Source organism: Schistocerca cancellata, chromosome 1, assembly GCF_023864275.1.
Source record: "Schistocerca cancellata isolate TAMUIC-IGC-003103 chromosome 1, iqSchCanc2.1, whole genome shotgun sequence".
NCBI lineage: Eukaryota > Metazoa > Arthropoda > Insecta > Orthoptera > Acrididae > Schistocerca > Schistocerca cancellata.
Window position 1 is genome coordinate 753,196,035 of NC_064626.1, and position 565,446 is coordinate 753,761,480.

Consider the following 565,446-nt stretch of genomic DNA (forward strand, 5'->3'; position numbering starts at 1 on the left):
TATATATATATATATATATATATATATATATATATATACTGTTAAAAATTTAAGTCACATACAAAAACTACCATTTCCAACATTTTTGCAGCACGAATCACTCTTACAAAAAATTATACAAAACGCTTACTGCGTCAAAACTTAGACATACAAATTCTAACTCTGGACATTATCTAACAAAACCCATTTGGAAATCATTTTATAGCTTCCCCCATTAACGTGTTAAAGTTTGCTCAGTGTGCAACCTGAAAACTGTGTAGCGTGAATCTTACCTCAAAGCTGTCACCCCACGTCTGCTTCCTCCGGGCACCTAGCTGCGACCACCGAGTTTTTTTACTGCGCGCGCCCGGCTCTCTTAACCATCAAAGATCCTCCTACTCAAACATATTATACTCGTTCCATCTTGGGGTTGGCAACTATCGACTTTATTTTCTGGATCTACCCTGATCAGACCTTAGCACATACCTTTCAACATGACAGTCACATGATCATCGACGACCAACCCGTCAAGTTACTAGCCGATTCTGAGGAGTTATTTTCTGCAATATCCAATACCCGTCTCCAGCTGAAGAAGCATTTGTTCCGAGAACAAAGGCCGTTGTGCTGAAAGTTGCAAATTGAAAACGAGCCGGCTGGGCCCAGTGTTGTGAAAATGACGATTAGTGAGGGGACACAGCTCTTCGAATTGATTGTTTGTCGGAATGCAACCAGAACGTTATCCTTGGAGACGACCTTTTCCTTGCGTCACGAGCAGTCATAGACTGTGGAAAACTGGAACTCTGAGGAGAGGGAACTGCCGCAATCCGTAAGTCGCCTACCATAGTGTTGTGTATTTAGTCGCTGGCTATCAACTACGCTCGCTTCTCTACGTTCTCGACTTCTGTCCGTGTCTCCTCCAATCATTTATCATTTAAGATCTGTAATTTATGGAAGTTTATAGGGCATACTTACTTGTAGAATACTGTAATTTATATGTAGTTGTAACAGAATTAGAAACATTTTTCTTTTTTGACTACATCTATATATAGGCATAGGAAAGATCATTCCTTTCTATAATAAGGGGCGATCAAAAAATCTCCGTTTGAGGGCGCTGTTGCCGCAATGTTTACGCAACGTAGCGCAGCTACAATGCGGATATACACTACTGGCCATTAAAATTGCTACACCACGAAGATGACGTGCTACAGACGCGAAATTTAACCGACAGGAAGAAGATGCTGTGATTTGTAAATGTTTAGCTTTTCGTAGAATTCACACAAGGTTGGCGCCGGTGGCGACACCCATAACGTGCTGACATGAGCAAAGTTTCCAACCAATTTCTCATAAACAAACATAAGTTATCCGGCGTTGCCTGGTGAAACGTTGTTGTTATGCCTCGTGTAAGGAGGTGAAATGCGTACCATCACGTTTCCGACTTTGATAAAGGTCGGATTGTGGCCTATCGCGAATGCGGTTTATCGTATCGCGACATTGCTGCTCGCGTTGGTCGAGTTCCAATGACTCTTAGCAGAATATGGAATCGGTGGGTTCAGGAGGGTAGTACCGAACGCTGTGCTGGATCCCAACGGTCTCGTATCACTAGCAGTCGAGATGACAGGCATCTTATCCGCATGGCTGTAACGGATCGTGCAGCCACGTCTCGATCCCTGAGCCAACAGATGGGGACGTTTACAAAACAACAACCATCTGCACGAACAGTTCTACGACGTTTGCAGCAGCATGGACTATCAGCTCGGAGACCACGGCTGCGGTTACCCTTGACGCTGCATCACAGACAGGAGCGCCTCCGACGGTGTATTCAACAACGAACCTGGGAGCACGAATGGCAAAACGTCATTTTTTCGGATGAATCCAGGTTCTGTTTACCGCATCATGATGGTCGCATACGTGTGGCGACATCGCGGTGAACGCACATGGAAAGCGTGTATTCGTCATCGCCATACTGGCGTATCACCCGGCTTGATGGTATGGGGTGCCATTGGTTACACGTCTCGGTCACCTCTTGTTCGCATTGGCGATACTTTAAACAGTGGACGTTACATTTCAGATGTGTTACGACCCGTGGATCTACCTTTCATTCGATCCCTGCGAAACCCTACGTTTCAGCAGGATAATGCACGACCTCATGTGGCAGGTCCTGTACGGGCCTTTCTGGATACAGAAAATGTTCGACTGCTGCCCTGGCCAGCACATTCTCCAGATCTCTCACCAGTTGAAAACATTTTGTCAATGGTGGCCGAGCAACTGACTCGTCACAATACGCCAGTCACTACTCTTGATGAACTGTGGTATCGTGTTGAAGCTGCATGGGCAGCTGTACCTGTACACGCATCCAAGCTCTGTTTGACTCAATGCCCAGGCGTATCAAGGCCGTTATTACGGGCAGAGGTTGTTGTTCTGGGTACTGATTTCTCAGGATCTATTGCGTAAAAATATGATCACATGTCAGTTCTATTATAGTATATTTGTCCAATGAATACCCGTTTACCATCTGCATTTCTTCTTGATGGAGCAATTTTAATGGCCAGTAGTGTATAAGCACTGTCATGTAGGCAAGGGATCAGTGGGGCACTCACGTTTTTCCGACGTGCATGCAGTAAATACGGATACGTGAACTATGGTGACGCTATTACCAAATGCGTCCAACAGGATCGACGTGCTGTTATTCTTTTCTTGGCTGTCGAAGGACAAACATCGGTAGACATCCATCTGAGAATGATCTCGAGTATCCGCCTGATCTCTTCCCATACGGTTGTCACAACTTCACCTCTTTTTAAAAAAAAAAAAAAAATAAGAGAGAGAGAGAGAGAGAGAGAGAGATAGGTCGATTGTACCTGTCGAGCGAGGATGAGCAGCAGGCGGTTACGAGCTTCTTCAGGCAGCAGGACACAACTTATTACCAGACGGTTAGCTTCAACCTGCTGCGTGGGTGGGATGATTGCGTCAATGCTCACGGCAATTTTACCTGATTGGCATAACGATGTTGGACTGTACGGAGGCCCAAAGGAAACTTTTTGATCACCCCTTCTATTAGCAACATTTTTTCTATTCTATACGAAGAAGTAACGATTATTTATTTTCCCTGTGGCAAACTAAGATCTACAAGTTCAAAATTGCAAATACAAAAGAAAAAAAATCAAATTACAGAACAAAATTCAACAACAAAATTAACCCAAATAATAAATTCTATGAAAAATTAGCTTTAGCGTTAAACATTCACATTCTGCTTAAAAATTGTATGTCCAATTGAACTGTAGCTACTAGAGCATCAATCTATTTCTCATACAATCGTCTCTGAGAGCACTGTTCAACAACGTGCTCCATCATCTGCTCTGCAGTCACATTCAGCCAGAACAGTATCACCACCGACATACTATCGATATAAACCCGTCCCAGAGATGGCAGTGTCACCTGGTGAGGAATGGCTGCTTGTCAGACACTCATTGGGTATGCAGTATCAGTGAAAGTGCTGTCCGTGTATGGAATGGGGAAGGCGTGCGATCTCAGTTTGACCGGGGGCAAATTGTGATGGCCCGGAGGCTCGGCACGAGCATTTCGGAAACTGCACGACTTGTCGGGTGATCGAGGGTGCTGTGGTGAGCGTCTTCAACACGTGACGAAATCGAAGTGGAACCACGTCCAGACGTCGTGGTGTTGGGCGGCTACCCCTCATCACGGACGTCTTACGCCGGGTAGACTGGTAAAACAGGACAGGCGGCGAACTGTGGCGGAACTAGCATCCGACTTAAAAAGCTGGCCAGAATGCAAGAATGTCTGAACACACAGTGCACCGAACACTTCTCCGCAGCCGACGACCCATGCATGTGCCAATGTTAACGCCATAATATAGGCAGCTACGGCTGAAATGGGCACATGACCATCGGTACTGGACGTTGGCGCAGTGGCAGAGCGTTGCCGGGTCTGATGAATCCCGATACCTGAGAGGGCCGGGGGGGGGGGGGGGGGCGAATCCGTCGTCTTCCATGACTCCTGTACCGCAGGACGGAGACAAGCTGGCGGCTGCTCCATTATACTTTGCGGAACATTCGCGTGGTCATCCATGGATCCAGTGGAGCTCGTACAAGGCGCCATGATGGCCAAGGAGCATCGCACACTAGTTGCAGCCCACGGGCATTTCTTCATCTACATCTACATCTACATCTACATCCATACTCCGCAAGCCACCTGACGGTGTGTGGCGGAGGGTACCTTGAGTACCTCTATCGGTTCTCCCTTCTATTCCAGTCTCGTATTGTTCGTGGAAAGAAGGATTGTCGGTATGCCTCTGTGTGGGCTCTAATCTCTCTGATTTTATCCTCATGGTCTCTTCGCGAGATATACGTAGGAGGGAGCAATATACTGCTTGGCTCCTCGGTGAAGGTATGTTCTCGAAACTTTGACAAAAGCCCGTACCGAGCTACTGAGCATCTCTCCTGCAGAGTCTTCCACTGGAGTTTATCTATCATCTCCGTAACGCTTTCGCGATTACTAAATGATCCTGTAAGGAAGCGCGCTGCTCTCCGTTGGATCTTCTCTATATCTTCTATCAACCCTATCTGGTACGGATCCCACACTGCTGAGCAGTATTCAAGCAGTGGGCGAAAAAGCGTACTGACTTCCTTTGTTTTCGGATTGCATTTCCTTAGGATTCTTCCAATGAATCTCAGTCTGGCATCTGCTTTACCGACGATCAACATTATATGATCATTCCATTTTAAATCACTCCTAATGCGTACTCCCAGATAATTTATGGTATTAACTGCTTCCAGTTGCTGACCTGCTATTTTGTAGCTAAATGATAAAGGATCTATCTTTCTGTGTATTCGCAGCACATTACACTTGTCTACATTGAGATTCAATTGCCATTCCCTGCACCATGCGTCAATTCGCTGCAGATCCTCCTGCATTTCAGTACAATTTTCTATTGTTACAACCTCTCGATACTCCACAGCATCATCTGCAAAAAGCCTCAGTGAACTTCCGATGTCATCCACCAGGTCATTTATGTATATTGTGAATAGCAACGGTCCTATGACACTCCCCTGCGGCACACCTGAAATCACTCTTACTTCGGAAGACTTCTCTCCATTGAGAATGACATGCTGCGTCCTGATATCTAGGAACTCCTCAATCCAATCACACAATTGGTCTGATAGTCCATATGCTCTTACTTTGTTCATTAAACGACTGTGGGGAACTGTATCGAACGCCTTGCGCAAGTCAAGAAACACGGCATATACCTGTGAACCCGTGTCTATGGCCCTCTGAGTCTCGTGGACGAATAGCGCGAGCTGGGTTTCACATGACCGTCGTTTTCGAAACCCATGCTGATTCCTACAGAGTAGATTTCTAGTCTCCAGAAAACTCATTATACTCGAACACAATACGTGTTCCAAAATTCTACAACTGATCGACGTTAGAGATATAGGTCTATAGTTCTGCACATCTGTTCGACGTCCCTTCTTGAAAACGGGGATGACCTGCGCCCTGTAACATTATGTGATTGCCTTATCATTTTAAATCATTCACTAATCGAGCAGTCGCTCGGCAACAGCTACAGTTAGCAAATAATGTTGCGAGAATGTAAAAGGTGAACGACCTGTGACGTAACTTGTTTATTGTCGAAGCGCCGTCAGAGATGCAGTGAGTTATTGACTTTGAAAACCGCGGCGCGAAAAACGGACAGAAGAAGAACACTTTTACACATTTTTTTTTGAGGTACGAGATATTCTCGATGAACAGTTACTCATTCTTCTCTTGTCTCTTGTGTCGGACGCGCATGTCTTGCCGCCGTATTATTATCGTTAAAAATCATATTGTTTTTTGTGAAAAGTGAATGTGTAATACTAAAAGTGCCTAGCAGTAGATTTATTGTGCGACGTGTATGTGAAAACGTCGAAGGAATTGTTTTCATTAAGAGAAGTGCCAGTCAAAACGGCATCCATGTTAAATCCTTCATTGCAGTGTAAGTTCGTCTATTAATTGCCATAAATTCAGAGTTAAATGGAACTGGTGTATGGACTATTCATTTACTATAGAATCTATGTCTCACTTCTTCATGAAATTATTTAATTTTCTATATGTTTCTGCCAAATAGAGAGTTCACAGTCACGAATTCTTTCGTCGAGTTCGGACGGAAGTTGCATGCGGCGAAATATTTTCTCCGCGCCATATTCCACTGGTAAATGCATGATAAACTACGGTCCCTTAGGAAATTCATGTTGAGCTATCCAAAATAATTATATTTTGAATAGGCATTTATTCTCCTCTGCAATGCAACTTCCGACTGATCAGACGATCCAACAAGAAACAGCCGCACACGGTCGGCGTTCGCAACCATTGGTTCATTGGTCGGCGTTCGCAAATATGTTTCCACCGCTGATTATAGCTATATGTTACAGCACAAAAGTAACATATTGTTATAATTAGAGACTACGAATGGGGACATTTGTAACTGTATGTTTATGTATACACATTACGTAAACATATCGTTACAGCCCTTTCCAATCCTTTGGAACGCTACGCTCTTCTAGAGACCTACGGTACACCGCTGCAAGAAGGGGTTCCTTCGCGTACTCTGTGTAAAATTGAACTGGTATCCCATCAGGTCCAGAGACCTTTCCTCTTTTGAGCGATTTTAATTGTTTCTCTATCCCTCTGTCGTCTATTTCGATATCTACCATTTTGTCATCTGTGCGACAATCTAGAGAAGGAACTACAGTGCAATCTTCCTCTGTGAAACAACTTTGGAAAAAGACATTTAGTATTTCGGCCTTTAGTCTGTCTTCCTCTGTTTCAGTACCATTTTGGTCACAGAGTGTCTGGACATTTTGTTTTGATCCACCTAACGCTTTGACATAAGACCAAAAGTTTCTTAGGATTTTCTGCCAAGTCAGTACATAGATCTTTACTTTCGAATTCATTGAACGCCTCTCGCATAGCCCTCCTCACACTACATTTCGCTTCGCGTAATTTTTGTTTGTCTGCAAGGCTTTGGCTATGTTTATGTTTGCTGTGAAGTTCCCTTTGCTTCCGCAGCAGTTTTCTAACTCGGTTGTTGTACCACGGTGGCTCTTTTCCATCTCTTACGATCTTGCTTGGCACATACTCATCTAACGCATTATGTATGACGGTTTTGAACTTTGTCCACTGATCCTCAACACTATGTGTACTTGAGACAAAACTTTTGTGTTGAGCCAACAGATACTCTGAAATCTGCTTTTTGTCACTTTTTCTAAACAGAAAAATCTTCCTAGCCTTTTTTATATTCCTATTTACGGCTGAAATCATCGATGCCGTAAACGCTTTATGATCGCTGATTCCCTGTTCTGCGTTAACTTTTTCAAATAGTTCGGGTCTGTTTGTCACCAGAAGGTCTAATATGTTATCGCCACGAGTCGGTTCTCTGTTTAACTGCTCAAGGTAGTTTTCAGATAAAGCACTTAAAAAAATTTCACTGGATTCTTTGTCCCTGCCACCCGTTATGAACGTCTGAGTCTCCCAGTCTATATCCGGCAACTTAAAATCTCCACCCAGAACTATAACATGGTGGGGAAATCTACTCGAAATATTTTCCAAATTATCCTTCAGGTGCTCAGCCACAACAGCTGCTGAGCCAGGGGTCCGATAGAGACATCCAATTACCACGTCTGAGCCTGCTTTAACCGTGACCTTCACCCAAATCATTTCACATTTCGGATCTCCGTCAATTTCCTTCGATACTATTGCACTTCTTATCGCTATAAACACGCCTCCCCCTTCACTGTCCAGCCTATCTCTGCGGTATACATTCCAATCTGAGTTTAGGATTTCATTACTGTTTACGTCTGGTTTCAGCCAACTTTCTGTCCCTAGTACTATATGGGCGTTGTGACCGTTTATTAACGAGAGCAGTTCTGGAACCTTTCTGCAGACGCTCCTGCAGTTTACTATTAGCACATTAATATTGTTATTTCCTGTTGCATTTTGCCTACTCCTACCTTGCCGCGTCTCAGGAGGCGTCTTTTCGGGCCTAGGGAGGGGATTCTCTAACCTAAAAAACCCCCATGTGCACTCCACACGTACTCCGCTACCCTTGTAGCCGCTTCCGGCGTGTAGTGCACGCCTGACTTATTCAGGGGGACCCTACATTTCTCCACCCGATAGCGGAGGTCGAGAAATTTGCACCCCAGATCTCCGCAGAATCGTCTGAGCCTCTGGTTTAAGCCTTCCACTCGGCTCCAAACCAGAGGACCGCGATCGGTTCTGGGAACGATACTACAAATAGTTAGCTCTGATTTCACCCCGCGAGCGAGGCTTTCCGCCTTCACCAATTCCGCCAACCGCCTGTACGAACTGAGGATGACCTCTGAACCCAGACGGCAGGAGTCATTGGTGCCGACATGAGCAACAATTTGCAGTCGGGTGCACCCAGTGCTCTCTATCGCCGCCGGTAGGGCCTCCTCCACATCTCGGATGAGACCCCCCGGCAAGCAGACAGAGTGAACACTGGCCTTCTTCCCCGACCTTCCCGCTATTTTCCTAAGGGGCTCCATCACCCGCCTAACGTTGGAGCTCCCAATAACTAATAAACCCCTCCCCCCGTGTGCCTGCTCGGACCTTGCTGAAGGAGCAGCCACATGTCCACTCACAGGCAGAGCGGACGATGCCTCACGGCCAGCCTCCACATTGACCCTCCGCCTCGTGCGCCGCGAACGCCGCTGAACCCGCCACTCCCCTTGGGGAGAGGGTGTCCCAACCGCGCCCAGTACCCGCGAAGATGTCTCGACAGCAGGGACAGTGGGTGAAGCATGTAACACCTGGGGTGTACCTTGCGACGCACCAGACTCTCCACTGCCGCTACACTCCGAGGCAGCAGCCTGAAGACGGCTGACCGCGGCCATCAACACGCTCAGCTGATCGCGAACAGTGGCCAGCTCCTCCTGCGTCCGTACACAGCACGCACACACCCTATCCATCCTACCCATCCTAAGGAATCAATTTACTGAAGAGAGTTAATCAACCATCAACCTTCAACTAGACTGCTAATTCACTAAAGGCGGCTGTTTATTCACTAAACTGTGGTTGCTAGCCACTTCTTGTGGAAAACAATGAAAATAGCTCTACCTGTCTCTGGACTGTATTGAAAACAAACACTAGCACTACTGGCACTATGGTTGACTAAAGGGAATCTCTCTGACTGTATTCAAAACAAACACGAAATCTATGGAACACTATTAATAGCACCCGACAATTAAAGCTTCCTAAAAGCAAATACACACGGAAGAAGAAGTGACAAGTAAGAAAAATACAGTTAATACTTAAATTAAGGTAGCTCGCTGCACAGCAGACGTGAAGCAGACGGCATGACGATCGTGGTTCTAGACGGTAGCGGCATTTTTTTTTTTTTTTTTTTTTTTTTAAAAACTTTATTTCCAAATACATATTAATCATACAATATAGCCCACTACCTTATGTGATTAGTGGGCCGTAATACATATACATTGATTCATGTTATTGCAGCTATTCTACATATGACTTAGTAACTAGTTTGTTAGAGCGCTATGTAAAAACTACAATGGGCATAGTAATATGTTCTTAGAGCTAAGTGGTATCCTTCTAACTATGGACTAGTCATTTTTCAACAAGATAATGCGCCATGTCACAAGACTAGCAGTGTGATACAGTGGTTCGAAAACACAGTGGCAGCCGGCCGGTGTGGCCGAGCGGTTCTAGGCGCTTCAGTCTGGAAGCGCGCGACCGGTACAGTCACAGGTTCGAATCCTGCCTCGGGCATGAGTGTGTGTGATGTCCTTAGGTTAGTTAGGTTTAAGTAGTTCTAAGTTCTAGGGGACTGATGACCTCAGATGTTAAGTCCCATAGTTCTCAGAGCCATTTGAACCATGTTTGAACACAGTGGCAAGTTCCAATTGGTGCGTTGGCTCCCAATTGGACAGATTTGAACACGATCAAACACATCTGGTATGTGATTGGACGTGGCATCAGAGCTCACTGCCCCCCTCCTCGGAATTTACGAGAATTAGGTACCTTGTGTGTGCAGATGTGGTGCCAACTCCCTCCAGCGACTTACCAAGGCCTCATTGCTTCCATGGCACGACGCGTTGTCGTGGTTGTCCGTGCCGAAGGTGGACATACCGGTTATCAGGCAACTGGTCGTATGTTCTGGCTGTTCAGTGTAGGCGATGCACCATTAGTAGAGCGCAAGACAAATTCCTGTTTCTTGTATGGCCTGTTCGGTTCGTGATAGGGTAGTGTCGTCTTCGTAGCCCTTGCATTGGAAATCTTGGTTAGATTTTGCTTTCGATGCTTCGTCCTGGAGAAAGAGCTGAAGCTGCAACAGAGAATTGTTTCCCCTCACAGGTCTGCAGGGCTTACAGGTGGGATAGTGGAGTATTATCCTGTACGGCGAAGATTGGAAGTACCGTTATGAGCAACATTCACGTGCGATGAACACCGTAGTTTATACCTCGGTAAGCACGCTAATGTCTCGTACCTTATTCTCGTGATGGCTACGCGAGATATACTATTCGATAGAGCCACCGGAATGGTTGCATCGTCTTCCTCGAACGTGCACTTTCTAAAAAGGTTTCCGTAAGAACATCACCATTCTTCCAAAGATCCCAACTAGGTAGAATAGCCCCCTTTCCCCAGAAACCGGAGAACTGGCGCCGGGATTTACCTTAGCGACCAGCAGTAGCCGATGGGCGCTGCCTGGAAACGATATGCTACAAGATCCTGGCTGATATTTTCCATGACATGGGACACTACGTCATGCCGCGCTCGGCAGAAGGGAGTGCCATCTTTCAACATCGCATATGACTCAGCCGCCACTCTGTACTTGAAGTACGTGGTGTCTTTTTCTGTGTGCTGTGATGTTTCTAATAGTGCACGGTTTATCGTAGCTTGTGAAATCGCCCTCCTTGTATATGTCTCTCTACTTTGCTCACGCGAACGGAATGCACGCAGTTATCAGGTTTATTTCGCGTGTTTTACAAAACCTGCCTGTGTTGCGTCACAAGCTGAGCATTCTCTTGATACGTACGGAGATGAATCCAGTATGGAACAGACACGTTCGTCTGATTGTTAATTACTACGTAACGTATCATGGCTTCCTGTCAGTAACTTCGTAATTCTCGATTTCCATCTGAAATAGGCAATAGACAAACAGTAAAACACACATGTGTAGTTGGCATCGACTTGTTTCCGGTCAGTAGCAACGTTAGTTAAACGTTGTTGTTCGTGGTAGTAAAGTAGAAAGGTAACAGAGTGCTGAGGGAGATCACAGCCACTCAAAAACTCGTGGTTGTCTGCAGTCAAGCTCACCAATCTTCAACTGAGCAACGGTCATCCATTTCTGCCACATTTATCGTGGATAAAATGGCATAATAAGATTTCAGTTTCCATTAACTGAAACATTTAAGCAGTCTCTGTAAATATGTGCCACTTCTGCTTTCGTAGAAGAGCGAAACTCAGATATATTTTTATTTTATATAAAAAAGAAACCCAAGACTGACATTTCTACCTGTCCAGTGGCCGTCAGTACTTAATGCGGGTTTAGTCCTTGTATGGTGGAGTTTGAAGGTCTGTGATAGTCCTTGTTATTATGCGCTTTGTGATCGTTTAAATGACGACGAGAACTGCTTCACCTTCTCCTACACTGCTAGTTGCAAAACTGCGCACGTGAAACTACGTTTTGTTGGGACTGCGACTGATGACAAGAGAGACTAGCGTTGTTGTTGTTGTTGTTGTGGTCTTCAGTCGTGAGACTGGTTTGATGCAGCTCTCCATGCTACTCTATCCTGTGCAAGCTTCTTCATCTCCCAGTACCTACTGCAACCTACATCCTTCTGAATCTGCTTACTGTATACATCTCTTGGTCTCCCTCTACGATTTTTACCCTCCACGCTGCCCTCCAACACTAAATTGTCGATCCCTTGATGCCTCAGAATATGTCTTACAAACCAATCCCTTCTAGTCAAGTTGTGCCACAAACTCCCTTTCTCCCCAATTCTATTCAATACCTCCTCATTAATTATGTGATCTACCCATCTAATCTTCAGCATTCTTCTGTAGCACCACATTTCGAAAGCTTCTACTCTCTTCTCGTCCAAACTATTTATCGTCCATGTTTCACTTCCGTACATGGCTACACTCCATACAATTACTTTCAGAAAAGACTTCCTGACACTTAAATCTATACTCAGTGTTAACAGATTTCTCTTCTTCAGAAACGCTTTCCTTCCCATTGCCAGTCTACATTTTATATCCTCTCTACTTCGACCATCATCAGTTATTTTGCTCCCCAAATAGCAAAACTCATTTACTACTTTAACTGTCTCATTCCCTAATTTAATTCCCTCAGCATCACCCGATTTAATTCGACTACATTCCATTATCCTCGTTTTGCTTTTGTTGATGTCCTTCTTATATCCTCCTTTCAAGACACTGTCCATTCCGTTCAACTCCACTTCCAGGTCCTTTGCTGTCTCTGACAGACTTACAATGTCATCGGCGAACCTCAAAATTTTTATTTCTGACTAACGTACGAGCGAAAAGCGCGAACAGCATCCCAAAAGCGTTATTTGTGTTGTAGCACCACTCTGAGTCAGTAACTGAGCAGGGATCGGAGCGCCGATAATCCACGCTTCAGTTTTTATACTGGTATCTAAAGTGGTAAAATACTTGCCAGACCTACAATGCCGGACCAGAAGGACAAGAAAACAATCATAATAAAGTTCATTCCGAACAAATTTTGCAAAAAGTGGCAGTTACACTGCAAACAGCATGTAAATGAAAATGTTTCCTTTCAACAGTAATAACTGTAGTAAGCAAGACGATTTTACAGTGGTTTGCGGCAAAGACAAGTTTTGAAAAGATCCTGAGTATTTGTGTCCATTTGATTTGGTCTTTCGACGGAAGTCTGGTTAGGCACCACGTTGCTGGCTGTTGTTTTCCATGTAAGATAATGTTCAGCACCGATACCTTCTCTCTCAATCGTTAAATGATGCAATAAGCGACTGCAGTTAACAATATCGTCGGGCACCTCCATAAAAAGTTTTAACAAATTGGGTAAAAATGGATAACATTCATCGCCTAGAATAACAAAAGGTACAGGTATACCACACTTGGGTAAAGCAATGGCATCAGGAATTTTGGGTCTTCCGTCTGACATATGCAGGAAGATCTAATTGCTTATGATCTGCTAAGTGTTGCGCCATCGCTTTTCTTTGGTAACCACCAATATTAATGTTAATGAACTTATAATTAGCTTCAACCGGTCGTTGTGACAGAATAGAACCACCATGTTTGTAGCTATTCAGCGTAGAGCCAGATTGAGCAGGGCATATAATACCAATATATGTTCTGTCTACACTACTTACGCAGTTACAAAATTTCTGACAAATTCATTAGTCACCCACTATTTTTCTGAAAACATTGACATCCGGAATTTTCATTTTTGACAATCCCAGATATAGCTTTAGTTATACGTCCACATCACACTCTGTAAATCACTGTGATGTGCATGGCAAAGGGTACTTCCCACTCTACCAGTTATTAAGGCGTCTTCCCGTACCATTCACGTATAGTGCACGCGAATAGAAACTTTAAACCCTCTTTGTGCTTTGTAATTAATCTAATCTTGTCCTCTCGATCACTGTGGGAGCCATACGATACCTCCTTTGCAATTTTCGCAACTCCACTACGAAAGGAAAACGCTAGGTTTCTGAGAGACTAAATCAGAAAAGACAATCGGAATTCGGTAAAGTGCATGATTTCTTTTCAATTAACGCAGTGTCATTTACAAGAATAAAGTGTAGCTAACTGCATATCGTTTTGATTTCAACAACTTCAGTACGAAATAAATCGGAAAACTTACGTGATAAATTTAAGAATACTTTTTCGCTCACTCTTAGAGCAGCCTCTAGGCTGTAATAATGTTGCACAATACTTCGTATTGTGCAGTGTTATTGACCATCTATGGATGAGAATGAAAGTTGCCAAATCTATTAACGGATCTACTGAAACTAGATTTTTATTGCTAAAACAGGTTGTACTGTGCCGTCTCTGGCTAGTTTTGTATAACTTTGTCAGCTCAGTCCCGAATATGTGTAAGACAAACTGTTTATTTTGAGTGATTTGTTGTGTTGTGTAAGCCGAAGTGTAGAAATGCCTTCGAAAACTGTGGAACGCATGTTTATTTTAAAACTGCCAGAAGTCTATAGAGCTTTGCCAGCCTTATGGTGTGAACATCAAACAGTTAGAAGAAAATGGAGCACTATTATCAGCCGTTACCGAAATGTGGGGAGTTATATCTGGAAACAGATGTTACAGTTAGTAAGAAAGTTAAATAAATTGGAGACTAATTATGAGAAATACAACGAAGAGCAAAGGTGAAGCTGATGAGCTATTAGAACTAACACTTCGGTGTCATGAACTTTTTAGCAGAGGCTGTAAATCACTTCTTATTAAAATATAACCATTATTTCAGCATTTAATACGTGTACACAAGTTTTCTTGCCTTTGTGTATTGTTTCCAGCTTTCTGCAATAGCTTCAGTGTGGTTATGCTGCACTTACGAAGTTTAGGTCTTCAGAGCTCTATATTTTCCAAAGTATTACGTGTACAAATACGATCGATCCATGAATACAACCAGAAATTCACCAAGTTCGTATTTTGCACTCTGCAAATGTTCTATGAGTGCACCTCTGGTCACACGACACACGTGCAAGCAGTAGCCGAGTTTGTTACACGACTTATGTACCAACATCCTGTTCGTGGTCGTCACAACAGCACTGATACGTTCTCTGAGCTGTTTCAGTGTTCTTGACAGTTGGGGGTACGTAAACACGGTCCTTAATGTACCCCCCCCCCCCCCCCGAAAGGAAATAGTTAGAACGTGTTAGGTGAGGCGAACTGAGGAATCAAGGAATCAGAGCCACACGTCGCCACCAATACGCCTAATCCAGCGATGAGGAAGTTCGTCATTTAGGTAGGAAAGAAAATCGATGTTTCAGTGAAGGAGTGTTGTTGGAAGGTGAAATTCTCGGAATCAGCAGTCAGTTGTGGAAACGACCACAACTGCAACGTATCAAAGTAAGTGGAACCCTTCCCAGTCTTCTCATAGAGGGAAAACGGCCCATGCAACTTCGTGTGCAAAGCAAACTTTCGGCGAATCTCGTCCATGAGCCACAATTTCGGGAGGATTTACGGTGCTCCACACTCTCACATTGTGGCGATTAACCGTTCCTAATAAATGGAAGGTTTCTTCGTCGCTGAATATGAGCTTGGAAGCGAAATATTCATGGTCATGCTTTGTCGCCATTTTGTCGAGGCGCTGCATTCTTTAACGCCAACTAGTGGATACAATGCAGACTTGGTACGTTTACTGTTATATTCTACATCTACATTTATACTCCGCAACCACCCGACGGTGTGTGGCGGAGGGCACTTTACGTGCCACTATCATTACCTCACTTTCCTGTTCCAGTCGCGTATGGTTCGCGGGAAGAACGACTGCCGGAAAGCCTCCGTGCGTGCTCGAATCTCTCTAATTTTACATTCGTGATCTCCTCGGGAGATACAAGTAGGGGGAAGCAATATATTCGATATCTCATCCAGAAACGCACCCTCTCGAAACCTGGACAGCAAGCTACACCGCGATGCAGAGCGCCTCTCTTGCAGAGTCTGCCACTTGAGTTTGCTAAACATCTTCGTAACGCTATCATGCTTACCAAATAACCCTGTGACAAAACGCGCCGCTCTTCTTAGGATCTTCTCTATCTCCTCTGTCAACCCGACCTGGTACGGATCCCACACTGATGAGCAATACTCAAGTATAGGTCGAACGAGTGTTTTGTAGGCCACCGCCTTTGTTGTTGGACTACATTTTCTAAGGACTCTCCCAATGAATCTCAACCTGGCACCCGCCTTGCCTACAGTTACATACCATAAGGCTGGCAAAGCTCTATAGAGTTCTCGCAGTTCTAAGATTTTTTACATGTAATACTTCGGGAAACGTAGGTATAGAACTTTGAAAACGAATGAATCTCTTACAGTAGTTTCCTTTGCATCAAATGAGCGAGGCGTCCACCCTCAGAAAGTTCCCACAGTCATCTGGTCCGTTTATCCTCAAGTCCGTTAGTATATTTTCATGTGTCAGTCTTCTTCTCTTCTTATATGACTTCTTGATCCATCTATGCTTTCTCTGTTTCTTACTGCGAGCGCAAAGCCAGCCCAAGGGTAAAATAACAGCTGGGTTCCATATCCGCCATGTTTCCACCACCGAGATTTGATATGACGTCTGTGCAGTATCATTCCGCTGCTGAAGCCAGCAGACGATACAGGGTGGTTCATTGATCGTGACCGGGCCAAATATCTTACATAATATGCATCAAACGAAAAAACTACAAAGAACGAAACTCATCTAGCTTGAAGGGGGGAACCAGATGGCGCTATGGTTGGCCAGTTCGATGGCGCTGCTATAGGTCAAACGGATATCAACTGCGTTTTTTTTTTTTTAATAGGAACCCCCGTTTTTAATATATATTCGTGTAGTACGTAAAGAAATATAAATGTTTTAGTTGGACCACTTTTTTCGCTTAGCGATAGATGGCGCTGTAATAGTGACAAATTTATAAGTACGTGGTATCATGTAACATTCCGCCAGTGCAGACGGTATTTGCTTCGTGATACATTACCCGTGTTAAAATGGACTGTTTACCAATTGCGTAAATGGTCGATATCGTGTTGTATGGCTATTGTGATCAAAATGCCCAACGGGCGTGTGCTATGTGTGCTGCTCGGTATCCTGGACGACATCATCCAAGTGTCCGGACCGTTCGCCGGATAGTTACGTTATTTAAGGAAACAGGAAGTGTTCTGCCACATCTGAAACGTCAACGACCACCAGCAACAAATGATGATGCCCAAGTAGGTGTTTTAGCTGCAGTCGTGGCTAATCCGCAAATCAGTGGCAGACAAATTGCGCGAGAATCGGGAATCTCAAAAACGTCGGTGTTGAGAATGGTACATCAACATCGATTGCACCCGTACCGTATTTATATGCTCCAGGAAAAAAATTGCATGGCGACAACTTTGAACGTCGTGTACAATTCTGCCACTGGGCACAAGAGAAATTACGGGACGATGACAGATTTCTGGCACGCGTTCTATTTAGCGACGAAGCGTCATTCACCGAGAGCGGTAACGTAAATCGGCATAATATGCACTATTGGACAATGGAAAATCCACGATGGCTGCGACAAGTGGAACATCAGCGACCTTGGCGGGTTAACGTATGGTGCGGCATTATGGGAGGAAGGATAATTGGCCCCCATTTTATCGATGTTAATCTAAATGGTACAATGTATGATGATTTTCTACGTAATGTTCTACCGATGTTACCAGAAGATGCGTCACTGCATGACAGAATGGCGATGTACTTCCAACATGATGGATGTCCGGCACATAGCTCGCGTGCAGTTGAAGCAGTATTGAATAGCATATTTCATGACAGGTGGATTGGTCGTCGAAGCACCATACCATGTCCCGCACGTTCACCGGATCTGACGTCCCCAGATTTCTTTCTGTGGGGAAAGTTGAAGGATATTTGCTATCGTGATCAACCGACAACCCCTGAGAACATGCGTCAGCGCATTGTCAATGCATGTGCGAACATTACGGAAGGCGAACTACTCGCTGTTGAGAGGAATGTCATTACACGTATTGCCAAATGCACTGAGGTTGACGGACATAATTTTGAGCATTTATTGCATTAAATTGGTATTTACAGGTAATCACGCTGTAACAGCATGCGTTCTCAGAAATGATAAGTTCACTAAGGTACATGTATCAAATTGGAACAACCGAAATAAAATATTCAAACGTACCTATGTTCTGTATTTTAATTTAAAAAACCTACCTGTTACCAACTGTTCGTCTAAAATTGTGAACCATATGCTTGTGACTATTACAGCGCCATCTATCACAAAGCGAAAAGAGTGGTCCAACTGAAACATTCATATTTCTTTATGTACTACACGAATATGTAATAAAAAAGGGGGGTTCCTATTTAAAACCGAGCGAGGTGGCGCAGTGGACTCGCATTCGGGAGGACGACGGTTCAACCCCGCGTCCGGCCATCCTGATTTAGGTTTTCCGTGATTTCCGTAAATTGCTCCAGGCAAATACCGGGATGGTTCCTTTGAAAGGGGACAGCCGGCTTCCTTCCCCGTCCTTCCCTAACCCGATGACCTCGCTGTCTGGTCTCCTTCCCCAACCGATCCGATCCTATTTTAAAAAAAACGCAGTTGATATCTGTTTGACCTATGGCAGCGCCATCTAGCGGGCCAACCATAGCGCCATCTGGTTTCCCTCTTCAAGTTACACGAGTTTCGTCCATTGTAGTTTTTTCGTTTGACGCTTATTTCGTGAGATACTTGGCCCGGTCACGATCAATGGACCACCCTGTATATTGGACAACTGTATTGTCCAGTGTTATTGGCAGTCTAGGGCCCCGCGTAAGACGAACGGAATCAGCTACACGCTGTCGCCCAAAGCTCCGTCAGGAGCACCTAATGAAAGCTAAGAGTTACGCCTTGTGTTTATCACTGCTCTCGTCCACGCCGTTAGGAGACCTCTGTAGAGCAAGATGATACCCGTGCTGCAACGACGCGAACAGGACACGAGAAATCCACTTTTTCTGGTCCCGCATTACGCGCCGTGGAGTAGTGTCAGGAAGTAATGGCTCTCCGCAGAAGGATCGGATCCGCGCGAGTGGGATGCCATCGGAAAATCGCGAGAAAATGGATGCTGGGCGTCGCGTCGGCGTCGTGGCCCTATAAGGCATGCGCGGCGGGGCAGAGTGCGCGGGGCGCGCCGAGGCGAGGAACCGCCGGCCTCTGGCGGCGCGTCCTCCCCCCCACATAGACCCGTCCGATCCGGTCGCGCCGGCGCAGCGCGGCGGCCACGGCGCAGCCGCTCCGCGCATGCGCCGCCGGCTCGGCCCGAGCGGCCTTCCGCGCCACCAGTGCCGCTAGGAACCTGCGAGTGTGAGCAGTGCCTTCCTGCCAGCTCTGCTCTGAGTCGCGACCATGAGTGATCCCAACCCCAGCACGCAGAGTATAGCGGACTACCTGGCGCAGTTGCTCAAGGACAAGAAGCAGCTGGCTGCTTTTCCCAATGTCTTCATACACGTCGAGAGGCTCCTGGACGAAGGTAAGCTGCCGCCACAGGGGGAAAATCTAGGACGGAAACATTCGCGTCGGATGTCAGCGGCGCCTCCTCTGCGTGGGTGTGTTGAGTGTGCGCGAGTGCCGTGGTGCTCCTTCGTCAACTTCGCTCTCTTTTCCTGCGTGTGTATTGTTACGCAATCGCTTGTGCCAGGTCTTTATTTTCTATTTGGTGGTATTCCTGTTTTAGTGGAAGGTGGTGTGCGTGCATGTGCAAGGCGGTGACTCGGGCCGGATCATATGATGAGTATTTTCGCACCTCGGCTACGTCACCTGCTATTCTTAGGACAAGCGAAGGCGCGCAGCTGCAACGGTGCGACGACGCTTCCGCGAGCTTCAAGGGCTTTCCTGCTACTGTGTGCTGTGCTCCGGCGGAGAGAACCCAGATACGCAAATCTCAAGACTGTGGTCCCACAAATGTGTTCCTGTCGGCAGTCGGAGACGCGCTCGTATTTCCTGTTAATGCAGCAACGGGGTCACTACAAGTGCCTAGACTGACGTATTTTTAGAAGATACGCGCTTTTGCTCGTTCCGCCAGATGGTGAGAGCCTTTTTGAGGACGAAATTTGTCGTTCGTGCTGCTTCAGGATGTAGTTCATTGCAACTATATGCCAGACTTTTTTTTTTCACGTCGTTTCATACGTAATATTGCACAGAGGTAGCTTTCTTTTCCTTGCCGTTCCATTCTAGTAATCATCACCACACGCAAATAGCTTTTAAAAATTGCGTTGTCGCTAATCGTGTCCGTCATTAATAGGGCCTGCGGATAGTCCGTGTCACTTACTGCGTACTGACTGTGATATTCTTTTTCCTTTGTCTTGGGCGATTCGGAGAAGGCAGGGGTTGTGGGCGAGATAGGCGGACACAAGGACGGGACGGGCGCGCGCACCCCGCCGCATTCCTTAGCGCTACTGCCTGGGCGGCAGCCATCTTGAGAGGAGTGCCTGTCTGCTTCCCCCCTCCCCTCCCTCCCGCTGCCAAAGTCCTTCTGTTCTCTTCAGCGCAGACCACAAAGTGCCAGAACCGAGCGGCAGGTTCAGTGTAGAGTGGAAACTGTTGCTTCCTTCCCTGCGCATATACAGGATGGTTGGCAATTTGAAAACGTCAACAACCAATGTAAAGAGATGCAATAGATGTGTGTGAGTGCGCGCAACAGTTGTTTGCTCCCCGTTTTTCCCTGGTACTTTCCCGTTCTGTAAGAGAAGTGGTGTAAAGGCTCGAGTATCTCTGTTCTCCGCATAAGCCTATTTAAATTCTAGTGTTTTTACGCCTTCCACGTGTTTACAGTTCCGCCGCGAACATTTTTTTTTCCTGAGAAACGCCTAGCCGGTAATGCTGAAGGACAGATACGCATAAAGATTGTCACTAAAACGGCACTTTTGTTTTGTTGGCTTGCTTTCTGTGTGTTTTATCAAATCGTACTCCGTCCGATTTGCGATCAAGGTTTAGATCAGTTATGATATTCCAAACCTGTCTACTGATAAGTTGTATTCCGAAACGTCTCTGATACGGTATGCTAGTTTGCAGCCAAGTCACAAACAAGTCAAAATATCCAAAACAACGAGAACCCGTACGAATGGAATAAATAATAGATAATGTTACCCTAGAACGAGGTGGTGTTACGCCTGGCAACATATTCATTTCCCGTCCTCACTGAAGGACATGTAGACAGCACACATTTTGAGATAATTCCATCCTGATTAAAATTTACATTGCACGATCTGCGTAACACCGAAGAGACCACTGCAGGTTCTTTTAAGTGCGAAGCTCGAGTTCTCGCACGGTTTATTTTTACGCTGTGAAGAACATCAGAGATCAATTCCGTAACACTATCCGTACATTTTTCTCTGGTGTTTTTATTCGGTAATCTAGACGCAAAAGTGTACAGAAACTAAGGAAGTTCGTAAACAATGTTCAAATGTGTGTGAAACTATGGGACTTAACTGCTAAGGTCATCAGTCCTATGCTTACAAACTACTTAACCTAAATTATCTTAAGTACAAACACACACTCACACCCATCCCGAGGGAGGACTCGAACCTCCGCCGGGACCAGCCGCACAGGTTCGTAAACAAATCGCTTGTAGTTCTGCTGTTGTATATTTCTGTTACAGCTACGCGTCTTGAGCAGGTGATACAGTATTGCTCTTACATGTCGTCACTTTCGGGATTTTTGTTTACTTAGCAACTACTAATGCCCTCTACTTCCATGTCGGAATTTGGCACTGCGCCACAGGTTCTGAATGCGTCCGGGATCAAATGAATGGTACGAGCCGATGAAGCAGGTAGAGCACTGTCACGAGAGTTTAGTGGCGGTGCTGTGCGATGGCGTGTTTTGACGTGCAGCCTCAGTAAGTTCCAGAAGTGTCAGTGCTCAGCTGACATTGCGTGACGTTGATATCGCTGAACACTGGTGTCACAAGCGAGGGACCTGTGGCGTGTAAACACGTAGTGTTGTACTGACAACAGCTTGTGCTGCGCCCGGCCGTAGGCGAAAGCAACAATGCGCAGTAGAGTGATACTGAATGCCCCCAGGGGTCCTTTTCCAGTCGCTCTGCCTTCGCTGTTTAGTAACTTGCGTAGATAGCGCACAGCCGGTTGCAGTTCATGCATACTGCGCCTCCCATCCCCATTCTTGCTACAAAATCAGTTTTGTAGCAACGGGGGGAGGGTGCGCCATAAATCTATGTAGGGTTATTATGGTTGGTCTTACCTCAACATATTCATAGCGGATCAGATCTTATTAGATTACATAACAACGTAAAGAACTATGTCTACATGCACTTCTTGGATTTAAAGGAACCGTGATGGTTACAGCGGGTGGAGAACCAGTGTTCTGTGGCCTTCAACTGATACTGCGGGATAAAAGCAGGACACAGAACTTGGTTTACACCCTAGTAATTTTATGATGTGACTCCTGATGAGGAACCAAATTGTTTCTTCAACGATGTCTTTGCAGATTCATTATCACGTCGTAAGAGTCAAGACACTGATTGCTGAGTTTGCGTGATGTTACTCCAAACTAGAAAGGTGTCGCTTTAATAACTACTTTATGTAAAGAAGTTGGCTGTTTTCATCTTCAACGGACTCCGACATTAATTCCAAAACATGCGCCTTACAGTTTTCCACAGTTACAAGATTGTGGAATGTTGAAATAATCGTGGTGAAATAAGGAGAGAAACGGAGACTCATAGAAGCCAACCATCTTAACACACACACAATGTATTTCAATACTCTTGTCGTTCCCAATATTTTAGTTGCAACAGGGTCAACAAGCACGACAAATTTCTTGAAAGAAATTGGTTTCTTGCGCTGCCGGTCTTTTTATATCGATTTCATTTTTATTATTTCCATACAAAATAAAATTTGTGTAAAAAATGCCTTTTTATGATCTTTTGCCTTAGTGAAATATTCATTACCCAGAAACTTGTAATTAAGTATAAAGATATTCTTTGACAGAGAAACCAATTTTTTTAATAACTGCTAATTACGCGTTGCTTCGATATTTTAGTTGCTGCACATCCATTATGCAAGAATAGAAATAAATAATTCTTCAAAGAGTGCTAAAAGTCAGAGTTGATTGATATTTATTACATCACCTGTGCACATAAACGTGGCGTAAAAAGTGTGTGAAGGTTTGTAAACAATGTTGAACTTATGGGGGATTTAAGTATCATTACATACTTGCCCTACTGAGCGAAATGTGATGTTATGAAATTATTTTCAGAAGCAATTGTAGACATTAGCCCCATTCATTTCTGAAAATAATTTGTATAGATGAAAGTATAGGCTTTCTTGGCGAATTTCGGTGACGAAGTTTCATGGAATGTACAAAGTTGTTACTCCACTGATACACCAATGTTTCGTCCATGGTTTGTGTTATTAAAGCGCATCTAATCCGCCACAGATTTGATGCCCTTCATCCTCATTGCAAATGTCTCCTTTTACGTAGTTCATTGCAGCACACCTGAAAACAAAAACGTCCATGTTGAAGTTGCTAGTTTTGAATGTTTATGCTGAGAGACTCAACGAAAAAGATTATTGGTTTGCTATCGTTGCCTAGGAAACCAAACTGATAGATATTTACACTGAACCGAATTTCTCTTTACGCAGCTGTAATTGATTCTTTATTGTCCGTGAAAATGATGGAAAATGTATGTCGAACTTCGAGAAACGATTGGTATAATACGTTGAAGGTGAAGTTGTCTCGGCGCTAGAAAATTTCTATCAGCAGTGAGGTGTTTAGAAATACTCGAGAACCGCCATCGGTCTGGAGGGAATCTATTTAAGGTATCGTTGGCTCCGTGAAAACAGGTGTGTCCGTCCGCATTTGAAAATTCCGCAGAAGTTCCACGAGGTGACGGCAGTTTTCAGGATAGGATCCAACATCACCAAAGTCCAACAACGTAGAAAGTAATTTTCGAATTATTTAGTAAGTTCTCAGAGCATTTCTGTGTTCAGTTACTGATTTCTCCAATTTTTTGTTTTCATTATTTTGTTTGCAGTGGAGTTCTCTAGGAAGCAGCTGTCAAGGAAGTGAACAGTGTCACGCACATTCTACATGCCAGGGACAAATATGCATTCGTTTTTCAGTATTAGAGTAGGACTTCGATGGCTACAGAAATTCATCGTATTACTCGCCCGTTTCTTAGCGTGTAGCTGAAAACTGGACGTCACAGGATATAGTACTGAGCTTTAAATAAGAGTTCACATGATTCAATGCACGCTCTGTTTGTTAGCTTGGTTGGAAATGAGTTTGGAGATAAGATTCTCTGCTGTGACGTATGAGCCAGTAATTAATGGCTCGCTTCTGCGAATGCATCCCAAAGGTTAAGGATAATAATGTTTTGTGTAGGCGGTCAATGACAGCTTGCAGAACCTTCTTAATAAGTGACTGTTTTCGGTCAGTTTAGGACCGTTTACGGGTTGTGTGAGAATTCATTAGTTGAGCATCATGCGTCTACATTTCCACTTGAATAAATAACCTGGTAGTCTACATCTGTATGTCCGTAGCTTCCTAAACTGAATGTGTATACTGTGGTAATCGTTCCGCCTTTCTCTCTCCAATTAACCCATCCTGGTGGGGGTTTCGGAGATGTCAGAAATATCTAGGAATCTCTTGAACAAATGCTCTTCTGCGGACGGTCTGTAGTTACTGTTTCCAGAGATAGTGTAATCGCACAGTAGTGGATTTCTTCTCTTATTTACAGGTAATACCTTACATTTATTTACGCTTTGTTTCAGTTGCCAGTTCCTGCACAAAACCATCTATCCTCCGCATGTCTTAGGCATATGTTTTGTGTTCCGCAGATGTACTGTGATAGCCTTCGTTGTTCTGCATGCAGGAATGCGTAGTAGATCTGCAGCTCAGTCACAGTATGCGTAATTCTATCAGCGTTTTATGTACGAGCTGACAGCATTTCTCGGGTATTCGTGTTGCCAATTTTCTATCTGAAAAGGTAACAAAAAATTAACTGTTTTTTAGTGAAGTATTTCATTTCCATATATTCGTGAAAAAACATTTCATATTATGAAACCGCCACAAAAAAGAAATACATGTAATGTACAAATGTATAACTACAGTATGCAATGTACAAAATGTTATCCCGGACAGTTTCTGTACGCTGGGCACAGCTGGTTGGCGTGTCTGCAACACGATTTTGTAGATGTCTCTGTGCCAAAGCCTCTTCATAGCCCTACAGACGACTGCCCTTTTCGCCTGCAGAAGTTTGCGCTTCGCAGTTGAAAGCTGTCAAAAGCTCTGCCACATGCCAGGGATTTTGTTGACCAGACTGTAGGCGTGACTGAGTAGTAAAGAATAGATGTATTAAAACTTCAGGCATTACGCGGCATTCTTTTAAAATATATCAATATTTATGACGTCACATCCTGAACTGTGTGTAGTACCATGATATGTAGGTGCATTTAGCGGCATATGAGGAAACTGTCGGCGAAATTTATTGCGAATACAGTTAGCAGCACAGCAGTTATACATTTAAACGTCATGCATGATGGTGCGGTAGTTTTCCACGTATCTCATTGTTTATGACGTCATATCCTCTGAACTGTGATCGGTAGGGGATTCTTATTCTCCCAGAAATTGTTGCCTGACAGTAGGGGATATGTGGACCGAGTTCGGTTTAAGAGCAAAAATCTACGAAAGATACATAGATACGTTTTTATATTATTTACGGGTAACACTGTAGAATGGTTCACTTTTTGTAAAACTTGTTAATGTACGATGGTTGTATAATTGCTTCTCTTATAATGTGAAACTGGTCCTAACCGGACCGAGGTCGGTTGATTAGTGAAGTGCAGCTATTGTGATGAAGTTTAGTTGCTGGCGTGTATTCGGAGCACGCAGTGGAACCGTACTGCCGTAACGGTAGCGACAGACTCCAGCAATGCGCCTAACGGTGACACAGTGGCCTGAAGCCAGCGCGACACCTGAGCTTCATCGCAAACTTCAGCTCGCAGATCAACGTTTTTGCTGAAGCTGCTCGCTACTTCTTTTGAACAGCTGAGCGAAGTTCGTCAACACAAGTTTCACGAACCACGACGCCACATCCTGAGGAGACTTCGGCGAATGTCTTCGCACTAACGTGGCTGGTGACGTTGGTCGCGTTAGAAAGCAGCATGGACACTCCTTTCCACGGATTCCTGCAAGACGACATTCCTCTGTTACGTTTCAGCAAAGGATTTTCTTCCAGAAGCTTAAGGCACGTGAGCTTTCCATTGTGCGCTGTTACCAATATTTACAGAGCCGGAAAGGAAGAGAATCGAAGCGTTTGAAGCGTTGTTTTCTAAAAGGATGCTCAAAATTAAATTGACTGGTCCGTTGAGAAATGATCTGCGAGGAAAGGGCTATAAAAACAGTTGACTAGAGAAAGAGATAATGTGATAGGGTGTGTTAAACATCAGAGACTTACCTTCCGAGCCACTCCAGATAGCCGTAAGGGCACAAAACTGTAGGATAGGAGAAAAAATAAAAAAATTAAAGAACGCTATATGGAAGCGTGTCTTCATTGTATTTAATAGTCGCACGTACGGACCGCCTTACTCAGTAGACTAAACTTTGATCTACATATTCCCTGGAAACCACTGCACACTTAGTGACATTTATTGATATTTGTTCACGTCCCATTCGCTGTTTGAGTGTGAGATGAATGATTATTTCATTCCGAGCTGTCATTTGTCTTCCTGTACCTTCACGCTACAGGTTGAGGCAGTTATTCGGAGATGATGAGGCTAGTACATGAAGGAGTAGCATGGAGAGTTGCACCAAACCAGTCTTCGTGCTGAAAGCAACATCATCATCATCATCAAGAATATCCACAAGGTTTGTAAGTCGCCAACTAAAAAGTACTGGAATCTTCTAAGCAAGGCTTTACGATGTGCACAACATCTTTGACTGCCATTCGCGTTTTCTGGCGTATCTGTTCCTCTCTAACCAGTCAGAAGAAGTCATTGGTGTGACACCCTCTTTGTAGCGCTCTTGTGTCAACTGGTCTGATACTAATTTCACACACTTGAGTAATACTCTAGTATGACCCTGCAAATGTTTCTTGAACGATCTCACTCTTAATCGACGGTAGTTTTTCAATATCCTCTCGATAAATCGAAGCATTCCGTTTTCTCCACGTACAACTTGGCTTTGTGGTCACCACCCCATTTCATACGTTGTTTACTATTAGGTATTGTACCAGTCGACTCTACCTGCTACTCATCAAATTGCGTAATCAAACGGCACTTCTTGGAATTCACTGTTCAACAGTTTTCTACATTAAGAGGTAGTCGCCATTATTTGAAAAGTATATTTCGTCAAATTCTTCAACTATTTGGTACAATTTTTATTGATTACAACATTCTCGTAGGTACTACTACCCGCGGAGTCATTAATGTATGACACTAGAAATGGATCTGTTTCACTTCCTTGGGGTACATGACATATTTCTTCCCGTCGTCCTGGTACATGGATGATTAAAAATTCATCGTCGCATATAAACATTGAAACGTTCCATAAACATAAATTAACCAGGAATATCCCAGAACGAAATGACCATGAAACAATTTTCTGTTTTGGGTGGCGAAGAGAAGCGATCTAGATGCCATTCCAACCGAGGCAGTTACTCAGTGTCCCATCCCCTTGCAGTCAGTCATCGCTGCACTCCACAGGAAGTGCCTGGAGTTGTGGGAGGACGAATGGCTGGCGGTGACGGCCAATAAACTGCGGTTGGTAAAGTCAACCACTCGGCCGTGGCGTTCCTCCTGCCGGCTGCCCAGGCGGGAAGAGGTGGCGCTCACACGTCTTCGGATCGGACAGTGTCCTCTGACACATAGCTATTTATTACGGCGGGAGGATCCTCCGTTTTGTGATGCTTGTGGTGTGCACATCTCTGTCCGACACATTTTAACAGACTGCATTTTATACCGTGATGCAAGGGCAGAAGCACAAGTTGATGGGGATCTGCCCTATGTTTTAGCTAACGATGAGACGTGTGTGTCTAGGGCTTTTAAGTTTTGTGATGCGTCTGGACTCTGGCCTAAACTTTTAGGCTGGAGGTTTTAGTGTATTGCAGAGTGGCTGACTCCTCCCTTTTTTCCTTGCGGTCAGCCAGCCACTTCCATCTGCTACTTTGTTTTAGCACCTTCTACCCTTTTCTTCCCGTGTTGTCCATGTTTCACTGTTGACGCCCTGCTTCATCCCACGCTTCGGTGTGGGTGAGCACATGTTTTTCAATGATTGTTCCCCGTGTTTTCTGTTCCGTTATATGTAAATGTTCTGAGTTTTTTCTTGACACCTGTCTCACTATGATACTGAACGGGCGCTGAAGACCTTGCTGTCGTGCGCCCACACAACCCTTCTACTACTACTACTACTACTACTACTACTACTAAGTTACTCAACAGTGAGACCTGGCTGCTCGGTGGTGCCAGCTGTGACCAGCCAGTAGGCGGGCCCTCTCTGCAGCACTTAATGTGAAAGGGAAGTGCCTCACCCACTAATGAGCTTCGTAGCAGACGCGGAAATTCCACGTTTCCTTCGTGCTGCGGCAGCGGCGTATCGTTTGCCTCCCTGCAGTCGCTATCTGCTCATAGACCCGTATCTTGTCGAAGAGCAGCGTGTCTGGAAGCACTTGGCTGCCCCATTTTTAGACAAAATGTTGTCGTCCTACGCCAGGACTGCATGAGAGTAGAACGATTGGACAGATTTAAGCTCTCCCCCTCTCCCCCCCCCCCCCAAAAAAAAAGTCGCCCTTATCTCTACCACAGGCAATTCACGTTTGGGTAGTAAAAGCCGTGGTTGTCACAGGAATTCGGTTCTCTCTAGAAGTTGTTTAGGGATTCAAAGATATGAAAAGGATATTTTACAGTCGACTGCCACTGCTTGGCATTACACTATCTGCTCTCGAGAATGCGTTAAGTATTCCGTGCCGAAGACCTAATATTACATTAATGCATAGTAATGTACGGAGAACCGGAGCTTCTTGAGTGCACAGTGAAAACAATTCAATGTGTGGTAGATTTATTATTATAGCGGAAAGCTTCATTGCCAGAGCTAGATTTTTACTAAAACTTCCTGGCAGATTAAAACTGTGTGCCGGACCGAGACTCGAACTCGGGACCTTTGCCTTTCGTGGGCAAGTGCTCTACCAACTGAGCTACCCAAGCACAACTCACGCCCCGTCCTCACAGCTTTAGTTCTGCCAGTATCTCTTCTCCTACTTTCCAGACTTTACAGAAAGTAGAAGAAGAGGTACTGGCAGAACTAAAGCTGTGAGGACGGGGCGTGAGTTGTGCTTGGGTAGCTCAGTTGGTAGAGCACTTGCCCACGAAAGGCAAAGGTCCCGAGTTCGAGTCTCGGTCCGGCACACAGTTTTAATCTGTCAGGAAGTTTCATATCAGCGCACACTCCGCTGCAGAGTGAAAATCTCATTCTACATTTTTACTGTTGACTAACTTGAAATTTATCCAGATTTTGACACCTGTAACTGAAGTTGATTAGGACGTAAGTTTCTTTATGATGGTCTTATTTTAGTAGTCTTCTTTATTGGTATGAGTCTTATGGTGAGCGCTCTTCCGTAAGCCACTCTTCTAGTGACCGAGCAGCTCGAAGGCTTATTCTAGCAGCCACTGTAACAGTGTTCTCAAACCAGAGTTCCTGTGTAATATCTGGCGACGCAAGCTACGTCGCTCCCACTACTGTACTACGCTTCTTCGTATCGATAACGAACTACAGATCGCCTTGCGTCAAATGTTCATTAAGGTATTGAGCATCTGAAGAAGAGCTGTAACTGCATTTATGACTAGCACTGTGTGTTTGCCCAGATTCTTTTTCTCCATAGATTAAGTAACTGAAAGGCGGCTGAGGTGGCCGAGCGGTTCTAGGGGCTTCAGTCCGGAACCACGCGGCTGCTACGGTTGCTGGTTCGAATCCTGCCTCGGGCATGGATGTGGGTGATGTCCTTAGGTTAGTTAGGTTTACTTAGTTCTAAGTCTAGGGGACTGATGACCTCCGATGTTGAGTCCCATAGTGCTTAGAGCTATTTGAACCATTAAGTAACTGAAAGAAATGTGGAAAGCGCATCTTCTGCCATTGGTAAAATGGAGACAGAAGCGGCGTTTAAGTATAAACACATGTCGACAAAACGGCGTAATATCTTGTTTAATTATCAACAATAGGCGGAGAAATGCCAAAAATTTTGTGGTAGCTGATAGATTTTTTTTAATACTCATTGGGCAGTTGTGTGGTAGACCTTGCTGATGAATAAAGCATGAATTCACTATCAAGAGGTTTTCTTTAGGGCAGTATCTCGGAACAAGGAAGAGTACGTACCAAATAATTACTGAAAAAGTGACAAAAAGGGTTACGAGCGCAACGTTCCCGTATGTTAAGGACTTGTGAAGGGTGACGATATTTTCTAAGAATGGAGCAATAGTGACAGAGTACTTGGTGCATACACGTGAGAACGCTCCGAACACTCAATTCTAGACGAGGAAATGTCAAACTATGGTTTCAGTTACGTCTCGTTGGATGTAAACGGTAACACGCACCAAACGTGTTCTTTAGGCATAACAATGATTCACAAAACGAAACAAATGTGAAATAGCAGTAATATGTCCATCAGAAGTATTTTGCCTAAATATAGGACATTAAAGGTAGAGGACAGCATATTGGAAGCTAAGCGTTGTTATTTTCAACGTCATTTCAAAAGATTTGTTTCTAATTTTGTAATGCCTTCAGCAGCACTTTACATTCGTCCTACAGGTAAGATCCCAATACTTTCTTTAATTTAGTTTCCGGGCAAGTAAAGGCGTTGTTGAAAATTGTGTTATGCCAATTTTACAACTGTTTGTTGTTGGCAGGTCATTGTGTAAAAGTTCTCACCCGTTTCTGTTGTTGACCTGTAGTCGGGACCGTATGCTTGCACCGTCTGTGATTCGAGATTACGAGCGAGTGGTGCAGATGCTGTGACTCCCGTAATGAAGAGGCCAAAGTTGAGCACTTGCGCCAGGGGTCAAGTCTGTATAAGCCCTCGTTCTCCTAGTCTGTGCTCCAAGTGGCTGGCCGTGATTGCGACTCAGCTGCTACCGGACACCGACAGAGATTCCACTATTGTTCTCCAACTCTTTCTCTAACGGTGCCGGCTGTGGCAGCGATGTTTTCTGAGACGCAGAATGTGACACCCACATCTAGATTGTCCCTACAAGTGCGCCCTCGAACATCTATGGTTGAAAGAGATTTCAGCTAAGGGTCGAAAACCTTAGAGAATACGACAAGGGCGACGACATGCCTGAAAATTCGCCAGGAAGTAAGCCGGTTGTGGCTGCTCATTGCCTTGTACTTGCGGTTTTAATCCTCCTCCGTACTCATCCTACCCAATGCGCCTTTTTTCTCACAGAATAATTGATGTAGATGCAGGATCTGATCCCTGTAACTCCTCTTTCTTGTCGCACTATATAGGTTCGTTCAATAAATTGTCATCAGCACGTCTTTAACATGCTTAATTTTTTCAATTTTATGCGATAGCGATTCAATTTAATATTGGCCCAGTGTGAAAGTTTAGTTACGTCCATGAGTTGACATGGTAACGATACACGATGGAAGCTATCCTGGCAACGTAGGTACATAACTAAAACTTGTAAGGCGCTGGTGGTTACACTATTCTCTAATATTTTGTGTTGGACGTCTAAGGCTAGTGCAAGGTGTAATATTGGTCGACATAATAAGGAAGCAACTATAAAAGCTGGTAGATCCAATTGATATTCACATCAGGATGAAATTAAATTTCAAAATAATCAGCAATCTTGGTCAGTGCTTTCCTTTTTATTATTTTTTTTAGATGTTTTGTGCATTTTATGCAAGGCTGAAAATTCCTTCGTTTGGTCAGTTAGCTGAAACTTGCGTTTGCATTTTTGAGAACAGTACAATCCTGTTTGTGGGTGTGTTGGCCTCTGTACGTTTCCCGTGATAAAAATTGAATCCTTGTCGTAGTTATTTGCCCTTAAGAAAAGTTTTATTTTCGGAAAGAATATAAAGAGTATCATAAAGTGTTGTGTCGAGTTCATTGACTTTGTGTGAATCGCCTTCGAAAGTGGGAATCCTAACGTTGCAAGCCGTAGTGAGCAGGTAAAGGCGACAGAAATGTAGCGAACTTGTCGCGCGTTGTTACTGCAGCAGTGTGTTGATCAGAACGACGTTTCCTCCGTTATTGCTGCTGATACTGGCTGTAGGACCCGCCAGAATATGAGCACCTGCAATTTCTTCCGAGATTTGAACGCACCAAATATTACAGTCACTTTCATCGATAAATTGGAGTATTCCAAGTTAGTCAGTGTGTCACGAATTTAATTCATCTTCTCAGCTAAAAGTGCTATTTGCATATTGATCAAATGTAGAATTTTCAATACGACGAGACCGTTTAACAAACACTGCGTCTTGTTTCGTTCGAGTAGCGTGTGCATGGGACGTGGTAGAAGCGTCCCAAATAATATATTAATTTAATATTCCCAGTGTGATAAGTTCGCTTAGTGTCGAGTCTGAGTAGTACTTCTCGTTAAGTAAAAGTTACTGCATGACGAGCACTTGCATTTACATGGTGTTCATAAATTAGTTATACTAAAGTAGTAACCTTTAATTGTGAACAGGGTAAGTAACTTACAGAAATACACATATATGCTACTGTGCTTTCCGACATGTCCATAAAAACAAACACAATTTTTGATCTAGCAGCCATTACCTGTTAAGACACAACGAGTTATTACAGACCCTGGCTGCGAATAGGCATTGATTGAAATCAATGGGGAAAGTTGGAAATTTATGCCGTACCAGGATTCGAACCCAGGTCTTGGGTAGAACTCCTGTCTCTGGATGACCCAGTGGTCAGAACCTATGCCTAGTAAGCAGGCAACCCGGGTTCGAATTTTGCTCCAGCACAAATTTTTAGCTTTCCCCATTGATTTCACTCGCAGTCAAGGTCTCTAATTCCTGTGTGTCTTACAGAAATGTGTGATAAAGCGCTGAATGCAGTATTACTTCAAGTTTTTGCTTAACACTTCTAGTGCCTGACTTTCCCGCTATGTGGCGCTATGGGCTATTCCAACAGCATCATGGAGTCGTATGACTATACGGAGCGTGCACAGCGTGTTTATGGTTTCATCAAACAAAATACGCTGGTACAATTCAGAGACGGTTCAGCGCTAAACATCGTAAGCCACCACCTCAAAGAAAAACTGTTATTAATTGGTGCAGTCGTTTCACAGAAACTGGCTGTATATCAGAAAGGACGTCCGGTAAGGGTGGACCAGCATCACTGACGCAACAGTTGAGCAACTTCGGCAGTCTTAAACTGGCAGTCCCGGTAAATCAACGACACGTGCCGGCTTAGAATTGAACGTGCTTAGTGTTAATGTGGAAGGTATTAAGAAAATAAATGTCATTCAAACCCTACAAATTGGCATTGTTGCAAGCTTTAAGAGAAAACGGGCTGTGTTTTATGTATAAATGTTTAACGAATTGAGGACTGAAGAAGATTTTCTTATTAAAACTGTTTTCAGTGACGAAGGCACCACCCATAGCTGCGGCAAAGTGAATCGGCATAATGTTCGGATATGGGGTGAGCAGAAACCATGTACACGTAATCGAGCACGTACGGGACTCGACTAAGGTAAAATGTATTTTCCGCTGTAAGCTGTAACAAGATTTACTGTTCTTCCTCTTTTGCCGAGTCAGCTGTAACTGGACTGCTCCAACATTTTCTAATGCCTCAATCACAACAGGATATGGACACAAAAATTATTTTTCAGCAAGTGGTGGACGACCACATTATCATGGTGAATTTGTTGCTTGCCTCTCCCCATAGAAATGCGGCGACTCGGATTGGACGTCGTGGAGCAATACTCTGGCCACCACAATCACATGATTTAACCCCAATGGATTTCTGCGTGTGGGGTTACATTAAAAACAAAGGTTTGTTCCTCCGCTTTAGGGAAACGTCGACGAGCTGCGACAGGGGATAACACAGGCAGCTGCCGTCATACGTCAAGACTTGCTTCACAGGATTTGGCAGAAATTTGATTGCAGATGGGACATTTGTCGTGTTACAAAAAGTAGTCACATTGGACGTTACTAAATAAAACTGGAACGTATACTGCATTTAGTTTTGTATCAAACATTTCTGTTAGTTATTTACCTTTGTACAACTGCCGGCCGGTGTGACCGAGCGGTTCTAGGCGCTTCAGTCTGGAACCGCGCGCTGGTGCTACGGTCGCAGGTTCGAATCCTCCCTCGGGCATGGATGTGTGTGATGTCCTTAGGTTAGTTAGGTTTAAGTAGTTCTAAGTTCTAGGGGGCTGATGACCTTCCGATGTTAAGTCCCATAATGCTCAGAGCCATTTGATTTTGTTGCTTCGTATCGGTGAGCTGCTTCGGAAAGCTCGGAATATTGACCTGTCAAATCCAAAAAAAATTTCATTCTACTTCTCCGGTTGCTAATACTACTAATATTACTATTCTTCCTCTGCCAGAATCGTCACTGTACTGGAAATGCGTCTGGTCAAGCACGGCACTTTTTCTGCCATTAACATCTGCTTTTTGAAGTTTGCGCCACCCCGGTACAATCTTTCCACTTACGGGAAACTGTGACATTTATCCTTAGTCTTACGTTACGCGGTGATGGCCCGTTCCCAGAGACAAACCTCTTTATCCCAAGTACACCGACGTGTTACCCTATTCATCTCGACTTTATGTAATTTTCTTCAGCCTTTCTTCCTAAAGATCAATGTTGAAGCTGCGAAAGATCGTCGCGAGTTTTGCTGATAACTTTTGTCTCGTCAGGTGATTGGTCTGTAGCGTGGATTTGGCTCTGTCACGGCGTACACGAACTTCGCAGGTAAGAAAAGGTCGAGGAAGGGTACACTGATCGGTCCACCCGAATTCAGGTGCAAGAGAGCTTAAATGCATTTGGGAATGCGACTCCTCTGCGCTTTGGAAAGCGATGAATGCGTGCAGGTGCTTTCATTCTCGTATTAACTCTTTCTTCCAATTGGCTAAAACATTTCTATGACTACTTTAGAAGAGTACAAAGCTTGTAACATTCGTCGAAGTAGTGTCGGTCCAGTTTCTTACAAAACAAAAAAAGGAAAAATCAAAGGCGATGTATTCATCCAAAACAGACGGGCCAAATTACACTTTTTAAGAATGAGATTTTCACTCTGCAGCGGAGTGTGCGCTGATATTAAACTTCCTGGCAGATTAAAACACTGTGCCGGACCGAGATTCGAACTCGGGACCTTTGCCTTCCGCGGGCAAGTGCTCTACCAACTGAGCAACACAAGCACGACTCACGCCCCGTCCTTACAGCCGTACTTCTGCCAGTACCTCGTCTCCTACCTTCCAAACTTTACAGAATCTCTCTTGCGAACCTTGCAGAACTAGCACTCCCGAAAGAAAGGATATAGTGGAGACATGGCTTTGCCACAGCCTGGAGGATGTTTCAGGAATGAGATTTTGACTATGCAGCGGAGTGTGCGCTGATATGAAACTTCCTGGCAGATTAAAACTGTGTACAGGACCGAGAATTGAAGTCGGGACCCTTGCCATTCGCGGGCAAGTGCTCTACCAACCGAGCTACCCAAGTTCGAGTCTCGTTGCGGCACACAGTTTTAATCTGCCAGGAAGTTACACTTATTAAGTTTCACACAAAACTTAAAATATCTTACGAATAAAAGTACTTGCAATTGAAGTTAGTTTTTCTTTAAACATTTCATCATCATCCTTTTATCAGTTACGGTACTGAAGATATAAACTATTTCTTTGATTTTTATGTTAGAAATGTAATAGCAGTCTTCAGCTTAGTCCTGCAACACTGTTACAGTAAGGCCTACCGAAGAGTTACGGGGAGTGGCCAAGAGGAAATGAGTACTAGTTAGGGCGGGATTCTGATGAGCGGATTTGTCAGTCTTTCAACGCACTTTGATTGTGTTTCAGTGACATGTATAAGCGTAGGCGTATAGACAGCTGCTCTCGCACACGCACGGACAGACAACAGACAGAAGGGAATGTGTGTGGGCTGCGGGCCTGCGATAACCCCTGTGACGTAGCGGTCGCCTATCGCGCCTTCTTACCGCCCCTCGGCACAGCAGCTCACATCACTCCCCTTACTCAGGCTGATGTCACTGCTGCATTATCTTGCGTCTTTGTATCTGGTATTGGTGCAGCACGGTTACATGATCGTTCCTTTTTTCGTTTGGTAATATCGACAATGCATGAAATAATGAGTAGAATGTGTGGCCTAACTCCAGAACGGCTCATTTCCGACCTACGGTTATTATAGAAATCTCCTTCGATTCGACGTCCCTGAGACCCGGACTTCATCATCAGGTTACTTTGCTCCGCCCTGCATCTTGAATGAAGTCGAACTGCCTACATGTTGCGGCATAGCTATAGAGGCCCATGGTCATGATGACGGAGAGTTTCAGCCATCGGCAGTGTAGTGTTACTTTGTAGGAATCGGCATGGGTTTCGAAAAAAGACGGTCGTGTGAAACCCAGCTCGCGCTATTCGTCCACGAGACTCAGAGGGCCATAGACACGGGTTCACAGGTAGATGCCGTGTTTCTTGAATTCCGCAAGGCGTTCGATACAGTTCTCCACAGTCGTTTAATGAACAAAGTAAGAGCATATGGACCATCAGACCAATTGTGTGACTGGATTGAAGTGTTCCTAGATAACAGAACACAGCATGTCATTCTCAATGGAGAGAAGTCTTCCGAAGTAAGAGTGATTTCAGGTGTGCCGCAGGGGAGTGTCGTAGGACCGTTGCTACTCACAATATACATAAATGACCTTGTGGATGACATCGGAAGTTCACTGAGGTTTTTTGCAGATGATGCTGTGGTGTATCGAGAGGTTGTAAGAATGGAAAATTGTACTGAAGTGCAGGAGGATCTGCAGCGAATTGACGCGTGGTGCAGGGAATGGCAATTGAATCTCAATGTAGACAAGTGTAATGTGCTGCGAATACATAGAAAGATAGATGCCTTATCATTTAGCTACAAAATAGGTCAGCAACTGGAAGCAGTTAATTCCATAAATTATCTGGGAGTACGCATTAGGAGTGATTTAAAATGGAATGATCATATAAAGTTGATCGTCGGTAAAGCAGATGCCAGACTGAGATTCATTGGAAGAATCCTAAGGAAATGCAATCCGAAAACAAAGGAGGTAGGTTACAGTACGCTTGTCGCCCACTGCTTCAATACTGCTCAGCAGTGTGGGATCCGTACCAGTTAGGGTTGATAGAAGAGATAGAAAAGATCCAACGGAGAGCAACGCGCTTCGTTACAGGATCATTTAGTAATCGCGAAAGCATTATGGAGATGATAGATAAACTCCAGTGGTAGACTCTGCAGGAGAGACGCTCAGTAGTTCGGTACGGGCTTTTGTCAAAGTTTCGAGAACATACCTTCACCGAAGAGTCGAGCAGTATGTTGCTCCCTCCTACGTATATCTCGCGAAGAGACCTTGAGGATAAAATCAGAGAGATTAGAGCCCACACAGAAGCATACCGACAATCATTCTTTCCACTAACAACACGAGACGAATAGAAGGGAGAACCGATAGAGGTACTGAAGGTACCCTCCGCCACACACGGTCAGGTGGCTTGCGGAGTATAGATGTACATATAGTGACCGCTTTCAGCGCAGAGGCAAGCTGAACTGCTTCTCCCGCATTTCGGAATGGGGCGCCGCCCATTGAAACATGGATTTCGTCTCTGGTGAGACAACTGACTGGTATTTGCGACTTGTAGTGTACGAATACAGTATCTGATCGACTTACCAGTGGACATTAATATGGGTTGTGTCCACCCCTTGTCTTTGACTGCTTGCACTCTGAATGTATGTGGAAGAGTGGTAGCCGATTCTTCCTTTAGAGCCTAAACCGAAGGAGGTCTGGAGCGAAGTCGACGTCGTTAACTCATAGCAAATGTGTTCCATCAGGTTGAGGTCGGGACTCAGGTCAGCCCAGTTTATTTCACGAATTGCATATTGTCATTAAACTACCCTTTTGATGCACATAAACTGCTACATAGTCTCCCTATTTATGTACGCAAAATACGAAAGTACGTACGCGTAACTAACGACTTCCAGAAGACAGTTTTTTTTTACAAGTACCATATTTCAGGGGGCGTAATGCTGTTCGGAATACAGTCATTTGACTCATTTGGTTTAGCCAACTGCAGTAGGTCTTTAGTTTGATGCGCAACCCGAAGCTTTGCACGTACCTAACTCTTCTTACAAGCCACTTAGCTGTTTTCGCATGAACTCATCTTATGCGATATGCAAGTACGAACAACATACACCATTTCGTCAGTGTCGGTCATAGGATGAATTGATCCATATGTGACCTGTGACCATTTTTAAGGACTTTCCGAAATTATTTGAGGATTACGACAAACTTTTTAACGAATTTTTCCTCCGTATTTGTAACGCAATTCGGTGTGCCTCAATTCCTATCAGCTATGCAGCAACTATTTAATAACCAGTTCAGCAAAAAAAAAAAAAATCCAAAATATGCAACCTGTTTCAAAAATTACTGACACTTAATATTGATATTAAAAAGTGGTATGTAATATGTACAGTATGTTGCATACTTGATGCATATTTGATGCTAGAGTAATCATATCGTAGCCACGTTCATGCAATTGTATTTTGTATCGCAGGTGTGCTGGTCCTCACCGAAACGCATTATAAAATAGAAATGGAATAATTAAAAACATAGGTTCCATTCCGACGTAAGATTTCATAGAGTATATCATTTCACGTGCAGACGAGCTGCATTCTTTGTGAGTTTTCCTCACGGCATGTGTTCGTGTAGTCTCGTTTTGGTAAGCAGCAGCAGCAGCAATTGTTTCTTCGACGTTCGAAATCATGTGTCTGTTTTCTTCAGTTGTGTGCACGAAAGAAGTCATTCCAGTCATGTATTTCTTTTGTCCTCATTTACTTTTTGTATTCGTTGTATTTCGTGTATATTGGTCAGTTCATACGCCACGTTCACTGTCCACCAGTTTGGCCTAGATATTCTTTCACTGGTTCGGCGGTGTTATGACAAGAAATGCTCTATCCAATTGTGAATCGCATGTGCATAGTCTTCGTAAGCGTTGTAGCCGTACCAATCTAAAGTTTATTCTGAAAATTAGAAATGTTTAAATAAGGACACGAATTAATTGCAGAAGAATGTAAAGATTGGTTGGAGCTGACCTGAGGGAAGCACAGTTTGGGTTCAGACAACTGGGACACGCGAAGCAATACAGCCCCACGACTTACTTTAAAAGACAGGGAGAAATTCTGAAAGGGAACTGAAGTTCGGCAAGAAGAAATAAAAACTTCATGGTTTGCCAATGACCCTGTAATTCAGAGTCTGCAAAGGATTTGTAAGAGCAATTGAACGCAATGAATGGTGTGTTGAAAAGGAGTCTTAAAAAGAATATCAACAAAAGTAAAGCAAGAGTGGTGCAATTCAGTTGAATTAAATCAGGTGACGAAGGAATTAGATTAGGAAATAAGAAACCAAAAGTAGTAGATGAGTTTTGCTGTTTGGACAGTAAAATGACGGCCGAAGATGTATAACGCAGACTGGCAACGTTGTCGGGATATATTGACGGCAATGTGCAATTTTTATGGGCAGTGTAAACTTACTTTAAGCAAGTTTCAGTTTCGCGAGATTGTCGCTGGCGGCTCGGCGAGTGCCGGAGCGCCTTGACAGTGCGATACTGTCCTTTGTACCGGGGCCTAATTGCTGGCACGCATTCCGACCGGCCGGACCGGACCAGGTCGGGCTTGACACCATAAATCTCAGATCGGCGGCGTTCCATATAAAGGCGGCGGCGGCGGTGGTGATGGCGGCTCCACCACAGCCAGCAACTATACTCGGACTTCTCATTTATTTGCCGTGCATAAACGTCGTTCCCAACTGAGATTCTGCTTGTGATATACGCCCCAATAAGACATACTTTTGCCGTTAGTCCCCTAAGTCGTGGACAAGGGATGCGGTACGCTGAGATAACATAAGACATGGGATAGCGACATGCACTTTTGCAAACGGCGGTAGTATCGCGTACACAAGGTATAAAAAGGCAGTGCATTGGCGGAGCTGTCATTTGTAATCATGTGATGCGTGTGGGAAGGTTTCCGACACGATGGAGGACGAGAGGAGCTAGATGCATGGGACATTCCATTTCGGAAATCGATAGGTAATTCAATTTTTCGAGGTCCGCAGTGTCAAGAATGTGCTGCGAGTAACAAATTTCAATCATTATGTCTCACCATGGACAAGTGGCCAATGCCCTTCATTTAAATTTGTATAGAATTGTCAGTGCTAACAGACAAGAAACACTACATAAAACGACGATACGACGATGTATCCGTTAGGACAGTGCGGCGAAATTTGCGATTAATGGTCTACCTCAGCAGACGACCGATGCGAGTGCCTTGGGTAACAGAATGACATCGCCATAGCGTCTCTCCTAGGCTCGTGGCCATATCTGTTGGACCATAGACTACTGGAAAACTTTGGCCTGGTTTGATAAGTCCAGATGTCAGTTGGTAAGAGCTGATGGTAGGGTTCGAGCGTGGTGTTTACCTGGAATGGGCTGGTTCCTCGCTTATGTTCGGCTACCTGGAGACAATTGTCAGCCATTTATGGACTTCATGTTCCCAAACAGCGACGGGAGTTTTGTGGATGGCAGTACGGCATAAATCGACCGACATGAATCTTATCTAACATTTTCGAGTTGCTGCGCTACACGGGGCAAATGGTACGACATTATAATAGGAGGTATCCCTTGATTTTTGTCACCTCAGTGTAAGTCCGGCTTATTAGATAAGAGATGTTAATATGCGAGAATTATACTGTAATATAAGCCTTCATCTACAAGGTGTTACGAAACTCATAGTTCAGACAAATACAGAAGGTAGAGAACATGAAAACAAATATATTTCGCAAGCAACATATGGTCTCTGAAGTCAGCTAGTACTGTTAGGGAACATTTTGTTACTGATTCTGATGTAAGCTGTCGTGCCGATGTTACTGATTGGGAATGCGCCCTGTCACTGACATATCCACAGTTCGTATCTTTTGGCGCTTGCGAATTCGCGAGGTTCTCGACCTTGTGCTCAACAACAACGATTCTGCATTCATGTGTCGGCCGGCAGTCTTGGTGATAGGTTTATTGGACCGTACATTCTTCCATTCCGCCTCAACGGACGGAGATATCGCATCTTCGTGGAACCTGTGTTGCCAGAACTGCTGGGGGATGTAATGTTAGACAAAGGACGTACTTCCAGCACGATGGAGCGTCAGCCCATTTCGTGAGGAATCATCTGAGAGCCACCTTCAGGAATCGATGGATCGACCAAGGCGACCATGTGGCCTTGCCACTCAGCTCACCTGCCTGGATCTCTTCCGCTGTGGAAATAGAAGAACACATTGTCTAGAATTACAATCACCGCTGTTACTATTGCGGACATGCCAAAAATCTTGGAACGGACGTGACAGTCAGTGGTCCGACGATGTACTGTGTGCGTAGAGACCAATGGTCGCCCATTGGAGCAGTTTCTCTGCACACCAGTACTGTAATTAGCATGCTACACTACATTCTGTGTAAATCTTCCCTAGCGTCATAAACTGTCGTCAGGGGCTGTGTGTACGACAATTAAATATATTTGATTTGACGTTCTCTACCTCCTTCATTAATTTGAATGAAGAGTTGCTAGATATCACGTAATTATTTTTAATAAATACAATACATGGTTATTACCATTGAAACCTAATGAAAGAAAGAATAACCAAGTTACACTACTCGTGACCAAATTCTTGCAGCTTCAGTTGCGCTAGGAATGGCAAGCAAATCTTTTGTGGCAGATGCATGCACAGTTTAAAATCCAGTAGATTCTCCGCCCGCATCTCGTGGTCGTGCGGTAGCGTTCTCGCTTCCCACGCCCGGGTTCCCGGGTTCGATTCCCGGCGGGGTCAGGGATTTTCTCTGCCTCGTGATGGCTGGGTGTTGTGTGCTGTCCTTAGGTTAGTTAGGTTTAAGTAGTTCTAAGTTCTAGGGGACTTATGACCACAGCAGTTGAGTCCCATAGTGCTCAGAGCCAGTAGATTCTCCATGATCTGTGGCTCTCCTCATTCATTGATGATGATGTCTGCAGGATAGTGCTATTTCTGGACGTTACTGCAAGACCTTTCAACACGGGAACGAAGACAGTTGAGTGATTCCTATGCGATCCAGTTTCTCCTACGTGGGAGGGTATCAAGTCAAGAAACTTCAGATTGTCTCCTTTCTATAGCCACTGTTCGCAAGACTGAAGTGTTTTTGAGGAAACTACTTCAGAAGGTCCACTTGGAGATGCTGCAACGTGTCCTTATAGTGAATAGGTTTCCTGAAGATTCAGATTTGTTCTCTGTGCTTTGGCAGCTACTTCACAACGAATATCTGGTGGCGCTATGTCTGCGAGCTGGTAGAGTTTTTCAAATTTTATTTTTGTAGGAGTTCACAGTCTCAGCGTGTATTGAGAGAGAAACATTGGTCCAATACACTGTATTTTTATTATCTGTGCGATCGGCCAATTTCAACCTTGGGTCATTTTCAAGCTGGAAGCCTAAGATAAGTGCTTGAAAATTACCTGTTGCACAGATAAAAAAGAAAACACAGTATTTGGATCACGTTTTATGCTCACGTTTCATTTAGCATCTAGTCAACTATGTTCGCGTGGTACAATTTGTATCATGCTGGCCACGCACGATCTTCAGCCCTGTAACATGTAAATTTTCATGGAGCTTTGTTCTTGATCGTGATGCCGCAGCATACGTATGCGGTTTAGAGTTTCAGATACTGAACTGGACATCATCACTCGAGAATCAATTCAGTGATCAGCTGATTAACGAAAAGCTGCCCTTTCCAGAGCCAAAACCGTCATCTCAATCAGTGTTGAAGGTCTTTCATCCAACAAGGAACTGTGTCCGGGGAAATGTATCTCCCTGCGACATATCCTGTTGGGTAGAGAGCCTTGAAAGGATTTCATATTTGGATTGCGTATCACATACATAATAATAATAATTCAAGTGGACCCACAGAGCGAGGTGGCGCAGTGGTTAGACACTGGACTCGCATGTGAGAGGACGATGGTTCAATCCCGCGTCCAGCCATCCTAATTTAGGTTTTCCGTGATTTCCCTAAATCGCTCCAGGCAAATGCCGGGATGGTTCCTTTGAAAGGGCACGGCCGACTTCCTTCCCCATCTTTCCCTAATCCGATGAGACCGATGACCTCGCTGTCTGGTCTCCTTCCCCAAACAACCCAACCCTCAAGTGGGCTCTATTATCCGTATCACCTGCTAGTGGCCGACGATCTCTCTAAAGCATTATAACTGCTGCCTGCAGCACTTGCTGAAGAGACAAGGTTGCCGAGAACTATGCGTGTTTTTAGTCGTCATCATCAACGTGCAAAAACACACAAAGATTTTTCGCCATAACCAACAAATTTTTTCACCTATGGCCAAAACCATGTTGACCACGATTGTGAAACGCCGGAATGACAGCTGATACCTGCAACAGGTTCCACCCCTCGCTTGCTGTCGTACAGATAAAAAGGCGGAAGGACAGATAGCTGCCTCTACTGGACGCTTTAAGATGTAAATAGCTAATGAATAAGAGCCACGAACAGTAGGCGGCCCTGGGCAGAGTCGCATTGGGCGGCGTAGCTCACCTTTGGCAAACGGTTTTCAAGGAAAATGGGGAAACAGTCTAGTTGGCAAGTGCGCGGGCTATTTCGGATGGCCGGTGGGTTTGTCTGTGCAGCTGCCAGCGTCGGCCGAGTGCCCGCTCCGCCACTTGTAGCCGTATTGTCTCGTAGCGAAGAACGAGCCAGCGTCTTGCTTCGCTTCATTTTCCTGAATGTCCCTCCTAACGTGGTTACAGCATTCATCGGACATCGTTTGGCTCAATCCCTTCCGTGCTCCACATTTTCGAAACCTACAATGTCTGATGGGTGACGTCTGTAAGCTATTCTGCTATTCAATTCGGCTTACTGCGTAGCGAAATAGGGTAAATCTACCTGAATTCGTGATACTGTAAATGACAAGTCAAAGCAAATAATAGAAATAGCAACTGTATTTTATATGTAAGAAACCAAGACATTTATCTACTAATACACGATGAAGAACAGTCACGCTACTTAATTTCGTTATAGTATACCTGATTCTGTGATAAGAGTGATCGTAATTCAACTTTCGCTACTTGAGAAGCCCCCATGAAGAACAAGTGATGGCAGGACAATCAGACTTTATGGAAACGTGTGTAATGACTTGCGGAAGACAAACAACGAACAAACCATGGAAAGAAAATATTTTAATTTCCGTATGAGTGTTCAGATCAAGTGATATGGTGGTTTCGCAGCTCGGAATGATCGGTAAGTGTATGGATTTGCTCCTGGAAGAGGCCAACGGCCAATTGCGCCACGAATTTTGGAAGTCTCTGTTGCCTTGTCCGAGAATGCTGGGTGCAATTTCCGGACATGGAGCAGTGCACGAGTTGTGCCACGAAAGCTAAACATTCCACGGTCCACCGTTCAGAAACACTGCGATCAGCTGTGAAACGGTATCCACACAGACTTCACATTACTTACCAACTTTTACCACGAGGCAGACATTCGAGTAGACGTTGCGCTTCGTTCTCTTGCAAGTTATGCAAGTTGACGTCATGTTGACACTTGGAACATTTTTTGGGGTGTTGAAAAACACTTTCCGCTTAATGGGATAGTGAACACTCAACAGTTGTCATACCTGGGTATCGTCTCCGCCAACGAACTTCCATGAAGTTCCCCTGCATAGTGAACGCCTTACTTTGTGGTGTGACACTGGACTCGCATTCGGGAGGACGACGGTTCAATCCCGTCTCCGGCCATCCTGATTTAGGTTTTCCGTGATTTCCCTAAGTAGTTTCAGGCAAATGCCGGGATGGTTCCTTTGAAAGGGCACGGCCGATTTCCTTCCCAATCCTTCCCTAACCCGAGCTTGCGCTCCATCTCTAATGACCTCGTTGTCGACGGGACGTTAAACACTAACCACCACCACCTTTGTGGTGTGGCTTCGCGGCAAAGTTAACGATAGGTCCGTTTTTCTTTGAGGAACTCGGACCCCAAGGACTAAATACACGCAGCGTGAATGCCACACGTTGCTGTGATTGATCTGCTTCGCCAACATGTGATCCCACCCTCTCTACGGGAAAGAGCCGCTTTGGACTCGACTAATTTGTTGCACGATGGAGCTCCACCTCACACTGCCCGTGAGTTAACTCGGTTACTCCGTATCACATTTTGAGAAAACAGAATCATTGGCCGATCGTTTCAAACTGCGTAATCACAAAGATCACCAGATTCGAGCACCTTCATATGGAAATTTAAAATATATTTCTCTCTTTCCCATATGCCACCAGGTGAGGACCTTATCTTCTCAGGTAGATTCAGTGTGGCACATTAAAAGTATCTACAGCTGATGCCAGGACTGTTGCTGGGACGGACTGTTGCTGGGACGGACTGTTGCTGGGACGGACTGTTGCTGGGACGGACTGTTGCTGGGACGGACTGTTGCTGGGACGGACTGTTGCTGGGACGGACTGTTGCTGGGACGGACTGTTGCTGGGACGGACTGTTGCTGGGACGGACTGTTGCTGGGACGGACTGTTGCTGGGACGGACTGTTGCTGGGACGGACTGTTGCTGGGACGGACTGTTGCTGGGGCGGACTGTTGCTGGGGCGGACTGTTGCTGGGGCGGACTGTTGCTGGGGCGGACTGTTGCTGGGGCGGACTGTTGCTGGGGCGGACTGTTGCTGGGGCGGACTGTTGCTGGGGCGGACTGTTGCTGGGGCGGACTGTTGCTGGGGCGGACTGTTGCTGGGGCGGACTGTTGCTGGGGCGGACTGTTGCTGGGGCGGACTGTTGCTGGGGCGGACTGTTGCTGGGGCGGACTGTTGCTGGGGCGGACTGTTGCTGGGGCGGACTGTTGCTGGGGCGGACTGTTGCTGGGACGGACTGTTGCTGGGACGGACTGTCAGGATTGTTGCTGAAGTGGACGGCTCATTTCGATCGTACATACTTGTTCTACAGTGGAGTAGCGACTTTGTGGAGCTGTTGTGAGAGCTTCATCGGGGGACATATCCAGTATTCAGAGGAAAAATTCTCGTTTTATTGAATGCAAGCGTGATGCTCACCCTCAAAAACGCCAGTAGAAAAGTAAAATCGATTAGTGCACAAGAAGCTCAACGACCTGATTGGAGAAAAGGGTTACGTCTTGAAAGCACTTCACGTTTTGTAGTCACGCCTATTTCAGGGACTAAAACATTCAGTGTTTGCAGAATGGCTGCTTACTAACTTTTTCTTCTACCTGACTAGTTTGTTGCGGCCGGCCAAGATTTCCTTTCTTCCGCCGTCTTCTTCGTAAGAGTTCAGTTTCCTAACCACTACCCCCATGGCTCGCTGGTAAACTGCGAAGAAAGGAGCAAACGGGAGATGGTTCAAATGGCTCTGAGCACTATGGGACTTAATAGTTGAGGTCATCAGTCCCCTAGAACTACTTAAACCTAACTAACCAAAGGACATCACACACATCCATGCCCGAAGCAGGATTCGAACCTGCGACCGTAGCGGTCGCGCGGTTCCAGACTGAAGCGCCTAGAACCGCTCGCCCACGTCTACCGGCGAGCAAACGGGAAATATATATGTGATCTGTAAGAAATAAATGAAGTTGCTAGAGGAGGAAAATGCTATTTGAGGTTTTTGTTTTGTTCTGTGTGTATGCGTGGCAGAATGTAAGATGCAGCGGCTGGCCCCTGTGGCGGTGCAGTATTTTGCGTGGGCGGAAGTGCTCAAGGCTGGTCTGTCCGGCCGGTGCCGGTGTCTGGTCGTTTTTATTGGCGGTTGCCTCCCTCGCGGCGGTCTCCAGCTATCTGCTCTCCAATCTCCCTCCCTCCGTCCCAGGCGCTGCTCGTGTTTCCTTTTGCTCCGCTCCACTGTCTCACAACTCATTCATGGCGCGGCCTTGGCTGCCCCAATACTTGTAGCACTGCCAACAGCCCGTGTTAAGCACGTTTGTGGAATTTAAGATTTTCCCCCATAGTCTTCTCTGGTGTAAAGTGTGAGTGAATCCTTGAAATTATGAATACCCAAGGGCGCACCAGCAAGAAGCTGAGGAGGACAATTTTCTTTTAAGTGCTGGTTAATCTTAGGAGCCGCGACGCGTGAAACAAGGACGCACTTTGCTACTCATAATACTTGGCGCGCTCAAGAGTAAAGCCAGCGGCCTTGGAGCAAGTGATAAACGTTTCCAAAGCCCGATCATTGGTTTTCTGTATGTGTGTGTGTGTGTGTGTGTGTGTGTGTGTGTGTGTGTACGTGCGCCCAAGGTGCGTGTGTGTGCGCGCGCGCGCGCTAATGGAATTGCGTGACTTGAAACGGAAGCTGCAGTTAATCCCCTCCAAGAACTGGCGCCACCTACCGGCGCGCCGACTGCCGATCCATCACTGCCGCAATTAACGAAATACTTCTATTTAGGCATCAACAGCGACAGCTTACAGCGTTTTTACGAGGAGTAATGGTCGTGCCGTATAGACCCCAACATTTAGCTCCTCCACAAACATTTTATTTATCGGTGCCTAGCTGTCTATGCATGGACTGGAGAGTGCGGCTGAACTGCTAGTGTTTCATCCTGGGGCCGAGTCCCGTAGATCCACTGAGGAGCGTGATGCTAATATTGAAACCTCCCCTTAGAAAAATTTATGAATTACTGTGCTGATGAACCTCTTAGGTTATTTCTTAGGTTATTTTATTTTCAAACAGCTGAGCAGAACTGAACGTACTCGGACATTTCTCTCTTTACTTATTCTGATCAACACTAAACTGACACACAATAATTTTAGGGCAACGCAATCTGACTTTCAACAATCCCTACAAAAGAATGGCCCTGACTAACAATAACCTATAGCTTTCATGAATCACTTACCTCACAAAAATCTTCGTTACTCGAACTACTGCAATACAGCGAGCGCCAATACTGCCAGCTAAATAAAAGATTCTAACTACTGAAGGCACTACCTATTGACAGGCATAGTTAGCAAATAAAGATTTTGACAGAGAACAAACAATGTATTTACCTTAATAATGTTCAAAAGTCATAATATATATTATATCAGTTCATGACAACCAGTCTTACAAATTTACTGTCTCTGATGGACACACGTCGACATCATCCGCTCCCAAAACTCCGCCATCTCTCCCCCCACATCCACCACTGCTGGCGGCTCACCTCCAACTGCCCAACACTACAATAGCGAATATTCCAACGATGCCAACCAGCCACAGACTGCACACAGCACAGTCAGTGATTTTCATACAGAGCGCTACATGTCGTTACCAACATAAAAACCTAAACAGCCTACTTACAATACTCCATGTAAGGCCGCTCTCAAAACGGGATGCCATAATGTTGGGCACATTGAGATTTAACTATGGTGCGTCGACAGTAATTCTTACTTAAATGAGAGAAACTTTCGTATCAGATACCATCAATCGTGACTGACACGCATGCACACGCGCACACAGCTCTTTTCAACAAACATGTGTCAAATTCGTTCAGAATTGCGTACATTCGACACTATCCTGTATTGGTTAGTCAGAAACACATGTGACTGTCAGAGAGGTGATGGAAATCCCAAACATAAACAATGTACTGATGCCTGCTCAGCCAGGAACGACTGGTCATAATAAAAATGTCGTCTACAGCATCACGATGTCAAATAAAGTACCTAAACTCCTTTGGTCTCTCCATACCACGCGCTGCTGAATGCATACATGTCCCCCATTTAAAGTAGATAACTTTTAACGCAGAACGTATCTCTAAGTCATTTACATCTATGGATTCCCTCCGTCTCCTCTTTACAGCCAGTTTTTTCATAATTTGAGAAAATTATCTGATGGGAATAAGTCTGTTGTGAATTGTGATTTAGTGTTTAGCGAAAATGACGTTATACAAATCCAGTCATCATATTAGATGCGATACGTGGATCATTTCAAACCACGAACTCTGTTAGTAGTGATTAAGTCTTTGGATCCCCTGTATAGACACGGATTAGGCTGCCATGGACATTATGGTGCTACTGTGGATGTGATGTTATACAGCCTTCAGGTAACCTGATAAGTTATTCCGCCAACACTCTGTAATCTCTTATAACAATTTATGTACTAGGTAATTTGATTGTAGGTTACTTTTCCAGTGGTCTAGCGGTTGCGCAAGTACAGATGAACACTACACAGCACTTAAAAGGTATCCTTACTACTAATAATACGTGCAATGTGATATTCATAAGTGGAACAGCCATACCCATATACAGCCAGCGACATTTGTTCCATACAATTGACAACGTCATCAGTGATACGAGTGTCCTACCTTTTAGATGTCGTCGGACATACATTTAGGATTGCGCACCTGCCAACACGTGTGAAAATGGCTTTATGGCCAAAATTGGCGAATGGTGTAACATAAATAAGTTATGACCACTAATTCTACAGTTTTGTCGATCAAATAATTCAATCGAATCAACCCATAGTGTAAAGGAAAACTAGATATGGTGCTAAACTCGGTTGGAATAATGACCACATTATAGATTGGAAGATTTGCACGATTCATAGTCTGTGATATAGCAATGTTTTGAAGACATTTTGGAGGTAAAATGCTAATTCAATAGCCCTCTTTCCGTGTTAGTAACAGGCAACCGTTCCTGTTTACGTGGCCTCCCGTTTTTCTCACTTTGATTATTATACAGGGAATTTGTAATTATATTTTGTGCGCTACGTCCCACTGTTAGACGGATGTCTAGGTTTTCACTTACACGGAAAATAATTGACGACTTGTGCTATTGACTAGCGTATTAGCCTGTTTCTTTCCGGACTGCATTGACGCTGAGAGTGTCTGAACAGTTCAGAATAAGGTTTTCTGTTGCATGTTAAACTCTTCGCATTTTTACTCGCCCAAACGCTCTGGACAAGCCGTCTTCTCGGTACCCGATGACCGCGCCGGTCCTCCTTAATGTAGTGGCATCGCATGATCTCCGGCAGTGCGTGCATTCGATTAACGAGCCTGCCTCCCGCGCATCTTGTAGCTGGTATACGCGATTCTGCTGGTTCAGAACGGTGGGGATTTCGTGTTACTGGATGTGCTCACGCGAACCTATAAAGTAGCGAACGAGAAGCTTCCGTTCGTATTTGCATGCTTGCAGACAGCCGTGTTAACAAAGCAGGGTTTCGTTTCGATCCAACGACGGTGTGTTGTGTGCGTCCGCCTGTTAGCGAGTTTACGACCACAACATTTGTCTGGCCAATTCAGGCGCCGCGGGCACGCGCAGCAAAACTGCTTTACCACCTCGTTCGCATCCTGCGCTTGATTTATCGGCGCTAGTAAACTGGACCGTAACTCTTTCTGTCTTCGTGTATTTTTTTGTCTAATAGAAATTACGACACACAGCTCTCGCTCCCGATTAATCTCGACCGTTTTTCTGCGCCAAACGTCGGCGTACATACAGTAGCGTTCGCCTCTGCGGCTTTATTTCCAGGGTTTTTTAGGGTAGGGATTAGGGGGAGGGAGGGAGAGAGAGAGAGAGAGAGAGAGAGAGAGAGAGAGAGAGAGAGAGATATGTGGCTAGATATTTAATATGGCACATCGAAGCTGCTTTAGAGCATTGCCTGCCCGTTTCCATTTGGATATTAAACCATATTTTTTCGGAGAACAGGATATTCACCACATCATAATGCATATACAGGGTGAGTCAAAAGTCCTTGGACACCTTCGTAAGTTGGGAGATTAAAGGGAAAATTGAAATGTGATGATGGGAACATAGGTTTGACGTGGGGCCGCAACTTTTGGAGTGAATGTCATTCATGGCCGCCATCTTGAAATCCGCCATTTTGGATTCGTCATTTTTTTTAATGGGAAGGGGGGTTATGACACATCAGATAACATTCGCTTGTGCTCTGGAATTTAGTGGTGTAATTTGTTTTTGTCTATCTTGTACATTTTAGAAGTTATTAATGTTCAAAGTTACCTTGATGCCGACTCATGTCTCGGGATGGACAACACGTAGAACATGTGTTGTAGCAGTCGGTATGAAGGTAATTTCCCAACTTTGAACATTAATAACCTCTAAACTGTACAAGATAGACAAAAACAAATTACACCACTAAATTCCAGAGTTCCAGTGAGTGTTATTTGATGTGTCTTACACCCTCCCTTGCCATAATAATAATATAAAAAAAATACTTGAATCCAAAATGGCGGATTTAAAGATGGTGGCCATGGATGACATTCACTCCAAAAGTTGCGGCCCCACATCAAACCTATGTTCCAATCATCACATTTCAATTTTCCCTTTAATCTTCCAACTTATGAAGGTGTCCAAGGACTTTTGACTCGCCCTGTATTATGCAGGTACAGATGAACAGTAACAAATAGAAGATATCAGTAGAAGATAAAAATTGTATACAGTATGATTTTGCTAAATAGAGACAAACCGCAGGAAACGGTCCCTGAGGTCACAAGCATCAAAAAAGATCATATTACGTGGATAGCCCGAGAGCCACCGTACGGTGCGTGGCGGAAGGTACCATATGCACTACTATTTCCTTTCATGTTCCACTCGCAAATAGAGCGAGGGAAAAACCATCTATTCATATGCTGCCGTATGAGCCCTAATTTTTCTCGTTTCTTATCTTCGTGTATCTTGGCGGCAAGAGAATCGTTCGGCAATCAGCTTCAAATGCTGTTTGTCTAAATTTTCTCAGTGGAGTTTCCTCCAGGGGCCCCCATTCGAGTTCCTGAAGCATCTCCGTAACACTTACGTATTCTTCGGAGTTAACTGTAACAAATCTAGCAGGCCGCCTCTGAATCGCTTCGATGTCTTCCTTTAATCCGACGTGGTACGGATACCCTAACACTCTAGCAGTTTTCAAGAATAGGTGGCTACCCTAACACTCTAGCAGTTTTCAAGAATAGGTGGCACCAGCGTGCTATATGCTATCTCCTTTACAGATGACCCACACTTTCCTAAAATTCTACCTGTGGTGTCACTGCCAGACACCACACTTGCTAGGTGGTAGCCTTTAAATCGGCCGCGGTCCGCTAATATACGACGGACCCGCGTCTCGCCACTGTCAGTGATTGCAGACCGAGCGCCGCCACACGGCAGGTCTATAGAGACTTCCTAGCACTCGCCCCAGTTGTAAAGCCGACTTTGCTAGAGATGGTTCACTGACAAATTACGCTCTCATTTGCCGAGACGATAGTTAGCATAGCCTTCAGCTACGTCATTTGCTACGACCTAGCAAGGCGCCAGTATCACTTGCTATTTATCTTGCGATGCATGTACCGTCAGACCGATGTTCACCAATTATGGATTAAAGTTAAGTATACCAGAAGCTACGTACTTTTCTTCCTACTATAAACTCCTTAAATGTTCCAGACCTCACGCCAGCCTGCGTGAGCTTAACGCGTGCCTTTCGGCTACCAGTCATAGTGGCTTGGCTGTCTTGCCAAGTCACAACACTCCCAATAAACCGAAGTCGATCATTCGCCTTCCCTTGCACAGTCCTCACATGCTCGTTCCATTTCACATCGCTTTGCACGTTACGCCCAACTATTTAAATAACTTGACTGTGTAAAGCAGGACACTACTAATGCTGTATCCGGACATTATGGTTTTGTTCTTCCTACTCATCCGCATTAACTTACATTATTCTACATTTAGAGCCAGCTGCCATTCCTCCCACCAACTAGAAATGTTCTCTAAGTCATCTTGTATCTTGCTACGGTAATTAAACTTCAACATAGCGTCATCAGTAAACAACCGCAGATTGCTGCCCACCCTGTTCGCCAAATCATTTAAATATATAGAGAATAACTGCGGTCCTATCACACATTCCTGTGGCAGTCTTGACGATAGCCTTGTCTTCGATAAACTCTCGCCGTCGAGAAGTCAGAGGCAGTTGAGTAGTTTTTGAAGGTCACTTGCAGAGAACGACTGGATGAGCAGCAAAAGAAATTAACGGAACAGTAAAAGTTAAATGGATCGCTGTTGATGAAGCGAAAAACAGTTTTTAAATCGAAAAATTCAATGAATCTGAAAAGTCTTCTTTCAGCATGTTCACAATGTTGACTTAACGGCAGTGAGACATGGCTGTTAGGAAGCAATGGGGAGACATATGATGGGAATTACTAGAGGGAAGAGAGAGAAAGGGAGAGGGACGAATCTTGAAACAGAAGGAAGTAGATGATGTAATTATGACTAATGAAAATGATAGAGCTTTGGAGGACTTACGGTCAAATAAGGCAGAAGGGATAGATAACATTCCATCAGAATTTCTAAAAATCATTGGGGGAAGTGGGAACAAAACGACTATTCACGTTGGTGTGTAGAATATGAGTCTGGCGATATACCATCTGACTTTCGGAAAAGCATCATCCACACAATTCCGAAGACGGCAAGAGCTGACAAGTGCGAGAATTATCGCACAATCAGCTTAACAGCTCATGCATCGAAGGTGCTTACAAGAATAATATACAGAAGAATGGAAAAGAAAATTGAGAATGCGCTAGGTGACGTTCAGTTTGGCTTTAGGAAAAGTAAAGGGACGAGAGAGGCAATTCTGACGTTACGGCTAATAATGGAAGCAAGGCTAAAGAAAAATCAAGACACTTTCATAGGATTTGTCGACCTGGAAAAAGCGTTCGACAATATAAAATGGTGCAAACTGTTCGAGATTCTGAAAAAAGTAGGGGTAAGCTATGGGGAAAGACGGGTCATATACAATATGTACAACAACCAAGAGGGAATAATAAGAGTGGACGATCAAGAACGAAGTGCTCGTATTAAGAAGGGTGTAAGACAAGGCTGTAGTCTTTCGCTCTTACTCTTCAATCTGTACATCGTGGAAGCAATGATGGAAATAAAAGAAAGGTTCAGGAGTGGAATTAAAATACAAGATGAAAGGATATCAATGACACGATTCGCTGATGACAGTGCTATCCTGAGTGAAAGTGAAGAAGAATTAAATGATCTGCTGAACGGAATGAACAGTCTAATGAGTACACAGTATGGTTTGAGAGTAAATCGGAGAAAGACGAAGGTAATGAGAAGTAGCAGAAATGAGAACAGCGAGAAACTTAACATCAGGATTGATGGTCACGAAGTCAATGAAGTTAAGGAATTCTGCTACCTAGGCAGTAAAATAACCAATGACGGACGGAGCAAGGAGGACATCAAAAGCAGACTCGCTATGGCAAAAAAGGCATTTCTGGCCAAGAGAAGTCTACTAATATCAAATACCAGCCTTAATTTGAGGAAGATATTTCTGAGGATGTACGTCTGGAGTACAGCAGTGTATGGTAGTGAAACATGGACTGTGGGAAAACCGGAACAGAAGAGAATCGAAGCATTTGAGATGTGGTGCTATAGACGAATGTTGGAAATTAGGTGGACTGATAAGGTAAGGAATGAGGAGGTTCTACGCAGAATCGGAGAGGAAAGGAATATGTGGAAAACACTGATAAGGAGAAGGGACAGGATGATAGGACATCTGCTAAGACATGAGGGAATGACTTTCATGGTACTAGAGGGAGCTGTAGAGGGCAAAAACTGTAGAGGAAGACAGAGATTGGAATACGTCAAGCAAATAATTGAGGACGTAGGTTGCAAGTGCTACTCTGAGATGAAGAGGTTAGCACAGGAAAGGAATTCGTGGCGGACGCATCAAACCAGTCAGTATACTGAGACAAAAAAAAAAGTCAAGTCGCTTGGCGATGGACGGTAGAGGGACCAAAGAAGTTCTTTGCTGTATTCCAAGAAATACAGAGATACTGAGGCGATAACCCAATGAGACGGTAGATAACTTCTGAAAACATGCAGAAACAACGTAGATTCTTGTAACTGAAGCCTGTAATGCATCTAAGAGACTAGAAGATTCATTTTCCAGAAGTCGATGTCAGATGGCGGTGTTGATGATGATGATGATGATGATGATGTATCTGAATCGGTCGTGGTACGACAATGTCCAAATTGTTGCTTTGATTGTGAGAGCAAGTATTTTGAACAGATGACTTCATGACACTCGTAGAAACAACACCCTTGATCAGTGACAACCTTTTTTTAATCGTTGTCGCCATATCCCCCGTTTCCACACTCGGTAGCACAATAGCTTGTCATTCAAGAGGAACATATTACCTCACAGCGAAGGCTACCAGCAGGGCTCTAAATCATGCACGCAAAGGCGAAGAGAAGATTTCGTTCCACCAATCTACCTAATTTGTTAGTCGACAGCGTAAAACTAACCTTACGTCAGCACTACTAGCATGTGTGTTTAGGAATACCTGTACTCTTGTTTCATCATTGCAAATGAAGTTGCTTCTCGGATGTTACACGTTACTGATTATTCCACTTGTCTCCTTTTCTTACCTATAGATATGATGACGCCAGTAACTGCATTTTGAAACGCTCTTATGATTTTTGTCGCAAGGAAATAATTAACCTCATGTTTTTATTAACGATGTTATTTTTGACAAAGTGAAGGTATATCTGGAAGCGGAGGCGATACAAGAAAGTTCTAAAGCGCTACTTTTGAACGATGAAATTCTAAGGAGATCATTAACTTTGGCGGTCGCAAAAATACTTCGTTGACTGTTGAGAAACGTATTTTATTTTTATCATCGTCTTTGTATTCGCTAAGAGAATATATTTTCCGGTGGGTTATGGTTCCCCCTTTTCCACACTATAGCCCAAAGAATTTGGAAGTGGTACTACCAAGGTTCTATGGGTATGTATGTAAGTGATGTTGCCCTAATGCTAATCGATGGTAATGTTTCAGAGATGGTTATGCACTGAACTACCAAATAAACTGGTATAGCATGTATTCACATACATAGATATTAAAGCAGACAGAATACGGCGCTGCGGTCGGCAACGCCTATATAAGACAAGAAATGTCTGGCGGAGTTGTTAGATCGGTTATTGCTGATACAATTGCAGGTTGTCAAGATGTTTCAACGTGGTGTTAGAGTAGGCGCACGAGCGATGGAACACAGCATCTCCTAGATATCTATTAAGTCGGGATTTTCGCGTACGATCTTTCCACTAGTGTACCGTGAGTACCAGGAATCCGTTAAAACATCAAATCTCCGACATTGCTGCGGAAGAAGATCCTGCAGGAACGCGACCGACGACGACTGAAGAGACTCGTTCAGCGTGACTGAAGTGCAACCCTTCCGCAAATTGCTGTGAATTTCAGTGCTGGGCGATCAACAAGAGTCAGTGTGAGAAGTATTCAACGAAAGATGATCGATTTGGGATTTCGGAGCCTAGGCCCACTCGTGTACCCTTGATGACTTCACGACACAAAGCTTTACGCCTCGCCTGGTCCATTAATATCGACATTGGTGTTGATGACTGGAAACATGTTGCCTGGTCGGACGAGTCTCGTTTCAAATTGTATCGTGCGGGTGTGGAGACAATCTCATGAATCCATGGGGCCTGCATATCAGCAGGTGACTGTTGAAGCTAGTGGAGGCTCTGTAATGGTGTGGGGCGTGTGCAGTTGGTTTGATATGGGACCCCCTGATACGTCGAGATAAGACTCTGACAGGCGACATATGCGTAAGCATCCTGTCTGATCACCTGCATCCATTCATGTCAATTGTGCATTCCGACGGACTTGGGAAATTCCAGCAGGGCAATGCGACCCTTCACACGTCCAGAATTGCTACAGAGTGGCTCCAGGAACAGTTCCACTGGCCACCAAACTCCCCTGACATGAACATTATTGAGCATATCTGGGATACGTTGCAACGTGCTGTTCAGAAGAGATCTCCAGCCCCCTCGTTCTCTTACGGATTTATGGACACCCCTGGAGGATTCATGGTGTCGGTTCCTTCCAGCACTACTTCAGATATTAGTAGAGCCCATGCCACGTCGTGTCGCGGCACTTCTGCGTGCTCGCGGGGGCTCTACACGATATTTGGTAGGTGTAGCAGTTTGTTTGGCCCTTAAGCCTAGAAACGCATGAACACACCACCAAATAAATTTATTTATATCGTATGTAGGCTGTGGTAAGGTAAATGGTATGTAGTTTGTCAAACATGCCAGCACAAACGTCACGTTTCGTGTCGCTGAATCTTAAAAATAAAAGCAGCTGCGTTTTGAAGTAAAAATGAATGGGGTATACTTGCGGAAGGAACAACAGACGTTTCTATGTGGAGGGACCCGTCTAGGTTTGTGTCAGCAGTGTGTTACTGGCTGGTAAACTCTAGAGCTTCGCTGTTCGTGCAGTACGTCACAGTGAGTGAAACAAGTGCGGTACTGTCGTCAAACTGGTGCTTGCCGGTTGACCCAGATGCCGTCCGCCGTGAAACCCGCAGCCGATCTGCGGTTTTCTGCCCATCACCTGTCCTGTGGTCTGACCGCCTTTCCGTATTATTTTCACTTCTCTCCTGCTTCCGCCTGCAGCTTCCAGCTGTTCACGTTTATTTACAAGATGTCAGCTCAGCGGAAGCTATCGTTCGGAATTTAGTGGGTGGCCTGCAGTTACTGAGCTTCACAATTTTAAATGGTTTTGAACTGGTACTAGCTCTTGCCCGCGAGTCCGTGAATCTTTTAATGCGTAATGCAGAATTTATGTAAAATTGAAATAAAGCTACATCTACGTCGTCATGTTTTCTGGAGTGCGTTTCACAGCCGTATAATTTTTTTTCTAGGAGAGCAACGTAATCTTTGAGTGTTAAAATTTCTATGTATGCGTCAGAGCACAAGATTCTTAAAGTTCACAATGGCCCAAAGACTGAAATTGCAACAGCGGGGTTTGGTAATAAAGTAACTAACAACGAAAGGCTACGTTTACATCCTTTAACCAGCTTGTGTGGGTGAAAAATTAAGAAAATAATTTTCACAATATGTTTTTTTGAAGCCGTTGGACATGACTGAATATGGATACTACAGAATTTACGACACACTGCGGCATTTTGATCAGAACCAGGTGGCGAGTTGTAGACCATGTTAAGCGACAGACTACCTGTGGCTCACAATGCAAATGGGTACTTGAATTATATCCTGTTGGCGCTTTTCGGGGGAACTTCAGCAGTTTCTCTGACGTTTCGCCAGCATGAGTCGTAGATTAGTGGTGGCCTCCAGCAACGGACTGTGAATCATTGACAAACTTAGCCCCTTGTGCTGGCGATACACATCAGAAAACTACTGAACGACCGTCGGCCGAAGATACCCGAGACGGGCGCCAACCGACAACACCTAAAGAAGAGGGCGCAAAACTACCCAGCAGCTGGAATTAAACTCCTGCAGACTTCCGTGTGCGACCCATGTCGACCTAATGACGATGGCAGTGCGCCATGGAACGGAATCCACGAGACACAAACAGCGTTGGCGAGCCACTCTGATTCATGACTGATAAAGGAACGGCCAAAGCTCAGCGAAAATTGACAAGGTCGGTGTCCGAGGGTCATACGACTTGTTTCATAGCGTCATTTTCATACTCTGAAGGATTGATATCGTGTGTAGGTGGAAGGGAAGAGAGTGTGGAGAGCACACTAGCATCCTCACGCGCTTATACATTATTCAAGCCATTCCGACGTAAATCGACAGCGATGATAGACACACATCTCATCAAAGGTTGCTGTGCGACTGAGAAAGTCTACCGCTTCGACGGAGTGAGATCCGGAAAGTAGGATTGTCACCGTACTTCTATGGACCTCGCTCCTTCTGCCGTCTCAAGCAGTCATACTGGTGGTGAAAATCCTGAAGATGGTCTGAGGAAAGGGCCGAAACCGGTTACCAACAAATAAAAAAATCTGAAAACGCGTTCGAGACTGGTTTTGATTTTTTGCATTTTATACCGATCGCTGTTCAATGACAGAATGCTTTCTAAAATTTTAAATTGTTCTTCGTACTTGTCAGCTGACATGGTACCCAACGAACACAAATTTTGCCATTACTTAGAGATTCTTGGGCGATCGCAAAAGCTGGATGGAGGATAATGTTCAAATCGTGCGCAATGTCATTAATCCGGGAAGAGAACCTCGTGAATAATTCTCTAAGCTGTCTCGACGTTCCTGCCCGTTTTGAAATGGGTAGCCCGAACGCTCTTCGTCGCAGACATATCCAAGAACACTTTTAAAGCGATTTACCCACTCATGAAGTGTTATCATGAAAACAGCCGTCCTGCACTTGCGTTTTGCAAGTAATCTCCGCAGTCTAACTCCTTTACAGAAAATGAAATCTTTTCATTTCTTTCTTGCCGCATGTGGACAGCGAGGCATACAGAACCGAACAGCAAAACACTCAAGGACAACAGTCATGTCATTGCACGCCGCACTTTAGCCAGATCTGTCAAGTTATAGACACAAATAAATATTGCATTTAGTTGCTGACCTACCGTCGTATGTTGAGCAGGGCACAGTTGCTGGGTGGAACCACACTGCTCGGATTGCTAAGCCACTTCAGCCCGTCGTCTTCTTGTTCCACGGTCATTATCGCCAGCCAAGCAGTTCTTTGTCACGTGAAAATGGGTGCCCTACTTTGTCGTCAACTCGCCTGTTGCTCCATCTCGCGTTTCAACGATGACTGGGCGTCCCTTTGCAGCGACAAAAACAACGCTAAACGCTTCACAGCGGCGAGCGGGGACTGAGTCGCCCAGCCACCAGGCGGCGACTTTGGTCTCATACAATGGTACTACCTTCGTGATCACCATCCCATTTAACCCCTCTGATGATGACCAACCGGCAAGATACAATGCAAACGTATTTCATTCTATTTTTCTGTTATTGCAATTACAAAATTAGCAAAAAGTAGTTTTCCATAGATGACATTGAGGGTTCCATTGTATATATAAAAGCAGCTGCCAACCACTCACTTCACAATGGTTTTTGTTTATCCTGTTATATTGTTGCCTGCCGTAGCGGTTTCGTTTTGTTTTGTTAATCATCAGATTGCTGCATTGTATTTACTGGAAAAACTGTTAATCAGCTGTTGAATACTTCGAATGTCATTGTGCCCTACAGTGAAAACGTTTCAGACTGATAGATGTCCGAAAAGAAAATGAAAGTTGAGGATAATTTAAATCTGAAAATTCCCTGATAAACGTGAAGCACAAGTGAACGCGTCCGTATTGTTCTGAAATCGCTTGAAGTACGAAAGATACTGCCGACAAACGTATCATTATGTTGCATGTTTATTCTCATCATAATTGAGCGTCCTCAGAGATAAGAGCGTCACCGTTTGATTTTATACTTTGAGCAGTTTGATTTTACAATAACGTTATGTTCTGCACGCATTGATAGCAAACAAAGACGCTACAAACCAAAGGCATGCTTTGTTAACGTTAGGTATCAGAGTTCAAACACACGACAATAATATGGATACCATATATTTTCAACAGTAACAGATATACGGGGTGTTTCATAATTTGTATTGAAAGCTTCTAGTGCTTGTAGAAGGAGGGGAATTTAAAAGTGATACAGTCGTCAAACTTATTTACATCCAAACGGTGAATTTCCTAACACGGGTTACTTACCAGAACTACCAAATCCTCTCTACAACCCCTTTATAGGAATATGAAAACCCCTGTACAATGCAATGAACAGCAGAATCTAATTAAACGCATCTGAGAGGTGTTACCATGATACTGACGGTGTTTCCTGATGTAAGCTGGAAGCATTTCTGGTTCACTATTACCATTTCGCGTGATCATGTGACGTGAACACAAATGACATTGTTGTATTCGTACTTTTTAAATTGTCCATAAGCAGAGCATTTGCAACGCTTACGGTTAAACATTTCTTTCTTGAATACGTTCATTGTTTTATGACAGTGTTGTCTTTAAAGGTGAATCTCCCGGAAAATGCATTACCATACATAATAAACTCTAATTTATAGCCAAATTAGATCCTCGTTAGCCGGCCGGCGTGGCGGAGCGGTTCTAGCCACTTCAGTCTGGAACTGCGCGACTGCTACGGACGTAGGTTCGAATCCTGCCTCGGGCATGGATGTGTGTGATGTCCTTAGGTTAGTTAGGTTTAAGTAGTTCTAAGTTCTAGGGGACTGATGACCTCAGATGTTAAGTCCCATAGTGCTCAGAGCCATTCGAACCATTTTTTTATTCTAGTTGGAATATGAGAGACGAGCAACAATGCGTCTGTATTATTCCTCCTCCTCCTCCGTTATGTTCAGTAATATAAAAACACTCAAGCAGCTAGAAAGTGAAACTATCGAAAACTTACAAAGTAATATGAAGTGGCTTTAAGAAGTTGTTGCGTTGTACAAGTGTTTCATATTGGTATTGAGCATTTTAAAAGATTTTTATTTTTGTCGGTAAAACATTTGCTGATGGAGCGGCTACTAAATTCTCTCAGAGAATATAACGCAAATCTGACTTACGAAACACACTGATAATGCCTCGGTAAAAAGTTGGTAAGGATAGTGCCGAAGTGATTCATGCATTTTTCTTCACTTCTCTAGCTATCCTCTCAGTTGCTTTCTGTGTGTACATCCTCTGTTCCTTCCTGCTCATATAAATTCTCCTCTCGGGCTCACCGTGTTGTTTTAACCCCGGTGTCTTTGCGAACATGGCAGCAGAGATGGGAATGGCCGTTGATTAGCATTGCAAATTGCGTGCAAAACTCCTTAATTACTTTATGCGTGCTTTGTATTCATTTTTCATAGCAGTGAGGCTTACCTTTGGTGACTACACAGAATGACAGCGTTATACTCCGAAAAAGTGGATGCGACGAGCACATAAATCGCTGAAAAACCTGTTTATACCAGCCCGTCCCTCCTCCCTCCTTCCCTCCGCGTGTGTGTGTGTGTGTGTGTGTGTGTGTGTGTGTGTGTGTGTGTGTTTTGGCTAGTGTTCACCGCTAGTGCTTGTGCGCCCCAAGATGGTCTGCGACCATACATATTCATCGGACAAACAATTTTTCTGCTTTTCATTTTTTGCAAGTGAATTTTGTCACTGTGAATTTTGTAGATGCCTTGACTATGCATGAACCGACGCTGAATTTTCATCCGTGTCAACCATATGGGTACAACGGATACGTCCACTCTACTCAGACAGGGCATTTTCTCTTTCGGGCTGGATGCTCTATATAAGAGTTGGCGTCTTCGCTGGAGGTCGTTGTGTTCATCAAGCGTACCTCCAGTCATGCAAGGCCTTCTCTGCTGTGACAATTGCATGGCGCGGGTATTCCTTCGGCCATTACACAACTCCCTAACAGCGACCAAGGAGCACGCACTGTTTGTGTAACGGTGCTCTGGGTTGTACTCTCACGCATTACGTAAACTGGCCCGGTTTCCAAGTACGCCAGACCTCGGGAGAACCATGTGCATGGTCAGGTAACAACAAGAGGTGCTCCCTGATAAAGGTCGATGTACCGTCTCGGTACTGTGTAAACACGAGCAGGTGGATCTTGTTATTTGTCATGCAATGCTGTACATCGGTGATACCCTATAACTAGGTAGTGAATCGGCGAAAGAGTACAGTCTGCTAGAAGGATGCTAAACCCCCTGGTGAAAATTTCCCGTTGAATGAGGCAGTTTCTTTCACTTTCTGGAAAATAAACTACAGCCAAAAAATGTATTTAGCTAGTGAAAGGTTCATGAGGCATGTATTGTCACAGAGTACCAACAACACACGGAATACGGAATAAATACTTACGAAACTGAACGATACTATGGCGATTTTATTTTACCAGAACGCGTACCTCAACAAGTGTGGCAGATAGGACACGGCTACATACTGCTAACTGTTTTGTAAGACGTTGTGAAGTACCGCATAACACCAATTTTCCACGATGTTGTTGTAATGAAAAAGTATTTTCGGGAACTGCGTATTGTTTCCCACTCATGTGAATCCAGACAAAGTGAAAGAAACCGAACAGTATGTTCTCAGTAGCGACCTTCGTGTCACATACCAGCTGGTGTGTTTTGTAGATAAGAGCGTGGTAATCGTCTACAACTCTACATATCACATTTAGATTGTCTGTGTGTGATGAGAATGACAAGTAGTATTGCGGTATAAACGGCTTGTTGAGGATAGTAATTGTCGAAAAAATAAGTAAATCAAAGTCTTCAAGTATTTTTGTCTTGAAGAATTAGGAATATTAATCTTGAAGAAGGCAGCTGAAATTAAAGTTCTTCAGGTTGGATGGGTGTAACTCAGATTGTTAAAAAAAGAAGTTGCCATTAACTTCTTTCCGTTGCCCCGCTGCAGTTGAGTCTTCTTGTAAATTTCTTAAGTGATAACGAGCCACAGAACACCACGGTTCTGCAGTAACGTGAAAGGTCTAAAAGTGCCTCTGGTGTACTTACATTTAGAACTTTGAATGTTGTTTGGTTCTTGACTTTGTTACGTCACACAGTGCAGCTCAAAATCTGACATCGTACTGCCCCCCCCCCCCCCCCGGCCTTATATACATTCTTGACAACAGGAACATTGTAGTTTCGTTAGTTACAATCACCGAAGTTGTTCAAAACTACAGAAAATATTATCATTCGGTGGTTGTAATTGAAATACATGAAATAGGATACAAGCTCCAACACGTATCTGCCGTTTTCATGGAAAAGTAAGTGAAATGATTCAAATAAACAGTGCTGATTACATTTTTGTTAACTGCAATGAATCATCATCCCAGGTATTGCTAGCATATTTCCTTCTTCAAACATTAATACATTGTTTTCTAGTGTAGATTGAATTTAAAAAATACAATCTAGTAGCCTAAATAAACACTTCCTTACGTTTTCGTGTTGTGAGTAACTGTAATTACGAATTAATTAGGTGCTGTTATGTTAAACAATGTCAACGGCCTTGCCGCAGTGGTAACACCGGTTCCCGTCAGATCACCGACGGTATGCGTCTGGGGCTTGGCTAGCACTGTGATGATTGACCGTCTGGGGCTGCTGGCGCTGTTGGTAAGCGGGCTGCACTCAGCCCTTGTGAGGCCAATTGAGGAGCTACTTGATTGAGAATTGGCGGCCCCGGTCACGACGGGTAAGGATGACACGGCGATCGGTCGTACCGTTGGGCCTTCAGAGGCCTGTTTGGTCGGACCGGATGTTAAACGGCGGCATAGCAAGGTGGATGTTGAGAAACAGAGTTGTTATAGATTTGTAACATTATAAAATACAGTATATTTGATGCTTTCTTTGTTATCCAATTGTTCGTAAACGAATACTGCTAACTGCAATCAAGCGAATCGAGGATGTAAGTTCCTGCCAATGGATGTACATACGAGGGTTGGAACTTTAATAGTGGCAACTATTTATTTACAGCTCGTACAAAACAGATACGTGTTTCAAAGTTTTACTGACCTTCAAAGTAGTCACCAGCATTGTGTATAACCCGTTGCCCGTGACGGGAAAGTCGTAGGATACTCTTAGCAGTGCCAGTTATGTTGAAGTTCGAGCGGCGCGGTCTGTTGCCCGACAAATTTTTAGCAGTTCTGAAGCGAATGCCATGATTTGTTTCCTTCAGTTTAGAAATCGAGTTGAACTCACGAGGGCTTAAATCAGGGGAGTGCAGTAGGTGGTATAGCACTTAGCAGCCCCATTAGTCACACCAATCAGTAACAGCTTCCACTGAACGTGCTTGAGCATTGTCCTGCAAAATGGTGGACAGGTCCTGCAGAAAGTGTCATCACTTCTGCCTCTATGCTGTTCATTTTTGGAACACAACCTACGACCAGCTTAGAGACAGAACCTGACCATCATTTTGCGGGACAATGCTCAAGCACGTACAGTGCAAGCTGTTACTGATTTGTTTGACTGATGGGGCTGCTAAGTGCTATACCACCTACTGCACTGCCCTGATTTAAGCCCTCGTAAGCTCAACTCGATTTCTAAACTGAAGGAAATACTTCATGGCATTCGCTTCTGAACTGCTACAAATTCGTCTGGCAGTAGACCGCGCCGCTCGAACTGTCAACAAAAGTGGCACTGCTAAGAGTAGCCTAAGATTTCCACATCGCTGGCAACGGGCTATACACAATGCTCGTGACTACTTTGAAAGTCAGTAGAACTTTGAAACATGTATCGATTTTGTACGAGCCGTAAATAAATAGTTACCAGTATTAAAGTTCGAACCCTCGTAGTATTAGCGAATACTTTGACCTTAAGCTTGCGGAGCTTATAAGGCGAAATTACATGCATGGGTCCTACTTAATGACGTAAGTTAAGCATGCGATCCAAATTAGCTTCAAAATCGTATGAAAAATTGGCTATGATATTCCACTATCCAGTGTGAATGTCCAAGTATTTTCGCCGCATTCTAATTAGGTAGCTGCCCGCTGTAAATATATAAGAACTCCATATTGTATCTTACAATGTGCAAAGGATAATCACTGTCGCAGAAATCTCTCTCCTCTTTTTTCTGATTTTACAATCCGTCGCTGTCAGTTCCAGGTACTCATGTACACTTCCGCTGCTCTCGATGTTAGTGTCCATAGCCATAGCATATACAGTACAGGCAGGGCTGAAAATCATGAGTGAGTGGTTACGGTTTTGCTCAGCAAGGCAGAGACGAAGGGTGTGAAGAAAGTGGATGAGAGAGGCTCACGAAACAGCTTTGTAGATGGTAAGGACGATATAGGAGAGGGGTGAGTGCTTTATCTCGGTTTTCCCCTATCTGTCCTTATTGGTCGCCAGGTAGAAACGGTTTTTATCGGCTTCGTTCGATAGTCAGTAGCGAATCAGGAACGAACGCTGCCACACTCTCCTAGTGGAGGGCGTGTTCATTCAGCGATAAGATAGAAACCGGTCCTTGTAGAAAGTTATGAAGGCTTGTGATGAGACGTATCAAAAATGTAGTCGCAGCACAGTGACAGTCACGTGTTACGTCAGCATCCTCGCCGAATAAAGCGTTGGAGAAAGATCCAAAAAGGATAGAGGGCGATATTTATTTATTTATTTAACCTGGCAAGATTAGGGCTATCAGGCCCTCTCTTACATCTAACCAGGCATTCTACTTATTTTACATTCATATGTTTTAGTAGGCATGTTAAACTACATCTAGTACAAAAAGTGAAATAAACAATTAGAAAGGTACACCTGGAAAAATACATACATATAGACTTTATATTCGTAGATCATAAGCACTGTTATAATTAGACATTAATGAAGAGACAGATTTTAGATAGGAGTGCTGGCAGCAGGGAGTATGAGGGAGACGCATGGTGAAGGAGGAGAAGAGTAGAGAGACATGATGAAACATAATTAAGGAAATATAAAGGAAAAGAAGATTGCGTAGCTCATAGAGATAGATGAAGAGGAAGGCATCTCAGGAGCAAGATAGGAGACGCTAGCTTTGCTATTTGACAGATGAGAGGATTGGCCTTGTACATTAATTTTGTGGAGAACTTTATGAGGATGATAGTAGGAAATGCTTCAACTTCTTCTTAAAAGCAGCAGGAGATTGAATTTTGCGCAAGGTAAGGGGCAGTTTGTTCCAGAGGCGGACAGCGGCAACTGAGAAGATATTAGAACGCCTTGCAGTTTTTCACATGTTACTGTTCCCTGTCATAAAGACTCGGCAACTGGTAATATTTTCGCGTGACTAGCTTGTATGATGACATCGCTTTTTGGGCTGCTGATGTGGTTGGGAGGGGGGGGGGGCAGTATTGCGGTAAGAGTTTGTCACGCTGAATCATAATATGATGTTAGATAGTGGCGGTCACTGATGCTTACTGGCGTGAATTCTTCTCTGCCGATTAGAGAGACTGTTCGAACACTCCAAGCACCCTTAACAACTGTAATGTGCTTCGTGAAGGATACCAGTACATTACTCATTAGTATCGTGCTTATTAACAAGCAGTTCTCCGCATATGCGTTAAAGGTAGCCACAGCAGCACTTCCCTATCGTTTGCTCTGATACACGTATTGAAATACTGAGCTTTAAATGTACATTGTTTTCTTTTGTATCCTTTCATTCTGCACAAGTGTTAATTCTCTGTACAGCTGTTTTTGTTTTCCTTGCAGCGGATAAAATTGTGTAGAAGCCTCACAGTGTTTCTGTAATAATAATAATAATACATCAACAGCTTGCCTTACAACATAAACTTATAAAACAACACGTTCCCACATACAAGTATGCACCACAAAATGTACTGGAGAATGATGAATACAAATTATACTGGAACAGAACCATTATAACAGATAAAACAACACCACATAACAAACCTGACATCATACTCACCAATAAAAAGAAGAAATTAACACGTCTAATCGAAATATCCATACCCAATACAACAAATATACAAAAGAAAACAGGAGAAAAAATTGAAAAATACATCCAACTGGCTGAGGAAGTCAAGGACATGTGGCATCAGGATAAAGTTGACATTATACCAATTATACTATCAACAACAGGAGTCATACCACACAATATCCACCAGTACATCAATGCAATACAGCTACATCCAAACTTATATATACAACTACAGAAATCCGTAATTATTGATACATGTTCAATCACCCGAAAGTTCCTAAATGCAATATAACATATACCATACAGTTAAAAGAAAGTCACGCTTGATCAAGGTCCGCGTCACTTTCCATTTTTGACCAGACATAACGTCTGAGAAAAGAAAGAAATAATAATAATAGAATAGCTGATGCCATTATGTATAGTATCACGCAAATCCATAATGCAATATCCAAGCAGAAGCCGTACAGAAGGCTCTATTTGTAGAATAGATTGCTAGCTTTGGAAGGAAACAAAGCTTTTTTTGTTTTCAGCGAAGTGGAAAATTCATTAGTAGATAAATCTAATACGAGGCGTTACTACCAGTTATTATGTGTACGTGAAAATGAAATATTGGTTGAATTCTTGTCATATAATCAGCGTGATGTATCAGCTGTTTCCATGTCGTGAGGAAGACCTAGATGACTCTTCGTATACTGTGGTGATACGTTTTCAGTTGTTACGGAAATAAATGTGGATATGAAAGGAAGGGAAAGGGCCTGTCGTCGACACACGGCTTGCGAGCTTTAGTACTCTGGAACACCGTCCGACTGATAAATATCAAACTTGCGAAATAAATATGCTGAAGATACTGGTGAAGCATCATCACGCTAGTAAACTTCGGCTGCGGAGGTGGGAGTTACATGTTTACAGCGGAACGAATAAATGCGTTTCTAAATGTTCGGTATAATGCGGATGAGTGAGTGCGTCATGGAGTGTAACCGGGTCCACTACCAACGCAACCACGCGATTTTCGCCTACTAATGGCGTTTAACCTCTTCCATACTCTTATCCACATTACAGTCTCAGGTCTTTACTCACAGATATGCCCTACCTGTTCGGTGACCTAATGTCTTGGAGAACGCTAGTATTGCGATACATCGCTTTGTTGTAATAACCGTTGGTACCTTATTGTCACTGACAAGGGAACCTCCTCATCGCACCCCCCTCAGATTTAGTTATAAGTTGGCACAGTGGATAGGCCTTGAAAAACTGAACACAGATCTATCGAGAAAACAGGAAGAACTTGTGTGGAACTACGAAAAAAAAAAAAATACAAACTGAGTAGTCCATGTGCAAGATAGGCAACATCGAGGAAAGTGCGAGCTCAGGTACGCCGTGGTCCCGTGGTTAGCGTGAGCAGCTGTGGAACGAGAGGTCCTGGGTTCAAGTCTTCCCTTGGTTGAAGAGTTTAATTTTTTGTTTTCAGACAATTATTATCTGTCACCAGTGTCGTATAGAGTATATCAGACGTGTTTTCCTGTGGAGGAATCGGTTGACCTATGACCTTGCGATCAAATGTTTTCGGTTCCCATTGGAGAGGCACGTCCTTTCGTCTACTAATCGCACCGTTTTGCGGTGCGGTCGCAAAACACAGACACTAAACTTATTATAGTGAACAGAGACGTCAATGAACGAACGGACAGATCATAACTTTGGAAAATAAAGAAAATAAATTTTTCACTCGAGGCAAGATTTGAACCAAAGACCTCTCGTTCCGCAGCTGCCCACGCTGACCACGGGACCACCGAGCTCCTGAACTCACACTTTCCTTGATGTTGCATATGTCGCACATGGACTACTCACTTTGTATATTTTGCTTATTTTTTTCATAGCTCCACGCAACTTCTTCCTGTTTTCTCGATTGATCTGTGTTCAGTTTTTCAAGGCCTATTCACTGTGCCAACTTATAAGTAAATCTGAGGGGGGTGCGATGGGGAAGTTTCCTTGTGATTAGGCTCCATTTACAGTAAGTCAACTCGGCGAATTGTCCCCCATGTGGTGGGAGTGTAAGAGTGTGTGTATAGCTTAACGCACTAGCTTGCGAGACTGGAATTGTAGCCAGACCTGTAACGAATCCGTGCCCCGGTGTGTTGTGGCGATCAAGGTGGGTGTGGTATTTAGGCGGTTTTCCATACTCATTTAGGCAATAGTTCGGCCAGACCCAATCTCTGCTTGAGAAAAAATAACCAAATATATGTTAACATACGTAACCAAGTTAACACTGTTCGCAGCTACAGGAAGGGATACGTTAGCAGAGAATGAAATCCAATGTAAGCCTTTTGGAGAAACAAGGAAAATTGAAGTTCTAGGAGCTGCTCTGTCGGAAAGTGTCATTCGGCATTTTAGGGAATACTATAAAATTCTGGCTGCTAGCGAACCTGCTGTATATCGTGAGTGAGCGTACCTGTTGAGACGTCGTCGGCGCAGATCCGGCTACGTGGGCAGGTGGCGGCTTCCCACGTGTGCGCCCACGTGCGCCGCCCATGCGGCAATCTGTGCGACCACGCGCGGCCCGTTGCCACATCGGCCACCTCAGCGCGGCTGCCCGCTGTTACAGTGTCTACGTAATTGGTCATCGGGGCCAGCCTCCTCATTCATATGGAACTCTGCAGGTAGGCAGGTGACCTTATCGCCCACACGCAGCCGCGCCAGTATCGGACAGTCGTGCTAGAGATAGATTTCACCCCTCCATCTTTGTGCAGTACGTGGCCTGCCAATTATAAGAACAGTCCAAGTAATCTCACAGAGAAGTGTGTGTGTGTGGGGGGGGGGGGGGTAGACATCTACAAGGTGTTGGCGTTCATTTACATGTCCCAGCGTCCCGTCCCCCCCCCCCCCCCCCCCCGCACCCCGACACTATCACTTTGACATACAACAAGTGGCATAATCGCCCCTTTCTCACAGGCAGTAGCGCCGAGGGCAGTTACTATCTGGGTCTTTGTGCTTCGATGCCATACCTCGCGCAAGCTGTGTGGATTTCCAATTCAGTTCCTTCACAGCGCATCCTAAAATCATTAATTTGTGCATTACTTTGAAAACGTATCCTGCAGACTGTTCATGAAGAGACAGAGCTTTTCTAATACAGTGCTCGTTGCTAAATAGTCCTCCCATGACCAACAACATGGAGACTATCTTTTAATTCTGTAGTGGAGACTACACTTTCGCGCAAATTTCCGACACTGTCTTCGTATCTGCCACGCAGTGCTGTACCTACTGAGTCAATGAGCACAATTCACTGACAGACTACCGTAGATCCTAGGAGATGACTACTGGAACAGAATTGTCAAATTACATACAACGAGGTTTAGAATTTAAATAGTGGCAACTATTTATTCACAACCAATACAAAAGTTACATGTACGCACCTGTTACCGTCCTTCAAAGTAGTCACCAGCGTTGTGTAGAACCCGTTGCCAGCGATGTGGAAGGCGTAGTATACCGTTAGCAGAGCCTGTTTTGTTGATGGTGCGAATGGAGCGGTCTAAAGTTACGGTGACCACTGTGATGGTGTTATCCTAACGCATTACTGTTAGTTTTTGAAGCATCGCCTGCGACCAGCTTTGCGAAAGGAGCGGCGTCACCTTCTGTGCACCCCACCCATCATTTTGTACGACAGTCCGCGGGCGCATACATCGCAAGCTGTGGCTGCTCTGTTCGGTCGATGGGACTGGGAAGCACTGTACCATCCACCATACTCTCAGGACTTAAGTCCTCGTGACTTTGATTTGATTCCGAAGATGAAGGAACCACTGCGTGGCATTCGCTCCAGAATTGTTCCAGAGATTCGACAGGCAGTAGACCGCTCCATTCGCACCATCAACAGAACAGGCTCTGATAATGGTATACTACGCCTTCCACATCGCTGGCAAAGGGTTCTACACAACGCTGGTGACTACTTTGAAGACACGGAAAACGGGTGCACGCATGTAACTCTTTCGATCGGTTGTGAATAAATAGTTGCCCATATTTAAGCTCCAACCCTCGTATAAAGGAGCTTTTACGAAAATATCTGATTCCCTTGTCAGAACATTGAATTTAACGTTAGGTACTGTTAGAGAAGCCTGTATCCCCTGCCGGCCGGTGTGGCTGAGCGGTTCTAGGCGCTTCAGTCTGGAACCGCGCGACTACTACGGTCGCAGGTTCGAATCCTGCCTCGGTGCATGGGTGTGTGATGTCTTTAGGTTAGTTACGTTTAAGTAGTTCTAAGTTCTAGGGGACTGATGACCTCAGATGTTAAATCCCATAGTGCTCAGAGCCATTTGAACCTGTATCCCCTCGCGTGTTTTATAAATGATACCGTTTTCTACCTTGAACGTTTTCTACCTCGACGACGCACGATTTCGGCGTGTTGTGCCATGCTCAAGTGACAGCTCAATATGAAGTGCGTCATTTGAAGCGTGACGTGACATTTCTATGAAATGATTTGGCCCATTCCTAGGTTTTCGTGACGACGAAAGATATTCGTGTCGTTCCATAGTTTGTGTCAGGACTTCCCATTGTTGGAAATACTGTTACGATATTTGCATGTGGAAGAATGTCTGGAACCCATCACATCTGCAAAGCGGGGCGGCCCACCTGCTGTGTGCAACTGTTTGTTTCTTGGCGTCATGGTTTGAAGTTCTTCAGAAGGCAAGGACAGAAACAGGAAGCCGTGAGTACATTGAACGCCGTGAAAAATGAACGTCGAACGGGCATGCGTAGAGAGCACTTCTTGTCTCGATCGTATCCTAGCTACGTCAGTTTTAAAAAGATCCATCAGCCCACATTGGAAACGAGATTGTACGTTTAGACGCGATGTCCTGTAAAAGAAAGCTTTAATACAGAAGGTTTAAAGTTCAGTCGTTTACGTCATTCAAGAGGCTTTCTTTCAGCACCCATCCACACACAAGGAGACAAAGTCTCGTGAAGACTGCTGCAACACGATTAGGTTCAACTGATTAGCAGGATCACCTCAGCAAACATCAAGAACAGCGACTTACAGAAATTTTACTATGTAGATCTACTGACATCGAACATAGGTGGGTAACAGCAGACAGGAAATACAACATTGATACCCTACTGCTTCACAGCTCATAATCACTCCTTTTACGAAGGCACTGCCCTCGTATCAATCATATGTACGTATTCCATGTGCAAATAGGAAGGAGTCTTCGTCATTTATATAAATTTATGTAGGAGATACGTAAACATGGTTGACACGGAGACAGTGTCTTCTTAAAAGGAAAGATTAGGCATTGACGCTCTTCCTAGTCAGCTAGGCCGAAATCGCGATTGTGAATAAATCCATTTTATAACAGGACGAATATTTCCAAAATACTGCGGGACCGTGGACGCAAATAAACAGGTAATAATTTTTCTTGTTTGTTACCACTGTCTAGAACTTCCAAGTGTTTTTTTTTTTTTTTTAACATTCGCGGAATATTCCGTTGGCACTGGAAGGAACGTAGACATGCCAAAAAAACTCAAATGCAAAATATTAACCATCCACAGCATTTATTTTATATTTGACTGTGAACCGGCTTTCGGCTTTCTAGGCCGACATCAGACAACTTGAGACTGAATGTACAGTCCACACAACAACAGAGACAGCTTTTATTTGTATAAAGATTATTTCGAAAAATACTTGACCAATTACCACCAATTAAATTGCGATGCTTCAGTTTCATATGAGTGCGAAAAAGAAATAATCCTTGTTGAGACAGAAGCACTCTCAGGTATTGTGTGGTCTGCCTTTTCAGTCTTCAGTTGTCTAACAGCGCCTAGATATTCGAAAGCCGCTTCCCATTCAAATAAAAGATGTACAGATATATTGTGTAACATCAATATGTGTATTTAAGGTTTTAATGTTTCCCTTCGAAATCGCCCGTATCTCTTCATTTATAATATTCCTGTCTCAACGATTAGTTGTGTGCAGATTGAGAGAACCACGTCTACATGCCGCAGGATTGTTTCACCTCCAGTTACAGAAAAAAAAGGCCACGTATGAGTAGGACTCGCGCACTAAGGATCCCGTACAAACTTAATTGTACAGAGCTATTACAAATGATTGAAGCGATTTCATAAATTCACTGTAGCTCCATTCATTGACATGGTCACGACACACTACAGATACGTAGAAAAACTCAGTTTTGTTCGGCTGAAGCCGCACTTCAGGTTTCTGCCGCCAGAGCGCTCGAGAGCGCAGTGCGACAAAATGGCGACAGGAACCGAGAAAGCGTATGTCGTGCTTGAAATGCACTCACATCAGTCAGTCATAACAGTGCAACGACACTTCAGGGCGAAGTTCAACAAAGATCCACCAACTGCTAACTCCATTCGGCGATGGTATGCGCAGTTTAAAGCTTCTGGATGCCTCTGTAAGGGGAAATCAACGGGTCGGCCTGCAGTGAGCGAAGAAACGGTTGAACACGTGTATCTGGACATGCTGGAAAATTGGCTCATGCCACAACTGGAGACCGACAGCGCCGACTTCATCTTTCAACACGGTGGTGCTCCACCGCACTTCCATCATGATGTTCCTAATTTCTTAAACAGGAGATTGGGAAACCGATGGATCGATCGTGGTGGAGATCATGATCAGCAATTCATGTCATGGTCTCCATGCTCTCCCGACTTAACCCCATGCGATTTCTTTCTGTGGGGTTATGTGAAAGATTCAGTGTTTAAACCTCCTCTACCAAGAAACGTGCCAGAACTGCGAGCTCGCATCAACGATGCTTTCGAACTCATTGATGGGGACATGCTGCGCAGAGTGTGGGAGGAACTTGATTATCGGCTTGATGTCTGCCGAATCACTAAAGGGGCACATATCGAACATTTGTGAATGCCTAAAAAAACTTTTTGAGTTTTTGTATGTGTGTGCAAAGCATTGTGAAAATATCTCAAATAATAAAGTTATTGTAGAGCTGTGAAATCGCTTCAATCATTTGTAATAACCCTGTATATATGGACAGTTCATACATTCCGCAAATCGAGGATCTCGACAATTTTTTTGCCTGTCATCGACATTGATACTTACAAGAAATCGGTCACAGGGATTTCAAGACTTTCAAGAATGTTTTAATTCCACGTTTTAAGTCTGATAACAAATCAATTTTTTTTTCATAGGGTATTTCTGATTGTTTTCCTTTACTTGTACTGTGAAACCTTTCTTCTTGCTCGTGGTTCTAGGCGCGCAGTCCGGAACCGCGCGACTGCTACGGTCGCAGATTCGAATCCTGCCTCGGGCATGGATGTGTGTGATGTCCTTAGGTTAGATAGGTTTAAGTAGTTCTAAGTTATAGGTGACTGATGACCACAGCTGTTAAGTCCCATAGTGCTCAGAGCCATTTGAACCATTTTTGAACCTTTCTTCTTGTGAAGTTTTCAGGATTCTTTGTCAAGGGGTAGTAGCGTCTACGTTTTAATGAGTGAGTTTGTGAGTTCCAAATATGTGACATAAATGGTCGTATCTTTTGATTGGACAGACTTTGGAGGAAATGTTATTATACCCTACCATGTGACGTAAATTTCAACTTGATACGTGTACCCGTTCCTGAGAAAAAGGGTTTCGAACAGTCGGACGGACGGGACCGACAGACCGAAAGACAGATTGATGGCATAGTGATCATACATCTTTTCTGAATGGTTAGTTTTACCCTTATGGTGATCTTCCTTGCTGTCAGCGTAGGTCGTATTTGTGTATGATGGGTTGGGAAAAGGGAGGGGGGGGGGTGCGTCCCGACGAAAGTTAGTGCACAGGACAGCCTCCTCCTCGTACTGACGTCACTGTTATGTCCCTTCTACCGTATTTCAAGAAATCAAGAGACTAATAGCGTCTTTGTTAAGTCCCGATAAATTATACTCATTCATTCATTCACTGGCAGATTCAAAGTCTCTGGATTTTCTTGAATCTACTCAAGTTCCGTTCGAGAGAAACCGCTGAAACTACAAATTATCAACGAGAGCAGACGTTGTCTGGAGGGGGAAGAGCGACTGTTGAATTTAAGTCGCATTTTATATATTTTATTCGTCGCCTTCGCTGAGTTTATCAAGACCATATTGAGTTCGACTTGCGGTTGTCTACCTTTTTTAGTCATGTTTGCGTGGCCCAGTTGGTGGAAAACTGCCCGTGGAAAGCAGGTTTTGGCACGCAGTTTTGTCACACATAAGCAGAACTAGAAAACTTCGCATGTAAAATGTAAATTTGTTTCCATGTGAAATTTAAATTTGTTTCGTTGTCAGTTCCACCTCTGTGATTTGTGGAAGCGTGTGACAAGACATGTCACGCCAACAGATGGTTCGGTTACAGGTGGTATTTCTAGCGAAAGAAATATAAATGAATGTTCGAGAAATTGGGAACCGATTACTTTTCTTTGTTTGTTTTTGCGCATAATTAGAAACATACTTAATTAATAGTTAGACCATTGGTATTTTGTAACCTTTCAGAATATAAATTGCGTTTTATAAGTAATAAAATTTGTTTGATCACATAACTTCTACGCTTTTGTGTAACCAAAGCAATTATTTTTAATGCGAGTACAGTTTACATGCACAAACGTAAATATACACAATTACTGTTATTCTGTACTCGATTGAACGATCATCATGATGATGAAAGACAAGAGTTTCCTGTTACTGATAAATGCGAAAGGTGTTGATGAATAAACATATATATGTTTTATATAATTTCGACGAAATATTGATGCGATCTTTCATAAATTTTTTGTCCCGCACGTCTTTTTTATTTTACCTTTTTGTCCAGGAAATTGGCTTTTCTACCGCTGTATGATAAATCTGTATCTTTTAATTTTACAGCATCCCTCTGTTTCACATTACAAATCATCGATTTTCGAATAAAACCTGAATTACACATTGACAGTTTCAATTTTGCTGTAACTGCCGTTTACTTCTAAGTCACGGACAGGAGGATAACGTAGATTACCCGGACCTTTATATATATCCTCAGTCAATTTCTAGACGGTTCACTGTTTCCCGTTGTTGGGGGGGGGGGGGGGCGAATCTAGTAAGATACTGATCGCATACTTAAAGAAAGTGATCATGACGACGTAACGCCCGATAGGTATGAAACACAGACAACGTGCGGGTACGACCTTAAGTGACCAAAGCTGACGGGAAAACTACCATAGTCTACTACGCGTGCTTGTGACAGTCTACGGTAGCCGACGGTGGCTGCAAGACTCAAGGCAGCAGGCGTGCCCTGCCAGAGGCAGAGCGCGCCACGCGTGAGACGGGATGGGCCGTGCCCGCGGCTCGGCCGGCAGCGGCGTTATCCGGTGAGTAAGCTTCCATGTCTGCCGCTTCCTACACGATTGTTCTGCGCCAGACTTCCTGTCGCGGCGAGCACGCCCTTCTTCCTGCGTCACTCCGGGCAGACGCCCCAGTCCGCTAATAGCTGCTCCCCGCTCCCCCGCGCGAGTCTTCGCAACCGCCCGTAGTGCCAGCCCAGGAAGCTCCCTCTCCACCGTCGTGACTCTCATCACATACAACAGACTGACACATTCATTATCACGGCATCGTTAAACTGACGTGTAACTGGCGGACTGAGGATCTTACCGACGTAGGCGATTGAAAATATCCGTACCCGAGACGTAATGATGGTGTGATATGTAGCCTTATAAATGCGCAAACAGAGAGAACGGAACACTGACAGTATTTATTTTACTTCGGTATTACTTCTACTGACAGCCTTGGGAGAGCCAGCCGTAACAAAGCTCTACCATCTAGTCAGCAAGATGTATGAGACAGGCGAAATGCCCTCGGATTTTGTCCGCCGCTCGTGGTCTCGCGGTAGCGTTCTCGCTTCCCGAGCACGGGGTCCCGGGTCCGATTCCCGGCGGGGTCAGGGATTTTCACCTGCCTCGAGATGACTGGGTGTTTGTGTTGTCCTCATCATTTCATCATCATCCAGGAAAGTGGCGAACTTGGACTGAGCAAAGATTGGGTAATTGTACGGGCGCTGATAACCACGCAGTTGAGCGCCCCACAAACCAAACATCATCATCACCCTCAGATTTCAAGAAGAATATAATAATTCGAATCCCAAAGAAAGCAGGTGTTGACAGATGTGAAAATTACCGATCAGCTTAATAAGCCACAGCTGCAAAATACTAACACGAATTCTTTACAGACGAATGGAAAAACTGGTAGAAGCCGGTCTCTGGGAAGATCAGTTTGGATTCCGTAGAAATGATGGAACACGTGAGGCAATACTGACCCTACGACTTATCTTAGAAAACAGATTAAGGAAAGGTGTACCTACGTTTCTAGCATTTGTAGACTTAGCGAAAGCTTTTGACAGTGTTGACTGGAATACACTTTCAAATTCTGAAGGTGGCTGGGTAAAATACAGGGAGCGAAAGGCTATTTACAATTTGTACAGAAACCAGATGGCAGTTATAAGAGTCGAGGGGCATTAAAGGGAAACAGTGGTTGCGAAGGGAGTGAGACAGGGTTATAGCCTCTCCCCAATGTTATTCAATCTGTATATTGAGCAAGCAGTAAAGGAAACAAACGAAATTTCGGACTGGGAATTAAAATCCATCGAGAAGAAATAAAAACTTTGAGGTTCGCCGATGACATTGTAATTCTGTCAGAGACAGCAAAGGACCTGGAATAGCAGTTGAACGGAATGGACAGTGTCTTGAAAGGAGGATATAAGATGAACATCAACAAAAGCAAAACGAGGATAATGGAATGTAGTCGAATTGTATCGGGTGATGCTAAGGGTATTAGATTAGGAGATGATAGGCTTAAAGTAGTAAAGGAGTTTTGCTATTTGGGGAGCAAAATAACTGATGATGGTCGAAGTAGAGAGGATATAAAATGCAGACTGGCAATGGCGAGGAAAGCGTTTCTGAAGAAGAGAAATTCGTTAACATCGAGTATAGATTTAAGTGTCAGGAAGTCGTTTCTGAAAGTATTTGTATGGAGTGTAGTCGTGTATGGAAGTGAAACGTGGACGATAAATAGTTTAGACAAAAAAGAGAATAGAAGCTTTTGAAATGTGGTGCTACAGAAGAATGCTGAAGATTAGATGGGTAGATCACATAACTAATGAGGAGGTATTGAATAGAATTGAGGAGAAGAGAAATTTTTGCCAAAACTTTACTAGAAGAGCGGATCGGTTGGTAGGACATATACTGAGGCATCAAGGGATCACCAATTTAGTATTGGAGGGCAGCGTGGAGGGTAAAAATCGAAGAGGGAGACCAAGAGATGGATAAACAGATTCAGAAGGATGTAGGTTGCAGTAGGTACTGAGAGATGAAGCTTGCACAGGGTAGAGTAGCATGGAGAGCTGCATCAAACCAGTCTCTGGACTGAAGATCACAATAACAACACATTATACTTTGAATTGTATGTGGTGACAGCTTCATCTGTAGCGTAACTGGAGGACTAGGTTAGGTAGAAAGATGATAGTTCGTGATTTGGCGAAGCCAATCAATGTGATGTGTTGAGAATAACTATAATTCTTGATACGGTGCGTGTTTTACAGATATTGGATTTCGATGAACGGTTTATGTCTGCCATTTTGGTGTCATCGGTCAAAGCAACCGTGTGATGCCGACAGGTTTTAACATTTCTGAACCAAGTGTGGCAGTCACCGCACTTGGTTCTCCAACTACTGTCGGGGTACAGGTTTGAAACATACGCCCGTGGAGTGTGTTTCACTCTCACCGCCGTAATCTTCTCACGATAACAAGGGACAGTATAAATGCACTCGTCAGGTGCTATACTGAACAGTTACGATTTTAACATGTTTGTCGTGAAAGAGACGTCCGATAGTCCACATGTCAAGGAAACCTTTCGAATGATGCGGCTGATATGCCGCTACAGGATGTTGGGAAATTCCCGTTACAAACTTCCGGGACTTGGAGTGGAGAGTGAGTAGATAATACTTTGAATTGGAACCCTTGTCCTAAAACCTACCTTTTCTATGCTTCACCCATTGAAAAAAGCATTGGTAATGCGCCCACTTTTACAAGTAATTGATTAGGTGTGACCAAGTAAATCACTTGTTTTACAGTTCCACTCATGAACAGCCAAAGAAATTGCTCCTGTACTTGTTGACGAGTCCTTTTCAGTGTGATGCAGTACGGCTTCTTCTAATTTGGTGTGCGACGTCTCCTTGGAGCATCACAGTCACGCCTGCTGACGGCGAAGGTACCCTTTCTGGAAGCCTTTACTAATTATGGCGAAAAGGGTCTGCTGTGGAGCGCGATCTTGGTAAAGCCACTCTTCCATTACCGAGAGCTTCGCCATTCAGAATGGTCATGTCAGCATATTCTGCGAACGTGCACATTGCTCTAACACCCATACACGCGAGTGAGGCTGGAACCATGTCAGAGAGACAGGACAGACGTCAAATGAGATCAGCCCACTCGACGTAACCAACCCGCACCGTGCCTACCCATGAGTACCCTGTTCCATACCTACCTATCAAACATACAATCTCACAGCCAACAGTGGTGTAAGACGTAATTTCAAGAAATATAACAGACCTCGGTGTTCAATTGCGTTAGTGAGAATGTCTGAAGCTAAATGGTTCAAATGGCTCTTAGCACTATGGGTCTTAACATCTTAGGTCATCAGTCCCCTAGAACTTAGAACTACTTAAACCTAACTAAGGACATCACACACATCCATGCCTAGGCAGGATTCGAACCTGCGACCGTAGTAGTCTCGCGGTTCCGCACTGAAGCGCCTAGAACCGCTCGGCCACCGTGGCCGGCGATGTCCGAAACAGTGCTTGTGATACCGGATTGTTGTTGTTGTTGTTGTTATGGTCTTCAGTCCTGAGACTGGTTTGATGCAGCTCTCCATGCTACTCTATCCTGCGCAAGCTTCTTCATTTCCCAGTACCTACTGCAGCCTACATCCTTCTGAATCTGCTTAGTGTATTCATCTCTTGGTCTCCCTCTACGATTTTTACCCTCCGCGCTGTCCTCCAATACTAAATTGGTGATCCCTTGATGTCTCATAACATGTCCTACCATCCGATCCCTTCTTCTAGTCAAGTTGTGCCACAGATTTCTCTTCTCCCCAATTCTATTCAATACCGCCTCATTAGTTATGTGCTCTACCCATCTAATCGTCAGCATTCTTCTGTAGCACCACATTTCGAAAGCTTCTATTCTCTTCTTGTCTAAACTATTTATTGTCCACGTTTCACTTCCATACATGGCTACACTCCATACAAATACTTTCAGAAACGACTTCCTGACATTCAAATCTATACTCGATTTTAACAAATTTTTCTTCTTCAGAAACGCTTTCCTTCCCATTGCCAGTCTACATTTTATATCCTCTCTACTTCGACCATCATTTATTTTGCTCCCCAAATAGCAAAACTCCTTTACTACTTTAAGTGTCTCATTTCCTAATCTAATTCCCGCAGCATCTCCCGACTTCATTCGACTACATTCCATTATCCTCGTTTTGCGTTTGTTGATGTTCATCTTATACCCTCCTTTCAAGACACTGTCTATTCCATTCAACTGCTCTTGCAAGTCCTTTGCTGTCTCTGACAGAATTACAATGTCATCTGCGAACCTCAAAGTTTTTTATTTCTTCTCCATGCATTTTAATACCTTTGTTTCCTTTACTGCTTGCTCAATATACAGATTGAACAACATCGGGGATAGGATACAACCCTGTCTCACTCCCTTCCCAACCACTGCTTCCCTTTCATACCCATCGACTCTTATAACTGCCATCTGGTTTCTGTACAAATTGTAAATAGCATTTCGCTCCCTGTATTTTACCCCTGCCTCCTTCAGAATTTGAAAGAGAGTATTCCAATCGACATTGTCAAAAGCTTTGTCCAAGTCTACAAATGCCAGAAACGTAGGTTTGCCTTTCCTTGATCTTTCTTCTAAGATAAGTCGTAGGGTCAGTATTGCTTCACGTGTTCCAGTATTTCTACGGAATCGAAACTGATCTTCCCCGAGGTCGGTTTCTATCAGTTTCTCCATTCGTCTGCAAAGAATTCGCGTTAGTATTTTGCAGCTGTGGCTTATTAAACTGATAGTTCGGTAACTTTCACATCTGTCAACACCTGCTTTCTTTGGGATTGGAATTATTATATTCTTCTTGAAATCTGATGCGCCTGTCTCATACATCATACCAGATAGGACGACTTAACAAAATTTTGTCGTAACTGCTAATATTTTTGACATTAGCTGTATTAGGCATGGAAATGACATCTATTGTGTCGGACAGGCACTCGGATCGGATTTCCCGCTCATCGCGAGCGGTCGGAGTAGACATCTCAGCTCTCAGTGCACGCTTCCAGGACCGATCCAAACCTCCATGTGGGGGGCGTAAACACTGTGACACACAGAGGGTTCGGCCTTTGCTGGAAGCATGCACGGGTAGGCGATGGTTTAAGGCGACCGCTCGCGATAAGCGGAAAATCCGGTTCGAGTCCGGGTCTAGCAAATATTTTCATGTGTCGCCAGTAGGTATGATTTCCATGCCTAATAAAGGTGATGTCAAAAATATTACTACAGTTTCAGATCGTCACCAATGTCACACTTCATTATAAAATGGTCGGACTTTCTTCGCAAATACAAGGCTCGCAAGAATTCTGCTAAGTATTTCTCAATCGCCAAGGGAGATGACTGACGTGTAAGACACTTAGCTTGCGTTCAAGAGGTGTTCAAATACCGGTGCGGCCGTTCTGTGGTATCCCAAACTCACTTCTAGCGAATATCTGGATGGTTACTTGGAAAAGAACAAGGCGAATTGACTTTGTGAGACTCTTCTGCGGAGATGGAATGCGTTGACATTTGTGCGGAGCGCAAGACACTTTAAGACGCTGGACCTCGGAACAGGCTGTTCCAGAAGTAGGACACTGCGCCCTGTCCCTCGCTACATGTCGTCCAACTGTTCACCTTCAGTGCAGGGCGAAACCGCACTAACAACGTCTCTGATCGGTTAAACCGAAGGATAAATATCATCTAAATCTTCAAGATAACGCACAGCATCGCGGCCACCAGTTTGACGGATTAATTATGAATTTGTAAAGGAAAAGAAGAAAAAGTCAGCAATGCACAGACGAGACTGTTTCGAAGGTTTTTAAAAAAGCCTCCTAATTTCACAGCAGCTTTAAATTTTTTATAGCTTGTATAGCCTACGCACAAAAATTACAGCGAAGAAGAAAACGTTGCAATAGTTCAAAGCACGTCATAGGCATTTCCAGTCTTGTTAACAAATTTAGTCTAGGACGGAAAGATAGTACTTCCTCGTAGAGTTTCCTGGAAATGACGCAGTCTGCTAAATGTCTCTTGCAATTTACAAAATATTTGGTTATGAAGACTGACAAGATTTTGTCAGATGTCACGCTTTTTCTAGGGCATCATCCCGGCATTTTTCTTGAAAGATTCTTAGAATCAAAATCTGTATGGGTGGTTACCGAATACAAAATCGTTGCAGCGGTAACGCAACCAAATTAAATCCAACTACACCTATTCATTCAACTTTCATAAATACTTCTCGTTTTAACAAGTAAAACACTATATATTAAACATTATTTTATCCATGTTGGATGCTTGAACTTAGAGACTGCGACCAGTCACTTTTTTATAATAATTTGTTTTGCCGGTACCCACAAGCACATCGTCGATACATCCAGGAAGCAACAAATTACGCAAAACTTTTGCCCATTTAAATGTACATATGTAACGGCCGCCTGAAAATGGGCGAACGAGTCTGAAACTGGTAAAAGTAAAATAAAAAGTCATAAAATTAATGGCCGCAGATTTTTTAACCTTTCAGCGTATATTAAAAGTAACTCCTAGTAACACCTGTCGTAGACTATAGCACACTGTGCTTCACTGGTAGTCAGGAACAAATTCTTCAGCATACATTTCCAGGAAGTACAAATTTTAAAAAAAGTTCGTGATATCGTGCTGTCTATAATGATGTTGCTTTGTAAACGACAGGAAAATTATCACAAATATCTCGCATATTATAATGCTTTAATATTAGCTACCACAGGTAAGCATAATTGCCAAGATAGTAGAAAATCAAAAATTGTGACAAAGATTAATATGTAATGGCACATTCAATGTGAGTTCAGCAGACGGTTTATCTGCTGGGGAGAAATGGAACCCTCGTAGTCTGCCCAGAATCCACGTATGCGAAGTAGAAGCGGTGTATGCGCGCCATGCACAGAACGCAGGCGTGATCAGCAGATGAGAAAACGTGAGCTCGTGAGGACTATTTCCGCTGTTGCGCGAGATATTCTACACATTTTTCAGTGATCATTTTTTTATGAATACAGTAATAAAAGAAATGAATATTCTCGTTTTTGTATTTATGTGGAGAAAGGCTGTATATCGAAGGTTTTATTCTGAGTTCATTTGGTTGATTTGTGGGAGGGGACCAAACAGAGAGGTCATCGGATCAGGGAAGGATGGGGAAGCAAATCGGCGTGCTTTTTCAATGGAACCATCCCGGCGTTTGCGTGAAGTGATTTAGTAGGGAAATCAGGATGGCCGGACGCGGGTTTGAACCGTCGTCTTCGCGAATGCGAGTCCAGTGTGCTGACCACTACGCCATCTCGCTCGGTAAGTTTATATGTTTCACGTAAATGTGCGTATGATTTTACTTTCGATCTGTGCACTTATCACCTCAACTGGTAGAAGTACAGCATTTGTTTGACTTGATTGCATGTTTCATATTATTTCAGTATGCCAGGAAGGATAGGGGTAAGAGAATAGCCACAAGGGTCAGAGCAGTTGTACCGGCTGCAAACGGCGAGGACATTAAAAGCTGTTTTGCATCTTTGCAGTTGCACTATTGAGAAATAGCTTCCTCATTACTGTGTCACTTGCACGAGTCCCGTCATGTACGATCGACAAGGCACATCCGTTCTGACAAAGTTCCAAAATTTCTATGGATCTTGGGGCATCAGCTTCTTCATTAGCAGGGAGTACATGTACCTGCCTTCACCCCTTCTTCCCAGTAAGGGTCGCACCCATTTCCTACTTCTAGCATTACGTCGTCGTTGTGCCCTTGTCGTAATGACCAAGGCGGACAATGTTACGGCAAATGCTGCATACATAATTGCGACCTCCATGTCTAAGGTATACAAAGATAATCATTTGCCTGTACGAACACGTCAGTTCATAATTCTGTGTAATCGTAACGTAATTTCATTGTGGTTATACAAGATATCAGTAATAAGTGCTTAATAAGCTAGTACTCTCAGAAGTTTCTGTATGAGTAAATAGCAGCTTTACAGAAGTACTGTGTCAGTTTTCACACTCGACGACGTAAGAATGTCTGTGGTTCGGATATTACGATGGAGAGCGCTGTTGAAGGCTTAGGGGTATCGTGTATTGGCAATTCCAGACTTGTACGTCTGAGGTGCTAGGACAGACTTGTACTCGATATTTGTGCCTTCTCCGAAAAAGTATCATTCCGCACAAGTGTTTCAACGCGGGGCTGGTTTGTCGTTCCAACCTTCTCCAATCAGAGCGTCGACTGCATACATAATTGCCTGAATTGAATGTTAAACTTAGCTTCTCTCTCTCTCTCTCTCTCTCTCTCTCTCTCTCTCTCTCTCTCTCTCTCTCTCATATAATTTCTTTCACCAGGTCGTAGCTTGTGGCTTTGCAACGAATGGTAATACGGGAGGCGGCACAGATTTATTATGTGGCGTTTTGTAACATCGGCCTGTTTTCAGCGCGGTACTGCAGAAGACGTTAGATACACAGCAAACATTACGTGGTCAGCACCACGTGTATCGTCCGCGAAGGAGAAAGCTAACGAAGACAAATCGCACACAAGTTAAAAGCCAAATATTTACCTGGCATTTACTGTTCTTACTGTGCACAAGCAACTCTTACTTCAAAAGGGTTAAGCCTCGTACGTTTTTGCACCAGTGTCACTTTGCAGCAGTATTTCATCGCAGCCGTCCGCGACGACTTGCAAGTAGTTGTGCGCTGTTCAGAGTGGTCGCGTGATTTGTATAATTGCTGGGCACTTCTCGGTTGTTTTGCCATTTGGCTTTCCGCTTGGCTGTGGGGACGTTGTGCAGTTGCTTAAGACTGGTTACTGTGCAGACAGGAGGCCTAAATGTTGCCATATCCTGAATTAACTCACCATTTATGCTAAGTTATCTCTCGTGCATACATATCGTCCCGTAATTGGTTTAATGGAAAATTATATTCATCTAATATGCCCACGTGATAACTTATCAAAATTGTAGCCACTTGGCACTTGGAAACTCGTATAGTGGGAATTGCAGCTGATACTACCGATGTATGGCTTTTGAGCTGCCGAGCAAACCCTTAAAATTATCGGGACAGCTGCCAAGATGCGGGCTTGGTTAATAATCAGCCTCCTACAATATTGCCGAAAGTACACGGTATACAATAAGAACGATTTGTAAAACTCCAGCCTTCACCTTGTCATAAGGTAGTGCATATAAATTAGTAAATAAATAAGTTCGTCTTCTCGATTAAATCCTACGTTAATGTACCAGCTTGTTGATGAAGCAAAACAGAAAAAGAGGTAGAAAAATAAAAATGTAAGGCAGTACCGAATTCATATTTTTTTCCTCAGAGTTTCTGTCAACTTATTTAAAATTATAGTGTGTCCGTATGAAACGCAATAAATCGTAGAAATAACTTGGTTCCGATTTTTTATATACCGGCACTATTGATCATTTCCACATTTAAAAAAGTCATTACAGATAGGTTAGTTCGTACTAAATTTCTCTGTGTAAGGTAATTGTAGTAATCTTCCAGAATTGTGTAATGCAATTTCAGTTGTTGTTTTGCTAGACTTATTTAGGACACAATGTGCAAACAGAATATACGAAATGTGTGTCCTAAAAAGCATAGTATGGATAGTATGAGCAAGTTTTCAGTTAGACGAGTGGAAGGAGGTCTCGTTAACCCACCCAATATAGGCCATTGAAACAAACAGCTATTACATGGGAAAGGAAGGAAGGAAATGGAAGAGAAATCACACATTTTGTATGGGAAAGATATCTGAAGATGATCTAAAACCACGTATTAAGGATTCCTTTAAGTTGTTCGTACCTTAGTATTCGTCATATTTATCTTGCCTGGCAACGTCCGCGGCTCAGTCGATGGTTTTCCGCCGGTTACATACTTGCAGAGGTACTCGTCATAGGGAGTATGCGATGCAATCCGCCACGCTATAGAAGCACTTGTATATGTGCGCAGTGTTCGCCGCTGATAATGTTTTCGTTAACTACATAGTCTGCTACACGAGGGAGGCTTCGTAAGTCTGACTTTGGGGAGAGATGCTGCTCGAATCGGAGGTTTCTTTCTGGCACTGAAGTCGTGGCAACTATTCAGTGTATAATCGAAGAAATTCGTTATCTGCCTCTTAGGTCTTTGTTGAGAGCGTGTAAATACTTCGTGAGAAACGGAGAAAAGTGAATTTCTTGTTTCGTTAACTGCATTTTTGCGATATAAGACGATGAAGGAAACGTAAGAAAAGTGACTTGGCTCCTGCACAAGACATGCTCCACAAGTGGTTCGCAGAACTCCCATGTGGCCATCCGAGCACTAGAGGTACAGAGCGCGCTTGAGGTCACGACCGAAGAAAAGGCGAACGTCGTTTGCGAGATTCAGTGGAAGACGACCGAGTGAAAGTCCTCAAGATAGACTAAGACCGTAATCAACTCGAGCGAAGGAGTAAATAATAATCCGCATTCGGGCGTGGGAAAAGTCTCAGCAAGATGGCGATCTTCGCGTCGCGCCTACGTTGTGGCGTTTCGCTGGAAACTAGCCTGTGGCCGCCCTATGGGAACCGTGCTGCTCCGGAGACGTAAAATGCGTGAGAGGAGAAACGCAGCCTGCCCACATCTCTTGCACAAACCAGCGACCGAGGCGACGAATACGTTGTAGCATTGTCGAATCTGGGCAGAGGTGCTCACCAGCGTAGAATGGAAATGTTGCAATTCGGTCCTCTAACTCGTTCAAAGAAATATAAAATTGGAACAGTTGCCGCCTCTGTACAACGTCAGGTAATTTATTATCAAAGGAGCCTGCAGCGTTGAAGGTATCTGTTAGAGACACTACGTAATAAAATCAAAATTGCTGCTGTAATAGTTTGTTTGTATTTTGATGGATCCATTTCGGCCGCCTTCAGACCATCTGCAGAAGTTATATAATGTTTTATTGTATTACAGAGCTGGTTATCGTATTTTCAGATAATGGACGGAAGTGCAAAATTTGTACTTCAAACCATCCGCGAGAGTTACATATTTTATTTTATTATATGTTGGTTATCGTATTGCCAGATATATAGACGTAAGTACAAAATTTGTTTATCTGAAAATACAGAACCAACCGTATCATGAAATAAAATATGTATATAACGGAGATTGTCTAAAGATGGCAATCCAGTCGAAAATGGATCCATCACAATAAAAAAACTAAACTACTTCAGCAGCAGTCTGGATTTCTTTACATAATTTCGGATATTCTCGGTAAGCGTGGAATAGCCACCATCATATTGGACTCGTTAGTCTGTGCGTATTCTCTTTATTTATAACTTCACTGTCTACAAATGTTTCATGAAACTGTTTCCCACACTCGTCGGTGGATTGTTTTTCCAGCATCGGATGATCTATGTAGTTCAGTTCGCTAATGCGTAGTTACGTCAACATTCTCGATGCGAAGGTATCATATCAAATCCTCATGCATAGTTCCGTCAACATTCTCGATGCGAAGGTAGCTTTATCAAATCCTCGTGGCGAAAGAATGAAGTGACGACGTCGGACAATGTCGATTCGTCCTTGAGATGAAAACTCATCGCATGGCGTCTCCCTTGGTGCTGTTCTAGCGAGACAGCACCTTATCCAACTTCTCCCTTCTTTGTTATAATCATCTGGAGAACATACACCTTACAGTGCAATTGTTTTTGGGTAGGTTTAGCCTTGAGCAGGCACAGTCCTTCGCTTCTAGACATGTTTAGTTAAGTTACAGAGTTTTTATGTTTGTTTTAAAAAAATAACAGCGACCCTGCAAAGTACAGGAAGGACAGCAAGTATTGACAAAGTATAAACATTTTTATATTTACAATTTTTGGAAATTTCCCTTAAAACTGAAATTATATACATGTGTGCAGACAGTAAAAAGTTGTTTTTCCTGTTATATGATGGCAAATGCCGCGTGGGATCAGCCGAGCGGTCTTAGGCGTTGCAGTCATGGACTGTGCGGCTGGTCCCGGCGGAGGTTCGAGTCCTCCCTCGGGCATGAGTGTGTGTGTTTGTCCTCAGGATAATTTAGCTTAAGTAGTGTGTAAGCTTAGGGACTGATGACCTTAGCAGTTAAGTCCCATAAGATTTCTCACACATATGATAATTTTTTTATGGCAAATAAATAACCCCATTGAAAATGCTGTAACTTCAGTGAAACACGTTTGGGGAAAAAAAGAAGAAAAATTGTTTGGTCAAAGCGCAGCCTATCTAAAAATAAATTTATTTGTAAGCAAATATGGACACAAGATGACTATTACAATAAACTTGTAACCATCAGTCACTTACGTTAGAAATACTACATACGATTCAGGACTTCATTAGAATTTACGAAGTATTTTCTGAAAGGATTTGTTTGGAATGTAGCTTTATGGAAGCGAAACGGGGATCATAAGCAGTTTAGACAAGAATACACGAAAGAAACTATTGAAATATGTTGCTACAGAAGAACGGTGAAGATGAAGATGAGATAGATAGCTCGAATAATTAAAGGCGAGGTGCACAGTCACCTTCAGAAGAAAATTTATGACTCAGCTTGAGCAAGAAAACATAAATTGACAGGAACGTCAAGAAATGTCGAGAAATAGTTAATTTGTTAATTGGGGGAGGGGCAGTGTAAGTTAAAAATTGTGGCTGAAGTGCACCGGCTCGATACGAAAAATAGCGTCAAGTGCATGTCGAGTGGACTGATAAAGATGTAAGAAAAAACTTGCACGGACATGATATACGAGTGGGGAGAGATGCTTTGAACTAGTCCTCGGCCTGATAACAGGATTCTTTCACATAATCGTATCTGGCACCGGCCACCTAGTCGTTCCGGTCGTGTACTGTTAAGTACTAGACAGTTCTGCCGGATTCCAGTTATCGATTGCCGATCGTGTTGTCAAGCGATGTCGTGTCTTTTACACTGTTAACGGGCATTGCGTTATGTTTGTTTACGCGAATTACGTATTGATAAGTGTTTGTTGTTATTGTTGTCGTCTTCAGTCCTGAGACTGGTTTGATGCAGCTCTCCATGTTACTCTATCCTGTGCAAGCTTCTTTATCTCCCAGTACCTACTGCAACCTACATCCTTCTGAATCTGCTTGGTGTATTCATCTCTTGGTCTCCCTCTACGATTTTTACCCTCCGCGCTGCCCTCCAATACTAAATTGGTGATCCCTTGATGCCTCAGAACATGTGCTACCAGCCGATCCCTTCTTCTAGTCAAGCTGTACCACAAACTCCTCTTCTCCCCAATCCTATTCAATACCTCCTCATTAGTTATGTGATCTACCCATCTAATCTTCAGCATTCTTCTGTAGCTCCACATTTCGAAAGCTTCTGTTCTCTTTCTGTCTAAACTATTTATCGTCCATGTTTCACTTCCATACATGGCTACAGTCCACACAAATACTTTCGGAAACGACTTCCTGACACTTAAATCTATACTCGATGTTAACGAATTTCTCTTCTTCAGAAAGGCTTTCCTTGCCATTGCCCGTCTACATTTTATATCCTCTCTACTTCGACCATTATCTGTTATTTTGCTCCCCAAATAGCAAAACTCCTTTACTACTTTAAGCGTCTCATTTCCTAATCTAATTCCCGCAGCATCACCCGATTTAATTCGACTATATCCCATTATCCTCGTTTTGCTTTTGTTGATGTTTATCTTAGATCCTCCTTTCAAGACACTATCCATTCCGTTCAACTGCTCTTCCAAGTCCTTTACTGTCTCTGACGGAATTACAGTGCCATCGGTGAACCTCAAAGTTTTTATTTCTTCTCCATAGATTTTAATTCCTATTCCGAATTTTTCTTTTGCTTCCTTCACTGCTTGCTCAATATACATATTGAATAACATCGGGGAGAGGCTACAACCCTGTCTCACTCACTTCCCAACCACTCCTTCCCTTTCGTGCCCCTCGACTCTTTATAACTGCCATCTGGTTTCTGTACAAATTGTAAATAGCCTTGTTTGGCGGAGTGAAATGTAGGCAGACGGACGGTCGTTGGCGATATGCTGTACGTGAAGTAAGTCCGCTGCTGCAGCAGCACCAGGTAGTGTTGGGCAGCGAACGCGGTCAGCAGCAGCAGCGGGCGGTGGGCGCGTGCTCGGAGGTGCGGCCCGGCGTCTCGCCTCGTCTGGCCAGTTGCACCGGGAGGCGCCCACTGGGGGACAAGTCCGCACCCGCCTCTCTCGCGCCGGCTTGTTCGCTACAGACGCAGGGGATGAAACGCGTAGAGCAGTCTGCACACGTCAGTTTCTGGTTACAGCAGTAGGCTTTAATTTGCCCTCAGACATCTCCAGCGCTCTTACGGTTCAGTTAGGGCCGGTTTTCACGTACGGCACCGTATTCCCGGACTGTGTCATGAAGCATGGGATCGCGACTGAACTCGTTCTGTTCACTACGCATAGGGTCAAGTACCTCATTATAGCCTGCTGTGTCGCTTTTGTGATCATGCCGTGCGCCTGTCGTGTTGTAGGCCATCCTTCGCGAGAGTGATTCCACGACGGATCCTCAGCGAGTACACAGGACTGAGGTCATTCGGTGTTCGGATCTTTGCGGCTTTGCCCGAACTGTTACGAATCTCTCTCGAACGCGCGTCTCATGTCTGACCTCACTCTAGGCTCTGCGTGTTTTCCGCAAACGTGGACGAGGAGCTTGTAATACTTTTTCAGCAGCATCCAGAAATGTAAGATTTGTCGCTTAAAGATTACGAAATTACTCCTGTCAGAGACAGTTTATGGAGGGACATCAGTGAGTAGTTGAGCAAGTTCAATAAGTCTAGGTTTTGAAACTTCCTGGCAGATTAAAACTGTGTGCCGAGACTCGAACTCGCGAACTTTGCCTTTCGCGGGCATGTGCTCTACCAACTGAGCTACCCAAGCACGATTCACGCCCCGTCCTCACAGCTTTACTTCTGCCAGTACCTCGTCTCCTACCTTCCAAACTTGCCCACGAAAGGCAAAGATCCCGAGTTCGAATCTCGCTCCGGCACACAGTTTTAATCTACCAGGAAGTTTCATATCAGCGAACAACTCCGCTGCAGAGTGAAAATCTCATTCTAGTCTAGGTTTTGTTTTCCTGTTAGTGTTACATTTCGTTGCACTTGCTAAACAGTGTTAATTCCTGAATCAAATTTTCACTCTGCAGTGGAGTGTGCGCTGATACGAAAGTTCCTGGTAGATTAAAACTGCGTTCTGGGTCTCGATTCGAATTTGGGACCTTTGCCTTTCACGGGAAAATGCTTTACCAACTTAGCTACCCAAGCACGACTCGTGACCTATCCTCACAGATTGACCGATCCTAGCAGTTTTACTTCCGACAGTACTTCTCCTCCTACCTTCCAAACTTTACAAAAGCTCTCCTGTGAACCTTGTAAGATTAACACTCCTGGTTTGAGTCTCGGTCCGGCACACAGTTTTAATCTGCGAGGAAGTTTCATATCAGCGCACACTCCACTGCGGAATAAAAATTTCGCTCTGGAAACATCCCCTGTCTGTGACTAAGCCGCGTAATGGAAAGTTTCCGAGTTCGCATCTCGGTCCTACAGTTTTAGTCTCCCAGGAAGTTTCACAGCAGTGATAATACTTTCCACATTCAGTTATAATTTTGCTTACGTGTAGGTGATGAATGCAAAAGCAGATGGGCGCTACTGAGGTCGCATTTTATTCGGCTCGTGCTAGACGCAAAGTCACATCTGACCAATCGGCAAAGAAGGTAGAGAAAGGTAGACTGGAAGATAAAACGCAGTTTTTATTTACCACCTTCAAAAGCACGAGGCTTTTACCAAGTTCAAAGACTCCTAGATGACGATGTAAATGGTCAAACATTGTTCCTATCGAAGAGTTGTTTTCAAACAGTCCACCATCAATGCCTTTCCCAAATCCTCCAACAGCAAAGCAAATAAATTCACAGTTCGCGTCCATCATTGCCAAGAGTACCATAGAGATTGATACTGTATAGTGGAGACTTCCACTGTTTCGCGGAGCTTGTTTGAACACACGTCTTCCGTCGATAGCACCTGTATACTTAGGTAACTGTCACGTCTCGGAGCAAAGTCCTCAGCAGTCTTCTTGCATCCTGCCTCAGTTGTCTGCGGCATTTCAACACGCGACAGTAGCTTACAGGTGAAAATGATCATCTGATGAACTAATGCATAGGTTATTCTGTAACTAAAGCTCATAGAAACGTGAGAATCCCCACTAGGAAGATATCTACAGAACAGTAAATTGAAACGAATGAATAGTGAGCAAAACAATAATCAATCAGTGATAAATGTGTAAATAAATAAGTAATTATGTAGAAAATTAATGGTAAGAGCAATTTGAAGTCCTTACCTTAGTGTTACAGCCAGTCTTTCCTCAGCTGAAATGCACTTCGTCCATTTCGTGCTTTTTGTAAGCTCAGAAAGAAGAGATTGCAATAAATTCATGAAGTTAGCAAAAGTCATTCTAAAAAAGCTTTACGAATTTCACAGGATCATCAGCGAGCCTGAGAAATATCGTATGGAAATCTCCCTCTTCTCTAGATCTAAACAGAGGGTGACCCAGTAACAACATTTCTTTCCCGTTGTTGTTTTCTCAACAAAACTAAGTCAGTCCCGAGAGCCACATCATCCTCATCTCTTTGCTCTATTGGTGACTGAACACAGCTCGCACACGACTTGTTTTGTGGGAATGCACATAACACGACACGAGAGGAGCAGTCGGAACACGATGCCCCGTGTGGAAAGTAGCCCGTTCTAGATACGTGTTACGCGCTCATCCTCCAACCAAGTCACGATCGGGACAGTGGCGTCAGTAATCAGTTGACACAGTGGCGAGTGTGGAGTAGAGATCCGAAATGAGCTCCGTATACTCGATTTAAACTCTCCAGTGGGTCATATGACGTCATCTCCGATCTCGCCTTGCCGGTTCCGCCGCTGCCCAGTTGACGGAAAACTCGTCACGTCACCTATCGAGTACAACTGTGCGATACCAGTGTGAGAAGGAGAGTGGGTACCAGAGTTTACAAGTATAATCGAGGGCTCGCAGCATTGCCGCTACATACGCAACCGTTGGGCTTGATGATTATTATATACCAGTACAATGACTGATCAGCAGTGAATGATCTGTTTATACATGCATTTATGCAGGGTGTCTCAAATCTTTTGGGTGCAATTGAAACAGGAGATAATGGGTCCACAATCGATTATATTGAGAACGGAAACCAGTGGTCGAAAATGAATATTTGTGATAAGACATACAGAGCGTACACCGCATTACAACAACGCAGCTCATAGTAACTATCCTAGGTAACAGTACAGGAAGTTCTGCCTCACTCTCGTAAATATCCGTGGTGTCTCTTTTATCAGGAGACAGGCAGCAAGCAAGCAGGTCTTAATCCGTTTCTACGGAGGTTTCACACCAACATCTTGGCATAACCGTAGAGGAAAAAGTTCAGAACTGTGAGATGCGACGATCGCGCTTGCCATTGGACAGCACCTCCTCTTCCAGTCCAACGATGATGGTACGTGTTGTACAGGAGCTCCGGGACATTAATCGAAGTGGGGACGGTGCACCGTCGTGTTGAAACCACACCCTTTCGCCCAACAAGGGGTATAGTATCAAAGAACTGTGCAATATATGCATTGAGACTGGCGGTCAATTCTCTGAAGAATTACTGTGAGATGCGTTGTACTTATGCAGTGTACGCTGTGCATGTCCGTAATACACTACTAGTGCATTTCCGGCCAGTGGTTCCCCGTCTCAATGCAATCTGTTGTTGACCCACTGTACCTGTTTGTTTGTTCCAAAAGGTTTGAGACACCGTGCGTACAAGAATGTATATGTATGGAACAGTATGGAGGAGTGTTGCAAATTTCATCTAGTATCTAATCTCTATTCACAGAATGTCTAACTACTACGTTGACATACACACGCTTTCAACACGTTACAGGGTGTGACGACATAACAAGAAAACAGGACACGAGAATGAAGTGTTACTACAAAGTGGTTAATTATTAATATATATTTATAACAGTCTTCGAAAAATTACAGAAATGATTGATAAGCTACACCAACTTGCTGTTGCCATGGCATAAAGAATACACAAATGCGCTTTATGTTCGCGGGGACAGCAGTGACTTAACTCTGTGACCTGTTTTCGCTTGACGGGGGGAGCACACGTTTAATCTCCATGGAGGTGGAATAGACAAGAATACAACTACCATGTTTGTATTTGACAAACTGTGCGTGTTTTTCATCTGAAGCGTGGACTGTAACATCGAACTTTCTCCAGACATGGAGTACATTGATATTTCTGTACGCTGCATCACTTAATTTTCGTCTTGCACCCTCCAGAGCTTCTCAAAACACAGCTTCGTTAGAGGTCATCTGATCCCAACAATCTCTAGTCCTTGTGAGTCATACTTTAGAATAGCAATTTGTACGCTGAACTTCCATACAGAGTCACGACTAGTGTCACTGTTGCACGCTTCAGTAAGAAGGAGCGAGTCGACGAATATGAAGCAACTGTAGCGCCACCGTTATCAGAATCGCAAACTGTAGCGAGAAGGAAGCCAGGATAGCACTGACTTAGCAGCGGCGCCGTGATTTGTAATCTGTGCAGCCCTCAAAATTAGACTCATACTCGCTTCTTTTCTGATACCTAGTGTGTTATTTTTAAAATCGTGAGTATGCTGCACATTGCGGACGGGCAGAATCTGGAAACTGTGGCATCGTCGGCTAAATAGGAAGAGCTAACGTGTTCTCGCCAAGCTGACACCTGTTACAGTAATGAATTTGTGCTTTTATGTCTTCCTAATCTTTTTCGTTGTTTGCTTTGTTTTCGTGACACACGGCAAAGGTTGCGCGAGACCTGATATATTTCCTACTAGTGTTTTCGCACAAGAGACGAAATGGCTGAAACCAGAAACGTATCCCCGATTTACGACACCTGGACGGAGAAAAAGCCTGAGCTATGCATAAGTAACGTAAATACATAAACATGTTAATGAAAATTGTTCACAAAGCGAGAAGTCGGATCTGCTTAAGAAGAAAAATATTTTTCAGTGTAATTTGTCACCTAAAAAGAAGAAAGATGCAGAGGATAAATAGACGCAGTTTGCTGCCTTCTAAATATTGTTCGTTGTGTGTGTGTGTGTGTATGTATGAATGTATGTATGTATGTATGTACTTAATTTCTCAGACCTAAAAGCTAAGTTTCGAAATGTTTCCACGGCACTACTTCTCTTCTTTCAGTTTTCAGCATTGCGTATGATTTAGCGCACATCTTTCGCAAGAACAGTCATTATGAATCTGGCTTTCGCTGCAAATAAGCTCTACAGACGTCGGTAGCTCCATATGCCAACTTTTTGCACGGAGGTCGGTCCCTCGTAACCTCATTCTCACGATGTTTGTATAAGGTAAGGTTCAACAACCGTAAAGAATTTCACAAAAAGCATTTTAACCATCAGCTGTTTGTTTGTCCCATTAGTCATCTCCCGGTTTCGGTTATGAACCATCATCCATGATGTAGGATACAACAGATTAGTTAAAAGCATCCCATATTCCTGTGAAGCTGAGTAATATCGAAATTGTCCAATAAAATTGTACAAACACCTGACATAATTTGTCTTACAATACTGACAGTTATCCTAAGACAAATTATCGCAGGCGTCCACAGAATTTCACTGGATAATTGCGATACTGTTCAGCTTCAAAGGAATATGGGATGCTTTTAACAAACACGCTGTACGCTACAAGCTGGATGATGGTTCATAACCGAAACCGGTAGATGACTAATCGGACAAACAAACAGCTGATGCTTAAAATGCATTTTATATTAAAAAGAAAAAAACACATGACTTTCATTTTTCGGGTGCCAAGCTACACAGTAGACAGCAGTCATAACAGACGCAGTTTAGGCACTGACTTGTAAACGAAACGACCACTCGTGATAGTCGAGACTCGGTACAGGAATAAAACTCCGGTGCGCTACAGTACACAAACTTGCAACGAGTATTCGACACGAAATAACTCGTGTGTAACGGGATTAATAATTATTATATGTTGTACGTGTAAGCAGATACCCTCGTCACACTTCCTGGCAGATTAAAACTGTTCGCCAAATCGGCCCTCGAACCTTGGACATTTGCCTTTCGCAGGCAAGTGCTCTACTGTGTGAACAGTCTAGGCAAGAGTCACGACTCACAATGGCGTCTTCATTTTTGCCGAAACAATCCTACCAGAGACGCTAATCCCGCAAGGTATGGAGGAGAACTTCTATGAAGTTTGGAATGTAGAAGTACTAATGGAAGTGAAGCTGTGACGGCAGTTCGTGGGTCGTGCTCGGATAGGCCTTGTCTTCTATTGGACCGAAGTCAGGAAGATAGCTGCGAAATGTATCAGTATTGTTGCTGAAAACGCGCTTTCATTCGTGGTTAAAGACGTCCACGCCGGTCATGATAATTTGTATCACTTAAAGTGACTGTACCACGCGGCTGAATTGTGCTACAGCACTGAGCATCGTGAGTCTATTCCGCGTCGGGCCCTGTCGTTAACGTGCGTTTCCTAACAGACTAGTCTCCGTGAATGGCAAACCAGGACGGAGCGGGTTTCGTTTCTGGGCAACGCTGGCCTGAAATCCACTGCCCACTTTGGCCGAGCCGACCTGAAACGAAATGAAATGACGGAATACTCGGAAAATGCCAACCGACCGGAGCGCGTCTCGATCGCGGGAGTGTGGAATCTCTCTCATTCCTGTTTGTTGAAGTCAACTGTGCTACCCGTTTCTTGTACGAGTGAGGATTAGTTTGTTTCCACGGCTTTTGAAACCAATCTAAGTACATTTTGGTCAATATGTTTTCTTTGTAAACGCCTGGATCCATACAGTTTGCTACCCTTTTAGCACCAATCCTAATAAAGGTGCAGCCGCAAGACCTCAAACTGCCTTATTCAGTTGAATTTTCGGCCTTTAAATTTGATTGATTTATAGTGTAACCTAATTTTAACGGATTCTTTCTGGCACTCATGTGAATGACCTCACATTTTTCATTACGTAGGGTCAATTGCCGATTTTCGCACCATAGACATACCTGAACAGTTCTGTAATTGGTTTTGATCTTCTGATGACTTTGTTAGAAGATAAACGGCGGTATAATCTGCAAACAAACGAAGAGGACTGCTCAGATTGTCTCTTAAATCGCTTGTGTGTACAAGGAACAGCAGAGGGCCTATCGCACTACCTTGGGGAACGCCAGAAATCGCTTGTGTTTTACGTCATTTTGTGCGTGTGTGGCTTTGAAGCATGTGTAACTTCCTGATATAGTAGTATGCCAGTTGGCCTTCCTCGTTTTTCCTGCCATCGTCTGTGGCCACTGGTGTTACAAACGTAACTCACGACGATTTACTTCCTGTTAATGGCTTGTAATTTGTTGGATAAGAGATGAGGTTGTGCCATGCAGAATCAGCAAGGAAATGAATACGTGTAAAACTAGAAGAATCGACGGCATTATAAAACCTGTATTAAGACCGGAAGGAACGTCTTCCATGGCACTAGAGGGCCATAGAGGGAAAAAATTATAGGGGAAGACAATCTTGGCGGACTCAAATTTTTAAACAATAATGAGTGTGCTACGAACATTACCATCAAGCGTTTCAAGCAGTATGTTTGTGGCCGGTTGTCATTACAGCATTGTCCGTATGTCAGCGCTCTCTGACGTATTGTATAACGCTCTCTCCCTCTCTCTGCATTCCTATCTTGGCTTTAACTAAAGAAATTATTTTCATGATAGTATTAATGTTATTTATTATTTCTGCAAGATTAATTCATAGAAAATCAATTAACAACATATTACTGCATTCCCGTTACCTTCTGCCAAGCCTTTCCGATCAGGGCATCCACCTAGGATGTGGACCGAGATCGTCGTGGTCTGCTGCGTTTACATCTGCCAGATGGTTCCATTCAAACATTTTATTTGGCCGCCGATGATCTGGCATTCTCAACAAATGCCCATTCCATTATCATGATTTTCTTTCATTTTTATCACCATTTCATTTGTCTTTTTCCTGCTCTTACTTCATGATTAGTTTTCGTCTCGATTCTTGATGTTCTGGCACTCGCTCGTAAATAATACATTTACATTGCTATTAGTCTTCTTTTGATGTCATCATTTAAAATCCATGGTTCTGAGTCATAGCATTAGATAAAGTAAAACATTTGCCTACCCCTCCTTTGGTTGTTGTTGATGTTGTTTTGTTAGAAATGTTATTGTCCCATCAAAAAGAACTCATACACGTTATGACTTTCCTGCGTTGTTGTTTTTTTTTCGACTTTTGACAATGTGTGTGCTTAGATACTTAAATTTTTTCTGCCTGTCTGATTACTCTACCGTCGTTGACGCGTACTTCAAATCTAGTGCCAATATCTAGTGCCAAATCTAGTGCTGTTTTTATAAGACTCATCTACAGTCCTCATTTGTCATATTCCCGAGATAAATGTTTCATGAACGAAGATCGTATTCACTTCGTGCTAGAATAGCTTGTTCATCGGCAGAACTTAACGAAAACACCTCTACGTCATTAACAATTATTCCCATGACTCCTCAGTTGCCCTTCCATCTCCAGAACGTCGCTTCTTCGTATAAAATGAACAAGATGTCTGACAGTGCTACCTTGTCTCAGCTCTTTTGCGACGTTAATAGGTTCGTCAGTAAACAATGGTCACCTATATCTACGTATGTCTTTTATAAATTCCTACAGTTTTGCTCTAGGAACCGTGTCATGAGCTTTTGCTAAATCTACAGAGACAATTCGTAACTCCTTCCCTACTGCTATAAATTTCTTTATTAGCTGTTGTACGAGGGCGTGCTGAAAATCTTACGTGAAAACTCTTAAAGCTATAGAAATAAGACGGTTACTAACATTCTACGTCTTCGTTGTTCGTGTTTACCGATAAGTAATTTGCTCACAGAGTATCTGGAAAGAGCGTCGTTTCCTTTGTGTGTGTGTGTGGGGGGGGGGGGGTGTATTTTACGCCGACGGCTGCCAGCTGTTTCTCATTGTGTTTATGACGCGTGCTTTTCGGCCGTTCCTGAAATAGCGTGTTCTTTGTTGCAGGTAAGCTGGACCGGCGCGCTTGGCGACCGCTCAACAAGTGCGTTGCACCGGGATGCTGCACTCGCCGCTTCATAAGCAGCCACCAGTAAGTCGCTTCGTCACCCGGCTTGGCGTTTTACCAGCGGCGAGGCCAGCGATGAAAGGAATTGCTGTCGCTGCTCGTCCGACATAGTGAGTGCCCCGCGTTATCTTGCTAGTAAACTAGTTAGGAAGCGAGCGGTGCCCGACCGTAAAAGGCAGTACTAGCGTGGCTCGGAGGCTGTCGTGGCTCGTATCATCAAATGAATGCTGTGTAGTGATGACCTTGAAACTTGCAGATAAGCAAAAGTGCGATTTCATTGTGCTTTCTTACTACTAAATAAGCTTTCAGAGTACCTCTCCTGCTTCACACCATACTACGTAGAATGTTTAGAATCCCAACGTAAAATGCGTTGTACGAAAACGGGTATGTTAAAGTAGATAGTTAATGCGCCGTTAGTTAGGACATCTGTTTCAAAGACCAACATGCAGGCACGGACCTAAGGTTCGGTTATGGAGGGGTCACAGTTTGTTACTTCCTGTACAGTTTGCTGTCATCACCACTCTTAGCGTGTCGCAGATGGTTAACATTTTAATAATAGTAAAAATAAAATACATAAACTGATTTTTTTATTATTATTATTAACTTGCGACGATAGTCGTGTGCTTTGTAGCGTCGCCTGGATGTAGCTTTTAAGCGGTTTCCCACATCCCACTAGGTGAATATTGGACTGCTACCAAAGTCCCGCCTCAAGTTACGCGATTCGCAAACATTTATAGAGAACTTTCTCTCTATTACACTAGACTCAGACAGTTGGGGTACGTATACTCAGTCCCGGAGGGTAACGAGGTGGCAACAGAAAGGTCTTTCAGCCACCTCTTAAACTTATCACACCAAATCCGTTCATAACCATGCCGACCCTAAGCCGATGCGGGGCAAAGGCACTACAGAAAGATTATTATTATTATTATTATTATTATTATCTTGGGTACAAAGTATGAAAATGGGATTTGTAAATTAAGAAGATGGGATTTGGAAAGCAAGAAGCAACGAATAAGTGTATGAAAAAACTGAAAATATACGAGTAATACAGACAATGAGGTAGCATAAGGTTACATTTTATAACCACTTACAAAGAATGGACAGCAAGAACATGACCAAAAATAATAAAGTTCTTTGGCAAAGGTACCAAAAAGATACAAATTTTATTTACGAATTTCCAGCATGCTGGAATAATTGCAAGTCAGCAACTTCTGTTAATCAGTACAACAAAAAAAGCAGCCAAAGTTTCAAATTTCATTTTTTTGTTTTCTCGATGACTAGTTTCGAGCCGGGACCCATTTTCAAATCATCGTTGCAGGTAGTCAAAATGTTATTCCCAGAAATACAAAAACCGTGCCGAAAATGTACACGTATTATGAAGAGTTACAGTGCATACTGTTGTCTGTAACTGTTCATTTCCACTTCATAACACTTACATATTTTGACATGCTTTTTGTATTTCTGGAAATACCTTTCTGACTACCTGGCACGATGATTTGAATATGGGTCTCGGGACGAAACTAGTCGTCAATTAAGTAAAGAAAAGTGAAATTTGCAGCTTTGGCTGGTTTTTCGTTGTACCAAATTTTGTTTGTAGAATTCTAGCCTTAGTTTAGAGTCGGGAAAAACAGAGAACAGCATAGAAAACAGACATGAACACCGGAAAAAGGTACAAAAAGTCCAAGGATTCCAGAGGAAAGCACAAAAGAAAAGAGGAGGGTCACGGACAGAAGAAAGGAGAGCACAACAGACAGCAAGAATGAAGTATTCGGAAGCCAAAAAAGGAAAAGAATATGTTACAGATCTCCTATTTCAAATAGTCCTGAGTTGCCTAAATTTTAATAATAATAATAATAATAATAATAATAATAATAATAATAATAATAATAATACATTCAGCAACAGAAAGATTCACATTAAGCAGAAAGGAAGGAGGAAGGGGATTTATCGACATAAAAAACCTACATTATGGACAGGTAGACAATTTAAGAAAATTCTTTCTAGAACGAGCAGAAACTAGCAATATACACAAAGCAATCACGCATATAAATACATCGGCTACATCACTACAATTTCATAACCACTTCTACAACCCTCTAGATCACATAACATCAACAGATACGAAGAAAGTAAATTGGAAAAAGAAAACACTACATGGCAAGCACCCGTATCATCTAACACAGCCACACATCGATCAAGACGCATCCAACACATGGCTAAGAAAAGGCAATATATACAGTGAGACGGAAGGATTCATGATTGCAATACAGGATCAAACAATAAACACCAGATATTACAGCAAGCATATTATTAAAGATCCCAATACCACAACAGAAAAATGCAGACTTTGCAAACAACAAATAGAAACCGTAGATCACATCACAAGCGGATGTACAATACTAGCAAATACAGAATACCCCAGAAGACATGACAATGTAGCAAAAATAATACACCAACAGCTTGCCTTACAACATAAACTTATAAAACAACACGTTCCCACATACAAGTATGCACCACAAAATGTGCTGGAGAATGATGAATACAAACTATACTGGAACAGAACCATTATAACAGATAAAACAACACCACATAACAAACCTGACATCATACTCACCAATAAAAAGAAGAAATTAACACAACTAATCGAAATATCCATACCCAATACAACAAATATACAGAAGAAAACAGGAGAAAAAATTGAAAAATACATCCAACTGGCTGAGGAAGTCAAGGACATGTGGCATCAGGATAAAGTTGACATTATACCAATTATACTATCAACAACAGGAGTCATACCACACAATATCCACCAGTACATCAATGCAATTCAGCTACATCCAAACTTATATATTCAACTACAGAAATCCGTAATTATTGATACGTGTTCAATCACCCGAAAGTTCCTAAATGCAATATAACATATACCATACAGTTAAAAGAAAGTTACGCTTGATCAAGGTCCGCGTCACTTTCCATTTTTAACCAAACCTATGGTCTGAGAAAGGAAAGAAGAAAATAATAATAACAATGTTTTTATGTCAGTGTTTGCTACGTAGCTTAAAGATAACTTCTGAGAAATTTTAGTTTAGAGAAATACATCATTTGAAGAGAGTCCGTCTGTACATTTGAGAAGTGTATGAGTGATGCAACTGATGTAAGGATTATGATTGAAACAAACTTTCACAACTCAGCTAAAGTTATAAAAAAATTAATAAAAAAGACTTGGCCCTACGGTTGTGAACATAGGTATACCGCCTCCGTTTCGGAAAATCGTTGTTTGTCTTATTTATTTTCTTAATGGTGTCTTTTTACCCTTCCTGTCTTGCCATACTCGACTACCTGCGGTTCGCCATTTCTGTGTACCTGGAGACCCACGACCTATTTCGGGTTTGTTGTTGACAATTAGTTGGGAATGGCAGCTGACCTTAAGCTGTCAAGGAAACGTAACACAGCTGTTGCAAAAGAAATCATTAAAGATAGTTCTGTATTTTGTTGCCATTACCAAGGTTATTTCGTGTGTCGTACTTCGCTGTATTGTCAAATGATATCCTGCACAAGTTTTGAAAGTCGCTTACTTTTGTGTTCCTCTGTAAGAGAAAAAAATAACCAAGAAAAATAAAAAACGGAGCTCGTAACCCAGGTATGGAAATATGAACGACAACGACCTTAAGAGACGTCATATGTACGCGTTATTATGTCCGGAGTAATCAGCTGCGATTGGTAGAGTTTTGTTCAAATACATTGTATTGGCTAAAGAAGTTTAGTAGTACTTGTATTGTTCGATATGCAAATGAAAGTATGTAGTTCTTGTAATGTCCGGAACAGTTTCAGCTTTCGGTATTTTGAAAAGTATTACATTCGAATGGAGACGGTTTTTACATTAAAAGTTCTGCTTTTTACTAGGAATAATCGTGTTATGCCAACAAGCAATAGTCTCGTAAGCAGCCAAATGCAAGTAAATGATTTTTTTGTAATGAGGTCACTCACAGCTGATAAGTGTGATGGTAAATGCAGCATCTGAAGGTGACTACTACTAACCGAAACGCTTGACTTTCACATAAAAAAATTAGAGATTTTCATCAATTCTTCTATTTTTCGTCGTCTTGCTTTCAGCTAGGTCAAAAACCTGTCTGTAAATTTCAATTTCCTTCATAATTTCAAACACATACGCATGTCGCACAAATCAGTAAAGGATTTCAGAAATAACTGCTACCAGCTTCCTTTTGCGATGGTTCAATTTTTGTTTTACCATGACCGGTTTCGAATCTTTATGCAGTGTATAATCAGGCTGTGTAGAACAATGTTCTGTCAATGTATTAAGAGTTTTTATGTCGACGTGTGTATGACACTTCTCAGTAATGCTATTTTAAACCGTTGGCGAGTAAGAAACGTTATTCTTGTGCTGTCTCTTGCTACACGTGTTAAATATTAATCTGACAACGCACATTTTTACACATCCAGAGAAAGTGACTCTGTAAAATTGCGATTATATGAGTAGCACTTGAAAATGGAAAAAGCGCCGAATGCAGCTGATCGTGTGATACAAAAAACTGGTTGAATAACATCGGAGATGGAAAATGGAATGCTCTTTTAAGTAGTAAAATCCGGCCGCGGTGGTCTCGCGGTTCTAGGCGCTCAGTCCGGAGCCGCGCGACTGCTGCGGTCGCAGGTTCGAATCCTGCCTCGGACATGGATGTGTGTGATGTCCTTAGGTTAGTTAGGTTTAAGTAGTTCTAAGTTCTAGGGGACTGATGACCACAGATGTTAAGTCCCATAGTGCTCAGAGCCATTTGAACCATTTTAAGTAGTAAAATAAAGGAAACGTTTCTTGCAGATTGTTCCCTTATCACAAAGTATCGAGTGAAATAGAAGGTGACACGCGACGCTGGCCTCTGCTAATGGAGTATGTGGACGCCAGGAAAGCTCTGTGATTATGAAGAGCCCAGTAATATTTAATATATCCGCTGTCTACATTTTAGTAAATACCTAAGTGCCTAATTGGCACACGTTTAGAAATGCTACGAAATTCTCTGTATGTGGCTTCATTCACTGCAGTATACCTAAAAATAGTTTTCCACTGAATGATTTCACATTATTTACGTCACATTATCTATATTACAAAACTGACATGAGTGACTCACATTGCAGCTATTGATAACGACCATGATCTAAACTGCACATAAATGTTCTGTGTAATCAAAATTCAGAATTTTCGTAGTCTTTTGAGCAATAGAATTACCAATACAGTGAATCATCTTTATTATTGTTATATCCATACAAGGTTGGTGACTACTAAATACTATTTGTGTTTTTCATTTGCATTCATAATGTACTCCGAACTAACAGAAACATTGCGATTCAGCTGTCTTGTTAACGATGATGTACTGCACAGACGTGGGTCGTAAAGAAGTTCGTACAATGCAGCATATATATCGCAGTAATTTAATCGAAATTTGCATAATATTCCATCACGCCTCGAGGTCGCATTTTCATTAGGTAACATTCATCGTCCGTTATGAGATACGACCTATAGTTTCTTGGGTAGCGTTAATAGCATGACCCAGGAGTTAGCAACTGAATATATATGCTGCCTTAAAGCCAAGAAGAATAACCCTGGGCGGAGCGAGAGGAACGAACTGCAGTTCGTGGGCGCGTGGAGCGTCTACCCAGGTCCATGAGGAGGAATTGAAACCATTTAGTGCAAGTAACGTTTTCACCACGAACGAGCGGTTGCGATACCAGGTACAATTATCATATTTCTCGATATGGTGGAAATCACAGGACGAAATCTTTCAATAAAGATGTAATTGCTGGCGTACTGTACTGGCTCTAATAAAAAACAATAATGTTGAGCTAAGAATTATTGGCAGTCAAGCGTGACAAATATTAGTTAATGTAATTACTCCAAATACTTCAACTAATATAGGTGTTTCTGAAACTTCTACAAGTCCACAATAAATACCAACGGAGCGTCATAAACGTCTAGTTGGAATACTGGCGGGGTAAACTAGCGAACAGAAGGTGTTTGTAACAGGACGAGGAAATTCTTATTATTCCCTCGGTAGAAGCGGAAGTGCGTTAGTTTACACCAGCCTTATTATGCAAGTATGGCAGTACACTGCCTTTATTCCTCGTTACTAACTGAATTACTGGCACACTTTATATAAAGACTGAGTATTTGAAAAAAAGAATCTTTAATTGATTTGGCGAGGTTTGATCGTTATGCATCACACCTAGCGGCATGAATTATGTATTTCCTTTACACCGGCCTAGCGCACACATTCGTAATACACGAAGACAGTAATGAGGAAGTGAGGCTCCGAAGAAATCGAAATTAAGTAGTCACTGCATACGTTTAACTCCAATTTTAAGAAAAATCGGCGTTCCGTAACAAGTTGACAAAAAGATCTCTTCTTGCGCACTTACTTCACTGACTTGTTGGTGCTGAGTAAAATAACGATGTCCTAAAAAAGAAAGTTGTCGAGCAACCGGTTACTCTGCAAGTTGTCCAGCGTTCTGATACGTAATATCTTTGGCAATTATACTGATATACTGCCATAAAGTTATTCTAAAGTACAGGCTGGTTATAATTAAACTTTCGCTACTGGAGCCATTATAGACGGAAATCCATTTACCGTACAGGTGCCCAACTTTATTAGGAATAATGTTCAGACTATGTGGTGCAGGATTTGCATTGTTAGTAGTGTTTGTGCCATGTCTTGCCGTTAGGTGGCGTTGTTGGTGTGGTTACGTAGGGTTAAAACACAAGCATCCGTGTGCATCACAGTTGCAGAAAGTCAACATTCATCGGGCGATGTGATCTATCCGTTATATCAAAACAAGAGCAATAGTGGCAGAATGTCGGACTCGATGTGCGATTTTTAAGCCGTGCCACGACAGCCGAACGCCTCATGGCCCACCGTTGTGTTCGACAGCCCGCATCTCGTGGTCGTGCGGTAGCGTTCTCGCTTCCCACGCCCGGGTTCCCGGGTTCGATTCCCGGCGGGGTCAGGGATTTTCTCTGCCTCGTGATGGCTGGGTGTTGTGTGCTGTCCTTAGGTTAGTTAGGTTTAAGTAGTTCTAAGTTCTAGGGGACTTATGACCACAGCAGCTGAGTCCCATAGTGCTCAGAGCCATTTGAACCATTTTTTTGTGTTCGACAACAGTAGAGCCGTCTCCAGCGCGGTTCCAGGCTGTCATGGATGCAGATAGTCGTCTCATTGAGCAGTTTTTGCAACCTGGAACGTAAACATGGTACGCCGTCAACAAATGTTACCATCTGGTGTCGAAATTAAAATGTGTTTCTGGCAATGGTTCATTCGTTATTTCTCATCTGCATGTCCTTACAAATGGTTCCACGAGGTTTCGCTGTCCTCCGAGAAGTCATTTTTCATGGGGGCCATCTCAAGTAGCGAAAGTTTAATTTTAATCATCGTGTACTTTTCACATTTGATATCTGTTGGTATGTTCTTAAATTTAGCATCTTAGGTTTTTCGCAGCGGCATGTTTGGCTAAGGTGTTCTGGGTTTACAGATGGCGTCACATCTGAGTTGAAACTCGAGGATTCAAGGCTAATCACATTCTTTCTGGTCAGGAGATGTACGCCTGCCGGGAACAAAATCTACCCAACCAGTGACAAGTTTAAACACCACCATATAGAAGGCCGAGTTTCTTATCGGCAAGCAGTTACCTCCTGAAGAGGAAGTTGGTAATTAACTCTGAAAGCTCGAGTTTTAACTAAGTTTATTTATGGAGCTTCAATTTATTCGGCCTCTTACTTTGAAGAAGAAATTTTCGACAATGTATGTCTGGAGCACAGCAATTTATTATAGCGTATCATGGATTGGGAGAATACCAGAAAAGAAGAGAATCGAATCGTTTGCAATGTGGTGCTAGACAAAAATGTGGAAAATTTGAGGACTGATATGAAATGAGGGGGATTTTCCGTAGAATCGGCGAGGAATGAAATAGGTGGAAAACACTGACAACAAGAAGGGACAGGAATATACCACACATGTTAAGGCATCAGATAATTGTTTCCGCGGTACTACAGGGAGTTACAGAGGGCAAAAACTGTAGGATAGTATAGGAACTTGAACATAGCCAACAAAGGGGCGAGGAGATTGTAAATACTACTCAAGAGATGAAGTCGTACTGGGTCACATCAAACCAGTTAGAAGATTGAGAGACAAAAGAAGAGGTCCTCAACTCAGGGCCTTGCACTTAGAGCAGAAAGGTAGCAAGTATAACACAAAGCGGAGACTGTGAAGGAAGAGATGTAATCTGAGTTAATATTTGTGCTTGGTGAAACTAGATGAGAACTTTATTCAGACGAAACACCGTTATTATTATTATTATTATTATTATTATTATATTATGGAAACAACTTTCAGTGAAGGTTTGCATAGTCAGTGGAATTTTATTTTAGCAGTTAGCATAATACTGTTGGCTACAGCTCCTGTGTGCTCGTGTTCTCATTAGACGATACCTGCGGCGTTCGTTAGCAGTTGTTTCACGCAAAGTTGCTAACGCTAAACTTTGACGGAGGGGTAAGAGCGGCTATATGAAGTGAAGTGTCTCAGCTCAAGCACGTTCCAGACCGTGCGGCAGTTGCTGCTGCCGTAACTTCTTCCAAAATTGTGGGTGGTGGTGACACTAACCTCTCGCTGAGGCCGGCCTCTGAGTAATACGGCCCCCATCTGACCTATAGTCGGTCAGGCAGAAATGACGCGCATATCAATGAATTATTGTGCACGTCAATGAAATTAGTTAATTAAAATGTTCAACAGTGCTATACATTTCAAGGGTAGTAGTCCCGGTTTCGATTCGCGGCGAGGTTAGGGATTTTCACCTGCCTCGAGATGACTGGGTGCTTGTGTTGCCTTCATCATCATTCGTGAACGTGGCGAGTTTGGACTGAGAAACGGTTGGGAATTTATACGGGCGCTGATAACTGCGCAGTTGAGTGCCCCACAAACCAAAAATCATCATCATCAGGAGAAGGATAAATTGGTGAATATTTTGCTAAGAGGCTGAACGAGGAAACGTGTGACCTGTGAGCAAACTAAATTTTAACATGTGAACGAATAATCAAAAGCGTGCAGAAAAGTTATGATAAAAGCGACGAAGCGGAGGATGTAGGAGAAGAGCATGAAGATTTTTCACACTGCTAGTGCTGAAGCTGTAGACATCTTCCTGGAGTACATTATGCGAGAACCTGATACATGCGGTAGTGATGTAATGTTTCTGAAGCGGTTGCATGCCGGCGTCACATAAGGTAATTGCGACAGTTAAAAATTGGGCACATATTTCATAGTGAGTGCTATTACTGTATATGTACACACTGAAGAACTAAGTTTTCTATGAGAATGAAGGTTTCTTTGGATTTAATGAAGCATGGTCCGTATGGCCAGACTAACGAGAGTCTACTGTATTCAGTTTAAGATCAGTAAAATGATCGCAATCGCTTTTTAAAAGGAGTAATTCCTTGCTTCAGGAATGAGCTGTTGGTGCTATCGCAAGAGGGCCTGTCTCTTGTTTGGCACTACTCCTTTGCGCGTCTGAGCTCGTCTAGCCAGTACCATTGTCGTTCGTGAATTAGAAAGTCGTTAAGGCATATGCATTGAAACACAAGTATACGGTGAATGGTGATGTTACACAGTTCTTGAAGGAAATGACAAAGTAATACCGACTCGTGATAAGGAAGCTTACAGAGAGCACTCACCGTTACTTACAAACGAATACTCGGACGCAGAAGATAATCTTTAGCAGGGTAATAGTGCCGAAACATCGCAGTGTGTACATAAAATAATTGGCAATAAGATAGTTTAGCCAGAAAATTAAAAGCGTACATAGATATAATTAATGTATCCAGAATGTGACCACGGTCAAATAAACTCGATGCAAAGTAAAAGGAATACATACGACATCGTCTGGTAATGTTAGCGGGACAATAAGGGGAATGCCAACAACAGATACTTTCCAAAAAATTATTGATGTTCAAAATCCGCATATTTGCTCGACGGAGATAAGTAACATGAAGAGTCCCTCCAAAATCATAAGATGCAAGTCCAGAGTGGTCTGACTCGGAGGCGTGTAGCTGATTTCATCGTCTTTGATGCACGCATCACAATATTGCATGTACAAAAACGGTAAGTTTTCACAGTAAGAGCTCTGTACAATACGGTGACACATCATCCCACGTATGACCCATTGATGGAGCCCCAATACTGTCATACTTCACAGCTCTGGACGTTTCGAAGCAAATTTGGTTGCCATGGCGCCCAAGACATGGGCCGTCAAGCGAAATATTCCGTAGAGAAAGAAGTCGACGAAAGCGACCACTAACGAACACACCACTGGAGACATGAACGGAACAATTACGTCAGTGCTGCGCGATCTGTTTAAGGCTGGGTTTATTCAGTCCTAGCCGCGCGGTGTAGCCGAGCGGCCTAGGCGTCTTGTCACGGTCCGCGCGGCTTTCCCCGTCGGAGGTTCGAGTCCTCCCTCGGGTTTGTGTGTGTGTGTGTGTGTGTGTGTGTGTGTGTGTGTGTGTGTGTGTGTGTCGTCCTTAGCGTAGGTTAGTTTGAGTTAAATTAAGTAGTGTGTAAGCTTAGGGACCGATGAGCTCAACAGTTTGGTCCCGTAAGACCTTACCACAACTTTCCATTTATTCAGTCTCATGTAATTTCGACAGTCATCCGTGTAGCTAGTTTTTTTGTGGTAATAGAGGGTGTGAAAGCACAGGTTGAATACAGAGGATGTATATCCTGTCACATAATGTGCCTCGGGGGCCTCCAGCTGCATTCTACGTGGGACATCTCTCCCACCTTCACCCGTTCACTCCTTTCACCCCTTTCTCACTCCTACTTGGTTCTCTCTCTTGACTTTCTTGATTCTCTTACTCAATCTAGTCCATTGGGGTGTGACTTTAGTGGACTTCCTCCGTGGGGCTTTTCTGGGCTTGACAGATAAAGGATTAAGGGACCCAGAACCTCATACTTTGGTCCCTTTAACCCCACCAATACATGGGAGCGTCTAAGTGTTAACGCATTTGGGGGCGACCACCATCCTTGTTCAGTTGCAATTTGTTGCTAACTTTTTCCTTGGTGTATTGCCGTGTCGTAGTCATACGCACGGTGAGAAAGAGTGATACACGAACACTGGTTTGAAAACCGTGTTGTTTTACTATTCAGGGTCCAATTGAACTATACGCTTGCAATTCTTCGACCTTAGAACTGATTAGCTCATCCAGTCATATGGGCACTACTGTAGAGGAAAGGCGCCTGTTATGCGATAGTTTCCTAATATGAGACACCCCAACTGTGCTCATGTTAGGGGTAGCACTGGTGGAGAGTTTCTTAAACACGTCTATTGTGTGCCAGACGACGACACAGCGAGTAGGACGCCACAGTTGAGCCGGACACAATACGTACAGGTTGAATTTCTTGTGCTTGGAGTTTTTGCGACATCGGTGTTGAGACAATATTTCAGCTTAAAGGTCAGTGGATATTACTGTACTCTTTTATTGTTGTTATTTGTAATGGTATTACCCATAATTATTGACAATTAGGTTCATTTTCCAACGAACGTTGTTAGCAAGTGCGTGATTCTTTGTGTAAGATGGCGAAATTCCTAATATGCGATAGTATGGGGATCCAAATATGCGGCAGTGTCGCATATTACGATACCTATCGCGTATTGGGGGAACTCGTTCTCTCACGATTTTTTATATGTAATTTACGCAATACTATCATGAGATAACAATATTTCATCATTTATTGTAGTAAAATTTTGGCAACTGCGTTTATTTTAATTCGATTGAATTATCACAAACAGGGATTACTTTGACTAGTCTTATGATCAGAAATTGGAATGTTTTCTGGAACTTGATGGACGGTGCACCTGCAGGATCAATATCAGCTTGTCATCCAAGTGGCTGGATACAAATTCACATTTTTACTCAGTGGTTTAATCATTTTGTGATTCATGTAAAGCCATCTTCAAATGCCCCTGTCATTTTGATTCTTGATAGGCATTATTCCCACACAAAGAATCTCGATGTATTAGATGAAGCACGTGAAAACAATGTTCATATTGTATGTTTGCCATCTCACTCAACGCATAAAATGGAGCCACTTGACGTCGGATTTATGGGGCCTTTGAAAACCACCTATGCTCAAGAGATAAAAACATGGTTGGCTAGTAACCCAGGTCGTGTTATCACCCCATTATTAATAACCAAGTTATTTGAGGCAGCTTACAACCGAGCAGCAACAGTGGAAGCATCTGTGAATGCCTTCAGAAAAACAGGTCTCATCCCATGCAAAAGAAACATCTTTAGGGAACATGAATTTTCAATTCATCGCCATGCTAACGCTCTTCAAGAAAGAGATACCCAAAACGAAAATGAAACTACTGATGGTGATGGTCAACCTGTCAGCCCGGCAGACATCAGACCTCTCCCACACATCTCAAAACCACCTGGAGTTAGTCAAATACGTCAAACATCGCGTTCGTGCTCTGCTGCGTTACTAACTTCAACTCCTTATGTGAGGCAATTGCAAGAATCTAAACAGAAGAAATCAGAGGCTGAAGCTAAGAAAGCAGCGAGAAAGTTATTTGGGGAGAAGAGTGGAAAATCTTCCAATCGTAGATCTAAAGCAGAAGAATCGTGTAGTGATTCGGTATCCGATGTCCATCTTGATGACAGTGGGGATTCAGACAGCAGTGATGACGATGACGCAGAGTGTCTGCTCTGTACTGGGCGCTTTTCTGAAGGAAATCACGGGGAGAAATGGGCACAGTGCACGAAATGTTATCGCTGGGCTCATGAAGATTGCGGTGTCAGAGAAGACAATTTTGTTTGCCCCGGATGTCGTAAATATAAACCTAAGTAGTGTGAAATGAGTGAAGGATAGCATAAATGAACATGTAAAAATTGTATATTCATATGTCATTATTATGTAATAAAATAATTAAAGCAAAATATTATTACTGTCTCATATTTAGGAAAAGTTGATCTCTTTTCTATGAAATGCCTTGTTTGTGAAGATTTAATAACTACTCTGAAAGATTGTTTATTATTGCAAATACGATAATTGTATGATAAAATTAAATAATGCAAGATCTTATTACCACCATAAAAAATAAAGTTGCACTTACTTTTAGGTCTTTCAAATGGGTTTACAAAAGTGCAACTCATATTAGGCACCTTTCCTCTTTTTGACTGGTTTGATGCGGCCCGCCACGAATTCCTTTCCTGTGCTAACCTCTTCATCTCAGAGTAGCACTTGCAACCTACGTCCTCAATTATTTGCTTGACGTATTCCAATCTCTGTCTTCCTCTACAGTTTTTGCCCTCTACAGCTCCCTCTAGTACCATGGAAGTCATTCCCTCATGTCTTAGCAGATGTCCTATCATCCTGTCCCTTCTCCTTATCAGTGTTTTCCACATATTCCTTTCCTCTCCGCTTCTGCGTAGAACCTCCTCATTCCCTACCTTATCAGTCCACCTAATTTTCAACATTCGTCTATAGCACCACATCTCAAATGCTTCGATTCTCTTCTGTTCCGGTTTTCCCACAGTCCATGTTTCACTACCATACAATGCTGTACTCCAGACGTACATCGTCAGAAATTTCTTCCTCAAATTAAGGCCGGTATTTGATATTAGTAGACTTCTCTTGGCCAGAAATGCCTTTTTTACCATAGCGAGTCTGCTTTTGATGTCCTTACTCCGTCCGTCATTGGTTATTTTACTGCCTAGGTAGCAGAATTCCTTAATTTCATTGACTTCGTGACCATCAATCCTGATAAGTTTCTCGCTGTTCTCATTTCTACTACTTCTCATTACCTTCGTCTTTCTCCGATTTACTCTCAAACCATACCTCTATAACGTCCATATTAATTAACCGCTGCCCGAAGTGAAAGAATCGATAATTGGTAGAGCACTTGCCCGCGAAAGGCAAAGGTCCCGAGTTCGAGTCTCGGTCGGGCACACAGTTTTCATCTGCCAGGAAGTTTCATATCAGCGCACACTCCGCTGCAGAGTGAAAATCTCATTCTGGAATCGATAAGTACTTCAAAAATATCCAAGATCAACTGAGAATCGAAGCCCGGAAATTTGGATTTGTTTACGAAAAGATACATATAATCACCATTTGACTTATGATATGCTTAAAGCATATCAAATAGCCAAATGGTTGTTATATCTTTCCGTATGTTTTATATGACAGCTGCTCCACACGAAGGAAAAATCATCAGTTCGGATTTAGTCTAGCACACATACCCATTGAACCACTGTACAGCACCAGAAAGAGCTGACCATTGTTTTAAGCTGAAACAATATGAGATGCTGTTTAAATCGATGCTTTAAAGTTGTTACAATAAGTTATTATCGTAGCTGCTAAATTCTACATTAATTTTCGCGCCGTTTTCTTGGAAGGGCGAAAATTAGGTTCAACTAGGGCTGTTGGTGTGGCGACCTGGCTGGCTATACGCAGCTGAGGCTATGCGGTCTTGTCAGTGAGGGCGTCGCTGCAGCGGGCGCTTCCTGGAGAGGTTTATTTTCCAGACCGGCTATTTCAGACGCCGGCAAAGACACTCCAGATAGGGCGCAGTAATGGCCGACCGTCTCTGGCCGGCAGGGACGCTGATAGAGAAGCGGCAGGCCGTCCCCAGAAAGGGAAACGGCGCCTCCCTCCGCCGCCCATCTCAGATAATCGCGCCTTGCAGACGCGGCGTGGGGCCAGCTGCTCCGCATACAGACACGCGCATTATCACTGCCTGCGCCTGTCTTTAGGCGGTGTGGGGTCTTCTGCTGTAGAGCAATCACACCTAAAGCCACATGTGGACAAGGGCGCACTGGTTGGAGCTGCTCCTCTTTCCGCAGATATCAGAGTTACAGGAGCCGCGCGGGATTAGCCGTGCGGTCGTAGGCGCTGCAGTCATGGACTGTGCGGCTGGTCCCGGCGGAGGTTAGAGTCCTCCCTCGGGCATGGATGGGTGTGTTTGTCCTTAGGATAATTTAGCTTAAGTAGTGTGTAAGCTTAGGGACTGATGACCTTAGCAGTTAAGGCCCATAAGATTTCACACACATTTGAACATTTGAAGAAACTGTTGTATGAACAGAGAGTTCTTCGTTTGTCTGTTCCTCTGACGGCGACAAAACATTTGTAATGGACCCAGCGCCGTACCAAATTGTCATTTCAAGAAATCTCGAGTGCATCGTAGTTGACACTAATCCCCCCCTATTTTTTCCTTATTTTACGGTAACAGTCTATATTTAAGTATACCCTCGACACTGGTTAAAACTACCTATTTCTCATTGCGATATTGGGCCATGAGCCTATTTGAATTACATTCCTTTTTTTTTTTTTTTCATCTGATTTAGGGACACAGCTGCATGTCACTATCAAAGCATAGTTACAAAAAATTTTCATTAAATTCATGACTTTGCAGTACACTATTCCCAGTTCTTCTCCGTACTACTTGGAGGTAGAGTCCATTTGCTGATGCCATCGATTTCTGCGGAGCGTTATAGTTATCAACTCCCCTTTATCTATTTCCTTCAACAAACGTGAGAAAGATTCACCTATCGCTGGGGACGAATTCCCTGTGGCAATGCAAGGATATTCTGGCTAAACTCTATCTGATCCTTCGTGGACTGCGCATGATTTACATCTAGATGTTGATTGAATAACTCGCCATACTTTGTGAATGTAGACTTTCCCTGACGAAATTTTCTAGGGTTTCATCCGGGTTGTTGCGTTGAAATTCCGTGACGATTCTAAGAGTGTCACTCTAACCATCATCTGGAGGAGCCACACTTTGCATGAAGATGATGAGTGACACTCATAAAAAACGTATGCTTCCTGGAACTTCAACGCACCCATCATGGTGGATTCCCGAGAAAGTTTCGTCCTCCCCATATCTTGCTTCCATTCTTTTGAGTGACGTATGTAGTTGGTGTCGTATTAGAATTCAGTGAATATCAAGAACGGCTCTTTGCAGACAACGCATTCTGTTTTTACTTGATGTCAACTAAGGAAGTGATTAGCTATAAGTTGATTTGTGCGCGTGATATCAAAGGCAATGATAAATGGCGGAATAGATTCTATGCACAGAAAAATTACAGGTTAGTGTGAGAATTCAAAATGTCTCTGGAGGTTCTGATCTCTGATGAGAAGAATTTAATAAAAGAAAAACCAAGAAAACCAATCTTATTTTACAAATAAACACTTCCAATCTTTCTGCATTTCAGCAGGTAGGTGAGTATACTTCACCCAGCGGTGAATATCTTAGTGAAGTTATTAGTGGAGAACTGACACGTTATGCAACCACGATCTGATGGTTGTTAAAAGCGTCATTAGTGTCTCCGCAGTATCTTATTAAAGTGAATTTTTCGTTAGGCGACATGTAGGAACTAGAGGGCGTCCAGTCTAGCGCGTATCGTGCATCCAAAACCTTACTGAACATAAATTTTCCTATTTTGAACTTCGTGGCGTATAAAATTTTCAGATTACAGCGTATTCGGCCTGTCATATTGACGCTTCCATACACACCCTTTGGGTTGTGTCTGCATAACGAACTCATTTTTTTGTGCCTCTCAGAGATACTGAATACATATAACACTCCGTCCGCTTGTTCCACAGACCGGCGATTCGTTTCGTGCCCATAATAGTGTATCCATGTCCTGTTTGCAATGTCAGTGTCATAGATTTCATTTGCAGTGTCTGTGTCTTGGGGAAGAGCCCCCCTTTGTTTCTGGTAACAACAGAATCAGCCGACGTCTATGAATGGTGCAGCTTAACCTACAATGAAGTGAAATTCATGGCTGGGAACAACAGCCTCATTGGGTTTTTTCTTCTTGTCAGTAACACACGTTAGATTACTCACAATATTAAAAGAAATGGTAAATACACCTTTCACAGCTCAACATATAACAAAATCGTATTTTTCAGACTATCATGTTACAATTTAATAAACTCTGTGTGGTACACCACAGTTTATATATGATCACATGTAAAAATTACAGCATAAAGGATCACAATTCAGGTAATAAAAGAATTAGGGACTTCATGTAGGACGACATGTAAATCAAATAAATAATGAAGTCGTTGCGTGATCCACCGATTTTTGTGCTTCTTGTTTCTTTTTAACTCGTTTCTGTGAAGGCCGGTTGTTTTCATAGGTCTTCACAAAGTCTTTTGCAGTCTTGCCACTTTCAGACCTCTTCTACCACTGCTACACGTCCTTTGGCGTTTCATTGGCCTGTAAATCTTCACAAAAGCAACACCTTATGCTAAAAAAAAACCGGGGACGCCCAGTCCACTGAGGTGGCAAGAGTCATGGGATACGTCCTAATATCGTGTCGGACCACCATTTCCCCAGCGTATGCAGCAACTCGACGTAGCATGGACTCAGAAAGTGTGTGGAGATCCCCTGCACAAATATTGAGCCATGCTGCCTCCATTGCCAGCAATAACTGCAAAAGTGTTGCCGGCTCAGGATTTTCTCCACGAAGTAATGCCTCTATTATGTCGGGCGGTTTGGGTGGCCAAGTCATTCGCTCGAATTATCCAGAATGACCTTCAAACCAATCGCGAACAAGTGTAGGCGGGTGACATGGCGCAGTCATCCATCAAAATTACATCGTTTTTTAGGACCATCAAGTCCATGAATGGCTGCAAATGGTCTTCAACTAACCGAACATAACCATTTCCAGTTAATGACCCAAGCGTGAATTTCATGTAAACACAGCCCACACCATTGTGAACCACCACCATATTACATAGTGCCTTCAATCTCGGTCCACGGCTTCGTGGGAGCTGCGCTTCAGTCGAAACCTACGATCAGCACTTACCAACCGAAATCGGGATTCCTCTGATCCTGTCACAATTTTCCAGTCGTGTAGGGTCCAACCTATATGGTTACCAGCGGGGAGAGGCGCTGCAGGCGATGTAGTGGTGGTAGCAAAGGCACTCGAGTTAGTCGTTGTCTTCTGAACGGATACGTTCATCGTACCTCCCACGTTGATTTCTGGGTTACGTCACCCAGTGTTGCTTGTCTGTTAGCACTGCCCTGGGTCGTTAAGTGGTCGTCGGCCACTGCTTTATCCATAGTGAGAGCTAATGCCTGAAATTTGGTACTCTAGGCAAAATCTCGAGAGTGTGTATCTGGGAATACTGAATTCCCCAACGATTTCCTAATGGAATGTCCCACGTGTGTAGTTCCGCGTTCAAAGTGCTTTAATTCTCGTCGTGTGGCCATAACCACGTCGGGAATCTTTTCACATGAATCGCCTAAATCGAATGACCGCTCCGCTAATAGACTGCCGCTTTGTACGAGGGTCACTCCAAAAGAAATGCACACTATTTTTTTTAAATCCATCTTTTGTTCTACATTTTTAAAGTTTTACAGTGTGTAGATACATCCTTTAGGAACAATATTTTCATTTCTCCACATAATTTCCATCCCTCTCAACTGCCTTAAGCCGTATTGGAACCAGCGCGTGTATACCCGTGCGGTAAATTTCTGGACCAACCTGTTGGAGCCACTGTTTGGCAGCGTGCACAAGAGAGTCATCTTCAAACCTTGTTCTACGAAGAGTGTCTTTCAGTTTTCCAAAGGGCTGTAAGACGGGTGTTTCAGTGTTGTCCATTCGAGTTTTGTGATCGCTTCCGTGGTTTTTTGACTGACATTTGGCCGTGCATTGTCGTGCAACAGCAAAACATCCTGCTTTTACCGATGTGGTCGAACACGACTCAGTCGAGCGTGTAGTTTCTTCAGTGACGTCACATATGCATCAGAATTTATGGTGGTTCCACTTGGCATGACGTGAACAAGTAAGAGTCCTTCGGAATCGAAAAACACCGTAGCCATAATTTTTCCAGCAGAAGGTGAGTTTTGAATTTTTTTTTTTTTCTTGGGTGAATTTGAATGATGCCACTCCATTGATTGCCTCTTCGTCTCTGGTGAAAAATGGAGCCATGTTTCTTCACCTGTCACAATTCTTGCAAGAAATTCATCTCCACCATTCTCGTATTGTTCCAAAAGTTTGCTGCATATTGTTTTTCTTGTTTCTTTGTGAGCCATTGTCAACGTCCTGGGAACCCACCTGGAAAAACCTTTTTTAACGCCAACACTTTCAGTATTCTGCAAACACTTCCTTCGCCTATCTCAACGTAGCGTGGCAATTGATTCACTGTGATGCGTCTGTCATTTAACTCTCAGAACATTGTCTGGAGTGTGTGCAGTATGAGGCCTGCCGCTGCAGGGACAATCCTCAATATGGCCGTGCCCCCTTTCATTACGTAACCTGCTTGCCCACCGACTAACTGTACTGCGATCGACAGCAGCGTCTCCATACACCTTTTTCAACCTCTTGTGGATGTTTCCTACTGTCGCGTTTTTACAGCACAGGGATTCTATGACAACACATTGCTTCTGACGAACGTCAAGTGTAGCAGCCATCTTGAAGACACGCTGTGACGGCGCCACTCACGGGAACAGGTTGAACTAAGTTTGAAAACAAGCGGGAAGGATGTATCTACATACTGTAAAACTTTCACACATGCAGAATGAAGACTGTATTTTTTTCAAAAATACTGTGCATTTCTTTTGGAGTGACCCTCGTACATTGTGTACGCGATACTACCGTTATCTGTATGGTGCCTGTCGTTGTCCCACGACTTTTGGTCACCTCGGCGTATAAGCACGTTGCAGTAACAAAACAAGAGACCGCTACTAAAGCTTGATATGCTCCGATAGCGTGTAGGAGATGCAATGCAACGGACTGCCGCAGAGATAGTGGACCCGTACATAACGCAGTGCCCTGCGTTGGTTCTGAGCGTTTTCTGGAGACGGCAGGCTATGCCCCCCCCCCCCCCACCTGCTCAAGCGGTCTCCGCCGTGGCGAGGCGACCTGGCAGCGTGCGCTCGCTTGGAGTCGATCAAAGCTGCGGGGGTGGAGGCGGTGGTTGAGCAAACTGCGGGTATTTTGGGCTCGCGCAGCGGCGCTGCCAACTCCGACGCCGGCAGTGCTGGTCACTAGGTTTCACTGGCCGCGCGCCTCTCTTTGTCCGTGCCGGCTCCTGCCGAGAAGGAAATTAACATGTGCAGTGCGAGAGTGGTCAGATGGGAGTGAGTAATAGCTAAGGTGAAGAGTGGGAGGGGCGTGTCGGCTGCGCTTCATAAGAGGCCAGAGGACAACGATAAACATCTTTGTGGGAGTGATTAACTTTATTAAGTCCCAGCAAGAAAGGTAATAAACCCTTGCGCAGTCGTTATCCTAACAGGCAATTCAGAGAACTCTTCGCAGATCGTTAGCATCCGATGGAGCAGTTGTACAACATATTGTACGCTGCTACGACAAGTTACAGAATAACTTTCGTGAGAAAGATATAAACATGTTGTTGTTGTTGTTGTTGTTGTTGTTGTTGTTGTCTTCAGTCCCGAGACTGGTTTGATGCAGCTCTCCATGCCACTCTATCCTGTGCAAGCTTCTTCATCTCCCAGTACCTACTGCAGTCTACATCCTTCTGAATCTGTTTTGTGTATTCATCTCTTGGTCTCCCTCTACGATTTTTACCCTCCACGCCGCCCTCCAATACTAAATTGGTGATCGCTCGATGTCTCAGAACATGTCCTACCAACCGATCCCTTCTTCTAGTCAAGTTGTGCCACAAGCTCCTCTTCTCCCCAATTCTGTTCAATACCTCCTCATTAGTTATGTGATCTACCCATCTAATCTTCAGCATTCTTCTGTAGCACCACATTTCGAAAGCTTCTATTGTCTTCTTGTCTAAACTATTTATCATCCACGTTTCACTTCCATACATGGCTACACTCCATACAAATACTTTCAGAAACGACTTCCTGACATTTAAATCTATACCCGATGTTAACAAATTTTTCTTCTTCAGATACGCTTACTTTGCCATTGCCAGCCTACATTTTATATCCTCTCTACTTCGATCATCATCAGTTATTTTGCTCCCCAAAGAGCAAAACTCCTTTACTACTTTCAGTGTCTCATTTCCTAATATAATTCCTTCAGCATCACCCGACTTAATTCGACTACATTTTATTATCCTCGTATTGCTTTTGTTGATGTTCATCTTATATCCTCCTTTCAACACACTCTCCATTCCGTTCAACTGTTCTTCCAAGTCCTTTGCTGTCTCTGACAAAATTACAATGTCATCGGCGAACCTCAAAGTTTTTATTTCTTCTCCATGGATTTTAATACCTACTCCGAATTTTTCTTTTGTTTCCTTTATTGCTTGCTTAATATACAGATTGAATAACGTCGGGGAGAGGCTACAACCCTGTTTCACTCCCTTCCCAACCACTGCTTCCCTTTCATGTCCCTCGACTCTTATAACTGCCATCTGGTTTCTGTACAAATTGTAAATAGCCTTTCGCTCCCTGTATTTTAACCTTGCTACCTTCAGAATTTGAAAGACAGTATTCCAGTCAACATTGTCAAAAGCTTTCTCTAGTCTACAAATGCTAGAAACTTAGGTTTGCCTTTCCTTAATCTATTTTCTAAGATAAGTCTTAGGGTCAGTATTGCCTCACGTGTTCCAATATTTCTACGGAATCCAAACTGATCTTCTCCGAGGTCGGCTTCTACTAGTTTTTCCATTCGTCTGTAAAGAATTCGCGTTAGTATTTTGCAGCTGTGACTTATTAAACTGATGGTTCGGTAATTTTCACATCTGTCAACACTTGCTTTCTTTGGGACTGGGGTTACTATATTCTTCTTGAAGTCTGAGGGTATTTCGCCTGTCTCATACATCTTGCTCACCAGATGGTAGAGTTTTGTCAGGACTGGCTCTCCCAAGGCTGTCAGTAGTTCTAATGAAATGTTGTCTACTCCGGGGGCCTTGTTTCGACTCAATATAAACATATTGTGTTGATATTAATGAAATTTTGTTTATATTATGTTGGTACATGTAGGTACAAAACAGTCAGTTTCATGTCAGGAATAGATTTTGGATTTTGCGCTTGTCCTTCTCGAGTAATAATGTGTGTGTGTGTGGGGGGGGGGGGGGGGGGGGGAGCGTCTTCTTTTCATTCAAATGGTGGATAAACTGAAATGTCGTGCTGTTATGAAATCGTTTGTTTTCAATGACTTACTCACTCGGGAACCAGTGAAAGTAGGTGAAGGTGCGGCATATTTTAGATGGATAATTAACTATGTGACAGCCTTGTGCTACAAAAGTGGCACATTTGTGGAATGGAGGCAACAAGTAAACACTAACAAGACTTTCTCAGCTAAGCTTTAGGCCTAGGACGTTATGGAACAGCCAGTCAGGAAATGGATGCAACCATTACACCTACTGTTCAGCGTACTCCAGTGGCGATGGATGAATAGTATTTGTTCCTCCTTCAATGATCTCTCTCTCTCTCTCTCTCTCTCTCTCTCTCTCTCTCTCTCTCTCTCTCTCGTTATAGTGTTGTATATAAAACACACTTGCATCATTGTGTTTCATGTAAACATAGATGTGTCTTAGTTATTTGTAATACCGCAATTTTTTCGTCTAGTAAATACCATTGTGAAATATGTCTTGGAGAAATAATCCATGAATCAACTCATAACATGCACAGATAACTGCTGAAAACCCCCAGATAATTGCCAGAGTAAGTCAGATAAACTATACGTAAATGTTGCTTCCTATTCGAGCATCACTTAACTACAACACGGCCTCAACACACATCCAGGCGCCACCACGCGTGGTTTCTCCAGTAAAGCAGTATGCAGGTGTGTTTCCTTGAGGCTAACTAGAGCGTCCAGTGAGCTGCTGGGCTTTCAGTGGTTTCCCTACCAAACCCGCGCCTTTGTTCTTCAGTGATCTCGCAGCCGTGACACGTATCGCGCACTGTGGTGTACAGTGTGAAACCTGCTGGAACCTAGCATAGTAATGGCATGGTAGACATGTGTATAAAAAAAATCTACAAAGTATTAAAACCGTCTTACCAGTTCAGATTTTCGTCTGAGCCCTTAACAATAAATGGGTGTCAGTGATAAGAGAATAGTTTTGACTGAATCTGTGTTTGTGACGCTACCGTTGCATTTCTACATATCCGTGGAATTAGTCGGGGGGGGGGGGGGACGACTCTGTCATGATACACGTGTATGAGCATAGCGAAATCCATGAAGCCTTATTGTTCGGTACACGTTCTCCACCATGGGTGGCGTTCAATTTACTATGGCTGCGACGTCAGTGAGACGTACAACTGTTTGCCACCCGTTCTCCTCCAGCATCTTGATCATTATGCTCATCTTTAACACCTTGACTGGACGAGATGGCGTAGTTACTAAACTTCCGGAAACGTAATCGTAATGCAGGAGGTGACTCTTTAATAACGCCAAGGGCAAGTTGTTTCCTCCTCCTTCGCCTAGTTTGAGCTTCTCTAGAAGCACCTCTCGTCCTCTTTGGTTTCGTGGTAATGGTAAGACTGAATGTGGTGTGGATATACCGCGGCGTCCTAGCGTCTGCAGCGGTAGTGGCGTATTTATAGCAGCGGGCGCGCGTATTTTGGGAGGTGATGGCGGAGTTTCGCCACGGACTGCGCTGCACACTACACTCGCCACATGGGCCCCAACTGCGGCCAGGGGGTTGCCGCTGCAGGCCGGCCTGAGCAACTAACGACGTTCCGGTAGCACTGGCGTCATTAGGGATCGATACCCTTGTTTGGATACCTATGCCATCGGTATCGACATCAATGTTCGACAGGTCTAATAAACATGCTGTTGAGTCCATCTGAATCCCCCCCATTCGTAATCATCCACCAATATTCGATAATTTCGTGCTGTCGTAAGAAATTCAAAAGAATCGGCATCATCAGAAGTATCGAATGGTGATTTCAACAGTTAAGACTGTCATTTTCTGATCTTCAAAATAATTGTTGTTATTCGTCCTGCTCCGTTATGACTGTAACACACACAATATCATTCTAATGGATTTATGTAGTACATTCCCTTTAGGTTTGTTAAATATAAATTCGCTTTGTTTCAAATAAAACAATACAGTTAAAAAGCACCTTGTGTAACAAGGGATGTTTCCTTCTTCCAACTGTTGTCTTCATTATACAATGCCACGGTCAAAGTAATTAATAAGCAAAGTCTTTTATGAAGATTTGAGAAGAGCGAAGATTACAGTAAACTTTCAAGTTTACGTAGCTTGTCATGTTAAGATGATTCCAGTTCTTCTTGTCCAGGGGTCTGATCCTTGAAGGTGAAAATCTAACATCAGGTCCTCAATGTTGGTTTGAACTAAATAACTTGGAAGATTGTTGTTGCAGAATTTTTTACGTAAACATGTTTTCCACTAATTTTCTCACATTTTAGTATATCATACAGTATTTTGATTTTCCACATAACAAAGCCTAAATTAGATTGTTCTCACCTGTTATACAAAAATGCGTCCGATCACATCAGAGGCAAGCTTGCGACTCTCTCACTCAATGGAAATAACAATATTCCAAAGGGTCTACAATTTTTCTTAACAAATGATTTACTATTTTTCGTTACATTATTAATTTTTTATTATTATTTTATAAATGAAGCCCGAAATAAACATAGTAAACAGTATAGAATTGCGTGATTAATAATATAAATTTTAAGTTTGCAAATAATTCGTAATTTCAAATGTTTCCAAAAAAATTTTAACTCTGCATTCAGAACTATTACTTATCGATTATAACGTCTAAACTAAAATATTTTATAAATTTATTCTTTCCATAAATTTTAGCTTCACATATAATGTATTGTGCATAAAATTATATAAAAGGTTTCAGAAAAGCAACTGAGGTAAAATTGACCTGTCCAAAATTCGGAAAATACTATTGATATCGACAAGTACTGTTCAGGAAAAGTAATGCTAGAGGATGATGTCCCGTTACAAGGTCCATCCACAAAACATTCCACTGATGTGTGTTAGATACTGAATACGTAAAAATGCAGATTTCTGCAGTAATTTACGCGTACATGACGGAGTTAAATACATCATGGATCGACATTTTTTAAAGTACACAGTTCAAAGAATGTGGATCCATGATACATTTAATTCGTCTTGTAACTACTCCAGAAATGTGCACTGTTACGCATTTGAACATCTAACAAGCATCAGTGGAATGTTGTATGAGTGGACATCCCTTGTTACACAAGGTACTTTTTAGTTGTATTGTTTTTATTTGAGACAAACCGGTTTTATATTTAACAAACCTGTATGGAATGTACTACAAAATATCCACTAGAATGATAACATGGGATGTGTGATGGTCATAATCGAGCTTGACTTATAAAAACAAATATTTTAAAGGTCAGGTGACAGTCTTAACTTGTGAAATCTTTAATCAAAAATAAATAATAGTGAATGCGATCTTGGATATTAAATTTTCTCCAAAGCAATTGCGGATCGCTCCATCTTATGGGAAATTTCTGTCGAGTGATACAAAGCATTTATTTACTGCCTTGGAAAGTTGATAGAGCATTGCTTTTCTTCTGTAGTTGCAAAGACAGGGTTATCCCATATTTTGCCTAGTCTTGTAAATGCGTGCGTTTGCCTTACATCAAAGGTTATAATGCTGTACCCTAATCGTATGTTTGGATAGTATAAAATTTATATCTAGGTTTTTGTTTTGTTTTGTGATGGCATAGTTGTTCTTTACTAACTACATTTGTGTTTTATTTCATGGTCAAAATAGTTAGGAGAAACGTAGTATTATTAGCACATTTTGCTCTGTGTTGAAAATAAATTTGTGTTAAAAGTATATCATAGGATAATGTTTACATCGATCACATAATGTCAGGTATTATTATCTTCATCAAATGTATCGAATCTTATATGGGAACGTCCTTAAGTGCAGCGATTGAACCATGTGAAGCCTCTTCATGAGAAAAGCCAAGAGATCTTCACAGGATTAATTTTTCCCAGAGTGTGGTGCAGGGTAAACCTATCGGTTGTTCCTCTTTTCTGTTGTCATTTGATTCACTTTGCGCATTGCAGTCATTTTTTCCCCCTTTATCACTGCCATGCCGTCTCGCTAGTCCGAATACGCTAATTGTTGTACTTGTATCTTCCATACCACCAAATGCTGCAAATACTACTATTAAAGTTATCACAGCAGAATTGTGAAACATTCATTGGGATTATGCTTTGTAAATGTCAATTTATTTTTCACATTGATGTCGTATTACGTCAGTTTAATTATAGGAAGTCGTTATAATAAGCGTACTACTTTCTTTCTCTGACTACATGGAAGCAAAGAGTACGCGAAATAACTCGAATGCTCATACCTCAGAAGATCGCGATAGGTTCGCGGCATGTTGAATATGACTCTGTTCGCCTTTATTTTTCTTTCCCCAGAGTACCTTCTCTTGTTAACTAATGGCGAAAATGAGAGAAACTCGGGACAAAACTCGTTGTTTTCACACGGATTATTTTCTCGAAGTGCAGACCAGGACTGATATCCCAGTACACGGTCAAGAATACCCTACTCACGCTCCACAAGCCACTGTATAGGGATGGAATGTCGGGTATTTTTCTGGAGATCGCCTACTATTGAATGATGGGCGACCGTCTGGTACCACTTTTCTTGGATCATTTTGATGATGGAATTTCCTTACATCACTAGATGCTGCAGTTACATCAAACCTGATAGTGTCACAAAGATTTCTGATTTGTGTCAAGTAGCTGCTTGTATGTTTTAACAATGTTTTTAGATTTCATATTTAGTTACTATCGATAGGTCGTAAAACTACTTGGCTTTGATGTGGTGAAAGCAAAACATTGCCTCTGCCACGATTTTTATGAATTCTCATTCAGAATGCAAAATGTAGCCGTTTTTAAAAGTGTTCTAATATGAGAATGTTTGTATGGAATGTTACTGCTGTCTCACCAGTTATTTCAACGAACAGAAATCATAGATTCTCGTGTTGGAATTAAGTAACTCTCTCAACGTAACTGGATTTGCGTCCTCTGTTGATTTTCAAGTAAACACGAAGTGCGGTAATTCTTATCAATTGTTTGGTAACATCTGTTGCGTGTCATAGAAAATTTAGAATTTGTAAGTAAATTCTATGCGACCTCTGTGGATTATTAAGTAATCGTAGTAGGATCACAATTTTGGTTGGAGTGGACGGTACTGAATGAGCCAACTTCGTCACGTGCCATGGAGACCCGAAGAAGATGCCAAATACGGATAAAATGTGACGACATTTTAACTCGAAGTGCAGGCAGAATTTCAATTTGATGAGAGCCTTATAGGGCGTCATGAAGACGACAGCAGCGGCTGTCTGTTCCTTACAAAACTACAAACACCCCTCTGTCCGTCCAAAGAAGGAGCGGCTGTGTTCAGGTTGCGTAAGTCTTTGCAGGTATATACGTTTGTGTCAGCCTACTTGACAGACGGCGACGACGACGACGACATTATTAACGATGGACGTCTCTCGTCTGTGTACTAGTTTTAGGCACGCCATAGTAGCTCTTGCAGAGTCTTTTAAGGTTTTCAGTCAGGACTTGCTAATCAAGCCGCCCACCCTTAAAACAGTCGTGTGCGTCGTTAAAGACACGTAAAATCTGTCGCTGGTGTTTTAAACTTCATTAACATCAAGACAGAGCTGTTATACGCCCATCGTAACTCACGAATGAGTCGCATACAGAGGGGTCCAAAAAAATGTATCCACTGTTTAAAAGTCCATAACTTGCAAACTAATTGACGGAGTTGTCTCATTTTTGGTGAAAGTGTAGCTTAAAGTCCAATTAAAGATACCACTGTAGGTGTTCGAAACTGTTACCATTAACATCCACACACAAACGATGCCGCCGAACTAAATCACGAACTACGGACTGCAACGTGTTTAGTTGGATATTTGCACATGAATGTACGATGGATTCTCGAAGTTCATCCAATGTCCGTGCCTTTTGTCGATAAACGACGTCCTTTAGTGTTCCCCACAGGTAAAACTCCGGAGGAGTTAAGTCTGGGGAACGTGGTGGATACTCCACAGCACCCCTGCGACCTATCTATCATCCTGGTAGATTTTCGTCGAGATACGCCCTAACACGATTTTGGTAGTAGGATAGGGCACCATCTTGTTGAAAGTAAACTCTTCCGTCTCCTTACAAGTCTCGGATGGCAGGTAAAAAGGATGTCTGAAGCTTCTGAAGGTACACCTCACCGGTAACTGTGCCGTCAGAGAAGAATGGCCCAATCAAGCCCCGGTAAGACAACCCACACCACACATTTACTCCTGGGAAATTCACGGCTTTGTCTACATGGACGTTCGGATTTTCGGCGGCCCAGTGGCGATTTGCTGTACCATTGAGTTTGAACTGTGCCTCATCAGATCACACAATCATCTCTGCAAACTCTTCATCGTTGCGCACCATGTTAGTAAACCACTCGCAGTACTCCATTCTACGATCTGGGTCGTCCTCGTTCATTGCGTGTAGCAATCGTGGGATGTAGCACTTCCACTTTGCTGTCTTCAAAATTCGCCGAACACTTGAGCGATTCACTCCAGTTTCACGGGCACACTGTCTCTCAGACTTCTGTGGTGAGCGAGTGAATTGTTGTAACACACAACGGGAGTTAGCTGGACTTATTACTGTTCCAGGTCGTCCAGATCGTTGTTCATGTACATCTTTAACACAGCCTTCGGCCTCAAATTTGTCTCTAATGCGACGAGTCGTTAAACGTGTCGGTGGCTCTGTTTGATACTCATTTCTCCATTGCCGTCGAACCTCATTAATGTTTTCGTACTTAAAATACCACTTCAAAACTGACTTCCTTTCATCCAATGTAAGCGTTGCGCCAGCCATGTTTACTCGAGTAACTAGGTGCAACTATGAACAAAACACTATCTGGCAACTGTCATCTGACAAAACAAAACAACGCAATACAAAGCTTGTGTGGCGATTGCCGGAACAACATACTATTACACTACCAAAGATAAGACAACTCCGGCAATTAGTTTGCCAGTTACGGACTTTTAGACAGTGGATACATTTTTTTTTACCCCTCTGTATAATAAGCACTGTTACACTTCACTTCAGTCTTTGAAATCCGTCGCTTAAGAATTAATATTAAAATACGCCGTCTATACATACAACAATTATTACTGTCATTCATAAAAGTGCTGAATAACTGAAGTACCGGCAGGAAAAACATACATAAAATTTGTGTTGCTGCCAAAAGTAGGAACATATCTTTCACTTCATGGTTTTCAAATTGTTCCCATGACTCGGACGTGTTTGAGATGACGATGGATATCCAAACGAAGTAAGGCTCACTATCTTACATAACAGGCAGGCTAACATAAGTGGCTGTAAAAATGCTGTTGGCAGATGTGCGTAACGTACATAGCACGGTTGCTGTAGCTGTTGCACTGAGCATTCTGTAACGGAAACGGCCTCATTTGCACGTCGGCATCAAAAGTTAAACATTGATCGCCAATGGGTCTCCTTTTCCGACTCATCGAAAGGAAGGTCATAGTCGCACCAGGGGAGAAACGCCGAAGGACCAAAAACCATCCTCTGTTCTAAAATAGCACGAAAGATCAGCGACGTCGAGTCCGAAGAATGTTTTCACAGATTGTCTTGGGTCACTAATCCGTTTGGAAAGCGCTCTTCAATGGTATTGTTACGAATGATAGTCTATACAGTATACACTTATCCACCGAGAAAGGAATGTTTCCACCATGCAAACAGATATGTCCAATGGCTGAAATGTCAGCGTTAGAAATCATAAACACATGACTGCCAAGTACTTTTCGGGCTGCCAAATTCCGCTGTTTGGGATTCACTTTGGAGAACCTCGATTACGGTGACAGATAACAACTCTGAATCTGTGTCTGGTGAACAAGTCATATTTACGAAATATTCTTACAGGTATACGATTTATAAGAAGCCAGTACGCCCTACGTCAGGCACCGTGAGGAGCCTGAAGTCCGGTGTACAACAAGGAAGTGTTGCAGGACCGTGTGTGTTTACGATGTATGTAAATGACTTGGCAGGCAACGTTTGTAGCGCCCTGATGCTGTTCGCAGACGACGCAGCTGTAAACAGGAAAGTCAAGCCAACGAATGCATGGAGACCTTCAGATGAAATACACTTTGTTCGAACTTTGTCAGCAGATTCAAAACCCGAACGTGATGCGTAACTCGGGAAAATCCCCGACAGTTTTTGGCCGAAACCAAAAATAGTTCTATGTGTGTTTTTGTTGATGCTCAGTTTCGGTTACACTCATTGGCATTTACCTGTGAAGTACGAAATGGCTACGAAGTCTTTGACAACGGAGTTGTTGGATATAAAGTAAATTCTCAGCGAGTTTGCCGCGTCAAATTCGGATAAAGCCGCCTCCATCACTGAGAAGTTTCTGTCCCTTTGTGTGGTAGTCTTTCACTCTCGTCTCGAGCGGTATTCACTTGTTTTGAAGCCCTTAATGTATATTAATTGCGAACATACGCTCTGTGATTTACCAATAAATACACTAATGGCCATTAAAATTGCTACACCACGAAGTAGTAGTGCTACAGACACGAAATTTAACCGACAGGAATAAGATGCTGTGATATGCAAGTGATTAGCTTTTCAGAGCATTCACAAAAGGTTGGCGCCGGTGGCGACACATACAACGTGCTGACATGAGGAAAGTTTTCAACCGATTTCTCATACACAAACACCAGTTGACCGGCGTTGCCTGGTGAAACGTTGTAGTGATGCCTCGTGCAAGGAGCAGAAATGCGTACCATCACTTTTCCGACTTCGATAAAGGTTGGATTGTAGCCTATCGCGATTGCGGTTTATCGTATCGCGACATTGCTGCTCGCCTTGGTCGAGATCCAATGACTGCTAGCAGAATATGGAATCGGTGGGTTCAGGAGGGTAATACGGAACGCCGTGCTGAATGCCAACGGCCTCGTATCACTAGCAGTCGAGATGACAGGCATCTTATCCGCATGGCTGTAACGGATCGTGCAGCCACGTCTCGATCCCTGAGTCAGCAGACGGGGACGTTGCAAGACAACAACCATCTGCACGAACAGTTCGACGACGTTTGCAGCAGCATGGACTGTCAGCTCGGAGACCACGGCTGCGGTTACCCTTGACGCTGCGTTACAGACAGGAGCGCCTGTGATGGTGTACTCAAGGACGAACCTGGTTGCACGAATGGCAAAATGTCATTTTTTCGGATGAATCCAGGTTCTGTTTACAGCATCGTGATTGTCGCATCCGTGTTTGGCGACATCGCGGTGAACGCACATTGGAAGCGTGTATTCGTCATCGCCATATCGCCTGGCGTGATTGTATGGGGTGTCATTGATTACACGTCTCGGTCAGCTATTGTTCGCATTGCGGCACTTTGAACAGTGGATGTTACATTTCAGATGTGTTACGACCCGTGGTTCTATCCTTCATTTGATCCCTGCGAAACCCTACATTTCAGCAGGATAATGCACGACCGCATGTTGCAGGTCCTGTATGGGCCTTTCTGGATACAGAAAATGTTCGACTGGTGCCCTGGCCAGCACATTCTCCAGATCTCTGACCAATTGAAAACGTCTGGTCAATGGTGGCCGAGCAACTGGCTCGTCACAATACCCCTCCAATCACTACTCTCGATGAACCGTGGTATCGTGTTGAAGCTGCATGGGCAGCTGTACCTGTACACGCCATCCAAGCTCTGTTTGACTCAATGGCCAGGTGTATCAAGACCGTTATTACGCCCAGAGGTGGTCGTTCTGGGTACTGATTTTTCAGTATGTATGCACCCAAATTGCGTGAAAATGTAATCACATGTCAGTTCCAGTATAATATATTTGTCTAATGAATAACCGTTTATGACCTGCATTTCTTCTTGGTGTAGCAATTTTAATGGCCAGTAGTGTATATTAGCCTCTAATTTTAGAGGTTTTTGGGAATGTTTCTTGCCAAGAATTTATTTGCGAACATTACTTAAATCTTCAGTCTACCTATATCGATAATCTGAGTACCCATAAGCGTGCTGTCTCTGGTAGAGATATAATTACGAAACCGGGAGGAGAAGCGTTCGCAGTAGCCTGGGGTGATGGCGGCTACTGCTGCTGTCTGCCGTCACGTTTTTGTCGTCCCGGTGAACGTTTGATTGTCGCGGGCGGTCGTTTTCCAGAGAAGAGACCACCAGCGGACATCGCTCATTAGCACTCTTGACTCGAAGGTTGTGTCGCCTCGCGAAACACACACCGCAACCGCTAATAATGCTCCCGTCCTCTCTCTCTCTCTCTCTCTCTCTCTCTCTCTCTCTCTCTCTCTCTTTTGCACCAATGAATAAATAGTTACGATGTATACCAACAGTATATTTCAAGGGAAATAGCCAGTTTCTATTTGCCTCTTGGGGACACCTTCTTATTAGCGCATCGTTAAGATGGCATAAGAGTTTCTCGTTCTGGAGCACCGAAGCAGCAACGCCTTATTTTGGGAGTACAGGGTTCCCTGTCCTCCCTCCTCCCCATTTCACCACATATTCACAATTTCCTCCCATTCTTACAGTTTTTCTAGTCATGAATATATGGGCTAATCTACTTAAGTTGTAAGCTTTACCGCGACGCGCTTACGTGGCTGCTGAAAACAGGAAAGTGACGGGTTTTTGGAAGAAAGATTTGTTTCAAAGCAACCTCTACTTTATCGTACGAGTAATTTCTACGGAACGGATACATGATTCTACCGTCTTCGAAGACCTGTCGTTTCGCAGTATTCGGAGCCAATCATACATGACGAAAAGGATGCAGGTTCCGACATAAAGGATGGCAAAACTTCCTGGCAGATTAAAACTGTGTGCCAGACCTTGACTCGAACTCGGGACCTTTGCCTTTCGCGGGCAAGTGCTCTACTGGCAGAAGTAGGGCTGTGAGGACGGGGCGTGAGTCGTGCTTGGGTAGCTGAGTTGGTAGAGCACTTGCCCGCGAAAGACGAAGGTCCCGAGTTCGAGTCTCGGTCTGGCACACAGTTTTAATCTGCCAGGAAGTTTCGTATCAGCGCACACTCCGCTGCAGAGTGAAAACCTCATTCTATAAAGGATGGCATTTTCTTATTCAAAACATGATCACTGCATTAGGCTTTCGAAATAATGTTTCCTACAAATGATAGTAATCAAAAGGACTGTTATTTGGCTGTAAGTTTAATGGCAAAAAAATATCTCTGAAGAGAGAACGCTGCATTTTTATTTTTTTCCCGTGTGCGTCCCGCAGCGGCATTTAGTTGCTCTTCAAAGAGTTGACGAATAGAATGTTTGTTAATGTTTCCAACTCGACAAGTTGCAGTGGTACATGTCACTAGAGACAAGACACGATGTTCAACGCGGAGAGCCTTATACAAAAAATGCAGAGCCCTCTATGCAAACTGTCAAGAAACAGACATCAACATACAACTTGTGCAATGACAACAATGGTAAAACTGAAGAAATTCGGGCCTAATCGGAGCGGTACGACACCCATTATGTGTACCAACCGACAGTGAAATAGGAGTTGAGAGGGCAAAGGAGTTTTTTGTAGCACTTGCGCACTTTTCTGCGGAAACTGTCACTTCAGTTGGCTTCGTCAGCTGACAGCTAGACTGTCACTTTCCAACTTACCCTAGACCCCTGCTTAAGCTACAGGTCAGTCGGGTCACCACAGCCATGTTTCTGTGCTTTCACATTCGTTGGTTTCGCCAGGTCGTAACCAAATGGTCACACGCCAACCTAACCTAGACCTCGTCTGAAAGCGGGCACATCAACCTGAAATTGGTAAAGGCAAGCTACCTCCAAAAACCGCGTATCACAGCAAGTGCCCTGTGTGTTCCATCCACAAATGTGGAGCGGGGATCGGGAGAAGATGAGATAAAGTACTACGAACCGTGCGCTACATACCTGGCGACCTACGGATTACATCTGTAAATGCAGAACGATAAACATGCAGACGTACAGCGATGTTGCACCTGCACTGCCAACCAAACGTAGCCCAACGGCTAAGGGTTCTTTTATCCTGTTATACTAGCTACAAAAAAAACACCCCAGCTCATGACGACTTCGTCGATTCGTCCTCTGTCGAAACCCAACAAGATCGCGATATGGAGGGAGTTGTTCCTTAGCGACTTCGGAAAGTAAGTTACCCATCAGATCCCACGCTAAGACCATTGCGCAAAAAGGGTGGCGGATTATCAGAAGACAGTTTCGGGTTTCCTGCAGACGGAGTACTGCTCCGGTACGGACAACAGGTGCACCACCGTGTGCGATTGAAAATCCGTGGGAACTGCAAACATACTTCAGAACTAGTGAGCAAAACGTCAATCATAGATTCATCGTGAAATAATGGTGGTATATGCACTAAATGCAACGACGCATCGCCGCGCGGTGTAGCCGTATGGTCTAAGGCGTCTTGCGACGGTCCGCGCGGCTCCCCCCGTCGGAGGTTCGAGTCCTCCCTCGGGCATGGGTGTGTGTGCGTGTCGTCCTTGACGTAAGTTAGTTAGATTAAATAGTGTGTAAGCTTAGGGACCGATGACCCGAGCAGTTTGGTCCCATAAGACCTTACGACAAATTTCCAACGTCACATCAAGCCGTAGTGAAGTGGTGCCAAACAATTAGACCAAAGCCGCACAGACATGGCAAGACCAGATCTCGCACCGTGCGATTTCCATAATTTCGGCAAACAGAAAGAGTATGTTTGCTGAAAGAAATGCGTCATCGACCTGGACTTACACAGCTGGTCTCCGTGACGAACGAACGAGTTTCTGTAGTCGAGGAACTGAACGATTGGTAAAACGTTCTGATTGTTGTTTACAGACACTTGGTGACTGTTGAAAAATAGTGTCGGTCAGTAACACGTGTCGTTGAGGGACTGTAGGAGGTTACTAGATGACTTGTACAGAATTTCTATTTGATTTGCAAGTTAATGCAGATGAGTAGGAAAATACTTATGTAATTCTGGAATACAATATTACTGGTTTTTTGCTCGACAAGATCCTGTCGATTAAATATCCAGGCGGGACGTTGCAAAGCGATATGAAATGGAACAGACCCGTAAGATCGCCAATAGGGAAAACGTGTAGTAAGAGTGCAGTTTATTGGGAGAATACTGGCAAAGTGTTGCTCATCTTTGAAGGAGACTACATACAGAACATTAACGTGACTGATTCCTGAATACTGCACGGGTGTTTGGGATCTCCCATCAGGTCGCATTAAAGAAAAGTTTCGAAGCAATTCAGAGGCGTGCTGCTGGATTAATTACCGATAAGGTAGATCAACACGCGAGTGTTTCGGAGATGCTACGTAAACTTAAATGGGAATTCCTATAAGGAAGACGGCGGGCGACCTTGACTGTCAAGAAAATTTAGAGAAACGACTTGGTTGAGACTGCCGAACGGTTTTACTGCCGCCAACGCACATGTCGCGCAAGGATCGCGAAGGCAAGATAATAGAAATTACGGAGGCATATAAACAGTCGTTTATCCTTCGCTCTTTTTGCGAGTCGAGCAGGAGCGTGAGCGACCAGTAGCGGTACAAGATATCCTTCGCCGTGCACCGTATAGCGGATTGCAGAGTATGTATGTAGATTGGAATCTGCCATTGCATGAAGTGTAGTGCAATATTCAATAAAAGCTTACTTGTCCTGCCTAACAAGGTAGTACTTAATTTTTGAAATCCTCTTTTGTAATCTGCCCTTGAATATCGCAGCGGTTCGGTGCTCGCTAGCTGTCTGGGTGGAGCTGGTGTGTGACCTGTTCCGTCAGCTGTTGAGTGCCGGGGTCCGCTCGGCGGGCAACAGGTGGTGCTTTGTGCGACACCCGATATATAGGGCGCGCAGGGCTTTAAAAACCGGTCCCGGCGCGATATGCGGGTACCCCAACACAGAAGGCTCTCCAGCGGCGAGAGGTAAGAGCAGAACAAGTGTCGTTCATAGCCCACCGCTAATAACGGTGTCGTTTTCGTAAACACTTGCGGAATTGCGCATCGGAAAAGCCTGGTCTCCTCCCTTTTCACTGAGCACTGTCTATGCGAAGCCGCCACTTTGTCAGCTGAATTATCCTTCCGGAGCTTCTTAGTAAACTATACCAAAAATTTCTGTCACACAACTCGTCTGACGACCTTTCGCGGAGAAAAATTGACAGCACCCACCTCGTTCGCTATTTGTGGATTGTCACGAAATGCGGCGTTTCTCGTCCGCGATATCAGGACTTTCTGAAACGAATGTCGCTCCATCACCCATAATGATTCATAAACAAACCGTCACTCTCTTCGGCAATAAGAGTAAAATTCTTATGAAAGATGTGCCTGTTTTTGAGATCATTTGGCTGCGGTTTTCAAACTGCAGCCACTTCGTACGGTGTCTGCTACAGTTTTCATATAGCTCCCATCTTCGTTCAAAAATGGCTCTGAGCAGTATGGGACTTAACCTCTGTGGTCATCAGTCCCCTAGAACTTAGAATTACTTAAACCTAACTAACCTAAGGAAGGCGGGATTCGAACCTGCGACCGTAGTAGTCGCGCCAATAGTGGCATAACTTCGTTTATTTATATAGAACTCTCATTTTAAATCTTCCCCACAATTTCAAGAGACAAACTGATTGATAACATTGGAAAGAAAAATTCGGAGTAGGTATTAAAATCCGTGGAGAAGAAAAAAAAACTTTGAGGTTCGCCGATGACATTGTAATTCTGTCAGAGACAGCAGAGGACTTGGAAGAGCAGTTGAACGGAATGGATTGTGTCTTGAAAGGAGGATATAAGATGAACATCAACAAAAGCAAAACGAGGATAATGGAATGTAGTCGAATTAATCGGGTGATGTTGAGGGTATTAGATTAGGAAATGAGACACTTAAAGTAGTAAAGGAGTTTTGCTATTTGGGGAGCAAAATAACTGATGATGGTCGAAGTAGAGAGAATATAAAATGTAGACTGGCAATGGCAAGGAAAGCCTTTCTGAAGAAGAGAAATTTGTTAACATCGAGTATGGATTTAAGTGTCAGGAAGTCGTTTCTGAAAGTATTTGTATGGAGTGTAGCCATGTATGGAAGTGAAACATGGACGATAAATAGTTTAGACAAGAAGAGAATAGAAGCTTTTGAAATGTGGTGCTACAGAAGAATGCTGAAGATTAGATGGGTAGATCACATAACTAATGAGGAGGTGTTGAATAGGATTGGGGAGAAGTTTGTGGCACAACTTGACTAGGAGAAGGGATCGGTTGGTAAGACATTTTCTGAGGGATCAATGGATCACCAATTTAGTATTGGAGAGCAGCATGGAGGGTAAAAATCGTAGAGGGAGACCAAGAGATGAATACACCAAGCAGATTCAGAAGGATGTAGGTTGCAGTAGGTACTGGGAGATGAAGAAGCTTGCACAGGATGGAGTAGCATGGAGAGCTGCATCAAACCAGTCTCAGGACTGAAGACCACAACAACAACAACATTGGAACACTAGTCACAAGTACGAAGCAAAAATACGTTGAATATAAGGATTATTGCGCAGTTGTTGCCTTGCCACCCTTTGAGGTAAGAAGGACGACATATGAAAAATATCCAGACGTGCTGTGTAATGTGGAAATGACCACTAGAGGTCACGAGAGACTAACCCGCAGGTATAAAAGCAGGCTGAGAGTATTGCGTTGTCAGAAGTGAAAAAAGAATCGGGTACAGTGGTCTAGCATCTCCTCGAAGGCCACACTATTTTGTAATCGATGCTTAGCGGCGTGTGGTTCAATTAACGATTCCGTTGGACAGTCGATGAGTGGAACGAGTTTCGAGTGATGAGTCTAGCGACCTGACGGAAGGATTTGTTTCGCGAATGTCCCGAGAACGATCCTTTTTACCACGTGTAGTGCCCACAGTGAAGTACGGTGGTGGTGCTGTTTTACGTAGTTAGGGTGTTGTAGCCTTTTTGCTCTTCTGAAAACTCTAAATGCGGAAGGATATGAACACACTGTACAGCATTGTGTATTTCGTGCAATAGAGGAACAGTTCGAAGTCGACGATTGTTTTTTCCTATAAACGTGACGTGGAAAGCACAATCTGCGAGGCAAAGGTTTATGGAAAAGGACATTCCTGAGATGGACTGCCCTGCTCAGAGTACCTTTTTCAGCCCCATGGAACACCTTTCGGGTGAATTACAACGTCTACTTACCTCTGGACCACAGCGTCCTCAAGTACGTTCTCTGGTTTCGGTGCATGAGGAAGAATGAGCTGGCATTTCTCCAGAGACATGTGACACCTCATGGAAATGTCCGCAACAGACTTCAAGCCGTCATAAAGGCAAAGTGTGGACACTCCTCGTTTCAGTGTTCATTAATATGTATCCGGATACTTTTGATTAGTTGCCGGCCGGGGTGGCCGAGCGGTTCTGGGCGCCACAGTCTGGAACGGCGCGACCGCTACGGTCGCAGGTTCGAATCCTTCCTCGGGCGTGGATGTGTGTGATGTTCTTAGGTTAGTTAGGTTTAAGTAGTTCTAAGTTCTAGGGGACTGATGATCACAGCAGTTAAGTCCCATAGTGTTCAGAACCATTTTTTGATTAGTTAGTGTACGCGACATTTAGGTTTCCGTGGAGCGTGGCGTAAATTTCAGGGCGGTGTGTCATTAAAACGCCCGCAAAAACTGCACACAAACCGCCATAATTAGTGTATTTTACCCGGTGATTTCATGTGTGAGCTAAAAAGGAGCTATATCGCTGAATTTGTCCCGTTCATACGTCGTATTCTGGCACAAAAATACCATAGTTCTGTAATAATAATAATAATAAGAGCCATCTGAAAGCGTTTAGTTATCTGTAATGCACGTGTAGTTTGGTGCCTTGTAACATGCTAACCCGGAACGTGAACACGTTGGTCCAGCGATGGCCTGGCCATTGAGGAACAGTCGCAGGTAGTGAAGTGCTGGCAGAGCATGCCGTGGGAGCGACGTTGTGTGTCGCCGCGAGGAAGCCTGCTCCTAACAGTACAGTTGGACACGTCACGCGCCGCAGCCGAGTGCGCCTCGTGGGAAGTTCTGGCAGCCTGTGATAAATGGGAGGAGCTAGGAGTGGCGGCTAACGGCGTGCAGAAGGGCCGACTCCCGGTGCTCGAGCTGGCCTGTTCTGGCCGTTCGATGTGGACCTGCGGCGCACGAAATAATGGGTGATCAAACACGAAGGGGTCATTATTAGGAGGACACGGCTGTGTCGTGCTGATTGTCAGAAAGGTTCCTTACCCTCTTTGCGTGGTGTTATTTGGCTAAAAACTGTAAATTTACGTATAATCACTTGTAAATGGATGATGTTGCCGTCTGTCTGCTTCGAGCTATACTCTTTAGTGTCGTTATATTGGCAGAAACAGTTCAAAATTGGTATTTTTTGCTGAAGGTCTAGCGCACGTAAACATACGTGAAACCGGCTGAAAGAGACGATTATTTCTGCCATTTACATCACATCACGTTAGATTTTTAAGGTGCTTAATGATCGCACAGATGTTTCCATGTGTCTGTAACTGAACATTAACAATTAATCAGTATTTTCGATTTTTTACCATACTTAGATTGCCAATTTTTTATTAGAAACGAAAACAAAAGATCAACTGTGTTTATAATAAAATATCGAAAAAATTTCGTTTCTATCTAATCGTGAAAACGCGTATGAAATTATGAAAAAGTCGTTCAAGGAAATAATATACAAATGTGTAAGTACAGTATTGAAATATTATCCCGGGCAGTTAGTGTATGCTGGGCGAAGTTGCTTCTCGTGTCAATAACGCGATTTTGTTTAACGTCATTGTGGCAACGCCTCTTCAGACCTCTGTAGACGGCTGCTGTTTTTGCTTGCAGTCATTTGCGCTTCGCACTTGAAAGCCATCAAAAGCGCTACCAGACGCCAGGAATTTTCTTAATTTGACTAGATTGTTCGAGTTTCTCAGTAAAGAATAAATGTACTAAAACTTCATGCATGATGGGGCAATTTTTCACGCATATCAGTGTTTATGACGCAGTATTTCATGTACTGTATATGTGCGGTACCATGACATACTTTTGTTGGTGCTTTTAGCGGCATATGTGGATAGAACGTCATGCACGATGCGGCAGTTGCTCACGCATCTCATTGTCTTTGACGTCATATCTCCTGACCTATTTTAGGTAGGTGGTTGTTAGTCCCAAAAGCGATTGTTAACTGACAGTGTGTTTCAGGAGATAATGCATCTCTCTCTCTCTCTCTCTCTCTCTCTCTCTCTCTCTCTCTCTCTCTCTCTCTCTCACACACACACACACACACACACACACACACACACACACACACACACACACACACATTTTTATAATGTGTATGGCTTAATTAGGGATCCTGGGATTATGTGAGCCAAAGCAGCTCTTAGTCGTGCAACGGATCAGTGAATTGTTCACAGAATGCTGAGTAGAAAATTTGAAATGGAAGAAATAAAGAACAATAAAAGGATTTATTAATTCCAACGAACGAGATGGCGCAGTTGTTAGCACCCTTGACCCACAATTACGGGAGAAGACTGTTCAAATCCACGTCCGACCATCCAAATTTAGACGTTTCTCGAGATTTCCCTAGACGGCTCCAGGAAAATGACTGGATGGTTAATTCGAAAGGGCACGACCGATTTCCTTCCCCACCCCTGAAACAATCCGAACTTATGCTCCGTCTCAAATCACTTAGTCGACTGGACACTAAATCCTAACCTTCCCTCCTTCCTTCCTTCGTCACTCACTTTCTTCAGTTCTGCCGGAATTCTGTTGAATATTGCACCCCTTTTTGTATAGTGCTTAAGGAAGTAGGATTATTCAGTATTGTCAACAACGAATCCCATGATGGGATATATGTACAGGGATGGCAGATACATGAACAAAGGCCTACATGAAGTTCACGAGCTGACACTGTACGTTAGTGTCGCTTCCATGTACTGAGCTAAGAATATTTTTGGTGAACGCGCGGAAATTGTAGAGTCAAAGTAAGCAAAATAAACAAACCTTCGCGTTTCAGAGACAGTGATGTTCCTATAGTGAAGTAGGAACAGTCAGTTTCTGCCCAAGATCTTAAACGCGATACTTCCACAAAACCTTTCCATCTATTCTCAGTCCCAAGAATAAAAAAATGGTCGAATTCACCAAATGTTTGACCACCTTGGAATTGTAGTTTTCTTTAAACAAGAGTTCCGTGTCAGAAACTACATGCACTGGAGATAACCGCGCAAGCCTACTGTATCAGATGGCTCCAAAATGTATAGAAAGGGACGTCTGTTCTAAACGAAACATGCTTTGCCAAGACGTGGCGCAGAGGTACGACACTGGACTCTCATTCGTGAGAACGGCGGGTCAAATCCCCGTCCGTCCATCCCGATTTACGTTTTGCGTGATTTTCTTATAACCGCTTAAGGCAAGTTGATGCATAACCTCCTTCAAAAAGTAGGCAGCTGACTTGCTGCTCAATCTTTCACGAATTCCGAACTTCCGATTCCCGCTAACAATCTCTTCGTCTGCGGAAGGCCAAACCGCAATCTTCTTCACTTTTTAAAGTAGAAACTGTTGGAAGGTCCACCCTATTCAGCACATTTGGTACCCCTCCGACTTCCACTTATTCGCGCGCTTAAAAGGAGGACTCTGCTAAGATCTTCTATGGAATCAATTTGTCTGTCGGATAGCTTGTTTGTGGTACAAACAACGAAACTTCTTTTGGCTTATTACTGTTTGATTGTACAATATTTACACGTTTTGGCTGAATGTGACTGATGACCAAAGACAAATAATTATCTGGTTTAAAATATTGTGGCCAGTAATTGGAATAAAAATATAATGTGGTGAAAACAAGTCTTGATTGCAGAATTGAACTTATTACTTTATTTTTACCCATTTCGCCTATTATAAGTCATCTTCAGCTTGACAAATATAGTGTTGATAATGGGCATTGGGATAGGGCTCTGCAAAAGTGGACGCGCTTATCATATACAATATAATAAATCGAAGCCAGTATGTGCTTACGCCGTACGTTAAAGCGTGAGCACATATTTGCTTCGATTTATTATACTATATATGGCAAGGGCAGAATATTTTGTGGCCGTGGCACCCGGAACCCCCTTACCAATACTATACTGCTCAATCTGAAAATGCCTTAGCAACACTATACTGGTCATTCGTCAAGACCCCTCGCATAAGATGAAACGCGTGTAGTGAATAAATAGAGTAATAAAATCAATTTATTGATTGGCGACTCCATGGCGTGTTGTGTGCACCACGACCAAATAGTGGATAGAATTGGAAGGAAAATCAGCATTGGCCGTATTTTGTTGTTTTATTGTCAGCAAAATCGATTTAGGTCACTTAGTGACCATCCTCAGTGCTGTAATATACTATTAAAGTTAGTAGGCACTGGTATCAAGCTATAACCACAAACTTAGTTTATGTGATCGCTCTAAGCTTTTGGTTATAGTTTGATACCAGTGCCTACTAATTTTAATTGTATATTACAGCACTGAGGATGGTCACTAAGTGACCTAAAATCGATTTCGCTGACAATAAAACAACAAAATACGGCCAATACTGATTTTCCTTCCAAAATCAATTCAGCAACCAAGACAGTCGTTTTCACCACGTTCTACACACTAGGTGCTGTACCAACACTCCATAAATTGAATATTCTTTCTGTAAATACAGTAAAAGCCTTTCTTGGATCATTGTAAATTTTACTGCGCCTATGTCGCGACTCACTAAGCGAATTGGTAGCTTGAAATCATTTTGTATCCATAGAGGACGTTGTGCCTGCGGTACGCCGGTCTTCCGCAGATCTTCAGAATCGGTATTCGTCGGTCAACATACATGGACGGAAGTAGGGATTGCAAGTTAACATGTGTCTTTTACCGAGAGGAAGGATAAGACTTTTGCTGCTTGCCGTCGCAGAGGCGTGGTGTGCGGGCGTCCCCGGCAGCGAGCCCCCGACTTGGCGCGACTGCAGCGGCCTCGGGTGTCGGGTGGCTGGATCGGTAACCGGCCGCCCGGATCTGAAACCCGACCCGCGCTGCGCCTGCCGCCCGCTGCCCAACCACCGGACACTGCTGACTCTGTCCTCTGACAGTGTGCTGCGCCACACAAGGCCGTGGAAGAAGGCGGCGGTGGCGGCGGAATCCACAACTCTGTTCTCTACAACCAAAAAGAATAGAGTACACATCGGATGACACCTTAGCGGCATAGTACTCTTTAGCTATGCAGCCAGCTGGAATCGTACAAGTTCTCGGATGTACAGGGTGTTTCAAAAATGACCGGTATATTTGAAACGGCAATAAAAACTAAACGAGCAGCGATAGAAATACACCGTTTGTTGCAATATCCTCGGGACAAGAGTACATTTTCAGGCGGACAAACTTTCGAAATTACAGTAGTTACAATTTTCAACAACAGATGGCGCTGCAAGTCATGTGAAAGATATAGAAGACAACGCAGTCTGTGGGTGCGCCATTCTGTACGTCGTCTTTCTGCTGTAAGCGTGTGCTGTTCACAACGTGCAAGTATGCTGTGGACAACATGGTTTATTCCTTAGAACAGAGGATTTTTCTGGTGTTGGAATTCCACCGCCTAGAACACAGTTTTGTTGCAACAAGACGAAGTTTTCAACGGAGGTTTAATGTAACCAAAGGACCGAAAAGCGATACAATAAAGGATCTGTTTGAAAAATTTCAACGGACTGGGAACGTGACGGATGAACGTGCTGGAAAGGTAGGGCGACCGCGTACGGCAACCACAGAGGGCAACTCGCAGCTAGTGCAGCAGGTGATCCAACAGCGGCCTCGGGTTTCCGTTCGCCGTGTTGCAGCTGCGGTCCAAATGACGCCAACGTCCACGTATCGTCTCATGCGCCAGAGTTTACACCTCTATCCATACAAAATTCAAACGCGGCAACCCCTCAGCGCCGCTACCATTGCTGCACGAGAGACATTCGCTAACGATATAGTGCACAGGATTGATGACGGCGATATGCATGTGGGCAGCATTTGGTTTACTGACGAAGCTTATTTTTACCTGGACGGCTTCGTCAATATACAGGACTGGCGCATGTGGGGAACCGAAAAGCCCCATGTTGCAGTCCCATCGTCCCTGCATCCTCAAAAAGTACTGGTCTGGGCCGCCATTTCTTCCAAAGGAATCATTGGCCCATTTTTCAGATCCGAAACGATTACTGCATCACGCTATCTGGACATTCTTCGTGAATTTGTGGCGGTACAAACTGCCTTAGACAACACTGCGAACACCTCGTGGTTTATGCAAGACGGTGCCCGGCCACATCGCACGGCCGACGTCTTTAATTTCCTGAATGAATATTTCGATGATCGTGTGATTGCTTTGGGCTATCCGAAACATACAGGAGGCGGCGTGGATTGGCCTCCCTATTCGCCAGACATGAACCCCTGTGACTTCTTTCTGTGGGGACAAGTGAAAGTCCAGGTGTACCGCCAGAACCCAGAAACAATTGAACGGCTGAAGCAGTACATCTCATCTGCATGTGAAGCCATTCCGCCAGACACGTTGTCAAAGGTTTCGGGTAATTTCATTCAGAGACTACGCCATATTATTGCTACGCATGGTGGATATGTGTAAAATATCGTACTATAGAGTTTCCCAGACCGCAGCGCCATCTGTTGTTGACAATTGTAACTACTGTAATTTCTAAAGTTTGTCTGCCTGAAAATGTACTGTTGTCCCAAGCATATTGCAACAAACGGTGTATTTCTATCGCTGCTCGTTTAGTTTGTATTGCCGTTTCAAATATACCGGTCATTTTTGAAACACCCTGTATACAGCGTGCCTTCGTGTATTAACACACTGAAGCGCGAAAGAAACTTACATAGGCATGCGTATTCAAATACAGAGATATGTAGACAATACGACGCTGCGGTCGGCAACGCCTAAGGAAGACAAGTGTCTGGCGCCGTTGTTAGATCGTTTACTGCTGCTGCATTGGCGGATTATCAGTATTTAAGTGAGTTTGAACATGGAGTTATAGTCGGCCCACGACCAATGGGACACGGCGTCTCCGAGGTAGCGATAAAGTGGAGATTTTCCCGTACGACCATTCCACGAGTGTACCGTCAATATCAGGCAACCGGTGAAACATCAAATCTCCCACATCTCTGCGGCCGGAAAAGGATCCTGCAAGGACGGGACCAACGACGACTGAAGAGAATCGTTCAACGTGACAGAAATGCAAGCCTTCCGCAAATAGCTGCAGATTTCAGTGTTGGGCCATCAACAAGTGTCAGCGTGTGAAACTTTCAACGAAACATCATCGACGACACACAGCTTTACACCTCACCCGGGGCCGTCAACACTGACATTGGACATTGGACTGTTGATGACTGGAAACACGTTGCCTGGCCGGCCGGGTCTCGTTCCAAATCGTATCGAGCAGATGGACTTGTACGGGTATGGAGACAGCCTCATGAATCCGTGGACCCTGAATGTCAGTAGGGGACTGTTCAAGCTGGTGTAGGCTATTTAATGGGGTTGGGGCGTGTGCAGTTCAAGTAATATGGCACCCCCTGGTACGTCTAGATACGAGTCTGACAGGTGAAACGTACTTGTAAGCATTCTGTCTGATCAGCTGCATCCATTCATGGCCATTGTGCATTCCGACGGACTTGAGCAACTCCAGCAAGAGAATGACACAACCAGAATTGCTACAGAGTGGCTCCAGGAATACTCTTCTGAGTTAAAACGCTTTCGCTGGCCACCAAACTCCCCAGACATAAACATTATTGAGCAAAGTTGGGATGCATTGCAACATGCTGTCCGGAAGAGATCTCCGCCCCCTCGCACTCTTATGTATTTACGGAAAGCCCTGCAGGATTCGTCTCGGTTCCCTCCAGCACTGCTTCAGACGTTAATCGAGAACATGCGAAGTCGCGCTGCGACAATTCTGCATGCTCGCAGGAGCCCTACACGATATTAGGCAGTTTCCTTTGTCTCTTCAGTGTACATACATACTCCACAAGTTACCATATGATGCATGGCGGGGGTACCTTGTACCGCTGCTAGTCATTCCCTGTCTCATTCGGAAATGAAGCGAGGGAAAAAATACTGTACGACCTTCTTATGAGCCCTGGTTTCTATCGTATTCGCGGTCCTAATGCGAGATACTTGTTGGTGGCAAAAGGATCGTTCTACAGTCTGTCGCAAACCCCATTCTCTAAACTTCCTGAATAGTGTTTCGCGAGAAGAATGTCCTCTTCCCTCCAGCGATTCCCTTTTGATTTCACTGAGCATGTCCGTAATACTCACGTGTTGATCGAAGTAATAAATGCAGCATCGCGATTCTGAATTATTTCTGTCTTCTTTTAATCTGATTTGGTGGGGAACCAAAACGCTCGAGCAGTGCTCAGGAATGGCCCTGCCTCTAAGGAAGAGAGTTTCGTGTTAATGAAGCATTACTTTCAGGTGCTTATTTTCCGTATAATATTGTTTTTTTTTTTTTTTCAAAAAATCGCTGATTGATGTGTTTTCGCTACTAAGCAGTCTTCTTCGTGCAGTTTAGTGTGAGTGGTGAGTGAGTGAGTGAGTGAGTGAGAGAATTTGTAAGGGACCAAACTGCTGAGGTCATCGGTCCTTAGGCTTACACACTACTTAAACTAACTTATTCTAAGAACAAGGCACACAGCCATGCCCGAGGGAGGACTCGAACCTCCGGCGGGAGGGGCCGCGCAATAAATCCGTATGGATAGAGTGAATTGTCGGTGGGTACTTTGCATTCAGTTCACACCAGGTCAGACAAGGGGTATCTAAATTCCATGCAGATATTCCGATGGAAATATCAAGTACCCACAAAACGATGTCTTTTATTATTCACTCGAGTTTCATCGGCTGGGATGACTGAGGTAGAAAATGATGTTAGTTCGTGTATACGGCTAGTCGTGTACGTTAAGTGACAAAGCATGATGGGGCGTTCTTATCATTCGTAGGTCTCAGACGTAGCAATTAATGAGGGATCAATAAAAAAAAACACAAAGAGACACACACACACACACACACACACACACACACACACACACACACACACACATTAGAAGATTTGTATGCGTTTCATTTCAACATGAGTCATGACGTTCAGCACTAGGCTGTAATTGTATTTTAATAAAGAGAACACTCATTTCATAAAGATCATGTAGTTCTCAGCCGGCTAACAGCGAACTGTTAAAAGGTAAAACCACTATATCGTGTCGTGCAAAGTAAGATGTTAGTTTGCCACCAGTTAACGAACTTCGTGAATGTTAACTAGTGTAGCTTACTGAAATGGGTCAGAGGTTACAAAGTTGATCATCTGCTTCCACTATACGTGTCCACCCGCTTCTGGAGTAATGTTGTACAGTCTGGGATCCGCATCAGATCGGAGTGACGAAGGACTTAAAAAAAGCCCAAAGTAGGGCAGCTCGTTTTGTATTATCACATAACAGTGGACAGTGCCACGGATATGATAAGCAAAGTAAGATAGCAATCACTACAGCCAAGGTAATTTTCTTTGCAGCAGGATATTCTCACGAAATTTCAGTCAGCATCTTTCTCCTGAGAGTGCGAAAGTATTTTGTTGGCACCCACCTACATAGGGAGTATTGGTCGTCATCATAAAATAAGGGGAATCAGAGCTCGCACGGAAAGATTTCAGTGCTCGTTTTTCGCAAGCGCTCTTCAAGAGTGGGACGGTAGAGATATAACTCGAAAGTGGTTTGATAAACCCTCTGCCAGGCAGAGTAATCATGTAGATGCAGATTAAAAAGGGAATTATGTGTCGACAGATATGAAAAGATCTAAAATCAGTTACTGTCGTGTTCTGCACTTCATTTAGCAAATGTTTGCAGCGCGGGGTAGCCGCGCGGTCCGTGGCGCCTAGTCACGATCTGTGCGCCTCCCCCCCCCCACCCCCTCCCCCCCCCCCCGCCTCCCCCGTCGGAGGTTCGAGTCCTCCTTCGGGCATGGGTGTTTGTGTTGTCCTTAGCGTAGGTTAGTTTAAGTTAGATGTAGGCTTAGGGACCGATGACCTCAGCAGTTTGGTCCGGTAAGACCTTACCACAAATTTACAATTTTTTCCAAATTTTTATCACTCTCATTCGTATCAGGACGACGACCGGAGAAGACTGGTTGAAAGACATCCAAGGCGCAGGAAGTTTTGCAATAGTGGCTCTACGGAAAGAACTTTAGAATTTTTTGACTGAATAGTGGTAGTGAACTGTTTATACGCCATGTTTAAAGTATTTAAAAATCGTGCCAGCAGACAGGACATCAGTGATTCACAGTACAAGACACAGAAATGCTTCAGTGATTTGTGAAGCATTTATGAGTAAAGAGCTAGAAGAGCGACGGGGAAGGGGAGGGGGGGGGGTCAAATGAAATTATCAGGACGGGCAGCATATTTGTTACTTCACGCACAGCCTTAAAGAGGGAGTTTTTGTTATTGTGGTAACTAGGGTTTCCACCGTTTGTCGGCCTCACCCCATATATTGCATCAACTGCTGTCTCATTTCTTGGACACTCGTCCAGGCAATCGTCCCTTGCGGTGTTAAGTAGTCTTGCGGGGTTCGCCCTTTCCACAGGACCCTTCCAAATTCTTCCGAATATGGAGATAATCTTCGACGGTTGATTGTTTAATATGTCTGTCCCAACAGTGTGGTGTCGTTAAAGGCCGCACGGACAAAATGAGAAGCGAGTGTGCGGTGACAGACGCGAGCGAATTAGGAGCGAATGTAAAGCGTGTCACGGAGTGCTGGTGTGGCGCAGGGCCCGGCCGTGCTATCGCTGACTTTGCGGCTGCCTTGGCAGCGCCGGCGCGCTGATGTCACCGCGGCTTATCGCAACACCGCTACTGCTACTGCTGCTGCTGCTGCCGCTGCCACTACTGAACCAGCAGTTGCCAACACCGGGCCCTGGCGTCACCATTGCACGCTGCATGCTCGACAACTAGCTCACCAGCTCAATAGCACGGACTGCACTGGTGTTGACTCCATGCCATTGAAACTATAAATATTTGCCTATCGGTTGAATGAAAGGGATCGTGGTAGAATATCCCAGTATGGATTCACTCGAGTGGGAGGGAAACGCCCATAATCTTGCTATAGGAAACATACAACTCTGCATACGTATACCGCGCGCTGCTGCGCTGTACTTGGCGGAGGATAATTCTTATCGATATTAGCTACTTGCTGTGTATTTCGTCCATGTATGGAGCGAGAGAATAGCGACCATATCCTTCCATAGGCATTTAATCACTACATACTAGTGAAACAGTAGTAAAGCCAAGGGTTCCCCAGCGAAGTGTTGTGGGCGCTCTGCTGTTATTATACCATATTTAAACGATTTAGGACACAATCGGAGCAGCCCTCTTAGATTGTTTGCAGATGAGGTTGTTCAGAATGAGATTTCACTGTGCAGCGGAGTGTGCGCTGATCTGAAACTTCCTGGTAAATTAAAACTATGTACCGGACCGAGACTCGAACTCGGGACCTTTGCCTTTCGCGGGCAAGTGCTCTACCAACTGAGCTACCCAAGCACGACTCACGCCCTCCCCCCCCCCCTCCTCACAGCTTTACTTCCGCCAGTACCTCGTCTCCTACTTTCCAAACTTCACAGAAGCTCTCCTGCGAAACTTGCAGAGCTAGCACTCCTGGAAGAAAGGATATTGCGGAGATATGGCTTAGCCACAGCGTGGGGGATGTTTCCAGAATGAGATTTCACTCTGCAGCGGAGTGTGCGCTGGTATGAAACTTCCTGGCAGATTAAAACTGTGTGCCGGACCGAGACTCGAACTCGCGACTTCTGCCTTTCGCGGGCAAGTGCTCTACCACCAGGAGAGCTTCTGTAAAGTTTGGGAGGTAGGAAACGAGGTACTGGCAGAAGTAAAGCTGTGAGGACGGGGCGTGAGTTGTGCTTGGGTAGCTCAGATGGTAGAGCACTTGCCCGCGAAAGGCAAAGGTCCCGAGTTCGAGTCTCGGTCCGGCACACAGTTTTAATCTCCCAGGAAGTTTCAGATGAGGTTGTTGTTTACCATCTTATCAGAAGCTCAAAGCGAATTGAAAAATGATTCAGACAAGGTACCTGTACCATTATGCGAAAATTGGCAGCTAGTTTAAACAATAAAATGTGTGGGGTCCTCCAAATGAGAGGAAAAAAAAGCACTGAATTTCGGTGACCCGATAAGAGGTAAATTTAAAGGCTGTCAATTCAAGTAAATACCATTTACGAACAACGTAAGCTGGAACCATCACATACATAATATTGCGGCGACGGCAAATCAGACTGCGTCTTAGTGGCAGAACACTTAGAAGATGCCATTCGTTTACTACAAAGAGCTGCTTACACTACGCCTGTCCGCCGTATTCTGGAGTACTGCTGCACGGTTCGGGTTCTTTACCACATAAGATTAGCGGCGACATTTTCCCACAGAATTACTACCATCAACTTTCTCCACCAAATGCAAAAAAAAGTATTTTGAAGCCTCCCATCTACATAGGGAGAAATTACCGTCACGATAAAATAAGAGAAATTAGAGCTCGCACAGAACCATCCAAGAGTTCGTTTTTCCCGTGTGCTGTTCAAGAGTAGAACGCTCGAGAAATTGCCGAAATTGTTTGTACGAAACCTCTGCCGCACAGTTAGGTGTGAATTACGGAGTAGTCATGTAGATGAACGTATTACCCACGGTTCCTACGCGAAGTGTACCATTGACACAACTGAATTCTTTGTACCTCGAATCTAACACTCTAAATTCGCCCAACAACGTTTAACAATAACACAGTCACCTAACAACACCCACCCTCCTCCCCTGAACTCCTACGCAAGAGCTCTGTGCACTTCAGTCTAGACCATACCCTGCCGTTATGATCGTACGTACGCGACTGTGAATTATTTGGAGGTCTTTTGTTATGTCCTAATGAGAAGCACCTCAAAAACCTGAGCAGCCCTCCGCAAGGCTCGTAACCATTGGCTGTATTCAGTTTAGCTTCCCTCCCCCTGATTTCACGACCTGATTTCATTTCATGTGGCATCACTATTAAAAAGACGCGACAGACTCACAAGTGGAGGTCACGAAGTTGGGATCACGGATTTACTTCAACCTTTGTACACCTTTGGTAGGCCAGTAACGTGCAAGTAGTAAGGTGCACTATTCTGGCAATTCAGAGAAAATCGCAGGAAAAGTAGATGCTGGGCGCCAGAAGTTATTGTGATAAAGTGGTTAACGTTCGCGCCTTGCAAGCGGGTCGTGTATGAGGCGACGGTTCGAGTCCCGCTACCACTTACTTTTTAATCTAGATTTCTTTCCTCACTGGTCACATTATTTAATTTATATGACATTTGAGAGGTAATATAATGAAACAAAACACGTGCATTTTCATGAAGTTGTGGTGAATTTCGTATGTTATTTGACTGCTTACTATTTATGATTAAGTTTTCAAAGACGAGGGACAGGTTTGGAAAGCCCAAGTCAACCCTCTATAAACAGTGATGCAAGTGAGATTATTCACAATCAGTGATATAGTAAGTTACAATTTGCAGAGCACAAGAGTAATGTAAGATTACTCGTCGGATGTGCTCTCGGCATCACACGTTGCAGGTGGTATTTGCCACACAGACATGGAAAAACATAAATTGCAACTTCATGCAAATATACGCGTTTTTTTCATTGTTATATCTCTGTCATAAAAATTAAATAATATTAGTGATAAAAAAAACTGCTTAATACTTTCAGTTTGTGTGGTAGTCAAACCGTTGCCACATTCACGTTCGGGTTACGAAGCTCGAATGCTTATCACTTAACCACCATGAACATTAATGTCCGCCTCCTATCCACAGACACATAAGGCACACAATAGGCGCGTAAAACTTGTCTTGCGATTTTCTCGGAATTGCACCTTACTACTTACACGTTATGTTGTTTTCAATGGCCTAATAACGGCTTACAAATTTTGAAGTAAATCTGTGATCCCAACGTTGTGACCTCCACTTGTCAATAATTAGCCCACTACTGCCGTACCCTAATACTTGCGGTTTATTCTCTTGTTCATGGTTGCAATCCTACTTTTACACACGTGTGAGTGGCTGGCGTAAATGATATTATCGAAGTGTTTTACTTTTTCCCTATCTTCATCAGCGACGGTACTTCCTTGTAGACAATAGCACAGTCAGCTGCCAACTGGTAATGCTCCTGGCCCTATCTGGGAAATCATTGCCGTGTAACCTCCCCTGCATTAGCTTGTAATTATTAGAGGAAACTGCATGAAACGCTAATTTAGATGGCTCTACTGGGTTTTAGGAACTCCTTCCTGTGATCTACGCATGCATAAGTGCTCATCATTCCAGTATCTCTTTTTATGTCGTTTAACCATATCTTCTTTCCTAGTTTAGCACCTACCACATTTTAGAGGGAATTTTTCTCAGTACTTGTCTAATGTAGGAGAGTACCACCATCAAGAAAATGTTTGACCGTATCTGCTATAAAATAAAATATTCAGTCTGTGTTGTATTTTCTTGAAGTATTTACCAAAGGTGTTGATTTAGATTTTGTTCTTCACTCGTGTGCAAAGTTGCAACGTATAAAAACTATCAGCTGGTGACATTTTTTTCACCGCTTTCTTCTTCTGCAAGTCATTTCTTCATATATTATCGCATATCGGAAATGAAAGTTATTAGTCTCTTCGAAGGAAGAACAGTTCCGCGGAATCTCCCACTAACAGAGCATCTACATTACTAAGCAGCTAACTCGAGGCGCAGCCCCATCTGCAGCTTCCAGCGGCAACAAAAAATAGATTTTCAGGATTTCATACAATTACTGACCGAAGTTAAAAATATAAAATGCGCTCAGCTGCACAATAGGAATTAAATGCTTAACGCAGTAAGACAAGTACTATGGACAGAAACTGCGTAAGCCTCGGGGCAGTGTAGCTCAGGACGCGCAAATTGCCCGGACTACAGTCATCCAGCATTTCAGAATGAGAGCGCTGCGAGACTTTCAGCAAACTTTAAATGTAATTTGAACCATTTTAGAAATTCTTTCTCCCACTACCACAAAATAATGAAAGGAAAAAAGTTCATACCATACTGCATTTTCCCCGTTAATGCAGTAAAACTTCAGCATCCGGCGTCACCTTTTAATTTATTAGTTCTTTGCTACTAACTATTCGCAGCACGTTGTGCGGACAGTATCTACACTACTGGCCATTAAAATTGCTACACCAAGAAGAAATGCAGAGAATAAACGGGTATTCATTGAACAAATATATTATACTAGAACTGACATGTGATTACATATTCACGCAATTTGGGTGTACAGATCCCGAGAAGTCAGTACCCAGAACAACCACCTCTGGCCGTAATAATGGCCTTGATACGCCTGGGCGTTGAGTTAAACAGAGCTTGGATGGCGGGTACAGGTACAGCTGCCCATGCAGCTTCAACACGATACCACAGTTCATCAAGAGTAGTGATTGGCGGGCGTATTGTGACAAGCCAGTTGCTCGGCAACCATTGACCAGACGTTTTCAATTGCTGAGAGATCTGGAGAATGTGCTGGCCAGGGCAGCAGTCGAACATTTTCTGTATCCAGAAAGGCCCGTACAGGACCTGCAACATGCGGTCGTGCATTATCCTTCTGAAACGTAGGGTTTCGCAGAGATCGAATTAAGGGTAGAGCCACGGGTCGTAACAGATATGAAATGTAACGTCCACTGTTCAAAGTGCCGTCAATGCGAACAAGAGGTGACAGAGACGTGTAACCAATGGCACCCATACCATCACGCCAAGTGATACGCCAGTATGGCGATGACGAATACACGCTTCCAATGTACGTTCACCGCGATGTCGCCAAACACGGATGCGACCATCATGATGCTGTAAACAGAACCTGGATTCATCCGAAAAATTTACTTTTTGCCATTCGTGCACCCAGGTTCGTGTTGAGTACACCATCGCAGACGCTCCTGTCTATGATGCAGTGTCAAGGGTAACCGCAGCCATGGTCTGCGAGCTGATAGTCCATGCTGCTGCAAACGTCGTCGAACTGTTCGTGCAGATGGTTGTTGTCTTGCAAACGTCCCCATTTGTTGACTCAGGGATCGAGACGTGGCTGCACGATCCGTTACAGCCATGCGGATAAGATGCCTGTCATCTCGACTGCAATTGATACGAGGCCGTTGGGATCCAGCTCGAAGTTCCGTATTACCCTCCTGAACCCACTAATCCCATATTCTGCTAACAGTCATTGGATCTCGACCAACGCGAGCAGCAATGTCGCGATACGATAAACTGCAATCGCGATAGGCTACAATCCGACCTTTATCAAAGTCGGAAACATAATGGTACTCATTTCTCCTCCTTACAGAAGGCATCACAACGACGTTTCACCAGGCAACGTCGGTCAACTGCTGTTTGTGTATGAGAAATCGGTTGGAAACTTTCCTCATGTCAGCACGTTGTAGATGTCGCCACTGGCGGCAATCTTGTATGAATGCTCTGAAAAGCTAAACATTTGCATATCACAGCATCTTCTTCCTCTCGGTTAAATTTCGCGTCTGTAGCACGTCACCTTCGTGGTGTAGCAATTTTAACGGCTAGTAGTGTATATACCACTGAACTGAACTGTTCCCGCAAAGTTATAACATTGTACAACCTATAGTTCAGGAGAGAAGTCATAAACAGCGAGATGCTTGGAACGGATTTTTGCTCATGGGAGTTCGATTCTTTAAGGACTCCGTGGCTATGACTATTTATAACTTTATTTATTCATTTAAAAAAGTGTATCTCTTTCAAAGTTTGGATTACGTGACGCAGGTATGCAGAGATACCGTATTTGTCACAGGGTGAGAAGAAGTGGATGTTTGCGTAACACTATGCAGAGCGTTAGTTAAACTGGAGCAGGCGTGGATGGGATTGACAAAGCTATGTTTGAAACATGTAATGTTTGTGACTTCGTGGAGGCATAATTCGACACCCTTCCACTGGAAAGTCGACAGGTTAAAATGTGATTTGCACTGGTACTGTAGAGTTGTTACAATAAACTTGTATCCCAACACACAAGCAGTTACCACGGTTGGTCTCGGAACTGGGAAACGGAGGTATCACGTTTGTATTTCTTTTACTGTACCGGGTGATCAAAACGTCAATATAAATTTGAAACCTGAATAAATCACGGAATAATGTAGATAGAGAGGTAGAAATTGACACACATGCTTGGGATGACATGGGGTTTTATTAGAAACAAAAAATATACAAAAGTTCAAAAAATGTCCGACAGATGGCGCTTCATCTGATCAGAATAGCAATAGTTAGCATAACAAAGTAAGACAAAGCAAAGATGATGATCTTTACAGGAAATGCTCAATACGTCCACCATCATTCCTCAACAATAGCTGTAGTCGAGAAATAATGTTGTGAACAGCACTGTAGAGCATGTCCGGAGTTATGGTGAGGCATTGGCGTCGGATGTTGTCTTTCAGCATCCCTAGAGATGTCGGTCGATCACGATACACTTGCGACTTCAGGTAACCCCAAAGCCAATAATCGCACGGACTGAGGTCTGGGGACCTGGGAGGCCAAGCATGACGAAAGTGGCGGCTGAGCACACGATCATCACCAAACGACGCGCGCAAGAGATCTTTCACGCGTCTAGCAATACTTTTTTTTCTAATGAAACCCCATGTCATTCCAAGCATGTGTGTTAATTTTTACCTCTATCTACATTATTCCATGGTTTATTAAGTTTTCAAATTTATACTGACTTTTTGATCACCCGGTATATTGAGAAGTCGTGGTACACCTTTAGTTGCTTCGTAGTCATTGAATAACACATTGATATTAACGCATCCTCACGGTGTTAAGAGTCTGAATTCTTCAGCTGAATCAGTTTAAATCTTGCCAAGTTCGGATTGCGAGCCACACTTGCGACAGTTTTTGGTCGTATTCGTAGGACGTGAAAGCTTGAGGCAGGAACGCCACGTGTGAGCGCCGTTACGTGCCTGGCGTGTAATATGATACGGATGAATGAGCCGGCGCTCACGTGGGGAATTCCACGCCGTCCTCGGAACACTGATCTGCGATTAGAGGCGGTATGTGACCTCCCTCACCCTCCACAACCGGCTACGAGCGACTGCCGTAACCGCGAATTTTCAGACGTCCCCAAAGGCCGAAGATGTAGTGCCGTTGCCCTGTTGCACAACCGTGTTAGTGCTCCAGATGTCACCGCATGTTGACAGTAGTTAATTGATGATGATGATGATGATGATGATGAAAATCCCTCAGGTACGCACTCCAGACCGTGAAGATTTTGCAACCTTTTTATCTTTTTTACGGTTAGAGTAACAGTTCATGCCGACAGAGAAATTCGGTGTCTTCCCAATTTCCTTCGGAAGAGAAGTCGTTGGGTAACAAAGAACTAATCAGTTAAAAGGTGACGCCGGATGCTGAAGTTTTACTGCATGAACGGGGAAAATGCAGTATGCAGTATTTTGTGGTAGTGGGAGAAAGAGTTTCTAAAATGGTTCAAATTACATTTAAAGTTTGCTGAAAGTCTCGCAGCGCTCTCATTCTGAAATGCTGGATGACTGTAGTCCGGGCAATTTGCGCGTCCTGAGCTACACTGCCCCGAGGCTTACGCAGTTTCTGTCCATAGTACTTGTCTTACTGCGTTAAGCATTTAATTCCTACTGTGCAGCTGAGCGCATTTTATATTTTTAACTTCGGTCAGTAATTGTATGAAATCCTGAAAATCTATTTTTTGTTGCCGCTGGAAGCTGCAGATAGGGCTGCGCCCCGAGTTAGCTGCTTACTAATGTAGATGCTCTGTTAGTGGGAGATTCCGCGGAACTGTTCTTTCTTCGACAAGACTAATAACTTTCATTTCCGATATGCGATAATATATGAAGAAATGACTTGCAGAAGAAGAAAGCGGTGAAAAAAATGTCACCAGCTGATAGTTATTATACGTTGATACTTTGCACACGAGTGAAGAACAAAATCAAAATCAACGCCTTTGGTAAATACTTCAAGAAAATTCAACACAGACTGAATATTTTATTTTATAGCAGATACGGTCAAACAATTTCTTGATGGTGGTACTCTTCTACATTAGATAAGCACTGAGAAAATTTCCCTCTAAAATGTGGTAGGTGCTAAGCTAGGAAAGAAGATATGGTTAAACGACATAAAAAGAGATACTGGAATGATGAGCACTTATGCATGCATAGATCACACGAAGGAGTTCCTAAAACCCAGTAGAGCCATCTAAATTAGCAGGAAACTGCAGGAAACGCTAATTTGCAAAGAACTTGGCAGCAGATCACTTACCAGTTGTACTCCCTCTCGCCTCGATGCATGCACTGATTCGCTCGGGGAGGTGTCACAAAGCCACTGTATCCTAAATACTGTCCTGGGGCGAAGCTGACGTCGGAGCTCGCTCTGTGCTTGCTTTATCGGGAGGATTGGGTTGTTTGGGGGAGGAGACCAGATAGCGAGGTCATCGATCTCGTCGGATTAGGGAAGGACGGGGAGGAAGTCGGCCGTGCCCTTTCAAAGGAATCATCCCGGCATTTGCCTGGAGCGTATTAGGGAAATCACAGAAAATCTTAATCAGGATGGTCGGACGGGGGATTGAACCGTCGTCCTCCCGAATGCGAGTCCAGTGTGCTAGCCACTGCTCAACCTCCTCGTCTTTATCGGGAACAGATCGTGGGGAAATTGCTGGCCTCGGGAGCACCTCTACGTCACGAAGTGGGTACACACGTGCAGAGCATTTTCCTGTTGGAAAAATGGCAGCACGATACTGTCGTACGAGGTCGTAGGATGTTCGTGATGTACCGCACTGACGTCGGAGCTACAACAAAGACTGCCAGCCGTGACACTTTGACTCAACTCCAACACACTGGACTCGCATTCGGGAGGACGACGGTTTAATCCCGTCTCCAGCCATCCTGATTTAGGTATTCCGGGATGGTTCCTTTGAAAGGGTACGGCCGATTTCCTTCCCAATCCTACCCTAACCCGAGCTTGCGCTCCGTCTCTAATGACCTCGTTGTCGACGGGACGTTAAACACTAACCTAACCTAACTCAACTCCAAAACATTGGCAGAATGAGACCTCAAGTCGGCGCCATCTTCGCCGGCGATGGTCATCCGGGATACTGTAGAACCTCGATTCATCGTTGATGGCAATGCGACGCCATTCATGAGCAGTCCATACTTTCCGGTCACGGCACTATTGCAAACGCAGCTGTCTCTGTTGTTATTCTAGTCTTCGTCTCTCTCTCTCTCTCTCTCTCTCTCTCTCTGTGTGTGTGTGTGTGTGTGTGTGTGTGTGTGTGTGTGTGTGTGTGTGTGTGTGTGTGTTCCTTTCGTTACCAAATTGACGATTCCTCAAAATGTATCCTATCAAGTAATCGATTCTTTTCCTAAAAGTTGTGCCACAGATTTCGTTTCCCGCTGATTCGATTCAGTACCTCTTCGTAAATTACTCCATGCAGCCAGGTAATGGCTCTGAGCACTATGGGACTTAACATATGAGGTCATCAGTCCCCTAGAACTTAGAACTACTTAAACCTAACTAACCTAAGGACATCACGCGCATCCATGCCCGAGGCAGGATTCGAACATGCGACCGTAGCGGTCGTGCGGTTCCAGACTGAAGCGCCTAGAACCGCTCGGCCACACTGGCCTGCGCACTCACCTTATCTTCAGTATTCTTTTGTAGCGCAAAATTTCAGAAAAGTTCAATTCTCTTCTTGTTTCAACTGTCGTAGCTGCACGTTTCACCTTCGTACAACTTCGCACTCCAGATATAAATTTTGAGACAAGACTGGCTAGCACTTACGTTTACATTAGATGTTTAGAAATTTCTCTCTATCAGAAACGGCTTTCTCGCTATTGCCAACCTGCTTTTATATCTTACTAAAGCCACTGTCTGTTCTTTTGCTGCCCAAACTCGTCCAACACTTTTGAACTTACTTCCTAATGTAATTGCTAAAGTAAGGAGAGGTTCCATGTTATGGCCCTAGACGAACCAATCCGCCTGACGGACCGGTGTGTCATCCTCTGCCAGTGGTGTCATTGTTGGGTTTCTTGACCTGTTACTGATCGGTCGAGTAGTTTCTCAGTTGGCCTTACGAGGCTAACTGCACCCCGTACCTGTCCGTCCAGCAAGGAAAATTCCCTGGCAGTACCGGGAATCGAGCCCGGGTTCCCGCATGGCAACCCGCGGTGACCCCTCAGCTACGGAATTCATAGTGTAAACCTCTCGATTTAATTTCTCTGCATTGTTGCCCTTGCTGTCGTCCGGAACAAGCCCCAAAGGAATCAGGTGGTCGGATTAAGCCTGTCAGACCTAACCACGGAATCAGATGGCATGTGGCAGTCTTAACCGGACACTCTTATTTCCTTATGGCTCCCTCGTGTTCTGGATAAACGCTCGTGCTACTTACTGGATTAGATTTCTTAAGCACGTCTTACATAAAGCGATGAGAATAAGTGTATATGTCTAAATTGTATATGGATTGCAAATGTTAGGGCTGTACTACTGCTGTACTGGAGCCCCATTTGGGTTTTCTATAAACCTCTAAGCTACTGTAGGCGCCTACAGTCAACTTCGTCACATCTTCTTCAAAACCGACCGTCACTAATGACCGCGCTGCGACAGCACGTTAAGCTCCAATCTTCCTTCCCTTTTTCGCAGACGCGAGTGGCTTGTTTGTGTGCCATCGCTTCGATGACGACGAAGCAAACTCTGAGCGACCAAGGAACCGTCGCAGCGTCGAGGAACCCCCGTATACTGTGCACGCGCCAGAGTGTGTGTACATGACGGCGCTGTGGCCGCTGCCTAGGAAGGCCGGACGGCCGCGGCCAGCCTTGAGCGCCGCCGCCCAAATACGGCGCCGGCCGTCGACCCCTCGCCGCGACCAGAAACTGCTCCGGGGATCGCCAGCTCACTCACCCAGCACGCACCAGCCACTCCCAAGGCCAGCTAGCGGCCAACGTCCGTACCCGTCTACTACATCTACATCTGTATTCTACACTGCAAGCCATCCTTATGGTGGCCGGCGAAGGGTGTTCTGTGTATCACTATTACACCCCCACCCGTTGCTGTTCCAGTCGCGAATGGTGCGCGGGGAGACGATTGTCCGTACGATCTCGAATCTCTCTGTCTTTCACCTTCATGATCCTTCCGCTAGGTATGAGGAGGACGAAGAAATATACTCATACTCTTCTAGAATCGTACGCTCTTCGTGAACCACATCATGTTGCACAACGCTTCTGTTGCAGCCACCGCTGTTGGCTGACTACGTCCAGGACGCTATCGTGCTTACTAAACGAATACGTAATCGAATCGTGTTGCTCTTCTTTCGCTCTTCTCTGCTTCCTCTACCAAGGATCGCAGACCAGAGAGCAAAGATAGCTCGAACAAGGATTTATTTTTTATTACTTTAAGAAATACAGCAACCAGCCAATTTTTCATTTTGTTTTATTCATACTAATTCGCATTTTGGCGTCGCCCGTCAGTTGGTGTACTTAAATATTCAGCTAGCAGACTACGGAAATCATAAGACTGCAGTTAGGACAGTGCAGCTGCCCCATGCAAGAGAACAATCTTGTTTAACTAGTGCATTTCACGAGTTGTGTATGTACAGTATATTATTATTCTTTAGCTGCATTTAGTTTCAATTTTTCAAATTTGTCAACGTGACACAAACCTAGTTTGTATTATGCGTTTAGTCAGCGGAGTATCAGTCATTTTGTCGACTGATGTATTTGTTTACGTTGGAAAATTATTTCTATCGTAGAAGCAACATTATGCTTACAAGTTCTGAAAATACTGCTAAAGTCATCTCGGGGTATACATTAACTATTTTTAATTTAAATTTTTGAATGACTGAAAACTGAAAATTGCTTAGCATGCAAGGTACTGGGAGCAATGCAAAGAAAGAGTATTTGTTCAAATGGCTCTGAGTACTATGGGACTTAACATCTGAGGTCATCAGTCCCCTGGATTCGAACCTGCGACCGTAGCGGTCGCGTGGTTCCAGACTGAAGCGCCACACCGGCCGCCAGAGTACTTGTGTCTCACTTTATACCACCTTCCACAGCCTCGGATCTCAATAACCAGTAAAAGGGATAAATTAAGGTTTTATTTTCCTTCTCCTTAGTTGAACTGTACTTTGAAGCGTCTTCCAAAGAATCTGTGTGGCAACAGCCTTTTCTGTGATTAGTTTTAGGTGCTAGTTTCTCATTAAAGTACTTCATATGCAAATACCGGATATTTATCGGATGTGACTCTTCCCATTGATTGTTCCGTAGTCTTACAGTCGTACTGCAGTAGGTCGTACTGTCTGTTTATGCACAATACGATACGTTTACTCGAGTTAAAGAGTCAATTCCTTGTCACTGCACAGATCGTCGACCCTTCGCAGGTCTTTCTGTACTTCGCTGCAGTTTTCTAGCGTTCCCATGCCTCTGTACAGAACAGCGTCATCCTCGAACTGTCTCTCAGTGCTTCCAGCATTATTTATGCACGAAAGTACCAAAGAAACTGGTATAAGCACGCGTATTCAAATACAGAGGTACGTGAACAGGCAGAGTGCGGAGCTGCGGTCGGCAACGCCTATATAAGGCAGCAAGTGTCTGGCGCAGTTCTTAGATCGGTTATTGCTGCTATAATGGCAGTTTATCAAGATTTAAGTGTGCTTGAACGTGGTGTTACAGTCGCCGCACGACTGATGGGACACAGCATCTCTGAGGTAGCGATAAAGTCGGGATTTTTCCGCACGACTATTTCAGGAGTGTACCATATCAGGAATCCGGTAAAACATCAAGTCTCCGACATCGCTGCTGCGGGAAAAACATCCTGCAAGAACGGGACCAACGACGACTCGAGAGAATCGTTCAACGTGACAGAAGAGGAACCCTTTCGCAACTTGCTGCAGATTTCAGTGCTGGACCATCAACAAGTGCCAGTGTGCGAACCAGTGAACGAAACGTCATCGATAGAGCTTTCGGAGCCGAAGGCCCACTCGTGTACCCTTGATGACTGCACGACACGAAGCTTTAAGCCTCTCGTGGGCCTGTAACACTGGAGTATTGATGACTGGAAACACGTTGCCTGGCCGGATTGGTCTCGTTTCATATTGTATCGAGCGGATGGACGTGTACGTGAACGGGTATGGACCAACATCATGAATCCACGGACCCTGCATGTCAGCAGGGTATTGTTCAAGCTGGTGGAGGCTCTGACATTAGTCGAGTCCATGCCACATCGTGTTGCGGCACTTCTGTGCGCTCACGTCGGCCCTACACGGTATTAGGCTGGTGTACCAGTTTCTTTGGCTCTCAGAGTATTTACGTTGAACAGTAATGTTCCTATAACATCCCTCTGAAATATGCCAGAACTTGAGTTTACGTCTGAAAATCTTTCTCCGTTTAGAATGATAATATGAGTTACGTTTGCAACGCTAGTCTGATACTGTGCGCTTGCTTTTCCTTCGTTAGTGCTGAGGTGTACCAAACGACTTCCGGGAGCCAAGAAGCACGTTATTCCCTAAATCACTTACGGCAAACGCCGGTATGTTCTCTTCGAAAGGAGACATAGCCGCTTTCCTTCTCCACCCTTCCCTAAACCGAGCTTGTGCTCTAATGACTTCGTTGTCGACGGGACGTTAGATACTAATCTCCTCCAACTCCTCGTGGTGTATCGTGCTGGGCTTAATAAGTCTTGTTTCTCGCACAGTTCCTACTGCATTCCCTCCTTGTGTCGCTAGAAAGCGATAGTAAAAAAGAAAAATGAAGTCTATAGTCGCAGTTAGTTTCGCTGCTACTTCGGGTGCCATCTAAGTTAACGGTTGCCAATGCTTCTAACCACATAAATTACAAATGCGACAGAAGGAGCGCTGCTGTTCGCCTGTACTTTTCCTCAGTAAGCGGCTGCTACCAACAAACACGACAGATCAGCAGGACAAATACCAAATTTCTCTCAATTTGTTTCAGTTGGCAAATTAGCAGCACTTAATTCCGATTCAACAGCATTTTTGCGTGGCCTGTTATCAGTAAATTTAGTGGTCAGTAATTATTATATTCTTCATTGAAGTTTAGCTCATTCTTTGTGAGGTGCTGGTTGAGTTGATTACTCAGTTTACCACCAGGAGTCTCGATCTGCGCTTTCATTGCTACTGGCCCCCTGGCTGATTGACACTTCTGCTTTTGCTTTGGACGGCTCACCGTTAACAAACATATAACATAATGAAACACAAATAATTGGAAATATGCAAAAACGATTGAATAGACTGTCAGTCTTTCTAACTTGACTTCTCGATGCTTGCTGTAAGCCGATGCGAACAAAAAAAAGTGGATGTTTCTTCTGTGAACAGAATGAGAAACGGGACGTCGTCACAAGGGCGAGTTACCGCTGTTGTGGACTTGGGCGAGGTGTAAAGGGCGTGCCGTTAGCACTGTGAGACGCGCCATTGCGAGGACTGTGCGAAGCTGCGGCGCTTGAAAGTCGCATCGGTGCGTGCCTAAGGCGTTCCCGCCAGCTGTGTGAGTTCTCTGGCCGGACCTGTTTGGCGGGCACACACGCGCTCGGTACACAAATTATCTGCCGGCGAGTTTAGCCGTTAACTAGACTCGAGGAGTCAGTTAAGGCGGACGTACTGTGTGCCGCGTTAATTTACTTCTCTTTGGAGAACGCTGGTTACAAACGGGCTGCTGCCGTGCAGTCGCAGAGACTACCGGTCGCGGACTTCCCATTGTATTAAATAGCGACCGTTCTCTTGCCGCGGATTCAGCTAAACGCTTTCTTCGTGATGGTTTCGTGAGAGACTAGTTTCGCGCAGGAGCGCCTCATCCAGTCTCAGTCCAATGGTACAGGTGCGGAAGCGCCGATGACGTCAACAGCAAATCGTTTCTACATTCTCGAGACTGTCGGAAATATTCTGTGTACGCCCTAACTACCGACTGCGATTCCTGAGCCCGCTTCCGCACCTCTCCTGTACTCGTCTTCTAGCCAACATTTACGTCTACACTTCTCAAGCCATCTTGCAGTGTCTGGTGGAGAGTAATAAATCTGCTAGCACTGTCACATTCCCACTTTCCCGTTCCATTCACGAATGGCTCGGGGGAAGAATGATCCTCGGTAAAGCTCCATGTGATAATTTCTCGTTGTCATCATTTCGCGAGACTTGCATGGGAGGGAGTCGTGCGTTATTCGACTGTTCTTGACACGTACTTTGAGAGTTTCAGAAGTAAGCTACTTCATGATACACAACTCCACTGCACCACTGTACTAGCGTCTGCCACCGGAGTTTCGAGCGTTTTCGCAATGATTATACGATCCACAGACGAAACTTACCGCTCTTCGATGCCTCTCTCTCTCTCTCTCTCTCTCTCTCTCTCTCTCTCTCTCTCTATTTCTCCCTCCCTCTCTCCCTCTTTCTCTCTTCCCATTGTTAATCCTATTTGGTAAGGGACAAAGACATGAACAAAAATCAAGAGTGTGTCCAACAAGAGTTATGTAACCCACTTACTTCTCATCAGTGACTTACATTTCCTCAAGATTTCCCCAGTGAATCTCAATCTGGCGTCTGGATTTCCTCCCATTTGTTTTATGTGGTCATTGTATCTTCAACTTTTGTAGTCCTGTCTTCCTCAGTTGCGTGAAATATTACGGTATGTTGATAATTTTTACTTATGGTCCGTCTGATAGCAACTGAATAAAACACAATTTTAGTGCCATACGCGTTTCGCCTTTATTTTGTGCAAGGCATCATCAGTGGCAGGTTGCGTGGACAATTTCTTGCGTATTACGCTTCTGTTGCATTTTTGGTGTTGTCCTTCTTATGAATTCCACTTTGCGGTTTTTTTGCACATTCCACAGCACTATGAACTGCACGTGGAAAAAACCGCAAATTGGCATCCATGAGGAGGAGGACAACACCAAAAATGCAACAGGAGCGTAATATGTAAGAAATTGTCCACGCAACCTGCCACTGATGATGCCTTGCAGAAAATAAAGGCGAAACGCGTCTGGCACTAAAATTGTGTTTTATTCAGTTGCTGTCAGACGGTCCATAAGTAAAAATTATCAACACACCGTGGTCATTGTATTGAATTGTATGTTAACCGGGGACCTAGAAACGACGGAGAGGCTCCGTCCCCGCCGCAGCCGCAGTGGTCCGCAACCCCACGACGACTACCGCAGTCCACTTCACCCCTGCGCCGCCCCCGGTGGAACCCCCAGGGAACGTCTCACACCACACAACTGTAGCCCCTATGTCTGCGTGGTAGAGTAATGGTGGTGTACGCGTACGTGGAGAACTTGTTCGGGCAGCAATCGCCGACATAGTGTAGCTGAGGCGGATTAAGGGGAACCAGCCCGCATTCGGCGAGGCAGATGGAAAACCGCCTAAAAACCATCCACAGACCGGTCGGTTCACCGGACCTCGACACAAATCCGACGGGTGGATTCGTGCCGGGGACCAGGCGCTCCTTCCCGCCCGGAAATCCGTGCGCTAGACCGCACGGCCAACCGGGCGGGCTACTCCTAGGTACTTTACGGTAGTTAAGTTTCCACAGAGTGCCCTTCCGTTAAATTCTGTAAGTTCCATTACTTAAGAAGGGCGTTCTAAATGCGAACGTTTTGTTTCTTCACATTACGATTTACACGAATGTTTGCAGCCTCGCTCAAAACTAGCCCGTGTCGAAAAGCCTCTGACCCCAGACGTTTTGGCTCTGCGGTGGTAAACTTTAAACGCAGGCTTTCATTACTCGCGCCACAGTGTGGTTTGAGAGGAGACACATTCGCTTCGCTGCCGCCAGCTTTCGCCATCACTGGGTCGGCAAAGCGGAAGGCAGGCGAGGCTGTGGTACGGGAAGGAGCTGGTGGGGGCGCGGCCCGCCGTGCCGTGGGAACGGGAGGCGCCGGCCGCCGCGTGCCGCCTGCGGGCCCGGCACGGCCGCGCCGCCCACGCCGCCGCCCCCGCCGCCCACGGTGGGCGTGTCCCCGCGCGTCTCCGTGGAAACGCGGCGCCCGTGGCCGGCGGGCCGCGGGGATGCCCGCCGGCGGCGCGTCCAGCCACAGGTGTGCGCCGTTCCCACACTGGCCGCGCTCCTCACGAGTGACGTATCCCACCCTGACGGCTCGGTTCGCTGACCACACCGCCTTTTGCTGCGTCCACCTCTCGACGCTTTCCTGTCCTACATTTACAAACGTTACGACCGGACAGCTCCTTTGCAGATGCAATAGTTCCGCATTCCAGCACGAGACTCCGGAGACTGTCTTTCTGCAGAACAGCCCTCTGAGTGCCTCGTAGTGTTACAGAGTATATAGTGCAGCTACTCTTGGCGAATTATACGCTGCGTTGCTGACCGAAGAAGCTGATATTTTTTCATTGCTCGTAGTCATTTTGATCGGCCGTCTGTATACATAAGACGAGTCTTTAGTCCTTTTGAACTGGTCTCTTAGCTACCACACAGAGGAGTCCTGCTCTGTGTGCGGTTCGTAGTGTCCCGCCACGTGGAGGTGGACCAGTATACTCTCTCGTATATGGACTGTTTGCAGCTTGTTTTACATACATGAAACAAATAAAGTATTTTAGAAATAAAAATTAAACATGTTGTTGTTGTTGTCGTCGTCAGTCCAGAGACTGGTTTGATGCAGCTCTCCATGCTACTCTATCCTGTGCAAGCTTCATCATCTCCCAGTACGTACCGCAGCCTACATCCTTCTGGATCCGTTTACTGTGTTCATCTCTTGGTCTCCCTCTACGATTTTTACCCTCCGCGCTGCCCTCAAATACTAAATTGGTGATTCCTTGATGCCTCAGAACTTGTCTTACCAACCGATCCCTCCTTCTAGTCAAGCTGTGCCACAAACGTCTCTTCTCCCCAATTGTATTCAATACCTCCTCATTAGTTATGTGATCTACCCATGTAATCTTCAGCATTCTTCTGTAGGAACACATTTCAAAAGTTTCTATTCTCTACTTGCCCAAGCTATTTATCGTCCACGTTTCACTTCCATACATGGCTACACTCCATAAAAATACTTTCAGAATCGACTTCCTGACATTAAATCAATATTCGATGTTAACAAATTTCTCTTCTTCAGAAACGCTTTCCTTGCCATTGCCAGTGTACATTTTATATCCTCTCTACTTCGACCATCATCAGTTATTTTGCTCCCCAAATAGCAAAACTCCTTTACTACTTTAATAAGTGTCTCCTTTCCTAATCTAATACCCTCAGCATCACCCGATTTAATTCGACTACATTCCATTATCCTCGTTTTCCTTTTGTTGACATTCATCTTATATCCTCCTTTCAAGACACTGTCCATTCCGTTCAACTGCTCTTCCCAGTCCTTTGCTGTCTCTGGCAGAATTACAGTGTCATCGGCGAAAATCAACGTTTTTTATTTTTTCTCCATGGATTTTAATTCCTACTCCGAATTTTTCTTTTGTTTCGTTTACTGCTTGCTCAATATACAGATTGAATAACATCGGGGATAGGCTACAACCCTGTCTCACTCCCTTCCCAACCACTGCTTCCCTTTCATGCCCCTCGACTCTTATAACTGCCATTTGGTTTCTGTACAAATTGTAAATGGCCTTTCGCTCTCTGTATTTTACCTCTGCCACGTTAAACATACAGAAGGATATGTACAGAAAAACACAATAAAGTCATAAATATTTAAATAACTAGCGTTCCTATTAGTTCGGAAATTATCCTAAGAGTAACAGTAATCTTGTGCATAAGCCTGTTTCTTTCCATTGACATTTTGGTGCTAGATCCTCTTAGTCATAATCATACTAGCATTGTTTGTTTGGACAGTCTCAGCTATCTTGTATGAATGTCGCAATAATCATCCCAATAGAACTTCGTTTTGTAGGAACTACTAGAGTTATTTTCTTGGCACATTTAAGAACTTTGGAGTTTGCTTCCTTGTGCATTAAAATATTTAGCGTTCAGTAAACTGCAAATGCATTACAATTGTTTGCCAGTCTGATAATATACGCTAAAATTCAGTAAAATGAAATCAAATGGTTTACGTTTCAGTAATATTAGTATGCTTAAATAACAGTAAAATTCAAAATTGTCCGTTAGTTAACACCAAACATGGTGTTGTATTGTCAGTATCACTTGAACGATGTAGCTGAAGCGTTCAATTCGATACAGTCCACGAATCGCCGAGATCACTTGACTGAATGCGATTCTGTCAAAATTTAGCTGTCACGTCCCACAGTACAGACCGCCTCGGGCTAAAACCAAGTACGATCAGAAACAGGTCACACCTAAGTGACAGCAATTTCCTACCCACCGCTCTAGTTTTTAAGAAACGGGTAAAACACTTGGCAAGTTCTGTATTACTATGTTTCGTTTTTCTTCGCATGATTTTATTCTTCTAATTTCTAGGCTTGTATGCTGTATTTTTTCTACAAATTTATCACGGTCCGGTTTTTTCTTTGGCGAAGTAGTCTTCGTTTCGCATTTCTAAAGCGCAGAAATCTTCTCTGTAGGAATCAGCATGGGTTCCGCTAGTAACGATCGTGTGCAACGCAGCTCGCTCTGTTAGAGAGAGAGAGAGAGAGAGAGAGAGACTACATTTAAGTTACATAGATTGTTGCTATATTTAAAGCATTTTAGAAAACGAGAAGACGAATTAAAAAGAATGGTTATTTGCCGAAATACCACAGGCCTTATTTCGTGTTTCACGCATGCCAGCATCTGATCAACGTGGAGCAACAGGAAGTGACATCACAAAACTCTACGGCTCAACAGAAACATCAGCTAAGTCGTTCCGCTTGAGGACGGCTTAAGGGCACTCAGACAAATGATCAGTTTTAGTTTTCGGAGAGAATACATTTGCTGAGCAGAAGCAGTTACGTATACGACGCATCTGCTACTTGCAACAGCGACCCACATTGCGTACTCCCACGGCAGCCGAGGAATTCCAGCGTTGCTTTCTAACGACGCTTCTCAGCTGAGCGGAGAACTTGACTGGCGCTACACGCCCTGTGTCAACATCACAGATTAGGCCAGGACCGCTGACGGCCATATGGGCATTACTCGTCCGTCGCTTTCGCCCAAAGTGCGGCTTCCACCAAGGTTTTGTCTTCAGCGCAAAGTGACTGGAGTTTTGGTATCGTCTGACGAAGCTCACCTTTGTTCAGATGTGCACTGTCCCACTGACACAATTTCTGGAGGCTTTCTATGAGAGTCTAAATATATTTAACGAAGCAATTCCGTTGTACCGCGTAATGCCACTGCGTAGTTCAGTGAATAAATAAAGCCCTGGACTGCAAGCGGGTTTGTTTTTTCCGATTCAAGGGACATAATAATCTACTGTGAGGGTTTATGGCTTCATTCTCAGTGTGTATTTCATTACTTTGTTTTTATTTATTTTAGTTTTTTATAATGGAAACTCGTGTGTGTGTCAAGTCACAAGGCAAGGAACAATTTTTGGAACAGCCTGGGTGTTACAACGCCGTTCTTCTGGAAGGAGTTATAGATAATTAAGCAAGAGACGAGGGGATTCGATAAAGTAAAAATAACAATAATGAAGAAATATGCAACTTAGGAACTCGAGGCATTATTTAATTAGAAACATCACAAGGTAAAATTTTATTATTGACTCATTTGTAATAGCACGTCGCATGTATGTTTCAGCTTCCCTGTAGTTCAGTTGATCAGAGTATCAGTATCCACAAAAGAGGTGGTATTTGCTTGCGTGAGCATATCGGAGGATGTTTTCTACAGGACGTACCACGTTGCTGGTCCCGGAGGGCACTTGGGAGACCCCACACACTTGTTGTTGATGATGATGTTTTGGTTTTGTGGGGCGCTCAACTGCGTGGTTATCAGCGTCCGTACAATTACCCAATCTTTCCTCAGTCCAATTTCGCCACTTTCCTGGATGATGATGAAATGATGAAGACAACACAAACACCCAGTCATCTCGAGGCAGTGAAAATCCCTGACCCCGCCGGGAATCGAACCCGGGACCCCGTGCTCGGGAAGCGAGAACGCTACCGCGAGACCACGAGCGGCGGACCCCACACACTTGCTGACCTGGTTACTTCTCTCAACTAGTTGTATTATTGACGATTCAACGGATTTCTATTACGTTCTTAGCCTTTCACTTTCACCATTACGAACATCCCGGGTAGAAGGCATTCTTTACTCAGTAACAGTTTCCGCCTTTACTCAAGTTAATGAGAGTCGGATGAGCCCTCACCTGCTCTGACCTACATGTGGACCCGACCCATACCCTGTATGCCTCTCCTTAAATTATTTCCTTACTTTGGTAGCCATATTGGTTTCATTGCATCGATTTTACCACATCTACATCCATAATCCGGTCAAATTTCTGGCAAATGTGTAACTCCTGTGGAACTTGAGTGACTTATGACATCGCTCTTTAGTCTCTTAATCACCAACGTACCAACCAACCCTCGATTATGGTTATTGTAGATAGGGAAAGCCACTGGTTCGATATGAAGTGTAAGTCGAATACCAATAAGATCGTTGCAATCGAGTTAATGTCATTTACAAGTTTCGGGTAGTACTTATTGCTTGTTTTGTAACGAAGTAAAGTCGTTATCCGTCAAACAGAATTTCTGCAAAGGAGTGGTTTACTGGAAACAGCAAAAGTATGTCGTCAATTTTTAATGTAATTAAGTGCGTGGTACTGTGCAACAAGATACTCGTCTGCCTACGGAGACCACAGCTAAACTCTTACGGCGTCACTAGTCGGTCAATGTGTAGACACTGCACTGCTGTCTCAGCCTTCATGCTGCTATTCAGAGCTGCGGCCTTACTTGTCATTCAGGTAGGTCCTCAGTCGCCCTCCGGACACAGTGGATCCTGCTGTTAAGATTTCTTGATAGTACCGACAATTGTGTCCTGATTGTCCGCGTGTCAAACGCACGCCATCTGTGCATAACGACGAAGCAGGACATAATAGTTTTTAGTACCGATAGACTTTTAGTGTAAAGTCGTTACCACACCGTTCGCCAGATACCGTGACTTGCATACATTCAGTCGGGATAAAATTATACCATTTTTTGAAAACACTGGACACAAATCACACGACATAGTAATATTGTACATGAGTAGTCAGTCATTGCTTCGCAAAGTGAAATGTATGCTAACTATGCCCTATTAGGGGAAAATTCCAATTTTAATGCCGGTACAAAATTACACTGTCATTCTGGGTAAACTTAGATCGTGCCAGAAGAAAATTAGGTGTTAGTGAGAAGTAAAACACAGTGTTAATTCAGTACTGCACAGTTAGTTTGAAATATCAAGATATTTGTGTCGACCTAGCATTGTTCAATTTAAATCACTGTCGCTAGAAGCTCTCTTCACAACCAACGCAATTAAAGGATATCACAATTCTACAAGTTAGTGGGAAGTTGGAAAGAGAACTGAAATACTAACTAGAAATCATAGAGGTAATAAAACTGTTACTGTTAGTACAAAATAATGCAAGTAGGTGGAACAACAGACGTTTGAAACAGAAGTGGTAAGTGGTACAAAGACACCCTGACAAGTAAAAAGTTAACCATGTACGACTGTGTGGCAGCTACCGGATGTTCTGCACCATAGCTGTTATCATCCCACTTCACATCTGATTGGAGCTGACGGCGTTCCTTCTCGTTCAGCTAATGGCTGCTGCTGGTTTCACCTTCGTGTGGTACAGGTAGCTAAGTAAATTAGTGCCTGGGGAGAACAGACTTTCTAGACGAAAACAGCAGATTGGAATCTGGCACGCTTGCGAGATATGAGCCGTGGGGCGTAATGCGATCCGCGGGCCGGGCCGGGCGCGTGAAAGGCTGCCGTTGTTGGCGGAACATCCCGGCTCTCTGATTCGAGGCGCCCTCCCGAGATGGAGCGCAGATGGAAGACACTCTCGCTGCCGTGCAACTCGTCACGCGCGTGCAGCACCTTCATTAACTGTCTTCGCGTAGAAAGTTATTCGGAAAAACGCGATTTATATGCCGACGTGACTTACAACATTTCGCTAACAGCCGAGTCTGCGCATTTTTCAGTTTTACTGGTCGCAGTAGGTTACAAAAATTTTCAGAAGGTCCAAAGAACGTCATGATCACTGCCAAGAGCTGCTGATAAAATGTCTTCATTTCAGAACTAGTTTCGGTTCGCAGACCATTATCAGATTCCTATCTACAGCTGGAAGAATATCACAAGATTAAACTATCACTATCGTGTTAGTCGATTTAAAAGTTGACGAAAACCCCCGCGTGATAAAAGCACGCACTCACTTAAAAGCATTTATATCATCATATAAGGTGATATGAAATTATTGCCTTCAGATAATAAAAATCTATGAATTCGTCATTGGGTATAGGATTAAGACACACACAATAATTTAAACAACTATGAACAAAGCGTATCATAAAACCATGCATACAACGTATGCACGCGTTCATGGTACATTATGTAAGCTAAGATCGTAGGATCTGCGCAGTTGATAACTCTTTACCAGTTGAACGAAGTATGATCTACAGCTCTGCATACATCGCTTGTTCCAGTAAGATTTTTGGCGACGAAATCGCTCGTCATGGGACTTCGTTACGGAACTATCTCCATTCCGACTGAAAGTAACCGATCGTCACCTGTCGGTGCAAAGTCGACATCCATATTTTATCTAATTTGTATTTACAAATCTCTTGAGCTCCTCTATACATGCGTGCATGATAATGTGCACTTTTCGATGTGACGCTTGCCTCATCGAATTTTATTTCGTGATTACCCTCTTGGTACTTACGTTTTGCTACGGCGCCGGCCGGTGTGTCCGAGCTGTTTAAGTAGTTCTAAGTTCTAGGGGACTGATGACCTTAGATGTTAACCCTCTTAGTGCTCAGAGCCATTTGAACCATTTTTTTCTGCTACGGCCGATTTATCCGTATGTCCCAGACAATTCCTCTTATGTTGAACGAAATGAGTCTTAAAACTTCTTTTCGTGGTAGCAACATGTACTAGTCCACAGCTACGAGGATTTCTATATACACTCGGTGTAGCCAAAGGATCTCATATACCTTTTGCCGGTGTTAAATATTCTTTTATGTCCGTGGTGGGTGTGAAAATAGTGTCAACTCCATATCTGCACAACACTTTGCCTATATGATCTGTAGCTTTATTAATAAACGGAGGAAAATTTTCCCATTGGGCGGCCATTGTTCCTGATTGATCCTGATTCTCTCCTTAAAGGCGAAGAGCTCGATTGTCACCTTTTTAGAATAACTGTTCTTCTTGAAAGTTGGTCTTAGGTGGTTCATCTCGTCGGTTTTCAAATTTTTTTAGCCCCGTCCATCAAGGTTTGTGTAACACCTTTTTTGTCTTTTCGAGTATTTATGAAGGAAATGACTGTGCGTTGCTATCTTATACATGGCTTATCAGCCCGGAAGTCAGTGAAGTTAATACCGACCGTCGTATAATACATTCGTAATTACAATATGCTGACGAAACCATTTCAACTTCCTGTAATAAAACTACGTATATAGTTAGTTAGAAGCTGTTGTATTCTGTATTGCAGCCACCTTGTTCCTGCTACGTTCGCGAGCCTGCGAGTGTTTCCCGAGTCAAGCTAGGCAGCCTCCGCGCAGACCCAACACAAAGCGTACGGCCGCCCGCCGTCTATTTCGGTCGCCGGCTCGTGTTTCGTGATCGCCCCAGCCTTACTCCGCCGCCTCCTGATCCCTGTCGCTGTGGCAAGCGTCTCGCATCCGACTCAACACCGCTCTGCAAGTGATCCAGAGTGGCAGCGTCCTGGTTACATATGCAACTTCCACTACCACCATCCTGAATCAGTTGATAACAAACATTCAGACAACGCTGTAGCTCATTGAGTACGTAATTAACACATGCACAACCCCTTACGAAATTCTGTAACGTAACTATAATATACTTTAATATAACTACGTCACGCGGCAATAATAATTATACGAGGGTCACACCTAAAGAAATGCACATTATTTTTTTAAGTCAATCTTTTATTCTACATGTTTGAAAGTTTTACAGTGTATAGATATATCCCTTAGGAACAATATTTTCATTTCTCCACATAATTGCCATCCCTCTCAACTGACTTACGCCATCTTGGAACCAGCGCCCGTATACCCGCACAGTAAAATTCTGGACCAACCTGTTGGAGCCACTGTTTGGCAGCGTGCACAAGGGAGTCATCATCTTCAAACCTTGTTCCACGAAGAGAGTCTTTCAGTTTCCCAAAGAGATGATAGTCACATGGAGCCAGGTCACGACTGTAAAGTGGCTGTTTCAGTGTTGTCCATCCGACTTGTGTGATCGCTTCCATGGTTTTTTCACTGACATGTGGCCGTGCGTTATCGTGCAACAGCAAAACATCCTGCTTTTGCCGATGTGGTCGGACACGACTCAGTCGAGCTTGAAGTTTCTTCAGTGTCGTCACATATGCATCAGAATTTATGGTGGTTCCACTTGGCGTGATGTTCACGGGCAAGAGTCCTTCGGAATCGAAAAACACCTTAGCCATAGCTTTTCCAGCAGAAGGTGTGGTTTTGAATTTTTTTTCTTGGGTGAATTTGCATGATGCCACTCCATTGATTGCCTCTTCGTCTCTGGTGAAAAATGATGGGGCCATGTTTCATCACCCGTCACAATTCTTCCAAGAAATTCATCTCCACCTTTCCAACACTTTCAGTATTCTACAAACACTTCATTCCTCTATCCCAACGCAGTGTGACAATTCGTTCACTGTGATGCGTCTGTCAGCAGTCACCAATTCGTTAACACTCTGCACATTGTCTGGAGTGTGTGCAGTACGAGGCCTGCCGCTGCGAGGACAATCCTCAATATTGCCGTGCCCGCTTTCATGACGTAACCTGCTTGAGCACCGACTAACTGTACTGCGATCGACAGCAGCATCTCCACACATCTTTTTCAACCTCTTGTGGATTTTTCCCACTGTGTCGTTTTCACAGCACAGGAATTCTATGGCAGCACGTTGCTTCTGACGAACGTCAAGTGTATCAGCCATCTTGAAGACACGCTGTGACGGCGCCACTCACGGGAACAGGTTGAACTGAGTTTGAAAATAAGCGGGAAGGATGTATCTACACACTGTTAAACTTTCACACATGCGGAATGAAAACTATTTTTACAAAAATAGTGTGCATTTCTCTTTCCCTTTGGAGTGACCATCGTATATGTGTATATTACAGGACGTGTTTCCAAATAATCGCCAGGCTCATCGAGTTGCTTCCCATTACAAAAGAAATGATCTCTGGAGCGGAATTTTGCCTGCTCTCGAGAGAGAGCTGTCTCAGATTATTCTCATGTGATATTCGTTTTATCGGTATGTATTGACCCGTACTCCAGCAGCTACTTGCATGCCGCCCTGCGCCGAGTTGTCTGCTACCGCGATGCAGCGCTGCTACTCAGTCGCTGGTATAGTACTGGTTATTCTTCGTGTTTTACTGTCGCACTAATCTGGGACGCCTCTGTAGAAAAGGCGCCCAAAATACAGCTTTAAGAATTATTTTGTTTGTAGCGGGAGACAAACTGACGCTTTCACTGGGCATCGAGTAAAAGACGTGATTTGCAGTATTTGTCTGGGTTGAATGAGCTAACATTGCAAAAACGAAATGACAGATATATGGCGAGAAAGCAGAGGAAATGCGTGTGACGGCTCTCTCTGGAGAGATACCCGGTATGTAAGTGTATAAAGAGGCGAGCAAAAAGATGCCGTTTGAGGGCGTTGCTGCAGTGTATATCCAACATAGCCGGACTCAGATTCGGATATAAAGCACCGAAATGTAGGCAAGGAATTAGTGTGGCATTCGCGTCTTTCCGACGTGCAGAAACCTAAAGTACGATGACATTATTACGAAATACACCCAGACAGGACCAACGTGCTGCTACTCTTTCCTTGGCTGCCGAAGGACAATCATCGATAGACATCCATCGAAGAATGAGGAATGTGTGCATGTGGCAAGGAAGTCTATAGAAGACTACCGTTGTGGAATGGCGCACGAAATTCCGACAAAAGACGCCGGTTGATCTGGGAGGCAAACTTACCCATTACGGAGACGCTGAAGCGCTTGCCCTTGCCTCCCCATGCGGTTGTCACGCCTTCGGTCCCTTAATAACGGCCTTGAAGGGTCGACGAGGATGTGCAGCGTGTAGTTCTGGACTTCTGCACGCAACAGGACTCGGTGTATTACCAAAAGAGTATCTTAACGTAGTGCGTCCGTGGTATGATTGCCCCAATGTTCACGGCGAATTAGACTGTTTGGCATACCAGTTCCAGACTGCACGGCATTCGAACGGAAACTTTTTGATCGCCCCTTATTTATATACATACAAGCTGTTGACATCAGATATTTCTGGAACGTTTAAAATATCGTAATTTTGTTTTCACCCCGATGAATAACCAGCGAAAATATCTATATATTCGGCGCTTCCTCGACTTCTGATCGTTGTTCGCCGCTTCACTTCTGGGGATGCCTCCCACAGACACAGATAAAACGTTAAGGGAGTTTTCGCTTTTCGGCCACGGCCTGTCAACCCTGAAATTTCAAGTTAATGAAAATTATATGTTTTTACGTAATTGGAGAATTCTGTAGTCGCAGGGAAAAACTCAAAAGTTCGAATTAAAACATGGCGTTGTGTTCCCCCATACCGATTCTGCAAATGTCAAGTCTGAAATGAAGCTTTACACAACAATCGGTTGGAAAGAATTGTCTCTGCGAGCTGGTAGAAAATGTAGTGTATGTCTTTTGGTAAATATGGGACAGGCATTAAAACTGCCCGTAACAGATTTTGATCGAGATGGTACTAGAGTGAAACACCGTTCTGTTGGTAGCTGAAGTCTCGGGCTGCCACATTTCCCACTGTGTTGGTGGGTATCGATCCTGCAAATCTAATCCAAGCAAATAGAAAGGGGCCGTAATACTTAAAAATATCATATAAAAATCTTACGTGAGTTGAAAGCTTGCTGTATTATAGTTAAGAATTTTCTGCATAATGTTCTCACATTGTGCCTGTTAATTAAGTCCTAACATTTGAGTTAAAGCGTTGAGAGCTAAAGAACAAAAAGGACGTACTTTCAAAAAGTAGAAAATTCAGTTGTAACTGTTAGTTGTATTTGCATTCAAGGTGGCTCTTACTTTTTACTGGAATAACTGACACCGAGCTGCCTCATGCAGTCTGTTCTAAAAAGCGAAATCTGGAGCGCAACGTGTTCTTTTCTTATTGTTATTTGTAGGAACCTTCTTTACAAGCGTATCCTTTAATGCAGCTTATCAAAGTACAGTGGAATGAAGTTTGATGTAAGTTTTTCATTTTCTCGTCACTTACGTAAATGTAATGTTTCATAATTACGATACGACGTATGTTGGTCGTACGCTTGCTTTACTGGAAGAGGACATCTTCGTTGGCGAGTATTGCTAGCTGCTTCCACTCCTAAAAGCTATGAAACGACGTTCAACTGACGTGCAGCAGTTTCATAGTATGTCGACTGCCTAGGTACAACGTGTTACTTCCATTATCTCCACCAAAGCGTTGCACATGATTGTCCTAGAGCCGCATAATTTCAGTCTTCTTTGGACATAGAGCATAAAGTGACATTCGTGATAGTTGGTTTGTATATTGTGGACTTCTTTAAAATTTTTGATTATGTCGGCAATAAGTCGTCAGTATGAGGGCGTCACTGCGAAAAAGAACCTGCTACACAGCCGCAATGTTAGTGAGGTATCTAAACATTTATCGCTGTTGATAATCGTGACGTGAATGGCGAGGTACACAAACATTTCTTCCTATCGTCCCGTTTCTTTAACTTTCAAAATTATTTCTGGTACCTTCCGTTTCCTTTTGAAATGTCCAGCCATTTACAGATTATTTTTGGCACGGAATGTCACACTCCAGTGAACACCATCGACATTTTGAAAAAAAAAAAAAAAACGTTTTCGATCTTACGCTGTCACATTATGAAACATCTTCACAACAGTCTTCTTCGGTTCTAAACTCAGTTTACATGCCCTGCACAGCACTGCTCCAAAGACAGTCGAAACGTGACAGCACAGTTGTCTGAATGTTTTACCACGAGGCAGCTTAACACCCAAAACGATTTTATTTAAATTGACATTGACCGTGGAAGCTTACGAAGTCAAATTATGACAGGCATCGTCATGTAACGTAGCGCCGTGGTCTTCAAAATTAGCTCACATTTTCTTTCTCTTTATCAGACTAGATTAAGTCCATAGCCCATAAATGAGACATTGTACTTAGCCGCGTTACCTTTTTCCCTCCATTGCTTAGATTTTAAGCAATTAAATTGTTATATCTACTAACTACCGTGACAGACCACGCGGCTTTATTTATTTCTGGTTAGTTCATCACACGCTTGCTGATTTTTGGGGCAAGAACGAAGGAATGCCACGCCCGGCGCCTGGCTGGTTCGTGGCGCTACTTTTAGGGGGAAAAAAATTATGGCTCTTGGCCAGCGTCTTAGTCTCCCCTGGCAGCGGCGACATTCATTCACGTGCCGCCTGCCCTGGTGGGCCCCTTATCCTCTGTGGCCGTCTTTTTCCCCAAATAGCATAGCACAGATCTCTCGGTAGGTCGTACGGTACTTAACCTTCTTCTTTAGCTCAAAAGGCTCTGAGCACTATGGGACTTAACATCTGTGGTCATCAGTCCCCTAGAACTTAGAACTACTTAAACCTAACTAACCTAAAGACATCACACACATCCATGCCCGAGGCAGGATTCGAACCTGCGACCGTAGCAGTCGCGCGGTTCCGGACTGGGCGCCTAGAACCGCTAGACCACCGCGGCCGGCCTTCTTCTTTCAGACAGCTTCTAATATTCGCTCGGCCGTAATCATTGTAACTAAAGTTACCTCTATAGCTCTACTGCCCTTAGAGCAAAGGCCAACCAACCGACGTCTTCGTCATCCTGTGTTACGCCTCATTGGACACCGACATTACGGAAGCCGTGTTGACCAATAACTTCCCGTACCGTGTACAGTGGACCGGGAGATGGTGTAGTCGCTGCCGTGTCTCACAGTCTCTCTTTTGCACTAGGGACGCGTAGCGGACTAAGTTTCAATTTTGCATGCATGGAAACTACGCGGCTGTCTCGACGTAGAATTCTGTGTGGCTATCAAACTCACTGACGCTCATCCACAGAGGCACCTAATTACTCCTAACGTCGACGTTTGGAATGAACTACGCTGCAATCTTTCTAAGGATTACTTTATTAAACTTTAATGATTTCAGAAATTTGTTTGCATTATGCGGAGGTATAAGGGTGTATAGCGGCTTGACACTTGTTTACGGAGAATCTAGACTTATCAACTCGTGCTTGTGTGAAAGGTAAGGGAAGAGTAGTCTCGAACACAGTGGAACTGAATTACAATGTGGGCAAACTGGCTGTATTCCTACATTATTTTACTCAAGTGGTTTGAGAACGCCGCTGCTGTTTCCGTAAATACCGCTGAAAGAGAAAAGCTACAACCAGCCACACTTTTGATGACTGCTTTATTTCGCGCGTAACTAGTTTCGCGCCTGATCGCATAGTTAGGCTGCAGAAAGTGTGATTAGTTGCAGTGATTGGGTACAGTCAAGCCAAAGTGCTTTTGAGTGTGGTATCGTTGTTCAAGATAGTTGTACCAGTAGAAAAGCTCGCTTTACATGATTCGCGGAAGACGAATTCTCGCGATTTTAAAGTTCCTCGGCTCAAGTGTAAACAAGGGGAGTCACCATAAGCGTTTTGCCTGATGTCGTGAATTCTAGAACTATCATAATGGGCACACATTCATAACGCGACGAAATGTTTTGTTGTCTTCGCTGCCAGCCACTGTGGAATGGCTGCCTTTCGTCACATCCAAACATCAGATGACTGCCTACCTATCGACCTCGCGTGAACCGTAGGTCTGAGACCATAACTCATCTTTTACATCATAGACATAAAAACCCGAAGAACGTAGTAGTTGGGCGTGGTATAATGAGCCGTTTTTCAATTTAGTCGGTCATTTATGTGGACGATTACCAGCTTAATACTCAACAAGGAATACAATTTATATTTGACGTTTGTTACGTGTCACATATACCGCTATTTCTTCAAACATTGTTATTACCTTCAAATCAAAAACTTAAATTCCTAACAGCGGTCATATTCTAGTTTCCTCATGTAAAGTGCATTTTCTTCCGTCGTAATGTTAATAGGTGGTTTACAGTGCAATAAGTTGACAGCTGTTACTCAGAAAACTGAGTGATGATTTTCCCAAACATACAGCGCCAAAAAGCTCACATTAGCTTAACAAGACTAAATGGTGTTGTACCTTTAAGCAGTCAGCTTTTCTTACCATCGAAACTAGGATATTTAGGATCAGCTGTAATTTACAAACTGCACATGTTATCAGAACACAGTAACGTTACTCCAGTGAGTATATTGCGAGAAGGATTGGTACGAAACGTGAATCCGCATTCTTCGAAACTACTCGTGCTTGATGGTGCTGCTTAGGGGAGTCAACAGGCAGCGAAGCACAAAGCCACACGCATCCTCTCGCTGTGGATGTTGCGTGCTGCGGTTTTCCTGTCGAGTTACGGTTACCTAGTGCAACCAAGCCATTGCCTCGCTATTCTGGACCGCCTTTTAAACACAGTGGCACACTGAAGAGAGATCATTATGCCGGCTTACCGGTAACGTAGCGTTACTTCTTGCCTGAATCTCTTACGTATCGGCTTCATCAATTTTCGTTCCAGACACCATTCTTCATCTTCGTATTACTTTTTCCCGTCTTTTTAGCACCTGTCATGGCTGTTACATGTTCCAGTTTCTTTCTTCTGATCCATATATTGTGCAATTGTTCTTCGTGTTGCTTCTTTATTTCCTCCTAGACATTTAATTGCTTATTTTCTTTGCATCGTAGTCAGTCAGTCACTCCAAAAAAGATTTTGGAAAACTTTGGATTTTGTTGCAGAAAGAATTACGCAGTTTTTAATTTTTTGTGTTTGTTTATTCGTGCATTTAGTTTACGTTGTAGGATTAAGGCCGTAATTCCCACCTTCAGTCATTCTTCGCATACATGAAAAATGATCTTAGCTACCGTTCAATAGATAAAAGCTACACTTGTACCGCGAAAAGTAAATGTAGCAATGATGCCAGCATGAGACAAAATGTTTGATGGTTACGTTCGCTTTTATCATAAAGTTCACACTTGTAGCTCTGCACGTCTTGGTGATAAAACGCTATAGTAATGCCTTCCCATTCTTCCTGCAGCGCGTTCACTGATGAATCTGTGGTCGTCAGCCGATAAGATTCTAAACTCGACTACAGCTCCTGGACATAATGTGCACCTACTGTTTATCTGTAATCGTGCACAGGGCAGACCATTTAAGCTTGTACACACAGTATTCTTCAAATACAGCCTATCTGACTTTGATTTGATTTACAAGAGCATTATCGCGCCAGTACAGAAATAAGGCGCGCTGTCTGTGTGATAACTGAAGTTGTTGTCCAATACAGCGCTTGGTAGTCCAGTGTTCCCTAGATTCAAGCTACTTGCATTAATCCAACACAGTTCGATTAAACATAGCCATGAAAATTAATTGTCCAATATTTCTCCACAATAACAATCTATAGACCTAAAGTGTTCTGTAGCATTGTCGTTTCCACGTTACTGATATCTGTAGCTCACACAATTTGCGAATTGAGGAACTCTGACGAGAATTACACTTGCTGTTGTTAGTAATAGTTGAGGCTGGTTAAAGGATCCTGATACACAAGTAGAAACTTTGGGGATATGATACTTCCGCAAGGTGGCAGTCTAGCACCAAAATTATACAGAATGCAGGAAATGCTAAGTTCATTGCTTTGATATATGACAAATGGCTAGTCCTGTACGGGACTTTCTGGATGCAGAAAATGTTCGACTGCTGCCCTGGCCAGCACATTCTCCAGATCTCTCACCAATTGAAAACGTCTGGTCAATAGTGGCCGCGCAACTGGCTCGTCACAATACGCCAGTCATTACTCTTGATGAACTGTGGTATCCCGTTGAAGCTGCATGGGCAGCTGTACCTGTACACGCCATCCAAGCTCTGTTTGTCTCAACCCAGGCGTATCAAGGCTGTTATTACGGCCAGAGGTGATTGTTCTGGGTACCGATTTCTTTCGATCTATGCACCCAAATTGCGTGAAAATGTAATCACATGTCTGTTCTAGTATAACACATTTGTCCAATGAATACCGTTTTATGATCTGCATTTCTTGTGGGTGTTCCAATTTTAATGGCCAGTAGTGTATTTGATATTAGCTCGTAACATAGCGGAGCAGTGGGAGTGGTTGTGAGGCGGCGGGTTTCGCCTCACAGCCACGGCGTCAGGCCAGGGGGGCGCACGTGTGCGGCGCTATTAATACGCGGCGCGACCTTTGGTTAGCCGGCGGGCGTGGCGGGTATTTTTACGGGTAGTCCGCGGTGCGGCGTGCACGCTACGCCCACGACCACCCGCCGCAGCGCTCTGCAGGGCTGCCAGCCCCGAGCGCTGCGTCCGGCACTGATTCATGGCCGCCGCGGCAGCGGTGCGGGCATGCAGCTTGGCGACGCCCACCGACTCAGTCTTTGTCGCCTGGCCACCAAGAGCTGTTGCAGGACGATTGATTCACAGATCCAGTTATATGGCTCCTTCCGTGTACAGCGATTTTACGACTATGACGAGTGGGGCCTGAAGATGGCATCAATGTAATGCCGAAACTCGTAGCACACCGAAGTTCATAAAATAAAATAAATTTCTACAATACATACGGCTGTTTGTAAATTCTTGCATCAAGAAGTTCATGGCAGCCGTCGTCCCACGATCCATAATAGATCAACGAAGACTTGTAGGCCGCCCGGAAATTGCTGTACCTGGTGTCTGACGAATCCATGAACCTTGCTTGTCAGCAGGGGACTGTTAAAGCTGGTGGAGGCTCTGTAATGGTGTGGGGCTTGTACAGTTGGAGTGATACGGGACCCGTGACACGTCTAGATATGACTCTGACAGGTGACAGGTACGTAAACATACTGTCTGGTCAGTTGCATCCATTCGTGTTCATTGTGCATTCCGACGAAGTTCAACCATTCCAGCAGGACAATGCGACACCCTACACGTCCAGAATTACTACAGAGTGGCTCCAGGAACACTCTTCTGAGTTTAAGCCGGCCGGTGTGGCCGGGCGGTTCTAGGCGCGCTTCAATCCGGAACCGCGCTGCTGCTATGGTCGCAGGTTCGAATCCTGCCTAGGGCATGGATATGTGTGATGTCCTTATGTTACTTAGGTTTAAGTAGTTCTAAGTTCTAGGGGACTGATGACCTCATCAGTTAAGTCCCATAGTGCTCAGAGCCATTTGAGCCATTTTGAACAAAACAAACTAAAAGTTGATTTGAACACAAGTGTCTCACGTGCCACAGTTCTGTTTTCCTTATTAGGGAACAAAAATTCGTTCATTCGTTTGAGGTAATGCAGGGAACCTGTGGAAAATGTCTAACGGAACTGTCCACAGGGATGGAATGTCACATACGGAGTGAGAGCGCAGCGCATTTAATGACCGCGCCCTCTTGCTCAGCAGTGAACACAGCGATGAAGCCGTACCGGGTGTTGGTGGGACGTGTCTACGCCTTGGGAGCGAGGCGCGTGCCGAGGACCAAAGCTGCGGCAGTCCTAGCGTGTCCAATGGATTGCGGCCTGAAAGACTGGCAGCGCAGTAGAACGCCGTTTCGCAGTTACGGCGGCGTAGACAATTGCGTGCAGCGGCGGTTCGCGGGTGTGAATACTTGTGCTCGGTAACGCGAGTTGCTCAACTGCCGGCTGCGGTCTGCTCTCGCTGGAATGTTGCTCTATTCGCTTCTTTTCCCGATTCGCACGTACCTGTTACGTTCGGAATGCGTTGTCAAGCCACGCCCATACAGCCGGTACTGGCGTATTTTAACACCTGGACACATTCACACTGATCTACTTCCCGTCCAATACCGAAATAACGTTTAGTTCTTATCAGTTAAGCAGTTATGACTTAGGAAGTGAAATATGGACTTTTCGTGTCAAAACCGTTCAAAGACGAGGAAAATGCATGTGGAAATTACCAGGGGAGACAGTAAAAAGAGGCGAATGGGTCAGAGAACACACTGGAGATAGAGGCTGTCAGAACGTGGAAGCTAGACGAATGGATGATAAATGGACCGGGGCAGCCCTTCGCTGGATTCCAACACGTAAATAAAAACAGAGTGACGACCTACTGACAGGAGTATAGACGGCATTACAAAATGTGGCGGACCATCGTGGATGCACAGAGCGGAAGGCATGAATGAAGACTTTATGCAGTGGTTGAGGGACCCCAGTTTGAGGTTCGATCCGGCACACAGTTTTAATCTGCCAGGAAGCTTCATATCAGCGCACACTCCGCTGCTGAGTCAAAATTTCATTCTGGAAGCAAGGTGCGATCAGACGCCGTAATAGTTAAGGCAACCGCTTGGCATAAGCAGGAAATACGGGTTCGAGTCCTGCTTGTCACAAATTCTCTTTTGCCATGCTGTATTCATTAAAATTAACGTTATCCTCAAGAACACAGAGTGACTTCGCACTGCTTTGTTTGTGAAGAAACGGTATTAAGGTGTAACAAATTCTACCGTTACTTACTACAGTCATAATAAATCTGATTTTGATTAAACTGGCCTAAAATGACACCAGTGAAATTCGCCAGTACAACTCTCTGCGACGAAGGTGCCTGCGGTTCCACACTCCAGGTTTACTATCGAGTTGCAAGACTGAAGCAAATTAATGACGCACAGTCCTGTTCGATACCATTACATGCAGTCCACGATTGAGTCACGCTCAGAATTATTGGATCGCGATGTACGGATCCTCTGCACGGAAGTATCGAGTAGGCTGCTCCCGTGGTTACTTTTCGTGAAGTACGAACTACAGGCGGAGCGAGGCAGATGACCGTTGTTTGGACGTGCTTCGCAAGTAGTGTGAACATTGTACTGTAGTCCGATTAAAATTACTTGAAAGTTGACGCCACTTGCCGCTGCGGTGTTGCCACATGCGCTGCCGGCTATCGCTCGGTTATAGGCAACACACAAACACGGCAGGTCACTTAACAAATGCTGTTACGGTGTAACGCGGAGCAATGTTGGAAGCGGCCGTTACGAGGTGTGACTGAAACCGAAGATGCTCTGTCGACAGCTGATGTGAAGTGACCAATGACTACTGCAGCAGGCTGTGGGTTTTGTAGCCCTGAATTTAAACTCATGTTCTTATCTGACCACAACCTCGTGATGAGCAAAGTATCCGAGGAAACTGCGATCAGCAATCTGCAACAGAACTAAAATCACATCACTTTGTTCACGGCGCTTAAGACTAATCTCTACGAGCAAACTCGAGTCATAAAATTTCGTAATGTGTTTGATTGCTCAGCCATCTTCCGTAGCAAAATTTCAAACCGTAATTTCTCGCCGTCACTGGTTACGCGAAACTATCTTCACACTGGCTACACCAAAGCGTTACCATCAGGTGAGCAGTCCTGGTTGGTACTTGGTTGCAAATTATAGACGACACGAACAGATTCCAAACGGGAAAGGAATAATAGGAAGAAAAACAAGAGCAAATAAAAAACATGACGACGAAAATGACACGGCGAAGTATTAGAAATAAAAAAATTACATTTCAACCAATTAATCGAATAAAAATGACAGTCTTTTAATCACATTTAGAAAAATATATTTCGATGCATTTTACGAGATTCCAATCTTCGCCATTCTACCCGTCGGTTTTGCACTAATCACGACGCTATGCCACCAACTACAGAAAGCTGTTCCATTTATGACCCTCGTGTTCCAGCCACAACAATTGACAGCCTTCAAAATTAGACTTCACGCAACGTTGTGCGAAGCCTGTCCAACGTAAGCCAATCTCTGCGATTACACACTATTGGCCATTAAAATTGCTACACCACGAAGATGACGTGCTACAGACACTAAATTTAACCGACAGGAAGAAGATGGTCTGATATGCAAAACATTAGCTTTTCAGAGCATTCACAAAAGGTTGGCGCCGGTGGCGACACCTACAACGTGCTGACATTAGGAAAGTTTCCAACCGATTTCTCATACACAAACAGCAGTTGACCGGCGTTGCTTCGTGTAAGGAGGAGAAATGTGTACCATCATGCTTCCGACTTTGATAAAGGTTGGATTGTAGCCTATCGTGATTGCAGTTTATCGTATCGCGACATTGCTGCTCACATTGGTCGAGATCCAATGACTGTTAGCAGAATATGGAATCATTGGTTCAGGAGGGTAATACGGAACGCCGTGCTTGGATCCCAATGGCCTCGTATCACTAGCAGTCGAGATGATAGGCATCTTATCCGCATGGCTGTAACGGATCGTGCAGCCACGTCTCGATCCCTGAGTCAACAGATGGGGACGTTTGCAAGACAACAACCATCTGCACGAACACTTTGACGACGTTTGCAGAAGCATGGACTATCAGCTCGGAGACCATGGCTGCGGGTACCCTTGACGCTGCATCAAAGACAGGAGCGCCTTCGACGGTGTACTCAACGACGAACCTGGGTGCACAAATGGCAAAACGTCATTTTTTTCGGATGAATCCACGTTCTGTTTACAGCATCATGACGGTCGCATCCGTGTTTGGCGACGTCGCGGTGAACTTACATTGGAAGCGTGTATTCGTCATCGCCATACTGGCGTATCACCCGGCGTGATGGTATGGGGTGCCATTGGTTACACGTCTCGGTCACCTCTTGTTTGCATTGACGGCACTTTGAACAGTGGATGTTACATTTCAGATGTGTTACGACCCGTGGCTCTACCCTTCATTCGATCCCTGCGAAACCCTACATTTCAGCAGCATAAAGCACGACTGCATGTTGCAGGTCCTGTACGGGCCTTTCTGGATACAGGAAATGTTCGACTGCTGCCCTGGCCAGCACATTCTCCCGATCTCTCACCAATTGAAAACGTCTGGTCAATGGTGGCCGAGCAACTGACTCGTCACAACACGCCAGTCACTACTCTCGATGAACTGTGGTATCGTGTTGAAGCTGCATGGGCAGCTGTACCTGTACACGCCATCCAAGCTCTGTTTGACTTAATGCCCAGGCGTATCAAGGCCGTTATTACGGCCAGAGGTGGTTGTTCAGGGTACTGATTTCTCTCGATCTATGCACCCAAATTGCGTGAAAATGTAATCATATGTCAGTTCTAGTATAGTATATTTGTCCAATGAATACCCGTTTATCATCTGCATTTCTTCTTGGTGTAGCAATTTTAATGGCCAGTAGTGTAATAACTATAAATGACGCTGAATCGCGTCTTGTGTGGAAAAGCACAGTAGTGTTTGGTCAGCGCTGTGTATGGTTCAAATGGCTCTGAGCACTATGGGACTCAACAGCTGAGGTCATAAGTCCCCTAGAACTTAGAACTACTTAAACCTAACTAACCTAAGGACATCACACACACCCATGCCCGAGGCAGGATTCGAACCTGCGACCGTAGCAGTCCCGCGGTTCCGGACTGCAGCTCCAGAACCGCTAGACCACCGCGGCCGGCCGCTGTGTATGAAACGTGTGCATTTCGTTAGCATCGTTTCGTGTGTGTGTGTGTGTGTGTGTGTGTGTGTGTGTGTGTGTGTGTGTTGTTTTTATCACGTGTGACAAAATACGAAGTAAAAGGGCCAGACCCAGTGTGGCAACAGCGAACAGTTCGGGCGTCTCTGACAGCGCTCTGATTAGAGGAAACAGCCAAAAACGGGTGAAGTGTGAACTATAAAGTAATTTTAGTGGGACTGTAGTTTCGTTTCCCCCCTCCCTCGTGACGCCGGTACAGTAGCCGTGAGCGAGCTGGCGGTGAGAGAGGCGAGCGCGTCCCCTGGGAGGCCAGCCGGCCGCTGCCCCGTCTGGTCTGGTCTGGTCTGGTCTGGGATGGCCTGGCTGACACACTTGGGCCGGGACAGACATTCCAGGCGGCGGGTCGCGGCCCCGCAGACACCTGTGGCTTCCGGGAGTTCCAGCCGGCCAGGAGCAACGCACAGCCGCGTCCCAGCCGTCACTGCTCTTTCCCCTCTTGTTGTAGTTTGCGGCGGTGGTAGTACTCAGTCTGAAGAATCGTGTCTTGCAACTATCTATGCTAGCCTCTCCAGAGCATTTCTCTTCATGCCTGCATAACTGCTGCAGCCTGCAACCATATTAACCTTTTCGCTGCTGCGGACGTGTATACATCTCCTGCTACGCCGCTCCCCAGGTTCTGCTGTGGACATATATACGCCAGCCGCTTCCCCCCCCCCCCCCCCCCCCCCCATGCTGCGGGCGTGTGCTTCCTTCCTGAGCAGCCGACCTCTGACTGCTGCGGTCGAGTTACTTATCTATCTCAGTGGATAAGAAAATTTCGTGTACTTATCATATAACACACGTGCATGATGATGAGATCCCATACTCAGAGGAGCGTAGTTGACGATGCCGGAGACCCTCATAGCCGTACTAGGCAAGGTCCTAGCGGAGGTGGTTTTCCGTTGCCTTCCTTCGACCGTGATGATGATGATGATGATGATGATGATGATGATGATGAAGACGACACAACTAACACCCAGTCATCTCGAAGCAGGGAAAATCCCTGACCCCGCCGGGAATAGAACTCGGGACGCCGTGCGCGGGAAGCGAGAACGCTACCGCAAGCTGTGGACCATTGCGTGCTATCATTTGCAGAAAAACTCGTTTCGATATCTTGAATCGCTTATGAGATATGAAGACTTTTATGACCACGTTCTTTGCGATACGCGAGGACATGAAAGGGCGCACATCCCGCTAACGTCCTTCGGATACGAAACACTCTAACTCTAGCCAAATGAGATATTCTCGTGTTCTCAGTTTTAAATAAAATTCCGATAACTTATCTACATTTCATTCTCTGCAATGTATGAGCTAAAGTCAACCACACGCGAAGTTTAAGCAATGCATTTTTACCGCTGTGACCTCTTTAAAATTTCATGCAACTTCTTGTTTAATTTGATGCAGCAAAGTATGACTGATAAAGAAAAGAAATTCAGTTCTTTATCGAGTGAAGATCTCAGACTGTAAACTGCGTAAAAACAAAATTTCCTACAGTACAGCCATAAGGAAAGAGCCTCAGCACGGGATGCAAACAGCTCGTCTCTAACAGCGAAAGGATTATCTTGCAGCCGGCCGGAGTGGCCAAGCGGTTCTACGCGCTTCAGTCTGGAAAAGCGCGACCGCTACGGTCGCAGGTTCGAATCTTGCCTCTGCATGGATGTGTGTCATTTCCTTAGGTTAGTTAGGTTTAAGTAGTTCTAAGTTCTAGGGGACTGATGACATCAGATATTAAGTCGCATAGTGCTCAGAGCCATTTGAACCATTATTGATTATCTTGCTTACTGAATCAAGCCTCGACCTTTCTTCCGTCCCTAACCAAATTAAACAGTTCCTCAGTGCCTCATGATGTGTGCTGCCAATCTATACCTTCCTTTATTCCAATTGTGCCTTATCAAACTATCCAGAGTTCTGTAAATAACGCGGATTTGTTTAGTAGTTCTCACGATAGGCGGACCTGCCGATATGAAACGACACGGGGAGTATTTTGTCAGCAGAGTAGTGGCAACAGTGGAATGGGTCAGTCAGGAGAACCGAGAGACATCGAGAAATGGTTCAAATGGCTCCGAGCACTATGAGACTTAACATCTGAGATCATCAGTTCCCTAAACCTTAGAGCTAGTTAAACCTAACTAACCTAAGGATATCACACACGTCCATGCCCGAGGCAGGATTCGAACCTGCGACCGTAGCAGCCGCGTGGTTCCGGGCTGAGTCGCCGGGAACCGCTCGGCCACCGCGACCGGCTCGAAAAATGTGCTCGTTATTGTATGTCACCTGAGTGTTAGTCATCTGGGATATTTCAACCATTCTAAAGCTACCCAGGCCGACTTGTGGCGGAGTGAACGTGAAGTGGATACGCGAAGGATCAACTACAGTGTTGTGTCCAGGCGAAACTACAGTCGTCCGGCCGTAAGTGCGAGCTGTTACATTGCTTTAGGTGGTGATTCATCTGAACTATAACATATAATTTATAACTGTCATTGAGCATGAAAGCATTACTTAATGCACTAATTAATAAACTCTCGACTAGTAGTAAAGTTTTCGGCATTTAGAAAAGCCTACGTCTCTCTTTGACTTGAATAGCTCTCTGGTCATACTCGATAATGATGACTACTTCAGCTGGCCTCTAAAATTGGGCTCTATATTGACCTCTGTGCGAAGGAGGTGCTGTGCAAAAGGGGGGGGGGGGGCGTATGGTCTTCAGCGTCTAAAAGTCTGTAGTATCGATTTGCGTTGCCGACTTGCGTGTGGCACCGCCAACTCTGGATCATACAACGCACAGCTAAAGCTCGTTTACTCAAAGCCAGGGACTGTTGAGCTTTACTGACGTTGGTAGTAAAAAAGTTGCATGAAATCAGCTGAAGGAATTATTTGTGAGTTCCAAAGTGCTAACAGCAGTCCAGGTAGCTAAATGACAGTGCGCATTTCAGCAGTCAGTGCTAAGCGACGCTTGAGATACAGAGCGACACCAGTGGACAGGGGATGACTGGAAAAGTGGGTTTGTAGCGACGAATCGGGCCATACCCTGTGTCATTCCGATGGAAGAGTTTGCGTTTGGCGAATTCCAGGACATCGTTAGCTACTGACGTGCCTAGTGTTATGGTATGGCGGTGCATTTCGTGGTTAGGTTGTGTCCCCTTATTGCGCTTAAGGGAACGCTTATTGCAGAAGGATACGAACACGTTTTACTGCATACAGCGGAGGAAAAGTTGTGCAACTATGATAGATTCTATTGCTGGCCGCTACGGAGCATACGTCACGCTACGTTTTGTGGACAATAACATTACTGCCCAGAGCCCGACTGAACCCAATGGAAGAGCTTTGAGGTGATTTAGAAAGTAGACTTCGCTCCAGCCCTTACCGTCCAACTTGACTATCTTGTCTAGTTTCGACTCTTGAGGGACAAACGGTTGCCAATCTCCACAGATATTCGGACACCTCATTGAAAGTGTCGCCAGCAGATTTCAAGCCGTCACAAAGGCGAAGGTTAGACATGCCCCACATTAATCTCCACTAATAGATGTCGGGATGTATGTGATCAGAGGGTGTATCTAGTGAAGTTCATTCACGTCGTGGAAAACTCGCCGTGCTAGTTTGTGAATGGAATGCTGGAGATGGTTGAATGATCGTAAAAATTGTGATTTAACGAGAAATCTATGCATCGAGTAACTCAGATCCATACCAGCAAAAAAGTGGTGTGGCGCAAGGTACAGGAAGCTGGTTGTGGTTATAGTCACTGTTTTTTTTCGACAGCACTGAGCCCGATATCACGCATTTCTATTGCAACCGTAAGGCCCTTTAGCCGGCCTGGTGGAGTCCAGATCTCCCGTTGGCGGACACGCGCTTAAGGCGTTGATGGGCGCGTCCTTGGCCGCCGGTGTATCGTTTCAGCCCCGAACCCTCCTGGCTCAGCCGCCTGCTCTTGGACAAAAAAGCGTCGGGGGTGGGCCCTGCTCACCTACCCACCACGGGGTGCGCCGCTATGACAGCGCAGCGCTCCGTGTGTTCACACGCTAACTGTTGGTGGATACAACACTTTAACTGACTTGGCACCAATGTACCCAAAGAACAGAATTAAAATACAGTGGGTGCGTTATGGACCCCACCAAGCGTGAATGTTTTCCATTCCCCAAAACTTGAAGAAAAAAAGTATGCTATGAGTACAGTATCACTGACTCACAATTGAAATCTATCATCTCGTAAAAGTACGTGTAACAGTTTGTCGGGATGTGAAACTGAATGATCACTTAGGGCTTAGTCACCAGTAAAGCAGGTGGTAGACATTGATACGTTGGTACAGAAAAAATGCTATTTCTACAAAGTAGATTGCTTACAAAACATTTAGCAGCCCGTCCTGGAATATTGCTCAAGTGTGTGGGACCCTTATCTAACAATAATAACGAGGAATATTGAACGTAGGCAAAGAACGGCAGCGCAAGTGGTGACAGGGTTTGTGTGACCTACAGACGGGTGTTGCTGAAAAGCTGACAAACCTGCAGTGGCAAACCATAGAAGATATATTCATAAATTTAGGCGATATTGTCCACAGAACATTGATCAATTGCTATGATTTGATTAAAACGAGTCTAGGTTGCAATATTTCTGTATTATGACCGGTTCCGATTTACTATCTTCAGTTGTGAGCCCTCTATCGCTGGTGCTGGCGGCTCCTGAGCTATTCCCGTGGTAGCACGGGCCGGTCACAATAAATGTCATTGTGATCTGGACCGCTGTTTTAACGAAATTAGACCACTAAAGACCCGTAAAGGCTTACAAACAAAGTTTCAAGAACCAGTATCTAGTGAGGAATGTATGGATGTACTTCGTACTAAACTTACATCTGTAAGTAGTGTACTTTGTACAGCTGATCGAAGTGTATGAATATAAATTCCACCAGGAGGTTCTTTGTTGTAAATTCTCCACAGCTTGCTCGATTCTCGCGACTGCAGGGAAGGAATTATGCTTAAAGTGATAATTAGCTTTTACAATACAGAAAGTCATAGAAGACTGAAACTCGTTACTCCCTCTCCTTACCCCTTTAGGATAAGATACCTGTATGGTGCAAAAAGTGGCAATTGACCCTGAAAAAGGAAAAGTGTGACGTTATTCACATGAGTACTAAAAGAAATCAGCTAAATTTCGATTACGCGATAAGTCACACAAATCTGAAGGCTGTAAATTCAACTAAATACTTAGGGATTACAATTACAAATAACCTAAATTGGAACGATCATATAAATAATATTGTGGGTAGAGCAAACCAAAGACTGCGATTCATTGACAGAACACTTAGAAGGTGCAACAGGTCTACTAGAGAGACTGCTTACACCACGCTTGTCCGCCCTGTTCTGGAGTAATGCTGTGCGGTGTGGGATCCGCATCAGGTGGGACTGACGGATGACATCGAAAATATACAAAGAAGAGCAGCTCGTTTTGTATTATCGCGAAGTAGGGGAGATTGTGTTGCAGACATGTTACGAGAATTGGAGTGACAGTCATTAAAACAACGCTGTTTTTCGTTGCGACGGGATCTTCTCATGAAATTTCAATCACAAGTTTTCTCCTCCGATTGCGAAAACATTCTGTTGGCACCCACCTACATAGGGAGAGATAATCATCACGATAAAATAAGATAAATCCGAGGCTCGCACAGAAAAATTTAAGTGCTCTTTTTTCCCGCGTGTCGGTAGAGAACGGTAGGGAGACAGCTTGAAGGTGGTTCGTTTAACCCTCTGCCAGACACTTTATTGTCAATAGCAGAGTAATCACGTTGATGTAGATGTAGGACCGCAGTTATCGCGTTAACCATTTACTACCAGAGAACTGCTGTATGTTACTGTTATCCATCAGTGTCACCTAGTAAAAGGAAGCCTACTAATGGGTAGCAGAATTATTATTGATTGCAACTGTAGGTTGTGTTGTCCTCAAAATTCATTGTTGACCCTCGTCTCCGTATTGTCACGTCCAAATATTTCGCACCTGCTGATCGGCAACCCAACCACCAGATTCGCAAAACAGGCTGGCTTCACCCCTGCCCGGACAAATCGCATCAACGACTTGCACCCAGGAATTCGCGCTTGCCACATCACAAATGAAGCCCATATTGAGCACCTGTCATGTGAGTTACAAGCTTCGAGAGATGCTCTCTCCACTGATGTGTATCTGTTTTGAGAATGTCTTTCAGTTCTTGCCCAGTCGTCTTCTAAAAGCCTGTAGGTACTTCGGATACTTACCCCCCCTTACCTCCCCCCCTACCCCCCCCCCCCCCCCGCCAACTGCCTTGGAAAACGAGACGCGGCGAAATATGGTTTATTATTGTTACTTCTGACTGAGAAATAAAATTGGTGGTCAAACGGTTAACGGAATTGCAGCAACACACATGACACTAGCATCTTGAACAGAAAAAGAGGCGATGTGTTGATCTGTGCAGCCACCATACAAGATTAGCGTAGATCGAGATCACAGAAGATCGGAGGCTACCGCCGTCTCCAGGACAATTAACAATCAGCTGAGCTGCGAGGTCGTTTATTATCCCGTGCTACCGGCCGAGGGCCAAAGCCGCCGCAAACTGCTCTTGTTTCGCAAGCGAGCCAAGTAGAGTGCTAGTTCTGGTCTCGATAGCGACCCTAGTGGGAGGCGAGCGAGGAATGTGGTCGGCACGCGGCCGCTATCTGACTTGCTGAGTGCGCGTGGATGCTGCGCCGAGGCCACGCGCCGCCCGCCGTGTTTGTCCTGCGCTACTTACCGGCGTGCTCGCACGTTACGTCACACTACATAGTAAACGTTTGCGATCTGATCACTGCCACAGGTCATCCCGTGTATGGCGGATTAAATTTCAGTCTCTTAATGCTAATCCCGCTAGTTGTAATTCAAGATCAGCTGACAGGCTTTCATCGAAAAGGGATGTTTCGGCCAAAATTTTCATCATCAGAAGTTAAGCGACATACGTAGCTTCGAGAGAGTGTGACGGTGCTGCTTTCTCAACGGCAGTTGGTATAGCTGTCACCTTACTGGAATGTCGCAGACCTTGTGCTGGCTGGCGGCGCGGCAATCGGGCACAGTGTGGTTAAGAAAGATACATTTTCCACCTTGGCTGTTACACAGTCAGTTATTTATAATAATGATCGCCCGATTTCAGGTGACTGCGATTTTCAGTTGTGTACTGCTATCCTGGTAATTTTTTACCGTCACCCTCTGTGGGTTTCAAGAACGCTCCACTTGCCCTAAACCTCCAGAAATGTCTCAGTTCAGCCAGTGAGTCCGAAGAGGATCGTATAAGATGTGTATAGTATGATTGGCCGTATTTCTGCGTTTTGCAAAGATTAAGTCAGTCCGTCCTTGGACTATCTTATTCCATCATCGTGTAGAATTCTTTCTTCGTGTTTTGCCGAGAACTTCTCTAAGTTTGTCCCCCGCAGAAGCAGTATCAGTGCCGTCGGGCTCTCGCTGTAAACAGCAATTGTACGTCCTGTGATTCAAAGAGATGAAGTAGGAGGCTATATTATTCGGGAAAACGTTCATAAAGGATGTATCTATTTTCTAAAAACCATAAACTGATAATACCGACCAATTAATAATTCACTGAAAACTAACCATTTCCTGAGATCATGATCCTACGACAGTAGAAGATCGGAAGGCATCCTATCGTTGACTCGCGACTATAACGCGCAGCCTTTGCTTCGAGATACTTCGTAGCCGTTCGACATATCCGTTAACTTATTCATGTTTTCTTTGTTTTTTTGGCCTCTCTTTTTCCCGCAGTTGTACCTATACAAGTTGTGTCTCAAGCCGTTTTCAGCAACTGTAACGAAAACCTCCTGAACACCACACGTGTTTCGCTTTATTTTAAAGGCTCTTCAGAGGTCACTGTAACAGCATGGTTTTTTTTCTCTTACAATATTATTTATTTTGATCATAACAATTCACGCAGGCTTTACTTATTAATATAGACAGTTAATATTCCTTTCGTCGCTCAGGTTTTTTTTCTCGACTTCCACTTGTATATCTTGAGTATTTGCATTTGCACACAGCACTTTGACTGCACTTAACACATTTATACTGCTGTGTTGGGAAGTGTGGCTGTCCCCTCACCATTTTGCGTGTGTTTTTTTCTATTGCGGGATGGGTTCGTGCTTTGTTTGCTTTGATAGTGTTGGAGACATCTGCTGTCGCTCTGTGAGTGTATATACTTTCCGACTAGGAGAAGAGTGTGTGTGTGTGTGTGTGTGTGTGTGTGTGTGTGTGTGTGTGTGTGTGTGTGTGTGTGATAGAGAGAGCGAGCGCCGGTCGTTGTGGCCGAGCGGTTCTAGGCGCTTCAGCCCGGAACCGCGCTGCTGCTACGGTGGCAGGTTCGAATCCTGCCTCGGGCATGGATGTATGTGATGTCCTTAGGTTAGTTAGGTTTAAGTAGTTTTAAGTCTAGGGGACTGATGACCTCAGATGTTAAGTCCCATAGTGCTTAGAACCATTTGGAGAGAGAGAGAGAGAGAGAGAGAGAGAGAGAGAGAGAGAGAGAGACACCAGCCCAGCCCAGCCATGCTCGCATGCAGTCGCGATCTTTCGGTTGATCATGAACGTATTTACTGCGGTTACGGTGATGGCACGCGTTCACGCGATAAATCATAGTTTCCATGAATTGCGGAATGACCCTCGTAGATATTGAGTTAAAATCACTCGAAAATTTATTGATTGACGAAAACGACCCGTGGAGCATTCACATGACCAAGATAGCGCTAGATGGCTGTTCGAGGTGTTATTATTGTAACAGGACATTGATTCTGATGATTCATAAACGTCGAAATCCCGGAAGTGTTATCAGTCCATCTAGAGCGATCGAGACTCCTGAGTTGCGCTGGAGGAACAAGGGACTGAAATAAGTTTACTTGCCCCCTTGGCACATGAATTCCTCCGTTTTCTTGTCGAACGCTTGTAGACTCTTTGGCTTGAACGGCCCAAAGCTGTCGCCTCCAGAAACGACCCGTATGCATATGGCACGTGTTGTGCCAGCAGCGTGTGTTTCCCCACACTGCTGGATGATGCTGGAGCCTGCGCGGCACGTGCTGGAGACGGCGGAGATTCCTGGAGGAAGCGGCCGGCATGCGAATGGTGCGTCGCGGCGCCTTTGTAGACGCCGCGTGGAGAGAGTGGTGGCAGCCGGCAGCTGCCAGCCCGGCGCCTAACATGGGGAGAAACGCCGGTGCCCGGCTGGCCACGGGCGTCGGCGCGGGCGGGCGGCTTTCTCCGGCGACGGCGCGCCTATCGCCGATTCCTGGGTAAACGCCGTGGCCCGCTGCCTCCGCGCTTTTGGCAACACGCCGCCGCGCCGTCCTGTTTTCGACTGGCCCCACCTACCCTCCTCTCTCTCTCTCTCTCTCTCTCTCTCTCTCTCTCTCTCTCTCTCTCTCTCTCATTGAGTAAATGTGGACGCACATGGTCAGGAGGGCCCTTCAGTGCGCCTGGTCGGCACTGCCCAGTACTGTAGAACAGCTATCGTCAGTAACATTACCTTGTAAAAGCATGGCAAGGCGAAAAAGGTGACATAGCAGACTCCCCGATTATTTTACCTGCAGATTATTTCGTGAATAGACGGGAGAATTCGGAACGCAAATCCGGCCGGATAACCGAATGCGTTAATCTACCGCTTCCGGGATTCGGAGAGGCGAGGCTGCCTCGGACGGAATTCGCCTCGCAGATTAACGAGGGCTGGTGAGCCAGCTATTCTGCGTGTTGTTTCAAGCGATCCCCTTATCAAACTAGGTGAGTGTGGGCTGGTTCCTGAGTCCGGCCCCGTACACTCTATGCAGACAAGTCCGCAGCTCGCGGTCGCTTTCTCGCTTCCCGAGATAGCCGGCACGGTAACTCAGCGTGTTCGGTCAGAGGGTTAGCTGCCGTCTATAATAAAAAAAACTGAGTTAATGGATCAACAAGGAACTGAAACGGATGTCTTGTGACATCCGCCCCGAGCAGATTCAACGAACAAAATGAGATTACAAAAGGAAAAAAAAAGAAAAAAGAGCACGGGGTCCCGGGTTCGATTCCCGGCGGGTCAGGTATTGTCACCTGTCTCGAGATGACTGGGTGTTTGTGTTGTCCCCATCATTTCATTATCATTCATGAATGTGGAGAGTTTGGACTGAGCAAAGGTTGGGAATTTGTATGGGCGCTGATAACCGCGCAGTTCAGCGCCCTCACGACCCAAACGTTATCATCATCATCTGTGCAGACAAATAATAGTCAGTACAACGGAAAAATAGCCAAAGTTGCAAATTTCACTTTTAATTACATGGTGACTAGTTTCGGGCCGGGACTCATTTTCCCTCAATCATCGAAATAGTGAAAATGGAATCGTATCAAAGTAACGAACATACCCGTATAACAAAGTAGCTGTTCATTTGAAGCTTGTTATACGTAAATGTTTATCATGTTAATACAGCTCTTGTATTTTGAGAAATACCATTTTGACTATCTGGATTATCTGAAAATATGTCCCGACCCGAAACTAGTCACAAAGTTAATAAAAGTGGAATTTGCATCTTTGACTGTTTTTACATTACACTGATTAACACAAGTTGCTGCCCTGCAATTACTCCAGCATACTGGACGTACTTTATTTTAAAACGCGTTCTCACTATTGAACGCGAGATTTATTCTAGGCGCAGTTGGAGTACAGAAATTTCGTCCTGCGGAAGAGTGGTGGCGTCAGGGAGAAGCAGCATGAATGAACTGATCTGTTGCAGTTAGAGCGAATATTGTCGTTTAACATACCAATTTTGTGGTTATGAAGTTGGAGAGAACGAAAACATCCGCAAGTGGTGAAGCAGCGGTAGCTGTGAACCGCTATTTGGGCAGCTAAGCAACGCGGTTACAGCGAACAGAGTATTTTCGATAAGAGAACAAAGACGAGACCTAGGAAGCCGTTATCTCACACACAGAGTATCTGCAATTCATTGACTTGTTGCTCAAATTTGCGCGATAGAATTCGTTATACTGTACGCTGTTGTGTTTCTCGGAAAGCGAGAACCGTCGTCACGTTAAAGAAAAAACTGGAAGAGAAACAGAAATTAAAAAATTGTGTGTAATTTTGTAAATAAGTTGTCGATTTCCGACGACTGTAAGTAAGGCAGTATGTTTCAAATATGACACGTATCATGTTTTTTATATACACTAAATTGTTATTTCGGTTAAGAGTATGTATCTTGGATTATACGCATTTTTCGGTTATCTATGGTGTCTCGGGTCAGCTTCTGCCCTGATAAGCGGGAGCTTGTTGTACTTAAAAATGCTTTCCGGCGGTCCCTCAAAACTATTTTAATTGAATACCGGGATGATTCCTTAAAGCCACAGCATGGATATAGAATGGAGACTGCTAACAGCAAGAAAAACATTTCTGAAAAGTTGATTTTTTAAATATGGAATATAAATTTGTGTTACGAGGTCTTCACTGAAGCTATTAGTGTAGCGTAGTACGGAAATGAAACGTTGACGATGAAGAGTTCATACAAGAAGAGAAGTCTCCAGAATGAGATTTTCACTCTGCAGCGGAGTGTGCGCTGATATGAAACTTCCTGGCAGATTAAAACTGTGTGCCCGACCGAGACTCGAACTCGGGACCTTTGCCTTTCGCGGGCAAGTGCTCTACCATCTGAGCTACCGAAGCACGACTCACGCCCGGCACTCGGTCGGGCACACAGTTTTAATCTGCCAGGAAGTTTCAAGCAGAGAAGTTTTTGAATTGTTGTGGTGGTGATGGAGAACGGTGAAGGTTAGATGAGTACATCGAATTCCTAATGAGGACTGCTTAATCTAATTGAGGAAAAAAGAAGTTTATGGCAAGACTTGACTAAAAGGAGGATTCGGTTAATGGACACACATTCTGAGGCTTCAAGGTTTCGTCACTTCGGTAATGGAGGAGAGTATGGGGCTAAACATTGTAGAGGGAGACCAAGGCTTCACCACCGTAAGCAAACGGATGTAAGACTGAAGACGACGTCAACAACAGAGAAGAGAACAGGTGCCAATGAGCGTTCTGAATTGGGAAACTGTGTATAGCAAGTGAAATTTAATGAGAGACTGCCCCAGTCTCTCCTGCAGCTATTGTTCATTGTTTCCAATGTCATTGTTTTCCTGTGCTATTTACGAAAGTAAGTCAACTGCCTACCGTTCTACACTTTGCAGGTACATGAATGCTAAACGCAGTACAAAAGGAATGTGTGTCACACAGACAGGGACGTGTGGTTCCGCCGGTCGTTGCCAGCTTTTGAGAGACGCGTGGAGACTCGCAGCACTCAAGTGAAATATAAATCATTCCAGTGCGGCGCTACTAATTGCACCTCATTGTTATGCCGTTTTTGTATAGACAAGTTATATGTTTTTAAGTTCAGATACCAAAGAAAAACACCGAGCGAGGTGGCGCAGTGGTTAGCACACTGGACTCGCATTCGGGAGGACGACGGTTCAATCCCGTCTCCGGCCATCCTGATTTAGGTTTTCCGTGATTTCCCTAAATCGTTTCAGGCAAATGCCGGGATGGTTCCTTTGAAAGGGCACGGCCGATTTCCTTCCCAATCCTTCCCTAACCCGAGCTTGCGCTCCGTCTCTAATGACCTCGTTGTCGACGGGACGTTAAACACTAACCACCACCACCACCACCAAAGAAAAACAAAGTCCTTGTTATGAGAAAAATACACTTTTTAGGATTGAGCTCTCTTCGAAGTGTCCTTTCTAATGTACCTGCTTGGTGACGGGTAGTGGGGAAGGGAGCAAGCAAAACCTGTTGCATCTAGCCTCAGGCGGCATGCAGTCGAAATACCAGTGCAATTTAAATCCACCTTCTTTCATTATATTCTGGCAATTCCATAAGAGATTGACAAAGTGCCAGGGTCGTTAAGATTTTGTTGGACGTCAGACCTATATGAGTGACCTTTTTATAGGGACAAAAGGATTTCACATCACCATTCGTTCGTCTTGAATTAGGATATCCTGGATCAGCGTCTTGGTATTCGGATGTAATCGTAAATTAATTTGAGGAGATCCGCTTCAGTTGTCGGTGCAAGGTCTCCCAATCACTGGATCATGAAAACTCTCCCCCGTCAGGCAGCTGCACAGTATGAACGCCATAACTCTGGAGACCTAGCAGTAAATGGCCCGACCGCATGTTATGCGTTACCAGATACAACAATTTTGTACACGTGAAGATTTGATTTTAAAATCCCGAAAGCTATCGCGGTCTGAATAAACAAAGGAAATAAATAGTACAACTGAATCGGATCTCATTAAATTAATTAATCAATCATGCCTCTCGGTTCTGTCGCACATATCTACATCTACATCTATACTCCGCAAGCCACCTGACGGTGTGTGGCGGAGGGTACCTTGAGTACCTCTATCGGTTCTCCCTTCTATTCCAGTCTCGTATTGTTCGTGGAAAGGAGGATTGTCGGTATGCCTCTGTGTGGGCTCTAATCTCTCCGATTTTATCCTCGTGGTCTCTTCGCGAGATGTACGTAGGAGGGAGCAATATACTGCTTGACTCCTCGGTAAAGGTATGTTCTCGAAACTTCAACAGAAGCCCGTACCGAGCTACTGAGCGTCTCTCTTGCAGAGTCTTCCACTGGAGTTTATCTATCATCTCCGTAACGCTTTCGCGATTACTAAATGATGCTGTAACGAAGCGCGCTGCTCTCCGTTGGATCTTCTCTATCTCTTCTATCAACCCTATCTGCTACGGATCCCACACCGGTGAGCAGTATTCAAGCAGTGGGCGAACAAATGTACTGTAAGCTACTTCCTTTGTTTTCGGACTGCATTTGCGTAGGATTCTTCCAATGAATCCCCAGGGTCACACAACACAGTGCAGAGGGCTAAGTCTACCATTCTACGGCTTATCCATACAGCGGCTATCTGTTACACTGCTTAGAAACCACACTTGTCAGAACATGGCAGTCAGAAAAAAGAACAACGTCGACAAAAGGAAGTGCGAAGGGGAAGATGCCTGGACGAGGCAGAAAAATTGAGCTCAGTTAAGCCGGTGCATAGCGACGCGGTCTGTGTCGGCGCCTGACAGGCAACAGACAGGCGATTTACCGGCGTGCAGCGAGCTCATGTTTCTCCGCTGTCACGGCGAAAGTGAGCCGGCGTCTCGGCTAGACGGAAGGGGTGCGCCGTACACTTCCCAGACGCAGGTCGGCCTTGCTGCCGCCACAGCCCGTGGCCCGCCTAAAATGTCACACAGGTTCGTTACCTCGGCAGAGACGCATAAGGGATCTGCAGCCGCGCCTAAGTGGTTTCTTCCTGTCCTGCACTGGGAATCGTAATGCTAATACCCCTAACCGCTCCCGGCTGACAGAGGAAACTACTTGGTATTCGTAGCCTTCAGATTCCAGCTAGTTACCTGTCAGTAGATACACACTGCCGGGGTCCTTACGTTTCCAGGTGTTCTTGCCCCCAAGTAACGTTCTCTTCCTCCATATTTGCTGGACCATCGTATCTCCACGAGGCCGAATTTGGACCTGAGTCGAAACAAGGCCCCCGGAGTAGACAACATTCCATTGGAACTACTGACGGCCTTGGGAGAGCCAGTCCTGACAAAACTCTACCATCTGGTGAGCAAGATGTATGAAACAGGCGAAATACCCTCAGACTTCAAGAAGAATATAATAATTCCAATCCCAAAGAAAGCAGGTGTTGACAGATGTGAAAATTACCGAACAATCAGTTTAATAAGCCACAGCTGCAAAATACTAACGCGAATTCTTTACAGACGAATGGAAAAACTAGTAGAAGCCGACCTCGGGGAAGATCAGTTTGGATTCCGTAGAAATACTGGAACACGTGAGGCAATACTGACCGTACGACTTATCTTAGAAGAAAGATTAAGGAAAGGCAAACCTAGGTTTCTAGCATTTGTAGACTTAGAGAAAGCTTTTGACAATGTTGACTGGAATACTCTCTTTCAAATTCTAAAGGTGGCACGGGTAAAATACAGGGAGCGAAAGGCTATTTACAATTTGTACAGAAACCAGATGGCAGTTATAAGAATCGAGGGACATGAAAAAGCAGTGGTTAAGAAGGGAGTAAGACAGGGTTGTAGCCTCTCCCCGATGTTATTCAATCTGTATATTGAGCAAGCAGTAAAGGAAACAAAAGAAAAATTTGGAGTAGGTATTAAAATCCATGGAGAAGAAATAAAAACTTTGAGGTTCGCCGATGACATTGTAATTCTGTCAGAGACAGCAAAGGACTCGGAAGAGAAGTTGGACGGAATGGATGGTGTCTTGAAGGGAGGATATAAGATGAACATCAACAAAAACAAAACGAGGATAATGGAATGTAGTCGAATTAAGTCGGGTGATGCTGAGGGAATTAGATTAGGAAATGAGACACTTAAAGTAGTAAAGGAGTTTTGCTATTTGGGGAGCAAAATAACTGATGATGGTCGAAGTAGAGAGGATATAATATGTAGACTGGCAATGGCAAGGAAAGCGTTTCTGAAGAAGAGAAATTTGTTAACATCGAGTATAGATTTAAGTGTCAGGAAGTCATTTTTGAAAGTATTTGTATGGAGTGTAGCCATGTATGGAAGTGAAACATGGACGGTAAATAGTTTGGATAAGAAGAGAATAGAAGCTTTCGAAATGTGGTGCTACAGAAGAATGCTGAAGATTAGATGGGTAGATCACATAACTAATGAGGAAGTATTGAATAGGATTGGTGAGAAGAGAAGTTTGTGGCACAACTTGACCAGAAGAAGGGATCGGTTGGTAGGACATGTTCTGAGGCATCAAGGGATCACCAATTTAGTATTGGAGGGCAGCGTGGAGGGTAAAAATCGTAGGGGGAGACCAAGAGATGAATACACTAAGCAGATTCAGAAGGATGTAGGTTGCAGTAGGTACTGGGAGATGAAGAAGCTTGCACAGGATAGAGTAGCATGGAGAGCTGCATCAAACCAGTCTCAGGACTGAAGACCATAACAACAACAAAAACACAATTTAGAAACGATGCCTAACGTTTATGACTCAGCTTTTTGTTCAGCCCGTTTCGGTAGCGCAGAATTTCGTAGGTGGGATCCAGAATTCGCACGTAGTGGGCCGCAACATTTATTTTCAGATGTAGATTACGTTTTCATCCTAACATAATTACATTAACCAGAAGAAAAAATGACATTCATTACTCCAAATTAAGGTCGTCTCTAGCACAAAAAAGGGTGCACAATGCTGCAACAAAAATTTTTGACAACTTACCCAGTGATATAAAGTATCTTCGAAACAGCAAAGTAAAATTTGAAAACAAACTGAGGAAGATTCTCCTTCTTTTTTTTGTACAAAAATAAATGCTTAGAAATGTTCATAATGTAACAGTATGTGCAAATTTGTTTGTGATGTGAATGCAGAATGATTCGTTCCACATCACAACGATCTATCGTGCAAAATGATCGGTGGAATATGTAACTAAGTAACCACGCTCCCTCCCTGCCCATCTCTGCGTACTACGGTTTCCCCGACGCCACTCCATTATAATGTCCCGAAGTGTCAGATACTCACTGCGGTACTAATCTCCAATGCATTTGAAGCCAGGTTTTCTATATTATTACATAGTTCTCTCACCGACACCTCCGTACCTTCTCGTCCCAGAGACTGCGGTTGGGTAAAGAAAAAAAATTATAAACAAAGCACGAATAGTTCATCAAGAGGTCTTAACGCCACTGATCCATTCTACTATATCGCTCAGTTCAAAATAACGATTTAAAATGGATAATACGAAAACCTTATGGTTGAACATATGAGAGCAGGTTTGTAGTATCTCCGTCTCTCGAAGAAACTTTTTTTTTCACAATGCCGTATTGCTTCGGCCAAGCGGTTCTAGGCGCTACGGTCTGGAACCGCGCGACCGCTACGGTCAAAGGTTCGAATCCTGCCTCGGGCTTGGATGTGTGTGATGTCATTAGGTTAGTTAGGTTTAACTAGTTCTACCGACATTTGTGAGCAGGTGCATTATCTTGATGCTTTTTTTGTTTTGCAAACCAGAGTTTTGTGAAATCGAGTTAGCTTTCTTTGGTGCTGGGCCCCACCGGTTTCAATTCATGGCTGTGGCTGCGTCCTCGTTTCTGATAGGAAATGTAGTACCCACATCTCAGCCAAAATAACAAATCTCCACACAAAATCAGTTGGATCCTTTTTAAGGCGACCTTTACTTTGGTGAGTAATCAGTTTAACAAACACAAGTGTTTTGCACGGTGCTTTCTGATACTTCTCCATCTATACCATATTCTCTCCAGCTCTCGATCTTTGACGATGAACCGTCCAACACAAGAAAAAAAACTTCATAACGGTGCTATTTCCCCATTCCTTCGTTTGAAAGAAACGCCTGTAACAGGGCTACTTCAAAAAGCCGCAAAATTTGAACTATTCTTCAGATGAAATTGGCACTTGCTTGACATTATTGAGTTTAATGTGCCAACGGACTGAAACAAAAAATTTCGTTGACATAATCGCTATTTCTGTATCAGGCTAAGATCATTTCACATACGCTCGAAGTCCTCAACGCCCTGGTTTTTTTTCTCCTAATTCTCTAGCTGAAAAGCTAGTCATCAGCCAAAAGATTCGTCAGTCTGAGGGACTGTTTTCAGCACCAAGTTGCCTTACGCATCACGGCGCTGCCGGAGGTGTGTAGTGTTTCCGCCGTCCGAGCTGTGACCCAGGCTTCCAGTCGGCTGTGGACGGAGCTCGAATTTCGGTGCTTTCCATTTCGGCACAGGCGATTGTGGTAGCTAAAAGATAGCGTAAGCGGGAGAAGAAAGGGTCCAGAAGAGAAGGAGAATCAAAACTTTTCAATGTGCGAACCTACATTTTCTCTTCGAGTCACCGCTGAGGCGTGTGGTGCCAGTGTGGTCTGCGATCGAACTGTCAAAGTGGGCCGTGTCCCTGCCTCTGCCCCGTGTTCGGTCAGGCGGCTGGCTGCCCAATATGCAAAGCGAGCGCCAGCGCCACAGCCTCCGAAGCGGCCGTGACGTGCGATCTCAGGAATGCCCGTGTCGTCTACCTTCTACCTGGCTGGGCGGACGCCACCCGCTGGGACAACTTGGCTGCCGTGTTGCAGCGGACCTAACGCGACTGCGTAGATTGGGGAAAACTGTGCAAACTCAGCAGGATATGCTCTACTCACAATGAACGTGTAGACTGGTGTGTAACGAGTACAAACATTCTCTAATTCCTGAATTGTCACGAGTACTTACAAGTAACGTGAGTAATGGAAACAACAAACAAGAATGAGATTTTCACTCTGCAGCGGAGTGTGCGCTGATATGAAACTTCCTGGCAGATTAAAACTGTGTGCCGGACCGAGACTCGAACTCGGGACCTTTGCCTTTCGCGGGCAAGTGCTCTACCAACTGAGCTACCCAAGCACGACTCACGCCCAGTCCTTACAGCTTTACTTCTGCCAGTATCTCGTCTCCTATCCTCCAAACTTTACAGAACCTCTCCTGCGAATTCGAGTCTCGGTCCGGCACACAGTTTTAATCTGCCAGGAAGTTTCGACAAAAAAGAATTCTGTGTTCTTCACGCTACTGATTTGTAAGTTCAGACAAATCAATTCTGTTAAGCAGGTGCTCACAATAATAATTTCGTATGGCGCAAAATCATAATTGTGATGAGTTGCTTACAAGAAACAGACGTCACAATGAATACAGAGGTTATGTGGCGCGTTGTAACAGTTCATGAAGTGGCGTTTCATGGACAATTTTTGCTGCCACGTATCCATGGTTCCGTGAGTTGCAGGACCGTAAACAGATCTCACATAGTCCAACAAGATACATGTCCATCAGTCCCCACCGTACACACGCTCACGTTTAACAAAACACCGAGCGATGATATTACATTCCGGGAGACACATCTGCCATCTGTAGTAACGTAACGGAAAGCAGGAGTTTGTTCCATAATACTGAGTTATCAGTCCAGACTGGCGTGATGATTTGCCGAAAGAGTTCATTTTAAGCTATAGAATAGAAATACCTATAGAGTGAGCATTGCGTTACGCACAGGTTTTCTACCGTAAGCTGGAATTGTCGAACGACGCAGTTTGGTTAAAGACGGTTGACTTTGGGCGCCTCGTCACGTCAAAAACATCCCACAATGCATTTCAAATGGCAGCATTCACACTGGTCGTCGACGGCCCATCATGTCACGGCATATCAAGGTTTTTCAGGAATAAAGTTTTCACGGTATCGTCATATGCTAACATCGTAAGGCAATATTTTCTCAGCGCTCACCCATATTATAGTAGTAGATTTTGTGCTGTTGTGTCTTTGTAATCTTTATTTTATTAATATGCTTAGTTTTCGAGCACATTCGAAATGTTCCATTGCGACTCGAATTGTTTTTCCATTGATTGTTCTTGCACAAGCGAGGTCAGATATCGAAAAGCGAAAATTTTTTAAGTTTTACAATGATAGGACAGAGCTGACGCCCACAATGTATGTAAATAAGAACATAAGTTGGCGAAGCAGTTTCCATTACATAACCTTTTTAAGTGAAATGAGCAGCTTTAATGAAGGAGAAAAATATAGCTCTGTATGGCGTTATTACTTAGGTTAAAAAAATGAGGTAAAGAGGCTCCATTTATTCCTTTATACCTATTGCTTTATGTTTCGGTATGTATATATTTCCCCTAGAAAATAAATGTAGATATTTTGAGATGTTGTTCGATTTGTTTCTCAACACTTTACCAAACAAAACAGATCAAGCGAACACAGTATAAAGTTTGCTTTGGCTATTAATAAACTTGTTCGTTGTAAGTACCTCAATTCCGATACTATACTCTGACATTTTGTATGACGAGCAGAGAGTCATAATCCGACTTCCACTGGTCTGTGCTTGGCTAATCGAATTGAGGCGACGTGACGGACAGTGTAAATACGCACTGACGTGATGCCCGTTCATTTTCCTCTTCTAAGCATCAGATACAGATTGTCATGGTGTCTATAAAACGCCAATGTCGAATCCACAACACCTGCGTGGGGAATCTGTTTGTACTAGCGAAATTATGACATTCAAAATTTATAGGACGCATTACGGACAAACTTAAGTCGTCCCAGGGTCACGTGAGGTAGCGATGTTTGTCGACAACACAAAATAAATTGTGTGCACTAGAATGCTCATTCCAGGGATATGTCTATTCTAAAACTTCGCAGGCCGCGGTGGCCGAGTGCTTCTAAGCTATTCAGTCCGGAACCGCGCCACTGCTACGGTCGCAGGTTCGAATCCTGCCTCGTCATTGATGATGTGTATGCTGTCCTTAGTTAGGTTTAAGTAGTTCTAAGTTCTAGGGAACTGATGACCTCAGATGTCAAGTCCCATAGTGCTCAGAGCCATTTTGATAAGGCAGGCGAAGCAGTGTGTAACTACATAAGACCGCGAGTTTACTTTCATATTGGCATGCCGCATGTCTGAGGAAATGATGGAGGAAGAAATAACCGAAAACATAAGCAGTTTCGTCAGCACACCTAAATATTTCTGATTGGCCCGGGTGTGACTTTATACATAGCAAGTGTTCTAGCAGTAGCGTCAGAGAGAGAGAGAGAGAGAGAGAGAGAGAGAGAGAGAGAGAGAGAGAGAGAGAGAGAGAGAGAGGGGGGGGGGGGGGAGTCCCGGAAGCGCAGCGGGTCAGTTGGGCACGGCCACTGCTGCTGTAACGGTACGCGACAGAAGACTCGGCGCGCATTCCGCGATACGCACTCACCACACCACAGCAGCGGCATCGCTCCTCCGGGTACGGGCCCTGCGGTGACAGCACTCTATACAACAGCGTCTCTGGTTGCTACAGCTAACAAGGTCATTAAATTCGCTTCGGTCTCTCTGCCCGTGCATAACACTTCGGCAGGTGAAGAGGGAAATTTTTAGGAAGACGTTGACTACTTGTAATATCGTGTTATAGTTTCGGTGTCCGCCCCGATAGCTGAATGGATGCCGGCACGGTAGCTCAGCGTGTTCGGTCAGAGGGTTTAGCTACCTTCTGTAATTGAACGGATCAACGAACAATATGGAACGAAATAAGATTTTTTAAAAATGGTCAGCGTGACGGACTGCCGTCCTAAGGGTCCCGGGTTCGATTCCCGGCTGGGTCGGGGAATTTCTCCGCTCAGTGAGTAGGTGTAGTGTTGTCTTCGCCATTCCCTATCCGGCGCGCAGGTAGCCCAATGTGGCTTCGAATGTAGTAAGACCTGCACCAAGGCGGCCGCGGACCTGCCCCGTAAGGAGCCTCCCGGCCAATGACGCCAAACGCTCATTTCCATAGTTTCGGTGCAGGTTGAACGGCTTGAATCGTTGTTTAGTAATCGGCTATCTCTCATATTTTGATACAACCTCATTCATGAAAACCTGCACAGTAACTCCCGTTGATCTAGAATCATGAAATTGGAAAAAGGAATGTTTCACAGTACAAGTGAATTGGAAAAATCAGAATTGTTACATTTCTAATGATTACAACACTCGAAAAAAAAATTCTTTTGCCAATTGTTATAGGACATGAAACTTTGAATTAAAGTATTTTGGAAAGTCTCCGAATTTCCGGTATCAGTGTCGATAACTAGCAAAAATAATCTATATTCTCAATTCCCGGGATGGATGAAGGTGCACGCTACATTATCTCCTGACAGGGGCGGGTATTGCGCAGAATAGGTAGCCCGACGTCATACGCATCTATTCGCAAACCTAAGCGGAAATAAAAATTATATTTCCCTTGCAGTCTCGGGTGAAATGGCAAGCTCAGTGTACGTGTACAGCTCCTAGGCCAACTTTTACGAATTATTGGCTATCGTCAGAACGATTTATGGAGATACACATACGTAAGTTTGTACGGAACACTCAGACACTCAGAGCGCAAGTCCTACGCGCATCTGGCTTTTTTTTTACAGTACATTTGAACGCTACATGCAACATGAATAAGTCAGTATCGTGAACGGTAATACAGAGCGCCTCTGCAATGCTCTGGAGACAAATCCCACGCTGGCAGATAGCGAGTATGGTCATAACATATGTCACCGTAGGTAAGCTCTTCGTGTGAGGAACCGAATGGCGCGTCAGAGCGCATCTGCCGTAGCAGCTGCAGACGCCTGGGACCATCCGACATTTCCCCGGTAAACAACTTCGACCTCTATCAGATATCTGTTCTTATGATTCTCTTTTAACGTAATAAATGCTAGGAGCAATTTACGTCATTAAAGCTGCTTCTCTGCTATAACACTGTGCAGTAAACTAATCAGTAGCGGCTGCTGTGTAAGAGCACGTGAACACCCAAACTTTTGACATCATTGTGGATTTATTGGCTATTTTTCTTTGAATGCTGTTAAACATAGTGTAGACGCGGTAATCTGAAATACACGGCACTAAATCCACCGCGTTGGGCTGTGAAACGTGGCGTCAGGGTCGCGAGCACACCTACACTTGTGCACGTTTTTAAGGAGCTTCTGCGCATGCGCAACTGGCGTGACGTAATTATACAGATTTGATAAACAATGCGCACGGTTCATGGGGTGCACTGCAAGCTGCTACCACTCAATTACTAGTTTACGTCAATGCCACCAGGTTATAGCACACCGCAGCAGATGTTTATTTACATACGGTCATCATAAATCCGGCTAGGTGGTAGCACACCCCACACAGATACGCGAATTCACACATTAGGTACTAAAATTAGCTCGGACATCGATATGTGTTATAGTTATACTGAGAGGGAAACCTGTTTTGTGGGCTTCTGAATGAGATATGGTGCTTAAAGTTTCGGATTTTATCACAAAGTAAACCATTTAAGGCGCTGAGAACCATAAAGCACATCGTCGTCGGTTGTGGTCGAAGCCCTTCTCGATCTCAGCGCCTCATTTGTATTCTAGTCAAGCAAGTGGCCTTGTTGGTAGACAGTAGATTCTAGTCAAGTGACCTTGTTCGTTGATAGTACTACTTGAATTTGATCATTTCCGCAAACGGCAGTTTGTGTTTGGAGTTGGTCTACTGTGCAGGAATCGGCTTTACTGTGGAGTGTCAACATGAAGTCTGTCGAACCTGTAACAGAAAAGAAAATTATCAGGAAAAATTAGCCGCAAAGAAATTAGGACATTCCACACCAGATTCGTTGTCTGAGAAAGTGACGAAATCAAAAATAGTTATGACTAAAAGCGAACATTTAACAAAGAAGTGTGTAGTGAGCGTAAGTCGTTATGTGGGTGCAACGTAAGAATGCCTGATGTTCAGCTCAGAAGTTAATTCGTTAACTACTACATGAATTAGGGATCTCGTACATTTGTTCAAAAAAATAGAAAAGCATGAAAACTCCCACTTGCACAAAAATGCGAAACGGAGAGAACGAAAGCTTAAACATTATTTCGTTCTTGCCATAAACTGTTTTTAATTATCTACAAAACAACAAAATTCCTCAAAAACAATTCAACAATTCTGAAGTTGTGTAAATATGTTGACGAGTCTTACACACACTCACGTTTATCTGAATTAAAAAAGAAAAAATTGTGAACACCCAGAATGTCACTGAAACCAATGGTAAGAAGCAACAAATGAACAAATTGTGGCGAATACACTATCGACGGAATAAGAACGCCTCCGGCGTCGTGCAAAGTTTGCTAGTGATTCGTGTTGTGCTCCAGGTAAGTCGGCGTGTGGATGTACTCCTGGTATGAACCCCGTCACAGCCACTCTCTCGTTTTTTCAGTGTTATTTTTGTATCAATAAACGCATCTTAATGACATCCCGAACTATTATTTAAAATAGGTTTGCTACCAGCACATCCAGTCAGTCTCCCAATTAGAACTTTAGCAGCTCAGAGCGCTTCCAGTACTCCTTTCATGGGCGGGTACTGCGCAGAACAGGTAGCACGTCGTCATACGCATCGATTCGCAAACCTAAGCGAAAAAAAGATTTATATTTCCTTGCAGTCTCGGGTGAAATGGCGAGCCCAATGTATCTGTACAGCTCCTAAGCCAACTTTTACTAACTAGTGGCTATTGTGAGAATGATGTATGGAGATTTTGTTCGCGAGGGGATATTGCGCAGCGATCCCACGCGTCGAGTCATTTGTCTTTGTGGTGTCACCGCCAGACACCATACTTGCTAGGTGGTAGTCTTTAAATCGGCCGCGGTCCGCTAGTATACGACGGACCTGCGTGTCGCCACTGTCAGTGATTGCAGACCGAGCACCGCCACACGGCAGGTCTAGAGAGACGTCCTAGCACTCGCCCCAGTTGTACAGCCGACTTTGCTAGAGGTGGTTCACTGACAAATTACTCTCTCATTTGCCGAGACGATAGTTGGCATAGCCTTCAGCTACGTCATTTGCTACGACCTAGCAAGGCGCCATTATCATTTGCTATTTATCTTGTGATGCATGTACCGTCAGACCGATGTTCACCAATTATGGATTAAAGTTAAGTATTCCATCAGCTACGTACTTTATTTGCCGGTCTCAATCCCTTTAACTGTTCCAGACCTCACGCCGGCCTGCGTGAGCTTAACGCGTGCCTTTCGACTACCAATCATAGCGGCTTGGCTGTCTTGCCAAGTCACAAAAGTCTTACGGTTTTATTAACTTTTTACATATATTGGCAGTGTTTATTTTCGGTACATGGCTCAGAGTTTTTTTTTTTTTTTTTTTTTTTAAAGGCAGAGGCATCTGATAATGATAACAATGATCTAAACCTGTCGTAATATAAAGAAAATGTTGCGATGAAAAACTTTTGTATTCTACACATCTTCGCGTTTGTCTCTCTACCCCTCGAGAAGACTTCAGCAGATGAAGCGACAGAAATGTTAAGTGAGTAAGTGACTATACGTTATTTTGTGTCACTGGGAAACGCGTACACCAAATTTCTTTATATGACATGATTGTATGTGAGTCATGTTGAAAATGCAATCACCGACTTTAGCATGCTTATTGGCTGACTTTCTAGTTACTTACTGTTCTAGTTCACTATTTTAAGTTATTGTTTCTTTCTCTGTTGCAGGTAAGGATCACGGCGCCATTGTGTCGCAGACTGAACAGGACCTTTGCTACTCCATTATCTGCATGGGTGACAAATGTGAGAAAACTGTCCACTTCATACTTGCTTGTATTAGAAAAGTATCTGGCTTATTGCTTGTGGGGACTTACAGAATTAGAACACTATGTTTGATTAGTGTGCTATTTCGAGTGAGAGGCCTTGCTAGCGTTATATATGTGGAATCGATGTGTGTTCGGGCTTCCCTCTTGTAATGTTGGCTCCCTCGTGCCGTAGGATTGGCGGAAGAATTGTGTTAAGACTTTCCTATTACATTTCTAAAGTAGCACGCTAAATCCTTAGCTTATCTGGGCGTAACATTGCTAAGCGATATGACATGGAACGAGCATGTAGAACTATGGTAGGGAAGGCGAATTGTCGACTTCGGTTTATTGCCAGAATTTTAGGAAAGAGTGGTCCACCTGAAAAGGAGACAGGATATAGGTTGCTGGTGCGACATATACTTGAGTACTGCTCAAGTGCTGGGATCCGCACCAGGTCGGATTGGAGGAAGACGCTGAAGCAATTTAGAGGCGGGCTAATGGATTTGTTACCGGTAAGTTCGAACAGTACGTTAGTGTTATGGAGATGCTTCGGGAACTCAAATGGGAATCCCTGGAGGGAAGGCGACGTTCTTTTCGAGAAACACTATTGAGAAAATTCAGCGAACCGGCATTTGATGCCGACAGCCGAACGATTCTACTAAGCCAATTTACATTGCGCGTAAGGTCCGCGAGGATAAGATACGCGAGATTAGGGCTCATTCGCAGGCATATAGATAGTCGGTTTATCCCCCACTCCATTTGCGAGTGGAGTAGGAAAGGAAGTGAGTAGTGGTACAGGGTACCCTCCGCCACGCACCGTACGGTGGCTTGCGGAATATCTATGTAGACTTAAATCTTCATGAATGGAAATGTTTTGGTAGTTCACAGATTACAGTGGTATATTGTAACCTGGACAGTTAAAGCAGTTTCGGGAGTGTGCACGTTTATTCGTTGCAAGCGCAACTGCCCCAGGTCGAGAGAATAATGTGAAAGAAATTTTGTTTCTTCGGTGGCATGTTGCGGAACTCAGCCATTTTGTGCCATCTAGCTTTGCCATTACATAACCACGTGCATACTAGCACGCGTACTCTTAACATTTCCGTAGAAGTTGAAAATATATTACGAAAGCAGATAGTCATATAGGTGCGTTTCCTTCCCAGTAAACTTTACAATCAGACTGTACGTGTGACGAAACTGAATTCTGTTCGAAATCGGCAGTTCCTCCAGGTGAACAGATTGAGTGAGTGTAGAATCATACGACCACACAGCACCGGTGAAGAATCAAAACTATGACGAGGACTAAGCCTACCGGAGCGCCATGCGATGAGCACCTATCGTCATGGGACGTTGCCTGTGTCGGTGGAAATGCACACGTAACAACGCAAGTTTCAAGAATTCCTCGGTTTTCTTTGGTGTGAAGGAAGGAGACATAGTGCCATGTATGAAATTCAAACAACACACTACTATTGTTGGCATAATCCACAAAACGCGTTTGGAGAGGTAATATAAAGCTAGGTTGTGCTAAAAGGACAAAAAATAATAATTGTAGGAAGTGTTTGCACCTCCACCGTTACAGCATGCCAGGATTGCATCTGAGCGTAACATCAACATCGTCATAGGCAATTGTGTGTCCTGACTATAGTTGCACCCTACCAAATCTTCTGGTATGGTACACTACAAAAATGACGTAGTAAACGGTAGTATTGGTAGCATTCGTAGGTAAAGAAACGAAAATGAATGTGTGAGAGAGAAAATGGGAACCGACGACTTCTCTTTGGTTGACTGGTTGTTTTGCATATAATTAGAACCGCACAGCTTCATTGTTAGGCCGTATTTTATATCTTTGCGTTTTATGGTTAATAAAAATTATCTATCGCACAGCTTCTGCGCTTTTATATAACCAAAGCAATTACATTTGATGCAGGGCCAGTTTACATTGACAGCCATAAAAAAATCTGTATAATTCCATATCTCGATTAATAAACAAGTTTAGAGTACTTACCACAAAACATATGTGCCCCCATTGCATGCTGTCGTTTACAGAAAATGTCGTTTCAATATATTGAATCTTTTGAGATATGATGATTGTTAGGACCAAGTGATTCGCGATGCGCAAGGAGGTGAATGAGCACGTCTCGCGCGACCGCCTCCGAATGTAAAACCCAGTAACATGACAAGTAACTGAGATATCCTTCTGCTCTCAGTTTTAAATAGAATTTCGATATCTTATCCACCTTTCATACTCTGGCAGTGTAGGAGCTAAAATCAATCATAGTCGAAGTGTACGCAATGTGTTTTTACCTCTGCAAAGTCTTCAAAATTTCGTGCAGTGTTTTACTTACATTGATGCAGCGCAGTAACTATGACGGATAACGCAAAAGAAATTAAGTTATTTATTAAGTGGAGGTATCAGACTGTAAGATTTGCATAAGTTTCATTTTTTCGTAAAATAGTTTTCGAGAAATCGGATGATAAGTATTTCATATCGGTCGGTGTACCGTCCCTCAGCACAGGCACCAGCATATGGCGTGCAGTACAGCCGTAACAAAAGCGACCTCAGCATGGCATGCAAAGACCATGTCTGCAGCAGCGAAGGGGTTAGTGTTCTGACCGAGGAACTCGAACGCCATTGATTCTTCTGATATACCATGGACGTCGCATTGTGATCATGATACGTGAATAGCTGCAAGCAATCTACAGTGTGTTACTATTTAAGAGCTCTTTGACACATCGAAATAAGTTCCGTTATCAGAGGGGGTTACATGGTAATTAATACACTACTGGCCATTAAAATTGGTACACCAAGAAGAAATGCAGATGATAAACGGGTATTCATTGGACAGATATATTATACTAGAACTGACATGTGATTATATTTTCACGCAATTTGGGTGCATATATCCTGAGAAACCGGTACCAGAACAACCACCTGTGGCTGTACGCCTGAGCGTTGAGTTAAACAGAGCTTGGATGGCGTGTACAGGTACAGTTTCCCATGCAGCTTCAACACGATACCACAGTACGTCAAGAGTAGTGACTGGCGTATTGTGACGAGCCAGTTGCTCGGCCACCATTGACCAGACGTTTTCTATTGGTGAGAGATCTGGAGAATGTGCTGGCCAGAGCGGCAGTCGAACTGTTTCTGTATCCAGAAAGGCCCGTACAGGGCCTGCAACAAGCGGTCGTGCATTATCCTGCTGAAATGTATGGTTTCGCAGGGATCGAATGAAGGGTAGAGCCACGGGTCGTAACACATCTGAAATGTAACGTCCACTGTTCAAAGTGCCGTCAATGCGAACAAGAGGTGACGGAGACGTGTAACCAGTGGTACCCCATACCCTCACGCCGGATGATACGCCAGTATGTCGATAACGAATACACCGCGATGTCGTCAAACACGGATGCGACCATCATGATGCTGTAAACAGAACCTGGATTCATCCGAACAAATGACGTTTTGCCATTCGTGCACCCAGGTTCGTCGTTGAGTACACCATCGCAGGAGCACCTGTCTGTGATGCAGCGTCAAGGGTAACCGCAGCCATGGTCTCCGAACTGATTGTCCATGCTGCCGCAAACGTCGTCGAACTCTTCGTGCAGATGGTTGTTGTCTTGCAAACGTCCCCATGTGTTGACTCAGGGATCGAGACGTGGCTGCACGATCTGCTAGAGCCATGCGGATAAGATGGCTGTCATCTCGACTGCTAGTGATACGAGGCTGTTGGGATCCAGCACGGCGTTCCGTATTACCCTCCTGAACCCACCGATTCCATATTCTGCTAACAGTCATTAGATCTCGACCGACGCGAGCAGCAATGTCGCGATACGATAAGCCGCAATCGCCGTAGGCTACAATCCGACCTTTATCAAAGTCGGTAACGTGATGGTACTCATTTCTCCTCCTTACACGAGGCATCACAACAACGTTTCACCAGGCAACGCAGGTCGACTGCTGTTTGTGTATGAGAAATCGGTTGGAAACTTTCCTCATATCAGCACGTTGTAGGTGTCGCCACCGGCGCCAACCTTGTATGAATGCTCTGAAAAGCTAATCATTTGCATATCACAGCATCTTCTTCCTGTCAGTTAAATTTCGCGTCAGTAGAACGTCATCTTCGTGCTGTAGCAATTTTAATGGCCAGTAGTGTATTTTTATGTCTTTTAGCTTGATGGAGATACAGTCCTGTAGGTAGGCATATGTAAGAATGGCTATGTTGTTGGCGCTGACTGGTGAGAACGTCTGATCCAGTACTGGCTGACAACGGACGCGAAACGACTCGTTTTTAGTGGTGGTTGCTCCGTGGTTCGGATTCAGAAGGGAAGTGGCAGCTGAGCGAGCTCGCTTTGTCTTGTCCACACCTCGCCCGACGTCGTGCCGGCCCCGTTCTGCAGCGCACGAAGCGGCTGGCATGCGCCGCGATACAGCACGTCTCGTCGACCTACACTTTCGCTTTCTGCCGCACTCCCTACCCTCCCGTACCTTACCGGCCTACTGGCTTACGCCGACTCGCACTCGCTTGCAAATGTCACCAGAGGCAAGGGTGACGCAGCCGAGACTCCCTTCTGCAAATAAAGATAGTTCCGGTGGCTCGCCATGTATTCACTTCGCAGAACGAGCGTTGTTTCTCCCTAGGCCAGACTTACCTCCTTACGTCACGGTTATCCAGAGTATGCGTCGCCTCAGCATCTATGAGGCTGATGTGGCTACTTCCGAGTACTTAATTTGCCTTTTGAGTCACTGTCGTGTTGAAGTACTCGTTACACTGATTACTGCACTGCTTTATGGTCCTGTAGGATTAACGTGATTTCAGATTGGGTTGGACTGAAATGTATAAATAAAGCCTTGGGCGACATCCTTTTATAACCTTGCACAAGCGAAATGGCGCTCCATCTCTTAGCGATATCAAGTACTTAATACGTTCAAGACGATCAGGTTTTCAAATGCCCAACCGAACATCGGGGTGGAGATTTCCCGGGGTTTCATTAGGTCAATCAATGTGATTGGCTGAAAAGGACAGGACCGATTTCATTTCCATCATTCTCAATTTTGCCTGGCGCTCCTTGTCTGGTGACATGGTCGTCAGTGGTATGTTACTCCTGGTATTTCTTCACGGTATCTAAACATCATGGCAGGACTTGTCCGTTACATTTAGTGTAACGACTAAATGTAAATCATAGTTGAATGTATAGTCTCATATACAGGGTGCTTAAAAAGTGTCACATATTACTACAGAGAGATATTTATCCAAACGAGAAGGTGTAACCTCCCCGTGAAAATAAAATGAAATATTTAAATGTGAATAGACATCGTGCTAAGTGTAACCTTCCCACAAAAATATGAAAATGAAAAGAATGGAATTAAATTGCAAATAGTGCCAAATGTTAGCTTCCCACAGTAATAAAACTCAATGATAATAAAAATGTGCAAAAATGTTAAGTCCACACAAAATTAACGCTAAAATGAACCTGATAAATTTTATAAGGGGCAGCTGCGCTGACCCTCGGCCCTGTGCAATTATTAAACCTGAACAAAAAAACCAAAATTCTTACATCAGTATACTCCATTAATATCTGCTCTTACGTTTCGGCACAGCTCCGTGCAATGCTGGCCCATGTTTAATTTTGATTCTTGCAGGGAATGCATAGGAAAAATTCTTTAAATTGAAATGATTACTTTTTTAAAAAAGAATTACTGTATAAAAAAAATTACTATTGGGGCAATTCTTGAACAAATTAATTACAATTAACAGATGTTATTGGCTGAGCGCAATGCTGCTTCATTACCTTCGATAACAATATACCTCGTCCTGAATCGTGACCAGAGATGGAGGGAGAGCACGCCGCCGACCCATATCGACGCCCGCTCAGTACAGCCGACCACTCGCTACAACTACTGCCGACAGAGTGCCGCTCGCAACATGCTACTACCGCCGTCTCGCGCGCGCTACTACTCTCTAACTGAACTCTATGCTCTCGCGACTCAAACTGCACTCTCGCGCGGTCAAGCGCAGACTAGCAACGATAAATAACTCTCTGGTCAGAGATTCTGTCATGCCTCACCATCGCTGTTACAGAATACATACGTGTTTCAAAGGAAACTTCATATAATTATATATCCGGAAACCAATACCTGTTGAGATATGCGCCGGTTTAATTGTGACAAGTAATACGTAACGAAATAAATCTGCCGGCCGTTGTGGCCGAGCGGTTCTAGGCGCTTCAGTCTGGAACCGGGCGACCGCTACGGTCTCAGGTTCGAATCCTGCCTTGGGCATGGATATGTGTGATGTCCTTAGGTTAGTTAGGTTTAAGTAATTCTAAGTTCTAGGGGACTGATGACCTCAGATGTTAAGTCCCATAGTGCTCAGGGTCATCGAAATAAATCTCGGGTGTACAGCCTGGTATGAGTGTGCATAGGACACAAGTAATACGTAGTCTTTCACGCACGTGTGGGCAGACTCAGATCCTTGTGCAATCATGGAGGTGATAAATCAGAATCGCTTCAGTATCAGTGTATGGGGAGGAAGTGTCGTTGACAGACTCGTGGGGCCACACACTTTAGCAAACAGGTTAACAGGATTGTACATGGCCGACTTCTGTACGATGAATTGGATTTGTCGAGATGGCCGGCCTGGTAGCATGGACTCTGCGCCCAGCGCACCAGCATCCGTTCCTTTTCTGGCTTCAGGACATTTAAAGGCCTTAGTATTTCCAGAATGAGATTTTCACTCTGCAGCGGAGTGGGCGCTGATATGAAACTTCCTGGCAGATTAAAACTGTGTGCCCGACCGAGACTCGAACTCGGGACCTTTGCCTTTCGCGGGCAAGTGCTCTACCATCTGAGCTACCGAAGCCCAACCCATCGACAATGTGCAGACGTTACGGGAACAATTGACCAATGCATGTGACGCAACCCTAATGTAGCCATCTGTATTCAAGCGGGCGCTTGATTCACTGTGAAGAGGGACTGTAGGATGTACAAAATTGTTGAGTCTTTCGATACCACTTGTTGACAAACTTCTATTGGCTTCTGTCTCGAGTTCTTCGGGTGACGTTTGTCTGATTATTTTTCTGACATTTCGCCCGCACGAGTGGCTCGCATTGTCAAAAGCTTCACCCACCATTGCGGTGGTGGACTGGAGCCGAGCTCGCGGTCGCGGACGTGGACTGTATGTACCGGCGCGCGCCAACTTGCGAGGGCTTCTCCGTAGTCATTTCCGGCGCGGTTCTCCGGCAGTGGTCGTTCGCTGCAGCACAGGAATCCAGGATCCGTTGACCATGACGCTTCGCTCTTTCTTGTTGAAGCTATTCTCGTGTTTGTGTATTTCTAGATCTTCTCTGAACAAGCCGGTGTGACAGCTCTTTTCTACAGCCAGAACTTCCGTGTCTGGTCAGCTTTGATGTCGTTTCTCTGTTTACGAAAGTGCCACTCAGTGACGCTCTGGAGCACATCGGTTCCATTTTCCTGCAAGACATCACCAAGCTCTTTCATGCATGTCTCATAACGAGCCATTTCACGTGGAATGGCGGCTTCTACCAACAGCTGGAAGGTGCACCATAGGTAATCCAGTGGTAGCCATACTTCTTCATGAAGCACAGGCACTTTACTTGGCGCCTGTGGTACAGATACGTCGACGGTACCTTCGTTGTGTGCAGCCATGGTGAGGAACAGGTTGGTGATTTCATAAGACACTTGAACATCCCCATGCCAACACTCCATTTCCCACGGAAATAGAAAAGGACAAACAACTACCATTGCTAGATGTGCTGGTTACAAGGGGTGGTGATAACCTGGGACAAAGCGTGTATCGACAGCCGACACACACGGAGCGATACCTGCACAAACTGTGAAATCATCACCCGACCCAGAAAAGAGGCATGACTAATGCGCCCGTAACGCGAACAAGACGAATATGTAAGGCGCCGCACCTCAGACGAGAAATGCAACACCTGGGAAGTGTTCTGAGGTGTAATGGGACTCCACAAGTCGAATCAGAACTATAACACAGCCAAACACCAGGCGAAGTGACGCATCGGAAAAAGAAATATCGGGGAAGGCCTTTCTGCCATACATTCCCTGAGTGATGGACAGAATTGCGCAAACACGCTGTAAAGACTATTTACAAACCGAGAAAGATCAAAGGTGTCTCAGATCGGCCAAGGCAAAAAGGGATCCACTCGCATTGTCGGGAATATACCGCATATCATGCACATACGGCCGGCCGGTGTGGCCACGCGGTTAAAGGCGCTACAGTCTGGAACCGCGCGACCGCTACGGTCGCAGGTTCGAATCCTGCCTCGGGCATGGATGTGTGTGATGTCCTTAGGTTAGTTAGGTTTAAGTAGTTCTAAGTTCTAGGGGACTGATGACCCTCGAAGTTAAGTCCCATAGTGATCAGCCATTTGAACCATTTTTTGCACATACGGAAAAGTTTGTTGGAATGACTGGACGATCAGTCAACACCAGGTTCACAGAACATCAGCGACTGTGCAGGTTGAGGCAGACGGAGAAATCGGCCGTGGCAGAGCACGCGCTGTGTGAGGCCGACCACACAGTAAAATTTGCGCACACGTTCTGGCTGTAGGGAACGGCTGTCACACCCGTTTGTTCAGAGAAGCCATAAAATACATAAACACAAGAATAGCTTCAACAAGAAAGTAGAAAGCCTCAAGGCAAACGCATCCTAGATTTCCGTGCTGCAGCGAACGACCTTTGCAGGTAGCAAGCGGAGAACCCTACCAGAAATGACCTCGTAGAAGCCCTCGGACGTTGGCGCGCCAGGTTGGTTGGATTGGTTGGTTGGTTGGCTGATTGGAGGAGGGGGGGGGGGTGAAGGAGACGAAACAGCCAAGTCCAAGTCACCGGTCCCATCGGATTTGTGACGGATGGGGAAGGAAGTCGGCCGTGCCCTTTGAAACGAACCACCGGCGCGCCAGGTACATATAGTCTGGGAGCTCGACTTCAGTCCACCACTAGCTATGGAGGGTGAAGCAATGACAATGCCAGCCACTCGTGCTGGCGACACGTCAGAAAAATCATGAGACAAAAAGGTCGGCCGAAGAACCTTAGATAGAAGCCAACAGGCTGTGGGATGTGTCAGGATGCGTGGTAATCACATGCAGCACAGCCTATAGTGTCTACTTACGTGTTACAGACGGATGGGAATGAGTGGACACATTGGCCACTACCTCAACAGGTATTGGTTTCCGGGACGTATCTGTACAGGAACTTTTCTTCTACTTTTAATCAAACTACCTCTCGTAGGAATATGAAGTACACTTTCTAAACCGAGCGAGGTGGCGCAATGGTTAGACACTGGACTCGCATTCGGGAGGACGACGGTTCAATCCCGCGTCCAGCCATCCTGATTTAGGTTTTCCGTGATTTCCCTAAATCGCTCCAGGCAAATGCCGGGATGGTTCCTTTCAAAGGGCACGGCCGACTTCCTTCCCTAATCCGATGAGACCGATGACCTCGCTGTCTGGTCTCCTTCCCCGAAACAACCAACCAACCTACACTTTCTAAAGTGCTTCTGACCGTGTACTGTTTCGTCGTCGTCGTTGTTGGTAGAGAAAGTGGTATTTTCAATTTCTAACAAAAACAGCCGTTTCCGAAACGTAAAACGGCCGAACGTCGCACCTGCAACCACGCAACGCAGTGATACGCCTGCGGGCTGCTGACGCACGCCTGTGTATCTGCTTCCGCACTTGTTTGTTTTCTCAAAAGCAGGGCCTCTGACTTGCGACAAAGGAATTAACTTTGTGCGGAGTGGACCGCGGCGCAGCCGTGCCACATTGTTCTGTGCGTCTCGTACATCGGAGGCGAGATGGCGGCCTGAGTTATGTGTACGGCGAACAATAACAGTTTATCAGATTGAACTCGGCCTGCGCGCGCCCGCACAAAAGACCGCTCGCGGAAAGTAAAAAAGCCCGCTCGCCGACGGTAAATAACTTTGCTTTACTGATCCGCTAATTAGCCACTAACTCAAGTTCGACCGCTGCGCAGCAAGGCAAAAGCAGCCGCAACGGCTGTTGCCGCTACTGTACGGTTGGCAGCACTGCGTGTGCTCGCAGGTGAGTGGCAGCTGTGGTGATGCGGTATTACTTGGGTCGCTTTACAGATGCTATTGGGTGTGACGCGATGTTAACAGTTTCAGAACAATAAAAGTATAGTTCATATACAGGTCTACTTCGACAAGGGTAGTCATTCGCCGGAAACAATTATGGAAAGTAACGGCCCAGCTGAAATTGAGCAAACACCGTAGTTTGCTTTCTGTACGTCAGTATCTCTCAATCCTCATCTCAGAATTTTTTCATGTGACGCACTGCAGTTAAAACACTCAGGTCTGACGACGCTTAAAAAAGTTTCAGCTGGCCGACGCTGGAACTGCTTGTCCGACCGAGTCACGTCGAAACTGCGCACACCAGAATGACGTGAACTGAATTAAAGTTGGAATGTGGGCATACCCTCTCCCGTCCACATGCAGCATGGCTTAAGAAGTTTCTGAACGATGTTCAGTGTGGATTTTTCTATCCCTTCTTTGACTCGATGTCCTAACACCCTTTGTAAGTATTTCTAATTAAATTAAAACTTTGTGACTACACAATACGCATTTAGAATATCCATCATCTGGTTTTGCAGCTGTGGATTTTTCTATCTCTTCTTTGACTCGATGTCCTAACACCCTTTGTAAGTATTTCTAATTAAATTAAAACGTTGTAACTACACAATACGCATTTAGAATATCCATCATCTGGTTTTGCAGCTTTTGCGGTAGCCGTATTAGCAGACAAAATTACTGGATGTTAGGTCGGCTTCTATGCTAAGAACGGCTATATCCTAATAAGCCCAGACATTTTCAAAAGGGACTGGCCGCGCAACAGCAACGTCAAAACAATGTTTTGTAAAGTGGAAAAGTGTTATTTTTGAGTGAAGTTGCACAATACACGCGTACTGCTTGTGTGTGCACTTCAGCAACTGATCAGAATGCAGATTGGAAAGTTAACTTTTGACAAGTTAGTATCCGATAACGAACAGAGATGTTTAGGTTTATGTGAAAAAAAGTTGTTTGCATAACAGGCGGGTCAGTGACATCCTTGCATTCGGTGTCTGTGACAGATAATGTCTCACTCATTTCACACACGACCCTCCCCCCTCCCCTCCTTTACAGTGGTTTCAGTCGGATTACTTAAAATTTTTTTTTTCAGAATTACTTTCATCTTTTTGACCCCAAGGTTAGTGTGAAAAGTCAGCGAGCTTACGTCTCCGTACTCGTTCCAGTTTACACCATACTGAGTAATTGAAACTGTCTGCTGTTTTGTCTTGTAGTGTTACATTTACAAACTGTACAGCAATTTATGCACCGCAGTTAACTGCTAACAGCTTCATTCTGAAGGTAATACATGGCTTGAGGTGTGATTGTCCATGTGTCCGGCCGTCTGTCAGAGGTTCAGGTGTCATTTTACACTCCACATTATGCGTACTGAACCGCTACGCATGTCCCCCGCACCTCTGTTTCTGTCTTGGTGCACTGTTTCGCATGCCGGATGGAGTGAGTTCCACTTCCACTAGCGCCAGGTTTGGTAAAACGCTGATGTTCTAACCAGTTTTACTGTTAGTGATTGATCTAATCGTTTATAACGACGCATTATATCGTGTTTAAAGGAACAGAATGTATCAGACATTTTTGCTACTGGACGATTGCTTGTTCAGATGAAATTGTATCAGATGTTTAGGGAGGGTGACCGTAGCTACACTGCTCAAAAACTTTATAAATACGTAATGATATTTAATATGTATGTAGAAGAGGCAGTGAAGAAGAAAAGGGCTACGTCGATGTGGGAGTTCCTTGTCATAGAAAGAAAATCGGATGACGACATTGCAGCAGTCGCCAAAACCAATCGGTAATTGAGTCAGCTGCTTAATGAAATGGAACGTGTGCTAGTTGACGGCTGCAGTATGAACATAAAGGACAAAAAGGTAAGGTGATGGTTTGTTTAGAAGATCAACATGTTGAATTTTCTGTTTCTGAAGTAAAGTAGATGTGGAAGTAAGATGCGAGAAATACATAGTAGCAAGGACTGCTCTCTAGCCAAAAAGGTCTCTCTACAAAAAGAAACAGCAATTAGCCCGACACCAGAAACATTTACGAAACGCTATATTTGGAACGGAACTCTTGTACAATACAGCGACGGAGACGACAAACATTAAATGAGTAGAAACTTCCTAAATGTGGTTTTACACCATACTTATGAAGTAGTAGCGTCTTTCCTCACCAGGGGACGGACGGCTACACACCTGTCGTTTTACCCAGTTACAGTTCTGTGGATACCTACAACGTGATTAAAATTGCAAGCAGGTTTATGGTTGGTGAAATTAATAAATGTCCTTAACTCGAGTTGGTTACCGTTTAGCAGTTCCTCAATACTGTGTGTGCCACGATAGATTCACTAGCTCTATTAATAATGCAGTAAGAGCGGCATAACACGTTATGTTGTTCATAGTTAAAGTACTGAAATCTGTCGTGGAAAACTTCTCTGAGTCCACGAACTTGTGCTGAAATTTCAGAAATACCTAAATACGATGCTGCGGATCGGATTTGGAAAACTCCACGATCACAACTATAAAAACTTTTATAAGTTTCCGGTCTCCAGCAGAAACTCTAAACGCCCGTCGCTTTATCGCCCGAAAACCACGTCCATACTAGTCCACCTGGCAATGCTAATTGACCCCAGATCAACATGGCCGCTGGCCCTGTATATATGTAGACCCGATCTGTAGTTTCAGGACCCAAAAAATTACACACATCACACATATTATAAAACCTACACACACAAATACTCTATATGACTCGCGTTTGCGCGCTGATTCATTTGAACAGTTTAAAAAAATACCAATTTCACTGTCTTTGTAGGAGAAGATTAGCGTAATTTCTTTTCAGTTGTTGCGCAGGAGCCTTATCACGAATAAAAATTACATTCAACTTACCGCTACTACACGTGTAGGTATTGTACACAAGTCACGGCTAAAATTTCACCAGCTTTCCCGTGATTATGTATTTAGCTTTTTGCTGAGGTGACTGGTCTTTGAGTTATTTACATGTTACTAATTGAAAATAGTCAAAATTTGCATTATTTAATATTATATAGTAAACATTATGAGAATGAAGCGTCTATAGGTAGTTACTGTAGTCTATTATGTAATATTGCAGCTACATTTATATCTTTGCAATTTATTTTCCAGTAAAATGCGGTTCTTAAACCTCGGAATGAGCGTTCCGGTTCGTAACTCAAATTGTGTTGCTTTAACAGAAATTGTTTTCTGATGGTGCTGTTCAAGCAGTGTGGACTCTGATCTTTCAGATAGCGAAAGTCTTTGAGGTAATAAATACATTCTTACCTTCCACGGTGATTGTATAGACGTGCTTCCTTGCCTGGTTTCTCTCTTTCGTGTGCCATTGCCTATTCTGTATGTCTCTTAATATGGATTTTACTTTTTTATGCGACAGCCGTGAAATAATTTGGTACCTCAGAGATTGCGCGCCATGGCGGCATCCTCACACCATGCGCATGATGGCTGCTGCTACCACGTACCCCGGCGATAACCCCTGGCAGTAACCCTTTAGATTTCCTCCTGCCCATATGACAGCCGGCGTCCTTTGTGGCCCTCATATTCCGCCTGCAACAGAGGCTCAAGTGCCGCCTGCTGATCAGACAAGACAGTTCGATGCGCCATCACCTCTGGAGTTAAGTTCCCTGTGTCAAGACTCGCGCCGCAGCGCACCACCTGTCAAAACCATCACGCGTGTACGCTCCCGTCTGTCATCCCTGACTGTTCAAATGGGCTGATCGAGCAGGGAAGAGGTAGCCCGCAACGAAGAAACTAAGGCAGTCCCCCACTTCGTTCCATGCTGAGGTGTTATTCCAATACACTTGGAGAGTCTTTGCAGAGCTGTTTGAGTTTAGGGGAATAGCAAATGGGCTGAGGTGTGAATGGGAATTTGGATTGTGGAAGGAGGCGTTCGAGAGTAGTCGGTGCAGTAGCTGAAAGCCACTGTGCTAGAGTGGCGTCGTGGTTAGCGCTTCTGAAGGCCGAGCAGAAGGCCGGACTTCGAATCCCGGCCGTGGTACAAATTTCAAGGGCCGCTTCAGTCTGCATAGATATGTGAGATTTCAATAGATCTCTGGAACCATGTCGTTTCATTTGACCTAATAAAGAAATAGTCATTCTAAAAGATAGAAAATTTGGGCACACATTGCAAGAGTCGTTGTTGAAAACTGTAGTTGAAGGAAGGCGGATAGAAGGAATGCAGAGCTGCCCTAGGTATGAGTATATAAAGCAGTTTGTTTATGATGTGCGGTGCGGCAGTTAAGGTGAACTGAAGAGCATGTCTGGCAGGTGATAGGAATGGAGAGCTGCATCAAATAAATCTTCAGGTTGATGACCAGAAAACAACAGAAGGTCGGTCGTACCGGTAAATTACTCACGAATACTGTCTCAAAGCACTGAATAGTGTTAAATGTCGAAATAGATAGCAGTTCTATTGTAAATAGAACGAAAAGAGAACGCCAGACTGGGATTCATTGCCATATGCTCAAAGAAATGTAATTCATCTGCGAAGGTAGTGGGTTACCTCCATAATGTGATTCTAACGGTATCACAGAGCTTCCAACATGTACAGTCCAGAACTGCTGCAAGAGTAGCAAAAAATACTGTTTAATCATAGTATTGTTAATTTGCTGCCCCACGCACTATTCGAGAGTGGACCGACCATGATACCGTATCTAGATCAGAGTAATCCACATGGATAATACGCATAAGCTTTGTGGTAGCTATTCATTTGTAAGCAAACCCAGTAGTTGCACGCTTATCTGATCATGACGTTTCGACAGCCATTTAACCAACAAATACAATCCAGACGAAATCAATATCTACATCTACATCCATACTCCGCAAGCCACCTGACGGTGTGTGGCGGAGGGTACCTTGAGTACCTCTACCGGTTCTCCTTTCTATTCCAGTCTCGTATTGTTCGTGGAAAGAAGGATTGTCGGTATGCCTCTGTGTGGGCTCTAATCTCTCTCATTTTATCCCCATGGTCTCTTCGCGAGATATACGTAAGAGGGAGCAATATACTGCTTGACTCCTCGGTGAAGGTATGTTCTCGAAACTTTAACAAAAGCCCGTACCGAGCTACTGAGCGTCTCTCCTGCAGAGTCTTCCACTGGAGTTTATCTATCATCTCCGTAACGCTTTCGCGATTACTAAATGATCCTGTAACGAAGCGCGCTGCTCTCCGTTGGATCTTCTCTATATCTTCTATCAACCCTATCTGGTACGGATCCCACACTGCTGAGCAGTATTCAAGCAGTGGGCGAACAAGCGTACTGTAACCTACTTCCTTTGTTTTCGGATTGCATTTCCTTAGGATTCTTCCAATGAATCTCAGTCTGGCATCTGCTTTACCGACGATCAACATTATATGATCATTCCATTTTAAATCACTCCTAAAGCGTACTCCCAGATAATTTATGGTATTAACTGCTTCCAGTTGCTGACCTGCTATTTTGTAGCTAAATGATAAAGGATCTATCTTTCTATGTATTCGCAGCACATTACACTTGTCTACATTGAGATTCAATTGCCGTTCCCTGCACCATGCGTCAATTCGCTGCAGATCCTCCTGCATTTGAGTACAATTTTCCATTGTTACAACCTCTCGATACACCACAGCATCATCTGCAAAAAGCCTCAGTGAACTTCCGATGTCATCCACAAGGTCATATCGATGTTTCCTCCAGCAACAGCAGTTATCATGGTGCCTCATGCACGTCGATCTGAACTGTAGTGCCACGGCGTCTAGGTGGCATTCCGACAGGATTTGCGGCCACTCGTCTCCTACACTGCCACTGCTTAGTCGCAGATCCTCACAAAATTGGAAGGTGGGGAGAGAATCCAGCAAGATGGTTCAGTCTGCTCCAGAACGTTACGGAGGTGTTCAGCAAACTCCATCTGTAGACACTGCAAGAGAGGCGTGTGTGACGGGGAGGTTTGTTGTTGAATTCATTCGGAGAGCACTCGTCCCAAGGAGACGCGAGCAACACGAGGAAATCAAAGAAATAGATGTCGTACTTACATTCATCGAAAGTCCTTCTTCTCGCCTACTATTTACGTCCGCCCCGATAGCTGAGTGGTGCCGGCGCGGTAGCTCAGCGTGTTCGGTCAGAGGACTAGCTGCCTTCTGTAATAAAAAACAGTTGAGTTAATCGATCAACAACGAACTTAAACGGATGTCTTAAGATGTCCGCCCCGAGCAGATGCAACGAACAAAAGCGAACAAAATGTAGATTAAATAAAAATAGTGCTCAGCGCGAGGGACTGTCATGCCAAGGAGTCCGGGTTCGCTTCCCAGCTGGGTCGGAGATTTTTTCCGCTGAGGGACTGGGTGTTGTATTGTCCTCCTCCTCCTCCTCCTCCTCATCATCATCATCATCATCATCATATCCCCATGGACACGCAAGTCGCCGAAGTGGCGTCAACTCAAAAGACTTGCACCCAGTGACCGGCCTACCCGACGGGACGCCCAAGCCACACGACATTTCATTTAATTTTACGAATGGAACAGCGAAAGGGAGGAAAAGATAGTGCTACCAGAACACCCTCGGCCACACACGATAAGGTGTTTTGTGGAGGATAGTTTATGGATGTCTGTTACTGCTGAAACAAGCAGTTTTCTGTTATATAGTGTTTTTCAACGCAAGTTTAACCGGACTGTTAAAAACGTTCAACATAACCGGTTTCCGAAATAACGGATTTTAGGTTTTTTCCCCGTTATTTCCAATAATAAAATGTAGAAATAGAACAAAAATAGAAATATTTTGTCTCCCTCAGCTTCAAGATGTATATATTAAATTAAATAGGCCAATAAAAGAAAACTTCATCCATCCACCGTTTACTGTTTTTCTCGAAAAGTGATAAGTGACTGACTACTACAAAAAGTCACAAATAATCTCCTATTGATTGTAATTTTTTGGAAACTCTGCTCAAAAATCGTGTTCTAATCGGGGATCATACTGGTATTTGGACATTATGAATATTCACTGCTGAAGTGTGAAAACTGAGGTCGAACGACTGTATTTTTTGTGTTAATTTGTCAGTTTTCAAAGGCTACAAGCAGATACAGGCTTGTTATGTAGACACGGCAGCGGATCAGCCGATTTTTATTTTAACTATGTAAAGTACTTGCAGGTTAGGGATGGTGCCATCGTGTAATACAACTGATGTCAGACGACGGCAATGAGAAACAGATGGGGCAAGTCTTGAACACTGCATGCACCATGTGGTAAGTCACGCCTTATGGTTATGCCATGTGTTTATTGCTCTTTTCTGACGACATTGTTATTAAAATAGCACTGATCGCTTTTGCCATTTTCTGTAATAACGCAATGTTTTAAAGCAATACAAATGTTACGACCAAAAATCACTCTTTCTTTAAATAAAGGTGTAATTAAAATCGAAAAATTTTAGCACTGCTGCTATGGCTGATTAATATTTCAGTTTGAACGTGGTTATTAGTGAAAAAATAAAAGCACTTGTTATAACTGAGAGCAAACAGATACCGAAAAATACCGGTTATTGAAAACTGACTTAGCCGTGTGTGTTTCAACCGGTCAGTTTTTCCTATCGCTATTGTAGATAAGATTTCTATTAAGGAAAGGCAAACCCACGTTTCTAGCATTTGTAGACTTAGAGAAAGCTTTAGACAATGTTGACTGGAATACTTTCTTTCAAATTCTGAAGGTGGCAGGGGTAAAATACAGGGAGCGAAAGGCTATTTACAATTTGTACAGAAACCAGATGGCAGTTATAAGAGTCGAGGGGCATGAAAGGAAAGCAGTGGTTGGGAAGAGAGTGAGACAGGGCTGTAGCCTCTCCCCGATGTTATTCAATCTTTATATTGAGCAAGCAATAAAGGAAACAAAAGAAAAGTTCGGAGTAGGTATTATAACCCATGGAGAAGAAATAAAAACTTTGAGGTTTGCCGATGACATTGTTATTCTGTCAGAGACAGCAAAGGACTTGGCAGAGCAGTTGAACGGAATGGACAGTATCTTGAAAGGAGGATATAAGATGAACATCAACAAAAGCTAAACGAGGATAATGGAATGTAGTCGAATTAAATCGGGTGATGCTAAGGCAATTAGTTCAGGAAATGAGACACTTAAAGTAGTAAAGGAGTTTTGCTATTTGGGGAGCAAAATAACTGATGATGGTCCAAGTAGAGAGGATATAAAATGTAGACTGGCAATGGCAAGGAAAGCGTTTCTGAAGAAGAGAAATTTGTTAACATCGAATATAGATTTGTCAGGAAATCATTTCTGAAAGTATTTGTATGGAGTGTAGCCATGTATGGAAGGGAAGTGAAACGTGGACGATAAATAGTTTAGACAAAAAGAGAATAGAAGCTTTCGAAATGTGGTGCTACAGAAGAATGCTGAAGGTTAGATGGGTAGATCACATAACTAATGAGGAGGTATTGAATAGAAATGGGGAGGAGTTTGTGGCACAACTTGACTAGAAGAAGGGACCGGTTAGCAGGACATGTTCTGAGGCATCAAGAGATCACCAGTTTAGTACTGGCGGCAGCGTGGAGGGTAAAAATCGTAGAGGGAGACCAAGAGATGAATACACTAAGCAGATTCAGAAGAATGTAGGTTGCAGTAGGTACTGGGAGATGCAGAAGCCTGCAGAGGATAGAGTAGCATGGAGAGCTGCATCAAACCAGTCTCAGGACTGAAGACGACAACGACAACAACAACAACAACAACAACAATTGTAGATACGCATTAAGAGCATAGTACACTTCGGCTCATGACGCCCACCCTTTCCACCCACCACATTGCCATTACCGCCAGCGACATTGATGCTTTCACACCTGTCACACTTGGCTGTCAGCCAGAAGTTCTGAGCAACAGAGTTTCTCGGATGGGCAGATGGTTAGCGGCTGGACTGCCTCGAACAGGTGCGGAGGCTCGCGGCCGGCTGCAGTCTGGCATGGAAAACAGCGGCTCTGCCGGCCGTGTTTGCGCAGACCGGCGTGCCCTGATTGTTTGCGCAGCTCTCGCCGCCACTCCAGCGCTGCCCGGCAGCTGTGTTCCGCCCACGGTCCGCCCAGATAGCGACTATTGGCGCTCCTCGCTGCCGAACCGATAGCGACTGCTACCTGCCGCCTTATCTCGTACGTCAGGTGCTCTCGACAGCACGGCCCAGTGGATGAGTTCTTGAACGAGGCTTTGATAACGCAACTGACGTTCCTGTCAGCTAGTGACGACTGCAACCTGTCACTGATAGCGTTCCGGATCCAGCTGTTCCGTACAGTGTCGGTATGCCAAGAAGTTTCAGTCAGTCGGCGTCCGTCGTCAGTGACGGAACACTAGTGGTCCTAGAGCGTAATGCTGATTACGTATTACGAAAAAATAAACCATCTCCGATGACCTTTTCGACGTGGTCCCACGGACAACAAAAGAAAGAAACTTCTGTTAACTCATCAAGCGCAACATGTAGTTAGTGCCCAGCGTTACCAACTTCTCCGAAATTAGGTTTCACGAAAGTATGTGCATCTTGTTCATTTCCCCAGTCTAGACAAATCTTGAACTGACCTCTGGGGAGCTATATCGAGGCATGCGCGCTAGTAGCCCGCAATGCATATCACTGGATGAGCAGGTGATCAATATAGTCGTTTCATTATTCTATTTAATAGTATCACTACCTAAGCGTCACGCGTTTTTCAATGGTCAGAAAATGTAAAAGAAATAATATAACCCATTTGTACATTTCAGTCATGCTTGAAACTAGTATGACTGAGTGAGACGATCACCGATACGCTTATTCCATTCGCAAAACTGTACCTGCCAATTATGGATGGAATGTGGTACATTTATGCTGTGGAAAGTGACAGTACTTCTCATAGCTGTTGACAATTATTTTGAAAGATAATGTCCCAGGGCGTGCTGGAAAGTAATGCCTCCGAATTTTTTTTATATGAAATCTCCTTTTTGTGGTTCATGGTGTGGATTCCAGTAGTCGTGTCCTAGTTCATGAACCACGGGCAACGTACGAGTGGCCAAGTAAGTGGTCCCGACAGTCGCGATACCAGTTACTTTGGAATAAGGCTGGGCACCTCGGACATATTCTGAGTCGTGGTCACCTTTGTACTCAGACGGTAAAAACTAACAAATCAACCGGTTAGTCCCTCAACCGCTAGGGGTAAAACTCAATGGGACACGGGGCAAGTAAGGCTAGCGACCTATTACCCTTGTACTTTAAATGCATCGGACCTTTGGAGGTGACGGATTCCCACCTCTAATTGACAAACCAGGGACTCCTAAGATACGACTCGGCAAACGAATGGTAACGAGATGGGAGCTATTAATAGGAGAAGGTACCTGGATTCGGTTAAGAATGATTTTGAAGTAATAGGCTTAACATCAGAAGAGGCACCAATGTTAGCACTGAATAAGGGGATCATGGAGGAATTTTATATGGGGGGCTATGCTCTAGACTGAACTCTGAAAGGCATAATCAGTCTTAAATGATGATGATGAAAACTCCGTAAGATTTTTAAATTAGAACAAAAGTTGAAACTTCCTGGCAGATTAAAACTGTGTGGCGGACCGAGACTCGAATTCGAACTCGGGATATATGCCTTTCGCGGGCAATTACTCTACCATCTGAGCTACCCATGCACGACTCACGAGGCGTCCTTACACCTTCAATTCTGCCAGTACCTCGTCTCCACCTTCCGAACTTCACAGAAGCTCTTCTGCGAACCTTGCAGAGCTAGCATTCCTGGAAGAAAGGATACTGCGCATACATGGCTTAGCCACAGCCTAGGGGATGTTTCCAGAATGAGATTTTCACTCTGCAGCGGAGTGTGCACTGATATGAAACTTCCAGGAGTGCTAGTTCTGCAAGGTTCGCAGAACAGCTTCTGTGAAGTCTGGAAGGGAGGAGACGAGGTACTGGCAGAATTGAAGCTGTAAGGACGGGTCGTGAGTCATGCTTGGATAGCTCAGATGGTAGAGCACTTGCACGCGAAAGGCGAAGGTCTCGAGTTCGAGTCTCGGTCCGGCACACAGTTTTAATCTGCCAGAAGTTTCATATCAGCGCACACCCCGCTGCAGAGTGAAAATCTCATTCTGAGAACAAAAGTTATTAACATTCTTCACCATTATTATTCATGTCTATATATTTATTTCTTAACATAGGCACCCTGGCGACGAATACATTTCTCGAAACGAGAGACCACTTTGTTGGTACCGTCGCTGTAGAATGTTTGACTTTGTTGACGGAGCTATAACCTCACCTTTATTTGCACCGCTTCGTTGCTATCAAAGTGAAGTCCTCGAAGGCTTTCTTTAAGTTTTGGAAAGAGATGAAAATCGGATGGGTCCAAGTAGGGACTGTGTGAAGAATAATCGATGTCAGTGAACCCAAAGCTTCAAAATTGTTGGAGGTGTTGCAGGACGCTGCTCCGTGTGTAAACGAACTCTTCGAATTCGTACCTTCAGTTCCTCACACGTCTACATAGTAATGTTAAAACACCGCCAAGTTAGGCGCAACAATTCGGAGCGCTCTAGCGGCAGAGGATTGCAACTTGCGTCAGCGAAGTGGGAAAGTCGACTAAGTAATATGCATGACATGTAATAACTCAGACGGCATTGAGACGGAGTAAATATTCGGAGGTATTACTTTTGAGCACGCTTGCGTTATGTTAAAAATGTTCGTTCATTAGTATGAATTTATTTAGTTAATTCATTAGGAAACTACACATCTCTGGTTCCCAGTAACGGCAGTGCGCACCATTAAATTATAAAATAAATAAAAAAAATTGTTGGCGAAGTTGCTATGAAGTCGCGGGACAAAGATTATTATTTGTATTGTCAGACCTCACGCCTCTTTTCCTTCTGCTCAGTCGGTGTTGGTCCCTATTGTCTAGTATACTGTCGTCGTGAGGGTGTCGCGATAAGTACATAGGTGAGCTTAACCCCCCTCTACTACGGTGGGTCGTACCTGGCACAGTTCAAAGTTATATTTCGCGCCACGGCTAATCTAGAGGGCGCTCCATGCTGTCGTCTAAGCCCACCTTCTCGTCACTTGTAGGCAAGCCGTTGACCCGAACACATCGAGAAGGTACGTATACTTCTTCACTTATCCCCCCCTTTATCCCCATCTGACCCAAAAGTAGTGTATATGTGAGATCTGAAACCACCGTGGTAGCGGAGTGTTAAGGACGGAAAGGAGTTACACGTCATCTTACTGTATGAAAACAGTTTCACCGAATGTTAAACTGTCCTTAACGAGAGCAGCAGTGCTGTATAGTTATGTCTCTTATTGGAGTTACGTACATAGGAAGGACAGAAAAAGAAAACTTTCCAGAAGATGTAGTGAAGATCCCAGGGGGACGAATGTTGTTCACTGAAGCTTTAGACAGATGGACCAACCCACTGCTTAAATCTATCAGATTTTTCGCCGTGAATTGGGCCCAAGCTATTACAGCTGTGCGCCAAGCAATTTCAGTGTGTTTATGAACATTGCTGACTTCAATATTGTCCCTTATGCTAGGTAGAAAAATTTTTGTCGGGCGGCAGGCGTGGTTATCAGTCCAAGGGCCGGATGGGCGAATGTCGTCGTGATATACTGCCCAGTCTAAGAGTGGTTTTCAGACACTCTCACGTCCGTGTTGAGAACCCCTGAGACTACTCCCCAACTCCGACTCTGGACACAGCAGACAATCGTGTAAAACATCCGGAAGCTCAAAAGCCAATTTGCCAACCTCGAAGACTGCACTGACAAACTGTCAATTTTACACTTGGCACACACAACTTCCTCTCCCTTTTTAACATACAACACCTCGTGGTGACGTGAATTGCATTTGGAAACGGAAATTAGAAATAATTCTACGATCACTACATCCGAGATCAAATTTTACAAGCACTTGGACTAGAAACTGGCAGTGAAAGTTTTCGACAGTCGAACGTACCCATACTTCCTGAATTGGGTATCATCATGGGCCTCTGATCCACTAAACCGCATAACCGGTCGAAGTGAATTTCGTGGAAGACGTGTGAGTGATCCGGCCATAACAATTAACATCCCTGCTTGCTTTGTGTTAAATGTTTCTACACACAAGTAAAGCAACCCGCTACCGGCAAAGTCCCTTAAAAAACTGCTAGCTTGCAGAGGAGAAATTGGAAATGGAAGATAGCAAAGATCGAAACGATAGAAAGAGACTAAGCTCTCTGGGGCTTTGTTGCAGTGCAGGTCTCCGAAGACCTGAACTGTAGCAACTGAAAGGTCGAAGCAATCCATGAACGTCCATAGCGGTGACGAGTGCGCCAGATAGGATCGGCATTTGCCTCTGCCCGCTTCAGTAATGTTCATTACAGGAGGAAACGCACAGCTCTGCTGTGGCGATTGCATTATGCGCAGGCCGCTCGTGGGTGAGTCAGCGAGGGGCTTGGCACTCGCCTCTCATTCCATTCCACGTACTGCGTTGCTGCTTACAGACTGCCAGCGTAGCTGTGTACAATCTGAGCTGACCACCCCAGATACTTTAGAAACGGTTCAAGGTAGCGATGTGTCATCTATGGACATATTGAAGCAAATGAACTGCTGAAAAATGTACTGCTCTCATTTCTTGCGTATGTTTTTTGTATGTAAAATTTTTTGAAACATTTTACCTTGTTTCTGTTGGAAAGTCAGCGGTTATAACAAACGTTAATTTTTTTATAATAAAACAGTCCCAATGTTTCGTTTTGTGCTTCCTCTAAGCACATTGTTGTTGTGGTCTTCAGTCCAGAGACTGGTTTGATGCAGCTCTCCACGCTACTGTATCCTGTGCAAGCTTCATCATCTCCCAGTACCTACTGCAACCTACATCCTTCTGATTCTGTTTAGTGTATTCATCTCTGTGTCTCCCTGTATGATTTTTACCCTCCACGCTGCCCTCCAGTACTAAATTGGTGATCCCCTCATGCCTCCCTTCTTCTGGTCAAGTTGTGCCACAAACTCCTCTTCTCCCCTATTCTGTTCAATACCTTCTCATTAGTTATGTGATCTACCCATCTAATCTTCAGCATTCTTCTGTAGCACCACATTTCGAAAGCTTCTATGCTCTTCTTGTCCAAACTATTTGTCGTCCACGTTTCACTTCCATATATGGCTATACTTCATACAAATACTTTCAGAAACGACATCCTGACACTTGAATCTATATTCTATGTTAACAAATTTCACTTCTTCAGAAACGCCTTTCGTACCATTGCCAGTCTACATTTTATATCCTCTCTACTTTGACCATCATCAGTTATTTTGCTTCCCAAATAGCAAAACTCCTTTACTACTAAAAGTGTCTCATTTCCTAATCTAATTCCCTCAGCATCACCCGACTTGTTCGACTACATTCCATTATCCTCGTTTTGCTTTTGTTGATGTTCACCTTACATCCTCGCTTCAAGAAACCGTCCATTCAGTTCAACTGCTCTTCCAAGTCCTTTGCTGTCTCTGACAGAATTACAATGTCATCGGCGAACCTCAAAGTTTGTATTTCTTCTCCACGGATTTTAATTCCTACTCCGAACTTTTCTTTTGTTTCCTTCACTGCTTGCTCAGTACACAGATTGAATAACATCGGAGAGAGGCTACAACCCTGACTCACTCCCTTCCCAACCACTGCTTCCCTTTGATGTCCCTCGACTCTTATAACTGCCATCTGGTTTCTGTACAAATTGTAAATAGCCTTTCGCTCCCTGTATTTTACCCCTACCACCTTCAGAATTTGAAAGAGAGTATTCCAGTCAACATTGTCAAAAGCTTTCTCTAGTCCACGAATGCTAGAAACGTAGGTTTGCCTTTTCTTAATCTTTCTTCTGAGATAAGTCGTAGTGTCAGTATTGCCTCACGTGTTCCAACATTTCTACGGAATCCAAACTGATCTTCCCCGAGGTCGGCTTCTATCAGTTTTTTCCATTCGTCTGCAACGAATTCCTGTTAGTATTTGCAGCCGTGGCTTATTAAACAGATAGTTCGATAATTTTCACGTCTGTCAACCTAAGCACAATCATCTTATTCTCTTCACAGAGTAAGCGGTCTCATGATGACCAGAACAGTGGTCGAAATCAGTCACCAGTAAATAAATAAAAATCTTTATGCGGTTGGGACTCTTCGTTGCAAAAAAAACAAAAAAAAAAAATCTTGTGTGTCACTGTTTTCTCACTTCACTTTCGATCACAGAAAATAGCTGCTTACTGCCGTCTGTATAAAAGACGTGGAAGTAAATTTACACTCTGATATTCAGAAGAGCGCATTGCGTCTGCAGTTGTAAACAGCGCTACGCGCTTCGAATACACTGTCCAGTCAACATGCGCCGAAGCGTCATACGGAGCGTGCTTTCGAACGTCAACATTGATCGTGCTGGGTTCAACTTTCTACCGAACGTACAGAAACGGTGCGGCTTGTGCACGGTACGTTACGTGTCCTCAGAGCATTTACCTACAAGAATCATCAGTGATGAGTGTAAACCAGCGGAAAGAGACAGCCAGAGCTTTAATAAATTAAAATAAAAACTGATTTTCAATTTACTTGAACATAAATTTATAATGTAGCACCGTTTATCAACCTTTTAAAACGAGCAAAAGTCCGCATTTAATTTCAGAGGTACGAAAAATTCGTATTTGACTTCTTCATTGTTCTTTTGCACACCACTTGGCAGGTTACTAGATTATGTTTTCCGTTCGAAGAGCAAAGACGTGACCGCCAACCACTCAACCGTACCTGAATGTAGAAGTGTGTCGGTGTGGAGTCTCGAGACAGTCGACCTAGGTAGGAAGGATGAAATTTTAGGCACCTGCATGTTAAATTGGTGATGTTTCGCGGTCAGCTAACAATGTCGGAATTCCAGAGATCCATTGGACCGCTCTTTCTATTGCTCCTTACTTGTTACGACTGCACACATTGTCTGGATGTTCCATGTGGTTTTCGATGACTACTAAAATTGTATAAATGTGTCACAATAAGTCGGGTGAGTTAGGCCACTACGTAAATAAACTTAAGAGGTCTGAGGAGATGCAGAGTGGAACACCGCCCCACCCCCCCCCCCCCACCACCGAACTCTCTCTCTCTCTCTCTCTCTCTCTCTCTCTCTCGATGGCTCCGTTAGATAAAAGACCTACACATCTCGATACACTCTCCGATTGCTTCTCCTGTGGCGTGCTATGTGCTGCGGGGAGCAGCCGTGCTCCTGTTTGCACCTGCACTTCTCGCCACGCCGTGCTAATGCGAGCCCAGGGCTTGGAGCGCAGCGTATCTCATACAGACCTCCTACAAGGCAAGCGGCCCATGTTCAGCTGTGAGCCAGACATCTTTGTAAATATGTGCTATCTCTTGTCTTCCGGAGAAGCTTTTCTCATCTCAGGGTCTTGAAATTTCAGAGGCTACATGTTTCCTGCGTCTACATCTACATCGATACTCTGCAAATCACACTCAAGTGCCTGGCAGAGGGTTCATCGAACCACCTTCACAATTCTCTATTATTCCAATCTCGTATAGCGCGCGGGAAGAATGAACACCTATATCTCTCCGCACAAGCTTTGATTTCCCTTATTTTATCGTGGTGATCGTTCCTCCCTATGTAGGTCGGTGTCAACAAAATATTTTCGCATTCGGAGGAGAAAGTTGGTGATTGGAATTTCATCAGAAGATTCCGTCGCAACGAAAAACGCCTTGCTTTTAATTATTTCCAGCCCAAATCCTTTATCATTTCTGTGACACTCTCTCCCATATTTCGCGATAATACAAAACGTGCTGCATTTCTTTGAGCTTTTTCGATGTAGTCCGTCAGTCCTACCTGGTAAGGATCCCAGAGTGTCCTGCCAATAAAACGCAGCCTTTGGTTAGCCTTCCCCACAACATTTTCTGTGTGTTCTTTCCAATTTGAGTTGTTCGTAACTGTAATACCTAGGTATTTAGTTGAATTTACGGCTTTTAGATTTGACTAATTTATCGTGTAATCGAAGTTTATCGAGTTCCTTTTAGCACTTACGTGGATGACCTCACACTTTTCGTTATTTAGGGTCAACTGCCACTTTTCGCACCATTCAGATATTTTTTTTTTCTAAACCGTTTTGCGGTTTGTTTTGATCTTCTGATGACTTTATTAGTCGATAAACGAGCGTCATCCGCAAACAACCGAAGACGGCTGCTCAGATTATCTCCCAAATCGTTTATATAAATAAGGAACAGCAAAGGGCCTATAACACTACCTTGGGGAACGCATGAGATCACTTCTGTTTCACTCGAAGACTTTCCGTCAATTATTACGAACTGTGACCCCTCTGACAGGAAATCGCAAATCCAGTCACATAACTACGAGCCGCTTGTGTGGTACAGTGTCAAAAGCCTTCCGGAAATCCAGGAATACGGATTCGATCAGAAAACCCTTGTCAATAGCATTCAGCACTTCATGTGAATAAAGAGCTAGTTGTGTTTCACAGGAACGATTTTTTCTAAACCCATGTTGACTGTGTGTCAATAGACCGTTTCCTTCGAGGTAATTCATAATGTTCGAGCATAATATATGTTCTAAAATCCTGCTGCATATCGACGTTAACGATGTGGGACTGTAATTTAGTGGATTACTCCTACTGCTTCTGTTCTTAGAAAGAGTGGAATACTGATGTGGCCTGACTGCCCTGTAATCGTCGGCAGACTGCGGCTTACTTGTGAGGATGATCGGTAATAATAATAATAATAATAATAATAATAATAATAATGTCCAATGCCAGTACTGAATGTCACGTATTTTTCATTGCATTTGATGCAATGTGGGGGCGCAGTTTACTGCCACGATCTATCAAATGTGGGACTCTGCATCGACCGTCGTTCATAAAACGAAATGGACAAAGTTTTGTTATTCGTGACACATGTACAGCGCATTACTATGACTCGCAATCGATCTTTGCACTGTAGCGTACACAAAAAATAAAATTAAACGTACTAACCCACTGAAGGACAATGGATTGCTTCATGTCATCCCCCGCGGGTGGTATATGTGAGGTATTGTATGTCTCACAGCCGATTCCTGAGACTGGTCATTAAGAACATGAGTGTAATTCGGAACATAGCGACAGAATGCTTGCTAGAAAGAGAATTTTCTCTAAAGCCCCTCCTACAGGCGCAGCAACACGCGAATGTTGAATTCCGATGCTTAAATTGCTAATTAGTTACTTCGAAGTCCTTTGAAGCCTTCCTCATTCATCTGCAGTATTAGACAATCATTTCAGTCAGGATGCTTCGTGTAAAAGGAAATTAAGCCTTGCAGAATGGGTGGTCTAGGCGTACAATCTATTGGTAAGAACATTTTACGAAAGTTTATGTAAAAAAATATAGAGAAAATACCTGACCGTATTCCAGAGATGTACAGGAGTAGTCAAGTAGCGTATCTAGAAATGAGAAGAAATCTTTCATGTGGTGTAGGCTCTTAAGGAATTGAAAATGTCAGAAAATCACTGTATGTAATCCTTAACTAGGAAGCACTGTACAGTAGTCATTATACAGAATACGAACCATGGTAAACTGTTAAAGAAAAGGAAACGCTTGATGCGATGTACGTCTAATTTGATTCTTCCAGTTGGATGACTGATACTACGTCAACAGTATAGACGCAAGAGCTGCTCAAACAGGCAAGTCAGTGAAGAACTATGGACCGTACCCTTCTTGAACTGAACATTCTCTTCCATTTTGCTCAACCCTGGCAAATCTATATCGGGAGTGTCTGAAGAGATTTGAATTCTAGTCCTCCTCAACATACATTCAGATAGGGAGCTCAAAATGCCGTCCGCAACTGTTTTGGATTCTCATATGTCACTTCAGATGAAAAAATAGCCCGCATCTCGTGGTCGTGCGGTAGCGTTCTCGCTTCCCACGCCCGGGTTCCCGGGTTCGATTCCCGGCGGGGTCAGGGATTTTCTCTGCCTCGTGATGGCTGGGTGTTGTGTGCTGTCCTTAGGTTAGTTAGGTTTAAGTAGTTCTAAGTTCTAGGGGACTGATGACCACAGATGTTAAGTCCCATAGTGCTCAGAGCCATTTGTATACTAACAAAAATTTGGCTGCAAATTATTTAATGCCATGTTACCAGGGAATGATATTTTCGACTCTTTTTGCGTAGGAGAGCGGAGACACTTAGAGAATCCGCGTGTCTGTTGACCTGTTTTCACGCCATATGTAGCACTTCATTATTCTGCACATTCGCGCATGATTCCCTATTTTTCATCATTTCAAGGCTCTCCACCTATATTCTGCATTAAAATGTGAAAAATATCAGTAATTGTCAGCAGTGTCTCGAGTGATGGGGTGTAACACTGTTTAGTGATGGTACGGTATCTTTGATAGTCTTCTGTGTGTTCGTTCCTTGATATTCTTACAACTGGAGTGTCCGTGCCTGTAAATTGTGTGCCGTAGTATTTTCAGCGAAAGGCAGTGTGTGGAAATATTTCATCACAGCATCTCTCGCAGAAACAAAAGGTGTGCGCGTTCTGGCGATGAGGCGCAGTGCGTAGCCGGCTGGCGTCGGAATGCAGCGTGAGTTAGCGCTGGCGCCAGACGTGGCAACAGCGCGGCCGCGGTCCGCGCATGCGCGCCGCCCGCCTGATGTCACCGCCGCGCCCGCTCCGCGTGCCTGTGACGTCACCGCGCCGCGACGCCCGCGGCCCAGCGCCGCCTCTCCGTTCGCGATTTTTTGTGCGGCCACGCGGCGTAAACAGCGGCACGCCGCGGGCGTCAGCCTCGCGACACGCGTGCTGCTGCTACACGCGCCGCCGTACCGGCGCGTCACGCAATCTCATTGATAAAACGCCCCGTAAGGGAACCGCTCTGTGCACATCGGATGCTGTAAAGGCGAATCCACACTTAAGGCCAACGAACGACGGCCACTGGATTCGGCCGAACCTTGCTCGCTAACGCACTGGCTTCCGGCATCTCATCCACACCAAACCGAGGGGTTACGACCGAGGGATTCGGCCAGTTGGAACCGAGTTGGCTCTGATAATTTGTCGAGGTTACCCTCATTTTGCTATAGATACAGGACTATTACAAACGATTGAAGCGATTTCATAAATTCACTGTAGCTCCATTCATTGACATATGGTCACGACACACTACAGATACGTAGAAAAACTCATAAAGTTTTGCTCGGCTGAAGCCGCACTTCAGGTTTCCGCCGTCAGAGCGCTCGAGAGCGCAGTGAGACAAAATGGCGACAGGAGCCGAGAAAGCGTATGTCGTGCTTGAAATGCACTCACATCAGTCAGTCATAACAGTGCAACGACACTTCAGGACGAAGTTCAACAAAGATCCACCAACTGCTAACTCCACTCGGCGATGGTATGCGCAGTTTAAAGCTTCTGGATGCATCTGTAAGGGGAAATCAACGGGTCGGCCTGCAGTGAGCGAAGAAACGGTTGAACGCGTGCGGGCAAGTTCCACGCGTAGCCCGCGGAAAATTGGCTCATGCCACAACTGGAGACCGACAGCGCCGACTTCATCTTTCAACAGGATGGTGCTCCACCGCACTTCCATCATGATGTTCGGCATTTCTTAAACAGGAGATTGGAAAACCGATGGATCGGTCGTGGTGGAGATCATGATCAGCATTTCATGTCATGGCCTCACGCTCTCCCGACTTAACCCCATGCGATTTCTTTCTGTGGGGTTATGTGAAAGATTCAGTGTTTAAACCTCCTCTACCAAGAAACGTGCCAGAACTGCGAGCTCGCATCAACGATGCTTTCGAACTCATTGATGGGGACATGCTGCGCCGAGTGTGGGAGGAGCTTGATTATCGGCTTGATGTCTGCCGAATCACTAAAGGGGCACATATCGAACATTAGTGAATGCCTAAAAAAACTTTTTGAGTTTTTGTATGTGTGTGCAAAGCATTGTGAAAATATCTCAAATAATAAAGTTATTGTAGAGCTGTGAAATCGCTTCAATCATTTGTAATAGCCCTGTATATACTGAGGTGACAAAAGTCATGGGATACTTCCAAACATCGTGTCGGACCTCCTTTTCCCTGGTGTAGTCCAGCAAACTCGACTTGGCATGGGCTCAACAAGTCGTTGGAAGCCCCCTGCACAGATATTGAGCCTCGACTCCTCAATAGTAGTCCATCATTGCGAAAGTGCAGGATTTTGTGCACGAACTGACCTCTCGATTATGTCCCATGAATGTTTGATGGGATTCACGTCAGGTGATCTGGGTGGCCAAATCATTCGCCCGAATTGTCCAGAATGTTCTTCAAACTAATCGCAAACAAATGTGGCCCAGTGACAGTGCGCATTGTCTTCCATAAAAATTACACTTTCTTTGGGAACGTGAAGTCCACGAAATGATCAAGTAGCAGAACATAACCATTTGTAGTCTGTGATCGTTCCAGTGGGAGCAGACAACCCAGTCCACTCACTGGGACCATACTACCCAATCCTTTCCATGCAGACACAGCGCACACCTTTATGGAGCCACCACCAGCTTGCACAGTAGAGATGGGCAAAACTGTTCTTTTCAGAGATCGGATCAGAACTGTTCACTCCCTGAAATGAATTAGCTCTTTTTCATGACTCACCACTCATTTACAATAGAAAATAAATGGAAGGCACATTGCCCTTTAAACTTGGTTTATTCCAGTACTATACCTGTATTTTGATCTTATTTGATCCTATTTTGAAGTAACACAGATAATGAGTAAGAATTTTGTATTGTTTATTGAAATTTCCATGATATGACAAAGTTTTTGATTATTGATTTATTTTGTACTATCGCGGTTTTTTGGGTGATCGGAAAATGTTGTAACTTGAGATTTACATTAACAATATATTTGGCTATAATGTATTAAAATTTCATTAACCTCATACAAATACATCGCAAGCCATATATTTTTAAAGTGAACGTTTCCTTCCGAAGACGCCTAAAATCGTAAAATCCGTACAGAATAAGAAAAAAAAATATAAATTTGACTGTAAAACGAAAGTGCTGCATATAGCCTTACGCAGAATAAAACAAGGAAAATATTGGTGTATCACATTTTGCGATACGTTTATCGGTTCGCTCGTAATTAAAGTGTAAATTCGAGTGTCCATAATAAAAATCCTATAGTAAGAGGAGTCGTCAGGAACCTAATCTGATCAGTTTAAACAATAAAAATAAAATAAAAACAAATGATGTATACATAACATAATAATGTAATATACATAGCGGTATTACTACGAAGAACAATATCCAGTGGGGACAAACTCCGATGCAGAGGCGCTGAGTCGAGCAGATTGAGCCGCGAGCTGTATTACTGCATGAGCTGAGACCGCAGAGACCAGAGTGACACCTGAGTCGCTTTACTCAACGCTCTGGCTAGAGTCGAGACGGTGGGGTGAGCGTTGAGCGGGCGAGTTCCGAGGGTGGGGGGAGCGGTGAACTCACCCGCTCTGAGACAAATCGTCCGTTCCCTTGCGAGCAGGCTGTTGCAAGTAGTTCCTATGTTATTCGCTAGGTGGCTCTCTGTCCTGTTGCTCGCATCAACTGCCCAGAGGGCAGGACGTGCGACTGAAACGATCCTGACAGAGTGCGATGCGAAGTTAAGCTGCGCCAGACACTGCACGCGGCAGACGACGCACAGAGCACAGAGACGGCACGGCATATGTGAAACACAAAATCCAATGGGGCACTGCACAATGCAGGCAGCCAAGGTAGAAGCAGGGCAGAGGCTGGCGCTGGCTGTGTTGTGTGGCGTGCACTGTGCTGTGACCAGCAGACGCGCTGCTGATATGCTCTCTCTCTCTCTCTCTCTCTCTCTCTCTCTCTCTCTCTCTCTCACTGCCGTGGGAAACGTTTGGAGCTACCGTTCTTTTTTTCTGTATCACTGATTGTTCACTCCTTTGAAAGATTCAACTCTATGAATCAGTTCAAGAGCGGATCCCCCATCTCTATTGCACAGTGCCTTGTTGACAACCCAGGCCGATGCTTCGTAGGGTGTGCGCCACACTCGAAGCCTGCCATCTGCGTTACTAATTGAAATCGGGAGCCATCTGAGCAGGTCACGTTTTTTCCAATCGTCTAGGGTCCAACCGATGTGGTGGCGAGCCCAGGAGCGGCGCTGCAGGCCATGTCGTGCTTTTAGCCGCGTTGGTCGTCTGCTTCCACAGCACATTAACGCCATATTTCCCCGCACTCTCCTAACGGATACGTTCTATTTAACAAAAAAAAAAAATATGGCTCTGAGCACTATTGGACTTGACTTCTAAGGTCATCAGTCCCCTACAACTTAGAACTACTAAAACCTAACTAACCTAAGGACATCACACACATCCATGCCCGAGACAAGAGTCGAACCTGCGACCGTAGCGGTCGTGCGGTTCCAGACTGTAGCGCCTAGAACCGCTCGGCCACGTTCGTCTTACGTCCCAAATTAATTTCTGCGGTTATGTCACACCTTGTTGTTTGTCTGTCAGCACTGACAACTCGACACCGCTGTCGGTAGTTAAGCGAACACCGTCGGCCACCGCGTTGTCCGAGGTGATAGATAATGCCTGAAATTTGGTATTCTCGGCACATTCTTCAAACTGTGCATCGGCGAATGCTGAATTCACTAATGATTTGCGATACTGTTCCGCGTTGAAGTCTGTTAATTCTCGTCAAGCAGTAATCACGTCGGAAACCTTTACACACGAATCACTTGAATACAAATCACGGCTCCGCCAGTGCACTGCCCTTATATACCTTGTGTACGCGATACTGTCGCCATCTGTATGTGTGCATATCGCTATTCCTTGGCTTTTGTAACCTCAGTGTAAAGCAACGTTTTAATTACAACTTTAGGGGCCGATATTGTGAGGGAAGAGGAGGGCATAGCAGGCGTCGCATTTGAAACATGTATATCACTGCAATGCACTGATCACCAGAAAAAGATGGTACACCGTTGGTGGACGACCTCTCTTTTTAAAAGTAGGGAGCAGTGTGGTGGGACAAAATTAATGTACGACTTTAAAGCCGATTCGGAATATGGGCTATTTCATAATTTTCTTCGACTAGAACCTACAAATTTCAAATTGTTATTGAACTCCAGAATGAGATTTTGATTCAGCAGCGGAGTGTGCGCTGATATGAAACCTCCTGGCAGATTAAAACTGTGTGCAGGATCGAGACTCGAACTCGGGACCTTTACCTTTCGCAGGCAAGTGTTGTGAGGACAGGTCGCGAATCGTGCTTGGGTAGCTCAGATGCTAGAGCACTTGCCTGCGAAAGGCAAAGGTCCCGAGTTCGAGTCTCGATCCTGCACACAGTTTTAATCTGTTATTGAACTGTTCAGGCCCTAAAATTTCCAGAGATGCCACCTCTGTTAGGAGAGCTACACCTGTAACTGTAATATTACCGATCATTCTGAGTCATTTAGCTACAGGGGTGTCATGTGCCAGCTTAATGTACACATTGTTGTCGCTGACTGCGAAAATATGTCAATAAAGACTGCATTTTCTTTTCCACACCGTGCACATTACTATCTAACAGCTCAATTATTTCTGGCCAAGCGTCTAATCGTTACAATTCGTTTTTATAATCAGAGTTCTTAAGACCCCCCCCCCCCCATAAACATTCTCGTTCACGATAAATCTTTATCAGCTTCAATGCTGTCTCCGTGTACCACCAGTCAGTACGACAATATTCTTAAGCACAATAAATACACATCTGTTCAACAGACGCAGCAAATCGCTACTGAACCGACGGACATTCGACCCTACGTCCACACCAGGAGACAGGTCCCATGGTCAACCCACCGCCAAAGCTTTGATGTTTCCGCCGGCATTCCGAACCTCAGCCAAGGCTAACCGCGTCGTTGGCTCCGATTTGCCGTCCGTGCTCAGTAAGCGAATCTTGGCCAACGAAGCAGTTGGTGTTTTCGTTCGAAGCAGCGTGTACACGCCTCCCAAGCGATATAACTCTGTGAATCGCCCACGAAACGAACGTTTAGTGTCAGTTTCTCCTGTGCCTGTGTTGAGTAGTAAGAAACGTCATCTGTCGTCGACCATCTGGTCAAGTCGACGTAAGTCGTCCACGAGGTTATCCTTTGTAAACCAGACGTTAATTGGTGCACCCGGATGTTTCTGCAAACGTATTCAGGCTGGAAAAAAGTACAGGGACATCATTCAGGAGACGTTTCCCGGCAGGGAAAGGAACGAAGAGTTCGTGTCAAAATGCGTCCAGAAATGGAGTGCGAGTCTGCAATACAGCAGTTAGAAATGGTACATTAAATTACACATTATATTGTATTAATTTCTTCTCTGTTACACAACACGTTGAAAGTTGTCGCCGTGGGACGTAATGCAAGCGTTTACTCGTAGCACTATGGATTGCTTCACTCTGTCACAGGCCCCATGTTGTAGCCGAATAGCGTCACAGAGAATGGGAAGCTATGTTGTTGAGTCGGCAGGTCAGCAACTGCTTGAGAATATACAGCATTTTTAAGGTGCCCACGCAAGTAAAACTCGACGGTTTATGGAATTTCCTGGGGAAGATGATATTGAAGTGTTAACGAGAGCCGGCCGGAGTGGCCGAGCGGTTCTAGGCGCTTCAGTCTGGAACCGAGCGACCGCTACGGTCGCAGGTTCGAATCCTGCCTCGGGCATGGCTGTATGTGATGTCCTTAGGTTAGTTATGTTTCAGTAGTTCTACGTTCTAAGGGACTGATGACCTCAGATGTTAAGTCCCATAGTGCTCTGAGCCATTTGAACAGTTTTTTGTTAACGAGAAACGATACGGAAATGGACTGGTGTTCCACCACGCAGCAGAAATATTACCTGTCATATTGCTAAACGCCTATTGTGCGAGGTTGCATGTCAAACCACCTCATTTTTCCTCTGCAGAGAAAGTCCAAAAACTAGTTGGAAATAGAAACAATTGTTTTGCTTTCGCTACATTAACCTTGGATCCCAAATGATTGTGCCCTTTCCCCCTTGTCAACAAGGCTGCAAACCTGTGTTTAGTTCTACTTTATTCCAAGACGTCTGTTTTCAACAAGACGTCATTGAAAGGTCGCTAACATCATGGTGAATCTACTTTCACTTTGGGCAGCCTGCAAATTTCAGCAACAGCATTGCGAAGATTTTCTAAAATCAACGACGCCCGGTTACCGAGTAGTAAAGTCTCCACATAGCTATACAAATTTGAGCGAGGAAAGCTCTAGGTACTTCCAGCGCGGATGCACCATATCTTTGGAACCTCTGTGGGACTTTGCGAGAGCTACGGGCAGTGGGGCTAATGGATGGAGGCGCTGCTTGCGCGTGGCAGGTTGGGGATTTGGGTTGGACGGGAAGTGTGTCCGGATGGCCGAAGCTGTGCGGTTAAGGTGGGATCAGACCCCAAATTAAAAAAAAAAAAAAAAATTCTGCTATATAAATATTTTGATTTTCCTGGAGATGTTGGTGCATAGTTTTGAAAAAAATTCCGTTTAAATGTGTTTTTAATGTTTTTTTTAACTTTCACGTGACACATCGCGATGTCTACATTGATTTTTGTCGTCCTCTCAGATTTGTATTCAGATCTCAGAAATACATGGTGTAGAAGGCTGTGGTTTTCTTCTTTCTCTTTGGCATTGTTTGCCATGGGTTGGCTGCACTGATTATTTAATATTCCTTGCCCATACACTTGCATATCTTTGAAAACAAGGGAAATGTTTACATGTTTGGTAGTTTGCTGTGTTTATATTGAAAATGTTGTGTGGTGTTGCTCTTATTAAAATGACAAAACCAAAAGATATCTTCAAGAGACGCCAAAACAAAGGAAATTGGTACTATAGAACTTCAACAATTTTGGATAATATGAATTGAATCAAAATAATAGCTGTAAAGCCTAGAAGACTGTTGGCACTTTTCCCAGTGCATCGTGAAGAAAATTCCAAGCTCAGTGCAAAGGAGATGCATTATCTGTCCATGACTGCAGTGGTATGAATATAATTATAGATTTGAATATTTTAATAGCAGTGTTGAAAGAAACTTTAGCATGCAAGTTACGTGGTGGAGATACAGTGCTTTCAGAAGATGTGATTGCTAGGAATGGAATAGTGTGTAAACTTAAAATTATATGCAAAAATTATGGTGTTGAAAAATCATTTCTAACTTCTGCCAAATTTCAGGAATACCATGGCAAAGCCAGAAGAGAAAACCCAAATGATTTGGAAAGCACGAAAAGAGCAGTGTGGGCAACATACTTTCACAGGCTATCCAGACACTAACCCTGTACATAGCTTGTGCCCCCTGCACCAGATACGTGATGCAAGTATAGAAAAGCAGAGGCAGCAGGAAAATTAAATGCATTTAAACATAAACATTCAGTACCTGAAGCAGTAATGGAGGCCATGAAGCCTATATTCAGAGACTTAGCACATTCAGACTTGCTAAAGAAATGCCTCCATGGAAAGACGCAGGATGCTAATGAGGCGTTTAACAGTGTTGTGTGGACACGGATTCCAAAAAAAGTGTTTGTAGGCATAAAAACTGTAAGACTAGGTGTGTCAGATGCAGTTATTTATGTAAGTAATGGGAATTATGGGAGATTAAAAGTCCTGGATCAGCAGGGAATAAATATAGGGCAGAATGCGGCAACTACATTGGAAGCTGTGCACTGATTAAGAATGCGTAAAGTTGAAATTTCTACTCAGCAAATGACTAAGGAGGCAAGAAAGAAGAGAAGAATGAAGAATTTAGGTGAAGGAGGGGGGTCATATTATGGAGCAGGCTGCTTTTTGTCAGTTTTTTAAGAAGAAAGGTGTGTTCCTATAGACTTCTTATTTAAACTTGAATTTTCTCCAAACTGTAAATTTTCATGCAAAAGACCCATTTACTCATGAACCAATAAAAAATAAAAACATAAAATTTATGGGGATTGTTTACATACAGCAGGTGATTTTATGGGTCTACAATCAGTGTTTGGAGAGTTATGTAATTGATGCCGTATTGTATAAAACACAATAATTTATTGAAATAAACAGGCATATTTATAAAAAATTGTATCTCTATTTCCACTACGTGTACTTTTTCCATTCTAGATCAGTCAACTAAATACATTCAGATAATCAATTGGTAAAAGTTTGGTGGTGATATCTTCAGTAGTTTTAGAAATAATGGGTTAAAAGTTGAAAGAATTTAGCATTGACGGCATAGGGGGTCTGATCTCACCCGGTTAAGGCAACCGTTCTAAGAGAAGCGAAGCCCCAGTCCGGCACAGATTTTCAGCCTTCATCATTGATTTGTTTCATTGCCTGTGGGCGGCTGACGTCTTGATTTCTCGCAATACAGTCTCCATAGAATGACGGCCGAGCTGGAGGGACCGCCCAAGCCTGAGCGTCAGCTTGACCGCAGACTCCATCGCCTCATCAGGTCTGTCACATCCCACACGCGACATTCTCTCGCTCTGCTTGTGATGTACAGGAAACCACTGCGCGAATCATACTCTAGGACGGGTAATTAAAACCGCGAAACCTCGTTCCTGCAGGCTCAGAAAATATAGTGTGTTGCCAACTCTGTACTTGCCACTGTGCGTACAGCTGGGAACTATTTTTTTCTGTGTTTTCAATCGGTGTAGTCAGACGTAAAACTAATTCGCAACAGGTCGTCCATTTTCAAGTGATTTTGAAGTGCCTTTGTACGCGTGCGATACGTGATCTCACATATAGAAGTGGAATATTACGGGTCGCATATTATATCAGGATCAAGTGCGAGGCACGTCAAAATCTCGTAGAAAGTTGCTCGTATGCTATGGAATAAAACTGGATGGTACACACTGACGTTCGCCTGGTGAACAGTTATTTCATAAATTCAGATCGACTGGCGCCAAACAAATGGAAAATGAGATTAAGAAGTCGTTAGTATAAACTTTTTCGTTCATGGAAGCAAGCGTGATGATGTTGTATCAACAGGTTGTCAAAGAACTGTGTCCTAATATTCGACTGTAGGAACCATAATGATCATGGGTACACTTTGCATACCACCATCACATCTGGCACGTTGTTTCTCGTCGGTTGTTAAAAGCTTTCAGACTTTTGTAGTAGCATTGTGCATAAGGTTCTCACAATGGTGATTCCTTTCAAAAGTAGTCACGCTACAGTCGAGTCATTTTTGTACATCACATTATTCTAGTGTAAAAGAAGACGCCCCGTATCGATCATATCCGATCATCATAGCGACAACAGATGTTTCCTGGAGACGTGTTGTTGTAGGCCATCTGATGCGGTAATGCCGAAAATTGAATTCAGTCGTTCTCGTAACCGTTGGAGGTACTCAAAAAATATTTGTTCGTTCTGTTAAGCTAGTACAAACCCTATCCAAGTGCTATATAAATGTGTGAGAATACAAGAATATTGCATACTTTTCCTGAGCATTCACCTCGGGCTTAGAAACATCGCGCGGACCAAAGCTACTGCGGAAATGGATGCCACGGAGCTATTGTTGGGTAAAGTTCCAACTGTAATACATCATGGTTGAATATCTTGACTTCGCCTGGGGGACACGTCTTGGCTTGCTCGCAGCCGTCTGAATGAACCGGAACTGGCGCTCCGTGGTTGGCAGAGCTGAGCGAGTGCAGGACGCCAACCTCGGGCGCCAAATAAATAATGCCGACGGGCGGACAGCGCAGGCCGTTGCGATCGGCTCGGAGATTTACGGGCGGCAGCACTGCGCACCTGGCAGCTCCCTGTTAATTCCTAAGCAAGTTGATGGTGCTGTTTGCACGCAGTACAAATGGACGCTGCAATTTTAGCAATTTCTTATCGACACAAGAAACATTTATGCGTGTTTGAGCCCCATAATAATCAGCATATCTGCTGCTTCTACGTGGTGCGTTCAATAAGTAACGAAACAATTTTTTCTGAAAGGTGGTTGGTTTTATTCGGGATTCCAAAACATCGTATTACTCTCCTCTCTTTTAGTTAGAAAACACAACTTTTCAACATAATCTCCGTTCAGTGCGACGGCCTTACACCACCTTAATGGATCGACGTGTATGCCCGCATGTTACTACTCTACTACAGATCCACTAGCATTGAATCCTTCATGGGGCCTAACAGACGGTAGATGGAAGGTGCCGAGATCCGGGCTGTAGAGTGGATGAGGAAGATCAGTCCATGAGGCCTTGCATTGTTGCCGAGCGAGGTGGCGCAGTGGTTAGCACACTGGACTCGCATTCGGGAGGACGACGGTTCAATCCCGCATCCGGCCATCCTGATTTAGGTTTTCCGTGATTTCCCTAAATCGCTTCAGGCAAATGCCGGGATGGTTCCTTTGAAAGGGCACGGCCGATATCCTTCCCCATCCATCCCTCACCCGAGCTTGCGCTCCGTCTGTAATGACCTCGTTGTCGACGGGACGTTAAACACTAATCTCCTCCTCCTCCTCCTTGCATTGTTATGGAGAAGTACGAAGGGCGTTTGAAAAGTGCGTGCAAAGTCCTAGAGATGGCACCACCGGCGCGTATCGAGGTCATGTTTAGTTAGTAGCATCTTTGTAAAGAATGCAAACCAAGTTTCAGCCGTATTGGTGTATTTCTTTGTGTTTGGCATTCGTGTGAATCAAGGAAGTCGAGTGATTGTCAAAAAAGGACGAAAAATAATTTCGAGTTGTGATTAAACATTAGTTTATGAAAGGCAAAATGCCTCAGGAGACTAAAGAGAAGCTTGATAAACATTACAGTGACTCTGCACCTTAGATTAGAACAGTTTGTAAGTAGTTTCAAAATTTATCACGGTGGCCATATGGGCACAAGTGGTGCTGAACGTTCTGGACGCCCTGTGGGGGTTACGACTCTCCTGTCTTAGCATACGTATAGCTGAGTTAAATTGCAAACCACTCCACAGTGTCTCACGAACAGAGGAAATTGGGCACTGTTTATGATTCGTTCGTTTCTCTGTCGTCCTGATGCCGAGACATCATACAATACAAAGCATTACATATACAGATACTCGTTACTGTCGCTTACACTAAAGACAACAGTGCAACCACAACCCTAACATTTCGTAAAGAAAATTGCTACTTTGCGCAAAGGAAGAAAAACGTTTTCAATTACGCAGCTGAATGTTTATCTCCACGACATCTACTTATCCTTGCGACACGACTTTGTTTTGTGCAGATGCTAACCATGTGATAAAAGTCGTACGTCAGTACCACCAAGGCCTGCTGCTTGATAAACCTTTATTATCTACCAATTCCAGTCAACCTGCCGTCATCAGGTACCATAGAATTATTTACATCACCCTTTGTGGCGTAAAACATAATATATAAATCACTATTCAGAGTGAACTCCTTGCAGGAAGATGGAAGCCTAGTATGACAGTGATTGCAGGTTACTGAACTGTACTAATGTATTTTACTGTTTGCTGTATTAATGGAAGATTACTGTTGTCGATGCCGACGGCAGTTTAAGTGAAATAGGACGTATTTTTATTTTGTTGTTAAAGGCAAAATAAGGATATTGTAATGTACCATTTCCTGGCCATCCATGTGAGCTAGTCGTATTCGCTTTTTTAGTCGCATCGGATAGTGTCAAGTTGCAGGAGAAATTTTTTTCCGAACTGAAGTTGGGTTTCCGTAATCTTTCTAAATGGCTTGTGGGTGGGGCCTACATTGCTCAGTTACAGGGAGAGTAATTTTCCCTTGACGGCCGGTGTTTCCAATGTCTATTGCAGAAGTCCTGCCAAAAAGTAGTACTTTACCGAAGCGCTGTAAGAAGGAGCAGGATATTTTCCCTGAGAATGCCTACATTCTGGTCGTGGCCCTGAGTGGCTGAGCGATTTCGGAGCTCGCGGATCGGAGCTCGCGGAAATGAAGGATCGGCTGACATGTCGTGGGGCTACGAAGCCGTGTGTCCTCAGGCACAGAGGTGTTTTCGTTGTGTATTTCTGACGTCGCAAGTATGCGACAGCCGATAAACATATTACAGAACGGAAGACAGGTTGACTCCGAAGTGTCTTCCTAGGTACGGTTCTGCTTAGGCACTTACCAGTTCTTCTCAGGGAGTTTGACAGATTAGGGAGTGTGACTTATTCCACAGAACACAAAACTGAGAGCAGAGAGTGGAGCCATTGGGTGGTGTTGGAGAAAAGTGGCGGACGTGGCCAGCATTTATACGTGCCAATAAATTGGTTTTCGTGAAAATTTGAGAGTGCTTTTTTTGTATGACTATTTCCGTAGTAACTTTGAATTGTATTCCTATTTCGTTGTGGTTATCGGCTGAGGTTGCTAGTAGGCATTTGGAGGCGGTATATGAACCGTTAGCGATGTACATAATCTAGTGCAGAAGTCCGATCTCTGCATCTTTTGTCAGTCAGGCAGATACTTAGGAGTGGTGAGAAAAAAATGTAATCCTGTCTCGCGAGTCAAATCTAGCCCGGCGACACTCGATTAGACTATTGTGATAATACGGGTCCGCGATAAACGTTTCCAGTTAAGTCCACAGAGCAGTTCGTCCAGTAATTTGTCTCGCTCCCTGCACATCGCTAAGGATGCGTGGATGCACGCCGCAACCGCGAGTTTGAATCCGCGGAACGACGCAAAAGTTCCGAGAGACATCAGCAACTCTGGGTGGTTCTGAGATATTACTTTCTCTCATTTATATTATTTTCAAGGATGCTTTAGGACTGTTTTGGCAGTGGCTTTTTACGTGAGTGTAGACATAAGAGTGCAACTGCGTTTCGAGAGAAAGTCTGCTCCTCTTGAATACCATCGACTGGCTAGTTGAGCTTGCGTGTTCATCAGACGCATGGATGACGTTCAAAAGAGTTGCATGACATCTGTCTACGAGACAATGTGGATAAGTCTAAGATATAAGACAGTGTATTGTTGCACAGTCGAACCCCCTATCCAGCTCACCACCTAGATAATAAAACTTAACTCCACCCGAACAGGTGAAGGCCCAACGGTACCGACCGGCCGCCGTATCACTCTCAGCACACAGGCAACACTGGATGCGGATATGGAGGGGCGTATGGTCAGCACGCCGCTCTGCCGCTCGTATGTCAGCTTACGAGACCGTAGCCGCTACTACCCAATCAAATAGGCCCTCAGTTCGCCTCACAAGGGCTGAATGCTCCCCACTTACCAACAGCGCTCGGCGGACCGATGGTCACCCATCCAAGTGCCAGTCCAGCCCGACAGCGCTTAACTGATATGAACCTGCGTTACGACTGTGACAAGGCCGTTGGCCCACCTAGATAATGGCGATTGACATTTCCGTAGTCCGTTGACTGACTACCTTCTGGTGGAACGCCACTACAGCGGCTTGCGTTGCTGACCTCTGGAGCTGGATCCTAAGGACAATTTTGCTAGGAGATAGTAGATCCCACTGGAGATGACGGTTTGAGCCTCCCCATTTGGTGAATGATAAATAATAAATTTAAAATGCTGATGTTACCAAAATGTTACAAAGTCTTCAAATTGAATACTAAGTCTTACGAAATAAGGGAAATATTCTGAAAACTCAGTGTTAAACAAGTAAACACTACGGAAACTACGCCACTACAGTCTGAGAGTACAGATCGTTGCTAATGTAGTCACAGTGCTGCACAGGAAAAAATACATCGCTTTACTGTTGTGGTGAAATAATCATTTCTTCGATAGTTTAACGTATATTGTCGTATCACACCATGTTGTAATCACATCGTAGTCCAAAATTACTCAAAACAATCAGAAATTACCTGTATTTATGGAGGACATGCTGGCAACTGCGATAAACAGCTTTCTTCATTCAGTTGCTGCCACCTACTGCTTGTTGTTGGTTGTTGTTGTTGTTGTTGTTGTGGTCTTCAGTCCAGAGACTGGTTTGATGCAGCTCTCCATGCTATTCTATCCTGTGCAAGCTTCTTCATCTCCCAGTACCTACTGCAACCTACATCCTTTTGAATCTGTTTACTGTATTCATCTCTTGGTCTCCCTCTACGAATTTTACCTTCCACGCTGCCCTCCAAAACCAAGCTGGTGATTGCTTGATGCCTCAGAATATGCCCTACCAACGGATCCCTTTTTCTAGTCAAGCTGTGCCCGAAATTTCACTTCTCTCCAATTACATTCAATACCTCGTCATTGGTTATGTGATCTACCCATCTAATCTTCAGCATTCTTCTATAGCACCACATTTCGAAAGCTTCTATTCTGTTCTTGTCTAAACTATTTATCGTCCACGTTTCGCTTCCATACATGGCTACACTCCACACAAATACTTTCATAAACGACTTCCTTAAATCTATATTCGATGTTAACAAGTTTCTCTTCTTCAGAAACGCTTTCCTTGCCATTGACAGTCTACATTCCACCATCATTAGTTATTTTGCTCTCCAAATAGCAAAAATCCGTTACTACTTTAAGCGTCTCATTTCCTAATCTAATTCCCGCAGCATCACCCGATTTAATTCGACTACATTCCATTACCCTCGTTTTGCTTTTGTTGATATTCATCTTATATCCTCCTTTCAAGACACTGTCCACTCCGTTCAGCTGCTCTTCCAGGTCCTTTGCTGTCTCTGACAGAATTACAATGTCATCGGCGAACATCAAAGATTTTATTCCTTCTTCGTGGATTTTAATTCCTATTCCGAATTTTTCTTTCGTTTCCTTTACCTACTGGTAACTTGCGGAAAGAAAATAGTGATGCTCTGAAAGCGCAATGTCTAAGACACATGTTTCAATCAGCCACAGCGACTTTAGTTTATTCCCTGAGCTAGAAAACACGAAATTTGGATGTAGGGTATGCGCTACACAAGGAGCGAGGAGGACGGGAGAACAGAAGCAGGCGTCCGTGCCGCAGCTTTCGCGCTTTTCCCGCCGGCGCAGCGGCGTGTGGCAGTGTGTATGTGTGCGCACTGGTTGCTCTGCTTTCGCCGGACGCCATCCCCCGGAAACGGCGCCGGACTCGGACTGCTCCGGCCGCGTCTGCGGTCCCCCTGCAGCAGGAAACCTGGCCGCACCACGCGTTGCTCAACCTCCCGTCCCCGGCCCCGCTTGCGACACTCCGGTATTGGTCCAGTAGGCGATTTCTGGACTCACGCTGGCGAGTACAGGCGGTGCAAAACGACAACAGTATTGCAACCACTGGCGGCTGATGGGGTAATTCATAAACTCTTGTCAAGTTAAAACATGCAGTCGACTTTATGATAAAGAAATACGTATTCTAATAACCTTTGTGGCAGGGGTAAAATACAGGGAGCGAAAGGCTATTTACAATTTGTACAGAAACCAGATGGCAGTTATAAGATTCGAGGGAGATGAAAGGCAAGCAGTGGTTGGGAAGGCAGTGAGACAGGGTTGTAGCCTCTCCCCAATGTTATTCAATCTGTATATTGAGCAAGCAGTAAAGGAAACAAAAGAAAAATTTGGAGTAGGTATTAAAATCCATGCAGAAGAAATAAAAACGTTGAGGTTCGCCGATGACATTGCAATTCTGTCAGAGACAGCAAAGGACTTGGAAGAGCAGTTGAACGGAATGGATGGTGTCTTGAAGGGAGGATATAAGATGAACATCAACAAAAGCAAAACGAGGATAATGGAATGTAGTCGAATTAAGTCGGGTGATGCTGAGGGTATTAGATTAGGAAATGAGACACTTAAAGTAGTAAAGGAGTTTTGTTATTTGGGGAGCAAAATAACTGATGATGGTCGAAGTAGAGAGGATATAAAATGTAGACTGGCAATGGCAAGGAAAGCGTTTCTGAAGAAGAGAAATTTGTTAACATCGAGTATAGATTTAAGTGTCAGGAAGTCATTTCTGAAAGTATTTATATGGAATGTAGCCATGTATGGAAGTGAAACATGGACGGTAAATTGTTTGGACAAGAAGAGAATAGAAGCTTTTGAAATGTGGGGCTACAGAAGAATGCTGAAGATTAGATGGGTAGATCACATGACTAATGAGGAAGTATTGAATAGGATTGGGGAAAAGAGAAGTTTGTGGCACAACTTGACCAGAAGAAGGGATCGGTTGGTAGGACATGTTCTGAGGCATCAAGGGATCACCAATTTAGTATTGGAAGGCAGCGTGGAGGGTAAAAATCGTAGGGGGAGACCAAGAGATGAATACACTAAGCAGATTCAGAAGGATGTAGGTTGCAGTAGGTACTGGGAGACGAAGAAGCTTGCACAGGATAGAGTAGCATGGAGAGCTGCATCAAACCAGTCTCAGGACTGAAGACAACAACAACAACAACAACAACAACGATAACCTTTGTTAGTATTGGACTTAGAAGAGCAGTTGAACGGAATGGACAGTGTCTTGAAAGGAGGGTATAAGATGAACATCAACAAAAGCAAAACAAGGATAATGGAATGTAGTCGAATTATATCGGGTGACGCTGAGGGAATTAGAATTAGGAATTAGATTAGGAAATGAGACACTTAAAGTAGTAAAGGAGTTTTGCTATTTGGGGAGCAAAATAACTGATGATGGTCGAAGTAGAGAGGATATAAAATGTAGACTGGCAATGGCAAGGAAAGCGTTTCTGAAGAAGAAAAATTTGTTAACATCGAGTATAGATTTAAATGTCAAGAAGTCGTTTCTGGAAGTATTTGTATGGATGGTTCAAATGGCTCTAAGCACTGTGGGACTTCACATCTGAGGTCACAGTCCCCTAGACTTAAAACTACTTAAACCTAACTAACCTAAGGACATCACACACATCCATGCCCGAGGCAGGATTCGAACCTGCGAACGTAGTAGCTGCGCGGTTCCGGACTGAAGCGCCTAGAACCGCTTGGCCACAGCGGCTGGCGGAAATTTGTATGGAGTGTAGCCATGTATGGAAGTGAAACGTGGACGATAAATAGTTTGGACAAGAAGAGAATAGAAGCTTTCGAAATGTGGTGCTACAGAAGAATGCTGAAGATTATATGGGTAGATCACGTACCTAATGAGGAGGTACTGAACAGAATTGGGGAGGAGAGGAGTTTGTGGCACAACTTGACTAGAAGAAGGGACCGGTTGGTAGAACATGTTCTGAGGCGTCGAGAGATCACCAATTTAGTATTGGAGGGCAGCGTGGAGGGTAAAAATCGTAGAGGGAGACCAAGAGATGAATACACTAAGCAGATTCAGAAGGATGTACACTGCAGTAGGTACTGGGAGATGAAGCAGCTTGCACAGGATAGAGTAGTATGGAGAGCTGCATCAACCCAGTCTCAGGACTGAAGAGAACAACAACAACAATAACCTTTGCTCTGTGACAACCAGTATCACATGCAATTTAGTAAAACATTCAATCCCTGAAACGGGAAGAATGCCGAATGAGCCCTCTCAAAATAAAATACTGTTCCACAACAAGCAGGACGGCGTTATTAAAATCGACCAGTTGAAATATGGCATGTTGAAATCTCAATTACCTAAAATGAAAGATCAAATAAGATAACGAAAGGTAAAAAGACCCAGCTAGCAACACTGAAAGCCCACAGTTAAGAAAACTCACTTCATACCAGGAAGCGGTGGACTGCAACCCTCCAACCGCCTGCCTGTGCAGGGCCACACCGTTAGTCAAAGTGCTCATAGTGTGTCACGGAAGACACTACCGCGCTCAGTGTTCGGTCTATACTGCGGAGCTTTACGCTCTTCTCCAGGCTGTCCACTACATCCGCCGCCATCAGCGGATACAGTACGTTATCTGCTCCTATTCTCTCAGCTCTCTCCTCAGTCTCCAAGCTCTTTACCCTGTGCACCCTCTGGTCCACCGGATTCAGGACTGTCTGCGCTTGCTCCACCTGGGGGGCGTCTCGGTGGCGTTCCTCTGGCTCCCGGGACACGTTGGTATCTGCGCAAATGAGGCGGCCGATATTGCAGCCAAGGCTGCAGTCTCTCTTCTTCGGCCAGAAATTCAATCGATTCCCGTCGCCGATCTCCGGAGCGATTTACGTCGTCGTGTTGTTCATTTATGGCGCGCGCACTGGTCGACACTTCCCCAAAATAAATTGCGGGACGTAAAAACTCTCCCTTGTGCTTGGACCTCTTCCTCCCGAACGCGTCGTCGGGAGGAGGTAATTTTAACTAGACTCCGGATAGGGCACTGTCTTTTTAGCCATCGACATCTTTTAAGCGGCGATCCTCCCCCACTCTGTCCCCACTGCTCTCAGTTGTGGACGGTAAGACACCTTTTAATTGAGTGCCCCTATTTTACTCCGTTACACGCCCGTCTACAGCTGTCGCCTGATATATCGTCAATTTTAGCAGATGACACGCGATCGGCCGATCGCGTTCTAGAGTTCATTCGTGCCAGTGAAATGACGTCAGTCATTTTAAGTTTTTTTTTTTTTTTTGGGGGGGACAACCAACCCCCTTCTGTAGTGAATTTTTAAGCCTTCCTTCTGCTTTTAGTTTCTCCAATTTTATGACTTTCGTTCCCATTGCTGCTAGTTTCCGTTTTCGTTTTTTTACTGTTTCCTAAGTCACAGACCGGGCGCTAATGACCTTAGCAGTTTTGCGCCCTAAAAACCATAACAAAAAAAACTACCGCGCTCAGCAAAGGTGCGGAACTGGGAGGTCTTAGAAAGACTTTTGCCGTTTTATTCACGCACGTGTCGGTGTTGCATGCCTCCGTGAGCACGCCACACTCGGCCGTGAAACAGAGCTGAGAAGGGATAAACAGCTTTTGCTGCTTCGAATCACTTTCGAATTTCGTCGAATGGTTTTGAACGGTGTCTAGTAGTCCACGGCAAAAATAGCGGTCGCACTAAGCTCCAAATGGGTCAGATCTCGTTCAGTGTGGCTGCAGCCCCACGATGTCCTCAGAGAAGAGTTGAATCGTCCGGAAGGTGTCAGCAGTGTCGAACGTCGTGAAGAACGTGCTCATGCAGTCCACCGTCCTGCAAACTGTTGTCTTCAACTGCGAAACGTGTCTCATTCAACACCCCAGTGAAAGGGCTGATTTCATTCACGCCCTATATGCCACCCACTGAGGCTTTCTCCTGCCTATTCTGAGCAGAGCTGTGTCTGAAATATTTTCCTTGACCACCCGCAACAAAACGGCATGATTTTCAAGCTGGGTGTCGCAGTTCTGACGTATATCGCAAAGACTTGAAGCTGAAATTCTCGCATTTTAATTTATCTTGTTTCAATTGATCTAAATAATTTTGAAGAATGTGTTTGCAGAATTTTTGTTTTCACGATAATTTACTGTCTCACATTTTACTAGTATATATATATATATCACACCGTCTTTTGAATTTTCGAATTAATAAAGCCGAAATTACTTTGTTCTTCCAAAATACAAAAATGCGTCCGATCAATCAGAGGCATGCTTACTATTACTTCACTCTGCTGCAATAACAATATTCCAAAGGTTTTATAATTTTTCTCGACAAGTGAGTTTCTATTAGTTTAGATTATTATTTTATAAATGAATCCAGAAGTAAACATAATAAGCAGTACTAGATTGTGTAATTAATAATAGAAATTTTAAGTGTGCCAAATATTTTGTACCTTCAGATGTTTCTAAAAACAATTTTAACTGTATATTCAGAGCTAGTACATATCGATTGTAACAACAAAAACAAAGTAATTACTTTCCATAAATTTCAGCTTGAAGTATAACATATTGTGTATAAAATTACATTAAATATTTCAGAGAAACAGCTGAGATAATATTGACTTGTGCAAAATTCAAAAAATGTCTGGTATCGACTATAGTTGTTGAGGAAAAGTAATGTTAGAGGAGGATGTCCTTTTACAACCTCCTGTGTGGCGTTGGGCAGAATTGTGGTAAAATTTGGTGCCAATGTGACTTCATTAACAGACCTTACACCCCACATGAACGTCTGATCACTGACCTTTTCTTCGCATGTGTCGACACGTCTTTGTTTGAAGCGCCACAGAGCCCGAGGATGACGCCGCAGGTCATCACATTTTTGCACAATTGCAGAGGAATGTTGTAGGCAGCCAAATTTCCACTTGGAAGACATATGTAGGGTTTCAAAAAATCAAGTCTTTAAGGGGCTACGGAAAGGCTCAAAATAATGAAAAGTTCAATTTTTACTTTTTTGCGTTTTCTGAATCTGCAGACTATTACCTTTTAATAGATATATAATTTATTCAATTCCGAAGACTACAACTATTTTTAAATTTTTTTTGAAATGTGTTCTACCCACTGTGGCGCTGTTAAACTGCTGTCAAATGGTGTCCAGGAAGACCTGCAGAGGATTAATGCATGGTGCGACAGCTGGCAGCTTTCCCTAAACGTAGATAAATGTAATATAATGCGCATACATAGGGGCAGAAATCCATTCCAGTACGATTATGCCATAGGTGGTAAATCATTGGAAGCGGTAACGACCGTAAAATACTTAGGAGTTACTATCCGGAGCGATCTGAAGTGGAATGATCACATAAAACAAATAGTGGGAAAAGCAGGCGCCAGGTTGAGATTCATAGGAAGAATTCTAAGAAAATGTGACTCATCGACGAAAGAAGTAGCTTACAAAACGCTTGTTCGTCCGATTCTTGAGTATTGCTCATCAGTATGGGACCCTTACCAGGTTGGATTAATAGAAGAGATAGACATGATCCAGCGAAAAGCAGCGCGATTCGTCATGGGGACATTTAGTCAGCGCGAGAGCGTTACGGAGATGCTGAACAAGCTCCAGTGGCGGACACTTCAAGAAAGGCGTTACGCAATACGGAGAGGTTTATTATCGAAATTACGAGAGAGCACATTCCGGGAAGAGATGGGCAACATATTACTACCGCCCACATATATCTCGCGTAATGATCACAACGAAAAGATCCGAGAAATTAGAGCAAATACGGAGACTTACAAGCAGTCGTTCTTCCCACGCACAATTCGTGAATGGAACAGGGAAGGGGGGATCAGATAGTGGTACAATAAGTACCCTCCGCCACACACCGTAAGGTGGCTCGCGGAGTATAGATGTAGATGTAGATGTTATTATTAACGTCCGTGTTCATCAGGTACATTTTAGTGATGTGAGATAAAGTATGTGTTGTGGCTAACCTGTGATGGTTCAATATATATCGCTGGTGTGATTGTCGATTGTTTCATGTTTATTTACTCTGTCGTTATCTCGAAAATATTCGTAATTAATTCTGTTTCTTGAGTCTCTGTTTTGTTGAAGTATAATAATGAGTAAAAGTAAAGTTGCTGTTGTGACTTTCAATGATGGCAACATTGTAAGATGCAAGGTATTTAGAAATATCTGAATGAAGATAGGTTCTAACATGGTACGAGCGATGCTTGCTTTGGACAAGGAACGCCTTCGGGCTGCAGACAGGGCTGTAAAGAGTCTAGAAATACAAGCAAGAGTAAACAGGAGGAGGAACAAGAGGAAGCTGGCGGAGGAGTTTGCAGAGGATGAAGATAATCCATCCTATGGACCTGGAATGCACTAAAAAGTTAATCCAATCTTTGTCGCTCGATTCCCAAAACTTTTATTTTCTCATACTAATTACATGTTTTCTAAGGATCTTCCAAATATATTTGTTTCAAACTTTCAGTAAATGTTACACAGTACCTTCTGCATAATTTAACACAGCCTTTTTCCAAAAAAAAAACTGTAAATTTTTGAATATATAAATAAAAATTGCAAAAAATGTTGTGAATTTTCATTACAATTGAAAAAAAAATCATCTTTAATAACTGAACTAAAATTTTGTAAAATCCCTGTGTTAAGTTGTAGCCCATATTCCAATAAATAATCTGTAAAAAGTTCAACTTCCTACCTCAAATACTTTGTGAGGAAAGATGTAATTTATAAGCGTTATTTTAACATTGCAAGTATAGGGCGTTCCGGAGCCCCTTAATTATGTTGCGCACCGTGTAAACTTTTTTTTTTCTTCAGGAATGCCCTCTTTGCCTGTGTCATTCTGCTTCTTATGTCGTACTTGCCGCGTTCTTCAGGTGTTATTTTGCTTCCTACTTCTACATCGCACTACACTACTTCTACCTGCTTCTACGTCATGGTCCCCAGTTTCGATTTTAACTTTATCGCTAATCTCATTTCATTTCTTCGGTTTACTCTGCGCATAATGTGTTGATTCCATTAAAAAGCTTCTGCAATTCACCACCACCATTTTCTATCCTTACAAACATTGCCGACATTGTCACAAAACAACTGTCTCTTCACGCAACTGTAGTTGTGGTAGTGTATAACATTTCAGCAATACAGTAGCACTAAAAGCGTCCGTATTTCGGACAGTGTGTCAGTCCTCGGCCCTGTAGTGCGTCCATTACGTTTCCAGCAGTGTGTTTCGGACGCGGCGCCCTTGCGGCAACTACTGTAGTAGCCGCGGAGAAAGGCAGTAGGCGCCCGCTTGGCGCAGTGTTGCTGGCTAATTGCCCTAATTGGACTAACTCGTATTGATAGGGGCCCTGCCGGCAGCTCCGGCGAATCGCCACGTGCGACTCGCGGCCGGCTGGCTCTTTTCGGCGCCGGAGGAAGGGAATCACCGCTCGCTGTTTTCGACGACACCCATTATCTTTCGAAACGGCACAACTTTCCAAGAAGACGGGGTTTCAGACCTGCTCGCAGTCCGATAAGTACCGCGAACAGAGTGGTCCGTTTAGGGCAAACAAGAGAGTTCCTTTATACCCTCTGTCATTCAAGCAACTCTAACAGTTTCTGCACGTTGGCAGTGGCGGACAGTCCTGAGACAAAATCTTCACTTCTGATGGGAGACGTGGTATAATAAGAAATTTTAGAACTTTCAGCATTGCAGCGCGTCAGCAATCGTAAGTATCGAATTAATTATGAAAAATCCGCCTCGATTGCACAAACTACCTGGTGTTTACCTAGGTTTCAGCGTGGATAACCTCGCCTTCTTCAGAACAAATATAAAACAGCTTGCCTAAATAGGCATAGTCAAAGGCCAAAATCGACACCTATAGCGGCAAGACCCCATAAAAATTTTTACAAATATGCGGTACATATGTACCGTACTTAAGTTACTTATCTCAACCCTGTGTGTGCTGCCTCGCCCCAGACAACTGCAACGTACAGGCAACGTACATGCAAATTTAAAACTTGAGTTCTCGGACTGATGCAGGAAAGATAACACACACACACACACACACACACACACACACACACACACTGAACACTAAACACTAATTCAAGAACAGTCTTAATTGCATTTATTATTGTTATAATACCGCCAGCCGGTTTCAACCCGACGTAGGGGTCATCTTCTGGGCGTTTACACCATTGGTCGACTGCTGGTGCTGTCACTCCTGCCTACATAACGGCAGGAAACTATCTCATACTGTCTACATAACGGCAGGAAACTCTCTCATAGTTTCCTGCCGTTATGTAGAAAGGATTGACACCACTAGCAGTCGACCAATGGTGTAAACGCCCAGAAGATGACCCCTACGTCGGGTTGAAACCGGATGGCGGTATTATAACAATAATAAATCCGATTAACACTGTTCTTGAATTATTGATTAATCATACTAACCGCTGCTTCTCTTCACAACCATGTTGTCCAAAAAAACTAAACACTAAAACCACCAAAGATGACCAAAGTCACAGCTATCGATAGTGAGACTACGAATTCGCAGGTGAGGTAGCATTGACTCTGTCCCTCTGTTGTTTGACAAGGGAGAGACCCGGATTCCAAACAGAGTTTAAACAGAAACCTCCATCCTGTTAATGAGGTTACTTGCTAATTTAATCTCAACTGCCTCCTTGATAACACTGTCCCAATACCTGGACGTGGATGCCAATATCTCGGTTTTATATGATAACACGGGGTGACCAGTATCCAAGCAATGTTCGGCAATAGCAGATCTACTTGGCTGCTGTAATCGTGTGTGCCGTTTATGCTGAATACATCGGTCCTCATAGTTTGAACAATATATGCCATGTCGCAGCTACAAGGAATGCAATATACACCCGCCTTACAAGATCGTTCTTAACAGAACTCAAAAGCATGTTATTATATAACAACAACGAGATATTGGGATGCACGTCCAGCTATTGGGACAGTGTTATTAAGGAGGAAGTTGACATTAAATTAGCAAGCATCCTCGTTAACAGGGATGGAGGTTTCTGTTTAGACTCTGTTTGGAATCCGGCTCTCTCTCCCTTGTCAAAAAACAGAGGGACAGAGTCAGTGCTACTTCACCTGCGAATTCGTAGTCTCACTATCGATAGCTCTGACTTTGGTCAACTTTAGTGGCACTAGTGTTCAGTGTGTGTGTTATCTTTCCTGCATCAGTCCGAGAACCGAGGTTTTAAATTTGCATGTACGCCGCCTGTCCGTTGCAGTTTGCCTTGAAAATGGCGGGGTGTTCTCCCGCAGAAATATCGTCGGTCGCTGAAAGTGTTACCTGGCTGAAATCCCGGAAGTTATTTGAAAGTGTCAGGATGGTTCTACATAATATGTACTGAACGAAGCCTTTCCGCTTTCCATAATTAAAATGTCTAAAAAGAATTTATCTTTTGTTGTATTATTAGGTTGGTGCGTAAGTTCGTAGAGTTTTTGTTTTCCGTGTTGATGATCCAGTTGCTGTGTGTTTGTTTATCGAATATCATTTTTTATTTGTAGTTTACTGTTTCTATTTGAGTTTAAATATTGTCATCTTGAGATAGTGAGTGGAGCTGCGGGCGCTACAAAGTGGAGTTTCAAGTGGAGCAATCGGAACCTTTTCGACCCACACTTCTGTTTGGGATCAACAGAGGGATGACAGCTGCGGAGGCTGCCAGACACATTAGCGCCGTATATGGAGATACTGCCATTGGGAAAATTACGGCAAGAAAATGGTTTTCTCGTTTTAAGGAGGATCATTTTGACATATGGTTACCGCACGCTCCACGCCAAAACACAACAATCAGCGGGAGCCCTTATGTGCAAATGGTTCAAATGGCTCTGAGCACTATGCGACTTAACTTCTGAGGTCATCAGTCGCCTAGAACTTAGCACTACTTAAACCTAACTAATCTAAGGACATCATACACATCCATGCCCGATGTAGGATTCGAACCTGCGACCGTAGCGGTCGCTCGGTTCCAGACTGCAGCGCCTAGAACTGCACGGCCACTCCGACCGGCTCCTTATGTGCACCTTCGCTTGCTCGTCACCTATTGGCTCGTGAACAACACCGACCATTTCTATCCTGTGACGTTACTGGTGACGATAAATTCTGTCTTTACGCTAACACAAGGAAAATAAAGGAATGGTTGAGCCCAAACAAAGCACCAACTCACCGTACAAAGACCAGTGCGCTCCCACAAAATACGTTACGCATCTGATGGAACATTGACGGTGTGGTGTACTGCGAATCGCTTCCTCGAGGTGTAACCATTACTGCCGACATTTACTGTCAACAACTGAGACGTCTGGCAGACGCAATCAAAGAACAACCACCAAATGGTTCAAATGGCTCTGAGCACTATGGGACTCAACATCTTAGGTCATCAGTCCCCTAGACTTAAAACTACTTAAACCTAAGGACATCACACACATCCATGCCCGAGGGAACAACCACCACGAAGGCTGCGTGAAGTTATGCCACTCCACTGTAAGGCCCCGCATTCTGCGACACTGACAAAATACACTATCCAAGAGTTGGGTTGAGAAGACTCTAAGCACTCACTTTATTCACCTGATCTTGTGCACTCATTTTCAGCTTTTTCGCTCTCTATCGAACGACTTTCAAGAACTTCCTTTCCGAACGAATGTGCGCTTCGTCTCAAAACCACGTGACTTCTACAGTCGCGAAATCGAGCGGTTAAACCAGCATTGGCACACTGTTGATAATATCGAAGGAGAATACATTACTGATGACTAAAATATCTGTTACATGTGTCTTTCGTGTTTATTAAACTTACGGAAAAGTGCTACGAACGTACGTACCAAACTAATATTACTATAATTTCATAGTAGTTCTTTTCACCGACACAGTGAAGACGAATTGGAAGATATCTTCTCCTGAACTACCGTTCTCGAATCCCTTAGCAACATGTTGTTAAGACGTGGCTCAGGAAAACGAGACAGTGCTTTGTTCCCCACATTAACCTAAATACACAATATCCAAAAGGACGCTTCCCTGGCTCTTTACTTCGGCCGCCTCTGTTCTCACGCGCCGCTACACAGAGTGCTTATACGAGCTGATAACTCACCGGCCGCACTCTGGACAGGACAGAGGAGTACTTTGTGTTTCGAGGCGCAGTCGCGCGACATAAGCCAGAAGGCGGTCAGCGGCTCAGAACAGACAGAGAAGTGGAACATGTTTTTTGACAGGTATCAATGACAGCAGCAGCCCGGCCCGTCGCTTTGGTTGAGTCAGACGGCTGCGAGCATTCCCAGGATGATCCGACCTCCCCATTCAATCCGTAGGTACACCAGCAACTGTCCGTGTACCACAGCCACATGGTACTGCCTACAGAAAGCTGTTCAGTCACTATGATTGCAGTCTACTGTGAAAGCGTCAGGATCGCCGGAATACAACAATGACGCCTAAAATATCACTTTATTAATTTCTTACCCTGACTAAATGTGTAAAACTTAAAAAACAAAACACGTTACTTCATGGTGTTACTCACAAACTTAGCATTAAAATCCTAGGTGCGGTCGGCAATCTTATTCAGTCAGTATCTAAATTTATTGACTCAGCTTATACAATTCACGTATTCTGGTTAGAGCCATCATCATGATCATCATCATCATCATCAAAAGCAGAGTAGTTCACTAATTCATTACATGTTCCGTTTATTGCTGCTAATCTCCGCTGGTTTGCAGCACCTTTCGATTATGTTATTCATGTCGTAGCATATACTCATCAGAGAGCGTCTTTTGCTGTACAGCCAGCAAAATTATTTTTCTAGCGTTGCAGAAAAGACAAGGTAGCTGTCGAAACCACTGTACTACCCTTCCCCGCCACGGACTTGCAGGTGGCATGGTTTCACAGAAATATGCTGTGTTAAATAGCTTCGGAGCCTGGGACAAACTGATCAGCGAGAGAAACGCGAGAGAAACGAAGATCACACACAACGTGATAGCATGGGGAATACCCGTAATCCTGGCGCGAATTAAACTAAGGTTTTTAATCACTTATACGATAGGACGAAAATAGTTTGTATGAGAACGGAAGAAAAATTATTGTACAAATGATAGTTTCGCAATTTGAGATCGCAACAGACATATTACTTGATGAAAAATTGACAACGTTATCGACTGCCGAATGCAGGCAAGTGAATAGCAAAGATAGGTGGGAGTATTATAGGCACGGTTCGAGTCAGTAGCTGTCACTTTGGACAATGCTGTTTGCTATAATTCGTTAATAAGTGTGTCAACGTCCTTCAGTTTTCAAAAAGCTTTTTGTTTGCGTATCAGTAAACAAGACTCGTTGACATGTTTTCGTAATACTAAGCCACATATTTCTGAATCATGACGTCGATCGACGCTATTTTCTGTAAGAAAATCATGAAGGTAACTGACAAGTAAGTGATTTTAACCAGGCACGAGTTGATTCAGTGAATTGCGAGTCGAATTTTCAGTAACGAAAGCCATGTCCCATGGGTCATCACTTCACTTGCTAAATGCTCACTGCGGCGGTTCCAACCTTCTGGTAATGCGTGTGATGACAGTATAAACCACTAAAACAGACGTTTCTATATCCTTTAACGCGGATGTTGCAAGATGGCTGCCGCTTGTGGTTCGCGGGCGGAGAAATGTATGGACGTAGCCCATTACGACTTACTAAATCATCTTACTAGAAATTTTATGTATTAGACAAAGTCGTGTCAAACTATGTTGTTACCTGTAGGTGGATTAGAGCATCCACTGAAAAAATCCAGCAGAAGATTATTTTCATCAGACAGTCGATTCTGAACATTGCGCAAAGTGGGTTTTGGCTGTACTCTTGATGCTTGTTCCAGGTATGTAAAGTCTATTATAAGCCTCTCATCTCTATCTGAATCCCATCAAGTCAGTATTGCTATTTTTTTAATGTTTTAACTGTCCACATGGTGTGTGTCGCGGGTGAGTCCTAGCCCACAGATCTGCAGAAAACCACCCAAAAGATACAGTGGCAGACCAGTCGCTACTCACATACAGATTGAACTCTCCGTGCTGTACTACGCATACAGATCAGCGGCAGATTATTATTTCCCACGTAGGTGTCGCGTCGTTTTTACCAATAACTTCTCACGCCAGTGTGTGTTGCATGTAAAATACATAAAACGAAGCATTTTCTTGAGAAGACGCACAATTCGTGCAGAAACCATAATTTTCAGCTTTTAATTGCTACGCGATCAATTTGTACTTCAAGGCTTCTCGTTCTGGAACCTACATCCATAGCAACAGCTTGCTATAAACTAAAGTTAGTTACAGGCTGTGATACCGTGGTCAAATGCCCATCACGCTAATAGAGGCTCTAGACTCGGCCAGGACAGCTGGTCAACCTTTTTTTTTTTTAAATTACTTGTAATAATTATGAAAAATCCGCCCGATTGCACAAACTACCTGGTGTTTACCTAGGTTTCAGCGTGGATAACCACGCCTTCTTCAGAACAAATATAAAACAGCTTGTCTAAATAGGCATAGTCAAAGGTCAAAATCGACACCTATAGCGGCAAACCGAAATATCGGCGGTTGTTGAACATCTACAACTACATTTATACTCCGCAAGCCACCCAATGGTGTGTGGCGGAGGGCACTTTACGTGCCACTGTCATTACCTCCCTTTCCTGTTCCAGTCGCGTATGGTTCGCGGGAAGAACGACTGTCTGAAAGCCTCTGTGCGCGCTCTAATCTCTCTAATTTTACATTCGTGATCTCCTCGGGAGGTATAAGTAGGGGGAAGCAATATATTCGATACCTCATCCAGAAACGCACCCTCTCGAAACATGGCGAGCAAGCTACACCGCAATGCAGAGCGCCTCTCTTGCAGAGTCTGCCACCTGAGTTTGTTAAACATCTCCGTAACGCTATCACGGTTACCAAATAACCCTGTGACGAAACGCGCCGCTCTTCTTTGGATCTTCTCTATCTCCTCCGTCAACCCGATCTGGTGCGGGCTCCCACACTGATGAGCAATACTCAAGTATAGGTCGAACGAGTGTTTTGTAAGCCACCTCCTTTGTTGATGGACTACATTTTCTAAGGACTCTCCCAATGAATCTCAACCTGGTACCCGCCTTACCAACAATTAATTTTATATGATCATTCCACTTCAAATCGTTCCGCACGCATACTCCCAGATATTTTACAGAAGTAACTGCTACCAGTGTTTGTTCCGCTATCATATAATCATACAATAAAGGATCCTTACCTGGCTGAATTCCCGGAAGTTATCTGAAAGTTGTATACGCCAGGAGACACACAGGTCTCACATCCTGACACTGACTTAGAATGAAGTGAGAAACCGCAAATCAGGCAACAGGAATGGGAAGGGGGGAGGGGGGGGGGGGATACACGCATTCAGCTTCCACACCGAACATAGCTGCCGGTAGCGAATCAGAAAGTCGAATTGATAGACGTGAGCGGAGAGGCCTGACCCTAGAGACAGTAGTTGCCACAGCACTGAAGAAGGGTACATCTGTGATAGTAGAGTTCTTTAGTGTCGACAGTTGTTGCACCGGAGAGCTGTTGCACGGTGCCGCTAGAGAGAGCTGCCGGCCGCCCAGAAGGGGTCGCCTGGACGCGAACCTTGCGGGCTGTTTAGCGTGGCCGCGTGCGGGTTTCCCACGCCACGCGCCGGTAAGGATCCACGCCTTTCACCGTCGCCAGACTAAGCACAGCCCAGTGTGCGGACAGGACAATGCCGCCTGCGACCTCTCACCGCATTATGCCGCCACGCTCCATGCTAGTTTCTAGGTCAAAGGCCGGCGTCACGAATCGGCGTATTCGTATTATGCCGCTGCAGTTTGTCCGCTACAGAAATTGTATTACAGGGTGTTTATAAATTAATATCGGGGTTTTAACGCTTTATACACTACTGGCCATTAAAATTGCCACACCAAGAAGAAATGCAGATGATAAACCGGTATTCATTGGACAAATATATTATACTAGAACTGACGTGTGATTACAGTTTCACGCAATTTGAGTGCATAGATCCTGAGAAATCAGTACCCAGAACAACCACCTCTGACCGTAATGACGGCATTGATACGCCTGTGCATTGAGTCAGACAGAGCTTGGATGGCGCGTACAGGTACAGCTGCCCATGCAGCTTCAACACGATACCACAGTTCATCAAGAATAGTGACTGGCGTATTGTGACGAGCCAGTTGCTCGGCCACCAATGACCAGACGTTTTTAATTGGTGAGAGATCTGGAGAATGTGCTGGCCAGGGCAGCAGTCGAACATTTTTCTGTATCCAGAAAGGCCCGTACAGGACCTGCAACATGCGGTCGTGCATTATCCTGCTGAAATGTAGGGTTTCGCAGGGATCGAAACAAGGGTAGAGCCATGGGTCGTAACACATTTGAAATGTAACGTCCACTGTTCAAAGTGCCGTCAATGCGAACAAGAGGTGACCGAGACGTGTAACCAATGGCACCCCATACCATCACGCCGGGTGATACGCCAGTATGGCGAAGACGAATACACGCTTCCATTGTGCATTCACCGTGATGTCAGCAAAGACAGATGCGACCATCATGATGCTGAAAACAGAAGCTCGATTCATCCGAAAAAATTACATTTTGTCATTTGTGCACCCAGGATTGTCATTGAGTACACCATCGCAGGCACTCCTGTCTGTGATGCAGCGTCAAGGGTAACTGCACTCATGGTCCCAGAGCTGCTAGTCCATGCTACTGCAAACGCCATTGAACTGTTCGTGCAGATGGTTGTTGTCTTGCAAACGTCCCCATCTGTTGACTCGGGGATCGAGACGTGGCTGCACGATCCGTTACAGCCATGCGGATAAGATGCCTGTCATCTCGACTGCTGGTGATACGAGGCCGTTGGGATCCAGCACGGCGTTCCGTATTACCCTCCTGCACCCACCGATTCCATATTGTGCTAACAGTCATTGGATCTCGACCAACGCGAGCAGCAATGTCGCGATACGATAAACCGCAAATCGCCGTAGGCTACAATCCGACCGTTATCAAAGTCGGAAACGTGATGGTACGCATTTCTCCTCCTCAGACGAGGCATCACAACAACGTTTCGCCAGGCAACGCCGGTCATCTGCTGTCTGTGTATGAGAAATCGGTTGGAAGCTTTCCTCGTGTCAGCTCGTTGTAGGTGTCGCCACCGGCGCCAACCTTGTGTGAATGCTCTGAAAAGCTAATCATTTGCATGTCACAGCATCTTCTTCCTGTCTGTTAAATTTCGCGTCTGTAGCAAGTCATCTTCGTGGTGTAGCAATTTTAATGGCCAGTAGCGTAATTTGTCAATGTCGTGAGGTTGGAAAGGTGTTTCATTTTCTGCGAAGGCCTTAACAGGAAGTGTCATCCTAAACATCATCCCCTGTGATTTTCAGAGTAGATGTCGAAGACGCTGTACGTGGAGAAACCTAATTAATCCCGCACGCAAAATGGCTGTTGCTGATGTGTAAATGTATACCTGTGTGTTGCTGATGCAGGTATTATAAAACAGAGTAGCGCCTTGTTTCCGCGTAGCGTTATATAAAGCGTTGAGGGAGCGTGAGGGGACGGCCGTGCACGTGTTGTGCTGGCGCAGGTGACGCGCCGCCGCCCTCTGCGGCAGAGGCTCAGCTCGCGGCTGGCCGCTGTTGCTCTTGGTCGGCCTTGGCCTTGGGGTGCTGTGACGTCACGCAGAGGTGCAGCCGGCCGGCATTCCTGGTGCCGGGTCAGCGGCGGCCGGGAGAAACGGAAAACCCGCGCCAGTCCCTTCGCTCGGACCATCTGCGCCTCTCCCGTCGTCCCATGCCCTTACACCGTGCGCTGTGGAAGCTAGCTTACTGCCAGCTATCGTACGTCGACCGGGAGCTTTGAATCAGTGAGTCTCTGGTCACCTCTTGCGTTTCTTTCAATTTTCTCAGAAATCCAACTTGCTTTGTTTACGTAATTTGTTTCTTTGGAGCTAATCGCCACATTATCGCGCAAATAGTTCAGTATAACAGCATGCAGTGTCTCCAGGGGCGTAAACTCTGCTTCTGTTGCCACTGCCAACACAGGTGTTCAGTGCCGAGACAAAACTAGTTCGTTGCAACTCCTTGAGCAAACCAATATCCTCTGCAGCGGCCTAACAGCTGTGGACGCGCCACAAGGCACACTGCAGTAGGAAAGTGCCCAGAGCGCATGCTGTACGAGAGTAGTAAAGACCTAGCGGCAAACATCCGCCGCGTCACTCTCGGCTTGGTAAGCAGACCAATGTTGGCAGTTCGGACTGTAGCGTCCGCGCCAGCTGAGATGCCTGCAGGATGCTGGAGCAGGGTAGTACTGGACGATGACGGGAAACGTGGCAGTACGACAAATTTCTTGTGGTGACCATTATCGCAGTAGCTATATATAAATTACAGTAGTTCAAAAGACAAACCCCTTTTGCATGCTACACGTTAAGTTATTTAACTTGTGCACCCAGGCGCGTTTCGCGTTAGTGACAGGCATCTTCAGAGGGTGTGCTGAAATGGTACACGATTTTTTTCGTTTGCGCTTATAAATTATAGATTTAAATCAGTTCATTCAGGTTTTTATAATCTAGTGGAAAAGAACTTACAGATCAGCATCTAACTCATTATTTGTATTGGAAATAATGGATTACATGCTGATGTATTGAACTGTTTTAAATCTCTAATCTGTATGTGCAAACGAAAAAATCTTGTAATATTTCAGGACGCCCATTGAAAATGCCTTGTCCTAAGGCGAAACGCGCCTCGATGCGCGAGTTAAATAAATTTACTTAGTGCGCAGCGTGCAAAAGGCGTTTTTCTTTTGAACTACTGTAGTTTATGGGAGTATGAGTTCGTTTTAGGATAGCCTCCGTCGACACATTTCTCAGGTTATCTGTTCCCCAAGATTTTTTGTTTATGACACAACGTTGTTTCCTAAACGCCAACCTCAAGGCTCAGCTGACACGTCACAGTGAGCAAGATTGTTGTGCCACTAAATTTATTATATGCACCACGAAATGAGTGCAAAGATAGCTGTATATGTTAGATGGGTCGTCATAAACACGAAACACAACGTTCAAAATTATTCTACGTCCAGGAGCATATTGTTTGATGGTGTTCGAATAGCTTTTAGTGATAAGCTGTAGACGTGGAAAATTTGTTTACTGAATTTAGCTTTTACTGTTGCTTGCCCCTTGTTTCCTTATGTCGTTTGGGCGCTACGTTTATTGATAGTCACTGTTTATTTGGCAATGATTTATTATTAATTATGTATCTATCACTCATTCTTCTTTCACTGGCGTTACCCGATAGTAGACTGTACAATCTCATAACGCTGTAGTACATTGAGTACGTCCAGTAAGAAATATTGTGTCATGGCTTCCACTCAACAGTGTCTGTTGATTTATTCGCTACCAAGTTTAAAGTAAGTGCGGGGCGATCATCAAACATGTCAGCACGTGATTTATCATAGCAGATACAACCTGTTACTGTAACATAGTGCACCGTGGTGCGGTGAACTACCCTTAAGGGTGGTGACTATAAGAACGTTATATGAAGCAGTGAAACTATGGCCGGCCGGTGTGGCCGTGCGGTTCTAGACGCTTCAGTCTGGAACCGCGTGACCGCTACGGTCGCAGGTTCGAATCCTGCCTCGGGCATGGATGTGTGTGATGTCCTTAGGTTAGTTAGGTTTAAGTAGTTCTAAGTTCTAGGGGACTGATCGCCATAGATGTTAATCCCATAGTCCTCAGAGCCCAGTAAAACTATGGCTATAAGTTGGACGTCTCCCCCAGCAACCCGCCTTCTTCATCACCAAAAAAGCAAATTTGATGTATCATTTGAGATATTTCGTGGCGACTATGCGTCGTAAAGCCTTACAAAAATAAATCCCAGCTGATTACGTTACGAAGGGTAAAACAATTTCTGACAAATACAACGTAAATCTTCTTTATCAACTGGTTGAAAAAACTACACGAGGTCAGAACTGCACAAGAAAGAGGAATTTCGCTTGGCCACACACATGCCTGTACAGTGGGAAAAATGAGGAATATGAAGTCAGAACTGTTGTACCGTACACGCTATTGAGCAGATGTGGCATCTGCTGACGACAATATCTAGAGAAATATCCGTTGAAATAATCATTGCGTCTGTAGACGAGTGTTCTGCAAACGTCCCGGACTCGCCCTGTAAAGATGTAATGCTTACGAATGTTCGCCCCGTACGTCCTCCATGTAGTGGGTAGCCCAAAAGTGAAGTTTCGGCCGAATGGAAATATCTTTGGAGTGGGGCGACGATTATGCGTAGATAAAAGAAGATATTCTGTGAAAAGGCTTCGAGTAACTTGGTAATATGTTGTGAGATAATGGAAATTATTTTGCAAAGAGAAACAAAATTTTTATTGCAAAACGTACTTAAGACTTTATTTTGCATCTTTCACTTTTGTGGCAATATTCCGCTGTTTGTGGATTTGACCAAGTGTATGAAAGAATATGAGTAAATTCTTCATTTGTGTGGCCGTAGCGTCCGTAGTTGCTTTATAATTTATGAGGGTATTTTTGATCCGTCGTTGCAACTACAAAAATGCGTGATTTTTTTTCACTAGACGCGTTTCGCTTTATTGAGGTAAAGCATCATCAGTGGTGTGTAATTAAGTTTATTCCATTTTGATTTGCTTTCTTAACGAACTGTTTTTCGTTCTAAAAAGCAAATCAAAATGTAAATAAAATTAATTACACACTACTGATGATGCTTTACCTCAATAAAGCGAAACGCGTCTAGTGAAAAAATCACGCATTTTTGGAGTTGCAACGACGGATCAAAAATATCCTCATGAAAATTAGTATGTCTAAGTATCTTTGCACGTGGACAAGATCGAAAGAAAAACATGAACACTACGTTGAAAAATCTGTAGTACGAAGCGTTTGATTCCAAGCTGCTTTTGGACTGCTCCAGTGACGTTACGGTGCTTTAAGTTTTGTCGGAAATTTGGCGGAGGTGTAAAGGGAGGGGGGGGGGGGGGACGTGCCGTAAGGAGTAGTGAGTTTGCCCGGGGCGTCGGTTCTCACTATGGCACGCGAGGCTCCGTTAATGCCCGAACAAGGGCGCAGTATTACCGCTCCGCCGGAGGAACAGGCCGCTGATTCATTCACCAAGAGCTCCTCTTTCCGAGAAACCCACTTTCCCGGCGCACTCCCTCCATTCCTCATTTTTCTTTGCGCGCGTAATAGGACCACAAAGCCACTTACAAGGGGGGCTCTTGTTACACGCGCCTTAATGGGAGGCACTTGCGTCATGGCGCGACTAGTCACCGTACCGGGACAGCTGCTGACACACTACGCTTGTAATTAGCACGAAAAATTCACGATTAAAACACGTTGCTTACACCACAGCCACCCTCTTGACACCTGAAGCGAGAAAATGTGTATGTTCAAAAACACTTGTCACCTATAAACAGGACTGTCATGAACCCGAGGTTGGGTGGAACACCACAAAGCTTTTACTAGGCAAGGATCTATTGAATCGCCAAGATTTGATCCACCGAGTCATAGAATAATTAAATTGATGTATCGACCAGTAGTGTATCGTCAATTAGATGTATGATGTGTAAAATTTCATCAAGTCGTTAGATCGATTGACCCTTCTCGTACGGCAGTTTCAAACAAGTTGTGCATCTATGAAATAAAGAAAGTGATGTGATTCAAATCCCACGCTAAACCGCGAATCTCTGTAAATGACAGACAGAAATTTGAGTTGTATAACTTCTGTCTCGGGAGGACAGCAGTGAGAGAGGTTTCATCATAGTTAAGCCATCAGGAGTAACGTGCAGTTCAACGTGGAATCCGACCCGCCTGTTTCTGCACCTCGTCTTACTATAGAGGGCTACATTAAAAGCAGACTCACATTTTCCGTCGTCCTAACGGGATTCGATCCTGCGACCTCCCGGTTTCCAGGTACGCGTGGTACCGGTGACTACCAGTTCAGACGCTTCAGAGTAATGTCTGAATGGTTCCCCTAAATACAGGGTGTTTATAATTAAACTTTCGCCCCATGAAAAACGAGCGATCGTAGGTCAGTGAAACTTGGTGGAAATATTTGTAAGGACTTGCGGGAGGCAAATAACGAATGATTTATCGAAAGGAACACATATTGATTTCCACATGATTTGTTCATTGCGTACCAGTTTATGTTCAATGTTACAAACGTTGTTAAATGGGACTACCATCGCCCATCTGCAACCACAACAACCTGGTACCGCAAAAGAGGACACCATTTCTCAATTGTTCGCAGCCCTTGTCGATCGGTGGACCACGGAATTTTCAGCTGTCGTGAAACGGCTCTTGCACGGCTTGAAGAGTGCACATTGCGTCCAGCTTTCTCAGGCATGGCAACAGTAACTTTTTCAGCAATTTGTGGCGCAATTGGCCGTCGGCTTCTCCCAGGAGCAGTTCCCACATCAACGGTTAATTCGAACTTCCGAATAATTCCCTTCAACCCCTGTGCTGAAAGAGGACCTCTCCGTATTCCTTTAATATGTCGATACCTGCGAATAGCTGCAGCGCTTTTGCTTGTTGTTTTGATAAAACAGCTTTACCAGTAAAGCTCAGCTCACCGTGTCAAGACCCATGTTGACACACTGCAGCTGTAGTGCATACTGATACCCTACGTCCCCGTACCAGTAATGCCTAACGGCAAGTCACGACACTAACGCCACTACTAACGCAAATCCTGCACCGCACAGTGTGAAAATCAGGTGTACATCTTACAGCTGGTCGTGCTTGGGTAGCTCAGATGGAGGAGCACTTGCCCGCGAAAGGCAAAGGTCCCCAGTTCGAGTCTCGGTCCGGTACACAGTTTTAACGTGTCAGGAAGTTTCAACTTCAGTGCAGCTAACCTGTTCCGTTGTCCTGGATCATGGACACATACAGCCAGATTAGAATTTTGAGGGTGGGTGTGGTGAGAGAGAGAGAGAGAGAGAGAGAGAGAGAGAGAGAGAGAGAGAGAGAGAGAGAGAATATGTAACACAATAATTGATTTAAAATATGCTGTAGTAAAGTAAAAAAAAAATGTTTGCGAATATCTGCATGTGTCAAATTTAATGGCAAGACTGAATGAGACTATTTGATACACAAAATGCAGTAGTGAAGTATAAAATAATAATTTATGATTATCATTGTGAGTGCGTGTTGCGCCTTTTCTTTTCATAAAAAGTCGAAACAGTGCAGTGTGTTGTTAAACTATATTAATCTTTTGAGGCCAAAGGTTTGAAGTAATTTAAAGATAATAGAATTACTGAGAGTAGTATTTTTTTTCAGTATCTAGAGTAAATGATGATAAACGAGCAGTAACATGATCTGTAATTTTGCGAAGCAGAAACGGCAAATAAGCGAGTGTGTTTGCACGCTGAGCTGTGTTTCGGCCGTGGCACTACGAAGTTGACGTCATCAAAGCACGGCCAGACCAATATCTTCAGTCGGCCGTGACCGCTGCCTGATCGTGGAATCGCGCCGACGTACGCTGTTGAGCTTGTAGTGGTGAAGAGTTGGCGCTGTTTGTTTAGCACTAGGGCCCACAACTTTTCTAATTTCAATCCTACTCCTTTACTGTTGACATTATTTTTGTATGTCACTGTGTCGTTAAAGCCTCTGATGAAACCTCCAGCAGCGGAAGACGAAACGTCAGGAAAAGAATTCTACCTTTGGCAAAGGACTTACGCTCATAAATCAAATATCAGCAGTATCGCAAATAACCGGCGGTCGTGAAAGCCACCCTTGTATGATGGCTCCAAAGGTGTTGCATTGGGTTCTGGTCGAGACTTGCGCAGGCCAGTCCATTTCAGATATGTTACTGTCTACAAGCCATAACGTCACATATGGTGATTCAAGCTAATACAATCAATCATCATCTCCTATCTGTTCTTTTAATATACGCAGTGCACAACGCTGTAAAAAGTGTTTGTATCATTCCGCGTTTAGTGGACCACATCGTAAGCGCGAGAAACAACACCTGGTCCGTACTGCACTGTTGGCACTGAATATGATAGCAGATAACGTTATCCGCGCATTCCAAACCCTTTATTGGATGGACACAGGATACCGCGTGATTCATCACTCCAAATCACTCATTCCCAATCAACCATTGTCCTGTGACTGATGCGGTCGACTTGAACCCTATTCTTTCCATTTTGCTAGCTGGCCTGCTGGTAGCACAGTGGGACGCGAGAGTGATTCCTCCCACTGATTTTATACGTTTTCTACAGCCACCCTCCGGTCCGCCTGTCCGTCAATACATGAAGTCTGCCTGACTTTGGTTTGTGGTTTTTCTTTCGAAGCGATTTCTCTTCACATCCCCATCAGCAACCGTACACTTGAGCTGCCTTAGAGGGGTTGAAATGAGTCTGGTGGATTTATTACTCAGGTCGCATCCAGTGATCAGTTCACGTTCGAGGTCTTTGACAAGGGGACAACATAAACTTTCCGTCACTGATTTGATCCATATTGACAGGATGTGTAGGGCGCGTCTAGGACTTAAACATATGTCAACAGGAAGACGCAACTCTCAGACGTTTTCGAGAAACTCGAGTTTCAAAGTTTTACGGGTGCTTATATATTTTGGATGAACGCGAATACTCGAACAGTGCGCAGCCGAGCGCGTAAGGACTTTGTTTCATAAACGCGAGGTCCACGGAGAGAACCTCCCTCCTGACATTCATTTTGTTTCATTCCCCAGTAGTTTTAACGAAAGATTTATTTTGACTGTGCAGATTATCGCTACTGAAAGATTCATTTATTGGTTTCATAATCTTTATGCTGAAAACGGAGAAGAGAATTTCGTAAGGGAACTGGAAATTAAAAAAAGAAAAATACACAAGAGCTTTCGATCAAATCAGTATTGTCGTTGTATTTATATTATTATACGAGGGGCATTTGAAAAGTCCCCGCAAAAATAAAAACTACTTACGTGTTCGGGGTAAACCTTTTTTATTTTTCGACGTAGTCTCCTTTTAGACTTACACGCTTCGTCCAACGCTGTTCTAATTTGTTGATCCCTTCCGAGTAATAGGCATTGTCCAAGTCTGCAAAATAGCTATTAGTTGCTGCAATCACCTCCTCGTTTGAATAAAATCTATGTCCCGCCAGCCATTTCTTGATATTGGGGAACAAATATTAGTCCGAGGGAGCCAAGTCTGGAGAATGGGGGGAGGGGAGGGATGTGAAAGGAGTTGGAATCCTATTTCCATTAATTTTGTGACCACAACTGCTGAGGTGTGTTCTGATTCATTGTCGTGATGGAAAAGGACTTTTTTGCGGTCCAATCGCCGGCGTTTTGCTTGCAGCTCGGTTTTCAAACGGTCCAGTAACGATGCATAATATGCACCTGTAATAGTTTTACCCTTTTCCAGATAGTCGCTGAGGATTATCCCTTGCGAATCCCAAAAGACAGTCGTCATACCCTTTCCGGCCAAAGGAATGGTCTTCGCCTGTTTTGGTGCAGATTTTCCCTTGCTAACCCATTGTTTAGATTGTTGTTTGGTCTCAGGAGTACAGTAATGTATCCATGTTCCATCCACAGTGACGAAACGATGCTTGAAGTCCTGCAGATTCTTCCTGAACAGCTGCAAACCATCCTTGCAACACTTCACATGATTCCGTTTTTATTGAAGCGTGAGCAATCGCAGAACCCATCTTGCGGATAGCTTTCTCATGTCCAAATGTTTATACAGAATATTATGTACCCATTCATTAGAGATGCCCACAGCACTAGCAATCTCACGCACCTTAACACTTATGTCATCCATCACCATATCATGGATTTTTAAGCTCTTATGTCTTTAACAGTTCGTGCATACTGGTAGCATCACAAGCTTTTCTGAAGCCAATATCTGACAGTCCTTGCTGGAAACGGAAAGTTCCTGTAATTGTTGTGCCATGCTCATTAGACTTTATAGCGTCAAACTTTATTTCGTTCCGAATCAGAACACTAGGCATTATTTTGGTTTCAGTATTATTGCCTGACTGTTGACACAGGAAAGTTGTAAGCACGTTTCCCGCAGTTGTCGTGGTTGCTGAAACATTATTCGTAGTAAATAATTGTAGGTACTCTTGAAGACAGTTTTTAATAGGCCTACTTACTGTGGGGTAGAAGGGATACGGTAGTTTTTTTGTTATATTTGATCGTTTTTATAGTAGCCTACATTTAACATTACCTGATTTTTTGTAATATTTTTCGTTTGTTATCTACGAGAGGTATTCAATATATATGAAAGAAAGTCGTAAGCAGTTGTTTACTTGTGACATGCAAAAAGTTTGAAGACGTGACAAGAAGTACTAATACGTCTCTCACTTTTTGCATGTCACAACTAAACAACTGCTGACGACTTGCATTGATTTGACGTAATACAGGTACGTTAAATCTTTAGCGTTACAGACACAAAACAAATGCTATAGACTATATTTTTTTATTTACGTTACTTTCATCGCAATATGTCTAGTAAACGAACTTAAAAGGAGATAAATGCAAGTAACGAATAATTTTTACAGCCACTGTATCAAATTTTCCTGTGCTGTACGTAGTAGGCTACTATGAGTATATTGTAGGTGTAAAGAAAGGCATTTGACGAATGATTTCGCCATAATGTCTTGTGCTTTTGATTCGGTGTGTACTCCACAACTCCACTACTGGCCATTAAAAAGTCCCGCCCGCAGTTTGGCAGAAAAATGGCCGCCGTATTCACTAGGAGTAAGATAGATACTGCCTAAAGGAGAGTTAAAGAGACCTTTGGAGAAAAGAAAACCACTTGTGTGAATATCAAGAGCTCAGATGGAAACCCAGTTCTAAGCAAAGAAGGGAAAGCAGAAAGGTGGAAAGTATATAGAGAGTCTATACAAGGGTGATGTACTTGAGGACAATATTATGGAAATGGAAGGGGATGTAGATGAAGATGAAATGGGAGATTGATACTGCGTGAAGAGTTTGACAGAGCACTGAAAGACCTGAGTCGAAACAAGGCCTCAGGAGTAGACAACATTCCATTAGAACTACTGACGGCCTTGGGAGAGCCAGTCCTGACAAAACTCGACCATCTGGTGAGCAAGATGTATGAAACAGGCGAAATACCGTCAGACTTCAAGAAGAATATAATAATTCCAATCCCAAAGAAAGCAGGTGCTGACAGATGCGAAAATTACCAGACAGATCTGAAAATTGCGAGACATTCAGTTTGATAAGTCACGGATACAAAATACTTAAGCGAATGGAAAAACTGGTAGAAGCCGACCTCTGGGAAGATCAGTTTGGTTTCCGTAGAAATATAGGAACACGTGAGGCAATACTGACCTTAAGACTTATCTTAGAAGAAAGATTAAGGAAAGGCAAACCTACGTTTCTAGCATTCGTCGACTTAGAGAAAGCTTTTGACGATGTTGACTGGAATACTCTCTTTCAAATTCTGACGGTGGCGGGGGTAAAATACGGGGAGCGAAAGGTTATTTACAATTTGTACAGAAACCAGGTGGCAGTTATAAGTTTCGAGGGACATGAAAGGAAAGCAGCGGTTGGGAAGGGAGTGAGACAGCGTTGTAGCCTCTCCCCGATGTTATTCAATATGTATATAGAGCAAGCAGTGAAGGAAACAAAAGAAAAATTCGGAGTAGGTATTAAAATCCATGGAGAAGAAATAAAAACTTTGAGGTTCGCCGATGACATTGTAAGTCTGTCAGAGACAGCAAAGGACTTGGAAGAGCAGTTGAACGGAATGGAGAGTGTCTTGAAAAGAGGATATAAGATGAACGTCAACAAAAGCAAAACGAGGATAATGGAATGTAGTCGAATTAAGTCAGGTGATGCTGAGGGAATTAGATTAGGAAATGAGACACTTAAAGTAGTAAAGGAGTTTTGCTATTTGGGGAGGAAAATAACTGATGATGGTCGAAGTAGAGAGGATATAAAATGTAGACTGGCAATGGCAAGAAAAGCGTTTCTAAAGAAGATAAATTTGTTAACATCGAGTATAGATTTAAGTGTCAGGAAGTCGTTTCTGAAAGTATTGGTATGGAGTGTAGCCGTGTATGGAAGTGAAACGTGGACGATAAATAGTTTGGACAAGAAGCTTTCGAAATGTGGTGCTGTAGAAGAATGCTGAAGATTAGATGGGTAGATCACATAACTAATGAGGAGGTATTGAACAGAATTAGGGAGGAGTTTGTGGCACAACTTGACAAGAAGAAGGGACCGGTTGGTAGAATATGTTCTGAGGCATCAAGGGATCACCAATTTAGTATTGGAGGGCAGCGTGGAGGGTAAAAATTGTAGAGGGAGACCAAGAGATGAAGACACTAAGCAGATTCAGAAGGATGTAGGTTGCAGTAGGTACTGGGAGATGAAGCAGCTTTCACAGGATAGAGTAGCATGGAGAGCTGCATCAAACCAGTCTCAGGACTGAAGACCACAACAACAACAACAACAACAACAACAACATCGTCCTGTTGGCCACTCCCTCCCTATACAGGCGCTGGCTACTTTTGATCATTGTGTGTGTGTGTGTGTGTGTGTGTGTGTGTGTGTGTGTGTGTGTAACATTTGTTACAGAACACACTTTCTCCTTCTCGCCGACGATAGTTTGTTTAGTACTGTAGCGCGTGCAGTGAGAGTGGTTCGAGCCTGTACGCCGTGGTTAATGGGTGAGACGGGAAGGCGACGCTGGCAGCAGTGAGAGCAGGCCGGCGTGTGAGGAGTACTGTGTGGCCCTCTCGCACCTTGGGGCCTGGCTGGCCGCCTCCCACGCGGCCAAACAGGAAGCGGCCAAGCCAAATACACAGCGCTTCGCAGTGTTTATGCGCGCGCCGTTTACTCTGCGCTCCTTTCCCGGCTCTGCGCAAAAACTGGGCCCGTCCGCCCGCGGTCGCACACCGCCCACCCTCACCCGCGTAATTACCGAACTTCCTGTTTTTCCACCTGCAGCAATCTTTTCCTGCTGTGCTGTCCGAATCAGTGTTTTTCTAAGGACATTAAGAATGAGCGTTCGCTCGGTAACTTGTTTTCCACATAATTCTCATCTTATATAACTCACGGACAGAGTAATATCCATACAAAAGATTTTCCTGCACCTTGACTCAGTGGAATCTCTTAGGCACAGAAAACGAAAGCGGAAATGCCCAGAACTAACAGGAGACCACACCTACTCTTCATTACCGATTTTCTCCAAATTTATGGCTAGAGGTGGGCGCGCTAGTGACCAAACGTTTTGGGGTGGGGCGGGGGGGGGGGGGTGTGGAGCGAATTGGCCTGGTGCGAGTAATGCTAGCGCTCTGAGGGTTCCGTACAAACTTTATTATGTGTATGGACAGTTCATCCATCCCAGGAATTCGAGGCTCTCGACGATTTTTGCCTGTTACAGATATCGATACTGACAAGGTATCGGTCCTGGAAATTCAGAGACTTTCGAGAATATTTTAAGTTTCAGGTCGTATAACAAATGACAATAGAAATATTTTTTTCGTGTGATGTAATCACAAATGCAATAGTTTCCTTTACTTGTACTGTGAAACTTGCTTCTAGACAAATTTCATGATTATAGGCCAACGGGAAGTACCCTATTGGTTTTGATGAACGCGTTGAGTGTATCAGAATATGTGACATAAACGGCTATATTTGTTTACTGCACTGGCCTAGAAGTTTCCATTTACTACATCACCAAGGGACGACAGATCTTACTATATGACGTAGATTTCAACTTCATACTGGATGATCAAACGTCAGTATAAATTTGAAAACTGAATAAATCACTGAATAATGTAGATAGAGAGGTACAAATTGACACACATGCTTGGAATGACATGGGGTTTTATTAGAACCAAAAAATACAAACATTCAAAAAATGTCCGACAGATGGCGCTTCATCTGATCAGAATAGCGATAATTAGCATAACAAAGTAAGACAAAGCAAAGATGATGTTCTTTACAGGAAATGCTCAATATGTCCACCATCATTCCTCAACAATAGCTGTAGCTGAGGAATAATGTTGTGAACAGCACTGTAAAGCATGTCCGGAGTTATAGTGAGGCATTGGCGTCGGATGTTGTCTTTCAGCATCCCTAGTGATGTCGGTCGATCACGATACACGTGCGACGTCAGGTAACCCCAAAGCCAATAATCGCACGGACTGAGGTCTGGGGACCTGGGAGGCCAAGCATGACATAAGTGGCGGCTGAACAGACAATCATGACCAAACGACGCGCGCAAGAGATCTTTCACGCGTCTAGCAATATTTTTTTTTTAATAAAACCCCATGTCATTCCAAGCATGTGTGTCAATTTTTACTCCTCTATCTACATTATTTCGTGGTTTATTAAGGTTTCAAATTTATACTGACTTTTTGATCACCTGGTAAGTCTACCCATTGATGAGAAAAAGGGTTCTTGACAGACAGACAGACAGACAAACAAAAAAGTGATGCTACAACGGTCTCGTTTTTAAGGACTGAGGTACGGAAGCGAAAAAGATGGCATTTTTGATGTGGGCCGGGCGAGAGATAAGCCATTTAAGTTTGCATAGGTTAAAGACAGCCGTTGGCACAGCGGAAAGTGTACACAGCCATAAACCGAGGGGTCTTGGGATCACTTTTTATTTTCAATTTTTGCGTTACTTATACTGGAAAGAAACTGAAATAATGCTCAATATATTGTATGTATTAATATTTTCATAAAAGGCACGAATGGAAAGGCAAAGGAAAAGTTGGGACTGAAAATAAAGCCCTTTCTGAAGGGGAAGAAATTTCTTTTGTTTTTTGTCTCATGAGGAGACGAACAGATCCGCAGTAAAATGAAGAGATTTTTCGTGATGGATTGCCCTCAAGCAAGGACGACTGCCCAAGTTATCGAGGCATCGCAGTTCTCAGTTCCATATGGAGACTATATTGAACTCCTTAAAACTAGAATTGCGAGAGAAACCGAGGAAGTAGAACAATAGAGTGGCTTTGGGGCGGGAAGATCTTGTATCCATAATATGTGTAATATTAGACTGGTGACTGACAAGAGAATGGCACATAACTTGGAGAGACACGTCGCTTTTATAGACTTGCAGAAGGCCTATGACTCTTGCCACTTTCTACGATGTGAGTAGCAATCAATAACTAGAACATTCATAACTATTGTGTACAAGACTTTCGAAAGCTGTATTGAGATAATAATCGTTCTGTTAATGTTGGGAAGTTACTAAACAGAAACTAAAGGTTACCAAAGGACTGGAACAACGATGCTGTGGCCAGCCGGAGTGGCCGAGTGGTTCTAGGCGCTACAATCTGGAACCGCGCGACCGCTACGGTCGCAGGTTCGAATCCTGCCTTGGGCGTAGATGTGTGTGATGCCCTTAGGTTAGTTAGGTTCAAGTAGTTCTGATGACCTCAGAAGTTAAGTCCCATAGTGCTCAGAGCCATTTGAAACTTTTTCTGTGTATGACAATATAGTTCCGTTCTGACTTGCTGTGCTAACGTTGTTTTGTTTCTTTCTGTGTTGCAGGTAAGGACGATGACGGCAAGGATTCTTCGGCTGCACTGCAATCCCAGAACTGAACTGGATCTATGCTGCTCTGTTAGCTGCGTGGGCGACAAATGTGAGACAGCCGTACGCTTCTTACTTGTTTGTATTAGAAAAGTATCCGGCTTATTGCTTAGGGGACCGTGCCGAATTTGAAAACCATTGTAATTAGTTTGTCAGTTCGAGTGAAAACGTGAATTATAACTACTACGTTACCCTTGATTGAGAGATCGTGCTCCTTTATACAAGATGAACCAGGAACTCCATCCACAAACTTCCAGAAGTTGTTCCAGGAAGCCTTCTGAGTATTTTTGTATAACAAAGCCACAGTCTCCTAGAGCACAACAATGCAAATGTCGGCAACATGCGATGTGCATCTTGTTTCCATTCGCTCACAATGCCTGCTGTTGACAGCAGCAATTATCTTCTTCCGCGTTGTCCTCAAGTCTGCATTTAGTATTTATCGGTTCTGTCTAGGGTTTTCTTGTCCAGCAGTGTTAGCTGTGCGTTAACAGTGAATACATAGCAGTAGTAGGGACAGGTTTTACTGGGGAAGAGTTGGCCGATATGCACATCGTGTATGGGTTCACTGAGTAAAACGGAAGAGCGGCTCATAGAAGCTGTGCTGAGCTGTTAACGCACTGGCGGCAGCCACTTCACAGTACCGTTCCATATGGCCTGAAGTGCCGGCCGCTGTGGCCAAGCGGTTCTGGGCGCTTCAGTCCGGAACCGCGCTGCTGCTACGGTCGCAGGTTCGAATCCTGCCTCGGGCATGGATATGTGTAATGTCCTTAGGTTAGTTAGGTTTAAGTGGCTGTAAGTCTAGGAGACTGATGACCTCAGACGTTAAGTCCCATAGTGCTTAGAGCCATTTTTTATGGCCTGAAGTGTGTTGCATTAACCGTGTTTTACATTTTGGTCATTGCATATTACAGACTTCTTCATTGTTGTGAGGGTATTATCACAGAAACAAACGTGGTTGCGATAAAAAAAAACGTATAAATCATAATTACATCATTACTGCCAGGGACTGTGGATACGTTATACCAAAATACTCAGAAGGTAATCTTGAACATCCTCGAAACGTTTGTCGGGGGACTTCTGGTTCACTCTGTATATAAAACAAATAGATATAGCAAATATAAAAAAAACCTTGAGGTCTCATTGTCCTGCATAGGCAGTTTTGTTTTTCACAGTATGAAGGCTTTCACGACCGGATGACATATCTTCTGGTAAACCTTCCGGGATGTAAGGTCGTGGTCCATGAAACTCTTCAGCTCCTAACGTTTCGTCCAGAGCTGTGCTGGACATCTTCAGAGGGGTGTTTCTCCTCCGGTGAGTCTTGCCGACTCACCGGAGGAGAAACACCCCTCTGAAGATGTCCAGCGCAGCTCTGGACGAAACGTTAGGAGCTGAAGAGTTTCATGGACCACGACCTTACATCCCGGAAGGTTTACCAGAAGATAAGTTTCGTTTTTGCCAAAACCGCTTTATGTTATGATTTAGCTGTTAGCTAAATGCGCTGTCCTGGATATCTAGCAAGCTACCTGGCTGTAAAAAAACAATACCAGAAGCTTGAAGGAGAAACGAGAAGTTTATATAGCATAGACGTGGAAATTGTTTCAAATTTCTGTCCGGTCTTCGTAATTTGTCTCAGTTATTTGAGTTAAATTCTGCTAATTTTCCTTCAGTAGCGCCATTGCCTTTTTCATTTCCCACCACTGGTGAAGTTAAAATAGTGTTACGTCTGCAGCGGCGCCTAAGACCGTGGGAGTAAGCAGCACTGTGATAAGGAGTTGTAAAGTCGTGTTAAGTGAAGGCCATACAAAAGATATTACGTTCTGGTGGTGTCACTCGGTAGCTTCAGATCACTAATCCATTCATGATGCTTTTGAACTCCGTGTGTCCTTCACAACGTCTTACCACCTGCAAAGAACTTACAAAGCCGAATCGACATAGTGAGTTGATTATTTTGTCATTTAGGCAATACAGAACACTGCACTAGAGGTAGAAGGAATGAAGTAGAAAGGAAGTTCAGAGATTTGTCGAGGTCTTCTAGGTATGGAGGACAATTTCTTATTAAACAGGGACGCGGAAGGAAATAAGACTTAAACTTTTGATAGGACCGATCGTGGCACTCATCTTAATCCATTTAGTGAAAACACGGACAAATCTGGCAGACCAGACGGAGACTTTAACCTTGCAGCTTCCGGATCACAGTCCCATTCCATGCCACCGCCTGGTTTAGTCAGCTGACGGAGCGTCTTCCCAGAAGCGGCAACAGGATGTCTTGCTAGGAACGAGACCACACTTCGCGTTGTCAACAGATGTATCACCGTTGGCGCGTATCACTGGGGTGCTCGTTGCTAGTACAGCTACACGGTTACTTTTTGTTTCCACAGGGCAGAGATTCGTAGCCGCGATGCGGAATTTAAACACGCGTTCGCTGTAGCGCACTTCCTGTATGCAGGGAAGCACAACTGGTGGTGATTCTGATTTCAACTCTCATGCATTCGAATGCCGCTACGCAGGTACCTTCCGCGCTATATTCGTATCACACCTGCACTAGTTTTGTAATATTTCCATTTCTTCGCCCCATGCAGTTGGCTTACAGCATGCTGTGTCGTCATTAATCTCGATCGAACCTCATTATTTCCGTCCCCCCCCCCTCTCTCTCTCTCTCTCTCTCTCTCTCTCTCTCTCTCTCTCTCTCTCTCTCTCTCTCTCCCCCCCCCCCCTTGTTTAAGCATTTTGCCTTTACTCAGTTTTTTTGATATGTTGGAATTCGTTTCATTTTATACATTTCTGCTCAAAGGTTTTCTTTCTTTTTATTTGTATCTTATGTGTCAAGTTCCTCTCTTACAGAATTACTCGGAATAAAATCTTCTGCTGTTTCAAAGTCTATACCTTTTTATCATCTAACCATCATCCTTTTTCGACGGTCTCGCCTTTTCTGAGAGACATTGTTTTACATTTCATTAGTAACTTAAGCCTGCTTTCTATTTTCCTTCCTTTTCAAAATTTGTAAGCCGATTACGTCGGAGATGAGTAGTTCGTCAGACAAAACTTCCCTCGGTGGAACAAATGTGATCACCAACTGCATTGTGGTATTTTATGGAATTAAAAATGAAAGATGAATGATTATAGGTAGTTCAAGACCGAATTGCTTTGGCTCTCTTTACGAGAGTTGATTATTTCGTGCTACGCCGAGCACCTGGTGCGTTTCCGGCGTCCTTCCATCGTAAGATATTCGGGTGCTCTCGTCGTTTGCCAACGTTTAAGTTAATTGTTAAAATCCTATTGTCGGCTATCGTAACAAGTAAATTTCTGATGTACTAAAGTGATTGCCAGTTTCTGCAGCTTTCTGTGAACCGCCAAGAACGCTGGCTGACAAGAGTGCGACTGGTTTCGTAACCAGGAGTGTCTATACAGCGCCTGACGCCACCTCGCTGAAAGGTCACCGCTCGTTGGCGCTTCTACCTCCGGGACGTGCATCCGCCCATTCTGAGAGGTGCGGAGCCGCTAAGGACGAAACCACGCTCTGCCCTCCGGGGAATGTCCACGTCAAGCGAACAAACCGCACTGGACCCACGACTGCTTCAGTCATCGCCTTCCAGGGAACAGACAGTCAAAGATCACAGAATAAATTATAAGAACAGCGCAAGGTTCCAGGGACAAAAACGCTAAACAGTTCTTGTAGCGTTGTTCGGAATATGTAATGTTACTACACAATTTCTGTAATCTGACAATTCAAAACATCGATCGCGTCGTCACCGGAAACAGAAAAGCGATGCACATTAAAACGTCACCCACGTCGTAACTTCTCATGAAAATTAAGCGAGAGACCAGAACTAACCGACAGCCAACTGGAATGTAGTAAACTTAGGTTTCCCGTACGACCAAAGAAGTAGTAGCCTATTACGTTATGTCTGGTGACAGCTTGACCTGGAACATCGACATCACCACATCTTTCATTGCTCATGCTGTATATCAGGTATCAGGTAGCGCAGTGGACTCGCATTTGTGAGGACATCGGTTCAAATCCGCGTCCGGCAATCCTGATTTTGACTATTTCTCAACTCTTATACTCTTGAACAGCACATAGGAAGAACGAACACATGAACCTTTCCGTGCGAGCTCTGATTTTTCTTATTTTATTACGACAGTCATTGTCCCTACGTAAGTGGAGTCAACAAAATATTTTCACAGTCTCAGGATGTTCTTTTTTGTTGTGGTCTTCAGTCCGAAGTCTAGTTTGATGAAGCTCTCTGTGCTGCTCTATCTGTTAAGAGGCGAGACAAGCATATAGTTTCTGCAGAGGGTAGCAGCCTTTACTGTAGTTGCAGGGTCAACAGTATGGATGATAGACTGATCTGAACTTTTAACATCGCCCAAAATGGCCTTGCTGTGCTGGCACTGCGAACGGCTGAAAGGCAAGCAGAAACTACTGCCGTAATTTTTCACGAGAGCATGCCAGTCTGCTGTATGGTTAAACGATGATGGCGTCCTATTGGGCAATATATTCCAGAGGTAAAATAGTCCTCCATCCGGAACTCCGGGCGGGGACTACCCAGGAGGATGTCGTTCTACAGTTTCGGAAGGTAAAATTGTTGAAAAAGTCTCGCCTCAACGAAACACGCGTTTGTTTTAATGATTGATATGCGAACTCTCTTATCGTATCCGTGGCACACTCTCCCCTATTTCGTGAGAATAGAATACGTGCTGCCCTTCCTTGAACACCGCTGGTGGCCGAGCGCTTCTAGGCGCTTCAGTCTGGAACCGCGCGACCGCTACGGTCGCAGGTTCGAATCCTGCCTCGGGCATGGATGTGTGTGATGTCCTTAGGTTAGTTAGGTTTAAGTAGTTCTAAGTTCTAGGGGACTGATGACCTCACAAGTTAAGTCCCATAGTGCTCAGAGCCATTTGAACCTTGAACTTTTTCGATGTCCTCCGTCATTTCTGTGGGGTAAGGATCCGCTACCGAACATCATTACTGCAGAAAAGGACACACACACACATGTATTGTAGGCGGCCTTAGTAGTAGGATCGTTGCAACTGCAAAGTATTCTGCCAACAAAATACCAATGTCCTTGGTTTAAACCATCACAATTCTTGTAGCGACTTTGACAGTGAAGGCAAAATACGATTTTAACATTACTTCGTCCGTGACGCAGGAATAATATACCTGCTAGACCTATTTCCGTGATTTTGCTATGCCACCGTCGGCATTTTGCCTTTTCAACCGCACAGATAATCACATCACATTGCAGTCGCCTTCGTGAACAAACATAAACGCAAGATCAGTGTCATTCCGCTAGATGCAGGCATTGTAAGTGTGACGGGTAGAGTCCTCCACTGGGCATTTAGCTATGGCATAGGTGTAGTCACCTCAGGCTTTTACCGTGTCTTTTTCTGAGTTATTCACTACGTTAATGAGGATTTGTAACGCTTACACATGTAATTCGAAAATAATGTCATAGGCAAGAGAGTACTGATAAAGGGAGGAGATGGTGAAGAGATGAGATTGCTCGACTCCCAGGAAGATAGTAGTCTTATCGCGTACCAGCTGCAGTACAACTAGAGACGAGATAATTTCTGCGAAGCTTCGTCTTCGCCAAATCTGGTTGCCTAGCGCAACGACATTTTTGACAAATTTAACATCGCATGATTCGTGTTTAAATTGTCGTATGGTGTTCCACGCTGCTGCCATTACGTATATTTCATTTCAGCCTAGAATGCGGAATGGCAGTTAAGTGAATGAAGCTGCAAAAAGGAATAGTAACGCACATTTTGTTCCAAGCGCGTTTCTGCCACGAGACACGAGAACAAAGCAGCTACAAAGAATTATAAGGGTGTTCGGAGAAACGAGGCCCACACATTCTTTCCGACTGGCTGTAGGGGAAATTCCGTTGGCTATCCCAGTACCCCTCCTGCGGAAATTCCGGTGACCTGCGTTTAGCTCCTAACGACGCAGATTTCGCATTCCATCCGATATTGTGATAGCTGTTCAGTAGCACCCCTAAACGACCAAATATTTATAGACCATGGGGAATCCATTTACAAGAAAAGCTACTCATATGGGTCCTAATAAAGTTGAACAGTGTTTGAGTAGTTGAAAAAAAAAGTGCTTTTTAGGGCTGAGACACCATTACGGCAAACGTAGTTCGACATAGCAAACTCTACAGAGCCTTTAGACGTTTTATGGTTAGTTACATGTTCCACACATCATTTGAACGATTCTTTTATTGATATGATGTGGAACGAGTCAGTTTACAGACTATGTATACATGTTTAGTGTTAATTTTAATGAACGCGTTATGTTTTTAATCGTACTCGTGCAACAAGTGTTCTTACTTGCTACCAGTCTTTAGTAGTAATTTTTTTAGTAGTAATTCGTCAATGGAATAAAAGTTATCCAGGAGAAATTATTTTATGTTAGATTTAAAACTTACTTCGCTACGTGTCAGACATTTTATGTTACTGGGCAAATTATAAAAACAATCACCTTTCTGAGCCATTGACAGCTGTAATAATGGGGAATAAAGGAAAAAAGATATTGTGCAAATGAGAAAGGGTTCACCGGACGGTATCGTTTGGTACATTAAATGTATTCGTAATTGCTGGTAACCATCAACTGCATAACGGAGTGACGACAAAGAAAAGTTTTGCTGGACTGGGGCTCGTACCCGAATGTTTGCGCGAGCGGTCGCCTTAACCGCTTTGGCCATCCGTGCACGATTCAGTCAGACCCAAACTTTGATATGTGGTCATTCATTCGTCACAACCTGCGCTGGTACACATCATGCAATTCCCAAACACGGGGAGGACATTCTAACTTAAAGTAGCTACCTGGTATCGCCGGGCATCTACGATTTTGGGGTGACTGTGTTCTTCAGATGTACGATGCAGTGTCTCTTCGGACATGCGGGCACTGAAATTTCGTAATTATTATTTGAATTGGAACAAGGTTCGTACACAAGCAGAAACGTAGTGTTTGTTGCCAAGATTTATCAAGCTGCCTAAATATTTAGGGCACGTAACGTCGGATATCGTGGACACTGTACAACAGACAAACGCGGCAGCTGCTCTCCATGTATAGGTGTGACTGTCGCACCTGAAGACAACAGGCAGCTGTGTTGAATATTGAGCAGTTTCCATGACAACATACGGTGCTCCGCCCGAGAACTATCGAAGCACTTGTTACGTCGAGAAAGCCTCATCAAATGTCGCATTATACCTGTTACTGACAAGACGTACTGCATGCAAAGTTGGATGTTACGGAATCTAAAAAGTGAAAGCGGTGTCCTTTCCGACACTAAAGGAAAGAAAAATCCTTTGGAAGAGATGGGGCCATCCGAGATGCACCCAAGTTCCCAATGAATGTGCCGAAAGAAATATCAACACTCGAAAATACCAGAATCAAAAACTGCTACCACCATTGCACCTAATTCGAGCGCTGTAAAATTTAGTCACAGTCATGTTAGATTTAGACCACTACTACCTTGCATAGAAAACGCTGTTCCTTTATATCAGTGTGACGATGACAGGCACTCAGTTGTATCGGTCACAGCACATTCCAAAATCACACGCCAGGTAAAACTGAAACGGAGTACAAAATAAAAATCTCGCGTATTATCGTAATCCTGTCATAAAATACAGTTGTAGATAAGTGTGTTCTCACAAGAAATATTTAGTGCTCGCAAGATACAACAAATTTGGTGTCAGGTTCTTCAGTGAAGGTTCTCTTAAGCAATTGTCATTGTACTGTATGACTAAAATTTCCAGCTCTTCTGAAGGACCGAATGTAACAAAAATGGTTCAAATGGCTCTGAGCACTATGCGGCTTAACTTCTGAGGTCATCAGTCGCCTAGAACTTAGAACTAATTAAACCTAATTAACCTAAGAACATCACACACATCCATGCCCGAGGCAGGATTCGAACCTGCGACCGTAGCGGTCACGCGGTTCCAGATTGAAGCGCCGAATGTAACAAAGTGACTGTCGTTTATGAGGGCCAGAAAAACGCGAAGGGGAAGCATAGCCTGTTTGTGTCTACGTTGACTGCGTGATCTGTGCGGAACTCTGGTACAGTCCCCTGAAACATGAAGTAACTGCAGAAGATATAAAGAACCGCTGTGTCGCTAATGTTGACGCACACTTTCATTTAATAACGTAATTGTGTACCGGCCTTCTCTGCAACTTTCACTTAACTTCTTATGCAGTAATCTCTCCACCTTAGCTGTACTTCTCAGAAGCCACATCAGTTAAATTACGGAAGCCACAGCCCTTGGGGAAATTTTTTGTTGAATTGGGAAGTTCATTTATTATTGTTTAGTCTCAGAGTCAAGCCTTCGGTATACGTGGTGAATGTCACTCTTATTGCTGTGCGTTGTCAGCCAGGTGTCTTTGTCTGGTCATTGCAGAAAAGAGATGGCTTCGTAACACGTTTCTAGCTTTCATCTCGGCCATAGCGTCCTTTGCGTTGCCTCTTCCACTATTGTTTGCCTGGGTGGTGATATAGTTCCGGATTCCTCAGTATGGAAATTCAAGAGCCGACAGAATAAATCACAGAGCTGGCGATTATAGATAATTTCTCCGCGCACTCGTATTGTTCTGTCACCAGACAAGACAGACCACCCTCCTCGTTATTACAAACTACAGCAACTAACGCTTCTTCATACTCAGTCGTCCACACCCACATTGTCTTTCCGTTCCTTCTGTTCCAGTTACCCGCTGACGTGTTGTAAACTTTATTCGTCGTTTCTCTGTTGTTCTTTGTTCTCAACCGACGGAGATAGTAAGACGCGTGTAGCCCCGAATTAACTTAAGTGTCCTTAATAATAACGTGAGAAAAACTAACGATAAAAAACTTGCTGTTGCAAACAACGTACCGGGGGAGTTGCTTAACACTGCGCTCATATGCTGTAGTAAATGCGTTGAAATTTCCTCCTGGCCGCCCTGGCTAAGATTTTCCATCACATTAGAGCAATGCAGAAAAGACTTTTTTCAACAAAAAATTGTCAGTTTCTTCCTAAAAATCTTTTTCATTGAGCTGATCTATACTGATCTCGATGTCGACTTACACTTTTTGCAGTGACTCAAATTTGTTATTTTTTTGTAATGTTTCCATCTGAATGTCAGCGAAGCTGCGCGTTGTTGATTAAATAAGATAGTCTGAAGCCCTGTCAGTATGTCCATTGCAGGGATTTGGTGTTGTCAATTTAAAGAAACGTATAAATAATTCACGTTAAATTACGATTTGCTTTTCATAGTACTGCACCGTCAGCAGAGGAGAATCACTGTGCACCCATTTTACTGTGGTGTGCTGAATAAGTTGAACAGTCGTGAATCAATGTGACAGTCGAATAGGTTATAATGATCGTTCGCACACTGTCTTCCGCGTCGCGCTTAAATCTTAATCTTTTGTCATACCAGGCTTCTTTTACTACGGCTCCCCGCAACGCAAATCCCTGGTACCTGGTACACCCACAGTTAAAAGGAAGTTAACGGGATCTGAATTTCTTTTATCTTCCATTATTCATGGCCTTGACTTACTCGAAACTCGCAGCGGCGCTAAAATGTAACCTTAGCGTAGGCTGGCCCACGCCGTGGTAGCATAAAACCACCAGAGCTTTTAACATCTGTTACGCTGACAAACTAATTACAGGAAGACATAGATTAAGGGGAAGTGCAAGCAACAGACGGTGTCATTACTCAGAACCAGTGACGGCGCGGACTTAGGATCTTCCGGAAGTACCGTATTTAGGCGGAACAGCAATTTTAGACACAATGAATAGCTATGTTTAGCAGTTTATTTAATACATGCTTTCTCCTTCACCTTTGTTTCTTTCTTGGCCGTTCCATTTTCTTGTATCACCACGAAAAATAGCCGCACTGTAAGAGATTTATTGATTGTCGTTATTGACTTCTTGTAATCTTAAAGATGTGTGCAACATGTAAAATTGTTTTGGTAATGGTGCATGTATTGCGTACCCTCTACAGATTTATTTTGTTGCAGTTAGAAAAATAACTTTCTTGTGATCAGGTAACGCTAGCCCAGTTCTAAATAGAAAGTTTGCAATAACCATATTGTGAAAATTGAGCTCCTCTCGAAGTACCGAATGTTCAGATAACCGGAACTACGACCGGCTAACGTCCACGATAGCCGCCGATACTCGTACAGGTGAACACCATGCTATTCTCAGAGCACAAATGAAACGAGAGATGGCTGTGCATGGCCCCCTCACATTGGGGGGGGGGGGGGGGGGGGTGGTCCAAATCCACGAGGAACAAAAGACATTGTAAGCAACTAGCGCAACAACAAAAGCAAAGGGATAAATTCTAGTGTCCGATTCCACTCGTCGGCTTTGAGCAATGACGTCATGCCAGAGAAAGCAGCTGATGATATCCGTAAACAAATGAATTTAGCGTACGATAACATTCCTGTCACCGTTCCCGCTATTATTCACTTGACCATGAATTATATCGAAATGGAATGCAGAAAACGGAAATAAGTAAGAATGAAACAGAATGAGATTTTCACTCTGCAGCGGAGTGTACGCTGATATGAAACTTCCTGGCAGATTAAAACTGTGTGCCGGACCGCGAAAGGCAAGGTCCCGAGTTCGAGTCTCGGTCCCGCACACAGTTTTAATCTGCCAGGAAGTTTCAAGAATGAAACAGACGAGAAATCTGCATTTGTTTGAAATAAATTATTGTAATGTATGTGAGTAAGAAAAGCACAGGGCACTTTTAAATTCCATTGCAGCGTAGCGCGAGGTGTAGACGTAATTTAAAATAATAATTATTGGATCTAACGGGAAATCACGGGAAAATTGGGGTTTTGGGCGAGGAGAAACAAAAATGTAACTCAACAATGGGCAAATGAAATACATAACAACTTACTTGAAACAGTAGCAGGAACGTGGAAAAACCGACACAGAAAACCTAAAAAAAGCCGGGACACAGATAACAAAAATTCACAAAAAGTAATAAATATTATAATGCATAACTAGAATTGACCTGTACACGATAATTGTAGTTACCGATTCCCACATCAGTTATTTTTTCGGAGCAGTTTCGAGAGCAATTAAAAATGCAGAAATCGTACTACATTTCAGGGCGCGCACCTACTGCAGAAACGATCGAAATAATGCGTCGTGCATGCAATGATTGGACTCTGCAACTAGATTTGACCTACATAGCTTAATTCTAACTACCAATTCCAATATTTGGAACTTTTTGTGAATTTTCATTATTTGGATGTGACTTTTCTTTTAGGATTTCTGCGTTGGTTCCTACACATTTCATGGTAGTGCCCCTGCTACGTTTCGTGTATGTTATTACTTGTTTCATTTTCCCGTCGTGTTACATTTTAGTTTTTCGTCGCCCAAAACCCCCACTTAGACACGGCAGTCCCGTTTGACTCAATAACTATTATTAAAAATTAACGCTGTTTCACAACATTACGACTTCACCGTGCACTATACTACAATGGATTTAAAGGTTCTCTGTGCTCTTCTTATTAGCATAAGTTATGGTAATAATTTATTTCAGACGTGCATATTTCTCTTTTACTGTTATTTATTTTCGTTGCTTTCAGTTCTGTTCGATACAATTCGTCGCTAAGTAATTAATCACGTGAACTGTGATTGTAACTTTATTGTATGTTACATTCGTCTCTTTAAGAAATTCATCAGTTGCTTTCAAAGATTGCCTTAGTACAAAGCAATTGCTCAAAGCCGACGGGTGGAAGCGGGCACTAAAACTGACCCGAAGATAACCAGCACCAGACGTTATCGATACCACCGAAAAACATGTTGTCCCGCTATTGAAAGCTAAATCAGCGTTCTTCGACACGAACGCTCGTAAATTTCTCCCGCTCCATAACGCGCGATCGTTCACCTGTCCGATTGGCAGGAACATTCTTTAATCAGACAAGTTCATGATGTAACAGCACGAATTCTCAGAAATGGTAAGTTCACAAAGGTACATGATCACATTGGAACAACCCAAATAAAATGATCCAACTTACCTACGTTGTGTATTTTAATTTAAAAGTACCTACCATTGAGCAAGCAGTAAAGGAAACAAAAGAAAAGTTCGAAGTACGTATTAAAATCCGTGAAGAAGAAATAAAAACTTTGAGGTTCACCGATGACATTGTAATTCTGTAAGAGACAGCAAAGGATTTGGAAGTGCAGTTCAACGGAATGGACAGTGTCTTGAAAGGAGGGTATAAGATGAACATCAACAAAAGCAAAACGAGGATAATGGAATGTAGTCGAATTACGTCGAGTGGTGCTGAGGGAATTAGATTAGGAAATGAGACACTTAAAGTAGTAAAGGAGTTTTGCTATTTGGGGAGCAAAATAACTGATGATGGCCGAAGTAGAGAGGATATAAAATGTAGACGGGCAATGGCAAGGGAAGTGTTTCTGAAGAAGAGAAATTTGGTAACATGGAGTATTGATTTAAGTGTCAGGAAGTCGTTTCTGAAAGCACTTGTATGGAGTGTAGCCATGTATAGAAGTGCAACATGGACGGTAAATAGTTTAGACAAGGAGAGAATAGAAGCTTTCGAAATGTGGTGCTACAGAAGAATGCTGAAGATTAGATGGGTAGATCACATAACTAATGAGGAGGTATTGAATAGAATTGGGCAGAAGAGGAGTTTGTGGTACAACTTGACTAGAAGAAGGGGATCGGTTGGTAGGACATGTTCTGAGGCATCAAGGTATCATCAATTTAGTATTGGAGGGCAGGGTGGAGGGTAAAAATCGTAGAGGGAGACCAAGAGATGAATACACTAAGTAGATTCAGAAGGATGCAGGCTGCAATAGGTACTGGGAGATGAAGCTTGCACAGGATAGAGTACCATGGAGAGCTGCATCAAACCAATCTCTGGACTGAAGACCATAACAACAACAACTACAACCTGTTACCAACTGTTCGTCTAAAATTGTGAGCAATATGTTTGTGACTATTACAGCGCCATCTATCACAAAGCGAAAAAAGTGGTCCAAGTAAAACATTCATCTTTCTTTACGTACTACACGAATATGTAATAAGAATGGGGGTTCCAATTTAAAAAAAAAAAGCGCAGTTGATATCCGTTTGACCTATGGCAGCGCCGTCTAGCGGGCCAACCATAGCACCGTCTGGTTTCTCCCTTCAAGCTAGACGAATTTCGTTGTTTGAAGTTTTTTTCGTTTGATGCTTATTTCGTGAGATATTTGGCCCGGTCAGTATCAGTGGACCACCCTATATATAATTGCACTAATGTTATGCGTATTTTCACCCATAACATTTTCCTTCCAGTCAAACGCTATATTAATCGTACATCCAAACACTCGCCACCATCGCGAACAGTTTTCACGTCCACACAGCGTCGGGAGACACGACGGAAGGGGATCTCGGAGCGTTTGGCGGGCGTGCATGAGAAAAGTCGGGCGCCAGGCTGTGGCGAGGCGAGTCGTCCCCGCCCCGCATTGTGTGGCGCGGCCATCTGCATGAGAATGGCGCACAGCGACGCTACGCATCTGCAAGTCGGATGCCGCAGGGGGCGGAGTCATTACCAGCCGCGGCCCTACCCTGCCTGCGTTGCGGGGTTCAGCACTCGGCTGTGGCCCCAGGTAGGTAGGTACACTCTGACACCATCCGCTCATTACCATCTTCCGAGGCGTCTGCCAATACTTGTAGTCTGTACCGCGGGAGGACAAACTGCGCAAAGACTCGATCCGACTCCGGAAGCAAACTCACCTCTGGCAAGAAGTGTTGTTGTTTTTGTTTCTTGTTGCGGCGTTCACTCCGAAGACTAGTTTGATGCGGTTCCGCGATAATTTTTAATCTTGTCTGTCTGAGACAGACACATATATGCACATGTGAGGAACAAGGTTCCCCAGAAAACACTTTTTTTCTTCTGCGGGAAATACGCAAACAAAAGACATACACTACACTTACAATTAGACTACAAAGAAACACACACACATATACACGCAGCAATCGGAGACGAAGAACAGTGTGCACAACTAAATGTATTGACAAACAGTGTTTCCAAAACAACACATGAAGAGTACCTACGGACACGGCATAACTGCCATGCCTATATGCAACGCAACAATTTCCAGAGGGTGTACAGCGATACTCAAGAGTGACATCAAAGTTTATGACACGGAAGACAAAGAGGAGGAGGAAGGCGAGATGTAACGGTAAATAAGCGTAAGGTGCTGGCGAGTATTCACCGCCAGTCACAATCAGTGATGGCACTAACAAATCTTTCCTCTATATCATCTTTTTATATTCTTCTTAGAATAACAATTTTTTATATTTAAACCTTACAGTATTGTAATTTTTAAAAGTATTATCTTTGTAAAATGTTGTAGTTAAAAACAAGAAACAAAGAAAACCAAAAAAGACTAAAAACGAAAACTAAAACGTACTACCAAATTAATAAATAAATTAAATAAATAATAATGCTCATCTTTGCCTAACAGCTCCATCCTACAGTCGTTGGAACCCGCTTACTATGTTGTAGCCTAGATCTCCCTCTAAGATTTTTACCGCATACGTTCGCCTCGATAACCAAACTGACGATTCTTTGGTGCATCAGAATGGTGTCTTATCCCCAGATTCCTTCTTCTGATCAAATTGGGCCATAAATTTCTCTCCTCCGTAATCAGTTTAGTCCCTGTATTAGTTATTCCATCGCCTATTTAATCTTCAGGATTCTCCTTTAGCCGCACATTTCAGAGGCTTCTATTCTCTTCTTGTGTGAAATGCTTATCGTCTAGATTTTACTTCCGTATAAATACCTTCACGAAAGACTTCCTGACATTCGTATTTATATTTCTTCTTAACAATTCTTTTTTTTTCTGGTGTGGAATTTTAATATTCCCCTACTGAAATTTACATCCTCTCATTTTGCCAACCACAAAGCAAAACTTATTGACACTCTTAGTGTATCATTTCCTATCCTAATTACTGAAGCATCGCCAGATTTAATTGGACTACATTCCATTTGGCTATTGTGTTCATTTTATAAGCTATTTTTCTGAGACTGTCAGTACCGATAAAATGCTCTTCCTAGTCCACTGTCGTTTGTGATAAAATAGTTCAAATTTTCATCGGAAAAATTGGAATTATTCTCTGCGATCTTTCAACAACAGTTCCAGATTTCTTATTTGTTTAGTTTACCATTTGTTCAGTGTACAGATAGACTAACATGAGTTACACTACAGGCTACAATCCTGTCTAACTCCCTTCTCAGCTACTGCCTCCTTTTTTTTAAATACTTAGACTCAAGTCACCGCACTGTGGTTTCTGTAGAGGTCGTAGATGACTTTTCATTCGCTATATTTTCTCTCTTGATTATTTTAACACTGGAAAGAGCTGTCGTTAATTTTTCTCCAAATCGTCAAATGCCATAAGTGTGGCTCGTAGTACTTCAGCGTAGCTTCGAACATAATAATTTCAAATAATAATTCTGTATGGCCCAACATGCTGGTGCAAATCTTTCAGATGGACGCCACTTCGGCGACTTAGGTGCACCGAACCTACCCCAGGAACCCCACCGAGGAAAGTGGATCTACAGTTTAATCTGGATTCTGAACCAACTCCGTCGCCCGCTTCTCGTGGTCGTGCGGTAGCGTTCTCGCTTCCCACGCCCGGGTTCCCGGGTTCGATTCCCGGCGGGGTCAGGGATTTTCTCTGCCTCGTGATGGCTGGGTGTTGTGTGCTGTCCTTAGGTTAGTTAGGTTTAAGTAGTTCTAAGTTCTAGGGGACTTAGGACCACAGCAGTTGAGTCCCATAGTGCTCAGAGCCAACTCCGTTCCTGGTGAATCCGTCCATTATTGAGAGGCAAAGGCTATATTAAATGCAGACTGGAATACTTCGTCGGCCACCCGAAATTGAATCCCCTGACATTTCGGTTTCAATGACTTTGTTTTCATTCACTCGCATTAGTAATAGAGCACTAGGCCGGACATTTCGTACGATAATTCGTAGGATCGGGGTTGGCTCGCGCCCTACTTGTCTCTGCCACCCAAACTTCTCATACATCTACATCTACATTTATACTCCGCAAGCCACCCAACGGTGAGTGGCGGAGGGCACTTTACGTGCCACTGTCATTACCTCCCTTTCCTGTTCCAGTTGCGTATGGTTCGCGGGAAGAACGACTGCCGGAAAGCCTCCGTGCGCGCTCGAATCTCTCTAATTTTACATTCGTGATCTCCTCGGGAGGTATAAGTAGTGGGAAGCAATATATTCGATACCTCATCCAGAAACGCACTCTCTCGAAACCTGGACAGCAAGCTACACCGCGATGCAGAGCGCCTCTCTTGCAGAGTCTGCCACTTGAGTTTGTTAAACATCTCCGTAACGCTATCACGCTTACCAAATAACCCTGTGATGAAACGCGCCGCTCTTCTTTGGATCTTCTCTATCTGCTCTGTCAACCCGACCCGGTACGGATCCCACACTGATGAGCAATACTCAAGTATAGGTCGAACGAGTGTTTTGTAAGCCACCTCCTTTGTTGATGGACTACATTTTCTAAGGACTCACCCAATGAATCTCAGCCTGGCACCCGCCTTACCAACAACTGATTTTATATGATCATTCCACTTCACATCGTTCCGCACGCATACTCCCAGATATTTTACAGAAGTAACTGCTACAAGTGTTTGTTCCGCTATCATATAATCATACAATAAAGGATCCTTCTTTCTATGTATTCGCAATACATTACATTTGTCTATGTTAAGGGTCAGTTGCCACTCCGTGCAACAAGTACCTATACCCTGCAGATATTCCTGCATTTCGCTGCAATTTTCTAATGCTGCAACTTCTCTGTATACTACAGCATCATCCGCGAAAAGCCGCATGGAACTTCCGACACTATCTCACAGGCGAGCTTCTCACAGCAAGAGAAACGGAATAAACACTTCGCTCCGGGCACGCATTTGCGTGAAAGTGACACGCAGAGGTGACGATCAGCCGTGACAAATGAATCGCAAAACGAACCCCCCACACTAACTGGTTTATACTTACTAGCTGCTATCCGAGTCTGCTGGTCCTTAGCAACTCAACAGAGATTCCCTCTTCTATGCTCACGCCGGCCGCGGTGGTCTCGCGGTTCTAGGCGCTCAGTCCGGAACCGCGCGACTGCAACGGTCGCAGGTTCGAATCCTGCCTCGGGCATGGATGTGTGTGATGTCCTTAGGTTAGTTAGGTTTAAGTAGTTTTAAGTTCTAGGGGACTGATGACCACAGATGTTAAGTCCCATAGTGCTCAGAGCCATTTGAACCATTCTATGCTCATCACGGAAAAGTGCGTAAAGCGTTGGGGGGGGGGGGGGGGTTAATTTAATTAAGGTACTCCGACACCATTGGTGGTGGATGCTCGGACGACTGAGTCGGAAGGCATCTGGGTTGAAATCCAATTCAGTAATATGAACATGTTACTAATGATCAACACAAAATATTCTGCCCCAACAGTAAATTCTCTCTTCTCCCCCACCCCCCGCGGAATTAAAAATGTAATCACCAAAGTTGAATGCGCTTCTTAAAAGATGAATCGCAGATGGAGTGAGAGGTAAATCAGGAATGGAAACTGTTTTCTTGCATTATGAAGTACTCTCACCGTAATTTGACCTTATTTTGAAGGAGAGGAGACGAAAGCAAACAAAAAGAGTTCTGCTGACCGTACACGAGATCCCGTTGTGTCGGGTGTCGCAGGGCACGTGTTGCCGCAGTGTTCTGCGCGTTCTGCTGCGGCACACTCTGTCACCTTTGAAACGGAGGCTTCCGAAAATAGCGGCGGAGCGCGGCGGGCGGAATGCGCGTGTTTGCCGTTACCGGGGTTATTCTAGGGCCTTCCGGGATTGTTTGCCGCGTAAACAGTCTGCCGGCCTGCCGCAGCCGGCCCAAGCACCGCGCTCTGTTTGCGCCGCGGGGCGGTCCGGCTGCGAGGCGCTCTGCGATCTGCAGACGCTCGTGGAGGAAGCTAGGAGTGTGGAGCGTACCGCCGAAGCCAACTCGTGAAGATCATGTCCCATCTAGGAGATAAAACGCCAGAGCGCTCAAAAGCAGCCAGCGATCCTTACATCTACACTCGTGCTCATAAAATAAGAATAATTGCAGAATGTGGTGCCACGCAACGTGGCACTACACAAAACTGGCGCTAATAGCATAGGCACAAATGGAACACATACGACACAGATCTGTAAGTCCACGGTATTGGTGATAAGTTGAGAAAACCGTCCCGAAACATATGTGCTAAAAACGCCACTGTTTCCTGCGCATGTACTCCGACATCAATATGGGATATGATCACATGGCACACGTACACAGGGCGCACAACGGGTTGGCATACTCTGGATCAGGTGGTCGAGCAGCTGCTGGGGTATAGCCTCCCATTCTTGCGCAAGTGCCTGTCGGAGCTCCTGAAGTGTCCTAGGGGTTTGAGGACTTGCAGCGATACGTCGACCGAGAGCATCTCAGATGTGCTCGATGGGGTTTAGGTCTGGAGAACAGGCAGGCACTCCATTCGCCTGATCTGTTTCAAGGTACTCCTCCACGATGGCAGCTCGGTGGAGCCGTGCGTTATCATCGATCAGGAGGAAGGTGGGACCCACTGCACCCCTGAAAAGGCAAACATACTGGTGCAAAATGACGTCCCGATACACCTGACCTCTTACAGTTCCTCTGTCAAAGACATGCAGGGGTGTACGTGCACCCATCATAATCCCACCCCACACCATCAAACCACGACCTCCATACAGGACCCTTTCATAGACATTAAGTCCGCAGCTCGTGGTCGTGCGGTAGCGTTCTCGCTTCCCATGGCCGGGTTCGATTGCCGGCGGGGTCAGTGATTTTCTCTGCCTCGTGTTGACTGGGTGTTGTGTGATGTCCTTAGGTTAGTTAGGTTTAAGTAGTTCTAAGTTCTAGGGTACTGATGACCATAGATGTTAAGTCCCATAGTGCTCAGAGCCATTTTGAACCATAGACATTAAGGGGTTGGTATCTGATTTCTGGTTCACGCCAGATGAAAATTCAGCAAGAATCACTGTTCAGACTATACCTGGACTTGTCCGTGAACATAACCCGGGACCACTGTTCCAATGACCATGTACTGTGTTCTTGACACCTGGCTTTATGGGCTCTCCTGTGACCAGCGGTCAGTGGAATGGACCTTGCAGGTATCCGGGCGAATAATCCATGTCCGTTCAGTCGTCTGTAGACTGTGTGTCTGGAGACAACTGTTCCAGTGGCTGCGGTAAGGTCCGGAACAAGGCTACCTGCAGTACTCCGTGGACGTCCGTACCGTAGCGCCTGGAGACGTTTCCTGTCTGCTGGAATCGTTGCCATAATCTTGATATCACATTTTGTGGCATATTTATTCCATAATACCTAGAGGTCCCAGTTTTCGTATAGCATTAGCCGCATGTGTTTACCATATCTTAAAACAATAAATATACAGCTACACGGTTTAGAAAAAAAAACTGGTAACTATGACCGGCGCAAGGAGTGGTATAAGATATTTAATTCCACATGTCTTCCAGTACAAACTACATGAATTGAACATTGTTTATTAAACAAACTACTGAACAACATAGTTCACAAAAAGAAAATAGCAGAAACATCAGTCCGCAGCTCGTGGTCGTGCGGTAGCGTTCTCGCTTCCCACGCCCGGGTTCCCGGGTTCGATTCCCGGCGGGGTCAGGGATTTTCTCTGCCTCGTGATGACTGGGTGTTGTGTGATGTCCTTAGGTTAGTTAGGTTTAAGTAGTTCTAAGTTCTAGGGGACTGCTGACCATAGATGTTAGGTCCCATAGTGCTCAGAGCCATTTGAACCAGAAACATCAGCTTAATTAACTGTGGAATATAACAACAGTTTTCTTTTAAAATAAAGATAAAAATGAAGAAGAGCATAACCGTACTCGGTAAACTGAACTCCTGCATGTCTGTAAAACAACTAACGCTTCTTCAGACAGGAGTCACAGTTATATTTTTCAGGACCCATTGCATTCAGAATTACACCAAAAAGCAAGAGAAATAGACCGGTACCATACTGTGCACAGGTTTTTGCCGCTGGTATGTTTTGCTGGATGGCACTCTGTCTAATACAACCCCATTATGGACGACACTGAGCGGCATTTCTTAATTCCCATGCCGTCCAACAATGTGTCTCTGTTTTACGGATGTAAGTCCTCGGCATCTGAACAGAGGAACCCTTTCTTCTAACAATGATGTACTATAGTATGCCATTCATCAGCCGTTTTTTCTTCTCAGTCACGGCACCGATACATACGCTGTCGTTCGTGTTGTGGTGTCAAAGGCAGCCTACTCGTGGGATGGTAGTTCCCCAGTCCGGGTGCTTCTGGTCGCCGGCCAGAGAAACTGGATGTGACAGAATGTTCCGGCGAGTCCCTTACCTGTTCCTGGATGGCTGGTCTAGATGCGAAGGGTTACAAACTGCTTGGTGTAAAATACGGCGATACTCTCTTGCGGTAGTCACGCATGGTCGACCGTGACCTTGGAGACGAGTTGCATCCCCTCACATTCCCCATGATGTCCAACATAGGGCCACTTTCACATCCGAGTGGCCTACAGATCTAGGTATCGCATTATTCGACCAGCCGGCAAAATGAGGACCCACACTGAGGGCCCTTGCAAACTGTCACGTGCTGATAACGCTGCCTCGCGTGAGTACGCGCCACCTGTGTGTCCTTCGGCGTTCATTCAACATCTGACGCTGTCCCCGCCCCGTGTGTATGTGTCGCAGGAGGAGTGATCGTATTCAGGGATGTCACAGGAATGATCATTGGAAGCAAAAAATTCCAATAAACATACTATAAAATGCATATCTTAAGAGTTATGAGCACGTAAGTAGATGTGTTTCGCAGTAGTGAAGACGAACAAGTGGTTACAGCACGTAAGGTATGCGTTTTAGAGCCCATTTATACCAGACTTTTTCCCATGATCGGGGACACAGTGTATACTAGTGCTGTCGATAAAACATCGATATTTTTTCCTAAGGGTATCGATATATATCCGCTAAATTTTCCCTCAATATATCGATACAGAAATGGCAATATTGGATGCCGATATTTTTATTTTATAATTTTTTCGCAATTTTCGGTTAATATTTGAAACTGTTCCTTTGAAATTGTAGTAGAGCATAATTTTACTTTCACTGTGTGAGCCCGCATCTCGTGGTCGTGCGGTAGCGTTCTCGCTTCCCACGCCCGGGTTCCCGGGTTCGATTCCCGGCGGGGTCAGGGATTTTCACTGCCTCGTGATGGCTGGGTGTTGTGTGCTGTCCTTAGGTTAGTTAGGTTTAAGTAGTTCTAAGTTCAAGGGGACTGATGACCATAGATGTTAAATCCCATAGTGCTGAGAGCCATTTGAACCATCTTTCACTGTGTGAAGGACCCTTACTACTTTTTAAGCTTTCATCATGGGCAGTCTTTCTCTTTGTTTGAAGCAAGTACTTGTGGCACAAAACGGTAGTCCGATGGCACTGGGGGATGGCGGAGTGAATGGAATAACAAGATTTCAGATGTGGAGAAATGGCACACCAATTGCGTTAAAACAAAACTTATTAACGCGACTAGTGTGCTAGTTCTTCACATCGGCATTCTTCAGAAACAGTTGCTGAAACTGATGAAGAAAAATCTAAATGATAAGATTGGTCTTTGCGGTGGACGAATACGTGTGAGGAGAAATGATGACGTAATCGGCTCGCGGTGCTACCAACAGAAACTGCAGCCTTTAACTTCTCCACGCAGTTTTGACACTACAGCTGCTAGGTTGCTGGAGTTTGCAGAAATGGGGAAGAAAAAACAGGGAAGTCGAGTCGAAGTGTTCCGGACAAATGCGATATGTGACTAAACCGAACGAAGTTCCCATCGGACACCTTTTATTGCGCCACTGACATGCATTCACCATTGCTAGCAAAGTGGTTATCTCCAGATGAGATTTTCACTCTGCAGCGGAGTGTGCGCTGATATGAAACTTCTTGGCAGATTAAAACTGTATGCCGGACCGAGACTCGAACTTCGGGACTCGAACTACCAGAAGACGAGGTATTGGCAGAAGTAAAGCTGTGAGGACGAGGCGTGGGTCGTGCTTGGGTAGCTCAGTTGGTAGAGCACTTGCCCGCAAAAGGCAAAGGTCCCGAGTTCGAGCCTCGGTCCGGCACACAGTTTTAATCTGGCAGGAAGTTTCAAAGTGGTTATCGCCCAACGTGAACGTGCATAGTTTTCCTTTAAATTTCCAAGGAGGATAAGCAGGCTGCTAGCTTGTTGATGTACAGAATGTCTAATAATAAATAAATACTTAAATATACAGCTCTAAAACCGGCAGTATATTCACAATGTGCAGTTGTATTTTTATTGGTCGGTACATCGATTTTTTCTGTCGATATATCAATACCTTTTTCGATACATCATGGGAAAATAATGAACGTTTTTAAAATATCGACATATCGGATTCCTGGTATTTTTAAAAAATATCAACAGCCCTTCTGCAAGAAGGAAGTCAGTACCAAGACTAAGTTATCTGTGCACCGTTCAATCTTTCGACCAACTTTGTTGTATGGGAGCGAAAGCTGGGTGGATTCAGGTTACCTTATCAACAAGGTTGAGGTTACGGATATGAAAGTAGCTAGGATGATTGCAGGTACTAGTAGATGGGAACAATGGCAGGAGGGTGTCCACAATGAGGAAATCAAAGAAAAACTGGGAATGAACTCTATAGATGTAGCAGTCAGGGCGAACAGGCTTAGATGGTGGGGTCATGTTACACGCATGGGAGAAGCAAGGTTACCCAAGAGACTCATGGGTTCAGCAGTAGAGGGTAGGAGGAGTCGGGGTAGACCAAGGAGAAGGTACCTGGACTCGGTTAAGAATGATTTTGAAGTAATAGGCTTAACATCAGAAGAGGCACCAATGTTAGCACTGAATAGGGGATCATGGAGGAATTTTATTAGTGGGCTATGCTCCAGACTGAACGCTGAAAGGCATAATCAGTCTTAAATGATGAAGATGATGATGATGATGATCAACAGTCGTGGTGTATTCTCTAGCAGGCATAGTAACAACACTAAATACCAACAACATTAATGCACTGTAGTACCGCTCTACTTGTGGAAGAGAACTGCGACTGATCATATACATACCCAACGATGCACGCGCTGTGCTACCTGAAGAAACGTTGCAAAATATAGGTAACAGTATTGGTGGCCCCATAGCTCGACCTTTCTGACAAGTGAGTTGGGCGTCCAAGTGGCTGTGTTGTTTTAGTGTTTAATGTTCTTTATAACTTTTCTGTTAACAACATTTTCATTTATTGCAATAATTTGGTGCAAAAAATCCTAGAGCCACTAACAGCTGCTTTCTGGAAAGACATTTACTCGTGCGTTTGTTTCTGTCGTAGCTTGGTGTAAAAATTTATTGCACTTTCATTTGCGAAAGGCAAATTACCTGTTATAACCTGTTTCCTGGATAGCATTTAGTCTTCTCATTTCGAGACTCGTACCAACGAACCCAGTGTTCCGTTCGCGAGAGCAGTAAAACATGGCAGCATTCCACTGTGTTTTTACGGCCCGGGTGTACGCAACGGCAGACGTTGCGCGTGCCGGCGGCGGGCAGCCGCGAGGTGGTGCACGGCGGGTGACAAAGAGCGCGCTCGGACGCGAGCAGCGAGCGCTCGTGAAACGGCAGGCGGGCCTTTTGTGGGTTGGGGCGTTCGCTCGTAAAGTGCCGACCTGCCGCCCATTGTCATCCGCTAATAGCGCCGGGCAGCCGGCACGGGCGGCGGTCGACACTCGCACCAATCGCTTCTGGGCACGTTCCTTCTACGTCCACAGTTCGCTAACCGACCTGCACTTCTCGTCCCTTCCGGGAAGCGCAACCGTGAGGCCAACTCAGGGCATTATTTCCTCAAATGCGTACACAGTGCCACGGTCGCTGTGACCAGGAAGTGTGTGACGAACAAATATATTAAACATGGCGCCCATTCACAGGCCGACTGGTCCACCGACCCACTCGCCAAATGGCGGAGACACGTCTTACTGTGTCTGGACACCAGCGATCGCTTGGCGTGACTCTACGGAGTGTGGATTGGCAGGTATTGTTCCGGCGAAGCAGGTAGAGGCTCGCCAATGAAACTGACGAATCCAGACCGTGGACCCGACCGCGAGCCCGTCGTCCACACAACAAGGGACGTGGTCGGCGGACCAGTTCACCTGTGTATGGAGGCCTTAACTTATCAAGTGTGTCTGGACATCCCTTTGTAATGCGGAATTGGCCGTTAGATGTCACGAGAGGAGGACCTGCCAGAACAAAAAGTGGCGCGGACTGTTGTGGAATCAGTAGAAGTGTAACAGCGGAATGGGTTGGTTGAGAGTCACAAAGACTTGGAACGTGGACTAGCCGTTGGATGTCATCTGAGTAACTGTTACATAAGAGACATTTCAACGCTTCCAAAGCTGTCGAAGTCGACTGTTAGTGACGTGATTGTGAAGTAGTGACGTGATTGTGAAGTAGTGACGTGATTGTGAAGTAGTGACGTGATTGTGAAGTAGTGACGTGATTGTGAAGTAGTGACGTGATTGTGAAGTAGTGACGTGATTGTGAAGTAGTGACGTGATTGTGAAGTAGTGACGTGATTGTGAAGTGGAAACGGCTAGTAACAACCGAAGCTAAACCACGAAGAGGCAGATCTCATATACCGACGGATAGGGACCGTAGAGTAGTATTGCAGATGCTGGTTGTAAAAAAAAAAAAAAAAAAAAAAAAAAATCGCATGAAATCAGTGGGAAGGAATCACTCTTGAGTTCCAAAGTGCTACCAACAGTCCAGCTAGCACAGTGACTGTGGACAGTGTGTTCAAAAGAATTCAATTGATCGAGCAGTTCGTCGTAAGCGACAGATTTCTGTAGTCAATGCTAAGCGACGCTTGGTGATGTGTAAAGAGCGGCCGGCCGCTGTGGCCGAGCGGTTCTAGGCGCTTCCGTCTGGAACCGCGCGACCGCTACGGTCGCAGTTTCGAATCCTGCCTCGAGCATGGATGTGTATGATGTCCTTAGGTTAGTTAGGTTTAAGTAGTTTCTAAGTCTAGGGGACTGATGACTTCAGATGATAAGTCCCATAGTGCTCAGAGCCATTTGAGTGACACCACTGGACAGTGACTGACTAGAAACGAGTGGAGAATCACGTTTGCATCCTCTGGCAATCCAGTGGAACTATTTGGGTTTGGCGAGCGCCCGGAGAACATTACCAGCCGTCTAGTGCCAATAGTGAACTACGAAGAGCTAGTGTTTTTCTTGGTTCCCTCACTGCGCTTAAAAATGCTAAATGTGGAAGAACAGTAACAGATTTTACAGTGTCGTCTCCTGCGTAGGCCTACATTATAGGAACAGTTAGGAGATAATGATTGTATCAACATGACAGTACACCCTTCAGAAAGCAGCATCTGTGAGGCAGTGGTTTGTGGACAGTGACATTTTTTAAACGGACAGGTCTGCACAGAGTCCTGGCCTGACCCCAGTAGAATTCCAAAGATATGAGCTAGAACGAGAACTTCACTCCAGACCCCAACGTCCAGCATCACCATCTTGAAACTTCCTGGCAGATTAAAACTGTGTGCCGCGCCGAGACTCGAACTTGGGACCTTTGCTTTCCGCGGGCAAGTGCTTTAGCATCTGAGCTACCCAAGCACGACTCACGCCGCGTCGTCACAGCTTCACTTCTGTCAGTACCTCGTCTCCCACCTTCCAAACTTTACGGAAGCTCTCCTGCGAACCTTGCAGAACTAGCACTCCTGAGAGAAAGGATATTGCGGAGACATGGCTTAGCCACAGCCTGGGGGGATGTTTCCAGAATGAGTTCGAGTCTCGGCCCGGCACACAGTCTTAATCTGCCAGGAAGTTTCATAGCCGCGCACACTCCGCTGCAGAGTGTAAATCTCATTCTGGAATCACCATCTTCTCTGATTTCGGTTCTTGAGAAAGAATGGGCGGCCATCCCTCTCCAGAAATTGACACCTCAGTGAAATTGTCCCCAGTAGAATTCAAGCTGTCACAAAGGTGAAAGGTGGACACATTGCAAATTAACGCCCACTGCTAGGTGTTCGGATACTTTTGATCCAATAGTGTAACTACCGCAGGACTCTGTCGTGGAGTAAGTTATCGACGTCGTAATTCCTTTGTGATCGACATTGCAACATCATTCCAATTCCTTGCCTTGAGAGAGTGTCTATGCTCTCAACGTTAATCTATGAACGAAGATCTCAGTAGTCTGAGCAAATCCGTGACCACCTTGTCTCGCGAATTAGTGCACTCCAGTTGTTTGTGCATGGACATTACAAGTATGTATGCAGAATGAGATTTTCACTCTGCAGCGGAGTGTGCGCTGATATGAAACTTCCTGGCAGATTAAAACTGTGTCCCGGACCGACTCGAACTCGGCACCTTTGCCTTTCGCGGGCAAGTGCTCTACCACCTGACTTACCCAAGCACGACTCACGCCCCGTCCTCACAGCAGGAGAGCTTCTGTAGAGTTTGGAAGGTAGGATGCCGGCTGTGGTGGCCGAGCGGTTCTAGGCGCTTCAGTCAGGAACCGCGCGACTGCTACGGTCGCGGGTTCGAATCCTACCTCGGGTATGGATGTGTTTGATGTCCTTAGGTTAGTTAGGTTTAAGTAGTTCTAAGTTCTAGGGGACTGATGACTTCAGATTTTAAGTCCCATAGTGCTCAGAGCCACTTGAACCATTTTTGAAGGTAGGAGACGAGGTACTGGCAGAAGTAAAGCTCTGAGGATGGGGCGTGAGTCGTGTTTGGCTAGCTCACATGGTAGAGCACTTGCCCGCGAAAGGCAAAGGTCCTGAGTTCGAGTCTCGGTCCGGCACACAGTTTTAATCTGCCAGGAAGTTTCAACAAGTATGTAGTTCAGTATCAAATTGCTCTGTAAACACGATTTCTTCTGACGAAAATCGCTGAACTTATTTTTCCAGTAGATATTGCTCCACGAGTAATATTGGGCATAACTAAACTGATGCACCCGTAATGAAACATCACGACGCATTTCTGTGAATCACTGATCCACATTGTGTTTATCTGGAAGGTAGCTGAGGCTGTCCTGCGTACCAGTGAAGTCTCGTGAGTTACATAAGCGTTTAAGACCGTACTCCCTTTTCCGCAAGCGTAGACATTTCACGTTAAAAATAAAAATGACACCAGTACAGAACCTTTTGCGGTTAAGGCCTGTTTTCTGATCACAAGACGAGATCTTGAACGAAAATCGGCAAAGTTTGCCAACGAAATCCTCGCTATCACGAAGTGAATCCCGCCCTCGAATGGTGAAGCTGAGTTCGTGTCTCGCGTGGCCTCGCAGCTGCGCATCCAATTTATGGTCTGCAGGCTGGCTGGCGTCAGTTTTCGCTTCTGCCGGCGCCTCGGACACGTCTTGCAGCGCTCGTTCAAAGGTGAAAGGAGAGCCGAAGGGGACGAGGCGCATATGTCAAGAGGCCGGTCCATGCCTGACCGCCCGCGGAGCCGTGTGTGTGTGTGTGTGTGTGTGTGTGTGTGTGTGTGGAATGCGTGCAGAGCGGACCAGGCGTCGAACGGACCAGTTCCTGCACGGCGAGAGATGGGAGTGGCGCTCCTATTCACCGACCTGAAAACATGGCGCCCGTCCAGGGGCCGTTCGCCAAATGGCGGGCCACTTCCTGAAGTGATGCGCGCCTGCGGTCGGCGGAGGAAGTGCCAAGCAGGTGTGCTGCCAACTTGGGCTTTGCACCTGGCTAGCCGCCACAACGTATTAGTTTGTTGTATCCACTTCTGTTAGATTACACCACTAGCGACAGACCGCTCCAAGTAGTAATTACCTAGAAGTAACCGTCCGGAACGAACTTAAGTGAAATGAGCACGTAAAACAAGTAATCGGAAAACCAGAGCAAGACTGAGATTGGTTGCGTAATTTATTCACGAACGAAGTGGCTGACAAAACACTCGTTCGACTGATTATTATGCACTTTTCATCAACCTCCGACGCATAGCAAACAGCATTAAGGGGAGTAGGACGTCACACGGGCCGACTTTGAGCAGGGGAGGCACCACAGGACATTTTAACTTCCACTGTCTATACTTTTACAAGTAAATTCATAAAACAATGTCAGCATGACCAGGAAGGATTCAGGATTCGCACTTGTAGCAGCTGAAGTTCAAAAACATAACAAAATAATTTTTTTTTTACATGTGAAATTTCATCATATTTTCAATTACTATTGGCTGCATTTGTTGCTATAAATACACTTTCCTTCATAAGTAAGAGATACTGTTCGATGAATTTTGCGCAGCATACAAACCATACTTACAGGTGTCTGAAACTCTAGAATCTATTTAATTTATGAAAAAATGAATGAAATGTTACGTTTTAAACTTTGTTTAGAAAAAAATCAAATTTTGTAGTTAATTACCTCAAATTTTACCACAGTTTTTAAGAGATTTGGAAAATTATAGAGTTGCATACACCTGTAAGTATGGTTTGTATTCTGTGCAAAATTCATCAAAGAATCTCTCTTACTTGCGAAGAAAAATGTACCTATAGCAACAAATGCAGCCAACAGTAAGTGAAAAAATGAAATTTCATATCTAAAAAAATTTTATTTTGTTATGTTTTTGCACTTCCACTGCTATGAGTGTGAATCCTGAATCCTTCCTGGTCATGCTGACAAAGGTTTATGAATTTATTCGTAAAAGTATAGACAGTAGAAAATAAAATGTCCTGTGGTGCCTCATCTGCTCCAAGTCGGCCCGTTTGACGTCCTACCCCTCTTAATAGAATAGAGAAACAGGGGAGATCACTCGGAGAGCGGCGAGTTCCGTCATTGGAGAAGTTTACTCGGCACAAAAGCGTTGCGGAGATATTCAACGTACGGTACGAGAGGGGGTTGCGTATCACGGAGAAGTTTTATGATGAAATTCCAAGGGAGTCGGGCAACATATTAATTCCTCACATGTACGTCGTACAAAATGATCACGAAGACAATATTAAATAAATTGTATGTCAGACGCAGCTTTACCTACCTTCGCTCTTCTTACGCGTCATTCATCAATGGCACATGATTTATTTATTTATTTATTTATTTTGGGGGAAGGGGGGGGCTGGTATGTAGAGTGGTAAAAGAAGTACTTTGCACCACATACCATAAGGCGGTATGCGGAGCATACATGTATCTCACAAATGGGTTCAAATGGCTCTGAGCACTATGGGACTTTACATCTGGTCATCAGTCCCCTAGAACTTAGAACTACTTAAACCTAACTAACCTAAGGACATCACACACATCCATGCCCGAGGCAGGATTCGAACCTGCGACCGTAGCGGTCACGCGGTTCCAGACTGAATATATCTCACAATTTCACGAATTCCACTACTGCAGATAGTACTCTCCCTTTCCAAGACCCGTACTACATAAAATGAGGGGGTACAATGTGAGGGAATATACATATTGAAAAATCCTAACTTCCTCACACTAAATAAATTTTGACTCGTTACCCTACAGTTTTTGCCCTTTACGGCCCCGTCTGGCGCCATGAACGTTAACTCTCGATGTACTTAACACATGTCCTGTCATCCTGTCGCTAATTCTGTTCACTGCTTACAACATATCCCTTCCTTGAGTGATTCTGCCGGGTACCTCATTTCTCATTAGCTTCTTAATTTTTATTATCATCATGTAACACCGCATCCATAACACTTAGATTCTATTGTTTTTTTTCCATTTTTGAACCATTCATAATTCATTTCCTATGCTGTGATCCACACGTGCATTCTCAGAATCTTCGTCCTCAAATTAAGGCATCTTTCAGCGAGGCAATCCCTCTTTGCCTGCTCTTGTCTGCTTCTTGTGCCCTCATTACTTCGTCCGTCACGTGTTGTTTTGTTTCCAGGGTAGAATAATTCCTTCATTCATTTCGTCTTCTACCGTGATATCAGCTTGTCTGCTACGTGATCTCCCAATTTCAACAATAAGTTTATCAGCAATATCATTTCTGCTACTCATTACTTTTTCTTTCTTTGATTTACTCTCAATCCACTCTCAGTGGATTATACGGACCATTCAGCTGATGGTCTCTGAGTATATCAATTTATCATTTGTATTCTTTCTCGCAAAATTTTAAACCTTTTTTTAATTTTCATCATCGCTTCTTCGATGTACAGATTTAGCGGTAGAGGAATCAGACTGCATTTCTGCGTTATGCCCTTTTTAACCCGAGCACTTCGCTATGTCAAATGAATACTGGGCTCAAAAGGGAACCTCGGTGACGTGTGTGTGTGTGGGGGGGGGGGGGGGGTCTCACCTCGCTAGCCACTCCCACTCACGTTGCGCCCTCCAGCAGTTCCCTTGTTAGTCTAGCAGCAGCGGCGTTCAACTCTCCGTCCTATGTCCTCAGACCGTACCCGACAAACGTTTGGCGCCTTCCGTTGTCAGCACAGCTCATGCGTAAATGTGGTGATGACCGTTCTTCTGTGTGTTGATGACTTGACTTAACGTAAGCTTTGTTTACAGAGTTGCGTCACTACTGCTGCTTCTTAGTGGCAGCGAACCCAACAGCTCTCTGTCCTCATAGTACTGTCTAAAGACAGAAATTATCCGCTAAACACCAGAGTGACGCTGTCTGAATTTCGAATGCATCTTCTAAAAAGCTGGATCTTTCGTTCACTACGTTACTGCGAATGAAAATTATGGTTCTATCGCTAGTGGTTAATAATAAGTGCCAGCGACTCGCTTTTCGCGTTTGAAGTTACTACAGGTACTTATAAATGTAATTCTTCACGTAATGAGTATAGACATTTTATTTTAGAACAATAATTATTTGTATTTGTTCAGTGTCGTCGCGGAAAACGTGTAACAGTCGTTCACATGTTCAAATAACTTACGGGTTTGCTGCCGGGTGACGTCGTCGACCACCGCCGATATTTCGACAGGAGCACACCCTGCCATTCTCAAGGCACAACTGCAAGGAGAAAGCAATGTGCAAGGGAATTCACAGAGGAGATACAAGGAATATACCACACACAGGACAAGTAACCGCAAAGTCAACACATAACCAAAGATAACCAACATCAGAAATACCGATAGTGAGGTAGCACTAATTCTGTCCCTCTTTTTTTATGAGAGACAGAGCCGGATTCCAAGCAGCATTTAAATAAAATCCACCATCTTTATTTATAATGTTGCTTGATAGTTCGATTTAAACAGCTTCTTTAATAACACTATCTTAATGGCTGGACGTGCAAGCAAGAATCTCCGTGTTGTACTCCATGGAATGACCGGTGTCAAGGCAATGTTCTGTAATAGCGGATTTGCTCGGTTGTTGTAAGCGTGTGTGACGCTTATGTTCAATACACCGGTCTTCCACAGTCCTGATCGTCTGACCAATATATGACATGCCACAACTGCAAGGAATACGATAGACACCAGCCTTACGCAAACAAAGATCATCTTTTACGGACGCCAACAGGGCCTTAATCTTAGAAGGTGGTCGAAAAACACATTTCACAACATATTTCCGCAAAATACGGCCAATCCTGTTGGAAATGCTTCCTGCGCAAGGCAAAAAGGCCGTAGATTCAGGTACACTTCTTTGCTATCGTCGTTCACCCGTGTCACAGAAAGCTGATAGCGCAACGCACGTTTAATCTGCCTCTCACTATAACCATTCTGACGAAGGGTGACTTCGAGATGTGATAGCTCAGCCGCCAAACTTTAAGGGTCTGAGATAACGTGGGCCCTGTGAACCAAGGTACGAAATACTCTTTCATGCTGAGCTGGATTGTGACAACTATCAGCTCGCATATACAAGTCAGTGTTAGGTTAGGTTAGTGTTTTTTAACGTCCCGTCGACAACGAGGTCATTAGAGACGGAGCACAAGCTCGGGTTAGGGAAGGATGGGGAAGGAAGTCGGCCGTGCCCTTTCAGAGGAACCATCCCGGCATTTGCCTGGAGTGATTTAGGGAAATCACGGAAAACCTAAATCAGGATGGCTGGAGACGGGATTGAACCGTCGTCCTCCCGAATGCGAGTCCAGTGTGCTAACCACTGCGCCACCTCGCTCGGTACAAGTCAGTGTGAGTAGGTTTCTATAAACAGAATGTCCCGACGTACCATCAGTCTTCCTTCTGACCAACACATCAAGGAAGGGAACGCATCCATTCTTTTCCACCTCCATAGTGAACTGAATATTCGGGTGGATTGAATTCAGGTGTTCCAAAAACTAGTTAAAATGCTCACTAATAGAGGCCACACAACAAAAGTATTGTCTAGATAAAAAAAACACGATGGTTTCAAGTTCGCTGACTCCAATGCACGTTCCTCAAAGTCCTCCATAAACAAATTGGCCACAATAGGTGACAACGGGCTTCCCATTGCAACTCCATCAGTCTGTTCGTAGTACTGACCATTGAATAAAAAGTAAGTCAACACACGTCGCAACAAATTTGTTAACACCAAACGTAACCTCACTTGGCTGCAACGAATCAGAGAGAGGAACGCGAGTGAAGAGAGAAACCACATCAAATCTGACTAAAATATTAGTCATTCAAACGCAATCCCTGCAATCGAAGTAAGAAATCTGCAGAGTTCTTAATGTGGTGTTCACACCTACCTACCTACCTACCTACCTACCTACCTACTTACCTACTTACTAGTGGGCTCAACAAACTAGCAAGATGTTTAGCTACACGATATGTCGGAGCACCAATATTAGAAACTATAGGCCTCAATGGGACAGCCCCTTTATGGACCTTGTTGTTGTTGTTATGCTCTTCAGTCCTGAGACTGGTTTGATGCAGCTCTCCATGCTACTCTATCCTGTGCAAGCTTCATCTCCCAGTACCTACTGCAACCTACATCCTTCTGAATCTGCTTAGTGTAGTCATCTCTTGGTCTCCCCCTACGATTTTTACCCTCCACGCTGCCCTCCAATACTAAATTGGTGATCCCTTGATGCCTCAGAACATGTCCTACCAACCGATCCCTTCTTCTTGTCAAGTTGTGCCACAAACTTCTCTTCTCCCCAATCCTATTCAATACTTCCTCATTAGTTATGTGATCTACCCATCTAATCTTCAGCATTCTTCTGTAGCACCACATTTCGAAAGCTTCTATTCTCTTCTTATCCAAACTATTTACCGTCACAAGTTTCACTTCCATACATGGCTACACTCCATACAAATACTTTCAGAAATGACTTCCTGACACATAAATCTATACTCGATGTTAACAAATTTCTCTTTTTCAGAAACGCTTTCCTTGCCATTGCCAGTCTACATTTTATATCCTCTCTACTTCGACCATCATCAGTTATTTTGCTCCCCAAATAGCAAAACTCCTTTACTACTTTAAGTGTCTCATTTCCTAATCTAATACCCTCAACATCACCCGACTTAATTCGACTACATTCCATTATCCTCGTTTTGTTTTTGTTGATGTTCATCTTATATCCTCCCTTCAACACACCATCCATTCCGTTCAACTGCTCTTCCAAGTCCTTTGCTGTCTCTGACAGGGAGGCCATATAATCAAGGTGGTACAGCGCAGTAAGAATTAAGACTCTTGATAGTCTCCTGTGACAAAGAACTTTTCTTCAGGAACACTCTCAGTAGGGTAAGCACCGATTTTGGTGGTTGCCACCTGCATCAGAAAGGCTGAGGAAGAAAGGTGACGAGAGTTTGGACGTATGTGAATGAATGGTGTTGAGCGTGGTGGGCAGTGGGCAGGCAGCTGTTGGAGCAGGCCCAGGCCCAGTCCGCGCGCAGCCTTGGTCTCGTCCTCCGAGGCCGAGTGGCCTTGAGGCCGTCTCGTCGCCGTGCCTCGCGGAGCAGTGCCCGATGACGCGTGACTGCCCCCTCTGCCGAGACCGCTGCCGCTGTCCATTTGCAGCCCTCTTTTCTGTACGCCATCCTACCTTACTAGTTCTGCGAGAGCGCGAATGAAACACAGAAGTCGTGCAGTAGGAACAAGTCAAAAGACACGCCCACGCTAATTTTCTTCACTTTGCAAAAACTAATCCATACATATTATAAAAATTGATGTTGCCTATATATGTATCTATTTAATTATGTATGTGTTTCATATATGCTCCTAAGCCACTGGACGTATTTGAACCAAACTTGCTACACCCAACGCTCACTGTCTGGGAATCACCGGTGTAGGGGTAAGAACCGCGTACTTTTATGAGAATGGCAGCACTTAGTGACTTGCAACAAACTTTGCGCATAATTTAAAAAGTTTATTCGAAATCTTTTTCGCTGACAGCCCCCACAAAACGAAAGAAGTTTATCACTTCCTACAATTTCGCTGCATGGAGCATAACGTTTTAATTATTACTGCTTTACTACGAACTGTATTCGCGACACATTCCGCAGACAGTAGGCACGTATAACACTAGATTTACCTGCCAAATTATACCACTGTACAGCACATAGTTCAGGCGATACGTCATAATCATTAAGCTGCATGAAAATGAAACTGCAGGTTCGAATCCTGCCTCGGACATGGGTGTGTGTGTGACGTCCTTAGGTTAGTTAGGTTTAAGTAGTTCTAAGTTCTACGGGACTTATGACCTAAGATGTTGAGTCCCATAGTGCTCAGAGCCATTTGAACCAAAATGAAACTGCAGGCCAAAGTTAGCTAGCGATATGGATGAAATATATGTACGTACTCGTATAGCCGGCCGCGGTGGTCTAGCGGTTCTGGCACTGCAGTCCGGAACCGCGGGACTGCTACGGTCGCAGGTTCGAATCCTGCTTCGGGCATGGGTGTTTGTGATGTCCTTAGGTTAGTTAGGTTTAAGTAGTTCTAAGTTCTAGGGGACTTACGACCTAAGATGTTGAGTCCCATAGTGCTCAGAGCCATTTGAACCATTTTTCGTACTCGTATACGCGTGGAATGGTTTGAATATGTGAGAAAAATATTTGAGATGTGCGTATGCGGGCAAAGCTATGGCTAAAACGCTCATCCTAAAGCGTTTGAAAGATTTCAACCAAATTTGAAATAAGTATTAGTTATATAATTTGGAAAGAAAGACCGGAGGTGGTGTAAAACCATCAGCATCCTACTGGGGTGAGCGTGGTGGCAATGTACACCACACACACACACACACACACACACACACACACACACACACACAGACAGACAGACAGACAGACAGAGAGAGAGAGAGAGAGAGAGAGGGGGGGGGGTGAGGAGGCGGAGGACAAAGAAGGGAAGGAGATCGACAGAGAAAGGAAAGAGAATGAAGAATGATTTGAATAGGGGGGAGGCGTAGGAGGAGGAGGAGGAGGAGGAGGAGGAGATGGACCGTCAAAGGGGTGAAGGAGGAGGTGGAGTGATAGAAGAGTGGAATAAATAAATACCCGTATAAAGCTGGGTACTCAGCTAGTTTAATATACAAAAAGAGCCATACTACTTCACAAGATTACATTCTCCATGAACGAAGATCTACACTTAGCATAAATATTCGCTTGCGCTTCGGACCAAAAGCGCCAGTTGTTGGATGCTGGTAGGGGTGTCGCTCGCGCTGATTGTTTTCTTGCTTATTAATTATCCAGTTCCCCGAGATGCGGCAACACTGCAACAGGAGGTGCAATTCACGTTCAACTGTGCAGCGTTTTTTCTTTACAGTGAGGCGCTGAACAGTGGATCAGCAGTGGATCTCGTCTGCTATCATTGACCTCCAACGTAGCCCGATCTCACGTTATTGCATTTTGTTGTGCGTGTTGGTGAAAGACTAAACTAGAAATGTCGTACCTATTCTTTAGGGAATAGTGTTCGTGCCTGAATTACCTGTTGGAACCTGAAAAATGTTGCTAGCATGTGACTTCATTGCAGAATTATAATCCGAAAAAAAAAATCTGTACCTTCCCTGTCCATGCCACTGGATGACTATTCCTGCTGTAGGCCTACTCCCTACTAGCTTCTAAACTATTTTCCAAAACTAGTCAAGAAACATGGAGGCGATCGAAGACACAACAGACAAGGAAAAGACCTGGTCATGGCTGACCAACGGAAGGAAATAGATGGACTTGTTTTTGCTGCACAGGAGCAAGTCATCAGAACTAACGCCATCAAAGCCAGAATCGAGAAATCAGCAGACTCCACAAAAAAGCTGAAGAAAAAACCGACCACATCTTGAGCTGCTGCAGAAAGATCGCTCAAACTGATTACAAGCAGAGGCACAATATTGAGGCACAAGTGATCCACTGGGACTTCACCACCTGCCGTGACAAAGAACTTGCGAACACAGACAGAACCAGTTGCCGAAAAAGAACGTGCCGAAATTTCTGTGAAGCTTCAGACTTCCGACACATCTAACATACCACACAATTGTCGAAGAAAAGGAAGTGTGGGTCATTGAAACTTGTATCACAGGCGACAGCAGGATCCACGAGGAATGGCTGAAAAACTATACACGAAGAGTTGGAAATCGAACTTGAGAGCGGGCCGCGGTGGTCTAGCGGTTCTAGGCGCTCAGTCCGGAACCGCACGACTGCTACGGTCACAGGTTCGAATCCTGCCTCTGGCATGGATGTGTCTGATGTCCTTAGGTTAGTTAGGTTTAAGTAGTTCTAAGTTCTAGGGGACTGATGACAACAGATGTTAAGTCCCATAGTGCCCAGAGCCATTTGAACCATTTTTTTCGAACTTGAGAGACTAAGGCGTAAACAGGTCAGAGTGGGTCCACCGGTCCTCGACACACTAGGAGCAGTGATCATTTGAAAACCACTGGCACTGAGAAAATGTCCATCTGCCAACTACAAAAAGCCATTTTACTGGAATCTTCAAGAATTATTACTCAGTTCTTGACGGTAGGGAGGTATCAGACTACTGATAAAATCGAAAATCCTGCATAGTGATCTGATTTCCTGTCACAGGCTTCCATGGCTATGGTTCAAATGGCTCTGAGCACTATGGGACGTTACATCTAAGCTCATCAGTCCTCTAGAACTTACAACTATTTAAACCTAACTAACCTAAGGACGTCACACACATCCATGCCCGAGGCAGGATTCGAACCTGTCGGCCGTAACGGTCACGCGGTTCCAAACTGAAGCGCTTAGAACCGCACGGCCACACCGGCCGGCGCACAGGCTTCCATGAAAATGGTGTCTAAAGTGGTAGCAAATATTTTGTCACTGTGGTGGAATTTCTCTAAGGAAACGTAGAAAATCTTCATGCAAAGGTCAAATATTAGCTAAAAAAATCTGAAATACAATTTAATCTCGTAGCGCTGGATTATTCAGAGCGGAAACTAGTGTGAAGCACTAGCGTTGAGGATCGTTTTTTCAAAACACTGAGTTTTTGTCACACCATGTTGAATCAGCAACGTAGACTGAGCAGTCGACAGAGAGTCCATAACACTGTATGTAAGCTGTTACATAAATTAATCTTCTGTAACTAATTTCTTACTGCAAGTTTTAAATATCTTCCGCGTTTTTTATGTCGCTCGTGTTCTGTGTATGTACATTCAGTCTTGCGTAAGAAGTCTGGCGTCAAGTAGAATAGGAAGGTCGTGACATTCAGTTAAGTGAAAACTTACAAACAGCTTTCAGTACAGATATGCGTACCAAAAATTCAATGGACATACGTAAAAAATAGAAAACACTTTACTTGCCGAAAGCGGTACGTGCTTGACTGAAAGCATTAATAAAAGAAATCATTTGCAAAGGATGAGTGGTGGTGATTGTATAGAAGGTAAAAGGCGTTAAAGTAGCGACTATTTAAGTTTTGATGCAGCTTGATCACATGTAAATCTAAGGCCCTTGCATGCCTTTCTGGTTGTAGGGAACCTGTTGTCATACGGCAGGCGTGTGAACGGAGCGCACCCGTGTTAATTGTGTGCGGCACGCCAAAGCCCACGGTGTTGGAGGGAGGGAGTGAGGCAGCCATGCAGATCGCGGTGCCAGGTGCATCTCCTAAGCTACCTGCCGTCCGTGACACTGCCCCCTCTCCCCATCCACCTGCCAGAGTTCTCACTGCCCGGCTACGTCATGCTCATAGCCGTCGTCATCCATTTCTGCTGCAACAATCTCACCTGCCAGTATGAAAGCTGCGGTCAAAATCATGCATTTATTCCCCAAGTATTCGGTAGTTACGGGAGGCACGAAAGATCAGGTAAGGTGATGGTGTACCAAAGGCGTCTTGAGAACATTACACAGTATTATTGTCTATAGCTGCACTCATTTATACACAGTGTCGATATAATTTCACCAAATTAACTGTTGTTTTTGTGGTCTTCAGTCCAGAGACTGGTTTGATGCAGCTCTCCATGCTACTCTATCCTGTGCAAGGTTCTTCATCTCCCAGTACCTACTGCAACCTACATCCTTCTGAATCTGTTTACTACATTCATCTATTGGTCTCCCTCTACGATTTTTACCCTCCACGCTGAGGGTAAAATAGGTTATCCCTTGATGCCCCAGAATATGCCCTACCAACCGATCCCTTCTTCTTGTCAAGTTGTGCCACACATTTCTCTCCAGTTCTATTCAGTACCTCCTCATTAGTTATGTGATCTACGCATCTAATCTTCAGCATTCTTCTACAGCACCACATTTCGAAAGCTTCTATTCTCTTCTTGTCCAAACTATTTATAGTCCATGTTTCACTTCCATACATGGCTACACTCCATACAAATACTTTCAGAAACGACTTCCTGACACTTAAATCTATACTCGATGTTAACAAATTTCTCTTCTTCAGAAAGGCTTTCCTTGCCATTGCCAGTCTACATTTTATATCCTCTCTACTTCGACCATCATCAGTTATTTTGCTCCCCAAATAGCAAAACTCATTTACTACTTCAAGCGTCTCATTTCCTAATTTAATTCCCGCAGCATCTCTCGATACAATTCGACTACATTCCATTATCCTCGTTTTGCTTTTGTTGATGTTCATCTTATATCCTCCTCTCAAGACCATGTCCATCCATTCAGCTGCTAATCCAGGTCCTTTGCTGTCTGACAGAATTACAATGTCATCGGCGATCCTTAAAGTTTTTATTTCTTCTCCATGGATTTTAATGCCTACTCCAATTTTTTCTGTTGTTTCCTTTACTGCTTGCTCAGTATACAGATTGAATAACATCGGGGACAGGCTACAACCCTGTCTCACTCCGTTCCCAACCACTGCTTCCCTTTCATGTCCATCGACTCTTGTAACTGCCATCTGCCTTTCGCTCCCTGTATATTACCCCTGCCACCTTCAGAATTTGAAAGGGAGTATTCCAATCAACATTGTCAAAAGCTTTCTCTAAGTTTACAAATGCTAGAAACGTAGGTTTGCCTTTCCTTAATCTATTTTCTAAGATCTCCAAACACACGGCGAAGTGTTCTGCAAGTACCGAATGAAACAACAAGTTTTTTGTATTATCGGTCACTGTTTGTTTATATCCACACCAAATGGGTTTACATGTGTTAGTATGACATACGTATGTGTTGTGTTATGATTTGGTGTACTTGTGGCACTGTCTCCAATTGTCACAGACTCCTTCCTCTGTCGTAGCACATCACATGTAAACTGTCATATTTTGTAAACAAAGATGGTATCTGGAAGCCATCTTTGATTACAAAGTATGACAGATTACATGTGATGTGTTACGACAGAGAAAAGAATCTGTGACCGTTGGTAACAGTGCCACAAGTTATCCCAAAATCGTAACAAGACACACGCACATGTAAATCCACATGATGATACAGGTTTAAGCCTTCTAAACGCGTTGTGGATATAAACAACCAGTCACTGGTAACAGTAATGTTGTTGTTGTCATTTGATATCAGTAACTGTCACGGAAAATCCTAAACTAAAATTATCGCATTACCAAGTTCTGCAGATATTGAATTGGCAAAGGCGCGAAGGATGCTGCCTTATGTCTAGTAGTCCGTTCAGTCCGTTTTGGAATAACGCCATCTTCCGATAATACCACAGGGACGACGTGTGCAGGCAGAACTGGCTTTTCCACGTCGCTTTTACCTCACCTACGTCGCGTCCGCCTGCTTAGCTGAGTGCTAACGTGTTTTCCTACTATGCAGCGGGCCCGTGTTCGATTCCCGACCAGGTTGGAGATTTCCTCGGCTTGTAGACTGGGTGTTTTGTTGCTGTCGTCACCGAGACGCAAGTCGCTCAATGTGGCGTCGACTGAAATATGACTTTCAACCCGGCGGCCGAACTTAGCCGGATGGGGCCTCCCGACCAAAGATGCCACTCGATCATTTCATCTCCGTCGCGCGTTTCAGAAGTTATGGGTGTTGGGTGCAGTGATGTCTATGAGGTACGTGACTCGCTCTTCTCTGTTGATTTTGGTTGTGTCAAGTCTATGGCAACAGATTGTTTGATCGATTATTATCCTGCGCTTCCTGCGGATTTTGAAAGCGTTGTTTCCCACAACAGTGAGAGGGTCCTAGGATGAAGGAAAGTCCCTTTCCGAATATTCCATGAGTACCAAGGCCTTCCATCAAGATGTAATCCGTAATATGGTCTCCTTCTGAGCCCCCACACTTCATGTAGCAGTAATATATTTCTTGCTCTTTCGGGATATACCGGGTGATCAAAAAGTCAGTATAAATTTGAAAACTGAATAAATCACGGAATAATGTAGATAGAGAGGTACAAATTGACACACATGCTTGGAATGACATGAGGTTTTATTCGAACCAAAAAATACAAACTTTCAAAAAATGTCCTACAGATGGCACTTCATCTGATCAGAATGGCAATAATTAGCATAACAAAGTAAGACAAAGCAAAGATTATGTTCTTTACAGGAAATGCTCAATATGTCCAGCATCATTCCTCAACAATAGCTGTAGCCGAGGAATGATGTTGTGAACGGCACTGTAAAGCATGTCCGGAGGCATTGGCGTCGGATGTAGTCTTTCAGCATCCCTAGAGATGTCGGTCGATCAAGATACACTTGTGACGTCAGGTAACCCCAAAGCCAATAATCGCACGGACTGATGTCTGGGGACCTGGGAGGCCAAGCATGACGAAAGTGGCGGCTGAGCACATGATCATCACCGAACGACGCGCGCAAGAGATCTTTCACGCGTCTAGCAATTTTTTTGTTGTTGTTTTAATAAAACCCCATGTCATTCCAAGCATGTGTGTCAATTTTTACCTCTCTATCTACATTATTCCGTGGTTTATTGAGTTTTCAAATTTATACTGACTTTTTGATGACCTGGTACATTGGCGGAAAACGTCGTTACACCCAAAAATAATCAATGTAGAATAATGAAATTTTGGGAATATATTAGTCTAAGTATCATATTTAAGTCACTAACATTGCAAGATCACGCGTTAATGTAAGAGTGAGCTAAGCCATTGCAAACTAAAATGCTATTAGATTAATAACCGGTGTAGCAGCCAGTATGTTGATTGCAAGGATGCAAACGTGCATGCATTGTGTTGTACAAGTAGCGGATATCAGTTTATGAGATGGAGTTCCAAGAGTGTTGCACTTGGTCGGTCAATGCAGGGATGGTTAATGCTGTTTGCGGATGATGTTGAAGTCTGCTCGATTGGAGGCAAATCTGGTGATCCAGCAGGCCAGGGCAGCACGTCTACACACTGCACAGCATCTTGAGTTAAAACAGTGCTATGCGGGCGAGCGTTATTCTTTCGGAAAAGATCCCTGGAATGCTGTTTACGAATGACAGCACAACAAGTCTAGTCAACAGACTGACGTACAAATTTGCAGTCAGGTTGTGTGGGATAACCACAAGAGTGCTGCTGCTGTCATGTGAAATCTCACCTCAGATGTTACTTCTAGGTGTAGGTCCTGTGTGTGCAGCGCGCAGACACGTTGGATACAGGCCCTCAACTGGCTGCCTCCTAACGAACAAAATGGTTCAAATGGCTCTGAGCACTATGGGACTTAACTTCTAAGGTCATCAGCCCCCTAGAACTTAGAACTACTTAAACCTAACTACCCTAAGGACATCACACACATCCATGCCCGAGGCAGGATTCGAACCTTCGACCGTAGCGGTCGAGCGGTTCCAGACTGTAGCGCCTAGAACCGCTCGGTCATCTCGGCCGGCCCTAACGAACAGTCGGCCATCTCTGGCACCGAGGCAGAACCATCTGTCTCGAGAAACACAACCACCTCCACCCTACCGTACAATGAGCTCTCGCTTAACACCGCTGAATTCGCAAATGGTGATGGTTTGGGGTCAATGGAATGCACGCCACAGGGCGTCCGGCTCGGAGCTGTCCTTGAGGTCACAATTTGTTGTCACTGTGGTGCAATCTGTTGCTCGAATTGCTGCTGCAGAAGCTGTACGCTGCGCCGGAAGCATACACCGAACGCGATGGACTTCCCTGTTGTACTTTAAGAACATGACTTATTGATACGTAACCAACACGGATTCAGAAAATATCGTGCTTGTGCAACACAGCTAGCTCTTTATTCCCACGAAGTAATGAGTGCTGCGACAACGGATCTCAGATAGATTCCATATCCCTAGATGTCGAGAAGGCTCTTGATGCCGTTCCTCACAAGAGACTATTAATCCAATTGCGTGCATATGGAATGTCGTCTCAGTTCTGTGACTGGATTCGTGATTTCCTCTCAGAGCCACAATTCGTAGTGATAGACTAAATCATCGAGTAGTACATAGGTGATATCTGGCGTTCCGCAAGGTAGTGTCGTAGGCCCCCTGCTGTTCCTGATTTACATAAGTGATCTACGTGATAATCTGAGCATCCCCCTTAGATTGTTTGCAGATGATGCTGTAATTTACCGTCTAGTGAAATCAGCAGACGATCAATTCCAATTACAAAATGATCTAGAGAGAATATCTGCAAGGTGCGAAAAGTGGCAATTGTCAGTAAACAAAGAAAAGTGCGAGGTCATCCACATGGGTACTAAAAGAAATCCGATACATTTTGGGTATACGATAAATAGCACAAATCTAAGGACTGTGAATTCGACTAATTACTTACGAATTACAATTACGAGCAACTTAAATTGGAAAGACCACATAGATAATATTGTGCGGAAGGCGAAACAAAGACTGCGCTTTGTTGGCAGATCACTTAGAAGATGCGACAAACCCACTAAAGAGACAGCCTACATTACACTTGTCCGTCCTCTGCTGGAATATTGCTGCGCGGTGTGGGATCCTTACCAGGTAGGATTGGCTAAAATGGCTCTGAGCACTATGGGACTCAACATCTGTGGTCATTAGTCCCCTAGAACTTAGAACTACTTAAGCCTAATTAACCTAAGGACATCACACACACCCATGACCGAGGCAGGATTCGAACCTGCGACCGTAGTGGTCGCGCGGTTCCGGACTGAGCGCCTAGAACCGCTAGAACACCGCGGCCGACACCAGGTAGGATTGACGGAGGACATCCAAAAAGTGCAAAGAAGGACAGCTCGTTTCGTGTTATCGCGCAGTAGGGATGAGAGTGTCACTGATATACGGGAGTTGGGGTGGCAGTCATTGAAACAAAGGCGGTTTTCTTTACGGCGAGATCTATTTACGAAATTTCAATCACCAACTTTCTCTTCCGAATGCGAAAATATTTTGTTGACACCCACCTATGTAGGGAGAAATGATCATTATAATAAAATAAGAGAAATCAGAGCTCGAACAGAAAGATTTAGGTGTTCCTTTTGTACCACGCGCCATTCGAGAGTGGAATGGTAAAGAATTAGTACGAAAATGGTTCGATGAACCCTCTGCCACGCACTTAAGTGTGAATTGCAGACTAACCATGTAGATATAAATGTAGTGCCATGTGGCAATCCGGAGCTCGATCTTCTTGCGACTGTACATTCTCGTGACCACCGCTGCCTGCAATCGTCTGCAGTGACTACTGTCCTCGAAAGTCCTTTTGCAATGTCACAGAAGGGACATCTAGCTTCTCGTCGCCACATGACCTCGTTCAAAATCAATGAGGTGTTGATAATGGCGCCTTTGTCGCCTTAATGGTGTTTATGACTAACATCTGCTCACCACGTCCAATCTCAAACGTAATTAATGCTCACGACCATTACGAAGTATATGTATATACAGGGTGTTACAAAAAGGTACGGCCAAACTTTCAGGAAACATTCCTCACACACAAATAAAGAAAAGATGTTATGTGGACATGTGTCCGGAAACGCTTAATTTCCATGTTAGAGCTCATTTTAGTTTCGTCAGTATGTACTGTACTTCCTCCATTCACCGCCAGTTGGCCCTATTGAAGGAAGGTAATGTTGACTTCGGTGCTTGTGTTGACATGCGACTCATTGCTCTACAGTACTAGCATCAAGCACATCAGTACGTAGCATCAACAGGTTAGTGTTCATCACCAACGTGGTTTTGCAGTCAGTGCAATGTTTACAAATGCGGAGTTGGCAGATGCCCATTTTATGTATGGATTAGCACGGGGCAATAGCCGTGGCGCGGTACGTTTGTATCGAGACAGATTTCCAGAACGAAGGTGTCCCGACAGGAAGACTTTCGAAGCAATTGATGGGCGCCTTAGGGAGCACGGAACATTCCAGCCTATGACTCGCGACTGGGGAAGACCTAGAACGACGAGGACATCTGCAATGGACGAGGCAATTCTTCGTGCAGTTGACGATACCACTAAAGTCAGCGTCAGAGAAGTTGCTGCTGTACAAGGTAAGGTTGACCGCGTCACTGTATGGAGAGTGCTACGGGAGAACCAGTTGTTTCCGTACCATGTACAGCGTGTGCAGGCACTATCAGCAGCTGATTGGCCTCCAGGGGTACACTTCTGCGAATGGTTCATCCAACAATATGTCAATCCTCATTTCAGTGCAAATGTTCTCTTTACGGATGAGGCTTCATTCCAACATGATCAAATTGTAAATTTTCACAATCAACATGTGTGGGCTGACGAGAATCCACACGCAATTGTGCAATCACGTCATCAACACAGATTTTCTGTGAACGTTTGGGCAGGCATTGTTGGTGATGTCTTGATTGGGCCCCATGTTCTTCCACCTACGCTCAATGGAGCACGTTATCATGATTGCATACGGGATACTCTACCTGTGCTGCTAGAACATGTGCCTTTACAAGTACGACACAACATGTCGTTCATGCACGATGGAGCTCCTGCACATTTCAGTCGAAGTGTTCGTACGCTTCTGAACAACAGATTCGGTGACCGATGGATTGGTAGAGGCGGACCAATTCCATGGCCTCCACGCTCTCCTGACCTCAACCCTCTTGACTTTCATTTATGGGGGCATTCGAAAGCTCTTGTCTACGCAACCCCGGTACCAAAAGTAGAGACTCTTCGTGCTTGTATTGTGGACGGCTGTGATACAATACGCCATTCTCCAGGACTGCATCAGCGCATCAGGGATTCCATGCGACGGGGGGTGGATGCATGTATCCTCGCTAACGGAGGAAATTTTGAACATTTCCCGTAACAAAGTGTTTGAAGTCACGCTGGTACGTTCTTCTGCTGTGTGTTTCCATTCCATGATTAATGTGATTTGAAGAGAAGTAATAAAATGAGCTCTAACATGGAAAGTAAGCGTTTCCGGACACATGTCCACATAACATGTTTTCTTTCTTTGTGTGTGAGGAATGTTTCCTGAAAGTTTGGCCGTACCTTTTTGTAACACCCTGTATATAATCCACATCTCGACTCTTTCGGCGATTTGTAACAAAGCTCCACAGAAAACTGGTGCAGGGAAAGTGTGGAGGTATTGCTGTAGCTGATCTTCGTCACGTAGCAGCCGTCGGTCTGCCAGGGCACTGTGGGACGGACGCTAGCAAGTGACACACACTTGGGGTAAAACTGTTTGCGGAGCGCTTTTAGACGTGACGGAACTCCGAGTAAGGCGCGCAGTACCAACTCAGTCTCCCGGAATAGGCACGCGGCCCATACTGCTCGTGATTCAGACTGCAGCCTCACCTGCCACTGCCGGATACCGGAATAGCTAGCGCTCTAATGCGTGCATTTATACCAGTAACAGTGCGCTGTACAACAGTGCACCCCCGCAAACAACAGGCTCACGTTTTCCGACACGCTTCTCTTTCAGACTCGTTCAGCAGATCCTTAAGATTATTTTGAACCACCACATTATCACAGGGACGATGTGCACAGACTGTAGTATTAGTAGTAGTAGTAGTAGTAGTAGTAGTACAAGTACAGGGTGGTGCATATAAAAATAGCCTGTGAAACTATCAAGGAATTGTAGTGAAATGGACTTACGCTTTATTTACCGTAAAAAATACATTTATTGAAGATGTTTAAAGTGGTCCCATGCAAAAACAATACACAGCTGTGCACGTCTAAGCACATTCAGATACATCCAGCGTAAAGTCCGGATATCGGCGGCGATAACTTCACGGCTGATGATGTTCTTCTGTTCCTGTATTGTGCGTGGATCTGCTTCAAAACCCTTACTCTTCAAGTGTCCCGGCAGGGAAAATCACATCTTGTTAGATCCGACGAAAAGTGATGGCCATAAATGTTTTGCTGACAATTCGTTGCACATTAAAGACATCATGGACTCATTCTAGGAATACCTTAGACGCGTCGCATGTTGCCCTATCTTGCTGGAAGAAGCTGTATTGTCTTTCATATCCAGTGAGTTGCTCACAAAATGTACCAAAAATTTCCATAGATGCAACCATGCTGACGGTGGCATCAAAAAATATCGGTCCAGTTATGCGCGGTTATGTTACACCGCTACACCGCACCGAAGGTCGATTTTTTCATAATGGAGTGCTTGCTGAAACACAGTGTTAGGACTGTCCGCTGCCCACTACCTCGTGTTTTGTGAATTCACATGACCGGAAAGATGAAACCACGCTTCATCACTTAAGATGTAATGGAAAGGGTCTAACAAACCATCGTTGATGTTATTCAACAACTACCTGCAGAAGTCTACACGTTTCTGTCATCCTCTCGTAACTGCTGCACAACCGTCACACGATATGACTTCATATTAAGACTTTTCAATGTCCGCTGGCAATTCCACCTCCTTACATAACGCTTGTGATAGTGGCTAGATTGGACTGTGTAAGAATTGAGACTTTGTACAGGCATTGATGACCGCGCAGTTCAGCGCCCTACAAACCAAACATCAAACTATTGAATTGATGGTCATTCAACCAGCGATGTTCGTTCTTGCACGGGCAAGAGTATCCTAATCTGTAGTGACTTCCTTAGCAGCCTTCAGGTTATAGACATGTGCTATTCTTACTCACTGCTTACGGCGATCCAGGATCTGGTCTCTGCGGGACAGGCTGTCGTTTTTCGTTTGGATCCCCAGTCGTGTTGGGATTTCGGAAAGTAACGAGTTGACCAGTTGGCCAAGCTGGCCAACAGGGTGCCGATTCTGGAAATGGGGTCCCCAGAACCGGACCTTCGTTCGTTTATCCGCCGCAGATTACTTCAAGTCTCGAACTCGGAATGGTCTGCCCTGATCTCCCCAAACGAACTGAGGACAATTAAGGAAACCACGACCGCGTGGCAAGTTTCCCTTCGTGCTTGGCGCAGGAAATCCACCATCCTCTGCAGACTACCCATTGGCTACATTCTCCGACATTAGGACCCCGTCACTGCCGATGAAGAGCGCACCGGACGGTGGTCCATTTACTCATGGAATGCCCTAATTGGGCTGCTTTGAGGCGGCATCTTAATCTTCTTGACACGCTCCTTGACACGCTCTCTCTGGTGCTGTGGCAGACGACGCCAAAGCGGCTGATCTGGGGTCACGTTTTATCCGCTAAGATGGTTTTTCTTCATCCATGTAAGGTAGGGCTTTCTGGCCTCATCGACCTCCTGAGGGGTTGGTAGAGCACCTCTCTCCTGCTCCGTCACCCGCCCCTCCCGCCAGGGGTCCTTTATCGGCCTTTGCTCGCTAGTCCAGCCTTGCCTTCACCCTTTCCGCCTTTTTATTCCCTTTATGGTTTCTCGTTTCTTAGTTTCAGTGCCTTGTCTTTACTGATCTTTTAAAGACTTGTCAGTGCTGTCTTTTTTCTGGTCCTTTATCTCTGTTTTTTGTGTTCGTTACACTAAGCTTTCCAGGATTTGCCTTTTTCTTCCTTCATTTTGGCTTCCGCTCCTGGTTTTCCACTTACCGGATGAAGGGACTGATGACCTTACAGTTTAGCCCCTTTCGTTGTAAACCAACCAACCACCAATTCTGTTACCAGCTCCATTTACATAGCATAGAGGGGAGCCTCTAAAATCGTTCTGTCTCCCTTGCTAGTGGACAGTTAAGTGGAAAATTGTAGAAACCAAAACCTTTCAACATGAGTGGCTATTAAGACACATGAGTCTTTTATAAATGATGTCTCTGCCTAAAAATCTCACTGTGTCGTTACCTTGAAGACCTGGTGTGGTATCTAGGTTGGCATCAGTTTTAGCGGCTCTTTTAGAATTCAAAATTGTTAAGGTTTTCGTGGCCACTTGTTGACAAACTGTCTATTGTCTTGCTTCTCGGGTTCTTCGGCCGACGTTCATCTGATTATTTTATTGACGTTTCGCCAGCACGAGTGGCTATCATTGTCAAAGCTTCACCCTCCATTCATCACTGGCAATGGAGGGTGAAGCTTTGACAGTGCCAGCCACTCGTGCTGGCGAAATGTCAGTAAAATTATCAGATGAACGTCGGCCGAACAACCCGAGACAGAAGCCAATAGGCAGTTTTTCTTTTGAAATTCTTTGAACGTGTAACGTACCTTGGAGGGACGTTTTATCGTTTCTTGGACTTGCTTTTTCTTCCTATTAATTCAGGTGCAATTTGACGTGAGAAACGACTGTTTTAGAAAGTCTTTTCCGGAAAGGTGGAGGACAACTGCCGCGACGTAAAATGTAAATACAGGGTGAGTCAAAAGTTCTGGGACACCTTCATAAGTTGGAAGATTAAAGGGAAAATTGAATTGTGATGATGGGAACATAGGTTTGATGTGGGGCCGCAACTTTTGGAGTGAATGCCATTCGTGGCCGCCATATTGAAACCCGCCATTGGATTCAAGGTTTTTTTTTTTTAAATGGGAATGGGAGTGTACGACACATCAAATAACACTCGCTTGAGCTCTGGAATTTAGTGGTGTAATTTGTTTTTGTCTATCTTGTACAGTTTAGAGGTTATTAATGTTCAATGTTGGGAAATTACTTTCATACCGACTGCTACAACACATGTTCTACGTGTTGTCCATCCCGGTATCAAGGTAACTTTGAACATTAATAACTTCTAAACTGTACAAGATAGACAAAAACAAATTACACCACTAAATTCCAGAGTTCAAGCGAGTGTTGTTTGATGTGTCGTACACCTCCCTTACCATTAAAAAAAAAAAAAATACTTGAATCCAAAATGGCGGATTTCAAGATGGCAGCCACGAATGACATTCACTCCAAAACTTGCGGCCCCACTTCAAACCTATGTTCCCATCATCACATTTCAATTTTGCCTTTAATCGTCCAACTTATGAAGGTGTCCAAGGACTTTTGACTCTCCCTGTATTTCGTTTATACGGCGGTAAGAACACGGCCTTGCTCCTCCCGCAGTGGTTCATCAGTCATATTCACAAATACCTGCTGCTCCTTTTCGCTCCACCATTCAACATTGGAATTTATCGCCTGCTGGAACTGCCGTGCCTCCTGAGTAATGGCAGACATTGAGCGCGACATGGCAAAGCGCGTGGGCGGAGCGCCATGCGCATGTCGCGATTAACGAGGTCGTTGACAGACGGAGCAACAGCAGCCACTTTGAATTGCAGATCGGGTCAGCGTCATATCTATCACTAAGCTTCCTGTAGTACAACTCACGCCTTGCGTGTTGTTGACCGGCTCCGGTTACGCTGAAGTGTGCAAGGAAAATGCCACATGTCGCCGAAAAGCAGGGCTATTTCGCGTTTCTTACGGGATCTCTAGTGGTAGCTCGTACGGCCATTCGCCGCCACACCGGCAAATGTTACGAGCTTAACGTGCTCGTCATCAGGACCCAGCTGGAGTAAAATGACTTACGGGCCGCCGTATCCACAGTGCACTGCCGTGGCGCTACCGGCTCGCGCCGAGCGCAGTAAGCTGTCATGGTACGTGTACTTGAATACGCCCACCTGTTGCTTTGGAGCGAAGTTTGCATATTGCGGTTCGTTTGACAAGGAACTTCTAAAATCATCCGTATTCCTAATGTGATACCACGTACAAAATACTGTGCCTCTGCACCGTATCATGAGCAAAATTAATTCTGGCTGTTTGCATATTGCTTCTACAATCCCTAGGATCGCTGGCGTGGCACGCGAGTTCAGATACACACAGTGGATCTGTTCAATCCCTTTCCAGGATATGCCTTCGTGCGTTACACACTTCATAAAATGAACGCTGCTAATTTCTACGTCGAAACTTCGTGTCAGATTAAAATTATGTGCCGGATCAGGCTTCTAAACCGAGGCCTTTGCATTTCACGGGGAAGTTAATTGTTCGTAAGGCGGATGCCAGGTTGAGATTCATTAGGAGAGTCCTTAGAGAATGTAGTCCATCAAGAAAGGAGGTGGCTTACAAAACACTCGTTCGACCTATACGTGAGTACTGCTCATTAGTGTGGGATCCGTACCAGGTCGGATTGATAGAGGAGATAGAAAATATCCAAAGAAGAGAGGCGCGTTTCGTCACAGGGTAATTTGGTAAGCGTGATAGCGTTACGGAGATGTTTAGCAAACTCAAGTGGCAGACTCTGCAAGAGAGGCGCTCTGCATCGCGGTGTAGCTTGCTGTCCAGGTTTCGAGAGGGTGCTTTTCTGGATGAGGTATCGAATATATTGCTTCCCCCCTATTTATACATCCCGAGGAGATCACGAATGTAAAGTTAGAGAGATTCGAGCGCGCACGGAGGCTTTCCGGCAGTCGTTCTTCCCGCGAACCATACGCAACTGGAACAGGAAAGGGAGGTAATGACACTGGCACGTAAAGTGCCCTCCACCACACACCGTTGGATGGCTTGCGGAGTATAAATGTAGATGTAGTTGTAACAGTTGAGCTACTCGTCCACGACTCACGACCCACCCTTACATATTTACTTTCGTCAGCACCTAATATTTTACCTTCCATAAGGTAAAGCTCCCAGGTTCGAGACCCCGTCTATCACAGTTTTAACCTGTCAGGAAGTTTCGTATCAGCGCACATCGCACTGCAGAGGGACACATTCTGGAACTTCTACATTCGTTAACTAGGGTCGATGTGCTGCAAGGAATTACACGGTCACTTGGTGCATCGAGCGAGGTGGCTCAGTAGTCAACACACAGGACTCGCATTCGAGTGGCCGACGGTTCAAACCCGCGTTCGTCCATCCCGATTTAGGTTTCCTGTGATTTCCCTAAATCGCTCCAGGTAAATGCTGGGGTTGTTCCTTCGAAAGGGAACGGACGATTTCCTTCACCGTCCTTGACAGCAGCGGAACGTATGCTCAGTTTATAATGCCCTCGATGTCGACGGGACGTTAAACCCAATCTTCCTTTTTTACCTAGTGTGAGAATTAAGTAGCTTGAGTGTACTTCGTGCTTCATAGCGCACCAGAGAACCCGTCTGAAGCTCCCGAGTCTCTAATTACACTTCTCCTTTGCTAAGCGTACACTGTAATGAAATTTCCTGGCAGATTCAAACTGCGTACCTGGACCTGAAATCAGATATAAATTTCTACACTGTCGCTGAATAATTTTGACGGGATCAAGTATTAACTTGAAATTGTGCAAAAGATTTTGAAATGATGCGTTCCAGCACAGCATTACATAGAAGAGATCATGGGAATTAGGAAACCGGAAACACAACAGCATGTGACCCTGACGAAGGATGTACAAAAGTAGGTTACTGGATAAATATGAAATGAAGATCTGTTGAAAGAATATCAGAGAAAAGGAATGTAATGATCATTATATTAAGAGACGACGTCCCTAGCTAGGCCCATGACCATCGTTTCTGGCTTGACTACAGACAGCCGTCATAAAATGTTTGGGCATTGACAAAGTGGGGTTCGTACGAGAGGTAACCATACAGTTAGGTCTTCGTTTGCAGATACATGCCTGCTGTCCCCGTAAACCTTAAAATCCCGCCGCAATGTATGTTGTCTGCTGAGACGAACTAACATAATCCGTCAGGTAGTGTCAGCTTGTGAAGCTTACCATAGGGAGCACAACGACGTTGATATTAGGTGAGTGGAGAAGTGGATGTAACGTGACATGAGTTCAAAGAGGCTTAAGAGAAGAATGGCAGGCAGAAATGGGGGGGGGGGGGTCTAGAAATGCAGGGGCAACTCCTGAAACACACAACGCATGTTGTTATGAGCAGGTACATTGGGAATACGGAGATAAAGAGGCCGATGTAGGTTGAAAGAGATGCAGTACATGTACCCAGTGGGAAGACGCATGAATATCGCAGCATACAAAGTCGTGATACTCACAATAGTTCGGCAGACTAAAGCCAGTTGGAGTAATTGCCGAATCGCTCGGCATTTGAATAGGAGCGATGCCACTATTCGACAATATTGGCAGGAATGGGTGAACCGTGACCGAACACAGAGTCGAGAAGGATGTGGTCGACGATAGACGAGAGAACTTCATGACCGGGCACTCGTCAGAGAGGCACTCAGGGTCCCGGATTCATCATCATCATCGATCCGACGTGCAACTGGTGCTTCAGTGACCAAAGGACCAGTAGTAGACGGCTTACAGAAAGGAAGCTGAGCTTACGGCGCCCCTTGTGCCCACTACATTTGTCCTCTGTGCACCAACAAGCCCGTTTTCAGAGTATCGGGCACAGTCGGTCTGGAATCTTATTGGTTGGAGTATAATTTCCTTTTGTGATGTACCCGCTTCGACAAGAGCCGCAACGACCAGCGAAGACGTGACTAGAGACTCCCTGGACGGCGGTAGGGTGTCAGCCTGACTGTTGGTCGCCTCACAGGCCGACAGCTTGGAGTGCTGGTCTGGCTTGCCATGTGATGTCATATCATAGCAGGACCCCTTTGATTGTCACCAGCGGCACCCTTACAGGACCGTGTTACGTCGACGATGTTTTACGCCCCGTTTTGTTGCCCTTCACGGCAAGCTATCCTGGGCTCACACTTCAGTAAGGTCATGTTCGTCCGTACATGGAGAGAATTTCTACAGCTTGAGCTTGCGAAATGCTACCGTGGCCAGCAGAGTCACCGGATCTCTGTCCAGCTGAGTAAGTTTGAAGCTTTATGGGCATTACTAGAGAGAATTTGGCTCGATATTCCTCAGGACGACATCCAACAGATCTGCCAATCAACGGCAGGCTGAATAACTACTTGAATAAGCACCAGGGGTGCATCAACGCGTTATTGACTTGCTCAGTTGGTGAAGATCTTTCTGTTGCACAAACCACCCAAATTTTTTTTGGAATTGTAATAATTTATTTGTCTGTTCAAGTACATCACGTCTGCCGATTTCCATCCCAGTCGGTTAATTCCTTCCTTTCTTCCTACTTTCCCTTAGTGTCTTCCAATTCTTCGACTACCGTGTACAACAATGTGGCTTAGTGGCCGCTTGGCGCGCTGCTGTCTCGGTGTATGGGCAGTGTGGCCGCGACTGCCCGTGCCGGGCCGTGGTGGGCCAGTCCCGTTAACAGCGCCTCCCATAGCAACAGCGCCTCCCATAGCGTACCGTGAGGTCACCGCGTCGCTGACATTTGGCGCGCAGCGCAGCAGGTCCCCGCCATGTTGGACCTGCGGGTGCGTCCTGCGCCGTGTGCTGGCTGCTGCTTTCGCCTGTCGCCCATTCCTGTTCTCTGCCCCTCCACTCCAGGTGGCTGGCACGCTGCACTCTCGCGTGTTGCTGCATCTGCGCTTGCTGTTGGTCACAGCTGGCCACGCACAGCTGATTTTATGCCTGTATTACACTACAAAATAAGACGTTTTATATGACATTTTGACAGTGTATTGGGGTACTTGTATCGTATTTTCTATAACACTTACAGCGTGGTCCCAGCTTTTTATAAAGCTTTGTCAGAGAACACCGACAGTAACACGTACTTCGTCGACGCGCCACTGACATTTCCCCGACTGATTCTGGAAAGCCTGCAGGCCCCACCTGCGTTAGTGGAGACACAGCTTTCAGGTCGTTACCTGCAGTTCTCAAAAGCGGCGATCTCGCCTACCAGCGTATTTCTACTACAGGCCACGTTCGCGGAGACCATGAGTTTTCCAGTCTTTCTCACGTAACACCCAGATTTACTTGCTACAAGTATTGTGAACTAATGGATCAAAGACCCCATCTAAAAGCATATACAACTGTACCAAGAAATACCTTGTTTACGATAGTTGACATACAAACGTTACATGATCAAGAAAGTAAAAAATAGGGCATACACAAACATTGTTCAAAAATATGTCTAAAGAATATTCAATCGACCAAAAAATGATAACTATGCTACAAAATTTGAGGTAAGCTCAGGAACGTGGAGAGGGAAAAGGGACGAGGGGGAGACGAATTGTACAAGCAAACCCCTTTTGGTGAGCAACGGTAAGAAGTTGTTTGTAGTATATCCATCACTGTGTTACACATAACTAAGTTACGTGCATTACTTTACAGACGGTTCGAGATACTGTACGTCACATTTCCAAACAATATTCAGTGGATTAAAGAGTAATGAAAACTAAGTTACAAAATTTGAGATCAAGAACATCTTCATCGTAGTCTATCAAACGTTAACGATTCAGAGGACAGCCAACGACACAAAGCTACACTCACTTTCTCTCGACTACATAAACGAGTTACATAATCTGCAAATGTACTGCAATAAAAAATGACTAAAACGCCGCACTGTAAAACGTACATGGGTGACCCCCCTCTGGCCTGTCCGGCGTGCACTGCACTCCTGAGTCCGCGGGTTACGCTTCACTCGTGCCTGAGGTTACAAATGCTAAGATATTTCCGTACCGGCAGCTAATTGACGTGGGACGATATTGGTTGACGATTACCTTAAGGGGCGACCGCTGGTGTTGACCTGCGCTTGCGATGACCGTTCAGCGAAAACTAGAAATCTGTGTGAACACTAGTGTCGTCGTTATTAACGTTTTGACCTGGAGGAAAAAACACCTAAATAAAAAAACTGCTGGGAATTATGCTGTAATGTGATACTTTGAACTGATGTGAGAGTGCGTGGAGGAGTTGAGATTTCGGAAAGAATAGTATCTGCCTTGAACTGGAAATGGCGCTGACGTTCACGCCTTGCGCCAGTAGCAGTGGCAGGAGAACAGCATATGAGCGTCCCTCCCCCCTCCACCCCCCCCCCCCCACTATCACCTTCACCAACCCCACCCCTTGGCCCCCGCCCCACTCCCAAGAGCCATTTATTTTCTCACGTTAGGCTAACTAATTCGACAATGTTGACTGGAATACACTTTTTCAAATTCTCTGGCAGGGGTAAAATAGAGGGAGCGAAAGGCTATTTACAATTTGTACAGAAACCAGACGGCAGTTATAAGAGTCGAGGGACATGAAAGGGAAGCAGTGGTTGGGAAGGGAGTGAGACAGGGTTGTAGCCTCTCCCCGATGTTATTCAATATGTATATACAACAAGCAGTAAAGGAAACAAAAGAAAAATTCGGAGTAGGTATTAAAATCCATGGAGAACAAATACAAACTTTGAGGTTCGCCGATGACATTTTAATTCTGTCAGAGACAGCAAAGGACTTGGAAGAGCAGTTGAATGGAATGGACAGTGTCTTGAAAGGAGGATATAAGATGAACATCAACAAAAGCAAAACGAGGATAATGGAATGTAGTCGAATTAAGTCGGGTGATGCTGAGGGAATTAGATTAGGAAATGAGACACTTAAAGTAGTAAAGGAGTTTTGCTATTTGGGGAGCAAAATAACTGATGATGGTCGAAGTAGAGAGGATATAAAATGTAGACTGGCAATGGCAAGGAAAGCGTTTCTGAACAAGATAAATTTGTTAACATCGAGTATAGATTTAAGTGTCAGGAAGTCGTTTCTGAAAGTATTTGTATGGAGTGTAGCCATGTATGGAAGTGAAACATGGACGATAAATAGCTTGGACAAGAAGAGGATAGAAGCTTTCGAAATGTGGTGCTGTAGAAGAATGCTGAAGATTAGATGGGTAGATCACATAACTAATGAGGAGGTATTGAATAGAATTGTTGGGGAGAAGAGTAGTTTGTGGCACAACTTGACTAGAAGAAGGGATCGGTTGGTAGGACATATTCTGAGGCATCAAGGGATCACCAATTTAGTATTGGAGGGCAGCGTGGAGGGTAAAAATCGTAGAGGGGGACCAAGAGATGAAGCAGCTTGCACAGGATAGAGTAACATGGAGAGCTGCATCAAACCAGTCTCAGGACTGAAGACAACAACAACAGCCTAAGTAACAAAAATAGGCGAAAAGACAAATTTGGGCTGTTGGCCAGAGTAGAAATTTTTTTAGCCTAATTTTTTGAGTGGCTTAAAGTGTTACTTCTGGAGTCTATTTTAAGATTTTTTAATATAAAGTGTGTCATAAATCGTGAAAAACATTGAAACCGAGATTTATTGGATGGGAGTCGGGCTCATCCAGCGCTCGAATGCAACTGATCTAATACCGTAATAGATGTCGACGGAATAGGAGTTGTTTTAGTTTCAGATAGTATCGCAGAATGTACGATTGTGAACTAAAATACTATTCTCAAGAACATTTCTTTTCGTAAGATGGTTGGTTTATGATAAACAGTGTGACAGCACGTGTGTGTCTCGCGTCTGCGTGTACCTTAAACGAAGTGAAGGATGAAGTGCTTGAAAGGGGCAAACAAACGCATATACAGGAATAGAAAAATTCTAGCAGTAATCAGAGTCGTGCAGAAAACACTGCGTTTGGTAAGCGCGAACTTGTTGATCGATATAGTTTCGTCAAAATGAAAATTTCGACATAGACGAAAAAAAAGGCGAGCTGTAGGGTCCTAGCATTGCCAATTAAATGTTCGATCAATTCAAATATTAAAAAAGCACAAGTTGAAACTTTAAACTTTTTTTTTTCAAAGTAACGTTTTCTAAGTTGGCGGGAGGTATAACTCATGAAACATAGACGCAGTTAAGTAATACCTTTTTGTAACTCATAAGTCGGCGTTTCTTTCTACTATAGTACGTAGGACTTTTTCGATACATTTTAATTCCGATTTTTTTATGTACATTTTTACAGCGACATTTTGGTGAAAAATTTACGTTAGTTTCGCCATTTTCTTACAAACCATTTTTTAAAAACATCCCTACGTACTACGTTAGACAATATCATCAGTTTCAAAGCAGTTTTCGAAATTTTGTTGTAGGTTCGAAATTGTGGCGTTCGGAGCGGCTACCGGCCGCCCTCGCAGTCCGCGAAGGCTTTCTGTCGATGTCGTGTAGTGTCCTCTGGGTGCACGTTTGTTACTTAAACAAATACACCGTACAATATTAAGGGTGTACAATATAGGTCTAAAGTTAGTGTCTTAATTTTTTCGTTTTTTTTTTCTTGAGAAAAACCGTGAATTCGAATCCAAAATTGAACGTCACCCTGGTCTATCCCCTTTAATCCTGTCCCCCCTGATTACAAGTGCAGTAACGAGTGTAAGATTATCCGTATTACTTATTTTTAGTAGTCTTATTGGTTTAGTCATTTCACAGCGTACAAGCTCGTTGCTGTGCTGCATAAATCGCAATCGCCAGCTTTGGACTGACCTGGTGTTGTTTTCCGCCTGTTGCAGAGATCGCCAAAGTGAGGGCGAGCCTCTTCCAGATAAATGGCATGAAGAAGGAGCCGCTGGTGCTGCCCGAAGCGGAGGGGCAGACCACCACGCTGACGGAGAAGATCTACGTGCCCGTCAAGGAACACCCGGACGTGAGTACCGCATCCACCTGCTGCTGCTGCTGCTGCTGCTACCGCGCTGATTACGCTTAACAATTTGATATCTTTGACCAATCCGTTGTGAAAGCTAGGACCACACTCCACCTTTCATAAAAAGACATGACAAAAATACCAAAGTGCTCTGTTAAAAAATTTGTAATTGGTCTCTTATAAAAGTTCTCAGACAAAGTTAGTTTGGAGTGTAATGTGGGCCTGAACTAAATATTGAAGATAGTCGTCTGGGTTGATTAGGCTGCTTCACAGTCTTCATCAAACTGCATGTCCAAAACTCGACGTTCCAGTCCCTCTGCCTCAAGAGTCTTCTGGCGCCACTATTTGCCAACTCTGCGTTCCCAGCCCTCTGGTGGGATTTTTTTAAAGAGTCTTTTGCTGTGGGTCACATCAGGGGACGTAAGAGCTCCCCAGAAGATTTTAATGACTATAACAACAATCATGAGAACCCGGAGACCTACATACGAGGGTGAGTCAAATGAAAACCTTAAATTTGTAGTAACAAATCGAAAATTCGCACCGTTATTCCCAAAGTTGGTAAGCGTGCTACACAGCGTGCAGAATGGCCTGTAGGTGGCAGCATAGCGCAGATGCACACATACCGTCGCAGTATCAGTATAAACATGGCCGCCCCACTTGCGACTTGCACCAGGGAAGAACAGAGTTCTGTTATTCGGTTTTTGCTTAGTGAAGGTGTGAAACCTATTGAAATTCACCGACGAATGAAGATTCAGTACGGTGATGCATATCTGTCACAGCTGCAAGTCTACGAATGGAGTAGGAAGTTCGCAAATGGTGTGACTTCAGTGGAAGATGCTCCTCGTCCAGGTCAGGCACAACGAGTTGTGACTCCACAGAACATTGCAGCAGTTGAAGCCATAGTGAAGGAAAACCGCCGAGTGAGACTGAATGATACTGCAGCATGTTTACAGATTAGTCATGGGTCAGCACACCACATTGTGCATGATGTGATCCAGTTTCACAAAGTGTCTGCAAGGTGGGTGCCACGGCAGCTGACTTGTGAAGAACTACTTCGGCGCTTTGAACGAGAAGGTAATGGCTTCCTTGCAAGAATCGTTACTGGGGACGAAACCTGGGTTCACTTCCACCAACCGGAAACGAAGAGTGCGAGCGAGGAATGGCGCCATTTCTCATCACCAAAACCAAAGAAGATTCGAACAGAACCATCAGCAAGGAAGGTTATGCTGACTCTCTTTAGGGACGAAAACGGCGTCATTTTGGAGCATTACGTGCCCAGAGGGACCACTGTCACCAGTGCATCATACACAGATCTCCTAAAAAATCATCTGCGGCGTGCAAGCAAATCAAAGAGACGTGGATTGCTGTCAGCAGGTGTCCTTTTGTAACATGACAATACAAGGCCCCACACTGTCCGTACAACAGTTGCAACAATCACAGACCTGCATTTTGAGTGTCTTCCTCATCCACCATACTCACCAGACCTTGCCCCCAAGTTTCGATCACTCAAAGACGCAACGGTAGGAAAGAAGTTCCGTTCTGATGAAGAGGTACGCCACGCTGTGCATGAGTTGTTGTGCGGACTACCAAAAGAATGATTTTCTAAAGCAATTTATGCACTTTGTAAGAGCTGGAGGACTTGCATTGAGCGTGGGGGAGAAAATGTGAAAAGTGATAAAGCTTTGTACCAATTCTGCACAATACATATTTTAAAAAATATTTAAGGTTTTCATTTGGTTCACTCTCGTAAAACAAATAATTACCAAACCGTTGCTTTCAAACTACGCCAGAGCATTTTCTTTATTTGCGAGTATGATGGCGGAATGAAGTACTCGGCATGGGCTGGAACACTTGTGCGAAATGGTACTTCTTCGGAGAGAGATATCAGCCGAATCTGGTTATCGTGCCGGGATAAGCGGCTTTTCTTACATAGTAAACACGCACACTAAATTTGCTCCCTTTGTAGCAGTGTAAATACAGTCTGATGTAGTCTAAGACACGTTTACTAGGAAGTAATTTTAATATATGGTGAGCAGAAAAGAGGTTTACATTTTTAAAATCCACAGAAACAAATCGGTAAAACTTATTCCTTCAAACCTTTTCCTTGTTAATAGAGTATCCCTGGAAGTTTTTTTTTTTTCTCTTCAGATTCCGTAGGCTATGTATGTACTCATATAGTAAGTAACACGGCAAATATCGAGATTGTGCGGCATAGTTTGCTGGATTGATGGTCTGGATCAACTGCAACCTGTACGGCTCCATGCGCAAGCGTTTGCGCAGGATTTTGGGAACAGTTGTTTATGGGATCTCAAGCTCATGGCTTGCACGACGTCCCGATTTCTCTGGGATTCTCTGGAATTCTATTCGAATGCGATCAGCGTTCTGCTGCGATACAGGCGGGCGAACACGACTTCTCAAACTGTATCAGGCAAAGGGACACACCTCGTGTTTCCTCCTACTCTCTTTTAGAGGACTGAAACTTGCACCAGCTTTTCCGTTGTGGTGTAGTTGCAATTTCCCACACTACCACTTTCTGGCGGCAGCAGCCTGCGTCAAACTGCCGCCCGTTCTTAAAAAAAAAAAAAAAAAAATCCACGGATGCAGGTTAAAGTTCGAACCGGGTAAGTTGTTCCGTCTCGTTTGTATGGCTTTTTGAAACTGTAAAGCTCTTGTGTGTTCGCCCTGTATGTGTATCTGTATTTTAGCACGAGGTTCAGGTTACGTTGGAATGTGTTTGTGAATTGGCGAAGTCGACGAATGTGAAAGTAAAAACCATCTGAAGTGTCGACACATTCTGTTTGCGCACGAAAGTAACTCCGCACGACTGTCATACTCGACACCAGTACGGTTGTCTTTCGATTTACTATGTGGCGATGAAAGCGCTGCTGGCTCCGCACTTCATTGCTAAACGAAACGCGGTTTCCCTTCAACTTTGCCAATTTTACTTGCGTTACAGACCAGTAGATTACGGGTCAGTGGGTCAAACGTCTCCGATGCGTTTTGTAAAGTGGACGCATATGACCATGTCGATAATAGTTCATCCATTTGATGAGAACATAAACTGCGGTGGCACTCTGGTGCTTTCCGGGAAGAACAGCCCGTGTGGAGGCACCAAATTTCTGATCCCTTTTCTTTCATTCCAATAATCTCAGTGGCTCGGTGAATCAGTGACCAAATTACCAACCCAAAAGTCCGGGGTTCGATTTCCTGTCGGTCCTATGATTTTATCCCGTCACGTGTGGCTTCTATTGCCTCTTGTAAGGATGTGTGCCCGTGAAATATGCGAAATTGCACCGTTCTTCGGAATCAAACTCCATGTCTTCCTATAGCTGGCTGTGTGGATCAGGTTAAATGTCGGAAGAAGCCAGGGGCAACTGGAATCAATGACATGCCGTTTCAGACTGAGTGGGACTTGAGTTTCAAGAGGACCACTTCGGACGTAGCGGATCGTCGCCATTAGCTAATGACAGCAATTAGGAGCGAACGGTACGCAGAGCAACAAGTGAACAGGGCGGCGACAAAGCGTAGATTCCCGTTTTCTCTTTCCCGGACAGTGTCTACAAGAGACATTTTGACCGAATTTGCTAACGAACGGGGGATAATTTCAACACGAAGAGGGTCCTAACGAGAAAATGCGAATTCTTCACCATACGCTCTGACGGTCCACTTGTCCCTTCCTCTAACTTCCACTAACACTTGATGATAACCAGAGAGATTCCGTTGCTGTAGTCTCGAAATTCCCTTATTGGTTAAGACCTTATCAACCAGTCAGTTGATACCTTCATTAAGCAATGTTATTCATGCCAATGTAGGTGAACAGGAAAGACCATACCATAGGTGTAACTCCGTGAAGAGCGCAAAAACTACTCGACAATTGACATATATTGCGCATCAGACTTACGTATTTAGAAGAGCGGCGGTGAACAGGTATTTTACCAAACCTGTAGACAGTAGCATCTGGATGTGTAGCTCTAGACTGCGGACCAGTGGTTCATATTCCCTTCGCGTAAATCACAGAGGAAATTTGCTTGTCGTTAACTGTAAATGTCGCTGACTACCCGACGCAATAGTTGCGTGTTGGTAGTTCCAGAAAGCCGGCGAAAGGGCGGCTCAGAGGTCGTGCTGGGTCGTAGTTAATGCTTCGGTCCTAGCCATAAAAGTGACATGCTGCCGTGGTTGGTCCTACCTTCTAGTCCTGCCCCAAGCTGACGGTCCATGTAAACAGGTCACTTTTAAATATGGTTCAAATGGCTCTCTGAGCACTATGGGACTCAACTTCTGAGGTCATCAGTCCCCTAGAACTTAGAACTACTTAAACCTAAACGGTCGCGCGGTTCCAGACTGTAGCGCCTAGAACCGCTCGGCCATCCCGGCCGGCAGGTCACTTTTAGGAGCGAATTCTGACAAAACCGTCATCTTGGTGAAGATTCTTAACAATAAATTTAAGAGAGATACTATTAAAGTAACGAAAATTCATGGTGACCTAATAAGTAACGTACCTGATTTCGGTATCTTTCTCGTCTAGGGACCACGTAGGACCCAGTTACTAAAATTTATGAATTCCAGTGTATTAATACCTCTGTGGTAAGAAAAATCACACTTTTATTGACATAAGCATTCCACTATTTTGGCCACACAGTTCAGTTAAAATTGCCACCCTTTTATAAGTCACACGACAGTTTCACTGAAGCCCCCAACACAGCCAGTTGATCCAACTGTTGTGTAGTATTGCCGCTACGATTGTTCCAATGTTCACCCAGATGACAAAACAGCTATCATATCACCATTTATGACTCACGGATGTCTGTAGTCGATTTGCTTTTCTTACTGTGACCTACTGGATTGTATCTAGCGTTGTCAGGTGTCCGCCATTTTACAGTCGTGTCTGGCCAAATATGTGCAAGTCCGGCCTGTCCGGGTTTTGTTAAGCAATTTGCCGATTGAAATAGAGAAAGCACAACCAAGGTCCGTTCCAGACTAATGATGTAAGCACGGGGAAGAAATATAAGGATGAATAAGGGGATAGCATAATGATACATAGTTTTTTTTTTCTCCGCATGCCAAACGATCCTAACAGACAGTGTCCACCTACGCTATGCGCAGTGCGAGCGAGGCAAAGTAAAAATGTGCCATTCAGTCGATGCAAACCTGCCTCTCCCGTGCGCACCATTCACGAGCCGCGCTGGACAGCTAATTTGAAATCGCAGCATAATACAAAGAATTTCGTTAGGAATGATTGAAATTGGCAGAATATTACTTTGCCAACGTCGGAAGGGTGTTCTTTCATAAGCGCCCAGAGGACAAAATTTGCTGTCAAGGCTTCCACGAAGTGATTTTTCAAAAAAATAACATTCTACATGAAGTGAGTTAAGACAGGAAATATCAATAGTTAATGATAGATAACTGTTATTTCTTTATAAGTCTGACTGGTATGACCAAATTCATTGAATAACTTTTCATCGTACATTCCCTTAGCACAGATAATAATTATTTAGTTTTGTCACAGACGTTTAGTTGATTTTTACACAAAATTAGCTTAGGTAGAAGACTGAGAAATTAGGTAGACTCAACACTTTGTTGCTATCATAACTGCTAAATTATAAGACTGCTTACTGATTCTTTTTTAGTTTAAGCTTGTTTAAGGTTGATTTTTCGAGAAACTCACTGTAATTGATTATTAATAAACGACTGAAAATACCCAGCTGACTCAGACCTATTTAAAATTAGGAAGTCCAGCTTCTAGGATAAAATATCTGGCTAAATATTACGCTGAATCCGACTTCTCAATTTTTGCACGTGCCAGTCCTAATTGTATCTTCCTCCGGCTCTGAATGAGAAACAGCCTCTTCTTTGCGAAGACGGCATTTTGAACAATTTTTGTCGATACGGTTGCTGAAACGAGTTTTCGCCATTTCTGTGATACCTTGTGTTTAGGGAAAGTTGTGTCGTTTTTGGCGTAAGGACGCTTCAAAAGTAAACTACTGCTGTAGATGGCTTTGACCATTGAGTATGTATATCTGTGGAGTGAGCATTGCCTACTGCGCAACATCAAACTGGGCTGGTCGCGTGATTTTGGGACGACGGTTCTTGTCAACAGTTTGCGGTAATAGCGCAAGTTGAGTATCCTCACACATTCGCCTTGTTTTATGTGCGTTTCTGCACGTTTGAGTTGTAGTAACAGCTACGGTACATTATTATCGTTGCTTCGGATGTAAACAGAAGTATGCGAAAGGACGACCTGTTACATCTCACAGATATGTACAGCAAATGTGTATTTGTAAATTACATATTGAAAAATATCGAGACACGTTATTACAAAGTTCTGTATTGCAGAGAGAATATTTGCGATTTTATAGCGACTTGTTCGCGACAGTAAGTGCTGGATAAATTTGCAAGTGCTTGTGAGTAACCTGACAGTCAGAGTTTTGGTGCTATGTTTATATGCAGATAAAATTCATACGTGGCAGTGTGACATTTCCTCCAATTTATGCGGGTTTTCAAACCCTTATGTGTATCTAAGTGTTTGTGCATGAGACGGTTTCGTATACAGTCTCAGAGTAACGTAATTAATTAGAACAGATTCGACAATATGAAGCAGTGCAACAGAGAACCTAAAAAAAATCTTGTTGGCTGTTATTTCTTTTATTCCTCCAAAATTTGAGCGCACATCGTGTAATTTTTTATTTACTACACGTATAGTATAGTTTTACTTTACTGATGAGATGATGAAAAATGCTAGATATTTTACTTGTCTTTAAAAAGGAGACGGGTAAAATAAGGAAAACTGAAAGCAATAATGGACAAGCAAGTGGTGCAAATCGCATACCGTGTTTACAGTAACCATTTCGTAGTTCCAAATGCGCTGTTTTTGTAATGTAATTAATTAGAACAGAGATTCGAGAATATGAATAAGTGCAATAGAAAACATGAAAAAAAATTTTTGGTCATCACTTCCTAACTCGTTACAGAAAAAAAACCTAAATAAAGTGGGATCTGAGCTATGATACTGTGACGAAAAAGTATAATACCATTGCTGTTCCCATCTTTAAGCCAACTTCAGTTCCGATCTATCTGCAGTAGGGAAGTAATAACACTCAAAATATGCTAAGCGCTACAGGGGCTAAAATGCGCGGTCCCAAAATCACGTGACTTGGACTGCAGGAGATGCTGCGGACAGGATTCTCGTTCTGCACGTTCTCTGGCTTTGACACGCCCCAGTACCTCATAGCGACAGAGGGAGGGGGCGGGGCGGGGGGGGGGGGGGGGGACGCACACGCAGTCAGCGCGCGTGTTGTTGACACTGCAGAGCCCTCGCTGAAGGGCAGCAACAGGTGTGCGCGCGCGGGGAACCGGTCGGCCATTATACCGCGGCGTGGCAGCAGCTCGGTATTCCGGCCGCAGCAGCAAGCAGCCTTTGCGCGCGCACAAAGCCACCTGCCGCCGCGCGCCCATTATTATTCACCGGGCGCTTTTTGTTTGCGCTGATAATGGCACCAAACGCCGGAAAAGGCAGTATTATTTCTGGTATGTTTGCCGACTTTTTAACTCCCAGCTCTTGTCCTGTCCTCTTTCCTCGCTTCCTTTTCTCTCCTTCCGTAGCACTCATGCTCCACCTTATTTGTTATTCGTTTTCTGTCCTCTGTGCCACATTTCAGACCTCCGTCTTTCCGACACTAGAGGTTATAGTTTCTTGCCACGACTGCGATCGAATATTCGTATTCTCGAATAAATATTTAATTCTGCAGAGAAGTTCCATACACGATCGGAGCCTGGTGGTAAAGCTCGTGTCTGGAATCAGAGAAGCAGCGGAATCGAATCCTGAACTTTTTCAGCCTTGAACCTATCCTTCACCCGTCATTGACGCAAAGATAACGCCAGAAAAGATACCTGTTCGAATTCCACGTTAAACCGTACATTCCCTTTCTCCGTTAGGGTTACTGAGGCAGGTAAAGTGCATACAAGTTCCTAAAATGGCGTTCAGTCGAAAGGCACCAAGTCGTTAAACAGCAGGAATTATTAATTAGTATTTCTCCAAACAAGGTCATAATCCGGAATAGATTCCTGGTCGGGCATATAGCCTTAAGCCTTTTCGCTCCAATGCCGGAGGATGTCCAACACGTTGTTTTTGGCACTTTTTTGGTTGGTGCGTTGCCGTAAGATAGTCCATCTCATTTCGTAATTTCCTCAACTTTGACCAACACGGCCCTCAAGTTATCTGCTCTATATAATACTGGGCCACTTGTGCATCTGTTCTTCTACGCACATCAAAAAAAGTTTTGCATCATCCCGGTTCCCAGAACTCCTGAAGGTAGACGTTGACTGTGGATATTGTATCACAGACTCAGTCCCTTTGACTGTTAACGAGATGTCACTAAGCCCGCTCCATGATGTAAACAACCATGCTTGAGCAGCGCCTATTAGAAGGAGGGGGTCCGACAGCCGATCAGTTCCAGTCATTCCATCAGGAAGGAGGTACACGGCTCGTGGTGTCTGTAGTTCAACTATGCCTAGACGGTCCGTACCGCTGTTCGATCGCGTCCGCATTGTTACTTAGTGCCAGGAAGGGCTCTTCAACAAGGGAAGTGCCCAGGCGTCTCGGAGTGAACCAACGCGATGATGTTCGGACATGGAGGAGATACAAAGAGACAGGAACTGTCGATGACATACTTAACTCAGACCGCCCAAGGGCTACTGCTCCTGTGGGTGACCGCTACCTACGGATTATGACTCGGAGGAACCCTGACAGCAACGCCCCATGTTGAATGATGATTTTCGTGCAGCCACAGGACGTTGTGTTACGACTCAAACTGTGCGCAATAGGCTGCATGACGTCCATGTCGAGGTTCATCTTTGTTACGACACCATGCAGCGCGGTACAGATGGGCCCAACAACATGCCGAATGGACCGGTCAGGACTGGCAACACATTCTCTTCACCGATGAGTGTCGCATATACCTTCAGCCAGACAATCGTCGGAGACGTGTTTGGAGGCCACGCGGTCACACTGAACACCTTAGACACACTGTCCAGCGAGTGTAGCAAGGTGGAGGTTCCCTGCTGTTTTGGGGTGGCATTATGTGGGGCCGACTTACGCCGCTGGTGGTCATTGACTGCGTCGTAACGGCTGTACGACACGTGAATGCCATCCTCCGACCGATAGTGCAACCATACCGGCAGCATATTGGCGAGGCATTCGTCTTCATGGACGAGACCCATACGTAGCTACAGTTGCTAATGTAAAGATGTAGCGTTTCGGTAGGTATTTACAATTTAGTTTTTGCAACATGTAGCAGGATTCAGCCGAAGCAAACACTGATCAAAAAGTCTTTCTTGCTACGCCCAGGGCAGCCAGACAGCAACGGTTTGAATCCCGTTACGAGGAATATAATATTTAAAGCAGAATTTTACTTGCCCATTCGATAGATCGGTCCCATATTAGTCTAGAGCGATATTTGTTTTATCGCTATGTATCAACAGGCAATCCAGCAGCAGTGACTTGACCAGAGCTGCTGCGTGGCGGTAGCTGTCGCTTCTGTTGCATTCGTCATTCCTCGCGTGTTACTCTCCTTGCTGATACACAGCGATAAAACAAATTTCGCTCTAGACTAATTTGGGCCGATCTGTCGAATGGGCACGTAAAATTCCGCTTTAAATATCATTTGGCCCATAAGGGGAAAAGAAACCGACGCTGTCTGGCGGCCCTGGGCGTCACATGGAAGACTTGATGAGCAGTGTTTGCTTGGGCTGACTCCAGCTACACGTTGCAAAAATGAGTTTCCAAAATATCTGCCGAAACAGAAAATTAGCCTGACGACCCACAGGGTACAGCCGGCCGTTGTGGCCGAACGGTTCTGGGCGCTTCAGTCCGGAACCGCGCTGCTGTTACTGTCGCAGGTTCGAATCCTGCCTCGGGCATGGATGTGTGTGATGTCCTTAGGTTAGTTAGGTTTAAGTAGTTCTAAGTCTAGGGGACAGATGACCTCAGATGTTAAGTCCCATAGTGCTCAGAGCCACCCACAAGGTATATTGGAAGACTTCTCACAGGACTTGCGACAATCGATGTGAAACAACATGACGGATTTGCACGCTTCTCGCACAGATATTTGCAGACCTAGGTAACAGAACATTCGTAAATGGTTGGATCGGCCGTTCTGGAAACACACAGTGAGTGGCACGCACACCATATTTTAATCAATGGGTAACATTGAAACTAACGTTTTTGCTTGCATTTGTACAGCAGGACGGACGAGCAGCATGCGGAGTGGATAAAAAGCACTCCGTCTTCAGGCCACGAGTGGCCATCCGACCGCCGTGTCATCCTTAGCGGAGGATGCGGATAGGAGGGGCATGGGGTCAGCACACCGCTCTCCCGCCCGTTGTGATCGTATTATTGACTGAAGGCTCCACTATTCGGTCGAGTAGCTCCTCAGTTGGCATCACGAGGTTGAGTGCACCCCGAAAAATGGTAACAGCGCATGGCGGCTGGATGGTCACCCATCCAAGTGCCGGCCACGCCCAAGAGCGCTTAACTTCGGTGATCTCAAGGGAACCGGTGTAGCCACTGCGGCAAGGCCGTTGCCTATTCGGAGTGGATATACAGGTTAAATCGAAATAAAAAGATCTTGCGTTCAAGTTATCGATCTCTAAGTCTTCGATATTTGTGGAATAGTAAAGTACGGACTCTTTTTGTGTATACTGGGAGGGAGGAGGTCCACTGTAAGTAAATGAAGCACGCGGCGGCGGGTTGCGGCTTACCCTGTTAGGTAAGGCCGGTGCGTGTTGGGGTTCGGGCAGGTTGCTGGGCTGTGGATGGGGAGGGGCAGACGGGCGCGTGTCGGCGGCAGTGAAGCGGCTAACAGCGCCACTTTTGTGGCGGACGCTGCGGCTCGGCGCTTTGTGCCGCCAGGGAGGGGCCACGCCGCACTCCACAATGCGGGGCGGCTGCTCGCCTGTGCTGCACAGCTGGGGGGCGGGCCGGCCGCATTCCTCACTGCAGCCGAGCGTTACTCACCAGATGACAACCGCCGCCTGCCTCCAATTAAGTGATGTGTATCTGTCACAGTGGGGTCCGCCTCAATAGCTCGATGGTCAGCGCCTAGCTGCTATGCAGAAGAGCCGCTTTCGATTCCCAGTACTGCCAGGGTTTTCTTCTTGGTGGAAAGACTGGATGGGCCGCACTTAGCCTCTTGATGCCAATCAGCTGTAGAGCTACTTGAGAGAGAACTAGCGGCTCCACGGTCAAGAAAGCAGACAACTGCTGGGAGAGCGGTGTGCCTCTCCAACCCGCATCCGTAATCCTGGAATTGGCATAGGATGACACGGCGGTCACGATGACCTAGCCATTGTATTGTAACCGGGGACCTAGAAACGACGGAGAGGCTCCGTCCCCGTCCAGCCGCAGTGGTCCACAACCCCACGACAACTACCGCAGTCCACTTCACCCCTCTGCCGCCCCACACCGAACCCAGGGTTATTGTGCGGTTCGGCCCCCCGGTGGTAGAGTAATGGTGGTGTATGCGTACGTGGAGATCTTTTTTGCGCAGCAATCGCTGACATAGTGTAGCTGAGGTGGAATATGGGGAATCAGCCCGCATTCGCCGAGGCAGATGGAAAACCGCCAAAAAACCATCCACAAGCTGCCCGGTTCACCGGACCTCGACACAAGTCAGCCGGGCGGATTCGTGCTGGGGACCAGGCGGTCCTTCCCGCCCGGAAAGCCGTGCGTTAGACTGCAGGGTCAACCGGCGGGCCATGACCTAGCCATTATTATTATTGGCCCCTCCCCAACCCCTTGGGAGAGTGGACGGATGTTTGCGCCCAGTGGTAACGTATGTGTATGCTGTCCTTCGCCGAACCCCGGCTGTAGCCACTCAGATGTTTGGTGGCATACTTAAGCCTTTCCCCGACCTTTGAATTTTCGTGTCTAGTCACTTGTAGGTGGACCTACAGTTCAACATGTACTCCGAACCACAAAGATAAAATACAGGGTGTTTATAAATGAATATCGGGGTTTTAACGCTTTATAATTTACTTTATTTTATTAAACTTAGTTATAAATTATATGTCAAATGAAAGAGCAACTCAAGCAATTTTACCAAGAACCTTATAAATGTTCAATGTGAGCACCATTTGTCACAGGGCACACATCAAGTCTATAGACGAGTTCTTCCCAAACGATGATAAGTGTGTGTTCAGTGGTTGTAGCAACAGCTGATTCAGTCCGGTTTCTTAATCCAAGGAGGTCTGCCGGTAGCGGAGACACGTACACACGATCCTTGATGAAGCACAAAGGAAAAAATCGCATGCCGTTAAGTCGGGTGAACGTGGAGGCCATGCAAAGCAAGCCCTGTCGTTGGGCCCCTTGCGGCCTATCCAGCGTTTGGATACAGTGAAGCTGAACCAGTCGCTCACATTGAACATTATGAGGTTCTTGGTAAAATTAACAGTTGCTCTTTCATTTGACATATCATTCATAACTGTAAGTTTAATGTAATAAATATTATAAAGCGTTAAAACCCCGATATTCATTTATAAACACCCTGCACAACGATTTATCTTAATCTCCCTTTTTGCTCTGATTTTAGGTAAAACTTACATAATGGACGTACAATATATCATGTCTCAATCATCTTAGGTGCGCCACAGCCTCAATTAACATCAAAATGTAACTCCTGTTTGTGTATAGAAACAGCATTAAGTCGAATTTATAGAAACCTCTACAGTTTATTATCACGTTACAAAAACTTTTAGAGGTAGAGTAATAAGAAAGTAATCTTGCTGGAGATAGTTCAGTGTGCTGAAACTCGTGTGGGTAAAAGAGATTTAAGTGCATTCTCTATTCCACATATTCAAAAGATGAAGGACGTTTAGTCTTCGCTCACCCTCATACTGTATCGGAAGCCGCTGAATTGAATCTCTGCGAATATCTAGACACTAGCCAAAAGATCTCAACTCTACTTTTCGAAACAAAATGCCCTTCGGAATAGCGAAATAAGAAAAGTTCGATAAACTGCACTGTAGCTGTGTGGTTGTTACAGCACATTCACAGCTACAGCGAGGGCTGTAGGAATAAAAGCGAACTAGTGGGTGCTGTGAGTAGCTCCCTACATTCATAGTCCCGGTCCAGCCGTCCAGATTTTGGTTTTCCATTGTCTCTGCATCGCTTCAGGTGAGTCCCGGTGTGGGTCCTTAACCACGGACGCTTCGCATTTCGTTCCCCAACATTACACAGCTGAGACCACTCGAACGACCATATCGTGAACATAGCGTTCAGTCGTAATCTTACTTCACTGCTGTAACAGTTAAGCCTAAGCAGTTAGTGAAGAAAAGAATTTGGCAGAGAAAGAAAAGGAAACAGTATAGTGTGAATGGAGGAGTGAATGCGAGAACAAGAATAATAATAAACAGAAAGGGAATGGCTGAAATTTTCGTAAGAAGTTTGCTAGGAACTTAAATACAGCTACTAAGTGAAATACGAGAGAAGCGCACGTCAGTGAACGATGACTTTTCCACTGAATACCACGCACTAAAAATTCTAGTATAAGAGAATAGTAATCCTTCACAAGATAATTCTAAACGTAAAATTCCGGCGAAAAAGACCTCCTGCGAAAGACGCCTATTGGCACACGCTAGGGACCATAGGGCTCTTTAGCTAATCCAAAATATTTCTAGATACCTGGAGGTAACACACAGTAATGTGCTGCAGAAACTAAGTATCTATGTAACAAATACGAGAGATTACTTCGGGAGAGTGAAAATGAAACTTTCGTGTAACAAGGTTTCAGTACTCTATAGCGGGAGACACTTTCCCGGGATACCGAACTTGGTGCAAAGTGGTCAGCACACTATTGACCCGCGTTCGGGAAGACGACGGCTCAAATCACTCTCCATCCATATTTACGTTTCCAGTGACTTCCTTAAACAGCTCGAGGCAGATGCCGGAACTGTTTGTATGAAAGCGCACGGTCAATTTCCTTTCTCATTCTTCCCTAATATCCGATCTTGCGCTCCGACTCTAATGAGCAGGTTGTCGGCGCGACGTGCAGCCTCAGTCTTCCTTTCCGTCCTCTACCAGGAACAAAGAGAGCAAAGTGTGCGGGTTTGGACGGACTCAGAAGCTGCAGTTCATGCACAGCTGAAACGCCGTCTGCTACTGTGATTTATCTCGATTGCAGGTATGTAAGGCTGTAGGAGGGGCGGTGGAAAAGTTTCTAGCCCGTGATAGTTACCGTAATGTTTCGCCCAAACACCACCACCTATTTTTTATGGTGCCTCTTTGTGGGTATGCAAGTCAAATTTGCGGCTCCTGCTTCCGTAGTTTTGCCACTAGGATGCGCTGTGTACCGTAGTGTAACCAAAATGGCGAATATCGAAAGAATCGAGAACCTTGCTGTGACTGAATATCTTCTTTTGAAGGGAATGCAGCCCAAGTAAATTGCGGAGGACATGCGGAATACAATTCAGGACAATGCTTCGTCAGACGCAACTGTGAAAAACTGGGTGTCCGACTTCAAACGTGGAAGAACGAGTGTGGAAGATGCGCCAAGGAGCGGAAGGCCTTTCACCGTTGCCAGTGGTAAAACAGTGACTACAATTCACGATACGATTTTGCAGGATCGTCGAACAACGTTACAGCACATCGAAACCACATTTGGAATCTCACATGGGCGCACTCATTACATTGTTGTGGATATTTGGGAATTTTTTTTAGCTCACCGCCTGGTGGGCCGTGTGCTACTGAAGACAACTAACAAGCCAGGCAGCATGTGGGTCTCTTAGCCGTAATGGCTGCTCATAAGTTAGGTTCGCTTGACAAGCACCCATTCCGTTTCCCGTGCCTGCCACGAGGAGGCGGACCTTTTTCTAATATTTCTGCCCTGGCTGTTGCTCTGTGTGTTGGTACACTATATAATACAGTAAGTGATGTTTTAATTCAAAATAATTAATAAAACCAATATAATTATGTAAATATAAAATAAAACAAAATAGAAATAAAAATATACAAAGAAATTTCTAAACTATACCGTATCAACCAAAAACCAAATTTTCACTCGTGCAATTCCAGAGTGCAAGGCTGCACATGTGCCTCAAAGTTGAACTATAGTTGAATTCTTTTATCTTGGCGGCTCGCGCATGCCCGCCCCTACGCGGGAGATTGCTGCGTTGCCAGTTGCACACGACGCACGCGCCAATAGAAGCAGCACCATAGTATAGCATAGTTCGCAAGCTTACGTTTAGGAGGGAGCGCGCAGTTTATGAAGTAAAGCCACCACGGCCGCATAAACCCTTTCGCTGCTACAGAGACGTGCTCCCTGCATTTTTCCGCGCTGTGCGCGATTTTGTCACTACACTGCTCGCCTGTGCAGACACATGGTGTTCCGACTGCTTTGACACTTACCATTCGCGCCCGGTGTAAATAAAACTTTTATTACAGTCGCAAAAGACGGAATATTTCTCAATATTACATACGACACCTATGTCGTACTTAAATTAAATGAGATATTGTTATACAGTAAATTTTATATGAAATTTAGGTATCTTGTCCACATTTCATTCTCAACATTGTGGCAATTAAAATCGACCATACGGAAAGTATACGCTATGGACTTTTACCTCTGCAAACTCTTCTAAATTTCGTGCAATGGTTTACTACGTTTAATGCTGCACAAAAACTGCGTTGAACATCAAAACAAAATTAAGTCATTTATGGGGGGAAGGTATCAGTCAACAAGATATGTAAAAATCAAATTTTCTGGTCAAATAGTTTTTGTGAAATCGAATGATAAGAGTGTCAAAACAGTAGGAACACCATGTCTCTGCACGGGCGAGCAGTGCAGTGATGACAAAATCGCGCACAGCGCGGAACGCGGGGATCACGTGTATGCAGCAGCGAAAGGGTTAATGAAGAGACAAAGCACTGCAAATTTCAAAAATTGCATTCAAACGAATAAAAATATTAAGCATCGCACAAGGATTGAACCCATAACCTTTCACTTCATAGCCCAATACCTTATCCGTTACGCTAACGCAGCTCGTTGGAGGACTCTAACACGTCACGCAAAATACTGTCAAACACTGTTGGCATGACTATGAATTACTCATGCTTCATCGAAGTACAATAGGAAATAAACAATTACCACTGTTCTTTATCGCGAAAATCGGTTCGTGAGATTGATACAAACACCTTTCCTTGCTATCGCCTGAATTAGGAGGCTTATTGTTTGTTTGGTTTAATTAATTAATAGAATATGAAGCAATTGGTATAAAGAATGCTTTTTCCAAACTTTCTTTAAAAGAAAGTCTGCTATCAAGACATTGCTTTTATTCAATTACTTTGTTTATGACTGAACGTTTCTAAAACTGAAGCCACTCGTCTGTGCTCTGCACTGCAGTCGAGCTCTGGCAACGTCGTTCTCTGTTCATTGGCTGGCTGTGTTTTGTAACGTTAGATGCGCAGAACGCACCTAAACTCGGCCGCCAACATAATTGACGCGCACTCTAGATTACTCTATACGAGATTATAAATGAAGTTAAAATTTCGCATGAAACATAAGAGCATAATGAATATTGAGATATAATGAAGTTTCATCTCAGTGGACCCCAAAACATTTGAATGCAATGAGAGACGGGAGCGTGGGCAGTGTTGTGAAGAAATTGTCTGCCGATTTGGAGCGGATGAAGACTGTTTTCTTGCAAGGTATGTGACAATGAACGAAACTTGGGTTCACCACTTTCATCCTGAAACAAAACAAGTCACGACAATGGAAACATCCTTCATCCCGTACCCTCAAAAATGTACCGGGTGCAAAAATCAGCCGGTAAGATGATGGCATCGGTCTTCTGGGATGCAGAATGGATAATTATGGTGGATTACTTGCAGAATGGCGTAACTATAAATGCATCATACTACTGCACTCTCCTGCGCCGTTTGAGAGAAAGAAAAAAGGTGCGGAAAATTGGCACGCGGAGTTCTTTTGCACCAAGACAGAGCACCGGCGCACAAAGCCCTCGCAACACTGGAAACTGCGTGACTTTGCGTTCGAATTGTTAAGTCATCCTCCATAATCTCCAGATATGGCTCCATCAGCGCTTTTTTTCCCAAACCAAAAAAAAGACCTCAAACGAGACGATTTGACAATGATGATGCCGTAATTGATGCTATCGACGCTTGGTTGGACCTTTTATTTGAATGGTTTGCGGAAGTTACCTGAGCGTGCACGCAAGCGTATTGGTGTACACGGGTAGTGTATTGATAAAAAGAATTGATACTGTGACATTTCTGTCGTTCTTTACTTGTTAGGCTAGAAACTTTTTGTTCCCCTTCGTTTGACACCGTCCCAGGAGAGTGGAGCCATTACATCACGAGCAGTTAGTACTGGGCAGCACTTTGCAAGTAGCACCTCACGGCAGCGACTAGAAGGCTGTAATCAGTGGCGAGCCGCGATCGGCTGGCGCACGCGCCAGGAATTTGTGGGGCCGCGCAGGCAGGCAGGCAGGCAGACAGACGGGCCCGCCAAGTTCACGGCTCCGGACCGTGATTGGCTGCGAAAGGCACGCCGCGGCGGCATTCTCATAAGGCGTGCCAAGTTCAGCGGGGGCGCGCGGGCGTCGTTAGTCATCACTTTTCCCACATAGCCTGGTCGTACGTAGTCCACACGTGGCTGAATCACGACTGATAATCATTGTGACTGAGCGATCACTAAGGGTACGCGCAATTCCTTGTAACTTTTAGTCAGATCATCTCTCCTGTACACGTGGATTATTTTTAGCTTTGGCCTACACTGTCGTGGACTCGCCTATAAGCTAAGAGAAGTAATCGTGTTAATACGCAGCTTCCGCAACCGACATGAGTCGATCAGAACTCTTCGGCGGTGTGGTGCCGCGTCATCTTACAAAATATTTGCGGTGGTGAAACGTTAAAATACACCGTTAGAAACACATCATATTGAAGTCTGTGGCGTGAGCAAACTGCTGTAACATTGTCGAAACATCTAATATCTTGATAGTTTAGCATTTTGAGTTTTTTTTTAGGGCGAAAACGTAACTCTTATGGAATTGCTTTATCTGTCTGTTCGTCCGACTATTAGGAACCCTTTCGCTCAGGAAAGAGTAGACATATCAAGTTCAAATTTATGTCGCATAATACGGTCCATGGTCCGTTGCGGGTGTAACACTTTTAAGCTTCTAACTCAATGCAATCAGAAGTTACGGCCATTTATGTCACATATTTTAATACTCTAAAAGTCACTCATCAAAAACTACAGGATACTTCCTGTTGATCTCGAATCATGAAATTTGGCAAGAAGCAAGGTTTCACTATACAAGTAAAAGACCAAAATTCTTAATTTGTAGTTGTATAACACGAAAAACTATTTCTTTTGTCATTTGTTATCCGCCTTCAAAATTGAAATTAAAACATTCTCGAATACCTTGCCATTATCAGCGTCGATAACAGACAATTAGCCGAGCGGTCTCAGGCGCTGTAGTTCAAATGGCTCTGAGCACTATGGGACTTAACATCTTAGGTCATCAGTCCCCTAGAACTTAGGACTACTTAAACCTAACTAACCTAAAGACAGCACACACATCCATGCCCGAGGCAGGATTCGAACCTGCGACCGTAGCAGTCCCGTGGTTCCGGACTGCAGCGCCTAGAACCGCACGGCCACTGCGGCCGGCAGCGCTGTAGTCCTGGACTGTGCGGCTGGTCCCGGCGGAGCTTCCAGTCCTCCCTCGGGTATGGGTGTGTGTGTGTTTGTTCTTAGGATAATTTAGGTTAAGTAGTGTGTAAGCTTAGGGACTGATGACCTCAGCAGTTAAGTCCCATAAGATTTCACACGCATTTGAACATCATTTGACAACAGGCAAAAACCGTCACTATCCTCGATTCCCGGAAAGGATAAACTGTCAATATAACCTACATAATTACGTTTACACGGAATTCTCTCAATGCGCGAGTTCTAGTAGCAATTGGCCAATTTTTTTAATTTTTTTAATTTTATTTTTATTATTATTATTTTTTTTAGATTACACAGTACGCCCATAAGGATTTTAATGGCATAGGATTTATATTTATATCTTCTTCGATTCTCTACTCTAACAATAAATTAAAAAGTTTATGTATTTTTGTTTACAGCTGGATTACTTTCCGACGCATTTAAATAAATGAAATAACGTCCAGTACATGTCACAGTACGTAACAAGAGGTCAGACGAGTAAAATCACGGGCTGAGTGGTATCGCAGCGTTTAACCGTATGGACGGCACGATAAGAGGCATGGAAGAAGACGATACACATTTCATGTTGTAATTGCGAACACATATGAAACATGTTCCCTTCAGAAATTAGTTTCTGACTGAGGACTACCATCTCAAACTTCCGCAATATCTCAGTATTCTAGAATGAAAGATTGAAACTGTGTGCCGGACAGGCAGTCGAACCCAGTACCTTTGCCTATCGCCGGAAAGTACTCTGCCAACTGAGCTACAGTAGCACGACTCGCGACCTGTCCTCGCAGCCCTGTTACTTTCCAAACTTCACAGAAGTCGTCCTTCTAGGAACATCCTCCAGGCTGTGGCTAAGCCATCTCCGCAATATCTTTCCTTCCTGCAAGTTTCGCAGGAGAACTTCTGTGAAGTGCCTAATGTAGGATATGAGGTACTGGCGAAAGTAAAGATGTGAGGACGGTCGTGAGTCGCACCTTGATAGTTCAGTCGGTAGAGCACTTTCCCGCAAAAGGCAAAGGTCCCAGTTTCGAGTCCTGGTCCGGCACACAGTTTTAATCATGGAGGATGTTTCGGAAAGTGCATACTGCACTGCCGAGTGAAAAAAATTAATTTTGTGGCAGATGACGCTCAGATGACAAACAAGATGCATTAAAGAAAATATAGCTGCCTGCCATCCATACACAATAACAATGAAAATGGCAGTATTCTAAAGTTGACCTCTCGAGTAACAGTTTTTAAAAATAAAACTTTACTGAGTACTAGCCGCCTCTCCACAGCTTTCCCTTCCTCCCCCCCCCCCTCCCTCCGACCATATCCTCCTCCCCTCTCTCTTCCAATCCCCACATCTTCCCTTTCTCCTCAACACCTTCCATCTACCTTATTCATCTCCCCTACTCCCACTCGCCCTGTCCATCCCATCTTCTATACTCTCAACTTGTCCCCAGGCGTTGCTCATTGGCATTTGTAGCCCCTACACAGTTAAGCCGATGCTGCTCCCACAACACCACCAGTCTGCAGGTCAGCCTAATGTCAGGGCCCGGAAAACCACTTCTTGACCCTGACATCAAGGCTGCCCAATTAAGGGATTTAGTTACCAAACAATACGCCTGTCACGCAGGGCAGCCTATACAGCAGGGGCTGGAAAAAAATGTTTTTGCATCTATATCCGCTCCTATAGGAGCAAGGAGGTTATAAACTGCACAGTGCCGATATCTACATCTACACACATACTCCGCAATCCACCTTACGGTGCGTGGCGGAGGGTACCTCGTACCACAAGTAGCACCTTCTCTCCCTGTTCCACTCCCAAACAGAACGAGGGAAAAATGACTGCCTATATGCCTCTGCACGAACCATAATCTCTCTTACCTTTGTGGTCTTTCCGCGAAATGTAAGTTGGCGGCAGTAAAATTGTACTACAGTGAACTTCAAATGCTGGGGCTCTCTAAATTTCCTCCGTAGCGATTCACGAAAAGAACGCCTCCTTTCCTCTAGAGACTATCACCCGAGTTCCTGAAGCATTTCCGTAACACTCGCGTGATGATCAAACCTACCAGTAACAAATCTAGCAGCCCCCCTCTGAATTGCTTCTATATACTCCCTCAATCCGACCTGATAGGGATTCCAAACGCTCGAGCAGTACTCAAGAATAGGTCGTATTAATGTTTTATAAGCGGTCTCCTTTACTGATGAACGGCATCTTCCCAAAATTCTACCAATGAACCGAAGACGACTATCCGCCTTCCCCACAACTGCCATTATATGCTTGTCCCACTTCATATCGCTCTGCAATGTTACGCCCAAATATTTAATCGACGTGACTGTCAAGCGCTACACTACTAATGGAGTATTCAAACATTACAGGATTCTTTTTCCTATTGATCTGCATTAATTTACATTTATCTGTATTTAGAGTTAGCTGCCTTTCTTTACACCAATCACAAATCCTGTCCAAGTCATCTTGTATCCTCCTACAGTCACTCAACGACGACACCTTCTCGTACACCACAGGATCATCGGCAAACAGCCGCACATTGCTATCCACCCTATCCGAAAGATCATTTATGTAGACAGAAAACAACAGCGGACCTACCACACTTCCCTGGGGCACTCTAGATGATACCCTCACCTCCGATGAACACACGTGAAGCCTGCTGTTTCTGTGACAAATTTGCCTGAAATCGATCTGCCGTTTTGGGAGGAGACGACATACATACATACATACATACATACATACATACACTCTGCTTTATGTATATTACTGAGTTAGACCTGGTTGTCCAGCAGTAATGTCAATGCTTGAAAGCCGAAAGGTAGCATTATCGAACCTCGGTAGTACCACGGGTTTATCAATCTGGCTTTTAACGTGGCATTTATCTCTCAATGACGTGGAGATTCCACGTTAAACTGTACGTCACCTTTCCCTAGTTGGATGACTGAGGTATTCTAGTGACTTCCAAGTTGTTGAAGTGGCGTCCAGTAGAAACACTTGCTGCAGGACAGTAGTTTCTGAGGTTGCGTGTGTAGCGTTCAGGTTGTAAGAACGAGCTGCAAAATTTGTTTTGCACGTATGATTCATTAGCTGGCTGAGCATGGTGTTCTGCTTGAGAAACGATCCCATTTCCAGTTCATTACAGAACGAAGTCTAAAAGCATGCTTTTTTTTATCACTATATTTCACGATTCATTCTGGTTTCCCCCAAATGCTTTGTTCCCACACGAAGAGTTACCGATGTATTTCGTTGTCTGTTAACGCCTGCCGGCCGGGGTGGCCGAGCGGTTCTAGGCGCTACAGTCTGGAACCGCACCTATATCTCTGACGTCGATCTGTTGTAGAATTTAAGAACATGTTTTTTGCTCGAGTATCATGTCGTTTTTGGAAACTCAGAATCTACTATGTAGGAATCAACATGGATTCCGGAAACAGCGATCGTGTGAGACCCAACTCGCTCTATTTGTTCATGAGACCCAGAAAATATTAGATACAGGCATCCCAGGTAGATGCTATTTTTCTTGACTTCCGGAAGGCGTTCGATACAGTTCCACACTGTCGCCTGATAAACAAAGTAAGAGCCTACGGAATATCAGACCAGCTGTGTGGCTGGATTGAAGATCTTTTAGCAGACACAACACAGCATGTTGTTCTCAATGGAGAGAGACGTTAAAGTAATCTCTGACGTGTCACAGGGGAGTGTTATGGGACCATTGCTTTTCACAATATATATAAATGACCTAGTAGATAGTGTCGGAAGTTCCATGTGGCTTTTCGCGGATGATGCTGTAGCATACAGAGAAGTTGCAGCATTAGAAAATTGTAGCGAAATGCAGGAAGATCTGCAGCGGATAGACACTTGGTGCAGGGAGTGGCAACTGACCCTTAACATAGACAAATGTAATGTATTGAGAATACATAGAAAGAAGGATCCTTTATTGTATGATTATATGATTATATGATAGCGGAAAAAACACTGGTAGCAGTTACTTCTGTAAAATATCTGGGAGTATGCGTGCGCAACGATTTGAAGTGGAGTGATCATATAAAATTAATTGTTGGTAAGGCGGGTACCAGGTTGAGATTCATTGGGAGAGTCCTTAGAAAATGTAGTCCATCAACAAAGGAGGTGGCTTACAAAACACTCGTTCGACCTATACTTGAGTATTGCTCATCAGTGTGGGATCCGTACCAGATCGGGTTGACGGAGGAGATAGAGAAGATCCAAAGAAGAGCGGCGCGTTTCGTCACAGGGTTATTTGGTAACCGTGATAGCGTTACGGAGATGTTTAACAAACTCAAGTGGCAGACTCTGCAAGAGAGGCGCTCTGCATCGCGGTGTAGCTTGCTCGCCAGGTTTCGAGAGGTTGCGTTTCTGGATGAGGTATCGAATATATTGCTTCCCCCTACTTATACCTCCCGAGGAGATCACGAATGTAAAATTAGAGAAATTTGAGCGCGCACAGAGGCTTTCAGACAGTCGTTCTTCCCGCGAACCATATGCGACTGGAACAGGAAAGGGAGGTAATGACAGTGACACGTAAAGTGCCCTCCGCCACACACCGTTGGGTGCCTTGCGGAGTATAAATGTAGATGTAGATGTAGACCGCTATGGTCGCAGGTTCGAATCCTGCCTCGGGCATGGATGTGTGTGTTGTCCTTCGATTAGTTAGGTTTAAGTAGTTCTTCTGGCCTGATGACCTCAGAAGTTAAGTCCCATAGTGCTCAGAGCCATTTTGAACCATTTGTGAACGCCTCGATTGGTGGGCCCGAGCACAAGAAAAATATTCGTAGCGCTGGCTCGCGGCTGGCGTGTCTTTGACTCACGAGGAGCTGAGCTGAGGTGTGCGGTGCAGCATGAGAGCACACCCGAAAACGGCGCTCGTTGGCTCGCGGCTCGAGCACGAGCCCGCGCTTAGTCACGGGGCACTTCCATTGAGCGGCTGCCGCCCGCGGTGAGAACCAGATGACATCAGCCGCGCAGGAAGCGCCGCGCCGTTACGTCACGGCCCCGCGGAAAGAGAAAGCTGCGCCCGCGGCGGCCTTGTGTTGTGCGCGGCAGCCCGCGGGCCGTGCGGCCTTATCGCCGCAGCCTTCGCATTTCCCGCCGTCCTAATGAATGGAGCGCGGCCCGCTGCAGCCAGCCCTAGGCCCCAGATGGAAGCTGCACCACCAGGCCGCGTCGCGACCCCTACGACTGTTCGACCACGTCTACAGGGGCCGTATTTTACGGCATTTTGTGCAGGCGGTAGTATTGCCGTCAACACTCCTGCAGTGTATCTGCAATATATGCCATTAATGCTTCTTCGCTGGACAACTTACACTACTGGCCATTAAAATTGCTACACCAAGAAGAAATGCAGATGATAAACGGGTATTCATTGGACAAATATACAGGGTGATTCAAAAAGAATACCACAACTTTAAAAATGTGTATTTAATGAAAGAAACATAATATAACCTTCTGTTGTACATCATTACAAAGAGTATTTAAAAAGGTTTTTTTTTCACTCAAAAACAAGTTCAGAGATGTTCAATATGGCCCCCTCCAGACACTCGAGCAATATCAACCCGATACTCCAACTCGTTCCACACTCTCTGTAGCATATTAGGCGTAACAGTTTGGATAGCTGCTGTTATTTCTCGTTTCAAATCATCAATGGTGGCTGGGAGAGGTGGCCGAAACACCATATCCTTAACATACCCCCATAAGAAAAAATCGCAGGGGGTAAGATCAGGGCTTCTTGGAGGCTTCAGTGCTTGAACCAATTTCAGACGATAAGGTTTCATAACTAACCTTTTCGTAGGACTCTCCATACAGTTGATTGTGGAATTTGCAGCTCTCTGCTAGCTCTGCGAGTCGATTTTCCTGGGCTGCGAACAAATGCTTGCTGGATGCGTGCTACATTTTCATCACTCGTTCTCGGCCGTCCAGGACTTTTCCCTTTGCACAAACACCCATTCTCTGTAAACTGTTTATACCAACGTTTAATACACCACCTATCAGGAGGTTTAACACCATACTTCGTTCGAAATGCACGCTGAACAACTGTCGTCGATTCACTTCTCCCGTACTCAATAACACAAAAAGCTTTCTGTTGAGCGGTCGCCATCTCAGCATCAACTGACGCTGACGCCTAGTCAACAGCGCCTCAAGCGAACAAATGTACAACTAAATGAAAATTTATAGCTCCCTTAATTCGCCGACAGATAGTGCTTAGCTCTGCCTTTTGTCGTTGCAGAGTTTTAAATTCCTAAAGTTGTGGTATTCTTTTTGAATCACCCTGTATTATACTAGAACTGACATGTGGTTACATTTTCACGCAATTTGGGTGCATAGATCCTGAGAAATCAGTACCCTGTACAACCACCTCTGGCCGTAATAACGGCCTTGATACGCCTGGGCATTGGGTCAAACAGAGCTTGGATGGCATGTACAGGTACAGCTGCCCATGCAGCTTCAACACGATACCACAGTTCATCAAGAGTAGTGACCGGCGTATTGTGACGAGCCAGTTGCTCGGCCACCATTGACCACACGTTTTCAGTTGGTGAGAGATATGGAGAATGTGCTGGCCAGGGCAGCAGTCGAGCATTTTCAGTATCCAGAAAGGTCCGTACAGGACCTGCAACATTCGGTCGTGCGTTATCCTGCTGAAATGTAAGGTTTCGCAAGGATCGAATGAAAGGAGAGACACGGGTCGTAACATATCTGAAATGTAACGTCCACCGTTCAAAGTGACGTCAATGCGAATAAGAGGTGACAGACATGTAACCAATGGCACCCCATGGCCGGGTGATACGCCAGTATGGCGATGACGAATACTCGCTTCCAATCTGCGTTCACAGCGATGTCGCCAAACACGGTTGCGACCATCATGACGCTGTAAACAGAACCTGGATTCATCCGAAAAAATGACGTTTTGCCATTCGTTCAAATGGTTCAAATGGCTCTGAGCACTATGGGACTTAACGTCTATGGTCATCAGTCCCCTAGAACTACTTAAAACTAACTAACCTAAGGACATCACACACATCCATGCCCAAGGCAGCATTCGAACCTGCGACCGTAGCATACATTTTAGCTGCATTATGACAGTGTAATGTGTTTGAATCCTCGTTTAAAAAAAAAAAAAAAATCTGGTTCCCTTTTGAAACCGAATCCCCGGACCGAATAATTTTCCCTAGCTTCCTTGCTACTTTTAAAGCCCTGCTTTTGCACGAAAAAAAGCCGGACTCGTTCTCAAAAGTTGTTAGCTCCTAGAACTTACTGCTCGTGTAACAGTAATGTATTTTAAGTTTGCGGCGCAAGCCTGTCACTGGTCTTCCGGCTTGACTGTAGGTAGAGTACAGCCGTGCTTCAAAAATCTAAAAGATTCCGCCGTACTTGGAGGGGCGTGGGAAGCGGTGGGCCCATCACCCCGATTATCTTTTACCTTTCGAGAAAGATCCCCGGCACTGATTTGATAGCAGGCTGAGTGGACCCGAGCCGTACTAGAGGGATGCGAACGAGGTGGTGGTGGTGGTGGTGGTGGGGAGGTTGTTTTATTAAATTCGCAAATTACTTTCGCAAGGATATTGGTATTACAATTTAAGAACAATATGATTAATATATAAAGTCATTTACATACCTACAGGTCTAGTTTGACAATAATTTGAAGAAAGTCAGCCATAGGCTCAAAGAAGGAACCATTCCTGCACAAACTCCTGCCTGATAACGCATGTGTCCACATTGTCAGTGTAATATTGCTCTTTGGTGCTTCGTCTTAGGAGTAGGTGTTAGCATCGTGTCTCCCCCCCCCCCCCCCCCACTTCCTATAATTTGCGCACTGTCGTCTTACTTAATAGGAACATTTTGATTGAACGTTCCGTCTCTCTCACATCATCAAATTTAATGACGCTAACCGCAAGCCGTCACGCTAGCCCGCAACAACGCTATCGGTGCGTGCGTAGCAGGCAACACCGCGCACTACTTTGAAAAGGAACGCTGCTATGCCTAGTCAGGTGAGTTAGTCCTACCGTGGCCGAATCAGCACTGTTCGCTTTCTCAAGAGAGACTCGGTGAATGAGAGAGAGTGTGCGCCACAGACGGCAACGCAATGTGGGTTTCGGATGGTGCGTCTGGCGGAGGTCGTTGACCCTGTCGGCTATCGGCGTCTGCCGCATTCGGATGCGCCGGCGCGCCTCGCACAGCTGGGAATGCGCCTGGGGTCCTTATCGCGCAGCCGCGACGCCCCGCATGTTGAGGAGCCGCCAGCACTCAGCGCTCGCCACCCTGCCGTCACACACGCCGTTCCGCAAGAGCGGGGGCCTCTCAACTTGGGCCAATTACTGCTGCCCGCCGTCATAGCGTACGTGTCGAAACGGAGCGGTCTCGCTTCGGCTGATAACCCACACACGTGGCGCCGCTGTGAGCTGTTACAGAAACGTAAACTGCGCGTAGAAAACTTGGAGGAATTAAAACGAGAAGTAGCAGACTTTCGTTAGGAGAAGTTTTCACGGGAATGATCCGGAAATCCGGCAGCAGTACAATATACAGTCACACCTTGCACGACTTGGGATAGGAAGTTCATAATCACTGGACATTTACATCAGTATGTTCTGCAGAAATGATAAAAATTTCAGTCACCTTGGTTCAGCGTGTGTCCCGCTGCCTATTAGGCACAGGACCCGGCATGGCCTTTTATAATTTGTTCCACGTGTGATGGCATTGACGCGTATCAGCCGCGAATGGCGTCCTGTGGTGTAAGTCACACTAGTCACAGTGCCCAGAACATAAATCAACTGTGATTCGTTATTGTATCCACTAGCAGCGCATTTCCTAAGGCCTTGAGTTGCCGTTTATTGGGTATGCTTTTGTCTTTGCAGTCCAGGTCATCAGTTCAGGGCCTGAAGGATTTTCACTACCGATGTTTGACCAGCAAAAGGAGGAGATATTAGGGGATGTAATTTCTGATCAGTCGATTGCGCGTCAGCGTTACAGTTATACTGGCTGAGTCAGGAGAGGTGCATGGTTTGTGGGGTGATTTTGAAGAAAAAGGTCATATGAAAATATTTTCTGTTTATAGCGCTTTCCGAGAAAACTAGTCAAAACAATGGGGAAAATGACAAACGCAGGTGATAGTAATGAAATGATAGTAATGAAATGATAGTAATGAAATGATAGTAATGAAATGACAGTAATGAAATGGTAGTAATGAAATGGTAGTAATGAAATGGTAGTAATGAAATGGTAGTAATGAAATGGTAGTAATGAAATGGTAGTAATGAAATGGTAGTAATGAAATGGTAGTAATGAAATGGTAGTAATGAAATGGTAGTAATGAAACATTGTTCAAATGTTTCAAATAGCTCTGAGCACTATGGGACTTAACTTCTGTGGTCATCAGTCCCCTAGAACTTAGAACTACGTAAACCTAACTAACCTAAAGACATCACACACATCCATGTCCGAGGCATGATTCGAACCTGCGACCGTAACAGTCCCGCGGTTCCGGACTGCGCGCCTAGAACTACTAGACCACCGCGGCCGGTGAAACATTGTAATCTATTGTTTTGTTCAAATATGTTCATTTCCTGATGATACATTCAAATAGTTCAGCGTCAACTGCAAATTTTGCAGCTGTTGTAGACTGCTACTGTGTTGGTGATACGAGCTCTTTCGTGCGGAACGCTGTATTCCACGTGTTCTGCGTTAGTAACACTCGCAAGGTCTCACGTGCGAGCAGATAGAAATCTGCACGCTTCTGTGGAAACAAATTTTCAATGACGTTTCTCAGTCAATGCGTGGTGCGGTATTATTGATGACCGACTCATCGGTCCAGTTGTTTGAAATAACCGTCGTAATGGAGTACCGTATTTCGATTCTTTTAAACTGTTTTACCCTTCTCTGACAACCGCGGCCTCCCCAGTCGGAGGTTCGAGTCCTCCATCGGGCATGGGTGTGTGTGTGTCGTCCTTAGCGTAAGTAAGTTTAAGTAAGATTACATTGTGTGTAAGCTTAGGGGCCGATGACCTCAGCAGTTTGGTCCCATAAGACCTTACCCCAGATTTCCAATTTCCTCTGACAACATGACGTCCTATGTACTTCCTGCACGACTGACGCCCGTGATTTTCAAACAGCTGTATGTCCGATACTATTAAGAGAAAGGCATATGTTCATTTGAAACTTTTTTCAGAATCACCAATACTATTTCCCGTCAAAGCTCTTTTTTTTTTCTCCTCCTAACTCATCCTGTATTCGTTGTCATTATTATACGATAGCTTGCGTGAAATGGCTGTAGGTGTTAGAAAAGTAAATCTTATGATTTAAGAGCATCTGACAGCATAATCTTCCACTCAAAATGTTTGCGTTCGCACTACTTCCCGTACTGAAATAAGTTAGACAGTCGGCCACACATCTGACGAACCGTGAAAGCACGGTAGCCGTGGCGAAATCGCGTCGCGTTTCACTCGGCCAAAAGTCGTGCGGCGGTCGATCGTTTCCATGCAAATGCTGATGGCCACCCAAGGTGGGCGTGGAGCCGCAGGCAAAGGCTCACCGCGCACGCACCTCACGAGCACCAGCCTGCTCTGCGAGGGGCTGCCCGCACTGCATTGCGAGACGTGTGTCTACTACAGACGTCGCTCTAGACGTGACATTTCCTGGCTACCGTGTTGACAATTCCTGGTGCATCAAGTACTGCATACCACGACCCTCAGCTAAGCACAACGCGGGTGGCAAGAAGAATAGGCGTTGCCCTGTGCCTCGTTCATACAGCGAATGCAAGCCGCGTGGGGGAAGTGCAATCGCTTTAAATCGAAGGGCACATTTGCCCACATGGTGACAACAGAAAGCGAAATATTAATACATACTCACATTATTTATTTAGTTGGGCCATCTGCTGTTACATTTTGCGGTCTCATTGTTTTTTAATAATTCGTCTGCTATTGTTCCAACTCAGTTTTCACTGTCTCCAGTAAGGCTGTGTTTGAGCACGACCCGAACTGTTTAAACAGTTTGCTTCACAGTTCGGGAAGTCTCTGTTCCGTTCGATCGTTTGACCGGCCACGATGTAATGACGTCTGATGGTACTACCGACATCTCCGAGAGTGGTATTGTCGCTGTAACTTATTCTCGTGATAGGAATTACAGTCGGTTCACAACGATATATTTCGTTTGTTAGGCATTTAATTTTTTGTTTATTTTCTTCATTGTGTCATCTGAATGTAGAAATCTGAAGTAAATCGGCCAACTACTTTCAGATATTTGTGGTAACAACCGTTCCTCTTTGTACAGAGGGGTCCAAAAAAATGTATCCACTGTTTAAAAGTCCATAACTTGCCAACTAATTGACGGAGTTGTCTTATTTTTGGTGAAAGTGTAGCTTAAAGTCCAACTTAAAGATTGTTGTAACACACGACGGGAGTTAGCTGGACTTGTTACTGTTACAGGTCGTCCAGATCGCTGTTTGTGTACATATTTAACACAGCCTTCGGCTTCAAATTTGTCTCGAATGCGACGAATCCTTAAAAACGTGTCGGTGGCTCTGTCTGATACTCATTTCGCCATTGCCGTTGAACCTCATTGATGTTTTCGTACTTAAAATACCACTTCAAAACTGACTTCCTTTCATCGAATGTAAGCCTTGCGCCAGCCATGTTTACTCGAGTAACTAGATGCAACTAAGAACAAAACACTGACTATCTAGCGACTGTCATCTGACAAAACAAAACAACGCAATACTTGTGTGGCGCCGCGTGGGATTAGCCGAGCGGTCTAAGGCGCTGCAGTCATGGACTGTGAGGCTGGTCCCGGGGGAGGTTCGAGTCCTCCCTCGGGCATGGGTGTGTGTGTTTGTCCTTAGGATAATTTAGGTTAAGTAGTGTGTAGGCTTAGGGACTGGTGACCTTAGCAGTTAAGTCCCATAAGATTTCACACACATTTGAACATTTGAACTTGTGTGGCAAACAACTTGTGTGGCGATTGCCGGAACTACAAACTATTACACTACCAAAGATGAAAAAACTCCGTCAATTAGTTTGCCAGTTAGGGACTTTTAAACAGTAGATACATTTTTTGGGCCCCTCTGTATATTAATACATTTATATCTGAAGTCAGATTACAAAATCTTACGTAGACAGTGATCTTACTCTTGTTTTGAAGGTAAGGTGTCCAAAATTTCATAAAGATAGGAATAAAATTGTAGATTTGTTTCAATTGCAAACAAACAAACGGACACTCTTCTTTGTAAACATAGATTTACATTTATGCGAGCCATGCGGAAAAAGTTACAGTAAAGCTGGACATCAATTTGGAATAAGGCAAGGGTACACACACTCATTCTTTTCACAACTTTCAAAGGCAACTCTGCGAATCAACACTCGTTCGCACGTCAGCATATCAGCCGCTATTATACGCGATGTTTCACTGTTATAGGTACAAACGAAAGGCGCTTTACAGAACAGCGAAACAAGCAAATAATCCTAATACACACAGGTCCGGAAGCGTGTTCCGACGTATGCCCAATTCATGCCAGTATTCCAGCAATGTTATGTCCAAATGTTTGGTTAATGATCCTTACGGCGAAAGGGTGTATGGTGGTACACCGGTACACTTTCATGTGCTGTCCAGGAATACGTAGCACAAATTTTCGACAAGCGTATCGTGGCTCCCGAAAACCATGGCCTCCCAAGTCTCTCGACTTGAACTCATTTTTTCCGTATGTTGATACTGTCTGTGAACTTCGGGGAACGCGTTGTGGATGGTTATCAGTACTTTCGGGAACACGCCTGGAATTTTTTAACGTCGATGAGCAGACGCTCCGAAGCCTGACTTGACATGAATGGTGGCCATTGTGGAACACTTGTTGTCATGTGTTTGTCGTCAAGTGCTAAATGGATCCTTGGAAACTCCGTTATAAGGGTGTTAGTGTCTTCATTCAGTCGTAGCAGCGCAACCATTGGTTTCCCGATCTATGTTTATTTGTGTTGTTCACTTTTTTCATTGTCCTCTATTCACTCCCTTCGTTAGCATCTATGATAGTGAAACATCCTGTACGTAGAGCTGTTCTGTTGGCTTAAGGCACGTTCGCACCGAATCTTGACCATTGTTCGGAACAATTTTCATTGGCCGAGTTAGATGCCTGTCGCATATCGCCACTGCGTGGGTGTAGCTTAGCTGCAATGGTTACAAAGTTCTGCTTACGTTTTGGGTTAATTTCTTGATCCAGCCATCAGTTATTAAAGCATTAAATCGTGTAGTTGATTTATGTATGGGGAGAAGGAACTGCGGGCTAATGATGGCTGTTGCAGTGCACATCAGTGAACTTACGTTTAATTCGTCTTTTAAACCAAAAATGTAAGGGAATTGTTATCATCTGTGAATGAGATAACCATTCACATCCAGATGTAAGGGTGCCCCTTCAGATTTTCAAACGCTGACTACCCTGTTGAAATCGTAAGTGAATGAAGAATTGTAATGTGATTATTACAACTGACCTGTGCTTTTCTTTAGGGCTTGAACCCTACCGTTGGCCTTGCCAAATATCATTATAGTTTCAGCACAGCTACTGCGACCTGCTATATACATTTCATGTAAAGATTTGGCCCTGCGATTATTTCCTTTCATCATCCCTTCAGCTACAGTTTTGAGTTACGACTCGTGTCGTAATATGTGCCCAAAAATTCTCTCTCTTCGTTGTTTTACGTCATTTTCTCTTCTTGTATAGTTTCAGAGGATTCCAGTTGTTTTGCAAACTTAGCTATGTTTCGATGATTGTGCTCTTAGTAAACGACATTTTATTGAGCTGCTTTCTCCAGAGGTACGCGGTTCGATATTGTTAAACCACATCAGTGCGTTTGAGTTTGTATTACCTAGCATCACATTTGCGTGGTTATTTTACTGTCTATCTTGTGCAGTATACTTAAAATCTCGTCACTGATGCGCCCTTTGACACTTCTGGCACTGCCAGATTGCCTACCTCATCACCGAGGGCCTGATTATCTTGCTGATTAGTCCCTTAACTTTCAATCAAACAATGTGACAAACACTGTTGGCAGCAGCAACAGTACTTGAGACACAGTGTGGATGCAACTTTGTGCCACTTGCAGACTGTGGAAAGTCTGCAGGCCGTGTCGTACAGTGCCACTGCACGTTGATGATGCAATGCCTGCCACATCCGCTTCCTCGAACAAGCCATAATGCCTTCCGCGTAGGCTCCAGGGTTGCAGATTCGTCCTAACAACACATTTTCTATTCCCCTCTGAAACTGCTACAAAAGTCACTCATTTTAGTTGCTGTCATATAATCATATTCTTCGAGCACCAAAATATATGCAACAAACAAAAGCCTCGCTTTTTAGTCGAATATGACGACGGTAATTTCCCTTTCTCTTGGCTCGGTGGTTGAGTGAGTCAATGTCTGGCGAGAAAACTAAGGTCCGGAGTTCAAGCCTGATTCGGTCCTATCGTTTTCCGGTGGCTTACCACTTCATTTTACCGCTGGAAATAATTCGTTAATTGGAAAAATGCCAAGTTCACCGTAGTTCTGAGTCCCTTTTCAACTGTAGGGTTTGCTGTAACTGGCCAGATCAAAGGTTGGAGGAAGTCTATGGCATACCACATCCAAGAGGACAATGCCTTGTAAATAATTCCAGCGGTCAAACAACTTTAGGTTGAAGACAATTTTTCTTTAATTTCAGCAGTTGTTTTAGAACACAGTCGTCCGTTTCCCGTAACCCAGTCTCCACACCTCTTATCTGTAAAAGTATCTTCTGTATGCCCCCATAATTTCCACTTTCTAGGTATGCCTCTGTCTCCAAAACCACACTTTCCGATGTATTCTGTCAATATTCATAAGTCTCATGAGGCCATATCCTGTTTTTTTTTCACTTTCTATCCATTCTCCCAATGCTGAATTAGTTTCCATCGGGTGCCGAATGTCTTCATTCATTACCCTTTCCATGATTGTTGCTTTTAACACCTTCCCTGAAACAACACTTTCATTGCGTAGAGCTTTTATTTCCTTTTCTTTGCCAGTGCTCATAATTTTGCACCGTATGACACAAGCCTTGTTTACCTGTGGTGCAACTGAAAGTGGTAACACAGGTGATAAGTTCACCGACGATGATGATGAGAGAAAAGCCGAAATGTGTGTGGATGAAGAAAAACAGCAGCATGATCTGCCGAGACTGAACTACTTCCTTCGGTTTTCGCTTACGTGATCCAGTCGAGATGTCAGCGAAGAGCGAAATACTATTACACCGGAGAAAAGTGGGTCTGCAAACATGAGCCAACCCAGGTGACACAGCCAGTCTTTCCTATCTCGTAGTTTCGGTTTATTTGAATTGCTTCCTTAGTCAGTCCAGCCGAATGCCAATATGGTTATCTATCAGTCCACATGCAAATCAATTCTCCATTGCTATCCGCCTGAGAAAGTTTTGGAACGGCCACAAAACATGTGCCAGTGTCGAGTTAGTAACGCACGCTGCGTCATCGGCTGCAGCCATTACGAACTGGCGGAAGCGTGCCGCTTCCGTTATAAGAACGTGACGCTCTAGGCAGGGGGACTGCTTACTGAGAAGGCGACAATGGGCCGCACTCAGCTCATACTAAACCTAATTACTCCTCCTGTTTCAGCACTCCACCTGATTAGCCGCCTCCGTCAAATATCGTCTTCCGAGCGGTAAACCGCGCGGATTGATGGGTAGTGACCGCACTGTGAAATTTGGCGTGACTTTCGTCGTTTCCACCACGTATTTTACAAGCACACGTCATAAAGGAAGCTTTGGGAAGGTACTGGGAGGTTTTCATTTGGAATAGAAGTCAACAACGTAAAGTATGTTATTCGATTTAGTGCTGATGTTATTCGATTTAGTGCTGATGCCCATGCAAACATATAAACGCTGCAAAACGTGACAGGCTGTTGGAAAAAAATGACTTGTAGAGTTCTCAAGGTTAATATAAACAATTCAAAAGTCATGAGGCCACTGCAATCGTCTCTAGAAAACCATGCTATAGGAGACTTTGAATGTAGTCAGACAACGAAAAGTGACTGTGGCATCAAGGAAATAAAATCGAGTAATATCGCTACAAAGACAGCATTGATCCAGAGGATGTAAATGGAGCAACAGGTATAACGTGGATGTACGTCAGCTACTGCATTTGGAACATTGATTCAAAAAATCGGAAAGGATATGTCGCAAATGTTTTGAAACGTGGTGCTCGTGAGAAAGGGGAAAAGTGGCCATACAATTCTCAAGCAAAGAATTAAGAAAACGCGGAAAAATAATTGGATTGGAACGCCTCTAACTGTATCGTGAGTTGTAACTACTACGGCAACTGCGACCATTTACCAAAACAGAGGCAGTTTCGCATCTCTCCGGATTTTCAGATGTGTGTGAATTCCTAAGGGTCCAAATTGCTGAGGTCATCGCTCCCTAAACTTACACACTACTTAAACTACCTTACGCTAAGAACAACACGTATACCCATGCCCGAGGGAGGACTCGAACCTCCGGCGGGAGGGGCCGCGCAATCCGTGACATGGCGCCTGAAACCACGCGGCCACTCCGCGCGGCGCGCATATTTCCCAGCCACGTATTTCACAGGAAGAGGCTAAAAACAAAAATCAATATTCTACGCACAACATAAATCTGGAGCTCAATAAATTTAACCCTTTAACTGCTCTGGACGTGTTAACACGCGCGCCTTTGCACCTGTCTACGAGTAGACCCGTTCAGAGTACCAAGTAAAAGGACTGGTGGCGAGCGTAAACACGTTCAGAGCACACAGGGACAGGTACGAAAGCGCGCGCGGGCTAACACGTCCAGAGCAGTTAAAAGGTTAAAAAATCGAAGTTCTGTGGTTGTTCCGTGGATGATACAGGCTATATGTTGTGGTATTTTAATGAACTGTCATTAGGGGACCAAATAGAAGAGTATGCATTTTCGCATACTCGTCTTCTTTTCAGTGTGAGGGCGAAGTGCCTCCAAATAAATTTTTGATAACTTATTATCTTTCTGTCTCATTGTGTATTCGCAGAAAGTTGATGTAATCATCCGTTTCGTAGTGTAACAATTGCTCTAACAGGTTTTCATTTTAATCCATTCAATGGACCAGCATCTTCTTTTTCTTCTTCATCATCATCATTAAACACAGAGCGAGAGTCAGTGTTAAAAATGCTTCATCAGCGCATATAGCGATTCCCACTATTTTCAAACAAAATACAGCATACATGAAAAGCGTCTGCTTCCAAAGTAAGGTTAAGACACATTCGTGGGTATATAAGAAGGAAGTTTGGTCTTTTATGAGGACCTTTAGGAGTTGTTAAAATTTTCATCGTCTATTACAAGAAAATTGATATAATAATCGGGTTCTGAGTGTAATATCATATTTCCTTTATCAAGTTTTCATGGTTAAATCTCTGGCAAACAAGTTTGATTGTTTACGGGGCCTCAGTATGTAGTCAGATAAGCGTAGCTTCAATTGTGGTTGGCGTATCGCTTTACGATACGTTCCTTTGAACACGGTGGAGGGATCACTTGCCTTGAACCTTCGCTTGCGTCGTGTTTTGTCAGTGCTTTGTGGCGCCGCTTCCGGCAGAGCGAGCTCCTAGCTCGCCTGGGGAGGAGGAAGCAGGCGCCGGGCTATTCCCACACTTCCTGTGCGTAGCGCCGCCCGGAATAGCGGAGGGACCTGCCTGCTCCAACACGCGATGCGTCTGGCAGAGCCTGCGGGGCCCTAAGTCTTTATACAAACACTTCTAGGAAAGTGCCTGGTTGCTCACCCACATTTCTTCTGTTCTCTTCCGTAATGTTACTGTCTTATGGTAGATATCGACAGGAATATCATCTCAGCTGTGTGATTGGGTTGGAGAGTTTCTGGCAAACAGAACTCAGTATGTCTTCTCAACGGAGAGAGAACTGCAGATGTAAAAGCAACTTCGTGATAACGCCAAGGGGATTTTAAAAGGCCATGATTTTTCACGAAGAACAAGGGGCGCTTCCTAAGAGTCGTCAGGCATCGTTTCTTTTGTGTTTCGGTAGATATTTGCAATTTCGATTTTTGCGATATGTAGCCAGTCAGTCCATATCAACACTGCTAATCACGTGTTTCTTGGAACGTAAAGCGTCGGTTTGTTCCCCATTACGAAAATAATGATTTTTAAATAGGGATTTTACTTGTTCATACGATAGAGCGGTTCCAAATTAGTATAGTGTGGTATTGGTTTCATCGATGTGTATTAACAGGCACAATATAACGGGATGAAAAACCGGTACTTCAGCAGCGACTGACTAGCGCTTCTGCGTAGCGGTAGCAGTCAGCGCTGACCAGGGACCCTATTCTGTATCGTTCATACCGATCGGTGTAGTAGGTTTGTCTCGGTAGTGACGTCATTTTCGGTTCTTTATCGAAATACCCTATTCAGTAAGCTTCTGAGACCTGTTACCGAAAGGTCCTCCCACCGATTTTACGACAGTTGTACCGAGAGGTTTTGGATTTCGGTGTGGCCCTCTCGATCGGTGAGCTGTGGTTTATGTACACCTATAATTTATTTTAAACACATTTAGAGGTTTTAGCTCTGGATTTAGTGATTGTGTTACTAAAAAATCACGAGAGGACACATCTGGATGGAAAGTGAGTTCATAATAGACTATTTTCCTTTGTTAGAAATATGGTTAGGTTGTTACTGTGAATTATTACATAAAAAAAGTTTTCGGTAAATATTCTCTCAAAATACGTGTTATTTTTATGCAAATAAGAGTTTAAAGATCATTAAATATCAAGACATCGGCTCTGCTTACGCATATTACATGAGTGTGAACTGACGTTACTACTGACTTTGTGTACTTTTTCCCACAAATGGTTTAGTTAGTAACTATCGAAACGTGTTTACAACTTTCAAGTAACAATGGAAAGCAATTATGTGAAGCCTGATACTGGAAACCTTCCAAACTATCACACATTTATGACTAACGCAGCGCCGTTTGGCAAAGAAGTCAGCCTACGTTCCTCTGCACAATAGTACAAGAATTGAGCACCAAGTTCCTGTTGTTTGGCGTTGCCGGCACGGTAGCTCAGCGTGTTCGGTCGGAGAGCTGGTTGGCCTCTGTAATAAAAAAACTGAGTGTAAGGATCAACAAACGAACTTTAACGGATGTCATGTGACGTCCGCAACGACCAAACACAACGATCAACAACGAACAAAATGGGAAAAAAAGTGCTTAACGCGCGGGAATGACACACACAAGTACATGGGTTCGCGCACGGATGGGTCAAAAAAAATTTTTTCCTCTTCGTATATGCAACACGTTCTGAGACATTGTTATTCGTGTAAGTTAAGATTTTTCTGCAATATTTGTTATTACTTACATGTAAGAGAGCATTCCTCAGTAATCATTTCGTGATTTCTGTGTGTTTAAAAAACGAAATATGAAATTGCTGTGAATGAAACCACTGACAGTGACCTTTATATTTTTTCTTGTCAGAAATAATTCACCATGTTTTCCGAATATGTAGCGATTTCCGAGTTGCGGTTAGACAGGAATCTTAAAGCACAACTTAAATTACTGGGAATGTAACTAGCAGCGGTCATCTTGATAATCTTGCTTGTTGCAACTGTTAATGTGCGATCGAATCCTCAACAACAGTAGACCCGAACGGTATCGCTACCGAAATGCGTACTGAATATGCAGGGGCTCTAATTAGAGTACTGGACAGTTCGGTGCTCTTGAGTACCGAAACGATCGGCTCAAAGGCGGAAAGATCCAGAATAGGCACCCAGGGCGTTACTCAAGTCACTACTGGAGTACAGGTTATTCTTCCTGGTAACGCACATCGATAAAACCAGTATCGCACTAGATACATTTGGGACCACTCTGTCGAATGGATACGTATAACTCCGATTTAAAAATAATTTTGTTCGTAACTGGAAACTAACCGACGCTTTTCCTCGACGCTGGTCGTTGCATGAAAGTCGGATGATGCTTTTGTAGGAATACAGAGAAGTCGCAACGCAAGAAAATGCAAGAAGACCGGGAGTGTGTCGACGCTTGGTGCAGGGAGTCACAGTTGGCCTCGACACAAGAAAATATAACGTACTACGCATTAAAACGTAGAAAGACACATTACTATATGATTACACGATTGCTGAACATTTACTGGAAGCGGTTACGTTAATAAAATGTCTATGAATATGTGTACGGAGCAATTCAAAGCGGAACGACCACGTAAAGATAATGGCAGTTAAGGCAGATGCCAGACTGAGAGTCACTGGAAGAAATCTCTGGAAATGTAGTCAACCCACATAGGAGACAGTTTACAAAATACTCGCTCGACCAGCACTTTAATATTGTTCGTCAGTAGGGGACACGTACCAGACAGTTTTGATAGAAAAACGATAGAAAAACGAGAAAATCCGAAGATGAGCAGCGGATTCATTTTGTAAACGCGAAACCGTCACGGAGATGCTGAGCCAATACCAGTGGCAGATGCTGCAAAAGAGACCTTCTGGCATCACGTTATGGGCTACTGTTGAAAGTTGGGAGTGCATACATTCGTAGAGTACTCAACCAACGTATTGCTTCCACCTGCTTATATTTCACGATAAAATTATAGAGATTACAGGCCAAACGGATGCTTAGCAGCAATCTTTCTTTTGACAAACCATACTCGAGCGGAACGGCAATTGGTACACAAAGCACCCTCCGCCACCCACAGTAAGAGTCTAAAAATGGTTCAAATGGCTCTGACTTGGGGGACTATGGGACTTAACATCTGAGGTCATCTGTCCCCTAGACTTAGAACTACTTAAACGTAACTAACCTAAAGATTCGAACCTGCGATCGTAGCGGTCGCGCGGTTCCAGACTGAAGCGCCTAGAACCGCTCGGCCATAGGGGCCGGCCGTAAGAGTCTATGTAGATACTACCCAGTCTGTTAATTTGCCCTTCCAAGTTTTCTGCAATATCCGGCAATATTAGTGTCATCGGAAAATGTCAAAGTGTTTATTTCTCCTTCCTGCAACATAAATGTCTTTCCAAGTTTCGCTTTGATTTCCTTACGTGAGTCATTTTCGATGTTCTGTTAAACTCAACAGTGTGCGTGGCGACGCAGTGATCTGAAACATTCCGACGTTATACCCTCTGTTCTACACATTGACGCGTCTCCAGGCAGAGAACCTGGAACTGGCTCCAGCCCCGAAAACAGACGCATATAAATTTTCACCTATGTCAAATTCCTTAGTTGGTTTGGGCTAGGTAATTTGTGATTAATGCAAATTAGATTGTGAGGGAAATTGAGCAAGTGGCCTCATGTGACAGCAAAGTAGGTTGCATTACAGGGCTGGAAAGAACCCTGGTTAAAAATCGAAAGGTCTTAGCTCGGGTTTGGGCGACTGCAGGTAGCCGCGAGCGTGCGTAGCAAGGTGGTACGTGTTAATGCGGCTGGCCGGCGCGTGTGCGCTGATGGGATAATGCGCCCTGATGGATGTGCGCGCGTGCCCACTTGCCGCCGTTCGATGCCGCTCGCTGGCCCCACTACTCGTCCAAGCCGGCCCCCCACAGGCCGTTCCAAGTTACACGGTCGCGCGAACCAAGGCCTAAAGCCACTTCTACTCGAGCGACTTTTTGGTCTCAATCGACTACTTGTGACAAGTCAGTGATGCGCCCCAGTACCGAGTCTCTTCTACTGTGAAGTCTTCTCTGTTTACACTTCGGCGCCAAAACTGCGTGTGTGTCCACTGTGGCCGGCCATTGTGGCCGAGCGGTTCTAGGCGCTGCAGTCCGGAACCGCGCTGCTGCTACGGTCGCAGGTTCGAATCCTGCCTCTGGCATGGATGTTTGTGTTGTCCTTAGGTTAGTTAGGTTTAAGTAGTTCTAAGTTCTAGGGGACTGATGACCTCAGATGGTAAGTCCCACAGTGCTCAGTACCATTTGAACCATTTTTTTTTGTCCACTGTGCAGCTCGACGCCCAAACGACGAAAGTGAGGTTACGATGACCTATCGGCTTCGGAATATAGCAGGCGTCATTGTTGACGTCGGGTGCACTTGAGTAGGCGTACCTATCTCTGTATCCGCATCAAGGGAAGCCGCCGTAATTGTCGTCATGCTGATATTCAGTGGTGTTCCAGTCATCCTCGTACTGTACTTGTAAATAAATTAAAAAGACTTTCTGACTCAAAGCGACAACAGTTCGTTAATCACCAACGCAGAATCACAGCGAATGGTCGTTACAAATGTATGGTAAATTTTCCACACAGCTGAGAACTGAAATAAGAGGAAAAATGTTGTCAAAACATTGATGACATCAACATTTTTGCTCGAGAAAATCCGTACCGTAAACCGGATACACTTCGATCGACTTTCGGATCCACGTGTGATTATCGTTACGGTTTTTTAACTTCTGCGATATTCATGTTAGTGAACATACGAACTTTTACGAAAAGATTACATACCAATAAATACAATAAATTTTCTAATAGTCAGAGGAAATTAAGGAAACAATATAAGTGATCAAAGTTAGCATGGATTTGGGGATATACTGACAGGAGCTATACACCACCACGATTGTCAGTCAACATTCCATTTGTGATCAATATTACAAAAACACAATGAAACTTGACCACCCAGAAATAAACACATGGTCCTAAAGTTTTCTTAAGTCCGTTGTTAAGCCTCGTGAAAGGAAGAAAACCTAGTACGGTATATAAATCGGTGTGACCCATCATCGAAATTGTGAATATAATAAATGTTACTAGGATGGGTTACAACACACGCAGCTCCAAATTTAGCTGAACGTAATACCTTCAGTTTCTTGCATCTTAGCCGGCCATTGTGGCCGAGCGGTTCTAGTCGCTTCAGTCCGGAACCGCGCTGCTGATACGGCCGCAGGTTTGAATCCTGCCTCGGGCGTGGATGTGTGTGATGTCCTTATGTTAGTTAGGTTTAATTAGTTCTAAGTCTAGGGGACTGATGACCTCAGATGTTAAGTCCCATAGTGGTTAGAGCTATTTGCATTTTGCATCTTTGACCTAAATCCTCCGTTCAAATTAAGATTATCTATTTTTCATGTATCGAGGCAATATCTAGTACTTCTGGTCAAACAAACTCCATTTCTTCCTTCCGGAGATGAGCCTTCGTCTATATACTACTATTAATGTATGTTTTCCTTAGTTCCATACTACCATTGGCATCACAACATTTAATAGATTGTGTATCTGTGATCCTGAGGCAACAGTGATCTGTGGTGAAAGAAATCCCAAAACAGACATATCATGCACATGACCTCAGAAATCGTAATATAGTGGCAGATATATACATGTGAACAAAAAACTAATATGTGTCTGTTTTGAGAATTAATCGAGTAAAGTACATAATATAGTCCAAAACACCAATCGCTTTGCAGTTAAATGATATCGGTGGATTTTGCACAACCTGATGTTAGCTCACTTTTTCGTATACAGTTACAAATAGCAACAGGTTCGCCAGCTGTTGTGCAAGAAAATCGGCATCAAACCTAAATGCAATCTTTGCGACGTATGATATGCAGATTAAGAATACACCCAAGCGCAAACTATATCACTGTGGCACGAATGAGGGGACTGATGACCATAGATGTTAAGACCCATAGTGCTCAGAGCCATTTCGACACGAATGAGCGAAAATAACTTAACTTTCGTTTTTACAAACGACGCCACAATCTCCTGTTTCTGCGCGATTTGCAACATACGGAGTGCGGTCAACTGACGATTGACTTCTCTGACCCATTCGCGACGTGCTTGGCGCCTGATTTACACCAGACACGCGACGCTTTCACGGAAAGTCGTTCGTGTAGAGCGTTAACTGAGCCTTAAGCACCACTTACCGATCGGTCAATTACGCTCCTGGAGATATTGCGTAGACGATCGTTCGTTCGTCGTATGACATTGCAAATTCGGGCGTGTTGTTCGGGGATGTAGAGCTCTCTAGAAAATGAAACAAATCTCAGCCCGAGAGTTTGTGCAGTCGTAGTCCTATTGTAGGCCATATGTACTCATCTTTTGCTGATCTGAGAACAAGCTTACAGGACCAGCTTTAAAAGAGTCTCATCTATTATGTTGAAACCGAAGACCATCTGTAGATTTCGAACCGTATGATTCATAGACCCATCATGCGGTCAAGTATCAACGGCCTTTCGTGGAAACGCCTACTCAAAATTCTAGGAAATATGGAAGAAAGGGACTCGGGAGTGTAGGCAGCCTTAATTCACATAGGAGACACCTAATAGATATTGTCGAAAAGGAAAACTAAAATTCTGTCCACAGTGGTAGCAAGATAGTGTTTACACACGTAGCCAGAGATAAAAACTGGTATGCCCTGGTTGTCTTACAAATAGAACCCTTTGGCGCATATACCGTGATGGAATAAGGAAAGTGATTGACAGCTAGCCGGTTACAGGAGAGAGTTACCATAGCAACATCGAATAAGCTAAGTCATGCCTTTTCTTTTTGTTCACCGTTGTCATATCGCTCTGCTGTATCTGAAGTGTCAGTTACCACACTCAGTTCCAAATGACGCTTGCTGGTAGTAAACGTAGTGATTCGTTTTTGCGTCATTTCTCTTGTGAAAGTGAGCGGAGAAGACCTGTCCACTACGATCCCGCTAAACGAATCAAGTAATGCAAATGACACGAGAATTTCTCTAGAATGGAACCACGCAACTAGTCACATTTTACGCGCTTACCAAAGGTGACGGACTACACCCCTTTCCGTGCCTGACTGTCGAACAGTGTCATTTCGATCAAGGTATGAACGTACACTGACAAACGTTAGCTTGCACTTTTTTTGCACACTATAGCTCTGCAGAATCTCTTTACTATTACTAGAAACAGTCAAAAATGTAAAACATTTAGAGATATAAAGTGGAAGTATTTTATGAAACTAATTGTAGGAAGAAGATATGCCGGACTGAGATTAGTGACAGAATTTTAAGGAATTGAATTCAGCCAGAATGAAGGAATTTTACGAAACCCTCATTTTCTGATTCCCGAGTATTGCTTCATCTTGGGGCCCTTACGAAATAAGATTAATAAATGAGGTTTAGAAGATTCAAACAGGGCTGCTCGTTCCACCACGGCGTCGCTAAGTCAGGGCCAGAGCTTCACAGATTTGCGCATCCAGTTCCATTGGTAGACTGTACAAGCCAGGCAGGCATTGTGCAGCACAGACTGGCAAACGGTTAAGGTTCCGTGAAGACAACATCTTTATTCCTCGCACGCGCCTCTCATGAAATGACCATTACAGTAAAATAAGATCAATTCTACTTCGCCGGCCGGAGTGGCCGAGCGGTTCTAGGCGCTTCAGTCTAGAACTGCGCGACTGCTACGGTCGCAGGTTCGAATGGTGCCTCGGGCATGGATGTGTGTGATGTGCTTAGGTTAGTTAGGTTTAAGTAGTTCTAAGTTTTAGGGGACTGATGACCTCAGAAGTTAAGTCCCATAGTGCTCAGAGCCATTTGAACCATTTTTTGAATTCTACTTCTTACTGCGCACTGTTCGTGGCCGGCGCATGCCATGCGGTGGTTTTTGAAGTAAAAAACTGTAGATTCACACCCGTGACAGCAGCGCCTAAATTTGTGCCACAAAATTAGTCCTTAAAGCTGCTGATAGGTCGCAATTCTGCTTTGAGGTACGTTCTAGGAGCGACAAGCTAGATGTGAAGTGTGCTGTAATAGTGTTGCAAATAGCTTGCTGAAAGAGTTAAAAAATAAACCATCTGAAAACACCTTGTAACCAGCGTGTGTTACAAACGGCACGAGCTTTCCGCAGCAGCTATCGTCGTCATCGCAGCATTATGGTGCTGTGCAAAGGAGGACGACCTAAAATTATGCAACTGTTTACGGCACTGCCAGAGGATGCAAGCACGCACGCACTGCGGCTAATTGGCTGTTGCAAGCGCGCTATGGAGAGGAGCCGCAGCCACTGCCCACTGCCACACGGCTTTTAATGGCGGCCATTGTCCGCCGCTGCGCTGCGACGCCACGGCACAATACCGACCCTGGCTGGCTCGCGCTTTGTTCGCCCGCCGGTTGCAAATGCAGCGAAACGTCTACTGGTGCCCAGGCTTCACACGCCAGTAATTGGACGACCTACAGGTATCTATGGAAAAAGGGGATAAAAAACGTAGTTGTTTTGATCATCTCTCTGCTCCGGTATCCGTGCTCTTCGTGGGTGGTCTAGAGTTCCTCCAACCCGTTTTTTATATTGAGTAAACAATAAAGGAAACAATAGACAAATTCGGAATAGGTGTTAAAATCCATGTAAAAGAAATAAAAACTCAAGGTTCGCCGATGAGATGGTAATTCTGTCAGAGACAGCAAAGGACTTGGAAGAGCAGTTGAACGGAATGGGCAGTGTCTTGAAAGGGGGATATAAGATGAACATCAACAAAAGCAAAACGAGGATAATGGAATGTAGTCGACTTAACTCGGGTGATGCTGAGGGAATTAGATTAGGAAATGAGACACTTAAGGTAGTAAAGGAGTTTTGCTATTTGGGGAGCAAAATAACTGATGATGGTCGAAGTAGAGAGGATATAAAATGTTGACTGGCAATGGCTAGGAAAGCGTCTCTGAAGAAGAGAAATTTGTTAACATCGAGTATAGATTTAAGTGTCAGGAAGTCGTTTCTGAAAGTATTTGTATGGAGTGTAGCCATGTATGGAAGTGAAACATGGACGATAAATAGTTCAGACAAGAAGAGAATAGAAACTTTCGAAATGTGGTGCTACAGAAGAATGCTGAAGATTAGATGGGTAGATCACATAACTAATGAGAAGGTATTGAATAGGACCGGGGAGAAGAGGAGTTTGTGGCACAACTTGACTAGAAGAAGGGATCGGTTGGTACGACGTGTTTTGAGACATCGAGGGATCACTAATTTAGTATTGGAGGGCAGTGTGGAGGGTAAAAATCGTAGGGGGAGACTAAGAGATGAATACACTAAGCAAATTCAGAATGATGTAGGCTGTAGTACGTACTGGGAGATGATGAAGCTTGCACAGGATAGAGTAGAATGGAGAGCTGCATCAAACCAGTCTCAGGACTGAAGACCACAACAACAACATTCCAGAAGTATCAGCACGCTGAAGAGATGAGACGATTTTATATCTTTACGCCACTCGAACCGTAGTCAAGTCAGTCGCGGTTACAGTTTTGACATAATTGTATCGACGAACGTGTTTTCGGAACGGTGCGTACTATTGTGATCTGGAGCACGTCACAGTGTATACCCGCCTCACTGCTGCATTCCATCGCACGCATTCTGTTCGGCAATGGTCAGTAGTGTGTGTGTGTGTGTGTGTGTGTGTGTGTGTGTGTGTGTGTGTGTGTGTGTGAGAGAGAGAGCACTAAAACATTTTTAATCGCTTCAATTGTGTGGAGCTTCATTCATGTGGCAGTTAGGTAAGCAAAACTCGTAATTACAAGAAATTTCTTCTGACCATTGAGCTAAAGCCAGAACGAAAAGAAACAGAAATTTCGCTAAGAAAGGTATTACGTATCTGTCATTTACCATCTGTTATTAGAACGCTAAGTGCGTGACTGTGGAAGCCAATTATAAGAGGAGGAAGAGTAAACCGTACTTACAGCATCACAGATAGCTCGTGACACAGCTTTCGTGATCATCAAAACTAAATAATAAATAGGAATTAATGTCTTGGATACTTTCTCACCGTTTAAAACAGGTAGCTCTGTTAAACTACACAGTAGGAAATAAGGTAGGCGCCATAAGTTTTACTGAAATGATTTTAATGTACCGTTACTAGTTTCGAGCCCGAGTCCACCATTAGACGGTAGCACAGATTTAATTGCTAGTTTTACGTTTCTGTCTTCAAGAAAACGTCTCCTTTACATAAGACAGGGGTCTGATTTTTCTTCTACGATTCATGCTGATCAATGAACTGAACTAAATACAAAACGACGGGTACATTTGTTTACATCCGCTGCTGATTTGACTTGCTGGTGTAAACAAATGTATCGACCATCTTGTATTTAGTTCAGTCCATTGATCATCATGTATCGTAAAAGAAAATCAGACCCCTGTCTTATAGTACGTAAAGGAGAGATTTTCATGGAGACGGAAACGTAAAACTTGCAAAAGAAGTCAGCGTTACCGTCTGACGATGGGCTCCGGCCCGAAACTCTTAACGGTACAACAAAATGATTTCAAAAAAGCTTGTCGCTGCTTGCAGCATTTCCTACGGTCCAATTTACGAAAACAGCTTCTCTAATCAAAGTGGATAAAATAATGCCCTGTATTGCGAGGGGATTTCTTACTGCACTAAAGTTAACAATCCATTTGTTCTCATGTTTCGACCATTTGAAGCATTTTAGTGTTTACGGTAAGGCATGGATATGACAATCTATTCACGGAGTCTTTCTTAGGTCGACCATTTCTTAACTTTGTACTAAAGTAATTGTTCGGAACAGCTTTTCTACTTTGCATGCAGGTCACACACGGTAGAAACAAACACAGTCTTAAATGATAGGAGTATCTGAGGACTAGACTAGCTTCATATTACAGCTGCAACTGGCCGAAAAATATTTTTGTGACCGGAAGGATGGTCGTTAATTTGTTACAATCAACGATCAATGGAGAATCCCGAAGAGCTGCCGATAGGATGTTACGCCTCGGTAATACAGTTTGCAAAATCGTGATGTGCTTAAAAACAGCTGCATCGGAACACATGGTCTGGATGAAACGTGTAGATGACACACCATAGAGCTAATTCGGCATTTTTCTGCAAATGTCGTAATATAGTGGGCGGAAATCAGAATTGTGCTGATGTTCATGATGCTACAAACCTTGGGATGTCGGAGCGTTTGTTTCGTCAGCGCTAAAAATGCGATTTCCCTAATTTGATGATGGAAATAAATCGTGTCACTTTATCGCCGGATGTTTAGTTCGCTTGACGTCGTAAGCCCATCGAAGTGCTGTCCTGTATATAGCTCGCCGTAAAAGCAAGTAGTATGCTGTCTATGATGCCACATTCTAAAACTAACAGCTGACGTAGTATCCGAAGCTTTCCAACCCATCTTAATACGGAAACATACTTTATCGGTATATTTTTTTTTCTTTTACTTCTATAAATATTCATTCCGTGTTAGAATTCTCAATTTTGCGAGAGACATAAAGTACAGAAACTTTAAAACATAAATGCTGCCCCAAAAGAGAAACAAAAAAAAAAAAAAGCTCGGTTGTGGAAACTCTGGTGATAACTGTTCAGCACAGGTTAACTGCAAACTGAACGGAATGAAGAGCACGAGTTTACTGTTTCTTCCAGTTGATAAATAAGTAATACGAGAAACGGGTAACGCAGCGTCGCACACTTCATGAAGCAGTCCTCAGAGAGTATCAAAACGAGAAAGACGTCTTTCTCTCTTTTCAAATCGATGCAAGTATATCCATCTCTCTCTCTCTCTCTCTCTCTCTCTCTCTCTCTCTCTCTCTCTCTCTCTCTCTCTCTCTCTCTCTCTACAGGATCCTAAAATGTAACCGCCTGTTTCTGCGGAAGATACCGGAATCCACCCATGGATCGTAGTTATAACAATCACTAATTCAGTCCCATTTGAAATGGTAATCGCTCGAACACACTCATTCTAGTCTTGAGGACAGAGAGAAAAATGTTTAGCCAGATTACTTGAAATGTACAACTACCTGAGATTTTATGCTTTTGATTAGTACATTGCACCCCAGCTGATTCCATCTATTTGCACAGCTTCGATCCAAAATTCTGTGTTCCATGCCGAAATCTAGTATACCCGAGCAAAACTCCGGCAGGTTCTCCTCTGCAGTCCCAACCACGAATCAAGTAATTCTCGTCCCTGCTTTGTACAAATTTCTCGCATCTACAGAAGCAACATCGGACAGACAGCGTGTATGAGTACATCTCACTTAACGCTGCAGTTTTCTCTCAATAAGTCCGCACACCGAGTAATGCGAATTACCTCCACTCACTCTCTGATTCCTGTTGTTCCTATCACACATGGAACTAACATCACTGTACTTACATACTTCTCACTAAATGGAAATTCGATTCAATACCTCATTATTAGTTACTCAGTCTACTCACGTAACCTTCAGCAATCTTCTGTAGCATTTTGATAGTTATTCAGACAGTGTTAAAAGTGTCGCAGAAACTAACATTTATCTGGGTCCGCCGGAAACATTTCATTAAAAAATTAGTGGTGTACTGCGGCAGGTAACGTTGATTTCGCGACGCCGCTATGCCACGGATAAAGTAGGAAGAGGTGTTGGAAGGGAAAGGAACGTTTTGCGCACCGACTTAGAAGAAGTCTTTTTCTGGCTATGGCTCGCCTTGAAAGACATTGCCATCTTGGTTAGAATATCGAAAAACAAAGAAGAGTATTCAGTCAGAACTTCTGTGGATAGGTGATGCCCAGAGAGCGAGAATGAGAGTGGGATTGTTGCTAAACGTCCTTTACTGAAGGTGTTTCTCTGATTGAGTGTAGCTATGCGCGGAAGTAGAAAGTGAAACAGTTCAGCCAAGAAGAGAGGTGAAACTTTTGGAACGTGGCGCTGCAAGAAAATGCTGGAAGTTAAATGAGTAGTTGGGATAACTAATGTGGAGAGACTGATTCAATAGGAGAAAAAAGAAATTGGTATCACTGCTCGACTAAAAGGTTGAATAGGTTCATATTACACATCCTGAGGAATAAAGGGGTCATAAATTTTGTAGTGGAGGAAAGCTGGAAAGAAGGGTGGAGGGGGGGGGGGAGAGTACCAAGACGTGACTGCACAGATGAGGATACTTACACTGGACCCACTAGTCTGTGGAGAGCTGCTTCAATCAGTCTTCAGCTGAAGATCACAACAACCATCACCCATATCTACATTTCAAACAAAACATCTCATTTTTGCCTGTACTTTTTACTGTCTGTCCCGAAGGATAGAGCAGACTTTTCGAGGTCGTACCTAATGTAAAGCCCAATTCTTTCTAGCAGTGCTATTCGCAGTCAGGAATATTTGTACGAGGCGTGTTTTGAAATTAAAAAAGACGTGCTAAGATATCTCAATAATTACACTCCTGGAAATTGAAATAAGAACACCGTGAATTCATTGTCCCAGGAAGGGGAAACTTTAGTGACACATTCCTGGGGTCAGATACATCACATGATCACACTGACAGAACCACAGGCACATAGACACAGGCAACAGAGCATGCACAATGTCGGCACTAGTACAGTGTATATCCACCTTTCGCAGCAATGCAGGCTGCTATTCTCCCATGGAGACAATCGTAGAGATGCTGGATGTAGTCCTGTGGAACGGCTTGCCATGCCATTTCCACCTGGCGCCTCAGTTGGACCAGCGTTCGTGCTGGACGTGCAGACCGCGTGAGACGACGCTTCATCCAGTCCCAAACATGCTCAATGGGGGACAGATCCGGAGATCTTGCTGGCCAGGGTAGTTGACTTACACCTTCTAGAGCACGTTGGGTGGCACGGGATACATGCGGACGTGCATTGTCCTGTTGGAACAGCAAGTTCCCTTGCCGGTCTAGGAATGGTAGAACGATGGGTTCGATGACGGTTTGGATGTACCGTGCACTATTCAGTGTCCCCTCAACGATCACCAGTGGTGTACGGCCAGTGTAGGAGATCGCTCCCCACACCATGATGCCGGGTGTTGGCCCTGTGTGCCTCGTTCGTATGCAGTCCTGATTGTGGCGCTCACCTGCACGGCGCCAAACACGCATACGACCATCATTGGCACCAAGGAAGAAGCGACTCTCATCGCTGCAGACGACACGTCTCCATTCGTCCCTCCATTCACGTCTGTCGCGACACCACTGGAGGCGGGCTGCACGATGTTGGGGCGTGAGCGGAAGACGGCCTAACGGTGTGCGGGACCGTAGCCCAGCTTCATGGAGACGGTTGCGAATGGTCCTCGCCGATACCCCAGGAGCAACAGTGTCCCTAATTTGCTGGGAAGTGGCGGTGCGGTCCGCTACGGCACTGCGTAGGATCCTACGGTCTTGGCGTGCATCCGTGCGTCGCTGCGGTCCGGTCCCAGGTCGACGGGCACGTGCACCTTCCGCCGACCACTGGCGACAACATCGATGTACTGTGGAGACCTCACGCCCCACGTGTTGAGCAATTCGGCGGTACGTCCACCCGGCCTCCCGCATGCCCACTATATGCCCTCGCTCGAAGTCCGTCAACTGCACATACGGTTCACGTCCACGCTGTCGCGGCATGCTACCAGTGTTAAAGACTGCGATGGAGCTCCGTATGCCACGGCAAACTGGCTGACACTGACGGCGGCGGTGCACAAATGCTGCGCAGCTAGCGCCATTCGACGGCCAACACCGTGGTTCCTGGTGTGTCCGCTGTGCCGTGCGTGTGATCATTGCTTGTACAGCCCTCTCGCAGTGTCCGGAGCAAGTATGGTGGGTCTGACACACCGGTGTCAATGTGTTCTTTTTTCCATTTCCAGGAGTGTATATTTTTACAGGAAAGCCTGTACCTTAATCTACTTTTCTACATAATTTCCGTCAATACTGAGGCACTTGTCATAAAGTTGTACTAGTTTTTGAATACCCTCCTCATAGAAGTCTGCCGCCTGACTTGTTAACCACTGCATCGCCTCTGTTTTGACTTCGTCATCGTCTTGAAGACGCTGACAGCCCAGGTGTTTCTTCAAGTGCAGGAACAGATGGTAATCACTGGGCGCAAGATCGGGGCTGTAAGGGGGATGATCTAGAGTTTCCCATCGAAAAGATATGATCTTTTGTTCTGAATTGAACGGCGCAGATTGTGCAATGTCTCACAGTAAGCTGCTGCATTGATTGTCTCATTACGAGGCAGAAATTCCACAAGCAATACTCCTTTTCTGTCCCAAAAAACTGTGCACATGATTTTCCGGGCATAAATTGTTTGCTTAAACATCACTTTTCTGGGTGAATCTGAATGCCACCATTCCATGGACTGTTGCTTTGATTCTGGTGTGACGTAGGCCACCCATGTTTCATCGCCCGTAACAATTTGGCATAAGAAATCATCACCGTCGTTGTGGTACCGTTCAAGAAAAGTCAATGCACCGTCTAAACTTTTTGTTTTGTGCACATCCGTCAACATTTTCGGTACCCAACGTGCGCACAATTTACGGTAATTCAAGTGCTCGGTCACAATGCCATAAAGTCATCCCGCAAGGAGGAAATCGTAAAGCGTCTGTTTTCTCTCACCTTATTGTCCACTTCCTGCATCAAACTTTCATTAACGACCGAAGGACGCACACTCCGTTGTTCATCATGCACATTTGTGCGGCCATCTTTAAATTCTTTCACCCACTTTCTTACCATTCCGTCACTCATAATGTTTTCTCCTTAAACTGCGCAGATCTCACGATGAATATCGATCGCTTTTAGGCCTTTAGTACTAAGAAATCTTATAACAGCCCGTACTTCACAGTCGGCGGGACTCACGATTATCGGAGGCATCTTAAACACTCAGTACTCAACGTAAACAAGGAAGAATCAGACTGTAATGGCGTCAGTGCGTAGATTAAGGTACAGGCTTTCATGTAAAAATAAAATTATTGAGATATCTTAGCACATCTTTTTTAAAATTTCAAAACGGTACTTAATTAAAAAACACGCCTCCTAGATTAACTGAAGTATTCGATACCGCTTCGCCTACGCATTACCACTGACACACTGTAAGCTAATCTATATGTCGGACTATGCTTCAGGTTTCGACACCATACATTCCAAAGAAATAACATACACGCAACAGATACCGTCAGTGTCATGTTCTCTTCCTGTTCGCGTATGTATGACGTCGCACGTAACATTATATTAGGTCGCGAGACGACGCCAACATATCGGTAGGCTCAGTTGACTAATATTTGGGGAATGTTTATCCAGTTCAGGCGTTTTCCTTGCAATCTGGAAAACCCTTCCGAAAACCTGGGTCGGAACCGGGAGATTAGAGGTATTTTTAATTTATTTCGAGGACAATACGCCCCAGAATCTGCTTACGTGCGTGAGTGGATTCGATGACTTGTTCGGCAAGTGCAGTGTTGAGGTATCAAACGTGGCAGGCATTAGTTCCAATAAAATCCGTCGCAGGTTAGTATCGAAAAGGAGGGAGTCGCTTGATGCGGACTGCAGTGCAGACAGAGGTGAGTTTCCGCGGCCAGTCGGCTCCTGGGAGCGCAGCGCGTGGTCCGTCCGCATTGTTTGCGCGGCGGCAGCAAAAACTTGGCCGCGCCTCTCTCTCTCTCTCTCTCTCTCTGTGTGTGTGTGTGTGTGTGTGTGTGTGTGTGTGTGTGTGTGTGTGTGTGTGTCGGCGCGCTGTGCTGTCCCTGTGGCCGGGCCCGCCTGTAGCTGTCGCTGTCCGATGGCCGGGCGGCGGTACGCCGTGGCGTGCCGTCCCGCATACTGATGGCGCCGCGCTGCGGACAAAGGACTGCTGCCTACCGCGGCTTTCGCAACTCTGCTAGCGCCTGCCCAGCCGTGCCCACAGCCACGACCGGTCTACTGACCGCAGAGACGGCCTCCCAAAAGGTGGTTTCCGAGATTTCCTTAAACCGCTCTAGGCAAGTGCCGGAATGGTTGTGCTCCATCTCTTATGACTTAGATATCTACGGGACATTGAACCCTAATCTACCTTTCTACCTTTGAGCGGAGAGAAGTTCACGATGAAATATCTCTAAGGCCTCAAAATGGTTATGATGCAGCACGAGGGCAATGTGAGACGTCATCAGCAGGCAGAGCGCGGCCCGACGAGAAATACGGACCACCCAACGAACTTGTGACGCCACACCAATCACCTACTCCGCCTTACTTAGCGAACACTCGGCTCCGTGCAGGGCCCAAGGGAAGTCAATGTGTCAGTGAAAACGTACCTACGAAAGGTATTCACTTTGTCGTGTGATATCGAGAGCTGGCAAGCATTTAAACATACAGTTAAGAATTACACTACTGGCCATTAAAATTGCTACACCACGAAGATGACGTGCTACAGACGCGAAATTTGACAGGAAGAAGATTCTGTGATATGCAAATGATTAGCTTTTCAGAGCATTCACACAAGGTCGGCGCTGGTGCCGACACCTACAACGTACTGACACGAGGAAAGTTTCCAACCGATTTCTCATACACAAACAGCAGTTGACCGGCGTTGCCTGGTGAAACGTTGTTGTGATGCCTCGTGTAAGGAGGATAAATGCGCACCATCACGTTTCCAACTTTGATAAAGGTCGGATTGGAGCCTATCGCGATTGCGGTTTATCGTATCGCGACATTGCTGCTTGCGTTGGTCGAGATCCAATGACTGTTCGCAGAATACGGAATCGGTGGCTTCAGGAGGGTAATACGGAAAGCCGTGCTGGATCCCAACGGCCTCGTATCACTAGCAGTCGAGATGACAGGCATCTTATCTGCATGGCTGTAACGAATCGTGCAGCCACGTCTCGATCCCTGAGTCAACACATGGGGACGTTTGCAAGACAACAACAGTTCGACGACGTTTGCAGCAGCATGGGCTAACAACTCGGAGACCATGGCTGCGGAAACCCTTGACGCTGCATCACAGACAGGAGAGCCTGCGATGGTGTACTCAACGACGGACCTGGGTGCACGAATGGCAAAAGTCATGGTTTTTGGATGAATCCAGGTTCTGTTTACAGCATCATGATGGTCGCATCCGTGTTTGGCGGCATCACGGTGAACGCACATTGGAAGCGTGTATTCGTCATCGCCATACTGGCATATCACCCGGCGTGATGGTATGGGGTGCCATTGGTTACACGTCTCGGTCACCTCTTGTTCGCATTGACGGCACTTTGAACAGTGGACGTTACATTTCAGACGTGTTACTACCCGTGACTCTACCCTTCATTCGATCCCTGCGAAACCCTACATTTCAGCAGAATAATGCACGACCGCATGTTGCAGGTTCTGTACGGGCCCTTCTGGATACAGAAAATGTTCGACTGCTGCCCTGGCCAGCACATTCTCCATGTCTCTCACCAACTGAAAACGTCTGGTCAAGGGTGGCCGAGCAACTGGCTCGTCACAATACGCCAGTTACTACTCTTGATGAACTGTGGTATCGTGTTGAAGCGGCACGGGCAGCTGTACCTGTACACGCCATCCAAGCTCTGTTTGACACCATGCCCAGGCGTATGAAGGCTGTTATTGCGGCCAGAGGTGGTTGTTTTGGGTACTGATTTCTCAGGATCTATGCACCCAAATTGCGTGAAAATGTAATCACATGTCAGTTTTAGTATAATATATTTGTCTAATGAATACCTGTTTATCATCTGCATTTCTTCATGGTGTAGCAATTTTAATGGCCAGTAGTGTACTAAACTGGTCTGAAATAGTTACAGGTTGCACACCGGGGATTGCTGCTGGCATTCGTAAGACCTACGCTGTCACGTACCGTGATGCACTCACTTTCCCTTCTTGTCGACATCGAGGTAAAGGGAGATCAAAAATGAACCGATCTGTCAACGTTTTATACTTCTAAGTTACAGTACTTCGTTAGAAGTTGTTGGAAAAAAAAGTGTCCTCGCTTACTTCGTAGCGAATAAGGTGTGGGGTAAAATAGTTTTCCAAGATGTCTGCTTATTTCTGTCAAGGTGCTCTCATAGCATTGCTTAGATTATCTTCGAAAACGTGGAGGGCTCTCTGATCCCTGATGAACCCACACCACACATTGTATGGTATGGAGGGGTTGCTTATGCTGTTCAACATTCACGTCATTCCAGAACCTAAAGTTCTTCTTGTTGACGTAAGTGGACAAATGAAAATGGGGCTCGTCACTTATCCATATATTGTTTACAATGTATTCGTTTTCATTAATTAAATTCAACATTTCTTCATAGAACCGTCTTCGACAAACGTACTTGTTTCTCTAAGAGACTGAACAATTTGGGTCTTGTATGGACGACCTTGGGTCAGATGGGAAGTTACCTATGTTTGGATAAGATGATTGGGCGGAAATTAAGTGTTGTTGTAGCAGTTCTGGAATTTCTGTCGCACGATGTCGGTTATGTAATTGATGTGTTCTGTGTGTGTGTGTGTGTGTGTGTGTGTGTGTGTGTGTGTGTGTGTTAGATAACAAGTAGCATCAGTAGCAGCACGTCAGTTGATTCTGGATTACTTGCATCTAGCTGAAGTTGATGTTTGTAGCCTACCACCTAATTTGGAACCATGAGCAATCACTGGAAAAATAAATGATACGAAGATTTTCGATGTAGCATTGAACATATATTCTTTGATTACTGGGTACACTTGATGTAGTAGCAAGTTTCCTTTGTTGCGTAAGTATTCAATATGTTTATTGAATGCTAATTATGAATCAGTGATTAGGAGTAGAGGGCCTTGCCGCAGTGGTAACACCGGTTCCCGTCAGATCACCGAAATTAAGCACAGGCGGGCTGGGTTAGCACTTGGATGGGTGACCATCCGGTCTGCCGAGCGCTGTTGGCAGGTGGGGTGCACCCAGCCCTTGTGAGGCAAACTGAGGAGCTACTTGATTGAGAAGTAACGGCTCCGGTCTCGGAGACTGACATACGCCCGGGAGAGCGGTGTGCTGACCACATGCCCCTCCATATCCGCATCCCGTGACGCCATGGCCTGACGATGACACGGCGGCCAGTCGGTACCTTTGGGCCTTCATAGTTTGTGGGGGAGGAGTTTAGTTTTAGATTAGGAGTAGATATTGTTTTTGGCTTTGCATGGTAGCGTTGTTCTATTTGTAATGTTTTTCGTAATTTTCCAAAGCAGGACCCATTCCTTGATGTCGTCTACATGATTCTGTACTTTACGAGCAATGTATTTTAAGTTCTGACATAACTTCTTTCCGTGCTTTTGAAATGCAGGCAGGTTCTGACATTCTCTCAACCAGATGATTGTGATATTCACGACTATTTGTAAGATAAGCAATAAGAAGAGCCCCTTTTTAGTTCACAGACCACAGGCATTAATCTTTTTGCCAGATCAAGTCTTTTGTTGAGGGACGGCTCGATCCCACCCACTACTTTGCTCGCTCGTTACTGGCTTAAATTGATGAACCTACCGCCCCACCCATAGTAACAAATCGTCTTTAAAAATTAATATTATTATTTTTCAAGCAGTTGAAACTTTACGGTCGGACAAAAGGGAACATCGACCTCGTACTGAGGAAGCTGTTGCCAATAGTCACAGTCGTGTTTAAGTAGCAGGAGACGCTGCTAAAGTGCTAAAAGCCTGACGCCATTTCGCTGAAACGTACATCGGAAATTTAAAGAACTGGTAGGGTCTTTGCAGCAGATCAACATTTCGAACAGAGGGGCGTAGGCAACGTGTCTTCTATTGCTTAATATGTGAATGATGCGGGTGTTTACCTTAACATGTGCCGGAATGGAAGATACTCTCTGTCAAGAAAATTTTCTATTATTTCCAGTGTAGCCTTCCGTGAATAGAAACAGAATTTATATTTTATTCACGACGGTTATTCATTAAGCTACTCATTTCTTATCTACGATATTTCGAAAAAAAGAGGAATTAATGGATTTTTAAAGCCTAAAACCAGCTTAAAGTGCTCATTCGACATATGCAGCAAACTGCAACTGAAGAAGAGACTTCAGAGGATGCTGGGAAACTTTGAAGACGTTAATTGCAGAGGCGGACAAAACAAGAGGTAGTGGCACGTTGCTTCTGCTTTTAAAGGAGCGACACCTTACATCGTGTTACCGTCCTTGCTGCTTAGAAATAGTGCTCCAAGAGAGCCAAACGGCTTATTTTCTCGTTACACGTCAGCCTCTTCCGATAGCTGTCCAACATTAGGCAGAGAAAAAAAGTGTGTTACCTGTCCCGAGATGCATAATTAGGCTCTCTTGCAGAGAATAATTAGCTTTCAGTTTAAATGCTCCTGCATCCGCCTCGGCGGCTCCTATCGGTCGATTAACTGAGCGACGTGTGAGACTGCACACGTAACCAGATGAGGAAAAAGAAGGATGCAGTCGGCGCGTATTAATAGAAGTGCAGTAAACAGCGATCGTGTCGGTTTGTCGCCAAGCGTACATTTATGGAGACGACCAGTTCTGGTTATCCAACAACATGAAATCTCCAGATCTCCCACTGACAAAAAGAGTTATTCTACCGGTCTTTTTAGATATTTACTTAAGAGCATAGGAACCTTCCGTAGTCGGTACCTTGTATTAGATGAGATGTTTATGCCACTGCTCACGTCACCCCTACAGGCACAACAACGGCCTTATTCCGATACTGCTGCGGAATAATCAATTCATGGCGTCATCTACAGGGCTATTACAAATGATTGAAGCGATTTCATAAATTCACTGTAGCTCCATTCATTGACATATGGTCACGAGACACTACAGATACGTAGAAAAACTCATAAAGTTTTGTTCGGCTCAAGCCGCACTTCAGGTTTCTGCCGTCAGAGCGCTCGAGAGCGCAGTGAGACAAAATGGCGACAGGAGCCGAGAAAGCGTATGTCGTGCTTGAAATGCACTCACATCAGTCAGTCATAACAGTGCAACGACACTTCAGAACGAAGTTCAACAAAGATCCACCAACTGCTAACTCCATTCGGCGATGGTATGCGCAGTTTAAAGCTTCTGGATGCCTCTGTAAGGGGAAATCAACGGGTCGGCCTGCAGTGAGCGAAGAAACGGTTGAACGCGTGCGGGCAAGTTTCACGCGTAGCCCGCGGAAAATTGGCTCATGCCACAACTGGAGACCGACAGCGCCGACTTCATATTTCAACAGGGTGGTGCTCCACCGCACTTCCATCATGATGATCGGCATTTCTTAAACAGGAGATTGGAAAACCGATGGATCGGTCGTGGTGGAGATCATGATCAGCAATTCATGTCATGGCCTCACGCTCTCCCGGCTTAACCCCATGCGATTTCTTTCTGTGGGGTTATGTGAAAGATTCAGTGTTTAAACCTCCTCTACCAAGAAACGTGCCAGAACTGCGAGCTCGCATCAACGATGCTTTCGAACTCATTGATGGGGACATGCTGCGCCGAGTGTGGGAGGAACTTGATTATCGGCTTGATGTCTCCCGAATCACTAAAGGGGCACATATCGATCATTTGTGAATGCCTAAAAAACTTTTTGAGTTTTTGTATGTGTGTGCAAAGCATTTCGAAAATATCTCAAATAATAAAGTTATTGTAGAGCTGTGAAATCGCTTCAATCATTTGTAATAACCCTGTATAGTTCGGTCGAGAATGTGGCAGCCTACGAGAATAACAATTTGTAAGCAGTAGAAATGGGTTCGATCATGTTTACATCCGATGTAGTAACGCCAAACAGAACGAAAAATTTACATCCTCATTTTTCAACGTAGCTCGGTCACTTTTGTCTTGCTTGCATAAAGATATCTGCTCAAAGCGTCTTTGTATTCTTCCTCCCGCCTGTCTTATTTGCATCCACCACGGCAGACTACTCTCAAGCGTACCTGAGTTCTAGGTGAGTTGGCGAAGGTAAAGAATGTTGTGCCATCACAATAACTGTAATTCTTGTTCTGACAAATTACACGTAAATTTCATTTCGATGAAAGGTTTATGTCCGCCATTATCATGACGTCAAAGCAGACTGGTGGTACATCCGTTCTTTGCTAAGCATTGCTTGGCAGTGTACGCCAGGCGGCGTAGCAGATGATCTTCGTAACAGGTGGCTGCTGTGCAAAAAGAAGAAAAAAGACAGAGTTGGAGGGAAACCCGAGCTGTATAGCGTAGATGTGTGACGGCATGCTGCAAGGCCTCGGTGCGGAAGTGCGAACTGCGTGCCCCCTCATCGGCATGCCGCGGGCCGGCGTCGCTTCCGTCACGTGACTTGATGTGACGTGCCGGGCATCGAGCAGCCTGTGGCCGACCCGACGCCCTTGTCGTATCAACTGCTGTCAGTGCATTTATCCCTCACCGGTACCACCCTATCTTGACCTGTATTCCACAAACCACCTTTTGATGTGTGGCGGAGAGCACTTTTACATGGCAGTGCTACTTGCCCTCTTTCATGTTCCAGTCGTGAATCGCGCCTGGGAATGATTGTTGGTAGGTCTCAGTGTGAACACGAATCGCTCTTCATCTTACGTTCATGGTCTTTCCACGAAATACATTCTGAAAAGAGTAATATATAGGGTGAGTCAGAAGGAAAGGTTCAAGCTTCGAAGGCTGATAGCATTAGTGATTCTGAGCAAAAATCTTCATATGGACATTTGCTCTGTTCCGAACGGTTTCCAAGGTGAAACACATTTAATGTACACAGTTATTTATTGTCTGTATTTCAAACATTGTCATTGTTTGCAACGTACCACAGTAGTGTAGAGGAAGATGAGACGAACAATTTCATATAGGACGCTCGTGGTGTATCAGATTCGGAACGTACCCCATATTGGGCTACAAAAGCTACAGCGCCTGCGCGTCGCGCGAAATTTTCAATATTCTCGCGGTCTCTTGGCGCAAACTATTAGTCGTAGAGAAATTGTACTGCAACACGTTTTCGCTGGAGGCTGCTGTTTTCGAATTATTCAAGAAAAATCTACAAACGCAAAAACGTACGAAGAAGTGGTAGCTAAGCTTTCTAAAGCCCTTTACTAACGGCCAAGATTCAAGAGTGACGTTCAATAACGCCTTGGTCGAGCAATATAACAATTGGCCGCATTTTTATTAGTTTATATTTTAATCTTACGTTTCTAGCATTTGTAGACTTAGAGAAAGCTTTTGATAATGTTGACTGGAATACTCTCTTTCAAATTCTAAAGGTGGCAAGGGTAAAATACAGGGAGCGAAAGGCTATTTACAACTTGTACAGAAACCAGATGGCAGTTATAAGAGTTGAGGGACATGAAAGGGAAGCAGTGGTTGGGAAGGGAGTAAGACAGGGTTGTAGCCTCTCCCCGATGTTATTCAATCTCTATATTGAGCAAGCAGTAAAGGAAACAAAAGAAAAATTTGGAGTAGGTATTAAAATCCATAGAGAAGAAATAAAAACTTTGAGGTTCGCCGATGACAGTGTAATTCTGTCAGAGACAGCAAAGGACTTGGAAGAGCAGTTGAACGGAATGGACGGTGTCTTGAAGGGAAGATATAAGATGAACATCAACAAAAGCAAAACGAGGATAATGGAATGTAGTCGAATTAAGTCGGGTGATGCTGAGGGAATTAGATTAGGAAATGAGACACTTAAAGTAGTAAAGGAGTTTTGCTATTTGGGGAGCAAAATAACTGATGATGGACGAAGTAGAGAGGATATAAAATGTAGACTGGCAACGGCAAGGAAAGCGTTTCTGAAGAAGAGAAATTTGTTAACATCGAGTATAGATTTAAGTGTCAGGAAGTCATTTCTGAAAGTATTTGTATGGAGTGTAGCCATGTATGGAAGTGAAACATGGACGGTAAATAGTTTGGACAAGAAGAGACTAGAAGCTTTCGAAATGTGGTGCTACAGAAGAATGCTGAAGATTAGATGGGTAGATCACATAACTAATGAGGAAGTATTGAATAGGATTGGGGAGAAGAGAAGTTTGGGGCACAACTTGACCAGAAGAAGGGATCGGTTGGTAGGACATGTTCTGAGGCATCAAGGGATCACCAATTTAGTATTGGAGGGCAGCGTGGAGGGTAAAAATCGTAGGGGGAGACCAAGAGATGAATACACTAAGCAGATTCAGAAGGATGTAGGTTGCAGTAGGTACTGGGAGATGAAGAAGCTTGCACAGGATAGAGTAGCATGGAGAGCTGCATCAAACCAGTCTCAGGACTGAAGACCACAACAACAACAACATTTTAATCTTAGTGAAAAATTATTTGTAAACCGAAGTTGCTTGGCTACTCTTGCTGCGTAACGATAATTACCTGCTGCCGTTTACATCACGACGGAGCTGCCTTTCTTAGCCTCTAGTTTTATGTAACGCAAACGCAGCCGCAGTGACTGCAGCCGTATGCTTGAATTGTCAGAGAGAGCGCCTACGAGCGCAGAGCGTTGTACCACGCAGTGTTCTCCAGGAATGCGGGTTGCGTGAACGGTAGGCGGCACCTGATTAGTATGAGCTACCTATTCTCCATGCCTTCATTTGCCGGATGTTTTCAGGAATAAGGCGTTTTATTCTCTGCGTAATATGTAGCCTTTAGGGATGGTCTCCACTCGTTTCTGTAACGCAGTGATTTGCTATTGATTTTAATGGACTTCTAACAACGAAAACTTAAAACGTGTTACCTTTCAGTTCAATGCTCTAGCGTATAGCGACAGTAACAAAGAGAAAAACTTTTTCTGATAGCGAGTAAACAATACCAATTAATATATGAGAATGGTATTTGTTATTTCGGACATCTCCGAAAGAACAGATACCATCTTCACATGTAGGTAAGACTTACCGGCCAATGATCTTCAGTGCGGGTGCACTCACATTGCTCAAACTCCTACGGGAGTCGGTAGATTGTCTGCCGCGAGTAATGAGTATAGTGGGCAGGGGCACTGCATATGTAGTGTGTAGATAGTAAGGTGGAAGTGTGGGTCTCAGAGGGAGTATGCTAGAGATAAGTCCCTGCAGTTACACTATCCTGTGTGTCCTCGATGGCTCAGTCGGATAGAGCATCTGCCATGTAAGCAGGAGATCCTGGGTTCGAGTTCCGGTCGGGGCACACATTTTCAACTGTCCCCGTTGATATTTATCAACGCCTGTAATCAGCTAATGATCTAGATTTCATTGTAATTTCATACCAGTGAATAACGATCCGAAATTGGTCACTGCCTCGAGGAGTATTACTATTAGTAATTATTGCCGTAGTATCTGTAAGAGAAATACAGAGGACCACAGATTGACAATAAACCGTGTAACCTCCCAACAGAAAAAAATTTAATTATATAATTCTCATTCAGTGTAACTACCCAACAGTTTACTTCTGTAACCTTGGAATAATAAAATGTGACTAATCTCTCAATAAAATTGTGGCTCACTTATAACCTTTCCATAATTGACTGTGAATTTAAACTGGTAAATTTTGGGCGTCAGCAGCGCTGCGTCATGGCCCTGAAAGATTATTCTGAATAAATTGAAAATTCTTACCTCAATAAGGTCGCCGGATAACGCGTATATATCTGCTCCTATAAGAAATTTTTCTGGCACAGCTCAATGCAATGCTGGCCGATAGATATGTCATGTATAAAAAGAAACAACTGATTTTTCTTTACAATAACCGGGATGACCATGGATTGGAGAAATTAGTAAAATCTTTAAATTGAGATGAGTGATTGTCAAAAGTTAATTTTTATAAGAAAGGTTATTAAGAGATTTTTTAAAACATTTACATGGAACTTGAAATTACAATAGTACATATGCGCGAGGCTGCTTTTACCTTATACTACATCGCTCAGGCACCGCCATCGCTCCCCACGACCGGCCCAGCCACTACTACTACCACTACTACTACTACTACTACCACTGCCACACAGTTCCTACTGCATACAACACTATCTCTGGTCTGAGAATCTCTTATAGCTTACACGTCGCAGGCAGCGCGTGAGCACTCCATCGAAATTACATCTGCTCGAGTGCACTAGCAATAAATTCCTTCGTCATGGACCTCTTACAACCTGTCTAGAAGACCTACATCGTCTCTTAACTCTTCGTGCAACATAATGTGTTCTCCCATTCTTGAAAGAGAGTATACCGTGTCCAAGGGTAGAAAGAAAGTATGACGCCCGTCGTAAGTCTTCATTGAGCCGTGTTAGCTGGAACCCACGTTCAGGACTGCGACACTAGGGCGTTATACCCCGCTGCGTCATATAAACGGAGATTTGTTGCCACGCGATGTAATAATAGCAAACCCGTTGGGCGCTCTTTTCGGGCTGTTATTGATAGCTTCGCTTTAACGTGCTCGTATGTGACTTTCATCCGCCATACCCAACGTTGGCTGATTCAGTGCTAAGTTTCGTGTCCAAGATTACGAATAGCTTTAAACTCCAGAAATTAACTCTAAGTTTATTTAGGGCTTAATAGAATTGTGAACGAACGTCGTACTCCTGATTCCTCCATATGAATCTATGACAGAAGATTTCTCTCTCCGTATTATTATTATTATTATTATTATTATTATTATTATTTTGCGCAGCACCAGTAGGAACCATTTCGATGCATTCGTGTGGCTTATTACGTCAGTATTAGAGTCTGAGGTCGTTCCTGTACATGAAACGCCCAGTTTCGGTAATATTTCTGTTATTTTTTTCTTCTTTTTTTTGACTGTTGATTGATAATGAAACGGAAATTACAAAGTTATAACTAGAATAGACCCTACAACAACATTCTAACACACACACACACACATAAACTGAATACAAACAATAATACAGGAAAAAAACGAATCAGTCACCTACTGCATACTATAGGAAAAACATGTTTTATTGTTGAGCATACCTCAATGTTGCCTTCCAGAGTGGAGATATATGTTCTCGTCTCCGTTACGTAAAATTAATACCGTGTACCATGTGGAAGCAATAATATCCAATGACTGATCAGTTAAAACAATCAACAGAACTTACCCAGTGCTGGTCCATTGTCTGGATCCAAAAGAATAGGTAATGTTCCGCCACATCTACTCTCCTCTATTGCTTCTGCTGGCTGACGCATTAGTTCGGTGTTCAGTGGAACTCGCTTTTGCGGACGATTCTTTAGCACGTGACGCCACTCCGTACAGCTTTCGCGTCGAGTTCAAGTGTTACAGTTTCGCATTTTTACAAAATCTATCACGCAGTTGCCCGGGTAATTATCAAATTGCACAGTAATCCAACTGCCGTACCAAATATATCACCAAATGAACGGTACGGACTTGTCGTTGGTCTTATACCTGTTTAGGTTGGAACGACCGTAGCAATCTATTCTTTGCCTAGGTAAGCTCTCAGCCAGAGATCGAAACTTGAGAGCTTTACGTGCGGTTAAAGGTGTCCCAGTCCCTTTCTGAGACGTTAATGGTCTCTTAGCGTCCCCAGGAGGAGACTGTAGAGTCCGGTACTTGTGGGGGGGGGGGGGGGAGGGGGGGGGGGGCTGCTGTGGAAGACAAACTGTGTGAAGTGAGCTCACCTCAGGTTTAAGATCCGTCTTAGAATGCCCATCCGACACACCGTGTCAACATACAATTGTACATTGCTTCCCATTAAAAAATTGCAACACCACGGAGCAACGGTGCCCATACGAGAATTTGTTGGGAAGGGAGGGGCTTGTAGGAGGTTGGGGGGTGGGGGGGAAGACTGTGGCTAGATCTCGTGGTATGGAGCAATTTTAATATGTTTCGAAGACAGATGGCAACTTTTATGTAGCCATAAAAAGTTCCAGTTCTGACCCTGTTAAAAATCTGCTTAATACCGCGTTTTGAAAGTTTTCTTGAAAGAAAAACAACCATTATATATTTTTTCTGCCGCTGAGTGCTAGAGGGAGGCGCCACCCACCTCGCACCCCCCCCCCCCCGCCCCTCCCTCTTTGCCACGGGTTTTGGCGCTCTTGCCGCAGAGACAGCATGTACCAAAACTCAAACTGGAATGGTGGAATACTGAAGTGATCAGCATTTCAACTCACTCCACAAAGTAGGCATGAGTGACGCCAGGTACGTTATGTATGCAAGGAAATTCGCAGCTGATTTCTCATTCAAAAATCACATTTGAATATGTTTTGTTCGTGAGAAGGTTGTTATGCCTTGTGGAACAAGATGAAACGTGTATCAGCACGTGTTGAATTAACAGTGGCAGGATCGTGGCGTAACTAAACTGCAATTTCTTACTCCAAGATAATGTTGCTCGCGCTGGTTGAGCTCTCTCTACTGTCATGTGATTAAGGGATGTAAAAGGTTGAAGAGGGCCATATTCAAGGCCATGCAGGATCTCAATGGCCCCACGTGACTAGTGACCGAGAAGACATTCATACTGTACACTTGGCCATGCAGGATCGTAAAGCCACATGACGTACCTAAGTCACTAAGTAGACATGTTTGCAGTAAGCGACTATGTGACAGCGTGTGGAGCACCAGGGATTGTCAACATGGGGACGAGGCTTGCGGGTTACCTCGGCGTGGCAGCAGAGAACAGCGTCCAATGAAATGATTTTATGACATTATTGGCTGTTTGTTCGGCTTCCTGATGTAAGTCATCCTACACTACTGGCCATTAAAATTGCTACACCACGAAGATGACGTGCTACAAACGCGAAATTTAACCGACAGGAAGAAGATGCTGTGATATGCAAATGATTAGCTTTTCAGAGCATTCACACAAGGTTGGCGCCGGTGACGACACCTACAACGTGCTGACACGAGGAAAGTTTCCAACCGATTTCTCATACACAAACAGCAGTTGACCTGCGTTGCCTGCTGAAACGTTGTTGTAATGCCTCGTGTAAGGACGAGAAATGCGTACCATCATGTTTCAGACTTTGATAAAGGTCGGATTGTAGCCTATCACGATTGCGGTTTATCGTATCGCGACATTGCTGCTCGCGTTGGTCGAGATCCAGTGACTGTTAGCAGAATATGGAATCGCTGGGTTCAGGAGGGTAATACGGAACGCCGTGCTGGATCCCAACGGCCTCGTATCAGTAGCCATCGAGATGACAGGCATCATATCCTCATGACTGTAACGGATCGTGCAGCCACGTCTCGATCCCTGAGTCAACAGATGGGGACGTTGGCAGGACAACAACCATCTGCACGAACAGGACGACGTTTGCAGCAGCATGGACTATCAGCTTGGAGACCATGGCTGCGGTTACCCTTGACGCTGCATCACAGACAGGAGCGCCTACGATGGTGTACTCAACGACGAACCCAACCAGAAAATGATCGATTGCTGCCCTGGCCAGCACATTCTCCAGATCTCTCACCAGTTGAAAACGTCTGGTCAATGGTGGCCGAGCAAATGGCTCGTCACAATACACCAGTCACTACTCTTGATGAACTGTGGTATCGTGTTGAAGCTGCATGGGCAGCTGTACCTGTACGCGCAGCTGTACCTGTACGCGCCATTCAAGCTCTGTTTGACTAAATGCCCAGGCGTATTAAGGCCGTTATTACGGTCAGAGGTACTGATTTCTCAGGATCTATGCACCCACATTGCGTGAAAATGTAATCACATGTCAGTTCTAGTATAGTATATTTGCCCAATGAATACCCGTGTATCATCTGCATTTCTTCTTGGTGTAGCAATTTTAATGGCCAGTAGTGTATTTGACACGACTTCGGCAAGATGAAGATGAGATTAAATGATTGGGACAAACAAATGCCCAGTTACTGAGCGAAAAAGAAACATCTCTGAATCCGCTGGGAAACGGATTTGGGACCGTGCAATCTAGAGGCAGCGATGTTAACCACCATATGACGAGCTGCGGATAGTGCACCCATTTGCTAATACTGGAAACAGGAATAGGACCACGTATCCATGTATGGAGGCTTCAAGGAGAACTAAAGTTGCCTGTTTGCATTCGTCGTTGTCTGTCTCAGCACCTGATGGTTATGGTATGGTGTGTCATTGGGTACATAACATGATCAACTTTATCAAGTTACCTTCCATTAGGAATGTGGAATGCACTCAACGACTATGGTATGACTTTCAATATGTGGAGCACAGCAACCAGTCGTCCGACTAGGACATGTACTGAAACTGTCAAATAGTGCATTGATAATGGCCAGGCACTAGCCGAAATCTAGATTTGACTTTAATACAGCCTGAAAGGAAAGGACGATTGATTGCTGTGCTGCATCATTTTGAGAATGATCAACTTTGGTTCGCACATCCCATAGTTTGGACAGTAGCCATTCCGTTCCTGACGTGTAAGGGCCTGTAACTGTGCTCATCTTAAAGTTCTCTGTGTCGTTATCTTTCAGCAGGATAACACAACAGAGCATTTTGCTCATACTGTCATAATGTGTTTCGAAACAGACGATGTTCGACTATTACCCTGGCCATATGCCTCACCCACTGAGACCATCTAGTGACTGGTTCCCGAGAGACTAGGACGCCACCAGTCGCCAGGAACTACGATTTATAAACTGCAGCTGAAGGGGTCTGGAGTGAGGTACCTGTATCCGTTATCCAGGATCAGCTCTATTTGATGCAGTCTTTGTTGCCAGAGGTGGCAGCCAGGTTTATTGAATTTCGCACTCTGGATACCACCACATCACCTGCAAATTGAATCACGTATTCTTCATTGTATACTGTACACACACAATTAGTAAAATTTCGTTATTTGAAATCTTTCCCGGTGTTGCAATTTCAGTGGCCAGCAGTGCGTCAGATGGCGACAGTTACAACCCAGAAAACTACAAATCTCTGCCAATCTTCGGCTGTGGCGCAAAGCTCGATTGCCGTGGATGCACTACCGACAGTTGTCTGACAGCAGTTTTTCGTGTGTTGCAGTTCAACTTCGTGGGCCGCATCCTGGGTCCCCGCGGCATGACGGCCAAGCAGCTGGAGCAAGAGACGGGCTGCAAGATCATGGTGCGCGGGCGCGGCTCCATGCGCGACAAGAAGAAGGTGGGTACCGGCGCTGCCACTGACAATCCTCACCTTTAAATTTACATTACTGTCCGGAAGAAGCGAAAGAAATTAGTTACAGTTCTCCGGTGTCTGGCCAGTGGGTAAAACTTTCCAGGGCTATTGGCCTTCCCAGTATCTACTAAAATGTTGTCCTTCGTGCAGGCGACAGCGGAGCTAGGTGACAGCTTTTCTTGGCCATCAGTCTTTAATGCAGCCCGCCACGATTCCCTATCATGTGCTAGTCTCTTCATCTAGGTGTAGCACTTTGCACCTAACGTCCTCAGTTATTTGTTGGATATATTCCAATAGCTCTTCCTCCCTCCTCATGCAAATTTTCCCTGATGTCTTAACATCTTAACATACGGCCTATCATCTTGCCCTTTGTTAATATTTCCCACAAATTCCTCTCCTCGTCGATTCTGCGGAGAATCTCCTCATATCTTACCTTGTCAGTACACCCAAGTTTCAACATCAACATCATCTCAAACGCCTCGATTCTCTTTCTTTCGGCTTTTACCACAGTCCACACGATTCGCAACCATACAATGCTGTGCTCCAAACGTTCTTTCTCAGAAATTTCTTCTTCAAATTAAGCTCAATAATTAATAATCGCAGACTTCTTATAACTGCGAACACCCTCTTTTTTACTGTACTAGTCTTTTTTTATGTCTTCCCTTCTTCGTTCGTCATTTGTTATTTTGCTTCCAATGTGGCAGAATTCCTCCACTTCAACTAATTCGTGGTCTCCAATTTCGATGTTAAGTTTATCACTAACCTCATTTCTGTTGCCCCTCATTAGTTCAGTTCACATACAATCCAAAGTGTGTGCTGTTCGTTCCATTCAACAGGTCCTGAAATTTTTCCTTTCTTTCACTGAGCATAACAATGCTATCAGTGAATCTTACCGTTGATATCTTTCATTGTGAATTTCTATCTCGATCCTGAACCTTTCTTTTACTTTCGCCATAGCTTTTTCGATGTACATATTGAACGATAGGAAGGAAGATGGCATTCTTTACTTACACACTTTTTAAAATTAGGCATTTTGATTGTCGTAAATACCTGATGATTAACCTGGTGATTATAATGTGCTGCTACTGACAGAGGTCTAGTGTGGGCTTAATTATCGTATGACAGCGAAACCCAATAGATACTCTAACGCATTAGTGCGGAACCAATATGCCCTGGAAAAAATTAGTTCCAGTTTTTGACCACCAGACGCAAAACTGGCGCTGTGAATGCTAGGAAGACGTATGGAAAGAGGCGGCGGCTTTGTTTTACAGTTTTATAGTTTACCCGTCTTTCACTGTAACTTACACACACCTTTTTGAGGATTTCAAACGTTTTCCGAACGCTTTTTCTAGGTGACAAATCCTGTAAATGTATCATAGGCTTATGTCACGTATTGCTAAAACCAAACTGTCCATCTTTAACTTTTTTTCCAACATTCTTGGGCGCATGAGCTGTTAAAATGATTGTGTGATACTTCTCACATGTATTTGTTCTTGCTATCTTCGAGATTCTATGGATGATACATTTCCCAAACTGCTGGTATGCCGACACACACACACACACACACACACACACACACACACACACACACACACACAAAACCGCTCGCGCGCACGCACGCACGCACAATAAGTTAATTCTACTTTAAGCATTTCATTTATGTGGCGTTGCGTCATACTATTCTCTTTTTAGTTAATATTACTTTGGAAGAGTCCCAGAGTAATGAAAAATATTCTAGAATTGACCGGACAAGAGTTTGGCAAGTAGCCTCTTTCGTGAATGTACGCGTTGGGTTTGAGAAGTATGGTAAATTTCCGTGAATGATTGGAACATTTTTGTTGCTCCTTCATGGTTAGTAAGCGTGATAACTCCAAGGATCTTCTGAAGAATTTCAACAATGCACAGCGGACAGTTCACTGTTGACAGACTTATCAAACCACCTACGTATCTTTCTTGGGATTCATCCAATGTGGCATTTACTTTCCCGTACAACCGTAGTTGCGTAGTCATTCTATTAAATTGCTCCGGATCAGTATCGATAGACATTTCCCCTTTTTTACTCTAAAAAAGATGTTTTTAATGTCGGTGTAGTCGACCAATGTCTGGTCTCTTCACTGTTTCTCGTCGTCAATGTTTTTGCTAGTTCCGTTGTTGAGTACATCGACTTGCATGGCTATTGTTGATGGAGAAGCGAAAGCGCGTATTTTTCGTCTTCAATAGTACTGCCTGATTACGATTAAAGTAGCTCTTCGTGTGTAACTAATGGAGTTGGAACCAACGTAGCAGAGATGTGGCCACCGCAAGCGCCGAAAGGCAAACTGGTAGCTGCTCGGAGTGGGTGTCTATGTTTAGCAGGGCGCCTGGAACAGCCTTTCCTGCCGTGTCTGACAGCCACACCAAAATAGCCCGCGCTGCTCCTCCTTGTAGCAGTTCCCAACATAATACAGTCTGCATGGGCAACTGGAGCTGCTTCCTTGCAGGACGAGTTTGAGTTAATGAAGCACTGGGTTCGTTTCTTCAGTAGAATGAGGGCTTCAGATTAAATGCCAACCAGATCTGTTTCCGTGCTTTCCATAATACTCATATCGTTTCCTTCATTATTCGTCCGATTGTTGAGCACAAGACGGAAATTTCTGCTCATGAAAGGGAAATATGTTTTATAAGTAAAAACACTATCATTTATTTCATCTAACGTTTTTGTTTGCCTCAGTGAGTCTGTTCCACCACAAACTGCAGTTCTGAAAGGCATAATTAAGCCCTTCGTTGGATTCTGATCATTTCCTGAAGTGCGAAAATTGGTGAGAATTAGAATGTGCCGAATCATCTAAATGTTTCGAAAAGTGTCGTAAAATATTTGTACCTCAGTTTGCGATAGGACCATTCTCGTGCATTGTTTTCATCCAGTCGGTCCTCAAGACTTGGATAGTATTACGTAGTTTGTTGTTTTACTCTTTCCAAACATGGACATCTGCATAAATTTATTAAGAAGGAGCAGCAGTGCTCTAAAATTACAGTGTGTTTTCTATATAATTGAATAAAAGAGTTCTGGATCATATCATGCACCACTTAATATTTGATTTAAGGTTTATTCATCACACATAGGCAGTTAATTCTTTATGAAACACTTCACATTGCTGCTAAGGTCATTTTTCTGTTTACATGTGGTCATCATACAACCAATGTCACATCCATTGTGGTCAAAGATTTTTCGTTGCTTATTCTTCCAACACATTCATGCAGTCAGTTTTTTGAGATGCTCTTTTACGCTAATAATCTTCAAATTAAGGGCAGAGGCTTCTGAATTGAACGACAAATTTATATACTCTGAATGAAACATGTGCAACATGACTACCTTTACAATTTCTGTAGTAATGGAATTATTTCACTCTTCAGATCAATTAGCCCGTATGTCACATTGGAACAATATCTGATATGATTCTGGTTCTTTTAGTATTACTAAAAAGAGCACCACTGTACATGCTGTTTAACAACATGATGAGATCAAGGAAATAATTCAGATAGTTATGAAACAAAAATGTGATTGTGATGGGACACTGGAATCCAATAGTAGGCAAAGAAGCAGAAGGAAAAACAACAGGAGAATATAGAGTGGTGAAAGAGACTGAAAGTGAAAGCCACCTGTCAGAATTCTGCACAAATGATGACAAAATGTTTTATATGTGGAAGAGACCTGGAGACACTGGAAGATTTCATGCCGATTATATAATTGTAAGATAGAGATTCAGAAACCAGATTTTAAACTGTATTACATTTCCAGAGGTAGACATGGATTCTGTCCATAATTGTTGATTGTTAACTTCAGACTAAAACTGTAAAATAGTGGCAGAGGTTTGAAAATATCGCTTCAGTTGTAAATTTCTTTATTTTCACACATCTGGTTTCGGACTGTTATAAGCCCATCTTCAGGTATTGTAAATGTGGTGTGGTCCCAGAGCACCGTGTGTACCAGATGCGGTGTCAATTATTGAAAGTTAGCCTGGACTCTCTTACTTGTCATTAATAAGTTAGCTTTGTAAAATATAGGTATGCTGTCCTTTGGCCTATGAAAGTTTAGTCTTGTATGTTAAAATTTTCACAAATAGTAAATTCTAGCATAACATTATTATGCAACATCAGAAGCCAGTTAAAAAACTTTTCTAATGATATCTCATTCAGCCCTGTATATGAAAGGTTTGATAAATCACTGAAAGATCTGTTTTTGAAAGAAGGCCCATGGAATAGACAACATTCCTTCAGAATTACTGAGGACCTTGGGAGAGCTAGCAACGACAGAATTATCCACGATGTGTGGTAGATACATGAGATAAGTGAAATGCACTCAGACTTCAGAAAGAATGTAATAATTCCAATTCCAAACAAGGCAGGTGTTGACAGGTGTGGACAGGTGTGAATGCTACTGGAACATCAGTTTGATAAGTCATGGTTTCAAGAAGATTAGTTTGGGTGCTGGAGAAATATTGAAACACATGAGGTGACCCTATGACTTATTTTGGAAGATAGTGTGAAGAAGGCAACTCTGCTTTAAGTGTTTGTAGATTCAGAGAAGGCTTTGAACAATGTGGACTGGACTACACTATCTGAAATTTTGAAAGTAGCAGGAATAAAATACAGAGACTGAAAAGCTGTTTACAAGTTGTTCATAAACCAGATTGCAGTTGTAAGAATCAAAGGACACAACAGGACGACAGGGAGGCAGTGGTTGAATAGCGATTCAAACAAGGTTGAGGACTGTCCTGATGTTATTCAATCTTTACATTGACCAAGCTATGCGGGAAACCAAGGAGAAATTTGGTAAGGGAACAAAGTTTGGGGAGAGGAAATAAAAAATAAAATTAAAAAAAACTCTGCAGTTCACTGATGACATTATAATTCTGTCAGACAGCAGATAACTTAGTAGAGCAGTTGAAAGAAATGAACGTCTTGGAAAGAGATTATAAAATGAACAACCATAAAAGTAAAATGATGATAATCAAACATAGTCAAATTAAACAAGCCAGTACTTGAGGGAATTATATAAGGAAATGATACACATAAAGTAGAAGATGAGTTCTGTTATTTGGGAGCAAAATAACTGATAATGGCTGAAGGAGGGAGATACAAAATGCAGATTGGCAGTAACAAGAAAAGTATTTCTGAAAAAAATGAATTTGTTACCACCTAATATAAATTTGTGTGTTAGGAAGTGGAATCTAGGCATGCATGGAACCAAAATGTGAACAACGTGCAGTTCAGACAAAATGAAGATACAAGCTTTCGAAATGGGGTGCCATAGAAGAATGCTGTATAATAAATATAATATAATAATATAAATATAATATATAAAATAAATAATATAAATTAATATAATAATGCTGAATAATAAATGAGGAGGTCCTGGACTGAACGGAGGAAAAAATAATTTATAGCACAAATCGACAAAAGGAAGGAAATGGTTGGTAGCACACACCTTGACGTATTTGATACCTCGTTCTCTCTTCGGTTTGGGAACATAAGGAAGCACTCGGAGGAAAAAAATGTAGATTGAGATAAAGGCTTGAATACAATAAGCAAGCTTAAATGGATGGAGGTTGCAATAGTTATACAGAGGTGAAGAGGCTGGGAGATGATAGACTAGCATCAAACCAGGCCTTGGAGTGAACTTAACGAAAACAACAACAACAACAACAACAACAACAACATGATATGTCTGTAGATTGTCTGAAACAGACACAATTGTGAATTATAGGTTTCACCAAGCAGTGTGCCATTGAGAGCCACATTTACCGCAGACCAGCAAAAAAAATCAGGAGTTGCGACTATAGTGTCAGTTTGTGGATGAAAATATAACAATGCCCCAGATGTTTAAATGTAATGGTTGTTAATTAATGCAAACCTTAACAAGCAGTCCATGACAACTTCTTGGTTACCAAGACCAAAGACAATACCCAAGAGCAGAACTTTTCTTTATAGATAATGACACCATAGCATTTCACAGCATGGTGTAGAATGACATTTTCCCAAAAAATCTTTCATACATAATTCTAAACAGAAAAGCTTTCATGCATATTTTGTAAATATTAAAAGCTTAATATCATATTTGTTTAATAAATTAATTTTATTTGATGTTGCTAAACAAAATCCCATGTGGTCTCACTGAACAATTATTAACAGTTGTAAATTATTGCCATGTTACGTAAAATATTGTACATTATTATCTATGACTGATGGCAAGTGATTTGATGGTATGCCTAATTTTCCTCTAAGACAATTTGGTCCACAAATACCAAATACCATTGGTGAAATTAATGAGTCAAGTAGGTGATTTTACTTCATTCTTGTAGTAAGTGATTCAGAGAATTGAGGTTTAGTGACCATGGTATGGGATCATGTAATCCAGTTAAGTATGCAGGCAGTTCAGCTCTAAAATGGTTGCAGATAACAACACTGATGTGATACTTGCCTTATAATATGGCATACAGTTTACAGTCCTGACAAATGTCTTTTTATTTCCAATCCCTTTGCACTGCATTCATAGACATAGTTACCCATGCAAACTTTGCCATTAAGTTCTTGTAGGAACAGTTTATTGTGATGCTTTTTTTTTACCTTTTTTCCCATGAGACATAAGAACAAGATATTGATGAATGGAAGCATATCTTCAATACTGAAAAATGCTGTTCCTCCCATTGTTAAAATCCCAATGTTTCCTTTCTTTATGGAGAATAGAACACAATGGAATCAAAAACATACAAGTATTTTCTGTATAACTCAAACCTTTTGTTTGTATATGTGTTTATTAAGCTGACCCACATTCAGAACTCACAGACTTTAATAAAGGGGGTGGGGGCGTATTTGTCATACGCAATGAAGAGAGAGAAAAATAGGCTTTGAATCAGTGATTATTAACTATGAATAGGTGTTGGTTGGTTTTTATGTAGAAATATAGCGGCTGTTTGCTGTGTAACAATGGAAAATAGTGCATAAAAGTTAAATTAGTAGCTGTAACACTGAACAACACAGATCTTGTTAGTAGCACATTAATGGCAATTTGATTTATTGGTGCTGTCATTGTCATCTATGATATATCACTCAGAAATAACTATCCTTTTTCAAGCTGCTCTCTGTAACAGGATATGGAGAAGGGTATATGAACTAGAATGAAAAACTATGGAAGTAAGTATGCTTTCCAAATCAAAACAGCATAGCTTATCAATTTTGCTTTTTTTCTTTATTTGTAGATTTTATTTGAAATTCACTCAGCAATACAAAAGTAATACATAGTAATCTTGACACATACATACAAGATGTTAACTGAAATAAAGATTAGCAGTACACAGTGTTTATTCTATCACTTTATTTTAGTTGGATGTTTTGGTACGTTGTGCATGAACATGAAACTGATTTTAAGTGCTTTACTTAATTTTTTTAATCAGAATTAATTTTACTATTATATTAATAGTTTTTGTTCTTTTACCTATCTCAAATTACTGGCACACTGCCTGGAGGTCATGGAAAGTGAAAATTTGCAAATTTTCAGGAGGAACTGAACCGCGGCAAGCCAAACTGGGAGCATCTAAACGACGACTTGCACGTGTTGCTGACTGTGGAAGACACAGAAAACAGGGCAACTCTCAAGATGCAGCGCGCCGTCGAGGAAGTGAAGAAGCTGCTCGTTCCCGTGGTCAGTCAACTCCGACTTGTGGGCCACTGCAGGCTTGCATACTCTGCTGCTACTGCTGCTGCAGCAGTGATATGCATGGCTCTGCAGTGTGCCCCTTTCTTGCTAGTCACTTTCTAAATTGTAGCATAAGATACCACATAGGGTATTGCAATTAATAGCATTTCCTGTTAGTTTGACTTCTCTCATTTCATAACATACATTTATACTATAATTGCCATTGTGTACTGCTTCAGAATACATGCCAGTGTAAATTTGTTTGCATTACAATTATCTCCATAAGAATAGAGCACTTTCTCTGTTTCATATTATTGGTAGATTGGAGGAGACTTAATTGTTCTACATGTCAAAAAAACCTCATTATTATATGTGTTACAGAAGAGTTATAGAGTATTGTCTGGAAATTTGATTATATGTGTGACACACACAAATGTAGCTCAAATAATGGAAAGTCTGAGTTGGAATGTCAATAATATTATCAAAAGGGTAGATTGTTATTCATCATAAGAATGGCATGTTGAGTTGCAGAGAGGCACAATGAAAAGACTCACAATCTGAGTGTCTGGCCAAAGCCATCTTACGAAAGGAAAACACACACAAATTCATACAAGCAAGCACACTTTACACGAATGACCAGTATCTCTGGCCGCTCATCCGGAATGCAACTGTGTCATGTTGAGTGAAAGGAAGCAGCAATCTGGAGTGGGGGTGGGGAAGGGGAAAGAATAGCAGGATATGAGTGGGGGGGGGGGGGGGGGAAGAGGTTGGCACTGCCTGGCAGAATGTGCAGGCACTAGATGGTGGCAGGGCAAGGCTGCCAGATGCGTTGTCTAGTGGCTGTGGGGAGGGGAGGGGACAGGTGGAACAGGAGCAGAGAAGGGAAAAAATAGTGGGTGCACAGTGAGGGTGAGGTGACGTGAATCAGGAAGAGGTGATAGGACAGAGGGAGTGGAAACTGTTGGGTGGAGGGTGTGGGAACAGTAGCTTACTGTAGATTGAAGCTGGGATGATTTTGGGATTGGAGAATGTGTTGTAAGGATAAATCCCTTGTGTGCAGTTCGGAAAAGCTGGTGGGGGAGGGGGAGGGGGAGGATCCATATGATCTGGGTTGTGAAGCAGCCATTGAAGTCAAAGAAGTTATGTTCAGCTGCTTATGGTGTGATAGTGGTCTACTGTGCTCTTGGCTACAGTTTATGGTGGCTATTCATCCTGGTGGGCAGCTGGTTGGTTGTAAAACCAATATAAAAAGCTGTGCAATGATTGCATAGGAGCTGGTGGATAACACAGCTGGTTTCACAGGGGGCCTGGCCCCTGAACGATAAGATAGGATAAGCCTGTGACAGGGCTGGAATAGGAAGTACTGGGTGGGTGGATTGGGCACATCTTACAGCTCTCTCTCCCACCGGCTTATGATCCATGTGGCAAGGGTTTTGGATAAAATTGACAAAGGTGTCGATTAGGATGTTGTGGAAGTCGGGTTGGTGGTGGAACACCACTTTCGGAGGAGTGGGAAGGGTCTTAGGTAGGATGTCACATTTCAGGGCATGATGATAGATAATCAAAGTCCTGATGAAGGATGTGGTTCAGTTGTTCCAGTCTGGGTTGATATTTGGTGATGGAGGGGGAACTCCATAGTAGCTTATTCTTATGGGGTACGGGCGTGTGTTGGCAAGGAAAGGTTAATATTGTGAGGGGATATGGTATGAAAAATCTGTTCGCAGTCTAGATCTGAGATATAGTACCTGTGGAAGCCTTTGGGAGATATCAGCATTCTGGGTAATGGAGTTCTTGACATTGCAGATTTGCCACTCCCTGGGTGGCCAGGCTGTTTGTGAGTCCTAGTATGCAAACAGATTTCATTTCCTGTGTCATATCCCTTTGCACCCAACCCCCCCCCCCCCTCCCCCAGTTCTCGCACCATTTGCAATAAACAGTAATAAAGGAGTGCCTGTTTTGTTACTCAGTACCACCCCAGACTGGAACACCTGAACTACATTCTCTGTCAGGCCTTAGATTATCTATCGTCATGGCCTGGAATGAGGGTTGTCCCGCCCATCCTTATGTGATGGTCCATCACCCACCAAACCTCCACAATATCCTAGTCAATCCCTATACTGCTACTGATCTCAACCCCTTGCTACATATCCCTGTGGAAGACCTGTCCAATCCACCCTCTGAGCCCTTACTGCTCCAGTCCTATCACAGGCTGATCCTGCCTCATCAAAGGTCAGGTCACATGTGAACTCAGCCTTGATGTGTACCAGCCATGCTACAGTCATTGCACAGCTTTTTATATTATGACTATCACCCAACTGTCTACCAGGGTTAATGGACACCACAAACTGTGGCCAAAAGCAAAGTGAACACCCTGTGGCACAACATGCAATGATCATAACGTGCTTGATTTCAATGGCTGCTTCGCAACCTGAGCCATCTGGATCCTTCTCTCCACCACAAACTTTTATGAACTGTCCAGGTAGTAGTAGTCCTAACAACATGTTCTCCACTCCTGAAAACATTCTGGCCTCCTGCTGTCCCCACATCCTCCAATCAACAGTTACCACCTCCTCTATCCTGTCACCACCTCCCAATTCATTTCCTCTCACCTGCATTGTGCACTACTTTCTGACAATGCACCTGCTGGCCTTCCTCCCTTCTCTACTCTTCTCATCTCCGACTCCCCCCTCTCCCTCTCCCTCCCCCCACACAGCCTTCTGACACTGTGCTTGGCAGATCTTTCCTGCCACCATCTAGTCTCTTCTCACTTCACCATCTAGTCTCTGCTCCCTCCCTCCCTCCCTCCCCCCTGTGCTCTTGTTATCCCTTACCCTTCTCCACCCCGCTCCATATTGCTGCTCCCATTCAACATGTCACAGTTTGTGTCCAACTCAACATCTCATTTTTATGGTGAATAGCAATCTATCCTTTCTGTAATATTGTTGAGAAATGAGGACAATTTAGAAATAACATCTAATCTCAAGTCTACAATAGCAATTTGATGTTTTTGTTTAGAATTTCACAGATTTAACTTTTATCTGTTATTTCCCCTCTCTTTAATTTCCACAGACAAATACTGAAATATTTGTGCAAAGCATATCCTGATCAGTTCACTACCCACTTCATTTTTATGAATTTATTACATGTGTAACTGTATATAGTAACATGGAAAATTACACCAAATTATACCATAGAAAGAATCCTGTGCATCCGAATAGCTGATGGGTGGATTAAGTTTTGACTGGGAGGAGGACTGGGGAGTTTAACTTTCCATTCTTCTCTTTGATATAGAGATTAGACATTTTTGCAATATTCCCTTATTTTCAGTAGGAAAAAGAAGGAATATTGGAGACTTCTAATTTAGTAGCTGTAACGGTATCACCATATTATAGCCAGTCTGAACAAATATATGCCTGATTTGTGTTTATATAACAGCTTTGTCTAAAATACTCATCTGATGCAGTTAGTTTCAACCTGATAAACAGTGCAGTAGATGGAATCTTTCTACAACAGTAGCATCCATATCCCACCCTCTCACATTTTTCGCAACATTATTTTTCTTACTTACAAAGTGTTGGAAAAATGGAACAGCTTTAAAAATACTCACTATTTCAAAGCAAAATTTATTCTTATTGAATATCTAACAATGGAAAATCGATGGAATGTAACAATATAATGAAATGCTACACACCATATAGGGGACATGCTAAGTCACAGAAAGATGCAACAAAAAGACTGTTAGAAAGTTAGCTTTTGGCCAACAAGGCTTTTGGTAAAAATACTGAAAAACACACACACACACACACACACACACACACACACACACACACACACACACACACACGACCACAGTCTGTGGCAGCTGGAGGCAGAAGCTGTGATCATGTGTATGTGAATTGTGTTTGCACTCGCATGTGTGTGTGTGTGTGTGTGTGTGTGTGTGTGTGTGTGTGTGTGTGTGTGAGAGAGAGAGAGAGAGAGAGAGAGAGAGAGAGAGAGAGAGTTGGATTTGTGTGTGCGTGTGCTATTTTTGACAAAGGCCTTGTTTGCCAAAAGCTAACTTTCCGACAGCCTTTTTGTTGTTCCTTTCTGCGACTCAGAACCTCCGTTTATTGTATATCGTCCATATGTTTTAGTATTTGTCTGTAATCACTCTTGCTGAAGCAAACTACGTGCAGTCCTCTGCCTGCCAAGCTTATACTAAATGCTATCTATGCATGATGGTATACAAGATCTTGTCTTGACAGTAGTCTTCATTCGCAGCAGGCTGATGGTGAGGACGAGCTGAAGAAGAGGCAGTTGATGGAGCTTGCCATAATCAATGGCACATACCGTGATTCCAGTGCCAAGGCAGCAGCTGCTGCAGGTGAGATCGCGGTCTTGACAGCAGGTACTCATATGCATTAGCTAAACTGTTATTTATGTATAATGAAAGATGCTTTCTTCAATCGTGTTTATTTGTTTTGATTCATTTAAGTATTATCAAAGTAGTTTATTTAAATAGGATAATGTTCCACTTATAAAATTCCTACATCATGACATTTGTGTATGTATGAGCCGTCACCATAGGACTGTGTGGCTGACCGTTTGGTCACTTTTGTTCCAGCGGCATGTGATGAGGAGTGGCGCAGACTGACAGCCGCAGCAGCTGCAGAGACGCAGCGACTCTTGTCGCCGGGGATGCCGACCCTGACTGCACCGGGAATTCGTGCCCCTGCCACGCCACTGGGTGCACCACTCATACTGTCACCTCGCCTTCCTGTGCCAACTACAGCTGCTTCGGCACTCCTCAATGGCTCTGCTGGCCCACAGGCACCATTACTGTCACCTCATGACCCGCACGGCCTCATCTACACGCCATACGCAGACTATGCCAACTACTTGGCTGCGTCACCGCTGCTGACAGAGTACGCCACGGCTGACCACACGGGTGGGTTGTTTGCACGTTGACCCCACCTCACGCTACCGCACTGTTCTCTCCGTCCCGGCTGGGCGCTGGTCTGCCGGTCTATACCCGGACGTGGGCCGGCACTTTCCATCTAGTCCTCGTTCCCTGCCAAGTTTCTTAAGATTGTTCTTCTCGAGCCATTGGAGACACTTGTCTCTCTTCTCCTTCCTATCTGTTGTGCTAAAACTCTATTTGTTTTGTACCTATGTTTACTCTGATATGAGAGCTGTTTACACAGCTTTGGTCCATTCTGTGCAGAATTACAGCTAAAACAGTGCTGGAAAACTGTTGGCTATTTAAAGAAGAATTTTTGCTAAACATCCTGCTATTTGATGCCAGTGTAAATCTGAACAATTCTCTTTTCTGTTGGAGTGAACATTCTAAAAAATAACCAGCTGTCCTTTCTGATTTTCTCACCCTACTTAACAGGATCATTTGTTTCATGCTGTGTTCTGTACTTCTGTTTTATAAACTTTTCTTTAATCTGCAGGACAACTGCCTCTTCTTCATAGCCCATATGCCAGCCAAAACATTGATTTGGTTTCCTTTTATTTCTATTTTTTGTTCATAAAAATCACATTTAGGCTTGAATCTGAACTATTTACTAAGCTTACTGACTATATGAAAATCATGTAGCATGTAACATATTCGCATTCACTATCTTGCTCTACTAACAAGTGTCTTCAATATTGACAGGTGCTTCCTTTCATTATGGGTCAGCAGTCAGTATTTCTACAATAAACCCATTAATTGTTGTGAGTTGATAGTAAATTTAACTTGGCCCTCTCTCTGTTACTGTACATTTCACAGCAGGTTAACAGTAAATGGTTTCTCTTCTGTGGTGACTTGCTGTTATGAGTTGAAAGTCAGAACTAGACGGCTTTTGAATGGTGCATTCTCCATGAGTGGCAAGCACTCACAGTGTCTCAGTTCTACCCAAATATTATTAGCTAGGGAATTGGGGGCTAACATTAAGCGTAAATGATTGAGACATGAGGACAATGGAAATGTGCTGCTTTAGTGAACTTGTACCTAGAATTCATTTACTATTATATTATATCACTCGTGATATTGAAGTATTGCTTTAAGAAGCTACAATGATCAAATTTTAATCATAGGTAGATTCTGTTGTTCTGTAATTTGTACAGAATGTTCTACAGTGCAATTTAAAATATGAATTGTCATGACCAGTAAGAAGTAGGAGTATTGCAAATCATATAAAGGTGATAATGTATTTATGACTTCACTAATTACCGGTGGTATGTTTATGTAGTCATGTTCCAGGAACACCATGAGTATGAACTTAAGTTTTGAACTATAGTTCTACACTTGTTTATTGTTTTTTATTAAGCTGCTTTAGAATATCACCATATTGTGTATATGACATTGAATATTATATTGGATATTCTTCTGGGATAGTCATTTATGTAGTCTTTATTTTATTTTGATATATACATTTTCTTCTATTTATCATGTTCTTTCATACATACATTTTAATGCATTTATCATTTCATGGTTATTTCATTCGCATTTCATGTTTAGTACCTGGAATAGCCTAGAGATTTTGATATGAGGAAAGTCTCATTAATCTAGTTTTCATTATGTAAGTTATTTCAGGGAAGTATTTGAGATACTTCAAGTCTTCTTATATTAAATTGTTTCGTAGCTTGTGACAGTGCAGAGCAATACACATATGAGCAGAATACTGTGATGTATTCCAAATATTCTGGAAGAGAAGTTTCTCTTACTCTCCTCACACTCTTTGAGCTGATAAAATCAAAATATGACCCATTCATATATCTTTATACCTGAACTGGTAATAATAATTTCCTTCTGTTGCTTCTTCTTGCCACATTAGGTACAATGGTTTTCTCCAGTTTACTCTGCCCTTTGTTGTCTGCTTAGACAACCCTAATAATAAAAAAGTCCAATGTACAGCAGCTGCAGTATTGTTCTTAGTTCTCATCAAGCAGTCTACTTAGCTTTTGGTACTTAATTTCAAAGTACCAATTGCATTAAAAAGATTTTCCATAAACATTCATTAATATAATTGATTCAGTGTTCTTGGTAATAAGGAGTGTACGAGCATGTTATTCACAAAGCCTACTGCATAAGTGCATGAAAGTAAACTGGAGGCCAAACAACTACTGCTGCAAAATTTTGTTTTTATGTACAAATGTGATGTTTTGGGAAGCTCTAGCAAGTATATGCTTATGGGCAGTGATCCTTTTAACATACTTTGAAACATTACTGAAGACAAACTTCATGTTTGTCTCCAAATTTTGAATTAATATCCTGAAATTTGAGGATGCCTGTCTTAATTACTACAGTGTACAAGCCTGCTCTGCAAGCTGTTTTGTTGCACTGTCATTCTGTCTTTTGGATTTGATTTTTTGCCATAACTGGTTGGTAGAAATGAATATTCTTATTCTTATTATTGTTATTAAAGTGCACATTGCTGTTTGCTCAAGATCATTGTGATGAAGTGCATAGCTTTAGCATAGGTTGTTTAGCCTCCAGTTTTGAAGCAAATTTTATACATTGTTGTCTGGGTGTTGGTATGAATTATGGACATTTGTCAAGATATCCATTGGTCATTCCAGAGCAGCGGTGGGTCACGGTTGGGGTGTAAACCACTGGTTGCATGCACGATGGCCAGACCATCGGTAGCCGTTGGTTGTTTGTGCATTCACGGCAACAGGAAAGGGAGAAAAACCATATGCTGCCTCAACCTGGGACAACAGCTTTGACCATGTTATACTATCAACCTGACCAGTTTTTGTAATTGAAACAAAGCTTAAATTTGAGTGTTTGTGTTTCATATTAGCTTTTGTCCTGTAGAGTGAATTAAATTATTAGTGTATTATAGTTTACGTGTATTTCACACATGCACAAGGATTTATATGTTTAAAAAGTGGGGAAATGGTGCAAAATTACTTGTCACTGTCCATTCCCAGAACCAGTTATTTGTTTGGCACAGTAAAGATGCAGATAAAAGTTGCTGCATGACATTTAAATGACACTTTTGAATATTATTACACTTTCTTCCACCACTGCAATTAAACAACTCTTGAATTTCGATCTGACAGGAAAGATAGTTTAACATGGTCTTTTTGATATAAAACTATATTGCCTTAATTTCTATTGTAGACATACTTTTAACCAGTTGACATAGAATACAATACTATGTTCATAATGAATGAACTGAAGTTTATATACTTTTGTAAACTTATTACATTCGTTAGCCATTATGTTGCATATAGGCCAAGAGTAGATGTGTGCTTAAATTGGTAAGAGGAGTAGAATGACTGATGTTTGAATGAAATGTTAAAGGAGAAAGGGAGAGTAACATCACCACTTTCACATCACATCAAAAGTGCTAAAAATGATGCTGTGATATATTATCCCAAGAATTTGCATACTTTTAAAATGAGTATATTGCAGATTATTTGCTTGCATACAAAAATATATTTTATAACTTCTGCAAATCAAACATTCACATACATGCAGTCATGCTGTATTAATCATTATTTGTATGCTTTAAGATTAGTACTTTGTTCTTTATTGCCAAAGTGGTGATTTTCTCTCCTCTTACTGAAAAATGGTGTGTATTTAATAAATAGTGTTGATTTGTTGTTATTCATATAAAACTGAAAAGGAAATTATGGCTTTACCTTTTTTAAGCATGTTAGAGTCATTATATGTGCTGCTCTGCTCTGTATGGGTACTTTGAAGGTGTGATATAGTAGTTTTATTATTGCGATATTTGCATGTGTGTGCAAGAGGAATGGATGTGATTTTAGCTTCTTGATTCATATTATAGCTTTTTTGTTTGTTTAAACTTGTGTGCTATGAGAATATCTTTAGTGAAGGTGGCGGGCTTGCAAAGTATTGTACTGAAATGCATTGAGTATTAGCTGCTTCGTTAGTTATATTGGTAGTGTATACCAGATAGAGGTGGTGGTGATCATTAATCTCCTAGCTGCTGTAATAAAATTGAAGTAACACACAATATCTTCATACATCTGATAATGAACAATACAGTCTTTCAGTTAAAGTTTATCATCTCCTAATGGTATTAGATTCACAATTGATAAATGTGAGACTACATTAAAACTGCATAGCTTTCCACTCTTTCTAACTTTATAGGGACCAATTAGTGCGAGTTCCATTTCTTATATCTAATTAAATATCTTTAACAATAAATAACAGGTCTATAATTACAGATAACCTCCTGCAGTAAGGAACTCGCAGACTTTATAAATGAGTGCATAACTTTTCTGTAAACACTCCAGAAGCTGAATAACTTATCTTTTCTGTAGTTCTCCAACAGTTTGGGAAAAAAATTGACTTCTAACGCAGGAAAGTGCATAACACTGACCAGTATTCTCCATATGATGGGTGATAACATTTATAATGACACAGCATTACACAGGATGCATTCAACGTAGCATATACATATAAACTTAATAGGATGAATAACTGTCATACATAATTAAAGATGTTTTATAATAATTAATATTTCATGACAGTTAGGTGTCTGGAATACAAAAACCGTGCATAAAGTATTCTTTAGATGATGTGTACTTACTATTGAACTAATCTGAAAGCAAAATGTAATTTTATCTACCTTGCTTCCTCCATAAATGATCAGTTAATTTGTTATCGAGTGCTTGAACACTGTAGTGCCATATAAATCTTGATTTGTGAGGTAGCTCATGTATTACTTTTTTAAATAACTATGTTATAACAAAATTAAAATGTATTTATTAATAGGGCAGCAATTTCTTTCAAGAAAGTCAGTTCCTTTGTTATTGCCTCAGACACTGTGTATGTATATGTTTGTAGCTGTGTATAAAGTGTGACATGGTTATGCAGAAATCTGTTTCAAGTATTACATGTATGGAGAAAAAGGCCCATGACATAAATTAATGGAAGTTTTTATTTATGAGAGACTGAATTTGGGACTTCTAAGTGTTAATATGGCTGTATATTTGTAAAGGTCCCTTTCTTAAAGTTTTGCAGTAACTTAACAGTCGCAGTACTATGGTAGAGCTGTGTGTGTGTGTGTTTGTGTGTCTCACTGAATACAGTGTTATTCATATATTTTTCCTACTTTGCATGTGAGAATCTGTACTTCAAGTAATATCTTGCACAGTAAATATATCATGCAATATGTGAAAAAAGGTGCATTTTCCCAGAAAAATTACACTGACCCTTTTTTAGTGTTTTATATAATTTGGTTTCATTGTTTATCTACTTGTCAGATGTGTAAATATTTGTATTCCATGCAGTTTGTTGCTTCCATGTTGTAGAATGAATTTCAGTACTACATAATCTTGACAAATGCTTTAAAGTCCATTTGTTTTGTGTGACCGAATGAGCAGGTGCAGCAGCTAAACAACGGAGACATTTGGGTCAGTTACGGGAACATCCCTATCAGAGGGCTGGGGCTCTATCATGAAAACCCACTGCCTGATGGCAAGGTTAGTTTTCCTCTGTACCTCTTTTAAATCTTTCTTGTGTTTTCAGTTACTGCAGTCATTTCATGCAATGTAAGTCACACTTTTGTCATTTGATGTTGAGGATAAATGATTATAGTGGTGCTGCACATGTCATAAACAATTCTTGCTTTTGTTTATTAACGCATTCTTTGAAACTGCTTCACAATGTATTGTTCTACTGCATTTCAGTAGAAATAAAATTTTCACTCTGTTTAAAAACAACTTCCAGACATCTCAAATATAATTATACCGGTTTGTTGCAAACAAAGCAAGACTTCTTTATGAAATGCGTGTGAAGAGTCATGAAATGTTTACAAGAACACTGTAGAAGGATGAAAAGAGGAAAGAAGGACAGCTCTTTTTGATCATAGTTGGAGAAAAACATCACATACACAAAGTGTACATTTTATTTACGTGTAGTACTGGACTTAAAAGTCCCTAGTTTTTGGTTACCTTAGGGAAGTAGATAAACTGAGAACAATATTACAGTAGGTTACTGTAGATTTCTATTATGTCTTTAGTACTGCAGCTAGTCTCCAGTTCATGACAATTTATTGCAACAATAAATGCTACTGTAATTTTTCGCATTCGGGAAATGTGGCGCCATTGCTTTCTTGAAGTGTGACAATCAGTAATATTTTAAAATCAAAATAATTATCGTTTACTTAGGTGTTTTAGTCAGTCTTTTTTATCTTACGTTGTGTACAGAGAAAGTATAAACTTCATGATTGAATTATTTATTTCTTTCATATTGATCAGTTTTATTATTTTTATATTTTAACGGTTTATTTTATATATACACACACCAGACATACTGAGAATATTTACTATTCCTTATGTATAAACTTTTCATTGAGATATTATATATGTTTTGTAGTATTTCATAGTATTTTTATCGTATGGTTGTGATATTTTTCCATCATATGATACTGAATGAATGTCATTGATATGGAAGGAGTGTCATTGTTTTACGTCCTTCTTTCCTCAGTTTTTAATTGTATATAAGAAAGTGAAGTATGTTGTCCTGTTTTGTAAGGATATTTATGTTACGCCTTCATAAAAATGGGGGGTTGATCAGTACAGTTATTTATATTCTGTGTATTCTTTCCAGTTCGTGAACTATTTTGTATTTTGTTGATTTATGCTTGTTGTGGAATCATGCAATGAGATTTTTTACAATGGATTTGTATATGTTTAGTGCAAACAAGAATACCAGGAAAAAGAAATAAATAAATGAAAGAAACAGAAGTCAAACAAAGATTTATTTTTTTACTTTCACTCCATTCCTTTTCTTATTGACAAAAAAAGTCCTTTAAGCAGCTTCAGTAATTTGACTGGCTGCAGGAGATAAATTTGGGGACCACCACAGACAAGAAAGAATCACACACAAATATGGCTAGTGCAACCATGGGATTAGTACACTTAAGCATGCCTACACACGCTCGCTCTCTCTCTCTCGCTCTCTCTCTCTCGCTCTCTCTCGCTCTCTCTCTCTCTCTCTCTCTCTCACACACACACACACACACACACACACACACACACACACACACACACACACAAAACTAATGATAATAATTGTCACAGTAGAATCTACATATCATAGTGTTCTTTCCAAATTTTTCTATCCTCATTGTTTAACATTTACATTTCTCATTATGATATACATTTCGAAACAGTTATTCTTCATATCACTGTGTCATCATTTCGTGTGGATCCATGTGTACATATGTATAACACAGTTGTTTATGACATGAATCTATACTCTGAAGATATTTGCAATTGACTTTCAGTGAGTACATCCTGAAAATTTTTACATAAAAACTAAAACAAAAGACACTATATATGTAGGGCATAATTTTGTGAAACAAATCCTAAAGAAAAGTCATCATCAGTAAACTGATACTAACAGTCCAATATATGTTTAGATAGCTGCAGTCTTCCTTTTTCAGATAACTGTGGCTTTGTTAGTCTGTTCGTGTCTCATCTTTGTTTATGTTTCAGGATGTTACATAATTAATACTTGGCTATTATTTAATATTTTAACATAATTAATAGTGTATTTACAGGCTTGGATTTCTAGTTATGGTTTAGAATAATAGTATGGGTTTAATTTTAATAATATTGAGCATCACGCTCGTACTGTTTGTGGTGTTCAGTTGCTCAGGAAAATATTCCTTATTACCTTTCTAAAAGCAGTTGAATACTTACATATGGTAATTTGTCTTTTATCCTGATCTGAAATGCTTTGTATTACAAAATTGTCTTGAGAGTATACTCACTTTTGAAAGTTAATTTCTTTTATTTATTAACTCTGGAAAGGCAGTAAATTGTAGATAGATATTTTGTACAGTCATTCTCAGTCTTAGATATATCTTACTAGCAAATTCATATTCATTTTCTAATTCACAGCACTTTTAAAAGGGGCTTTACATACTAATTTTTTGCCAGTGGGTGCTACTTCTGAAAGTCACGCAAACGAGCAGACCTGCACTTATTTGCTTTAAGCACACAATTGCGCGCAAATGTAATATGCTTTTCTTGCTCCGTCTCTCAATTGACTATCTCGTTTGCATGGCTTGGACCAGGACAGGCAGCCATATACTTCATTTTCACAGCACTGATTTGCTACAGCTGGTCACTTAAATTAGTGAAGAAGCATGGTTATCATCACATTGATTGTAAATTTTTAAAGTCTTTTTGCCTGAATAATGTAGCTAATTACTTTGCTAAATGGCTGCCTGGAATATGGGTGTGCCTATTTGCAGTCATGCATAAAAACTGGTACATCTGTTTTTATTGATGGCTGCATATTGGCTGCAACTAGTACCAAACTGTTTAAATATGAAGATTTCTCAGCTGTATGCTATGTCTGCTTCAAAAACTGATTTACCCGTGGTTCTAATTGTAACTAAGAAATTCCAAAAAGGTTATTCAAAATGAAAACAATGTAAATTAATTCACTGATATTTTCCCTCCAGAATTCCTATTAACTGAAGCTACATTGTGTGGTTGTGGTGTTGTAGACTTGTAATGCTGGATCCCTCTTCCACTTTTATACAAGTAATAACTGCATACAGCTGGCAAGTTTTCCACATATCAGTGAGCTTAGTCATGTTATCACTCTGGGGTTTAATGACCATTAAAACCAAAAATAATCAAACTTTTGACTATAAATATACTAACATTCTGTTTTCTCTTTTTCTTGTTAACCTGGTTGTCCACCAACTTTGGCCCTGTAGGCTTGGAGTGCTAACACTGGATCCCTAGCTCCCCTCGCCTCGTGTTACGTAACATCTCCGCACGCACGTACGTATGGTGGAGCTAGTTGCCTGCACTCACTACTTTAGGACTAACTGTAATCTGGGGCCTCACTCATTTACCCACACAAATGGATGTATGCAAGATTTGTGTCATGTCATATAATTTCATATACTTAAAATTTCATTCATGTAAATGTTTCTCTGCTAACATTTTAGAAAATTGGCTGTGGATTGTAATGTAAGAGAGCTTTTGTGGTTATTTGTATCAGTTTCGTAAACAAAAGTGAACTTTGGAACTGATCTGTTATATTCAAAAATTCTGAAAAATCTATTTAACATCTTAAGCTTTTTGAATCGCAGAATCATTGAGTTGGTAAGTGAATGATGTCTCCCTGGAATATAATTTTTATCTGTTTACCCAGCTCATTGTAATTGTCTTATGATTTGTGTTAGTCGATCAAGGCTTACTCTTAATAAAAGAAAAAAATAATGTAAAAATATACAGGAAAAAGAAAAGAAAATATAGAACATGTTTCTGGCAAAACATTTTGATCTCTTATTGTTCTGTCAACAACTTTTCTTAGTATAATTTTTGTTGCTACCTTGTAAAGCAGATAGATTGGATTTCAAATAACTTTTTTTTCCTTACTGATATGTTGCTATAATTTTGCAGGATTAAATTAAAAAACCATAGTAGAAAATTTGGTTTTGAGTATTTATTTTACTCATATTAGGGAAATAAATTCAAACATATTAAATGTAATTTAGATTTATAATGTAATATTCCTTGTCAGAATGGTGACTCATGTTTACAAGGTATGACAAGATGATTAAGTTCACTAATGCATAGGATATCAGTATTTTTCATTTGGAATATATTTGGCAGCTTCTGATGCACTTATTAGTAAAAGACCGTCCACAAATTAGTGGAATCCCATTTGCACAGACTTGTGCATGAATTGGTCACATGATAATTGTGCACTGTAAGTGTTAAGTTATACAGTTTCATGTACTTATATAAGAGTCTGATTATTTACATCAGTACTTTATCATTGCTCAGCAATCGGAGACTAAATGAATGTGCGATATTTCTGCTGTGAAAAAAGCAATATATCAAGATATTAAAATATTTCTGGACCATATTAAGTGTGCTACCGTGCTGCATGACCTCAGAATTTGTTGCATTGCACTTCAGAGTTTAATAAGTAGTCTGCACTCTGCAAGCATGCTATGTTAGATAAATTTATAAAACTTTTAAGAATTTTTTATATAAATAGGTAATTAATTGGGATTCTACTATGTTGATATTAATTTTATAGTTTATAAACACAGTTGCAATATTACTGTAATGGATGTGAAAAAATTCAAAATATTTTATGATGTAGTTGTTTTAATTTACTAGAACAGGCAGTGTGCAATTTTTGTTTCTTTTTGTTTGAAGAAGGAGTAAAGTTGCAGTACATTGTGTGCTATTTCTAAACCATTTGTTTTGAGTGTTCCTCAGATTGTTTCATTGAAAATACTCAGTGAGAATAATTTAATGACATCCTTAAATTTTACTTTTTCTTTTTGGCTTGGTTTTTGCTAATCCCATCAATTTCTGTAATCTCGTAAGTATTTGACTTTTGGCGCTGAAAGCTGAAGGCCATATTAATGTGGAGGTGCTGTGGTCATTTTGGTACTTGTTTCCACTCTGAACAAGTGTGATATGTTTCTTGTATGTAATATTTCTTTTTCTCCACTTTCTTCTTCTTTGAATATTCTTACTGAGTATTTTCCATTATACTTTATGTTATTATTATTAATAGTAATATAGTTATATTTCAGTATAAATGTAATTTAGAATTTAATATTTTCCAATTTTATATTGTGCACAAGAACAACAAAGGTCTTGCAGCTTTATTGAAACTGCTGTAAGATTTTATGCACTAGACAGGTCAGTCTACTTAAGAGAATGCTAACAGAACAGTAGCCAAGAAGCATCTCTGGTATATAGGTTACAATACTTGTTTCCTTGTCTTTATTAATCAGTCTTTTTATACAATGAGTGTGCTAACGTAAAGGTGCTTGCATGTTACGTGCACAAGTGGTGATAAAGTGCATTTCTTATTTGCAGTTTCAGTGTTCGTTTATATTGAAGTCCACTCAGTAAACTGTGGTACTTTACCCTTCCATTTGTAAAAGCTTGACATTAAATGAAAAAGAACTAGACAGTACTTTTCACATAATTCATAGACCCAAATGATTTCAAGATCCCCTAAGCTGTTATCACATTTCACTCCAAAAGTACCAAAAATACTGGAAGTGTTAAATCAACATGCACACAATCAGGAGGAGAAAAAAAGTGCATTTCAGTGCATCTGAAACATACAAAGACACACAAATGCAAAGACGCAGTTGTCACTAATAGTGAAGGTCTAGTGAATTGGGAAGAAAGAGGCTACTTCTTTTTTCCCTTCGCAACAGCCTTTAAGAATACTACACACAAAAATTACCTAACAAAGATGATGTGTGTATTACTTATATGTTTAAATGACTGAATTCTGTGGCTGATGTCAAGCTTTCATGGATTGTAACACACAGAGATACTATTAAATCTGTGCTTCATTTAATATATAGACAGTCATTAATAGTGACTTTGAATTAACAAAAAATACTTCATGAAATGTTTGCATCAAATGGGAGAGCAGCCATTGAAAAGATTCTTATTGGGAAACCACAACTCATGACTGCAAACAAGGGCATTCAGCAAAAATAATTATAAGTTCCTGGATATGTTGGTTTTGTCCAGCACAATAAGTTGCAGTCAAATATTAGGCCTAGAGTTATATTTTGCAGTATGTTTCCATGTGCCATATATTTGATGAATACACATTGTCCTACTTTATTGATATTTTACTTAATGTTCTGTCTCATAAAGAGCATTTCAGAAATTATAATTTAGAGGGAATGACATGAACATACTAAGGTACTTAAGAAAAGGGTTTAAAATAGATCTGTTCATGTTTACAAAAATTTATACATGATTATATGAATAAATTTTGTTATCTGTAAAATATGTGTTTGTAATAAAAGAGATTAATCCACAAGGAATAGAATTTGTGTATATAATCATTTATGTATCTATTTATTGACACTTACATAAAGACTGACAGAGCATTGTTTTGAAATCAGACGCTTCTGTTTGTAACATTTTGGGATATGATAGATATTGTATGGAAAGAGACAAGAAAGTGGTTGACTGTTCAAATAATCAAAATGTAACATCTGTTTGAAGTTCAGTAGTTCCATAACAAATATACTTCTGTGTATGAGGAAGAAGGGAAGGGGTGTGGAATCCATTTCTGAACTGACCTGCAGACTAAAAGAAGTGTCAATCATTTATTTAAATATCCAGCAGTTATGTTTTGATTAAATTATTTTTGAGGTCTGACATTTGAATTTTGCTCCACGATACACTTACCTTACATTTATTAGTTCATACCCATGTAAAAGCAATGTTGTTTGTCAAAAACGTAAGCCTATAGCCAGACAAAATATTGAACTGCAGGTATTCTATTACTTTGTGGGTACAAAATTTCCTTACTTCTCTGTCATATGTAGTGGATGATGCTTTTAGAATTACATGAACACCAAGGAATTGCTTGGGTAGGGTACCAAGATCCACTATAGCTCAGGGTAGCTTCATAACTTGTGGTATCACAATCCCTGCAGTATTGGAGAAAAAGAATTGGCAGTTTAAGCTAGGAAATGTGTAACTCTGTCTACAATCAATAACTTTAGTAAAACACAATCAAAACGCCCCTGCTTCGCATAGGTAGCACTAAGTATCTATGGCCAGATGACATGCCTGTCATATTGGTAATAATACCGAGCGAGGTGGCGCAGTGGTTAGACACTGGACTCGCATTCAGGAGGGCGACGGTTCAATCCCGCGTCCGGCCATCCTGATTTAGGTTTTCCGTGATTTCCCTAAATCACTCCAGGCAAATGCCGGGATGGTTCCTCTGAAAGGGCACGGCCGACTTCCTTCCCCATCCTTCCCTAATCCGATGAGACCGATGACCACGCTGTCTGGTCTCCTTCCCCAAAACAATCAACCATATTGGTAATAAATTATGTACGGAAACCTTCCTTGTGAATCAGACTGTCTATTAGTGAAAACTGTATCAGTACTCCTGCAATCATTCCTGAGATTAGCCTTCACGTACAGACAGAAACAAAATGATGGGTGACTTTTGATTTAGTAATATGTATAGATATTAATGTCAATTAAAATGTATAGCTCGCATTTGCTCTGTGCAAACCCCAGAGATGCCACAAATGTCAGTTTCTCTGGCTGTAGGCATTACAGCCTTGCATTCAAGATTTACAGCACTCTGTCAAAAGATATTTTTGTACTTAACCTTAGAGCTCTGCAGGAATTTAAAAAAATGGGCATGAATAATTTATTACAAATGAAATAAAAGTTCTCTCTCACACCTACTTTGTACTGAAGATGTGAGGATCAACAGCTCTTCAAGGAATCGACAGTTCAAATGCAAATTACAGAGTTACTTTTGTAATCCCCCATCTAAACTTCAACTTAATTTTTGTAATAATTATGTACTGTTACTATTCTGCAACTAGATTTCTATACCTCAGGAAATGCAAATATATAGGGCAGAATAGTAGTGCCTACTTGCAAGTCATGACAGTGTGAACAGTAGTAAAAAGGGCTGATAGAGGCTCAAACGAAAAGACAAGTAACCTGTGAGAACTGGAACTGATACTACTCTCATAAAGAGCAGCAGGGAACTTAAGGGAGAGAAAACTGTGAAACTGGAGGTATAAAACTCATAAACAGTTCCAAGTACAGAGGGCACATGAGGTAAGTGAAAAGTAAAGCATTCATTATTTCAGTTTAGATTTTCCCATTCCTGTTTGTCAAAGCTGGTGCAGCAAATATTTGGTAAGTTGTAGTCATAAAATCTGTAAATCGAGCACAATCTGTAGCAGTAGCAAAAGAACAACAAGAAATACTATTTTGTTGCAAATTAACGTATGCATTTACTGATGAAACAAGAAAGTGACATGAAACTTTGTCTGCAGCGGAATGTGTGCTGATATGAAACTTCTGGGCAGATCAAAACTATTCACTGGACCAAGACTCGAAATTGGGACCTTTGTCTTTTGCAGGAAAGTGCTCTACCAACTAAGCTACCCAAGCACAATGCATGACCTGTCATCACAGCTTTACTTCTGCCAATAGCTCATCTTCTACTTTCAAAACTTTACAGAGGTTCTTCGGATTGTCGTCACTTAGCTGTTGCACAGCCTTGGAATGTACACACGAAACTTGCCTTTCTTCAGGATGTGTAGCACACTACTAGCACTTACATTACTCTCATATGCCACTTGCCTTGAAGATTTTTGAGGTGAACGCTGAAACAGTTCCAAGACCACAGTTGTGGAATCATCACTTGTAGCTGTACGAGGTCACCCTGATCGACCTTTATACACATCACACACTGTTCCATGAACTTCGAATTTGTCATAGACGTGTTATTGTTAACCTTGAAGGTGGTTCTGTACCATACTCGCTTCTCCACTGTCTTTGAACCGCAGCTACATTCTCAAACTTCCAGTACCACTTAATTATCTGCTTCTGCGCTTCAAAGCTCAGATGCACGTCTGCCATGTTGCAGTTACTTCCTTGCCACTGCTGCCACCTGTTGAAGAAACATAACATTACTTTCTCACTGATGTTTAACCTTGCAGAATGGGAAATAAATTGTCTGACAGTTCAAAGTGTGTATACATTTTTTTGACACACCCTGTATATTAGAAATGGCAGAGCGCCTATAAAATTTTCTTGGGGAATGCCAGATATCGCTTTCGTTTTACTTGATTAGTTTCTGTCAATTACTATGAACTGTGACCTCTCTGACAGGAAGACATGAATCTATTTGCACAACTGAGATGATACTTCGAAGGCACACAATTTGATTAGAAGTCGCTTCTGAGGAACAGTGTCAAAAGCCATCTGGAAGTCTTGAAATATGGGATCAATGTGAGATCTCCTTTTGATAGCACTCATTACTTCATGCGAATAGAGAGCTAGTTGTTTAACAAGAATGATGTTTTCGGAATCCTTGCTGACTATTTGTCGATGGGTTGTTTTCTTCAGGGTTATTCATAATGTTCAAACACTGCATCTGCTTCAAAATCTTACTGCAAATCAGCACTAGTGATATGGGTCTAGAATTCAGCAGATTACTAATATTTCCTTTCTTGAGTACTGGTGGACTTGTGCAATCTTCCAGTCTTTGGGCACAGATCTTCTGTTGAGCAAGAGGTTGTGTGTGACTCCTAAGCTACATTACATTCAAAATATTTTAACAATGAAAATAATCAATTATTGACAATACAGTGTAAAAGGACAGATAAAAAAAATCTACTCACAAAGTGGCGGCAGGGGAAAACAAACAAACAAACAAACACACACACACACACACACACACACACACACACACAGAGAGAGAGAGAGAGAGAGAGAGAGAGAGAGAGAGAGAGAGAGAGAGAGAGAGAGAGACTGACTTTTGCAAGCTTTTGGAGCCAGTGGCTCCTTTTTCTGGCAGGAGAGTTTAATGGGAAGGAAGAGGGATGACAGGAAAGGACTGGAGAAGTTTAGGGAAAGGGGTACAGTTCATAGAAGCCACCCAGAACCCAGCAGATTTTTTATCTATCCATTCAAAATATTTAATTATTCTACTTGTGTCTGAACGTGTGTCATTACAACAAATGGATAATGGATGTCTGTGGCATATCCATTTAATATCCTGTAACTCTATGAAAATGCAAACCTTCATTTGCATTCCCACTACTTTGTGAAGCAATTTCTCACTTCCTATGATTCTGATCTCCTGCATCACAACATGTCAAGAATGTCAGGGTAATAACCATCATTGTATGCATTCATGATGTAACTTTAGCACATAATGGAAGGAGACTGTTTTATGAAGACTGTTTTTCCTTTACAGTTTTATAAAAAAACTAACTTCAGAATCTGTGAAAGATACAGTGACAGAAGAGGAAATGTTCATTACCTAATTTACTGGACTGCATCATGAAGGTGCACTTGCCAAATCACTGGTAATTGCAGACCTGTTTGAGTTTTATTCACAATGGAAATAGTGCCTCATATGCCCTTACACACCTGGTACTGAATGTTTACAACTGCCTATTTTTTTGTAGTTAATGACTGAATTACTAATAATATTTCACAGTCAACAGGTAGTTTATTCAGTGCATGGGACACACAGCATCTCAGTGGTTAAAATTTGTTTCTCCTGTGTTGCAAAGGATAATGGGAATCTGCAGAAGGGGACTTCACATCGAGTATCTGAAGATGAGAAAAAATTACATTTATTTTAAAAAATTCTTATACCAGTCTCTCACCAGTATACCACCACCATACATGGCAACTGTAGACTCCATCATGAAATACAGTGTTTCATTTAAAAGAAATGAGTTGTTTGGTGTTGTGTCAAGTTTCTGTAAATTCATCATAATTGGTCAGTTGTGACCTTACTGACCACTTTGAAATGCTACCAAGACAGGATGTAGTTGGCTTCTTGGTATCACCAGAAAATTGGCACTGAGGGTGAAACTGACAAGCTGTAATGTATAAATAAATTTTAATTTTTGACAAGAGGTTACAGGCCCAGCACAAATACAGTTTCAACCTTCAACAAGTTCATAGCACCTCTGAAACTGAAAATTAGAGCATTGATCCAAAATGTATGTTAAGCATTTCGTAGGTGAAAAAGACTGTAATCCTATCAGCAACAGGGAAAACAGCTGAAGTTTTTAGTCTTTCAAAGTGGTTACCTTATGGTGTGTTATCCTCCTCCTTTTTTTCTAATACAAAGTTAACACTAACAGACTCCACTGAAGTGTTGCATTCTTTCTGCTAGTGAGAAGAAAGCATTGAACAAAAATGTGGAAGTGAGTTGGGATATGCACTGTGGCATAATATAGAACAAAATAGTATGCACTGTTCTAAACACTTTCAAGAAAGCAGCTACGTCACCATTCTAACTGTGACTGCCTTAATGAGGTTCGAGTAACAGATCACTTCACCTACTTAGTTTGTGTATACTTAATATTAGTAGATGCTGTAGCATTAGTTTTTTAATAGCTGTAATATGTATGTAACTACTCAAGTGTGTTTTTTGTTAAGATATACATTTCGATTCATTTAACTGAAACCTTCTTCTGAGCCCTCCATTGTACTTCCTTTTTGGCCTCGTGTTATGCCAATGCAAGTATCTCTCTAACATGCATTCTGTTTCATCAAAATTTTTGGCCATAAACAGTCAAAATTTCATTAAAAATGTTATCTACTTTTTTATTTTTTCAACTAGCTGCTTTTCAGATATATCTATCCTTCATCTTCCTATGTGATATAACATTTCTGAATCATATCTGTAGCCAAAATCTAGCTGCAAAGAAGAGATGGGAAAGGAAATTGCTGAGAGTGCCATAGCACAATAATTTTATGATTTCAATTGCCAAAGTTTTTTTCATTTGTGCAGCTATGATGTGCTTGTGTTTCTCATAAGAATCTGGAACATTGTTTCCATTTTTATTCAATAACTTCACGTTTCAGTTTTTTCTTTCTGTAGTCAGAGTCAACTTCTCTATCTGTAATTGCTATTGAACAATTCATCGGCTCATAAGTGTTAGGTTTCTTGGGTCCCATTTGGGTAATAAGTTGAAAAGGAGTCAACACAACCAAAAGTAAATCAATTGTGTGTTCGGCAAAAGCAAGCAGTAAGGAAATTGTGTAAAGTAGGTAGTTGCTGATAATAAAAATCAGTTTCAGTTCAACTGTGGTTTATGCAGTTGCAACACAAGATAGAGAAAAAGAAAAAAAAATTGTGCGGGCTTTTCTGCTTCCTCTTCTTCTTCTTCTTCTCTTTTTTTTCCCAAGGTAGCAGCTTCCTTACGAAGAAACTTGATTAAATTTAGATAGTGCAAGTGTGACTAGCAAGAGTTTATTGTTAATACAACATATCAGTTTAGCTATTAGTATTTCCTTGTCTTTTGTTAATGCATTTTGTTGTTTGCTCCAAAACCCTGAGATCTCCTTGATGTTGTTTATGGAACACTATGGGTGGATGGATGGATGAATGGAAAAGCTGTTAAGACTGATACAAGAAGAATGTTACAGATAACTGACATTCAAGAAACCACACTCTTTCTGATGGCACTTTTATGTAAGCACTTCAAGTTAACACCAGGATGTTGTTTGAGGATTTCCCGTAAGATAGTGTTATCAAAGCTGCATGTGTTGGTTCTCTAGAGAAGTAGAGGTGCCAAGAGATGAGCCTATAGCACCATCACAGGGGACAGTGATGTTTTAGAGTCCTCTGCTGGAGAAACAACCTGCAGACTTCAGATGAACAGTACTAGAATCCTAAGCTGCAAGCTGTGTACACCAGCATATGTGCATGAGCAAGTTTCTGGTGTCCAGCTTACCGTATTTACTCGAATCTAAGCCGCACTTTTTTTTCCGGTTTTCGTAATCCAAAAATCCGCCTGCGGCTTAGAATCGAGTGCAAAGCAAGCGGAAGTTATGAAAAATGTTGGTACGTGCCGCCACAACTAACTTCTGCCATCGTATATATGTAGCGCTACGCAGGCATGCTTTCTAGGCACAAAGATAAATACTGCCGCCAAAACCTCTGCGTCAGTAAATAAATTAAAAAAAAAAGTTGAAGACGAGCTTTTTTTCTCCGCCGCGAGTTTCAACCACTGCATTTTCATACATTATCCAAAGAAGTAAATACAAATTCCGTATTGTTCATCTTCGAATGTAGCACAATTTCAGTGTACTACGAAAATCTGACTGGCAAGACTGTTTGGGATGTTTGTCAATATGGCCAACTCTACGTTCTGAATTTTTTCCTATCTGTGAGAAGAGATGGTTGCTAATAGGAACCTGATGAAATTTGAATCACATACAGTATTCTCTTCACCATAAGAATAATACGAATATAAACATTTTGCTATGTATTCTTTCGTGTTTGCTGCTATCTCATTTAAATCCTGTCTGCCAAATAAACTACGAAACTAGAGTAGAGTGAGACAACAGCAAACGCGGAAGGATGTACGTATCGTGTCATGTTTATATTCGTATTATTCTTATGCCTAATAGTGATACAGTCAGAAATGAAGCACGGCAAGTGACTAGATTTTTAAATCTAAGATTACTCTAATTTCTGTGCAGAATTTGATGTAATAAAGAAGCGGCCGCAAAGCTTTTCAAACGGAGAAAAATTTTCGCCCAACTCTCGTTCAGAACATGTTCTATCATACGCAGTCTATTATTTGATTCTTGTTGATCATTATCAAAGAAAGCAGCAGTGTAAGTAACAACAAATAGCAGTCTCTTGCCATTGTTTCGCTAATGAGACGATTCCCCTTTTTTTTTTTAATTGTACGCGGCGGTAGTGTGCACAAAAGCAAGCCATGCCGCGAGCCGCGACAGGCCGTAAACACGCACTATCAGAATGTGACAAACAATGCATGGCACAGTGCAGTAATGCATTTTCAGCTTAAGATTGACGCAAACACCTATAACAAAGAAAACGGCACTTATCAGATCAAAGTAAAATAAGCAATCGATTCAAACCAGATAAAGCACGTGAAAAAGGAAGGGCACCCGTATAAATACGGACGGAGCGCCTGACGCATAGCAATAGCTACGTGGTAAAGCTTAACTGCTAAGCTTACGACTCGAACCAAACTACTGTAGCTGTATCGTCATTCATTCGGCCTAAATTGTGTCTCATATTACAACGGACCAATTTTGTTTCGATTTGGAGGTGCGGCCTACAACTTTTCTCTCCCCTTGAATTTCGAGTCTCAAATTTCAGGTGCGGCTTAGAATCGGGAATTTTTTTTTCCTTTATTTCGAGTCTCATTTTTCAGGTGCGGCTTAGATTCGAGTGCGGCTTAGATTCGAGTAAATACGGTAGCTGTCCTGACTTCCGTTTGCCTTCAGTGTGATCTTGTTGAATTTGTCCCTCTGTGGAAGGCAATCACTTTGTGCTGCCAGTGCTGTTTCCCATGCTTTGCTGAGCTGAAACACTGTCTTCCTGTTGATGAAGTAATTTATTATTCCCTTGAAGTAACATTGTTCATCTAATGCTGTCACTGACCATTCCCATCAATTTTCTATTGAACATTAACTACAGCGACACTAAGATTCTATTGTCCACCTCCACCTATGGAGATTCTGTCATTAAAGTAGCACTCAAAACACATCATAGAAAATGACATAATCAACATACAGACAGAGTTTCACCTCAGTATTGTGTGGGAACCATCGTCACACATGCTAAGGTGTCACTGGCCATGGAGAAATAAATCCAATCTGAGCAAATCAATGAAGGATCAAGGCTGAAAGGCAGCTAGGATGGGCACCAACATTTTGCTCATGCACATATGCCAGGATTACACCCAAGCTTCCCTGTACCAAGCACATGAAGCCTTGGCTCATTTTTCTGGCAGGGTGCTCTGGATCTCAATGATCCCTATGACAATGTTATAGCCCTGCCTCCTGAAGCCTACATTTTTCTAGTGAACCAACACACAAACTGGTGAGTCACTACAGCTCCCACCAGTGAACCTGAAGATGATAAGCAGCTGCCTCATTGAAATGCTTGGAGTTTTCTTGTATAGTTTCCACATCTCCATCCAATTAAACGGTGAAGAACCTTTGAAGCAAATGCAAGAGTAATTGCTTTGAAAAGGCTTTGTCCTATTCCTGCTACCATCTTGAGTTGATCCTATCTGTATAATGAAACTTTAAAATCTATTTCCCATCAATTTGCTTTTGAACCATTCACAACTCAGAAAAAATTAGTTGAATTAGATTTTTCTAAATATGCATCACACATCACTTTTCTAATAGGGTGATAACTTTTACAGAAATAATAAAAAAACACAGTGGCAGGTGAATAGATATTAAAAAAGTGAAAAAAGACACAAAAGTGAGTAGGAACATAAAAGCTTTCAGTATTAATTGTCACTTGGTGGTCTCATGGGAAAGTGCGTGCCCGGAAACCCTAAGGATACAGAATTGAATCTTGATCAAACACCAGATTTTTTCAGTCTGCTTTAATGCTTGCCTTCACCTATCAGTGACGTGAATACGTGCCAGGAACGACATTTGCTTTGGATTCCAAATTAAACTGGCAGTCCCTTTCATCCAGTAGGCTTACTGTGGTAGGTTAAGGACACAGAAGTTGCTGAATGTGTTCAATTGGAAGAACTTACAAACCAAGAGCTGGACAACCCTCTTGGGGGCTCCTAATCAATCATGACATATGATTTGTTTTTTAATCATTCTGCAGAAGTTTGTGAATCGGCTAGTTCAGTTGGTGGAGCACTTGTGTGCAAAAGCGAAGGTCAGTTTCATCAGAGTTGAGTACCAGTATAGCATATTGTTTTAATCTGCCAAGAAGTTTCAGTATCAAAACTCTGTCTTGATAACTCAATTGCAGAAATTACACATTGAAAAAGGAATTGATATAGTGAGACCTTAAAAAATATTTCTTAAAATTATGTTTGACAAGTTATCAGAATGGAAGACTCACCTTGTTGTACAAGATTTTGTGACAGGATTTCAATTCTTTATATTTACAAAAAACAGTGACTAAATGAAAATTGAATCTGGTAAAGGAGTTGCAGTAGATGTAGTTTTGCTATTTGAATCTGTTCATCCTGATAGAGGACTGTGCTGTCAGCCTTCTGTCACAAATAAATCCGATTACAAGAAGCAAAAATCTGATTTCTTTCTCAAATACCAATATATCATTCACATAGCTGCACCAAGAGCAACTAGTCTTTTTGGAGAAGTTTTAGTAGTTACTGACATTTACCTCAAATTCAAAAATACTTACATAATTTGGATATATCAGCAGCAGATAATGACATTGATAATAATGATTATTATTGCTGCCAGTGCCAAATCATAAAGGAAACATTTTTCCAGTGGTGTTCCACTAATTGTATTTGTAAAGATGGAATCAATAGTGTAATGGTTTTTTAATGTTTCCATGTTTTCTTATTTTTGTTTCCCCTTTTCTTTTATGACAACACTTACAGTAGTTTTCAGTCAATAAGGTCATTTGTTTTTTTACTGATGCATCATAATAAGGATGTGAATTCTTGCACAAATATTGCCGATACAAAATTGTTTTGGGAGTAAGGTTCAAAGCTTGCTCAAGGACATTTGTTTTAGTTTTCAGCTACCAGTATTTCATTTTTTTCATTATTAACCTTTACTTATAGGTCAGCTACAAACACTTACTGCTCCATGTTTTTTAAGTTCATTTTTGTAAAAACGTTTTTGGAAGTGACTATTAACAGCAGTCAAGTAATGCATAAAATGCATGTTTGACCATCAGATGCTTTTATTTTAAATCCAAATATCAATCTGTTTCAGTCTTGGATCATCTTTGCAGATGAGGGTTAAAATGGTTTAAGCCACCTCATTACATTTGTCATTACTAAATAATGTGTAGAGCATGTCATGAATATCAGTATACGACACTGGACTTTCAGAAGCAAACATACTAATACTAAATGTATACAGAGAAGCATTTGCTTCTAACCGTCTGGTGTCATATATGACCCATATATTATTTAAGTAATGACAAATGTAGTGTGCTGGCTTAAACCTTTTTAACCGTTATCTGTGAAGATGGTCCAAGACTGAAACCAGTTGACACTTGGGTTTAAGAAAAAAGCAGCTGATGGTCAAACATGCATTTTACACATTCCATTTTTGTGATAGTATTTTCATTTATAGAATTCTTTTCCTCTCCATGTTCATGGTTTAGTTATGAAAGTGCAGAATCACCATGCAGAAATTAAAGCACAAGTAAATTTTGTTGCAGTTCTGTGACATTGAGTCAGGCATTTGACACTTGAAATAGCAGTCAGGCGGCACACACTGAAAATCAAAATACAACACTTCACGTGACAGACTTATTCTTAAGCTCAGATAGACAGCAGAAGAAAGAAATCGGGTGGTGCAAGCTAGAGGTTCTGTAACTGCTAATTGCTAAAACTCCACAATGAGATGTGTAAATCCATTTGGCCACAATGAAATGTAACAAAAACCAATATTTTGCTACAGACTGAGAATAGTAGAGCATCTTTAATTTTCAGTGCTAAGTGTTTCACAGGATTAATATGTATATGGACAGTCTTGAACATAGTCTACTGCAATGTGTACAAAGAGATGCTTCACAGGACTTACAGCCCCCACTGGCAGATGTATTACTACAGAATAGTCAAAAATCGCAAATAGTTTGCTTTTACACATGTAAGCCTGCCAGTTATTTTACGGAGAGAGTATTTATTCCTTGACCTGATCACATAGTTTAATACATTACACGTTGTCTTGCAGGATAGAGTGTGACCCATAGTGAGTCTGTTTTCTAGGTGAATGATCATTGTACTGGTATGCAAGCCAGCATGAAAGTGGTTGTGCAATTTTACTTACTTGTGTGGGCAAATGTCAGACTGATTTGGAACTTTTGCCTCAGAGGAGTAGGTTGTGAAAAGGGGGGGGGGGGGGGAGGTTGCAGAATAAAATACAGCTAAAATACAAACTGAACAAAGTTTTTACTTCCTCCCTTAGGTGGTGACATGTTTGTGGCAACAGGAAGGATACCCCATCAAAGATTTAAAATATCAATAACTATCAAATTCCACTTGAGAAATTCATCTTCATTAGTGGACTCTGCTATAGTTTATACAAACGTTGAAGAAAAAGAAGACGCCATTAAATGGGTTTACTTTATAATTATGGGACTGAACAGTGAGGCATTATAATTTTTTTTCACAATTTTAATTGATCTCATCATTTTAATTAAAATAGTAACAAGAAAAATCATAAATGTTGAATGTTGTTTAATATTTGCATTGAACTGAAGAGGTTCAGTTTGAAAACCTTTGAAAGGGATGAGGTAACCTCTTGGCTGGTTGCTCATGAAAATGTTCACATATTCAGACAGTCCATTATTTTCTGTTTCATCTGTTATTATAGCAAGCTGATTGCTCAGTCATGCTGCAAGTGAGATATTGGTGATGCACAATTGTGAATCAGGCAAGAAGTGTGTTTAACATGAGAATAAAGGAAACTTGGGATATTTACAGCACTCTTCATCTACATTTAAGAGCAAGAAGCTGTAAATATGTGGAACTAAAATCAATTGTTCCTTTAATAGTAATAATAATAATAATAATAATAATAATAATAATAATAATAATAATAATAATCCCGTATCATCTAACACAGCCACACATCGATCAAGATACATCCAACACATGGCTAAGAAAAGGCAATATATACAGTGAGACGGAAGGATTCATGATTGCAATACAGGATCAAACAATAAACACCAGATATTACAGCAAGCATATTATTAAAGATCCCAATACCACAACAGATAAATGCAGACTTTGCAAACAACAAATAGAAACAGTAGATCACATCACAAGCGGATGTACAATACTAGCAAATACAGAATACCCCAGAAGACATGACAATGTAGCAAAAATAATACACCAACAGCTTGCCTTACAACATAAACTTATAAAACAACACGTTCCCACATACAAGTATGCACCACAAAATGTACTGGAGAATGATGAATACAAATTATACTGGAACAGCACCATTATAACAGATAAAACAACACCACATAACAAACCTGACATCATACTCACCAATAAAAAGAAGAAATTAACACAACTAATCGAAATATCCATACCCAATACAACAAATATACAAAAGAAAACAGGAGAAAAAATTGAAAAATACATCCAACTGGCTGAGGAAGTCAAAGACATGTGGCATCAGGATAAAGTTGACATTATACCAATTATACTATCAACAACAGGAGTCATACCACACAATATCCACCAGTACATCAATGCAATACAGCTACATCCAAACTTATATATACAACTACAGAAATCCGTAATTATTGATACATGTTCAATCACCCGAAAGTTCCTAAATGCAATATAACATACACCGTACAGTTAAAAGAAAGTCACGCTTGATCAAGGTCCGCGTCACTTTCCATTTTTAACCAGACCTAAGGTCTGAGAAAGGAAAGAAGATAATAATAATAATATGGCTTTTGGAACAGACAAATGTAAGAAAAATAGCATAGTCAAGGGAAAACACACTAAACAAGAAGGTTACATACTGGTTAACCACAGCGACTGCATAGAAGCGATGGAAAAAACAGATGCCTATAAATATCTAGGATACAGACAAAAAATAGGAATAGATAATGCAAATATTAAAGAAGAACTAAAAGAAAAATATAGACAAAGACTAACAAAAATACTGAAAACAGAATTGACAGCAAGCAACAAGACAAAAGCTATAAATACTTATGCTATACCAATATTGACCTACTCATTTGGAGTAGTGAAATGGAGTAACACAGACCTAGAAGCACTCAATACACTTACATGATCACAATGCCACAAATATAGAATACATTACATACATTCAGCAACAGAAAGATTCACATTAAGCAGAAAGGAAGGAGGAAGGGGATTTATCGACATAAAAAACCTACATTATGGACAGGTAGACAATTTAAGAAAATTCTTTCTAGAACGAGCAGAAACTAGCAAAATACACAAAGCAATCACTCATATAAATACATCGGCTACACCACTGCAATTTCATAACCACTTCTACAACCCTCTAGAGCACATAACATCAACAGATACAAAGAAAGTAAATTGGAAAAAGAAAACACTACATGGCAAGCACCCGTATCATCTAACACAACCACACATCTATCAAGATGCATCCAACACATGGCTAAGAAAAGGCAATATATACAGTGAGACGGAAGGATTCATGATTGCAATACAGGATCAAACAATAAACACCAGATATTACAGCAAGCATATTATTAAAGATCCCAATACCACAACAGATAAATGCAGACTTTGCAAACAACAAATAGAAACAGTAGATCACATCACAAGCGGATGTACAATACTAGCAAATACAGAATACCCCAGAAGACATGACAATGTAGCAAAATAATACATCAACAGCTTGCGTTACAATATAAACTTATAAAACAACGCGTTCCCACATACAAGTATGCACCACAAAATGTACTGGAGAATGATGAATACAAATTATACTGGAACAGCACCATTATAACAGATAAAACAACACCACATAACAAACCTGACATCATACTCACCAATAAAGTCTGTGTCACTTTCCATTTTTGACCAGACATAACGTCTGAGAAAAGAAAGAAAAAAAGAATAATAATAATAATAATAATAATAATAATATACTTCAATTGTGGAAGTGCATAGAGAAAAAGATGGTTCAAAAGCGATTTCCCAACATTTACAATGTATTTTTTTCTCAATGAATGAAGTAAATTAAAATATTTCTGTTGTGAATAAGATACCTCTTGAAACTGTGTGGTATTCATCCAAACTAAAGTTGTTATGAGTATTAACATTATAAAAAAGAGAGCTTTCATGTACCTAAAAATAAAAAAAAAAAAAAATTTGTGGTGTGTGTCAATGTAATTATCATATATTATTGAGGAAGGTTTTGTAACAAGTAATCATTATTTACATTACCAAGTATGTTTCACTACCCTTTACCTTTTCAGGTGTTACCACATCCACAGAAGGTGCAAATTTGGTTTTACTACATAAGTGTAAGAGAGATGCAAACTTTCTTTGTAGTGCACAAAGTTAATATTTTGGTACCCACACTTGGCAAATAATATGGGAGTATGAGGAGCAAATATCAACTGCTATTTGTTTTATGTAGTAAAACTAAATGAGCACTTTCTGTTAGTGAGTGTGAAAACACCCAAATGTTATAAAATAAGTATGATACCCCATCAGGGACACCGCACCCAGGGACAGGGCAGGGCCCCCCCTCCTCCCCTTCCCCCCTCGCAGGTCTTAGATAAAGCAAAAAAATGCATTGTAGTCAGGTGGTTGTTTCCTTCAAGAAAATATTTAAAAGTCAGTGTTATCAAGGTATTCAATAGTATCAGAACTGAAACTTTTTTATGGCTACTTACAACTCTCCACTCATCTTCCAAAGTATTAAAAATACTCCACACCTCCAGGTATAACCCCCTCCCCCCCCACACCCCCTGTACTATCTATCGTATGGGCACCCTTGTACCACACTGTGATAGAACAGGTATGTTGCATTTATCATTCTTTAACAATAAAACATCCATTGCAAGCACTTTTGATCAATTCCTTTAACATTAGTTTTATCCAGTTAAAAGCTCATATTGTTGTAACAGGAGGCACTTTTGACTACAACAAAAAATTGCTTTAAATTCTCTCTTTTTTTCATACCACACATTTTTTTATATTTACTCAGTCAGAATTCACTGTTAATTTTAGTTTTTGATTTTGGTTTCCTTTACAGAAATCATACATACATTTATTGAAAACAAAAGCCCATTTTGCTAGCAGAGATATGAGAGATCTTGCATTAAAAAATTTCTATCTAAAAAACTATATAATTATGAACTTGCTGGCCAGTACTCACCTACAGGAGAAATGTTAGTACTGACAACACAAACGTACAGGCTGTGCCAGGGACAAAGGTCAATATTCAGGGCTATGAAAGGAACTATCATTTAAAGCAAATAGTCTAGTAAACATAGGCTCTAAAATGCATACCTTAAGTACTATGAGCACCTGTACAGTAGAACAGATTTGTTCCACAGTATCAAAGATGAAGAAATGCCCACAACTCTTAAGGTATGCATTTTAGAGTCCATGTTTACTAGACTTTTTTGCTTTGAATGATCATTCCTGTCATATCCCTGAATACCGCCAATTCCTCCTGGGACATCCTGCATAAATATACATACACAATCCTCACTTTCAAAAGTCATAGTTGTTTCCTCAGGGAGAAGAGAGGGATAGATTGTGAAAAGTTAAAAATGAAGAGCAAGTCGGACATTAGGATGAGATAGACCAACCCATTGTAAGGACAAGGAGGAACAAACTCAAGAATAGCTGTTTGTGGATTCTTTAATCTTTATTTTTTGCCAAATAGTTTTGACTGAGTGCACACAGAGTAGAAATTGCCTGTCTTTGGATTATTTGCCACACTGATTGAAGGCCATTGACAATTACACTACTGGCCATTAAAATTGCTACACCACGAAGATGACGTGCTACAGATGCTAAATTTAACCGACAGGAAGAAGATGCTATGATATGCAAATGATTAGCTTTTCAGAGCATTCACACGAGGTTGGCGCTGGTGGCGACACCTACAATGTGCTGACATGAGGAAAGTTTCCAACCCATTTCCCATACAGAAATGGCAGTTGACCGGCGTTGCCTGGTGAAACATTGTTGTGATGCCTCGTGTAAGGAGGAGAAATGCGTATCATCACATTTCCAACTTTGATAAAGGTCAGATTGTAGCCTATCACGATTGCAGTGTATCGAATCGCGACATTGCTGCTCGTGTTGGTCGAGATCCAATGACTGTTAGCAGAATATGGAATCGGTGGGTTCAGGAGGGTAATATGGAACGCCGTGCTGGATCCCAGCGGCCTCATATCACTAGCAGTTGAGATGACAGGCATCTTATCTGCATGGCTGTAACGGATCGTGCAGCCACATCTCGATCCCTGAGTCAACAGATGGGGACGTTTGCAAGACAACAACCATCTGCATGAACAGTTTGACGACATTTGCAACAGCATGGCCTGTCAGCTCAGAGACCATGGCTGCGGTTACCCTTGACGCTGCATCACAGACAGGAGCACCTGTGATGGTGTCTCAACGATGAACCTGGGTGCACAAATGGCAAAACGTCATTTTTTCGGTTGAATCCAGGTTCTGTTTACAGCATCATGATGGTCGCATCCGTGTTTGGTGATATCGCGGTGAACACACATTGGAAGTGTGTATTCGTCATCGGCATATCATCCGGTTTGATGGTATGGCATCCCATTGGTTACACGTCTCGGTCACCTCTTGTTTGCATTGACGGCACTTTGAACAGTGAACGTTACATTTCAGATGTGTTATGACCTGTGGCTTTGCCCTTCATTCGATCCCTACGAAACCCTACAGTTCAGTATGATAATGCACGACCGCATGTTGCAGGTCCTGTACGGGCCTTTCTGGATACAGAAAATGTTCGACTGCTGCCCTGGCCAGCACATTCTCCAGATCTCTTACCAATTGAAAACGTCTGGTCGACGGTGGCCGAGCAACTGGCTCATCACAATATGCCATCACTACTCTTGATGAGTTGTGGTATCGTGTTGTAGCTGCATGGTTAACTGTACCTGTACACGCCATCCAAGCTCTGTTTGACTCAATGCCCAGGCGTATCAAGGCCGTTATTACGGCCAGAGGTGGTTGTTCAGGGTACTGATTTCGCAGGATCTATGCACCCAAATTGCATGAAAATGTAATCATATGTCAGTTCTAGTATAATATATTTGTCCAATGAATACCCGTTTATCATCTGCATTTCTTCTTGGTGTAATAATTTTAATGGCCAGTAGTTTATCTTCAGACACGACAATATGTACTGATGTAGCTTAAAGCCAATAGCCAACAGTTTATCTGACCATGGAGGTAAAATGATTACAGTAAAGTATACTGAGCAGTTAGAGATTACAGAAGAAAAGGATTTCACCGCACAATCGTAAGCAATGATGTAAGAAACTATAGAAAGGATGCTAGGAATAAAAATATAAAACTGATAGTGAACATGGAAAATTTAACTGTTCGTTAAACATGTTTCTACATCAATTTTGAGTCTTGATTTTGCCTAAAAACAAGGAACATGCTTCACCAGACATGGACTTCACTTGAATCGTAAAGGAAAGTGCACATTAGGAAAACTGATAAGTGAACTAAATAAAAGTAAGTCCCAAAAGACAGTCAGAGAACTAGGGTGGTATGAACCATGTGTGAGACCAACAACAGAAGCCCCTTCAACAGAGGACAATAGCAGTGCACCAGCTAGAACTGTGGATACAGCCACATCTACAGCCACGAGGAACGATAGAGCTGCCATTTGCTTATCTACCAGCAGTAAGAGTGTGAGTAGCTGCAGTGAAGATTTTTTATGGACTATCATCCCCCAGCCAGTGCCACAAAAACTGTAAATATAGATGCGTCTAACTCTTTGCCTATCCTTCTCAAAAACAGAACTTTAATTATGCACCTAAATGTACAATGAATCAAAAACAAAATAGATGAAATTGATATGTTCCTAAGTTCAAACCCATGTCATGTTTTCTGTGTAAATGAACACTGGCTCACACCAGCTGAAATTGCCCTGTATACCCCAGAAGGATTTGAATTAGTAAGCTCATATTGTAGAACCAAAAGTAGTCATGGAGGAGTCGCTATTTTTATAAAGAGAAACTCTAACATTGAATATGTAGCACAAAAAGTCGACCATTTTTGCAAAGAGCAACTTTTTGAAATTGCTGCATTATTGCTTCCCAAACTTAAATTAGTGATCATCTCTATTTATCGCACTCCTAGCTCTGATATTCATCAGTTTATTGACCAAATGGAGACTTTAAATAAGTACCTGCTGGTAAAATACAGACACCACAAGATAGCATACATTGGTGACATTAATATAGACATTCGACTAAAAACACCAACTGTCACACACTTTCAAAACATGTTAAGGTATAACAACTTGTACTGTATGAATAACAAGCCAACCAGATTAGATGCCTGCCTAGATAACATAATCTCCAATTTGACAAAAGACGAGTGTCAGTACGGAGTGATAAATCCAGTTTTATCTGACCATGACAGCCTATGGCTAATGGTCAACTGTGAAAACTATCCTACTCAGCAACCTGAACACATTAAGAGGATCAGACTATTATATCCTGACAACATTACAAAGTTAAGGCAAAAATTATCAGAAGTTGAGTGGGACAGAGTATATAATTGTAATAACAACGGTAATGCTTTTAACTTATTCATGAACATACTAACAAGCTTAGTTCAAAACTGTTGCCCACAAATAATCAAAAAGATGAAAACAGATGGTGCACCAAATAGAAAAAAGAAGCACAATTGGTTCGCTCCTGAACTGCATGACCTGAGAAACACACTTATTGCCCTACATAAAATGGCTAAAACTGGTAACCTAGAATCGAAGCAGAGGTATAAAGAAGCCAGGAAGAATTATAGAACTGAAATACAGATGGCAAAGCAGAGAGCCAATGATGCTTTCATTGAAAACTCCAGCAACAAATGCAAAGCAGCCTGGCAGGTAATAAACAAAATAGCAGGGAAGCATAAAAACAGACAAGAAATTCCAATAGCGCCAGGAAAATTAAATGAATTTTTTGTTAACAGTACTAAGTTGGAAGCTACTGCTACCTCTGCGCCAGATGATGCAACTTCTGAAAGTTTTACCCACAACATTCCTGACCTAAATAACTTATCCTTTAAATGGAAACAGGTGTCCTGCCAAACTGTATACAAAGTCGTCACAAACCTACATGGCTCATACAGTGAAGATCTCTATGGCATCTCCAACACCATCTTGAAACAAATAATTGACATTATTGTTGCCCCTCTTACCTTTCTGATCAATAGTACTTTTACAGCTGGAAAATTTCCTGAGGTCCTGAAGGCTACTATTGTTATCCCAATCTATAAAACAGGAGAAAAAAACAAACCTGAAAGTTACCGTCCAATATCCCTCATACCTATATTATCCAAGATAATAGAATGCTGCATTAAAACACAACTTTGCAACTACGTTGCTGAACAAAATCTTTTTTCCTCCTCGCTCTTTGGTTTTAGGCCAGGATTGTCTACAATAAATGCAGTAGAAACTCTTGTGACAGACATACTTGATGGCTTCGAGAACAATTCCATCACTTGTGCTGTACTACTAGATCTGAGTAAAGCATTTGATACTGTATCCCATGAAATACTAATAAATAAACTAGAGTGCTATGGTGTAAAAAATAACGAACTGGCATTAATCAGATCATACCTGACAAACAGAACTCAGGTAGTTATAGTAAATAGCCAGCAATCAAATGCCCTACCAGTTGTAAGAGGCGTGCCACAAGGCTCAGTGCTTGGACCTTTTCTCTTCCTGGTATACATGAATGATTTGCCTACTTTCATGCTTCACAAGTCAATAATATATGCTGACGACACAACCCTGATTACCTCAGATAACAAATTGGAGGAAGTGAAGAAACAAACAAAAGCAATGCTTGAAAAGTCTGCCATATGGCTCCACAGTAACAAGCTGATACTCAACAGTAGCAAGACGGAAACTATGTATTTCTTCTTGCACAATCTACAGGAAAAATTAAATGAGTCTGACTCTGTAAGACTTCTAGGAATCCACCTGGACCCAAAATTAACATGGAACACCCACACGGAACTGTTATGTACCAGACTTTCTAGAGTAGTCTTTTTGTTAAGGAAACTAAAAACATTAGTTAGCAGAAAACAACTTTTATCTTCTTATTATGCGTTCTTTGAATCTCACTTACAGTACGGAATAAAATTATGGGGCAACTCAACTGGTGCTCAGACAGTGTTCATGTGGCAGAAGAAAGCAATTAGAGCAATTACAGGTATTAAAAGCCAAGAATCATGTCGAAAGCACTTTAAGGAACTTAACATCTTAACATTACTTTCTCTGTATATAAAAGCGTGTCTTCTTTCCATAAAAAAACAAATACATACCTTAACATCCAGAACAGATGTTCATTCACATGATACCAGATATAAAAACAATCTTAATGTAGACTTTACTAGGCTATCTAAGGTCCAAAGTAGCTTTCAGCAAACAGGATTAAAATTATATAACAAGTTACCACAACCACTGAAAGACCTACAAGGAGATGCCTTCAAGAAGCAGCTGCACAAATTGTTAGCTGATAAGTGTATCTATGATGTAAAGGAATTAGAATGTAGTAGAGAGTGAGAGTAACTATGATGTCAAGGAAGTGGAATGTAGTAGAGAGTAACTATGATGTTATGGAATTATAATGTAGAGAATAACTCTTTATCCTCATGTAATGTAATCTGAATGTACATAGTTTCCCAATTTTAGATTCACTATCAAATGTAATGTCAAAACTGTCTATTTCAACAAATGTTGGCTAATGACAAGTAATAAATAAATAAAAAAATAAATACGAAGGGTGAAATCGACAGAAACAAAGGTAAGAGATGGGTGGATAATTCCTGGCTTCTGGACCTGAATCACCGCTGATTACATATCAAGCCAAGACCTTTTTCAGGTGTGAGCAGGATTTATTTTGGTTGACTCCAGCTGAATTTTACAAAAACAAAATTGCAATTATATGGCAAAGCACCAGAGAAAATGCATCAGATGACCCATGTGAGGGATACCCGATATATCCATTTGAATTCAGTGTAGCTATGTATACAAATTATACACACAGTCTGGAATATATGTACTAATTTGATGCACATGGCCTGCCAGGGAAGTCACCTTGTGTATTGATTTGATACACATGGTAGCCAGTGTGTTAAAGTATCTTGAGGTAGGAAGTGAGAGATCTCTACCTAATTCAGACAACAAGCGAGATGTAAGAACTGAAAAACTGTGCCAACAGTATTGTAAAATCCTCCAGTCTGTTATTAAACAAGTGAAACATATGTATAATGCTCAAAACTAAGACACTCTAAGAATAAAGTAAAAAGCAAGTTTCAAATATTATTAAATAAAAACAAACAAAAATAGTGATCCAAATGAAATTGAGCTTCCAGAAAATACCTTTGGCAGGCACAATGACATTTTCAAATAATTGGACTCCAAATTATATGATTATTTCCTCACAGTGGTAGCAAACATTGAACCCATTAAAAACAACCAAATAAAGATGCACTGGTCCCAAGCTCGGGGCCTTACCATACAAGAGGTGAGGAAGGAGGAAGGGGTCGAGTAACAACCTCATTAAAAAGCTAAGGTTCACCTGGCCCAGGTGATAGTACCTTGTAAGGGCTCCTTGCTAGGACTACAGTGAAGACCTCAGCAGTAGTGAAGGCGGAGGGAATAGTTCTTGGCGTGGCAGAACTAGTGGAAGAGGCAACCAAAGAAAAAAATCCACTTGGTGTCTGTCTCGAAACAAGTGTCTAAGTGGTCAGCGCCTGTCCACCAGTGGCGTGGCTGGAAACTGTTCCTCAGAGCTAACAACCTCGAGTAGAATCATTAGGGGACTTGTTCCCCTAACCCAACAAACAATCAACAATGGATAAACACCTTGTAAGAGATTTCATCCTAGGGAGTAACCAGTCTCCAATTTATAAGGAAATTAAAAGTAGGCATTCGGGTTCTGGGGGCCTACAGCAATGTGCAAAGGATGAGTCGGAGCATCCTGATACCTGCTTTAAGCAAGCAACAAATTAAATTAAACGCAAACATAAAAACTATTTGGCAACTTTCAAAGTAAACTCACTAATAGAAACAGGAAAACTTAATAAGTTTTATAAAACAGAAAAATATAATGATAATAGCCCTCCAAGAAACAAGGTATACTGATGAATATTCATTTGATTCAGAGGGATTCACAATCTTCAAAGGGAAGCCAGGAAAAAGAGTTATGAAGAATGTATCCCAATATGGAACAGGATTCATTGTAAACCAGAATATATTAAATCCAATAGTAGAATTTAAATCTCTCAATGAAAGACTTCACCATTGTAAATAAACATGCACCAACAAATGAAAAAAACAGAACACAAAAAGAACAAACAGATTTTTTTGGCAGGAACTGTCAATCACCTTAGACCAGATTTCATCCAAAAACACAATAACATTGCTGGGAGACTTTAATGCTCAAATTGGCAAAGTACGTCATCATCGATCCATAGTAGGCAATTCCCTGCACATAAAAGAACCAATTCAAATAGAGAAACACTTATTAGTTTATGCAGAGACCATGGCACAGTTCTAAAATCTACATTTAAAAAAAAAAAAAAAAAAAAAACTGTAGGAAACAAACTACATGGGTATTCCCGAATCCAGTCTGTGGGGAGAAACAACTGGACCATGTTGCTATGAGCAGACACACTACATCAGAGATACTGAATGTAAAAGTTGCTAAGAGTGCAGGTTTAGATTCAGATCACTATCTATCAATCATTAAATTCAAAATTAGGCCAATATATAAAAGAAAGAGCCAATATCAACCTAAAAAGTTTGACACTCAGAAATTAACTAAGGAAGATAATTTTAGGACACTTTTTGGGAAAGAGAACACCTGAAACATGGGAACAACTTCAAAAAGACATAATACAGACAGCCGAAGAAACCATTTTCCTTACCAAAAAATGGAAACATGCCTGGTGGAATAATGAGTGTGACGAAGTAATCCTAACAAGACAGCGAGCTTGGAACATATGGAATGCAAATAAAAATGATAAAAATAGGAACTCCCTAAAAGAAGCCTGGAAGCAAGCATCAAAAGGCCTTAACAAAATTGAAGTACAATCCATGAAAAACATCAATATACACCAACTTCAAACAGAACAATGCCAGGAACCATCACAAAACTATCAAAAGTAGCTTAAAGAAATACAATCCACCTAGTATATGCAGAAAACTGCATATAATAGCACAGAGAACTGCAGAATACTTGCTGAATACTTTGAAGAACTACATAACTGTGATCCACCGAAATAAAAATTTAATTTCGATATTGGAAACCCAACACCACCAGACTTGAAGCCGCCAACCAGAAAAGAAATAAAAGAAATCATTAAAAAAACCTTAAAAATAATAAAGCACCTGGACAGGACAATATAGTTGCTGAACTATGGAAGTACTCTAGTGACAACATGATACAATGTCTATCAGAAATACTCAAAGAAATCTGGACAACACACAGCTTACCACGAGAATGGACATGTGCACTAATATATCCACTACATAAAAAGGGGAAGAAAACAGACCCCAGCAATTATAGGGGAATCCCCCTCTTACCAGTGGCTTATAAGATCTTGTCTAAAGCACTTTTTAAAAAGAGCAGAAGAAATACTTGACAAACAACTTGGAGAATATCAGGCTGGATTTAGGAAGGGAAGGTCATGCGCAGAACAAGTATTAAACTTAAAGAATGTAATAGAAGTGAGGAAAATCATGAACTTAAAGTATGTAATTATTTTTGTGGATTTTAAAAAAGCTTATGATTCAATTGACAGGAATACACCGCTTGATATCTTAAAAGAACCAATGCAAATAGAGAAACACTTATTAGTTTATGCAGAGACCATGGCACAGTTCTAAAATCTACATTAAAAAAAACTGTAGGAAACAAACTACATGGATAGAAAGAAGGATCCTTTATTGTATGATTATATGATAGCGGAACAAACACTGGTAGTAGTTACTTCTGTAAAATATCTGGGAGTATGCGTGCGGAACGATTTGAAGTGGAATGATCATATAAAATTAATTGTTGTTAAGGCGGGTACCAGGTTGAGATTCATTGGGAGAGTCCTTAGAAAATGTAGTCCATCAACAAAGGAGGTGGCTTACAAAACACTCGTTCGATCTATACTTGAGTATTGCTCATCAGTGTGGGATCCGTACCAGATCGGGTTGACGGAGGAGATAGAGAAGATCCAAAGAAGAGCGGCGCGTTTCATCACAGGGTTATTTGGTAACCGTGATAGCCTTACGGAGATGTTTAACAAACTCAAGTGGCAGACTCTGCAAGAGAGGCCCTCTGCATCACGGTGTAACTTGCTGTCCAGGTTTCGAGAGGGTGCGTTTCTGGATGAGGTTTCGAATATATATTGCTTCCCCCTACTTATACCTCCCGAGGAGATCACGAATGTAAAATTAGAGAGATTAGAGTGCGCACGGAGGCTTTCAGACAGTCGTTCTTCCCGTGAACCATACGCGACTGGAACAGGAAAGGGAGGTAATGACAGTGGCACGTAAAGTGCCCTCCGCCACACACCGTTGGGTGGCTTGCGGAGTATAAATGTAGATGTAGATGTAGAAAAGAATTGGGACTCGATACTAAAACACCTGAAATAATTAAAGCAACTTTGACAAATACAAAATCGAAGGTAAAATTTACGGGAGAGCTCCCAAAATCATTTGAAATACAGTCAGGTGTCCAACAGGGAGGTGGTTTGTCACCTCTGCTTTTCAATTGTGTGTTAGAGAGGGTAGTTCGAGAATGGAGGAAGGTCATCAATACTAAAGGGATTCAACTAGGAAGAAATCCAAACAAGATCATAGTCGACTGTTTAGCCTTTGCAGATGACATGGCACTGATTACAGATTTGCTAGACAATGCCCAAGAACAAATAAGAGAACTGCAAAAACAAGCAGCCAAAGTAGGACTAAAAATATCCTTCGAAAAAACAAAGTTCATGACAAACATCTGTGATGTTCCTCAAAATATTGCAGTTGACAGCAATACAATACACAAAAAAGATTCTTTTAAATACCTAGGAGAGTGGATTGCATACAATGCAAAAGAAAATACAGCTATAGAAACTAGAGTGCACAAAATGGAAAGAGTATTTCATATGACCAAAAACGTTTACAACAAAAAATCCTTGTCCTGGAACATGAAATTAAGACATTACCAAACAGTGGCCAGACCTGAAACTATATGCTAACAATAAACGGAGATCTGGAGAAACTAGAGAAGGTCGAAAGAACAATTTTAAGGAAAATACAGGGATGTAAAAGAAATGATAATGCTGAATACAGGTTAAGACCAAACAGAGAGCTATAGTTGAAAACTGAAAAACTAACTGAGGTAATGAGGAACAGAAGACCACAGTTTTTTGGAGATATATTCAGAATGGATAACAGCTGACTAACCAAGCGAATATTCACATTACTCAATAGCTACAAATCCAAACCCGCAGAATCATAGAGACTGGAAAGGAATGGAAAATGCTGGAATTACAATAAACACAATAGGAAACAGAACACATTTCAGAAAGGCAGTTTAAAAGGCAGAATTTCAGTAGCGAAAGAAAACAACTAGACAAAAGTGGACTCAAGAAGAAGGGAACAACACTCTAAAAGGATAAAGGAGATTTGGAAACTAAGGAAATCTAATACAATGAAGAGTAGCCAAAGTTGATTCATCGTATCCTCCAAATGCGTTATTCGAAAGAAGAAGAAAGATGCATTATACTTACCTGTGCAGAAAGTTTGCTCAGTACCAACAGACTTTAGCTGAAACATCTAGGGAGCCAACAAAATTCATCACATCACATCACTGAAATGTAGAAATTCTGCTAGCTAAGATAGCATTTCTAGCAGAATATTAAAATATTGTGTTGATTTGGTAGGATTCCCCTTAAACTGTCTTTGTAATCAATCAATTACTTTGCATATTTTCTGAAATATTTAAATATGTTGTGGTCACCCACAATTACTAAAATGCAGATAAGTTAATCACCTCTAATTGCAGATCTATTTCAGTCCTTCCAGTCATTTCAGAAGTGTTAACAAAATGGTCTATGATAATGTAGAGACTAATTTAATTGCTCAGCACTTGTTAATTGCCACTTAGTTTGGCTTTATAATGTGAGACTTCACTTGTGAATTCCTGACAGAGCTACACAAGACAAATTATCCTGCTGCTATATTTTATGACCTTACCAAAGCCTTTGAGTGTGAGGATTGAAAATTTTTCATGGAAAACTAGTGGGTTTGGCATTAATGGGATCCATCTCACATGAATGCAGCCTTTTATCTTAATAAAAGAAGGCAGAGGTTCTCATTAACAGGCTGTCGGAGGGAACACAATATGGGTTCCACAAGGACTGATACAAAGGGCTTCTCGTATACTCTTGTATTTGCTGGTGACACAAGCATATTAACAAAAGGGCCAGATGCAACCTTACCACAGTAACACACCTTTACAATGATACATAACTATGAGTATCATGATGTATCCACTTCATGGTTTTTGTGAGTTTCATGTGTAAATGAAAGGCATGCCAACTGCTATAAATTTATATTTTGTTACTCAGCCAATTCTGTTGCTGGCCTTAGTGGCTGCTTTTCAAGAGTATGACTTTGGTTTCCAGATTTGGCTCTACAAAGAAACATACTATTTCCAGGTTTGTCCAGTTGATGATATACTAACTACCAAATAAAACAGTCCAGGACTCGAACGCAGATGCTCTGCTTCTCTAGAATGGTTGCCTTAACTGACTAATGGAACTGCCACTACACACACACATATACACTCCTGGAAATTGAAATAAGAACACCGTGAATTCATTGTCCCAGGAAGGGGAAACTTTATTGACACATTCCTGGGGTCAGATACATCACATGATCACACTGACAGAACCACAGGCACATAGACACAGGCAACAGAGCATGCACAATGTCGGCACTAGTACAGTGTATATCCACCTTTCGCAGCAATGCAGGCTGCTATTCTCCCATGGAGACGATCGTAGAGATGCTAGATGTAGTCCTGTGGAATGGCTTGCCATGCCATTTCCACCTGGCGCCTCAGTTGGACCAGCGTTCGTGCTGGACGTGCAGACCGCGTGAGACGACGCTTCATCCAGTCCCAAACATGCTCAATGGAGGACAGATCCGGAGATCTTGTTGGCCAGGGTAGTTGACTTACACCTTCTAGAGCATGTTGGGTGGCACGGGATACATGCGGACGTGCATTGTCCTGTTGGAACAGCAAGTTCCCTTGCCGGTCTAGGAATGGTAGAACGATGGGTTCGATGACGGTTTGGATGTACCGTGCACTATTCAGTGTCCCCTCGACGATCACCAGTGGTGTACGGCCAGTGTAGGAGATCGCTCCCCACACCATGATGCCGGGTGTTGGCCCTGTGTGCCTTGGTTGTATGCAGTCCTGATTGTGGCGCTCACCTGCACGGCGCCAAACACGCATACGACCATCATTGGCACCAAGGCAGAAGCGACTCTCATCGCTGAAGACGACACGTCTCCATTCGTCCCTCCATTCACGCCTGTCGCGACACAACTGGAGGCGGGCTGCACGATGTTGGGGCGTGAGCAGAAGACGGCCTAACGGTGTGCGGGACCGTAGCCCAGCTTCATGGAGACGGTTGCGAATGGTCCTCGCCGATACCCCAGGAGCAACAGTGTCCCTAATTTGCTGGGAAGTGGCGGTGCGGTCCCCTACGGCACTGCGTAGGATCCTACGTTCTTGGCGTGCATCTGTGCGTCGCTGCGGTCCGGTCCCAGGTCGATGGGCACGTGCACCTTCCGCCGACCACTGGCGACAACATCGATGTACTGTGGAGACCTCACGCCCCACGTGTTGAGCAATTCGGCGGTACGTCCACCCGGCCTCCCGCATGCCCACTATACGCCCTCGCTCAAAGTCCGTCAACTGCACATACGGTTCATGTCCACGCTGTCGCGGCATGCTACCAGTGTTAAAGACTGCGATGGAGCTCGGTATGCCACGGCAAACTGGCTGACACTGACGGCGGCGGTGCACAAATGCTGCGCAGCTAGCGCCATTCGACGGCCAACACCACGGTTCCTGGTGTGTCCGCTGTGCCGTGCGTGTGATCATTGCTTGTACAGCCCTCTCGCAGTGTCCGGAGCAAGTATGGTAGGTCTGACACACCAGTGTCAATGTGTTCTTTTTTCCATTTCCAGGAGTGTATATAAAATATTTCTGTGGGCCTGACAGTCAAACATGATTCCTTTATTAGGATGCACACCAGGTTTTGCTTCCTCTCACATAAAAACAGGTCACACTTCTAGCAAGGGATGCATGGACAGGGACATTGCATTGGCAGGTGATAAGTTGGGAATTTGGATCTGTTGAGAAGTCTGCCAAGATGGTCAAGGCAACCATTCTATAGAAGTGAAGCATCCGTGCTCAAGTTCTGGCCTGATGCAAACTTTCAGTTTGTGTCACTGATTAATTTCAACGCCCTAATGTGGCTGCCTTCAGAATAATTCCCAGAAAAAAATTCTTCATTGAATCTTATGTATTCATAAATTTCTCAGATGGTTATTTCATAGAGATAACATTAATATTATGCTACAGATTCATACCAGCTCTACAACTTGTACTGTCAATTCCAGTTTCCATGTTACAACTCCAGTTTTACAACCCTTCCCACCAAGAGTGAATATGAAAATCAAAGATTCTGTTATACATGTTACTCAAAGAATTTAGTGATTATCACAGGCATTCAATGGAAATGTTTAAAATTATTTTTATATAAACTGACACTGAAATATTACAAAATCTGTGTAACTGTATGTGCAGGTGGTTTTACAAAATCAGCACTTTTATGTTTCAGTTAATTTTAAGTATGCAATGTTAAGTATGTATTCAGTGAATTGGTAGTTCACAATCTATAAAGAAGCTTCTATTTAAATTTATGTAAAGAGACTGATACCCACTGTATCATAGATTTCATTATATACATTATGCTTGCTTACTTCACACCACACAAAGCTCAACTGAGAGTGGAACAGGTCTCTAGAAATGGTTCACAGTTAACAGTGTAAGTTAATCTCACTAAAGTTCATATCATGTAATTCCAAGCAAACAAACCTGAACTACTGACACTGATGGTAGAGACTAAATAAAAAATTCAGTGGTATCCAGTTGGGTAAAATTATTTAATTGGATAGATAAAAAATCTACTCTCCAAGTGACAGCAGACACACACATAAAAGACTGTTGTGATTGGCAAGCTTTCAGAGCCAGTGGCTTGTTCTATGGGCAGAAGGGTTGAAGGGGGAGGAAGAAGGGTAAAGGACCTACGATTCTGGGTGACTTTCCCAAAATCTACCACTTTTCCTAGACCTCTCCAGTCCTTTTCCTTTACCATTCTTCCTTCCCCTTCAACCCTTCTGCCTGAACAAGGAGCCACTGGCTCCAAAAGCTTGCCAATCACAACTATCTTTTACGTGTCTGTTCTGCCGCCACTTGGTGAGTAGATTTCTTATCTATCCAATTAAATAATTGTGTCAATAATAGATTGTTTTCCCAGTTGGATAAAAGGTTGAAATAAAGTTGACACACAGACAAACTGATTAAGGGGCATGTTTTGCCTTTATAAGCATATCATTGTGTTGACCTAAGGACGAAAGTGTTGGTTTATTTTGATTTTCACTCCTTGTTGTCTTATGGAATTATCTTGTGTGGTAATACATTGAAAGTAAATAAAGTGTTAATTCAAAAAATGGAAAATCCAGGATGGACTGTAACAATATTATGAGATAATAAAGTGTTAATTCAGCACAAGCAAGCAGTAAGAATATTGTGTAAAGCAGATAACCAGAGATCCTGCAGAAACCTTTCTAAGGATCTCGGAATTCTTACACTAACATACCCCTGCATTTATTCCTTAATGGTTTCTTGTTTCTGATAATAAAAGTCAGTTTCACCTGAATGATAATCTACAGAATCACAATACAAGTCAAAAAAATAATTTTCATGCAGGTTTTGCCTCTTTGTATTTATGTACATCATTGCAAAGGTATTCAACAATTTCCCATTTAACATAAAGCAAGAAATTGAGAATCCCCAACTATTCATAAAGTCACAAAAAGCCTCATAAACCAATGTTTCTACATGCTATCTGAATGTCTAGATTCAAGGACTGAAAAGCTCTGTTAGCTTCATGGAAAGCAGCAGGACTTTCAAATTGGACATCATTCCAGAACTGAGGGTTGCACAGAGAGAAAGGAGAAGACTGATGTTGGGAGATTTAAGTACGACTAATGATATGTAGCCAGGTGAGTAGATGGTATACTAACTAAGGAGTTTCTGTGCTGTAATCTAAGGGAGGAGAAAACACAGAGATGATAACATAATGTTCGGTGGGTAGATTACATTAACAAACATGCGGAGTCGACACATGCACAAACACTCTCTCTCTCTCTCTCTTCTTTTGTGTGTGTTTGCAGGGGGGAGGGGGGGGGGGGGGAATAAATTTACTTTGAGGCTGTGATTAATATTTCCTGCTGCTTGAAAAGTGTAAATGTATGAACCACACCCATACTTCTAATTACTTTCTTTTGTGCAATGAACACTTCTTGCCTAGGCGAGGACATAATGCAGAATATTATCTTATAAGTTGTTAATGACTGAAAATATGAGAAAATGTATTAATTTTCTTACTCTATATCCACAAAAGTTTGGAGGTTTACAATTTGTTTGGGTCAATATGTGCACAAGAGAACACAGAATTTTCTGCCGTGTTTATTATAGCTTATAGAAATACTATGTTGATTTGAGGTGGAATATTTTTGACATTGCAAGATTTGACGAGATGTGTTTTTTTAAAGTTTAAACCTAACCCACTTGTGCATAACCAATCTATAGCTTTCACATAAACATCATTTATTATATCCTACATTAATGCTTCTTTGCTCAGTTCCACAACAATGTTTGTATTATCTGCAAACAGAACTAATTCTGCCTCTTAATTCAAATAAATTGTTAGACCATTAACATAAAGTAAGAACAGCAATGGGCCATTGATCGAATGCTGTGAAACTCCCATTGTAATTTTTTCCCATGTAGATGCTCTGACATCCCTCTTTATATTACTCACACAGCCTTTGGTAACTTTCTACATCCAGTGTTCGCCCACTGCTTGAATACTGCTCAGCAGTGTGGGATCCGTACCAGATAGGGTTGATACAAGACATAGAGAAGATCCAACGGAGAGCAGCGCGCTTCGTTACAGGATCATTTAGTAATCGCGAAAGCGTTACGGAGATGATAGATAAACTCCAGTGGAAGACTCTGCAGGAGAGACGCTCAGTAGCTCGGTACGGGCTTTTGTCAAAGTTTCGAGAACATACCTTCACCGAAGAGTCAAGCAGTATATTGCTCCCTCCTACGTATATCTCGCGAAGAGACCATGAGTATAAAATCAGAGAGATTAGAGCCCACGCAGAGGCATACCGACAATCCTTCTTTCCACGAACAATACGAGACTGGAATAGAAGGGAGAACCGATAGAGGTACTGAAGGTACCCACCGCCACACACTGTCAGGTGGCTTGCGGAGTATGGATGTAGATGTAGATGTAGAACTTAACCAGGCATGTGCTGAACTACATATTTCATAAAAACTTAAGTTCTAATAGAATATTATGACTGACACAATAAATTGCTTTCAGTAAGTCACAGAAGATCTCAGTTGGTGATATTTTATCATTGAAAGGCTTTGGTGTGTTTTCAGTTAATATACAAATGGCTGGTCAGTAAAGTGACCATTTTACCATCAAAACTGTGATTGGCTAAATACCCCACAGTTGGATGACAACCCTGGAATACAGTATCTTCTAAAATTTTTTAGAAATGATATAAGGAGTGACACTGGGTGGTAGTTATTGGCTTTTGGTGATTACCCTTCTTATAGAGAGACCTAATAAAGACATATTTCATTCTGTCTGAGAAAGCACCCTAAATTAATGATGCACTGTATAAGTGACTAAAAACATTACATATTACACTGATTTTTTTTCTCTCTTCAATACTATTTCTGCCAATTTTCTGACTTATTTAAAAAGAAATATATTAAAAATATCTGCTACACATGAACTGTCTTTTACAATTCTTCCATTCCTTTCAAGAGAAATAATGTCATTTTTATAGCTTCTTTTCCTGTCTCTCTTTCAACAATATTCCATATTGATTTGATGTTATGTCTGATCCATCAATTCCACACCAGATGTGCATATTACTGGATTTTTATAACTTTTCTTAATATGTTACAAAGTTGCTTATAATACAAAAGTATTTTTGGATTGTTACTTGTTTGGCTATTTTGTACAAGCTCTTTTTTCATTGTGAAGGGACGCTAATATCTGTAGTGACCTAGGATTACTTTAATATCCCATTGTTGCATTTATAAGAATGAAAACAATCAATTACTGATAAAATTATTTAATTCGATAGATGAAAAATCTAGTCACCAAGTGGCAGCAGAACACACACATAGAAGACTGTTGTGACTTCACCCTTCTTCCTTCCCCTTCAACCCTTCTGCCTGTAGAAAGAGCCACTGGCTCTGAAAAGCCAATCATAACAGTCTTTTATGTGTGTGTTCTGCCACCGCTTGGTGAGTAAATTTTTTTATCTATCCAATTAAATATCGTTACTACATTTGCCTTGTCAAATGGATACAAACTCATTAAGAAATATGTTGAATTTAGAGCTTGCATAGGCTCATTGTAAACTTCATCACAGTCAACATTTTTTAAGCTTCATTAAAATCTTAAGTAGTTTTGTTATTAATCAGCCTCACTGTTTAAGGAGTGTTTATAAACTGTAGAGGAAGCTAAGTTGTGAATGTGACTAAGTGTCCACTGGAATCTGACAATCTGTTTACTGCAGGGCAGGTATGCATCTCTCTAACTTCTGCTTCTTGTCTGGAATACAAGGGCTCTACCATTTTGAGTAACTTAAATAGGGAAATTCATGACTGATATTAAATTATAAGTGGCTACAAGCCCCTTTAGACCGCTTTTTTTGTCAAATTTCGTCAAGAAATTTACATTAAAATTACTAGTAATTTGTAATCCCTTCATTCTGCCTGGCATGCAGCACTATAATCCACCAAACTTTTTCATATGTTTTCACAATCATCCCATAGAGACCTGTATACTGTAACAGTCACAAGTATTACATTTCCCAGTAATAACTCACAAGCACATGCTTCTAAATCCTGATTTTCACTAATTTTGTATTTATACTTCTTTTTTCTGAATGTGACAATTCCTTTAGCTGTGTTGTGTCTACATGAATATCTAGCTTATTCAAACCACTTGTATTAAAATTTTCTATCCGTATGGTTATATCCCCCAAATGAGTCAGGTGTGCACTACACACTGCTACCCAGGTTTGTTGGGTGTACACAACTCTCCACCCAGTCCACATAATGACAGCTGTAGGAGATCCAGTAGTATAAATGTAAGATCAAAAAAATAAATTAATTAATTAATTAAATAAAATGCCCCTCACAGGTGAGAGTATTAAAATCCTAGTAGTTAACTCCCGAACCATTCACAACAAACTGTCAGAGTCTGAAGCACTCCCGAAAAGCAGTGAAGCTCAAATAAAACTAGGTACAGAAACCTGCTTGAAAACTGAAATTGACAGCAGTGAGATTCTTGGCGAAAATTTCAGTGTATATAGAAAGGATAGTCTAATGGGAAATGGAGGCAGTGTATTTGTCACAATACATCAGAAACTAAAGTACACCAAGATGGAAGTTGAAGCTGTATGTGACATTTTTTGGGCAGGTCTCAGTATCAGGGATCTGCATAAAATGGTAACTGGTTCCTTCTACTGCCACCAAACTCATCTCCTGATATAACTGAAAACGTTAGAGAAAACCTCAGTTATCCTGTAGATAAGTTTGCCAGTCATATTGTAATCATCAGTGGAGTCAACAAATATACCTCACCTCTTTGAGGATATCCATATCAAAACTGGTATCAGTGACCATGACACAGTTCTGGCAACAATGATTACCAAAGTACAAAGAACAACTAAAACATGTAGAAAGATATTAACCAGAGTAATCACCAGGATGTTGAATGCAAGCCTGCAGATGTGCATGCATTGTGATGTACAAGGTCCGGATGTCAGTTCCTGCTATGGAATTCCATGTCTGCTGCACTTGGTTAGTCAGTACAGGGATGGTTACTGCTGTTGGTGGATGACACTGGAGTTGTCATCTGATCATGTCCTATATGTGCTTTACTGGAGACAGATTTGGTGACTGAGCAGTCCAAGGCAACATATTGACATGTAGAGCATGTTGGGTTACAACAGCAGTACATGGGTGAGCATTTTCCAGTTGAATAACAACCCCTGGATTGCTGTTCATGAATGGCAGCATAACAGGTCAAATTGTCACACTGACACACAAATTTGCAATCAGGGTGTGTGTGTGTGGGAGTGGTCCTGCTATCATAAGAAACCACATCCCAGACCATAACTCCAGATGTATGTCTAGTGTGTCTAGCACAGACAGGTTGGTTGCAGGCCTTCAACTGGCATCCTCATAACCAACACACAACCATCACTGGCGCTGACACAGAATCAGCTGTCATCAGAAACCTTACAGACCTCCACCTGGCCCTCCAATGAGCTCTCGCTTGACACCACTTTTCCTTAAGCAGAATCAACAGTTTATACACACAATACCACACACACATGACACTAGTGTATTCTTTCCTGTCAAAAATATTTCATAAAAGTTCTTATGAAATAATCAGGGTCCATACATTAGCAGAGAACAATTTTATCATGTAAGGTGCTGTTAACACTATATTTAAAGATTATTCACAACCTAAGTCGAATTTATTATTTCTGAGTGCATTCTTGGCCACCAATACACAATTATTTTCGTAAAAATTGACCACCAATATTTATGTCTGTTTAAAAGCTTGATTTAAAACTGCTGCTGCAGTATATCACTAAGATGGTGGCTAACATAAGACAATCACTTATCGAATCTGGTTCAGGCATTGGTTTACTATCAACAAATAATATATATTAAATCTTTTCTCTCCCTTTACTATATGCATTAACATTTCAAAGTATTTCTCAATGTTTATCACTTATTATTCTGCATTTACCAATAATATGGGCTGTAGATCAATGGGTTTTCACTAGGCATGGCCTATACCTAAACAGGACAGGGAAGTAAGATTGGTACAGCTGATTCATGAAAGTGTAGGGGGTGGATCTTGGGCCACACATGGTCAAATACCTGCTGTCATGGGTAGGAAAAGTAGGTCTTTTATAGGATAAATCCTGACAACAGGTTCCCCTGCCTAAAGAGTATCTCTAGCAGTTTAAAAAATACTGAAACAATCACACACAAGACAGATTTTAACACTTCAAATATCACACATACCAGATGTCTCAAAGAAAAACAAACCACTGGAAAGAGTAACATGGGGCATTTCACAGACTCTACAATCCTCCATCAAAACATGCAGTCAATAAGAAACAAAATACAACTATTAGAAGTTGAGCTCCAACCTTTGAAATGCACAGTAGTTTGTGTTATTGAGCACTGGTGTAGAGACATTGAAATCCAACAAGTAGTATTATCACTGTATGAAAGGTCAAACTCTTACTGCAGAACTGCTTCAAGGGGTGGAGGATCATGCATTTATATCAGAAAAGGAACACAGTTCAAATCAAGACATGACCTCAGTACAGCAAGTGAAGACAAGCACTTTGAAATATCGGCTACTGAATTAACAGGGCTTGGTATCACCAAGAAATTAATCGTTTTGTGTGTATAGATCTCCCAGTGGTAGTACGGACACTTTTTTCAGTAAATTAACAGAAATTCTAGATAAAGTCTCTAGTACAAAGGTCAACATAACTCTGTGTTGGGACACCAACATTAACAGTAATGTCATAAATGAATCCAGCAGCACCCTTATACAGGGTGTTTCAAAAATGACCGGTATATTTGAAACGGCAATAAAAACTAAACGAGCAGCGATAGAAATACACCGTTTGTTGCAATATGCTTGGGACAACAGTACATTTTCAGGCGGACAAACTTTCGAAATTACAGTAGTTACAATTTACAACAACAGATGGCGCTGCAAGTGATGTGAAAGATATAGAAGACAACGCAGTCTGTGGGTGCGCCATTCTGTACGTCGTCTTTCTGCTGTAAGCGTGTGCTGTTCACAACGTGCAAGTGTGCTGTAGACAACATGGTTTATTCCTTAGAACAGAGGATTTTTCTGGTGTTGGAATTCCACTGCCTAGAACACAGTGTTGTTGCAACAAGACGACATTTTCAACGGAGGTTTAATGTAACCAAAGGACCGAAAAGCGATACAATAAAGGATCTGTTTGAAAAATTTCAACGGACTGGGAACATGACGGATGAACTTGCTCGAAAAGTAGGGCGACCGCGTACGGCAACCACAGAGGGCAACGCGCAGCTAGTGCAGCAGGTGATCCAACAGCAGCCTCGGGTTTCCGTTCGCCGTGTTGCAGCTGCGGTCCAAATGACGCCAACGTCCACATATCGTCTCATGCGCCAGAGTTTACACCTCTATCCATACAAAATTCAAACGCGGCAACCCCTCAGCGCCGCTACCATTGCTGCACGAGAGACATTCGCTAACGATATAGTGCACAGGATTGATGACAGCGATATGCATGTGGGCAGCATTTGGTTTACTGACGAAGCTTATTTTTACCTGGACGGCTTCGTCAATAAACAGAACTGGCGCATATGGGGAACCGAAAAGCCCCATGTTGCAGTCCCATCGTCCCTGCATCCTCAAAAAGTACTGGTCTGGGCCGCCATTTCTTCCAAAGGAATCATTGGCCCATTTTTCAGATCCGAAACGATTACTGCATCATGCTATCTGGACATTCTTCGTGAATTTGTGGCGGTACAAACTGCCTTAGACGACACTGCGAACACCTCGTGGTTTATGCAAGATGGTGCCTGGCCACATCCCACGGCCGACGTCTTTAATTTCCTGAATGAATATTTCGATGATCGTGTGATTGCTTTGGGCTATCCGAAACATACATGAGGCGGCATGGATTGGCCTCCCTATTCGCCAGACATGAACCCCTGTGACTTCTTTCTGTGGGGACACTTGAAAGACCAGGTGTACCACCAGAAACCAGAAACAATTGAACAGCTGAAGCAGTAAATCTCATCTGCATGTGAAGCCATTCCGCTAGACACGTTGTCAAAGGTTTCGGATAATTTCATTCAGCGACTACGCCATATTATTGCTACGCATGGTGGATATGTGGAAAATATCGTACTATAGAGTTTCCCAGACCACAGCGCCATCTGTTGTTGAAAATTGTAACTACTGTAATTTTGAAAGTTTGTCTGCCTGAAAATGTACTGGTGTCCCAAGCATATTGCAACAAACGGTGTATTTCTATCGCTGCTCGTTTAGCTTTTATTGCCATTTCAAATATACCGGTCATTTTTGAAACACCCTGTAAATATGCTTCAGAGTTTTGGCATGTCCCTATTGGTCAATAGTGCAACAAGGGTTACTAAAATGACTGCAACAGTAATTGACCATGTGGCCACAAATATGGACAGGGAAAAATGTGATGTAGCTGTAAAAGATCTCAGGCTATCAGATCACCTCTGTCAAATAACAACAGTAAAATCAGGCATCAAATTATTCCCCAAAACTACAAGCCTACAAACAACATCCATCAAAAATCAAAATAAAAGATTTTTCACAAGAACTAGCAAAACAAAGCTGGGATGAAGTGTATAAGGAAACTAATGTGAATATGAAATTCTCCACATTATTTAAATTGAACTTTGAAAAGGCATTTCCAAAAGTATGCATGTCTGTATGAACATCTCACAAAAACAGATGGATAGCAGCAGGTGTTAAGAAGTCCTCCCAAACACTTAAATACCTCAGTTCCATGAAAAAGAGTCGCAATGATCCAGAATCCTTAAATTTCTCTCATAGATACAAAAAGATATATACACTCCTGGAAATGGAAAAAAGAACACATTGACACAGGTGTGTCAGACCCACCATACTTGCTCCAGACACAGCGAGAGGGCTGTACAAGCAATGATCACACGCACGGCACAGCGGACACACCAGGAACCGCGGTGTTGGCCATCAAATGGCGCTAGCTGCGCAGCATTTGTGCACCGCCGCCGTCAGTGTCAGCCAGTTTGCCGTGGCATACGGAGCTCCATCGCAGTCTTTAACACTGGTAGCATGCCGCGACAGCGTGGACGTGAACTGTATGTGCAGTTGACGGACTTTGAGCGAGGGCGTATAGTGGGCATGCGGGAGGCCGGGTGGACGTACCGCCGAATTGCTCAACACGTGGGGCGTGAGGTCTCCACAGTACATCGATGTTGTCGCCAGTGGTCGGCGGAAGGTGCACGTGCCCGTTGACCTGGGACCAGACCGCAGCGACGCACGGATGCACGCCAAGACCGTAGGATCCTACGCAGTGCCATAGGGGACCGCACCGCCACTTCCCAGCAAATTAGGGACACTGTTGCTCCTGGGGTATCGGCGAGGACCATTCGCAACCGTCTCCATGAAGCTGGGCTACGGTCCCGCACACCGTTAGGCCGTCTTCCGCTCACGCCCCAACATCGTGCAGCCCGCCTCCAGTGGTGTCGCGACAGGCGTGAATGGAGGGACGAAAGGAGACGTGTCGTCTTCAGCGATGAGAGTCGCTTCTGACTTGGTGCCAATGACGGTCGTATGCGTGTTTGGCACCGTGCAGGTGAGCGCCATAATCAGGACTGCATACGACCGAGGCACACAGGGCCAACACCCGGCATCATGGTGTGGGGAGCGATCTCCTACACTGGCCGTACACCACTGGTGATCGTCGAGGGGACACTGAATAGTGCACGGTACATCCAAACCGTCATCGAACCCATCGTTCTACCATTCCTAGACCGGCAAGGGAACTTGCTGTTCCAACAGGACAATGCACGTCCGCATGTATCCCGTGCCACCCAACGTGCTCTAGAAGGTGTAAGTCAACTACCCTGGCCAGCAAGATCTCCGGATCTGTCCCCCATTGAGCATGTTTGGGACTGGATGAAGCATCGTCTCACGCGGTCTGCACGTCCAGCACGAACGCTGGTCTAACTGAGGCGCCAGGTGGAAATGGCATGGCAAGCCGTTCCACAGGACAACATCCAGCATCTCTACGATTGTCTCCATGGGAGAATAGCAGCCTGCATTGCTGGGAAAGGTGGATATACACTGTACTAGTGCCGACATTGTGCATGCTCTGTTGCCTGTGTCTATGTGCCTGTGGTTCTGTCAGTGTGATCATGTGATGTATCTGACCCCAGGAATGTGTCAATAAAGTTTCCCCTTCCTGGGACAATGAATTCACGGTGTTCTTATTTCAATTTCCAGGAGTGTAGGAAGGTGCTAATTGCTGCAAAAAGTCATTTAATGACAAAATATATAATGCAGATAATAAAAGCAAAGCAGTCTGGAATGTTATAAAAAAGGAAACGGGGAGAGGCAAAGAAATGCAGAATAAAATACTGTTAAGAGAGGGGGATAAGGTAATAAATGATCCACAACATTTATGAGCATTTTTCAAGTATTGCAGAGAAGTTACAGCAAAAATTCCGCCAAACAAATATAACACCTGTAAATAATGTTGCACTAAATACAATGATGTTACTTTGAACCACAGAGAATGAAGTAAATAAAACTGTTCAAAAACTAAAAAATAAAATGTCAGTAGGCTTAGATGAAGTACCAGTGTGTGTACTGAAACAATGCATAGGGATTATACAAGGCCCCTTGACAAATATAATAAATGAATCTTTCACATCAGGGACATTTCCATAGCAGTTAAAACAGGCAAGAGTTGTACCTTTGCTTAAGAAAGGTAATGCAGAAGACATAGAAAATTATGGCCCATTTCCCTGCTGCCACCATTCTCAAAAATAAAAGAAGCAATTATGAAAGACAGACTAATCACTTACCTGAATAAATACAATCTTTTAAGTGAATCCATAGAAAATTATGGCCCGTTTCCCTGCTGCCACCATTCTCAAAAATAAAAGAAGCAATTATGAAAGACAGACTAATCACTTACCTGAATAAATACAATCTTTTAAGTGAATCACTGTTTGGTTTCTGAAATGGCAAAAATACGGAGTCAGCCATAATAGAATTCACGAAAGTTGTACTTGATGCTCTTGATGAAGATGAGTGTGTCACAGGAATCTTTTTGGAGCTTTCTAAGGCCTTTGATATAGATGACCACAAGATTCTATTAAATAAATTAGAAGCATTACAAATAAAGAGGGGTAGCTAATGACTGGTTTCGATCATACCCTGCAGGTAGGGTACAAAGAGCAGAGAAACACACACTTCAAATAGATCTAAACATTTAGTAAAACACTCATTCGAACCAAAATACACTTATACAGGGTAGCATATTAGGACCAATAATATTCCTGATATACATCAATGACTTTCCCAGTAGTGTTACTCATGGTGAAGAAATTATCTTCGGTGATGACAGTGTGAGCTAACATCCCAAAGATGTTCAGGCTCACATGTGGTTCCTTTTCATCAAAATGTCTTGGCTCAAACTCGTCTACGAACTGAACCTCATGTGTTGCATTACACGCCCTAAATTAGACAATTGTGACCCTTTGGTTAAATTGTCTGGTTGATGGCAAGTTTGCAAAATACGAAGTTAATATAACATATAATAACAGTAATAATAATATTGGGGACTAAATTAATGACCTATAAATGATGTAGGCAATACAGTTGTGATCTGGTTAGAATAATGTTTATTCAGAAAGCAAACTAATAGCAAAAGTGGTCTTATTTAGAATTACTATTACACTCGAGCGCATATCCATATGGCACAGACCGATCGTTCAATCTCATCATGAAATACCTCATTAACTACATGAAAAGTTAGTGTTCACACCAGGCGCGCAGCTGCTCACCACTCAGAGACTAAGTCCCGCGATACCACACAACACGACATTTTTTAAGTCGTTTCACTTCCTAGCTGGCTAAAGACCGTCTGTCTGCTTTTGTGTCTGCATCTGAACTGTCCCGTTTGGTGTCTCCAGTTGAACTCTTTGGTGTCTAGATGAGAACTGCCCTCTGCCCATCTCTAACCACGTTTCCCGCATGCTGAACATCGTCGCTCTACTGACTAGTGCAGTTCCCTTTCCTAAAGCCATCCATCAGATTGGCTACAGCTTATTCTACATTGCTTTACATTTTTACACATTTAAATAATCAAAGCTTGACCACTTTCATCTTCTAAATGAAGGAACAATAATATCCAGTACATAATAAATGTTAAATTCTTTTACATAAAACCAATACAATTTCTTTCTTAACTTTGAATGTCATGGCCAGTAGCCTTGCACCAATGTGCTTTCTGATAAATAAATAAAGAACAAAACTAACTATTATGCACTAAACTTCACAACAAATCAACAAATATTCTATTACCTAATGATTCAATAAGGTGTCACACTGTCATCGTTCAATGCTTAACTGAAAATGATAATTTAAATTTACTATATCTTTCAAAGAAATGTAGTTACAAAGTTGATACTTACAATGTTTGTCATTAACTGAATATGCTGGTAATTTAAATTTACTATATCTTTTAAAGAAATGTAGTTACAAAGTTGATACTTACAATGTGTGTCATTTTTAATGATGCCCTTCCATACGAAATATCAACTGTTAAGATCGACCAAAGCATTCAGACTTTAGCATTCAGGTCTTTGTTATGAAACATGTTAATGTCACTTTAACAGTAATTCCTAAGCTATTACAGATATGATAAATATTCAAGTTTTATTGGGATCACCATGAAAATGTATAAAGGATGGCAGATTAACATTAATATGGCTTCATTCCCTGCATTACTACAGAATTAAATAGTTTCCTTAAATGTTTCCCTTTATAGCCTATCTTAAGTCCACCATATTTAACACTGCTACATCTCCTTGGCCACAAAGGCTTCTACTGGGTTTCCCTACGGTGTAGGTTCTCATCTGTCTCACTCACACACTGCAGCACTGAGGCCTCAATAGACAATAGATGCCTGTGAGTTTCTCCATCTCCTGGTGAATCTATGCCCTTCGTGGCATAGATGGATGACAGGGTTTGCTTTGCAATTCCTGTAGGCTGACTCTTTCAGCCATATATTTAAATGAGAGCCCAATGCTCGTTAACACACAACAGTAATATTATAGTCACTGAGAAAGCAAGAGAAATCCTTGCAGAGAAAGCAAATGAAACTCTCAAAATACGAGGGCGGTTCAGAAAGTAACCTCCGATCGGTCACAGTGCGGGTTGTGGGGGGAGTAGCGACGCCGTCTGTGCGTTCACGCACTCAACAGGTCAGTCGGCATCAAGCCGTGGTCGAGTGAACATCGTACCTGCGCTAGTTTAGTTTTTGTGGCAGTTTGAAATGTGTGCTGCAATAGAAAACCCCGCCAAATGTGAAGTGCGTGCTGTCATAAGGTTTTTTACAGCCAATGGATATTCTGCAGCAGCTATTCATCGTGAGCTTTGTGCCGTGTACGGACCAAGAGTTATGAGTGAAGGAGTTGTCCGTGAATGGGTACGTTTATTTAAAAGTGGACGAGAAAACGTTCATGATGAAGAGAGGAGTGGTAGACCATCATTGGTGACTGACGAACTCGTTCAGACAGTTGATGCAAAAGTTCGTGAAAATCGACGTTTCTCAATGTCGGAGTTGTCTACTGGTTTTCCACAGATTTCTAAGACTCTCTTGTACGAGATAGTGACAGCAAGATTGGGTTACCGTAAGTTCTGTGCACGATGGGTGCCCAAAATTCTTACCGACCATCACAAAACTCAAAGAATGGCCTCTGCATTAGACTTTCTGTCACGTTATGAGGACGAAGGAGAACCATTGTTAAACAGAATCGTGACCGGCGACAAAACCTGGATTAAGTACGTGAACCCTGAGACAAAAGAACAATCAAAGATGTGGGCACATTCAAATTCGCCTACCAAACCAAGAAAAGCCTCGCAAGATTTTTCTGCCAGAAAACTGATGGCAACGGTGTTTTGGGATGCCAAAAGGGTGTTGTTGGTTGAATTCATGGAACATGGTATGACCATTAATCAAGACGTGTACTGTGAAACAATAAAAAAGTTACGACGGGCTATACAGAACGAACGCCGTGGTATGCTGACTTCCGGTATCGTTTTTTTGCACGATAACGCCCTTCCTCATTCTGCTCGCAGAACAACGGCCCTTCTTGAGTCCTTCAAGTGGGACGTTATCAACCATCCACCTTACAGCCCAGACCTGGCGCCAAGTGATTATCACCTCTTCATGCATTTGAAGAAATGGCTCGGGTCACAGCGGTTTGATGACGACGAAGAGCTCAAAGATGCGGTCACAGGCTGGCTCCAGGCACAAGCGGGTGATTTTTATGCAGAAGGAATTTCAAAGCTTGTGAAGAGATACGATAAGTGCCTCAATCGCTATGGAGACTATGTAGAAAAATAGTGCAAAGATGTAGTTGTAAGATGTATATATTAAAATATTTTTATTTAACTTGGTGTATTTTTTTAAATCAACCGGAGGTTACTTTCTGAACGGCGCTCGTAGTTTACAATTGCTCAATAAGCACTAAAGTGACATTGAACATAAAGGAAACCAATGCCACGAATTTCAGTTTGAAGAAGGAAAACGACAATGTTAAATTAAATGTAGATGGCACCTCTAGACTGTGTAACAAATGCCAAATTTCTAGGGATGAATATTGATTCTCATTTGAAGTGGTGTGAACATACACACATACTTGCAAACAAAATGTCATCAGCATGTTAGGCCCTTAGAATCCAATCATCAGTGTGTAACACGCAGTGTCTTTTAGTTACATACTATTCATATGTACACTCAACTCTTAGCTATGGCATTCTGTTATGGGGAACAAATGCACAAAATATGAACACAACTCCAGAAAAGAGTCATAAGAATAATAACCAACAATAGTAGTTGAGTCCATTGTTAAGATCTGTTTAAAACACTGGGGATTTCAACTGTTCCATGTGAATACATTTATTAGTCAGTTGTACACATGGTAATTACTGCACAAACAGCTCTGTCCATGACCATCGAACAAGAGCTAGAGTCAACTTACATTTACCAAGAAAAACTAAACACAAAAACTCTAAACAGCATTTTCTACCAAGGAATAAAACTGTACAATAAATTACCAAAAGAGATTAAAGAAACTGCAAAAATACACTTATTTAAAATGGCAGCTAAAAAGTACCTGTTATGTAATACATTTTGCATGTTGAAGGATTACTTAGATAAAACAGAGTAGGAATCTGGTAAAAAAAGTTATACAAATAAATAATAATAATGATTTTAAAATATCCAACATTCCACATAACATCTTCACACTACATTTTTTCCTTCTTTTTTCCTTTTCTAGAAATACTACCCTCAAGCTATGTATAGCACAATACTAACACCTCTTCCTCTTTCTGAGCTCAATATCTCACTCATTATAGAGGGATGCTAACTCAGTTTTTCAAGATAGCAAATGGGAAGTTGCGGTACAGAAAATGGCCCAGAGATCACCAGCAGTGTGTGTGTGTGTGTGTGTGTGTGTGTGTGTGTGTGTGTGTGTGTGTGTGTGTGTGTGTGTTTAGTGAGTGAAGTGTTATGAAACAATGTGTATATAGTGTGTCCAGTGACTGATAGTGAGATATGACTGAACAATGTGGCAGTATATTATTTAATAAGTTATTTGTAAAAAAAAAGTATACCAGGAGTAAATCTAATGATTGTCTCTAACTAGAAGACTGTTAATATTTATGTTTGCGAATTAGCTTATTTGTAAATACTTTAATATGTCCTATATGCATGTACAAGGAGATCTACATCTACGGATGAATAAAACTACTACCACTACTACCAGTGCTAATGGCTGCACTCCTTTGTAGTTGATAAGAACATTTATATAGATTCTTTTCAAAGCCACATAAACTCTATTTTTCAAATAGTAAATTAACAACAAAATACAGTCTTTTATTGACCTCATTGCTACAAGACATCAATCAAGTCTGATCATTACAACAGTTCGAACAAGAAGAAAGATTATTCTAGAAGAATCATAGATAACAAAAGATGGAGTTTTCATTGTCTTTTTCCATAGGTATTGTCTAAGATACAGGTTTTCACAGACTATTAAATTATGTCACTGACAATAATTATTCATTATTTTAGGAATGATGAAGTCCATTTTTATCAATATGTTCATTCAGATTCCACACACATAATGTTGTATTTTCTGAATAAATATATGCTTGGATATTACATTAGTAGTAGGACAAAGTTCATGCCACCCCACGATGCATTGATGCCAAATTTATTCAAGATGGCGGATCCAAGATGACGGCGATAGATATGTCAACATCGCAATGACATCATGGCGGAAACTTAAAATTTTGGTGGGAATATAGGTCAATTGGGATACCACCATTAACTTAAGTCATCCGTCCGCCACCTCTTCCTAGGAATTGGTGGCAAAAGGACTTATCCTGTGCTGGGCTGCTAGATAGAATGGACATAAATCTCTGTTTTGCAGGCATTCTTTATGTAAACAATTTGAAGCAGTAGCTCCATCCACTGTGTCCATCCTGAGGTGTGGTCTCCAGCTGACCTAGTACACAGTACTGCCACCAGAGTGTGCTATCATCCCATAGCAGTTTGGAGGGGGGAAAATGGCGGGAAAATGGCTCAGTCTATGCAGGGCTTCTGGAGAGAGGGAGGAGTGAACTTTATTTATTTTCGAGCAATTTATTTAGGGACGGATTTGACATAGTATATTTATTACACTGAGACAAAACACACGCCCTGACATGCTTGGGATCACAATACACAGCATATGGACACGTAAATACTAAAATAATGCAATACATTGATGTGCAGAGATGCAAACAGCTAATAAATTGTCAAAATAATGCATGTGAAACGCCCTGTAGACACACTTGCTAATCGTCAACTGTCAAAATCACGCATTGTTCAGCCTACAGACCCACTCGCAAAATAATTCAGTGCACAAACGCTCATTGAACATAGAAAAACGCTTTCGAACTATCATCAACTGCGACATACAGTGAACTGTTACAATGTGGGCACGTGCTTTGCTGGGCCAGACAGACACAAGTGAGCGCCATCACGCCACTGTCGATGGCAGGTGAAAGTTGCGTCTACAGTTCGAGTATTATACTGATGTCACATGTCTGTTTAAATAAGCGCCAAGTCATCCTCTAGATCGTGTGCACATAGTCACCATCGCTGGCGCAATCCCTGTCTCTATCTGTGGTACAGTGAAGAGCCAATTGTAGAGCGGTCCACCCTCGCAGACACTGCAAAAATCCTTCCAGAATAGCACAGGCTGCATTGTTCCTAGTGATCGTAATGGGACAAGCAAGCTACATCTAGCTGTGCAAGCATGCTTACATGCCCAGCATGGCTGATGCATCGCTGTGAAATGTTCACGCAGTGACCAGGACCTGTTTACGAAAGTAGCCCAGACTAACACTGACTGCATTCTTCCCAATGATCCTAATGAGTCATCACGTGTTCCCTCATTCTCACTGCTAAAAGCCTTCATCATGGTTGTGTGCACTCATGAAAACACTGTTAATAATAAAAGAATTATTGTTGTTCGGAAAGAGATCATTGTCTAAGCACAAACAGAGGGAAATCAGAACAATTACACAAATAGAATTCGAAGCGCTGTCCTACTGAAGAGAAAATGGTTCAAATGGCTCTGAGCACTATGGGACTCAACATCTGAGGTCATCAGTCCCCTAGAACTTAGAACTACTTAAACCTAACTAACCTAAAGACATCACACACATCCATGCCCCAGGCAGGATTCGAATCTGCGACCGTAGCGGTCGTGCAGTTCCAGACTGAAGCGCCTAGAACCGCTTGGCCACTCAGGCCGGCTGAAGAGAAAAACGGCGGGAATTTTCGGTATACTACAGCTACTGATCGAGAGATGTCCTAATCCCATGAGTGACAGCAGCCCCACCAGAGATGGATGGTCTGCTTCAACTTGTCTTTGAACACTTGCTCTGTAGATACCTTGCCTCCATCTCGTTTAAATTGGTTTGTAAAGACTCCCATGCCCCATCATAAAGGATGCCTTGTGAATGAATGGAGCATTATGACTGGCTCTTATTGAATTTATCTGCCGAATTACTGATACTGCCGGTGTGGAACCACTGTCCACCTTTTTTTTCTGCAGACAAGACTTTCAGCGGCAAAAAGAACTATTTTGTACAGATCACCATATTGCACTGACAATTAAACCATGTAAATTGGCCTACAGGCCGACAAAAACAGAAGGACTCATACTTTGCCACTGAGGTATGGAGCTTGAATATTACAGTGTGAAAACAATCTCCAACCTGGTAATATATCTGTGTGTCGATGTAGTAAACATACAATTCGTATCCTGTGCCATACAAAGTCCCCCATTTTACATCATTCGTATAGCTATCGACTGCCAGACACTCATACATATACTGTGAAGACAGACAGCATAAGCAAATGCATCGTAGGTATACTCCTTGCTGCACTAGATATTTCCCACGAGGTCGGGCGGTTATCCACTCCCAACGAATGACTAGAGTGCCCTGAGTGGACCAGAGTCACTCTCTGTTGTACAAAGGCTGGGTCGGTTCCCCTCAACACAAAAACGTTACTGTTTCTGGTCCCGACTTGCTTCCTTGCTTGCTTTTCTACATCCATCTCCAGACTCTGTGATTACAAGAACATATGTAATTTCACAAGGTTTGTCTGAATATCATGCCATTTTCGCGATACTTCTCGATATCAAGCACATAACAGTATTCTACCGATCTCTCATGCAACGTAGTTCCAAAGATATATTCTGGAAATTATTTATCTAGAAACCCAAAACTTTAGCAAGGTGGAGCATCCTGTAAACCGTTGAGTAACTAGAAACTTATCCTGTCTGCGAAGGCCTTTACGTGAAAACTCGAAAAAAATAGAGGAAACTGACATTTCCACTCACGAATACCGATGTCAGTGATATAACAGATTCCAAATCATCCCTATAATTTACAAAGTCAACTAAGGTGTTTCTCATGTCTACAGAATCAGCAAATGTGTCTTCCACCTGTATTTCACCTGCTAGGTGCACATACCACAATCGATGTTCCCTCAACTAAATAAAGGCATGAAATGTGCAGAAGCAGCCAACCAAACAATTTACATGGGAGAGAATAACAGTCAAGTGCAAACACTGAAAATCAATGATGGGTGGACATGTCTCATAAGTTTTCTTGCAAATGGTACCACCGTACTTTATAGAGAGGCGTGATCGTCTTACAAACATTAAAAAACACACAACCATATTACCATCACAAGCGGTCTTCGTTCTACAGGTGCATACAAGTATCCATGTTAAAAGCTATACTGGCTTTATAAATCTATGTATTGACATTACCTCTGAATGAAGTGCTATCGATTTTACTGCCAAGATACGGAAGGGGAATGGAGTACATCACATAAATCTTCGTACGTTTAGAGGAATGTGTCGAAACAGGATGGTCACTTTTCAACACTCATGAGATGGAAGTCCTCTGATGATGGAGGGGTTTGCCATTAACAATCACAAGTAGACAGTGCCCTAAGTCAAATACAGAACATGTGGTTGTAGCCGGCCGCGGTGGCTGAGCGGTTCTAGCCGCCTCAGTCTGGAGCCGCGAACGGTCGCAGGTTCGAATCCTGCCTCGGGCATGGATGTGTGTGATGTCCTTAGGTTAGTTAGGTTTAAGTAGTTCTGAGTTCTAGGGGACTGATGACCTCAGATGTTAAGTCCCATAGTGCTCAGAGCCATTTTAACCATTTTGTGGTTGTATACGAGTTGAACACAGGCTATGTCCAGCGAGTGATGCATCCTGACAGAACAGCGGAAAAAATGGTCAAATCATCAGTCTACTATTAAATCATACCTCGTTACAGCACCGTCTCAGTCAATCACCCCGTCCACTCTCTGTTATCCTTTAACACAGATGCAGGTAAGTTTAGAGGCAGATGGTTATGTTTTCCTTAAAAGCGTCAAATACAGTAGTCAACTCACGTGTATCACTGTTACCTCAATAGACATACAGTAGAATGCTGCTTTGACAGAATAAAAAATAACTTTTTCCCTGGTTCCCTTCACTTCCATGTCGATGTTTTCTCGGATTCTTCCTGCTGTCACATACGTGTCTCCATGTACAAGAATTTTTCAGCGCCAACCACATGACACACAATTACTTCCTCAATTTCTCCGCATTTCAGCGTGTTTTCCCTCAATTTATACCTATTTACTATCATTTTTCGCAATTCTATCGAATTTTTATGTCACTTCTACCCACACGATCATGCCATAACCTCTCGTTCCATATTATAAAACTGCTTGTAAATGTAGTACAGCTGCCAACACATAGTGCAAATTCGCTATTCTTCTGGTAGGAAGGCGTAGGATAGCACTGAACTCAATTGCTTCCAATCACCTCCATCCACATATTCCACATTTGCAATGTATTTGATCTGTTTTCAGTATGTATGTGTATGTGCATGTGTCGCAGATGACTCCCAGGACCCACAGTAGAACTGAGTTAGCGTTAGAGTGTGGATCCACTATGCATTATATTCAGGGTGATGTTGGGATGCGGATCCAAAATATGCCAGTTTCACGATAGGGTTTGGAGGTGGATCCACCATGCAAAATGTATGTAGGGGTGTTGGGATGCAGATACACTATATACCACATCCAAATTAGCATTCAAGTGTGGATCTGCCACGCACTATATATCTAGACCGATGTTTGGAGGCAGGTCCACCACATGTCACATCTAGGATGGGGCTCGCAGGTGGACCAATCACGCATTACATCCAAAGTCATGTTCTATTTTCGAAGTTGGGACCACCAGCAGGAGGACTGGGTCCTGGGAGCCGTCCGTGACACCTGCACATACATATACATACAGAAGAAAAGACCAAATGCACTGCAAATGTGGAACATGAGGGTGGAGACGACAGGATGCAATCGAGTACAGTGGTATACTACGCCTCCCTATCAGAAAAATAGCGAATTTGCGCTAGGTGTTGGCAGCTACACTACATTTACAAGCAGTTCTAGAACATGGAACGAGGGGTTATGTCTTAATCGTGTGGGTAGAAGTAAGGTAAAAAATCGATAGAATTGCGAAAAATGATAGAAAATACGCATAAATTGAGGAAAAATACGCTGAAATGCAGGGAAATTGAGGAAGTAATTGCGTGTCTTCCAGTTGGCGCAGAACAATTCTTATACATAGGGACAAGTATGCGACAGCAGGAGGAATCCGAGAAAACGCCGACATGGAAGCGAAGGGAACCAGGGAAACAGTTACTTTTCTTTCCGTGGAGGCAGCATTCTACTGTATGTCTATTGAGGTAACAGTGATACACGCGAGTTGACTACTGTATTTGACGCTTTTAAGGAAAACAGAGAACCATCTGCCTCTAAACTTACCTCCATCTGCGTTAAAAGATAACAGAGAGTGGATGGGGTGATCAATTGAGATGAAGCTGCAACGAGGTATGATTTAATGGTAGACTGATGATGCATTCTAGAGAGGGAGGGAGATGTTGGCGCAGGTCATTTGACCATTTTTTCCGCTGTTCTGTCAGGTTGCATCACTCACTTGACATAGCCTGCATTTGACTCGTATACAACCAAGTGTTATGTATTTGACTTAGAGCACTGTCTACTTGTGATAGTTAACAGCAAAACTTTCCTTCATCAGAGGACTTCCATCACATGTGTGATGAAATGTGATCATCCTGTTTCGACACATTCCTCTAAACGAACAAAGATTTATGTGATGTACTCCTTTCCCCTGCCGTATCGTGGGGTTAAAATCAATACTTCAGTTTCATACCTAAGTTAGCAATAGGTGTTTGCGATACACTGCAATCCCCATGTATACATCTGCTTGAAGGATGTGCTGTTTACAGAGTTAGTGGTAGCATGACTTGTAATTTCACACGTCGGATGCTGCTGCTATGCATTTATCTGTTTCCTTTTAAGAGGTATTCTCTGTTACTAACTATCATTTTATATAGGACTGATGCGAGCACAGTATAATTTCTGAACCATGATCGGATGTGAACAGTGGACACTATACATTCTGGAAAGCTACATTGTGCACATATCACACAGAATCGATATTCCGAGAACGTAGTTTTTTCATTTTACAATTTGTTACCATAGTTTGTCATAGAGAAACCTGCAGGAAGGATGTATGTCATGCACTGGAAATATATTTCTTATATTGGAATGTTAACAGCGCTGCATTCCACATGACTGATAGGTCAGAAACTGAAGTGATCTAACATTATAGCTTATTTTAAGTCCCAAACCGTGTAGCCTTGGGAGTGTGTGTGTGTGTTTATGTTAGTACCATTATCCAAGATGGCGGAAGGGCGGCGTCAAACCAGGGGTGGTGTCACCCCAAAGTACCATTATCCAAGATGGCGGACATGACGCAAGTATGTGACGTCAGGTGATGTCAGCTGATGATGCGATTGACGTCATTCAAGATAACGGGAAGTTTGAATTTTTGGAGGGAATATAGCTCAATTGGGGTACCTCTAGTAACCTAAGAAAATGACAGGAAAGAAAGGGCACTTGGGCTACCTCCACTAACCTAAGAAAACTGCGGGCTACCTCCGATAACCCAAGTCACCTGACCCCCAACTCTTCATAGGGACTGGTGGGAAGTTTGTATTTTGGTGGGAAGACAGGTCAGTTGGGCTACCTCTACTAACCTAAGAAGTTGGCAGGAAAGAAAGGGCATTTGGGCTACCTCTACTAACCTAAGTCACCTCATCCTAGGAACTAGAAATAAGTATTTATTTAAACAATTAGAACCAGTACCACCATCAAGTGTGTTCAACATCCTAGTATGGTGTTGCCCCCACTAGAGGCTGCTCATTCAATTCAAATATAATTTTTATGAATTTGTTTAAATTTGCTTAAATTTCTATAAATTTGTTAAATTTTTTTAATATTTGATTAAATTTGTTTAACTTTATTATCTACCTACAGCATTAGTGTCGTGTTACCTCCACAAGAGGCTGAGATATAGGTGATTCACATCTAAATAGCTGTATTATATGCACTCATTCAACTCTACACATAAGTCTCTATTTAAACAATTAGAGGCAGTACCACCATCAAGTGTGTTCGCCATCCTCATGGAAAATGGACGTTAATTTTCCTCTAAGAGCTTACTCCTGCAGCTGACAGGAGTTAGTATTGTGTTGCCCAGACTAGAGGCTGCTCATTCAATTCAAATACAATTTGTTTAAATTTGTTTAAATTTATTATCTACCTACAGCAATAGTGACTTAGTTCCATGTTACCACAAGAGGCTGATCTATCAGTGCTTATTGAGCTGTAGGTGTTCATATAGGTAAGAAAAGGGGTTCGCTACACTTTCAAATACCTAGTTTTAACTACTTTTCAAGGACATCCAACTACATTTCCTACATACATCAAGTGACGGATGTCACCTAGTATTTTTATTATGCTGATACAAAACTCTCACCCTGCCAGCGGTCTGGAGGAGCAAAATTGGTGTGAAAAAGAAATCAACCTGTTCTGGGCTACTGTAGAGCGGAAGGTGTGTACTTTATTTATTTTTTGAACAATTTATTTAGACACGGATTTCAACTAATTTATTTATTTATTTATTACGGTGAAGCAAAACACACACCCTGACGTGCTTGGAGCCACAATATGCAGTTTACAGACCTGGAAACTGCACGTAAATAATGCATTACGCTGATGTGCAGAGATGCATATAACTTGTAAGTAACTCAAATAATCCAGTACGCACCATGCAGGTGTGCAAACTACTCGAAGTTCACCGAAATAATGCATTCAGACATGCTCACAACGCTTAAACAACCAAAAATAATTCGGTCCACAAAAACTCAGTGCAAGTAAAAAGACGTAACTTATCAGCGACTCAAACCCTGAATCTACTGGGTGGAAACCCTAAGTCCACCCCTTAACACATGGAAACTGTCCACATGTGGTAGAGGAAGGTTAAATTAGTGTACTTTATTTATTTTGCTCGGGAAACTGACTCAATTGTTCATCCTAATTACTTAATTAATCACAGATCTCGTTCCTAATTTCATAACTGTGTGCATAGTGCTGCACTAACGCGCCAGGGTAGCCAAGAACACTTATGCGTTGCTTCCTGGACTCAGGTAGGCACGCCGACCCCGGATTGAATCCCCCTGGCGGATTAATGATGAGGGCCAATATGCCGGCCAGCCTGGATGTGGTTTTTATCTGTTTTCCACATCCCTCTAGGTGAATACTGGGCTGATCCCCAAGTTCCGCCTCAGTTACATGACTCACAGACATTTGAAAACGTTCACACTGTTTCATGACTTACACTAGACACAGACAGCTTGGGTACACTACGTCCGTCCCGTGGGGTTCAGGGTGGCGGCAGGAAGGGAATCCGGCTACCCTCTGCCATTAACACTGCCAAATCCGTACTAACAAAGCCAACCCCGCATTGGAGCACGACAAAGGCCCCGAGAAAGAAAGAAAGAAATGCATAGCGCTGCACTAGAATGGCTTAAAATCGTAAAAACCAACTGTACCATACAACTGGCCTTATCCTGCTTGCAAAACAAAATTTCCCAATACTACTCGAAACTGACACAAATATCCATCCTAATTACATAATTAATCACAAAGATCGGTCCTAATTACACAAATATATGCACAGCGTTGCACAAGGGCAGCTTAAAATCGCAAAAATTAACTATATCATACAACTCATGTTTTTATGCTGGGGAAAAAAATTCGCAATACCACACCAAACTTACGCAAATATCTATCCTAATTACGTAATTAATCACAAAGATCCACCCTAATTACACAGTTACAAGTATAGCACTGCACAAGAACGGCAATACTCCGCAAAAACTTACAACTAGTCTTATCCTGTTGGGGAAAAAAAATTATACCACTCGAAACAAGCGATAGAAACTAGATTCAGGAATAACACTTTCAAATTGATAGCTTGGTTGATTTATGTAACTACACCCATCTGGAGCTCCATCATGCATAAAAATCACCCATTTCTTGATCTTCTTAACCGTCTGCAATTACATCACAACACTTTCAAATCTCTTGCTATACATTGATACGGAGTGCTAACCTCCTCGACATGGGCACATCTCGAGAAATCTTGTGCACTTGGATGGGCGAGGAATCAGCAAGCTCCATCCATTCATGAGACGTGAAATGTAGTAGTCTACATCTGGTTGATTGCAGATTAAATCGATAATGGTGCTGCAGGGTGGGTTTTTCAGTGTCAATCTGAGGGGGGTCTTTCAGTCTCTAATTTTACCCTAAGACTGCAAGAATGCTCTGTGTCTCCCACCAGCATGGAGATAGATCGTAAATTCAGCACTATGCTCAAGGTGTTAGAAATATGTAGAGCGCTGTCTGATATACTTTGATGATGTATGTGTTCGAGAATTAACAATGAATGGGTATACTACACAGTCATCTATCCACATTAGCAATGATTCTAGCTAAGTGGAGATGGGGTGGTTTATCTATGATACTGAAATTGGTACTTAAATTTTTTGTGAGTTGTAAGAGAGTGAGGCAGCAGGCTTGCCAACAGTTAGTATGTAGTCATTTAGAATTTTTTGGTAATTGGAATTGCTGTGGTAGATTTTATTGCTTATGATCTGATATATTTTGAAAAAAAAAAATCATTAAATGCTATTAGCTATTTGAATCCATCCCCAGCTGAAGAAAGAGGTCTAACAGTAGCAATTGATACAAATTGCAATGGGTTTGTTAGTAGCATAGGGTGCAGTTCTGTATGACAACATAGCAGTAGAGATTTATCTGTTTTGAACATTTTACTGCATTGTAATGTCCCAATGCCTGACATGTAAACCAAATCAAAGTATCTTAACATGCAGTGGGAATAAAAATGCAAGTGTCAGCCTGCACATTTTGCCTTTAGAACAGTATATTGTTGAAGATTTTGTAGTGGTGGGTTAGTATATCAGTGAGATTTTGTGAAATAAGTATTTTAACTTTCTTTCACTGATCATCACCATTCTGTAAAGCTGTCATATTCCTACACATGTCCAAGAAATATTGTCAGTAATTACTATGTTTCATCAATCTTTAATTTGAGGTTTGTTCTTCCAGTTCTGAAAACTGTGGTAAATCTTATGGTAAACAAGACAAAGCATCCCTGCTACTACATTGTTCATTCCACAAAAATATGCTATTTCAAAACTGTACTCCTGTAAGAATAATGATCAAAGGTCCAGGCATCCAAGATTCAGTTTACATTTTATATCAAAGCTTAAAGCCTGGTGATGACAGGAAACTTAAATATTTATGCCATAAATAAAAAATTAGACCCTTTAAATGCCCAGATTATGGGCAAGGTTTCCAATTCTGTGGCAGAATGGGCTCATCACTAGAGCATATTTGATTGCATCAAAGTCCTCTTGACAGTTCTTTGTCTAACTATAGGGTGTTCTTTTCTTTAATAAGTTTAATAATGCTTTACTATTTAAAAGCTATCGGGCACAAAACATCTGAAAAATCAAAATTACACCAGGAATATCTTAAGCTATTTTCTTGTTCTTGGAAAAATTTTAATTGTACTAATCTCGTGTGAAATCACAGGGCTCAGAAATATGATTTTGTCTCCCCCAAACTTTGATTTCTGGAGATTTGCAGTGACTCCTGTACTGGAAACTTTCTGTAATGTCTTCTCTAATAAATCAATATGTTCTTCCTAAGAAGGGGTCGCCATTAGTAAGTCATCTACATATGAGGTTACTGTGTTCAGTATGTCAGGTCCTAATACAGTGTTGAATGCAGTCATAAACACACCTGAACTTACATTCAATCTAAATGGTAACACACAAAATTGATCGCGTCTTCCTGCAAATTTGAATGCTGTATATTTTCTATATTCTTCTGAGAGGCTCACTTGCCAATACAATGTCTCAGGTCAGTGCCTGTAGGGAGCTTAGCACCATGAATTTTTTTATAGCTGTTTGTCCAGATTTTCTGGTCTAGTATGAACTGAAACAGTCATTTGATTAATAACACTAACATCTAGTAGTAGGCTGATACTACCAATGGGTTCAGCTACTGATAATAAAGGGCTGCAATAAGGTGACAGTCATGGCTGTATAATTTTTCACTCTAACGTATCTTTTGTAACTGTCCATGGGATGGAGCATGAGTTTTGGCAGTAAACCTCATGTGGAATTACTTTCATGGGGTATTGACAAGTGTGTATGATACTTGGCTTCTTATTGAAGATGTATATGTACTTCAACAGCAAATCTTCTCATTTGGCCTGTTACTGGGAGTTAATAGTTGAAGAATCTGCCACCCTGTCATTTATGTGATCATTGTCATTCTTCACTGAACTACAATGAGGAGGTTGGCTACTAATTTGTGCAGCTTTTGTTTTAATAAACTTAACTCAAGTCTTGGCAGTATTTACCATGTGTGCCATTTGTTTTTATCAAATCTTCAGCTGCCAGAAACTATGGTCATGTGTGTATAAGTCCTGTTTGTGTGTGTGTTTTGTCTATTTTCAACAGAGGCCTTATTGGTTGAAAGCTCTCTTTCTAACAGTCTCTTTGTTGTGCCTATCTACAACTCAACATCTCTGCTATATGGCAAATAGCAACTATCCTTTTCATAATATCATTTCATTCCAATCTTGATTTTCCATTGTTTGATATTTTCATAATTGATACTCAGATAGCACTTGCTCAAAGAGAAGTCTGTTTTTGCATCCTTCTCACTCAGAAATTCCATGTCAAAAAAGCATTCTACAATCAAACAATGGAAAATCCAGGATGGAAAGTAAAAATTTTATGAAAAGGAAAGTTTCTGAGTCACAGATAGGCACAACAAAAAGTCTGTCACAAATAAAGCTTTCGGCCAGTAAGGCCTTCATCAAAAATAGACAACAGGCAAACATGCACACACACACACTCACACAAACTCTACTCACATACATGACTGCAGTCTCAGGCAACTGAAACCACACTGCAGTGTGCTTTTTTTGTGAGTACAGTCTTTTTGTTGTGCCTATCTGCTACTCAGCATCTCCGCTATATGGCAAGTAGGATCATTCTACAATCAATCTACTTACAATCAGAAATGGGAAAACTATGGTTCCATTTTCTATAACTACCTCAACCTGCATCTGCACTTTGATGTATCATGACCTGACACCGACTGCTCCAATAATTTTGCAGTTTTGTACTGGGTAAGAAGGTACCCTCGTAATCTCACTATCTTATTAAATAAATTCACTGACATCATATTTACAGTAGCATCTGTTTCAATAACAACTGCAGTCAGAACTTTTCCTGTAATAACATTAATAATGGCCTGAACCATATCTTTACATTGATCATGGGTTTATAGCATTCAGTACCTAACTCTTCTATAATGTCCGGGTCTTCATTATATCTCAACAGGTTCATTGAATCATGTTCTCTATGCCCACTCCAGCCCATGACCATCCCTGAAGGGTGTATGTGGCCGGATTTTGTCTGTTGAACTAGTCGTAGCCAGATGAGATCTCTTGTCACCTCACTAAATTGTGAATTTGTGAAATGTGTTTTATTCATCTCATGATGTACATATGCAATCTGTTTGGTTTGCATACAGGAGACATGTCAAAAATTTATAAAACAATTACAATGATTTTTACATTATTAAGTAATAGCACTATAATAAATAACATCACTATAAGGATAACACATTGTACCCAGCTCAAATTTCCAGTTTGTCCCGCATAAATTCATGTACTGAGTAATAACACTTTAGTGTCAGTACCTCATATAGCTTTCTTTTAAGCGAACCTAAATTCATCTGAATCAACTTGTTCCCTTTTAATTTATTACAAATTTTCATTCCGTTGTATTGAGGTCTCTGGGCACACAGTCTGAGGCGGTGGGTGGGGCGCATAAAATTTTCTTTGTTTCTGGTATCGTGAGAATGGACAAAATAGTTCCCCTCAAATAATTCATGTCTGGTATACAAAAATATAATAATCTCATATGTGTATAAGAATGGCAGAGTTAATATTTTAAGTTTTCTAAATAATGGTCGACATGATTCTTTGTGATTTGTAGTGCACATATTTCATATGATTCTTTCCTGCATTTTTAGTATCTGCACTATGTTTGTTGAGTTACCCCAAAAAACAATACCATACCTAATAATGGATTCAAAGTAGCTTGTATATGCTCATTTTCATGTGTTCATGTCAGTTGCAGTTGACAATATTTGCAATGAAAATGCAAAGCTGCTCAGTTTGTTTGCCAGGTATTCAATGTGTGCCTGCCAGCTCAAATTTTTATCTACATTTAAATCTAAGAATTTGACTGAGTCAACTTCTTCTATACCTTGGATGTTGTGTACAATCTTAATCTGCTCACATTTTGACTGTTTGCTTCTGAATTGCATCTCGTGAGTCTTAGATATGTTTAGATTCAACCCATTTCGCTGAAACCAAGTTTCTAAGGTACTGAGGGTACTGATCACAGATTTGGGGATTTTTTCTGAGTCCTGATCTTCAACTAAGACAGAAGTATCATCTGCAAACAGAACTGACGGGGAGCTGATATGTAATGGTAAGTCATTAAGATAAAAGAGAAATAGGACTGGGCCAAATATGGAGCCTTGTGGAACACCCTGAGATGTTTTTTTCCAGTCAGAAAAATAATATGTGCCATTTGAAGAAATGCTAACTCTTTGCTTTCTGTTGGACTCTGTGATTTCCATCCCATGTCAAGAGCATGATTTTGTACCACTTTGCTGGTGAATAATGTTTGTGCTTAATTGACTTGTGGTTCCCCATTTGGGAGTACCACTTACCATTATTGTTGCTGTATTGATATTGACCTACTCTGTTACTACAGTATCCTGGATGGTACCTGTTATCAGCTCTTCTCCTTTTGTTCAGCGGACCCCAGTGAGCATGCTGAGCTCTGTGTGGCGTAGGTGCTGCTAACTGTGCCACAAAGTTGACACAACAGTTCTTCAATCTGCTGTGATTGCAGAACTGTGTGTGTGGTGGAGTGGACAGCCCCATGCAACCATTATCATTACTGCTATTATCTGCCTCAGAATCTTTATATATTAAACTGACAGACTCTAGTATTGATATGAAGTATTCTACATTTGTCTCTGAAATGTGGCCTAATTTTTCTCTTATATATATAGGGGCAACTTCACTTTTAGTATTCTCTTGTGAATTGGGTTCATCTCAATATCTGGTTTGACTTAATTACTTTTTGAAATATTGTCCATAACTTTATGTGTTGCATCATAATAGAGATGGCTAACACTTAATTTCCAAAAATTTTATTTTAGTTATTAGTTCATATACACTCCTGGAAATTGAAATAAGAACACCGTGAATTCATTGTCCCAGGAAGGGGAAACTTTATTGACACATTCCTGAGGTCAGATACATCACATGATCACACTGACAGAACCACAGGCACATAGACACAGGCAACAGAGCATGCACAATGTCGGCACTAGTACAGTGTATATCCACCTTTCGCAGCAATGCAGGCTGCTATTCTCCCATGGAGACGATCGTAGAGATGCTGGATGTAGTCCTGTGGAACGGCTTGCCATGCCATTTCCACCTGGCGCCTCAGTTGGACCAGCGTTCGTGCTGGACGTGCAGACCGCGTGAGACGACGCTTCATCCAGTCCCAAACATGCTCAATGGGGGACAGATCCGGAGATCTTGCTGGCCAGGGTAGTTGACTTACACCTTCTAGAGCACGTTGGGTGGCACGGGATACATGCGGACGTGCATTGTCCTGTTGGAACACAAAGTTCCCTTGCCAGTCTAGGAATGGTAGAACGATGGTTTCGATGATGGTTTGGATGTACCGTGCACTATTCAGTGTCCCCTCGACGATCACCAGTGGTGTACGGCCAGTGTAGGAGATCGCTCCCCACACCATGATGCCGGGTGTTGACCCTGTGTGCCTCGGTCGTATGCAGTCCTGATTGTGGCGCTCACCTGCACGGCGCCAAACACGCATATGACCATCATTGGCACCAAGGCAGAAGCGACTCTCATCGCTGAAGACGACACATCTCCATTCGTCCCTCCATTCACGCCTGTCGCGACACCACTGGAGGCGGGCTGCACGATGTCGGGGCGTGAGCGGAAGACGGCCTAACGGTGTGCGGGACCGTAGCCCAGCTTCATGGAGACGGTTGCGAATGGTCCTCGCCGATACCCCAGGAGCAACAGTGTCCCTAATTTGCTGGGAAGTGGCGGTGCGGTCCCCTACGGCATTGCGTAGGATCCTACGGTCTTGGCGTGCATCCGTGCGTCGCTGCGGTCCGGTCCCAGGTCGACGGGCACGTGCACCTTCCGCCGACCACTGGCGACAACATCGATGTACTGTGGAGACCTCACGCCCCACGTGTTGAGCAATTCGGCGGTACGTCCACCTGGCCTCCCACATGCCCACTATACGCCCTCGCTCAAAGTCCATCAACTGCACATACGGTTCACGTCCACGCTGTCGCGGCATGCTACCAGTGTTAAAGACTGCGATGGAGCTCCGTATGCCACGGCAAACTGGCTGACACTGACGGCGGCGGTGCACAAATGCTGCGCAGCTAGCGCCATTCGACGGCCAACACCGCGGTTCCTGGTGTGTCCGCTGTGCCGTGTGTGTGATCATTGCTTGTACAGCCCTCTCGCAGTGTCCGGAGCAAGTATGGTGGGTCTGACACACCGGTGTCAATGTGTTCTTTTTTCCATTTCCAGGAGTGTATTTTTTATAATTCCTTTTGTTTACAGTATTTTCTTAATTGTGGATTATTATCCTTCAGCTTCAAACATTTTTTCATCGACAGCTTATTGTTCTCATTGTACATGAAACAGATACATGCAATTTATAACAATACAATGACAATAAAATTTCATACACGGAATATTTGTCAAATCATCCTGGAAGATGGCTGAAACTGTAATGTGTCCTCTTCCTTACTGTGTTGATTTTTGAAATAAGAACCTCTTACCTATGTTTACATTCCGCACGGACCAGTTGCAGCTGTAGCGGCGCATCAAAAGCTAAGTACTAATTAATTGTTTGTGTATAGTGGTTTATTTAGGAACTTTAGTAGTCTTCAACCAGTTTTCTTGGTGTTTTCTGGTGAAACAATTTCAGAAGAACTTTTTGGGAACTGTTTTCAGTTCGGTTACTGTGTCATTACATGTTTGATTTTCTTTCTGTGTAAGTCTTTTGTTATATTCTCATTTGTTGTTGATTAACACTGTTAATAATAGTAGTTACTTCCCTTGTAGAGTAAGTTTATGATTATTATAGTCAGATTTTTAACATCTTATTGTAGTAGCGGAACATAGAAAAATTAGTTTTCTTGTTTCAATAACTGTTAAATTTTACCATGAGTGAGATGTGTTGGCTTTGCCGTAGGTTCGTGAGTAGTGGATTGTGGTGTGAGACTTGTTCGAAATATTTTCACTGGGGGGAATGCAGTGGGGAAGCCAGTGGGCATTCTGGTGAGATCCTCTCCTGGAACTGCAGGTTATGTAGCAAGAGTAAGTTGATAGAGGAGCAGGAGCGTAAGATCTGTGCCCTTCAGGTGCAGTTGAAAAACACACAGGAGGAGCTAGATAGGATGAGGAGGGACAAGGGGGTTGGGGAATGGGAGCTCATTGTTGGCAAGAGATCTGCTAGGAGAAGGAGATTTTCAGATAGTTTTACTATTGGTGTTTGCAATAGATACGACCAACTGTCAGAGTCTAGTGGAGAGGAATCTCTAGTAGCTGTAGATGTAGGAAGTATGCAGCAGACCTCAGCAGTTACGGTGGCTAGAACAGTTGCAAAGTCGAAGAGGAAGAAGAAGGTTCTGCTGTTAGGTAGTTCTCATGGCAGAGGTGTAGGCCAGCAGTTGCAGGAAGTGTTGCAGAGTGAGTACCAGGTCACCAGCATTGTGAAGCCTAATGCAGGATTGGCTCAGGTGACTGTTAACATAGGGGGCTTTAGGGGGCTTATGTAGGGATTTTACTAAAGAGGATCAGGTAGTGATTGTGGGTGGGGCTAGTAATAGTATTGATAGGGATGTGGAGTATGACATAGATGGTGATCTGGAAAAGATAGCCACTCAGACTGGCAACACGAATGTGTATTTCGTGGGTCTGTTTCAGCATCACGATTGGCCTCATCTTAATACAGCCATCAGGCACAATAACATGAGACTTGGGGGTGCGCTGATGACAGTAGGCATGGGTCACATTTCAGTGGTGTCGGTGGAGTCTATCAGCAGGATGGGTTTCACTAGACATGGCCTGCACCTCAACAGGTATGGGAAGGGGAGGTTGGCAAAGCTTATAGGTGACAGCATAGGTGGGGTTGGTGGGATCACTCATGGGAAAATTCCGGTAGTAGTGGGTGTTAGAGCTGCACCTTTTTTAGACTGAAGTCAGCTGATAGGTATTCCTGCTTAAGGGAAGTCTCTCTAACGTATATTTCATCAAAATATACAAGGTATTAGAGATAAAGTTAGTGAACTGCTTACAGATGTTGACTCTGAAATTATTGGTATATCTGAACACTTCTTAAATAAGGAGATAATTCAGAGGCTTCCTTCACCAGGATACAGGTTGTCTGGCAGCTTTTCTAGGAACTCTTTGCGGTATGGGGGAGTAGCCATGTATGTGAAAAACGGCATCCCATTTGAGTCAATTGATGTTTCAAAGTACTGCACTGAAAAGGCAGTTGATTGTTGTGCAGGTGTGGTTAAATTTAGTGGAGCTAAACTTCTAACTGTTGTTATTTATAGATCCCCAGACTCCGATTTCACAACATTTTTGCTAAAGCTAGAGGATGTTCTTGGTTCACTTTACAGGAAATACAAAAAGTTAGTTATATGTGTTGACTTTAATATTAATTATATACGTGATTGGGCAAGGAAAAGGATGCTGGTAGACCTCCTTAATTCATATAGTCTTATGCAAGCTGTATTCTTTCCATCAAGAGTGCAAGGGAACAGTAGAACAACCATAGACAACAGTTTTGTTCATTCCTCATTACTAGAAGGGCATTCTGTTAGCAAAAAGGTGAATGGCCTTTCAGATAATGATGCACAAATTTTAACTCTAAAAGATTTTTGTGCTGCAACACATGTTAAATATAGTTATCAACTGTTTAGGAAATCTGATCCAGTTGCTGTAGAGACCTTTGTAAACCTTATCAAGGAACAAGAGTGGCAAGAAGTTTATAGTGCTGATACAGTAGACGATAAATATAATGCTTTCCTCAAGACTTTTCTCATGCTCTTTGAAAGTTGCTTTCCATTACAACATTGAAAACAGAGTACTAGCACAAACAGGCAGCCTGGGTGGCTGACTAGAGGGATAAGAATATCTTGTAGAACAAAGTGGCAATTATATCAGAACGTTAGAAACAGTCAAAATCTAAATGCAGCAGCCCATTACAAACAGTATTGTAAGGTGCTTAAAAATGTTATTAGGAAGGCAAAAAGTATGTGGTATGCAGATAGAATAGCTAAGTCTCAGGACAAAATTAAAACCATATGGTCAGTCGTAAAGGAAGTCGCCGGTCTGCAGAGACAGGTCGAGGATATAGAATCAGTGCATAGTGGGAATGTCCATGTTACTGATAAGTCGCATATATGTACAGTATTTAATAATCACTTTCTGAATATAGCAGATGAACTAAATAGAAACCTATTCCCAACAGGGAATCATATAGCACTCTTAGAAAAAAGTGTTCCGAGACTGTTACCTGAAATGCTCCTCCATGACACTGACAAAAAGGAGATTGAGTTAATAATTAAATCACTAAAGACCAAGAACTCTCATGGATATGACGGGGTGTCTAGCAGAATACTGAAGTATTGTTCTATGTATGTTAGCCCAGTACTTAGCCATACTATAACTTTTCCTTTAGGAGTGGCACTTTATAAAAAGGGAGACAGGGATACTGTTGACAATTTTAGACCTATTTCTATGCCATCGGTGTTTGCTAAAGTTATCGAGAAGGTTGTATCTACAAGGTTACTGGATCATTTAAATTCACATAATTTGCTGTCAAATGTACAGTTTGGTTTTAGAAACGGTTTAACAACTGAAAATGCTATATTCTCTTTTCTCTGTGAGGTTTTGAACAGATTAAATAAAAGGTTGTGAACGCTAGGTGTTTTCTTTGATTTAACGAAGACTTTTGACTGTATTGACCACAAAATATTACTGCAGAAGTTGGACCATTATGGAGTAAGGGGAGTAGCTTACAATTGGTTCACCTCTTACTTTAAGAACAGTAAGCAGAAGGTAATTCTCCGCAATATTGAGAGTGATAGTGATGTTCAGTCCCAATGGGGCACTGTTAAGTGGGGCGTTCCCCAAGGGTCGGTGCTGGGGCTACTGCTGTTTGTTATTTATATAAATGATATGCCTTCTAGTCCATGAACCATGGACCTTGCTGTTGGTGGGGAGGCTTGCGTGCCTCAGCGATACAGATGGCCATACTGTAGGTGCAACCACAACGGAGGGGTATCTGTTGAGAGGCCAGACAAACATGTGGTTCCTGAAGAGGGGCAGCAGCCTTTTCAGTAGTTGCAGGGGCAACAGTCTGGATGATTGACTGATCTGGCCTTGTAACATTAACCAAAACGGCCTTGCTGTGCTGGTACTGCGAACGGCTGAAAGCAAGGGGAAACTACAGCCATAATTTTTCCCGAGGACATGCAGCTTTACTGTATGATTAAATGATGATGGCGTCCTCTTGGGTAAAATATTCCGGAGGTAAAATAGTCCCCCATTCGGATCTCCGGGCGGGGACTACTCAAGAGGACATCGTTATCAGGAGAAAGAAAACTGGCATTCTACGGATCGGAGCGTGGAATGTCAGATCCCTTAATCGGGCAGGTAGGTTAGAAAATTTAAAAAGGGAAATGGATAGGTTAAAGTTAGACATAGTGGGAATTAGTAAGGTTCGGTGGCAGGAGGAACAAGACTTTTGGTCAGGTGATTACAGGGTTATAAATACAAAATCAAATAGGGGTAATGCAGGAGTAGGTTTAATAATGAATAAAAAAATAGGAATGCGGGTTAGCTACTACAAACAGCATAGTGAACGCATTATTGTGGCCAAGATAGACACAAAGCCCATGCCTGCTACAGTAGTACAAGTTTATATGCCAACTAGCTCTGCAGATGATGAAGAAATTGATGAAATGTATGACGAGATAAAAGAAATTATTCAGGTAGTGAAGGGAGACGAAAATTTAATAGTCATGGGTGACTGGAATTCATCAGTAGGAAAAGGGAGAGAAGGAAACATAGTAGGTGAATATGGATTGGGGGGAAGAAATGAAAGAGGAAGCCACCTTGTAGAATTTTGCACAGAGCATAACTTAATCATAGCTAACACTTGGTTCAAGAATCATAATAGAAGGTTGTATACCTGGAAGAATCCTGGAGATACTAAAAGGTATCAGATAAATTATATAATGGTAAGACAGAGATTTAGGAACCAGGTTTTAAATTGTAAGACATTTCCAGGGGCAGATGTGGATTCTGACCACAATCTATTGGTTATGAACTGCAGATTGAAACTGAAGAAACTGCAAAAAGGTGGGAATTTAAGGAGATGGGACCTGGATAAACTGAAAGAACCAGAGGTTGTAGAGAGTTTCAGGGAGAGCATAAGGGAACAATTGACAGGAATGGGGGAAAGAAATACAGTAGAAGAAGAATGGGTAGCTCTGAGGGATGAAGTAGTGAAGGCAGCAGAGGATCAAGTAGGTAAAAAGACGAGGGCTAATAGAAATCCTTGGGTAACAGAAGAAATATTGAATTTAATTGATGAAAGGAGAAAATATAAAAATGCAGTAAATGAAGCAGGCAAAAGGGAATACAAACGTCTCAAAAATGAGATCGACAGGAAGTGCAAAATGGCTAAGCAGGGATGGCTAGAAGACAAATGTAAGGATGTAGAGGCTTGTCTCACTAGTGGTAAGATAGATACTGCCTACAGGAAAATTAAAGAGACCTTTGGAGAGAAGAGAACCACTTGTATGAATATCAAGAGCTCAGATGGCAACCCAATTCTAAGCAAAGAAGGGAAGGCAGAAGGTGGAAGGAGTATATAGAGGGTTTATACAAGGGCGATGTTCTTGAGGACAATATTATGGAAATGGAAGAGGATGTAGATGAAGATGAAATGGGAGATAAGATACTGCGTGAAGAGTTTGACAGAGCACTGAAAGACCTGAGTTGAAACAAGGCCCCGGGAGTAGACAACATTCCATTAGAACTACTGATGGCCTTGGGAGAGCAAGTCATGACAAAACTCTACCATCTGGTGAGCAAGATGTATGAGACAGGCGAAATACCCTCAGACTTCAAGAAGAATATAATAATTCCAATCCCAAAGAAAGCAGGTGTTGACAGATGTGAAAATTACCGAACTATCAGTTTAATAAGTCACAGCTGCAAAATACTAACGCGAATTCTTTACAGACGAATGGAAAAACTGGTAGAAGCGGACCTCGGGGAAGATCAGTTTGGATTCCGTAGAAATGTTGGAACACGTGAGGCAATACTAACCTTACGACTTATCTTAGAAGAAAGATTAAGAAAAGGCAAACCTACGTTTCCTAGCATTTGTAGACTTAGAGAAAGCTTTTGACAACGTTAACTGGAATACTCTCTTTCAAATTCTGAAGGTGGCAGGGGTAAAATACAAGGAGCGAAAGGCTATTTACAATTTGTACAGAAACCAGATGGCAGTTATGAGAGTCGAGGGGCATGAAAGGGAAGCAGTGGTTGGGAAAGGAGTGAGACAGGGTTGTAGCCTCTCCCCGATGTTATTCAATCTGTATATTGAGAAAGCAGTAAAGGAAACAAAAGAAAAATTCGGAGTAGGTATTAAAATTCATGGAGAAGAAGTAAAAACTCTGAGGTTCGCCGATGACATTGTAATTCTGTCAGAGACAGCAAAGGACTTGGAAGAGCAGTTGAACGGAATGGACAGTGTCTTGAAAGGGGGATATAAGATGAACATCAACAAAAGCAAAACGAGGATAATGGAATGTAGTCAAATTAAATCGGGTGATGCTGAGGGGATTAGATTAGGAAATGAGACACTTAAAGTAGTAAAGGAGTTTTGCTATTTAGGGAGTAAAATAACTGATGATGGTCGAAGTAGAGAGGATATAAAATGTAGACTGGCAATGGCAAGGAAATCGTTTCTGAAGAAGAGAAATTTGTTAACATCGAGTATAGATTTAAGTGTCAGGAAGTCGTTTCTGAAAGTATTCATATGGAGTGTAGCCATGTATGGAAGTGAAACATGGACGATAAATAGTTTGGACAAAAAGAGAATAGAAGCTTTCGAAATGTGGTGCTACAGAAGAATGCTGAAGATAAGGTGGGTAGATCACGTAACTAATGAGGAGGTATTGAATAGGATTGGGGAGAAGAGAAGTTTGTGGCACAACTTGACTAGAAGAAGGGATCGGTTGGTAGGACATGTTTTGAGGCATCAAGGGATCACAAATTTAGCATTGGAGGGCAGCGTGGAGGGTAAAAATCGTAGAGGGAGACCAAGAGATCAATACACTAAGCAGATTCAGAAGGATGTAGGTTGCAGTAAGTACTGGGAGATGAAGAAGCTTGCACAGGATAGAGTAGCATGGAGAGCTGCATCAAACCAGTCTCAGGACTGAAGACCACAACAAACAACAACATGCCTTCTAGTATTACAGGTGATTCAAAAATATTTCTGTTTGCTGATGACACCAGCTTGGTAGTGAAGGATCTTGTGTGTAATATTGAAACAATATCAAATAATGTAGTTCATGAAATAAGTTCATGGCTTGTGGAAAATAATTTGATGCTAAATCATAGTAAGACTCAGTTTTTACAGTTTCTAACTCAAAATTCAACAAGAACCAATATTTTGATGAGACAGAATGGGCATATTATAAGCGAGACGGAACAGTTCAAGTTCCTAGGTGTACGGATAGATAGTAAGCTGTTGTGGACAGCCCATGTTCAGGATCTTGTTCAGAAATTAAATGCTGCTTTATTTACCATTAGAGCAGTATCTGAAATAAGTGACAGTTCAACATGAAAAGTAGTCTACTTCACATATTTTCATACACTTATGTCATATGGTATTATTTTTTGGGGTAATTCTTCTGATCCAAAAAGGGTATTTTTGGCTCAAAAACAGGCTGTTCGAGCTGTATGTGGTGTACGAGGTGCATTCAAGTTCTAAGGCCTCCGATTTTTTTTCTCCGGACTGGAAAGAGGCAGAAACATGCGCATTGTTTTAAAATGAGGCCGCATTCATTGTCAATACGTCCCAGAGATGGCAGCACTGTACGGCAGATGGAATTTTACCGCCAGCGGCCAGAATGAGAACTGTTTTAAATACTTAAAATGGCGACGTTTTCCTTACTTGAACAGCGTGCAATCATTCGTTTTCTGAATTTGCATGGTGTGAAACCAATTGAAATTCATCAACAGTTGAAGGAGACATGTGGTGATGGAGTTATGGATGTGTCAAAAGTGTGTTTATGGGTGCGACAGTTTAATGAAGGCAGAACATCGTGTGACAACAAACCGAAACAACCTCGGGCTCGCACAAGCCAGTCTGACGACATGATCAAGAAAGTGGAGAGAATTGTTTTGGGGGATCGTCGAATGAGGGTTGAACAGATCACCTCCAGAGTTGGCATTTCTGTGGGTTCCGTGCACACAATCCTGCATGACGACCTGAAAATGCGAAAAGTGTCATCCAGGTGGGTGCCACGAATGCTGACTGACAACCACATGGCTGCCCATGTGGCTTGTTGCCAAGCAATGTTGACGCGCAACGACAGCATGAATGGGACTTTCTTTTCATCAGTTGTGACAATGGATGAGACGTGGATGCCATTTTTCAATCCAGAAACAAAGCGCCAGTTAGCTCAATGGAAGCACACAGATTCACCGCCATCAAAAAAATTTCGGGTAACCGCCAGTGCTGAAAAAATGATGGTGTCCATGTTCTGGGACAGTGAGGGCGTAATCCTTACCCATTGCGTTCCAAAGGGCACTACGGTAACAGGTGCATCCTACGAAAATGTTTTGAAGAACAAATTCCTTCCTACACTGCAACAAAAACGTCCGGGAAGGGCTGCGCGTGTGCTGTTTCACCAAGACAGCGCACCCACACATCGAGCTAACGTTACGCAACAGTTCCTTCATGATAACAACTTTGAAGTGATTTCTCATGCTCCCTACTCACCTGACCAGGCTCCTAGCGACTTTCGGCTTTTTCCAACAATGAAAGACACTCTCCATGGCCGCACATTCACCAGCCGTGCTGCTATTGCCTCAGCAATTTTCCAGTGGTCAAAACAGACTCCTAAAGAAGCCTTCGCCGCTGCTATGGAATCATGGCGTCAGCGTTGTGAAAAATGTGTACGTCTGCAGGGCGATTACGTCGAGAAGTAACGGCAGTTTCATCGATTTTGGGTGAGTAGTTAATTAGAAAAAAAATCGGAGGCCTTAGAACTTGAATGCACCTCGTAAGTTCTAGAAGCTCTTGTCGACCCCTTTTCAATAGTCTGGGAATTCTGACATTGCCCTCACAGTATATAATTTCTTTAATGTCGTTTGTTGTTAGCAATATTAGCTTACTCCCAAGAGTTAGCGGCTTTCACTCAGTTAATACTAGGCAGAAATCAAATCTGCAATTGGAATGCACTTCCTTGACTCTTGTGCAGAAAGGAGTGCAGTATTCTGCTGCATCCATTTTCAATAAGCTACCACAAGAACTCAAAAATCTTAGCAGTAGCCCAAACACTTTTAAGTCTAAACTGAAGAGTTTCCTCATGGCTCACTCCTTCTATTCTGTCGAGGAGCTCTTGGAAGAGCTGAAAAATTAAGCAAATTCCAGTGTTACATTGTTGATTTTCTTTATTTAAACTTACGACTTTTCGCCTGAATATGTTTCTTATATTTAATTTTATCTGTCTCTACTATCATGTTATAATTTCATGTATTGACTCGTTCCATGACTATGGAGACTTCTCCTTAATTTGGTCCCATGGAACAGTAAGTAAATAAAAAAATAAATAAAATGATGGTAAAGGAAGGACACACCACATTGCCAAAAAGAAAAAGAATGCATAAAGTCATAAAATTTAGATATGATGCATTGAAATTCAAACAATTTTCTTGTCGTGTGAACTGGTTTTATTAGGAATTACTTCTTTCATCATATAAATCCAAGTTCAGGCTCGGAAGTCATCATTGTAATGTACTGAGTTTGGTGACACAAGACTGTGTTATTGTTAATTTTCAATGCAAGGAAATAGTTCGCATTATAAAAGCAATCACAATTAGATTTCATTAAAAAGAAAAAAGGAAAAAAAAAAGAAAAACATAGGCACTTGGTTCAACTGACAAATGTTGAAACAAGGAAACAATAGTGTGCTTATGGTGCATCATGAAACCAACAGCTTACAACTGATTTAAAAGGCTGAAAAATATTTGCAAAAGATTTCATTAACAGGAATATAGGATTATATGCTCTATTACAAAATAAAGCTGTAAATGAATTTAAAAAGATTATTATTTTACAACAGAATTCACATTCCAAAATAATACAACCTTCTAGCAGTGAGGCTCAAAGACGAAGAAGGATTACTACGGAATGTCAGATTCTTATTTTTTAATAGAAGAGAACTGAAATTAACATATATAAGTAAAACACTAATGGGAAGTTAATATTCCGTGATGTAATTGCATCTCCAATATCATTGAACTACAATGATTTGTTTACTTACTCAGATGCTTATAGAGGGACCTACAGTTTAATGTTGATTCTGAACCATGATGCAATTTGGGACTTTTCACATCAACAAACATCCCCAGAGGTGAAAGAAGTGATAAGTGGCAGATAAAGATCTTCACATATTGGCTTCACATCTAATTAATCTAAACTATTCAATGCCACGTAGATCTGTCAACATGCACTGTGTCTTCTAATTCTTCAATAGTTTCACTGGCTTCTTTCTAGCCAGACACTGACTCCTATAACATATAGCTCTTTCTTTCTTTGTGATGCTATGGTAGAATGATACGAGAAGACAGATACATAGAATAGCAGAATAGTAGAAAGCAATTTAGAAAATTAAAACCAAAATATCACTGTATTTGCCACATAAACATTTACCAAAGAGCACTGAATTAACCTGGCCCCGATCTCTGAAGCAGCAATCATACAATCTCATTTTTCTTTTTGCTGTGATTGTACTAAACATCTGACATAGTGTTAATTCTATTCCCTGTGTCTAGTAAAGTCTTCATAGTTCACCCTGTATTCCAAATCAAATGACTGGGTGGTTCTCTTGTACTTCATCCAAGAACTGTTCTCTGTCTAATAATTTTGCACTAATCTGTTATCTCACACCACAGTCTAATACTTCTGATTTGTCTGTGTGTCCGCTTTTATGGATCATATACAGATTCTATAATCTGTCCAACAGATACAGATTGCAGCATGGTTTTTGTTGTGCTGCCACAGTTAGTTTATCATTATCAGCGTATTCAGCCTTACTAACACATTTTCCTCATTAAAAACAAATTCATCCATAAAATTGCCCTGTTTCTCTTCATTGTCACTTTCCATTGCCTCCTACCCTCTCCTCCCTCCCCCCCCCCCCCCACACATCTTCTTCTCTTCCTTCTCATATTCTTGTCCAAATACTCTTTCATTCTGTTCTCATTGGACCCCAATTTCAGCCAACTAATGTCTTTGCATCTTCCATTTTACTTTAAGTAACTAATGTCATATTGAAACCTCTGTTGGTCCTCCCCCCCCCCCCCCCACACACACCCCCAATCCCCCCAACCCCTCCCTGCATGCTGCTTTCAGCGATTTGTTCCATTTCATCCACCTGTCTCTGTCAAGATCAGAATTTCCAACCTTCATCTAAAATACACCTTCAGCTATCTAGTTTTTCTCATTTTCTAATTACCCAGATCCGTCCTCCCATTTTTCAATTAAAAGAACTCTCCTTTTTATCTCTGTTTCCTTTTCAACCAGTATCCTGCTCCCCATATGGTCCTCCCAGTATAGATTTTCTTGTGGTTCTCTCTCCAGTCTTGTTCCTGCTCGAGCCCCAGCAGGAGCTAATCCCTGTTCCCTTGGCCTGCTTTGAAGTCTGAAGTTGTGTCTCATTTCTGTCAGCCAATCCAACATTTCTGTCCACATTTTGTGTCCATCCCCTGCTACGATTGTCATCTCACCTGTCTGACATCCTATGCCCATCATTTCTGTTATTCACTTCCATTCCGTTTACTCCATATTGCTCTCTCCCATCAGGTCTATTGAATGTACCATAGTTCCTTGACTCACTGATGGCATAAACTCTCTGAATTCTTTCCAGAAAATTAATGAATCCCTCAACGTTATCTCTAGGTGCTGCAACTACCATTTGCCTTGCCTGTGTAGGCATTTTATTCTCAAGATTCGGTGTGACTGTTTCAGCATCCAGTTTGTTGTCAAGACATTTTAATTTTATTAACTCGCTCTTGGCAAAAGACCTTTAAGCTGCCTCTCTGAGGGTTGTACCTCTCCCCTCCCCAGATATCCCTCAATGTAGATTGCTGCTTATTCATCCATGAAAATAACTGATGTATTTAATACATATTTCACAGAAATAGCAAACAATATGATAGAAAAACAGCAAAAATTGGCTTCTGAAACCAGAGACCAGCAAAAAAAGCTATTAAACTGAAAAAAACTTTTTTTTGTTTTCAACCGATGACAATGAAATATTGAGTATTATAAATGAACGAAAATCAAATTTTTCTTCTGGTGTAGATAATGTTCCTGATTACACACTTAAAAAAATATGCAACAGTACTGACTAAGCTCACAAATCATCTTTGCAATTCCTCATTGTGTATTTGTGTTTCTTTTTTTTTCCGGGGAAACCAAACATGGCAATGGTAAGGCCACTGTTCAAGAATGGAGACTAGACAAATGAAAAGAAATGGTTGTAGCTCCATCATAAGCTGCACTGAGAAGCATCTATTTTTTTATTTCTTGATGGTGGCTAGTTTTTTTCAAACCATCCTAAAAAAAAGATTACACTTGACATGACAATTTTATACAAATGAGGAACAGATTTGTAAAAGAGTTATAGTACACTAATATATGTGTAAGGTATACAAATTTGTTACGGTTCTATTTTACAACTTGTCCTGCTAGCTACATATTGTGCTGTAAGTGTGACAAATATAGGCACTAGCCCTTGCACAGAAACTGTCTTGCAGTAATCAAAGTGATATATGGCTGACTTAACAACAACAAAGTACACCACACTGGATGGATATTAGAAAATTGGTGTGCAGAGACACTGGTGATTACCGGGTAAAAGAGGCCACTGACAGTGGTGTGCGTCAAAGATAAAAGATTTACTGACTAAATAGTACATTCTTTTCTCATTAACTTAATATCGATTTAAAAATCCTACAATGCCAAAAATTCTTTTTCTAACCCACTCCTTGGTCTCCAGTAGGTCAAATCACCAAACTGCTATGATTTACATTATTACATGATATCATTTCCAGTGGTCTTAGAATAAAAATGGCATTGTATGGTTGTTAAAGTTATATTAAGTTAATAAAAGAAAAGAATGTATTGTTAAGTCAGTAAACATTTTACCTTCAACACACGCCACAGTCAGTGGCCTCTACAGTTCTATCTGGTAACCACTGGTGTTTCTGCACGCCAGCTCTCTAATGTCTATCCTACGTGGTATATTTTGCTGTTGTTAAGTCAGCAATACATCACTTTGATTAATGCAGAGGCAGTTTCTGTACATGGGCTATCCCCTGTAAACAGCACAGTATGTAATCAGTAAGGCAACTTGTAAAATAGAACCATGACAAATATGTATATCTTACACATATATTAGTGTACTATAATTGTATTACACACATGTGCCTCATTTGTATAAAACTGTCATTCCAGCTATAATCTTCTTTGTAGGACTGTTTTAAAATGTACACAGGTGTCCAAAAGTAGTCACAATCAAGAAATAGAAAATAGACATTTCTCAGTGCAACTTATAATGGAGCTACAGCCATTTATTTCAATTATAAGAATGCCTCTGCTGTCTGGTTCTTTTAAAATATTGGAGAAAGTACTTTACAGGAAATTCATTGCATTCATAGAGGAAAAGAATTTTGCATCAAGTACCCAACATGGATTCAGATAACACAAGTTTTCAAGAATTTCCATTGCTTTTGTTGATGATGCCTTGACTGCAACACACTGGAAGGAAGATGCATCAACAATATTTCTGGACCTCACAATAGCCTTTGATGTGACAGATCATAACTTACTGCATCAAAAATTTGATTATGTAGAAATTAGCAAGTTGGCACATGCATAGGTGACATCATATCTGGAAAGCAGAGAATGGAATTAGAAATCACACATCAGGAAGAGGACACAATGTATACTTACCATTATAAGAGAAAAGAAGATATGTACAGTATGCCCTAAGGTTCCATTTTGGTCCAAGTGTCTTTCTTCATATTTATCAATGACCTAGAGTCATCCAGTAACTCCTGCAAATATATAAAATTTGATGATGACACAAATTTATTGATGAAAGGCAACAGTGCTACAGAACTACAAGGCATATTTTTTTTTCAAATAAGTAGGCCTACCGTTCTGAAATAAAAATAAAACAAGTAGGTTTATATGTAAGTCTCTACTGTTCTACATAATTCCCATCAATATTAAGGTTCTTTTTGAATGTAAAATCAGCTTTTGAATACCATCCTCATAGAAATTTGTTACATGAGCATAACTTTTGATACTTTAAACATTTTGTAACAATTGCATAAATCACACTTCTTCACACTTGTGAGTGATGAGATGGTACGGAAATGAGAGAGAGATTTTAAAGATGGCCATACAAATGTCCATGATGAGGAACAAAGTGGTTACCTTCATTCATTGCTAACAATTTGGTGCAGAAAGTTGATGAAAAAGTGAGAGATAACAGATACTTTATGATTTCTATGTTATGTAATGAGTTTCCTCAAGTGTCAAGTGGTGTGCTTCACACAATTGTTACAGAATGTCTATATTATGGTACTGAAAGTTACACTCAGATGGCATGTTTCTATGAGGATGGTATTCAAAGCTGGTTATATGATACGGTAAGTGCCTTAATAATGGTGGGAATTAAACAGAAAAGTAGATTAAAGTACATGCTTTCAAGTAATAATAAAATTGCTACAAAAAGTCTACTTGTTTTATTTTCATTGCAAAATGGTACTTACTTAAAAAGGACACCTTGAACAGCATGAAACACAAAATTTAATCTCACACATTGCAGAGTCATTCACCAATAACAATCTTGTTGTCGACACTGAGAAAACTGTTGCCATATATCTTCATACCAAACAAAACAATTATCCATTAATTCCCACTGTACATCTCTTAATAAACAACTATAAAATGTAAACTCAACAAAATTTCTAGTAATATGGATTCAGGAAAATATGAAATGCAGCACACATATCAGCAAGAAGCTAAGATACTATCCTAAGCCATAAATATATTTGGTATGTGTACAAAAGAAAAGAAACATTAAAAATGTGTATTATGACCAAGCAGAATCACTGCTGCAGTATGAGGTAATTTTTTTGGGCTAACTCACCTATAAGCAAAAGCTATTTCATAGCACAAAGGAGGATGATAAGAACAACTGGAAATGCAGCACTCACAAACTCTTGCAAACCCCTATTTAAAGCACTCCAGATACTACCATTTCCATGCCTGTACACTCTTGAGGTAGTTACCTACATAAAGAAAATTTCAGAAAAAAAAAACTTAGTATCTACAGATCAATTAGTCCACATATATGACATGAAGCAAAAACTGAATCTTCACAGTGAGTATACCAACACAACTTTCAGACAAAATGGACCACTGCAGACTGGGAGAAAACTTTACAATAAACTTCCCTCCACATTAGTCCAATAAAATAAACACAAAAATTCAAAATGGTTCTAAAAACAGATTTGTGAGGTAGATGCTATTATACTGTGGTGAATTTCCGTTGACATAAAGGTAAATTGTTTCCCTCTTTCTTTTACGCATTGAAAATTGCTTTTGATATTCACAGTACTATAAATTATATATTTTAATGCAGTGGTGTTATAGTGGACTTTTTTATTGTAGTGTACTATATTCTTAAAATTATTTATGGTATTGAATTAATTTTACTCTGATGTACACTGTATTTAAAGCAGTGTATTAATGTACAAAATAAGCCCTATCCTAAATCAAAGATTTGATGAAGTGGATGTTTAATAAATAAATATTATGTATCATAGACCACTTGCTCAAATACTTTTGGAAAGACTGGAAGGAGTGATATGAGTCTGTAATTAGCAGTGGTTTTCTTACCTCCAGTTTTGTGGATGGGTGTTATTCAGCATATTTAAGCCTGTCAGGAAATAAACACCAACTCATTGATGGATTACAAAGATAATTTAAGGGTAATCCTATCAAGCCAGTACAAGATTATAACAGTCTGCTAAAACCACTATCACAGCCAGCAGAATTGCCACTTTCTAGTGACCTAATGAATTGTATAATCTGTTTAGTAGTTGTAATTTTTTATATTAATGTCGATTAGTGGTGAATGCAGTGTCTGCACAGTAGACCTGCCACATCTGTAATAAAATACAGATTGCTGCTATAGTAGTTTGATGACGTATTTATTGTGGTGGATCCATTTCAGTTGCACTGCCATCTCCAGACTATGTCCATGCATCATCAGTAGACTGCAGATTTTTAGGTCATGAAAAGCGCATTTTAGGCACTTAAAATAAGCTCTTTCAGTGCCTCATTTAGGTTACATAAAACCCAAAATAGGCTCTAAAATATATTATACAGAACAACTAAACATAATGTAAAATATACAGCGTTGATGTATGAGCAAATTGTTATTCATTTAAAATAAGTAAAATGAAAATTTTCACAGTTGTAAAATGCAGCAAACTTTATACTATTGTAATATTCAAACTGAACCCAGACCTTTTTAGTCTACTCAAGACAAAAATACAGCATAAAACACATATAGCAATATGTTGAAATATGTGCAATATGTAATTTAATAAATGCCGGCTAAGCAGCCTTTCAGACCATACAGTACTTCACAGTAAATAAGCGAAACCTTTTCTAGGTTTTCAAGGGAAAAACTATGATGCTTGTCAGTCAACATCAATATATATGCTGAAAAAGAACATTCTACATCAATGGATGTGAAAGGGGCATACTTCACTTTTGGAACATGTTGGACGGGAATGCTGTAATCAGGGGAGCTGGATTTTCCACTAAGTATGTATGCCACTTTGTGGATGTCGTTCACATCAGTGTTCTTCAGCAAAACCTATTGCATTTTTATCTGTACTTTTACTATCACTTCACCTGGCACTTCATTAATTTTCTTTTTAACTTTCTTCAGTAAAGAAATGTTCTCATAGATAGGCCTCACTGAGACAATTTGGAAAATAATTCTTTACACTATTATAGCAACATTATTACATAAAATCTCTAAAAGATATCTTCTTTGCTGCAGGTTGATAAAAGCCAAGTCCCATTGGACTGAGGGCTCTTAGAGTAATTGCTTTGTCAAGGTTACAGAGGTGGTATCCTCCAGTAGATTTTCAGTTGCTTTCAGGACTGCTGGGAGATGTTTACTGTAGTATCCTGCTGCTAACCAAGCACCCCAGCAGATAACAACAGGTTCAGAGGCCAATGGGACATATGGAAATTGTTCTTTGGGTGCCTCTATACTTGATGGTTCCTTAACAAAACTTTCTGTACCATGGAGAATAATAATTTGTGAGCGAATTCTAGTCTTATTTGCTTTGCTTTACTGTTGATACTATATGCTATGGAAGTTACATGCAGCATCAAAGGGTAGAACACTTGAAGCAACTGAAATGCTGCAATGATATGTGCTGTGACAGCTGCGAAGGTCAAAAGCATCTCATTTTCATCCATTCCATTTGGATATATTGCCTTCAACCTATTGTTGACAAAGTGTGCAATGTTTTGCTAATTAGTCTTTGGGAGTTGTTTCCAACAAATCAAAGAGTCCTTGGATGGCGCATCTGGGCCGAGTTGCCAACAATCAGATTTGTAATGTGCCTGCCAATACTGTCAGTAGTTTCATCAACAGAAATCCATACAGTCAGGGAGAGAGGAGAAGTTCTTTTATTATAATTGCTAGGCAGCTTTAACTCTCCCCTTCTGTATGTATTTTGTGCATCTGATGTCAGTTCAAAACCTATAAATATCTTTCTTTGTGGAAATAGGCTACGGCCAGGATTCTATGACCTACAGATTTTTTTTTTTTTTTTTCAAATATCCCCTTCAGTTCTTGCAAACATTTCTAATCTTTTGAAAATAGCACAAGAATTTAATGTTACCTTAAAGAAATGTATACCTTTTACTATTTTAAAGCTGAAATAGGCAAAAATAGGCATTAATGTTGATATAGACTGTTTTGGGTGCTATAAATTTAATAGTTTTGAGTTTCATTAGTCATGAAGTGCTTAAGTACAAGTTTATTTGCAACTAGGAACTCAAGAAAAGAATAAGTTTCAAGCTAAAGGTCCATGGTCTAATCACCAGTGGTCAGTGTAAATTTGTATTTTATTACATGGCATAGGTTTAGAATTGTTATGCCGTAAGCTGTTTTCTGATTTTCTCCTGTTGTTAATGACCCTTTCTTGTAATTTTTCTAATTTGGCGTTTTATCATCAGATTTGATGGATTGTCAGTGACAACAGCATAAGAGTCCTAAACCTACAAGTTAAATACAACCGTATTCTAGGCTGTCACTGACACACAACAGTCACAAACACCTAAGTCTAAAGTTATGTAATAAGCTGCCACAATCAGTCAAAACCATCACCTTCTTTAAATTTAAGGAGGTATTAGACACGTAATATAAATTAAAGCATACTACTCAATTGAAGAATATCTTGGAAGTAATTTGAAAGGAATGTATAAACAATGAACTAATGTAATTATAGTTAACTAAATGTTTAAAACTGTACAATTAATTCTTAAATGAAATAAACAATGAAATAGTGTAACAATCATTAACCAGATGTGTAAAGCTGTATAACTAATTATTGAATGTAAACTGTATAATGATTATTACTGAAATCTTCTGATTAGCATGAAGTTTATGTATTCATATGTATTTCTGTATATGTAGAATGATGATGTGGGTAAAATGTAAAACTTACTAACTACTAAAAATTTGTATGTGTATATATGCATAATTTATAATGTAAAATTAGTAACAATGATACTTTTATGAATATGTAAAATGTATTTTGACAAAGCCAATTGTGGTGGTAAATGTGCTGAATGGCTAATAAATGAACATATAAAGAATGCAGAATGACAGCATGCACTTATGATGCATGGACATGGTCCGAAGAAGGTAATCCAGCCAAAATGGATCCATCACAATAAATATATCATTACACTACTATAACAGCAATCTGCATTTTATTACATAATGTCTGTAGGAGATAACTTCTACATTGCAGACCAACTGGATCATAAATTTTCATATTTGTGTTTGATTGATTATTACTAGGTGCAGTGTTCGCAGCCACTGTGAGGAAACAATCATTGAATTTGGTGGGTAATGATTTGAAAGTGTCATTATTTCGGCCAGAGCTATTTTGTGGGAGATCACTTGCACTTGGACTACAGGTTTTGTTTGTTTATTTGTTTAATATTGTTCCAAGTAGTTCTTGCATTATTCTTGCAATGTTATTTTTTGTCTGTAGTACATGAATTACTCTTTTTTTAATGACTGGTGGTAACAGTGTTTCAACTCTTCACTATTGCAGTACCGTACTTGTTCTGACAATTACATACAGCTCTCTCTTCCTAGCTCAGATACTTTAATCCAAGAAGTTATCCATCCCTTATCCTCGCTTCTGTTCAGTTTTGCGCTATTTTTTTAGGGGGAAAACGAGACTCAAACTGTTGTAGGATTATATTTAAGAAAGAGTTAAATCTTCCATTAACACTGATTTATAAATTTCTCCTCATCATTCTTCCCATAAATTATCCTTAAACACTGTGACTGAGTTATTTTTTGTGAGTCTGCTAAGAATAGTTTTCTTCTATGATTGGTACCTAACTGGCAAGTGAATTTTATTGTTGTCATTTAACTATCAAGGTCAGGCAAACCATTGACAGTTGACTTTACAGCCAAATCACTGCAGTTGTTGGGTCTAAAATCAAACTGTCAACACCTGTTGCACTATGTCCTAATAGTCTTGCGAAATCCTCTAGCTATACAAAAGTAGTAGCTACACAGCTTTACTGATATTATGTGGCGAGGGATTAGCCGGACACTCATTGGTCAGTTTAACATTCTTGTTTGCATCAAGACAAGAGGTTGTTGGTAGGTAAGAGTTCGCATCAAGATAAGAGTTTATTGTTCAGTTAGGTTGTTTCATCTTTCGCATATTATTGATATCCTTCTTAGAAACAGTCATAGACGGGGTTGGTTCGAGAACATTTTTGCACACAAGTGGCTTACCATTTGGCACCCCTCCTCCTCCTACCACCCTACTACTCTGCATCCCAGTTTTTCCTCCTACACTTTCACCCATAACAGATTTTGTTACCAGTTGTGACATGCAGTGTACCAGTACACAAATCTTGCAATTGGGCACCACCCTCAGCTTGGTGCCCCATGTAACCGCTACTAATTGTTATATGTCTCGCGTAACAATCTCATTATGTCACCTCTGGTTCCCCTCTCACTTTGGCACCCTAAGTGGTACCTTGTGTCACCTAGGCCTTAAACCAGCTATGGTAATATGCTGAACTTGTGTACCAGTGTGACATTCGGTTGACTTACTTCTGCAGTCACTAAATGTGCTTGATAGGTATTTTTATATGTATGTTGGATTTACCCACAATATTAAAGGCTGCCTGTGTTAAAACTTAAATAATGTTCAATTTTTTAATGTTGTTTGCTTGTTTGTAGTGTCCATAGTCAAGTCACTCTTTGGGCTTGTTTTGTTTTCACTTAAGACTTTTGTGAAAGGCCACTTAGAAGAATATTGTGAGCCTAGGAAAGTGGTCATTTATGTCATTATTTACAGCATTACCGGAACATACGTAACTGATGTATCTTCACGGGTAATACATATTGAAAAAGGGGCAAGCTTCATTATTTATTTTTCATATTTACTATAGTCCTTTGATACATTACTTATTTTAAATAATAATGACAGAAAGTATAACTATCCTTCCAAGAAATAAGTGCGAGATAAGTTATTGTGTAACTTCTTCCTCTTCAGGTTCCAAAATTTCTTGTTCACTCAACAAACGTGGCATATTTGTAGGAGAATTACAGCAAAACGCGAGACTTAACGAGTACACGCATGGAGTTACACCAATGCGATCATATTGACCCAGCCCCACGCTTTCAGGACAGCGTCTCGTAACTTCGCAAGTTCTTTCGAAATATTTCTAGAAATCGACAACAGAAGGCAGCACCAGCCATAGGGCAGGTCGTGAGACTTCCGCACATTGTTCTCATACGAAATGAATCCAGTTTCGAACGATAGGTGGCTCCCAACTCGAGGAAATCGCGGCCCAATCCATATTCGGGCGTAGCCTTTCTAGCACAAAGTTTCGGCCCAAACCAAGCTTTGTCTTAAGTCTCCAGCGTATTACGGCGTGTGTCACTTACAAACTGCATTTTTTAATCCCACCCACGAGGCGTAGATGGACGTCTCGTCACGATTCGTCGCATCTAGACCTTCATATTTCTCAGGTTGAATAAACTGATAAACCGTAAACCGAAGTTTTCAGAAGTATTCATCAAAGCCTCATAGTCGTCCCGAATGTAGCGAATTTCTTATGTCAACGTCAAATGGCGGAGCAGATGTTTAGCAAGGCGCTTGTCTGTGATATTCTCACCACCGACAGTGCAAATGTTTCGAACCGTCCAAAGTGTTCGGTTATTTTATTGAACTTTAAAAACAAGAACACTCCACTCTCTTTCGTTTCTTTTCAGAAGCCTCCCTATTTTTCTTTATCTTACAAATTGTAAAATCCATGTCGAAATTTGCAACAAGTATAACAACACTGGATCACATAGGTTAAACAATATCCTAGAAGTCACTGCGGTAACGAACAAAATCTTGAGTACTTTTGAATCGACCCGAAAAAGTCTAGTTCTGTTGTCTACAGAGTGACATTCAAACTCTCCACCCTTTGCATATCAACATGTTGCTTATCGAACAATTTCGTACATGACTATTGCCAAACAGTGTTTCTTTAACATGAGACTAATAAGAAAATTTAAAATAACTCCCGGAAAAAAGCAGAAGAAAAATGCTGCCAATTTCTGAGCCTTAGCAGCGTGTCGACATGAGCACTAATACAGGTAGGCAAGGATGGGAGGGTGAGGGCAAGGATGGGAGGGCGCGCAGTCCTCCCTAGCTCTTAAGGAAAGGAAAACATATAGTGATCTTTATTTAAGAAAATTATTTAGAAGTCGGTATTACACGGGTTTTAACAGGATCAGAACTATAACTATTTATTCTGTTTGTTTGTAAGTCGCCATTTGTCTTCCACAATATTAAAAATACTGCATACCCACAGGGCTTATCACCCCTTCCATTCCTCTTCCACAAGCTGCAGTATGGTCGCCCTTGCGTGTCACGAAGGTAGCAAAGACGAAAAGAAGTTACAGTTTAATGCCCCTTAGACACCGAAACCTGGGAGACGGGATAATGGATGGGACTGTTGAAGGATGGGACAAGAAATCGACGGTGACTTGCGTAGGGAATAATTTCGACATTCAAATGAAGTGATTTTCTAAACAACAGAATACTTTATTCAGGATTATCGGGCGGGGATAGGGATCTGTTCCTCCCGAATGCGAGGCCCTAATTGCAGGTGATGTGACGACCATCTACTGAAAATTTTTCTTTTTTTTTGGCCCTATTTTTCGTGGTTGTCTACCTACATCTACATGATTACTTTTCATTTCACAGTTAAGTGCCTCGCCAGAGGGTTCATCGAATCGACGTCCTATTTACCGAACATAGCCCATAATGCAGTGACAATGAAATGTGCTTATATAGGATGAGAAATGTTAGTTTCATTTCTTTCATAAGACGCTAATCTTTCCTCTTGGCGTTTTTAATTCTAAACACTTCCAGTTTCTAGAACTTTTTTTGTAATATTTATAAAGACAAAGTGTGAATGCTTTGGCACGATCTGGATACTCTTCAGCATACAACCGCAATAGTTTGGCAACGTTCGCCATAAACGATATTCACTTTTACGTCTGTCGCATGCATTATGACTGCCTCAATAGCTTTACGGGCAAGTTATCTGATGCTACAATAGCAAAATACAGACTGATGGGTTTCAAGCGCACAGGTTAACAAAAGAACCATACCTGAGTTACGTTTCTGCTTTCATTTGATATAAACGGGCAGACGTTTATAGAGTCTCTTCTCCTGGCGACGGGAGAGTGGTTTGCTGCGCTGTTATTTTGATACTAGTTGATCAAGTTTCATGCATGTTATGTCACTGAATTTCTCTTAGAAGCTTGTTTCAAACGCCACAGAAAGAAGTATATAGTTCCATTAGAAAAAACCAAAGTCGGTGTCGTAATTCGGCGACTATAAGCGATAGAAATTGCTTGTGAACGTCAGGAAATTCACCATACTGGCCGCTATAGCATGCTGGAAGCCACACTTCGATATATTTATTCATTCTGGATAATCTGGGGTGGCCTGTCTTAGTTGTCTCACCCTGTGCAGATAATGAAACATGGATACAGGGATTAGTGACCACAAGGTTGCAGCGAGACTGAATACCGTAATATCCAGGCCCACCAAAAATAAACGCAAAATACATATGTTTAAAAAGGCAGATAAAACCACATGGTACACTAAAGAGGTCAGAACACTGATGCAGAAGCAACGAAAAAATCACGCCAAATTTAAGGGAACCCGAAACCGTCACAATTGGCGAAGTTTTGCAGAAGATCGAAATGTAGAGCGAACGGCAATGGGAGATGCTTTTAATACTTTCCACAACGAAACTCTTTCTCGAAATCTAGCAGAAAATCCAAAGAGATTCTGGTCGTATGTAAAGACACAATCAATACCTTCACTGTGCGATAACAATGGTAATGTTACTGAGGACAGTGCCACTAAAGCAGAGTTACAAAATACTATTTTCCGAAATGCCTTCACCATAGACTTCTACAAGAAGTGGCTAGCAACCACAGTTTAGTGAATAAACAGCCGCCTTTAGTGAATTAGCAGTCTAGTTAAAGGTTGATTAACTCTCTTCAGTAAATTGATTTCTTAGGATGGATAGGATGTGTGACTGCTGTGTACGGACGCAGGAGGAGCTGGCCACTGTTCGCGAACAGCTGAGCGTGTTGATGGCCGCGGTCAGCCGTCTTCAGGCTGCTGCCTCGGAGTGTAGCGGCAGTGGGGAGTCTGGTGCGTCGCAAGGTACACCCCAGGTGTTACATGCTTCACCCACTGTCCCTGCTGTCGAGACATCTTCGCGGGTACCGGGCGCGGTTGGGCCACCCTCTCCCCAAGGGGAGTGGCGGGTTCAGCGGCGTTCGCGGCGCACGAGGCGGAGGGTCAATGTGGAGGCTGGCCGTGTGGCATCGCCCGCTCTGCCTGTGAGTGGACATGTGGCTGCTCCTTCAGCAAAGTCCGAGCAGGCACACGGGGGGAGGGGTTTATTAGTTATTGGGAGCTCCAACGTTAGGCGGGTGATGGAGCCCCTTAGGGAAATAGCGGGAAGGTCGGGGAAGAAGGCCAGTGTTCACTCTGTCTGCTTGCCGGGGGGTCTCATCCGAGATGTGGAGGAGGCCCTACCGGCGGCGATAGAGAGCACTGGGTGCACCCGACTGCAAATTGTTGCTCATGTCGGCACCAATGACTCCTGCCGTCTGGGTTCAGAGGTCATCCTCAGTTCGTACAGGCGGTTGGCGGAATTGGTGAAGGCGGAAAGCCTCGCTCGCGGGGTGAAATCAGAGCTAACTATTTGCAGTATCGTTCCCAGAACCGATCGCGGTCCTCTGGTTTGGAGCCGAGTGGAAGGCTTAAACCAGAGGCTCAGACGATTCTGCGAAGATCTGGGGTGCAAATTTCTTGACCTCCGCTATCGGGTGGAGAAATGTAGGGTCCCCCTGAATAGGTCAGGCGTGCACTACACGCCGGAAGCGGCTACAAGGGTAGCGGAGTACGTGTGGAGTGCACATGGGGGTTTTTTAGGTTAGAGAATCCCCTCCCTAGGCCCGACAAGACGCCTCCTGAGATGCGGCAAGGTAGGAATAGGCAAAATGCAACAGGGAATAACAATATTAATGTGCTAATAGTAAACTGCAGGAGCGTCTACAGAAAGGTCCCAGAACTGCTCTCATTAATAAACGGTCACAACGCCCATATAGTCCTAGGGACAGAAAGTTGGCTGAAACCAGATGTAAACAGTAATGAAATCCTAAACTCAGATTGGAATGTATACCGCAGAGACAGGCTGGACAGTGAAGGAGGAGGCGTGTTTATAGCGATAAGAAGTGCAATAGTATCGAAGGAAATTGACGGAGATCCGAAATGTGAAATGATTTGGGTGAAGGTCACGGTTAAAGCAGGCTCAGACATGGTAATTGGATGTCTCTATAGGCCCCCTGGCTCAGCAGCTGTTGTGGCTGAGCACCTGAAGGATAATTTGGAAAATTTTTCGAGTAGATTTCCCCACCATGTTATAGTTCTGGGTGGAGATTTTAATTTGCCGGATATAGACTGGGAGACTCAGACGTTCATAACGGGTGGCAGGAACAAAGAATCCAGTGAAATTTTTTTAAGTGCTTTATCTGAAAACTACCTTGAGCAGTTAAACAGAGAACCGACCCGTGGCGATAACATATTAGATCTTCTGGTGACAAACAGACCCGAACTATTTGAAAAAGTTAATGCAGAACTGGGAATCAGCGATCATAAAGCGGTTACGGCATCGATGATTTCAGCCGTAAATAGGAATATTAAAAAGGGTAGGAAGATTTTTCTGTTTAGAAAAAGTGACAAAAAGCAGATTTCAGAGTACCTGTTGGCTCAACACAAAAGTTTTGTCTCAAGTACTGATAGTGTTGAGGATCAGTGGACAAAGTTCAAAACCATCGTACAATATGCGTTAGATGAGTATGTGCCAAGCAAGATCGTAAGAGATGGAAAAGAGCCACCGTGGTACAACAACCGAGTTAGAAAACTGCTGCGGAAGCAAAGGGAACTTCACAGCAATCATAAACATAGCCAAAGCCTTGCAGACAAACAAAAATTACGCGAAGCGAAATGTAGTGTGAGGAGGGCTATGCGAGAGGCGTTCAATGAATTCGAAAGTAAAGTTCTATGTACTGACTTGGCAGAAAATCCTAAGAAATTTTGGTCTTATGTCAAAGCGGTAGGTGGATCAAAACAAAATGTCCAGACACTCTGTGACCGAGATGGTACTGAAACAGAGGATGACGGACTAAAGGCCGAAATACTAAATGTCTTTTTCCAAAGTTGTTTCACAGAGGAAGATTGCACTGTAGTTCCTTCACTAGATTGTCGCACAGATGACAAAATGGTAGATATCGAAATAGACGACAGAGGGATAGAGAAACAATTAAAATCGCTCAAAAGAGGAAAGGCCTCTGGACCTGATGGGATACCAGTTCAATTTTACACAGAGTACGCGAAGGAACTTGCCCCCCTTCTTGCAGCGGTGTACCGTACGTCTCTAGAAGAGCGTAGCGTTCCAAAGGATTGGAAAAGGGCACAGGTCATCCCTGTTTTCAAGAAGGGACGTCGAACAGATGTGCAGAACTATAGACCTATATCTCTAACGTCGATCAGTTGTAGAATTTTGGAACACGTATTGTGTTCGAGTATAATAACTTTTCTGGAGACTAGAAATCTACTCTGTAGGAATCAGCATGGGTTTCGAAAAAGACGGTCATGTGAAACCCAGCTCGCGCTATTCGTCCACGAGACTCAGAGGGCCATAGACACGGGTTCACAGGTAGATGCCGTGTTTCTTGACTTCCGCAAGGCGTTCGATACAGTTCCCCACAGTCGTTTAATGAACAAAGTAAGAGCATATGGACTATCAGACCAACTGTGTGATTGGATTGAGGAGTTCCTAGATAACAGGACGCAGCATGTCATTCTCAATGGAGAGAAGTCCTCCGAAGTAAGAGTGATTTCAGGTGTGCCGCAGGGGAGTGTCATAGGACCGTTGCTATTCACAATATACATAAATGACCTGGTGGATGACATCGGAAGTTCACTGAGGCTTTTTGCAGATGATGCTGTGGTGTATCGAGAGGTTGTAACAATGGATAATTGTACTGAAATGCAGGAGGATCTGCAGCGAATTGACGCATGGTGCAGGGAATGGCAATTGAATCTCAATGTAGACAAGTGTAATGTGCTGCGAATACACAGAAAGATAGATCCTTTATCATTTAGCTACAAAATAGCAGGTCAACAACTGGAAGCAGTTAATACCATAAATTATCTGGGAGTACGCATTAGGAGTGATTTAAAATGGAATGATCATATAATGATGATTGTCGGTAAAGCAGATGCCAGACTGAGATTCATTGGAAGAATCCTAAGGAAATGCAATCCGAAAACAAAGGAAGTAGGTTACAGTACGCTTGTTCGCCCACTGCTTGAATACTGCTCAGCAGTGTGGGATCCGTACCAGATAGGGTTGATAGAAGATATAGAGAAGATCCAACGGAGAGCAGCGCGCTTCGTTACAGGACCATTCAGTAATCGCGAAAGCGTTACGGAGATGATAGATAAACTCCAGTGGAAGACTCTGCAGGAGAGACGCTCAGTAGCTCGGTACGGGCTTTTGTCAAAGTTTCGAGAACATACCTTCACCGAAGAGTCAAGCAGTATATTGCTCCCTCCTACGTATATCTCGCGAAGAGACCATGAGGATAAAATCAGAGAGATTAGAGCCCACACAGAGGCATACCGACAATCCTTCTTTCCACGAACAATACGAGACTGGAATAGAAGGGAGAACCGATAGAGGTACTCAAGGTACCCTCCGCCACACACCGTCAGGTGGCTTGCGGAGTATGGATGTAGATGTAGATGTAGATGTAGTAAATATTCCAGATGGCGCTGTAATAGTCACAATAGTCACAAACATGTGGCTCACGATTTTAGACGAACAGTTGGTAACAGGTAGGTTCTTTAAATTAAAATACAGAACATAGGTACGTTTGAATATTTTATTTCGGTTGTTCCAGTGTGATACGTGTACCTTAGTGAACTTATCATTTCTGAGAACGCATGCTGTTACAGCGTGATTACCTGTAAATACCACATTAATGCAATAAATGCTCAAAAATGATGTCCGTCAACCTCAATGCATTTGGCAATATGTGTAACGACATTCCTCTCAACAGCGAGTAGTTCGCCTTCCGTAATGTTCGCACATGCATTGACAATGCGCTGACGCATGTTGTCAGGCATTGTCGGTGGATCACGAAAGCAAATATCCTTCAACTTTCCCCACAGAAAGAAATCCGGAGACGTCAGATCCGGTGAACGTGCGGGCCATGGTATGGTGCTTCCACGATCAATCCACCTGTTATGAAATATGCTATTCAATACCGCTTCAACCGCACGCGAGCTATGTGCCGGACATGCATCATGTTGGAAGTACATCGCCATTCTGTAATGCAGTGAAACATCTTGTATTAACATCGGTAGAATATTACGTAGGAAATCAGCATACATTGCACCATTTAGATTGCCATCGATAAAATGGAGGCCAATTATCCTTCCTCCCATAATGCCCACTATACATTAACCCGCCAAGGTCGCTGATCTTCCACTTGTCGCAGCCATCGTGGACTTTCCGTTCCCAATAGAGCATATTATGCCGGTTTAAGTTACCACTGTTGGTGTTTGACGCTTCGTCGCTAAATAGAACGCGTGCAAAAAATCTGTCATCGTCCCGTAATTTCTCTTGTGCCCAGTGGCAGAACTGTACACGACGTTCAAAGTCGTCGCCTCCCCCTTCCTGGTGCATAGAAATGTGGTACGAGTGCAATCGATGTTGATGTAGCATCTCAACACCGACGTTTTTGAGGTTCCCGATTCTCGCGCAATTTGTCTGCTACTGATGTGCGGATTAGCTGCGACAGCAGCTGAAACACCTACTTGGGCATAATCATTTGTTGCAGGTCGTGGTTGACGTTTCACATGTGGCTGAACACTTCCTGTTTCCTTAAATAACGTAACTATCCTGCTAACGGTCTCGACACTTGGATGATGTCGTCCAGGATACCGAGCAGCATACACAGCACACGCCCATTGGGCATTTTGATCACAATAGCCATACGTTAACACGATATTGACCTTTTCCGCAATTGGTAAACGGCCTATTTTAACATGGGTAATGTATCACGAAGCAAATACCGTCCGCACTGGCGGAATGTTACATGATACCATGTACTGATACCAGAATGAGACTCGAACTCGGGACCTTTGCCTTTCGCGGGCAAGTGCTCTACCATCTGAGCTACCGAAGCACGACTCACGCCCGGTACTCACAGCTTTACTTCTGCCAGTACCTCGTCTCCTACCTTCCAAACTTTACAGAAGCTCTCCTCCGAACCTTGCAGAACTAGCACTCCTGAAAGAAAGGATATTGCGGAGACATGGCTTAGCCACAGCCTGGGGGATGTTTCCAGAATGAGATTTTCACTCTGCAGCGGAGTGCTATTTCTGCAAGGTTCGCAGGAGAGTTTCTGTAAAGTTTGGAAGGTAGGAGACGAAGTACTGGCAGAAGTAAAGCTGTCAGTACCGGGCGTGAGTCGTGCTTCGGTAGCTCAGATGGTAGAGCACTTGCCCGCGAAAGGCAAAGGTCCCGAGTTCGAGTCTCGGTCGGGCACACAGTTTTAATCTGCCAGGAAGTTTCATGTACTGATACGTTCGTGACTACTTCAGCGCCATCTATGACAAAGCGAAATAAGTGGTCCAACTAAAACATTCATATTTCTTTACGTACTACAAGAATATGCAATAAAAATGGGGGTTCCTATTTAAAAAGACGCAGTTGATATCCGTTTGACCTATGGCAGCGCCATCTAGCGGGCCAACCATAGCGCCATCTGGTTTCCCCCTCCAAGCTAGGTGAGTTCCGTTCTTTGTAGTTTTTTCGTTTGATGCTTATTTCGTGAGATATTTGGCCCGGTCACTATCAATGGACCACTCTGTAGATGATAATCGGACGGAGCCAAGTCTGGAGAGTAAGCCGCATGCCCTAGTAGTTCCCAACTGAAAGCGTAGATCGTTTCCCTGACCCCTTTTGCTGTGTGTGATGGGGCGTTATCATGGAGCAATATGACTCTGTGTTGCCTTTTTCCATACTCGGATCGTTTTTCGCATAATGCTCGATTTAAATCGATCATTTGCTGTTAGTAGCGACCAGTGTTAACGGTTGCGCCAATTTTTAGCAGCTCATAATAAATGACACCCTTCAGATCCCACCAAACACAGAGCATTGTCTTCTTTTCAAAGCGATTTGGTCTTGCAGTGGATCTCGATGGTTTGCCTGGATTCACCCATGATTTACGACGCTTAGGATTCTCAAAATATATCCATTTTTCATCACATGTCACTGTTCGATGGAGAAACGACTTTCTTTTTTTGTCCGCAACTCGAGGTCGTGCGGTCGCGTTCTCGCTTCCCGCGCTCGGGTTCCCGGGTTCGATTCCCGGCGGGGTCAGGGATTTTCTCTGCCTCGTGATGACTGGGTGTTCTGTGATGTCCTTAGGTTAGTTAGGTTTAAGTAGTTCTAAGTTCTAGGGGACTGATGACCATAGATGTTAAGTCCCATAGTGCTCGGAGCCATTTGAACCATTTTTGAACTTCCTTTTGTACCTGGCGAGCAGCATTTCACAAGTGGTCTTTCTATCTGCTTGCTGTCTTTCATTCAGCTCATGCGGAACCCATTTTCCCACACCCTGCTTTTTTCCCACAGCTTTGAACCGGAGAGAAACGGCTTCCTGCGTCACATTCAATTGTTCCTCGAGTTTCTGTTGAGTTTGAGTATAATCTTCATCCAGTTACGCCTGCAATTCGTTGTCTTCGAACTTTTTCGGTGGTTTCCCGCGCTCGTCTGTTTTCTTGTCAAAATCACCACTTTTGAATTTTTTGAACCACTCGAAAAACTGTGTTTTCCCAAGACCGTGTTCGCCGGAAGCTTCGACAAGCATTCGATGCGAATCTGTAGCAGTGTTCTTCAAATGATAACAGAAAACCAACGCTGTCCGCAAATCGTGGTTCGTAGGCACAAAACTCGACAGGTTTGCGGGTTTGAAACAGATACTGATTGATGTATGGAACTTGGGTTACTGTGTGTTGACATTTGTCGTCAGCCGGTACACGAAGCAGATGGGCGTGCAGACGCAGTCTCAAGGGTCCTACACTGACGGCTAGCATAGGGTGACCAAATTATTTTCGGTGAAAACCGGGACACATCCACCCGGGTGCCAATGGACACCACATTCCACATGTACCCAGGTTTCTTAATTTTAAATACTAATGTTTTGTAGGTTGTTTTGTGGTTACTTACTACATATTTTGTTTTTGTAACGTGTATTTCTATTTGTTGCTTTCCTCTGCTATTAATAACCTGGCAAAGTGAACTGGTTATCTGATGAGGGTGGCAGCACCGCTGTTTATGCCTGAGAAACAGGGAGAGGAGGTAGTTATAGCATACACTGCAGTACTCTGTGAAGTGTCTATTTAGAATAAGAACAGTAATGGGATATACACTACATCTGGATTTTGCTGATCAACATGCTTCATAGGCAGTATCCATAAAACTACCCTTACTGTTTTGCTGTGTCACTATTTTCCTCATCTGTGACTTGACTTGTTGCCTACTGTTTCTTGTGGATGGTAATGCTGACTCGTTGTTTCAATCTATGCCAACTGATTTTATTATAGTTTCAGATTCATTGTGTGCAGTGTGTCTCTCCTCCTTAAACCTCACACACTTTTTGGTAATTGGATAGGTAAAAAAATCTGCTTACCAAGTGGTGGCAGGATGACATATAAAAAGGGTTTTATGTATGCAACCCAGGGGCTCCTTCTGGCAGAGGGGTTGAGGGGAAATGAAGAGGGGTGAGGAAAAGGGACTGGAGAGGTTTGGGAAAAGGGTTAGAGAGGGAAAGACGGGTAAGTGTCCCTTGATCCAGGGTTCTGAGTGACTTATCCAAACTCCATCCCATTTCCTTCATCATCATTCATCCCCATTACGGTCGGAGGAAGGCAATGGCAAACCACCTCTACTAGGACCTTGCCTAGTACGGCAATGCGGGTCTCTCGCATCGTTCCCCTACGCTCCGTCACGGGGTATGGGACTTCATCATCATCATCATCATCATCAATATTTTGTTGATACATTTTGTTAACCCGATTATTATAACTAATAAGAGGATACAAAAGATTGATATAATCTAGATTATCTGTATCATTAATGACATTTAATTAACGTATACAGTAATAAAGAAATGTATTACGATTTTACAAAATTTTACAGCCATTCAACTTTTAATCAATTAATATTAACATGAGCTTTAATATTACTGAGCACTTGGAATTGACTGTCCTTGAAGGAAAGGGTGTTTTTCACTACCTCCAGCCTTCTTCATCATGTCTTTGTTCTTTGAGACACAGTGATAAAACTCGGCATAATCCATTTTGTAGTTGTACAGGATCTGCAGGATTGCTTCAAGAGAGTCCACCTCCATTCTGTTTCTTTCATCAGTCCACTGGATATTCATGAAAGAAAATATTCTTTCCACATTGGCATTATGGGCTGGGATTGCAAATAAATACCTTGCAATTATTACCAACTCAGAGTAATGCTGAAGACAGTCACAGCTTTTAAAAAAACTCACCCACTTCTCATGACATTCCAATGGTGTTTTTTTTTTCTTTTCATCATTCCACTTGTGAAGACTTTCTTCAACAAAATTTGTCAGTATGCCGAACTGATCAAAGAGAATGGAATCATCGATTTCAATATCTTTACTCTTCAAATAAGAAACTGTCTCTTCAACACTTTCCCATTTTGACACTCTCTTCAGTAACACCCAATCAAACACCGGCGATGAGGGTAAATATGAGGCGCTCCACCTGCTGAGATATTCTACACAAGTGTCATAAAACTTGTTAACTTCTTCTCTTAAACTCCTTTCCGCTGCTTCTGATACTTCTGCTCTTTTAAGGACAAATTTAACATTAAAAGAAATGAACTGCTGTTCTCTCCTCTTAGTAACAGTTTCCAGAGTATTTTTCAAAACATCATTTACCTCTATTACACTTTTCGTGCTTCCCTCAATTTCCTTTATCCCATGCTGCAAAGTGCTAAGTTGACTGTGAATGAACCATAAGTAGGCTTCACTTAAAGGGTTACTGAAAAACTGAACCAATATTTTGGGGGCTTTGTCTTCATTTAGGAAAAAAACTTTTAACGGTTCAAACAGGCGGATTACTCTTTCATCTGCTGGAAACAGTGATAACCAGCGAGTTTTCGAGTGACACATTACATTCATATATTCAGTTCCCACATAATCACAGAACTCCTTAAGCCTCTCTGTTCTAACAGTGTATATGTAAAAGTGTGAGTATACCTTCATGACGATAGTTTCAACATCACAGCTTAAACTGTCAGCATATGTCTGCACGCTATTGTGTAAAACATGTGCAGGGCACCCTATGCCTTCAATGTTTTCAGCAGTGTTGCCTTTAATTTGGTAAATACGTTGCATTTGCCTTGTCTTTTTAAACCACCAAAGTTTGTGTTGGTGTTGTCTCCACAAAATGTCACACATTTATTTTTCTCAAGATCAAACATTTCGATAGTAGTGATACAAAATCTTGAAATTTCGTCAGATGTTTCATTAAGTAGGGAACTCACCTTCAAAAGTTTGGTCTGAATTCCCTGATTAATATCGAAAAACTGAACAACAAACGGAAATATTTTAGTGGCCTTATGATTGCTGGCATCAGTGGATATCCCGTAGAAAGAAGACTTTTTGATGTATTCAAGGCTTTCCTTTACACTTTGGGGAGCAATAACTCCTTTCACTAAGGCTGACACTTCAGTTCTTGCTGAACTAAACTTTTTTCCAATGGAAGGATCATCAAACATAATGTTGTTAAGCTTATTAGTACAATCACTAGATCTGTAAGTTTGGTGATGTTTTACCGCGTGGTAGGCTAGTGTACGCTCGGCTGCTCGAACTTTCGTCTCTTCACTTGACTGATGTTTCACAAAATAATTTTGTAGAGCTTTACTGCAGCTCGGTACACTGTATCTGTTAATGTGTTTCTTTGACCTGATGTGATCAACTATGTCGGAACGTCCACCATGACTTATACTAATAAAACAGTTACATACGGAACACTCTGCTTCGTAATCAAAACGACCTTTCTTAATGAAATTCCATTCCTTGGAATAACAGTCACAGAACTGGCAGGCACGTTTCGGCATTGCGTTTCACAGTACTGCAGCAATAATACCACTAATATGAGAAAAACTATTGCAGTTTGTCTGACTAAACATCAACTACTACACTGTTCTGACAATGAGTGTGTGTGTAAGTGGCGCAACAATCGGACGGTTTCATAGCTCTGTTACAATAATACAACTTACTACTTGGTGGCCAAAGTACTACTCAAAGTAAATTATTGCCTGAGTGTATCAATACTGATACTGTGATTACTAGTATGGGACAATGGAGGTTTTAGACAAATAAGCTAAAATATATTAATTTCTTGTGTTGTATTTTCGTTAATATAGCGAAATCCCAAAAATTTGAGAAAGTTTCAGAGACGTATGGTCACCCTAGGCTAGCACCATCTATAGGGAAATTCCAGTTTCACACTTCTACAGCTGGTAGTTCTTAAAAAGAGTCAGGGGAGGGGGAGGAAGGAACCCTCTCCTATTTGATTACGATAGGAAAAATACGCTGACTGCAGCATGGACTGCACTCATATTTTTACTACATAGAGGCCTTCTGTTTTGCCAACTTTACTGGCTCGAACCTAGCCAATGCAATTATTAATGCCCCTCCCCGGATTTTGTCAAAGTTTCCTATAGCTTGCACAAAGTCCAAGCCGTTAAGGAAAGCTATTGTGAAAACGCTACCGTGGGAACCGAGGAACTGTGACAGTTGGCGGAGTGGATATATTTGGACACAGTTCTAAGAAATGGATCGGTGAGGAGAGCTACGGCGTGTCGCCTGCCGACAAAGGCAAACACTGCGCAATGTGGCGCGCCCAGCGTCTTCCTAGAAGCGACAGCAATGCGCAGACAGATAACGGGCTGCGTGTGGGGGGGGGGGGGGGGGGGGGGCTGCAGCTGCCGTGCGAAGACCAGAAAATTTCGACCGCGGGAAAAAGTCGTGTAGCAACATACTTTTGTACAGTACTAAGGGGGAGTGTCATGAACAACATACTAAAAGTCCTGAACGCTGGGGCGTGAACGTGAGAAAATGTCTCCCACAGATTATTAAAAGTAGTGTTTTAATGGCATAAAATCGACGTTCATTGTTAAATGATGTGGATTAAGAACAAATATTAAATGTGTGTACCACATATAAGTGCAGAAGAACCGTATTAAGGGGAGAATTGTGTTCTGGGGATGTTGTTGTTGTGGTCTTCAGTCCAAAGACTGGTTTGGTGCAGCTCTCTGTGGTACTCTTATCATACGCAAGCCACTTCATCTCCGAGTAACTACTGCAACCTACATCCTTGTGAATCTGCGTAGTGTATTCATCTCTTGGTCTCCCTCTACGATTTTTACCCTCCACGCTTCCCTGTAGTATTAAATTGGTGATCCCTTGATGCCTCAGAACGTGTTCTACCAACCGATCCCTTCTAGTCATGTTGTGCCACAAATTGCTCTTCTCCCCAATTCTATTCAGCACCTCCTCATTAGTTACGCGATCTACCCATTCTTCTGTAGCACCACATTTCGAATACTTCTATTCTCTTCTTGTCTAAGTGGCTGAGCGGTTCTAGGCGCTTCAGTCTGGAACCGCGCGACCGCTACGGTCGCAGGTCCGAATCCTGCCTCGGGCATGGATATGTGTGATGTCCTTAGGTTAGTTAGGTTTAAGTAGTTCTAGGGGACTGATGACCTCAGAAGTTAAGTCCCATACTGCTCAGAGGCATTTGATTTTTTTTCTTGTCTAAACTGTTTATCGCCCATGTTTCACATCGATACAGGGCTACACGCCATACAAATACCTTCAGGAAACACTTCCTGACACTTATATCCGTACTCGATGTTAACAAATTTCTCTTCTTCAGAAACGCTTTTCTTACCATCGCCAGTCTGCATTTTATATCGTCTCTACTTCGATCATCCTCAGTTATTTTGCTGCCCAAATAGAAAAACTCATCTACTACTTATTGTGTCTCATTTCATAATCTAATTCCCTCAGCATCACGCTATTTAATTCGACTACATTCCATTATCGTCGTTTTGCTTTTGTTGATGTTCATGTTATATCGTCCTTTCAAGACACTGTCCATTCCTTTCAAATATTCTTCCAAGACCTTTGCTGTCTATGACAGAATTACTATGTCATCGGCAAACCTCAAGGTTTATATTTCTTCTCCCTGGACTTTAATTCCTAATCCAAAATTTTCTTTGGTTTCCTTTACTGCTTGTTCAGTGTGCAGATTGAACAACATCGGGGATAGGCTACAACCCTGTCTCACTCCCTTCTCAACCACTGCTTCCCATTCATGTCCCTCGACTCTTATAAATGCCTTTTGGTTTCTGTACAAATCGTAAATGGCCTTCAGCTCCCTGTATTTTACCCTGCCACCTTCAGAATTTGAGAGAGAGTATTCCACTCATCATCGTCAAAAGCTTTCTCTAAGTGTACACATGCTAGAAACGTAGGTTTGCCTTTCCTTAACCCATCTTCTAAGGTAAGTCGAAGGGCCAGTAAAGCCTGGCGTGTTCCAAACTGATCTTCCCCCAGGTTGGTTTCTACCAGTTTTTCCATTCGTCTGTAAAGAATTCGTGTTAGTATTTTGCAACCGTGACTTCTTAAACTGATAGTTCGGTAATTTTCACACCTGTCAGCACCTGCTTTCTTTGGAACTGGAATTATTATATTCTTCTTGAAGTCTGAGGTATTTCGCCCGTTTCATACATCTTGCCCACCAGATGGAAGAGTTTTGTCAGGGCAGGCTCTCCCAAGGCTATCAGTAGCTCCAACGGAATGTTATCCACTACTGGTAAGTTATTTCGGCTTAGGTCCTTCAGTGCTCTGTCAAATTCTTCACGCAGTATCATATCTCCCATCTCATCTTCATCTACGTCCTCTCCCATTTTCGTAATATTGCCCTCAAGTACATTGCCCTTGTACAGACCCTCTATAGAATCATTCCACCTTTCGGCTTTCCTTCTTTGCTTAGGACTGGTTTACCATCTGAACTCTTGATGTTTATACAGGTGGTTCTCTTTTCTCCACAGGTCTATTTAATTTTACTGTAGGCGACATCTATTTTACCCCTAGTGATATATGCTTCTACATCCTTACTTTGTCCTGTAGCCAATGCAGCTTAGCCATTTTGCCCTTTCTGTCGATCTCATTTTTGAGATGTTTTTATTCCTTCTCGCCTGCTTCATTTACTGCATTCTTATATTTTTTCCTTTCATCAATTACATTCAATATCCCTTGTGTTAATCAAGGATTTCTAATAGCCCTCGTCTTTCTTACCTACTTGATCCACTGCTGCCTTCACTATTTCATCTCTTAAAGCTAACCATTCTTCTTCTACTGCATTACTTTCCCCTGTTCTTGTCAGTGCTCCCTCTGAAACTCTCTACGTCAACTAGTTCTTTCAATTTATCCAGGTCCTATCACCTTAAATTCCTACCTTTCTGCATTTTCTTCAGTTTTAATGTACAGTTCATAACCAATAAATTGTGATCAGAGTCCTACATCTGCTCCTGGAAATGTATTACAATTTAAAACCTGGTTCCTAAATCTTTGTCTTAACATTATATAATCAATCTGAAACTTTCTGGTGTCTCTTTCGTTATTCTTAAAACAAGTTTACGCTCTGTGCAAAATTCTACCAGGCGGCTCCCACTTTCATTCCTTACCCCAGTCCTTCTCTTCCTTTTCCTACTATCGAATTCAGTCCCCCATGACTACTAAATTTTTGTCTCGTTCAACCATTTGAATACTTTCTTTTATCTCATCACACATTTCTTCAATTTCTTCATCGTCTGCAGAGCTAGTTGGCATATAAACTTGTACTGGGGTGGTAGGTGTGGGCTTCGCGTCTATCTTGGCTACAATAATGCGTTCAGTACGCTGTTCGTCGTAGCTTATCCCCGTTCCTATTTTTTATTCTTTATTAAACCTACTCCTGCATTACCCCTATTTGATTTTGTATTTATAACTGTATTCACCTGACCAGAAGTCATCTCCTCCTACCACCGAAATTCACTAATTCCCACTATATCTAACTTTAACCTAGCCATTTCCCTTTTCAAATTTTCTAACCTACCTGCCCGATTAAGGGATCTCCTGGCTGGAGATCTGAATGAGGGACTATTTTACCTTCGGAATATTTTACCCAAGAGGACACTATCATCATATGACCATTCAGTAAAGCTGCATGCCCTCGGAAAAAATTACGACTGTAGTTTCCTCCTGCTTTCATCCGTTCGCAGGACCAGCACAGCAATGCTGTTTTGGTTGATGTTACAAGGCCTGATCAGTCAGTCATCCAGACAGCTGCCGCTGCAACTACTGAAAAGGCTGTTGGCCCTCTTCAGGAACCACACGTTTATCTGGCCTCTCAACGGATACCACTCCGCTGTGGTTGCACCTAGCGTACGACCATCTGCATCGCTGAGGGACGCAAGCCTCCCCACCAACGGCAAGGTCCATGATTCATGGGAAGTGGGATGTAACAGGGAGGGGGGAGGGATGCAACAGGGTGGAAAAGTGGGGATGGAGGTTAGAAGTGCGAGGGAAGGTAGATCGCCGGGATGGGGTCGTGCACTTGCGTTCTTCATAGTTCTACAAAGTGAAGAGAGAGCAGACCAATTCCCAGATCTCTCTACCACATTACGTAATAAAAAGCAACAATAGGGTGTCTCACAAGGCTATACCGACCCTTCTGCAGATCTCCTTATGAATCAGTGGCGAGTAATTATGCAGACATGCCAGGAAGTGTTTATTTTTCACTAAGTGCAAAATGGTTCAAATTGCTCTGAGCACTATGGGACTTCACATCTGAAGTCATCAATCCCCTAGAACGTAGAACTACTTAAACCTAACTAACCTAAGGACATCACACACATCCATGCCCGAGGCAGGATTCGAACCTGCGACCGTAGCGGTCGCGCGGATCCAGACTGAAGCGCCTAGAACCGTTCGGCCACACCGGCCGGCTTCACAAAGTGCATTAACGCTACATACAGATATGAGATGCTAATAATACAAACGCAAGAAAGTATGTAGAAGCATTCTACGTAAATCTCTGCACACTGTTCACTGCCTCAGGGTAACTGACTCTATTCTGTACGACAGCTGTAGTGTTCTTCCGGGTAAGGCGACTTCCTTCTCAGTTAATGCTGCTCGCTTTTGAGCTTACAGATAGCTCTGTTTATTTCTTTCGGCTGGTTGATAAGTGAACTGGACGCTACATACTAGGGAGATACAGCCTGTTTGTAAACTGAAAAGTGAGCAGCGCTCATTGTGGAGAAAGTCGCCTTACCTGGAAGAACACTATAGCTGCCCTACAGTGTCAGTTACCCCTGAGGCAATGTAGAACAGTGTGCAGAGATTTACGTAGAATCTTTCTATATGCTTTCTTGCGTTTGTATTTTTGGCAACTCATATCTGTATCCCATGTAATGTTAACGCAATTTGTGAAAAATAAACACCCCCGGGCATGTCTACACAATTAGTCGCTAGTGATTCATAATGGGAGATGCAGAAAGGTCGGTATAACATTGTGAGATACCGTTTTCGCTCTTCACTTTGTAGAACTATGAAGGAGGCAAGCGCATGACCACAGTCTGCAACCAACCTTCCCTCACACTTCTGACCTCCACCCTGTCTTTCTAACCTGTTACACCTCCTGAGTACAATTCATCCCATAATACGGTTCTTCTGGGCTTGGATATGATACACACATATTATGTTTGTTTTTAATCCACTTCATTTAACAATAAACGTAAATTTTATACCATTAAAACACTGTTTATAATAATCTGCGATTTTTCCATTCCCTACAACACGTGAACTATTGGTTCTAGAGCAACAATGACTGAAGTACCCGGAGGCCTGTTAGTGGACATTAATATGGCGTTGGTCCAACTTTGGCCTTCATGGCGGCTTTAACTCTGCTGGGGATGCTTTCAGTGAGGGGTCTGAATGGCGATGGATGAATGACAGCCCCATCACGCTAACACCCCCACACCGTTACGCCTCCTCCTGCATACTTCAATGTTGGCACTACACGTGATCGCAGGTGACGTTATCGTGGCTTTCGCCAAACCTAAATCCTTCCATCGGATCGTCAGAAGGTACAGCGTGACTCATCGCTCCAAATCACTCTTTTGCAGTCATCCGCTGTCCATTGACGTAACTTATGAAGAGTCACTCAACCAATGTACGCACAGTCACAAGTTCTCCACGTACGCGTACACCACAATTACTCTACCACGTAAACATAGGGGTTACACTCGTCTGGTGTGAGACTTTCCCTGGAGGATCCACCGGGGACCGAACCGCACAATAACCCTGGGTTCGGTGTGGGGCGGCGGAGGGGTGAAGTGGACTGCGGTAGTCGTCGTGGGGTTGTGGACCACTGCTGCTGCGGCGGGGACGGAGCCTCTCCGTCGTTTCTAGGTCCCCGGTTAACATAACATAACACCGCTGTCGTAGGACTTGCTGGTGTCGACGCTCATTGGTGCCCACTCATTCAAATTCAAAGAAAATACCGCCACTCTTTAGAAAAGCCGGCCGCTTTACTGGCAGCCCAGTTTAATTTGCAACTGTAAAGAGTGCCGTTGTTTAGTTTTCTGAATTATATTTTACTATTAATTAAAACGAGTAACAGTCATAGAAGAGAAAGTGGCTCTCGGTACCAAAACGTCATGAAAGGCAATAAAGAAAGAGGGAATTGGGAGAAAGAGCGCAAAAATGCAAGCGTTATTTAAAAATTAAACTCAGACTTTTAGTTCCATCTCAAGTCTAACCCTTAATTCACAAGGTGACTATTCTGTAATGTATACTACGAGGTGAAGTCTCTGGGACCACTATGTTTTAACCAAGATTTAAGGAGCAAGTCACTTGAAATTTTTGATTTAAGTTATATAAAAACAATTTTTATAATTATTAAATGTTGTTTAAATACTCCTTGCTGATTTTATTGCACTAAGTAATGCCTGTTTTATTTTGCTTTTTATCACACAAGACCACATACTTTTCTGATCTTTCTTTTTTTTTCGTAAATAGTACACATAAATGACTAGTTAGAGAAATGAATTTTACATTCTTAAAAAATTGTGGTATATCTGTAGTAAGCAAAACCTGCCAGGATAGCCGAGCCGACACGGTAGCTCAGCGTGTTCGGTCAGAGTGTTATCTGCCCTCTGTAATAAAAAAACTGAGTTAATCGATCAACAACGAACTTAAACGGATGTCTTACGACGTCCGCCCCGAGCAGATGCAACGAACAAAACCGAACAAAACGAGATTACAAAATAAAAATAAAAAAAAGAGCGCTAACGCGCTGCTTCCTGGACTCGTGTAGGCGCGCCAGCCCCGGATCGAATCCGCCCGGAGGATTAACGACGATGGCCGGTGTGTCGGCCAGTCTGGCTGTGGTTTTTATGTGGTTTTCTACATCCTACTAAGTGAATACCGGGCTGGTCTCCACGTCCCGCCTCAGTTCCACGACTCGCAGACATTTGAAACACATTCACACTATTTCACGATTTACACTAAACACAGACAGCTGGGGTACACTAATTCCGTCCCGGGGAGGGTATGGGGTGGCGGCAGGAAGGGCATCCCGCCACCCCTAAAAATTACCCACGCCAAATCCGTACTTAACCCTGACGACCCTGCGCACAATGCAGGATAAGGCAGTAGCAAAAGAAAGAAAGAAAGAAAATCTATAGCAAACAAAAATTCACATAAAACTAAATTCCATGGTTTAAAGTGGCACACAAAAACTGCATTCGATAGGTGAAAACATCGCAATTGTCCTGAAGTATTTGCTAGCAGAACTGTGATCACTGGCAATTGTAAAATTTTTGACTTTCTCATCTGTTTCTTGATTTATGACAGTGACATCTTTTTCCATTCACTAAAAATTTCATCAAATTGATCGTTAAAACTGACATGTTCCTGAGAACACGCTTTGTACTATACTGCACAAAACAGGTACGTAGTTTATGAGGCATGGTCTAGGAAACCCCAACACGTGTCAGTAACATGTGTCAACACCAACCAAAAAAGGCGATAATGCAATCGAGAAAAAGCATTATAGGGTTGGTTATTTAAAGAGGGAAGGGGGGAGGAGGGGAATAGAGCATTCCGCTAGGACTGACCCTGGAGAAGGAATTCGAACAATTTCACGCGTTCTTTGAGACCACACCTCGTGAGTGAAGGTTTGTCTGAGCCATGCGTTTCCGATATTAGAAACAATACTAATGGCGCGAAAACAATCATTTCAGGGCATAATTTTATACTTCGACCACGGTCTATCAGCCCGGAAGTTTTAAGTGAAGACAATACCGGCAGTGAAAGCCTACGTTGTATGAACAATCATTTCAGTTGATTCAAATGACGCATATAAAGCGACTGTGATAGTGATTCAGTTTCTAACGACCCTGCGAACTGGATAATAAATGAATTCCTTCGCGATCGTCTCACTAAATAAGGTCATGTGACACAGAGGGTGGGTTGCGATCATGCAGGTAACTACTGATTTTTCGAGGCACTTAAATAAACGTTTGTCTTTCAGAGCCGTGAGGGATGGCGGGAAACAACAAATACTATTTTTAGTATACTCTCAAAGCAAGAGTAGTGTATTTTGTGTCTCATGCTTATCATTTAATGGAACATTACAGTTCGCAAAACGTCATGAGGGCTTTAATGACGAAAACCGGTCAGTCCTGACTGACTACCTACAAAAATTCAGCTGAGCATAGGAAATGTGTGTCAACCCTAAAAGCTAGAGGACATAAATCATGGGGAGAATAGATAAGCAACTAAGATCTCAGACAGAGACAGAAATAAAATACTGGAGGAACGTGTTAAGACGAATTGTCGCTGTGGTCAAAAACTTTTCCATAAAGTCCTATGGTTCAGGTGTCACAACGATGGTTTTTGGTCAACACATTGCGGAAATTTCGAGATGACACGACAGCTAACAGCAGAGTTTTATCCTTTTCTAGCTAAACGTGCAGAACTTAATGGAAACAAAGGAAAATGCAGCGCATCATACCTTTCTTTTCAAACGTGTGAAGAGTTTGTATCAAATCTAGCAAAAGGTTGTAAGTAATACACTGGAAGTGAAGGAAACTACATATTTTTCCGCCATATTAGAGTCCACCCTCGATATTGCACATGTTGACCAGCTGACTTTTAGTACAGAGTATTTATCAAAAGATAAATTTCCTGTTCAATGATTTATCTGTTTTACTCTAAATTCTGGCCACAAATCAGAAGAATTATCTAATTCGTTAATAAATTTATTAAGTAAATATGATTTAGACATTCAATTATGTAGGGGTCAGTCATATGTCAATGCAAGCAGTACGGCTGGTACTTTTACTCCAAGCTTGAATTAATCATATCAGCCCTCTTGCTATGTATGTTGCGTGTGCAACTCACTCTCGAAACTTAGTAGGATGTATGCAGCAGATTGCTGTCCTCAGGTGGTTTCATTTTGCCGTTTGTTGCAACAAATTTACACCTCCTTCTCTGCGTCGACGAGCCGTTGGAAAATTTTGTAGCCAAATTTAAATAGTTCAGTCTCCGTAAAATGACCTTCAAAAACACGCTGATCTGGGCGTCACGATGCCAGCTATAGTCTCAATGTTAGAAACAATATCAGCTTTGGAAGTTATTCGGGATGCTAAAACCCAAAAGACGTAATTAAGATGCGAGGCGACAGGATTTCTGAGCTGTCTACTGAGTCTGGAAACTGCGACAAGGACAACGTTTTGGTCAGCGATACTGAAGAGATGATAATAATAATGTCGCGTGACTAGGGCCTCCCGTCGGATAGACCGTTCGCCGGGTGCAGGTCTTTCGATTTGACGCCACTTCGGCTACTTGCGCGTCGATGGGGATGAAATGATGATGATTAGGACAACACAACACCCAGTCCCTAAGCGGAGGAAATCTCCGACCCAGCCGGTGTAGTGTTACCTTTGCCTTGGGAAAATACCGTTAAAAATATAAAATAGAAAATCTGATTGATATCTTGAATTTTGGTGGTTTCAGTTACGGATAAGGCGGACTTATTATTGATTGAGATCGTGCTGTAATTTGACCATGCATGGCAGACCGGGTCGGCAACACTACAAAAACCGACTTTACGGAAATAGCATCAGAAAACTAACTGAAATTTACCTTATAAATCTTGTTAGATACGCAGTATTAATTACAATATAGTCTTCATGGCTGTCCTCCTAATTTCTCTTGTAGGCGACCCGTCTTTCACTTTTCTCCGTCTGTTGAAAACTTCAAGTTGTCACTGTCATGATCAATTTACAAATTTGGCGATAACCACCTCGAATCACTATTGAAACAACCTCGCTTTGTAATGTAATTTTAATTTCCACCCAAAAGCACATTCAACACATCGCCGAAAAATACACGTCTTTCGTATGAAGAGTGACATCAATTAGTTGTTAAAAACGAAAAACCTACACAAAAGTAAAAAGACGAACAAAATTATTTATAAAAATCGGTCGCTGGCGCAGCGCTCTTGTGCGTGCGCGATCGTAAATGATATCTTTGTATTGGCGGAGGCGCGGAAGTCAAAGTACCATTACACCGGGAATCCAACCCGGGCCCTTAGGATTGACATTCTGTCACGCTGACCACTCAGCTACCGGGGGCGGACACTGAAGAGATGTAATGCTACAAACAGTTTCAAAAGATTAATACCGGCATTGGAACGGTAATAAAGTCATACGATTCTTTACTTAAATACGTTCGAGATAATCGTTCTATGTACGGCACATAAGAAAACGCTGGCATGGAAAAGATTAAGATAAATAGGCCTATGTGCAAAACAGCAACAAAAAGGAAGAGCTCAAGGAAATTTAAAGTGGTCTACATTTGAAAGAAAGGAAGACTTTCGGGTGAATGCATTTCTGTTTATTATAGACTGTTTGATATCTGAATCGGAGAAAAGAAAAAAAAATTCTTTGAAAGAGTTTTATAGCAATTTTGATTTCTTAAGTAATTTTCTTGGCCGAGTACATATTAAACAAATGAAGTGTGTTAGAAAACTGCAACAGCATTACAAAGACGTCTTGGAAGAAACTGTGAGTGATGAGGTTATTCATTTTAAAGCATACGTGATGTGAAAATCGCACAATGAACATTTTTATCAACCGCTGCAACCAAGTTTTTGTTCGGCCGAGCTCTTTCTCACTCCTCAAAAGACTCAGGAATTATTTGCGGTCATTCACCTCGCACGAACGAGTTAACAATCGTACAGTTCTCTCCATGAATCCTGACGTTTCGCAGCAAGTAGACTACGAACATCCGATCGACGAGTTTGCTGCAAATAAAACACGCCGTAAACAGCTTTGCCTGACTTGAGTGTGATGAGTTCAGTATGCATGTATGTATTATTATTCTTACTATGAAACCAGGTTGGTAGATACTCAGAGAGCGCACAAGACAAGGTTATGATTGTGTATGGGGCGGTAAACAGTTACTGTGAGTTGCGCAATCAAACACACAACTTCATTTTTCTACGAACCATTCATTTACACATTGCTTTAAAAGATCACTATTACAAAATACGGCCGAAGGCCTAGTTAAAGAACTTGAGATGCTTTCTGGGCTGAAGGCCCAAAATCACACCCTAAACACGAACGGCTGAAGGCCTGGCTTAGAAATCAAAAGCAATTAAAAATTGAAGGCAAAAATTATTTCTTTTTCATTTAAAAAAATGCAGCTGAAAACAACTAGCGGCTGAAGGTCTATACTACATGTCTGAAGGACAACTATAATTAAAACAAATTAATAAATAATTTTTCAAACCAAGAAATTTCTTTTAAACTTACAACAGAAAGTCTGAGAGCCTAATTAAATGAATATTAACTTATTGCATGGCTGAAGGCCACAATAAATTTGAAATAACGGCTGAAGCCTAAACAACAAGTCAGACAAACAATTTAAAATAAACCCCTTCCTTCTTATAAAAAATTTTCCTTTAAAGAATACTCATAACTGAATGCCTTATTAAAAGAGGTTCACGTAAACCCTTGGCTGAAGGCCACACTTAACTCATCAAACGACTAACGGCTTAGGTCCTGGATTACAAACAATTTCAGATAGAACCAATTTTAAGGAAATTTTTTTCTTTTTAAAAATAATAACAATCTTCAAAATTTTAATTTAACATGGTTGAAGACCTTCATGTAAAATTTAAAATGAACTGACTTAATACACGGCCAAAGGCCTCGCCCAGTACTTCAAACTAAAATGAAAATCACAATCTAAAACAAACAGACAAGTGGTGCTCAGAAGTGTTCTAAGGGTCGGCCTGAGAAGGTAGCTCAAACGTAAGGTGAGGTGAGACAGGAAGCCAAGAGTTGAAGTTAAATAATCGGATGGAAACCCAAACTAGGGATGGCCCAAGGACTGACCAACAATTTAACCAATTCCCTTCCATCCGACCAACAGCATTACGATGGAAAATATCGGTTGAAGACGAGGATACTAACAGCACTACGTCTTAAGAAACTGGCATTTAAAAACATCCAAGGGAACAATAACCACTCTAAGCAATATGAACCAAAAAACTTAAAGGGCTGTCAAACTACACACTGTACCCGACAGCATCAACACGATGAGGAAAGGCACACTGCCGGAAAACTACACTTATGACCAGGGCAGGTAAATGGGGCGTTAACGGCCACAGGGCAGAAAATACCGCTGGTGCGCTTCACTGATAAGTAACAGTCAATTTAATAATTAATCACAATATACGAAGCCGGCTGCAAGATTTCGCTGACCCCAACACATCATACGTTGCTGCTAGCCGGAGCGAAGAGATGTCACAGTAGTTGAGGCTTCATAACAGGTTAACTGATCACTCAACTTCAGCGTCCAGGTTCGGTGGGCAACGAACTTTGTCGCTCCCGCAGCTAGCGCCTCACGATCCGACAGCGCGTGCACGCCGCCAGCGGTCCCGGACCGGCCTTGCGCTGCCGAGAGTGCCTCGCTGCTCCGTCCCAACCGATTGACTGCCACACACACTACCACCACCCAGAAACACTAGCAGTCACACCAAAAATAGTACGACAGCACTAGTATCGATAAGCGCTGCTGCTGCCACTCAAGGAGGCAAGCCAATAACTTCGTTACGCCAGTAAGTAAGGAAGAAACAAGACGCCACTAGATGTGATAAAATGCCGAAGAAAAAATGGCACGAATGCGAGCCGCATACGGCTCACACTATTATTACTATTATTATTAATACAAAGATAGTGAATGGTACACATACTTAGTGAATGGTACATTTATGTCGAAATGACTGCTGGAAGGTTTTTTCTCTGCCTAGGAAGGGGGGATGGCGGCAATGAACAATGGCGACGTTATTACCAAATGCGTTCTCACAGGACTAACCAGCTGTTATTCTTTTCTTTTTCACCCTTAGACGACTGTCGGAGAATGAAGAACGTGTGGGGTGCAGCATGTCTGTCGAAAACCACGTTGACACCACTGTGACAAGGGGCAGTGCTGCTTCATGATAACGCACGTTCCCATATCACAAATGTGGTAACGCTGAAGTCAACTTAGGTGTGGGAGACACTTCAGCACCCGGCCTACTGTCGTGCTCTCTCCCCATGTGATTGTTACGCTCTCAGCTACTTATCAAAGGTCTTGAATGGTGGATGATTCCTGTCAGACTAGAATGTGCAGCAGGTAGTTACGGACTTCTTCGCGCAGCAGGACTCGATGTTTTACCAAACGGGTATCTTCAACCTGGCACTTCAATGGGATGATTGTACCAGCGCTCACGGCGATTTCGCCTGATTGGCATACCGATTCTGAACTGTACGACCTTCGATCGGAAACTTTTTGATCGCCCCTTACACTTAACGCCATTAGGTACTATGGACAGCCGGCTGTTGTGGCCGAGCGGTTCTAGGCGCTTCAGTCCTGAACCGCGCGACTGCTACGGTCGCAGGTTCGAGTCCTGCCTTGGGCATGGATGTGTGTGATGTCCTTAGGGTAGTTAGGTTTGAGTAGTTCTAAGTTCTAGTGGACTGATGACCTCAGATGTTAAGTCCCATCGTGCTCAGAGCCATTTGAACCATTTTGCTATGGACAATTTTTTTTTCATTTTCTCCACTTCACAGGCTCAGAGCCTGATGATCGATCATTGTACACACCAACGAGACGTACGTTTGCCCCCAAATATTGCTTTCAGTATGTCGTCATCTTGCCAATATTAAAACAGACCGCCGGCCGCGGTGGTCTAGCGGTTCTAGGCGCTCAGTCCGGAACTGCGCGACTGCTACGGTCGCAGGTTCGAATCCTGCCTCGGGCATGGATGTGTGTGATGTCCTTAGGTTAGTTAGGTTTAAGTAGTTCTAAGTTCTAGAGGACTGATGACCACAGATGTTAAGTCCCATAGTGCTCAGAGCCATTTGAACCATTTAAAACAGACCTCCCGCTTGTATTGAAGCAGAAAGAATTATCATGTTACTACAATATCAGTGAGTCACATCTGGCCAAATCGACACATACATATACCTGAGTGTAAGAATTTGCGGGGATATGAAATGGAATGATTTCACAGGCTCAATATTAGGTAAAACAAGTCCAGTCCACTGGCTGGACACCGAGGAAATATGATCAGTCTGCTGTTTAAAAAACGCTGGTACATTCCATCGTCGAATATTTCTCAAGCCTGTGACAGCTATATCAGACAGAACTGACAAAGGCATGGAAAGTTTAAAAGAAAGGAACTACAACTGGTTACAGGTTTGTGTGGCTCGCGGGAGAGCGACGCTGACATGCCAATAAGCCCGAACTGGCAGATAAAGAAATGGTGTTCACTATACCGCGAAAGTCAGCTTACGATGTTTCAAGAACCATTATTGAGGAATCTATACCTAGGGTGACTTTTTATCCATTATTCAGGAATCTGTACATAGGGTGAGTTTTTTTTATCTTGAGACAACGAAATATTTCAAAAATTACGCATCGAAATAAAAAAAATAAAAAATATATGTTAAATATTTTTAAAAATACTATCCGGTGATACCAGTGTTGACCCCTCGGCCTCACCCCGAGAAATGGGGCGGGGAGGCAACTTTGAAATCTTAAACAGGAATATCCCATTTTTATTGTGAAAGTGAATTCTATGTGGAAAAAAATACGTAGCACTTCTGTCGTTCCACGACAAATAGCACAATTAGTCCCAAAACGACACTATCTCGAAAAAAATGCATTGGATCGAAAATATAGAAACAGACGTATTTGGCAAACGACTCAGTGTTTTGAAGTTTTCACAGCATAGATGTTTTGCAACATTAATTCATTTATTATCTGTCTTGATCTCATTGTGAGCACGTCGTCCCTCATTTCTTAAATATGTTCCTTCGTAACCTGACTGCGTCGCAACACTTCACTCTGTTCAGTAACACATACACACATGTCCAACACTTACACTTCTCGTACATACTCAACATTTCAGTTTTTGTCTGGGATGCTCCAGAAATAAAGTAATATGGTTCCAATCACCTGGTTCCAACTAAGGTTTTCTTGAGGCTTCCGTTAGCAGTAACCACTACCAGCGATTCTTACTGAGCGGGATCTCGAATAGCCCGCACCACTCATAGGAGTGGAAAAACTGACTGCGCTATTAGCTACAGTGCAGTCTATTATGTTAGAAGACAAAGCTTCAAAAATGCCGATAATGTTGTAACCCTTTATGCTCAACGTTTTCGAAACAGGGTGTAATCACCCGCTTCTTTTTGTCGAGTTATTCGACAGTTCTCCGATGAGGGAACCGTCGAAGAGTAGTTGCTGGCGAGAATAATGAAACTTTGATATTAGCTGCAATGAATCATAACCCCCACTTCAGCACTCGGCAATTAAGTCGTGACTCGGGTATTAGACTACAGTTTGCCGAATTTTGAACCGTAGAAAATGTCATCCGTTTCATATTTCCCTCAATCATGAATTTCATGGCAATGATTCTATGTTGCCAGTAATCGCTTCAGCTAATACAAATTGACCCCAGTTTCTTTGTTCGAGTATTGTTCTTTGACAAGTCGAACTTCACGAACCGCGGTACGATTAATCAACACAACATGCATTATTGGAATGAGGAAAACACACATTGGTTATTAGAGGTGGCATGAACCCCCTCTCATATTTCTATCTTACGATCTTCCTCTCTAATTGCATGCAGTGAAAAGTCGCTATTCCTTCACACGCGGACTTCCCACGCAGCGTCTCTCGTCACCCGGGTGGTCCGGTGACAGGCGGGCTCTGCTGATCTGGAAAGCGTTAAACCGACGGGTGTGAGGAAGTCGAGTGAATGCTTTGCAGACGCCGACATTGTCAAAAGACACGCCCGGAGGGGTCTGAAGTAGCGGCTGGGCTAGAGGTTCCGTTACTTCGCAGAAACTTAGCGAAAACACTTTCTGGCAGGCTACCAGTGAGGCGTGGGAATGACTTGTGTACCCAGGCAGTTGTGGCGGGAAAATTCCCGTGCTTTCTGCAAAATAGTAACTGTGATTGGCTTGCCCAGGGCATAGCTCCGTGACGTAGCAAAATCAGCACAGAAATTGGCGACAAGAATCTACATTGGTGGAATGGTAGTGCTCCGGAAATAGAGTGGAATTTTCCGTCGGTTTTCGAGTTGCTGATTGGAACGTTTAACCACGGCCACTGTCGTGGCGGCGGGAATGTTGTGTGTTCGGCCTGTACGGGTGCTCGGGGTAGTCGGCTCTCGCCTTTCGGTCGAGGACGTCGAAGCAACCAGCCATCGCCACCGGTACACCAGATCGTGTTCTGGCAGTTAAGAAGACAGTTTGGTAATATATGTCCGCACCACCGGCAGATAGGGATTTTCCTAGGTGATAATCAGAGCTCAGCAGAGCGCGCCTGTTCGTCTTTTTCTAACTTTGTTCTGACTTGAGTAGCAGCAATTAATGTTGGGTTAGCTGTGTGTCTCTCTTAAGATTTGAGTGGCAAGGAATTGGCTCCACATACCACTTCGTCTTAAACCTCACAATCTAGTTTAGGGACAACTTCACCTTCATAGCGTTTGTTTGAGTATCCAATTTGAGCCAGTTTGATGTATTATAAATGTTTCATGTGTTTTTGTTTATTATTTTGTGTTTAGTCTTAATAAATCATATTGTTATTTTGGACAGAACTTTCATTCTGTTAATCAGTAGAGCAACCCGTAATTTCTCACTACGTTAATGAAACCTTCCTTTATTTAACTTATTTATCAAATTAAATTATTGCAGGTGTCAAACTCTTTTCTATTCCACTTGCAGGGTTGATTACAGTCAGTTCGCGTATATTTTTTAATCCATGTGCAACAGCAAAAGTCGGAGTTAGAATGGGGGGGGGGGCTTAGAGCATCATTTACATATGGAGATTCTAGAAGAATTTAGTGTTAAATACACTGCTTGCCCCGGCACCTCGCATAAAATGGCGACCCTTAGCCTCGGATCTTTCCTGTGAATCGCTGATAAGCAAGTATTATTAGTAGTAGGGACATTCAGAATTTTTTTTGCTTTATTTTTTTTATTGATTAATACCCAAGTTTTTTTTCTGGTAGTTCCGCCTTTAGTTTTAAGAAGCGGCGCATGATTACAGGTTTTGTTTTCAGTGTATATATTCTTTTGTTCATTGTTTTTGTGTTCCTTTGATGGTGTGTCCGTATCACATCACACTTTGTCGTGCGTATAATTACAGCGTTGGAGAGGAGTTGTTGAAATTTTATGTCTATGTGTAAAAAATATATGGAGTAGGTTAATGTTATTGTGCATTTTAGATAAATTTGTTTTTCATGAATGATAACGAGAAGTAAGGCACGACTATTATCGAGCGAAGCTAAAACAAAAGAGGATAGCATAATGAATAAGGGGCAGTTTACTGACGGGAATAGGTTCAGAGATGAGATGGGCACATTTTTAGCAGGTCAGGACGACAGACTCATCGATGAGGAGGGTGATTTGGACGCGATCATAGAGCAGCGTCGCGGCCGTGATTATGATAGTGAGGTAGAGGATGAAACAGAGACAGGCACACAGGTCGAGACGGTAGCAGAAGTTTATAATCAAACGAACGGGAGCAGACAGGGGCCAGCTCGGCCACGTCAGAGCCCTAGCGCCCAGGTGTCCAGAGTTACATCACCCATGTGTGACGAGGATCAAAATGATGACATTAACCCAATACTGAGCTTCCTACGATCAATGAAAGAAGAAGCTGACGAACAACGTAAGAAAGAGAAGGAAGAAGATGAGAAACAACGTAAGAGGGAGAAGGAAGAAGAGGAGAATCAACGTAAGAAAGAGAAGGAAGAAGCTGACGAACAGCGTAAGAAGAAGAAGGAAGAAGAGGAAAAACAGCATAAGAAGGAGAAGGAAGAAGCTGACGAACAGCGTAAGAAGGACACTGAGGCAATAATTTCGCATATAGGGGAAATTCGTGGGGAATTACTAACAATAAAGAAAGAATGTGGAGAAGTAAAACAAATGTCAATGGCTGCACAAAAAGTAGCAGGCCTGCCCAAAACGGCAGCAATAGGGGCAATGAAAGTCGCGGAAGCAACTTCTAAACGCGCAGGGCGCTCGCGACGTACAACACAATCCCACTCAAAATCCCTAGCATTCTTAAAAACTCAAGGTAATATCGCGGTTGCGAACACCACGAAACGAATGGAAGAAGTAGAGAGTCGGATAGCAAAACTAGAGCAAAACGGGCACACGAGCACTGCGCGTTCGGATACCCATGATGGAGTACACAGAATTTTGTCTCCGAGGAAAAGCCCGCCGTGCTCTAGCCCAATGACCGAGTGCGGAACTAACAATGCACACGCAGAAACAGCGAGTAATAGCTCCAATAATTATAGCCCACTTAGGAGAGTGAATTCTGAGTGCCACTTCCACTGTGATACAGAGGCAGCACATCACAGTTATCAGCAAGATAGAGCAGGACACTCAGCAGACGTGCAAGTATCGGAAACGAGTGACAACACCAGTGCGAGGATCAGAACGGATTTTGATCACAATCACTTCCTGTCGATACTAAAATTCCAGAAGTTCAAAGAAAATGGAGGGTCGATGCATCCGAAGAGCTGGGTGATGCAGTTCACAAATTCATTACCGTCATCATGGCCAACCCAGGCAAAATTAGAATTCATGTGTGGACACATCGAAGGCCAAGCCGCGGAAAAGATGCGGGGTGTGGCAGTGACGTGTCGGACTTATCAGGAATTTGTTGGTGCATTCCTGCGGACCTACTGGTCAAAGGAAACGCAAGACAGGATTAAAGAGGAAATAATATTTTGTCCTGAACTGGAAGTGTCCGGGCATAGGAGCGCAACCAAATTTCTTGATGAGTTACTCAAGAAGAATCAATTTTTAGATAGTCCATATAGCAACGGAGAAATCATTAAATTTTGCTTTTCCAAATTGCCAGTTAGGTACCAACAGACACTTGTCGGCAAGTGTGGATCTGGCATAGAAGCATTCAAGAGTCTATTGCGCGAACTCGAAGTAGTCTTTGATAAACAAGACGCAAAGGACAGGAAGAAGGGGCAAAGTAACAAATACCACGGGCCAGGAAGGGAAGACGACAACAGATCGCATAATCGCACTGGTCAGTTAGGAAACCAGGGTTACGGAAGTCAAAGTTATGCTATTCAAGGTTATGGAAACCAAAGACACGGAAACCAGAACGTCAGGGAGCAGGGTCAATCTAGACAAGGAATCTGGGATAGGAGGAATAACGAACGGCAAAGCGACCGTAATTGGAGAGAGCGAAACCAAGGACAACAGTGGAACCAGGAGACTGAAACTAGACCCGCAAATCCTAATGCACGTCAGAGGAGGGGGAGCTTAACAATGGATTGACGCCAGACTAGTGCGAACACAGGCCGCCGGAATTTCGCACGTAATCTCGGACCTGGCCAACTACGGATGATACATTACGAAGATTTATCAGAAATCCTGCTCGAGGAACATAAAGCAACTCCTCGACAAGATCGGCAGCCTCTTATCACAGTAGCAATAGCTGAAAAGAGTATGAATGCGATAATAGATAGTGGAAGCTACATAACAGCAATATCCGAGGCAGCATACAAGAGGTGCTCTCAGGAGATGGACTGGCCTGTTCTATCGGTTAAGAAAACCAAAATAAAAGGGGCATTAGCGGGTAAATGTACGGAGGTCATCCAACAAACAAGACTGGAATTCTCCTGCCAAGGACACAAAATAGAGTCTAACTTCTGGATCGTGCCAAATCTGGCGATCGACATGATAATAGGAACGGACTTCCTAAATGAACATGAAGCGATAGTTGATCTAGGACGAGGTGAAGTGGTTTTGAGGAAAGGGAATCCCATCCACATTAAGTTCGACGACCAGCTGATCCCAGCTCAACTATCGTCTAACTGTGTACGGATAAACTATGCGTGTCTGAAAGACAGAAAGGAAGAACAGGTCGACGTTGCGGGTAGGGGAGAGGACACGGATGAGAATGAAGTCGGAATAATGGGAGAAATAAAGGAGAAAATAGGAGAAAAAGTGGAAGCAATAAAGAATATAAGGTGCGACTACCGCAAAGAACTTCATAAATTACTAGTAGAACATACGGAGGTCTTCCTTCCCAAGAAAGGATCAATAAAGAACTTCCAATATGAATTTCGTGTACGTCCACACAACCAGTTTCGTGTGCCACCCTATCCAATCCCCTTGGCATATCGACAGAAAGTAGCAGCTGAAATTACGCGAATGCTGAGTGAAGGAATAATAGAACCTACGGCTTCAGCCTATAATAACCCGTTAAGAGTAGTCGAGAAGGCAGATGGTAGTATTCGTTTAGTCTTGGACTCGCGACAAATTAATACCATAATAGAACCCGAAACAGACAGACCGGAACGATTAGAGGAACTCTTACAAAACTTCCATGGAATATCAATCTTCTCATCAGTTGATCTAAAATCGAGTTTCTGGCAGATCGAGCCCCATCCAAATTGCAGACAGTACACAGCCTTTTTAGCATTTGGAAGATGTTACGGGTTTCGTCGTCTCCCATTTGGTTTGAACATTTCGTCTGCCGCATTCATTCGGGGGCTGGACGGCATACTAAGCGATAATTTGAAACGTCATGTCACCAGCTATGTGGACGATTTGCTGATCGCGGAGAAATCTTGGGGAGAGCACAATGCGGTCCTCGGTGAACTCCTTGCGACATTCAAGGAATACGGAGTGACTATCAATATCGAAAAATCGAATTTTGGGACGTCCTCTGTCAAATTTCTAGGACATATCATCACGGGTGAGGGCATTGCGCCAAATCCCGAAAAGATCGAAGCGATTGAAAAGTTTCCCATTCCTACGACAAAGAAGCAGTTAAGGGGGTTCTTGGGGATCATAAATTTTTACAACCGCTTTATACATGTCAAAACTCAGAGCAGTCCTAGGTTGCATCAACTTACAGGAAAGAAGATTCCTTGGGAATGGGATGAGGCGGCCGAATCCGAATGGAAAGCATTAAAATTCGCATTATTACAAGCACCCATCCTATCACACCCTAATTTAGCAGAAGAGCTTTGCATAGTAACGGACAGTTCATACTCAGGTCTGGGTGTCATGGTGTTCCAAGACTATGTACATGAAGGAAACAGGGTGTGGAAGACAATTGCGTTTGGTAACAGAGTACTAGCCAAGAGTGAGAGGAATTACTCAGTAACCGAGTTAGAGGCGCTGGCTATTGTATGGGCGTTTGAAAAATTCAGATACCTTCTGTTTGGTCGCAAGATGAGGGTCTACACAGACCACAAGGCACTCGAGTTCTTGATGACTGCAAAGCTTAATCACAGGCGGCTCATTAGGTGGGCATCATATCTGCAGCAGTACAACTTTTCGATAGAATATATCCCCGGCAGTCAGAACATTATTGCAGACGCCTTATCACGGTCACCGATCGGATTTGAGCACAACATGGAAGAAGATCTGGAGGAAAATCACTACTGCCTTTTCTATATGCAGAAAGTAGCCTTTGAAAATTTTATTACCTGTAGTATGCAGGACATCAAGAAGGAGCAAGACAAGGACCCTGCCCTAGTGTTATTGAAACAGAAATGGATAGACAGAAGACACGCCACCATCAGGCAGTTCTGCCTCTTGCGGAAAGGCATAATTTTCCACCGAAATTATGGCAATGACACTGAATGGGGGGTATGCATCCCTGAACACCTAATAAACAAGGTTATATGGCATACTCACCTCAGCTATGGACACTTCGGACCACGCAAGTGCAATCTCAAGCTAAGGACCATGTGTTACTTTCGAAACATGGAGCGTCGAATACGGAGTGTACTGTCGGTGTGTAAAGACTGCCAAAAGGCTAAGCACACCACTGTGAGCATGCAGGCACCATTATACCCAATCGTACCGACCAAATTAAGACAATTAGCAGCAACAGATTTGATGGGACCTTTGCCAAGAACAAGAAGAGGATATACTTCCGTATTAGTGTTTGTTGAACTAACGTCCAAATACGTTACCTTAACGCCACTGAAGAGGGTGACAGGACGAACTGTATCACGAGCCCTAATCCGGGATTTCCTACCACAGGTTGGTCATGTGAGTAAAATTATTTCTGATAACGGGCCACAGTTTAAGTCAAAAACATGGAAGGAGACGTTGCGTGGATGTAAAATTGATCCCATTTTTATATCTTCACACCATCCGAGCTCGAATGCTGCAGAACGGGTTATTAAGGAACTCGGAAACTTGTGCCGGTTGTACTGTAACAAACAGCACACGACATGGGACGTTTTCCTTAAAGACTTCCAGGAGGTGATCAATGAGGCACCCCATGGGATAACAAAATTGGCACTCATTACAGTACTGAAAAACCGGATTCCCAAGGACTTGATAACCGAGGTCGTAAACTTCCCACCAAGGGCGCGAACGCAGCACTAAGCCATAATGGATTTGGCTCTCAAGAGGATACGGGGAGCTCGTCTACGACACTTCCAAATTGGACAAAAGGTGCTCGTGAAGTCTTTCCGACTTTCGAACAAACAAAAAATGAAATGTCAAAAATTCTATTCTGTTTACAATGGCCCGTACTGTATAAGGAAAGCAGCTCACCACAATGCTTATGAATTGGAGACGCTGAAGGGAAAGAAGTCCATAGGACTCCATCACATCTCTCACATAAAGGAGTTCGTGGAATAGTATTAGTGTAAGTGGTGTACATAGTAAAATGGGCAAATACATGAACCTTGCTATAGTAGTAGTGTAAGTGGTGTACATAGTAGAATAGGCAAATATATGAACCTTTCTTCGGGGAACGATAATCGTTGCATTAATAGATTAAGATTGCTAAAGTATTAACACGCTGCGTTGTCTCGCATAAGAATTTACTGCTGCTATCCTTTTTTTTCTGTTCGCGACGTCCAATGTCGATGGAGTAGGAGACACTACCTTTCCATGAGCACTGTTTTAGTCCTTTCCTGTCTGGTGTCCATGTTGAGGGATAATGATGAGTGAGGAGATGTCGCACAAAAGGGCGCACACAAGAACGTGCTCTTAGAAGCGTTCTGAGAAGTCGTGATACGCTCCATAGCGGCCACAACCAGTTCGTGAGACGTTCATACCAATGCTTGCAGGCACGCGTCAGTGCACTGCAAGATTGTGGTATATTGCGTGATTTCGAGGATGAACATGGGCAGTATAGTTTTTACAGTGATGCGCCAGCATCGTTGTCTTGCAAGTCGGGGTGAACCTGTGAGCGTTTGAATCCAATGTTGCCCTAGGGCCTAGACAGTAGAAATGCGGGCATAAAGCCTACCATGCCAATGTGCTGGTTGGGGATTTAGCGTGCTGCTTGTGACTGTCACATATGAATAACTTGGAGATTCGTGACATACTGTGTAGCTGGTGTGTGGTGGGCGACGGAATCTTCAACAGGAACCAGTCCTGGCTTGGTCATATTACATTGCCTCTGGAAAGGTGTGCTTTGATCGCGAATACCGCATAACATAGAAAAACAAGTTGCAACTATAAATTTATTGTCGTGTATAGCCATGGCTAACCCAGTCTCTGGAGTTTCAGTGAGGCGTAATGAAAACTCGGGGGTCATGTCGTACGGCGCGCACATCACTGTCGGCAATAGCGGCGAGCAGCGAGACATCTCAACGTAACAGGAATTATGTAAGAGTATTGTATAAGGTAAACAAACAAAAAAAGGTACGATATACTAGGATAAGTTAAACTGTAGGATTTAACAATAACTAGATTAATATTGTGGGGGTTTTCTACCACAAGTGTTTGGCACACGCCTGTTGGGATGTTATTTTTCAGGTCATCAAATCACAGACCCAAGATGGAGGGACGACCGGCGAGCGAACGTAGAATAGTTGCTTGTTCTTTATAAGCTCAGTAAAACTTCGACCTGCATAATAACATAATTTATTCAAAAGACGTAGAATTTAGATCGTTGGCAAATGGTAGTTAATTCTTGAGCATGTCTACTGTCGATCTATATAATTAATAGTAATATTAGTGTGGGCCCGCACATTTAGCTGTTCATCCAGTGTAGCGTCACACACCATGTACAGTAGTGAGACCGGTCTCTACACAAATATCAAGATAAATTATTTCCATGTCTAAATTTGATACACCAAGATTTTGTTATAATGATAGCCATAGATTAATAACTATAAAAGTAAAATAAGAGTGTCTGAAATGACAGACCATCAATGTGTCATTATGTAAATTTATTATAACATAGAAGGTCATGGGAAAAAGTTAGGCATAAGATTTTTGTCAGAACTGTGCAGATGACGGGTATCGTGACAATGCAGAGGCCAGCCAGCGCAAAAACAAGAGGTCTTCGGCTACCTGCAAGAAGGCGAGCGTCCGGTCCTGCAAGCTGACAGTCACCGGGCCGTATACCTGAGGGATTAGGCGGGATCCTCGCCGGGCCACAAGCGAAAGTGAGGCTGGCCGTTGACACTGACACTCGACCAACACGCGACAGCCTGCTAGCACTCCGGACGCGGCAGCCGTTTGGAGGGATTCCCTGCGGCAGACCACGTTGTCGTGAGTACACAAAGAAGATCACATATCGTGTCAGAACCTGCGCCTCATGTGCCTCAGGACAGAAAGGGACGCTATATACTCACCTGTTTGAGTTTTTACAACTCACTAGCATTGGCCGATCTGCATACACAAAGCAGTATTGTGCCACACTAACAAATGGATGGTCTCATTTCTAACTTCTCCTCTCTATTAGAGAGCAGTTTTAGCAATCGTCGCTCCTAGTTCGATCCTGTATGGATGACCTCACACACTTGTGGAGTCACTCCACGTGCCATCATCCCTCGTCAAACTGCAATATTGGGAACTGTAAAGTACTGTCCAGCGAGAGAAGAGACCTAGACTAGTGATGTATCCCAACAAGTAGACCTCAGAGACAATTAATCGACGTGAGGAGAGCCTATCACTGTGTCTTCCTACCGTACTGCCGTGATCATATGCGTGGGTCTTGGTGCAATCTCAACAGAGTACCGCAGATGCTCCAGCACACCCTATTGCCGTTGCAACAACGTAGCAACAACACCCGGCGTTTAGCCCTATGTGATGTCAGTACTGTGGAATTTGTGAAGTGCTTCGAATATTTCTAACAATGTGATTTAGTGCCTCATTCTCAGCACAGTCGTGAACTTTGTGCAATGTGCACGCACAACTTGATGCCCCATGAACCTTGTTTTTTTTTCTTAAGTTTCTTTCTCTAGTGTTGTTTTTGTAATGTATGTTATACCTTGTATGTGTTTGTGTTTTACACTGTAATTCTTATTACAAATTACTGTATTGTTCTCCACACCATGTTTTTTTGTATTTTGTATTTATTGTTGTGTGTATGCAAACAGTGTGCCTGAAGTCCCCATAAACTGAAGCAGATACCACCACTGTCATTGTGAATGGACCATCAGTTCAGGGAACATTTTGTAAAGGTTATTCTTGCTGCAGGGAGACAGAATGAATCGGAGGTTGTAATTAGATTCTGAAAGCTCACAAAGAGATTGTTAACTTAAATAGTATCATGTGTGAGTGAGTTTAGGTTAGTTTAATGATTAAAATTGTTGTAACATCTTGGGCATTTAATTGCGGAGCACTCCAACTCTGATTGTAAAGAATAAATTTCTCCATATTTGGCTCACATCCCCGGGCCATATTTAGAGAGTGAATGTCTGTGTGAATCGGTGTTTGGAAGGGGCTCCCTGGGTATGGATGTGTGATGTGAGTGTTAGTGTTCCATATTAAGAAGGTGAAGTTGGCTACATCATAAATAATCCTCCCTCCAGCATTTTTCAGTTGCAGTGATTTTCTTTATAGAGTGCGGCATGTGCAGCCAGTTTGCGAGATTGTTCTTGGGCGATTGACTCACTACCTTGCTCCTAAGTGAGCCCACCGCTCACCAATTACAATCTAAAATGGCGTAGGGGCTATGAGAGGTGGCATGAGCCCCCTCTCATATTTCTATCTTACGATTTTCCTCTCTAATTGCATGCAGTGAAAAGTCGCTATTCCTTCACACGCGGACTTCCCACGCAGTGTCTCTCGTCACCCGGGTGGTCCGGTGACAGGCGGGCTCTGCTGATCTGGAAAGCGTTAAGCCGACGGGTGTGAGGAAGTCGAGTGAATGCTTTGCAGACGCCGACATTGTCAAAAGACACGCCCGGAGGGGTCTGAAGTAGCGGCTGGGCTAGAGGTTCCGTTACTTCGCAGAAACTTAGCGAAAACACTTTCTGGCGGGCTACCAGCGAGGCGTGGGAATGACTTGTGTACCCAGGCAGTTGTGGCGGGAAAATTCCCGCGCTTTCTGCAAAATAGTAACTGTGATTGGCTTGCTCAGGGCATAGCTCCGTGACGTAGCAAAATCAGCGCAGAAATTGGCGCCAAGAATCTCCATTGGTGGAATGGTAGTGCTCCGGCAATAGAGTGGAATTTTCCGCCGGTTTTCAAGTTGCTGATTGGAACGTTTAACCACGGCCACTGTCGTGGGGGCGGGAATGTTGCGTGTTCGGCCTGTACGGGTGCTCGAGTAGTCGGCTCTCGCCTTTCGGTCGAGGACGTCGAAGAAACCAGCCATCGCCTCCGGTACGCCAGATCGTATTCTGGCAGTTAAGAAGACAGTTAGGTAATATACACTCCTGGAAATGGAAAAAAGAACACATTGACACCGGTGTGTCAGACCCACCATACTTGCTCTGGACACTGCGAGAGGGCTGTACAAGCAATGATCACACGCACAGCACAGCGGACACACCAGGAACCGCGGTGTTGGCCGTCGAATGGCGCTAGCTGTGCAGCATTTGTGCACCGCCGCCGTCAGTGTCAGCCAGTTTGCCGTGGCATATGGAGCTCCATCGCAGTCTTTAACACTGCATGCCGCGACAGCGTGGACGTGAACCGTATGTGCAGTTGACGGACTTTGAGCGAGGGCGTATAGTGGGCATGCGGGAGGCCGGGTGGACGTACCGCCGAATTGCTCAACACGTGGGGCGTGAGGTCTCCACAGTACATCGATGTTGTCGCCAGTGGTCGGCGGAAGGTGCACGTGCCCGTCGACCTGGGACCGGACCGCAGCGACGCACGGATGCACGCCAAGACCGTAGGATCCTACGCAGTGCCGTAGGGGACCACACCGCCACTTCCCAGCAAATTAGGGACACTGTTGCTCATGGGGTATCGGCGAGGACCATTCGCAACCGTCTCCATGAAGCTGGGCTACGGTCCCGTACACCGTTAGGCCGTCTTCCGCTCACGCCCCAACATCGTGCAGCCCGCCTCCAGTGGTGTCGCGACAGGCGTGAATGGAGGGACGAATGGAGACGTGTCGTCTTCAGCGATGAGAGTCGCTTCTGACTTGGTGCCAATGATGGTCGTATGCGTGTTTGGCGCCGTGCAGGTGAGCGCCACAATCAGGACTGCATACGACTGAGGCACACAGGGCCAACACCCGGCATCATGGTGTGGGGAGCCATCTCCTACACTGGCCGTACACCACTGGTGATCGTCGAGGGGACACTGAATAGTGCACGGTACATCCAAACCGTCATCGAACCCATCGTTCTACCATTCCTAGACCGGCAAGGGAACTTGCTGTTCCAACAGGACAATGCACGTCCGTATGTATCCCGTGCCACCCAACGTGCTCTAGAAGGTGTAAGTCAACTACCCTGGCCAGCAAGATCTCCGGATCTGTCCCCCATTGAGCATGTTTGGGACTGGATGAAGCGTCGTCTCACGCGGTCTGCACGTCCAGCACGAACGCTGGTCCAACTGAGGCGCCAGGTGGAAATGGCATGGCAAGCCGTTCCACAGGACTACATATCCAGCATCTCTACGATCGTCTCCATGGGAGAATAGCAGCCTGCATTGCTGCGAAAGGTGGATATACACTGTACTAGTGCCGACATTGTGCATGCTCTGTTGCCTGTGTCTATGTGCCTGTGGTTCTGTCAGTGTGATCATGTGATGTATCTGACCCCAGGAATGTGTCAATAAAGTTTCCCCTTCCTGGGACAATGAAATCACGGTGTTCTTATTTCAATTTCCAGGAGTGTATGTCTGCACCACCGGCAGATAGGGATTTTCCTAGGTGATAATCAGAGCTCAGCAGAGCGCGCCTGTTCGTCTTTTTCTAACTTTGTTCTGTCTTGAGTAGCAGCAATTAATGTTGGGTTAGCTGTGTGTCTCTCTTAAGATTTGAGTGGCAAGGAATTGGCTCCACATACCACTTCGTCTTAAACCTCACAATCTAGTTTAGGGACAACTTCACCTTCATAGCGTTTGTTTGAGTATCCAATTTGAGCCAGTTTGATGTATTATAAATGTTTCATGTGTTTTTGTTTATTTTTTGTGTTTAGTCTTAATAAATCATATTGTTATTTTGGACAGAACTTTCATTCTGTTAATCGGTAGAGCAACCCGTAATTTCTCACTACGTTAATGAAATCTTCCTTTATTTAACTTATTTATCAAATTAAATTATTGCAGGTGTCAAACTCTTTTCTACTCCACTTGCAGGGTTGATTACAGTCAGTTCGCGTATATTTTTTAATCCATGTGCAACAGCAAAAGTCGGAGTTAGAATAGGGGGGGGGGGCTTAGAGCATCATTTACATATGGAGATTCTAGAAGAATTTAGTGTTAAATACACTGCTTGCCCCGGCACCTCGCAGTTACACCAAATCTTACATCACATGTCCGTGGAATGTGAATATTTGGTGTTGAATAGCTGGTGACAAACTGGTTGGTCCATTCTTCATCAAAATGGTTCAAATGGCTCTGAGCACGATGGGACTTAACATCTGAGGTCATCAGTCCCCTAGAACTTAGAACTACTTAAACGTAACTAACCTAAGGATATCACACACATCCATGCCTGAGGCAGGATTCGAACCTGCGGCCGTAGCAGTCACGCAGTTCCAGACTACAGCGCCTAGAACCGCTCGGTCACACCGGCCGGCTCATTCTTCATCGATAGCACCTTAAGTGGCGATAAATATCGAACGTCCTTGGAGAACGATCTTCCAATATTGGTAGGAGACTTCCCTTGGACTTGCAACAAACAATGTGGTTTCAACACGACGGGGGGTATTAGTTTGGGGGTATTAGTTTGCTTGTACAATCGTCAGTGGACCGGGTGGCGCCCCACTGTCCAATGTCTTGGCTGCAAGGTCGCCGGAGTTTACTTGGTCTGACTTTTGTTTGTGCCGTTATTTGAAGAGTTAAGTTCATAATAATAATAACGCGCGATGACATGATTCAACAACGCATGTCAGGAGATTTCATCGAAAACACTTCCCAGTTGCGTCAAGTCAATCACTGTGCAGATAAATAAGTAGCGACGTTCTTGAGCACTTACCCTTTCTTTTTAATTTCTTCTCCCTCGCCCCCCATGTGATACAAATCGCCGCACTTCAGCCATATAATGGTAAAAGTTTTAAAACGAATTATAAAACTGTACTCGGCGGTTGACAAAAATGTAAGTTTGACAGAATTGTAAGACAGATCGTCGGTTGCATAAGCTAAAATATAAAAGGCTGATTTGTTGAGTAAGTAAAATATTTACACAGCTGAAATGTCAAATGGACATTGCAGAAAATACGAAAGACAGATGGACAGTTGCGTAAGATGAAAAGTAAAAACCCGAGGTTTTGACTGATTGAGATACGGACATCGACGAGTGAAGCGATGAATGGATGTGAACTGCCAGGGATAGGGATATCCTGGGAAAGTAGCAGTCAGTGTAGTGCTTAAGAGGGTGTTTCTGTGGGCAGATGTTTGGGGGAAGGATTTGGGAGAGTGCAGAAGGATGCTGTTCTGGGCCAAGCCTTAAGATGTGGGTGGAGAAGAAGGGAGTCCTAACGAGGGAAGAAGGGGTGGCTCGTCTTAGAACTAGGAGGACGGCTATGTATCAGGCCAGATTTCATGACTGGCTAAGGGAAGTCGATTTGAAGTTTCATTGGAAGTGTGTGGAGGTGTAGTGTTGGACAGCGCCAGGATGAGTGAGCAGGGGGAGGAAACTAGCGGTGGTTAGTGTCGAGTTTATGAGTAACTTAGGACACTTAAAAGTGTTGAAGATGAGAGAGTGGGATGGGGAATTTTATAAGTTGGTACAGGATTCAAGTGGGGGAGGGTAAGTGGATCTGTAGGGCTAGGTGGAGTGCATGGCGTTCGAGAATCTGGAGGGTGTCATAAAAGGAGGAAGCAGGTGAAATCCAAACAACATTTGCATAGCAGAGGACGAACCAGATCAGGGATTTATACGTGTGGAGGATCGTGGAAGGGTCCAATCTCCATATTCGGCCAGCAGTTTTAGTAATTTTAGTCTGCTGTGGGCTTTCTGTTGACTGGTTAGTAGTAGGGCTTTTTCATGTTACTCAGGGATCAAGTGTTAGTCAGATGTATTTTAGTGTGTAAGTTAGCTGGGTGGGATGATCGCACATGGTCAGGTAAAAGTTGTGAGGGCGAACTCTGAGAATACTTTGGCCTATAATCATTGCCTGGGTTTCGGTTTGGTTGATTTTGAAGAGCCACTGGTTACATCAGGAGGTAAACTGATCGAGATGGAGCTGGGGGGATCTTTGGGATTTCTAGAGGATAGGTTAGAGGTTGAGGAAGGTGGTATCATCGACATACTGAAATAGATGAACAGAAGGAAGTAGCTTTGTCATATTGGCAGTGCAGGGGACATACGAGAGAGGAGAGAAGAGAAAGAAGACGGATCCTTGGGGCACACCAGGAGTGGGATGAAAGATACGGGGATCTGTGTTGTTGATGGTGACAGTGAAATAAAACGGGCGGTTAGAGAGAAAGGACGCGATCAGGCGCACATAATTCATGGGAAGTGCACAGATCTGGAGCTTAAAGAGGAAGCCGGAATGCCATACACGGTCATATGCTTTTTCGAGAT

General features: G+C 43.3%; 1 protein-coding gene and 2 non-coding genes across 11 annotated transcripts; all 3 read left to right on the forward strand.

Annotated features, from left to right (window-relative positions):
* Positions 1–19,011: 19,011 nt before the first annotated feature.
* On the forward strand, positions 19,012–438,556 carry LOC126186151 (protein held out wings). 9 transcript variants are annotated; one of them, XR_007537298.1, is made up of 8 exons: positions 19,013–19,215; positions 345,678–345,811; positions 413,930–414,046; positions 421,599–421,739; positions 426,000–426,126; positions 426,343–426,666; positions 429,293–432,170; positions 435,428–438,554. XR_007537298.1 is itself a non-coding variant. In XM_049928186.1 (8 exons), exons 1-7 carry the CDS (start codon positions 19,092–19,094, stop codon positions 432,146–432,148), a joined length of 1,044 nt encoding a protein of 347 aa, XP_049784143.1. In that variant the 5' UTR covers positions 19,014–19,091; the 3' UTR covers positions 432,149–432,170; positions 435,428–438,556. The 9 variants fall into 9 exon arrangements, 8 of the variants coding, with proteins under 8 accessions (XP_049784149.1, XP_049784150.1, XP_049784145.1 ...); XM_049928186.1 differs by having other exon boundaries at positions 19,014–19,215; positions 432,072–432,170; positions 435,428–438,556; XM_049928192.1 differs by lacking the exon at positions 435,428–438,554 and having other exon boundaries at positions 19,012–19,215; positions 426,003–426,102; positions 429,293–433,448.
* Trnal-caa (transfer RNA leucine (anticodon CAA)) lies at positions 310,045–310,119 on the forward strand. Its single transcript has one exon. It is a non-coding gene; the product is annotated as a tRNA-Leu (tRNA).
* On the forward strand, positions 408,101–408,174 carry Trnat-ugu (transfer RNA threonine (anticodon UGU)). Its single transcript has one exon. It is a non-coding gene; the product is annotated as a tRNA-Thr (tRNA).
* Positions 438,557–565,446: the final 126,890 nt, after the last annotated feature.

Coding starts and splice junctions, on each gene's coding strand:
- LOC126186151 (XM_049928186.1), top strand. CDS start 19,092: ATGAGTGATCCCAACCCCAGCACGCAGAGTATAGCGGACTACCTGGCG. Junction 345,812..413,929: donor CCGTCAAGGAACACCCGGAC/GTGAGTACCGCA, acceptor CGTGTGTTGCAG/TTCAACTTCGTGGGCCGCAT. Junction 414,047..421,598: donor CCATGCGCGACAAGAAGAAG/GTGGGTACCGGC, acceptor GCAAATTTTCAG/GAGGAACTGAACCGCGGCAA.